The sequence below is a fragment of the Hippopotamus amphibius genome, chromosome 8, assembly GCF_030028045.1.
Source record: "Hippopotamus amphibius kiboko isolate mHipAmp2 chromosome 8, mHipAmp2.hap2, whole genome shotgun sequence".
Lineage (NCBI taxonomy): Eukaryota > Metazoa > Chordata > Mammalia > Artiodactyla > Hippopotamidae > Hippopotamus > Hippopotamus amphibius.
The window spans coordinates 114,349,718-114,926,433 of NC_080193.1; the positions used below are offsets into that span (position 1 = coordinate 114,349,718).

At 35.5% G+C, this 576,716-nt stretch overlaps 2 protein-coding genes and 2 non-coding genes across 5 annotated transcripts; 2 read left to right on the forward strand and 2 right to left on the reverse strand.

The window, feature by feature from the left end:
* Positions 1-199,744: 199,744 nt before the first annotated feature.
* On the reverse strand, positions 199,745-463,105 carry GULP1 (GULP PTB domain containing engulfment adaptor 1). 2 transcript variants are annotated; one of them, XM_057746405.1, is made up of 13 exons: positions 462,665-463,105; positions 373,121-373,247; positions 301,365-301,439; positions 294,633-294,694; positions 257,740-257,811; positions 252,241-252,339; positions 246,231-246,368; positions 225,990-226,106; positions 225,713-225,793; positions 225,217-225,309; positions 211,210-211,348; positions 207,426-207,520; positions 199,745-201,606 (listed from the first exon to the last, which is right to left on the reverse strand). In XM_057746405.1, the coding sequence occupies exons 3-13, from the start codon at positions 301,390-301,392 to the stop codon at positions 201,535-201,537; spliced, it is 996 nt and encodes a 331-aa protein (XP_057602388.1). In that variant the 5' UTR covers positions 301,393-301,439; positions 373,121-373,247; positions 462,665-463,105; the 3' UTR covers positions 199,745-201,534. The 2 variants fall into 2 exon arrangements, with proteins under 2 accessions (XP_057602388.1, XP_057602390.1); XM_057746407.1 differs by lacking the exon at positions 225,713-225,793.
* Positions 336,986-353,383, forward strand: LOC130859226 (transcription factor-like 5 protein). The gene is made up of 3 exons (XM_057746509.1): positions 336,986-337,039; positions 351,283-352,635; positions 353,027-353,383. Exons 1-3 carry the CDS (start codon positions 336,986-336,988, stop codon positions 353,147-353,149), a joined length of 1,530 nt encoding a protein of 509 aa, XP_057602492.1. The 3' UTR covers positions 353,150-353,383.
* LOC130859754 (U1 spliceosomal RNA) lies at positions 392,914-393,072 on the reverse strand. The gene has a single exon (XR_009055305.1). It is a non-coding gene; the product is annotated as a U1 spliceosomal RNA (small nuclear RNA).
* LOC130859685 (U6 spliceosomal RNA) lies at positions 415,499-415,602 on the forward strand. Its single transcript, XR_009055249.1, has one exon. It is a non-coding gene; the product is annotated as a U6 spliceosomal RNA (small nuclear RNA).
* Positions 463,106-576,716: the final 113,611 nt, after the last annotated feature.

Sequence of the window (576,716 nt, forward strand, 5' to 3'; positions counted from 1 at the left end):
TGAATCTCCTGGTTAGTAATCAAAATGTGAGAAGATAGAGATTTTTTAAAACATGCCTGCCAAGGCACCGTCCCCTCACTTCTGACTCACAAGATTTGGGTTAGGGTGTATATACAAGTATTTCTGTTGTGTGCCCTTGGTTCACATCCACCAGCAAGTTAACTTCTACTTAGAGGAACTGAGTACTAGAGAGATTAAATATTTTACAAAATTAGAGACACTGGTATAACAAATTATAATACAGTAGAGTCACTTACATTAGAACGATGTTAAATTACTTTATTAAAAATATGAAATATATATTGATGGCTTTAAATTCTGAGATCCTATTGAAAATACATAACTTTTTGAAGATACAACTTCTACAGATGAGAAAATCAGTATGCTCATAGGAATGTATATTAAATATTCTACAACTTTTCCAAATTTTGTAATTATTTCTTTTCTATGAGTAGCAATATTTTTTTTCCTTTTGAAAAGCCAATCTACTTTGCATTTTACTGACTAGAAGGGCTACTTTTTTAAAAAAGTAAAAAAAAGTAAAATAAAAATTTAATTGAGGTAAAATTCACATAATATAAAATTAACCATTTTAAAGTGAACAATCCAGTGATATTTAAGGCATTTGCAACGTTGTGCAATCACCACCTCTACCCGGTTCCAAAATATTTTCATCACCCCAAAAAGAAAGCCTACACCCATAATAAAATTGCCCCCCGATGGCCCCCATCTTCTATCCCCTGGCAACCACCAATCTGCATTTTGTCCCCATGGATTTACTTCTTTTGGATATTTTATATAAATAAAATTATATACTACCTTTTGCGTCAGGCTTCGTTCACTTATAATGTTTTTGAGATATGTCCATGGTGAAACACATTACCAGTACGTCATTCCTTTTTACGGACGAATAATATTCTATTGTGTGTATATACCACCATTTGTTTATCCATTTATCCAGTGATGGCCATTGGACTGCTTTCAACTTTTGGCTATTGTGAATAGTGCTACGATAAATGTGTGTATATGTATTTGAGTACCTGTTTTCAATTTTGGTGGGCGTATATAGGAGGACTACTTTCATGGTAAGTGACTTAAGAACTCCTGAGTGAGTTTCCACACATCTAAAATAAAAAACAAGCTATTAAAAGAAATATTAAAACAAAGATTTATCATACTGGACAGATATAAGTGAATAAACAAAATGTTGATTGACTTCCATCTCTGAGTTCTTCTAGTTATGTACGTTTTGATTCTTTTCATTCCATTTCCCTTCACCCTTCCACCATATACCTCCCTATCCCCATTCCTATGCCACATCTTACCTCATCTAAGGAAATAAATGAGGGTAAAATAGCAATGAGTTATCTCATTTGTCAGAGTAACTTTCGCATTTCTTCTAGTCACTCAAGACACAACATCTGTGATTTCATGGGACATGGTTTTGCTTATTTTAGCCAGATTATTCACAAACCCCTAGTAGAGTGCCTTGCTAAATAAATGGAAATGTGGGTGAATGCGTTTTAAATGTATTAAGATGTACTGTGTTTTATGGCCACTTGGTAACAAGGCTAGCTAAGTTTCATCTCAATGAAATAAGAAACCATGAATCTCACTTCCTTTAATGAGCTGATATGATAGAAATAATTGGAATATGGCATGGTTGACTTTTTTTTTAAGTTTGTTCTGGACTTGACTGCTGAATTTGTGAGACAATCAACCTTGTCCGACCTAATTAAGAACCATAGAATAATAATGGTCTCTGACAGAAATTTTAAATGTTCATAGAAGTAATGATGCTTCAACAGTTATGGGACCTGAACATTGAAGAAAGTCTGAGATATTATCTTCTTATAAACAAAGCTGTCTGGAAAAGAAAACAAACACTCCAAATTTGAGTGAGTTGCTCATTTTTATGAGAAAAACTAGATGGTTATCTCTGAGATCTACGTTTTCAATTCATTTTACTCTTCTGATTTTGACTCACAGACCTGTTACCAGCTAAAGGTTTTGATAATTATACAAAAATCATAATTTACTTTATATAAAGTCATGTTGTTTCAGGCTTTTTATCTCATTCACAGAATGTAATATTACTTTTTCTGTATAATATACGTTCACGTACATGAGTAAATTTTTCTACTCCATTACGTCCTTCTTAAGTCATTCTCATAAATTACAGAAAGAACAAATCATCATGATTTACAATAAACATTCTTTGGGATAAAGGTGTCTGGGATTTACCATCAAAGACATTTTACTTTCAACTTCTATCACTGTTACTGTCTCTGTATAATTTCTTTGATATAGTCTCTGTTTCACCCTTAAACTCAACAAAGTATTTTAAAGGTAGTAATGGATTGTTAAAAATAAGAATAAGTATCAAAGTTAAAGCAAAATACATTTCTCTAAACTTAACATTTATTTAAATTTTTAAAAATATGTATATACTAAGTACAAAGTTGTAGTAAGTATATCAATAGCGATTGTTATTTATATATTTTATATGTGTACATTGCATATGTGTATATATTTTACATGTATATAATATATATGCATGTAAATAAATTTTAAATAGCTTAGTTTAAATATTTCCAAGTGTTAAAGTATAAGATTTTTTTTCTTTTGGCATTTTTCTCTCACCACTTAAATTTTAGGCTGGATTTTATTATAGAAAAAAATGTCTCCCTTCCTGATTTTTCTAGCCTGCCCCATGTGATTAATGGTGCTCCCTTTAGTTATGATATCATTGCAGTCTCAAATTCAGAGACATGGCACACATCATAGACTTCTGCTTTTCTACTTACCAAAAGCCAAAATACACTTGGTAGTATTTAAACACAACTATGGGGGAGAATTAGGTCAGAAAGCAGGAAAGAGAGGCTTAATGTTGAATTTACCAGTTGGAGCTATAAAGCCTCAAGTACGTTTTGTGATTTCTGCACGTCTTAGACCCAACTAGGTCTGACCAAGCGCCATCGGAGCACACATTTCCTGTTTTAAGTCAGCCTTGGACCCAGCCCCAGAAGCTTACAGTGTCATACCGAGACTACCCAGACTTTGGCCAGGACTAAGCCTCGTCTCACAGACACATTCCTAGCCTGATTCCCTGACTTAGAAGAGCTGAAGGTGCCTGGTTTGTTCACTCGCTTCAAGATTTACTGCTAAGAGTGAGAAATACCTGTCACCTTGGCCTGAACCACACATGGACATGTGGTCTGCATGCTGGGAGCATTTGGTTTCAGGCTATCTTTGTTTTACCTTTCGTTCTGCAGAAACGTTAGTTAAACATAAGATGTTTCTCTGGGAAAAATGGTTTTCCAAAGTCTTGCTATAAAAACTCAAGCCAAATTGGAACTTAGTCATTGGGAACTAGGGAGGGCATTTCAACATTTAGGAAAATCCTCCACAGACAATTACAACTCCCCACAGAGTTTTGGAAAAACACGTTAGCCACTTACTTGCCATGGTAAGAGGATCTCAAAGTTAATTTAACATTTTTAAAGAAACTAGTTAGAAAGTTAATAAATAAGGAGATGCTTAGTCAAGATAACCATAGTTAGTCATCAAAATATTTTCCTGCCTATGACAGATCAGTGTGGTTTAAAATTATCGACTAATGGTTATATTTCTTTATACCTAGGGTTTTCAGAGGATTTTTTTCCCCATGAAGCCAACATGGGAAGATTTTTAGAGCTTACTTTATTCATAGAGATATACAATCTAATATTAGAGAAAGCCACCATAGCACTAATAAAAATTCAGTACTCTCCTAGGAAGAATGCCTCAGAAAGAAAAACACACATCACTCATTTCATTATTAATCAGCAACGTAAAGTCTTATCAATACAATTTCCTGTTGCACAGCAAACAGAGATAAATAGTATTACATTTCACTTGCTTCCTGTAACCTCATTCTGTGCTTGGTGAGAAGGAAAACATTGAAACAATTGTAGGACATTTTATTTATAAAAAAAGTAACAGATGTCCCCCTTTTCCATAGTCAAAGACCCTCAAAAGTAAAGCTATTGCATTAAATACCCTGTAAGTCAGCAGATCTTCACAATAGTCTCTGTTAGGGCATGATGAAACTGAAAAGTTCACTTTACTTTGGGTCAGCACTGCTTCTCTTTGTGGAAGATCCTCTACAAGCTCGCTGTAAAGGCTGCCAAGGGATTCCTTAAGAATCTGTGAGAGAAACCACGACCATAACAAAAGGCCTCCATTATTATCCTTTTTTATGTGGATTTCAGTAATCTGGAAAGCAAAGAATACAGCAATATTTCAATTAAATTGAGTAGAGGCAAAGTCTTTTGCTTAATTGTTTCTGTTTTGCTTTATTTCATTTAATGATATCATCAAGATTATGAAATAATAATAAACCTTGACATGCTTTGTCCAGCTCAGCAAGAACACTCTGCTAACCTGCCAAAGTACAAGGTCACACAATGGTCTCTGTGTGCTACCCATTGTCTGTGACCAGGTGAAGGTAAATAGCAAGGAGGATGGGCAGTTATAAAGGTGGTCTTCCATGTCAACACTCTGTCACTCGTTTTTTCTTACTATATTATCTTCATCCTCAATAGTAGACATTTTTCCCATCCAAGTTCTGGTTCTTTCCCTGTTTCCAAGTCTGCAACCCTAATCTAAAGAGCAATAGATCTCAATTAGTTGTTTAGAATAATTATTGATTGGCTGGTTTATTATGTTTCAATCTGAATAGGAAAAATAAAAATAAGGAGAGAGGCAGAGTGCATTCGTCTTTTTAAAATCACGTTAAACATTGATCCAACTGAATATACTATAGATAATAATTTCTACCTTCTGATATTCTAGAATCCATCTTTGTATCTGCTATAGTTTTTTTCCTCTGGTAGCAAAGTTTTTAATAATTCTTCTATAAGTAGAATATAAGTTTTTAAACTGTTGAAGTTGCATATAACAGATAAGAAGTTATATGAACCAAACTTTAAATGTCTGAGATTTTGCTTTAAATATTTAGGAAGAGATGAGGTAAAGGCATGAGTTAAAATGGAGAAAATAAGTCTACTAGATTGTTTTCGTAGTATTTTGCTTTCAGTATTAGATTCCCTTTTATAGATAAATGGGAACCCGGTGTCTGTACCTAGGCTAGATTAATGTATTTTGAAAGCCTGGCTAAATAAAAGAACAAGAAAGACTTTCACTCAAAGGACAAATTATGTAATTAAAGGTGATTCAGGCACAAAACCACGTCCAGACATTCCTTTCAACCAGATCACCAATAAGAAAAGGACAGAACCAAACAAATTGAGTATGAGCAACAAGAGGAAATGAGAGAAACAGAACAAGATTTGAGTTGCCTTAAAATTAACCACAATTGTTATTAATGTGGCATCCATATCTCAGTGGCATGAATGAGCTGTTAAGAGCACAACCAGTCAGGACATTGTGCAACACAATTACACAATTCATTTAATTTTCACATAAACCCACTCTGAATATATTAAACTCTGGGTACTCCCATCAGATCCTCTACCATTGCTAACCCAAGAGCTAAATGCCCTCCTGGGAGAATTATATGTATTTTCCAGTCTTAGCATCACTAGCTCCTGATTCAAAGTCTGAGGTGGACATATCTTATAAATGTCTCTAGGTCTTGTGTCTGAACCTTAACTCCAAGAGGGGCTCAGAAAGAAAGCAGGCATTTTCAGGTTTTATAACGAGAGAAGTATGTACTCTACTGCCAACGAGATTGTCAGGTGGGGAATTCCCCAAAAACCTGAGGGGAGTTAAGATGTTGACCAGTTAAAATTTAAAAAAGAATGGCAAGTGTCATATGGTTAAAATAAAAGCCATCCTTGCCACCATAAGCCCATGGATCTAAGGCTGAAGTGAAAGGAAAAGGGCTGATCAGCATCCACCGGGCAGTTCTTTGTTTCCATTTGGATACTAAGAACCTCCTCCACAAAGGAACTGTTTTCATACTCTGAGCCTATTTGGAAGGATTCATGAATTTTCACAAAAGGTCTTGTCATGCATCCTTTAATTCTGTTCCTGACCATCCACAAATATCGTTAACAATTGTTTGCAATGAACGCAAATCTTAACCTCAGCTCATCTCTGGCAAAGTGTAAAATTTTGCCACAGAGAATGTTTTCTACTTCCATTATCCTTTGGAACCCACCTAAGCAAGGTTTTCTACCACCAAATTGCACTTTCAGCTGCTATATGCTTATGGCATGGAGCCCTAAAGCAGACTAAAATATTTTTCTCTTTAGTCAACTGGTTGTAAGAAATTCCCTGGGAGGCCATCTGAGACATATTTAAGTTGAGAGAGTGATTGATGGAATAAGAAGAGGTTCCTTGCAAACAAGAGTCGCTAGTTCATGCAAATTATGTGTGCTTCCAGAACTTCCTTGGACCAAATTCCATCCATTAGAATTTCGCTAATGTGCATACCAGACTTCATGGGTGGATGCATCAGATAAACCATACTTCATGAGCCCAAGGACTTTGATCACTTAATAGTCTCATGGTAAGGCATTCAGCCCTTTGTTTTTAACTTTTAATTATGGAAACTTTCAAATATACACAAAAATAAAAGAATCATATAACAAATCCCCAAGTACCTCTCATCCTAAGCAATTAAGCAACATTTATCAATGTTTATCTATGCCTACCACTTTAAACCTTGACTAGATTTGTTTAACAAATATCAGACATGTCTTCATATTAACCATCAATCATTCAGCATGTATCTCCAAGGGAAAAGAACTATTTTTTTTAAAATAATGATACCATTATCACATCTAAAAATTAACTAATCCTTTATCCAGTTTCAAATTTCTCTCACTGCTACACACATGTATTTTAAAGTTGGCTTGTTAAAATTAGAGTTCAAACAAGTTCTACATACTGTATTAGGACATATTTCCTAAGTTTTTAAAATCCATAATAATTACCCTTTCTTTTCTATTGTCATTTGTTGAAGAAACCAGGTCCTTTGTTTTGTGGAATTTCTCTTTGGATTGCTCCCTGCAGTATTTTTTAATATGTTCTTCTATTTCCTGTATTTCCCATATAACGGAAGGTATCCAAATCTAGAAATAGTGTACAAAGGAAAAAAATACAAGTAAGCTGTACTTTTCAAAAATGCTAGTATCATAAATGACAAAGGAAGATTGAAGAACTGTGACAGATTAAAGGATGCTACAGAGGCATGAAAACAAAAGCAATGCATAATGAGAAATTTTATTTTGCTGTAAAGGACATTGTGACAAGTGACAAAATTTGATAAGGTCTATATAAAAAATTCATATTTTTATATTATAATTATCTCCTGATCTTCATCATTATACTGCGGCTAAGTAAGAAAATGTCCCAGTTTTTAAGAAATATACATTGAAGTGTTTATATACACACTGAAGTGTCATATCTATAACATTTCTCAAATGGTTTAGAAAAAAATATGTATATATGTGACTATATCTATATATTGATGCATACATGCAGTCAGACAGACAGAGGGAGAGAGAGTGAGGAGGAGGAGGAGGGAGAGGAGGAGAAGAAAGGAAAATAAAATAAATGTAGCACAATTCTAATATTTGAGGAGCTGGAAAAAAGGAATATAAAAATTCTTTTTACTGCTCTTGCAACTTTTCTGAATGTCTGCTATCACAAAATAAAAGTTTAAAAACATGATAGATCTGGGACTTGATGGGATCATGTTCAAAACTTTGGCAAGAGCATTTCGCAGGTAGTGCTTTGAGTGTCCTACTGCAACATGTAGGGAAGGATATTATGTCTGGTTGTCTCTCTTTCAAGTGAGGTTAAGACTAATAAGTGAGGTCAGGTGTTAGTCTTATCCTGCTGTAAAGATGCTGTCATCTTTTCACAATGTTTTTAGCAGCAATTGATGATGATTCATTTTGTAAAGATAACATAGATGCCTTTTTCTCTCTCTTTAATGATTTTCAGGAAAATGAGATGTTGGCACAATAACTTCCAAAAATAACAAGGATATTTTCAGGTATTTTTGAACCCCTAGAATATAACATATTTAATGTATTTCAATACATTGCTTTCATTACTTTTCTTGATATCAAATTTCCTCATATCTAGGCAGTAGGAGCTCCTTCAAGTTGGTCCCTGTGTACTTTTTAACAAAGCCATCATAGTCTTTGAGGATGTTCTGCTTCCTGGTATGACAACATGCTCTAACCTTATCTAGTATATTTTCTGACCCAAACATTAAACCAGTCATTCCTTTGAGGATCCCTGGCTCCTCTTGGTGAGAAAAAGTACTTAGGGTCTGTATTAATTTTCCATTTCTATATAACAAATTATCACAAACTAGTGACTTAAAACACACACATACACACATATGTAATCTTTTATATATAAATGTCTATATATATAAACATTTATATATGTTATATGAATGAAATCTTACAGTTTCTGTAGGTCAGAAACTTGGGGATGGCTTAACTGAGTCTTCTGCTTAGGGTATCACAAGGTTGAACTCAATGATTCAGCTGAGTTGTACTCTTATTTGGAGGCTTGACTAAGGAAGAATTTGCTTTCAATCTCATTTAGGTTGCTTCATAATTTATTCTCTTGTGGCTGCATGACTCAGGGCCCACCTTCTTACTGGATGTGGGCTGGAGACCACCCACAGTCCCCTGCTGCATGGTCCTCTCTGGGAATAGTTCACATCACGGCAGCTTGCTTCTTCAAAGCCACAGGGCATCTCTCTCACTAAAGTCAGACGACATAGAATTTTATATCATGAGAGTCATATCCCCTTCTCTTTGTCCATCTGATTGGTTAGAAGGAAGAAATGCTACAAGTTCTGCTTGCACTCAAGGTAAGGAGGCTATACAGGGTGTGACTCATTGAGGGTTCCCTTAAGTTTCGTCCACAATGGCGATCAATATCTGGGTACTTGTGACAATCACTGCTTCTGAGTTGGCCGTTGCTTTTACACCTTTTCAGTGGACTGAGGAAATACATTTCTTTGATAGAGAAAAATACCTCATGAGTTTATTAATGATGGCCACTCCCTAGGTCTGTTAGGGCTGCTATAACAAAATACCATGGACTAGATGGCTTAATTTTAACAACACAAATGCATTTCTCACAGTTTTGGTGGCTAAAAGTCCAAGATCAGGGTGCCAGCACGATTCTGCTGAAGGCCCTTTTTTGGGTTACAGACTGCCAACTTCTCACTGTGTCCTTACATGCAGAAGGGGCAAAGGAGTTCTCTCAGGCCTCTTTTATAAGGATGTTAATCTGATTCATGCGGTTAAAATCAAGAGGTTAAAACTCCACTAATACTCTCTCCCAGAGATTCAGGCCCATTTTTCACAAACACTGAAAATACATTGATTTAACTAGCCATTCTAACTCTTACTCCATGGCTCCAAGGTGGCAGAAATTACATAGTCTACAACTTTTTCCCCAGTCTTACCACCAACACAAATGGATTCCTTGGGAAAAGTGGTGAATGTTCACAGCTTGCTTGGAAACAAACAAAAACCAGAATATGACTAGAGGGCTCATAGTGAATCATGCCCTTAAATTCTTAAGAGTGGTTGTTAAATCTAGCATTGTTTTATGTATCGATATTGTATACTCTCTTATATAGTGGCCTCAATATTTTCTTTTAGCAGAATTCTTATGCTATTTCTAACATTAAGAGAAGCATCCTTTACACATATCTCAACTATCACATTTAGCATTCACTAAAATTTTCAAATATACTGATATTTGTTTCTGGGCATGCTATACTCAGTCAATGATGTGTTATTTATCTAATTGTTTTCTTTTTTTAACTGTTTATTACAAAAGTTTTTCAAACATTTAGAAAGTACAGACATGTTTATAATTAAATCCATAAACCATCACTCCAACAATTATCAATATTCTGAATTTCTTGTTTTATTTATCACTCAGATTTTTTCCTAAAGTGTTAAAAAGCAAATCCTAGATATCAAAGAATTTCATCTGTAAATACTCAAGTATATGTTTCTAATAGACACATATTTTTGTTTTTTGTTTTTTTGTTCTTTTACCAGTACTTAGTTTGTTCAAGTCAGGATCCAAACAGGATGTCCAGTTTCCTTTGATTGATATATGTCTTAGGGCTTTTAAAATTTATAACAGCTCTCCCTCATTTTTGGTGCCCTTTACAAGTCAAAACTGGGATATTGGTTTTCAAGAATGTCTCTAATTCTTAATTTGAATTATTGAATCTTCATGGAGTCATGTAAAATGACCCTCTCTTCCTTGTATTTTCTGTAAAGTACTATCAGAGGCTTGATTGTTAAAATTTAGCAAGAATTCTTCACATGGAATGCTATTTATTTCTTATTGTTTTCCATTGGGAAGCACTGAATATCTGGATATTCGTTTTTAGTGGTGCTAAGATTTATCAGTGGGTTCAGGTGAAGTCAGCCTAACTCTTTTTAGAATTTCCCATCAACATGTCTCCTAATGGTTTAGCAACTATTGGTTATTGATGTATATATCCGTTATTTCCTTTGGTGTTTGAAAATGATAACCTTTTAATTCTATCATTTCTTCTCCTTTCATTAATTATGATTCTTCAATTTTAAAAAAAGGGTTTCTTCCATTAACTATTTGATTAGCCTGAAATATATCCACAAAAAAGTAGAATAAACACTAGAGTCTTTTCCTATGTTTATCTATATTCAAAACTATGAATTGGCACCGAAGCAAACTCTAGAAATATCCAAGTTTTTTGAACATCAATAAGAACGTACAGATTCTTATGTATGCGATATGCTTCAATTACTTCAATCACCATTCTTTCTGATGTTCAACTGCCCCACATTTGGACAGAGGTTTCCCTTCAAGTTGGCACCTATTTCATTCTGCCAAGACCCACTAGTATTTGTCAGCTTTCTTGCATTCAGTACAAAGATATCTCAGGCTCAACTTGGCCTGAAACATTAGCCAATGTTTCCTGCCCCAGATATGTGATCAACATTTTCCCCAAAGAACCTTGGTTTTAGTAGAAAATTGTATTTAGAAACCACAATCTGGAAGTCAATGTTCCTTTGTAATTTTTTACATTAGCCTTTACTGTATATTTTCCAATAAGTAGGGTGGGTATGCACAAATAATAAAATAAGTAGAAATATATTGTGTGTGTCAGCTGTGCCGTACAATTTACTCTAAATCTTATGAAAATGAACTTTAAATATTCAACTTGGGAAAGGGAATTATATTTATTTTAGTTGGTTGATAACACAGAGACCCAAGGCTCCCATTTTTCTAGGACATAATTGTTCCAGCTGTTGCTTATGTTACACAGCTGTCCTCAGAATTTTCCATTTTCTATAGTACAACATGAAGCCAGATATTTCCAACAGTTCTATTGTTCATGGCTCCCCAGTGACAATACAAACATCCTGCAAATGGTATGACCTAGCACATTGCAAACACATGGATGCACCAACTAACCAAGGAGCTGCTATATCCTGACTCACTGTTTATTAATAATTTATTATCAGTGACAAATGTGGATCAGCACATGTGGAGGAGTAATTAAAATTAAAGAGAGATGCATCATTGAAATAAATTGTGGGGGAGAAGAGTAAATATTTCTGAATGTAATTAAAAGCGGTATGTGCCCTAGATTTAAATAGTTCAATGAAATTATCAACTTTTCAGAGATACCAATATCTTCTTCAAAACCTGAACATGTAATCAACCTGAGCCAAGAGAAAGAATGAGGAATGAATGGGCTTCCTGGACAGCACTGCATCCCTCTGTGGTCTGGTACATTCACTGTTCTAGTGTGCTATGCATTCAACTGCAAGTCCATGATGGCATACAAATTAATGTGTTAGGATAAATTTTATACAGACCTACATGAATTCATATTGCCCTTACATCACCCTCCATTTACCAACTGCACATGTTCTCATTCATCTTACGGAAGCATGTGTTGTGAAAGAACACACTGGGTTTAATTATCCATATGTATTAACCATACAGACAGGTTAATGCTTGCACTCACCTTTTCTGTTAGCAGAAATGCTGCAGATTTTATATTCATATGATGAAAATAAATAGATATACGTACAGGTTTATATCTATGAGGAAATAATTTCCAATGGTATATTTCTATAATGAGGTGTGAAAGTGATGTTATCCTTTGGGTAGTAGTTATGGGACAATATTTCATATGAAAGGGAGCCAGAAAGTCTTTCTAGCAGATCTAGTAATAAAAATCCTCCAGCATTCTCCTGCCATGTAATGAATTGCCTACTTTGTATTAAATAAACTTTTGTTGAGTGGATGAATTAAAGAATAAAACTTATAAAATAAAAGCTGTTATTATCTGCCCCCAGTGTATTACTCTATTCATTTTTTAAAAATTGAAGTATAGTTAATTTACAACTTACAGGGTTCAGCAAAGTGATTCAGTTATAGGTATATATTGTTTTTCACATTCTTATCCATTATAGTTTATTACAAGATATTGAATATAGTTCCCTATGCTATATAGTAGGCCCATGTTGTTTATCTATTTTATATATAGTAGTTTGTATTTGCTAGTCCCAAGTTCCTAATTTATCCCTCCTAAATTAAATTTGTTTTCTGTGTCTGCGAATCTGTTTCCCACTAGGGATGGAAACATTGGTGGTATTTAGGGGATCTTGTTGTGCTATGCTGACATTGGTGCTGGCAAGCACTCTTATGGAAATCTCCCTTTAGCCTATCAGCTGGGGGTTTGTCCCATCCACCAGTGAACCGGTACCAGCTGTACATGCCAGACATGCAACCAGCCATGCTGGGGTGCTGCCCCTCCTACCAGAGGGTCTGCAACAACTGCACAAGGCAGGGCCTCACAGCCAGCTGGGACAGGAGCCAGCCAGCCCACCCACAGTAGCTGGCTGCACCACAGCAAAGGGAGGCATGCAGCTGACGTAGGGAACACCGCTAGAAGGGTTAGCTCTGGTGGTCAGAGTGGGGCATGCTCCTGGGCCCAGCGGATAGCTACAGAGGCCACTTCTCCAAGACTGGGGTATGTAACAGACCTACATAATACATAGAAATAAACACAGAGAATTCGGCAAAATGAGAGGCAGAGGAATATGTTTCAAACAAAAGACAAGGCAAAAACCTCATAAAAAGAACTAAACAAAATGAGGAAAACAATCTAATCAATAAAGAGTTCAAGAAAATAATCATAAAGATGCTCACTGAACTTGGGAGAAGAATAGATGAACATAGAATTTCAACAGAGAGAAAAAATAAAAAAGGACCAATGAGAGCTGAATAATATAATAACTGAAATAAAAGATACACCAGAAGGAATTAACAGCAGATTAGGTGATACACAAGAATGCACAGGCTACCTGGAAGATAGAATGGTGTAAATCACCCATTGGAATGGCAGAAAAGAAAAAAAAAATCATAAAACGAGGATAGCGTAAGAGGCCTTTGAAACAACAGCAGGCAAACCAACATTCACATTACAGGGGTCCCAGAAGGAGAAGAGAGAGCAATAAGGGAGCAAAAATGTATTTCACAAAATTATTGCTGAAAGCTTCCCTAACCTAAAGAAGAAAACAAATATCTGGGTCCAGGAAACACAGAGAGTCTCAAACAAGATCCCCAAAGACATCCACCCTAAGACATATCATAATTAAAGTGGCAAGAGTTAAAGATAAAGAAAGAATTTTAAAGGCAGCGATTTGGCCAGCAATATTATAGTTACTTTTTATGAGGAAAAATGGTTAGTAGGCTTATAGTGGTGATCATTTCATAATGTAGTTAAATGTTGAATCACTATTTTGTACACCCGAAGTTAACATAATACTGTCTTTCAACTATATTTCAATTTTTAAAAAAAGCTAAAGAGAGTATGTTAAAGTGCAAAAAATTTTCTTTTAAAATATAGCAGGTAGATTAAAATGATGTGCTAGATTTTGTCATTTCATACATTTTGAGGATTTGTCATTTTATACAATTAAAACTTAACCGTTACCAATACCCTAAAAAGAAAGATGCATGATTGTTGTAGAGAACTCTGGGGAAGATGAAGCACTTGAATATTCCCTTCATCATTTTTATTTTTTATTGTCTTTAAGATTTCTTTTTGATGTGGACTATTTTAAAGTCTTTATTGAATTTGTTACAGTATTGCTTCTGTCTTTTTCTGTTTTGGATTTTTGGCTGCAAAGCATGTGGGATCTTAGCTCCCTGACCAGGGATGGAACCTTCAAGCCCTGTGTTGGAAGGCAACGTCTTAATCATTGGACTAACAGAAAAGTCCCCTCCCTTCCTCATTTTTAGATAATCTCTCTTATTTATTGATATCTGCTTTCATTTCTCCTTAACATGAGCTAGAAAGGAAAATTATGCAAATAGGTATTATTCCTTTTTGTAAAGTCTATGTGTTGTCATTTACACAGTAAAACTCCATAATGATGAATTTAACACAAGCTTTACAATTTTTTAGTCAAAATAAACTGTTAGAAAGGAATTCAATATAGAATTTATATAGCATTCCCATAGAACCTAGAAACTAAACAGCCAAAATGCATATATGAAGGGGAAAAAAAAGAAGCCTTGGAACCTATTATTAAATAGGAAAGGACATCGATTTCCTTCTATCCCAATCCATCTTCCCATAAGCTACTGGATGCTGCCTGTGTTTGGGGTACTCTGGGAATTTAGGTTTATTTTCCCAGTAAGACTTGAACTATACTGAGGCAAGAAAGCAAAAATGGGAGGATAGTTGTTAGTTGATGTCCTTAACAAAAGATTTTAAGAACTACACGTGGGTGTGATCTTAGTTCTATGATGCAATCAGCACACAAGATATTTTGACAATGTGAGACCAAGACCAAGAAAATAATTTACAAAGGAGCATTTGGAAGGCTGAGACATTAGCAGAGGCAGAGAAATAATTTTGATATGGCAAATGCCTTTTTATTATTGTTTTCTTATAATTACATATTTAACTATAAATATTCCCTTACTTGGCTGAGGTCTGCCTAGCCTGTCTGCCTTAAATTATATTAAACAATAAATCATATTGAAATAAATAACAGTTAAAGGAAGATGAAAAACATCAGATTCATTTTAAAAGTTTTATAAAACTAAGATAATATTTCTTGTGATCGCTGAACTAATCTCATACCTATCAATCATCTATTTATCCATCAATACTCCACTGTGCTTAATAACTAAGCAGTTTTAAAAACAGAAATATGTACATAAAATAAATATACACATAAAATTATAAATGTATTCCCATAATTACTTTGATAAAGTCTGATCTAACTATTGTTCCAAATAAGAATAAGTTTCAGGACAATTAAGTTGTACTAACTCCTGAATGAATGTGATATATATGTCCAGGTGGTCCAAAAACTTCTGCTAGGATACAGAAAGAATATCAGTGTTGAGGTTATCCATTTGAAAAGGAGGCAGGGATAGAAATTAAGTTTCTAAATATAATGTAATAATCTGTGACCAAATCCAGCAACCTCATCTTTAGATTAAATTATGTAAGAAATAAGGGTGATTGCATTTCATAGAATGGCCATGTGTGATTTATGAACCTTTCAATGGTTCTGTGGTCTCAGCTATAAGAACAGTGATCATTCGTCAAGGAGTGGACAGAGTTTCAGAGATTTGCTTCCTCATTAGATATCCAGGGGGAAAAAGTGTGCCCTGGATGCAAGAGAACTGTCTATAGCTCAAGACAATAGGGGAAAAAATTATTTCTTTATTCTCTCAGAAGTCTTTCAGTGTCTATTCTGAGTTCTGAACCAGGTAAATTAATGGTCTTGGAGATCAAAGATGAAGCCTCTACGTTAAAAATAATTTATAATTTAGCAAATACAGGTACAGATTGTCAAACAAGATATGCATGAAAGAGAAATAATCATACTAATAATTTCAGAGGTATAAGCTATCCAAAAAAGCACCAAGAAGCCAAGGAGAGGTTTGAGACATTCCCCATGTCCTTCCTTTCTATACGGACACGTGCTCTCTGGTCCAATAATGGCTGAGGGCTCCAAGTGAAGTGTGGTGGGGTTCTTCATTTGGTGAGGAACATTTAAATTATTTAAGTTATGAAACATCTTTTTTTTTCTATATTCCCAGAGAGTTATATAGCTTACATGACATTTTCTAGAGATCTATGCCTCATAGAGTCTGGGTTTATTTATTATCAATAATCCTTTAGTTAGGGGCATCTGGTTAAGGGTGTTCAAAGATAAGGTTTCTTCCTCCTAGTAAACACCATTAGTCTACTTATCCAGAGATCCAAAGATTAAGGTGATAAGACTGGGTCACTTGTCTTCTTTTTGTCCCCCAAAGCATTCCTCCACTCCCTGAAAAGGGAAAGAATGGATTGCAGGCCAACTCTGAATTCCTTCAGCCCACGAATGTATTCAGGAAGGCAGACAAGGACATTCAATGTTGTAATAATCTTGGCTTAGCCTGGAATCATGTTAATCATAGCTAATGTTTTATTGAGTGCTTATTTTGGGAAAAGCACTTCTTCAGATGCCTTCAATCATTAATTCATTCAGTCCTCACAGCAATCCCATATAGTAGGTACCGATAAAAGTGAGGAACAAACTGTTTAGGAAACTCATCAAAAGTACACAGAAAATAAGTGGTGGAGCTTGGAATTAAAGTTTGGCAAAACATCTCTACAGCCCACTGATTTAGCTAAATGTGCACATAACCCATGCTAGTCCGTGGGGGAGCGTGAGAAAAGACTTCCATAGCAGATGCCACAGGAGCCAAATTTTGAATAATGACAGTTAACTAATGGGTGGGGGAAAAGGCAAACTTTTACTGAAGGTTTATTCAACTTGAATAACTGCTTCTATTTTTAGGCCTGTTTCCAAAAGCAAGAATTTTATATTTTTCTGAGAAATCTTAAACAAAACAAGCACATTTTATGTTTTAATCTCCCAAACCAAATAAATATTCAAATTATTCAACATTTAAAATAGAAACCCAAAGATATGCTTCATTTAATCAAATATTACAAAGTAAGTGTAAACTAAATCTAAGTAAGCTAGAGGACCATGTAATTAAAAACAACCCTCTAAGGGAAGGGCAAGATAGTGGTATAGGAAGACCCTGAGCTCACCTCCTCCCAAAGAACACACTGAATATTAACCTACATATAGGACAATTCCTCCTGATAAAGACCTGAGGGCTAATTGAATAGCTATTGCACAAAGTAGGACCACACAGAAATGAGTAGAAAAGACAGAGACACTGTATCCATGGGGACCCCATCCCATATCAGGGTGACCAGCAGTAGGCAGGGATATTGCTGAGGGGCCTGATCGTAGACTTGCCAGCCTGTCCTGGGATACAGCAAAAAAACAGCATCTAGACTACACAGAAAGAAAATCTATTTACTAATCCTAGAGCCTCTGCCAAATGAGCAGGGAACTGCTGGAACCCCCACTGGGATTGGGAGCACTGGCAAGTGTCATTGTTTGAGACACTCAGGATTACCCTCAACCTGCACTGCTCTAGCTCCAGCCCCAGCTGTCCATCCAAGGTGGCCTTAGCTACAGCACTGCCAAGGGACTGCCTCTGTCCTGGGCTCACTCCAGCCCCTGCTGACCTGCTGAAGCTGCTAGGCACAAGCAGTCTACACAGAGGGGTGTTCCCACACAAGGCCATTCCTTCACGATCAGGAGAGGTAGCTCTTTTGCCTAATTCATAGAAACAAAAACCAAAAGTCTAACAAAATAAGGAGACAGAATAATATGTTCCAAATGAAAGAACAAGATAAAACTCTAGAAAAGAAAATAGCCTAATGAAATGGAGATAAGTTAATTTATCTGTTAAGGAGTTCAAAAAACAGTCATAAGGATGTTCATGAAACCCGGAAGAATGGAGGAACTCAATGAGAACTTCAACAAAGATTTAGAAAATATAAGAAGGAATCAATCAAAATGAATATAATAACTGAAATAAAAATAACCTAGGAAGAGGAAAAGATGGCGGCGAAGTAGAGAGACGTGGAGTGCATCCCTCCCCACAGATGCATTGGGAATGCACGGAAGGACGCAGTAATTCTCACAGAGAACCAGCTGAACACCAGCAGACGGCCTCGGACACCGGATGGGACTGCAGGGAGCCCGACATAGCCGGTAGGGAGGCATCTACGAGGGCTCAAAGAGGGTGAAGCGGTGGAGCTGTGGCAGACGGGAGGGAGTGAGAAACATTCGGAGGGTCCGCAGTGCAGCTCAGCGTTCCCGGACCAAGACATCGATCTGCGGCTGAACGGAGGGTCCAAGAGCGGGAGTGTGGGAACCGGAGAGCTGGTTCAGTGTGGGAAACATTGTTGCTGGTAGGGTGACGGACCGAGAGGACAGGAGGGAGGAGGCCCGCGGAGAGGAGTGCCCGTTCCTGAGAGCTGGCCAGCCATGATGGCGGCTGGAGGCTGCAGGCTCACTGGTGGCTGGGAGGAGCCACGCGCATAGCCTCTCTCTCTCTTTCCGCGCCTCTGCAACAGGCAGTGGAGAGACGCCCTGCGGGCCACCTAAGGCGCTCAGGGATAACAAGTACCCTCAGGCACTGGGGCGGGGCTAGATTAAAACCCCTTGCAATGCCAGCAGCAGGGAGGCTGCGGAGAGAAAAAAAAAAAAAAAAAAAGAAAAGAAAAAAACCCCCGAGAGAGGCCCAACTCTAAGACTTTCTGTTTACGCCTGAGCCACCACCGGCGCCCTCTGCAACAGGCACCTCCAAGCCTGACTGAGACATCAGTGCGCCACTGCTCACTCCCTCCCAGGAGAAGGAGCCACTATTGTACCCTCTCCCTCCCCACACACCGACGCTTACAGACGAACAATAAAGGAACCTCTGCTGGTCACAGAATAATGCAAAAAAACCCAAGGACAAGCAACCCCAAAAGTTTGGACAACCATGAGGAAACAAAGAAACACCATGCAGGCAAAGGAGCAAGAAAAAAACCCACAAGACCAAATAAATGAGGAGGAAATAGGAAAAATGCCTGAAAAGGAATTTAGAGTAATGATAGTAAAAATGATACAAAATCTCGATAACGAAATAGAGAAAGTACAAGAAACAGTTCATAAGAACTCAGAAAAACAAACAGCAATGGATAACAAAATAACTGAAATTAAAAATACTCTAGATGCTATAACCAGCAGAATGACTGAGGCAGAAGAACGAATAAGTGAGTTGGAAGATAGAATGGGGGAAATAACTGCCACAGAGCAGGAAAAAGAAAAAATAATAAAAAGATTAGAAGACAGTCTCAGAGACCTCACTGATAACATTAAGCGTACCAACATTCGAATTATAGGCATCCCAGAAGAAGAAGAAAACAAGAAAGGGCCTGAGAAAATATTTGAAGAGGTTATAGTGGAAAACTTCCCCAACATGGGAAAGGAAATAATTCACCAAGTCCAAGAAGCACAGAGAGTCCCATACAGAATAAACCCAAGGAGAAATACACCAAGACACATATTAATCAAACTAACGACAACTAAACACAAAGAAAAAATATTAAAAGCAGCAAGAGAAAAGCAACAAACAACATATAAGGGAAAACCCATCAGGATAACAGCTGACCTTTCCACAGAAACTCTGCAGGCCAGAAGGGAATGGCAGGATATCATGAAAGTCCTGAAAGAGAGAAACCTACAGCCAAGAATTCTCTACCCAGCAAGAATCTCATTCAGATTTGAGGGAGAAATCAAAAGCTTTCCAGACAAGCAAAAGGTAAGAGAATTCAGCACCACCAAACCAGCCTTACAACAAGTGCTAAAGGAACTTCTCTAAGTAGGAAACACAAGAAAAGGAAAACACCTACAAATACAAACTCAAAACAATTAAGAAAATGGTAATTGGAACACACATGTCAATAATCACCTTAAATGTAAATGGATTAAATGCTCCAACCAAAAGACACAGAATGGTTAAATGGATACAAAAACAAGACCCTTCTATATGCTGCCTACAAGAAACCCACTTCAGACCAAGGGATACATATAGACTGAAAGTAAAGGGATGGAAAAAGATATTCCATGCAAATGGAAGTCAAAAGAAAGCTGGAGTAGCAATACTCATATCAGACAAATTAGACTTGAAAGTAAAGACTATTACAAGAGACAAGGAAGGACACTACATAATGATCAAGGGATCCATCCAAGAAGAACATATCACAATGGTAAATATCTATGCCCCCAATATAGGACCACCTCAATACATAAGGCAAATGCTAACAGCTATAAAAGGGGACATCGACAGGAACACAATAATAGTGGGAGACTTGAACACCCCACTTACATCAATGGACAGATCATCCAAACAGAAAATAAATAAAGACACACAAGCTTTAAATGACACATTAGACCATCTCGACTTAATTGATATTTATAGGACATTCCATCCAAAAACGACAGAATACACGTTCTTCTCAAGTGCACACGGAACATTTTCCAGGATAGATCACATCTTGGGTCACAAATCAAACCTCAGCAAATTCAAGAAAATTGAAATCATATCAAGCATCTTCTCAGACCACAACGCCATGAGACTAGATATCAATTACAGGAAAAAAACTGCAACAAATACAAACACATGGAGGCTAAACAATTCACTCTTAAACAACCAAGTAATCACTAAAGAAATCAAAGAGGAAATCAAAAAATATCTAGAAACAAATGACAACGAAAACACAACAACCCAAAACCTATGGGATGCAGCAAAAGCAGTTCTAAGGGGGAAGTTTATAGCAATACAGTCCTACCTTAAGAAACAAGAAAATGATCGAATAAACAACCTAACCTTACACCTAAAACAACTAGAGAAAGAAGAACAAAGAAACCCTAAAGTGAGCAGAAGGAAAGAAATCATAAAGATCAGAGCAGAAATAAATGAAAAAGAAAGGAAAGAAACCATAAGAAAAATAAATAAAACTAAAAGCTGGTTCTTTGAGAAGATTAACAAAATTGATAAACCATTAGCCAGACTCATCAAGAAAAAAAGGGAGAAGATGCAAATCAACAGAATTAGAAATGAAAAAGGAGAAGTAACAACGGACACCTCAGAAATACAAAACATCATGAGAGACTACTACAAGCAACTATATGCCAATAAATTGGATAACCTGGAAGAAATGGATACATTCTTAGAAAAATACAATCTTCCAAGACTGAACCAGGAAGAAATAGAAACCATGAACAGACCAATCACAAGTACGGAAATTGAGGCAGTGATTAAAAATCTCCCAACACACAAAAGCCCAGGACCAGATGGGTTCACGGGCGAATTCTATCAAACATTTCGAGAAGAGTTAACACCTATCCTTCTCAAACTCTTCCAAAATATTGCAGAAGGCGGAGCACTCCCAAACTCATTCTACGAGGCTACCATCACCCTGATACCAAAACCAGGCAAAGATGTCACAAAAAAAGAAAACTATAGACCAATATCACTGATGAATATAGATGCAAAAATCCTCAACAAAATACTAGCTAACAGACTGCAACAGCGCATTAAAAAAATCATACACCATGATCAAGTGGGGTTTATCCCTGGGATGCAAGGATTCTTCAATATACGCAAATCAATCAATGTGATACATCATATCAACAACTTGAAGGATAAAAACCATATGATCATTTCAATAGATGCAGAAAAAGCTTTTGACAAAGTTCAACATCCATTTATGATAAAAACGCTCCAGAAAATGGGCATAGAAGGAAATTACCTCAACATAATAAAAGCCATATATGCAAAACCAAAAGCCAACATTGTTCTCAATGGAGAAAAACTGGAAGAATTCCCCCTAAAAACAGGAACAAGACAAGGGTGTCCACTCTCACCACTATTATTCAACATAGTTTTGGAAGTTTTAGCCACAGCAATCAGAGAAGAAAAAGAAATCAAAGGAATCCACATTGGAAAAGAAGAAGTAAAATTGTCACTCTTTGCAGATGACATGATATTATATATAGAAAACCCTAAAGACTCTACCAGAAAACTGCTAGCACTAATTGATGAGTTTAGTAAAGTAGCAGGATACAAAATTAATGCACAGAAATCTCTTGCATTCCTATACACTAACAACGGAAGAGCAGAAAGAGAAATTAAGGAAACTCTCCCATTCACCATTGCAACAAAAAGAATAAAATACCTAGGAATAAACCTGCCTAAGGAGGCAAAAGATCTGTATGCAGAAAACTTTAAGACATTGATGAAAGAAATCAAAGACGACACAAACAGATGGAGGGACATACCATGTTCCTGGATTGGAAGAATCAACATCGTGAAAATGTCTGTACTACCCAAAGCAATTTACAGATTCAATGCAATCCCGATCAAATTACCAATGGCATTTTTCACAGAACTAGAGCAAGAAATCTTACGATTTGTATGGAAACGCAAAAGACCCCGAATAGCCAAAGCAATCTTGAGAAGGAAAGATGGAGTTGGTGGAATCAGGTTTCCTGACTTCAAACTATACTACAAGGCCATAGTGATCAAGACAGTATGGTACTGGCACAAAAATAGAAAGGAAGATCAATGGAATAGAATAGAGAACTCAGAAGTAAGCCCAAACACATATGGGCACCTTATCTTTGACAAAGGAGGCAAGAATATACAATGGAAAAAAGACAGCCTCTTCCATAAGTGGTGCTGGGAGAACTGGGCAGCAACATGCAAAAGAATGAAATTAGAACACTTCCTAACACCATACACAAAAGTAAACTCCAAATGGATTAAGGACCTACATGTAAGGCCAGACACTATCAAACTCCTAGAGGAAAACATAGGCAGAACACTATATGACATCCATCAAAGCGCCATCCTTTTTGACCCACCTCCTAGAATCATGGAAATAAAATCAAGAATAAATGAATGGGACCTCATGAAACTTAAAAGCTTTTGCACAGCAAAAGAAACCATAAACAAGACTAAAAGGCAACCCTCAGAGTGGGAAAAAATAATTGCCTATGAAACAATGGACAAAGGATTAACCTCCAAAATATACAAGCAGCTCATGCAGCTTAATACCAAAAAAGCAAATAACCCAATCCACAAATGGGCAGAAGACCTAAATAGACATTTCTCCAAAGAAGACATACAGATGGCCAACAAACACATGAAAAGATGCTCCACATCACTAATCATCAGAGAAATGCAAGTCAAAGCCACAATGAGGTATCACCTCACACCAGTCAGAATGGCCATCATCACAAAGTCTGGAAACAACAAATGTTGGAGAGGGTGTGGAGAAAAAGGAACTCTCCTGCACTGTTGGTGGGACTGTAAATTGGTACAGCCACTATGGAAAACAATTTGGAGGTTCCTTAAAAAACTACAAATAGAACTACCATATGATCCAGTAATCCCACTCCTGGGCATATACCCAAAGAAAACCATAATCCCAAAAGAAACTTGTACCATAATGTTTATTGCAGCACTATTTACAATAGCCAGGACATGGAAGCAACCTAAATGCCCATCAACAAATGAATGGATACAGAAGATGTGGCATATATATACAATGGAATATTACTCAGCTATAAAAAGGGATGAGATGGAGCTATATGTAATGAGGTGGATAGAACTACAGTCTGTCATACAGAGTGAAGTAAGTCAGAAAGAGAAGGACAAATATTGTATGCTAACTCACATATACGGAATCTAAAAATGGTACTGTTGGACTCAGTGACCAGAACAAGGATGCAGATACAGAGAATGGACTGGAGAACTCGAGGTATGGGAGGGGGCGGGGGGTGAAGGGGAAACTGAGACGAAGCGAGAGAGTAACACAGACATATATATACTACCAACTGTAAAATAGTCAGTGGGAAGTTGTTGTATAACAAAGGGAGTCCAACTCGAGGATGGAAGATGCCTTTGAGGACTGGGGCGTGGAGGGTGGGGGAGGCTTGGGGGGGGGGAGTCAAGGAAGGGAGGGAAGATGGGGATATGTGTATAAAAACGGATGATTGAACCTGGTGTACTCCCCCAAAAAATAAATAAATAAGTAAAAAAAAAAAAAAAAAAAAAGAACAAAGGGAGAAATTCCCTCAGTGAGGTTTCCTGTCTACAGCTAAGCTAAGGACTGGCCTATGCAGATAATGCATAGTAATCTCCTTTTCTTAGCAGCCTGAATTCCATTTGGAATTTTAATTTCCCTTTTCCATGTAACCTAACATATTCATAAATTCAGGGATTATGACAAGGACATGGAAGCGGGCTTGGGGGGGGCAGGCGTGGGACAATACTATTCCACCTATCACAGATACTAAAACTGGTAACAAGATATTTACATATATCACAGGATCTTCCTATGTGATTCTTATTAATAAAGGAAAAACAGAAAATTAAAAAGGAAAATTAAAAAAAAAAAAATAACCTAGAGGGAATCTTTTGTTCTAGAAGAATAGAAAAGCAATCTGGAAGATAGGATAGTGGAAATCAACCAATCTGAACAGGTGGAAAAAAAAAAGGAAGAAATTTTTTAAAATGAGGAAAGTTTAAGGCACCTCTCAGACATACTAACACTTACAGAAACTTTACAGGCCAGAAGAGAGTGGCAGGGTGTATTTAAAGTGCTGAAAGTAAAAAACTTAAAACTTTGATGTGCTACACCGTATTAACAAAACAAAAGATAAAAATCATGCAATCATCTCAATAGATACAGAAAAAGCATTTGACAAAATTCAACATCCATTTATGTTAAAAACTCTCAACAAAGTGGATATAGAGGGAACACATGTCAACATAATAAAGGCCATGTATGAGAAAACCACAGCTAACATCATACTCAATGCTGAAAAGCTGAAAGCATTTTCTCTAAGATCAGGAACAAGACAAAAATGCCCACTCTCGCCACTTTTATTCAATGTAGTATTGGAAGCCCAAGTCACAGAAATCAGAAAAGAAAAAAGAAATAAAAAGAATCCAAATTTGGAAGGAAGAAGTAAAACTGTCATTGCTTGCAGATGACATAATACTATAAATAGAAAACCCTAAAGACTCCATCAGAAACTATCAGAACTAATAAATGAATTAAAGTTGTAGGATAAAAAAACTGACCTACAGAAATCTGCTCCACTTCTATACACAAACAGCAATCAGAAAGATAAATAAGAAAATAATCCCATTGAAAATTATATCAAAAAAAGAATAAAATACTTAGGAATAAATCTAACCAAGGAGGTGAAAGACTCGTACTCTGAAAATTATAAGATGTTGATGAAAGAAATGAAGACAAAACAAATACAAATATAAATGAAAAGATTTGCCATGCTCATGGATTGGGAGAATCAATATTGTTAAAATGTCCATACTACTCAAGGCAATCTACAGATTCAATGAAATCTCTATCAAAATACTGATGGTATTTTTCAAAACACTTGAACAAATAATTCTAAAATTTGTATGAAACCACAAAAGACACAAAATATCCAAAACAACTTTGAGAAAGAAGAAAATGGGAGGTCTCAGACATGCTGATTTCAAACTATACTACAAAGCTACAGTAATCAAAACAGTATGATACTGGCACCAAAATAGGCACATAAATCAATGGAACAGAATAGAGAGCACAGAGATAAACCCATACTTATATGGTCAATTAATCTTTGACAATGGAGGCAATAATATACAATGGAGAAAAGTCTCTTTAATAAATGATATTGGAAAAAGTGGACAGTACATGCAAAAGAATCAAACTGGACTACTTTCTCATGCCATATACAAAAATAAACTAAAAATGGATTAAAGATTTAAATGTAAGACCCAAAACCATAAAAAATAAAACTTAGGCAGTAAGCTCTTGGACATTGGTCTTCACAATACTTTTTTGGATCTGTCTTCAGATGGGGAAACAAAGGCAAAAATGAACAAATTAGACCAAATCAAATTAAAAAGCTTTTATATAGTAAAGAAAACCATCAACAAAATGAAAAGACAACCTACTTACAAAGATATTTGTAAGCTATATGCATGATAAGGAGTTAATATCCAAAATATACAAAGAACTCATTCAACTCAAAATCAAAAAAACAAACTAGCTGATTAAATAACGGGTAGATGTTCTGAATAGACATTTTTCCAAAGAAAACATATATATGGCCAATAGGCATGTTATAAACTATCTCATATCTTAAAAACTTTATAATTTAATTATCCAGTTAACTACTTAATTTGAATTTCTGTATAGTGTAGATAGAAGACGCATTGAGTGACAATGTCATTTACACTTACTGCACTGGGAAATATCTGTGGACAGTTCTGTTAAAACATGTCATTTTGACATTGTGTTGTATCAATAGACTCACCCTTTGAAAGCTAGAGTGCAGATATTTCTCAGTTCATTTGTCAGATGTTACATGATATTCTTTTGCTCCTTACATATAATCTTCTTCCTACTCCTATTTTTCTTTCAAAAGAGTTCCAAAATTATTGTGGAGTATTTTTATTTTATTGTTTATATTTCCAACTCGTAACCATAGTGAAACCCCAGTGACATTCATAGATTGTTGTTTCTTTTTGGTGGGGAAGAGTGAGGTTTCCAGAGGGAATAGCTACCTTCAAGGAGTATAAGACACATTAACAGTTATTAAAGTAGTTTTATTTACCTCCCCAAACTTGCATTTCCTTTAAGCTCTTTTCTTAGAAAAGTTTGCATCTTGCATTTGTAGCAGCAAGCTAACTTTTCTCCCTGTCTTTCTTTCTTTGTCCCTGTTGTTATGAGATGCGTTCTGTGCCTATTCAGCTGTGCTGGCAGTGTCTCAGGAATATGAGTCACTGCCTGATGTTCTCCACGCACGAACAGGAACTAACACACACACAAAAATAAACGACATTGCTCTTGGATTTTGTTTACAGTCAAACATCAGGGAAAGGAGGCAGTCATGTGATTTTCAATGAGGTATGATTAACTGTATCTCTTTCTATTTTTCAAGGATGTTGACATTTTCAGTTAGTTGTAGTAGATCCAAGAGATGGAATTGGAAGAAGAGAAACAGTCTTCATAGGTATCCCTTGATTATATTTTAGCTAGAAAATCCCTTGACAATGTTAGCAAACATTTTTATTAAAATGTCACAAAAGCAAAACATTACTGAGAAGTATTAAATAAATATGGGTTTCTCAAATCCACCCAACCATTTGGTAACATATGTGTATATTTCTTTCTGTTCTTCAATCTCTTTTTATGTGTTGATTAGAATTACAAGTTCTGAGACCCAAAGATAATCTTATAAATTATATTTTTGCAGATAGGAAAATCAAGTTCCAGAAATCTTAAGGGGTTTACTCAGCCCCATACAGATAAATTTTGTTAATCAAAGCCAGCACTCAATCTCATAATCAAGTTTACTGTGATTTCCAGTACACTCCTCCATAATTCCCTTCTTCCCTGCTCTAATAATCAACAAAGAAAATAACTCAGTGAATCATGGGTGGCAGTGTTTGTTAGTCCTACACTGTCTGATAATTAAATACAATTATCAGGTGACCCATGTCACCAACTTGCACTTAGGTTGAGGTAGGTTAAATACCTGGGTTAAACAATATGATGGGGCTCAAAAGGTTCTAATTAAAGAACAATTGTACATCTTATTGTCAATCAGAAGAGAAGCAGATTCATGAACATTTTCTCATGCCTTGTAAATGAGAAAGCTTTAATAAAGCCAGTTGGCTGAAATAGTGTGCGCTCTCTTTCTCTCTCACTCGCTCCCTAAGGAGAAGGGTGAGAAAGAATCTGAGGGCAAAAGTGAATCTGAGGATGAAGTAATGCCACGTAGTTTCTCAGGAAAAAGAAATCTCAGTCCATATCTTTCAGAAAAGTAATAAAGGCATAAATCCTACATTCTAAAAGTTTAGGAAATTGTGTTATCTCTGCAGTGATCTCCAAATTATAAGTTAGATTTATCCACTTTACATTTATTATTTTATTAACTACTTTCTTTCAAAAAAAAGTCTCTAATTTTGCCTTTTGTAATGTGGACAATGCTGTCTAGATGCAAAGCTAATTCCTTGTAAAGAATGGGGACACGGGTTCACTATGAGAACTATGTAGTTATGTAATTAAATTTTTATATGATGCATACTTTGTGTGTTGATACGTTTAATTCAATATAGAGGTCTCCTTTGAGAACTCAGTGTTCCTGGAAATAACAAGGACCAAAAAGCCTGCTACAAGCCCAGTTTCACTGACCGTGTTAGAAATAGTTAAACATCTGTCCTTTATCTTGTGAGCACAGATGGTTAAGCATTGTATAAATATTCTTGACCAAGTGACTACTGTTAATTTTTCTCTGACTCTTTGTAGGGCTCAAAGTCTAATTCCATTTACTGAAGACTTCTTGGTTAAGGGTTCTGGAAAGTTTCAAGAGCATCCAATAAAAAAACAGTGATGAACTAACTTAGGAATGCAATTTTACAAAGTTGTCATGAAAACAACAAAACTGTTAGAGAGAAGAAAATGTTGTGATGGTAAAAATGTCCATCTTAGTGGAGGAGATGGGCATTGCAGCCTTCCCACTTGTCCTCCTTTATCCATGTGCTTCTTTTACCCCAATTTAAGAGCATGTGTTAAGAAACTGAGACAGGGGACAGCTTTCATGGGAGAAAAGGAAAGAGACATGAGGGAAAACTGGGAGGGTAGTGGGAAGCAGAGAGATGGAGGAAAGAATTCTAGAGCCTAGAGTAGTTATTGGCAACTGCAGTTTTTTGACCTGGGGTGAGAAGTATTTAATGCCTTTTGATCTTTAGATAAGTTTAGCTTGAAAATGTTGAAAGGTGAGGTTGGCACATAGAGAAACATATAGAATCAGATATATCATTGCTGAGAACTTATCTTCAACTATTGGCTCAAAGACAGAGGATTAATGAGCCTGTAAATATATTTATATATCTGTAAGTCTAGCTCAAAAGATACAAGTGATCAAAACTGTCCTTCCAATATGAAGTTCGAATTTCCCTTGTGTCACGTTTTAGTACCTTCTCCCAGCCGGGCCAGTCTGCCTCTTCCAAATGACTCACGTTTATTTCAGATGATTTGCTTGCTGGTGTTCTTTCCCAGAGAACAGGATTACCACTTCTTAGAAATGCTGTTTGGAGTTATATTTCTCCAGGTAGAAAGTTAGACAAAGATTATGCAAACAGAGAAACACAATGTCATGTGAAAGGAGGAGGAAAAAATGTTATTTAATAAATTGCAGAGAACCGTCTGTGTAATTCCTTATATCTTCTGTAGTGACAAATTCACTTCTGGGGAAAACTGCTCTCTCGTTTAGGAAAACTCTGTAATAGGCTCTGCAGTTATAGGAAACAAAGCATCTATAGGGAGAAGTTAAGAGAATGCACAAATTCCCTATGTAATGAAGTAAAGGGGGTTAGCCTTAGAGAATGTTTTGTTTTTGTACAATTTGTTACATGTGGATTTGCACTGTGCTGTTGGTTAGTGGGATGGGGAGGAGTAATGATAAGCAGAGAACATCTTTCCATCCTGAGGCCCTAGAGCCATCAGAACAGGTCTATACCTTAGGAGAGGGGCGAGCACAAAAGAACCCTCTTATAGGAATGGCTGAAAATTTTAAGAAACATGATATCTATACCCAGTCTTAAGTTATTTCGTGTTCTATACTGTGATTCTCCTCCACCATCTTCAAACCTTTAGTATAGTCTGATACACACACTAGCTCTATGTTAATGGGGGCGGGGACTTAATAAGTTATGTCCACGTTTGGGACCAAGTGGTGCGGAGAGAGGGCAATGCCTGGCGTGAGCAATGAGGCCCTAGTGATTCAAGAGAAGCAAGTAGTTCAAAATGAGAGATAAGAGTGACCAAGAGAAAAGATATGTGTCCTGGTAAACTTCAGAATTATGGCAGAGGGCTCTGGACTTGCTACAGTCACATTAGATGAAAGAGGATTTGGAGACATTTGGATTACTAGGAAAATATGTTATCGAATTATTTCAGGATGTTGAAAAAATAAAATTAGAGCTTCCAAATTATCTATAAATGATGCTTCTAAAGTAATGAACTTCCAGTGGTTTAGAAAGCAAATCGTTTTCATCTGAGAGAACCCAGAGATGGGAGAAGAGAGGGGTAACTGAAGAGAGAAGATGCTCTGTTGCCCATCTGAGGCGGTCTTGGTACAGATGGTTATGTTGCTAAAGAGAAAAGTAAGGGCTGGTTTATGTCAGGCTCAGCCTCAGCCATGTGCTTAGTCATCCAAAGTGAAAGGTCTGTACTTTCTTCAAGGCATAACTAAAGGGCTACACATATTTGAAATTCATTTCCATATCTTTTAACTGTTTGTAGATAAACATACTTGAAGACTAGAGAAATATTAGAAATTTGAATCTTTGACCTTTAAGAAAGAGGAACAAACATACCTTACAGAGATTTATGTGTTACGAACAAAGAATCAACTAGGACTATGTTATCTCTCTAGATCTAGTTTCAATGAGTATTTTAATATGATTTTATGTAGCTGATTTGAATAGGCTGTAAGTTCCTCAAGGCTGGTTATATATTGATTCTGTTGGCAGCCTGCAGTGCCTAATGTTTAATAGACACTTGAATAAATTTATTAATAAAATAATTTATAGAAATCTTAATATGTAAGTTGCTCAAAATCTTTAAAATATTATGAAATACTCAGAAAAAATATCTTTAGGTACTATAATTTGATCAACTAATGCAAATAATATAAATACATAAGCATTATTTACATTTAACACAGTGAGTGATCACAGCTCCCAATAACATACACTTTTGAGAACTGCCTGTAAAAATTATGACTTTTACTTTTATTCTGCACTAGCACCTACCATATTAAAAATGTTTCCAGATTCTTTGTGAGAAAAAAATATGGATCCTCTGACGCATATAAAATTACTCTAAGGTGTTGAAGAATATTTTCACTTTTGATTTTTATTCCCTGGTGATTTTAATTCCAACAGAAGTGAAACTCCCCAGAATTAGAGTCTGAATCCATGAGGTTCCATTTTCGTGTCAGAATTTTTGGTCGGAACCTAACGGGAAGTGCATCACATCTCCAAATCTGAACTATATGTTTTATTTTCCACAACACTGTACACATCAATGCTGCTATTTGCACAGTAAGATATCTCAAGGGTAAACTGAGGCTTTCTGTCCTCTTTTTATTGTAGTCAGAATATCACAACATATTTGGAATAAAAAAAATGAAGAAAGTTTTAAACAATGAGGGGTATACTAAGAACAAAGTTCTAATATCACCCTGCTCTGGTCAAGCAAATTCATTATGGAGTGAAACATGGGTGTAATTTAAAGGACAGACGAGAATGGCAAAGAGTGTCACGATAGGCAAGGGAAGAGCGGAATTTCCAGAGAAGTGTTGTGTGATCACATCTGTACCGAGCCTTGCTGAATTATATGGCCTTTCTTTGCAATCCCCAAGGCATATTATTCCTTACCTCAGTTGGAGTGGCAATAATGGCATCTGGAAGATTCATTTTCATTATGTTTAATGGTCTATGAACCAGGATTTTAACGTACTCTTTTCTTACTATTTCCAAAGTTTGGCCCCAGGCTCAAATTCCTTCTGCTCGAGCCTAAAACTAAAGGTAAGAAAACAAATATATTGTAGGTGTATCCAGGAAATGATAAAGTGCAGTCTAGCAATCATTTGACTCTCTGCAACCCCCTCTCCTTGCATTTTGGATACTAACAATGTAACAAATTTAGGGGTTACTCCAGGACCAAGGCATAATTCTCCAACTTTTATGTTTTATTGTAAACTGGAAAGCTTTGTTTCTAGTTAAAAAATTATTAGACAAGAGAATGTAGGTAGAACAAGTGGAGGTGGGGGTGGTGCCAAAGGGATGAAAGAGTCCAGACAAAGGTCTTTGTTGCTGAAATCTGTAAGTGAAACTGCTGAAGTTTGGGGGTGGTTTTTGTTGTTATTAAAGAGGGTGAAGGGAGCAGACCAGACTCCACGTTTTGCCATCGCTTATTAATCTGCATCTCAGTTCCTGTCCCTCTTCCCCAAGACCTCTACATTCTAGGAATCTTCTTTATTTTCATGGTGTGCTCTCCATTTTCCTGTTCCCTTAATGCTGGTCTAGGTCTTGGCCATAGTGTTTCTTGTATCACACAGTCATCAGAGGAGATGCTGTGACCCAGGGTTCTGCCTCTCAGCTGCCGTAGGAATGCAGGAGGCAGGGACGTATATGCAGTAAAGTAGGTAGAAAAGCAAAAGTTCAGAATTCAGATCAAACTAAGTTTGAAATTCTTTTCACTCAATCATGTTGTAACAAGGTCAAATCAGTTCATATACCTGAGCCTCCTTTTATTTTTTTCTTGGTAAATGAGATAATCTATGTAAAACACTTAGCATGGTGCCGGGCACGTAACAAGCATTCATTAATTGTTGTGGGAGGTGATATATGAATTAAATTATTACTATTATTATGTTATTATTATTATTATATAGATAATATCTAATCTAATTCCTCATTTATTGAAGCAATCTCTTCCTCGATTTAATTTCTAGATGACTTATCCAAACTTTTCATTAAACATTTTTATTGTTGAAAATTTACAGCACAATTTGCTCTGCCCAATTTATACTCTTCCCACTGCTGCCACATGGGATTGATATATTTATCTTAAAACACAAACATACACATACCGCATTTATTTAACATCATGTGTGTACTTGGTCATGAGCTAGGGATACAAGAAATGAGACAGATATGGTACCTTCAAGGGGCTTGCAAACTAGCAGTAAGAAAAAAAATATGAAAGTATTATAAACACTAGGACAGACTATAACAGAAGGACAAATACTGTACAATTCTACTTAGATGAGTTACTCAAAATAGTCAAACTCATGGAAGCAGAGAATACAATAGTAGTTGCCTAGGGTTTAGGGAGTGGGAGAAACAGGCCATTTTATTGAATAAGGTAAAGTTTCAGTTATGCTAGATGAGTAGGTTCTAGAGATCTATTGTAAATCGGAGTGCCTAGAGTTAACACTATGGTGTTGTTGACGTCAACGTTTGAGAGGGTAAATCTCATGTTACCGGTTGTTACCACAAATAATAATAATAATGATAATAACAGAAACAAATAAAATCTCATTAAAAAAATCCCCAAGAACCACAAAGGAGTCAATTATCAGAAAGTTGTTCTTAAGGCAGATGATGATGAAGTTGCATCTTGAAAGATAAATAGGATTAGTCCAAGTAGGACTGGACAGAATGAGGGGAAATTCTGGCAGAAGATGCCCTTTGGGGAAAGATATAAAGAGCTGAGATAAGCTGGTGTTACAAGATAGTTTGTCATGACTGGTGTCCAAGATCACAGAGCAGAGGGAATGGGCACAGATAAGGCCAGGAGGTTTAACAGAAGTCTTACCACTGGAAGATGTATACGTCACGCCAATGAATTTGGACACTTTTGCCTAAAACAATAGAGGACGATGGCCTCATTTTAAGCTGGAGAGATTCATGTTAAAATTTCAAAATGTCATTTTGCGGTTGTGTACAATGAATTGGAAGGAGGGCACTAATAAAGACAGGGAACCACTTAACCACTTGGAAGTCTGCTTCAATAATTTCTGACAACATCTGAGTCCTCGAGATAATGACCTCTGTTTTCCACATGACCACAAACGCAACATGAGCTTTCATGATTTTTTTAAGCAATTAAATCACACTGTTCATTCATAAGGAAGCAAGTCAAATAAAACCCTAGGTATCTTTTATATGATTGGCTAATTGAAGACTCACTATTCTCTATTAAAGTAGTTGAATTTAACATACTGTATTATGTATATATCTCAATTTTGTCTGTTGTTCCCACCATAAAGATCTATTTTTCTTTAATTCCTGTCAGAATTTAGGGTTTCAAAATTTTAAGTGACATAGTATAATGTCTTTTTAAATCATTATAACTTTATTGTTACTTTAGCAATTATTAATCTTTTACAGGAAAGAGATTGGGTGAGAGATGCTGTTACTATGCAAATTAATGCCACTAAAAGTGGCAGAAAGAGACTGGAATTCAACCCTTTGACCCAGGCCCTGTATGTCATTAACTGCATGACTGTTTTCACTCAGTGTGCAGTGCATTCCTGCACAGATAAGTTATGTTACAAAAATCTCTAATTTTCACACTGTCAACTGAAAGGCATTTGGTTAAAAATATGTGAATGTAGTCTATGGAGAATTAAAATCTCACACATTTCCCCATGAAAATTACCTTCATTTTAAAATAAGATAAACTAATCTTTTCTGATTCAGTTTTAAAATATTAGCTTCATTAGTAAAATTTGAATAGGGTGTAATTTGTCAGGCAGAGGAGGAATGTTAAGACCAGAAACTAGTAAGGAAAGATCCTTAGAAATACTGACCAAATTCAGCTCAAGAAGGCTCTCATTACCATTATCTATTCACAATAAAACATGTGTTCCAGACTTCATATATGTAGAGAACAAATTAATTTGCAATTTAATATCCAATGGCTGAAGGTTTTCAAATTATATTACCCACACTCATAAGCATATTTGAAAAAATGTCTATTATCAGAATTGACATCCTTTACAGATTTCTAGCTCTGTAAGAACTGTAAAAAAGGTTGTTGTCAACTTAATGTGTGACTAAGTTGATGCGCTGGCTAGTTCTCATTTGGACTGGTAACATCTAGTGGTTTTCATTAAAAGTATAACAGCAGTAGTAAAGGGGAGGCTATAAAGCTGTAAAGTTGTTATTTTTTTCTTAGCTGCCCCACTTGTACTGCTCTCATAACCGCCACATGCTCATCCTTCCAACAAAATAAAAGGTATTATGTTGTGAATTCAGAGACCATCAGACTGATTAGAAAAATATGTCCTGGCATGACCGTGTCTTATCCACAGGGCGACCAATTGCATGCAGCAGCCATGTAGGGCACCAAAAATATTTTTGAAATAACTTGATTTTTGATATTTCGAAAATTGTTGAACTTGTTTTTATGCCAAAAATCAGAACATTTTGACTCCTTATAATTACTTTAAAATTTAGGTTTGTTTTCTTTTTTGATTTTAAACCAAAGAAGGGAAAACCATAATCTTTTCTGTGCTAAGAGCTACAAAAGCTCTTTTTGGCTGTGTCTTTTCCCTGTAATGCTATTCAAGTTATAAAAAATGACTAAATTTGATTGCCTTTTAAAATCACAAAAGGCGTATCAATTCTAAAATTATTTTCATCTTCTGGTAAGAATGATGCCCATAATCATCAGAAAATCTACAAACAGTAAATGCTGGAGAGGGTGTGGAGAAAAAGGAATGCTCTTGCACTGCTGGTGGGAATGTAAATTGGTACAGCCACTATGGAAAACAGTATGGAGGTTCCTTGCAAAACTAAAAATAGAACTACCATATGACCCAGCAATCCCACTACTGGGCATATACCCAGAGAACACCATAATTCAAAAAGACACATGCACTCCAATGTTCATTGCAGCACTATTTACAATAGCCAGGACATGGAAGCAACCTAAATGTCCATCGACAGATGAATGGATAAAGAAGATGTGGTATATACATACATACAATGGAATATTACTCAGCTGTAAAAAGCAATGAAACTGGGACATTTTTAGAGACATGGATGGACCTAGAGACTGTCATACAGAGTGAATTGAGTCAGAAAGAGAAAAATAAATATTGTACATTAACACATATATGTGGACTATAGAAAAATGATACAAATCAACCGGTTTGCAAGGCAGAAATAGAGACACAGATGTAGAGAACAAACATATGGACACCAAGTGGGGAAAGCAGGGAGGGTTGCGGGGGGGGAATGAATTGGGAGATTGGGCTACCAAATTGTACACTCTAAATATATGCAGTTAATTGTAAAAAAAATAAAATAAAAAGTTGAAAAAAAAACAGATCTTCAGGGAGAAGGAAAATGTTATAGGGACACCACGTGTTAACTCCTTTGTCTTTTCTGGTACCTAAACCCTTTGGCTGCTCAAATCCCCTATTTTCCTTCTTAGAATGTAAACTCTGCAAAGGGAGATTTTTTTCTGTTTTATTCCCTGCCTTGAGGAGCATGTAGTAAGATCTTGAAGAATAAGTAGCTAATGGCTGCAAAACTAAATGAAGGTACCTTGATGGCATCCCTGCTCTGGGGTGCACGTAACATTAGATTCCTGTATAACACAGCATTGTTTCCCTGCAGGGCTGAGGATCCATTTCTAGCTCCTTTTGGCTCCAGTAGGTAGATCCAGATATTGGTAAATCCAGGTATCTCATAAACCACCAGATATTGGCAAGAATCTCATGGAGTGGCTGAGGAACATTTTGCATTAGTAAATATTCATCTTGTGCTTATTTGGAGATATGTAAATCTAGATAGAATTTGTCTGAAGCATGATACAGGTGGACGTTGAATGCTGGAATCAAAATCATTTTATTTCATAAAAGTAGTGAGATTTCATCACATTTTCAAATTAATAAATCATTTTTGATTGTTTCAACAATTTTTATTTTAAATTTCCTTCTATTTTAATGTATAATTATTAATTATATCAATAATTTATATTCTATTATAATTTATCTTCTGTCTTTTAGTTTAATAGATAATTTTGAATATGATCGAATAAAATGTTTTAGAAAACAAAAAACAGAAAACAACAAAAAAGAATGATGCCCATAAGCTGAACTGAATAATCTATTTTGTGGTTTTTATGGCTGCCCATGAAGAAAATATTTTAGACTTTCTACTATTTTTTTTTTAATATTTATTTATTTGTTTGTTTGGCTGCGTTGGGTCTTCATTGCTGTGTGTGGGCTTTCTCTAGTTGTGGCAAACAGGGGCTACTCTTTGTTGCGGTGCATGGGCTTCTCATTGTGGTGGCTTCTCTTGTTGCAAAGCATGGGCTCTAGGTGCAAGGCTTCAGTAGTTGTGGTGCATGGACTTAGTTGCTCCACGCATGTGGGATCTTCCTGGACCAGGGATTGAACCCATGTCCCCTGCACTGGCAGGTGCATTCTTAACCATTGCAACACCAGGGAAGTCCCCTACTTTTTTCCTTTGTCTAATTCTGATTGACCTAATTATGACTTAATAGAAGAGAGTTTTTCCCTTGATTTAACCCTCTATTCATTTTTGTAGGTAGTTTGATTATAATGGGCAGATAAACTGCTCCTTGGAGATCACAGCATTTGTCATCTAAGGACCTCTGTGTTAGTAAAGCCAAATTCCCAAGACACATATTATTGATCCATGGAGGAATATACCATATAAATCTCCATTTTCTGCAAGTGGTTCTATGTTCTGGGGGTGTTGATTATTGGACTAAAATCAGAATTTGAGATAGAAATTATACTTTACTTGCAATGAGTTGGCATCTTATAGACGAAGCTGTAGTCAGCCTAGAAAATTCACAAATAAATGTCAAAAAGGCAGTTTACTTATGGAACTGTGTTCCTAGATCAATGTGATTTACTAAAGTTTCAGAAAAGTATCTGAGAGTTAATTAGAACAAACCCCAAGTCACAATGACATTTAAGGAACTGGGCTGAAAATTGTTCCACAGAATTTATCAGTATTCAGAGTAGACAAGTAGTGCGCCTATTGTTATTTTGATAACTCAGTCCTAAAGGGTAAGTTAATGAGTTATTGATGCCTGAGAAGTCACATTATGAATTATATGTCAATTTTAAAATATTATTAAATAGATATTCTAAATTTCAAAGGGATCTGCCAAGATTTTTTTAAATGTTCCTTTGAAATATTCTTCTACTTTTCTGCTCCAGGTTAAAAAAAAAAAGTCATATTGACTAGAAAATTTATTTGGAAATAATAACATATGGAGAAAGCATATAAATAAAGTTTCCTGGACATATTAACTTTTTGTAGTGCCAATGGTATCTCAGAACTTAGCTGTAAAACTATAGTTGCAGTTTATAAAGAGATATAAAAATTTCAATATTATAGATTAGTAATAAATATGTAAATTTCACAAGCTATAGCATCCTTAGTCCTACTAATATTTATAGCTTTTATATACCAAGCTAAATTCTCTGTAATTCCATGCAACCAAACTGATTTTTAAAAGGTTGGGTTAAAAAAACTCAGATGTATTCTTTGAGATCACAGAATAAGTCGCCAGCAGGCAGGAGTTAGAGATGGAAACCAGTGGAGGATATTTTGCCAACACTGATGAATTGTATTTAATTTTAAAGTCCATATGTCAAGGGTGTGTTTTCTTTTAAGAACACTTACTTTATAAATCTCACTACCATAGTTTGGAATTAAAAGTTTTTCCACATTGGTATCTAGTGTCTTTCATCCTGAAGTAAGGCACTGAACATCTGTTCCTCAATTTAAAAACTACCCATCATTTTTTTACAACCTAGAAAAAAAATTCCATACTATTTATCCTAGCTTTCAAGATTTCCCCATGGTTTGTCCACAATCTATGTTCTCAATCAATTTTCTCCTAAAACTTACAGTCAAACATATGTGTTTTCTGATATTTATGTACATTCCATGTACAGTTTGCCTCAATAGTAACATAATGCAAAACCATGGACAATTCATGAGCAAGATATTGACATTAATACAGTCAAGATACAGTCAAGATCTGTTTGCAGTATTCCCTTATCCTATTTATGTTTATAGAGTCTGTAGTGATAGCTCATGTTTCATGTCTGATATGGTAATTTGTGTCTTTTCTCCTTACTTCTTTGTCGATCTTGCTAGAGATGTCAATTTTTTTAATATCTTTGAAGTATAAGCTTTTTGTTTTACTGATTTTTCTCTATTTTTTGGTTTGTTTTCAATTTCATTGATGTCCATCTACCTTTATTATTTCTTTCTTTCTACTTGCTTTGGGTTTATTTTGCTCTTCTATTTCTAGATTCTTGAGATTAGACAATTGATTTGTGACTATACCTCTTTTCTACTATTATATTTTTAGTGTTCCAGATTTCTCGACAGCTGCCTTTTACATTACAAAGGATCGTTTCAGCATACTCTTGACAGCCAAAATGTTCACCAATAACAGAAGTATTCTTTTTTTTTTTAATTTATTTATTGGCTGTGTTGAGTCTTTGCTGCTGCACACGGGGTTTCTCCAGTTGCGATGAGGGGGGGACACTCTTTGCTGTGGCGCAGGGGCTCCCCACTGCCATGGCCTCTCTTGTTGCAGAGTATGGGCTCCAGGCACGTGAGCTTCAGCAGTTGCGGCACGTGTGCCCAACAGTTGTGGCTCATGGGCTCCAGAGTGCAGTTGTGGCTCATGGGCTCCAGAGTGCAGTTGTGGCTCATGGGCTCCAGAGTGCAGGCTCAATATTTGTGGCGCATGGGCTTAGCTGCAGCGCGGCATGTGGAATCTTCCCGGAGCAGGGCCCGAACCCGGGTCCCCAGCATTGGCAGGCAGATTCCCAACTACTGCGTCACCTAAGAAGTCCAACACAAGTATTCCTGTGTTAAATGCTCCTAGAACTGTATATCTAATTTTTCAAAGCACCTAAATGAGACATTTATTGCTATACATCAAATTAAATATTTATACATATGTGAGAAAGACATTAATGAAGAGAAAGACATTGATTAATGTCTTTATCTTTCACTAGACTGTAAGCGTATCAAATTCTATATTTAATGCATGATAGTTTGATCTATTTCCCAATAAACAGTAAGCTCCATGAGGCAATAATTTGCTCACCAAGCCTGGGATTTAATTTGTGCTAATTAGCTTTCATGGAGTAGAAGAACAAATAACCTAATTTTGAAAACACGAAAACTTATAATTGACTCAGTTTGACAGAAACCATCATCAAGGATATGTACCTCTTAAAACTACTTTTACTCTCTCTTATGTTCTGCTCCCAATATGATTGTGGCAGGCAGACCAACCAGCTCTGTTCCGTTCATGTTCTCCTATTCCTAGCCTTTCACCCATATCTCATTTGAAATAACATATTCTACCATAATTTGGATCTAATGGTGACAAGACACCTCAAAATTATCTCTTGTTAAGTTTAAAACAGGCACTCTAAATTCTAAATGTTGGGAAGTGAAAATTTTTTAAATAAACTCTTTTTTCCCCAAGAATATGTTTTAGGTAACTGAAATCAAGTGGGGTAGAGTGAGTTGAATTTTATCATAAGGATCAGAATAGTATGTACTTCTGCATCATTATTGCCTGGGGACTGGCTAAGTTATTAGCAGGATGTTCAGAAATGAGTTACAGTGGGCAAAGGTGAGAATATGGATAGTTTTGTATTTGATTTTCCAACACATCCCCTATTTTTTTCTCTGTTGTTTGTCTTTCATTTTTTTCTTTTCTTTAGGCTACAATCTTGGGCTAGATTGTGGCATTTGGGGGGATATTGAGCAACACACCAGGTGCTTCTAAACAATTAGCAAGTCTAGGAAACTGTTTTTAAGTGTGGAACTATTTATAAGTAAGGGTACAGGAAACAACAACATTTAGAAACAATATGAGACTCTTCACTGTGAAGCCTTCATTATTCAGTGTAAAGGAAATTTATTTGGGGAGTAGACTTACTTAACATTTGTCAAGTTTCTAGGCAGTTGTGTAGTATATCCTCAAGTTCCCATATGGTTTAAGGAAACTAATATAAGTATCTATATGACGTGGTAAACATGATTGAGAATAAATATTATTAATATCCAAATTTATAGATAAACAATTAAATGCCATAATTATAAACCTGATATTTTTTAAAATTGTTATATCTGCATAATGCACATCCTACACAGATTGCTCACTGTTTTCTGTTTCTTTTTATTTTTCCATGACTCTGGCATTTTCATTCTTCCTTGCTATCTTGTTCACCTTTGATAAGATTATTTTAATATGCTATTTTTATTAGTAAAAATCTCTTAGCTCATCTTTGAGGTTCTGAATTTCTTCTCTGATTCCCACTGGGTCTTATTTATTTCTAAGACTGTCAACTTTTTAAAAGTTATATCAAATGCATTTGTATTTATGTGTGCTTGGACTAAAGCCAATGTTTCTCTTTCTCCAAACAGCTTCCTCCTCTCTGACCTCGCTTTTCCCTTCTTTTTCATTCCTCTAGAAAGGATAAAGTATCTAAATTCATATTCAAGGACTGACAGGGACATGGGGCTTCCCCAGTCAAGATTATCATTTGATGCAACAGGCAAGCTAATAATTTTTCATTCCTCCAAACTGCTATTGTTTAAAGATATAATCAACTTGATACAATGGGTGCAGAGTTAATGAATGTAAAGAGCATTCTATTTAGTTTCAATTTCTTGCCAAAATGCTGTCTTCTTTGGGAGAAGCCATTGCAATTTATATTTCAACAGTTATAAGAGAACACCTTACTTAACTAGTAGCCACCATATTTTCTGACCTGCTCATGTGATATTTTAGCAACCCCTAATTCAGACGTGGCTTGGGTGCCTTATTTGCCCTCTCCTTAATCTGGCTGTAGACACGTGAAGAGCACCAGGAATGTGATACCCACCTCTTCTTTCTTCTCCTTTATCTGCTACCTCTTTCCTGCTGTGTCTCCTATACTCTACTTTCAACCTCTAAAGCTCTCCTTGCTGCCTCATCCCCGTTTCGTCTGTTGCATTTATTTCTTTTCTTTTTTCTTTTGAGATGAAGAATAAATGGAAATAAAGAAAATAAGGTGCAAGTAATGCCTCTTCTTTCTCCTGCAACGGTACATTCTCCTTATGGCTGTTAAGCTTTTTTCCAACTTTCAATATAATCATTCCGTAACACTGCACTTCTTTAAAATACCGTCCAAAACCTTAGTGTGATGTACAAGGCTCTCCAGGTACAACAATAATAATATGTTCACATGTCTATATTCCTGACTAAACTGAGAGTCTCACAGGGTGGAAACTGTGTGGGAAGTGGGAACATGTGTATGTTTATTTTCCCTCACGTTCCCAGCACTTAATTCAGTGCCAGGTACAAAGAAGACTTGTAATAAATGATGGTTGAATAAGCAATCAATAGATGATTGTGTCTCCCTTTCTTAGCAGTATGTTCTCTGGGCTGTAAAGATGAGAAGTTCTTAGTTCACTGATGTGACAAACATTAACAGAGAATAAGGCAAGCCTCTCTTTCACATCCACCCCAAAGTAACATGTACGAAATTTAATGGATGTTCTGAATAAAAAGTTCCATCTTTGTTGTGTAGTTATGAGAAGTGATTTTAATGGTAAAATGTTCTCAAAAGCAGGAGATGAAGCCAGCAGTCTTGCAGAGCTGTGAAGGGATGTACACTCAAATGGGTGGATTTTGTTTCCTAGTAAATTAAGGGTCAGCTATGTATTTGTTTCTTAAAAGGTCTTTTCATTGAGAAAAGTCTTTATAAGTAATGAAATCAATATTTTACTGTTTTAAATAATTTAAATATTATTAAACAACATTAAATATGCTGATGTTGAGAGTATTTTCACATAAGGTATGGTAAATATTTCTTACAATTCTTTTATATTTTAAACTTTACAGATTACACTATTTAATGTTCATAACTTTGGCATACAGTGTTTTCCTTTTGAAAGAAGGCAGGACTTACCTGGGGGAGAAAGTTAGAAGCAGCCACCACACCAAGTCTGATTCCCCAAAAATACATAGGTCATAGGAGGCCACCATGAAATTCTATGCACCCGATGTTCACACTCAACTGTTTAAAAAGATGTAAAATGATCAAAGATCAATACTGATCAATATGTGTGCTTGTTCCATTCACAAACAAGAGCGGGAAGCTGAAATTTAATGTAAAATTAATTACACCAATTGACATAAAACAGCAAGTGAAATACAAAGGACAATTTTAAGTTATTTTCTGTGTACTTTATTGTACACTAGTAAAAATCTAGTGGGCACACCTGTAAGCTATCTGTTCAGGGTTCTTTCCTCTCTCTTCCTCAGTTGATAGTTCAAAGTCATCCTCTGCCAAATCATGTGAGGCTGTAGAGAACAGGTTGATCTCAATTATGTGGTTTGATAATGGAACACTTGCTAGAAACCATTTTTGCCCTTGAATAATCAATTTAGGGATAATTATTGTTTCTATATTCCTCTTTGGAAACAACTTTAAGTATTTTTCTGGGTACATTTGTGTCAGAAAATCTTCTAAAAGTCTTCTTCATTCTAATACATGAAGAATAGAAATGTATTGTTAAAAATATGGTATTGATTTATTTAAACAGATGAAAAGAACTAAATCTTTTCAGCTAGGCCAACTGATGAGTGAGAGGGAAGAGGGCTGAAAGAATTTGAAGGGTGTGAACAGAAAACATGGACAACAAATGTTTAGCATTATGCAAATGTTCACTGGGTAAAACAGCAACATGCAGGATAAATTCTGGTTCTGATAAAATGATATTTGGACAAAAACAATTGTCAAAGGATGGAAAAGTCATTGCCTGAATTATTTCAACTTAACAAATAAGAAATGTAAAATGTTTTAGCAGCTAGTAGGAAATGTATAATGGTCGTGTATGGAGACTTAATAATTATGCAAATCAAAGCAAAATTTTTTCAGACGTCACCTTCCACCGTGTTATTAAATCCTGACAAAAAATGCTGAAAATTTTATTATAACTGTTGCATATTTCATTCTGGAGAGATGTTTATAAAATGGACAATATGTGTTTCTGTTGGGAAATTGACAACATCGGGTGATATAGGACAGGGCTTCTTAATCTGCTTGTGCAATAATAGGATGTCCAAAATTATGTCCAAGAGTGTCATGGAAATCTCAAACTTCACCACCCCTTGAAAGCATTTCAGAACAAAGTAGATCTTAATTCATTTTAATCACTTTTTTAAATCACTAGTATTCAGAAGTCAGGTCATTTAGGAAGATGAAATCATGAAATAAAAGCAAACTCCAAAAGTTTAAGAATCACTGTTTTAGGCAGTAAATAAAACCATTGAATGAGAAACTTTGCTCATTGGTAAAAATTCTCCCAGTGATTTGGTTCATGGTAAGCCAGGACTCCCCAAACTCAGATTTCCATATTCCTAATGAAACAGCAGTGTAGTTTGCTTTTGTTTTGTTTCTTTTTTATCCTTTCCAGGATCACTAATTATAGGGATTATCTATTTCTTCTAAGTGGAATACAATCCCACAGAATATAATGAGAATGAATGCAAAATGGGACCGTTTTGATTTGGGTTTAATAACATAAGAATACAAATCATGTCAACTTTGGAATATTTAATATTCAGTTCTGAGCATGGCACCTTGGAAAACATGAAAGAGGACAATAAGGCACATTCACATTTTAGTTCAGTGATTTCAACTGAATATTTAATGTCTGCTGTGAGAAAGGCACAACACTGAGCAGAGAGTGGATTGCAAAGAAAACAAAAATAACCCTTGGTAGGTAGACGTTTACCAAATGTTGACATAAAACATATTCACAAAACTAAGAGTGATAAAAGCAATATGAGACACAAATGCAGGCTCTTGGTAAGGAAGATGATTAGCTCATCGCTGAGGCTGAATATTTCAGCGTACAGAAATACATATGGAAGGAGAGGCATTGCAGACAGCAAGAATGGAGTCAAATATTCACAGGTCATGAGTGGTTACAGACTATTTCATGGTTCAGCTTGGCTGGAACACAGCTGGTGTTGAAGCTAGATTGTGGCCAGATTGTGGGAAACTTTAAAGGCTAGGATGAGAAGTGTGGACTTTATTCTATTGGAAAGCCAATTGAGTTTTTTAACAGGTTAGTGATACACGATATATATGCTTTAGAGCAATTAATTTTTCAGAAATACACAGGAAGAGTTGAAGTGGCTAAAAGATGTAGACATGAAGGTCATTTCAGAATCTTGCTCCACTGCATAATCTTAAAATCATAAGATCTCATTTTAATACAAATATACTTGAGTTGGGGAACCTACCAGTAAATCTCATTAATTAAATTAGTAATAATATTTAGAAGTATTTTTATGCATAATGTTCCAAAATGCCATAGATCTAGTCATTTTAACAGTTCAATAGATGTTAAGAACATGCTTTATGTTTAATGATATATTTTTATAATTTTCACTTTTTAAAAACAATATTTAATTTAATCAGAATGTGAATGAAGGAGTTAAAGTTTTATTATAAGTAGGTAGGAGTAAATATAATCTCACTGGTGTGAATCAATGGAGATAAAATCTACAAGTAATTTGTAAAGGCTTACCAAGCACAAACTATTATACTACTTTTTGAGGAATTTGAATAATACATCTATAAAGAAATCATCTGTTTTTTAAAGATAATTCTTAGAAGCAAAGAATTTCATAAATGGATAAAAATTTAATGATGATACATGTAACAATCCACGTAATGTCACTGAAAGGGAAAGTTAAAACTTCAATTATACAGCAGCCTTGAAAAATAAGTGATGTGATGTTAGACAAGTTCTGTATAGCTTTGAGTTCCCCCTATATTTTTTTGTTTTTTCATGTAAACCTTTCCTGGTAGGACTATTACCCAAATAAGTACTGTGTCTCACTATTTTCTTAAATCATCGTATTGTGCTGGGTTCATATAGCTAGAGATTCAGTTGTATGTAGCATGGGGCATTGGACTAAGTAACAATTGCTTCTGCATGGTAACACTGCTGTTTTCTCTTATATTCTCTATTTTTCTCTCTCTCATCACTTTCCCACACATTACTGCTTATGCTGTTCCCTAAATAACTAGCATCATAAAACATTGCTAGCCAAAGGGAGCTTTTCTTTTCAATTTTTTGCATTGGGTAGAATTGGGAGCTTTGGTCCTCTTTGTTTCATTCTTTGTTGCTGAACACTAAGGAATTGCTTCCTTAGCCACCAGAGACTTTCTTCTTGGCATGTTTCCTCTCATTAAACTTGGGAATCATATTATGCAAAAGAAGTAAACTCATGAAGGACCCTCTGGGAATATTCATGAGAACTAGGAGACTAGGTTCTTTGGAAATGCTAAATATGCCATTGAACTTCCTTTCAACAAAAGTTAGACTTCTGTTCCATGTACTTCATTTATTCTTTGTTAAATTCAAGGGAATAAACTTTGGCCTCTTATTATTAGTATTACCAATTCTTTTATTTTTTTAGCTAAATAGTCGTTCTTTGAAATTAGATGACAGAACTGGACCTGGAAGCCAAGTCACTTGACTTTTTCTTTGTACTTTAACTGGGAGTCACCTTTCATTTCTGAGTTTCTGCTTCTTTGGTGAAGAAAGGAATAGGTCATCTGTAAATGCCCCTCCAGTTCTTGATTTCTAGGAATTATAATCAAGTTCTGGAACTCAACTGTCAATCAATGCAAACTTTAAAAATGTGCTTAAATGAGTTAATGGTAAGCAAGAGTCCATGAGTTTTGCTTTAGATAAATTATTTGATCTCCTATGGAGATTAAAATTGTGCCTTTATTCTCATGATTACTCCGTGAGACCTGGTGCGTTGTCTGAACAACAGGTCTCAGAATGATGTAACTGTTAAAAGAATATCAAGGATTAATGTGATCCTAGTATAATTTTAAGACCTTTTCCCTCATACCAATAGTGAATAGAGAAAGGAGAGAAGTAAGTAACAGAAATAAAATGTAGGTTCTAAAACATGAATTACTCAGAAGTAATTTGAGTAATATTATATTTTTATTAGCTCATTCAATTGAATCATTACTCAAATATATTTTCTGACCAAAATTTAAATCTTGAAAAAATGAATTAGGTAATTTGTACTTTAAGTTTCTTTATAAAATATTTATTTTCTAACCTTAATTCCTTTGAATTTGGAGAAGAATCAAAATTCCCCCTTTTCCTTTAAATTTTCACTCAAAACATACACAGCAATTATCATTGTACTGTTTGTGTTAAATAAATACTAGTACTGTTTCCCCCCATCTTTCCAGCAACCAGGATGATCTTTCCATGAACTTATCATGGTACTTTGCATAAAATTAAAATTTCTTAACATGATCTTCAAAAATGTACAAGAACCTAGCCCCTATCGACCCTCTCAATCTCTTCATGTTAGTTTCTTCCCATACTCACTACACTCCTGAAGACTAAGGAAACTAATGAGATTAAGAGATTTCGGGAGTCAGGAAGCATGAGGGAATATGATCTTTCACTCTCTAGAAAGTGAGTTGCTTGAGGCAGCTCCAGTGTGACCATAGGTCTCTGAGCAATGTCAATGGAGCCCTGAGGCACCATCAGAGATAATATCATTCCCCGGAGAAGAAGGGTGTAATTACGCTGATATCCACTTGGCATCAGAAACGGTCAGTATAATCACAATAAACTGAGTAAACGGTACAGAATTTCTTGGTAATAATAATAACCACAATCATTTGCATTAATTGACTTTAAGCCGCACAGGAATTCTTTGAGGTGGGTGGTCTTATCTTTTACAGATGAGAAAATTGAGGATCTAAGAGGTTAGTCACTTGCCCAAGGTCACACAGCTCACACCTGGTGGAGCTGGGTTTTAGCCCTGGTCTGAATGATCCAGAGCACATGTTCTTACCCACCGTGGTACAGCTTCACTCCACTACCCGTTCATAGAAAGAATCCTCACCAGAGCACAGTCAGAAGGTGCTTTATTGAATATATATTATTAAAATGTATCTTTTGTATTGGAGTATAATTGCTTTACAATGTTGTGTTTGTTTCTGCTGTACAATGAAGTGAATCAACTATATTTATACATACATCCCCTCCCACTGAGACCTCCCTCCCCACCCCCACCCCCCCATCCCACCAATCTAGGTCATCACAGAGCACTGAGCTGGGCTCCTTGTGCTATACCACAGGTTCCCACTAGCTATCTATTTTACACATGGCAGTGTATATATGTCAATCCTAACCTCCCAATTCATCCCACCCTCCCCCTCCTCCTCTGTGTCCACATGTCTGTTCTCTATGTCTGCATCTCTATTCCTGCTCTGTAAATAGAATGCTTTTCATCAAAACTGTTGTTTTGGAAATTTCCCTGTATCATAATTTTATTTTGTGTGAATTTTAGAAGAAAAGCAATTTTGTGTTTGTGTCTTTATCTCCAATGTGTTTTAACACTTATAACACAGTGTGGTCCTAAATTCCATTAAGAATAAAATAGAATTTTTTTTCAAATTTAGTTATCTATTTTCATTTTATTACTATCCTGTACTTCAGATGTCCTTCTAGTTACAATTAAATTCTGTAGTTTCTACCCGTAACATCTGGATAAATACATATAGATTCTATGCCAAAGAGCTATAATGTATGGAAAAGTCCTCTTGGCATTCACTAGGCTTTTCCATTTCTTTAAAATTAGCCTTTACTTCTGTAGAGATGAAATGTATAATTAGCTAATTTTTTTTCTACTCGATGTTATATTTGCTATTTTCTTTTCTGTCAATTTTCTCCCAATACATCTGTTGCCTCTAATTTTGATAAAGAAGCTTCTCATCCTAATGAGAGAGCTTAAGTACTGATTATTTTCCTTTATTGTGTATAAAAGGCCATACGTTCAATTTTAAAACTTCCCAAATTACTCTGTGTTCATCCCCTGATGATTTCAGGCCTGTTAAAGGATATAGTGAAGTGTGTGCAGGAGACAATGCTGAGTTTGATTGCTCATACAGACTGACAAAACAAACTCCTGCTAAAATAGCATATCCATTTGTATTTCACTAAGTAAATTGGTGTCCCTGAAGTTTCACAACTTGGTGCAGCACCTAAAAATTAAAATGACATCATCTGGAAATTTCAGACTCAGTAAGTTAATACACATGACATTAAACTTGGTCAAATAAAGACATTTCACAAAATTCCCATACTTTCATTCTACTTTGCTTGCCGGTTATCATGAAGAAAGTCACTGTATTAAGAACCTATAGAAAGCTTGTTTTTTACAAGGGAATTTTAATAACACGTGGTGTTTAACCATCTGATAAATTTCAATTATGCAAAATCATCCCTCCAGAAATGTGAAAGCTATACTTGGTAGAGTTGTAAGACCAGACAATCGTTTCTGCAAATTCTGACTTAAATTGGAATCATTTTCCCTAAGAAGGCTGAGCCATTTTCTTTGCAGACCAGCACTTTTTTATCATATTCTTGGTTTTATAAGGCTGATAGCAGTAGCAATTTTTCTTACTGCTTTATAGATACTCTATTTTCTTGAGGGATCTCGTATGCAACTATGGATAGACTATGTTTGAAAGTCCCATGTTTTTGCAGAGTATACTATTTTGTGATACGCTTTACATTTTGTTTCTTAGTTGAAAACTTCTTGTCTACCCTGGTCAAGAAGAATATATGAATATTGTCTCACACAGATGTACTTGCCAGTATAACTTGCTTAAGAAATAAAACAACTAAATGTTTGACAAGTTAGAAGTTTTCATCACTGAGAGTGTTCTTTCTGAAGGTTACAATAATCTTGGTTGTGAGAACTATGTGCTGACCTCTAAAAGATGCAGTTGTGGAGCTCTTTAGTAAAACTTGAAGGGAAAGAATTACATTTGTCATTAAATCTCCATGAACATTTTGCTGACATAGATTTATTGGCTTTCAACCTTCTTTCTTCTAGCTTTTTATTAGCAGAATTCTGAGGAGAGTACTGAATAGAAGTTTTCACCTTCCTGGGCTTAATTTCCAAAATATACAAATAGCTCATACAATTCACTACAACAACCAAACAAACAAAAAACACCATACAACCCAATCAAATAATGGGTAGAAGACCTAAATAGATTTTCTCCAAAGAAGATATACAGATAGCCAATAGGCACATGAAAAGATGTTCAACTTTGATAATTATTAGACAAATGCAAATCAAAACTACAGTGAGGTATTACCTCACACCAGTTAGAATGGCTATCATTAAAATATCTACAATTAACAAATGCTGGCAAGGGTGTGGAGAAAAGGGAAACTTCCTACACTGTTGGTGGGAATGTAAATTATTGCAGCCACTATGAAAAACTGTATGGTGGTTCCTTCAAAAACTAAAAATAGAGTTGCCATATGATCCAACAACCCCACTCCTGGGCATATACTTGGACAAAACTCTAATTCAAAAAGACACATGCACCCCAATATTCATAGCAGCAGTGTTTACAATAGCTAAGACACGGAAGCAACCTAAATGTCCATCAAAAGATGAATGGATAATAAAGCCATAATAAAGAATGAAATAATGCCATTTGCAGCAATACAGATGGACCTAGAGGTTATCATACTAACTGAAGTAAGTCAGAAAGAAAACGATAAATACCATATGGTATCACTTATATATGGAATCTAAAACATGATACAAATGAACTTATTTACAAAACAGAAACACACTCACAGACATAGAAAACAAACTTAAAGTTACCAAAGGGAAAAGGGGTGTTGGGGGGGAAGGGATAAATTAACAGTTTGAGACTAACAGATACAAGCTACTACACTTAAAACAGATAACAAGATCCCACTATATAGCACAGGGAAACTATGGTCAATATCCTGTAATAAACCATAACGAAAAGGAAAAAAAAAAGTTTTCACCTTGCTTATTAAACTCTTTTTTAGTAACAAAACTATACCTGAATTTCAATGACAGATACTATTTAAAAGCACTATTTATGCATTATGAACTGTGAGTATTAAGACCTTTAGTTGGTAAATATTGGCTTCTATGTTATCTGAATTATAGATTACTTCACGTTAGGGTGTTTTGTTTGGTTTTGTTTTGCTTTGCTTTGATTATCAATGTAACTGAATTAAATATATCTGTGTTTGAATAAGGATAAATTTTTTGCACTTTGAGAAGATAGCAATTGTTTTTTATATTTCATTCAACCTCCCCTAACATCCTCCTTATGGTTCTTTTCATAAGCAGTAAGAAGGTAATACATTTATTTTAATAATTGTAAATGAACTCACCTAATATTGATGATGAATGACAGGGGATGAGAATTTTCATTCAGTTCAGTCATTGATTGATTTGTTCAGACATTAGTCTATATTAAAGCAAATCATAAATATTTGACTTTCAACATTTAGCTTTGGCAGCAATCCACTACAGAATATCTACATTTCAAGCTTGAGATAGACTTCAACATGAAATGATGCAGCTTGCATTAATCAGTCAATAGGGCAGTTGAAAATGAGAAAGACAATTAATTTTATACATGCTTTCATTTATATCATTTCCAGTGCTCCTCATTCCCTTAGGTAAATTCAAGTTTTTGTCATATACATGTTGCCTAAAGAATTTCTTTTAACGTTTTGTTGTGGGGGTTTGTTGTTATAAACTATGTTGTTTTTATTTGTCTGAAAAAGCTTTTTCTCTCATTTTTGAAAGTTATTCGTGCTAGATAGAGTACTCTACTTTGATATTTTTTCCTTGAGATCTTTTAAAGCTGTCACTTCATGATCTTCTAGCTTCAGTAATTTCTGATGTGAATTATTGAGGTCTGCCATTATATATATGTTCTTTTCCTCTAACTCCCTTTATAATTTTATTTTTATCTTTGGTTTTCAACACTTTGATACCCTTTGTTTAGGCATTTCATTTATTTTGTTTAGTGTTTATTGTGCTTGGTTTTTTATGAATTTCTTTGATCTGTGGTTTCATATCTTTCAATATATTTGGAAATTTCTCAATCATTACCTTGCTGTACTTTCTTTCCATGTTTTCTCTCTCTTCTTTTGTGATTCCTATTACACCAATATTAGACTGACTGATACTGTCCTGAAAGCCTTTCATGTGTTGGTGTTTTAAATTTTTTTTTACCCCATTTACTCTTTGTAATTTAGTCTGGTTAATTTCTATTAAACTATTTTCACATTCACTTCCTGTTCTTCTTTCTTTAGCTATGTTAAGTCTATTAATAAACTTGTCAAAGGAATTTTTCTTATATCAGTTACTGTGTTTCTTATATTTAGCACTTCCATTTGATTCTTTCTTATAGTTTTCAACAGTGCGATGAAATTTAAAATCTATTCTTATAATTTTTGTATCTCTGCTCTAATACATGCATGTTGCTCATCTTCTTAACAAGACTTTTTTTAATACATTAATCATAATTATTTTAAATATTCTATTTGATAGTTCCAACATGGACCTAGTTCTATTGATTGATTCCAGTGTCTCTTAACAGAATATTGTTTTTGACTGCTTCATTGCTCTGTAATTTTTTGCTGAATGCTGGACATTGTGTATAAGAATACAAATCGCAATAAATATTATTGATGTCTGAAAATGGAAACATTTCTTTTAATGCTAGGTCCTTAGTGTGGCAGATTGAGTTAATCTAGCCAGGGGTTGGGCTGGATTTGGGTTTTGTTGTTGCAATGATGTTCAGGGCACCACTGGCTTCAAATTCCTCTACTTTTCCTTGTGTTTATGATGGGAGCTGAAATACAGAGGTTTATTATAAATTATTCTGCTCCACATTTAGTTTTAGATTTCTCTGTACATTACTCATCAGAGAAGATCTCTCTCCATATTCTTGCCCCTCTCTCAACAGTCAACAGATTCTTCTTATCACTCATCACTTGGTAGCCTGGTGAGGGAGGATGGTGAGGGTTTTCTCTTGTCCTGCTTTAGCATTAGTCTTAGGCAAACTCTCTGATCCTGGATCTTGGGGCTTTGTTAGTGACCCTGCCATTCCACCAGGGGAGAGGACCTCTAATGTCCTGACTGCTCTGGTATCAAATGTTGTTTTTCCCTTTTTTTCCCTCCAGCTGCAACGGATTTCTGTGTGTTCTTGGAAAACTGCAGAGGTTTGCATCAGGGGTGTTAGTCTATGTTCAGTAGTGGAAATGGGAAAGAATAATTTGAGTCTTTGTGCCTTTGCCACAGTGGTTGCTACTTTCCTCACCAAGGCCTAATCAAGCAGGAGACAATCTCTGATCTCCCAAAGTCACCCACATCTTTCTCATGAGCACCTGGAGATGGGAGTGGATAAAGCCTGAGATTACGTGCAATCCCCTTATTTCTGTGGCTCAAAGAGTGCTATACTCTCATAGTAGTCAACCCTCAACGTTTAGAAGTCTGTTAAAACATTTAGCTGAATTTTCTTACCAGTGTGCTTAGCACCCCATGTTCCTTCCTAACTTGCTTTCCTACAGGTGAACTAGTGCTCACATCTTGTCTCTCTTTGGAGGCACCTATATTCCCTTAGACTTGAAATTACTTGATTGCTCTTTGATGGGTTCAAGAAAATGCATGATTCGGTAAATTATCCAACTTGCCATTGTTGGGGGTGGGGGGCAATGCTCTTTCAAGTTTTCTATATTTTAAGACAAAACTAAAACACATCTCCACTGATTCTGAAGACATGACTTCTAGAATTAAATATGAGTTACATTGACAATTGATGAAAAGTAATTCATAAATTTTAAGTTTAAATTTGTTTTGAAATAGTCAACATAAATTTTCTTCACCTTGAGTTCCCTGAGGGTTGCTAAATAAAAAAGGAGAGGAGTTAATGATGCAGAAAATACTGGATTATTGACAAAATAATTGAACCCATTTAATAGTTGGAATCCACTATTGGTATCATGAACTCAATATATGAATTTTTTTTGCTTAGTGCCAAACTTGATTTGATGTTGAAGTAACCTGTAAATGCCTTTTCAAAATCTTAAATTCTTTGAGAAAATAATATTAAATGGTGTGTTCAACATGTTAATATTTTGAAATAACTATTTAATAATGATAAAACTCCTTTAATTCAACTAATCTAATAGGATGTTTTTAATTCATGAATTACAATAAGTTGTTAGTTCTTTAGTCAGATAATAAAATAATTTTGATTATTGTTTGGCTGAATCTTAAATAATTTAAATAACTTGTGTCTACAAAATATAAAAAATATTTTTATTAAAAATAGAATTTAATTTTCAGCATTTGAAAGTGTCAGTTTTGTACAAACTGCTTCATAGTTTCATTCTAATTTCAATTTAAACAGTATTAGGAGAATGGGAAATAAGACTTTGAAGAAATTATTTCTCCCTTTAAAAACTTTACAACTTAATAGAAACTGAGAAGAAATAGATTGGATTTGGGATTTAAAAACATAAACATCTTCATACTTTAATTCAGCAATTTTTTCAACAAATATTTATACAGCGTCTTCTTATGGCCAAGCACTATGCTGGATGCGGATAGACACAAACATGAAGGAGAGTGACACAATCCTAAGAGATCAAAAAATAAAAATATGACTTCACAAAAATTATAAAGTGATTGGGAAAAAACCACCAAAAACAAAGTCAAAAGCCAAAGAGGCACATATGACCAAAAAAAAGTCAATTTTATTTACATGTAAAAGCTCCTAAAAACAAGAAAATTCCAACAGACCAACACCCAATTGAAAATGGATAAAGTGACATGAATAGTATACCAAATGGAAAAACAAATCAGTCTTAAGTTTGTGAAAAGATATATAACCTCACACGTAATAAGTGGAATGGAAAATTAAGCTAAAGTTTTTTACAAATCACATTGGTAGAATTTTTTTAAATTGTTACATGTTCTATTAACAAGGAGGAAGAGAAACAGGCAACCTCATACATTATTGGTGGGAGAGTAAATTAACATAAAATCTTTGGAAATCATTTTGTCAATATCAAATAATAAAATATATATAAACACTTCCAACAGTTAATTTTACTCTTCAAGCACCTAAAATTGTAGGACTATGAATATACATTGGAACATGTTTATTTATAATAACCAAAATATGTGGAAATATATCAAATATCTACTAATAAAGGACATTCATTGTATAATATATGTAAAATAAAATAAAAAATATACATTGTATAATATACCAAATATATTATCATACATGTATAGACGAGACTAATCTCTCTTTCTTATCAAATATATGTTATATATAAAATTAAAACAAAAGGTATTTCAGTAATATAGATAGGAGATAATGAATGTCTTGGTTTGGGTGGAATACTCAAGATGCGATTAAGAAAGAAAATCAGTTGGTTTCATTTGGATATAAGGAGATAGAAAAAATATATAAGATGACACACATTTCTGGCTTAGAAGCTGCCTGGCCTAGTGACTAGATTCTATTAAAATCATTATCTCTTATTTTATTTATCTTTTAAAATTTTTATTCAGTTTATTTAAACTAGAAAAAAAAAGGTCACCATTCTCTCTCATTTGAATATTTATTGCAGTTTCATCTGCTACCATTTTCTAAAATTTCATTGCTATAAATAAAATATCGTTTTCCACATTTAGGAAAATTTCTTATTTACAATAAGCAAATATAAATGAGAAATATATTGCCTGACAATGAAAGGCATTATCCACAGGCCCACAGGGAAGCAGCAGGATAAGGAGATCCTAAGGCCATTTACGTGAATATATCTCAGTCTTGGCTGTGATTGAGAATGGGGTGCCCCAAAACAGACTCCTGGTCATAGATGGAATTTATATTTTTTTGTTAAATTTTTTTTGTTCATGAATTAATCACTGTAAAAAATATCCCTTCTTATAAAAGTATTGGAAAATATATTTAAATTGTTAACATATAACCAGCACAATATTATTTCCTTTAAATGTAAAATTTTTATAAAGATCAAGTATTTTCTACCTTAGCAGCTGCTTTAAATTATAACCTATATCCATCCTGCCATGTATCCCTCACAAAAAGTGACAGAAGCACATGATAAATGTTTTTGTTCCTTACTGCTTGGGCATGTCTAAATCCACTTCTGACAACTTGGCAAAGATTTTTTTTTTCTTAGTTCCAACATTAACTACTTTTAATTCATTAGTTTGGTACACTATGATAATAAGTAATATGGAACATATTCCATACCTTAGACACTAGCCATAAAATTTCAGACATGGAGTACATTTCTAAAACAGTCCTTCCAGTGGATCTAAGCCAAATGTGATTCAATTGAACAAGGATTACTCACAGAATACTGTGTTTTATTTCCTTACTTCTCATCACCCTTTCAGTGTTTTTACCACTCAATAAGATGTAAATAAAAGTGTATGTAATTTTTTCTTATTTAACTAACATTTTTTCTGAAAAAGTGTTTAACAACCAAGTTTCTAATTAATTTATATTCATGCAGAAAAGTTTGTTCTTTAAGAAAACTCAGGGATAAATATTTTAGAGTTGTAAATTATAATGCCTGATTAGTTCTTTCTAAATATTTAAGTTGTTATATAATGGATTTTTTTTTGCATGTGGTATAACAAAGTAACATGATGTGACTTCATCTCATTCCTGTTGATTAATATCGCAAATCTGTAACATCTTTTTCTATAGGTTACAGTGAGCAAAGATTTGATAAGATTTCCTAAACACAAATGGAAGGGAACATAGAGCAAGTCATTATCTCAAAATATTATAAATTTATGAAACTTTCTTCTTAGAAGTTTAGCTAATTCCAGGACGTAATCTGGGAGTTCCTTGATAATTAAGCATAGGGTTGCCATCTGATTCAGCAAATCCAAGCTTAGGTATATACCCAAGAGAAATGGAAGCATATATCCACACATACAAACACACACACACACACACACACACACACACAAACTTGTACACCAATGTTTTAGCAGCATTATTCATAAAAGCCATAAGGTGGAAACAATCCAAATGCTCATTAATTGACAATAGAGAAACAAAATGTAGTATATCAATACGTATTATTTTACCATTTAAAAAGGAATGAAATGCTGATATATCATACCACATGCATCAACCTTGAAAACATGTTGCTAACTGAAATAAGACCGCCACAAAAGACCACATATCATATGATTCCATTCACATGAAACTCCAGAATAGGAAAAGCTGTAGTGATTGCTTAGGGAGGGGGATATGGGGATATGTACCCTTGTTAAAAGATACAAGGTTCCTTCTGAAGTTATGAAAATGTTCTGAAATTAACTGGTAATTGTGCTAATGATTGCACATGTCTGTGAATATACAAAAAGCCACTGCATTGTATACTTTAAATAGGTGAATTGTATGGCATGTGAACTATATCTGAACAAAGTTGCTTTTTAATGTCAATAGAGAAAAAAAGGAATCTGATACTGGGCAGTTCAAAACTGGTTTAGCTACTCCAGGTTGTCATCGGAATCAGAATCTTCTGACCATCCATCCTTACATGCAGCTTTGATCACTAGGATCTCATTATGACTCCTTCACCTGTAACTCATCCACATTTCAGTAGGCAAAAGAAGCAAAAAATGTGTAGCACCTATAGCAGGGAAGCAATTTACCCAAAGCCCTCCGTTGTTTTGCTTCTGGGGCCAGAAATACAGCAACAAGAGAGGTTGGAGATTTTGCTATATTTACCTGGACACCTTTTCACATCAAATAAATCTAAGGAAATGTATGTTAGACAGGCAATTTACAGAATCTCTCACAAATTCTTATTCATAAGAGATATTTTAATTTTACAAATCTTTCGCTTTTTACAGGGGACCAAGATTCAGGGGATTTTTTAAAATCAGTATTAAGCTTTTAGAAGAATAGGAACTTATGATAAAAGAGCATATTTGATAATAGAACAATAAGCAATGAATATTTTCTTTCTAACCATAAACATTAACCTACTGTTATCTATCTTCATAGAGATTTTTTTAATTAGCTAAAATCACATGGTGTCAAAAAAATGACATTTGTTTCTGTATAATTTTTCTTTATAAATTCACAAAATTAATAGGTTTATTAATTTAGTAAGTACTGATTAAAGATGTACTACTGTTCATGCCCTCTCAAGTTTCTGGGCATACACACACCTTTAGTTACATGATACTATAGAGGAAATTTAGAGATGTTTCACACTGGGATTTAAATTTGGACTGATTCTTAGAGGAAAATTCTTTCTAACTAGAGAAGAGGGGAGAACAATAAACACCAAAAGAACAATTAGTACAAACACCCAGAAGTATTTTATGAAGACAGTGTTGCAGAAAACAGTGGAAAAAATATGCAAAAAATATACAGCTAGGGCAGGTGAACCATGGGAAGAGTTAGAAGAGGCCACGTACATTTTATAAATTATAAATGTTATAAATACAGCAATGAGCAATGCGTGACTTTCAGTGTTAGAATACTGAAAAGGGACTCCTCCTTATAAAGTTCAGAAGAAATCTAGTCTCTCTTGGCTTGAAGATTGCAATTATTTCCCCTCCAAAAGACTTAGTATGTTATAGTGCACACCCAACATGAAGATGGGGTGGTTATAAAATATGTTCTAAAATATCTTTTTTAAAAAGGGAGGTGTATGTAAAAATTCAATTTTTCTTTGAAATGCATAAACTATGGTGATCACAGCTTCCAATAAAATGATTACTTTTTCTGAATCATATTTATATTAGTTTATTTTTCAGCATTTATTCTTAAGATTTCATTTAGTCTGTTTCATAGAATGCTGCATCAACTGGAAATTTTACCCATTATTTTTAGTCCTATTTATATTGAGAAGCATTATAACTGGAATAACACCTATTTCAATTGGAATATACAATACTTTTTTTTCATATAGTTCAAAAATATTTTAATGTATATTTTTAATATTTTATATACCCAAGAGTATAGTAGTGGGCTTGCTTGTTTGTTTGCTGTTTTGTCCATTGCTCTGTTTTATTTTGGAAAGTTTGAAGGAACCCTCACTGAGATTTACTTGAGTAAGAAATTTGTACTATTTCTAGAATATTTCAGGTATAAAATTAATAGTAAAAACTTGTATAAAAATATTTTAATAGTAAAGTTTAGATTTTTTCCTGACCCATGAGGAATTCTAGGAATAGCACAATGTAGAATAAAATCTGATTTTTACTTTAGTTATCTTATAAAGAGATAAAGATATTGTAATTTTCTACAGATAGTCATATATTAGTGCTGAAATACGATTCCTGATTTCAATTGTGTATGTGCCACTAACTTCTGCTGTGTGTCCTACGGACATAAAGCCACTCTTTCCTGGGGTAGGGAAAACATGTTTTCTGTCTCTTTTCTTGGGCAGTGTAGTATGGGTGATACCTAGATTGTGGTAGCTATTTTGCCACCATGATGGGAAATATCTTATGACCAAAGGTGACACAGGAAGACAGAGATGAAAGATTCACTGGGAAATAGAGTTAGAACTTTGATTGTATAATTTCTGAAGCCCTCCTACTTCTAAAATTTTAAGTTTACATAAACTGGCACAGGACTTTCATGGTTTAAAAAAGTTTGAATTGAGCTTTCTAATACCTAAACGTGAAAATCACATAATTGACACAGATTGGAATATTCCAAAATTGAAAATAAGATCCCATCAATACATATTGTTTATTGTATCATAAGAGAGAGTGTGATGTAAAAGAGAAACAGGGGACATGAGCTCTAATTTAGGTCAGTGTGCAGAGTGTCCTGGACATTGAATAAAACGCTGGAGACAGAGGGTCACATGAGAAGCTGTGTCTCACTTCAAAGATTGAGTGTGACTAGGGAGAAAACTGGCTCATAGATTGATAATTTTGCTAAAATATTGTCGGGGTGTATGTGTGCATGTGCAAATGCTATGATTAGGCTGCTCATAAAACATAGACATCAACACAACTTTTAAGAGTATCTAAAAAAAAACAGTCATTACTAAAAATGAAGAAAGTTAGATGACTTAGCATGAACAAAGGCATAATGTTATAAAAAGGTTAATTGTCATTGTGTAGTTATTTAGCTATTTAGCTAAAATAGAGTGTAAGGCAAGGACTAGAAAGAGATGAAGTTGCAGAAATAGGTCATGAATGAGTGACATGCATTGTTTTGAGAAGTTTGGACTTAAGTATTGTAAGTTGGGAAGTAATGGTATTTTAAACAAAAGTATTAAATTGTTAGATCTACTAATACTTCTAAATTCAGCAAACACATGGAGTACATTCAGAGACCAATAACAGAAGAAAGAAATTATGTATGTAAATGAAGATCATATTATTTAATAAAAATTCCTGAAATTTTAATGATATAATTGTTATCATTTAATGATAAACATATAAAAGGATATCATGCCCCCCCAATTTAAAACTAAATAGAACCAATTAGTAAAGTTTTATGTATTGGAATTTTGTTTAGATAAAAGAGTGTTATTTAAAAGAATAAAGAAAATGCTATTTTATGCTGTAGAGATGGACAGCAAGATAGCAAATCATAAACTGTAAGTTTATCTTGAAAGTTTCTATTTCCACATGTAAGGAGGAGCTTGGAAGTCTCCACTCCTTCCTCACAACAAGTAGAAAACTGAATAGACTGAAAAATCAACAACATTTACTGGATCCATAAGAGAGCAGAGGACACATGACAAAACACTGTCCCAAGATTGGAAAGACAGACAGGCAAAAACAGGGGGTCATGGCTTACCAGAGCAGAGACTCACATGCAGAAACCACCCAGGGAGCCACTGCTGGGGTAGAAAAACCTGAGCTATAATTGATGACTTGCTGGAGGCTCAATATGGATAACTCTGAGAGTTACTAACTCCAGGGGATGCAGTCATAGGAACCCCCTGCAACATTGTGAGATTCTTCTCCAGGAGCTCAACCAAGTTTCCATAGTAAACATGGAAGATTCCATCGTACTTCTGGCATGGGGAGGGGAAAAGGAACAATTTTGAAACACACAATCTTTTTAAGAAGGCCTGACATCAAGGAAAACTAGTTACCCAGAGCCTAAGCTGCTAGGATATTACCAAAGCCTAACTGACCTGGAGGAAGCAAAATAAGCAACTCTAGCACACTCTAGCCATTCTGTCTCATCTAAAGGAAAGAAAAATACTGAGAAACTGTTGTGAAGTCAACAGTCCAAAAATGCAGGCTCACTAAAAAACTGACACCCAACTATAAGATTCGGAACATTTTCCCTCCTCACAGCTCACTACCACGTGTGCTGTGTGCTATATCCTATTTGCAGCCATTCCCTTCACCCAGTACATTATGTCTAGCTATCAAGAAAAAATTTCAAGGCATACCAGAAGACAAAAAACAGAATTTGGAGATACAGTGCAAGCATCAAAAGCAGACTTGGCAGGGATGTTAGGGTTATCAAACCAGGAATTTAAAACAACTTTAGTATGCTAAGGGTTCTAGTGGATTAAGTAGACAGCAGGCAAGAACAGATGGGTAATGTAAGCAGAGCGATGGAAATCTTAAAAAAGAACCAAAGTAAATCCAAGAGCTACAAAACCACTTTAACAGAAATGAAAAATGCCTTTGATGGGTTTAACAGCAGTCTGGAAAGCATCTCTGAGCTGAAAGATATAACAATAGACTCCTCAAACACCACAAAGCAAAGAGAATAAAGACTGAAAACAAACAACAACAATAACAATAGCCAAGGACTGTGGGACAATGGTGTAACATAGCGTAACATATGTATAATGGGAATACCAGGAGGAGAATAGAGAAAGCCAGAGAAGAAATGTTTGAAATAATAATGACTTAGAATTTTCCCCAAATTAAGTTCAGACACAAAATCACAGATCCAGAAAGCTTAGAGAACACTAAGCAGGAAAAATACCAAAAATATCTATAACTATCCATATTATTTTCAAATTACAGAAAATCAAAGATGAAGAAAAAATATCAAAAGAAGCTTGAGGAAAAAAATCACCTCACCTATAGAGCAACAAAGAGAAGAATTATATTCAACTTTATTTGAATTATATCCAAGCAAGAAGAGAATGAGGTGTAATAAAGTTTTGAGAAAAAAAAAACAGTAAAACCTCACCACCAACCTGGAATTCTGTACCCTACAAAATTATCCTTCAAAAGTAAAGGAGAAATAAAGAATTTCTTAGACAAGCAAAGACTGAGGGAATTTAATGCCAGTAGACACGCTTAGCAAGAAATATTAAAAGAGTGCTTTAGAGAGAGGGAAAATAATATAGGTCAGAAACTCATATCTTCATAAAGTAACGGTGTCAAAGAAGGAATAAGTGAAGTGAGAATAAAAATTTTTATTTTTCTTATTCTTAATTCATCTAACAGATAACAGTTTGTTCAAGATAATAATTCTAACAATGTAGTGATTTTGTGTACATATATGTCTGTATATAAGTAACATGATTGACAACAATGACACAGCTGACAGAAGGGAGGAATTAGAATTCTTTCATTATTATAAGGTACACACATTACACATGAAGTTGTGTCATATTATTTGAAAGTAGACTTGAATTAGCTATAAATATATTGCAAACTCTATGGAAACCACTAAAAAAGTTAACAAAGGAAGTATAACTGATATGCCAAGAAAGGAGAAAAAAAATGGAATCAGATAATGCTCAATTAAAACCACAGAAGGGCAGAACGAGTGGAAGACAAAAATAGGGACAAAGAACAAGGGCCACAAATAGAAAATAGTAATGAATATAATAGATATTGCTCCAGCTATGACAAATAATCACTTTGAACATCAATGGTCTAAATGCACGAAGTAAAAGAGATTGTAGAGGGATTGTCAGAGTGGATGAAAAAACAAGACCCATCTACATATTGTTTACAAGATACCCACTTTAAATATAAAGATGCACATAGATTAAAGGTAAGTGGATGGAGGAAAATATACCATGCTAACACTAATCAAAAGAAAAATGAATCTTCAGAGCTATAGAGGAGAATGGACATACAGTGAGAAATAATATTAGAATCAGACTCATGCATGGTGAGGCAAAGAGGGCAAGTGTCTAAAAGGGTTTAATCATAGCCTCCTAATCACCTGGTGGAGAACTAAAAGAAATATGTACCTGGTACATAGTAAAGATCACTAACTGTTAACAATGATTTTTATGGTTTTGATTATTCCATCTTGAGACTGTCCCGAGTCACCTTATAAAAAACACATAAGATCTCTGCCAGGATCAAGACCACTCTATTCAATCTTGTCCTGAATCAATTTCAATATTCAGATTCCTTGCTTCATGCTGGAATTTAAAGAGACTTCTCTGGCTTAACTCCCCACATTCATATTGGACTTTATCAGTACCTGTCCTCTAACTCTAGGCATGCCTGCTTCCACGGTCTCGACCTGTGGAATCGATAATAGTCTGCAGTAGGAAGATTCCAATTATATTCATTCTGCTTCTCTAATGTGTATTGACATTTAGAAATCCCATGTTTCATTTTCATTTGTTGGAAATTTCCTCTGAAATACGTCAACATTCAAGTTATTGAATCTCTTTCATTTTGCAGGTTGGTAACTTAACCAACTTCAATAAATTTTATATTCTTTATAGACATGACCACGTAACCACAGAGAGCTTTGTAAACACCAGCACTATTAAAACCTAGCAGGTGTGTTTTAGCACACAATTAAATTTCGGTGAGGGTACTGGAAATAATTAGTTTTCCTCTTCATGATGATACAATTCTCATTTACCACATGTACTCTGAGTAACACACAGCAGTTATGGAAACAGCTGAGATTTTTAGTACACTTCTCTCAGAGGCATAATGAAAGCCAAGAATATTAACTGACTAGTTCATACCACACCTTAAAACAACTAGTGGTTAATTCTCTTGCACTTTGGGGGAATAGATTTATATTTTATAATAACAATGACTGGCATCAACTAACCACATTCCATATTCATAGCATGAGGTCTGAGTAATTGATTATTTTAAAACATGTGGCCAATTTTAAGAGTTTCCTTTTGTCTAGAAATAAATTCTTCTTTAGGAGAGAAATGTATTATGATTTTATGCAGAACTGGGGAAATTAATGCCCATGACATCTTCTTAAAAGACTTAGAAGTCTACAGTATTACAATTCCAAGAAAGAATTTCTCTGGTTTCTATGTTTATTTGTTTTAAATGATATGTAAATCCTTCTTTATCAGTAATCAGGGATGAGATGTGAGTTGAGTGATAGCTCTACTGCATCAGCAGGGCAAACAAGAGACTCTCCAATGATCATTGCAGTAGTCCAGTTCATAACGAACCCAGTGAAGTAAAGATATATAACAATAAGTGAATAGAGTAGTTGTTACACACACACACACACACACACAAGCACACATGCACCCACACATAGCCATGCCAAATCCTCATAAAACAATCCTCATCAAATCAGAAGTTTTTTTAGAGTTTTGTAGACAAACAGGTCACAAAAATATTAGCTGATTCCTCTCTGACAGTAGATGATGCACAGTAACTTAAATTTTCAGAACTTGTTCTTAGCAACCAATTGCAATTCCAGAATCAGTCTTTTTACCTGGAAGGTCAAATCTGTGACTGGGTATTTTTTTAATGTGTTAGAAATTGCATGAGAATTGAATGCACAAACCCTGTGTTAAAGTGCTGGTACTACTGTCATGAATTTGAGCATGTTACCTAGCATTCCTGTAACTTCAATTTTATTATTTGTTGAGAATTTGAATAAATTGTAAATGTTCAGTCACTTGCAAATTGTTAAATGATATGAAATAGTTTGTTATTACACAGCGTATTTCTACAACAGTTCTTATAGTATGGGCTGTGGATCATAAAATTCTCCTTATCTTTGTATAACTGAAACTGTCTTTATTTGACCTACATTTTTGGATGATAGATTAATTGAATGTTAGATTTCAGGTTAATGGTTCTTTTGTTGATCTGTCTTTTTTCTCTCATTTTATCTGATGTTTTGCTTCACAAAGCACTTAGCTGTTGGTATTTATTTCTGTATCATTTATATCTTGTTTTGTACTTTCAGTCTGAGGTTACTTCTCCAATTCTATAAAAAAAAATCTCACCCCTATTCATTTTCTTTTCAAAAATTTATTTTCTGCCTTTTCCTCTACAATTTTCTTCCTGAACTTATTTAGACCTATGTTGACACATATAAATTTACTCTCCATCTCTTCCATAGTGTCAAATATTTCATGTCTTTATCTCTTACGTTGCATCCTGGGAGAGTTCCTCAGTCCTATCTTTACATTTACCTATTGGAGTTGTTGTGACTTTCAGTGATTCTATATTTCATTTTCAGGTCTCCCAATTGCTTCTTGTGTCAATTCTAATGTTTTTGTAGTTTTCATTTCTCTGTACATGGCTGTTATTCACCTTTTTAAGAATCATAAATATATTTCTTATAAAATCAGTTTCAGATCACTTTATGATTTTTATTTGATTTGGAGTGAACTTAAAAATATTGATTTTGTTTATAACCATTTTAGCATTACTTTCCTTCACATGTTTTAGAATGTTGATTTATACACTAACACAATAATAGGAGGGTTTTTTTCACTCATTTTTGTCATTATTTCCTTACAGATCCCCAGGTCCCACAGGTCAGAACCAGCTCTTATATTTGAACTTCAGATAGCCACATTATGTTAAAAAGTACCAAAATTATTATTTTAATGATTGACACAAGAGTTGCTCTTAGGTAACAACATAACTTTACTTAGGAAAATATCTTTTAAGAGTTGGATATTTCGCTAGATTGGTTTATTGTTCTCTACTCATCTCTCCTGTCTGTTAAGAAATTATACATAAGCACACTGTGCCGTGTGACTGCAGGACTTCCTATTAGAGTAGGTAGTGAATATTCATATACTCATTGATTTTGGCTTGGCTTGGCCTTATAAATTGCTTTGGCCAATTGAAATATTAGCAAATGTGACACAAGGCAAGGCTTTATATATACTTATTTTTAAGGCTTTATACATACATTATTTACCTTGGCTCCCGAGTTTCCACAGTCCACTAAGAAAAGAACCCACCCTTGGAGAATTCTCTAGCTATTCAGTGGTTAGGACTCTGCGCATTCACTGCCCAAGGGTGAGGGTTCAATCTCTGGTCTGGGAATTAAGATCCCAGAAACCATGTGGTGTGGCCAAAAAAAAAAGAACCCACCCTTGGTACCTGCTGTTCCCACAATAATAAGAATCCCAGTCTGTAGTACAGGTAAATCCAGGTAAGCCTAGCCAGGATCACCTAAACTATAAGCAAATGAGACCTTATGAAGGAGAAAAATCTATTGTGCTGTAATTGATGAAGATCTTGATGTTATCACATAGTATTTCTGTATAAATTGCTGACTAACCCAGAATGTGAAGGGAAAAGAGGTTAGTGAAAAATTCCTGGTATCAGGTTGGTCAAAAGACTTTATAGATTTACCTTATAGTCAAATAATTGCTAATTTTTTAATAATCTCTTCCTGATGTCTAAAACCTTTGCAAACTCTATTATGCATACACAAATGTCTTATTGGTACTTTTTAAGAAATAGAAATCAAAGTAAAGTAGTTGAGTTCTACATTTCACTTGGGAAGAAGGAAAGAGAAAATTCTACCATGCAGGAGGAGACAGAAATGAAATCAAGAATACAGAGGAAGCAGTAACTGAGAGCTAGCAATGACCATGCAGATATAAGCACGAGGGAATTTGCAGAAATTTTGGGCAGAACATTCTACTTCATACAAAACTGGGTTAGAGGGCCTGTGCTAGCTCCATAGAAATTTCAAAAGATAGGGTTACATTTGTTGAAAACTGTAACTCACATTAATATAATTTCTCAATTCTAAGAAGCTATAAATTATAAGACACACAAGTGTAGTAACAGATTTTTTTTTCTGGAAATAAATATTATTAATTGCACTTTTTAAAAAATTAACTTAGAAACAATAGAAAACATTTGCCAACTGAGTTTTAAGTTACTGTGTTGGTTTGGATTCTGTAAGGTGACGCTGTGTCGAGGTTAACCTTGTAAGAGATTCATCAGGAAAAGACCTGTGAGGGAAAATGGGTTGGGTGCCAGACGAGGATGGGAGATATTTCAGACCATGGAGCAGGTCCAAACCCGGTGAAGGAGAAAAGCAAGGAAGGAAAGTTTGGAAAGAAACTGCAGTGCAGTTCTGATAAAGCAAAAACCAGTAAGGAGTTGTCAAGCCAAAATGGCCTGTAAGAGGACAGAATTTCCCAGGAATGGCCCTGGCTTAGAGCCTCTCCCTGATTCCATCACTGGTTAGCAGTGGCCCCTGGAAAGTGTGGCTTCTGTGTAAATGCAGTGATAGATCTCAAAATGCAGCAGAGGCCATTGATCAATTATGCTCCTTGCAGTGGAGATTTTTCATAGATATCACATTTATAGTCTCTTAGAATTGAGCAATTATAGTAATGGCTGTCACAGTTATATACTGCTTCCTTTTGCAGATTCCAACCAGAGTCTGTGTCTGGGCCTTCTTCATATTCCAAAGCTAAAACATTTTCTGAATTATTTTTGAGTATCACACTGACATATTTCATATTTTTTGTTTTTGTAATCATGAGATCTTCATCATATTTTAAATTGAATTTGTAATTTTGAGTTACATTGAAGAATAACAATGTTTTATCAGAATTTCATATTCCGTTAAATTAGCAGTTTTGTTTTTCTCTCTAAATCAATTGTATGTTTCTGGCAAATTAATGGCTTCTCTTAAAAGTCAGCTGTTGACTTCTGACTTACAAAGGCTTGATCTCTTATTTCCTTTAGAATGGCTGAATTATCCATCACAGACTTAGATAACTAAGAAAATGTTATGATCTATTATAAGAAATTCTGCTGTATTTTACTTACCTGTCTTGTAACAATAAACCGGTTTTGTATACAGTAATTTTTTTTTCTCACTGCTACAGCATTTGGAGGCATTTAAATTACAAATATGCTGCTCAAATTAACAGCAAATTTCATCCCATGTGGTGCTATCAAAGTAAATAATATAACTGGAATGACTGTCAGATGAATATATAATTTATCCATAACTAAGTTTGCATTATACAAATAAAAACAAATATATCATGGAGTTACCCCACTTGTGGTAGGCAAGATGCATCCAAATTTCAGGAATATTACTAAACTTAATATTTTGAAATGAGAGTTTTCCTTATTGTTACAGAGATACTAACTAAAAATTTTAGACAATACAAGATAAAAATTAGCATATAGATTCTTGCCAGAAATTTGTTTCTTCCTAGAAGGTCTATGTCTAACTATTCAGCGACTGCTATCTTTAACACAAAGCACATGATTTGAGATATTTAAGAGATTATTAATTCCAGCAAAGTTTCAACATTTTTAAAGTTAAAACTTTCCTTTTAAACATAATTCTTACAAAGTATTCCAATATACACAACAGATAGACAAGATTGCTATAATTAAATCTGGGAAGTGTTTCTTGGAGCTTATCCACTTAGCCTTTTCACATCTTTCTCCTTCTGTACCCCTGGAGCCCCTTCCCAAGTGTTGTTTCCACACAATGCAGTTTAAAAACAGATTATGAAAAAAAATATTATTTGAATGGAAGTGGTGTGAGTGAATACACTTTTGTTCCGATTGTAGGGGGTATATTCATAACACAATGAGTATTAGATTAGCTATAAATTTTTCCAAATATTTTTCTGTTACTGATTTCTAGTTTAATTCCACTATGGTCTGAGGGCAAATGTGTATGATTTCTCTTCAATTCATTTAAATTTGCGAAGTGCATTTTATTGCCCAGAATGCGGTCTCTCTTGGTGAATGTTCCCTGTGTGACTGAGAAGCCTGTGTATTCTCTTGTTGTTGAATTAAATAGTCAATAGATGTCCATGGTATCCAGTTGACTGATGGTGTTGTTGAGTTTAACTATGTCCTTACTGTTTTCTTCCTGCCATCCATTTCTGAGAGAAGAGTTTTGAAATCTTCAAAATTGATACTGGATTTATCTATTTCTCTTTGCAATTCTGCCAGTTTTTATCTTATGTAGTTTGATGCTCCATTGTTAGGCATGTCCATGTTAAAGATCGTTATATCTTCTTGGAGAATTGACCCCTTTATCATTATGTAATGCCCTCCTTTATTCTTGATAATTTTCCTTGCTTTGAAGACTTCTACGTCTGAAACTAATAGAGCTACTTCTGCTTACTTTTGATTAGTGCTAACATGGTATATTTTTCTCCATCTATTTACTTTTAATCTATATGTGTCTTTATGTTTAAAGTGGGCATCTTGTACAACATACAGTAGGGTCTTGTTTTTTTTTTTTTTTATTTTTTTGGGGGTACACCAAGTTCAATCATTTGTTTTATACACATATCCCCGTATTCCCTCCCTTCCTTGACTCCCCCCCCTCGAGTCCCCCCCACCCTCCCCGCCCCAGTCCTCCTAAGGCATCTTCCATCCTCGAGTTGGACTCCCTTTGTTATACAACAACTTCCCACTGACAGAGAATGGACTGGAGAACTCGAGGTATGGGAGGGGGCGGGGGGTGAAGGGGAAACTGAGACGAAGCGAGAGAGTAGCACAGACATATGTATACCACCAACTGTAAAATAGATAGTCAGTGGGTCTTGTTTTTTGACCCACTCTGTTATTCTCTATCTTGTAATTGGTGCATTTAGACCACTGGCATTCAAAACGATTATTTGACATAATTGGAGTAATATCTACCATATTCATTACACTTTTCTACTTGTTGCCTTGTTCTTTATTCCCTATTTTGTCTTCCACTCTTTCTGCCTTTCTATGGGTTTTAATTGGACGTTTTATTCTTTTAATTTTTAAAAGTTTTTTGGCTGTGCTGCACAGCTTGTGAAATCTTAGTTCCCAGAGCAGGGATTGAACCTGGGCCCCAGCAGTGAAAGCATAGATCCTAACCATGACCACCAGGGAATTCCAAAATGGACATTTTATGTGATTTCATTTTTCTCCTTTCTTAGAGTATCAGTTATACTTCCTTTTTTACTTCTTTTGTGGTTTCCCTAGAGATTGCAACCTTCATTTACAGCTAAACTAATTCCACTTTCAAATACAGTTGACAGATTTTAACTGCACAGGTCCATTTTCACATGGATTTTTTTCAATAAATATGTACTACAGTACTACACAGTCTGTGAGTGGTTGATTTCTCAGATGTGGAACCATGGATAAGAAGGGCCAACTGTAAAGCTATATGCAAATTTTTGACTGCACAGGGGTTGGCGCCCTCAACTCCTCAATCTTTGTTCAAGGATTAACTGTAATGTGTAACAACTTCCTGGATAATGTGCATAATTTATACTAATGAAACAATCCTAATTCCTCCCTCCTGTCAGTTGTATCATTACTGTAATTCATTTCACTTTTATATAAGCACACACACATATATATAGATACACATATATATGAGATATATACACACACACATAATTGACTACATTGTTCATATTATTATTTTGAACAAACTGTTATATTTTAGGTTAATTAAAAATAAGAAAAATAAAAGTTTTTATTTTATCTTCACTTTTCCTTCTTAGATGGTCTTCCTTACTTTATGTAAATCCAAGTTTCTGACCTAAATTATTTTCTTTCTCTCTAAAGTACTCTCTTAACATCTCTTGCAAGTCATGTCTACTGGCAACATACTCCCTCAATTTTTGTTTGTCTAAGTCTATTTTCCTTCACTTTTGAAGGATAATTTTGTAGGATACAGAATTCTAGACTGGTGAGGTTTTTCTCTCAGCACTATTCTTTTCATTCTCTTCTTGCTTGCATGGTTTCTGAGAAGTTAGATGTAACACTTATGTTTGTTCTTCTACATGTGAGGTGTTTTTGTCTTCTGACTTCTTTCAGGATTTGTATTTATCTTTGATTTTCTGTAATTTGAAAATAATATGCCCAGATGTAGTGTGTTTTTTTGGTTTGTTTGGTTTTTGTGCACATTTATCCTGCTTGGTTTTCTTTGAGCTTCCTGGATCTGTGGTTTGGTGTAGGATATTAATTTAGGGGAAATTCTCAGTCATTGTTATTTCAAATATTTCTTCTCTTGCTTTCTCTCTTTCTTCCTCTCTGGTATTCCCATTATGCATATGTAGTCAGGTCTCAGTCTTTAAGTAAGCCTGTGCCTCTGGACAGTAAACTTCACAACAGTTTCTCAGTTTTTTTCTCCTCCTTCAGTTGGGACAGGATGTGTAGAGTAGGCTAGAGTTGGGTATTTTCTTTCCTCCATGACAGTCAGGTTCTAATGAAACCCCAGGAGGCCAGGCTCTGGTTAACTTGCTTCCCTTGATGACAGCCCTTTTTTAGAACAGAGTGCTACAGTGTATATCAAAATGATTCCTTTTCCTCATCTCTTGATGGAAACACAAGGGGATTTTTCTCAGATATTTACTATGGGAACCTGGTTAAGCTCAGGGTGATAAGTGTTACAAAATTGTGGGGTTCCCCTTATGACTGGGTCCCCTGGAATTTTTAACTCTCACACCTGTCCACACCAAGCCTCCAGCAATGCATCAGTTACCCTTTAGGATTTTCTTTCTGGCACTGGCTCCTGTGGGGGTTTTTGTTTGTAAGTCCCTGGGGTGATAAGCCCTGACACCCTTCTCCAGTCTTGGAGGCAGCACTTTGCCCTGTGTCCTCTGTTCTCTATGGACCCAACAAGAGTTTTTGAGTATTCAGTCTGTTCAGCTTTTTACTTATTGTTAGGATGGAGTGGAGGCTTCCAAGCTCCTTACATGCAGAATTGGAAACTACTTTCTCAGCCACAGTTTTTTTATTGCGGTTAGCTGTTAGGCTGCAAAAATGTCCTTCTCTTCTTAGTTTTCTGAGAGCTTTAAATCATGAATAGCTTTCAGATTTGTCAAATTGCTTTTCCTTATGTAGTTTTAGATGATCATACACTTTTCCTCAATTTTCTGTTAATGTCTTTCATTTCATAGATTGATATTCAAATCAACCAACTTTGAATCCCTGGGATATATCCTCTTGCTCACAAAGCATTGTACTTTTACAATATTTCTGGTTTTAATTTGCCAATAGTTTATTGAGAATATTTGCATCTTTGTTCATGAAGAATATAATTCTGTAATTTCCTTTTCTTATAGTATCTTTGTCAGGTTTTTGAACAGGATTAAGCTTTTAAAATGAGTTGGGAAGTATTCTATTTTTTTCATTGTCTACACTAGACGTTTTCATTTCTTCTTTTTTTTTTCTCTTGATCAATCTAGGTAGGGGTTATCAATTTTATTAAAGTTCTCAACAATTTGACTTTCAGTTTTATTATTTTTCTTTATTGTTTGCCATATTTCTATTTATCTTTACCATTCCTTTTCTCATACCTTATTTTTATTTTATTTTATTTTTTTAATTGGAATATAATTGCATTACACTCTTGTACCAGTTTTTGAGGTACACCAAGTTCAATCATCTGTACTTATACACAAATCCACATATTCCCTCCCTCCCTCGACTCCCCCCCACCCTCCCCGTCCCAGTCCTCTACGGCATCATCCATCCTCGAGTTGAACTCCCTTTGTTATACAGCAACTTCCCACTGGCTTTCTATTTTACAGTTGGTAGTATATATATATGTCTATGCTACTCTCTCACTTCATCTCAACTTCCCCTTCATCCCCCACCCCCCCAAAGCTCGAGTTCTCCAGTCCATTATCTGCATCTGCGTCCTTGTTCTTGTCTTCTCACTGAGTTCAACAGTACCATTTTTAGATTCCGTATATATGAGTTAGCATACAATATTTGTCTTTTTCTTTCTTACTTCACTCTGTGTGACAGACTCTAGGTCTATCCACCTCATTACATATAGCTCCATCTCATCCCTTTTTATAGCTGAGTAATATTCCATTGTATATATGGGCCACATCTTCTTTATCCATTCATTTGTTGATGGGCATTTAGGTTGCTTCCATGTCCTGGCTATTGTAAATAGTGCTGCAATAAACATTATGGTACATGTTTCTTTTGGGATTATGGTTTTCTTTGGGAATATGCCCAGTAGTGGGATTACCGGATCATATGGTAGTTCTACTTGTAGTTTTTTAAGGAACCCCCAAACTGTTTTCCACAGTGGCTCTACCAAATTACATTCCCACCAACAGTGCAGGAGAGTTCCTTTTGCTCCACACCCTCTCCAACATTTGTTGTTTCCAGATTTTGTGATGATGACCATGCTCCTCTAGGAGTTTTATACTGTCTGCCCTTCCATTTAGGTCTTTAATCCATTTGGAGTTTATTTTTGTTTATGGTGTTAGGAAATGTTCTAATTTCATTCTTTAAAATGTTGCTGTCCAATTTTCCCAGCACCACTTATTGAAGAGGCTGTCTTTTTTCCATTGTATATTCTTGCCTCCTTTGTCACAAATAAGGTGCCCATATGTGTTTGGGCTTACCTCTGAGTTCTCTATTCTGTTCCATTGATCTTCCTTTCTGTTTTTGTGCCAGTACCATACTGTCTTGATCACTATGGCCTTGTAGTATAGTTTGAAGTCAGGAAGCCTGATTCCACCAACTCCATTTTTCCTTCTCAAGATTGCTTTGGCTATTCAGGGTCTTTTGCGTTTCCATACAAATTGTAAAATTTCTTGTTCTAGTTCTGTGACAAATGCCATTGGTAATTTGATCGGGATTGCACTGAATCTGTAAATTGCTTTGGGTAGTACAATCATTTTCACTATGTTAATTCTTCCAATCCAACAACATGGTATGTCCCTCCATCTGTTTCTGTCATCTTTGATTTCTTTCATCAGTGTCTTAAAGTTTTCTGCATACAGATCTTTTGCCTCCTTAGGCAGGTTTATTCCTAGGTATTTTATTCTTTTTGTTGCAATGGTAAATGGGAGAGTTTCCTTAATATCTCTTTCTGCTCTTCCATTGTTAGTGTATAAGAATGCAAGAGATTTCTGTGCATTAATTTTGTATCCTGCTAATTTGCTACACTCATCAATTAGTGCTAGCAGTTTTTGGGTAGAGTCTTTAGGATTTTCTATGTATAATATCATGTCATCTGCAAAGAGTGACAGTATTACTTCTTCTTTTCCAATTTGGATTCCTATTATTTCTTTTTCTTCTCTGATTGCTGTGGCTAAAACTTCCAAAACTACATTGACTAATAATGGTGAGAGTGGACACCCTTGTCTTGTTCCTGTTCTTAAAGGGAATTATTTCAGTTTTTCCCCATTTAGAATGATGTTGGCTTTTGGTTTCTCATATATGGCTTTTATTAAGTTGAGGTAATTTCCTTCTATGCCCATTTTCTGGAGAGCTTTTATCATGAATGGATGTTGAACTTTGTCAAAAGCTTTTTCTGCATCTATTGAGATTATGATATGGTTTTTATTCTTCAATTTGTTGATATGATGTATCACGTTGATTGATTTGCCTATAATGAAGAATCATTGCATCCCAGGGATAAACCCCACTTGATCATGGTGTATGATTTTTTTATTGTGCTGTTGGATTCTGTTAGCTAGTATTTTGTTGAGGATTTTTGCATCTATATTCATCAGTGATATTGGTCTGTAATTTTCTTTTTTTGTGACATCTTTGCCTGGTTTTGGTATCAGGGTGATGGTGGCCTCGTAGAATGAGTTTGGGAGTGTTCCTCCTTCTGCTATATTTTGGAAGAGTTTGAGAGAGATAGGTGTTAGCTCTTCTCGAAATGTTTGATAGAGTTCGTCCGTGAATCCATCTGTCCCTGGGCTTTTGTGTGTTGGGCGATATTTAATCACTGCCTCAATTTCCATACTTGTGATTGATCTGTTCATAGTTTCTATCTCTTCCTGGTTCAGTCTTGGAAGATTGTGTTTTTCTAAGAATTTATCCATTTCTTCCAGGTTATCCAATTTATTGACATATAGTTGCTTGTAGTAGTCTCTCATGATCTTTTGTATTTCTCTGCTGTCCATTGTTACTTCTCCTTTTTCATTTCTAATTCTGTTGATTTGTGTCTTCTTTTTTTCTTGATGAATCTAGCTAAAGGTTTATCAATTTTATTAATCTTCTCAAAGAACCAGCTTTCAGCTTTATTAATTTTTGCTATTGCTTCCTTCCTTTCTTTTTCATTTATTTCTGCTCTGATCTTTATGATTTCTTTCCTTCTGCTCACTTTGGGGTTTCTTTGTTCTTCTTTTTCTAATTGTTTTAGGTGTAAAGCTTAGGTTGTTTATTCGATAATTTTCTTGTTTCTTAAGGTAGGACTGTATTGCTATAAACTTCCCTCTTAGAACTGCTTTTGCTGCATCCCATAGGTTTTGGGTTGTTGTGTTTTCATTGTCATTTGTTTCTAGATATTTTTTGATTTCCTCTTTGATTTCTTTAATGATTTCTTGGTTGTTTAATAGTGAATTGTTTAGCCTCCATGTGTTTGTATTTTTTGCATTTTTTTCCCTGTAATTGATATCTAGTCTCATGGCGTTGTGGTCTGAGAAGATGCTTGATATGATTTCAATTTTCTTGAATTTACCGAGGTTTTATTTGTGACCCAAGATATGATCTATCCTGGAAAATGTTCCGTGTACACTTGAGAAGAAAGTATAGTCTGTAGTTTTTGGATGGAATGTCCTGTAAATATCAATTAAGTCAAGATGGTCTAATGCGTCACTTAAAGCTTGTGTGTCTTTATTTATTTTCTGTTTGGATGAGCTGTCCATTGATGTAAGTGGGGTGTTCAAGTCTCCCACTATAATTGTGTTCCTGTCGATGTCCCCTTTTATGGCTGTTAGCATTTGCCTTCTGTATTGAGGTGCTCCTATGTTGGGGGCATAGATATTTACCATTGTGATATGTTCTTCTTGGATGGATCCCTTATGTAGTGTCCTTCCTTGTCTCTTGCAATAGTCTTTACTTTCAAGTCTAATTTGTCTGATATGAGTATTGCTACTCCAGCTTTCTTTTGACTTCCATTTGCATGGAATATCTTTTTCCATCCCTTTACTTTCAGTCTATATGTATCCCTTGGTCTGAAGTGGGTTTCTTGTAGGCAGCATATAGAAGGGTCTTGTTTTTGTATCCATTCAGCCAGTCTGTGTCTTTTGGTTGGAGCATTTAATCCATTTACATTTAAGGTGATTATTGACATGCATGTTTCTATAATCACTTTCTTAATTGTTTTGGGTTTGTATTTGTAGGTGTTTTCCTTTTCTTGTGTTTCCTGCTTAGAAAATTTCCTTAAGCAATTGTTGTAAGGCTGGTTTGGTGGTGCTGAATTCTCTTAACTTTTGCTTGTCTGTAAAGTTTTCGATTTCTCCATTGAATCTGAATGAGATTCTTGCTGGGTAGAGTATTCTTGGCTGTAGGTTTCTCTCTTTCAGGACTTTCAGTATATCCTGCCATTCCCTTCTGGCCTGCCGAGTTTCTGCAGAATGATCAGCTGTTATCCTTATGGATTTTCCCTTATATGTTATTTGTTGCTTTTCTCTTGCTGCTTTTAATATTTTTCTTTGTGTTTAATTGTCATTAGTTTGATTAATATATGCCTTGGTGTATTTCTCTTTGGGTTTATTCTGTATGGGACTCTCTGTGCTTCTTGGACTTGATGAATTATTTCCTTTCCCATGTTGGGGAAGTTTTCCACTATAACCTCTTCAAATATTTTCTCTGACCCTTTCTTTCTTTCTTCTTCTTCTGGGATGCCTATAATTCGAATGTTGGTACCCTTAATGTTATCACTGAGGTCTCTGAGACTGTCTTCTATTCTTTTTATTCTTTTTTCTTTTTCCTGCTCTGTGGCAGTTATTTTCCCCATTCTATCTTCCGACTCACTTCTTCATTCTTCTGCCTCAGTCATTCTGCTGGTTATAGCATCTAGAGTATTTTTAATTTCAGTTATTTTGTTATCCATTGCTGTTTGTTTTTCTGAGTTCTTATGAACTGTTTCGTGTACTTTCTCTATTTTGTTATCAAGATTTTGCATCATTTTTACTATCATTACTCTGAATTCTTTTTCAGGCATTTTTCCTATTTCCTCTTCATTTATTTGGTCCTGTGGTTTTTTTTTTTTTTTTTTTTTTTTGCTGCTCCTTTGCCTGCATGGTGTTTCTTTGTTTCCTCATGGTAGTCCAAACTTTTGGGGTTGCTTGTTGCAGTGATGGAGGTGTTTATAGAAGACGGTCTAAGCCCCAGACTAATGTCTGAGTGTTGGGTTAAACAAATACTAAGTCTAGGAAACACATACATGTATAAGACACACAATTACTGAATCCATTAGGACATAAGGCTCTGGAAAGACCTGACAGAAGAACCCCAGTATGCTATCAGGTATTCAAAGAGAAACCCAACAGAAATTGAAAACAAAAACAGAAACAAAAGAAAAAACAAACAAACAAACAAATAACACCTTACATGTACAAACACTAATTCAGGGAGATACTGTAAGCTAGGATCAAATATAAAAAAGAGCTAGAGTACCACCAGACAGAATGGAGATTCTCAGAATGAAATTAGACAATTGTACTAAGAACTAAGATAAAGACAAAAACCTAATATTAAATATCAAGGCAGTGTGTCAACTGGAGAATAGAGCAAGGAGTCTGAGCAGATTCATAGTGTTGCTTATAAGTATGTTAAGATAAAATAAACTAAAAATGGATGGAAGATGGTAACAGAAGAGCATAGTGTGACTGGAAATATGCAAATAAAAAGAAAGGAATAGAAATGTATAAAAGAAAGAGATGAAAGGAAGGTAGGAGAGATACATAGCCAAAAACTTAGCTAGAAATAGAAGTATATAAAAATTCAAAAAAATAAAAATAGAATAAAAAATAGAATTAAAAAAATTGTATAAAACTTGTAGATCCCTTAGAACTAAGATCGTAATTAATAAAGGAAAAAGAAAAAAACAGAACTGATCCCAGAATGGACCAGTTCAATAGGATTGATACAAATATTTCTGTTCCCTTATAGTCTCAGCTGTAAGTGTCCTTCTACTCACCTTGGGTTTTTTCGCATTATTCTGTGACCAGCAGAGCTTCCTTTATTGTTGGTCTGTAAGCTTTGGTGTGTGGGGAGGGAGAGGGCACAATAGTGGCTCCTTCCCCTGGGAGTGAGTGAGCAGTGACGCACTGTTGTTTCAGTCAGGCTTGGAGGTGCCTGTTGCAGAGGGATGCTGGTGGCTCAGGTGTAAACAGAATGTCTCAGAGTTGGGCCTCTCTCCATGCTTCTTTGTTCTTGGCAGCCTCCCTGCTGCCAGCATTCCAAGGGGTTTTAAGCTAGCCCCTCCTGAAGGCCTGAGGGTCCCTGTTATCCCTGAGCGCCTTAGGTGGCCCACAGGGCATCTCTCCACTGCCCGCCACAGGCACCTAAAGAGAGAGAGAGGTTATGCCTGCAGCTCCCCCCCCCACCCCCGGCCATGAGCCTGCAGCATCCAGCTGCCATCATGGCCAGGCAGCTCTCAAGGGCCGGCACTCCTTGCCGTGGATCTCTTCCCTCCTGTCCTCTTGGTCCGTCACCTTTCTGGCAACAATTTTTCTCACCCTGAACTAGCTCTCCAGTTCCCATGCTCCCACTCCCAGACCCTCTGTTCATCTGTGAATCGATGTCTCAGTCCAGGAACGCTGAGCTGTGGTGCGGACCCTCCATGTGTTTCTCACTCCTTCCCATCTGCCACAGTTCCGCCACTTCACCCTCTTTGAGCCCTCGTAGATGCCTCCCTACTGGTTATGTCGGGATCCTTGCAGTCCTTTCTGGTGTCCGAGGTTGTCTGCTGGTATTCAGTTTGTTCTCTATGGGAATTATTGCATCTTTTGGTGCATTCCCAATGCATCTGCAGAGAGGGATGCATTCCATGTCCCTCTATTTCGCCACCATCTTTTCTCCTCCTCTCATACTTACTTTAATTTTCCATTTTGTTTCTAGGTTCTTAATGTGAAGAATCTGATCCTTACTATTAGATTTCTCTTTTCTATGCATAATTTTATGCTGATATTTTTATATTATTAATTAACTCTACCATTATACTAACATTTCCTAATAAACCTGAAAAATTATATTTTTGAGGGACTGCATTATATTTTTTAATTTAAAATTTCAAAAATTCCTTGTGGAAAATTTGATTAAATATATAACCCAATTTTCTTTGATATGCTGTAGCATAAATATTAATATCTCAATGAAGTATAAAATTAATATTTTTCTTAGTTTGGTTATACTTTAAACGTCAGAAACCATGTCCAAATTAATGTTTGTGCTTTTGTTTATCATCATTCCTGAGATCTAAGTCTGTCATATATATTCGCAAGGTCCTAAAGAAATTGTGATAGGAAAGGATGCTTTGGATATCCAGACAGTACTACTAAGTATTTCTTTGAAATGTAATAAAAATTAAATCCAGAAGTGTGATAAATATTCAAAATTTTTTTAAAGGATATGCTATCTTTTGTTTAATTCATGTTTTCTTTTTATCCCCTTCCTTGTCGCAACCCACTTTACCTACTTCAGTCCTAAAACTCCATTGTTTCTGAATCAAAGAACACGCTATGGCTCAGAAGAAAAATATTTTGTGACAATGTAAGAATTTTAGAAGTTTTCATAAGTCCTCATAAATTACAAAGAACAAGAGTAAAAATTAACTTTCAGCCTTATGCCACCCAACTCATGTCAAATTAACAAGAAATAAATAATTAAAAAAAAATAATTAGAATCATTTTTCTTTTATGGCCTCAGCTTTATATTGCTGTCAGAGTTATAGAAGAAATGATTTAGATAATGAGAAAATTACTTGCTTCAGATGGCACATTACGTAGTTAATTCTTAAGCAAGTTTACCATTGTCAGGCTTAAATTATACATGTTTTAAAATCAAATTTTGAACAGTCATTATTATACAGGATGATATTTAACATTTCCATCCAGTAGGATTTCTGATCCATTTCTGTTCTTCCTCGAATAATGGGCTGCATGTTATTAAACATAATGGCATTCTATTTTGTGTCACTGGCAAGAAGCCCTATTTGACTTCAGACTTACACAAATAGACAGAGCCCCTTTTTATTATTTCCTGTAAGAGAATTTGGAAAATATTTTATAAAATTAACAACCACATTAAAAAAAAAAACAATAACTGCATTGACTATATTCTTAGAAACAAAAGAATATTTTGTAATTAGGAATATTAAGAATGTAAGTTCAAAGGGTCACTTTTTTATAATCATGTGTTATCCAGTTGCTTATGATGATTTCCATGAATTTATGTCAATCATGAAAATGAAGTATGTGTCAAGAATGCATTATGGTTTGTGTGAAGCTACTTAAAAGATTTTTATTTTTATAAGACTCTAGTTTTATTTGCTAGGGATTTAAGAAGTACACAAAAGGATACAAATTAAGATACAAAAATAAGCATTATATCTTTCATCAGTTATAGACATCTGTGTCAACATTTCATATTCATAAAATTATCTTAAGATTTAATGAGTGCCTACTATATGTCAGACACTGTGCTAAGATTTCTGCATGCCTTATCACTTCTAATTTGATCCACATAGAAATCCAATGTGTACTTTCATTATGTGAACACTGAGTGTTGAAGAAGGTAGGTAATTTGCCCAGTTTACCCAAATAAATAGTGAATAAGGAGTTATTGCACCCAGATATGTCTGACTGCAGAACTCAGGCTGTTAACCGTATCACCTCTCTATGCTAACTTTCTATCTTGAGTTTCACATGCAGAAAAACTAAGAATTTGCAGGTAAGTCAAGTCAATTTTACTAATTTATAAACACAGAATCAAAACCAGTCACATTACTAGTTTAGAATAGCTCTTTCCCTACACTGTCTAATACTCTCAGAATGTTAGAATTCTGGGACCTGGGCCCTTGTCTCAACTCTGGACAAATTAGCTATGATTTACAGGCAACTTACCTTATCTTTATGTGCCTCAGTTTGTCAATTTGGATATCAAGAAGGCTGGAGATGATGCACTTAAAATCTTCTCACTCAATGTTTGCAAATACTCAGCTACATTATTGGTTGTTTTCTGCTGTATCTGATTCTGCCACTGTTTTCTCTTCTACTCTTAGTACACGGCGATATTTACATCAACAAGGATGAAGGTAAAAGTCACTCATGGTGCTACATTGGATTTATGATTATTGCTGCTTGATGTGAAGGTAACAATGACTGGAGACTGTCCCTGGGAAGACAAAGTCGTATTCACTTCCATTTGGGAGTTTGAATTTTAGTAAATTTAGGTGCTAAGATTAAGTGTGGTGAGGTAATCTCTTTGGGTTTGTAATTCTATAAAATGAACATTTCTAAATATGTTAAACTATAGTTTTTTATCACGCAGTATAAAAAATTTAAATTTCCTAGGTAATTTCTTACATGATACAAAACAACACCTTATCTGCTTATTCTTTGACCCCAACCTACCCTCATCCCTATGTCAGAGATCTTAGCTGAATACATATTTATAAATTTTATGGAATGAATTTATTTAATACACTCAGCTGGGTCTTTTCTTTCTGACTCGCATAGGGAGACAGCCTGGTCACCCATCCCAACATAATGCTTGAGGCTTACATGCAGCCTGCAAACATCACTGTCCACCACAGAGCATGGGGGCAGCAGGCCTGTTTCCTGTTACTTGCCACCAGCCATGCCCACCACGTGTGTGCACGGATCCAGAATACTCAAGCTTGTTCTCCTGTTGCTACAACATCAGAGCTGTCCATCATCTCAGGCACACGTTTCTGCAAACAGGAAAAAAGGATTGGCTTGCTTCTAGGCCTTAATTGCATATGTGTGATACTAAAGTGTCCCAGCTCATTTAGGAAATGGACCTGATGAAACCAACCAAACCTCACCTAACTGTAATACCCTGCAAGTGCCATCTCTTTCTAACCTCCTGTACTCTCATCCCCAAAAGAATCTGTGTTGTTTTCCCCTTCATCCATGACCATTCTCAGGTAGATCCATTCTATATGTTCCCCTTAACTGTTCCAAAAAAAAAAAAAATGTGAAGACATTAAATTGTGTGGGGATATTTGGCTGACTTTCAACTAGAGAAAAATGTAAAGGTGAATCTCTACCCTAAAATATTAACAAAATAAAAATGACTTTCAGTTAAAGATGCAAATATTTATTTAAAAACCTATATAACATTTAACTGCAGAACTGAGGGACATAATCCTAATTTTGAGGTATGTGATTGGAGGTCATATCAGATAACACTCCAAATGCAAACTCTAAGAAATAAGACAGATACATTAGCCTGTGTTAAAATAAAAATATCTATACACCAATATATATTATAAAACAATGTAAAAGATAAATAAAAAGGCTGGGTAAATATTTTCAGTATCTATAATAAAGTGTTAAATTATATTTTAAAAGATCTAAAGTTCTTCTTGTAAAGAAAAAACTAAATGGAAAGAAGCCCAAATACAAATAAATAAATCACAAAAGAAGAAATAGTAATGGCCTATAATCATTTAAAAGAAGCTAAACCTCACTAATAATTAGAAAAATGTATATTAAAATAATTTAAAACAATTTTAACTCATCCTACTGACAATTTTTTTTTTTAAAAGTCATAATATCAACTCTTAGTACGGTTGTCAGAAATGGCTTCTTATAATGTTGAAGGGAGCAAAAATTGGACAGATTTTTAGTGAAGAAATTTGACTGAGAAATATATGCTAAAACCATTAATTACCTAGAATGTAAATTTCTTAATTTGAGAGTCTAGATCTTGAATTTATTTGCCATTATCTTCACCTGGTATTGTTTTACACACACATAGTGGATTGAATTTTTTACTCAGTTATTTATTCAGTTATTTACTCACACTTCTGGATTGAATTACTTATTCAAAAAACACATTCCCTTACCCCATTTAGATGACATTAAAAATGTTTTTCTGTATAACATGGCATATTGATAGTTACCCCTGTGATTTTCTTCTTACTAAAGCAAAATGGAAACATTTGAAATATATGAGCTTGTTGGCTTAGAAATCAACTCCAAAGAACAAAGATCTAATTTAAATCATTCCTAAAATAACTGTTAAAAACAGTCTCAGTTATGACATATTCTTTTTTTTCCTATCTTGTCTCCTTCAATTTCTGTGTCTAAATTCCAATATGTATCTTGATTACTCCCGTGGTCATGTCAGCAAGTATTAACTGTGCCTTCAGTATGTTTCATACACTTTGCTCTAGGTTATGAGAAAGAGAAAACAAATATGGCATGGATTAGCCATCAAAAATCTGGCTGGGGAAGCAGACTTGTATATAACAACAACGAAGATATTAGGACAAAAGTGGTAAACATTGTAAGAGATAAAACAAAATTCGGGGGAGGCAAGGAAGAAGAAAAACTAATTCCACCTCCTGAGTTAGAAAAATTTCTTTAATCCATTTGGAGTTTATTTTTGTGTATGGTGTTAGGAATTGTTCTAATTTCATTCTTTTACATGTTGCTGTCCAATTTTCCCAGCACCACTTATTGAAGAGGCTGTCTTTTTTCCATTGTATATTCTTGCCTCCTTTGTCAAAGATAAAGTGCCCATATGTGTTTGGGCTTACTTCTGAGTTCTCTGTTCTGTTCCATTGATCTTCCTTTCTATTTTTGTGCCAGTACCATACTATCTTGATCACTGTGGCCTTGTAGTATAGTTTGAAGTCAGGAAGCCTGATTCCACCAACTGCATTTTTCCTTCTCAAGATTGCTTTGGCTATTCGGGGTCTTTTGCGTTTCCATACAAATCGTAAGATTTCTTGCTCTAGTTCTGTGAAAAATGCCATTGGTAATTTGGTCGGGATTGCATTGAATCTGTAAATTGCTTTGGGTAGTACAGTCATTTTCATAATGTTGATTCTTCCAATCTAGGAACATGGTATGTCTCTCCATCTGTTTGTGTCATCTTTGATTTCTTTCATCAATGTCTTAAAGTTTTCTGCATACAGATCTGGTGCCTCCTTAGGCAGGTTTATTCCTAGGTATTTTATTCTTTTTGTTGCAATGGTGAATGGGAGAGTTTCCTTAATTTCTCTTTCTGCTCTTCTGTTGTTAGTGTATAAGAATGCAAGAGATTTCTGTGCATTAATTTTGTATCCTGCTACTTTACTAAACTCATCAATGAGTGCTAGCAGTTTTCTGGTACAGTCTTTAGGGTTTTCTATGTATAATATCATGTCATCTGCAAAGAGTGACAATTTTACTTCTTCTTTTCCAATTGGGATTCCTTTAATTTCTTTTTCTTCTCTGATTGCTGTGGCTAAAACTTCCAAAACTATGTTGAATAATAGTGGTGAGAGTGGACACCCTTGTCTTGTTCCTGTTCTTAGAGGGAATTCTTCCAGTTTTTCCCCATTGAGAACGATGTTGGCTTTTGGTTTTTCATACATGGCTTTTATTAAGTTGAGGTAATTTCCTTCTATGCCCATTTTCTGGAGAGCTTTTATCATGAATGGATGTTGAACTTTGTCAAAAGCTTTTTCTGCATCTATTGAAATGAACATATGGTTTTTATCCTTCAAGTTGTTGATATGATGTATCACGTTGATTGATTTGCATATATTGAAGAATCCTTGCATCCCAGGGATAAACCCCACTTGATCATGGTGTATGATTTTTTTTAATGTGCTGCTGGAGTCTGTTAGCTAGTATTTTGTTGAGGATTTTTGCATCTATATTCATCAGTGATATTGGTCTGTAGTTTTCTTTTTTTGTGACATCTTTGCCTGGTTTTGGTATCAGGGTGATGGTGGCCTCGTAGAATGCGTTTGGGAGTGTTCCTCCTTCTGCAATATTTTGGAAGAGTTTGAGAAGGATAGGTGTTAGCTCTTCTCAAAATGTTTGATAGAATTCGCCCGTGAACCCATCTGGTCCTGGGCTTTTGTTTGTTGGGAGATTTTTAATCACTGCCTCAATTTCTGTACTTGTGATTGGTCTGTTCATATTTTCTATTTCTTCCTGGTTCAGTCTTGGAAGATTGTATTTTTCTAAGAATGTATCCATTTCTTCCAGGTTATCAAATTTATTGGCATATAGTTGCTTGTAGTAGTCTCTCATGATGTTTTGTATTTCTGAGGTGTCCGTTGTTATGTCTCCTTTTTCATTTCTAATTCTGTTGATTTGCATCTTCTCCCTTTGTTTCTTGATAAGTCTGGCTAATGGTTTATCAATTTTGTTAATCTTCTCAAAGAACCAGCTTTTAGTTTTATTTATTTTTGCTATGGTTTCCTTCCTTTCTTTTTCATTTATTTCTGGTGTCGTCTTTATGATTTCTTTCCTTCTGCTCACTTTGGGGTTTCTTTGTTCTTCTTTCTCTAGTTGTTTTAGGTGTAAGGTTAGGTTGTTTATTTGATAATTCATGTAAGGCCAGACACTATAAAACTCCTAGAGGAAAACATAGGCAGAACACTCTATGACATACATCAAAGCAAGATCCTTTTTGACCCACCTCCTAGAATCATAGAAATAACATCAACAATAAACAAATGGGACCTCATGAAACTTAAAAGCTTTTGCACAGTGAAAAAACCATAAACAAGACTAAAAGGCAACCCTCAGAATGGGAAAAAATAATTGCCTATGAAACAATGGACAAAGGATTAACCTCCAAAATATACAAGCAGCTCATGAAGCTTAATACCAAAAAAGCAAATAACCCAATCCACAAATGGCCGGAAGACCTAAATAGACATTTCTCCAAAGAAGACATACAGATGGCCAACAAACACATGAAAAGATGCTCAACATCACTCATCATCAGAGAAATGCAAGTCAAAGCCACAATGAGGTATCACCTCACACCAATCAGAATGGCCATCAACACAAAATCTGGAAACAACAAATGTTGGAGAGGGTGTGGAGAAAAGGAAATTCTCCTGCACTGCTGGTGGGGATGGAAGTTGGTACAGCCACTATGGAAAACAATTTGGAGGTTCCTTAAAAAACTACAAATAGAACTACCATATGATCCAGTAATCCCACTACTGAGCATATACCCAAAGAAAACCATAATCCCAAAAGAAACATGTACCATAATGTTTATTGCAGCACTATTTACAATAGCCAGGACATGGAAGCAACCTAAATGCCCATCAACAAATGAATGGATACAGAAGATGTGGCATATATACACAATGGAATATTACTCAGCTATAAAAAGGGATGAGATGGAGCTATATGTAATGAGGTGGATAGAACTACAATCTGTCCTACAGAGTGAAGTCAGAAAGAGAAGGACAAATATTGTATGCTAACTCACATATACGGAATCTAAAAATGGTACTGATGAACTCAGTGACAAGAACAAGGACACAGATACAGAGAATGGACTGGAGAACTCGAGGTATGGGAGGGGGCGAGGGGTGAAGGGGAAACTGAGATGAAGCGAGAGAGTAGCACAGACATATATATACTATCAACTGTAAAATAGATAGCCAGGGGGAAGTTGTTGTATAACAAAGGGAGCCCAACTCGAGGATGGAAGATGCCTTGGAGGACTGGGGCGGGGAGAGTGGGGGGGACTCGAGGGGGGGAGTCAAGGAAGGGAGGGAATATGGGGATATGTGTATAAAAACAGTTGATTGAACTTGGTGTACCCCCAAAAAAATAATAAAAAAAAAAAAGAAAAATTTCTTTGAGGAGCTGACATTTTAAGCACACTGCATAAGACTGATGCTTAAAATGTTGCCTGTAAAATGATATATTTTCTTTCTCTTTCTTTCTTCCTTCCTTCCTTCGTTCCTTTCTTTGTCTTTCTTTCTTTCTTTTTTCTTTCTTTCTTTCTTTCTTTCTTTCTTTCTTTCTTTCTTCTCTCTTCCTTCCTTCTTTCCTTTCCTTTCCTTTTTTTCATTTCTTTTCTCCTTTTCTTCTTTTCCTTTTCTTCTCCTCCTCCTCCTTCTTCTTTCCTCTCTCTTTTTCTTTCTTTTTACAATTATGTTCCTTAAAAATTTACAAAACACACATTTGGTAAATTCCTAGAGGAACTTATGATTTAATGGAATTCTTTAGTGATTCTTTGATGAGGTGAATAATTGTTCTCCGGTGTTTCTTTTCTACAAATCCAGATTTCCAAACGTTGGAGAGTAAAATTAAGATAAGGACACACCCCCATATATTCATCAATTTGATGTTCAGTGGTATTACTAAAGGTATTGATAAAAAATTTAAAAACTCACTTCTGAATTTTAAAAAAAATAGAAATATTGCTATGACATTTATTGCTTTGGGTGTGTATTATATCCACCATAGAAACTAGGAAAAAATTAAGGCAGTTTACATAAAGATTGAATTACTATTATTTTTAATGTATCTTTTTTTGGTTGTTATTTAGATTTCTTGGCAACTTTCCCTGCTACGTGGTTAAATCTTCTTTATTCGTGAATCACTGATACACAGGAAAGACGAGTACTATTTAACTTCACAAGTCCTCTGTGCCTTTACTTCTTTCTGATCCTTTAAAATGTCCTAGGTCCACTTATGTTGCTCTGTTTTGCCAATTTGTACCTGCTACCCCTCCAAGTGTGTATGTACCACCCAGTCCTGCCACAGACACCATAATACCTTGGTAAGTTGAAGAGGTGTTGAGTTTTGTTCCCTGTTTTTCCTTTTGAGCCAGAAAAAAAAAAACAAAAAAAATCTACAGGTTGCCTCCTTGGGAGGGGACAACACATTCCTCTAGCTAAGGACTAAGAGGAGAAACAGGACAATATAGTGGTGGAAAGTGGCACAGAGGAAGGAACAAAGGACAGGGACAGAGGGTTAGAGAGTTTTCTGGCATCTGTGAGAGGAAAGGAAATGGAGGAATTGAACTCTGTGCCTGGAGGCTACTCCCACAGCTTTTCTGCTCAGCGAACCATTGCTCATCCTTTAAATCTCAATTCAGTTGCTACCTCCTCTGTGAAGTCTTTCCTGATTGTCTCAGTAGTGACTAAAGCACTGTTTCTATTTAATTTTACACAAATTTTTATAAAGGCAAATATCTTGCTGTTTTGTGTTACTAGCATAAGGAAAGGTGATTTTCTTACAAAGTATTCAGCCTCTGCTCCTAAAAGAGAGAGTGCTTACTTATAGGTTGCTGGAGTTATGCCCTGAGATGCTTTTAAATTGAAAACATGTTTCTCAAGGAAGATAGCAATGAGATTATTTTTTAATTTTGTTGTCTGGGGTATGCAAGTTGAGCGCCAGTACCAAATTGCCTGATGCCATAAAGGAGGAGGCAGGGAGTAAGTGGGCTCGGTAGATAAAGAAAAGCAGAGAGATAAAGAGCCTAGAAAATAAAACAGAACTCTCTGATTTTAAAGAAGTGATTTCAGATATAGAAAAAGAAATTGCATTACATACAGAAGTACTTCCAAAATTGCAATAGTTACGGTGATTGTAGTGAAAGATTTGATACACGACAGTGTGTTGGGTCCAGCCTCGAAGTAGCTATGGGTGAAATGCTAGCTTCCCATGTGAGCCCTACTTGTTTATTTACAAACTATCCTCCCCTGAAGATAAGCTAAGAACCTGTGCTTTTTTCATCTTGACATTTCCAGTAATTCACACAGTACACGTGTTATCTGTTCAATGAATAGTGGTTGGAAGAATAAAAAGAAAGAGACCAAATTGTGCCTAAGCAGAGAATGAGAGATGTGAGTCTGTCTGACACTTCCACGCTGGTACTAGTGCAGCCGCTAGCTAAGTCAGTGATTTTGTATATGTGTCCTGTTTCCTGGGCCAACGGACAGCCTCTAGCAGCTAAGCCTGCACTTCCCTTGATCGGTAACACTAGGAAAAAAGAAAAGTAGGTGTATCTTTATTGCCTGAGACTATAGGACAGCTCACAATTTTCTCCAATCCTTTCACCAAATCTTTATCACGCAATACCAAATACACATACCCAAGTATTTTCCCTCTATCATCTGTCACCTTGGCATGCCTGTTTGGGGAAATCTAGGGCAAAATTCCCATCATACCTTTGCCTAAGGAAAGTCTATAGTCTCTAGAATAAAGAAATAGAAATTCTGTCCTCTGTGTGTGTTATGCAACAGATCTGTGGTGTCAGTATCCCCAAATATGGTGCTAATATTCAGAAGGTTTTGTTGTTCTTGTCATTAAGAAACTCAGAATAACAGTAATGTATTACAATAAAATTTTAAAAGTTAAGTTCAGGTTCTAAGTACAGTAAGCCTTGGAAATTTTTACTCTAAAATCACACTGGCATATTAAAAAATAAATATGTATACCTCAAAGCATCACTGTTTGGATAAAATTGAAGGAAAATTTTGTTTAAAATAGACTATTACATAGATACTGAAAAAATGAAACAATTCTAATGAAAATAAAAATCTTAGATAAGATTGATTACGTTATCATGTTAGTTACTTCAGATGTTAGACTCGGAGAGCATAGAATTTCCTTTCCATTTTTTTGAAAGTGGATCAATTATTTTTAGCCTGTCCAAAGTAAGGAAATGGGAAAACTATTGCTTAATTTTAATAGAAGAAAAAAATAGTCAATGTTTTAGGGCTATCCAATAGAAAATGAGAATGAATTCCAAATGTGTTTTTGCTAGGCCAGTTACATTTATCTGTGGTTTTTCATACTATCTAGTAGGTTATCATGCTTGCATAGTTAAAATGCCAGAGGAATGCACTTAACTGCAGAATGCCGATCAGAGAAAAATATTGTTTACATAGTGGAAGGTGAGATTGTTCCTGTAAGTGGAAAGCCTCAAGATATCTTTAAACTAGTCAGTGTTAACAGATTTCTTAAATTCTAATATTCTTGGCCTGTTCATACATGTTTTGCTCCAAATTATTCAAGTTCAGCCATAGCAGTCCTGATAGTTTTGAGATAATATTTCTTCTAGACTTATTACCTGCATCTTCTCTTAACATTCATATCCTGACATTTAAGAAATTAAGATATTTATTAGTTTCTCAGTTTTTATCAAATAATTCAAGATGGTTCTTCTAGGCAGTTAGAAAATAATCCTGCAAAAATAAAATTCTTAAATGACTGCTTTTTGTGTGTGTGTGCTAGACTTATACCAGTCTACAACTATCATTCTTACTTAGAGACAAGATGAGAAACTTTATTAAATAATATAAATTTACGTCTTCCAACAGCTAAAAGGTTTTATTCCACTTCTCTCCAATCTGTCTGATAGGTAACCTGCACATAACTTGAGAGTGCCAGAGAAATGGGAAGTCACTGAGGCAATGTCATGTCTGCATCTACGTGTATTGTGAATATTGCTGTGTTTCTGCAGTGAAAAGACAGGAGAGTATCTTCTAATAATACTCAAAGGGCCAGTGCAAGTACCAACCCTAATTGATCATTTCAATCTGATTGCCACAGACACTACCTCATATTATTAAGTCTTCAAATGAGAAGAGTCTTTCTAGTTCCCATTGTTAGGAAACAGCCAAGGCATATAATGTAGGATCCGTAAATAGTGGATTTATCCCAAGTTAACATTTGAAATGATTTTGACTGCTAGAGATACTCAATCTTTAGCCTTTAATAAATTACATTAGCTTACTCTGAACTGCTTGAAATATTCAAGAACAAAGAACTATTCACCTCAAAATTAAGATGTTAATTTTAGCAACAGCTTTTACATGATGGCATGCCGACTGCTAAATATGGAGACAAGCACACTCTCATGTATTTCTTATTTGGCTTCAGTTTGAAATTTATTTTGTATTTTGGGTTTTTTATTAAAGTTTTATATTTTATTTTGTTCACCTCTGCATGAAACACTGTGCCAGTAGTAGGAACTGAAATCATGATAAATTGCACTGAACATGCTTTGTGTTCTTCTTTCAGTGAAATCCTTAGAGAACGATATGCTTCCTTGAAGCATTAGTGCTGGTACTATGAAAGCTTACAGTTGAAATAATGTTTTTAAAGAAAACATTCAGGCATTTAGCATCGGCCAAAATACTCTTGTCAGTCAGGTGGGACGCCCACTGAAATTTTGTCCGCAACACAACTATCCCAAAACCCAGGCTCACTGTGTGGATGACAAACTAGGATTGAAACGGACCCCTAAGAAAAGAAAATAATGTTCACTTGTAGGACTATTCATTACATTTACTCCCCATGAAGAACTCTTTATCTATATAAGTAAGATGAACATTGAATATACTATCTTGATGGAAATGTTGCAGTAACACATAATTGACATCTGCTGATCATGGTGCAGTTTGTCAGCAGAAGAAGCTATTATACAAAGCATGCCAAACAGGAATAAGGAGTTAAGTGGTTCATGTTCAATTAGCCTCCCCTAAGCAAGCAAATCATCCAAAGAATTGCTCACCCTCCCACCTTACTAAAAGGAGTAGAAATATGGTTGTATTTAGTAAACTCCTGTGCATATATATGGTAGACACATTTCATCTCTCTAGCCTTCCCCAGCTTCCTTTATGATTTCATGTTACTGGAAACAACTTAGGGCAAACTGGAGGTGAAGTAAGAAAACGATGGGGCAGAGCTTTCTCTCTCTCTCTCTCTTTCAGCCCCTTCTTCCTTGTTTTAACTGACTTTTTTTTTTTTTTCTTTTTTAAACTAGCTTTAGCTTTAACTAATATTTTTTTCTGTCACAGATGTTACTAATGATGCATAAATTGCTGGAACCAATGTGGAAAATATTGCACAAAAGAAACACTATCCTTTTAGTTTTATTGCCAGGTATAATTGATTCCATACAGTCTGGCCATCATCCTAGTTGATTCTGTTTCTTCCAGCAGAGAAATATATTATCTTGCATTGATTTTTGATGTTTTAGTTCTTCTCAGTGCTTAATAATGATATCAACTCTTTTGGGGAGAGTGAGAGATGGAGTAAAAGAGTTGGGTTTACCTAGCTACTCAGAAATGTAAAAATAGGAAATGATCATTTAAATACCTTACGTGTTTTGCTTTATTTTTAGATTTATTTATATTTTAACCTATTTTTCAGTGGCCAAATATGATTTGACTTTTATAGTTTAAAATATATCTTATCAAGATTAACAGGCTATTAAATGCGCAGATGGTCTCTTAAAAATGTATAATTATAGGACATTTGCCACAAAGCTCCTTAAATAATATTTCATCTGATGAGCTTTCCTTAAATATCCAACTTTAGATTACAATGTGTTTTGCAACTGACTTGAGACTTGAACAAAACTCTTGCAATTATGTCTACTTTCTAAATATTTTTATGCAATAAGTTCTTTTCTTGTGAGTCATATATCAGAGAATCCTACTGAAAAATAAATCACTCAAGCTTTTTAAATTATTAATTTGACATTCTTGTGGTAATATGTGTTTTAAGTTGAAATAAAAAAATAGTAAAAGTAAGCTATCTGGTATATATACCTTTTTATTTACTATGAATAACGTGTGGAGGCAAGGTCGCTATGCCTCCTACAGCAAGGCAGACTTCAGTGATTTCACAGATTTTTTTTCTTTATATTATTTTATCCATAAATGACGTAGGTCATACTTGAGAAAATGAGAATTTGGAACGTGATGTTGTCCAAGGCATCCCTCCCACTCCCAAAAGCATCTTTATTTTTCTTCACATTATTCCAGAATGTTTATTAAAAAATATTTTCAAAACACATGGAAACATTTGCAGAAATGTCACATAGCCAACACTAATGCAATACTTCTTTTTATATTGCTATCTTTTCAGATCTTTAGATCTGCTCATCTTTCACTGTTCTTGAGAAGTCAACAAAGGGATAATTAAATACAAATTGCATTTCTCTTTATCTAGATAGAAAAGTTTTATCTTATGTCTACCTAATTTCTTTCCAGCAGTGGAAGACTTCAAGACTGTAGGTAGAAGAACTTGCCAGATGCCCAGAACATAAGTGCTAAATTTGGCTATAAATTAAGCACAAAGAAAGTAAGTGACATAGCAAATACATTTGAAAATAATGATGGCAATTTAGCAGAAACAAAAAACATAAAATGTATAGTTTTGTGTTTTACATAGATAGTTGTGTTCAGAGAGATCCAGTACTTCTTACTCTTAGTTAAATGGATTCTAGCAAGTATTGAAAGACATTATTGAATAACACTTTCACTTTGGATCAGTTTAAACTATGACTTTAATTGCATGCTAATGATAAATGCTAGTAACTGAAAATTAGTAGAATGTGTTAGTTATCTTTTCAATCAGCTGTAAGACATAATGCTTATAAGTCTCTGATGTTTGCCATAACAAAGCTCAAAGTAAAGGCAGTTAAGTTACCATGTACTCATCTAATATGAAGACAAGTAAGCTGTAAGACCCAAAGAAAGTCTTATAGGTACAAATAACTGTGCTTTAATTGTTTTATTTCCGAGAAGATTTACTTTATTCCAGAGAAGAGAAGAATGATATTGCATTTCTTATTTTTGTTTTCATTCCAAAGCAAAGAGCAAGGTGAAGCATCTGTCTGCTAGGGCTGATGACACAAGCACTTTTGCTTCCCTTGGGTTCCGTATTGGTTCATCAAGAGCAAGTGTTCGGGACAAAGCTGGAGATACCCAAGGTTCTAACCCTGAAGATTTAGGCCTACGGTTCCCAGCAGCCAGGCATTCCCCCCCAGCTCTAGCTCAGGCTGTCATCACCAAAGTTTACCTTTAAATGCTAAACTGGGGGAAATAGAATTACTTAAACTTATCTTTATGTCAAAATTCATGGTGGAAGAGTGAGTTCAAGGAAATGAATTACTGAATAAAGATCTTTCTTCAACTCATATAATTGAATTTTTTCATTGGGTATAAGGGCAGAAATATACTCCCAATTCAGTTTTGCTGTGGAAAAAAAAGTGAACTATTTTTCTATTTGTGTTACAAATAGATCTCTTCTTTTTAACTCTATTTTTTATGGTTACACCCAAATTCTCTTTTTATCCCCATTCTTTCCCCCTAGACAAATTGATAGACTCCTATGGCTTGAATTAGCATTTCCATATCATTGATTCAAAAGTTTCTTACAGGCTCCAACCTAGGCTGAAGGCCAGGAAAGCTTCTGAGTAAGAGAAATAAATCCCACTACACATGCACATCTCAGAATATCTTGAGGACAACTCAGATTCATTACATCCGAACAGAACTCTAATCCATACTCCTTAAAAATAAAAACATAAATAAAAACAATTTCCCTCTGCTTCATTGTCATGATCTAATCACCTAGGCTAGAAATCAGAAAGCCACTTCAGGAATTTCCTCTTCTGCCCTATACAACTCCCTTTACTTCACATCCAGTTAGTAACCAATACACGTCATTGCCATTACTTACATTTGTGTTTTGTTTGGTTTTTGTTGTTGTTGTTGTTGTTGTTGTTGCGTAGAACTGTCACCACTACCATGATTTCATTATTATAGTCTTGGCCTTTTCATCCCCCACTTATACCCCGTCTGTATGCTACTGTCAGCATAAAATTTCTTCAATGTAAAGGAACTAATTTTGTCTATTCTTTTTAAAAATACTGTCCTCTGCTTCCCACTCCTTCAAATTTAAAACTCTTAGTGTAATACACAAGAGACCTCATGACCTGATTGCTTTTATGTTCATTCCCATCTCTTCTGGGTACTCATGTCCTTCTGTCCTACACAATCACCATATATACCAACATTACAAATATGATGAATTAAGTAAAAGAACCTTGCTCTGTTGTACCCCCAGACCTTTGTAAATGCCAGTTCATCTACGTGCTTTTTCCAGTCTGCTTTTGTTGGGCTGATGAATGTCTAGTTACCTTTTCACATTAAGATTAAATATCCCCTCCTTTACATAATCACCCCTGATCCCTGAAAGATAATTATCAACCCTTCCCTGTGCTATCATGGTGACTTATGTACTTCTCTGTCTCACAGTTTGTCTGTGACTATTGACAATGCAGACTTCCTCACTAGATTTGGAGAAATATAAGTGCAGAAATCCTATGTGATACATGTTTGATTTCTCAGCACTTAGTCACTCTGCTTTGACATTTTTGCACAAATGATGACCTGAAAATATATCCACTGTGACTTAAAAGACTGAATAAATAAGATAATATTTGCTACAGAATGATGAATGTTGATGTTTTCTTTCAGTTAAAGGTTCATACAAATCTGTTCATTCATATGAGCTAGTCCATTTCTCTAATACCTTAAGGACAATAACATTGACAGGATGGGATGAGAGTGATATTTAAAAACACAAACTTTTAGTTTGATGATCATCTACTTTGTTTAATAAACCCATGCATTAGAGCATTCCTCAAAATCTCTCACCATACATGCTTTCATTTGCTCCTCAAGCTATCATCTGGGCATGGAAATATTTAAATACTTATTTTACTAATGAGGACACTAATTGTTAGAGAGCTTAAATGATTTCACCAGGCATAAAGTTAGAAAATGTAGGAAACAAGACTTAAACCCATATCCTCTGGCTATGAGTCCTGAGTTCTTTCCTCTCGCATCGTCAACAGTGCAAATAAGGTCCAGATGAGTATTTTTGATGTTGAATGTATGGAGTCTTTCATAATCTCTAGTCAGATGCTGCAATTAAGTTAGAAGTGTAAGAGATTTATTGAGAGGTAACCCCTGGGATCAGAGGAAGCAGGATTGGGCTGAGAGAGTCTCAGACTATAATGCATTTATGACAGTGTCTTTAGTCAACCCAAAGGAGAGCTCTGGAGCACAGATTACAAGTCAAGTAAGTCTCTCACTGAGCAGAAATTGTCAGGCCCTGCTGTCCTCACTCTGCTCAGTCATTGGTGGGGGCTACTCTGGAAGTACTTGACCTGAGCTTGAAAGTGAGGCAGATCTTCCAGGTGCTAACAGCTGGAGGCTGTCAGCTAATCACCCTCTTTGCAACTAAGGGGCAAGGTCTTTCTTGAAAGTACTGCGATGGTAACTTATACTCACACATGGTGGAGCTAAATAGGAGTCTAAAAGTTCTTGGAAATGGTGGAGCAAGAGACAAGCAGTGAATTACAGTTGCAGAAAAGAAGTTGGCTTTGAAGCATTAAATATGTTTTAAAGTCTTGTTTCTAGAAAAGTGTGCTCCACCAAAAGATCACATGAGCTATATTACTTTATAAATTAGTCTTCCTTCACCAAGAAAATAAGTTGGCCATATTCAATGATTATTTTCTAGCAATCTTCAGAATATGAGAAAATATTTCCTTATGAGTCATATAATTCTATTTTAGTGACTTGTAAGAAAGTTTGTACACGAAACATGAAAATGGAAAACAGCTGGACTCAAAATTTTGTATATGATAATTTTCTTTAGTAGTTTATCAGTTTATAGAATGTATAAGATGGTTTAGAATTGCCATTGTCAAAAGCGGCCAGAGATGACTCCTGGAAAGCAAATCCAATTTCAGCATCAAGAGAACTTAAAACATAAAAATATTTCATACTGTCCCAAGGATTCTTAAATAAGAAAAATTTGTAGAGTTACATAGTTAAGTATTGGATAAATCAAATAATCATCTTGAGATTAGTGGAAATAATGTTGTTAGAAAAATCATTGCTGAGGAAGTACACTTTTTCAGCTGTTTCTCAGTTTTCATCCTGAATATATTACAGCAATGCTTATGAATATTTTGTTAAAGTGAAATAGGAGTACCTATTAATAGGCGTAAATAAAGTTATTTACTTATTTACCTATATAAGTTTACTTAGATCTGTGGGTGTGTCCAAAGCATTTAGAAGTCAAATAAATAGGGTTCGGCAACTAAACTATTTTCCAAACAGCTGAAAACCACTGACTTATATTTTTCACAGAATTCTGAAGAGAATCAAAGTGTATAATTCTCAGCAATATTTATAACATTCCCCTTCAAACCTCTATCCTATTTATCATATGTAGTCGTCACCTTTCCTCCATCCCCAGCAAACATTTTTTTTCCTCCTCTTCCTTTTTTCTCCAGTCTTTTATTACGAAAGTTACCTTAGTTTTTAATAAGATAAAAACACTTAAAAATTTCAAGGGGAGAAAGAGGAGAAATTAGCCTGGTAATAGCAATATTCTCTTTGAGTAAGGACTATCATGAATACAAACTAATTAATGTAACTTTTGTTCTAGTCCCATTTTGCAGAGCTCACTCAAATTTCACAATTTTGTATAATGTTTAGGCATTATGGAAAAACATTTTCAGAATATCAAACTACTTAGGAGTGTATTTTGAGAAGTAAATCAATGGCCATTATATCATTGTAGATGTTTTCTTCTGGGCCTCAACAGCCTATGAGTTTACAAGCCTTTTAATGACAAAATCACAATGGCTTAAAGTTCACCCAGACTCGTTTTTTTTTTTTTTTTTTTCCCCAACAAGATCCCATTTCCTAATAATTCCTGGAATTGTTACTTACAACACAAATCCATCTTGAATGTCACTAACTTCACAGCTAGCATCTGGTCTCTAACACTTTGCCCTTAGGTCACCTCCTGCTGGCTCTAGGTCAAGATTCCTAGGGTTTCTGCTGCTTACACTACAAATACTTTTCTCTATATGTGGACCCAGTGCATCCTACAATGCATTACCATGTTTATGGTAAACAAGTTGTGACATTTTAAAAGACTTCAATGAATGGGGACAACACAAGAAAACAATCACACAAAAACTAAACCAAATTGAATACTCTTCCAGGATTATATAATACAAAATTTACAGGAAGTTCATATTATGCAAGTTGTTTCATAGGTACATAACAAAATTTCAAAGATGTAGAAAAATTTGTTTTTATGGAAATTCAAATCAGCCCTTTGATTAGGAAGTAAGCATACATGGCAAAGACTATACCAAGAAGACATTTTGCTTTTGAATGTTTTTGTTTTATTCTGTTCTGTTTTGGATTTTTGCTATAGGAATTCTTAATCCAGCAGTTCATATCATTTAGGCGTCAGTAGAGTTATTCTCCATTTTTTGTAGAAAGTTCTTAGGTAGCTACACGAGGCATGAAGGCCTTCTCTGTACTAAATGAGTACTTTGTACCTAAATGAGTACTAAGAACCCTAAGAGCCAGGACAAATCAGGCAGACCTCCAGACTAGCGTGGCCCATGACCCAGGTTCACTTACATCGTGGAGCACAGAAGCAGAAAGAGAAAGCTAAATTCGAGCTCTGAATGCAGCAATCCTATTCTCAGACTCAGCAATCAATGTGGATATGTGAGAGTGAGAAGGATGGAAGGATAGGAAGATTCTTGCTTGCCAATACTTCTGAAGGAACAAAAGTTCCTATGCTATGCCCTAATTTAGGGATACTGACAAAGAAAGAAATGTATGATTCTTCTTACAGTTTCAACCCATGATTCCTGTATTCATTAGGGTTAATTTATCTGTAATTAACAATAATCTGAAATTATACACAAGTACTGATTTTTCTCTCACATAACAGATGTCGTGAGATAGAATTCAGCTGTCATTTGAAAGTTTTACTGTCATCAAACACCCAAGTACTCTCTGAACCTTGTATTATACAATTTCTTTCATAGCACACTATCCTGCAAACCACATGTGCCTTCTTTCTGTTTTTTTAAGCATGCTGTGCTCATTTCTGTTTTAGGGCCCATAAAATATGACCCATAATTGATCTATTTAAGGGTCTATTAGCTTGAGTTATTCAGAAGTGTCTGGAAAATTGGTTTCTGTTCTACTTTTGCAGAAATAAATTCAGAAAAGTACTTAGAACTGGGTGTCCTAGTACAAGAGTGGTAAATAAGAGCCTTATTAATGCTGAATTAGTCTTATTGAGTATTGATGAATACATTTTATATTTCTGTAAATAGCATGTTTACTTTTTCACTTTTTGATTTACCATTGTAAGCCTTACTTACTTACCACTATGGAAGTATTGATAGATTTAGAAGATGGAGATTTTGTTGCCTTTCACTTTCTCCCACTTCATTACTTCTTACCTAAGTATCCTTTTCAACATACAGGTATACCTCTTTTTACTGCACTTTGAAAATATTGCTTATTTTTACAAATTGAAATTCTGTGGCAACCCTGTGTCAAGCAAGTCTATCAGCTCAATTTTTCCAGCAGCATTTGCTGTGTCACATTTTGGTAATTATAGTAATATTTCAAATGTTTCCATTATTATTATATTTGTTATGGTGACCAGGGATCTTTGATGTTACTATTGCAATTGATGTTACTAAATGCCATGAACCACATAAAATGTGGTCTATATAAAATGGCAAACTTGATCCATAAATATTGTCCTGCTCTCCCAACTGGTATTTCCCCCATCTCTTTCCCTCCTCTGCCCTCTCCATTCCCTGAGGCACAACAATATTGAAATTAGTCAAGTTAATAACCCTACAATCACTTCTAAGTGTTCAAGTGAATGGAAGAATAGCATGCCTCTCAGTTCAAATCAAAAGCTAGAAATGATGAAGCTTGGTGAAAAGGGCATATCTAAAGCTGAGATAAATAGAAAGCTAGGCCTCTTACACCAGTTAGCCACATTGTGAATGCAAAGGAAAAGTTCTTGAAGGAAATGAAAAGTGCTACTCCAGTGAACACACAGGTGATAAGAAACTGAAACAGCCTTATTGCTGATATGGAGAAGATTTTAGTGATCTGGATAGATCAAACCAGCCAGGGCATCCCTTAAGCCAAAGCCTAATCCAGAGCAAGAGCCTAACTCTCTTCAAAGCTGAGAGAAATAAAGAAGCTACAGAAGAAACGTTTGAAGCTAGCAGAGATTGGTTCATGGCGTTTAAGGAAAGAAGCCAACTTCATAACATAAAAGTGCAAGGTGAAGCAGCAAGTGCTGATGTAGAAGCTGCAGCAAGTTATCTAGAAGATCTAGCTAAGCTAATTAATGAAGGTGGCTCCACTACACAACAAATTTTCAGTGTATACAAAACAGCCTTCTATTGGAAAAAGATAGAATCTAAGACTTTCATAGCTAGAGAGGAGAAGTCAGTGCCTGGCTTCAAATCTTGAAAGAACAGGCTGACTCTCTTATTAGGGGCTAATGCAGTGGGTGAATTGAAGTCGAAACCAATGCTCATATACCAATTTGAAAATCTTAGGGCTTTTAAGAATTATGTTAAACATACTCTGCCTGCTATATAAATGAAACAATAAAGCCTAGATGACAGCACGTCTGTTGACACCATGGTTTATTGAATATTTAAAGCTCACTGTTGAGACCTACTGTTCAGAAAAAAAGATTCCTTTCAAAATATTACTGCTCATTGAAAATGCACCTAGTCACCCAAGAGGTCTGATGGAGATGTATAATGATAATAATATTGTTTTCATGTCGGCTAACACGACATCCATCCTGCACCCCAAGGATCAGGGAATATTTTTGACTTTTGAGTCTTATTCTTGAAATATGTCTTATAAAGTTACCATTGCCATATATAGCAATTCTGCTGATGAATCTGGGCAAAGTAAATTGAAAACCTTCTGGAGAAGATTCACCATTTTAGATGCCATGAAGAACATTAGTGATTCATGGAAAGAGGTCCAAATGTCAGCTTTAACAGGAGTTTAGAAGAAGTTGATTTCAACCCTCATGGATGACTTTGAACGGTTCAAGACTTCAGTGGATAAAGTAACTGTAGATGTGGTGAAAATAGCAGGAGAAGTAGCTTTATAAGAGGAGCCTGAAGATGGGACTGAATTGCTACAATCTCAGGATAAATGTTAACAAATGAGGAGTTGCTTTTTTTTTTTTTTTTTTTTTTATTTTTTATTTTTTGGGGGGTACACCAGGTTCAATCAACTGTTTTTATACACATATCCCCATAGGATATGGGGATATCCCAAGGAAGGGAGGGAATATGGGGATAGGAGTTGCTTTTTATGGATAAATAAAGAAAGCTGTTTCTTGAGATAGAATCTACACCTGGTGAGGATGCTGTAAAGATTGTTGAAAAAACAACAAAGGATTTAGAATATTACATAAACCTATTTGTTAAAGAAGCGGCAGGTTTTGAGAGGATTGAGTCCAATTTTGAAAGAAGTTTTGTAGGTAGATTTTATTGAAATCATCGCATGGTACTGAGAAATCATTCATGACATGGAGAGTCAATCAATCTGGCAAACTTCATTGTTGTCTTATTTTAAGAAATTGACATAGCCACCCCAGCCTTCAGCAACCATCACCCTGATCAATCAGTAGTCATCACATTGAGGCAAGACCCTCCACCACCACAAAGATTACAACTTGCTAAATGCTCAAATGATGGTTAGCATTTTGCAGCAATAAAGCATTTTTAATTAATGTATGTACATTATTTTTTTAGACAATGCTAGTGCACAGTTAGACTACAGTATAGTGTAAACATAACTTATATGCACTGGGAAACCAGAAAATTAGTGGGACTTGTTTTATATTGATATTTGTTTTATTGTGCTGGTCTGGAACCAAACCCACGATATGTCCAAGGGATGCCTGTAGTTAAGTTGTACTTTTGATTAGTTAAATATCTAGTATTTACATTATAATTATACGTGTTGTACACAATGATTGTCTCTCATGTATAATTTTTGTTTTGCTAGAATTAATAAATGATTTGAATTTCTACTTTTAAGATTTTTTCATATTTTATATTATTTAAGCCCTTTGCCTTTGACAGTATTTTAAAATATGTTACAACATATCCAAGTGAATCAAGCATTCTATTTAATCTTCTAAAATAAATCCCTTCTAGAGCAGTTTGATATTTTAGACTGTTTTCCCTTTAGCTGGCATCCTGGCATCTTCATTCCTCATCATCTGAGGGAATCTCTGCCTCTCTCCTCTGTTAGATATGCTGTTTCCTGTGTCCTATGTCATTTTCCTTCTTGTTCTTCTCATCCAAGTTTGTATAGTATATCCTCCAAAACTTCCTAAGAATGATTGTATAAAAGACAAATGTTTAGAATCCCTGTATGTCAGAAGTTATATGTATGTGACTGATCATTTGGCTAACTTTAGATTTTAGGTTGAAAAAATTTCCTTTCCTCAGGATTTAGAAGGCAAAGCCTATTGTCTTTCAGCTTCCAATGTGCTGCTAGTATTCTGTAATCATTCATACCGGAGAGTTTGTGACCATTTTCCGCTTTCCGGAAACATCTTTCTTTATAGGCTAGAAATAACCAAATATTAGACTTTTATGTTTATGAATGTTCCACCCTCATGACCTAATCACTTCTCAAAGACCTCATCTCCTAATACCATTGCCATAGACATTAGATTTTCAACAGATACACTTTGAGGGACACGAATATTCAACCACAGTAGCAAGTTTCCAGGATCTTTTCTTTTTCATTGGTCTTCTGAAAATGTACAATAATATACCTTACTTTGGGTTTATTTTTAATCCATTGTATATGGAATATCTCTAATTCAAGAAAGATACACTTTAGATTATGAAGTAGCTACTGTGCATTTGTTTCATGAGTGACTTAATTTTTAAAATCATTAATTTGTGATTATTTAAACAATATACACTCAATATAAAAATTTGGTAACGTATAAATTTGAAAAATGCAGTTAACATGAAGAAAATCAGGTATAATTCATTAGATTCCTACAAACATTTTGGAATATTTACCAAATATTAGAACTAATGAAGCCTTACTTTTCATAACTTTTATAATCTGCCTCAGTCCTTTAGTGTTATCTATAAATGAATATTTCCTCATATCAAGAAAGATCTTATATTGGTTTCAGAATTCTATATGTGGATTATGATTTATTTAATCATTCTATTATTTTTAAACATTGTTTGTCATAGCGTTTGCTGTTATAAATATAAATATGGGATATATGCATATAACAGCTAACAATAGATCTTCTTACCACATTTCTATTTGGACTCATTTAATCTTTATAACAACACTGTGACTATACTAATCCTTATTTTATAAAACAGCAACTGAGGCACAATGAAGTTAAAACCACACAGCTAATAAGAGGCAGTAATAAGATTTGAACTCAGACACTTTTTCTTGAGAGTCCATCTCTTTCACACTATTTCACACCACACCACCAACAGCTTCAGTATCATTGTGAGATATTTTCTCCTTAGAATAAATCCCTAGACATCATATTTTTGGAACACATTGAAAGAAAAAATATTTTTTAAAATTATATTTCATTTCTCTCAGATTTGTAAGCATCATTTACTGGTTAGAATACACTGCCTTCTGGTATAAACGGATGCTCCTTTCTGTCTGGACACCAATTATTAGTGATGTTAAACCCCCAAGACATGTCTGGTGTCTATTGTTCGCTATCAATTTTTCTCTGGTAAATAGCATGCTCCATAAATCTACAGATTCCAGTCTTTATTTGTTTCAAAATTTTCACCTATTATGTATTTGAATAGATTTTGTATTCTATGCATTCTGTTCTCTTTAAAACCACTAATCATGTGTGGTCCAGATGTCCTTTGTTAATATATTTTTAATATTTTGTAGTCTTATTTAATTGGTTGGCATTTTCCTTTTGTTTTGTGTTTTGGCTCAAATCTATCAACATATTTGACATTCTTTTCAGCCATTTTATTTTATCTTTTTTTGTTTCTATAGTATCTTTGATATTTTAATTCACTTCCATTTCTTCCCCATGCTCTATTCTTAAGCTTTCACTTGCACTGATCTATGGTCTTTTGCTCTCTTAAAACTTTTCTCTATCATTTCTTTACTTCTTTAAAAAATGATAATGTTTTCTTTCACTATTTTGAGATTTTGAAAGATAATTTCTAATGTCTTCCTCTGTTTTCATGGAATGATTCTTGTTGAGGTGAATGGTGTTTATCTTTTGATTATGTGTCTATTCTTTTTATGTTTGGCAGTTTTTATGCATAGAAACTTTATTAGTTTATTTTCCATTAAAACTCATGTTTGAGTGAGCAATGGCCTCCGGGAAATACAGTGTAGGGAGAGACAGTTGGAAGTAAGATGCAGAGAACACTTATTTTCTAGAACACATACCCTTCTATTTTCTTTGTATCTGACCACATTCTTTGTACAAGGGACACAATTCCCCTCAAGTTTTGCTTAAGAAACTCATGGGCCTCATAACAATTTCTATTTAAGCTCAGGCCGTCTATTTGGTGGCCTGACTCTTCTCCTTCTTTCACTCCACTTCACTCTCTGTAGTCTCCTGGAGCAAGGAAACCAAATCTCAAATAAAAGAAGTTACTTATCAGCTTGATTTTTCTCTAAGCTTCCCTACCTAGTTACTTTAACTGGGTTACTTTCTGGACATTCCACCTAAAATGTAAGACCAATAGAGAACTAGGTCTAATCTCTCTAATCAAACTATACTCACATATGCCTTCCATGAAGGTGATACTTTTGGAGAATATGTATTTTGCCGAAGTTTAAAGGCAACAAATGTTAACCTCAACACGTTCCTCATCCTAGTCCAGGCTTTACAGCTTTGGCAAATATGCCCCATGGTTTGCGGTTTGAGGTTATGTCTGTCTTTTTCTTTTTTTTTTTTGGCCACGCTGTGCAGCATGTGGGGCATGTGGGATCCTAGTTCCCAGACCAGGGATCACACCCACACCCCCTGCATTGGGAGCATGGAGTCATAACTGCTGGACCACAAGGGAAGTCCCATGGCTGTCTTTTTATATCACTGATGAAGTACTTTTAATACCTGGTATCTGTTGCAAGATGTAAAATTGGGTAAAATGTGAGTGTTTTTTCTTAATTACTGTAGATTTAGTTATTCATTTTCCTATAAGATTCCTTTGTTCTTGTGAGTGTCAATCTTTTTCCATGTGTCCGATGCAATTGGAAAGAATATGGTGGTTTCATATTAAAAGATGTTAGCATGATATTCACCACTTGATTTAGAAATCATGGCCATGTTTTTGAAGTGCACAAGTTCCTATAGGTTAGTAACAGAATATTTTTGTAATGAATTCAGTTGTTTTTATGTTTAAAAAAATATCTTTCCCAGATAAAGAACAGATGCATATTTGCAACTATTTTCTTCTAGCCCTTCTATACTTTTAGTTTTGGTTTTTGTAGGTTATTTTTATTCTTATTTTAAATTTAATACTTGATAAATTTAGTACTTATTTTGGATTATAGTGTGAGCTGACAATCTAGAAATACTTTTTTTTAGTAAAGAACGAAGTTTTTGACACCTTGTCTGAGCAATGTATTTTTTTTCTTTATTGAATTTTGATTATTTAAATCACTTGTTTTCACTGATATATTTCAAATGCATGGAAGACTGTGGAACATAATAAGCTCTCAAATATATTTGAATAATTAATGATATCTTTATTCACAAAAATATATGTGTTTTGCTAGCATTTCCACTCACTGATAAGGATTTCCCTGGCTTCTTGTGGAACACCTTCACAAAGAAGATAGAAAGTATGGTGAAGATCTCACATTTGTTAAGTGTCAACTGAATTCTTCAGGAGGCAGATGCCAAGACAGACTTAAAAGTGCAGGCTTATTGGAGACTATGCCTGTGAAAGAATCAGGATTAGGCAAGAAAAGCCTTCAGGCTATGATATAGATCTGAAGCCAGTGAAAGGAGAGGAAGAAGGAAGGCAGATTAGGTAGGAAAGGTCTCAGACTTCCGTGTACCTCTGAGAAAGCCTTGGCCAGCTAAATGGGGAACTCTAGGGCAACGACTGTGCAGAAATGGCCAGCCAGCAGTATTCCCATAATGCTCTGTCATTGTTTATCTTATATGGCCTGTGTCCTTTCTAGGAAAAGCATAACTTCAGCTTGAGATATCAAGTAGATCATGAAAGTATTTATACCACAGCTGGAGACTCTCAGCTAACTACTCCTCATGACAGGTTCTAGCCTGAAGGGAGATCTTAGTAGAACATCATTTTGGTTGCCACAGACACCGTAGATTAGCCAACAGAAAGTGAAAGACAAGGTGACTGTATGTGAATAATCCTCTTTTCTCAGACAGAACAGTTATGAAAGAAAGAGGCTCAATATTATCAACATTGGAGACTATTTTGATATTATATATAATGTTTTATTATTACATTAAAAAAGCATTTAACTTCATTTAGCCAAGTTTGCATCCAGTTTACACAGCCTCTGTTTCCATGTGTGAAACCAACAAATAGCCGTAGAACCGAAGAAGCTGTATTTTACATTCTGGGTACATCAATATATGCCAGCCAATTTTTGATTTAAAGCAATAGTAGTTTAAAATAAAAACATGGGAAATGAGTAGATAAAAGTATGTGTAGGGCCCAATTTAGTGTTATTAAGAGGTACAACCTTTCTCCTAGTTAATTAAAGACATAAACACATACACACACGCAGACATACTGTATCTATAGGAAAGAGAACATAATTTCAGCAGCATATTTAGTGTATGTTTTTCTTGGAGAAGGTGAGGTTTCACACAAGTTTTTATAGATGGCTGGATTGCATTTTTGGTCATCATATTTTTTCTTTCACCATTCTACTTTCTTCTCACAATGCTGATGTTACATGTTTTCATCATTAAATAGCATTGTCAATTAAATGAATTTTTTTAATCAAACAAAAGCTTTCTCATAGACTATTTGTTAAGGTCATTACATAGTTATTCTGTACTTTTCCATATATGAATATCTCTGACATTCTATTTCATATTTATTTAAAAAAATAAACCACACTCCTTTTACCTCATAAAAATGAAAGCAAAATTCTCACACTGGAGACATCTCCTTCAAAGAGAAATTCCAGAGTATCCTCTGTAGTGAATATCTTCCCCCATAGGCAATAGCCAAGTCTTGACAGCTCTACTCTTGAAATGATACATGTACCCTCTCCTTTCCATGAACTCGTTCACATTATATTTGTACTATGCTAATATTTATTGATTTAAACCAAATGGATTTACAGTAAATGACAAGGTCCAGGAATGAACTCTTATTCATGATGTTTTGTAGCTTATCTTCTTTCCATTGCTATGAGTATTAGAAACATGATGTTGCCTAGTGATTAAGAGCATGGTCTCTGAGGTTGGATAAGAATATAGATGTATGTCATGACACTTGAAAAACTGTGTGACCTGGTTCTTGTACCTTGTTTGTCTCTCTTGTGAGATGAAGACATAATAATACCTAAATTGCAGTTTTGCTATGAGCAATAATGACAATATAAATATAAAGTCCTTACAGTACTATCTGGAACATACTATATACTCACTAAATATTAGCCATTATTAACTTTTGAATTGAAGGTAGCTTAGTAAATACTGTGCTTTTCTCAGTATATGCATTGGGGTTTTTTCTTTGGCTTATAGTCTAAGCTAGTTATGGAGCTCCCATTCCCTTTGTCAATAACTGATTGAAGCTTAAGTAAATTAACACTCTACAGGAGGCAAAATTGTAATAAAACACAAATGGAAGTTCAATGAATGCCCCTAAGTAAAAATCTTTGCCTTCATTTCAAAGAAAGGCATTATTCTTATCCTGGATATCATGATATGTGAGTATGAAGTATGGAATCCTGGCAGCCATCTTACTACCAGCCTGAAGATAAATCCAATACACCAAAAAAAGCAGGCCCTAGAGAATCAGAGAAAAATTGGGCTGTATCCATGGAATTAAGCTAGATCTATTGCACACCATGCCTCAACTTCCAAATATGTGATCTGATTGATTTTTGAATCATAATAAGCCTCTTTTAACTTGGATTTTCTCTTATTTTCCATCAAATGAAAACTATCATAGATTTTCTTCTGAAACATAAATGCACAGAGTGCATGAATGTGTGTGTACATTGGTTATAGTACTTTCAGCTGCAACATATAGAAAATAGAAAACAGATTTGAAAAGAGAAAGTGTCACCTTACGACCCATAACTGGAAAAGTCTATAGGTCAGTCGATAATCTGTCATTCTGTAAGGGCTCTAGCTTGACTTCCCTCATTCTCTTGGCTCTCTGCTCTCCGTGTGTCACCTTCACCTTCACTACAGTAGCGGGGGGGGGGGGCGGGGGGGGGCTGTGGCAATTCCAGGCTTCTTTTTCATACATAGTAATGTGTAGAAGAACATGAATAATCTTTCTCTCATCGGCTCTGGTTTCTTTTCCCAGTTTTATTGAGAAATAACTGACATACATCACTGTATTCGTTTAAGGTATACAGCATACTTGTTTGACTTACATCATAAGATGATTACCAAAATAGGTTTAGTTAACATCCATCATCTCATATAGGTAGGATAAAAAGAAAAGAAAGAAATTGTGATGAGAACTCAAGATCTACTCTCTTAGCAATTTGCTAATATATCATACAGCAGTGTTAACTACAGTCATCATGCTCTACATTGCATCCCTAGCATTCGTTTATCTTATAACTGAAAAGTTTGTACTTTCTGACCATCTTCTTTTAATTCCTCCTCCTCACATCCCCTATCTCTTGTAACCACAAATCTGTTCTCTTTTTTAATGTTCTGTGAGCTTTTTTCAGTTTTGTTTTTTGTTTTTATTTTTCTAGATTACACATGGAAGTGAGATCATACAGTATTTGTCTTTCTCTGTTTGACTTATTTCACTTAGCATAATGCCTTCAAGTTCCATTCATGTTGTTGCAAATGGTAAGATTTCTTAATTTTATGGCTGAATTATATATATATAAAATATAATATATATTATATATGTATATGTGTGTATATAATATACATACACACATATTTAAAGATCACAATGTCTTATCCATTCATATGTTTATGGACACTTAAGTTGTTCCCCTGTCTTAGCTATTGTAAATAATGCTGCTATGAACATGGAGGTGTGGCTGTCTTTTTGTATTACTGTTTTTTTTTTCCCTTTGATATATTCCTAGAAGTAGAATTGCTGAATCATATGGTAGTTCTAATTTTAATTTTTTCAGAGATGTCCATACTGTTTTTATAGTGGCTGCACCAATTTACAGTCCCACCAACAGGACACAAGTGTTCCCTTTCCTTCACATCCATGCCAGCATTTGTTATCTGTCTTTTCGAGGATGACTTTGACTCTGTTTTAATATCAAGGAAATATCCCACAAAGAAGCCCATTTTAACTTCCCTACTGTTTTATTAGGCGTTACTAGAGAATTAAGGGAAGTACTACATGGTAATTAACTTAAACCTTAGTTTCTAAACACTTGCACAGAGGATGGAAAATGGAATCGCCTTTCGACCAAATCAAGTCCACTTCAAAAAGATGCAGCTGGCTTCCTTTCAAGCATAATAGATGCCTATTCAGTTGAGGGTTGGATACCTGAAAGAAATTATGTTTCAATTAGAAAGGGACAAATAGATAAGTAATCAATAATTTTCACTACAGTGTTTACTTATTCTTTTATCTATGCTTTCCACTAAAAATTCAAAGACTTTTGAATAACCCATGTACCAGAGTCCAATCAATGGATATCCTTGCCATGGAAAAGAGTACATAATTCCTACCCTTCAACTTTGAGACATTAAAGATAACCCTGCCTATCACCCCCTCTTTATGAATACTATAATACATTCCCTCAAGTAGTAGTGATAAAAGCATTTCTTAACACTGCTTACTATGGACTAATTACTCTTCTGAGCAACGCATATTAATTCATTTAATCCTCACAATTACCTATTAGTTAGGTGTTACTATTGCATTATCCCCATTTCACAGATGAATTAACTTGGACACAGAGAGGTTAAGTGACTTAACAATCTCACACTTAGTAGGTAATTGGGCCAAGATTTGAACCCAAGTGGTCTGGCTTAAGAGGCAATGATTTTACTATTGCATAGTCTGCATCTTTGAGCTCCTAGCTCATAAAATTCAATTCAAGTGTGTTTTTTCCTTCTTTTGATACCCACTTACCATATATTATCCTGGCTCTGCTCACCAGAGCTTATGACTGTGACCCAATATGTTCCTGAATATGCTATTGCACCCACTGGGCATTTGAACAGATAAGAAGATGAATAAAGAAAATATGTAATTATGTATTGAGTTATAATTGTTTCCTCTTTAAATATAGTCTTGAGTTTTACTGCAATGACTTAGGATCAGGTAAAAAATATACTGGGATATTTTTACTGGAAAAGCATAGCAATATACATCTGTGTCTAACACCTGGTTGTATTTATTTATGTTTTCCTCTTTGGTGGGCTAAAATACCAAATAACCAAGAGAATTTTGGATTTTTACTTTTTATGTAACCAAAAAAACCTTGGATCATTTAAATATAAATTGAAAAAGTAAATGAAAATTAAATTATGTCTTTGTCATAGCTGTTTTAACTCTAATATTGATTTAGTAAATATTAACTATGTTAAAATCACAATGTTATTTAAGATGTGGTTACTTGATAATTACCAACAATGGAAGTAAACATGTCAAGTATAAAATATGGCAAAATATAACAAATTCAATATTAAAAAAATCCACAAAGATGAAATCCAATCCCCAAGATATCAACAAGGCATGAATCTATCAAAATCTGGGCCTCAAATTTCTAGCGCAGTATGACCAGAATCATTATAATTAAATGGGCATGACAGAATGGCTTTACCATCAATGAGTTTGAAGTCTGATCTTGAGATGGTTTTAGTCATGATTCAACTCTTGTGGAAAATGCACATTTAGGGAAATACCACCATGTGTACAACTAGCTGCCTGATTTGTGCATTTTTAATTCATTCAGTGAAATAAGTTAAATACCTACTATGTTCCAGGCATAGGGGTATGCAGCACTGAAGAAAACAGAACACTGTCATACCATCATAGAAGAGGAGAATGGTTTGAAGAAGCAGAAACATAATCCAGCAGTGGAGTGGAGCCAATGACAGCTGGAACAGACCATTGGTAGAGAAAGGAATCTGGTATACAACAAGAAAAATGGAATAATCTCCTTTGAAAAGGGATTTTGAGAAGCACATGAGTCTGAGTCAGAGCCACAGAAGTAATCCATCTAAGACAAGACCATAGCCACATATCAAAAGATATTTTTATATGTCTGAACATTCATTTTTTACTAACCCAGCTGCTGTAAAAAACTGCATCCTCAACATTCTTACTTCCCTTTTCTTTCCTTTCAACCAGCCCCTCACTGATAACTGTTTACTCACAAGGCCAATGATATAAGTACAGTAACTTGACATTTAAATACCAAACATAAAGAGAAAAAAATAGACGCATAAAATATTCTTTGTCAACACAAGTAAAGAAGCCACCATTTATTTACCACCATGCATCTAAATTACCAGGCTCAGATCCTGGTAGAATTATCTATCCCAACAATAACAGAGTGACTCACATTTTTCATCTAGCCCCATAAATTATCATGTTGCTCTGGGAGAATGAGTAAGGGCCTTTGCCTAGTCATTTAATTGTATAGTGTAAGTGAAGGAACCAGGGAGTTTTAGTATTCGCATCCACATATTATTGGGTTGAGTTTTCCAAGCTAAAGTACAGAGACCTTTCATGTCTCAAACTTCTTTCTTCATTAATAAGCTTCATATTTTCCAGTTCCTTTGTTAATTAAAGGAATCCACAAAATTTTGAGTCTTATCTAAAGATGCCAAGAAGAATAAAAATATACATGAAAGTGTTCTCTTCCTTGGGTAAATTTTTCCTTATTTTAACAGTTGAAAAAGAGCAGCCTGTATGCCTCTTCTTGTATTATACTTAAAATGAATCTTGCCTATCAATATGCCTCATACATTTGCACAGATTTCAGTTACCCTCAAATTCGGGAAAGAGTTCTGACTCAGAGACAGATTGCAGAGACAGCTTACATCATCTACCTATAATGAGAACATAGTCTTTCGTTAATAGATAAAATATCACCAAATATTTAAGATAAGATCAAGTAAGAGGCAGAAATTGATAAAAAAAAAATTCAAGAAATAAAAGAAATTTTAAAAATATAAATCTATGTCCATAATAGGATCAAGGAAATATAACATCAATAAAATAAGACTGGACAGCTATAAACTGGAGCCAGTAAGAGAATAGAAATGAGTACTTTGGAATTAATTGCAATATTTAAACTAAATAGAAAAATAATAGAACAAACGCTGTTGAAGACTACATTAGTCCTATGGAAGATAAATTCAAAGAAATATTCTAGAACATATAGCAAACTGACTTAAGACCAAGAAAGAATTCCATAGAGAGAATAGAGACAGTGGAGGGGAAGGGTGAATTTCAAGGAAATATAGATCACTTTTATTATTGTCATGAGTATTTCTTCCTCTCTCTGCCAGAACATTATACATTTCTGCCTTGTTAAACCCTGGAGTTGCAAGTGATTTGCTTTAGCCAATTAACCGTTTGTGAAAGTTATGTACGCTACTTCTAAACAGAAGCTTTAAGTCCATTTTTCTTTTCCCCACCTGCCACGAGACTTGCAATGTTCTGGATAGAGGCTATTTCTCTGCCCAAGTTCTGGAGTGAAAACTATAGGTTACTATTTTACAAAATATTTTGCCACTGCATAATATTCCAGAATCTAACAACAGATTTCTTATCATTTTTGCCTGGTGTAACATTCAATGGATATATATACAGTGTGAGAAAATAAACATTTTTCCACCACTGTTTTGTGAAGGATTTGAAGTTTTATTGCTGCAGGCAAAGCTTTGTGTTTTGCGATTGATACACAAATTGGATGTTACCATAGTAGAAAACCTCAAATGTGTATCACTGGCTGATGAGTCACCAGTGGACAGTGAGAAAACTGTTATTCTAGACGGATAGTGATGGTATGCAGTGATAAGACATTTTTAAACTGTCACCATTTGTCATTTTGAAAGCAGATAAAGTATTGACTGAGCTTGTGCCTTTACCCTGTTGGGAAACTGAGTGTAGGTTGCTTGCTGTGGTGTTTTTGGTTGCATTTAACAAGTTCTATAAGACAGAGACAAACTCAGAAGTAAATTAACTGGGTTGCAAGCATAATTTCAGGGGTACAGAAAGTCAAAAATTTTGGATTCTTGTAAGGTTAAATGTTTAAAAACTCTAAAACATCAGAATATTATATATGTATATATACATATGTATATGTGTATATATATATATACACAATCCATATATGTCTATATATTTATAGACACACATGAGCTCTTTCTTAGTAGAAGCCATAAGAGAAATGATTTACAGCTTTGACTGCATTTCGATTTTATTTTGGTATTTATACTTCATAAACTAAGTTGAAAAATCTAAGACGGACACAGAAATATTTTCACCACATAGAAAGGACAAAGAATTAACATTCATTTTAATATACATTTCTCCTAGAAATAAATACCCCCCAAAAAAGATAATTAAATAGAGATATGGACTCAGAAAAGAACAGGCAATTCAACAAAGAAAAAATAATAACTTCTCAAAAACTATATAGATGGTGCTCAATTAAATAGCAAGCATTTAATACCAAGATAAATATATTGAAATCACATATAAAATAAGTTTTTAATGCCTGGTATTCTTGAACTGTAAGGAAAGAAATATTTACATTCAATTAATTTTAAATTGTATATACTCTTTGATTGATGTTATTTATGTTAATACCTTATAGAAATGTTTGTGAGTGTAAGTATGTGGAGATTAAGGCCACTAGGATTTGTAAAAAGAAAAGATGGTAACAATCAATCAGAATGGAATTGTTAAATAAATTTTGATACATTACATGGAATGACACGATGAAGCAGTTAAAAAAAATGGCATAACTCTATCAGGGTTGCCTAAGGAAGCATGCTATCTATTTCTCCATAATAACAACCTCAAGGTATATCTGGACAAATTGCACAAATCAAAATATAAAAATAATTTAAAAATTAGAATGTTTAACCATAATATTTATTTTTTTAATAAATTATTTATTTATTTAATCCGCTGCATTAGGTCTTCTTTTCTGCATGCGGGCTTACTCTAGTTGCCGGCAAGTGGGGGCTGCTCTTCATTGCAGTGCATTGTGGTGCAAGGGTTTCTCATTGCAGTGGCTTCTCTTGTTGCAGAGCATGGACTCCAGGGCGCAGGCTTTGGTAGTTGCGGCACATGGGCTTAGTTGCTCCGCTGCATGTGGGATCTTCCCGGACCAGGGCTCGAACCCGTGTGCCCTGAATTGGTAGGCGGATTCTTAACCACTGTGCCACCAGGAGAGCCCAAACTAATATTTAGCAACTCAAAATCACTAGAATAAAATAAACATTTTGCTTTAATGAAAATGCAATCATTTAGGTTTGCTTCAGGGCTTACTTGATTCAATTTTTATAGATATGGTCACTAGATTTGACAGTCTTTTCCATGATATTTTAGAATTTATATAGTTTGGGGGTAAATTTTAATTTTGTTAATAATAGCAAAATTAGATATACTGCAAGGACCACAAAAGTGTACCAAAACAAATAAGGTACATTATTGCTACACATGTAACATTGCACCAAGACTCAAGGGAGATTATTGAAAAGAACATAATAATTTTTCTTTCTCTGTTCATAATCCATTTCAGTTACAAAATTTTAAGTAGTTGCAGTAGTTTATTCACATGGTATCCAGAATGCTAAACAGACCACTAGATGATCTTTCTTTCTAAGAACGAGATCATAGACACGCTGATGGTGAGATTCATAGTAGAAATTCGTTTTCATTTTCCTTTTTCTAGTATTTTTTATGTCAAAAATTTTGGCAACAATATCCAAATACTCTAGGTTTTATGCGAAAAAAAACTTTAGTAAACAATATTGTTTTTCTAAGAAGTTCTTTCTACTTTCTATGCTTTCCAGAGTGTTATGTGCATAAAATCTTGGTTATTACATCATTTTGCTTACAAAAATTTTTTATTCAATTCATCGTGCCTAATTTGGTAACTCATAAAGTAAATCTAAAGGTGGATATTTTAAAATATATATTTTTAATATTATTAACAATTGATAACAGTGCTTTGCTTTGCATTCTCCCTTTAATTAAGGTTTTAGGAACTCGATGGCATCAGTTCACACAGTGCTATATTACTTTATAAATACAACTGTTTAAAATTATAATTATCTTTTCCACAAGTCTTTTCTTTAGAGCTTGTATCTAAACTGGTCAAGTGACATCTGGCAAATTCATCTATTCAAAATTATTTCATTCATGACATTGCATTTTTAAAAATTAGATTTTATCTCCTAAATCATGCATAATATTTCTTATTGATGTTTGCAATTTCCACAGGGTCTCTTTTATATCATGATTTGATTTTCCTATGGTTTCTACCATGTGAAGAAAACTCAAATTTTCTTTTTTTTTAAGCTCTTTATTGAAATATAATTGCTTTACACTCTTGTACCAGTTTTTGAGGTACACCAAAGTCAATCAGCTGTATTTATACATATATCCCCATATCCCCTCCCTCCCACGACTCCCTCCCACCATCGCTGTCCTGGCCTGCTAAGGCATCACCCATCATCGAGTTGATCTCCCTTTGTTGTACAGCAACTTCCCACTAGCTATCTATTTTACAGTTGGTAGTGTAAACATGTCTATGCTACTCGCTCACTTCTTCCCAGCTTTCCCTTCGCCCCCCACCTCCCCAACCTCATGTCCTCCAGTCCATTCTCTGCATCTGCATCCTTATTCTTGTTTTGTCACTGGGTTTACCAGTACCATTTTTTATTTTTATTTTTTTAGATTCCATATATATGAGTTAGCATACAGTATTTGTTTTTCTCTTTCTGGCTTACTTCATTCTGTATGACAGTCTCTAGGTCTATGCACCTCATTACATATAGCTCCATTTCATTCCTTTTTATAGCTGAGTAATATTCCATTGCATATATGGGCCACATCTTCTTTATCCATTCATCTGTTGATGGGCATTTAGGTTGCTTCCATGTCCTGGCTATTGTAAATAGTGCTGCAATAAACATTATGGTACATGTTTCTTTTGGGATTATGGTTTTATCTGGGTATATGCCCAGTAGTGGGATTACTGGGTCATATGGCAGTTCTGTTTTTAGTTTTTTAAGGAACCTCCAAACTGTTTTCCATAGTGGCTGTACCAACTTACATTCCCACCAACAGTACAGGAGAGTTTCCTTTTCTCCACACCCTCTCCAACATTTGTTGTTTCTAGATTTTTTGATGATGGCCATTCTGATCGGTGTGAGGTGATACCTCATTGTGGCTTTGACTTGCATTTCTCTGATGATGAGTGATGTTGAGCATCTTTTCATGTGTTTGTTGGCCATCTGTATGTCTTCTTTGGAGAAATGTCTATTGAGGTCTTCCGGCCATTTGTGGATTGGGTTATTTGCTTTTTTGATTTTAAGCTGCATAAGCTGCTTGTATATTTTGGAGATTAATCCTTTGTCCATTGCTTCATTGGCAAGTACTTTCTCCCATTTTGAGGGTTGCCTTCTTGCCTTGTTTATGGTTTCTTTCGCTGTGCAAAAGCTTTTCAGTTTCATGAGGTCCCATTTGTTTATTCTTGATTTTATTTCCATGATTCTAGGAGGTGGGTCCAAAAGGATCTTGCTTTGGTATATGTCATAGAGTGTTCTGCCTATGTTCTAAATTCATTCTTTTCCATGTTGCTGTCCAATTTTCCCAGCATCACTTATTGAAGAGGCTGTCTTTTTTCCATTGTATACTCTTGCCTCCTTTGTCAAAGATAAGCGCCCGGGGGGAGTCAAGGGAGGGAGGGAATATGGGGATATGTGTATAAAAACAGATGACTGAACTTGGTGCACCCCCAAAAAAAATAAATAAATAAATAAAATTTAAAAAAAAAAAAAAAAAGATAAGCACCCATATGTGCTTGGGCTTACCTTTGAGTTCTCTATTCTGTTCCAAGATCTTCCTTTCTATTTTTGTGCCACTACCATACTGTCTTGATCACTGTGGCCTTGTAGTATAGTTTGAAGTCAGGAAGCCTAATTCCACCAACTCCGTCTTTCCTTCTCAAGATTGCTTTCGCTATTTGGGGTCTTTTGTGTTTCCATACAAATCATAAGATTTCTTGTTCTAGTTCTGTGAAAAATGCCATTGGTAAGTTGATAGGGATTGCGTTGAATCTGTAGAGTGCTTTGGGCAGGACAGTCATTTTCACTATGTTGATTCTTCCAATCCAAGAACATGGTATGTCCCTCCATCTGTTTCTGTCACCTTTGATTTCTTTCATCAGTATCTTATAGTTTTCTGCCTACAGGTCTTTTGCCTCCTTGGCAGGTTTATCCCTAGGTATTTTATTTTTTTGTTGCAATGGTAAATACGAAAGTTTCCTTAATTTCTCTTTCTGCTCTTTTGTTGTTAGTGTATAGGAATGAGAGAGATTTCTGTGCATTAATTTTGTATCCTGCTAATTTACTAAATTCATCGATTAGTGCTACCAGTTTTCTCGTAGAGTCTTTAGGATTTCCTATGTATAATATCATGTCATCTGCAAAGAGTGACAATTTTACTTCTTCTTTTCCAATGTGGATTCCTTTTATTTCTTTTTAACTTTTCTGATTGCTGTGGCTAAAACTTCCAAAACTATGTTGAATAATAATGGTGCGAGTAGACACCCTTGTCTTGTTCCTGTTCTTAGAGGGAATTCTTTCAGTTTCTCACCATTTAGAATGATGTTGGCTTTTGGTTTCTCGTATATGGCTTTTATTATGTTGAGGTAATTTCCTTCTATGCCCATTTTCTGGAGAGCTTTTACCAAAAATGGTTGTTGAATTTTGCCAAAAGCTTTTTCTGCATCTATTGAGATAATCATATAGTTTTTATCCTTCAGTTTGATGATATGATGCATCACATTGATTGATTTGTATATATTGAAGAATCCTTGCATTCCAGGGATAAACCCTGCTTGATCATGGTGTATGATCTTTTTAATGTGCTGTTGGAGTCTGTTAGCTAGTATTTTGTTGAGGATTTTTTGCATCTATATTCATCAGTGATATTGGTCTGTAATTTTCTTTTTTTGTGACATCTTTGCCTGGTTTTGGGATCAGAGTGATGGTGGCCTCATAGCATGAGTTTGGGAGTGTTCCTCCTTCTGCTATAATTTGGAAGAGTTTGAGAAGGATAGGTGTTAGCTCTTCTCAAAATGTTTGATAGAATTTGCCTGTGAATCCATCTGGCCCTGGGCTTTTGTTTCTTGGGAGATTTTTAATCACAGTCTCAATTTCCATACTTGTGATTGGTCTGTTCATAGTTTCTATTTCTTCCTAGTTCAGTCTTGGAAGATTGTATTTTTCTAAGAATGTGTCCATTTCTTCCAGGTTATCCAACTTATCGGCATATAGTTGCTTGTAGTAGTCTCTCATGATCTTTTGTATTTCTATGGTGTCTGCTGTTATTTCTCTTTTTTCATTTCTAATTCTGCTGATTTGTATCTTCTCCCTTTTTTTCCTGATGAGTCTGGCTAATGGTTTATTAATTTGGTTTATCTTCTCAAAGAACCAGCTTTTAGCTTTATTAATTTTTGCTATTGCTTCCTTCCTTTCTTTTTCATTTATTTCTGGTGTGGTCTTTATGATTTCTTTCCTTCTGCTTAGTTTGTGGTTTCTTTGTTCTTCTTTCTCTAATTGTTTTAGGTGTCAAGTTAGGTTTTTTATTCGATATTTTTCTTGTTTCTTAAGGTAGGACTGTATTGCTATAAACTTCCCCCTTAGAACTGCTTTTGCTGCATCCCATAGGTTTTGGGTTGTTGTTTTCTCATTGTCATTTGTTTCTAGATATTTTTTGATTTCCTCTTTGCTTTCCTTAGTGATTTCTTGGTTGTTTAATAGTGTATTGTTTAGCCTCCAATGTGTTTGTATTTCTTACAGTTTTTTTCCTGTAATTGATATCTAGTCTCATGGCATCATGGTCAGAGAAGATGCTTGATATGATTTCAATTTTCTTGAAATTACCGAGGCTTGATTTGTGTCCCAAGATGTGATCTATCCTTGAAAATGTTCCGTGAGCACTTGATAAGAAAGTATATTCTGTATTTTTTGAATGGAATTTTCTATAAATGTCAATTAAGTCGAGATGGTCTAATGTGTCATTTAAAGCTTGTGTGTCTTTATTTTCTGCTTGGATGATCTGTCCATTGATGTAAGAGGGGTGTTCGAGTCTCCTACTATTATTGTGTTACTGTCAATTTCCCCTTTTATGGCTGTTAGCATTTGCCTTCTGTATTGTGGAGCTCCTATGTTGGGTGCATGGATATTTGCCATTGTTACATGTTCTTCTTGGATAGATCCCTTGATCATTATGTAGTGTCTTTGCGTGTCTCTTGTAATCATCTTTACTTTAAAGTTTAATTTGTCCGATATGAGTTTTGCTACTCCAGCTTTCTTTTGACTTCCATTTGCATGGAATATCTTTTTCCATCCCTTTCCTTTCAGTCTATATGTATCCCTTGGTCTGAAGTGGGTTTCTTGTAGGCAGCATATAGAAGGGTCTTGTTTTTGTATCCATTCAACCAGTCTGTGTCTTTTGGTTGGAGCATTTAATCCATTTACATTTAAGGTGATTATTGACATGTATGTTCCTATTACCATTTTCTTAATTGTTTTGGGTTTGTTTTTGTAGGTCTTTTCCTTCTCTCATGTTTCCTACTTAGAAAATTTCCTTAAGCAATTTTGTAAGGCTGGTTTGGTGGTGCTGAATTCTCTTAACTTTCGCTTGTCTGTAAAACTTTTGACTTCTCCATTGAATCTGAATGAGATTCTTGCTGGGTAGAGTATTCTTGGCTGTAGGTTTTTCTCTTTCAGGACTTTCAGTATATCCTGCCATTCCCCAGTGGACTGAGAGTTTCTGTAAAAATATCAGCTGTTATCCTTATGGGGTTTCCCTTATATGTTATTTGTTGCTTTTCTCTTGTTGCTTTTAATATTTTTTCTTTGCATTTGATTGTCATTAGTTTGATTAATATGTGCCTCAGTGTATTTCTCCTTGGGTTTATTCTGTATGGGACTCTCTGCACTTCTTGGACTTGATGAATTATTTCCTTTCCATGTTGGGGAATTTTCCCCCTATAACCACTTCAAATATTTTCTCAGACCCTTTCTTTTTCTCTTCTTCCTCTGTGATGCCTATGATTCAAATGTTGGTGTGCTTAATGTTATCACCAAGGTCTCTGAGACTGTCTTCCATTCTTTTTTATTCTTTTTTCTGCTCTGTGACTGTTATTTTCCCCATTCTATCTTCCAAATCACTTATTTGTTCTTCTGCCTCAGTTATTCTGCTGTTTATGCCATCTAGAGTATATTTAAATTCAGTTATTTTTGTTGTCCATTACTGTTTGTTTGTTATTATTTCTTCTGAGTCCTTATTAACTGTTTCTTGTATTATCTGTATTTTGTTATCAAGATTTTGGATCATCTTTACTATCATTACTCTGAATTCTTTTTCAGGCAGTTTTCCTATTTCCTCTTCATTTATTTGGTCTTGTGGGTTTTTTTCCTGCTCCTTTGCCTGCATGGTGTTTCTTTGTTTTCTCATGGTAGTCCAAACTTCAGTGGTTGCTTGTCCCGGCAATAAAGGGGTTTATAGAAGACTGTCCAAGCCCCAGACTAATTAATGTCAGAGTGTTGAGTCAAACAAATGCTAAGTTAAGGAAACACATACATGTATAAGACACACAAATACCAAATACAATAGAACATAACGCACTAGAAAATACCTGACAGAAGTACCCCAGTAAGCTATCCCACATTCAAAGAGAAAGCCAACAGAAATTCACAACCAAAACAGAACAAAACCAAAACAAAAGCAAAAGCAAATAAACAAACAAACAAAAAAACACCACACACACACAAACTCAAATCCAGGGAGATATTGAAAGCTAGGATCAAATATAATAAAGAGCTAGGGTAACACCAGACAGATTGAAGATTATCAGAATGAAATCAGACACTTATACTAAGATCTAAGATAAAGACAAAAACCTAATAATAAATACCTAAGCAGTGTGCCATCTGGAGAATAACACAAGGAGACAGAGCAGATCGATAATATTGCTTATAAGTATATTACGATAAAATAAACTAAAAAAGGATAGAAGACATGGCAACAGAAGAGCGTAGTGTGACTGGAAAAATGAAAATAAAAAGAAATAGAAATGTATAAAAGATAGAGATGAAAAGAAGGTAGGAGAGATACAGTCAGCACTACAAAGAACTTAGCTAGAAATAGAAATTTATAAAAAGGCTAAATATCAAAATTGGAAAAAATAGATTAAAAATATGTAATAAAACATGTAGCTGTCTTAGGACTAAGATCATAATTAATTAAAAAAATAATTAAAAAAAAAACAAACTAGAACTGACCCCAGAATTGGCCAGTTCAATAGAATTAATACTAATATTTTGGTTTCCTTGGGGTCTCAGCTGTAAGTGTCCTTCTACCTGCCTTGGGCTTTTTATATTATTCTGTGACCAGCAGAGCTTCCTTTATTGTTTGTCTGTAAGCGTTGGTGTGTGGGGGGAGAGAGGGTACAATAGTGGCTTCTTCCCCTGGGAGTGAGTGAGCAGTGGAGCGCTGCCTGGGACACGCCGGCAGGCCGAGAGCACGACTCTCACCACGGCTCCTGCCCCCTGCTACTACTCCGCGGGGTGCACTGCCTGGGTCACGGCAGTTCAGTCGGCTGTGGTGATGCCTGTTGCATAGGGACACCAGTGGCTCAGGTGTAAAAAGAATGTATCAGAGTTGGGCCACTCTGCGGGCTTTTGGTTCTTGGCTGCAGGCACTCTAGGGCAGCCCCGCCTGGGGGGCCTTGCTATCCCTGAGTGCATTAGCTAGGCCCACAGGGGTCCTTGCTCTGTCCATCACAGGCACTGAGAGAGAGGCTACACCCATGGCTCCTCCCCCCTGCTTGTGAGTCAGCAGTATCCAGCCACCATTATGGCCGTGCAGCTTTCTGTGGTAGGCACTCTCTGCTGCAGATTTCTTCCCTCCTGTCCTCTCGGTCCATCTCCCCACTGCCAACAATGTTTCTCACCCTGAACCAGTTCTCCAGTTCCCACACTCCCACTCCCAGACCCCCTGTTCATCTGTGAATCCACATCTCAGTCCAGGCAGGCTGAGCCATGGTGCAGACCCTCCATGTGTTTCTCACTCATTCCCATCTGCCACAGCTCAGCCACTTTACCCTCTTTGAACAGTCATAAATGCCTTCCTACTGACCCAAGGAATTTCCCTGTTGGAGAAGGGGTTTCCCCATCAGATAAGGGACATTTCCCCCAATTGGCAATCTCCCCTATTTCAGATCCCCCCATCCTAGGGTGTGGGACCCATCCCTTTCCTTTCTTCTTCTCCTCTTTCTCCTTTTTTTTTTCTTTTTTTTCCCTCTGTCCTACCTGGTTATGTCAGGATCTTTGCAGTCCATTTTGGTGTCTGATGTCATTTGTTGGTGTTCAGTTAGTTCTCTGTGGGAATTATTGCATCTTTTGGTGTATTCCTAATGCATCTGTGGAGAAGGATGCATTCCACGTCCTTCTACTTCACCACCATCTTTTCCCCCCTCCTAGCTCATAATTGCAAAGTGTTTTGTGTTGATTTGCTGTAATCTAGGTGTTATCTCACTAAAATATAAGTAAATTATATTATGCACTGAATGGCATAATATTTTTGTCAGAGTCTCTCTACTCTAAAACATCAGTATGATGACTTATGATGTTTTGATCTTCAGAATCAAGAAAGTTATAATAAACTATGAAAAAAATTCAAATTTATTTAGATGTCTACTTCCTTAGCTGCAGCTCCCTGGGACAGAACCAGTGCAGAACCAGAACGACCATATACCATGGCTTGTTCTCTAGATCTCAATGTGGAAAGTTCTCAAAGACATTACATGATAATTGAAGCTTTAAATTTTCATGTATCATCTCAATTATATTCAAACTGAGTAAGCAAATAGATCTGAGAGCAAATAAACAAACTATTAATTGTCAGAAGATAATAAGAACCTGGTTCCTGGCTATTTACCCTAAAGGCCAATGTGAGAAAAATGTATTTTTCTGATTTTATCATATTTATTTCTAAAGAAAACACAATGCTATTTTCCAGCAATTAAAAGATTAATTAATTATTGTGTTTAGCCACAGGTAAAGCACCACACACACATAAGGAAACTACACTGTTCTGAAGAGTAACAACTCCACAGAAACTTGAATTATATAAAATGGTCAACCAGGTTAAAATGGAGAGAAAAAGCTACAGTTAAATGTCTGTCTGAGCTACTAAATGAATTCCTTAAAGCAGTGTCCTTTTCATCTTTCTATGGTACCTAACACCTAATCTTTATAGGTGTTCAATAAATGTTTGGTAAATTATTGGGTGGATTCTTAGCACTAGATGATAGTGTATAAACATATCTGACAGAAAGTAACTTATTAGAAATTTCAAAGCACAAAATTTCAGGAAGACCTCCATCATTTTGCCTAAAATGACCTGGATTCCATAATTAAACTATCAGATTAAAATGCAATTTTTAAACCTCAAATTAATTTTTTATTATGTTACTGTGAAACAGGTATAAACTTCATTTTTTTAGTTTTTGGTCTAAAATTGTAATTATGTCCAGCTTTCAACTTCATTTGTCTTTTCCTCAACCTTTATACTCTTATTAGTCATTATTATATATGCTCACCAACATGTTTATTTATTCATTCAACAAATATTTATTGAACCCTTTTGTGAACAAGACAATTTATTATTTCACCAATTACATTCACTGTTTCTGATGTAGATGTTTTTTCTGCTCCTCTTGAAGTTAAAATGGGATTTCTTACCAGAGAACAAATCAAATAGTGATTTTAGATGCATTCATAGCACCTCGGATGGACACATTAGACTTAACTATCTCCTTTTTATTCATTTATTTATTTTTTAAGTTCTGGTACGGTCCTCATCAGACAGGCCATGTCTGATGATCAGTAGAAAATGCAATCAGTCATCTAGATATTACTGTCGCATAGAGAATGGATAAACAACAAGGTCCTACTGTACAGCACAGGGAACTATATTCAATAACCTGTGATAAACAATAATGGAAAAAAACAAGAAAAAGAATACATATGTATAACTGAATCACTTTGCTGTATGGCAGAAATTAACATTGTAAATCAACTATACTTCAACAAAATAAATTTTTAAAAAGTAAATAAATAGATATTGCTATCTATACAACTTGATATTTAGAAACATTATGATAACTGACTAATTTCTTTCTTCAGTATGTTCGATAAATAGCCTGGAACACTGGAGCACTTGACACTAGGAAGGAAATGGCATGTTGAAGGTCCAACTCCACTTTCAAAATTTTTTGTGTCTATTACAAGCAGAGCAAAGCCTAAAATAGGACAAATCCTATGAGAGACTAATGACGGATGTGTGCCTGGGGATTCTCGTTTTTGGTCTTTTTGTTTTGTGTTCTTTTTTTGTTTTTATGCCAAAACATTTGCATGTATTATCCACACTGTAATTGTGATTCCATCTCAGGAAGTTTTGCTTTTACTTTGAGACTTCAATCCTTACGCTTCAAGAATTAACCATAAATGTGCAGTTTTAAAAATAGTCACAGATGATATAGTTAATCCCTTGGGTTTATGACATGGCAAGATTGGGAACGAATGGTGTGATACCCGTTGAAACTCCTCCAAGATTTTCACCCACTTGTTCCAAAAAGGGCATTGCTAGTGCTGAGACATAAAACAAATCAAATACTTGAAATGCACCACAGTCATTTTTTTTCTAGAAACACGTCTACCCATGTTTTAAATTTATTTCTAAACTGACCTTAGAAATTAAACACAGGGCTAACTTAAGACTATCTGCCAAGTCTATTCTGCAATAAGATGCATAAATCATATAAAAAAATTTTCACTGTCATGGTATATTAAGAAAAATGCACCTTTTAAAATAGATTATATGTATGAATAACTTCCTAGGATAGGTTTGACAGCAAATGCTATTAACAACTTCCACTACTATGCATATTAGTAAAGTTGCTTACATCAGACACTTGTGACAAGATATGTTAACTGCATTAATATTAATAATAAAATTATATCAATTAATGATGGTAATTACACTGAGAAGTAATAAAATTATATTAATTAATGATGGGAATTACTTTGAGAAGTACTATGAATATAATGTAGTTTAAAACAGGTGCATAGAAGATTTGGTGTCTGATGGACACCTGCAGTTAGGAGTGACTGGAATGACATGCTAAAGATTTTGGACTTGATTTTGAATGCAAGAGGAAACCATTAAAACATTCTAGTTTTTAAAATTACCAATGATTTTGAAAAATTTCTTGTACTGATTAGATTTTAAATCAGAAAAGACACTGGCTTGACAATTACAATAGTAAAAGGACTAATGGATGAGATTGAATGAATGGTTAGAGAGGTAATTTTATAATCAGAAAGGAGTATTTAAAGAGCAGTAAAATACTGTGTGTGTGTGCACGCGCGCGCGCGTGTGTGTATGTGTTTTATGTGTATACTATATATATTTTATGCTATCTGCTAGGGGCCAGATAGTAAGTATTTAAGATTTGTAAAACATATGTTCTCTATCACAACTGTCCAACTCTACCATTGTAATATGAAAGTGATAGGAGACAATATATTTTTAAAAATGAGTGTTTTTGTGTCCAATAAAACTTTATTTACAAAATTCGGTGGTGGGGTAGATTTGGCCTGTGGGCTATAGATGCTGCTCCCTGAATTAGAGGATTATCCAACTTAAATATCTGCAGGAATCACCACAGTTCTCCAAAAGGCCTAAAGATTTGAAAATCAGTCCACTTGATACTAGAAGGTAGTATTGGTGAAAAACAAATTGGAAACTATTGGTTAAATTTATAATTTTCAAAAATATATTGCAGTTGATAGCAAGAAATAACCATGAATTATTGTTCTTCCAAGCATAATTTGTAGTATCTAACCATTTTTGACCAGCCAGCCCCTAGCTAACCCGGCAACTCTCTAGAGACATGAAAAGTCTTAGCCAAGATCAGGTGGACCTGGCCCAGGTTAGCACAACTGGTCAGTCATATTAAAACTGGTGACCTATAAAATCTTCAGGTAAATGTTTTAAGCCACACGTTTTGGGATAGTTTGTTGTCCAGCAAAAACTAATTGACATAATAAGTTGATTGTCATTGCATCAAACAGATAATGTATCTTTCTTAAATTATGGTAAAACATATAAAACAGAATAAATACCAATAAAATTATTTACTAAATGCCCACTATACATAGGGACCATGTTTGAGTTCTGAGATGCACCCGGAATCAAGAGAATCTTGCCACCCGCCCTCAAAATTTTTCATTTTCTATATTCATATAACAGATCGTTGGAATGATCCAGTCTATAGTTAAAGATTAACGTTCTGCCGTGATAAACATCAACAATGATATAAACTTCAAAAACTTTACTTAACATGGCTCTAACCAAGGTGGGCTAGAGTGTTTATGACATTTTAAATTTTATAGGAAATAAAAATTATTGGCCTCCCCTTTAACTGGTTGCTTCCAAAATGAGGAGTAATGTTGGGACCCACTCTTTCCTTCAGTTTTGCTTTTGTGGGGCAGCTTGTCGCTACACATGATATTCACTGAGCCTCATTTTTTTCCTGTGAGTCTGCTAAGTGGGAGACATAGGAATGTGGAACTTGAGCATTTTCAAAAGAGCCTTAGCAGACCTCCAGCCGTTTGAAATTTTGTTCTGCTCTCTACGCTGGAATAGCTTCCATTTTGAATCTTAGCTTCAATATTTTGCATCTTACAACGATTTGCTGTTGCGTCAGTTAAACCTGCTTGAAAATTCATTGACTTATAAACAATAACACATTTGTGTGCATAATAAGGGCCCAAAATGCATTTTACCTGTATACTCTTTTAAACTCAAAATTGAGTGAACTAAATGTCATCACCTTTGTCAATTTTGTAATGATTAATAACTATCTTATTAAAATGTGTGGAATAAAATATATTGAAAATTATCTGTTTCTCATTTCCCACTATGCAGAGATTCTCCACAATAATTTTCATCAGAACTGAGATTTGCTATTCACTTCCTAAGCTTCAAAATCCTGCTGTTCCTGAAATGAAGAAAATAAGAAAGAGAAAGCAGCTTGTGCATGATCATAAAATTATGTTCAACTAAAATTTTTTCCATAAAAATTATTAAATTTAATATTAAACAAAAGTAAACAAAAATTCCTAAGTACATTTAATGCTTGCTATTTCCTAACACCTATATTTAACAAAATAAAAACTTAAGAGTTTTTCAATTTGAGAGGAAAAATCAACATATAACTATATGCTTAAAATGGCATTAAAATGCTAAAGGTAAACTTTTTCTCTATGTACACTACATAAATAGTAAAAAATAAATTGTATGACATCAATTTAGCACTTTTATTTGTATTCATTTAGAATACTATTAACAGAAGTCTTCCAGTGTATTAGGTTAACATTATTTTTTAAGTTATTCCCTGTATGGAGCAGTGCGGTAATAGAACATTTGTATCATTCTAATATTTTCTAAAATCCCCCAAAACACTCTAAATGTCAGATGACCAAGACTCTTGCTCAGACTATCAGTCACAGTGCATACCAGAAAGAAACAGACTGAAATCAAATCACATTAGCTGTTCTGTCTGTGTGTCAATCATCTTGAAAAAATATTAAGGAAATACTCTCAGCATGAGAACTGATGAAGTATTCATGAGTTTAAGCATTTCAGTTACGTATCTTTTTCCGAATTTTTGTATTGAAAAATTTAATAACCACATTTTTTCTTTACTTTATAGTAGATAAAATGGTCTAGGCTCATAATAGGCAAATCCAGTCTGTTACATTTTTTTACCTATGATAAAACAATCATATGATTAATGAAATCTTATGCCTAAAATTGAAATGTTTATGTCACATATTTTGTTTCATATTCTCAACTTTTTGATTTAAAATGTTTTGGTTTTACCTTTACATCTTGTTTTTAAAATAGAAATTATGACCCTGAGATCCTTGACTCCTGATGGCATAAAACACCCTTGAGTTAGTTTCTAAACCACAGGCTAGAGAAAGAGAGTCCAAGTAGTCCAAGTAGAGAGTGATCTCTCTAGAGTAAACGGAGGTCAATGCTTGGGCTGCCAACACAGCTGGGATTTGGGGGTAGTACTAGACAGGAAGGATCCACAGGGAAGGAACCACAAAACCTGCATAAAAATTTCCTTCTGATTCTTGGCCAGCTCCTGAGCTGTAAATTCACAGGATGAAACTCTGGGAGACCATCCTCATAGCTATTAGGAGGCTGAAAGCTGAAGAGAGATTTCAGTCAGAGTTTGCACGATGCAGGGAAGACCTTGGAAGCTGGGTAAGACCAGAGCGAAGAGACTTAGCTGAATACTTAGTAAGCACTCAATTGAGGTAAAAAGGCCATATCCTAATTCCCAGAATCATGTCCTAAGAGCAAGTGGTGTGCCCAGCAGGACAGGTACTGGCAAACCTGGAATAGACCCACTAACAAAGCTAAAACCAAGCTTGAACAGGTTCAAGGTCATCATCCAGGAGGTTAACTCTTCCTAGAACAAAATCAACACTTTGCTGTGTATAATTTGTTAAAAATGTATGTTCTACTTGTTGTGTATACAATAAATTATCTCAAAACTTGCAATATGTGACTAGGATTTTATTTACTGCTCTAGTGAAACAATTTTTGGTTAAAAACTTTTTGTTCTTTTTGAAGGCTACTTAAATCAGCCTTCACCCTTCCCACTTCCCCCCAAAACTGTTGCTTGTGAACAATGTAGCCCCCTTTGTTTTTATGTACACCATGCATTTTGGATGAATTCTAATATGCCTGTGTTCACATTGTAACATTTCTATAGTTAGATGTGACTTGTAATTAATGATGGACCATTATTTACTTGGTAGCTTTTTTTCCTTCTGATTGGTACATAAAATGATAGTTGCATAAGACTATCAAAGTAGACTTAGAGTCAATGAATTATGATAAATATGTAGAAATGCAATTAGTTGTCTGATATTAAAAATATAACACAAAGATAAAGATAAAGAAATTACTTAGAAGGCCATAAGAGTTACCACCCTAATGCAGTGATACATGAAGAGCAGTATATCGGCATCTCAAAGATCTATACTGGACACAGTAACGGCTCTGTCATTGACTAGCTGGTAGACCCTATATAATTTACTTAATGTTTCTCAGTCTTGGTCTCCTCATCAGCAAAATTGTACCAGTAATAGTAGTGGACACCTCAAAGGGTTGTGAGGATTAAAAAAGATGGAAAGGAAAGTGCTTAAAACAGTGCCTTGAATAAACTGTGTGCTTGATAAACAGAAACCATGTTTATTACCATAAAGATGATGATGTTGAGTAACCAGTTTTCTGTATATATTGGCAAAAAATGTACATTTTAATCTTTCATTCCTAGAAAAAAAGATGAAGGAAGTAAGGAAGGCAAAAAAAAAAAAAAAAAGAGGCAGGGAAGGAAGGCAAAAAAGAAGAGAAAGAAGGAAAAAAGAAGAAATTAAAGAAGCTATGATTTAATGCAATCGGCAGTAGAAAGCATCCTCTGCTCATTTATGAAATAAAGTTGACACTAATTGCTAGGATATTAGAGTTTCTGATCTGTGAATAAGTGCAAAATCATTATTGTTTTTCTTCCCACTAGACTGTAAGCTCCATGAGGGCAGAGATATGTCTTTTTTCTTTTTACTCAACAGAAAGGTAATAAAAAATAAAATATATGATGAATAAATGTTATGCATTGCTGAATTCCAATTTCTTGAAGGAGAAAAAACTTCCTCATAAAAGTACTGTATTATGTAACTTAACAACAGAAATGAAGAAGTATCTCTAACATGATAATATTCAACCAACCACCCTATCAGGTAGAAATAATTACTTCCACTTTTGCTCCCCTTTATGTAGCATCTGTTACATTTGGTTGAATTTATATGTCTCTCCTTGAGGGCAGGGGCAGGCTTACTCTTCTTTGGGGTGCCAGCAACCAGCAGAGGGCACAGAACAGAGAAGGTATCAGTGAATGTCTGATGGATGAAGGAGCCAGCAAATGGTTAATCCTGAAACAGATCTTAAATCTGACACTATCCTGAAACTGACACTCAATCTAACTCAACCCTGACTGCAATCTGGAGCTATTACCAACCTGCTCCTAAAGCTGATCCCACTACCAATCTTTCCTTTAGCGATAAGAAGCCATTCACTCAAAGGATGGAATTCACTCAACCACCATTCCTTGTGGGCTGACAAAAAGCCAGGTTCCCTTCTGGGCACTGGAGCTTAGATGGCAGATGGGGGCCAGGCTGGGACCAAGTTTCCTAGAGGCAAACCTCAAAGGCCAGGGCTTGGAAAAGCTAGACACTCAGTCCTCAGCCTCCAGGCAGCTACCTGGAGCCAACTCTCCATGTCTCCCCAAGCTACTCGTCCTGTCATCTGCCTTCCTCTGCTGGCTCCCATCCACTCCCAGCTTCCAGATTAGCAACTCAGGTGATGTTTGGAGGAACCATTACACAGGATTAAAGTCACTGTGTTCCTGAGGCAGAATGAACAGGGACTGAGGGAAAAAGGCAAGGAGGCCAAGGCCAACTGGGAATGAGCAGTGGGGAGATATTTAAAGAAAGAGCAAACCACTCCATGGTGGGAGGCGGGGAGAAAGACAGAGGGGAGAGGAGGGGAGAAAAATCATGACTAGAGGGAAGAGATGGCAGAGCAAGAAAGGGAAAAAGCAGGAGAAAAGGAGGGGTAAAAAGAAAAAAGAAGGAAAGGAGAGAGAAGGAAGATACAGATGAGTTGTTAAGAGGGAAGGGGGAGAAAAGACAAAGAAGAGGGTGACCGAGAGGCTGAGAAAGACAACACAGACCACCATAAAACAAAATAAAATAAAATAAAATAGAATAGAATTTAATAAATTATTTTCCATAAACAATACTTCTATATTTGCTGTTTTATAAAAAGGGAACAATGAATTTTAGAAAGACGTCCAGAATCCAGATGTTTTAAAATAATGAAAAGCCTTTGTGCTTGAAAGAGTATGTTTTTGTGACTTAGAAAATCCATTAGTTTAGGATAATACTTCTCCCAAAGCCACTAAAAAAACAAGGATAGACTCAATTCCAGTAATGATAACGTAGAGGGACAGAATATTTTGATTCATTGCAGTTTGTATTGATCTTGAAAGTAAGTATTTCAGTTTTACCAATTTGTATAAACAATATAGAAAAATGCAAAGTCATTCTGCTTCTTAAGAGGCTCGATTTCCTTTATCATTATTTTTCATTCTTACATGATCTCTGTGAAGCGGTAAACTGGTTCAAAGAAGAGTGAAAACTGACTAAGAACGTGGACGTCTCTTTTTCCTTTCTGCAGAAGGAAGGCTCTGTCTTTAATGGTTTCCCCCTCAAGCACCCAGTTTTCCTTTGCAGCCACTTGCCTTGGCTCCTAACAACAAGAATGTGTCATAATTCCCAAAGAGACAGCTGCATTTAGTTACTGTGCTCTAGAAATGCACACATCTCAAGTTGACACCTAATGAGATACTGAAATCATAAAAAAAAAGTTCAAACAGTGTGCTTTGGAAGAGGCCAAATGTACAATGACCACCATACATTTCATTACGCAGGCATAAAGTGAAGAGTTCAGAGGAAGGGTTGACATCATGCGTAATGAGAGAGTTTCTCAGACTCCTTCACCCTGTGAGTCACAGCAATGCAACTTGTTAACTATTTTTCTCTAATATATTGTGAAATCTTTAGATGTCTTGCTTAAGATCTTTGTATCCCCCGAAGGTTTTGACTTTATGTTATCCTTTATTTTGAAAGTGACAATGCAAATACTGTTACATGAAAAAGCAGCAAAAAAGAGTAGTTCCTAAATCATTTATGTTTCATTTATTTGCTATTTACTCTAAATTGCTTATCTTCTGTGGAACAGTTACTGATCCCTTTGTCCATTTTCATGTTCTTTTTTAAAGTATTCAGTTACAAAATCAAAGTTGAAATTAATTTCTATTAGGTTTCCCATCGCTCCTTGTGTGGAAATGCACTACTCAGGGAGGAGAAATCTCTTTAGGAAGGAGTGTGATTATAACTCTTTCACTTTGAATAACTAGGTTTCAGAGCGTTTTTTAATGGTATCTTTTTCCCAAGCAGATTATAAATACAAAATTATCTTTATGGGCTCCAGATGTGTTGTCAAATAAAAAGCATCTCTAGGGCAATTTGATGTATTATACACTTGTTTCTACATTTATCAGGCAGAGCACAACTTGACCTGGCTTTATATAAGATATCTTTCTGAGACTGTTAAAACCAGCAGTGCAGCTGCTCATTTTAGGGACTTTGTTTACTAAAAAGATTCCACAGATAGTAAATACACTGACAATGAAGACTGGCAGAATCTCTAAATGCATCCATACAGACATTCTAACATAAGCTCTTTGGGACCTACTAGTGTCCCAGTGTGAAGGTTATGCTATATAGTTAAAAAGAAGCATACCCATTTTTTAATTTCACTTTTTCAATGTAAAGAAGACCTGAATTTGAAGCACAAATACGCTTGACACTGTATAATTCAATTCTATAAACCAATGTATTTGCGTCAGTACTTCTTTCTAATATGTAAGAGTATCAGAAAGGTGCATTTCCATCCAAGTAAGAAAAGTTTTAGATCCCTCAGGCAAAGAATATAAACCATTTGCTAAGTTATGCAAATATTAGAACTCATTGCCAAAATACAAAGGATAAACACAGGAATGTACTTTAAAAACATTACATCTGATCATTTCATTAGCAGCCTGAAAAAGAGAAAAAGCACTTAATATCAAAGTTGGGAAATTCAGATCTTATCTCACATGTTTTTATACTCATAGATTATATTTCTCATTAGCATTGCATGGGAGAATATAATTTTAATAATGAGTAATCACCAGAGAGTAATGCACATATTGTTTATTCATAGGATTGAATTTGGTTAAAATTACCACATATTTTTAAGTTGCCATATTTTTAAAATCTGAACAATTTCTTCCATAGCCTTATTCCTAATTTTACAGTCAATTTTTATGTATAATAAAATAAATTCAAAGTTGATAAGATGTATCATTTTTTCTCCCTCAGTACATAAATATAATGTTAAAAATATACTTTTTCAATCAAAATCACAATGCAGTACTACTTCATCATCAGAATGGCTAGAATTTTTTAATGGAAAATATATGGAAAATGGAAGAATGAGGAGAAACTTGAATATTCACACAATACTAGTGGGAATGTAAAATGGTGCAGCCACTATAGAAAACAGTCTGGGGGTTCTTCAATTAGTTAAGCATAGAATTAGCCTATGATTCAGCAATTCCACTGCTAGGTATATACTCGACATAATTAAAACAGGTGCTCAAACAAAAACTTGTACATGAATGGTCATAGCAGCACTTTTTTTTTTCAGTAATCAAACATGAAAACAACCCAAATATCCATCAGCCACTGAATGGAGAAACAAATGTGGTACATCCCATTCAATGGAATATTATTCAACCATGAAAAGCTATAGAATATTGATCATGCTACAATATAAACCTTGAAAACAGTATGCTAACTGAAAGAAGTCAGACACAAAAGTAGACATATTATATGACTTAATTTATATAAAATACCCCAAATAGGCAGGTACATAGGGTCAGAAAAACAGAATAATTGTTGCCAGCAGTTGGAGGAGGGTGGGAATGGGGAATGACTGCTAAATGGTTATGGAGTTTCCTTTTTGGGATGAAGAAAATGTTCTGGAACTAGATGCTGGTGATGGTGGATAACACAGCAGATGTGCTAAATGCCACTTAATTGTACATTTTAAAATTGTTAAAATAGTAAATTTTATATCATGTGTACTCTGCTAAAATTTTTAAAATATATCTTGTTAGCCACTGATCATAAGGCCTATTGTCTACTTAAGAATTTATGAAATTGTTTATTGAATCTTATAACAATTTTCTATTGAAAAACTCGGAGCATGACTATTTCTACTCCTTTATGAAATTAAAAAATTAAATACACTGTAGATGAATTCTAAAATAGGTATGCACTAAGAATGACAAAGATAAGGGCAAACTAATATCAGCAAGGTAGATCCACAACAGATAGGAAACTGGGGAGTAAATTGATGGATGGTATGGCAGAAAATGTTCACCATCAATTTGTCCTCCCACTTTATGTTAATAGAATTTGTAGATTAGAGTAGGAAAATTAATTAGGAGCCTGTTGCCAACGTGTTTTATTCTCAAAGCTAAAATTTTGAATTATGCCTTAATTTTCTCAAGAGAGAACAGTGGCCTTTGTCCAGAAAGGATTTCAAGAGGCTGGACTTATTATTATTCATCATAAAAGTCTACCTCTAATAGTAGAGACCATGAAAAAGTTTCAGTATACATGGAAAGATTATGATTATGTGTACTTTCTGCTAAAATATTCATAGTGAGAAAATTTAACTTCTAAGTATTGCTTCTGAGTATTGTAAAACAAATTTTATTTATACATGAAAAATCTTCAAGATCTTAGTAAAATATCGTGCTGTCACCCTGTGTGCGAGTTATGGCAATAGATCCAGAGTCTGGTTTAGAAAAGGAGGAAAGAATGTATGTCAACTTTAAATGAAAGTTGCTTTCCCTGAGAACATTAAGACACTTGCAACACCAACCGAAAGGTTTTACGAACGGGATTGTAGGGATTATGGAATATAAACAGTTTTGCTATTTAAAATATGCAAGTATTTGAATTCTTCAAAGAGCAGTCCTTATACTATCTTTAACATGCATGTATCTAGTAAATTGTAATCATATGTATACATTTGGATTTTTAGAGTTTATACGTGATATAGTTCATTTTCTACATTTTTAAAATGTTTAAGTTCTGGTTATCCATAATACACTGATATTTGGTTATAGAGGGTGTGGTGAGATTGGGTACAGAGAATGGGGAATATACATCAAGAAATTTGATAGATTAAATAAGTCAAGAGTCTACTGAAGATGCAGCTCAAGGATGTGGTAATCTTAATGAAGAGAGACTGCAACACAGGCAGAGATAGACTTTTGTATTGATTTAAACTCCTTCTAATCCAATCATTTACCTTAGAAACATGGAGCACATGGAGCAAATCCTGTGGGCAATCTGATCAGTGGACCCTATAGTGAAGCATTCAAGGACCCCACATATCAAAATTTCCTATTATCTTCCTTTCTAGTAATACTCGCATCATCCGTTAGCTAGGAACCTAATCTGTTTCTTAACTTTGCACTCCATTCAAGAACTAAAACTTTTCAGGGCTTTAGAACACGGAAATTAATGTTTTGGATCACAATGTCAAAACTAATCGTAAAATAACGTGTCCAACTTTAATTAGTCTTCTATAAATCGAAAAGTCTAGTGTCATATGCCAGAACAAACAAAATGAAAAAGCAACTCTTAAAAGGTCTTTATGATTGTGTTTTATTATTAATTGCTGTTCTTTGTTTAAACAAAAATATCTATACAGATACTTAAATTTAGATAAAATATTAACTTTTATATTACACTATTTTAGTTTTAATTTTTTTGAATTTTACTTTCATTTTGGAAAAACAAAAACAAAACAAAAAACCCCCACTCTTCTTAAGAAACATTTGTCTACAGTTTTCTTTTTTGATGATGTCCTTTGCCTTACTTCAATTTCAGGGTATTATAGTCTCCCAAAAATGATTTGGGAAATATTTCAGCTTTCTCTATTTTCTGGAAGAGATTGTGTAGAATCAGTATAATTTCTTCTTAAATCTTTGTTAGAATTAGCCCATGAAGTCATCTGGGCTTAAAGTTTTCTTTTTGTGGAAGATTTTAAAGTAAGAATTCAATTTATCATATATGTGATTGTTCAGATTATCTATTTGTTAGTTTGTGTCTTCAAAGAACTAGTCCATTTCATTCAAGTAGTTTGATTTACATGAGTTGTTGGTACTACTATCATCGTTTTCAATGTCTGTAGAGTCAGTAATAACATTCCTTCTTTCATTTCTTATTAGATAATTTGTGTTTTCTCTTTTTTTTTTTTTCTTGGTCAGTCTGTTAAGAAGTTTATCAATATTAGTGATTGTGCAATTATTTTCTGCTCTCCTCTGCTCCCCCTTGTATTTTTAGTATAAACTCACATTTAGGTGAGTAAACAAAGCCCATTTCTGTGACTTACAATAGGAAACATTCTAATGTGTCCTTATTTGAAGCAATCTGTGATATGACAAACAAAAATCTATAAACTTTGGGTTTTTCATTAATTTTTATAGGAATATAGTTGATTTACAATGTTGTGTTAGTTTCTGCTGTACAGCAAAGTGAATCATATTCATACATATTCATACATCCATTCTTTTTTAGATTCTTTTCCCATATAGGTCATTACAGAGTATTGAGTAGAGTTTCCTCTGCCATATAGTAGGTTATTATTAATATAGTAGTGTGTGTATGTCAATCCCAATCTTCCAATTTATCCCTCTTCCCCTTTCCCCCTTGATAACCATGTTTGTTTTCCACATCTGTGACTCTATTTCTGTTTTGTAAATAAGTTCATTTGTACTATTTTTTAAGATTCCACATACAAGTGATATCATATGATATTTGTCTTTCTCTGGCTTTCTTCACTCAGTATGATAATTTCTAGGTCAGTCCATTTTGCTGCAAATGGCATTATTTTGTTCTTTTTTATGGCTGAGTAATATTCCATTGTATATATGTACCACATCTTCTTTATCCATTTATCTATTGATGGACAAAAAAAAATCTATAAACTTTGGAACAAGACTCCTAGTAAATGAAATACAACAAAACTAAACAACTTGTGTAAATAAAAAGAAAAATACTTTGGGTAGAGTAACTGCTCTCTCCTCTTATCCTCTAAGCATAAAGAGATATTGAATTACTATGGAAATTTTTTTTTAATAAAACAAAGTTGACAGTTTTTTCACAGAAGCCTGAGATCTTCAGAGTATGCACACATAAATCCTTTGAAGTTCTGTAATTACATTTTCCCAGATATTTAAAAAAATTCATAATATTCAACAATATATATTTGCCAACTCTATTATTTTCAACCATCATTTCACTTATCTACTTCTTGAACTTTGGAAAAAATTTATTGATTCTGAAATTTCTTCAATTGATTCCTTAATTTTTAGGTACTGATATACAATTTTAGAGGAGAATTTCTTCAGAATAAGTTAGTTTAGTTAAAATGTATAATATTTGTTAAAACTAAAATTAATCTTGTTTGGGGAACTTTAAATTTCTCTTGAAATATTTAGAAAAGTTTATCAAGTTACAAGAATAGAAGACAGCAAAGTCTTAACTGATAAAGCAACTATTCATCTAAATCTTGATATAGATAACTGTTCAAGTTTGATAAATAAACACATCCACTTAGTTTGCTAAATAGCTAAATTTCACAGTTAAGTTGATAATTTACTTTCCATTCACACTGAATAAAAAAAGCAATCTTTTTTAGATGTCATTCCATATAACCTCTATGTGTTGAGGACATCAAAAAACATTTTAATAAAAAATGTATTTTTCATCTTTTGGTACTATTCCTCTAACATTGTCTAAGATTAACATGTACAACCTGTAGATTCAATACACTTATATTGTGAAAAGATTACCACAATAGCATTAATTAACACTGCTATCATTTAATATCTATTCTTTAGTGACTTTCAAATACATAATACAGTATTGTTAACTATATTACCATGCTACATATTAGATCCCCAGCACTTATTCATCTTCTAACTGGAAGTTTGTACTTCCACCTGAAAACAAAGACAATTTTATTCTTCCATTCTGATATGGATGCCTTTTAAATTCCTTTTCCTAACCTAATCGCTCTGGCTAGGACTTGCAGTGCTATGTTGAATAGGAGTGATGAGACTAGACACACTTGTTTTGTTCCTAATCTTAGAGGGAAAGCTTTTAACCTTTCACCATTGAGTATAGGCTTGTCGTATATGGCCTTTAATATGTTGAGATATGTTCCTTGTTTGCTCAATTTGTTGAGACTTTTTATTATGTAAGTCTGTAGCATTTCATCAAATGCTTTTCTCTGCATCTATTGAGATGATCATATGTTTTATATTTTATTCTATTAATATGATTTGTCAAATTTATTGATTTATATGTGTAGAACCATCCTTGCACTCCTGGAATAAATCCCCCTTGATCATGGTGAATGATCTTTTTAATGTGCTGTTGAATTTAGCTTTCTAATATTTTGTTGAGAATTTTTGCATTTACATTCATCAGGGATATTGGCCTATTATTCTTTTCCTGTAGTGTCCTTATTTGGCTTTGATATCAGGGTAATGCTGGCCTCCTAAAATAAGTGTGAGGATGTCACTTCCTCTATAAATTTTTTTAAAGAGCTTGAGAAGGCTTGGAGTTCATTCTTCTCTAAATGGTGGAGTTCACCAGGGAAGCTTCTGGTCCTGAGTGCTAAACTCAAGTTTGTGGTCTCTTCCTGATTTGCAGATTCTGGCTGGCATTCTGCACGTACTCATTAACCATCTGTGAAAGCTTCCACTCACTAGCACCATTGGGAATGCACACAGAGAGCTGGCCTCCAAAGGGATGTGTGGGTGAGGCACAGAGTGCCGGGGGTGCCTGTGGGCCAGTTGGGGGCATCCACGGAGAAGGCATCCCCAACAATTTGTGGGCAGGCTTCTTAATGTAGTCCACCACACATTTAGGAGGATCCGGGTCCTTTAATGCCCTCCAAGAATCCTATCTTCCAGTCTCCCAACCTCTTTCTACCTCCCAGTCATTCAGCTCATGACTCAGTACTCTGGATAGGGTGGGAGAGAAAGGAGCCTTTTGGGCAGCGTCCTTCACAGCTGCAGAAACCAGGTGCTCATTCACAAGCTCTCACTTTCTCTTGCAGGAGAAATCACTGGCCTAGGAAGATCTCTCTTAGCTTTAAGCTGTGCAGCCTTGAGGAAAGGATGATGCAGGTAAAGTCAAACTGTTCCCTGTGCCCTTTTCATTGTGCCCAAACTCAAATTTTGGGGTTCCAATGGTGTGCTGGAACTTCTATGCTGGAAACCTAGATTTCCACAAAGGCTCTCTAAACCATGGGTGATTGTCTAAGATAATGTTTTCCAGGGACTCCTGGATAATGGCAGAGGGGTTGGAGCCAGTAAATGGGCCACTGCAGGTTCTACAGCTGGGACCAAAAGCCTAATACCCAATGCACAGGTGAGCAAGACTCTCTTTGGGTCCCGTGGTGTATGTTGCTGGATCCCATAGCTCCCACAAAGACGTTTTGTCCATGGATTGATGCCAACTTTTCGTTTTTCAGAGGATGGGAATACATGAATGAGGGATGTCTTATTCAGCCATGATGCTGACTTTACTAGATTTACCTGACATTTGCTCTTGATTTCCATTTGAGGGAGTAATTCTTAATAAACTGGTCTTATGATGAGCTGCTTTGACTGGAGTATTTATACAATTCTTGTAATTTTGAAATTGATAAGATGAATACAATGTCAAGGTTTCCATACATGCATCTACCATCCTGACTGAGAATGTGTTTTTTTCTAAGCAGGTTTTAGTAATGCTCTTACTAGAGCTTACATCTCTAATGATTTGGGCTGTCAGTTAAAGTAATTTCTGGTGTTAAAATTGCCACAAATATTCCTTTGTCCTATTAAAAGATGTAAAGTCTATAAGACTAAACTCACAAAAATCCTATATCTAAAACGACTATGATTACTCTGGCATAAAAATTAGTGATCTGGATCTCCCTGGTAGTGCAGTGGTTAAGAATCTGCCTGCCAATGCAGGGGTAACAGGTTCAATCCCTGGTCTGGGAAGATCACACATGTCGCGGAGCAGCAAAGCCCGTACACAACAACTACTGAGCCTATGCTCTACAGCCTGCAAGCCACAACTACTGAACCTGCATGCTGCAACTACTGAAGCCTGTGCACCTAGAGCCCATGCTCCACAACACAAGAAGCCACAGCACTGAAAAGCCCATGCACCACAATAAAGAGTACCCCCCATTCTCCACAACTAGAAAAAGCCTGCGCACAGCAACGAAGACCCAATGCAGCCAAAAGAAAAAAAAAAAAAAAGTCATCTGTTGCCAAACCACATAAGATGGATTTGAGCTGTTGGTTAAATGTGAGTGTTATCTAAATGTGATGTTTAAAGATATTGATCACCACCACTGACTTATGCTTGTATAATTGATCTGTCATGACTTTCACATTTATATCACAGGAATGGAAGGAACAAGTGGAAATTCCTGATAGTCAGGAATTCCTGTACTGATCTCTGGGTCTCTCACACCAGATAATTGTTATATGATAAAAGGCCTTGGCTCCTCTTTTCATCAAAAAGCCCAGGAACAGAGAGTACCTCTTGCCCTTGAGTTTTCAGTGTTCACTTGATCATCTCAAGACAAACACTGGCTATTCTACCCTACCACAGGCCAAAATGCCACCTGTCCTCCTAAATGGAAGTTAGAAAGGAGCAGGAAATTACCTCAGGATCTAGTATAACCTCTTCTATTAATATAATGGAGGATATTCCTTTGAGGCAAGAGACATACATAAGCTATATTTAGGGTATTTTATGTCATTAAAAATTCAGCACTTTGAATATTCTTATTTACTAAACGATTTATATACCACCTTATTCCAAAGTGAATCAAGGTAGCTAATCCTTTTAACAAGGGTAGCCACAGCAAAGTGATGCTTTGGGTTTCTAAATCCACAGCATGCATTGGGTCTTATTTAAGTAATTCTAGAAAGTCTGTGGCTACCTACATCCCAAACTCAAGATGCTACTCCTTCCAGGGGACCCTAAATGTTCACATTTACATGGATGGAAGAGTTATCTTTTGATCAACACTGCTTAAGTGAGTATGATCTATAGCCATATGCTAGAAATAGGTTATTTTCTTGATAAGTCTCTGTGTCCTTACCCCTTACTGATTCTCCGTGATTTTTCAAACAGTCTGAATTGGTATACTATTGCACTGAAAACTCTTCACAGATGTGCCTTCAGTTTCTGATTAATCCCAAAATATATTTGTTTCTGTAACTAAATGTAATGATATCTTTTAGTTAGAACAGGGGGTAAGCAGTGTAAGATAAAGTTGAGATAGGGCAAAAGGAAGATTGTATTTTTAAGAGAAAAAGAATTTTTCCTCATGCATATACAAGAAGTAGAGAGAGATGCAAGATCAAGTACTTTCTAATGGGAAGCTAAAGAGAAAGTAAGTGACAAGCACACCAGCTGAGGATGCTTTAGTGTACACTGGGGGATGTTGCAAAAAATGGTCATGTTGTTGGAGCTGATGTCTCATTGGATCTCTAAATCTCTACGTTCTTAGGATGAGTGTAGAGTGAGTTGTAGGGATGCACTGTATCTTAAGATTTCATGTCATCAATCATATATATGCCCCTGAGTGACTGCCTTGTTAAAATTTCTGACATAATAATACTTCAACCACGAGAATGTTTTATGTTCTTAGCTGTAGTATCTGTTTTGAAACCCTGGTTTTGAAATAATGTTGGGGAAAAAATCCTCACGAGTACCCCCTTTCCATGAAACATGAAGTTTAGCAGTGCTAATCTGCCAGCCAGCCAGCCACTTTCATTCACCTGTTCCTTATAACATTTATAATCAATGGAACCTGCAAGGGAAAAAGGCACATGTACATAAGCGGACTCAGCATTTTCAAGATGGCCCTCCCCAATGAACAGATTCAGCTGCAGGCATTCATTACAATATGCTCTGTCCCTTGGCATCTAGGAAATATATCTTCCAGCTTTAGCTATCCAAATGCTCCTTCAGTCTTTCCTGCTTCTCATTGTGAACCTCACACTTCAGATCTAGTTCTTGCTCTCCATTTGCACCTTGAACTTAATGCCTAGAGCAAGATTTGCTTGCCAGACTCTTGGCATGGATTGAGCCTTACATGGCTTCTTCTTGAAGCCAGTCCCTCCTTCCAGGGTCTTCAGACCAAGTAAGAACTTCAGGACATCCACTTGTTTTGGAGGGAGGGAAAAAAGATTAAACAATATCAGTTTCCAAATATTACTAATCTAGGAGAGGAAGAGAGGAGAGAGTTCCAGAGGAGTCAAAGAAGACTCAAATGTATGATGAAATCTATAGTTACGTTTGTATATTTTTGTTGAGTTGTAGTGTCCCTAGGATAGCCTCACTTACTCCATTGTTCCTCTCCCTGTTCAGACTGGACTTTGGTCTCTCCTGATCCAGGAAAAAGATGAAAAAAGAAACAAAGTATGATATTTTAACTGAATTAGGGATACTGGTGGCTGAATGAAGTTTCTTTTCTTCTTATCTCTGAAATTTGAATTATTAGTCCTAGTTCTTCACTTCCCTGTAGTGTACATCCATCTCTTTGCAATAGCCTCATGATGGACAGAGTATATATTGCAGTCTCTGGAATTTGGGGATGGCCTTGTGGGTTATTTTAGCTAATGGGATGTTAGTGATATAACGTGAACAGAGGCCTAAGATGTGTTTGTGTGGATGTGTTTCCTGTCATTCATTTCTACTTTTTCAGTATGAGAACATGCTGTGGGTAGCCACTGGCCCAAGGTGGAACAGACCTAGACCCAATCTGCAACTTGGAGTCAAGCCCAGCTGAACCCAGACTTGATGAGCTATACCTCCACCGACCAAGAGTCAGGCAAGAGTATTGTTTATGCCCCTGAGTTAGAGGTGGTTTGATAGATGCTTTGTTTTGGCAATAGCTAAATGATCTACAGTCCTTGGAACGATAAAATCCTCTACACTGTAGAGGGGAGTAGGAAATGTTAGAGAAAACAACATGCTGGAGAAAAAAAAATGTAAGAAGAATTAGATATAAATGGAAGTGTTCCACCATCTTATTGCCCTGCCCTACACTGATTCCATGGAAAAGGGTGGTAAATGAGAGAAGCCTGTTGAAAGTTTAGAGATTCAAGATGAAAGATGCCCTGTGCAGATGTTTTTCAGATAGGGTCCAGGAAGATGTCAAGTCTCATTTGATAATCTCTTGCAACAGTGCTGTATGATTGCTATAAAGGAGAATTGGCAGAGTGCTATTTCCAAGTATAAGAGTACCAGACCAGCACCTTCTAAGAGCATTTAAAATTCCCCCTTTCCACTCTTCTCCTGCAGAAGGAAGCGGAAGTTGCCTTTAAAGGTGAGGTTTGGGAACCTGGATGAAGAAATGTCATGCAGACTAGGTATCTAACCAGGGAATTGATAGGGATCCCTGTGAATCTCAATAAGGGATAAAAATATGCCTTCTATCTCAAGGATGCCAACAGGAAACACACATCACCGTAGCCTTTGCCTATTCTCCTATAGTTTGTATTGTCTTCAGGAAGAGGATCTGAACTATAAACCTCCTGGATCACAACACATTACATTGATATGGGAATGGGAGGTGTTACCAGGTCATAAAAGAGATCTTAATAAACATCCCTCACACCAAGAGTTCTTGTCTATCAGCCTATTTCCAGCTTTTCAGTGATCAGGGGAGGCTTCCTCCATCATTTCAGGAGAAAACAAAGGGTCTTTCCCATTTCCTTTAGGCTCTATAAGAAAAAACTAGCAAAGCATACTATGTTTGGAAAAGAGCCCAAAATCTGATATTAATACTATAAGGAAACCAGAAACTGATGGCTGTGTTGTACTAAATATGATAGCTTCCCCTCCTGAAAAGGTCCTGAGAGATTCACAAACTATATTACACTTACAAAATGCTTAGGCACCAGATCACCCACATAGCAAAGCTGGAATAGATTAAACTATTTAAAACACACACCCAGAATTCTCTGTAAAGTTAGATTTAAATAATATACTGTTGGTGGACAGTATATTATTATTATAAAAATATTTTAAAGTTTTTTATCTGTTGAATTTATGATGTGACAGAGTTTGGGAGCTCACATCTAAGTGTTAAGTGCTTCTTCAAAGTAATTGAAAATACTTAATATGTGTTTATCTGTAGATTCACATGCAAAGTTATGACGGGAAAAATGCCATACTACTGAAGAACTAATCTTAGAGAGCACTGTTCTAAATGTGTTATAAATGTTGATGTTAAAATCTCATAATAATCTTATGTGGTGGATACTGATGTATCATTTCCATTTCACAATGAGGAAACTGAGACACTAAGAGGATAGGAAATGGTTGACACAGCTTTGATGTTACAGCTAATGAAGAGAAGAAGGACTCTGACTTCTGCAGTCTGCCTTCAGAGGCTGTCCTCCCAATCACTACCCTCTACTCTCTATTTCTACTGTAGTTTTCTTTTTCTATTTGTTTCACATTTTAAAATACAGTAGTTTTCAGTTTAAGTCATTTATAGCTACGTTATATGAGTAAGAAAGCATGGTACCATTTAAAAAGTAAGCAGTAACTCTAAACTACATAAGGTTTCTTATTTGTACTAAACATGTTTTGAATACACTGTTTTTTAATTTGATGATTTACTTGTTTTTTCTTCTCTGCCATACCAGGGTCATTTCAGACCATGGGCTTTCTTCACTGACATTAACCTTCATACTAGTCAGTACCTCTCCTGTATTATTTCCTCCACTCTATCCTTCCCACCTTTACTCATTTTAAAACATCTTTAACTTCTTATGGGTGAGGCTTGATGCCACTGAAGATTCTTTTCCTACCAGAGTAATTGAAATCATTGGGATGACCAGATACATGACCAAAAATGGAATATTTTTGAGAATTGAAAGGATCTTACTGATAATACTAAATAACAACAGACATAAAATACTCTCTTTGGTGCAGATCTGAATTTATGTGTACTTGAGAGATCACTGACATGTGAGATGCATCTTGAAATAAATACATTGTAAGATGAAAACGGTGGAGAAGTGTTTCAAAAGCAGGCAGTAGAGTCATTGAAAGCAAGAAAGCCTGATGTATGTTTAGAACAAGTACAAGGCACCTTAAAAGGCTGAGATAGAGGTTCCATGTTTCACTGTAATGGAAGATAAAGCTGCAGAGCAGTTATTTATAGTTAGAGTATAGAGGACTGTGAACATCAGAATAAGGAATTTGTGGGTTTTTTTTTTTCATTTAATTAGTTTCTTTTTTAATTTTTATTGGAGTATAGTTGCTTTACAATGTTGTGTTAGTTTCTACTGTATAGCAAACAGAATCAGCTATACGTATACATATACCCCTTCTTTTTTGGATTTCCTTCCCATTTAGGTTACCACAGAGCATTGTGTAGAGTTTCCTGTGCTATGCAGTAGATTCTCATTAGTAATCTATTTTATACATAGTATCAATAGTGTATATATGTCAATCCCAGTCTCCCAATTCATCCCACCCTCCCCCTCCCCCTTGGTATCTGTACATTTACTATCTACGTTTGTGTATATATTTCTGCTTTGTAAATATTATCATCTGTACCAATTTCTTCAGATTCCACATATATGCGTTAATATATATTTGACCTTAATTGTAGAGATCAAGAGTCATTGAGTGTTCCAGGGCAAAGAATGGCAAACCAAAATATGATGTTTAAATATGAAGTTTAAATAAGATTAATCTAGTCAGTGACCATCACTGATGGGTCATGGTATCAATTAGGAGATGGATAACATGGCTCAGATGCTGGGCCTGGGGGGCCTAACACGTGACCATTTAGAATAATTTAACTTAATTTTGTAGTTGAGAGCAATATACGAAATCTCTTCAATTTGTTCTCAAATATTTACAATAACTCCCTAATTCTTAGTAGGCAAATATGTCTGCTATTATCACTTCTATCAAGTAAGTTTACTCAATGCTCTTTTACGACCCTCACATTATCAGATATTCTCTTTGGGTAACCATTAAAATGTCACATCTTTTATGCATTAATTCATAATTCATAAAAGTTTGGAAGGTCCCCTTGCCCGTATTTTGTTCAAACACACATGATAAAAACTGTATTTATTATTGAGCAATATCCACTTCCTTGCTTGGGTTTTTATAATGCTAATGGAGTTATTTCATTCATTTATTTCACCACTTCAGTGCACAAGTTGTCATTATTAGAACCACTGCCTAAGAAAGTGATCTACCTGCTGTAGCACCTGAAAGGAGAAGATATTGCTTAAGGGGATTTACTTTTTAATTAATAAATGAAACCATAATTCTCTGGGATTTTTTCAACTACTTACTCAAAACTTTTGTGTCTCACTGATTACGTACATGTTTTTAGTGCCTTTGTTACATTGAATTATTTGGGTTATATAATTATCTTTTGTAAGTTCAGATCTATGCCTATTTTACAGTATCTATTTGCTACAGTTGTTCAGAATATCCTCATAAACATGCTGACGATAATTGTATTTTCTCACTGATTAGAACCTATTTTAATGTTTATTCAAAATGTTTATTTTCTGATTAATTGTGCTAAATGTTGTGTAATCATTTCCTTTTAAAATGTGAATGGATCAGAGAACAGCTGTTAATGTTAAACTGGCTATTTATGGGTGGAATAGCAAATACATATTTCTCATTTTCATAGTAAATTGCTGTTTTAAATTGGTAACATAATTTTGCATAACATACTAATATCAAAATCTAGTGTTTTTGCCCCCCCATAATGAAATATTAATTTATTTTTTATCACATTAACTCTTGGTTTGCTTCTCCATTCCTGATGATGTTGAGATATCCAGTATCAGTCATTAAGGATGGAACCTCCTATGGTAACAAGACCTCAGCAACTGGGAAGTTGAATAGAGGGTGTTTGGTTCCTCAGGTCATATTGAGCACTTCTGAGATGCTTGTAGTCCAAACTCAAAGGTTTGAAGAACCCATAATTTCTCCCTCTTAATATTATATGTATCTTTTGCAGAAGCTCCAATCAGAAATCCACCATATTGATTTTTCTATAGCAATAAACTACATAGCTAAACTTTCATGAAAGTATGAAGCCTTTCGGATTGCCTTAAAAATGCCCAAACTCTCAACTTTTCTCAGGAATTGACAATTTCTTCTCATCACCAGCATAGTACTATATTACACCTTTGATGCCAAACCCTTGTCTCCATCTTCAAGTCTGTAGTCAGTGCCTGTACCAGCTATGTTGTCTCAGAAAACAATATTTTAAAGGAAGTCAGAGCTGAGTAAAGAACAAGGAGGAAATGAATGTTAGAATCAGTTATAGTGTGCTCCTGTCTGCAAGATAATGCTTACAATCTGCTCTTCTTCAGCTTACTTGGCAGTGTTTCTCAAACATAATCTCCAAAACTCTCTTCAGCCTTCACCGAAGTTGTCCAATTTAGCCATTTGAATTAAAAGACATACAGATGTTCAAACACTGGGATTGAATTATTTTATCTTTAACATCTATCAAGATTTGTTAGTCACTTTTTTATTTTATAAAATGTGGTGAAATGAGAACTTTTGCATTATTACTGTAATCTCAACTTTTGAGAAACCCAACACTAGCAGCTTTAGTGGAACTGAAAATCTTTAGTGATGGACTTCCTGGCAGCAATATTTTTTTTCCAAGATTTAGACCAAAGTTATCTCAATAAACACAGCTGCAAAATCAAAACCTTACAGCTTGAACTAAAATTCCCTAAAACTGAATATCAGGAAATATATGTATTTTTCTAGTTTTTATACATGACTTTTAAATGAAGTGAAAACCATTTTTATAATCATGAATCTCTTCTGCTTACATTTCATCCCACACAAGCAAAATATACCATGAAATCTTGGATTTCCAGACAAACAGAGGCAGAATTAATAGTTTATATTGGTATGATATGTATTGTTTCTATAAAATTAAACCATCAGTTTTATTCTTCATAATTATCTCATTTTGCAAATGAAGCAACAAAGGGTCAAGGTAGTTAAGTAACTTCTGAGACTACTTAGCAAATAATTATGAGTAAAAGTAAGACCTCATTACTCTGAGTCTGGACCTCTTTCTAATCTTTCTACCAAAATCATGTTAAAAAAGATTTACCTTATAAATATTGTCTTCATGCATCACTAAAAGAGTAGTACTTCTATATTATTCTATAGTTCACAATGTTGAATAAAATTCACTCTGTCATTTGACCAAAGAAAATCAAACTGCAAAGTGTTTCCACACAGTAGAAGCTAAAGGAATAAATAATCCAGAAAAGATCTTAAAGTATGTTAGTGATAAATGGTAGTACTAATGTTAGTGATAACAGTCCTCTTGTCTAGAGTATAGCTCTACACAAACTTTTTTCAAAGAGTGGTGTGTGTCTTGTTTACTGATATATAATATCTTTGACTTCTAGTTTCATTAAAAATGCAGAAAATCAACAGGTAGACTTGTATAACTATGACAAAACATATATAAATCCAAGCTGTCTATTCTCTCCAAAATAACTTTTTCCCCATTACAAAGCTGTATATGATGCTTTTACAGGCATACCTTGAAGATATTGTGGGTTCCATTCCAGACCACTGCAGTAAATCAGATATGGCATTAAAATGTCACATGTATTTTTTTGGTTTCCTATGCATAAAAACTTATGTTTACACTATACTGTTCTCTATTAAGTGTGCAATACCATTATGTCTAAAAAAATGCACATATCTTAATTCAAAAAATTCTTTATTGCTGAAAAACGCTTACCATCATCTGAGTTTTCAGTGAGTTGTAATTTTTGCTGGTGGAGGGTTGCCTTCATGTTCATGTTTGCGGAAAGTTGGAGAGTGGCAATTTCATAAAATAAGACAACAATGAACTTCATTGTCATTGTCTCTTCCTTTCATGAACAATTTCTCTGTAGCATGAGATAATGTTTGATAGCCTTTTTACCCACAGTAGAACTTCTTTCAAAATTGGACTCAATCCCTTCAAATCCTACTGCTGCTTTATCAACTAAGTTTATGTAATATTCTAAATCCTTTGTTGACATTTCAACAATCTATATAGCATCCTCACCAGGAGTAGTTTCCATCTTAAGAAACCACTTTCTTTGCTCGCGCATAAGAAGCAACTCATGAAGTCTCAGGGAATCACCAAATGGTGGCGCAATGGTTAAGAATCTGCCTGTCAATGCAGAGGACATGGGTTTGATCCCTGCTCCAGGAAGATCCCACATGCTGTGAAGCAACTAGGCCGTGTGCCACAACAGTTGAGCCTGTGCTTTAGAGCCCGTGAGCCACAACTATTGAGCCCACATACTGCAACTACTGAAGCCCATGTGCCTAGAGCCCGTGCTCCACAACAAGAGAAGCCACGGCAAGGAGAAACCTGCACACCACAACAAAGAGCCCCAGCTCGCCGCAACTAGAGAAAGCCATGTGCAGCAAGGAAGACCCAACACAGACAATAAATAAATAAATTAATTAATTAATTAATTAAAAAAAAGAAGCAACTCATCATCTGTGAAAGTTTTATCCTGAGATTGCAGTAATTCAGTCACATCTTCAGACTCCATCTTTAATTTTAGTTCTCTTGCTATTTCCAATCATATCTGCAGTTACTTCATCCACTAAAGTCTTGAACCCCTCCAAAGTCATCCATGAAGAATGAGTTAGAATCAACCTCTTCCAAACTCCTGTGAATGATATTCGGAATTCTTCTTATGAATCACAAATGTTCTCAATGGCAGCTAGAATGATAGATCCTTTCCAGAAAGTTTTTCATTTACTTTACCCAGTTCCACTAGAGGAATCACTACAGCAGCTATAGCCTTATAAAATGTACTTCTTACATAATAAGACTTGAAACTCTACATTACTCCTTGATCTATGGGCTGCAGAATGGATGTTATGATAGCAGGCATGAAAACATTAACCTTGCTACACATCTCCACCAGAGCTCTTGGGTGACTAGGTGCATTGTCAGAGAGTGGTAATATTTTGAAAGGAATCTTTTTTTCTGAGCAATAGGTCTCAACAGTGGACTTAAATATCCAATAAAATATGTTATAAACAGATATGTCAGCATCCAGGCTTTGTGGTTCCATTTACACTGCCCAGAGTAGATTTAGCATAATTTTTAAGGGCCCTAGGATTTTCAGAAGGGTAAATGAACACTGGCTTCAACTTCAAGTCACCAGCTGCATTAGTCCCTAACAAGAGAGTTCACCTATCCTTTGAAGATTTGATACCAGGTATCAACTTCTCTCTAGCTATGAAAGTCCTAGATGGCAGCTTCTTCCAACAGAAGACTATTTGGTTGCATTGAAAACTTGTTTAGTGGAGCCACCTTCATTCATCAGCTAAGCTAGATTTTCTAGATAACTTGCTGTAGCCTCTACACCAGCACTTGCTGCTTCACCTTGCAAGTTATGGAGACAGCTTCCTTCCTCAAAATTCATTAACCAACTTCTGCTCGTTCAAATTTTTCCTCTGCAGCTTCCTCACTTCTTTCAGCCTTCATAGAATTAAAGAGGACTTGCTCTGGATTTGGCTTTGGGAGTGTTTATGGCTGGTTCGATCTTCTACACAGATCACTAAAACGTCTCCGTATTAGCAATGAAGCTGTTTCACTTTTTTATCATTCATGAGTTCACTGGGATCACATTTTTCATTTCCTTCAAGAACTTTTACTTTCCATTCACAACTTGGCTAATTGGCACAAAAGGTCTAGCTTTTGGCCTATTTTGGCTTTCAACATGCCTTCCTCGCTAAATCATTTCTAGGTTTTGATTTAAAGTGAGAAACATGTGACTCTTACACTTGGAGGGCATTGTAGGGTTATTAATTGGCATAATTTCAATCTTGTTATGTCTCAGAGAATAGGGAGGCCCAAGGAGAGGGAGATAGAGGGAAGAATGGTTGGTCAGTGGAGCAGTCAGAACACACACACTTTTCAATGAAGTTCACTGTTTTGTGGGGTGGTTCATGGTACCCCTAAATGGTTGCAATAATAACATCAAAGATCACTGATTACAGATCATTCTAACATACATAATAAATGCGGAAAAGTTTGAAATATCGCTCAAAGCAGGGTTACCACAGACCTTCAATTTGTAAAAAAAAAAAAAAAAAGCAATATTTGCAAAGTGCAATAAAAGTGAAGTACAATAAAACAAGGTATGCTTGTAATTGAAAGATTTTCTTTACTCCTTGATACAGGCTTACATAAAACAGTGTTTGGTTCTCCCCTAACAATAGTCTAGCCAAGGGGAAGTTTCCTAGCACCAGCTTGGCAACAAGTGCGTCTTCCCATAATTATGAGCCCCTAAGCATGTTCAAAAAATTTTATGCATATACAAATCACCTGGAGAATCTTGTTAAAATGTAGGTTATAAAGCAGTAGGTCTAGGGTGGGCCTGAGACTCCACATTTTTTCTAAGCTTATATGATGCTTGCTGCTGGTTCTCAAATAACACTTTGAGTAGTAAGACATAATTAGTAGGACCCCAACTGTGAAGAACTTGGAAAGTCATTCTCAATGGACTTCTCACAGTACTGTGTCTAAGATACTTGGAAAGCATATTGATACTGGGAATTGCAAAGTTAATGTCAAGGCAGCTGCAGTCAACTTGAGTGTATTCTCAGTACACTGCATTCCACACAGCTGAGGCTAAAGGAATGAATAATTCAGTAATGATCCTCAAACATGTTAGTGATAAGTGTTAGAATTATTGCTAGCGATAAAGCATACTTTAGCTAAATGATAGCTCTATCCCAAAAAAAATTTTTTAAGTAGAGGTGATTTCATTCTGTAGTGTTTCTCAAACTGAAACCAATTCAAAAATATTCTGCTAAGTTTAATTTCAGTGGCAATGTCTTTGCACACACTAAGATACGTTTCAACTTTTTAGATAAAACTGTATACTTTAATATAACTTTTCTTCTTATAGTTATCTGGAAACTGTAGAGACAATTTTAAATACTATCATAGGTTTTCATTCTTAAAATGGTGACAGTTATAATTTAACCTTGTTGCTTCATTTAATTTCTGTTGTTTTGCATCCCTAATGTTCTTATTTTGCATAATGTTTAATCTGAAAGTGTCTCCAAATAGTTTTCGGAGGTAATCAGGAAAGTAAGAGAGGAAGGAAAAATAAACAATAAAACAAAGAGGGAGAGCAGATATAGGAGGAAGGTAAGAAAAAAGAGAGAAAGGAGGCAAAAAGGAATGTTGCAAGAAAAGAAGGAAGGGAAGGAAAAAGCAAAGCAGAAAAGAAAGAAAGGAGGAAGACAGCAAGGGAGAAATGAAAAAAGGAAGGCGTTAGGTACAAGGTATGAGAAATTAGTTTTTTGTAAAATGTATGAGATTAAGGTCAAGTATTTTTCTCCCTAAGGGTATCTAATTGCTCCAGAGCAATGAAAAGGTCATCTTTTCACTATTGAAATGTTTTTGTATATGAGTCCATAATCAGTTGAGCATATTTGTGTAGGTCTGTTTCTTGTTTCTCTGTTCTGTTCCATTGATCTGTGTATCTATCCCTCTGCCAATACCACATGGTTTTGAACTGAGGTCAAAACTATATTCTAAGTCTTAAAAGTCATATTCCTCCTACTTTATTCTTCCTTTACAAAGTTGTTTTAGCATTTCAAGTTCCTTTGTGTTTCCATTCACATTTTAGAATAATCTTGTGTATATTGACCAAAAAAGGTTTTCTGGAATTTTGATTGACATTGCATTAAACCTGTATATCCTGTCAATGGGCATTTAGGTTGCTTTTATAACCTGGCTATTGTAAATAGTGCTGCAATGAACATTGGGGTACACGTGTCTTTTTGAATTATCATTTTCTCTGGGTATATGCCCAGTAGTGGGATTGCTGGGTCATATGGTAGCTCTATTTTTGTTTTTTAAGGAACCTCCATACTGTTCTGCATAGTGGCTGAATCAATTTACATTCCCACCAACAGTGTAAGAGGGTTCCATTTTCTCCACACCCTCTCTAGCATTGACAGATGAATGGATAAAGATGTGGTACATATTTGCAATGGTGCTTTTAGGTATTTCATGTTATATACGTAACTTTTCACAGTCCATTAATGTCATAATTTTACTAGTTTGAGTAAATTGTAAAAAACTTTCCTTCTTTACATTCATTTACCCTCCCACAATTTATAATATAATTGCCTTTAATATTTCTTCTATATACATTTAGAACCACTTTAGGTAGTATTATAACTTTTTTCTTCAATAATCAAAAATAATTTCGAAAATTCAACAAAAGAAAATCTATCATATTTACCCATTTTTTGCTGTGTTCTTTCTTCCTATGATCTAAGATTTCTTCATTTATTATTCACTTTCTGTTTAGAGTACCTCCTTTTCATCATTCTTTTAATACAGGTCTGCTGACAACAAATAATCTCAGTTTTGTGATTTCCTCTGAATTCCTCAAGGATGTTTTTGTCAGATATAGGATTCTCAACAGTTTTTTTCTTTCAGAACTTGAAAAAAGTTTTGCCATTTCCTTCTGGACTCCATGGTTTCCAATAAGAAATACACCGTCATTTCAATTTTTTCTCCTATGGGAAATTTGTTCTCTTGCTGCCTTCAAGAAGTTTTGTCTTTAGTTTTTAGAACTTTGACTATGCTGTGTCTTAGTGTGGAATTCTTTGACTGGGATTTGCTCAGCTTTTCATATCTGTAAATTTATGTCTTTTGCTAAATTGGGAAGTTCTCAGCCATTCTTCTTCAAATATTTTTTCAGCCTCAGCTTTTTTTTCCCCTTCTTTGTGAATCTCATGATAAGAATGTTCAATCTTTTATTATCCTCTCACACAGCCCTGAGGCTCTGCTTCTTTCTTTTTTTCCATTTTCTCTCTATTATTCTATTCTTTTTTCTTTTTTAATAGTTGTGGCTCACGGACTCTAAAGCACAGGCTCAATAGTTGTGGCGCCATGGGCTTAGTTGCTCTGCGGCATGTGGGATCTTCCCGGAGCAGGGATCGAACCCGTGTCCCCTGCCTTGGCAGGCGGATTCTTAACCACTGCGCCACCTAGGAAGCCCCTATTCTATTCTTGTATCCTCCAGTTCACTGATTCTTTCCTCTCTCCGCTCCATTCTGCTGTTGAGCCTGTACATTTTTCAGTGCTAACATTTCCATTTAGGTTCTTCTTAATATCTCATATTTGTGTACTGAGACATTTGGTTGTTTCAAGTATATTTGTAATTTCTCATTGAAGCGTTCTTATGATGGCTGTTTTAGAGTGTCATAATTTTTCTACCTCTGTCATCTCAGTTTTGTTTTGTGGTTCTGTTTGTTTATTTGTTTTTGGTTTTTTTTAGGTTGAGATCTTCCTGATTCTTGGTATGACAACAGATTTTTTGCTGAAAGCTGAAAAGTTTGGGTATCATATTATGATGTTATTTAAACTGTCTAGATCTTATATGACCTTCTGTTTTAGCTAACTTGCTTCTCCCTGCCCTGACACTCCAGCTCTGTTGACACCTGAGTGGGATGCTCCTCATTACTGCTGAGTGAGAGGAGGAGTTCTGGCTCTCGACTAGGCTTCCACTGATACCTCCCAGGCTGCAAGAGGTGGCGATGGGGGAGATTCATTACAGCTCCTCACACTGAGACCTCCACTGAGACCAGAGAGAGGTGTGGCCTCATTACCACTGGGTAGTGGTAAAATTCCTGACTTTCCAATAGGGCTTCTCTGATACCACCTTATTGGTGGGGGGGTGGGGGGGGCGGGGAGGTGTGTGAATAAGGAGGTCTTTTTCACTACCAACTAGGGAGGGTGGAAGTGTGGGTTCTCTAATTGGTTGATTGCCTCTACTGACACTGGTGTGAGGTCAGGGACTCTTTACATCCAGTGGTGATGATTTCCTATCTCCCTACTAGGGCTGTCACACCATCCTAACAAAGGGGTAGAGATGCTTCATTACAGCAGGTAGAGAGTAGAAGCTCTTAGCTCCCCTGGTAAATGTGGAAGTCTAGGCTCCACTTTCAACATTTGCTGACTTGGGGAAATGTCAGGACACAGGTTTGTCTGTGATGTTTGCCTGGAGTGGAATTGTGGTTTTGCTAGGCTTCACCTTTCTGGAACTTTGGCTACAGAGAGCAGGCTTTCATTGGGTCTTTTTTTTTTTTTTCTGTGTGCATTTGTTTTTCTGGGTTGCCAGCTCCTTCAGCCCCAAATCTGAGATACACTAGTCAAAAAGGAAACCAAAGGAATTCACCACTGTATTTTTTCTTGGATCTGGAGGCTCCTAGTCAGTCAGCCTTCTTTCAAGTTTTCTGAGTCTTATGTATGTTTTATATATAATGTCCAGGGTGTTCAGTTGTACTGAAAAAATGTAAAGTATGTCTATTCCATCTCTCTTGAAGCAGAAACCTTCTTTTCAATGTAGTTTTAATTTGCTTTTATCTTATTATATTTAAGGTCCTTAATTATATCTTCTTTTTGAACTCTCTGTTAATGTCTTCTGCTCATTTTTATAACTGGGTTTTTGTTTTGTTTTCTTCAGCTTGTGAGAATTCATTACATATTAGGAATCTTAGCCCTTTATATCTGATACATATTAAAATATTTTTCTTACAGTTTTTCATATGTCTATTGAAGTTGGTGGTTATGTGAGGCAAGTATATTTTTTAAATCTTTGTGAGTCCAATGTGTTAATCTTTTATGTCATCTGGATTATGAGTTATATATGTTTTCTATTGCTGTTGCAACAAATAACCACAACACAAATTTGCTGCTTTAGAGCTCCATAAGTCAGAAGTCTGACATAGATCTCACTGGGTACAATCAAACTGTCAACAAGACAGCATTACTTTCTCAAAGCTCTATGAGAGAATCCATTTTCTTTCCATTCTCAGCTTCTGGAGGCTGCTCATATTCCTTGGCTGTGGCCTTTCCACCACCTTCAAAGCCAGGATGTCAGGTATAATTCCTTTCACACTTCCTTCTTCTAGTGTCACATCTCTTTCTTATCTAGTTGGGAAAGATTTTCTGCTTTTAAGAATTTATGTGATTGGGCTTCCTAGGTGGTGCAGTGGTTAAGAATCCACCTGCCAATGCAGAGGTCACGGGTTCGATCCCAGCTCCAGGAAGATCCCGCATACCACGGAGCAACTAAGCCCGTGTGCCAAAAAAAAAAAAAAAGAATTTATGTGATTATTTGTAGATTTTTTTATGCTGGAGAGGGTGTGGATAAAAGGGAACCCTTTTGCACTGTTGGTGGGAATGTAAATTGATACAGTCACTATGGAGAACAGTATGGAGGTTCCTTAAAAAACTAAAAATAGAGCTACCATATGACCCAGCAGTCCTACTACTGGGCATATACCCTGAGAAAACCATAATTCGAAAAGACACATGTACCCCAATGTTCACTGCAGCACTATTTACAATAGCCAGAATATGGAAACAATCTAAATGTCCAATGACAGATGAACAGATAAAGAAGATGTGGTATACAATGGAATATTATTCAGCCATAAAAGGAACAAAATTAGTCATTTGTAGAGATGTGGATAGACCTAAAGTCTGTCACACAGAGTGAAGTAATCCAGAAAGAGAAAAGCAAATATTGTATATTAATGTATACATGTGGAATCTAGAAAAACAGTATAGATGAATCTATTTGCAGGACAGGAACAGAGATGTAGACGTAGAGAATGGACATGTGGACACAGCGGGGAAGGGGAGGGTGGGACAAATTGGGAGACTGGGATTGACGTTTATGCACTGCTGTGTATAGAATAGACAGCTAGTGGGAACATGCTATAAAGCACAGGAAGCTCAGCTTGGTGCTCTATGACAACCTAGATGCGTGGGATGGGGGTGGGGGTGGGAGAGAGGTCCAAGAGGGAGGGGACATAGGTATACATATAGCTGATTCACTTCATTGTACAGCAGAAACTAACACAACATTGTAAAGCAATTATACTCCAATAAAAAATAAATTAAAAAAAAGAATTTATGTGATTATATTATATTTACCCAGATAATCCAGGAAATCTTCCCATCTCAAATTTCTTACCCTTTATAACATCTGCAAAGTCCCTTCTGTCACATAAGGTAACATATTCACAAGTTTCAGGTATTAAGAGTAGCCATTCTTGGGGGCCATTATTCTGTGATTCATAACTAGAAAGCCCTTCTCTATAAAGGGTTATGGAAGAATTTACCCTTTCCCCCTACTTCTTATATTGGTTTCTTATTGTGACTGTAACAAATTAAGTGACTTTAAAAATATGCACTTATTCTCCTACAGTTTTGGAGGTTCAATGTACAGAGATGGCTAATCAAGGTGATGGCAAGTCAGTTCCTCCTGGAGACTCCAGGAAGAAATCCATTCCTTGCCTCTTCCAGCTCCTAGAGGATGTTGGCATTTCTTAGCTCTTGGCCACATCACTCCAATCTCTGTTTCCATCATCATACTGCATTTTTCATTTTTGACCACTACTGTGTCTCTCATGTAGGGACCCTTGTGATTGTACTGGGGCTACACAGATAAGCCAGGACACTCTCCTCTTCTTGAGATCCTTAACTTGATAGCATCTACAAAGTCCCTTTTGCCAAATAAGGTAACATTTACAGATTCTGGGGATTAGGACATGGACATCTTTGGAAGCCTATTCATCCAACTACATTTTTCTTTTTTTCTTTCTCTTTCTCCTTTCTTTCTTTCTTTCTTTCTTGCTTGCCTGCCTGCCTGCTTTCTTTCTTTCTTTCTTTCTTTCTCTCTTTCTTTCTTTCTTTCTTTCTTTTTCTTTCTTTCTTTCTTTTTCTTTCTTTCTTTCTTCCTTCCTTCCTTCCTTCCTTCCTCCCTCTTTCCCTCCTTTCTTTCTTTCTTTCTTTCTTTCTTTCTTTCTTTCTTTCTTTCTTTCTTTCTTTCCTTCTTTCTTTCCTTCCTTCTTTCTTTATTTTATTTTTAAGGCTAAATAGCTACCCAAGAACCATTTATTAAAAATCTATCTTTGCCATAATGACTTGCTGCTTCTTCTAAATACTAAATTTTCATTCATATGAGAGTCTACTTTTGGAATTCCTCTTCTGTTCCACTGGACTGTCTATGTATGCCTGCTCAGCTGTAGTATGGAGACTTTTTAGTAGATTTTAATATCTGATCAGGCCAATCAGTGCTCATAGCTTTTATCTTTCAGCGTTTTCTTAGCTAAGGTAGCATGATAGTTGAGCTGTGCAAACTTTAGGTTTACTTTGTCTTACGTCATAAAAAAGGGGTGTTTATATTTTCAGTGGGATAAATTTATAGTAATAAATTAAATGACATTTTTATGATGTTGAGTTGTTCCAATCAAAAACAAGGATATATTTTTGCTATTATCTCTTCCAAAGTGTTTGTATTTCTCCTCATATAGAGTGAGCATATTTTATTAGGTTTATTTCCATACTACATTTTTGTTCTTACTATATATGGTATTGTCCCTACCATTCTTTCCTCTAAGTTGGTATAGATTTCTGTATATGAAGCCTTTTTGTTTCTGCTTCCTGCTATCTTTAAAGTCATTCAGGACTACTTCCAGTGGTAAAGGTAGTCCACTGCACACTATGTCAAACAAGCACATAAACAACACCTGTAAACACTTGTAATTTTGTGTCAATATAAGTAATGGCTTTGGGTAACCAAGTATTTGCAGTGATAGAACATCTTAGCCAAAATAAGAAGTATAATAGGGATGGTGGACTATTTCTAAGTGCTCTGGAGAAATTGGGGAAAGAAAATGATTAGTTCAGATCATCAAATTCCTGCTTCAAAGTCCATATGTGTCTCTATCCCAATATTCAAGATCATGTTTCTTCCCAAGCAATCCTCTCACTTTAACAAATGATCCTTTGAGGTTGGGAAATTGCTTTGTGCTAATTCAGGCACCTGCAGGACTAAATGGTGGTCTTGCTTTTCAGAAATCTAGGCCCTTTCCTCTATACTTTTATGAATACTTTGCCCTCAACTGGCAAGACTGGCACTATAGCTTGATGGTCATACCTCAAGGCTATCACGTCTCAGTTCTGTGTCATAATCTAGTCTTCAGGGACTCTGCCTTTCTATTCTATAAGGTAGCATGCTAGTCTCTGACATTGCTGATAACATGCTGAATGGACCTAGACTGATACAGTCTGCTTAAGCTTTTTGTATTTAATGGGCTCCAATTTGGTAGACTATTTTCCTAGGAAGTTACTCATTTCATTTAGGTTTTCAAATCTATTTGCATAAACCTCTGTTTCAATGCTTATGTTCATTATTATTAATTATTTTTTCCATTTTTATACTTGTTCTTTCCCTCTTGTAAATTGATTGTCTATTTTGATTTTTTTTAAAGTATACCTTGTATTTAATAGATACACTTTTAAAAATACATTACCTACTTGATTTCTGCTTGTACACTTATTATTTCCTTCCTTTGTTTTGTTTTTATTTATATGTTGTTCCTTTTCTAGCTTTTGATTTGGGAACTTATTCATTTATTATTTCTTAATCCTTACTGGTAAGTATTTAGTGCCAGAAACTTTCCCTTTATCACTACTTTAAACATATATCATAAATTCTTATGTGTAGTGTTTACATTATCATTATCTTTTAGAAGTTCTATATCCAGCAGTTATTTTCTGTCTGCTAAATTTATTTAATGGAACATTTTCATTTCTAGATGGAAGAGACTTTATAACTTTTTTTAAAATAATATTTATTGCACTATGAAAAAAGATTGTTGATTAAAATATTTCTACCCCATAAAACTTACTGATGTATTTAGGACCTAATATATTATCAAATTTTGTAATATTCCATATGCACTTGAGACAGAAGTGCAGTCTTTATTATCAGAGGGCAAATTTCATGCATGAACATATATGTTCATAAAATACAATTTATTTATTACATTGGTTTGTCTTTTACAGCCCTTCTTATTTTTTGGCAATTTGCTCTCTCTCATACTGAATAGCAGTCTCTTATTATTGGTATGTTTCTATGTAGATGTTCTTGAATATCCTGTACTTTTTAACATGTGAAGGTGGCTACTATGTTATTTTGGTGCATGGATATATATAACTGTAATATAATCATTACAAATTGTGGTAGTTTGCATTAAAATTGTCCTTTTTCACACTGAATTCTATTTTTTTGATATTACAAGGGCACCTCCCCTTTTTTTTATATTTTCCACTTATCTAGTGTATTTTACATATGCCCTTCCCTTTGTATTTAACCTGGGTTGTGTCTTAGCATTTAGTTTTGCTTTTAGATTCAAATTGAAAATGCTTTTCTTTTAAAATACGAATTAACTCCATTCATCTCTATTGATGTAATATTATGTTTGAGCTCATTTCTACCATGTTATTTTATAATTTATGAGCACTATGGCATATTTCTCTACATTTTGTATTCTCTTTGCTCTTACACCTTTTAATGTTACTTTTGGTATATAGGGAGGTCCTTCTTTTCTGTTCTAGTTGTTACCTTTGTACAGATATCTTTTTTAAATTCCCTTAGTTCACTGTTTTTCTTATTTAAATATTTTGCTGACTTGTTTGTTAATTATTGATGATATCCTTTGATTTCCACTATTGCCTAGACAAACAATGAGTTTATTCTACTGTCTTCCTTATCTCTCCCTTACGCTATAATTTTTGTTTGAATTATTTCTATTTTGTTAGAATACATAATATTTATGCATCATGCTTTCATCTTTGTTCCCACATTTCCTGCAGTCATAGATCTATAATTAAATATATTATATGCTCACCATCAGGAAAGCCTACCTCTGCAAACTCACCTTGTAGGACTCTTCTCATCATTTGCTATCTTCCACCCTCAGTGTCTTTCTGTCTTTTCCTCTACCACCACTGTCACTCTGCGTCTAGTTGCCATGATTTAATTTCTTCATAATGCTTATCACTATCTAAAATAATCTTATTTGTTTATTTGTTGTTCATTTGCCCTCTCCCCCGACAAGGAACACAGGTTTCATCACCATAAGAGCAGAGTCCTATCTGTAGTCCCTGCGGAATCCCCAGGTCCGGGTACATCGACAGTTGCATAGCCGGCAGTCGGTAAGTACGTGCTGACTGAATGAAGAGATAGCAGAACATGTTTGGTGTCAAATTTTATTGTCAACCCCATTCTATTCCTTCAGAGATTATTCTCAATGCAAGATGGGGATGGTGACCTGGCTCCGGGAATATTTTGTCAACTTGACGAGATCAATCCCTCCTCTCCTAGAGTATGACCTCTTCCTTCAGGATCACCACCAAGTGTCCACTGTTCTTGATGGAAATGTCACAATATTACTTAAGTTAGGTTGAAAAATTGCCTTACAGCATACTTTAATCATTAAAACAGTCTTCATCGAGAAGTGATACTGCATGTAGTGAGAGAAGCCTCTAAATTACATTGCGTCGTCTTTTTCTGTCGTCACATCTTTCTTCACCTTCCCATCCCTTATTTAAGCAGAAGAAAATTGGATTAAGACTTGAAATAAGTAGAGGTAAAGCACTAAGACAAAATCAAGGTTGTTAGCTACAATGGAATATCTGCAAGGTCAAATAATGGTTAGTCAGTTCTCTGCAAGGACGTGGGAAGAATAGGACTCTCCGGTAACATCGTGAAATGGCTACAGCTCAATTTTTGTGTCTTTGGAAATAAATCACACATTTTCCCCAAAGGAAATTCAAACCAGTGAGTCCAGCTGCATTTTTATATCTTGTACTAAGAGAGGATGAGAAGATTTTGTTCCAGAGATTTCAAGTATGCTATACTTAAAAGAGAGAGTTAGATTCTTTATAAGGTGTATAAGATGGGGGCCAAATGTCTCTGCCAAAAATCTGAGCTCCTCTAATTTGGAGTCTCTGAGTACAGAACTTCCTGCCTTCAGACAACACACAAAAGTGTATCATTTCTCCAATCACTTCCATTCAAAGGAGAGCAAATAATTTATGTGAAAAATTTTGATAAAGAATGATCCAAATGTATGGCAATATATTTTTTTACAAATTTATTTATTTTATTTATTTTTAGCTGCACTGGGTCTTCGTTGCAGTACATGGGCTTTCTCTAGTTGTGGTGAGCAGGGGCTACTCTTCATTGTGGTGCATGGGTTTCTCATTGTGGTGGCTTCACTTGTGGAGCATGGGCTCTAGGCGCGCAGGCTTCAGTAGTTGTGGCATGGGCTCACTAGTTATGGCTCACAGGCTCAGTAGTTGTGACACATGGGCTTAGTTGCTCCACTGCATGTGGGATCTTCCCAGACCAGGGATCAAACCCATGTCCCCTGCACTCTGCCACCAGGGAAATCCAGCAATATTATTTTTAAACAAACTAAAGTTTCTGCTTTCGAGTGACTGAAGTATTTTTTTAAAGCCTACATTAATACTATTTATATTAATACATGCTGAAAATTTATTGGCATATTTTAGTTGAAGTATGTTTGGGGGTTAGAAAAGTGAAAAATGGGAAAACCTGAATAAAACCTAAAGAAGTGCAAATACATTCAGGGAAGTTTGACTCTCAAAGCTTGTCACAGCAAGAATGAAATGACCTTTAACACTGACCTCTGGCAACATTTATGACTATGTAAAGATGTATGTTGTTTGCAATACAATAAATAGTAAATGCATTTCATAAACGTCTGTGCTTATGCTTCTATCTTACAGTTTGTAAATAATGTGAGGTAGTCATTATGGGTAAATAGCATACATTTCTAAACAGCTATAATTCTGGCCAAACTCCCTAGAACAGAACTCTCATCTTTGTATCTCCTGGGCCAAGCATGCACCCTGACACCAAGTGATGTTTCAATAAACGAATACCAAACAAGTAAATGAAATACTATTGGTGAATATATTAGGATTCTTCATAGAAGTAGAGTCAATAGGATATAAAAAGATACATAGAAAGAGATTTATTATGTGGAAATGGCTCACACAGTTATGGAAGCTGAGGCACATCTTGCCTTTTGCAAGGTGGAAGCCCAGGAAAGTTGGTGGTGTAATTCAAGTCCAAGTCCAAAGGCTTGAGAGCCAGGGCAGCCAATGTTGTAAGTCCCAGTCCGAGTTAAAAGGCCTAAGACCTGGGAGTACTAATGTACGTGGGCAGAAGGAAATGGATGGCCCATTTCAAGTAGAGAGAGCAAACTTGCCCTTCCTCTGCCTCTTTGTTATATTTGGGACCTCATTGGATTGGTGGGGGCAATCTTTAGTCTGCAGATCCAAGTGCTAGTCTCTTCAGGAGACACCTTTACTGATACCTCCAGAAATAATTTTATCAGCTCTCTGGGGCACCCTTTAGCCCAACCAAGTTGACACATACAATTACCATCATGATGACTATGAAGTAGTACTGAAAGTGACTGTAAATAAATAGTGTCACATTATTTCCTCCAATTTTCTTTAGTTGACTTGTTTTTATAAAATGAAAAGTGATTTGGCTAAAATCAGTTGTAGATTCAACAGTTCATCTGACTTTTGTGTATTTCCTTACAAACTATATACCTTGAACTTGTTTGTACATTCTTTCAAAAGCCTGTTTGGGAAGCAAGCAATGATTCTAGCTGTACTCTGTTTTGCCTAGAGATCCATGTATCTAGAGTATATTATTAAGCCTACTGCTACTCAGTTCAAAAGCATGAGCTGAATTTTAAAACTCAGCCTCATTTATAGAATTGATTTGAAGAGAGCTGGAAATTAAATGAAGTAGAGATTTGTAAAAGCTGTACAGGAGAAAGTTAACTCGAATAAAAACTTCTGTATGAGCAGCTGAATAAAGATGTAAATCATGGCTAAAAGCATAAATGAAAAGCAAAATAGAGTTAAATTGTATTAGATAAAATGAAATTTATGAAAACTGGGCTTGACCTACTTGTGATAATGCTTACAATAGTTTGCTCTTTTTTGGGGGGGGAGGGGCTATGCTGTACAGCTTGTGGGATCTTGATTCCCTGGCCAGGAATTGAACCCATGCTCTCAGCAGTGAACGCGCAGAGTCCTAACCACTGGACTTCCAGGGAATTCCCTAGTTTGCTCTTTATAAAGGAATTAATGCTTTCAATTCTTTAGAATATTTATGAGTTTTAACCACATGAGTATTTGACAGAGTTAATAAAATCCAAAAAGTGAAATTTCATTAGATATGTAGTAGTTATTATTAATTTAAATTTTATTAATATCATAAAATATTGTCTTATTGTTTGTTACTTATATCGAATTCCAAACCCTGTATTCTCTGAGAATATAAACAAGTGGACATAAAGTTTTCCTTGTCCATGTGAATCTGCTATGGACATATAGCCACAATATACTTCCTTTAATACAAAATGCAGATTTTATCTTACCTTTTAAATATGTACAATTTTGAGGGCAAGAGTTGTGTCTTATTAAACTTAAAATTAAAAATCCCCCCAAACACCCAGCACAATGTTCTGCACCTAATTAGGTAAAAAGTAAGTAACAGCAATGTTTGCAGAGAAAAGTGAAGAAAGAGTTGACTTAAAAAACTTAGAACATAATGTTTTCTTTTCTTTCGCATTTGTGTTTGCCACTTGTATGGTCATCTCCTGAAATGAAAAGTTTACATTACAGGAAATAAATTCAAGTAACATGAAATTTCAGAGAAGGCAAAAACAAAGTAAGATGATTCTTTCAAAACAGAACCTTTGTTTTTTAACAATATTAGAGAAATTTGTGTCAATTTACAAAGCATCTCAAGTATGTTTTAAGTAAAATTAAGAAAAAAAGTAACAAATTTAAACAATTGTGAAATAAGCAAGTGACACTAATACAAAACATTTTTTTAATGTCTGGAAACTTCAATTGAATGTAAAACAAACTTTTTTGCTATGTACATATATGATGCAAATGTACATTTAATTACTGATCATTAAACATTAGAAATTTACTACTACTTATTACCTTCATTGCCTATCTATTCTCTGACTAAGTTAGCTAAATACATATAATTTCGTTGAAAATAATCCTCCAAAATAATGGTCATTACATTATCTCATTTCTTGAAGCATATTATACCAGGCAACTAAAAGCCATCTGTAGGAAATGGTAGTTAACATTAAAATGTCTATATGAACTCAGCTGTCTAAATTAAGTCAAGTACTATGGATTCAAACAATAGATCTAGGCAAGAGGCAATTTAGTTAATTTATTAAATTCTTTCTCTTAGATGGTATCAATTGATAGTATTTTAGTGTTCGTTGTCAAGGTAGAAGGATAGAATGTTAGTTGAAAGTTTGTCAACTTGATCTATAACTGTAAATATTTAAATTTGTGGTATATGGGCCTCCCTTTGTACCCCTGTCCTGAGCTTTATAAATAATAAATAAGATACAATGAAAGTGATCTAAGACCAAATTCTGCCATGCTGATTTATTTGCAGGCAGACACAGAACAATTGTATAATCCTGGTCTATATGCTCAGTGAGTTCTGAGGTTTAGGCATTCCGGCAAGTGCCTTGCATGAAAAGTTCATTTGAGGCATAGTCAACATTATTTCAGGGACAGGATTCTGCTAATCTTCTCGTCAGAGTCAGAGCAGAATCATCTGTATGTGGCTTTGCAGAAGACCAAATTTCCTAGCCTAGGATGCTATCCCACTAGATTATTCCTTCTATTTACACAAAAGCTGAGCTGCCTGGCTGTCATTTCTAGCCCATCCACATGGATTTCTACCATTTCTTAGGAAAAAACAATCAACTCTCGAAGGCAGATTAAAATAGAATTATTTAAAGCTCCTCTCCATTAACTCCTGCTAGTGTGTGGATTTGTAATTAGGGTTTTTCGAATGCTATTTATCAAGTCCTGAATTACATACTACTTATTAATGTATTTGTCCTAGTGTAGAGATTAAAATTTACACCTATATAGCATTATATATGCTGAAATGTTACAATGGAAATTAAATACAATAGAATACACTGTTACAAAGGGCTTCATCCAGGCCTCTCCTAAATTTCTACAGCAGAGCAAAGGCTTGGAAGCTTAGAGCTTTATGCGTCCCTTCTAATTCTACAGTCCCCTGCCCACTCTGTCATAACTCTCCAAATCTAGAACAGTGCCTAGGGAATTTGAGTTGGAATCTTGGCCAAGTGCCATCCATAAAACCATCAAAATTGGCTGCCTTTGTGTCAACATTAGACTGCTGAAGTATGAGACCTTAAAGGTCCATTTTGCTTGCTCCTGACAAAATTATAAAGATGCTCTAAGACTCAGGAATAGAATGAATGCTGACTTTTAACCTTTTTCACTCTCCCTCAGTAGAGACTGAGAAAAAGTTTTCACAATTTGAATGTCAGATTTTTCTTTTTTTTTTTTTTCTTTTTCTTTTTGCTTTCTTTCCTGTTTCTTTTCTTTTCTTTTCTTTTCTTTTCTTTTCTTTTCTTTTCTTTTTCGAGACAGGTTCAGGGGAAACAGCTTTAAAAGAACATTGTTCTCTCCAGGTCTCCAGGAGTTTGATTGCCAGCCCTAATGCCCACATGAAGTCAACGAGAATAAGGGTGTACTTGGTTCTCAGAAGAACCCATTCCCCTCAGATCTCTGCCCTTCCTCCAGGGATTTTCTTGGCCAGGAGTTACACAAAGGATTGTGAAAGGAGTATCAACCTACTGAGCTTTTTCTAAACAATCTACACCCATTTTTATCTACAGCAAATCCCTCCGAGCAGAGCAAGGCCTTACAGGCCAGAGTCCATGCCAGACTTCTAGAGGGCTGCACCTCATCAGACACAAAAAAACAAAGAAACAGCAAATTTTATCTACCAGTTCTCTGGCCTGGCTCAGCTTTCACAGTGCAGTGCTCTCAAGCAAAAGATCTAAAACATTCAAAAGAAAAAGAGCATCTTGCGTTTTCTCCAGCATTTCCCATCCACACCCTGCTTTCCTTACCCAGCTGTCACAGCCTTGGAAAGAGGTATAAAAGGGCCTCATTCAAGGTCCCCACCTCCAAGGTTCTCCTCCTAGTTGTTCCAGGTGCTTGTACCCAGAATGAATTCTAATTTCCCTTGGATTCCTCAGCCTGGACATCTTCAGAGGCCCTCCCTTTTATCACTCTGATCTTGGCTGAGGGCACCATAAGCTTGATGTGAAACGCTGGCCCACAATGACTTTCAACCACTCACAGTGTCCTCTCTCACAAAATCATTCACATCCCTGAAGCCAGGATGGAATAATTGCTCTGTAAACAGAAGGGGAACAACTGCCAGATCCTGAGGTCCAATTACAAAGATTACACTTGAAACTTTGGGGGATGAGAGATGTTTAAATCCTGAATTTCATAGAGTCAGGGGTTGGGTAATGCCCCAATTTGGGGCTTTTTGGTGTCTTCACCATTGGTTGTGTACTATGTCTCTTGTTCCTGGTGTTCTAAGATGCCAACCACAAAAGAAACATTGCATGCCTCTGCAGTATCTATCCTTTGTTCTCGTATTTCCCCAGGCTTCTGGACGATTCTGCAATAGCAGGCTAGAGCCGGGGATTTCCCACATCAGGAACATCGTCAGGCTGCCTAGCCTGGAACTTTAAAGACCCAAAATAGATGTCCCTGAGGCAAATAACCCCATCCCCATTTCTTTTCTGTTATGCTTCTTAAGAGGCAACATAGAATACATAGCTTAAATGAGGCAAAAAGAAATGATCATCTATTTTAAATTTAGAACATAGCACTTTACGACATGTGTGTGTGTGTGTGTAATTAGAATTAGGAGTACAATTAGTTTGCATTAACTAAGGAGTTTGTATGATTGTCCTCTAGGAACTTGAGAGTGTTTTTTGAAAATGACTCTGAGTCTATAATTGGAACTTTAAGTTCTACTATGAAAAAACATGACAAGATATATGTAATTTTTTCTTATTTGAAGTGGATAAAAAATTGGGGAAAGTTAGGTCAACAGGAACCTAGAAGGGAGGACAGGGAAGCCTGGGTACTCAACCCCAGTCACGTTACCTAAGAAAGTATAAAAATTTGCAGCCAAGGAAAAATGTCAAATATGGGACCAATATTTTCCTCCTTCAAGGGACATTGCTGAATGCTTGGTCTTACTTGTGCTTGAGTCTTCTTTGACTAACTGTCAGTCTTCTCTCTGGTAGGAACACACAGTCACATGCGTCTGGAGCTGGCACAGTTGATCATCTCATTGCAGTAATGAATCCCTAACCCCCACCACCAATGGCCTAAGAGGAGTTAACACGTCTGTGCCACAAAACTTTGCTCAGACTTGATGTAGATAATCTCACAAAGTCCCACAACATCCATATGCATCAAGATTATAAGTAATGTGGTGGTGCATTGAGATCAGGTTTAGAGGACTGAACTAAACGAGCAGGAGACCAGTCAGCTGAAGGTGATTTGTGACATCTCTACTGCATGCATATAACTTAGAGATGTGTCTTCCACTGTCCATGAACCTTAGCTCCATAATCTGGCAACAAAACCAAATCTTTGTCCTTAACACATAGATTCCAAAGGATGATAATCTTTTTGTTTTGTTTTATTTCGTTTTTTTAACCAAATATAATATGTCTTAAGGGCTATACTACTAAGGGACTTCATGAACATTGTGGACTCAGAGCTGCCTTGAAAATGAGTCATTAGAAATAATTCAATTCATTTTCCTAAGGGTCCAGCCTTCCCTTGCACAGGAATGCAGGAGGAGACACAATTGAGAAAATTGGCTTGGACTATGTCTTAGAAGGCATTGAGTGTCAGACAGAGATTGTGGGTGGGGATATTGAAAGTTCTGAGCAAGGGGATAAATTCTGTGAAGGATTCCAGACACAGAGAAAAATTCAAGTGCAGCCTGAAAGAAAAATTTAGAACTCCTATAGGGGAGTAAAACGTCAAAATGATTTGTTTTACTGAGTGAAAAGGAAGGGAATAAAACCTGAGAGACTTTATATTTGATTCCAAAAATAACATAGTTCACAGCGAGAGTTTTAGAACAAAGAGTAAAATGATTAAAAAAAGAAATCAGGATACAGATACATATTGGTGAAATTGGGCTATGCTGGAAAATTCACATATGGTTATAGACAAAGTAATGCTAATTTCTCTGAAGAGAAGAAATACCTGGAGGATAAATACATTTTTGACCTAATGACCTTTCAAAATCTGCCCTAACCTAATTCTACATATGAAACAGTAAATATTTGTTAATAGAAGAGACAAAATTTATAAAATTATAAAATTTATGCTACGTAGCTAAGTTTTTCCATGGATAGTTCAATTTTTCTCTACACTGTCTTGTGAATTCAGTATTCATTTCATAAAAAGAAAGAGCCTTAATTTATCATTTTTGCTCTTAAACCTACTTACCAGGAGTTTCACTCTGTTAGCTGAAAAGAAGATTTTATTTTTTTCTTTCCAGCCAGGAAAATTCAAATACTGAAAAACGAAGAGACAAAAATTCAAGTTATAGGACTATCACTTTAAGACCTTACTGATTGAATAGGTTTTTTAAAATATACTTTGTTGTTATTTTGTTTGGTTCCATGCATCAGAAACTTGAATTTCCTGGCTTAACTATTTTTTTTTCTTCCATAACAAGAAGTAAGTTCAGAGGTAAATAGCTCAGAATTGATATCGGGGTGGGGAACCATGCCATTGAAGAAGGTTCAACATATTTTCTGCTATCAGTAGTATCCAGCTTTTATCCATATGTTGCAAACTGGCTATTGAACATCTAGGCATCATTCCTGAATTCCAACATGGAAAAGGGGAAAGGAAATAAAGATTACCCAGCTGACTCTTTCCCTTTACATCAAGGAATAATGTAAATTTGGCTGTGAATGTCATATAATAGCTACAAAGGAATATGAGGAGGTAAGTAATTTTAGTCAGGCCAGTTGCTATCTCGAACAAAATCAGAGCTCTCTTAGTAAAGACGGGGGGATATTAATTCGGCCACAAGCAATAATATTTTAATTGCTTGGAACTTTTAGAACTTTTTCCATTTTAGCGTTCATCAAAAGCTCAAGGGATTGTTACATGTACTGTTAACAAAAATCCCTTCGTGTATGCATTCATTCATCATGGAGAAAGAAAAATAAAATGTAGTATTTTGTATTATGTACTATGTCCCAAATAGTACATAGCACTGTATGTGTTTGTGTGTACATGAGGCTGGAGGAATATAAGAAGGGAAAAATGTAAACATTTCTATATAAATGATACATGAGAGCTAGTTTTCAAGCTATACGAGGGTTATAGGCAAGGGCCTGGGGTGGAGCTAAGGAGGTAGCACACATGTAGAGAATGTGTGGATGATCTTCTTGAATGAGATGACAGGTAAAATTTATCCTGTCTCCCAGGATTTTAGCTGATCTCCATAATGTCACCAAGAACTGACTAGGGGCAGAAAGGAAGTGGTGTTGAACAGCCACTCACATTGACCCTTTGCCTCCAAAATCTAATCTCAGAAAGTTGAAAGACCACTATATGCTATGGATTAAATCTACTTTGGGGAATTAGTCTCAACTTATTTAACTTTAATATCAGATAAGGACAATTAAAATAAGTTGTTTGATGAAATTTGATCCTAGAGAGTTTTTGGTTGTTTAATTTTTTGATCAATTCGATTTTAAAAATCAGGCTACGAAACTATTTGAAAAAGAGTCAGTGATGTTGAGACATAAAAAAGACATATATATACTACCAACTGTAAAATAGACAGTCAGTGGGAAGTTGTTGTATAACAAAGGGAGTCCAACTCGAGGATGGAAGATGCCTTAGAGGACTGGGGCAGGGAGGGTGCGGGGGACTCGAGGGGGGGGGAGTCAAGGAAGGGAGGGAATAGGGGGATATGTGTATAAAAACAGATGATTGAACTTGGTGTACCCCCAAAAAAATAATAATAAAAAAAAAAGAATAAAGGAAAATCATAAATCTTTAGGCTTGCACGGTTACTTCCAAGAAAGAAAATACTAAATTAGAGGTTGCAAGGGAAAAATCTACTTCTTAATTAAAGGCTTTTTATTTATTTGTATGATAAGCAGACTGTATCCCTTTCATGTCAGGCATCTGGAAAAGCAGAGACTGATCAAGACATGAAAAGCTTCATATTCACTCCAGTAAAACTTAACAGTTTTATAAGAAATAGACAGTTTGCAAATATTTTACCATAGCACTGTCTGAGGCTTATGAACCATAGACAGAGGCTTAGATCAAAGCCACAGGACATGCTGAGGTTTAGCTTGTGCTTGAGTTTATCCAGAAACAACGGAAACATGATACCATTTCACATCAGGGAATAAACCAAAGTGAAAACAGCACAATTGCAATGACGGGTTCAGTCTGTGGTCAGGTCACGCAAGAAAAAGGAAGAGAAAAAATAAGTTGTTCTGCAACAAAACTTTACTTCTCCTTGTAAAAAATTGTCATCAAATTGTGCTCCATCCATGATCATCGAATTGTGATTCATAAGATCAGAGAGAGATTACCAGAATAAGAAAACTCTGCAGCAAGGAGTTAGAGCTTTTTTTTTTGTTTCTCTTTTCTTCTCAAATCTCAACTTTTATTATGACAGTGTCAAGTTTCATATCAGGCCAGCATGTAGTGGTTAAATGTGTGAAGTCTCCTGGAAGGAAAGCAACGTATTCTCTAGTCCTTCCAGATAATGATATAAAACCTACAGGATCATTTTGATAAGCACATTTTATCCCTCCCAACCAAAAGGGCATAATCATCCCTCTTGTACTGCCAATGAATGACAATTATGTTATTTGGTACATTTTTAAAATGTTCATACAGATTTTCATTTTACTATAAGCAAGCATATTTAATATTCATTGAGGTCATCTATGTTTGCTTATTTTTAATTTTTTTACTTTTTTATTGAAGGACAGCAAAGTGATTCAGATATATGTATATATACATACATACATATATAGATATATTCTTTTTCAGATTCTTTTCCCTTATAGGTTATTATAAAATGTTGAGTATAGTTCTCTGTGCTATACAATAGGTCCTTGTTGGTTATATATCTTATACATAGTAGTTTGTATATGTTAATCCCAAACTCCTAATTTATTCCTCCCTCAAGTCTATATTTATTAATGAAACATTGTATTTAAATCTTCTTGATTCCTTCATAAATAAAATGAATAATGACAATTTCTTGTATTTGATGTTTTTTTTTTTTACTTTTTAGTGATTTTCTACCTGTTATTCTATGTATCACTCACCTTCATCTTCTCAACTAAATAAGCAGAGATATACCATCCTTCTTTTAAGGAAAAGAAAGGCATGAAGAGGTTAAGTAACTTTCCCAAAATGACACATCACACTAATATTGGAGTTGGGACAAGAAGACTATCTCCTTTCCCCAGGCCCTGAAGACAGTTGAGTAAAATCTGTAAACTAGTCACCTATATGCTTTGCCAGGTAAATATGACTTATTTGGGGCTGCTTATTTGCCTGTCCTATTAAACTACCCAAAACTTCCTAGAATTTTTAATTGAATTCTACAAAGTGCTTCCATAATCTCTGTCCAAATCAAAAATGTAAATGTTTACAAGTTTCACTGAGAATCTCTCTGTTCTTCTATAGTTATTGGATACAACAAGCAAATCAATGATCTAGCAATGCTGAGAATTGCATTTTTATTTTTAGAACGGACTTATTTTACTTTAAAATAATGAATTCTAGAGAAAGCAATGAATTGCCAATGGTAGAACCTCAGGAATTAGTTGGGTACTGCCAAGGGCCTTCAAGCTATATTTATCTGAAATTCAAATTTAATTTGATTAAAAAAAAATACTAGGAGGTTGGAATTCTGCTTGAAAAGGTAAACTCTAGAAGTAATTCTGAAGCACTATAGGGGCAAATTGGGAAACACCTGCTAAAATAATCTGAATAAAAATTGAACTGTCAGTATAATTAGCACTCGCTCTCTTCTGTCTGTTTATCAGTTACTCTGAGTTGTTCCCATTCTTGAATAGCTGGCTCTCTGTTTTACTGTTTACTTCACCTGAGGACTTAAGTCTGTCTTATGTCACTTGGACATCAGGAACAGAGCTGCTTTAACCTTTCATAAAAATATGGCACAATACAGCCAACATATTTTCAGGACAATTTTTAGTGCAACAATGCTCATTTGGTTTTTTAAGGTAATAAAAATAAAAAGAATAATAAGGAAAGATAATTGAACTGGTTTTTATCATGGCAAATACCCTGGAAGATAGTAAGTTTTGCTATGATTATATGCCATGTAAAACTGAGGCACAGAGAGTTTAACTGAATTCTCTGTGTCATACAACTCACCAGCAGCAGAGATAGGATTCAAGCTTGGCATTTAGAGACTGAAAGCCCAATGCTCATGACAGGATTCTATTAGTAATATTCTATTATAATATACTGTTATACCATCACTCATGATAGATCAACTTAATTATTTACGAGTTAGACAAACATAGATCTAGTTTTTTTTGTTGTTGTTTCTAGAGTTTTTCTGATTGTTAACTTACTAAATTGGAAACTGGGAGATACTAGATCTCTATTCTAATTTAGCTCTGAGACATTGAGACTCTAACCTCTTTGTGTTTCACTTTCATTGTGTGTATAATGGAATTTTTAGGATAGGTGTTGTACAAAGCCCCTTTTGCCCTCCAAAGCCAACTGTTCATTCGAATCCCATGCTACAGAGTATGCCCATTTATTTTAGTAGTCACGTTGTCCTTAAAGTAGCAAAAATGAGTTGGGATCAAGAGGGTATTGGCGGGAAAGAGGACATAGAATATTCCTCTCTCTAAAGTTTTGTCACATTTTGAAATGTCTGGAAGGCAGATTGGGTTTACTTAGATACTTGAATAGGTTTGCCATATAATGGATTAGAGCCTATATACACCTTAAAAGGTAAGAGAAAATATAGATTAAATGCTCTATAGAAGATATGGATCTTGGGACTTGAATGATTAAGATTCAGATAAGTGGAGTGGATGAGAAAAGAATTCCACACAGAGGACACATCATGGGAACAAGTACAGATGCAGGAATGAGAACCATGTGTTTAGGGGCAAAATGAGGGAAGCTGAAAATACTGAAACAATGTTTTCATTTTTCATGTTTTCCAATGTTTTCATTGGCTTATCTTGAGAAATACCACTGGATAGGTAAGTTAAGGTTGAATTGTAGAATGTCTTAAATGTTGGGTCATTAGAGATCAATTGCTGCATAAAAAGTACCACAAACTTTGTGACTCAAAACAGCACACATTTATTGTATTTTCTCATCGTTTCTGTAGGTCAGGAGTCCAGGGATGGCTTAGCTGGATTCTCTGCTCAGTGTCACACAGGGCTGAAATAAAGCTAAGATCAAGTTCCAAAGCCGAAATAGCTTCTTACCTGAGACTTGGGGTCCTCTTCAAGCTCATTCAGGTTGTTGACAGAATTTATTACATCGTGGTTTTGTGACTGAGTCACCGGTTTCTTTCTGGATGGCTGTCAGGGTGCTCTCTTAGCAGCTAGAAGGCTTCCATTCCCAAGGATTCTAACAGCATGGGGGTGTCTGCTTCTTAGTGGTCATTGGAAGAACATCTTTTCACTTCTTTTATTGGGCTCACCTGAGTGTGTCAGACCCACCCAAGATAATCTCTTCCATTGATTAACTCAAATTCAATTGATTAGTGACACAATCGTGGGATGGTTATTGATATCCCATTATATTCACTGGTTCTGCCCACATCAGGGGAAGGGGAGCATATGGGGCATGTGCGCCACAGGGTGGGAAACTTGGGGGCTGTCTTTAAAACATGCCTACCACAGCTGAATATTGGGAGCATTATAGTAGAATATCATTAAAAGCTTATTGCTGTGTGAGATAATTTTGTTATGCAAACCAAACATAGAGAGGCATATTAGCATATAGGGTTTGAGACTGATGCTGGCTGGTATGCCTCTGCCTCTCAGATACCTCCATAGGGCTTGGGGCATTCATTCTCCCAAATGCTGGTAGTGTTGCCCCCGAGGAGTCAACAGCTGAGTTCCTCCGTAGAAATTGCCTTCTGCCGAAGGCCTCACCTAAGATTATACTCCATCTTCAGGGAAGGCTACACCCAGTGATGGATCTACAAGGAAGTACAAGTTTAATCAGGACATTTCTGAAAAGATATGCCAACTACAGAGTTCCTATGGGATCATCTGAAGTCTTTGTTGCAACTACATTGCACTGCAATCCTGCTTCCCTCTGCCCAATCCTACTTCCCTCATTCCTTTTCAGGGTTTGATACTGCAAAATTTCAACACAGGATCTATTTCCTCAGGTAAGTGACCCATGACAGTTAATACAGGGTGTGGTCCTAAAAGGCAAACTCTAAAATGATATTTTGAAGCAAGTAAACTTCTGGCAAACTGAGAGTCAGGACCACGCAGTGCTAATGGGCAGAATATTGAGAGCTTGGAAGGCAATGCAATTGATTAAAGTGATGAAATGGAACAGGATACCACTGGAAGGGAGCACGCTGTTGGATGCAGTGCTATAGATATTTAAGGGTTTGGAAAATGTAGTAATTACAAGGACTATAGAATTTGGTAGCTGTTGCTAAGGTAAGTGGATAGATTAGGAAAAAAAAAACCAAAAGAAAACAATAGTTGGTAAATGTGATTAATCAACAATTTAAGACAAACTATGAAAACCAGAATGCCTTGGCCCAATGTAAAGAGACTCTTATCTCTCTCATCTAGAAGGAAGACAAAATTGGTAAGACTCAGGCTATAAAGGGGAGGCTGATTGTCTCCAGAAAAGTTTAGATGCTCAAATGTGGAATCCCATTACATAAGGTCAAGGCTCTGATTGGGAAGAAATGGGAAGCTGAGATGTGGAATGGAATATATGAGTAAACGCATTAAAAATCTTGAATAATTAGATCACCTTGAACCCTCTAGGCCCACAGAAGAGGCCCAATCTTCTCTATTACAGATTTGCACTCTTCATTTGCTTTTAGAGGTCTCAGGGTCTTCAACTGGCAAGACACTATGTTTCCTTTCTTGGGATCTATACAACAATACTGAGGGCCACCAGACCAAGAACTAAAGTCACAATATAATTTATCAAAGGAATTTCTGAGCCCGCTAAGGGAGGAAAGGAACTCTACCGTGAAGATGCTTCAGAAGTTAAATATCAGCAGTAACCAGGAAAATATTTGGGGATCAAAGGAAAGAAATGATAATTTTGGATAGCGAATAATTTATTAATTTGAGAACATTCTCCTGTGATACAGGATTTCATACCAGAAAGACACTGTTAACGTGCTGAGGAGTTGGTTTTGGAAATGGAAATGACAGAACTTCTGTGGAAGACAGTGAAATAATATTTTTTAAAAAGACTCAGAGAAGTATTGGTAGATAGAAAACCCACCAACCATGTCCTGCCAAATCACCGGGGTACACTTTATTTGCCAAAGTGATAGGAAATAAGCTTGTGAGAGGAGCAAGAGCATTGTTAAGAGATCAGTGGTGGCTGAACTCTTTAGGTTGCTGGCAGATGGTGTTGATGCAGAACAAGGCTTGCATATAGCAATGGAGAAGAAAGGATCACAGATAAGTTAAGTGGAGGCCTTTAACCATCAGAAGTATTGCCATTATCATAGTAAGCAACAAGGTTGCCCTGACAAACAGAGGTGTCTGGCCTGTATGAAGCTATGGTGATGGTCAACAGAGTATGACATCCTTCCTCATGGACAATATAAATGTTCAGTCAACAGGAGTATTACTCAATCTATAGATACACGGTCTATGGTCAGCCAACAAAAGTATTACTCAGTCTATGTCTACAGATATAATATTACTCACACTATACAGTAAAAAAATCAAGGATATAAAATCAGGAGTCTGAGTCCAGCTGCTCCAGTAAAATTCCACAATCCTTTGTCTAGCAATATAATGGAGCAAGTTATCAGAACTAGAGCCCATTGACTGAAAAAGAGGCCAAATCCTCAGAAATAAGGACCCTGCAACACCATAGCAAGTGTATATGGTAATGATGACATATACTAGACTTTCCCCCAAAGGATCTATGGACAATTATTTGAGTAATTGTACACTGAGGAAAGAAATTAACCAGTATTTTGAAGACAGCTGAACACAAGCCATCATCATAGACCTTCTGTTAGAGTGAGAATGTTTGAGGCCTAGCGATAAATGAATTCCTGGCCAAAGTTCAATTTGTCATGGGTCAATGGGTTCTTGGTCATTTCTCTGGTAAACAAATTTGTAATTTTAACGAATATATTTATTGTTAGGCAAAACTCCCAAATTCATTCCTTGGTGCATAGGTTCAGAGATACTGCTTTGGTACAAATAAAGTAGAAACCATTGAAACTATATCCTCTCTTTCTCCAGGCAAGATAGTAAGTCAAAAACAATAAATTTTGAGTTCCAGGAGAATGGATGGTGATAAGGGCAGTAATTAGTTCCACTCTTAAAGATCCAAAGAGTACAGAATTGATGGTCTGTACCCCTATCTAATTAATCCCTATTTAATTCAACAGTCTGGTCCTCACACTGGTAGATGACAGTGTTCTGCAGAAAACTCAACCAAACAATAGTCTCAATTGCAGCTGCTGTGCCAGAACAGATTAACTGAGTCTCAGGTGAATGGTGTGTGTTTTGATCTGTAGAATGGATGCTTTCCTATTCACTGCCCAGCAAGACTGTTATGGTGGGAAATCCTCAAAATGGCCAGATCTTAGAAGATGCATTTAGTACATCCACTTTATGAAGGAGAGTGTCCTCTTGTAATAATATGTACAGACTCATAGGCAGTGGTGAGTGAATTGGTTGGTTGGTCTGAGATCTAGAGAAAGTTTGGAAGATTAAGAACAAGCATATCTGGCTTTATGGCATGTGGATGACATTATAGGCTTGAGCATGAAATGCAAAGATTTTTGTATTGCATGTTAACAACCACCATGGAAGTGGCAATAAACATCGAAGTCACCAGAACGATTTGGCCAGGTTCTGTAGACATAGGCAGCTTCTGTTTTCAGAAAAAGAAGTACAAGAAGAGAGCAGCATGGTGACAGAGATGGGAGCAATGCATTGTCCAGCAGCCTAGGCTCTCATTCACTAGCCATTGTCATTGCCAAATGTCAATCTTCCAGCAATAGAAACATCCCCAATTCCCCAAATAGGTACCATTCTCTGAAGAGGAGAAGTAGCATCTGAGGGCAATTTGACTCTATTGGAACACTTTTACCACAGAAGGCACAGCAATGCATCTATACTATAATATTGTAGATACATATTCTGGGTACAGCTTTACCTTCCTTGCCTATAAAACTTCAGGCTCTTAAAAAGAGTTTGTTCTATTGATAGAGAATTTCTAAATAACATCACATCAGACCAAGGGGCCTATTTTATAGAATAGAAGGGACAGTATTGGGCATGTATTCATGGGATCCACTGGTCCAATCACATATTGTATAATTGAAAAACTGCACTCCTGACAGCATAATGGCCTTTTGACAATGCACCTAAGGTTCCAATTTGGAGATGATTTTCTGTTAGCAGGGAAAGTCGTCCTCCACAGTGTAACACATACCTTTAATCAACAACCAAACTTAACAGAAATAAACAAAAGTAGAAGCTATAAACTAAAAAATATGTTACTCAGAGGCTCAGTCTCACTAATAAGTGTCTTGCTTTCCCCACGAGAGAGAGCATTTACACAGAAAAGGGTGCCAGCTAAATTCCTGTAGGTGACGGGAACTTAGAATGGATACAAGATAAGGATGAGTATCATTTGCTTCCTAAGTACCAGCTGTAATGGAGGGAGCGCTAATTTTTCTCACTAATCCTACTCAAGCATATTTCCTCATGAAATAAAGACGAACCAAAACCATGGAGGGACTGTTCCCAAGTGGGAAAAACTTAGAAACCCACATACTTCCATTAGGATGTTCCAAGGAACTCATGTTTCTGGTTGCCAGAATCATTGCCTTCTAACGGCTCCTAGCTGAGTCCTTCCCCAGTAATTACTAGCGGCCGAACGCAGATGCCTCACCCGAATTAACGGCCTCACTCCAAAGCAAACTCATATAATTACTAATCCAAGAGAAGGCACAGTCCACTTCCCTCAAATCAGAGTATCTCTGAAGGGTCATTCCAGCCCCAGAGCCCCCTGCTGAATGACTGAAGCCATTGTTGTATCACAGTTCAACATCTCCTTCTGCCCAGTCCAGCTCCCTCATTCCAGCTCCCTCACTCCAGCATAGGTGTCATTAACAAAACAATCCCCTGTGAACCACCTGTATGCAGATACTCATCTCAGATTCTTTTTCTTAGGGAACTCGTCCTATGACATTATTATATCTTAATTACTTTAACATATATTTAAAACATGTTGTTGGGACTTCCTAGGTGGTGCAGTGGTTAAGAATCTGCCTGCCAATGCAGGGGATAGGGGTTCGAGCCCTGCTTCAGGAAGATACCACATGCTGTGGAGCAACTAAGCCCATGCGCCACAACTATTGAGCCCATGTGCCGCAACTACTGAAGCCCATGCTCCTAGAGCCCAAGGCCCGCAATGAGAAAAGCCACCACAATGAGGAACCCATGCACCACAATGAAGAGTAGCCCCTGCTCGCCGCAACTAGAGAAAGCCCGTTTGCAGCAACGGAGATCCAATGCAGCCAATAAATAAATAAATAAATAAATTTATAAAAAATAACAATAAAAAAAATAAAACATGTTGTTAATCTGACTCTTACCTCCCAGTGCCACACCTTCCAAATTGGTCTTTCCTTAGGTGATTCTTTTATTCTTGGACTTGCTGTATGCCCCCTTTTACCATGTTTTCTTCCCAGGACTCTGGAGAAGGAAGGTCTTTTACCACCAAGCTCATCCACATGTAAAAGGCTGCTGCACTGCTTATCTTTTCTCCTGGTTGTGAAAGCTCATGAGATCCTTACTAAGTTACAGCTCAAGCCTCTCCTGTGTTCATCCTCTTTTATTTCTCTGATTTAAAGCCCAGTTTGGGATTGTTTACTCCAGATCTTCCATTCTGGGTAATCCATCCTTTAGTAATTCTCAAGTTTCCTTTTTTTACCCAATGTCCCACATTTTTACTGAAAGTATCTGTACTCTTTTCTGTCTTTATGCAAGGAGAGCAGCTTGGGGTTTCAAAGCCGGAAATACCTTAAACACACGTTTTTAGAGAATTATGTGGGACAAATACAAATTTAAATTGTGCTTTAATTAGCAAGGTGCATTTACTAGCATCGACTGACTTGAAAATATTTCAAACTAATTTTTGTTTCCTCAGTTAAATTTGATCAACTATTTCTCTGAGTCAACCCTCAGACTGCAATTATCTTTGAGGAAAAATATCATTTTATGTATAGGATAGCAATAAAATCAAGAAAAAAGATGAGTAGACAAATGAAAAGGTTCACAAGCAAAACATATGCCTATTAATACACTCTATTTATAACAGCACTGTGCTAGACACTGAGGGTCATAAAAATTATATTTTATAGCTGCTGTTAGTAAGCACTTAAAAGCTAGATGGAAAAACAGAGGATATCATATAAAATAACATTAACTGGAAGGACTTAACAATATCCAAGTAGAAGTGGATAAAGCTATAAGAATGTGAGAGGAGATTTATTAGTGAGAGAGAAGGAGTTTGTACTTGCAGAAAAGGGAGTATTAGAAGAATGTAGACGCATGAAAACCAAATATTTGAATTTTCAAGAGGAAGAAAGATAAGGGCAGTGAATCTAAGCAAAATATAATCACTTTCTACTCCATGTCTACCATGTTCAATGAAGCAAGATTGGACCGACACTTTGTCAGTAGCCATTACAGTTCAGCATATTTGAGTTGCCTGAGTACTCACATTTTTAAAAGAATTTTGGCCAAGTTTGGTTTTGGTTTGAATTCTCCTCGGGATAAATTTCAAACCATAGAAAAAGCACATAGTTTTTTTGGCTTCCCAGTAAGGCAACCTGGGTTATACTTTGTGGGTTATACTCTTGGTTCTGTAGCCATGGCTCAGCACAAAGGTTTCTGGCACACACAGACCCATTTCAAAAGCCATGCCAATGGCCGCTATTGCAGGGGTAAGCCCTTCAAAAGACCAACATTCCTGTTTTCAATTATGTAGATCTTGTTATGGTTTATTTAGTTCTGGACATTCAATCCTGGAAAGATTGAATCTCACTTTTACTAAAGCTATCATATGGAACAAATAGCTCAAAATTGCAGAACATTTTTTGGAGCAGACCAAATGAAATTATTCTGAAAAAATATAGTGAAACAGTATTTGTTATTAAGTCATTTGATGATATATAAAACATTAAAAGAAATACAAAGTTAAGCCCTTTTATATTAATTTCCTTAATTGCTTTATTTTTATTACCTAAGACTTATTTGAAGCATAAGAATCTCATGACTGTAAGAGTACCTCTGCATTCGTTTGACATTTTTATAATAATAGGTATCATTGATTTAGTTCTTGGCTAATTTAGTTGCCTTATGTATTCAGTTTCATTTTATCCGTAACTCTGTGACTAAACACTGTTCATATTTTATAGGTAAGGAGACTGAAGCTTGATACTAGGTATTTTTTCTAAGGTCACAAAGTTAATAAGTATTGGAGGCACTTAATAAATATCATGGACTATATTAATACCTGCAAAATTTGGTTTCCATCTTTATAGGTTCCCATTCTATACCCCTTTCCTGATGAACACAGGAGTAGGCATGTACTCACTTTGGCCAATGAAATAACGTGCGTTCACTTCTGAGCAGAAGCATTGTGTGCTGCTGCCAAGCAGAAGCATTGAGTCAGAGAATGGGACATCAAGGCTTTTTTCTTTTTACCACACAGCCAGCAATGCCCCAGCTAGAGACAGCTCCTTTAGCCTGGAGGAGATCTGCCTTGGGATAAACAGAAGCAGCATTTTGCAATGGACATGTAGTGTGAGTGAAAAATAAACTGTTGTTCTCTTCTGATACTCGGGGGTCACTTGCTGACATAGGATATTCTGGCCTAGACTGACTTAATAGAATCAACAAGTAGAAGTCACTTCAACTTGATTCAAAACCCTTTCCATGATTATTGCAAATATAAGGTGTTATGTTTATACTTTCATATTTCTCTCCACCAAAAAAATATTGCTCTACACAAAGTATTTATGTGGCATCTGCTGTGAAGGAATGATATTATGTTCATTTGCTTTCATTGATTTTATTTCTGCATTTTTAACCTATGACCACACAACAGTGTATGCAGATGCCTTGCCTTCCACATAACCTTAAGTATGTTAAGTTCCATACTATTTTTTTCATCCCCAAGTTGTCTTTATTTACCTTTGACAGCCACTAACTCTTGAAAAAAATGGCATCTTTGGAATAGTATTGAAAATGTCATTTTGTAACATTTCTGCAACTTAAAAAAATCTAATACTTCTATTGGGTTCATGTAAAAATGCTCACTCAATTCTGGTTTATCACCACTTCTGTGTTTCTAATGCACATTTCTCTTGTACTTTTGAAACTGAACGGACCTCTCCTCTAGTGCATAGATCTACAGAAAAATTGGCACTTCAATAGTCAATTTCTTCTTAAAAATCTATATTTTCCTTTTTTTTTTTTTTAGTATTTTGAGTGTTATATTAATAAAAAAAACTTTAGCCAGCAAACAAATAGGTTGCTATAGATCTCAAGAAGCTGTTAAAATTCTTTAAAATAAACTTTTAAATTCAGAATAGTTTTAGATTTACAGAAAAATCACAAAGATAGTACAGGGAATTCCCATGTATTGCACATATATAGCCCTACTATTAACTTGTTTTGTATAGCGCATTTGTCACAATTAATGATTAATAATGATATATTATCATTCACTGAAGTCCACAGATTATTCATATTCCCTTAGTTTTTACCTAATGTCCTTTTTCTGTTCCTGGCTCCCATCCAAGAGCCAGGATACCACATTTTATTGAGTGGTTGGGTCTCCTTAAGTTCCTCTTGACTGTTACAATTTCTCATGTTGCTCTAGTTTTTGAACACCTTGACAGCTTTAAGTAGTACTGGTTAGCTGTTTTGTAGAATAGCCCTCTATTCTGATTTGTTTAATGATTTTTTTCTCATGATTAGATGGGGTTGTGATTTTATGAGAGGAAATCCTCAGAGGTAAAGTGCCATTTCATCCCATCACTTCAAAGGTACATAGTGTCAACATGGTTGATTACTTTTGATGTGAACCCTGATCACCTCTCAGAGGTAGGGTCTATCAGGCTTCTCCCCTGCAAAGTTAACTTTTCCCCAACTTTTGATGCTATACTCTTTTCCACATTTCCTTACTGTGCTGTGCTTCTTTCTAAATAGCCCACACTTAAGGAGTGGGGAGTTATGCTTCACCCCCTTGAGGGCAAAGTGTCTACACAAATAATTTAGAATTCTCCTCAATGGCATATTTATCTTTTCTTCACAGTTTATTAATTTATTCAATCACTTGTTCATATCAATATAAACTCATGGATATTTATTTTTAACTTTGAATCGTAATCCAATTCTACTTTATTTTCTTGCTTAAACTTTTTCATCTTTGGCCATTGGAAGCTCTTTCAGTTGACTCCTGTGTCCCTTTGATACACTCCATCATTGTGGTTTTCTTTTCTTTCTCTTCTCTTATTCTCTTCTCTTTCTCTTCTTCTTCCCTTCTCTTTTCTTTTTAAACAACCACTTATGTTCAGACACTACAAGATGCTCCAGGCTCATCTTGTATATTTTTTCCCAAATTCTAGAATCAACCAATTTTTTGAATAGTAGCCCTGGTTCCTTTTACTAGAAACCAAGATCTAGGTAACATATGTGTTCATTGTTACTAGGGTGTCACTGCTTCTAGATCCTCTAAGCTGATAAAGCAGGGAACAATATCTGTATATACTAACTGGTGTACACTCATATACCTGTAAATATTTCTATATGTAACTATTTGAATCTATATTAAGCTAAAATTGGGTTTTTGCTGATGTATCCAAATCTAATCCATTTCCAATCAAGATGCCAGAGTAGGAGGACGTGAGCTCACTCTCTCTTGCAAGAGCACCAGAATTACAACTAACTGCTGAACAATCATTGACAGAAACACACTGGAATTCACATCCAAAGACAAAGGAGAAGCCACAATGAGACAGTAGGAGGGGCGCAATCGCCTTAAAATCAAATCCCATAAATGCTGGGTGGGTGACTCACAAGCTGGAGAATAGTTATACCACAGAAGTCCACCCACTAAAGTGAGGGTTCTGAGCCCCACATTAGGCTTCCCAACCTGGGGGTCTAGCAACAGGAAGAGGAATCCCCAAAGAATCAGACTTTGAAAGCCAGAGGGATTTGATTGCAGGACCTCCAAAGGACTGGGGGAAATGGAGACTCCACTCTTGGGGGAGCACACAAAAAAGGGTGCTCACCAGGATGCAGGGGGAAGGAGCAGTGACCCCATAGGAGACTGAACCAGACCTACCTGCTGGTGTTGGAGGGTTGCCTGCAGAGGTGGGGGGCAGCTGTGGCTCACCGAGGAGACAGGGGCACTGGCAGCAGGGGTTCTGAGAAGTGCTCATTGGTGTGAGCCCTCCCAGAATCCACCATTAGCCCCACCAAAGAGCCTGTAAGCTCCAGTGCTGGGTAGCTGCAAACCAAACAACCAACAAGTCCGGAACGCAGCCCCACCCACTGGCAGATAAGCTGATTAAAGTTTTACTCAACTCCACCCACCAAATTAGATTAAAATTTTACTGAGCTCTGCCCACCCAGCCCAACCCACCATCAGCCCCTCATCAGAAAGCACACATGAGCCTCCTGGATAGCTTCCTCCAAAGAGGGCAGAAAGCAGTATCAAGCAGTTTCAGCAGTATTTCATTCTGCGGAACTGAAAACCACAGCCACAGAAAGATAGAGAAAATGAAAAAGCAGAGGACTTTGTACCAGATGAAGGGACAGGATAAAACCCCACAAAAACAACTAAATGAACAGGAGATAGGCACCCTTCCAGAAAAAGAATTCAGAATAATGATGGTGAAGATGCTCCAGGACTTTGAAAACAGACTGGATGCAAAGATCGAAAAGTTGCAAGAAAAGTTTACCAAAGACCTAGAAGAATTAAAGAGCAAACAAACAGAGATATGCAACACAGTAACTGAAATGAAAAATACACTAGAAGGAACCAATAGCAGATTAACTGAGGCAGAAGGGTGACTAAGTGACCTGGAAGACAGAATGGTAATAATCACTGATGAGGAAAAGAATAAGGAAAAAAGAATGAAAAGAACTGAATACAGCCTGAGACCTCTGGGACAATGCTAAATGCACCAACAGTCGCATTATAGGGGTCCCAGAAGGAGAAGAGAGAGAGAAAGGACCCCAGAAAATATTGGAAGAGATGATAGTTGAAAACTCCCATAACATGGGAAAGGAAATAGCTACCTAAGTCCAGGAAGCACAGAGAGTCCCAGGCAGGATAAACCCAAGGAGAAACACACCAAGACATATAGTAGTCAAATTGACAAAAATTAAAGACAGAAAAGTTATTAAAAGCAACAAGGGAAAAACAACAAACAACATACAAGGGAACTCCCGTAAGCTTAACAGCTGATTTCTCAGCAGAAACTGTGCAAGCCAGAAGGGAGCGGCACAATATATTTAAAGTGATGAAAGGGAAGAACCTACAACCAAGAATTCTCTACCCAGCAAGGATCTCATTCAGATTCAATGGAGAAATCAAAAGCTTTACAGCAAGCAATAGGTAAGAGAATTCAGCACCACCAAACCAGCCCTACAACAAATGCTAAAGGAACCTCTCTAAGTGGGAAACATAAGAGAAGAAAAGGACCTACAGAAACAAAAACAAAAAAATTAATAGGAACATACATATCAAGAATTACCTTGAATGTAAATGGACTAAATGCACCAACCAAAAGACACAGACTGGTTGAATGGATACAAAAACAAGACCCATATATATTCTGTCTACAAGAGACCCACTTCAGACCAAGGGACACATACAGACGGAAAGTGAGGGGATGGAAAAAGATATCCCATGCAAATGGAAATCAAAAGAAAGCTGGAGTAGCAATACTCATATCAGATAAAATAGGCTTTAAAATAAAAAATATTACAAGAGATAAGAAAGGACACTACATAAAGATCAAGGGATCCATCCAAGAAGAAGAGATAACAATTATAAATATATATGCACCCAATATAGGAGCACCTCAATACATAAGGTAAAGGCTAACAACTATGAAAGAGGAAATCGACAGTAACACAATAATAGTGGGGGACTTTAGCACCCCATTTACACCAATGGACAGCTCATCCAGACAGAAAATTAATAAGGAAACGCAAGCTTTAAATGACACAATAAATCAGCTGGATCTAATAGATATCTATAGGACATTACATCCAAAAACAGGAGATTACACGTTCTTCTCAAGTACACATGGAATATTCTCCAGGATAGATCACATTTTGGGTCATAAATCAAGCCTAGGTAAATTCAAGAAAATTGAAATCATATCAAGCATCTTTTTTGACAACAACCCTATGAGATTAGAAATCAATTACAGGAAAAAAAACTGTAAAAAACACAAACACATGGAGGCTAAATAATATGCTACTAAATAACCAAGAGCTCACTGAAGAACTCAAAGAGGAAATCAAAAATACCTAGGGACAAATGACAATGAAAACACAATGATCCAAAACCTATGGGATGCAGCAAAGGCAGTTCTAAGAGGGAAGTTTATAGCAATACAATCCTACCTCAAGAAACAAGAAAAATCCCCAATAAACAATCTAACATTACACCTTAAGAAACTGGAGAAAGAAGAGCAAACAAGATCCAACCTTAGTAGATGGAGAGAAATCATAAAGATCAGAGCAGAAATAAATGAAATAGAAACAAAGAAAACAATAGCTAAAATCAATAAAACTAAAAGCTGTTTCTTTGAGAAGATAAATAAAATTGATAAACCTCTAGCAAGACTCATCAAGAAAAAGAGGGGGAGGACTCAAATCAATAAAATTAGAAAGGAAACAGAAGTTACAACAGACACTGCAGAAATAAAAAGCACCATAAGAGACTACTGCAAGCAACCATATGCCAATAAAATGGACAACTGGGAGGAAATGGACAGATTCTTAGAAAGGTATAACCTTCCAAGATTGAATCAGGAAGACATAGCAAATATGAACAGACCAATCACAAGTAATGATATTGAAACTGTGCTTAAAAATCTCCCAACAAACAAAAGTCCAGGACCAGAAGGATTCACAGGTGAATTTTATCAAACATTTAGAGACAAGCTAACACTCATTCTTCTCAAGCTCTTCCAAAAAATTGCAGAGGAAGGAACACTCCCAAACTCATTTTATGAGGCTACCATCACCCTGATACCAAAACCATAAAAAGATACTACAAAAAAAGAAAATTACAGACCAATATCACTGATGAATTTAGATGCAAAAGTCCTCAACAAAATACTAGCCAACAGAATCCAACAACACATTAAAAGGATCATCCACCATGATCAAGTGGAGTTTATCCCTGGAATGAAAGGATTCATCAATATACACAAATCAATCAATGTGATACACCAGATTAACAAATTGAAGGATAATAACCACATGATCATCTCAATAGATGCAGAAAAAGCTTTTGACACAATTCAACACCCATTTATGATAAAAACTCTCCAGAAGGTGGGCATAGAGGGAACCTACCTCAACATAATAAAGCCCATATATGACAAACCCATAGCAAACATCATTCTCAATGGTGAAAAACTGGAAGCATTCCCTCTAAGATCAGGAACAAGACAAGGATGTCCACTCTCACCACTACTATTCAACATAGTTTTGGAAATTCTTGCCATAACAATGAGAGAAGAAAAAGACATAAAAGGAATCCAAATTGGAAAAGAAGAAGTAAAACTGTCACTGTTCGCAGATGACATATTATACATAGAAAATCCTAAAGATGCCACCAGAAAACTACTTGAGCTAATCAATGAATTTGAGAAAGTTGCAGGATACAAAATTAACACACAGAAATCTTGCATTTCTATACACCAACAATGAAAGATCAGAAAGAAAAATTAAGGAAACAATCCTATTCACCATTGCAGCAAAAAGGATAAAATACCGAGGAATAAATCTAACCAAGGAGGTAAAAGACCTGTACTCAGAAAACTATAAGACACTAATGAAAGAAATTAAAGATGACACAAACATATGGAGAAATATACCATGTTCTTGGATTGGAAGAATCAACATTGTGAAAATGACTATACTACGGAAAGCAATTTACAGATTCAATGCAATCCCCATCAAATTACCAATGGCATTTTTCACAGAACTAGAACAAGAAATCTTACAATTTGTATGGAAATGCAAAAGACCCCGAATAGCCAAAGCAATCTTGAGAAGGAAAGACAGAGTTGGTGGAATCAGGCTTCCTGACTTCAGGCTATTCTACAAGGCTACAGTGATCAAGACAGTATGGTACTGGCACAAAAGCAGAGATATAGATCAGTGGCATAGGATAGAAAGCCCAGAGATAAACTATGGTCAACTAGGCTATGAAAAGGAGCCAAGAATACACAGTGGAGAAAAGGCAGCCTCTTCAATAAGTGGTGCTGGGAAAACCGGACAGCTGTGTGTAAAAGAATGAAATTAGAACACTCCCTAACACCATACACAAAAATAAACTCCAAATGGATTAAAGACCTAAATGTAAGTCCAGACACTATAAAACTCCTAGAGGAAAACATAGGAAGAACACTCTTCAACGTAAATAACAGCAAGATCTTTTTTGATCCACCCCCTAGAGTAATGGAAATAAAAACAAAAATAAATAAATGGGACCTAATGAAACTTCAAAGCTTCTGCACAGCAAAGGAAACTATAAGCAAGACGAAAAGACAACCCTCAGAATGGGAGAAAATATTTGCAAATGAATCAAAGACAAGGGATTAATCTCTGAAATATATAAACAGTTCATCCAGCTCAATATCAAAAAAACAAACAACCCAATCAAAAAATGGGCAGAAGACCTAAGTAGGCATTTCTCCAAAGAAGACAAACGGATGGCCAAGAGGCACTTGAAAAGCTCCTCAACATCACTAATTATTACAGAAATGCAAATCAAAACGACAATGAGGTATCACCTCACACCGTTGAGAATGGGCATCATCAGAAAATCTACAAACAGTAAATGCTGGAGAGGGTGTGGAGGGAAGGGAATGCTCTTGCACTGTTGGTAGAAATGTAAATTGATACAGCCACTATGGAGAACAGTATGGAGGTTCCTTGCAAAACTAAAAATAGAGTTACCATATGACCCAGCAATCCCACTGCTGGGCATATACCCAGAGAACACCATCATTCAAAAAGACACATGCACTCCAATGTTCATTGCAGCACTATTTACAACAGCCCGGACATGGAAGCAATGTAAATGTCCATCAACAGATGAATGGATAAAAAAGAGGTGGTACATATATACAATGGAATATTACTCAGCTGTAAAAAGCAATGAAACTGGGACATTTTTAGAGACGTGGATGGACCTAGAGACTGTCATACAGAGTGAAGTGAGTCAGAAAGAGAAAAACAAATATTGTATATTAACACATATATGCGGACTATAGAAAAATGATACAAATCAACCAGTTTGCAAGGCAGAAATAGAGACACAGACATAGAGAATAAACATATGGACACCAAGTGGGGAAAGTGGGGAGGGTTGGGGGGAATGAATTGGGAGATTGGGATACCAAATTGTACACTCTAAATATATGCAGTTTATTGTATGTCAACTGTACCTCAATAAAAGTTCTTAGAAAGAAGAACCCAAATCTAATCCATTTCCACATAAATCATCGTAGCCTTCTTCCCTTGCTTATTTGTAATCTTCCCTTCCAAAAGTGAGAAACCTGGTTATCATCACTGGCCATAGGTTCACTTAATTGTTTAATCCCAATATACATGTGTAGTGGTATCAGAATTATTCGTCCATACCCCCATGCCAAACAACTTTAATATCTAGAGCACTTTGCTTATGTACAGTTCCCTTTGCCTTTGGTCTTGCAGACCTCACTCATTTCCAAGTTTACTTAGGCCCGCACGTTTATTCCCTCCCCTTTCAGTGAACTTGTTTCACACACTTGTAATACAGTTAAATTGTTTTGCTACATTCTGCATTTCAGCCTGGGATCTCCCAATATCCTAAGTGATTTTTAAACTTTTTCATACATTAAGGTTCAGTCTTGTGCTGCACAGTGTCGTTTAGTCACCATTATAGTATCAGACAAAATAGTTTCACAGCCTTAAATTGTTTTCTATGCTTTGTATATTAAATCCTCTCCCATTCCCCACTTAGCAAACAAACCCTTTTATTGTGGCTATAGTTTTGCCTTTTCCACAATAACATATTCTTTCATCATATAGTACATAGCCTTTTCAAAGTGACTTCTTTCAGTTAGAAATGTGCTTTTAAGATTCATCCATGTCTTTTCATGATTTGATAGCTCATTTCTTTTTTCCATTAATAATATTATATGGATGTACATTGCACAAGTGTACTACAGTTTGTTTATACATTCACCTATTGAGGGACATCTTGTTACTTTCAGTTTTGGCCAATTATGAATAAAGTTTCTATAAGCGTTCACATGCAGGTTTTAGTGTAAACATAAGTTTTCAAATACCCACGTGAATGTTTGCTGAATCAAATGGTAGGACCATATTTAGTTTTGCAAGGAATTGCCAAATGATCTTCCAAGTCGCTGTATCATTTTCCAGTCTCACCAGCAATGAATGAGAATTTCTATTGTGCTACATCCTTGCCTGCAATCAGCACTGTCAGTATTTTGGATATCAGCCAAATATTATTATTTAATATAGAAGTTCTAGTTAGGAAGAGGCAGATGATATCACCAAGAACAGCCAACGCCCTCACATTTTATACTTTTTTTTCTGAGTCATTAATCCAAGTAAGGTGCTTCAAAGTCCACTTCAGAATAGTTTAACATTAGTAATTTCAGGAGACAACACATCCTGAATAAGTTATCTCTATGCTTGAATGCAATTTCCACTATAAAAAGAAGGCTAGAACCAAAGTTGCCACTAATAATTAGAGGAACATGCTTTAACACATGGTATCAGTAAGTAATAAAACAAAGCAAAACAAAACACACAACACATTCCAAAGTATATTACACGATTTGATATTTTTTCCAGTTTTATTGAGATATACTTGACATACAGCACTGTATAAGTTTAAGGTGTACAACATAATGATTTGACTTACATACACCATGAAATGATCAACACACTGAGTTTAGTGAACATCTGTCCTCTCATACTGATACAAAATTAAATAGAAAAAAAATATTTTTCCTTGTGATGAATATTCTTAGGATTTACTCTCTTAACAACTTTCCTATGTAAAATACAGCAGTGTTTATTATATTTATCATGTTGTATATTACATTCCTAGTACTTATTTATCTCATAACTGGAAGTTTGTACCTTTTGACTACCTTCATCTAGTTCCTCCTCTCCCACCCACCCACACTGGTAACCACAAATCTGATCTGATCTATTTTTTCATGAGTTTGTTTTGAAGTATAATTGACCTATATACTATGTTACTTCTTGTTATAAAGAATAGTGATTCCATATTTTTATACATTTCAAAATCATCACAAGTCTAGTTACCATACAAAAATATTACATAGTTATTTAATGTATTCCCCACACCATATATGTCATAGCTGTGACTCATTTATTTTGCAACTGGAAGTTTGTACCTACTTATCTCCCTCACCTATTTCTTAACATATATATACACATATATATATATATATTACATCTTCTTTATCCGTTCATCTACTGATGGGAATTTAGCGTGCTTCCATAGCTTGGCTATTGTGAATAATGCTGCAATGATCATAGGAATGCATATACCTTTTCAAATTAGTGTTTCTGTTTTCTTCAGGTAAATACCCAGGAGCGGAATTGCTGGGTGATATGGTAGTTCTATTTTTAGCTTTTTGGAGGAAACGCCATATTGTTTTCCATAGTGGCTGCACCAATTTACATTCCCACCAACAGTGCATGAAGTTCCCTTTTCTCCACATCTTTGCCAACACTTATTTGTTGTCTTTTTGGTAATAGCCATTCTGACAGGTGTGAGGTGGTTTTGAGTTGTATTTCTCAGATGATTAGTGATGCTGAATATCTTTTCATGTGCCTATAAGCCATCTGTGTCTTCTTTGGATAAATGTTTATTCAGATACTCTGCCCATTTTCTAATCAGGTTGTTTGTTTTCTTGATGTTGACTTGTATGAGTTCTTTGGATATTAACCCCTTATCAGATATATTGTTTGCAAATAACTTCTCTCATTCAGCAGGTGGTCTTTTTTTTATTTTAGTAGTTTCCTCTGCTGTGCAAAAACTTTTCGGTTTGATGTCGTCCCATTTGTTTATTTTTGCTGTTGTTTCCCTTCCATGAGGAGACAGACACCCCCCCACCCATCCCCCCAAAAAACTACTGAAACCAATGTCAAAGAGCTTACTACCTATGTTTTTTTGGTAGAAGTTTTATGATTTCAGGTCTCACACTTGTCTTTAATCCATTTGAAACACATGATTTAATATTTGAACTCAAGGTATCTACAACTTGTGGATTTTAGACTATTCCTATAGAAACCCACTAATCCATAGTGTGCTTTCACATATATAGGAATAAAGGATTATGACATAGCAATCAGAATTTTCTGTCAAATTATCCATACCACTTCATGTACTCGGATAAATCCAAGCTGGAAGAGTTGATAGGAAATGAACATTTTATCACAGCACTAATAGATAATTTCTGTTCTACTGAAACAACTCAATGGAAGATACTAAACAAAGTTTTCTGTCAATAGTACCATATGTGGAGCTAAATTAATAGGGGATCAGAAAAAAGTATCACTTATATGGGTAGGCTAACAAAAATATTGTGTAGAACAAATTAACATTATGTAGCATTGAAAATGTACATTAAAATTAAGAAATAGAAACTTATCTTGTGAATTTATTTTCACAAAATCTTGATACAAAACCAAACATGTTTAATGAATATATATATATTCATTGTATTTTATTTGTTTTTCAAAAATTTGAAGTTCTTACAAAAGCTTAAACATGATGGACCTCTCTGCCTCTCAAGCTGAATCTGTCTGAAATATTGGTATAAATAAATAGAAATCACATTTTTCTACATCCATAATTGCCTTGGCTCTAATTCAGATTAACTTATAATTATTATGAAATGTCAAATAATAGTCAAGAATAATTTTATAAGAATATCTGAATAGGTATGTACCTTAAAACTAGAAAAAAATGTTTCTATGTGATAACCGATAATCTATACAAGTCTTCCATAATTTGTGATTATAATTTATTTAGGCAGAATAGAGATATTTAGATGCAATAAGCTTGACTGAAATGTATAACTGATGTTGTTTGCAACTCTCTTTTGAGACTCTATATCTAAGAAAAAAAAAGGCAGCATGAAATTGCTGTTCAACACTGTCTACTTTAGAACCACATTATGTAGCTTACTAATAACTTTTCCATATTATGCTGATCTGCAATTTTTTAAACCATATTTTTAACCCAAGCAGTTGGCATAATTTCTGAAGTAACTGCTTTATTCTGGGAAATCTGGCTGCCATCATTAGTGGTTTGACTACAGTATTTCCATACAAGTAAGTTCCCACAGATGTATCTGTGGTTTCACATATACCAAGAAATAGTCTGTGATGAGTGCTGGGTAGAAAAGATTATTCATCTCACAATGATCTTTCTGGCCACATAGACATACCACAATCTGTATCAGTAATCTTGAAATTTTGGCAGTCATAAATATACATTATCCTTGCCAATATATATTCATTATTTAGATGCTTTTCTTTTGATGTTCTAGACTTTAGGAAATGAAAGAAACAAGAAATGTCTCTAAATTTTTTTCAATTTTTTTTGAGAGAGAGAGGGAGTGAAAGAGAGGGAGAGAGAGGGAGAGAGAGAGGGGGAGAGGGGTGGTGGAAAGAGAGACTTCTCTTGCTGGAAAGAGAGCATAGTCAGAGTGGAGATGCAGCCATCCCGGAGCAGAAATTTCAATTGTCCCTTCAAAATACGTTCAGTTAAGGCACATAAAGGAATCAGTGAAGGACAATAACTTGTTTTTTCTTTCAGTCAATACCCACCCAGGAGAACAGACTCCAGTCAGCACAAAAGGACCTCATCAGAGAAGCCTTTTAACATAAAGCAACTGTCTTAAGTTTTAAAAATGTGACTTCAGTTTTCCTCTTAAATACCACCACTGCTGACCTTTTGAAACAGAGCTGAAGTTTCTCTCTGCTTGAAATTGCTCATTCTCATGAAGAACAATCATCAACTAATGCATTTATTTTAATCTTGCTTGGCCTTTCTTGAGAGCGAGCACATTCCAGAATAGCTCTCTGTGCTCTTTAAATCCTAGTTACACTGTTTCATTATACATCTGAAGAAATGAATTTGCTATAGCAATTTTGTTAAAGGAAAAGATAAATGGTATTACATGCAAGTTAATATTATATATTATATGATATAAAAACACCATTGAACAGCCTTTAACATGTAAAATTCAAAATAATAAAACATGGTCTTCCTTTTACTTTTCCATTTATTTTGTTTTGTTAGTTGTTAGACAATTTTCATGCATTGCTTTTTGGGACATTTTTGTACAATTTTCCTTTGACCTTCTAATTTTTAGTTGGGGAACAGTACGGGAAACAATCTGGTTTTGATGGAATCCCAAATTTTTGTAAGTGTGTGTGTTCTAAATAAACTCAACTAGGTCATATGACTCATGTGCTTTCCACGGTCTTATTTATGTCTACAAACTTTCTAATTAATTTTATTTGATCATATAGACGTTTTTAATTATTTCTTTTTAAAAAAACATTGAACCGTTTGCTAAGAAAGAGGTCTTTAGGGTTTTTTTGGCAAGATAACTTTGAAAGGTCTGTACAGATTTGCTCAATTTGCATGGCAAAAATAAATACTCAAGCCCCTTGCGGTTTTCAAGGACAGCTGTTTTCTCTAGTTTCAGCTCTATGATTAAGCCTTAAGGAAGGGATACAGAGTGATGAGAAATGCAATTGGTGCCTTGGAAGATCTAATAGGCATGCTGGGGATTTTTATGTTTTCTGTTTTTCTTTTCTTTACAGGTACAGTCATAAGAAAAACCTTACCAAAAAAGTGACACAAAGGAGTATAACACAACATATGTCAAAGGCAAGTTTTATGTGAATACATTTCAAGAACGTATTCTAATATTCACATTTTCACATATGAAGCTTCATTTGAAAACCTAAGCACATACAAGCAGGGTAAATTCTCTGTGAATCTAAATATTTAACTCCATGTAAACCTATTTAAGAATACTTATGCTTTCCTATTTCAATATAAGATTATCTTATACTTATCAGCATTTTTTGCTGGCATTTTTAAAGTATAATATAATGTTTACTTGGAAAGATGAGAGTCTCTGAATTCCTTTGAGACACGCATCATTTATCTTGAAGTTATCCTGAAAACGTAGCAAACCAATAATACTTTTGAAGAGAAGCATAGGCCCCATTTCTGCCCTGTAAATATGCTCTGAGATTGTGTCCCTAGGATTAGGAAAGCTGAGAAAGGAGTAAACTCCAGAATCATGCTTTTGCCTTGCATTCAACTTTATTATGAAGGGACAGAACTCTATACACAGATATTGAGAAGATAGACACAAAGGCCAGGACAGTTTTGTGGTTTCTGCTGTCCTTTTTTAAGGGATTCTGGCCAGCCAGATGCATCATTTACCTAGGAGCCATTGATTCAATATTTATTTATAACTAGTATGCAAATAATAGATAAAATATGTGCTTTCTATGAAAATTTTTTTAAACTTTGGTTTATTTGGAGGACTTTCTTCCTTCCATGCTAAGAATGGCTAATATTCAGGAACATTATGAACCCCATTACATGACTTTCCCAAAGTCAAAGATCAGTCTAGGGTTATAATCGTAAGAGTCACACCATAGTATGAAGTTTTAAATCTTAGTTCAGTGGTTCCCTATAGATCAGACTGAGTTTAAAGCATTTAAAGCAATTGCATTTAAAGCAAATGCAGTTTACATAATCTTTTTTTAAATTACTTAAAAATTCACATAACATATGTTTGAGAAATTTTCAAAATGAAGTGATTCTAAGAAAATGATATATGTTTTTCTAATTGCCAAGGATAGCAGGAAGTCATGAAAGAAGTGCCCAGCTTATCTTCAGACATTTTCCTGTTTAATTCCTTTTACGTAGAAAAGATGAAAAATGGATGCATTACCAGAGAACTAGGGGGAATTAAAGAGGAATTACTGTGAGACAGCTTTTTGCATAATTGCTTCATACTTATTACTCCCTAGCCTGCAAATGGTCCAAATTGTCTGAAAAATGAACAGGTCAGGTATCTGGTCATAGTCACTTTGCCAAGAGTGGCTAAGTTGATATCTCTGAACATTTATGACTATCCCCTCACTATCCATCTCCTCCCATTCCTTGTACTGTCAAGTACAAGTTTTTTTTTTTTTTTTTTCAATTAAAGCCAAGAATACAATCAATGGAAAACTAAATAGCTAAATGAATTGTGTACGTGTTTGTGTATGTGTTTGTGAGATAAATTAAGCTGAGTTTTTGCTAAAATCTCTCTGCATTCATACACTTCCTACATGTACTTAGCTATTTAATACCAACTATTAAATGATACTCACATTAAATTATAAAAAGTATATAAAAAAGCAAAATGACACACAGCACTGGAAAATAATACTTTTAAATTAGTCCCAGAGCTACATTAATTTTTTCAACTATCAGTAGACTTAGCCATAAAATTCTTTTATTTTTTTCTTTCAAAATGTAGCCAAGAAACAAACATCTTTCTTTGCTTTCTTTACAGGAAAGAACCAGTATCTGGATTATTTCCAGGCCATCCAGACAGCTATTTCAACTGGAACAAGTGACCTTTGGAACAGACTAGAGCATAGCAGCCTGGCCAGACAGAGGGGAAGGAATAGTCAACTGGGAAGGGCCCCAACATGTTCCTATGAAATGTCATTTGAAGTAAGAGGACAATAAAAAGCTAAGGACAAATAAATGAACTTAAAAATACTTAAAGCCAACAAAAACTGTATGACTACAATATGGGATTCAAGGAAAGACATAGTTTGAGTCTTTACCTATCATTCTTTAATTCACATGCTCAACAAATATAGTTCTCCACCCTCTGAGTACAGGCAATGTGCCTTAATTATACAACATTCATCTTTGAATCTTCACAGCCTCACTGAAGCTATAATAATCAATTAATAAATAATATTAACATAATTGGTATAAACAATAGTCAATTGTTTTTCTTCCTTTGACTGAGCCAGATTTCCTTTATCTGTGAATCTATGGTGATTAATAGATGCTCATGGAGAATGTCAGGGTCTTTATTTAGCAAATCATTGCTGCATAAAAGTTAAAATACTGGTAAAGATTTTATCAAAGAGGACAAAGTAGTTATCTTCTCCTAAGATTTACTTGGAAGGCATGTTGTTCTTTTCTTTCACAGAGAGCCTAAGAAGTTTTGATTCACATCATTGGCAAGAAACATGCCAAAGAATCATTCAACCTTTTACTGAACATTTTATAGATAGTGTTGTGTGTGGTACCAAGGAAGATGCAAAACTGTCAAAGCGACCCTTCATTAAGATTTTTGGAGGATAAATAGAAAAGTTTTTTAAAAACTTTATTAAACAAACAGAAAAGTTTTAGAAAAATGCTTTATTAAAATTATTTAAAAGATGTTTCCAAGACAGTATTTTATTGATTTTTGCAATATATATTAATAATAAGTTAATAAACTAAAATTTATGGAGAAAATGCTATGAGATTTCAGAATGTCCTTAAACAGAGAACTTAATTAGGTCTAACACATACTGGGGAATTCTTTTTTTTTGGGGGGGGGGGGTGAGGGTGGAATTCTTTTAGAAGATAGCTCCTGCAGTTTCTAGCCAGACTTCCTTAAATGAAAACAGCAACATTTAAAAGTCTAATGCAAGTTCCAAAGTGCCTACAGAGCTGCTTGCAAGCTGGAAATGTTTGGCTCAATGAATTTTGAGTGTGCATCTGAATAAACACCAAAAATGTGGCTAAAGGTAAATATAAGGTAATTAGAAAACTTTTAGTTATATAGCTGTAGTAGTACTATCAGCTCACACAAAACCCAACAGAAATAAGATACAGAAATAAGAAATTCAGCTATTACAATTTATCATGGTAGTGTCAGAAAAATCTGAAGTGAGCTTCCAAACTCAAATCTTTCTTTAGTATGCCATCCTTGTTTATTATTAACTATGATTTTGGAAGTAGTGTGTCTTAGAATCCATAAACTAGAGTAGAAAGAAATGACTTCAGAGAAAGGAAATGTCTTCTGCTATTTAAATAATACCCAACTTCATAAAAATCCACTTGAAAGTAAGGAAATAGAAGACCATAAATTATTTTAGGAGGTGGTCTCCTCTCTAGTGTAAGGGAATCCTACTTTAGATGAATTCCAGAGAAATATGTTTTGAGAGAGAGAATTCTATAAGTGGGTTACATTTGGACCTTAATAGCATAAGGTCAAGACATGGAACAAGTGTATAAGAATTAAGGTTTGTGTCAAATTTATGAGATGGGTGTTGGAGGGGGATGTTCTTGAGACATTTGTCTGAGGTTATCTAGGAAGGAGAGGACACTTAAGTTAGGCACTTCCAGCATGAGACACAGGCGTCTGGGGGGCAATACTAGCCATGTCCATACCAACAGTGAGTTAGCGGCCTGTAAAGAGTGTAGTTTGGGTGGAGTCTGAGACTTAGTTGTCAAAATTGAGTCCAAGATTCTTCAAGTAATATAACAGAGGTTGAAACTCAAAATCATGAATAAATATTGAATTTGGAACTATAGATGGAAACACTGGAACAGAAAAATATTAACAGCCAGTTTTGTTCATGGTTATGTTAAGTAACATGAAAAAGAGTAAAAATAAAAGTCAGTATTTAGAAATGCAACAACACAAAAATCTATCAGAAGTTCTATCTGAAAATTAATTCCCATAATGTGACTAAAATTTTTTAAAAAATCATATCCAAAATATAAGGAACAAAAAGAGATGGAGAAAATTATTGTCATTGGCCAGTCTTCATAAGCCTCGCACTGGATATCTAACATTAAGACACTAGCCAGTGCTAGGCACCCAAATTTAAACATAGCTAAATATTAATATTCTAGAGGAAATTTTTGGTTCACACAGTACTTTAATACATATACGTTGTCATTTATTAATTCATATGTTTGCCTTACTTTCCCTTTACGACAATAAGCTAACTGAAGGCAGGGATCCTGTCATCTTCGATTTAATGATGTCTGTTAGCAAACATGCGATTTTTACTTACCCGCCTAATATATGCTATTCACAGAGTAACAAATGAATTTTATTGAACGAATGGATGAATTGCTCATTGGTGTGCAAAGGCTGTGCATGTCCTGTGTACCATTAAAATACTTAACATTGTGTTTTAAATAGGTTCAAAATTTCATGATATTCTAATTAGCCAAAACTCAAATTCTATTATCAAGTCCACCTTTTTAAGACCATCAGCCAAGATACTCTTTGTATTATTAGGATAAAAAAGGCTCTCCGTTCTGAAGAGAGATATTCACATACTACAGTTATTACACCAGATGCTTCTGGTGAAAGGAACCAAACTATGACCTCTCTCATCAGCAGGATGAAATCCACTGTTTTCACAACTGAATGATGTTTGATCATAAAGCTAAAATGTGTGTGGGCTGTAAGAAATGAAGTTAAAGTCTTTTTCTGCTTTCTTCTTTCTCTTTCTCTTTTTGTCTTTCTTTTGGCACCAATTTACGACCAGGAAAACCTGGCATGAAATTAGCTTCAGAATGTGTCTAAATTAATTAAAGGTTATTTAATGACTTAATATACAAATATAAGTTATACAATGTAATTTATTTAAAATCATTTATTTCTCAGCAAAATCAAACATATTATTGAGTTTATACAATTTGCAACTGGATCTTCATAAAAATGCACTGGTGAAATAAATGTTCATAATTAATAACCAATTATATACTATTTAATCATGCCAGTAGCAGAATTGATTACCGTTAAAAATTGGTAAAGTAACATATTTTAAATGTGCAAAGTACTCTATTGTCTTACCATTGATAATAAATTGCCACTAAATATATACCTATTACATAAAGCTTTTTAAAGTACAATAAAAATACAAATTCTATCTGTTAAAAAAAAGCCATTGATATGGCTTCTAAGCATCCTCATTATACAAATTCCAAAATACTATGACAAACAAAATTATAAAGACTCTTCTTTATGAAACATATACTACTCTAATTAAGATACAACTTAGCAGATAACAGAAAGCAAACAAGAAGGCTTATATATATCATAGAACATTATGGGGAGACATACAAATATAATATTGCATAAGACCTTTAGCACGTGAAGGAAATTCCCATGACTAAAAGAAAAATTTTTGAGCTCTACCCTCAATCTAAGCTCACATTTTCATTAATTTAATTTATTTTTCTTATAATGTGATGAACCAAATTATATATTTGACCATAAGTTTTTGCTGCACTTAGTACAAGTTACAGTCTGTTACATAATGGGCAAAGGTGTAGGAAACAAACATTTTTAAAAGTCAGAGTTCATCAGCACATCAAGAATCAGCTGCAAGAAAATGTTATTGTTCACGTTAAAGAATGAACTGAGCAGGAATTTCATTTTTGTGAAAAATGAGATTCTGACTTTAACAAAACAAATTAAATTTGCTAAATAATATCGATAATTCATAAAGAACAGGTGCCACAGATTTTTACAAGTATCAACACTAATGGGCCATCACAAAGTAAATTTTGGTGAGAAAATATCTTTATCAAAGGAGAAAATATAAGAAGGATAGTCTTATTCAGTGAGAAAAAATATATTTGGTAAAGTAAATATGGGTAATAGATACTGCAACTATAGACAGCATATATTCCAAATGTTTTTTTAGGAAACATTGGGTCAGATGATATTTAGATGTTTAGTAATGTAACTTATCTCATTAGAAATTAAATTTTAAGTGTTCTGTAAATAGCAAATTTTCATTTTTTCCCACAATCTTTGTGTATGAAATAAATAAAATATTTAGAGTATAGCTGATAATGACTAACATTATTACCTTGCATTGACTAATAAGCACTCTAAATACATTTAGTTTAATTATTATTGGAATTTACATTTTTGTTATTTTACCTGCTAAAAAATGATCTGGTGGTATTATATTCAAAGTTTACATTTTCACAGTAATATGAACATTTCATACATAAAATGACATCTGTCTAATGAATGGTAACATGTTTATTGGTTTCAATATAGAATATATTTAGTTTGGCATTGGTATATCTCTTTAGGACTCTGAAAGGCATCATTAAGGTATGGCTTTTGGGAAATCAGTAATAAACTGGCAGCCTAGAGAATGAACGCAAATTTGAAGACGCTAATTATTTAGAAATCACATATGGGCAAATATTTGGAAAATTTGTCTTTCAATTATAAATTCTTCTACAAACAAACAGAAAGGAACATAAAAGCATGATTTACTTTACAATGAGTTGTTTTTAAAACAAAATGCTACAGATCAACAGTGAATATATGTGGAACTTTTACTGAAATAATTTTCAAAAAGTTATGAGATTCAAAAATATATTGGCACATGTATAATATCTGTCATAAGTAATAATGGATGATATATATGTATACAAAACAAATTTAACAGATTCAGGACCTCTTGTTCTTGACATCAGCACCTGCTGTCTAATGGGTCGAGACAAAACACTGTACCTTCAAGAGTTAGTCCCATTTTGAACCCCTCCTGCAAAATAAAATAAAATCATTAAAATAGGAAATGCTCATAGCCAAAAATATTAAAAAAACCCAAAACTCCATAAATGAAAGAGACTATGAACAGAAGTTGAAATCTTCATGCTTTGATCAACTAAGAAATAATTATATGTCAAATGTTGGCTTGTCAAATTTTTATCAAGTGCTTTTATACCCATGAGCATTAGGTTAGCACGCATAAGAGACAGAAGAAAACAGAAATTTGTGGAAGTAATTTTAAGACTTAAACGTTTCTTTTCAGTAAAGTCTACTTTATGTCATTCTACTGTAGCTTAAATCCCTTGGCTTTAAAGGGCAATATTCGTTTAAGTATAAGTAAGATAGCTAGCCTCAAGTTGATGACAACCTGATAGTTTTCACCTTTTCTTCCTGGTTACCAGTGTCCAGAGCCTGGTAAAATAAATTGCATTGCAGTCCCTAAATGCAATGCTGTAGCCTATGTGGAACACAGGACTGCAGACTACTTCGCCATGGAGAAAGCTTCCTCTACTAGTCTTGCAGCTGCTTGTAGTTGCAAATTATTGCTTTGAATTCTACTCACCCCTAGAATGTTTTAGATGCTTCTGGAAGTTAAGTTGTCTTTGATTTATTGATAGCAAGTACCCAACTGCCATGAAAACATTTTTTTCAAAGATTTTGAGTTTAAAGTTAGTGGCAAAAGAGTTTGTCCTTCGCTATTCAAAGCTTTCTTCTTTTCTGCATGAGGTAATTGAACTATGTGACATCTCTTGTCTTACCACCTCCCCTATCCCCATCCTTGCTCACCAATGAAATGTAAACAGAAGTCTATTCCTGAGGGAAAGAAAATCTCTCTCAAAAAGAAGGCTTTTGTCCTCTGTTCTGCTTTGTGCATGTGTGTGTTTAAAGTCTTTATTGAATTTGCTACAATATTGTTTCTGTTTTATATTTTGGTAGTTTGGCCACAAGGCATGTAGGATCTTAGCTCCTGGACCAGGGATCAAACCCGGGCCCCCCGCATTGGAAGGAGAAGTCTTAACCACTGGAATGCCAGGGAAGTCCCTTGTGTTTTGTTTAATTAGATGATATCTACTCCTGCACTAACCAATTGCATATTCATTTGCATTTCCTCAAGTTACTCTCATTTAGAACCAGTATTTAATGTACTTACTATAAATCCAATGTAAACATTATCGTATAGAGGAAGAAAATCACTACAAAATGCAAGCCACACCTTTTTCGCTGTTAATGTTTAGAGAACGCTCTTCATTCTGTCTACAGCACAAAGACCACACGGCAATGCCATCACATTAAGGGTTTTTCAAAACTACTTCTTGGTACTTGGAATACAAATTATATTTAGTTAAGTAAAAGTCAGAGTACTTACCAATTTTTTAAAAGCCTATTCTTGCCACAAGAAGAAATATTTTGCCACATGTACGCATATTTTTTAAACAGCTGCCAAATACTTAGAAAAATCAATACTTTGAAAATATTGTAAATAAATTGCTTTTTAAAATATTTTATTTGGATATCTGAGGATCTATGTACTGTTTTTCTGGAATATTAGATAATAGATAGATATGGATATGTATTACATTTGAAAAGATTTGATACCACTGTTTTTTAAATTTTATCAGTTTATTCTGAAGTTAAACCACTATCACTTCAATTACTCTGAAAATACTATTTATCAATGTGTTATCAGTATCTGAAAGGCAGAATAGTAATCACAATAAAATAGGGGTCAATCATTATTTAAACAACAACAAAAAATGTTTGTATGTCACTTATAAGAATATCTCCATGTTTTTATAAGGATCCTTTTGGAGTCCTCTTAGTTAACTTAATTACCCCTTTTGACAGACTCTAGGTCTCATTTAGGAAGTCATGATTTAATGGATTCTAAATCCTTCTAAGGTTTCCATAGCCTCCTGAATTTTAAACCTCTGAATGAAAATAAGGGTTATTTAATTTATGTAGTGATGGAAACTATCCTGAACTCCTATCACACAACATAATGATTTTATTATTGATATATTATTAATTAATGTATTTTTACACAAAATATTTTCCCCAATTGCAATTGCATTTTCTTACTTTGAAATAGGGAGAAAAGCATATCAAGGAAGAAGAAAACCATTCATATGCAATGATTAACATGTTGAAGTATGTCCTTTGAGTCTCCTTTTTTTCCACCTATAAGTTTAAAAATAATATTGATAATATAAATAACTATATGTTATATATACTTATTTATTTAATGTATTATATATATTATATGTAAATTTCTATATTCTTTTTTTAACCTTAGCGGAACAAGTTTTATTGAGTCCCTGTAAAACTAATTTGATGATTTTATAATGTTCTATTAATTTTAATATGATTCATTTCCTGTATTTTACAATTATAAATAAGGTTAACTGGATGTTTTTATGCATAGAGATTTTCTACATTCATAGCTATTTTCTCCCCAGAATAGATTGTATTAAAGCTTTTGATATCAAATAGAAATACAACTATTAGTAACGAATTACTCCCCAAAGGGATGCTAGGAACTGACCCTCTGGCCCAGCAATAATTTAGAGTGCTTGTTTCATCACACTTTCATTTGCACTCATATTAGTAAAAAAATAAAATGTTTAATTTGCCAGCTTAAAGTATCATTTATAGTTCTTAATTTATATGCTTCCTTTGATTAGACTTAACATGTCGACAAGTATGTAGCCCTCTGTGATCTTCTTTTGTGAACTACTGCTTTTTAATTTATCTGTTGATTATTTAGTTTCCTAATCATTTGTCTACTTTAATTATGTGTACATGATATAGTTATATTTTTTAAAGAGAAAATTTAAATGAACTCTAGAAGTTCTATAGGAGATTATATGCACATATTTTCCTTTTCCTCATAAAACTTTCTTTCCAATTGAAAGATCTGATAAATATTTAATTGTATTTCAAACATTCTAAACTGCCTGAGGCTTCTAAAATTTTTCTGAGTATTTGCTGTACGTTTCAGCTATACATTGATCTTCTCCCAAATTATTAACTGGTTGACTTAACATCACTTAATGCAAAATTCTTTCATCTTTCATTGACTTGCCATGCTCCTTTTATAATTTATTAAATTATTATAACATACAAGGCACACTTCCAGGTATCAATACTATTACACTGATTTGCCTGTCGGTGACATATACTGAGAAGTTTAAATTATGTCAAATCCTATAACCACATAATCAATTTCAAATAAATATCTAAATTTCTAGCAATTTATAAAAAATATAGCTTATCATTTCTGCATAAATTCTTACTTTCATGTGATATTTCTATGATTTCCACTCTAAATAAAAGAGGAAAATCCAAAATCTATATTAACTCAATATAGTTGATACAGCTCATTACACTGTATTAAGTTTTTACATTATTTGCAAAGATAAAAACAGTAGCTAAATGTGTGCATTCAATTAATTAGGCTAACAAGATTAATAACAAAAGTCATTATAGACTTTAGATAAAATACTACTTTACTTTAGTTAAAGTGACCTTGCAAACAAATTGTGGACTAAAAGAAACAGGCAAGCAATGAAGCTGGCAATGCGATAATAAATGAGTCACTGAAAAATAACTTCAAAATACAGGTTATAAAACCTCTTTAAATCAACTAATAATCAGACATATCCACATGAAACTACTATTTGAATACTTATTAAATAAAACATGCAAATATTAAGGTTTAGCTTTAAGAAGTTGTAAGTTGTCTAAAATTATTACAAAAATAATATACCAACCATCTCTGGCGCTACCCATCATGAAAGCAGAAAAGAATATAAAAAGACATTAAGAATATATTAGAAATGACAAAAACAAAAGGAAAATACCACAGTGTAACATTATTTGACTAACACATCGTTAAAATCACTCTAACACAGTGTTTCTCAAACTGGGTTCCTACAAAAATCTGGAGATACAGGCTTATCTTCAAAAATCTATAGAAAACGTTTGCTGTGTGAAAATCTAAAAAACATTAATAGAAACTCTCTGTGGTTTGTATAACCTTTGAGAACAAATACTAGTGCCCATGTTTGTGTCTGTTCTTACAAAAGCATTAGTCCCCAGGTAGTACAAGCATAACTGGTAAAACTAATGAAAAGGGAAATAAATTGATTTCATATGAAATAAAGAAAGCATTCTCACTAAATAATCATGTACTATTTAGATGAAACACTCGTAGTATCTGACCTAAAGGAAAGACATGGGGAAATTATGTGATCAAACAAGATACGTGCTAATATCAACAGAAGTATGATGTTAGTGGTTTTAGTTTCAGCCAAATAAAATAATCCACGATGTCATATTAAAATTCTTAATTTGAATTTTATTAGGTGTTATAATTTTGCTTTTATTTAATTTATGTTTTGAATTAATCGTTATCTAAGAACTATAAGGATAAAATGTACATAACTTTTTTTGTAAATATTTAAGAAATGTTATAATAGTTTGTCAACATTAAGGATTTAAAATAATTTTTCATGCAAAAGGGAATTATAAATCACACAACTTGAGGAATTTTTGTCTTAACATATTCTTTAAAAACCTCAAGGTATGTTAAGCAATCCAACTTTTAAAATGCAGAAGCACTATTATATCTGGAATAATAAGGAAATTCACATAATACCTAGAAAAGAAGACTGCTTCATACGTTCAGTCCAAAATCAGTGAAAGGATATGTGTTATCTTTCTATGAAGTAGTGTTCTATCAGTGTTAGAAGATCATAATCCACCTCTTAATTTTTTTTCCAGGAAATGAAGCACAGAGAGTAAATGTATTAACCCAGGCCTAATAAATAAAAACCACTCCTTCTCTTCACCACATCTTCTCAATCAGCTTCATATAATTGGTCTCTGCCTGCATTCTACCATGTATATATTGTCTTTCAGATGAAAAATAGGATATAATAACTTCATCAAAAGTAAAGAGAAATATAAAGAGAAGACTTTATTAAATATTGCTTATAAGACTAATTATTAATCATGGTCCACTGTACAAAGTTTTATAAACAATATCTTCAAACTTCCAGACAATTTGGAATTGAAAAATAAAAGAGAGAAAGAAATGAAAACCCAGTTGGACTACATTCCTAAGGAAGTTGTCATTGGGTGTCTGCTGTTTCAGTAAGAGCCCAGAAGTTATGAACTACAGTTACAATGCTTCCTTTTTTTTTTTACACCCCTCCTCCTTTGGAATTCTTGGTTTTAGCTTTCAGCTTTAATTTTTTTTAATTAATTGAGGTAACATTGGTTTATAACATTATATAAATTTCATGTGCAACATTATATTTCAACTTCTGTATATACTACAGTGTGTTCACCATCGAAAGTTTAGTTTCCATCCACTGGCATACAGTTGACCCCCTTCACAATGCTTCTTTTTAAAAGAGACTGATTTCATTCTTACAAAGATTTTCCTTCACCCACCCATTCACAATTTTGAAATTCATAACCGTTAAGGCTGAGATCAATTCTTATAAATCTAGTGCAAGGACCTTTTAATTTTTGGATTTTGAATCATTAACTTATGAAGAATTCATGTAATTTTGTATAAAAAAATGAACCATCTTATTGCCACTGTAAATCACACCATTAAGAACAAAACACAACAAAACCTTATCCTTAGCATCTGAGTATTTTTAGGTCTAAATGTATATTATTATTATTTTAAGTAAGTTGATAATAGTTCAAGGGAAGGGTAGTTTTAGTATGTAACATTCTTTTAATCCCACAGAAAAAGAAAAAAAACACATTTATGGGCCAATCTCTTAAAATAGTCACCTGCATCTCATCTAATTTTGATTGAATATCTGGAGGGAAATCCCCTGCTCCACAGTTAAATGGGTCAAAAGGTTCTGCTCCAAATAGGTCCCGTTCTAAAAGGAAGAAAATAATTTAGTAAATGAAATGACAAGGAGTGAGTTGGGGTGAGTTAAGCTTCAAAGGCAGGATTACATAAAGAAACACCTGCATGACCAAATGAGCCCCTATCCACAAGTACACTTTATGCTGGGCTTTCCTGAGCTTAGACTAGTCAAACACCAATAAGGGAGCAAAGATCCATTTTTATGAGAATTTAAAAACTATTTGGTTACAAAGAATTATTATTTAGAGAGATTTCTGTGTCTTTAAGTAAGACACTATCAAGTTCATCAAATATTTGAGAGTGATTAAAATGCCTGCATTTTTACTGAAGCAATTTAAGTGTGCTGAAATTGAGCTATTGCTCACTGAAACCTCCCTGTTCCATTTATTGATGACTTTGCAACACAACAGCGAAGCAATATGCACGACCCAGTAGATTAGCAAGTAGTTTAACTCATAGCTCAAGGCACATCATCTCATGTATTATGAAATCATATCGCCTTCCTAGATAACCAGGAGGCAGGTTTTTAAAAAATGCCTCCTATCCCCCAAAAAAATTTCTTTTAAAAAATAGTAGTAATGGAGTATCAAAAAGCTCTCTGTGCACATATTTCAAAGTATGAATTGTCTTTCAATCACTAAAGAAGTATCAATGTTAAAACTGATGTTTGTAATTGATAGGACTATGACTTTATACGATTTATAATTTTTTTTTTAATTTAAGAAATTTCCTCTGAATCAATTCAAATGCGGCCTTAATTGACAAAAAATCAAATTACATATAGGCAGAGGAATTTATAACATACCAAGAGGTTAATTTTTTCAGGAAACTATATTCTCTAAATAAAATGCTTTGTAAGAAATAATATTTATTCTACTTGAGTTCTATCATATCCTCTAAATCATTCTGTGACTCCCATTATGAAAGATTCTTGTTTCCTTAGTTATAATTGTTTTTTTTTCAGATTCATGTATTAAATAAGTTAATAAATGTAAAATATTTAGAAGTTCCTGGTGCTGGGAAGTATTGTATAAGTAGGAAGGACATATAATTTATTATCCAAATGAAGACACTTTTAAGAGTGAAAGGAGTGCTACCAATAGTTTCACTAGGATGAAAGGTATAAACAAATGGGAATTTACTGTTGCCTTACATATAACTGATGAGTATTATTACTGTTGATACTATTTATTTTCCTCAGTCTGATGTTTATTTTAGGCAATAAACCAGAACTTAGAGAACAGAGGAACTTTGGAGGAGTATCCTGGTTACCATCATACACAAACACATCAAGCAATGCTTTACTTGTGGTAGATGTTTGTCAGAAGAAATGAGTTAATAAAGAGGAAGTAGAGCTGTCAGGAAAAATAGAGATTCTCATTACACAGATTTTCTAAATTTGGGACTCAAAATCAACAGAGATTTCAGATGGGCTTAAGGGATCCTTAACATGCCTGAAATGCAATGCAAAATTTTGTATGAGTGGGCATGTTGTGTTTTTCTGTGAAGAGGTTTAACTTTTATCATATTCTCAAGGGTCTATAGCTCCCCGACAAGTTAGGAAAGAACTACTTTACATATGAACTAGAGATATTGATACCATGCAAGTTAATAAATATAACAGAGCTCTTTGGCATATTTTGGTCAGCTCAGATGGATCTGAAATTCATAACAAAAAATCAGGTAAGTACAATTTTCAAAATTAAAAAGATTTGCTATGTAATTAATAACATGAAAGTTACTTAATCTAAGGCAAGGGCCAAAGAATAAAAAATAGAGAAACTAAGGAACAATCTTGCAGGTTTCTGCTTCTATGTATTTAAAATATGAAGAAAGATAAATGAATCAATAAAATTAAGATTTCATTTAATGAAAAGGTCTTATTACTAAAACCCCACTGGATTAGAGTTTTAGACAAGTTTACAATTAAAATTGAGTTGAACAATCTGTTCTTAAATTGTTAATAGAGATAGACAAAAAGATGATTGACGACAGATGATAGCTAGATATGATACAATGGTAATCAAAACTCCATTTCTTTCTATATTTATCTATCTATCATCTATCTAATCCTTCTGTCTATTGATATATTGCTATATTTACTAACTCTGGCATTCAGGATATGTAGATATTAAAAAATATAGCAAGATATTACTTCAGTTTCTCATTAATAAATCCCTTAAAACCATTTGACCATCTCTGCCCAGATTTTCCAAAGGCATTTCAAACTCTCTAATGTCTAAAAGAGAACTCATCAGTCTCCCCCCCACCTCTAGTTTTCCCATTAACAACATTGGGTCTAATGAATCATAATTGATTTTGAACTCTCAGTTACCATTCTGATGGATTATTCCTTCTAAATATCTTAAAATCTATTCACTCTTCTCAATTTATATTCTACTAAGATTAAAATCTTCCATTGTGAATACACTTCTAATTTATATTTCAAATTCTAGCATGTAACCCAAGTCTAGCATATATGCTAAACAAATGTCCATTGAATCAAATACATGAACGAGTGAAACAGTGATGAAGTCCAAGGAAGTAAAAAAACAGTGGTAAAGAGATATGGGACATTCATAAGGACAAAAATACCCCATTATGATATCAAGATATTGGCAACTTTTTCTAAAAACACACCATTACATGTATATTATGGATTACTTTCTTGAAAAAAATATTTTGCATTGACACAAAATATATTCAGAGGAATTTAAATGTACTATATGTCAATTTATGAAAGTATTGAAATATTTTTGTACACTAATTTTTAAAGTCCTAATGTTATTACTTTGTATTTACAAACTAGTCCTCTGAAATTTACTGAATACCTCAGTGTGCAATGAATGCACTTTGCTGAGTTGCACAGGGGAAACAAATTATAGGCTCTGAAATGCTTTACAGCTTTAAGCTAATACTTCAGAGTTACACTGAAAATGTTTCAAATGCGAACCAGAGAGGATGCAATAAGGCATAATATGTAAAACTCTCTTTTCTTCAGTGTCCATTTGGACCTGATGACTGATCATGGCCATTGGAAGCTATTCTTTTACTTTCTGTGACAGGGCACAGGGCAAAATATAGTCAAGACATTGAGGATGAACATCTGTTAGATGCTTTCTAATTCATCAGAGAGACTTTTATGTTCCTTCCAGATACACAGAAGGTAAATCAGAAAAGGAATGTATTTATACCTTTTTAGATACCAAAGAAAGAACACTTACCTATAGGGTTAATAAATAAATAAATCATGGAATTCACAGGTTTATATATTTCTTTAACTAAGACTATCCATATACTCTATGATAAAAATATTTAAACTGAGCTCTAAATGATGAGTCAAAATGATTAAAATAATTACCACCAGGATTGTTTTTAATTATTAAAAACCATTAAAAATATAACCCCAACGTAATAAACATAATTGTTTTGTATTATGATGTAACCAACCCTATACCAAAATATAATTTTTCATAGAATAGTTTCAAATGCAAACAGTGATGTCTTTAGTAGCATACTCTGAATTATAAGGTAAAATATAAATAACTGAATTTGGCACATATATATAAACATAATTCTTCAGTGATGAAAATTTTTAGTGAGCTTGTTAAGATATATATTGTCCCATAAAGTGCTAATTAAATATTTAAAATGTACACAAATTGTAACAAAGAATATCGATTTGTTTAGAAAGCTTACTAATCTCAGTAGATCTACTAGGGACTGGAGGTGGCTGTGTGCCGTTGCGAGTAGGTATAGAAGACTGGTGTGATATTGGAGAAAATGGAATCATATCGAAGATGTCAGTGGAGGGCGACTTAGGTGTCACACTGCCTGCCTGCAATAAAGATAACATGAATTAGGGCAGTATTCCATGCAGACACATTGTAATGTAAAAATTTCATATACATATAAAACATATACAAACACAACAAAAATGCAGTTGAGTCATGTGAACTTGTCATTCTGTAGATCAAAAATAGTTACATACTGGCAATTTCATACGATTCAACCACTTATGCCAAATGCTCACTGGCAAGACAATTTCTGCAAAAATGTTCTCAAAGATGATGGCAAAAATGATGACAATACTATTCTAGATAGATATAAAAGATATATTGGATTTTTTGTATGTCTAGCAATAATTGCCATTTATATCAGAGAACTGAAAACATGTTAGAAACTATTTATATAAAACCCTGATTTCAGTAACGTATTTTGCACAAGATTATAAAATTTAGATAGAAATAACTGAACATAAGTGATGCACCCTGAATATAACCATTGGAAAGCAATTGATAATGATTTACAAACATTTTAAGGAGTCTATTCTGATTTGTGTTTATCCCTGTAACGGAGCCAACCATTATATTCCTTGCAGTGACTTTTATTCTTAGAATAAGCTTTCATCAAGTTTTCTACAATAGATAGTTATCTCTTGAAATAAATTATAATCACTAAATATACCACAAAATGATTATGTTATCTGCGAAAGTCTGGTCTAGGACGTAATGTAAGACTGAGACAATCATCACTTCGATGGTCATACAGGGAAAAAATTCTTTACGTATGTATAATATATATTATTTATCAAAGAAAGAGAATTCCCATTTTGGAGAGAAATAGGAGAAATTTACTTTTCTTATAAGAACATGCACATTGTTTAGAATTGCTTAGGGTGGTTCACATTAAAATTTGTGTTCTCGGAATACATTTATTTACTGACTCACAAATGATGCAGGTGGTGAAGGAAAAAAGGCTGATTATGTATAAAGAGTTACAGATTTGCTATTCAGTTAATGTGACTGTTAGTACATTTTTTCATGCAGGAAAAGTGCTGTTATCTCCCTTTCTTTAGCAACTTACTTTAATAGTTTATCAGTCCCAGACACTATCCAAAGACTTGGAGGTGACTTTATCCCTCCACACTTTCCTCGTACTCAGGAATGCTGTTCTCCTAATCAGCCTCTCCCTCTATTTCCCCTGGCTTCCATCTCTCTCCTCTTTGTCAAGATATAAAGATACTCAAATCTTGACTGTTGCTAAAAACAAAACAAACCAACCAAACCAAACCAAAAAGGTCTTTACTCAGTGCCTCTTTACTTCTCCAGTCTCTCATCTCTCTTTTTCTTCCCTTCAAAGGTGAGCTCCTTGAGGGAGGTATTACATTTCTTGTCCTTTTACTTCATCCAGTCCTCAACTTAGATCATTCTAGACTCTGCTATCTTTGTTGAACTCTACTGAGATAGCTTTTGCCAGTACCACCAATGGCCTAATTTCCCAACTGCTGTATCTAATGAATCCTTGAAAATAGCTGTCCTATTTCATCTTTTTGTGGATTTGGACCACCACTCTCTACTAGAAACTCTCTGATATCAAATACTAAAGGGTGCGAAATGGCACACAAGGTCGCATCACATTGATTCAAGACATACCTGATTTTTTCATTACTACAGAAATGGCATATTTTAGCAGAATTTTAAAAATAAGTGGGATAATAAAAAGAATTTTCTATGTCGCAAATTACATGAGGTCTTGGGATGCTGTTCTCACTAATTGGCTTGGGAAGGCCACATTTAGAAGGTGGTGGTATTAACAGTCCCAACAATAGTCTGGAATCAGGAGAGTTGACAGGAGTGACAGTAATGGAAGAAATATTTAGACAGGGAGAGGATCATCAATACTACACCAGAAAGAGGGTGAGCATCTCTGAAACCCGTGTTGTTCATGATCAGACACTTTGTGCAGCAGCTATAAAGGAATGACAGAGAAACATACTAAGGAGAAGAAAGAAGACATGGAGGAACAACAACAAAAAGTATATATGAAAATTTATTCATAAAAGGATATTTTGTGAAAATAAGTAATTTCAAAATAACTTTACTAAAATTAAAGTAGTTTGAGTAGATTTTTTTCGTATTGCAAGAGACTTTGGATTCTGGATTGATTTGATGATTTTTCACTGAAATATTACATTTTTAGATATTTAAATAAAATATGACTTGAGAGGAAGAAAGTGGAGAGGTGAATGATAAATGTCTGAAGATTTATTTCTGAGAGCGCCTCTGTGTACTGAGATGGGAAAAAGAAGGATAGCAACAAGAAAAAAATAAGTCAGTAGGAGTAAAGTCTCGTAAAAGTTAAGACTGTCGAATTTTCAAAAAGGGCTACAATATGCATTTTAGATTTAATCCTCAAAACATTCTTTTTAAGTATTAGTAATAGTATGTCCTAATTATAATAAAGATAGGGGAACCAAGGCCCATAAACTCTTTGTGAGCTACTCCTATGTACGTAAGAAGCAAAGCCAAAACTCAAAACAATCTGACTCCAATCATCATGCCCTTTCTATAGGCAGTGAGTTCCAAATGCTAAAACTTTTGGGGGATGGACAGAGTGAGTTGTCAAGCATTTCAAATCAGAGAGATAACAGATAATAATAAGCAACTAGTACATTGTACTGGATCTGCACATCAGTCTTTGGATGACTTTTGGAAGCTATTTCCATTACATCATGGAAAGCTACTGTCGAGTACTGAGCTGGACAGAGCTGAGTGGCCAGATGTCAGAGTGGTCAGTTAAAACAGCAACCAAAGTGAAAGTACGTAACAATTGAGCCTTTATTCACTTACTATGATAGTGTAAGCAAGAGGCCAGAAAGAAGCTGCTGGCTCCATTAATGTCCCATTTTCCCCCAGCGAATGACATTGGACAAAGGTCAGAAGTATCATTACAGAAGCAGGACAATCTCTCTCTCTGGAGGGAGCCCTGAACAAAAGGTTCCCGCTGGTTTTGTTTTGCTTCTTGGGGAGGGGGAGATGGGGGTGCAGAGGGAAGAAAAGGGAAAAGAACTAGGAGTAGAAAATACTGAAAACTGAGTCCTAGTGGAGAAAAGTGTCTTCACGGCCCCCAAAAGATGAGGCACTTACAAGAGGCCTTCGCCAAAGGCCTCCAATAAGGAGGCCTCTGAATGGAGGCACCTGGGCTGGGAATGCAGCTAATGCGTAACAGGGGCTGGCCTGAGCGGTGAAGGGGGCTGAGTCCCCGACTGCAACTCCTGCACGCAGTGCACTGATGCTGGGGTGGGGAGTGCAGCTTCCCCTGCTGAGGCTTGCCATGGGAAGCCTTTGTAACTTTGTAGGGCCTGGAGCCAGACTTCTCAGCTACAAGTCACTTGGCAGAGATTTGTCAACACTAACAGGACTTGGAGGCAGCCAACACAAATCCGGCTTTTGATAAACCTCATGGTGAAAGGTTGCAACTAAAATTATAGTTAGGAGAAACAACAAGATTGAAAGAATCTTTAAACTGCAAGTCACCTCTTCACACATTTCAGGAAGCAGAGGGGAGAAGAAGGCAGCGTAAAGTGAGAGATCTAGGTTGAGCAAAGAATTCAGTGTGGAAGCAAGTCTCCGATCATCTGAATTACATAATTTATCACTCTATTAATCTGTATATAGTTACATAATGATTGCTTTTCCTATTTATCTCCATATCTATAGATATGTATACATGTATGCATGTATGCATGTGTATATATAATTTTAAGATCTATTTTATGGTCTATATAATTCACTGTAAAATTTTATAGTTGGTGGCCGCTATTTACTTAATGATAGGTAACAACTGTAAGCTCCTAGTAGAAAAAACTTTGTTTTTCTAAAATACTCTGTATAATATATTAGAGTACTTGATATATTATGTCAATGAATATCTAATGTCTAATGTATACTACGGCAATTTTTTTAACTTAAACTATAAATTGACAAAGATGTCTATACTGAGTAAAACATACAAAGATATTAAGTGGAAGCGGTCCTTGGTATCATTTGTCTTATAACATAAATAGGAGTACTCTGTACTGTTTTATGACTTGTATTGACCAAGACATCTTTACCAGGTGCCTCGAAATAAACTGAAGGCCAAAATAACCTAACTTAAAAGTGCTATAGCGTCTTATCATGGTGTTAATATTTGCATTCTACTTCCTCTGAGAAAGTATACTTATATAAAAGAAGAATGTATAGAATATGAAAATAATGGACTATTTCAATATCCCAATTAAGAAGTATTTTCACTTTCAAAATGGTAAAGGAAGGCTATCTATCAATAGTCTTGGTATCTAAAGTTTAAAGCTCTAACACTAATTATTGCAAGTTTCCTTTGGGTCATCAGTAATCTAGATATGGTCAACTAGGATTTTTTGTCTGGGTCACATGGGTCTTTAAAATATTGATTCAGTTGCTTACAGGTTAATATTAGGAGATTGTACATTAAAATCCAGAGAGTTTGTTTAGAAGTTAGAAAATCCAGAAAGTGGGCCCGCAAACTTGCGTAAAAATAATTGACTGGTATTGATCAAATAGCTGTGCCTTTTAAATTGGTGTCTGTGAGGTTGGGGGGGCGGGGGGTGAAGGGGAAGCTGGGACGAAGTGAGAGAGTAGCAAAGACATATATATACTACCAACTGTAAAACAGATAGCCAGTGGGAAGTTGCTGTATAACAAAGGGAGATCAACTCGATGATGGGTGATGCCTTAGAGGGCCAGGATGGAGAGGGTGGGGTGGGGGGGGTTGAGGGATGGAGGGAATATGGGGATATATGTATAAATACAGCTGATTGACTTTGGTGTACCTTAAAAACTGGTGCAAGAGTGTAAAGCAATTATATTCCAAAAAAGAGCAAATAAATAAATAAATAAATAAATAAAGTGTCTGGTCTCCAACTCCTCACTCCACCACAGGCCCATTTCACACATTTATTTATGCCACAGCCTAGGCTCTGCTGACATCTGTGTTTGTGATTCCTAACTTAGAAACAATTTGAGTCAGGGAATTAGATGTTACATCTGATTCCTTATCAGAATGAAATCGAAGTCTAGCATATTTAAGTATACAGACGTATTTCAATAGCATCTGATTCTGCACCAAACTATTAGGCTTATTAAATAAGAACATGTATCTATAGCCCCTAGATGGCATACACTGGCATTTTTGGCACTGGGTAAATATTTTGAGTAGTGGCTCTAAATTTAAGGGTTCAGGAACTAGTCGTTTTTTTAATCTTCCATTTTTAAGTGGTTGAGGATATTTATTTTTTTAAGAAATCAAATACATAGTTCAGATGAAAATGGTTTGATATTTTTATGTTGGGCCTTCTGTCAGTATTTTGACAGATGGCTTAGAGACCAGAATTTTGGGAGTTTGCTACAGAAGTTTATAGCATTACTGTTTAATCCTTTTATGTTCATAATTCTAAGTGCTTTGGTCTTTCGGAAGGTGGACAGGATCTGAATTATTATACTAACGGTAATGAGGAATTCTATGCTCAACAATTACATGTTAACTATGCAGAAGTTATTAGGTTATTAAGACATATTAATAACAAGTTCCCATACTTGAGATTCATAGTTGTTGTAGTTCTATAGCTCTTTCTTTCAGTAAGTAGAGAGTGTGTTAGGCCATGATGAATATTTCAACTCTGAGCTTTGCCTAAATATGACAATGATGAAATGTCATTAGAGGGTTTGAATCCTATCAGTTAATGTTGAATACATTTAAACCATAACAAAAACCAACTGCATTAAAGATTAAACACTTCTGTGGTAATATTTATAGAAATATTAGAATGATACTAAAATTTTATTTTATGCTGCTAATTGTTTTGGCAATATAAATCTCCAAAGACTCTTTCAAAATGTAAAACAAACAATATGAAGACTAAAATATGATTTATCACAATTATTAAAATAGTAGAATTTAAAATTCCACTCAGAACTAAATTTAAAAATTCTTTGAATTCATATTTTAAATTTTAAATTTAGATGCATAAATGGAATTTTTCTAGTTAAAAAGCCAGTAGATTATTAAAAAACGCTAAAGATGGGGAAACACAAAGGTAATGTAAAATGTTCTAGCAAATCCTTCTATATTGTCATGCTGATTCATTCTTTTGAAGTTCACTATTATGGCACATTTTTAACATCACTTTTTATTTTTAAAAATTTATTTATTGGCTGCATTGGGTCTTTGTTGCTGCATGCAGACTTTCTCCAGTTGCAGCAAGCGGGGGTTACTCTTCGTTGCAGTGCTCGGGCTTCTCTTTGTGGTGGCTTTTCTTGTGGAGCATGGGCTCTAGGTGCATGGGTTTCAGTAGTTGTGGCACATGGGCTCAATAGTTGTGGCTTGTGGGCTCTAGAGCACAGGCTCAGTAGTTGTGGCGCATGGGTGTAGTTGCTTGGTGGCATGTGGGATCTTCCCAGTCAGGGATCAAACTTGTGTCCCCTGCATTGGCAGGCAGATTCTTAACCACTGCGCCACCAGGGAAGCCCTCAACATCCCTTTTTATTTTTTTATTTTTATTTTTTAAATTTATTTATTTATTTATTGGCTGTGTAGGATCTTTGTTGCTGCACGCAGGCTTTCTCTAATTGCGGTGAGCAGGGGCTACTCTTTCTTGCAGTGTGCGGGCTTCTCATTGCTGTGGCTTCTCTTGTTGTGGAGCACCAGCTCTAGGCGAATGGGCCTCAGTAATGACACATGGGCTCAACAGTTGTGGCTCACAGGCTCTAAAGCTAAGGCTCAGTAATTGTGGTGCATGGGCTTAGTAGCTCTGTGGCATGTGGGATCTTCCCGGACCCAGGATCAAACCAGAACAGCAGTTTTTTTTTTTTTTTTAATAAACATTTATTTATTTATTTATTGGCTGAATTGGGTCTTTGTTGTGGCACATGGGCTTTCTCTAGCTGGGGCCAGCAAGGACTACTCTTCATTGTGGTGTGTGGGCTTCTCATTGCTGTGGCTTCCCTTGTTGTGGAGAACCAGCTCTAGGTGCGTGGGCTTCAGTAGTTGCAGCACATGGGCTCAATAGTTGTGGCTCACGGGCTTAGTTGCTCCATTGCTCCGTGGCACGTGGGATCTTCCTGGGGCAGGGATTGAACCCGTGTCCCCTGCATTGGCAGGCGGATTTTTAACCACTGCGCCACCTAGGAAGTCCCCGAACATCACTTTTTAAATAAGCTTTAAAAGTAACAACTTCTAGAATTTAGAATTTATTGTATCATGTATGTTATTTTTTTCAGACTTCTAGATACACAATTTGGTTATATTGGTCTTTTAGTTGTAAGACCTATTATCTTATATGTTCTTGCAAGAATCTTGCAAGTTAAATGGATATCTATATCTACATGTCCCAAAGAGGAAACTAGAACAAGGAGAGATCAAATGACTTGATTACATACTCCTGGTCAGAACTGGAATAAAATACAGGTATATTTTTCTTCCTATTAGACAGGGTTTACTTCTTGAGAACCATCATTTGTGCAAGCAACAACTGTGAAAGTGAAGTTGTGAACTGGTCATCATTTTTTGGGGGGCAACAAATGTTCTTGAATCAACGTTCATGTTTAAAACTTATGCCTTTGTTTAAATGTTTAAAGATTCACATTTGGCTTGTGTAATTGAGAGTTTTCACAATCTGCTCTTGCCCATCTTGACTTCAATAGCAACTGAGACAACCCCAGAGGAAGATAAATAGGCAGTTTTATTTACCCACAATGAAATACACATTTTAGGTTATAATGTCCTATCAAGTCTAATCAGTGGCCACACAGTTGATTATGTAAAGGTAGAATTTTATCCAGTAACACTTGGTTTAATTGAAAGGCAGACATTTATTTTACTCAGCAGTAGAAAGTCCAGTGTTTCTTAGGACTACAATTTTATTCATTTAACTTCCTGGCAATGGTCTGATTTGGTTAAAACCTTCTATAGCCAGAAAAGTCAAATGTAAGCATCCAGACACAAGAATCAAGAAGAACAATTTGATTTAGCTTGCTATGCCCACATCTTATAATGGAACAGTCTTTTGGAGGCATTCATGAGACTAGGAGGGCAGAATAAACCCTTTTTTTCTGATATAAATACAGGCAGCACTGCCATGTGAATGTAATAAATGGAATCAGATTGTTCCTAGTTAATTAGTACCAAATGGTGGAAAACCCAACCTCTAATCTATTGCCAAACCACTAGAACACAGCAAAAAGCAAATAGCACAGTCAAGTAACGGAAATTTCTCAGTATATCTAAATAACTGTATAAAATAAAGACCTAATTTCTAAAACCAATGAAAAGATTTCTACAATTTCAGTATGATACAGAGGTATGTAATATGGGCACTATCAAAGGATGTTTCATTTGCCAGAAAAGGAACCCAAGATTGAATCATTCAAGTGGTATTTAGGAGACCTGTAAGGATTCTGTTTGTTAAGAACAAGTTTAAAAACAGCATGTCAATTTATACATGAAAAAAAATTATACATGAAAAAATGAAAAAGAGGAGTAGTCCATTCATTACAAGGAATTGGTTTTAAGTGAAAAAAGGGTTTGGGATACATACTATCAGTATACATTTTTGTAGTTAGGAATGTCTTTTAATTTTAATCCTGAGCAAAAAGAAAAAGAAAAAAAGAAAATAACAATCTCTTCTTTTGTTTTTCTTAGCTAGAACTAAACTACTCTATAATCTCACACTAAATTTTATACTGGGTGTATTAACTAAAACAATAAACAATAGTTCAAATGATGATAGAAAAAGAGCAAACTGATGAACTCAAGTAGTGTATCATGAGGCCAGACCTCTTCTTTGAATTCCAGATTTGTATATTCAACCTTTTAATAAATGTCCCCAGTTGGTCATCCAGTAGGCAGTAACACGAGCAAAAATGTAATACTGATTGTTTTATCATTTACCTCCCCCAAGTCACGACCATTTTGGAAAACGGCACCACCGCCCAGATGCTCAGGGTAAAACCCTAAAGGACAATCCTGACCCTCTTTTTATTCTACAGTCCACATCAGTAAATCCTGCAAGTTCTATTCCCAAAATACAACAAGCTATTATATACATCATCCCAACTCATAGAATTTTAGGCCAATTTACTCTTCTCCTTCTCCTAGACTACTGAGATAGTTTCCTAGACAGTTTTGGGGACCTCAGTTTGGTCTCTTTACAGCCCATGGTGCATACAGCAGCCAGATAATCCCCAAATCTCCTGTTAAAAACCTTTGAGTAACTTCTCACTACAAATAAAGAAAAAACAAACAAACAAAAAACCCATGGCCCACAGGGTCCTATAAAATCGAGCCTCTGACTCTCTTCAATTATCTCTTGGTCACTATGCTCCACGCACAAAAGTTCTTGTTACTGTTTTTGGCCCTTAATGTATTAACTAACTTTTTCTTCTATTCAGGTCTTAATTTAAATGCTATAGTCTCAAAATGGGCTTCCCAGATCACTGTCTCTAAAAAAAAGCTCCCAGTCTTTCTCTTCAATTCTGCCCTATTTTATTTTATTTTATTTTATTCATACTTGTTCATTTGGATCTTATATAAGATCCAAATTTCTAAATTTATTCATTTAGCTATGGGTTTATTACCCATCTCCCTCTTTTTCCCCACACTATGTAAGTTTCTTAAGAGCTGAAATTCATATAACGCCAAAACCCAAGGGCCTAGAATATCATATGGTCATATTAGATGTTTAAAAAATGTGTTACAAGCTGCCATAACAGATCACAACTATATCAAATATATGCAATTGGCAAATGTGAGAAAATAAAAATTAAAGTGATATGCATTGTAATACATAAAATACGTCACTAAGCTACTATTTCAGAATACCAGTGATGACTTGGACTAGGAAAAGTAAAAACAAAACTAAAATCTATAGAAATCATACTTGAAAGAACTTTTTAGTATTCTTACAGATTTTCTTTACAAGCTTGAACCTAAAATTAGTTTGCTTCTTCAAAATAAATTAATGACCAATTCACAATGACATATATAACACGTAAGTGGTTGGCAGGCTAGCACCTATGGAACAGCACCCTTTCCTTAGGGCGCCTCTGAGGAGACTAGAGAGATGGATCTTTGCTCTCACCTACACAGTGACTCCTTAGAGTACAAAGGTTCTCCATCTGGAAGAGTCTACTCAACAGGGCCTCACAGTTTTAATGGACGATTGGATTTATAACTCTGGAAATAAGATTCTGTAGATTTTGTTTCTCTCAGAGGACTGAAGGCTAGAATGCTCCAAAATTGCCAAAGTTTTCTGCAGTTTGTTTTAAGGATTAGGCAGCAATTAACATTAATTGAAGTAGCATGGAAGTAAATTATGAATCCCATTATGCACACTAAAATACAATATAGGTGGGTTTGTTACATAGGATTAATTTGGCTTTAGATTCTCCATGAGTTTTCAGTATGTACTGGTGAGAGGAAGCCCCAAGGCAGATGACTCTTCACAAATGACCAGCCCAAAACAGGCCTTAATTCTACTGAGAGCCAAGTTTTCCTAAGTCGCACAGAGCTAACTCTTTTGCCAACTCCAATTCAGAAGTGTTTCCCTATAAATAATTTAATACTGTGATTCATAAAAATAAATACTTAATACAGTAATTTTCTGAAATACCAGAATTTGCTAGTCAAACACAATATAGTCCACATCAAGCAACTGCCAGTCAAAGTAAAACAGAAGATTTATCTCTAATCTTAGCTTAAAATAGTGTCTTTGAGAAGAGGGAGCAAAGAGAACAAAAGTGGGAATAGAATCTGGGGGGTTTTGTGGCATTAAAAGTAATGTAGAAAATGAAAACAATGCAAATTACTGGTGTGGATGCTATTCTTATCAGTGTGTGATGAAGTAGCAAATAAAGTCAGTTATGGGAAGAATCAGAAAAATAAGACACATTTTTTGGTAAAATCTGATTAGATAACTAAAAGATCACAAGCCATTTACTCTCCATGTTCACATTTGATAAGAAAAAACATATGTAAAACATTTCTAACTTTACAGAAATTTGCTTTACTGCAAACCCATTGCAAGCTTTTAAACAAGAGGTACATGTATTGTAAATTTATATTTTAATTATTTGGAATTTTCATTATTTTTCAAGTTCACTTTCAATAGTTTGAATCATTAACAAACCTTCAGTAGAGTGGATATTTATGAGCATGGCAATATTTCGTACTTATTACATAATTATAGTTTTAAATTTTATGTATTTATTTTTAATATCAGAAAAAAGGGAGATCATTTTAACAAGAATGAAACATAGATGGACTTAGTGTTATTTATTTCTCAGGTACATAACTAAAATTGAAAATGAAAGGCAAAAATATCTGTGCATATTCTCTTCAAAAAAATTTTAAATCAAGTTAATAAATACCTATAAAGAATCTTCAAAACCATTTGAATTAATCAGGTATCTTTAGCAATTTAAAAATGTTGAGTTCACTTTCTTTTAAGAATCAAATTCTATTTTTTAATTTTAAAGATGTATCAGCAATTTCAAAAATCACATAATGAGACTTTAGGAGCTGAAAAGTTATGAGACAAGTAATTTTTTAAAAGTTAAAATAAAGAATGTAGACAAAGATATTACTGAGACAAAAGAATATAAGTAGATTGCAAAGTTATAATTTGAGCTAGTTGCATAATAATCAATAAGGCAATAAATTTTCTACACATGTACTAAATCAAAAGACTGGCTTAGAGAACATTGTTTCTCTTTTTTTAATTCAACGTTTTTGTTACAGTCTTTTAAGTGTTCTACTGAGACATATTTAGCACTGAGACGAACACGATGCCTATGATAATTACTAAATGACAACTTTAGGACAGTTAATCCATTCAATAACTGGCTATTTGAATAATTTTATTGTTTTTTATATAACTGACTCTACCAATGAGAACTGCTGAATGAATGGATATACTTACATACAGCGAATTCATTTACATGCCAACTTTCAAGCTCACAGGTTGTAACGGCTATCTCAGCCAGAGGGTCCAGGAAACTGAAGAGAGTGTCATTTCTTCATTCTTTCTGCCCTTTGCCATTTCTGGAGCTGACTTGGTAATCATGTGAGATCACCAACGCACATGCGTAACCCCACCCCTAACCTACCTTCTCAGTTGCCCCAGTGCTAGTCCAGGGCAGTGTCTACTTTTAGGAGGTAAAAGACAGATGTGCTGTTCAATCAACACGTCCCAAACCTCTCTGCTCTTCCCAAATCTACCATGCCCCTTAACATGATACCTCTAGCTCTCTTTCTAGAGTAAGAAGATACATAATGAACAAGCTTTGGGTTTGTATACAAATGGTGATGGATCTTATTTTTTTTCCTCTGTAAACATAAAAGACTTTGTAAAGTGACCTTTCATATTCAATGAATTCCAACAAAAAACTACCTTATTAAGACTGCTTGAAAAAGTAACTTCGCCTTCATTTATCTTTATACTCCTAATTTGTTTCACAGGATGGCTTATAAGACATTCAACAAGACCTTAAAAAGTTTTGCTCCATTTGGGGACTGAGGGTTGAAGGATTTGAGCTGATGCTCTTTTCCTTGTGGTGGGGAAGGCAAGAAAAAAATCATCATCTTGATGAGAAGCAAGTAATGATGGTAGTAAAGAGAAAAAGCAGGGAGCGATATTACAATAAAGCCAGAACTTGAAGAGGATGCTATGGCACCTCACTGTGCGTTACAGAGGTACACAGCAACACTGGAACCTCACTCCCAACCTCTCTCTTAGCCGTATCAACCCTACTGTCACAAACTATATGCCGAGCAATGGAAATACCAACTGTTTCAGTGTGGAAGATGGAAAAGTGTGAGTTTAGAAGAAAAAAAATTTTTGACCCATTTCCAGAGCACACCAAATTTAAAACCCAAAATGCAACTTCTTACAGAAGCATTCTTCATGGTAATGAATTGGTGAAATATTCTAGTAGTAGATGGCAATATATATATTTCTATACATACATATATATGCTAAAGAGTTTTCTTTGAGTTAACCTAGAGATTGAACCAAAATAGACTTGCAAATAAAAATTTGCAACAAAAATTCTTTTCAGAAGTTTGTAAATGCCATAACTGTGTTTTAGTTCATAGTATCATGCCAAAAGTTATATACTAAAATTTTGAAATGCAAAATAAAATATACATTTTAAAGGAGGTATCAGTATAGACAATTCTAAAAGAAAATAAAATTCCTAAGTACATTTTGCCAAGAAAAAGACATCAACTGTTTTAAATTCTATCTCCCTCCAAAAAATTCCCTTAGTCAAAACCACAAAATAATGGCATCACACATTAAGATGAGAAAATGATTTCAACTCTATGATAAACCAAAAGTAAATAATTTAACTATAAAAATATTGAGTGTTTTCTGCAGAGACTACCACTGATTTTAGTGTGTGAAATGTAACTGTGTCACTCCCAGTAGAAGCCCTTGCTATGTAATATAAGAAACCAATCTGATCGTGTTAACAGTCCAGCTTCTATAATGAAGTTCAGTACTCCAAGGGTAGACTGGCTTAGGTCATTAAATTTAACCTTAGTAAACAGTAATCAATTGGAATGAAAGAAGATTATGCCACAATGAGGAAAAGACCAAATTGAGGGCTGAATTATTCTAGAAAAGAGAAAAGAGCAACATGGAATAACAACTCTGATCTGAGCTACCTAGGTAATTTTAACTTTTTAATTAATCTTATTTAGCACCTTTTATCTCTATCTACGTTTAGTTAAAATGACTGATCCCAGAGTATTATTTGGAATATTGAAGAGCTGATGATCCAGGCATGTTTTATCATCATGAAATCTTGTTTCTAAGGAAAAGATGCACGTATTCTATATACTTACTGGTGATGTTGATACTTGGGTTACTCTTAACTGGTTTTCCAAATCTTGTACTTTGTTTTTAAGTTCCATATTTTCTTTTTCTAAGTCTTGAATCTAAAAAGCAAATGATTATTGAATAACTTCAGACATTTATTCTTGGAAAATATTGGCTGTTAAATTGGCTGCATTAATGAATAGGATTTCATATTATTTAAAATTTTAATGTATTTTTTTGTGCACAGGGGAGAAATTTATTTGATAAAGCTTGGGATATATCAGAATTCTAGGTCACTGGAAAGACATATTATTAAATTCAAAATATATTTTTATATGTGTGCAAATTTCACGTTCCTAATACCTCATCTCTGTGTTTTCTTGTAGCGCTGTGCAATCTGTACCCATAATCTTGGAGTATAACCGCAAGACAGTGAAACTTGCTTATGATGATTTTGAAGAGAGTGGAGAAAGGGTGTAATTTAATTATAAAGGAATCTGATCTGCATGGGAAACCACTTACCCAGCATCTGCTGCTTCTGCTGCTCTGATCCCCATGAGAAGCATCAGGAAGTGAAGCAAAGTCACATGAGAACACTAAGTTCTTGTGGGAATTCAATATAAAATGGTTAAAAACTGTGCAGGGGATCAGGAATGAAAAATTATAGGAACACAGTGAAAGCAGTTCCAATCAGTGTGGGGGAAATTTAATGGCAGGCCTTCTAAATTTGTTTGATGATATGCAAGTTTCCCTGTACTTACATCACATAAATGTGAAACAACAAGCTTAGTTTACTCACTCTTTTCTGTAACCCTGCAATCTGTTTTCTTGTTTCAACATCTTTTCCTCCAGATTCTAGAAATTTCCTGTATGCCAGGTCAAATGCTTGGCCAATTGTTAACGTTATCTCTTCAGCCTTTGTAAAAACCAAACAGAGATTTTCATTTTAATAATAATATGTTAGACTATTCTTCGAATCAAGAAAAACAGTAACATGAGGTATTTCAAAAGGGCAATGTCTAGGAGTAGAGGTGTAGAAAATAAGCAAAGTAACCTATGTAACATAACAATTCAAGCCTACCCATGCACAACATAAAAAAGAAATATTCTGGCAATTAAATGGATAGCTTTTGAAGTTGGAAGCAAGAGTCCTATCCAACTTCTCATCTCTTTTATCATAGCATTTTTCTCACTAGTTTGTTTTCTTCCCTTCCTTAAATATTTAGTGCCTATTATATGAAAGCATAGTGCCAACTGCAGTTTTTTTTTCTTGTTGCTTTGCTACTTATTTCCTTTTCTTAGCGAGGAGGGTTTATTAAACCTGGCAGGTAACCTGAATGAGGCTGGCTGGGTGGTGTCAGTGGAAAACCTGAGGTATGCCCTCTCTAAAGGGAGCAACTGCTACTCAGTTCCAGTTAATTGTTGGCTTGTGGAAACGAGCAATTCCAACCCAGAGTTGTTAATTTTAAATATGTGAAATGAGGTCAGAAATCTGAATTTTCATATGGAAAGATCCCAATTTTAAGTGATAGCAAACATTATTTTTGTAAAACACACTGCCCACTGAACAAAATATATCTGTCATCTGAATTTGGCCTCATAAACAATTAGCAATCTCTGGTCTATTTACTAGAAACTGCCACAAATATCCAGAGTCCACCAACTCATTCCTTCTCCATTGATATCTCAACTGGTATCACAGCATCTTACTGGGAACAGTGTAAACACTAAATAAAGATTTATTTACTTTATTAACATTATAAAGAAGTTTGATAAAGGCATTAATTGATTTAATGCATCACAAATATTTCATATTTAATTAAGACCTCCAGATGACATAACAACTGGTAGTAATATTAAATCTTGAAAATGCCCTGCTTTCACTAATCTACTACGAAGTCTAAAATTTTATGATTCCTATGTGCAACCTAAATTGAAAATATACTTTATTAGTAAAGCTTAGATTACTTAAGACATTGTTATTTTTGTAGTTCACTATTTGTTAAAAAAGGCTTTTAGCCATAAAAATATTTATAGTGTTTAACCCAGTAAACCAAAAAATGCAAAATATATGCCTAAAATCATATATGAGGACTTTCTGTCTTACAAGAAAGATGGAAAAGAAAATAAGCTACATTAAGGAATACTAAATAATACTAAAAAATTAAAATGAGTTCAATGTGTCTTCTTAATATGACAGTGTGTTTTCCTCAAATACTCGAGGTGTACAATACAGAGAATTGTTTCAGTGATAACATGGTTGATTCATTACTAATAACATTTGACTTCATTATTGTTTATTTATAATAATAACTTAAAAAATCTATAGTCTCTTTTTATGGTAAGGCGTGTCTTTTTAATTCAGATAGCATTTAGCTCCCTGATAAATATTCTCCATATATTACCTCACTTGGTTCTCATGACTCTATGAAATGGGATTATTATCCCCACAATACTTATGCAACTGCAATTCTGTGAGGTTGTATAACTTGCCTAAAATCTGATAATTACAGGAGAACTTGGATTTGAATTCAGAATATCTGACTCTACAAGCCTCACACTTTTGGGGGGTAGGGGATAAAATTTATATACAGTGATATGCACAGACCATAATTGTACAATCAGGTGTTTTGTTACATGTATGTACCTATATAACCACCGTATCATTAAAGATACAGAATATTTCTATCCTTGAACGTTCTCCTATGCCTACCACTAGTCAAGTCACATTTCCTATGGGTAACCATTGCTCAAAGTTCTCAACATGGAAAAGCTTTGCCTGTCCTTGTATCTATAAAAATGGGCCATACTGTATACATTCTTTTGTATCTGTCTTCTTTTTTAGTTTCTCAGATGTTATATGTATCATTCATTTTATTGCTGATTATTTTCCATCCAGTGAATATACCACAAATGATTTTTCCATTTGTTTATTGAGGGACATTTGTATTGTTTTCAGTCCTGAGCTATAAATAAAGCTGTTACAAACATTCTTATAAAATCTTTTTGTGGACATATGTTTTTATACCTCTGGGTAAATACCTAGAAAGGAATTGCTAAACCATAGGATGGGTCTATGTTTAACATTATAAGAAACTGCCAAACTGCTTTCCAAAGTAGTTGTACCATCTTACATTCCCACTAGTAGCAGTAAGAGAGTTCTAGCTGCTCCACATTCTCACAAACATCAGATACTGACATCTTTTTAATTTAGTCATTTTACTGGATGAGTAATGCTATCACAATGTGCTTTTAATCTGAATTTCCCTGTTGAATAATTACATTAGCCCAGTTTCATGTAATCAATGGCCTTTGTTATACACTCATTATGAACTCCCTGTAGAAGACAGCCTCCTGCTCATTTTTATTAGTTTTTTGTCTTTTTATTATTGATATTTAGTTCTTTATATATTCTGGATACGAATTCTTTTTCACATATATGTATGCGACTTGCCATTTCACTTTATAACACTATTTATAGATTAATAGAAAATGTTTATTTTTGATTAAGTCCTATGTGTCATTTTTTTTTCCCTGTTATGTTTAGTGCTTTGGGGGTCATTTCTAAGAAATCATTGTCTACTCAAAGTTCATAGAGAGATTCTCCTACGTTTAATGAAAGTTTTGTAGCAGGCTATAAAAGCTTCTATTTTACATCTATTATCCATCTCAAGTTATTTTTATGTAGCATAAGTAGGAACTAATATTTAAGTATTATTTTTTCATATATTTAGCTAGTCATTCCAAGACCAGTTGTCAAAGACTTCCTTTCTCCATTGAATTGTCTTGTCACATTTGTGGAGAAATCAATTGACTATGTATGTGTGGATATTTCTGGTCTCTACAATATAGTTCATTTATTGTTTATCTGTCATTACATCAATATCACCTGATCTTGATAACAGTTTCTTTGAAGTACACTGAGAAATCAGGTAGAATGTGTCTTCCAACTTTGGTCTTTTCTTTCAAGATTAATTTTTCTATTCTATACTTTTTTATATTACCATATTAAAAACAACTTTTCTATTTCTACCAAAAATCCCATCGTGATTTTGACAAGAATCGTATTGAATAGACAGATCAATTTGGTGGAATTGACCACTTAACTAAATTGAGCTTTCCAACCTATTAATATGGTATTTCTCTCATTATTTTATGTATTCTTCAGTTTCTGCAATATTTTGTTGATTTCAGCATATCTTAAGAAAATCTTAATTATTTCATGCTTGTTGATGCTATGGTAAATAGACTTTTTTTTTTCTAGTGACAGAAACAATTAATTTTTGTATTTTAACCTTGTATCTTGTGACTAAATTTGTTTCATAATCATAGTAATTTGTAGATTTCACAGAACTTTCTTTGTAAAAATTCATATTGCATTTGTGAAAGATAGTTTTACTTCTCCCCCCCCCCCCAATCTTTATGCCTTTTGTTTCTTTCCCTAACTATTCACAAGCTAAGACATCTAATACCAGAGGTGGTGAGAATAAGCACCTTTGCCCTGTTCCCAATCTTAAGGGAAAGCATTCAATAATTCATCACTAGTTTTGATGTCACCTACAGGATTTTTAACATCCTTATTGGAATAAGAAACATCCCTTCAGCTCCTAGGACGTTATGAATTTTATCATCAATTGAATTAAATTTTGTGCTTTTTCTGCATCTATGGGATGATTTTTTTTTGATAGAACTTAACTTCTATTAAAACTATCTGAGTCTGATATGTTACTTGTCAAAAAGGTTTTTAAAAATATTTAATTATATGTATATTCAGATTTACTTAGTTTCAGTAAATCGAGTTTTTCAAATATTCACCAATTTCATCTTACTTACCAAATTTACTGGTGTAATAGTTATATGATATTTCTCCATATATCCTTTTAAAGACTGTAGGATCTGTACTTGTATACACTCTTTTGTTTCTGGTATTGGTAATGTGTGCTCTCTCTTATTTTTGTCCTTGATCTGTCTTTTTAGAGGATCCTTATTGAAGGACCAACTGTTGGCTTTATTAATTTTCTTTACTGTATTTTCAACATCATCAATTCTATTCTTTATTATTATTACTTTTACCTTTTACTTTGTTTTAAACTTGTTCTTACCCTAATTCCTCAAGATCAAGAGCATGATGATTACTTTCAATCTTTTTATCTTTTCTCAAAGAAGCATTTAAAGCTATAAATATCCCTCTAAGCACTACTTTAACTGTCTTTTACAAATTTTGGTATTTTGTATTTTGTTGCTATTTGGATAAAAATAATCTAATTTCCCTTGTGATCTTTCTTTGAGCTATTGTCATGTAAAGTGTGTTTTGATTTAAAACATTTTGACAATTTGTAGTCAGAGAAATGTTCTCTGTAATATTTTCAATTTTGAAATTTATTGAGTCTTAGGATATGACAGATTTTTCTAAACATTCCATTTGCACTCCAAAAGGTGGTACACTCTGTAGTTGTTTGGGACAGTGTTCTAACATGTCAAATAGGTCAAAGTAGTGGATACTATTTTTTTTCATTTTTTATAACTTTATTGATTTTTTTCCCATTTACTCTGTCAATTGCTGAGAATGGCATTAAAATCTATGACCATGGATGTCAATTTGTCTTTTTCTTCCTGTAATTGTTGGCTTTTCTCCTTCATTTCTTATAAACCAATGTTATTAAATGAAACACAATGGTCCTTTAATCACTGTGGGTTCTCTCTTAATGTCTGGTAATATTCCTTGCCTTGAAGTCACCTTTTTGATGTGAGTATAGCTATACCAACTTTCTCACACTTATTGTTTACATGGCATATATTTATTTGATCTTTTGTTTTTTACCTATATTCATCTTTATATTTAAAGTGTGTGTCTTCTAGAGACCAAAGAGTTGGATATTTTAAAAATCCTGCCTAATAATCTCAGCCTTTGATTGGTGTATTTTTAAAATTTATGTTTTTCTTTATTTTCTATTTGATCCATCTGCTTCTATGTTGCTATTCTTTTCCTGCTTTAAGTTTCACTAAAAAAGAAATAGTTTTCCATCTTATTTTCTCTATAGGCTTTTAGCTATATACATTTGAATTACTTTTTAGTGGACTGCCCTAGTGATTATAACATGCATCCTTAAGTTAGCAGAGTCCACTTAGAGTTAATATGGTATCATTTCACATAAATAACAACCTTGAAATAGTGTAAGTCCATTAAGTCCAGTGGTATACATCCTTTGTGCTATTACTGTCATTTGTTAATGTCATGATATAACTTCATGACCTAATGCTACAATTTTTGCTTTAAACAGATCTGCTTTCAGGAATGGACAGACATTTAGTCACAGTTTTTCCAATTTTTTTTTTCTCTTTATCCTTTTTGCACATTTGAATTTCCTTTTTATGTGATTTCCCTTCGGGTTAAAGAACTTCCTTTAGCATATCTTGAAGCACAGTTCTGCTAGTGAAAAATCACTCCAGTTTCATTTATCTCCAAATATTTTGACTTAAATTCTGAGTCCTTAATGGGTGTAAAATTCTGTTATGACATCTCCTTATTTTATGTATGGTAAAGGTATTGTTATATTCTCCTCTGGCCTCTACTGATACTAGTGAAAAGTCAGCTGCCATTCATATTACTTTTTTATCTATATGTAAAGATATGTCTTTTTTAAAAAATAAATGTATTTATTTATTTATTGGCTGCTTTGGGTCTTCATTGCTGCATGCAGGCTTTCTCCAGTTGTGATGAGCAGGGGCTAGTCTTCGTTGTGGTGTGTGGGGTTCTCACTGAGGTGGCTTCTCTTGTTGCAGAGCATGGGCTCTAGGCGCACGGGCTTCAATAGTTGTGGCACATGGGCTCAGTAGTAGTGGCTCACGGGCTTAATTGCTCTGCGGCATGTGGGATCTTCCCAGACCAGGGATTGAATCCATGTCCCCTGCATTGGCAGGCGGATTCTTAACCACTGCGCCACCAGAGAAGTCCAAAGATACATCTTTTAAAAACATTTTCTGGATACTTTCAAGATCCATTTATTTAGTCAATCATTCTCTTGCTCTTTCTTTCTCTTTCTCTCTTATAGATAGTCTGTGATATAACAACTGACAGTTTTCTTTATTATTTATTCAGCTTGAAGCTTGTCAAGTTTCTCAGATCTGTAAGTTGACAATTTTCACTACATTTGGGAATTCTTCAGACAGTACTTTTTTCTTTCTTACTTTCTCTCTCCTGTCTTCTTGTGATTTTTGTTTCACATATGTTAGAACTCTATCTTGTCCCACAGGTGATTATGGCTTTGTTATGCAATATTATTATTATTACTTATTTTCTCTGTTCGTTTGTCTGGATAATTTCTCTCACCTATCTTCCAGATTATGACCATTTTTTTCTGTCATCCCAAATCTGATGTTAAGGCTATCTATTTTGTTTTTCTTTTCAGTTATTATACCTAACCATTTAATTATTTTTTATATTTGCGATTTCTATGCTGAAATTTTCATCTGTTTACTTATTACTACCTTCTTTTTCCTTTAATTCCCTGAATATATGTATAACCCACATTAAAATCTTTGACCATTACAGATAAATTTAAAGCTTCCTTTACTCTTCAAACTTAATCTTGGCCCCCTCTAGTCTTCATGTAGGTAACAACTATAATTTGTTTATCATTCCAGAGGTTATGGGTTTTGCATATATTTATATATATGTATATATTTGCATATGCTCTAAAGGTATAATAATACTAAAGTTTGATTATGGGAGCAACCTATAAGTCTAAAATTCTTCAGTATATATTAAATTCAGTTATATGTTACATTCATTTTACCAATAATAATATTAAATATTAATGATATTAACTTTACAAGAAACACAATGTTCTATATTAGAAAATAATTATTTATTGCCATAAATATGATATAAACTATTAAAATTCATCTAAAATCGTACCCACAAATCTATGACAGAAATGACATATTCTAATGGTTTTTCACTGGCTTTTCAGAACAAAAGCATTTTGGTTATATATGAGTCAGATAGCAAAAACAAAAAAAAGCTTCCTTCTATTCCTATTTTTCTGAGATTTTTAACCATGAATGGGTGTTGATTATTTTCAAATATTTTTTAAAGCATTAACTGTTAGGATCGTATACTTTTCTTCTTTAGCCTATTAATATGGTTGATTATATTGTTAGATTTTTTTATGGCGAATAAGACTTAAAACCCAGCAACAAACTTGGTCTTGGTGTTATAATTCTTTTGCTGAATTATATTTAATATTTTGTTAGAAAGTTTTGCATCTGTATTCCTGAGGGATATTGGTCTGTAGTTTCCTTTTTTTGCACTATCTTTACCTAGTTTTGGGGTCTGAAAAATAATAGTTTCATAAAATGAATTTGGGTAATTCTCTTACCTCTTCTATTTTCTGGAATAGCTTGTGTAGAACAATGTCAACACCTCTTTAAGCATTTTGTGGATTCTTCCTGTGAAACTACCTAGGACTGGAGATTTCTCTTTTAATAAGTTTGAAATTATAAATTCAATTTCCTTTATAGTTATAGGGCTATTCAAATATTGGGTGATATGTGGTAGTTGATTATAGCATCCTCATTATTTTTTTTCTCTTACTATTTTTTGATAGCTGAAGAGTCTTCAGTGAAATCCTTGTTTCATGCCTGATACTGGTAACTTGTGTCTTTTTTTTTTTCTTTGCCAATATTAACTGAAATTTTGTTACTTTTATGATTTTTTTAAAGAAACAGCTCTGTTTCATTAATTTTCTCTATTTTTTTTTCAATTTCATTAATTTTCTTCTCTTATCTTTCTTGTTTTTGTCCTTCTGCTTACTTTGATAATTCGTTTTCTAAGTACTTGAGCTGGGAGTTTAGAATATTGATTTGAAACATTCTGCTTTCAAATATATAAACTTAGTTGTTAGAAATTTCTTTCTTAGAACTGTTTTAGCTATATCACATAAATGCTGATATTTTCTATTTCATTTCTATATAGTTCACACATTAAATTTTTTTTTCTTTGAAGATTCCTCTTTGACATATGGAATGTTTATAAATGTGATGTCCTTTTTGACATATGGAAAAACAAAACTTTCAAGTTTTTGAAGACTTCCCTGTTATCTTTCTGTTATTGATTTTTAGGTTGACTTCTTCGTTGTCAGAGAATATATGCTTTATAATTTCAACTGTTTTAAACTTTTGAGACTTGTTTTATAGTCCAGGATATGGTCTATTTTGGTACATGTACCTTTGGCACTGGAAAATAATGTGCATTCTGCTGTTGTTGAATGAAGTTCTCTTTAGTTGTTAATTAGATTCCATTGGTTGATGATGTTGTTGGGTTCTATATTCTTGATGATTTCCTGTCTAGTTGTTCTATTAATTTTAAGAAAAGTGGTGGTGAAATCTCCAACTATAATTGTGTATTTGTCTATTTACCCTATATTTCCTTTCAGTTCTATCAGTTTTTATTTCATGTATTTTGCAGCTCTATGATTTGGTCATGCAAATTTAGGATTGCTATTCTTCTTGGGAGTAGGACCCTTTTATCATTAAATAATGCCATTCTTTGTCTCTGATAATTTTCTTTACTTTGAAGTGCACTTTATCTGATATTAATACAGTTACTTGTTCTGTCTTAGAATAATTTTTGCATGATATATCTTTTTTCATTATTTTATTTTCAACCCTCCTATATCACCTGTATCATTATACCTGCAGCAAATTTCTTGAGGACAACATATATTTGGGTTAGGTTTATTTTTTTAATATATTCTATCAATCTCTTTTAATTAGTATACTTAGACGACTTACATTTAATGTAACTTTTGATATATTAGAGGTTAAGATTCCATTTAATTTTTTCTTTTCTGTTATTTCTCTTTTTTTCTTTATTTTCACTGAATTCTTAAGGGTTTTTAAAACATTTTATAATAAAATTTTGATTTATCCATAGTATTTTAAAACGTATCCCATTTTATAGCTTTTTTAGTGGTTGCACTAGGATTCACGTTATATTTATACAACTTATCACAGTCTACTAGTGCTGTCGTTTTTCCAGTTCAAGAGAGGTAGAGAAAACTTAACCTCTCTTTACATCCCTTCAACTTTCCCTGTTTATAATTGCCTTACATATTTTCTATCTATTCATTTAGAATCAGATCAGAAGGTATGATATGATTTGCTTCTACTGTCAATTATAATTTAGAAAACTAAAGATTTACCCATATGCTTGCTTATCCTGCTCTTTTTTCCTTCCTCATGTTCCAAGGTGCCTTCTTTTATTGTTTCCTTTATGTTTAGAGAACTTCCTTTAGCCATTCACTTAGGGTATATCCGGGAGTGACAAATAATCTTAGTTTTCCTTCATCTGATAATTTTTTACTTTCTCTAATTTCTGAAGTGTATTTTTTTTTCTGGATATAAAATTCTGGTTTGACAGTTCTCCCTTTTTTTTTTTAAAGCACTCAAAATATACTGTACTACTTCCTTCTTGCCTTCATGGTTTCTAATAAGGAATACACTGGCATTTGAACTGATTCTTCTGTTATAGGTAAGGACTAGTTTATCTCTTGCTGCTATAAAGCTTTTTCTGCTCTTTAGTTTTCAGGAGTTTAACCACACGTGATGTGACTTGGTGTGGAATTACTTGGGTTTATCCTGTTTGGAATTTATTCAGTTTCTTGAATCTACAGTTTTATGTCTTTTGCCAAATTTGGGATGTTCACAACTATTATTTCTTCAAGTGTTTTTTTCAAGGCTACCTTTTTTTCCTCTCTCTTTCCAGGACTCTGATGACACGTGAATGTTCGATATTTTGTTATAGTCCCACAGATCCCTGAAGTTCTGTTTTATTTTTTGCTATTGTATTGTTTTGTGTGTACCCCTGTGTGTACATGTGTGTGCATGCATATGTATCTGCTTATTATCTCTGTGTTGTTCAGACTGGGTATTTTCTATTTTTCAATCTTCTAAGTTGCTGATTCTTTCTTCTGCCCTCTCCCTTCTGAGCTCATTTATTGCATTTTTAATTTGGCTATTGTATTTTTCAATTCTAATATTCCCAGTTGGGTTTTCTTTATATCTTCAATTTCTTCACTTAGATTTTCTATTTGTTTGATAATACTTTCTACTTTTTGCTTCAAGGGTGATTGTAATTGTTTATTTTATTATTTTTATGTTTGTTCCTTTAAAATTTTTGCCTGCTAAGTTTAATATCTCTTTCATCTCAATGTTGAGATCTATTGGTCTTTTCTCATTTAGTTTATTTTCCAATTCTTGATATGATGAGTGATTTTCAATTGAATCCTGGATATTTTAGGTATTATGTTATGAGACTGAAAATTATTTAAACTTTGTGTTTGGGTGGCTCACTCTAACAAAGTTCCACTAGGGAAATGGGAATGGGATAGAGCACTGCATCATTGCTGCCTGGTGGCGATAGAAGTTCAGCTTCCTCACTTGGCCTCTCTTCATTACTGCTTAGTAGGGCTGGGTACTCTAGCTCCCCACGTTATCCTCACTGTCACCATGGAGGGAGACTCATTAACACAACAAGATGATGTTAATAAAGTAGTGAATTCCAATCTCATGGCATGCTAGGGTAGGCTTCATCTATCTTTCAAACTCCTAACAATTTCATGGAACTGCTGAAAGGATACAACATAATGAATACATAAGACAAGGCCCCTGGAACTGGTCACAGTTTGGGAGTTATATAGCATGACTGGACAAGTGTTACAATGGCAATTCAAGGTATTAAATTTTAATCCTGATTCTGCTATTTCCTAGCTTTGTAACTTTGGGAAAGTCACTAAAATTCTCTGGCCTTGGTTTCTTAAAATAAGAGGAAAGAGTTGTGTTAACTGGGCCATAATTTATTTTCCTGTTTTATTTTTCAATAACTAGGAAATGAGAATTAGAGAGGATGGCATTTCAAAAATTCTACATACATATCAAATAAATTTTATGAATACAGATAGTGCTATAATTAGAGCAAATAAAACCATGAGGTGAAAATGATATAATGAAGCTTTGAAGAAACACATCCTCTTTAAGCTAATGAAAGTGATGCCAACTTATAGTTGGAGAGGTATCTTGGACCCTTGCTTTTCAAAGCTCAGGCTTCCATCTACCTCAGCAGAATCACTTCGCTGACTTGCTAAATGTAGATTTCCTGAGCTCCAGCATGAATCAATATGAACTTATTTTCTGTAGTGGGAATCAATGAGCTGTATTGTAAAGGGTACTCCACTATGCACACTAATGGTTGTGAGCCACTGCTGTAGGCTTCAAGAAAATATTTTCAACCTTCAAGAAAAAAGAAAGCTAATATGCTATATCCACAGAGGAATAATGGGTCAAGGAACTGAAATTCTGGAAATCAATTACAAACAACTATGATCAGGGAGAAACAGAGTTTATACTTGGAAAACAATAAAACTACATGGGAATTCTGGCAAGCTTATATTTTAAATAAATATGTAACAAATTTGGAGATTAAAGAAAGATAAAACATGTGACATAAAGTTGTAAGAAGACTAGTATTTATAACAGACTTCGGTTATGAATATTTCAAAGGACCCCAGGGAACTTTATTCCTATGTGTAAGACAAAAAAGAAGGGCAAATGAATTTACTGCTTGTCATAAGTGGTAAGAGGTTGTAATATCTTACACACAGAAGATATTCAACAGGCATCAACTTTAATCTTCTCAATCACAAAGAAAACATCTGCAAGCAATCATGGTTAAGAGAGCACTTGGGGAAGAAAGATGGCAGTGAAGTAGAAGGACATGGAATGCATCCCTCTCCACAGATGCATCAGGAACACACCAAAAGATGCAATAATTCCCACAGAGAACCAGCTGAACACCAGCAAATGACCTCAGACACCAGAAAGGACTGCAAAGATCCTGACACAACTGGGTAGGACAGAGGGGGAAAAAAAAAGGAGAAAGGGGAGGAGAAGAAAGGAAAGGGATGGGTCCCACACCCTAGGACAGGGGGACCTGAAACAGAGGGGAGATTGCCAAATTCAGGGAAACATCCCTTATCTAATGGGGAAACCCCTTCTCCAATGGGGAATTTCCCTGGGTCAGAAGGGAGGCATTTGGGACTGTTCAAAGAGGGTGAAGCGGCTGAGCTGTGGCAGACGGGAAAGAGTGAGAAACACATGGAGGGTCTGCATCACGGCTCAGTGTGTCTGGACTGAGACGTCGGTTCACAGCTGAACAGAGGGTCTGGGAGCTGGAACGTGGGAACCGGAGAACTGGTTCAGGGTGAGAAACATTGTTGGCAGTGGGGAGACAGACTGAGAGGAAAGGAGGGGAGAAATCTGCAGTGGAGAATGTCTACTGTGGAAAGCTGGGCAGCCGTGACAGGGGCTTGATACTGCTGACTCACAAGCACAGGGGAGGAGCCATGGGTGTAGCCTCTCTCTTGGCACCTGCGATGGACAAAGGAAGGACCCATGTGGGCCTGCCTAATGCACTCCGGGATAACAAAGGCCCTCGGGCAGGACTGGCCTAGAGTGCCTGCTGCCAAGAGCCAAAGCCTGCAGAGTGACACAGCTCTGGAGACATTCTGTTTACACTTGAGCCACCAGTGTCCCTCTGCAACAGGCATCGTCACGGTCAACTGAGCCTCCACGACCCAGGCAGGGCACCCCGGTGGAGTTGTAGCAGGGGGGAGGAGCCACAGTAGTAGTCGATCACTCGGCCTGAGCCACCCAAGCCGCCATGACACAGGCAGGGCACCACTGCTCACTTGCCCCTAGGGGAAGGAGCCGCTATTGTACCCTCTCTCTCCCCACACACCAGTGTTTATAGACGAACAATAAAGGAAGCTCTCCTGGTTGCAGAGTAATACAAAAAACCCAAGGCAGGTAGAAGGACACTTACAGCTGAGACCCCAAGGAAACAGAAATATTAGTATTAATTCTATTGATCTGGTCCATTCTGGGGTCAGTTCTAGTTTTTTATTTATTTTTTTAATTTATTTTATTAATTACAATCTTAATCTTAAGGGATCTACATCCTTTATAACATATTTTTTAATTCTATTTTTTGTTATATTTTTATTTTTAGCCTTTTTATATATTTCTATTTCTAGCTAAGTTGCTTGTAGTGCTGACTGTATCTCTCCTACATTCTTTTCATCTCTATCTTTTATACATTTCTATTTCTTCCTTTTTCTTTTCATATTTCCAGTCACACAATGCTCTTCTGTTGCCCTGTCTTCTCTCCTTTTTTAGTTTCTTTTATCTTAATATACTTATAATCAATATTATTGCTCGGCTCTGTTTCCTTGCTTTATTCTCCAGATGACACACTGCTTTGGTTTTATTATTAGGTTTTGTCTTTATCTTAGTTCTAAGTATAATTGTCTGATTTTGTTTTGGGAATCTTCAGTCTGTCTGATTATAATCTTGCTCTTTATTATATTTGATCCTAGCTTTCAAAATTTCCCTGGATATGTGTTTCTGTGTGTGTGGTTTTGTTTTGTTTTGGTTTTTTTTGGTTTTGAATTTCTGTTGGTTTTCTCTTTGATTGTCTGATGGCATACTGGGGTTGTTCTGTCAAGTCTTTCTAGTGCCTTATGTTCTATTGGATTCAGTATTTGTGTGTCTTATACATTACATGTATGTGTTTCCTTGACTTAGTATCTGTTTGACTCAACACTCTGCCATTAGTCTGGGGCTTGGAAAGTCTTCACTAACCCCTTTATTACTGGGACAAGCAACCTCTGAAGTCTGGACTACTCCATCAGAAGTCAAGTAGGAGGCTCTGGGAAGGGAGCACTGAATCCAGGATGCTGGACTACTAGGGAGTTCTCAGCCACAGGGAAGATTAACTGCAGAGAACTCTCACAGAGCCCTATATCGGAGTCTAAGACTTGGCTTCGTCCGACTGTCTGCAACTGCCAGTGCTGGACACCTCACACCAAACTACAAATAAGACAGGAACACAAACCCACCCATCAGCACACAGACAACCTAAAGCCACATTAACCTCACAGATACCCTACAACACACCACCTGACACAGCCCTGCTCATCACAGAGAAAAGACACAGAGCCACACACTGGAAAGCAGACAGCAGATGCCCCCATCAGGAAGCCTAATTAAGACACTGGACAAAGCCCACCACAGGGGGCAGAGAGAAGAAACAAGAGGAATTATGACTAGGCAGCATAGGGAAAGGAGACAGCAAATCCTATAAATTAGATAAAATGAGAAAACAAAGAGACACCTTGCAGGCAAAAGAGCAGGAGAAAAACCCACAGGACCAAATAAATGAAGAGGAAATAGGAAAATTGCCTGAAAGAGAAAAACCCAGAGCCAAGAATACTCTACCCAGCAACAATCTCATTCAGATTCAACAGAGAAATCAAAAGCTTTACAGATAAGCAAAAGGTAAGAGAATTCAGCACCACCAAACTAGCCTTACAACAATTGCTTAAGGAACTTTTCTAAGTAGGAAACACAAGAGAAGGAAAAGACCTACAAAAACAAACCCAAAACAATTCAGAAAATGGTAATAGGAACATGCATGTCAATAATCACCTTAAATGTAAATGGATTAAATGCTCCAACCAAAAGACACAGACTGGCTGAATGGATACAAAAACAAGACACTTCTATATGTTGTCTACAAGAAACCCACTTCAGACCAAGGGATACATATAGACTGAAAGGAAAGGGATGGGAAAAGATATTCCATGCAAATGGAAGTCAAAAGAAAGCTGGAGTAGTAATACTCATATCAGACAAATTAGGCTTTAAAGTAAAGACTATTATAAGAGACAAGGAAGGACACTACATAATGATCAAAGGATCCATCCAAGAAGAACATATAACAATGGTAAATATCTATGTACCCAACATAGGAACTCCTCAATACATAAGGCAAATGCTAACAGCTATAAAAGGGGAAATAGACTGTAACACAATAATAGTAGGAGACTTTAACACCCCACTTACAGCAATGGACAGATCATCCAAGCAGAAAATAAATAAAGACACACAAGCTTTAAATGACACATTAGACCATCTCAACTTAACTGATATTTATAGGACATTCCATCCAAAAACTACAGAATACACTTTCTTCTCAAGTGCTCACCGAACACTTTCCAGGATAGATCACATCTTGGGTCACAAATCAAGCCTCGGTAAATTCAAGAAAATTGAAATCATATCAAACATCTTCTCTGACCACACCATGAGACTTGATATCAATTACAGGAAAAAAAATGCAAAAAATACAAACACATGGAGGCTAAACAATATTGCTATTAAACAACCAAGAAATCACTAAGGAAATCAAAGAGGAAATAAAAAATATCTAGAAACAAATGACAATGAAAACACAACAACCCAAAACCTATGGGATGCAGCAAAGGAAGTTCTAACAGGGAAGTTTATAGCAATACAGTCCTACCTTAAGAAACAAGAAAATTATTGAATAAACAACCTAACCTTACACATAAAACAATTAGAGAAAGAAGAACAAAGAAACCCCAAAGTGAGCAGAAGGAAAGAAATCATAAAGATCACACCAGAAATAAATGAAAAAGAAAGGAAAGAAACACTAGCAAAGATCAATGAGACTAAAAGCTGGTTCTTTGAGAAGATAAACAAAATTGATAAACCATTAGCCAGACTCATCAGGAAAAAAAGGGAGAAGATGCAAATCAACAGAATTAGAAATGAAAAAGGAGAAGTAACAATGGACACCACAGAAATACAAAAGATCATGAAGAACTACAAGCAACTATATGCCAATAAATTGGATAACCTGGAAGAAATGGATACATTCTTAGAAAACTGCAATCTTCGAAGACTGAACTAGGAAGAAATAGAAAATATGAACAGACCAATCATAAGTATGGAAATTGAGGCAGTGATTAAAAATCTCCCAACAAACAAAAGCACAGGGCCAGATGGATTCACAGGCGAATTCTATCAAACATTTAGAGAAGAGCCAACACCTATCCTTCTCAAACACTTCCAAATTATAGCAGAAAGAAGAACACTCCCAAACTCATTTTACGAGGCCACCATCACCCTGATACCAAAACCAGACAAAGATGTCACAAAAAAAGAAAATTATAGACCAATATCACTGATGAATATAGATGCAAAAATCCTCAACAAAATACTAGCTAACAGAATCCAACAGCACACTGAAAAGATCATACACCATGATCAAGTGGGGTTTATCTCTGGGATGCAAGGATTCTTCAATATATGCAAATCAATCAATGCGATATATCATATCAACAACTTGAAGGATAAATACCATATGATAATCTCAACAGATGCAGAAAAAGCTTTTGACAAAATTCCACATCCATTTATGATAAAAACTTCCCAGAAAATGTGCATGGAAGGAAATTACCTCAACATAATAAAAGCCATATATGAGAAACCAAAAGCCAACATCGTTCTCAATGGGGAAAAACTGAAAGCATTCCCTCTACAAACAGGAACACGACAAGGGTGCCCACTCTCACCATTATTATTCAACATAGTTTTGGAAGTTTTAGCTACAGCAATCAGAGAAGAAAATGAAATAAAAGGAATCCAAATTGGAAAAGAAGAAGTAAAATTGTCACTCTGCAGATGACATGATATTATACATAGAAAACCCAAAAGATTCTACCAGAAAACTTCTAGCACTAATCGATGAATTCAGGAAAGTAGCAGGATACAAAATTAATGCGCAGAAATCTTTTGCATTCCTATACACTAACAACGAAAATGCAGTAAGAGAAATTAAGGAAACTCTCCCATTCACCATTGCAACCAAAAGAATAAAATACCTAGGAATAAACCTGCCTAAGGAGGCAAAAGACCGGTATGCAGAAAACTATAAGACACTGATGAAAGAAATCAAAGATGATACAGATGGAGAGATATACCATGTTCTTGGAGTGGAAGAATCAACATTGTGAAAATGACTGTCCTACCCAAAGCACTCTACAGATTCAATGCAATCCCTCTCAAATTATCAATGGCATTTTTCACAGAATTAGAACAAGAAATCTTACAATTTGTATGGAAACGCAAAAGACCCTGAATAGCCAAAGCAATCCTGAGAAGGAAAGATGGAGTTGGTGGAATTAGGCTTCCTGAATTCAAACTATACTACAAGGCCACAGTGATCAAGACAGTATGGTACTGGCACAAAAATAGAAAGGAAGATCAATGGAACAGAATAGAGAACTCAGAAGTAAACCCAAGCACATATGGGCACCTTATCTTTGACAAAGGAGGCAAGAGTATACAATGGAAAAAAGACAGCCTCTTCAATAAGTGGTGCTGGGAAAATTGGACAGCTACATGTAAAAGAATGAAACTGAACACTTCCTAACACCATACACAAAAATAAACTCAAAATGGATTAAAGACCTACATGTAGGGCCAGACACTATAAAACTCTTAGAGGAAAACATAGGCAGAACACTCTATGACATACATCAAAGCAAGATCCTTTTGGACTCACCTCCAAGAATTATGGAAATAAAATCAAGAATAAACACATGGGACCTAAAGAAACTGAAAAGCTTCTGCACAGCGAAAGAAACCATAAACAAGACAAGAAGGCAACCCTTAGAATGGGAGAAAATACTTGCCAACGAAGCAATGGACAAAGGATTAATCTCCAAAATAGACAAGCAGCTCATGCAGCTTAGTACCAAAAAAGCAAATAACCCAATCCACAAATGGGTGGAAGACCTAAATAGACATTTCTCCAAAGAAGACATACAGATGGCCAACAAACACATGAAAAGACGCTCAACATACACATGAAAAGATGCCCAACATCACTAATCATCAGAGAAACGCATGTCAAAGCCACAATGAAGTATCACCTCACCCCGGTCAGAATGGCCATCATCAAAAAACCTAGAAACAATAAATGTTGGAGAGGGTGTGGAGAAAAAGGAACTCTCCTGACTGTTGGTGGGAATGTAAGTTGGTAGAGCCACTATGGAAAACAGTTTGGAAGTTCCTTAAAAAACTAAAAACAAAACAACCATATGACCCAGTAATCCCACTACTGGGCATATACCCAGAGACAACTATAATCCAAAAAGAAACACGTACCATAATGTTTACTGCAGCACTATTTACAATAGCCAGGACATGGAAGCAACCTAAATGCCCATCAACCGATGAATGCATGAAGAAGGTTTGGCATATATATACAGTGGCATATTCCTCAGCTATAAAAAGGAATGAAATGGGGTTATATGTAATGAAGTGGATAGACCTAGAGTCTGTCATACAGAGTGAAGTAAGCCAGAAAGAGAAAAAAAAATACTGTATGCTAACTCATACATACGGAACCAAAAAAAAAAAAAAAAAAAGATACCGATGAACCCAGTGACAGGGCAGGAATAAGGATGCAGATGCAGAGAATGGACTAGAGGACATGGGGTTGGAGGTCGAGGGGCAAAGGGGAAGCTGGGACAAAGTGAGAGAGTAGCATAGACATATTTACAATACCAACTGTAAAACAGATAGCTAGTGGGGAGCTGCTGTATAACAAAGGGAGATCAACTTGATGATGGGTGATGCCTTAGAGGGCCAGGACAGGGAGGGTAGCAGGGAGTCGCGGGAGGGAGGGGATATGGGGATATATGTATAAATACAGCTGATTGATTTTGGTGTCCCTCAAAAGCTGGTAGAAGAATGTAAAGAAATTATATTCCAACAAAGAGCTGGAAAAAAAAGTAATTATATATTGTTTATCGTTATATAAATAAATTGGCTGCATAAAAAAAAGAGAGCACTTGGAACATTAAATATAATGCATTCATCCAATAGGATACATTTCAAAAATAACTTTTTAATTTCATATAAAATGCCATATTGTTCATATAATATTGTCTTGTATGGATAAGCATATTTTTGTGATGAAATGTTTCACGATATTCATCAAATTCTCAAAACATAATATAATGCCAAGTAGCTTAGCACATTAATTTGCCTATTTAAAGAACCATAGTTTAAAAGATACAGACAATAACTTGCTCTAGCTTGTGTAAATTTATCCACATACTCTTTTCTTTAAGGAAAAAATTCATTGAGCATCTATTGTCCACCTGATGCAGGAGTTACATGGACAAATAAAAAAGTATTTGTTTTTAAGAAGCTCACATATGGAAACCAGAGAAATAAGTTCTATAATAATGATACTAATATTAGTCCCTGCTATTTTTGACAGAATGAAAAATAAAGTTTCTTCCTGTCTAAGGCCATCATGTTGAGGTTAGATGTTCTTCCTCAATTAAAGCTATCAATGGCTACAATGTGTGTTTGGAATTCACACCTTATGTTTTATCACAGGACCTCAGACTAGGTTATGGTAAGCGTTAGCTTATGCTTATAGTCAAGACATGGGGTTTTCCTTAAGATTACAGATGATTAAAGACCTGTGAGAGAACTTAACTTTGGAATTCCCTAATTGTTCTTAGTTGCTAAGAACTTTAGATTACATTCACAAGCTCACACACACACACTCACACAGGCACACACACACGCCCATACAATTCTATCAACTTTCATTATATTGTTTTCTGAATAATAAAAATCAGGACCCAGATTTTCAAAGTACTGGAGATTTTTTTTGAGGAGTCTTACAAATTTCATTTCCTGGAGTTTAAAATATTTATTTTCATCAGATCCATCACATTCCGGAAAAAAAAATACTTTGCTCACCATTATTCTTTTGCATTATATGTATATTACTAAAGTGTATTTGAGTTTAAAATTTCAAATAAATCAAGTGAGTATAAGACAAATAAATGTATAACATAAGCGTGACGTTCTAAGAAAAGAAATTTGCATGCAAGCTTGTGTCCATGAACATGAGAATTTAGTTAAGGATGAAACCCTGAAGCATATTCTCATGACAGGATGAATCTATTAGCATAGTTAAATATTTGCAGACCTTATTCATTTCCAAATACTTCACTAATGCCGGAAACAAGACAGTTCCTGGCTTGTAAAGCAGAACAAACCACCCTAAAACATCTGGCATACTTACACACTTTTCACTGTCAAATACATAGCACAAATGTTTATTTGACTCAGAATCTTTGCATATGAAAGTGAATATCCTCTTGTCAGTTTTATCATCTGCACAAAATGATATTCTGTGAAGCTGGCAATTGTGTTGAACTTCCTGTGAACACAGACGAAAATAAACATAGTTGGAGAGATTTTTTTTCATTTTCTGAAATACCAGCTGTGCTAATAACATACAAACTATGAAACATCATCTGTCATACTTTGGTTTTATAATTACATACACCTCAAACTTAAACAAATGCGTAATGAGATAAACCTCCTGACTCAGGATTAAACTAAGATAGTCATTTCAACAGCACTTAGAAAAACACAAGGGAAAAGAGGATCAGAGGTTCATGGGATTCCTGAGCTACAAAGGATCTTCAGAGACCATGACTTTTAACTGTGCAATTTTAGTTAGGAGGATATTGAGGTCTAGAGAGATTAAGATGCTTCCACAAAGTTAAAGAATTAGCAGAACCCTTTTAACCAGAATACTTTTCATTTACTTTTACTGCTACTAACATTACAGTTTAAAACATAACATCATCTGTACACAATTTCATATGAAACATACTATGTATTACATATTTTCATGGTAACTCATATACTCTTGAAACTCTTCTGTCTAAGGAAGATCATCCTTGCAACTTCTGTAATGTTTTCCATTGGAGCAATGAATGAAGAAGATCTACACATCCAGCTTCCAAATTACCGAATCAATCTTGTTAATCAGTAGAAAGATAAATACTGCATATATACACACATATATATGCATATACATATGAGGGTGAGTTAAAAATTACCTGCACTCTAGCTGTAGAATTTATTTTAATTAACTTTTAGAAAAGACAAATACATCATTTTTCGACACAATTTCCTTGCTTTTCAATACACTCTGTCCATCTGTCAACAAGCTTTCGTACTTCCTCATTAAAAAATGTTTTAGGCTGAGCTGTGAGTCACAAATGCACCACTGTCTTCCCTTCTTCATCAGAAGTGAATCTTCGTCCTCATAGGGCTGCTCTCAGGGGACCAAACAGGTGAAAGTCCAATGCAGCAAGATCAGGACTATAGGGAGGATGCTTTAACATCTCAAAATGAAGTTTTTGCAGAGTGCCGACAGTGTGGGCAGAAGTGTGCAGACGTGCATTGTCATGCAAGACCATAATGCCTTTGGGTAGCAGTCCTCTGCGTTTAATCTGAAGTTTAGGCTTCAGCTCTTCAATAAGCATCTCACTGTAATAAGCACTGTTGATTGTTGAACTTTTTTCCTGATAATGTTCCAATACTGGCCCTTGAGAATCCCAGAAAACTGTAAGCATCAATTTTCCAGCTGATGGTTGACTTCTGAACTTTTCCTTGGTCAGTGATTGAGAATATTTCCATTCCATACTCTGCTGTTTACTCTCAGGCTCGCAGTGGTGAATCCATGTCTTGTCACCAGTAATGATTCTCTTTAAGAAACTTACACCTTCCTTAGAGTATTGGTCCAAATTTTGTTTGCAGATATCCAAATGCTTCTGTTTATGCTCTTCCGTGAGTTGTTTCAGTACCCGTCTCGCACAAATTTTTCAAAACCTAAGTCTGTCGTGGATTACTTCATTTTGAGGTGTTAAAGCATCTGCCCTGTAGTCCTGATCTTGTTCCACTGGACTTTAACCTGTTTGGTCCCTTGAAAGCATCCCTACGAGGACAAAGACTCCCTTCTGATGAAGTGAAGACAGTGGTGCATTTGTGGCTGGCAGCTCAGCCTAAAACATTTTTAATGAGGGAATACAAAAGCTTGTTGACAGATGGACAGAGTGTATTGAAAAGCAAGGCGATTATGTTGAAAAGTGATGTATTTGTCTTTTCTAAAAGTTAATTAAAATAAATCCTATAGCCAGAGTGCAGATAATTTTTGACTTGCCCTCGTGTGTGTGTGTGTGTGTGTGTGTGTGTGTGTGTGTGTGTGTGTGTGTATGTGTGTATACACACATATATTGCAACTACAGCATCTGTCACTACACCCTTCCAGGTTCAGGGTTTGACATGTCAGCTTGCTAAGAGTTCCTCTATCACTGCTCATCAGACTGAAAATGAGCACATAAAATGAGATATACAAATAAAATGAGCACATAAAATGAGATATACAAATACTTTGTCTACAGCCTTGCGTTCTTGACCTGCATACAAAACATATGGTAAGTCATCAAAGGGTTGTTTGCAAACATGAAAATTAAAATGAGGCTGTATACTGTATGACTCTAATGTTTTTGTCATTACTAGATAGCCTGATTCATCTATTTCAACAGCAGGGAGGAACAACTTACTAAGGCTTCTAATGAAGGAATCTTTCCTCTCTTGTGGTTAGTGCTGAGATGGACACTGACCATGTTTGTCTGAGACTATCTTTCTCCTACACTTTGCCTGATTGACCAGTCTCTTTCTCACTGACATATTTTTTGTCTTATTATTAATACAATCAAATGATGGCCTTCAGCTGCACTGTAGCTCCCAAATACTGACAGCAGGTCTACATCAGTTTACTAATTGTATAATGTTAATGATACATAAAGAGGACATATCACTGTTACACAATATAGAAAAATGATTCATTTTTTTTCCATTTATAGGAGAAATTACAAGTATTTAACATGAAAACACATCATTTACGCAGCTGGTGGTGAAACCGCAGTCCGTCATTCACGCACCAACCACTGTGAGCACAGAAAGCCTTTGGTTATGACAATTGGGAAGCATATTAATTTCTGTTTAGACTGGTAGAAGTATCTTTCTACAAAAGAAGACCAGGGTGTTAAAACATAATTTTATTATTTTTGTGAATTTTTGTTGTTGTGATATATCTTTATGATGTAATACTGATTTTTGGTGAGACAGGGTAAAGATACTTAGGAATACAATTAAGCACAGTGAGAACACAATTATCCTTTAACACTGACGATATATTATTGGAGCTGGAACAAAACATGAGTAAATCCCCAATTCACCTACACCACCCTTTTCCAGCAATGCAAACTCTTCCTTTGGAGGACAAGTGAGAAAAGCAAAAGAGGAAAAGACACAGAAAGAAAGATATTGGACATATATACAATGCAATATTATTCAGCCTTAAAAAGGAACGAAATTGGGACATTTGTAGAGACATGGATGGACCTAGAGACTGTCATACAGAGTGAAGTAAGTCAGAAAGAGAAAAACAAGTATCATATATTAATGCATATATGCAGAATACAGAAAAATGGTACAGATCAACTGGTTTACAAGGCAGAAATAGAGACACAGATGTAGAGAACAAACATATGGACACCAAGAGGGGAAAGTGGGGGGGGGGGGGGGTTGGGGTGGGATGAATTGGGAGATTAGGATTGCCATATATATACTACTAATAAGAAACAAAAATCAAATTGTACACTTTAAATACATGCAGTTTATTGTATGTCAATTATATCTCAATAAAAGTTCTCAAAAAATAAAAAAATTAAAAAAAAAGAAAGCTACTGGAGTCAACTGAGATTGCTTTTCACTTCCATTTTCATCCATCCAAATGGTATAGAAAAATGGTCTATTTTCTATCAAGTCCATGTTAGGTTAAGCATAAATTTAAAAAAAAAAAAAATATATATATATACTTACCATATAAGTATATAGTAAACATATGTATATCTTACTATAAATAAATTTATCTTGGGACCATCATACTTAATTATTTTTCCCTTAAATTACAACTGATACCCAAAATAAAATGTATGACAGATTTTTCTTCTGGTTCACTCACATCTCCTCAAAGAGTGGTTACTAAATGAATATCTGCGAATAGGCTGTATCAGAGTCACCTGGGGAGGTTTCGTTTGCTTGCTTGTTTTTTATAATGCAGATACTAAGTCTTGTTCTGTAGATTCTGAATCTGAAAAGCCTGGGTGGCCTCCAGCAAAGGGCATTCTCAGGAGCTTCCTAGGGGCCCTAATGCCCAGAAGAGCTCATAATCCTTTTTTCAGATGTTTTTATGGATTTAAAAAGTGGTACATTCTATTATAGGTAAAGAGTCAGATACTCTATATTCACATGTAGTAAATGAGTAAAGGGTCAGTTGCTCTCTATCCATATATAATATAATAGAATTTATAAGACATTTCAAAGATTTTAAAATTCCAAGATCACTCTTCAACTTTGGTAGGGATGAAAATAGAGATGCTTCTTTCTGGTTAAAAGTTTGGAAAGCTTACTTTTTTGGGGAAAAAATTAAATTGGCCCTCTCTAAAATTAGCTATTAGCTATAGGAAATTGAGATGTTGGGACAGGGAAGAAAAGCATTGGTGTTATTGATTCAGGTAGGAAATACCATGATCAAAAGTCGAGTTGAATCCCACCTCACTGATGTTTTGTAAATGGAGTTTAGGTTGGGAGACTTACAGAGATTTGACAGTACAAGTTCAGGGAACATAATGATATGGTTGACAGGCTGAAAACGGGAAACTCATTATTACAGGACTCTTATTATGGGGTCTCTAGAATTACCAACTGGTAACATTTGCTACATTTGCATTTCCCATGATCTGCTTCTCAGTGTCTTTTAAAATACACACACACATATACCACATACTAAATCAGTGTTAGTCATCTTGCAGTATCCTTAAGTCTCTATGTTTTGTGATTTGTAAAGATTAAACTGTCGATTCTAAACACTAAAGACTTTCTCTTTATACATTGCATTTAATCACATTTGTATTTTCTAAGTACTTAAACTTTGTAATAATTAAGAAAAATTTGAAGCATTCTAAATGTTCAATAATAGGAGAAAGGTTTAGTAGATTATAATTTATAGATTATGGTATTGGTGAAATTTTTATAGCTTAGGATATATCACACATGTAGATGACATATAAAGTGTATTATCAGCCTTACATATTTCAAGGCATGCTTTGACAAGTCCTAAAATTCATGTAACAAACTGAATTAATAATTTATAACACACACATGCACTCCAAAAGGGATCTATATGATTTAGAAGAAATAAACAGAAACATGGCCTACGAACGACCTGTTCTACCTGGACATTTGCCACTATATATCCACTTAATTTAAAAAAGGAAATGCAGCACTAGGATTTTTTTTTTTTAATTTTCTTTAAATTGCATGTAAGGCTACACTTTGGTTGCTACATTTTTGGCTGTACTGTCATTCGGTGACTTACTACTTCCTTAGCCTGTTGTTCTTGTGTAACTACCATTTGCCTAATGAATTACCTCAGCCAACCCCCACCCCCCGCCCCACCTGTTCATTAGATAATGCCATACTTTCAAATGCCTTGTTTTCCCCTCCAGTTGTATATATATATATGACTCGTGTCCTCAAAAGAGGAAATCAGACACACAAAGAGACACCAGGAGTCTGTGTGCACAGACAACCATGTGAAGAGGAAACAAGAGGGCAGTCATTTGCAAACCAAGGAGAGAAGCCTCAGAGGAAACCAAGCCTGCTGCTGTCAGCTTAATTTTAGATTTCCTGCCTCCAGAACTGTGAGAAATAAACTTCTACTGTTTGAGCCACCAGGTCTGTGGTATTTTATTATGGCAGCCATACTAAACTACTACACACTGATTATGCCTAGAAGCAATAAAGGTCTGTCCAGGACATTTTAATAAAGAACATACAACTTTTGTCTTTTTTCATACCCAGTGAGCCACACTTACATGCATCTCCTTCAAAGCCTGTGAAGAAAAATTCCTAAATACAATATCAAATACCATTGAATACACTTAATATAAATTTGTATATCCCAAACACAGGCTGAAGAAGAAACCACTCAGAAAGTAATTCCAAACATTGTTTCTTCCCCCACATAAGTCCTATAGAGTTTTAGATTGTCATTAACTGAGAACCAGTTTCAACTGGTAAAACATTTTAAATATTCATTAAAATAGGAGTATAATTGCAGTTAATTAAAGAGTAGAGTGCTTCGGATGTTCAAAAGTAAGCCCTACCTTTGTTTTGGGTTCTAGAATTTTTACTCCATAAATTGATATTTGCAACTCAACTTTAGGAATTTTCTGGCCTTCAGATTTCTTGATATGTCTTGCGAACTACAAATAAAAATTCACAAAACTGTAATTCTGTTTCTATGGAAAATGAACACAAATACATATTTGGAGTTCATATTCAGTGTTGAACTTTCACTAAATACATTATTGCCCATTATAAAGTATTTTTTATAAAACTCACATAGCCCCCAAATATTTAGAAATCATAGTAATTTACCAATACTATCATTAAAATCAGATTGATTTTCAATAACTTAAAAAAAAAAACATTTTTAATGTACTTCTTCCATGATATTTAAAAAATTATATTGTTACCAAACAGAAAATGAAAACTCTTTGTGGGAAAATAAGCAGAGATCAATAAGCAGAGATTTCTTTTTCTGTGGATCTTTTGTTTTTAATGACTTTAGAGAACTTGCAGTCCACCAGTACTGGATATACCATCGTCACCATTTCTAAATACTTACCTTGTTTGGTATACTGTCCTACCCAATGCAATGAATGAATGAAAAGAGATTACCATATTCAAACTGAAGTTAAGAATTAAAGTAACTATCCCAGCTAAAACATTCAGAACTGGACTCAGTCTAGAAGTACTTCAACGTCCTGGTTTTGTCTGGCAAAACTACTCTCACTACTCTCTCCCTACTTTCATTCTCTCCTCCACTCCCCCCACCCCCACCAACTTTCTTTTCAAGAGATAGAAAACAATTATTGAAAAAAAACTTCTTGTTTATTACCCTTCTTGTAGAGCTTCAAAAAGTTATTTCCTAGGATTTCCTAGGTGGCGCAGTGGTTAAGAATCCGCCTGCCAATACAGGGGACACGGGTTCGAGCCCTGCTCTGGGAAGATTCCACATGCCGCGGAGCAACTAAACGCGTGCACCACAACTATTGAGCCTGTGTTTAGAGCCAGTGAGTCACAACTATTAAGCCCATGTGCCGCAAATATTGAAGCCCACGTGCCTAGAGCCTGTACACTGCAACAAGAGAAGCCACTACAATGAGGAGCCAGAGAACCACAATGAAGAGTAGCCCCCACTCACATCAACTAGAGAAAGTCCGCGTGCAGCAACGAAGACCCAATGCAGCCAATAAAATAAATAAATTTTAAAAAAAGATATTTCCTAGCATAACATTTTTTTAGCTTATGGATCACCCTAACTTGATTCAAAATAGATTATCTATAAGGCAGGATGGGGTTTCAGTCCTCTTTTGTGTGTCATATTTATTTGCACTGTGTATTTCTTTCTAATTTAGGGCAGATGTGAATACGCATGGTACAGTTCATTCCCAGAGCTGAGTGGTTAAAGGCCTCTTTCTCTTTTCGTGACTTTGCATTGCCATGGAGAATAATACAATTAATGCATATAAGAATGCCTTGAAGTGTCTCCCTTGATATCCAGGGCGGGGTGGGGGGTTGGAGGGTTCCATTTGTTTCATTTTGGGTGGTATAATCTTTTAGTTTGTTATCTGTCCTGTTCTATAAAAATAGGCAGCTTTTTTCTCGGTATTCAGCAGTCTTACAATCTGCACATAAATGTGACTAATTCATGCCAGATAATTTTTTTTTTTTGTCTTCAAGAAACTTGTTTTGCTTCAGTGCAGACCTTTAGAAATTATCCCAGCTCTCTCCCAAAGAAAGTGGGTTAATTTGTTTCTTTTCCCGTCACAATCTTCCTGTATTGGTATAATCAAAACAATTTGGGGGTTTTCACATATGGGGGCTGACAGAATAAATCAGCTGCTTTCCATCTACATGAACGCGTCTGAACAAAGCCATTCCCATCGCTGGCTGCAGAAGCAGGCTAAGCTGGCTTCCTGGGTGCTGCTCTTTTCCAGAAACAGACAATGAGCAATAATAGCTCTTGAAGCCTTTTCCACATCTGGACACAACCATTCCTGTGACCTCTTTTAGTTTCCAAAAAGTCCATCACAAAACCACCACTAATATTAAACTTATCTGTTATGTCTTTTCTGCCAGAAAAAAAAGAAAGGAAAGAATGGAACAAATGAACAAAGGGAGGAAGTAGGGGCTACAAGCAGAAAGAACAAAGAGGGGAGCAAAGAGGGAGGGGGGAACAAGACCATGAGAGAAAGAAAAAGAAAAAGAAACATAACATATTTGATCTGTGGCTTGTAAAACCTCTTCCTCTGGTTCATATCAAGAAGAAATAATTGTGCTCAAAGGAAATTCAGAAATCATCCAATCCAATCCTCCCATTTCAAAGATGAGAAAAACAAGTCTCAGAGAAGTTAGTTACCTTAGTCATAAAATGGGACTGCAGCCATCAGGCCTAGAACCTAGTTTTGCTATCTACTAATAACTCTTTTCTTTTGCCCAGAACATTTTCTGTGTTAGAAAAAAAAAAATCCAGTTCTATTTTCATGTTTATCAAGGTGGATACTGGTTACCGGCCTTGATTGTTGCACAGATGCTGCAAAACATTTAAGCTTAAGGTTGTATTTGTTCAATCTATATTTTAAACTCTCATTCCTGCCTGTATTTTTTTAATTTAAGGTGACTGTAGTCTATAGTTTGCATGATCTAAGTCTCTTTTCCTACTTGTAGACCTCTCAGCTGTATTCCAAAATACTTCTGATCTACATTTTAAAGACATATTCATGCTTATATTGTATTCTTTTCTCTCTCTACTTACTACTTGAATGTTAATGCTTGAAGAGCCTTTCTGCAATTTTTTTCCATTTTTACTTCAGTGAATTTATTTCTTGGTCATCTAGATAGAGTGATCTACCAGTAAAACTTGAGTATAATAATCCAATAAGAATATTCAAAGACGGTAAAGCCTAAGGATCCTGGAAGATATATCCATACAGCAAATGAATAAACAAAAACAGGCCTTTATCACCAAAAAATGATGGGGAAGGATGAAGTACTACTTGAAATACACAAAGTACTTAGTTAAGTATATGCCACTGGTAGGAAGAACAGCTAAAGAAATTTAAAGGGAGCACTACTGAGTTTCAATACCATTATCATGCAATTTCTATCCATTTCTCAAAGGACTTAAAAAAGTGAAATCTAACTATGTTATTAATAGACTATACATTACTAAGCAATAAAAAAATAATGAATGAATTCAAATTCTCTTTGTGGTTCTTAAAAACTGTCAATTTAGTTAAAAGTTTTCCTGATAATCTTACAGGAAAACCAGCTATGTATGTATTTTTATAATTAAAATAAGCTTTAAGCATTTCATTAATTAAATAATTGGTTATGAAGACAAAAACAGAGTGTTATACTACACAGAGAGAGTGAGGTCAAGTGGAGAAACTGTTGGGCCTAGATTTAACAGAACTGTAATTTCCAAGGCCACACACCTTGAGGTAGCTTCATGCAATTTTAAGTTAGCTCTGCTGGGGTGAGGGGTCTGTCCTAAAAACTGGGGTCCAGAAATGCTGCTCCCTGGTTATCTCCCAGAGAAATCAAGAAGTTTTGGACCTACATATCAATATTCATCCACATGTAAATCCTACAAGCAGATTGTTTATGAAATACATTGAGCCCTCTGACATTTGTACTAGTTGTATTAAAAATAAATCACTATTAAAAATAAAATACCTTACAATAACAATGACATTTAAATATATAGAAGTTGAAAGGGTTTTTTAATTATTACTTTTGGAAAAATGTGGAATTTCCTTAAACTGTAGACTAAAACATCTTAAATTGTAGATGGAAACTGTTGAACACAATCAAGAAATAGAAAATATGTTGCTTTGAAAATACAGAATTTCTGAAAGTAAACACATAAAAATTATGGTATTTAAGAAAACTTTATAAACTATAAATTCTCCACAAAATGACAGAAAAATAGTACCCAATAAAATAAATGAAAGTTTTTAAATTTTTCTTGAAAAATAATTAGGAATCATTAAACACAGAAGCATAAAAATACATTATTGAAAATCTTGTAAGTTTTCTATCATCTTGCATTAGTCCTAAATTTTGAATTCTTCTTTAAATGTCAGAAGCCAATATATTAATGTTGCAAACTTCTGAAAAATTATTATATATAAATAAAATGTTACTATATGTGGCAAATAAAATACTGAACTACAGTGAATAAAATAGTAAAAAGAATACGTATGTTTAAGAAAAATAAGCAGGAAATTAAACTGGGGGATGTGTACACAAAACAGTTAATAAGCAAATTTCTTTTCTTTTTCTTTTTTTTTTTTTTAGTAGAGTCATAGCACCATCTTCTGGTCATCTCTACATGACAACAGAATCAGAGGAACCAGGGTCTAAGTTCTTAAAATACTCTTAAAATAAATGTAAATATACTCTGATTTGTAGCATCTGACCTTTGATACAAAGAAACAAACAAAAAAATTAAATGAAAAACATTGTTTTATTTATTTTCATTAGTTCATGAATCATTACCCTTAAATATACTTTCCTAATCTATGAAATTTTTACAATCAACAGAGTAAAGATTGCTTATTAGATTAAGTATTCTGGAAGATACTTGAGAGACAAAAGCTATAATCAACTGAGTATCAGATTCCACCTGATATGACATTCGCAAAGCAAAGCAGTACTTTTTAATGTCTACGACTTTGCCTACACCTCCTACGGAAAAGTGGATGATCTCTAAACTAAATAAAGTTAGAGAAGGGTTGTTTCTCAAAAAAAATTTTGAGAACAACCATGAGAATAAAAATAAAGTGTATTAACAAAATAGTGCTATGTTAAATTTTCTTAACGAGATAAACATGAGAATTCTGTTGAAGGAGTTTTTCAAATCTTAATATCACAGAGGAAACGGTATCTTTTGGGATGGGATACAATTAGAAAAACATGCAAGGATACATGACAGCTTATGTAAGATTTTCTCAGGAATCTTCCTGATTATGAGTATGTGGGACTGTTTATTGTCCTTTTCTGCTCTTATTCTCACCAGTTCCCCAGGTCCTCTCATTGATATGGCCAGATCCTTGTGGATTTGTCCATTACGACCTCTTTAACATACAGTGTCATGGCAAAATGCTGCTTTGTAATTAACTCTAATTCTGCACTTTCAACTGGTGGATATGATATTCTAACTATCAGAGGTAGCTGTTCTGCCATTATTCGTTTTTGAGTTAGGGCACAAGTCCACATTGTCCAAGCAAAGTAAAGGCAAGCTACGGAATGTCATCACTTATGAAATATTGCCTTTACATTTTTTTTGTTGAGTGTGAAAAATTACACCTTAGAAAAATACAAAGAGTATGCCACATTCAGAAAAATAATTGTGTGTACATAGTTATTATTAAATATGTTTCCTTGATGTAGTGATATTCATTCAACAGTCCATTTTCACCAGGGTGCAGCCATATCTGCCCCAGAGCTATTCATGCTTTGAATTTCCATCAACCTACTGATGACTGAAGATAAATTCAATACCAGACACTTATTTGGAGGGCTTGCCCTACCTTTAGCTTCCTTACAGCATCTCTCACAACTTCTGTTCCTTTGGGCTGCTCCACTTCTGTGCTGCCAAGAAACTGAAAATGGTCACTTGTGAGACACGCTTTACTACATCATATATCATTAAATCATTTTGAAATACATCATGGAATAATAGAATGGTGTGATAGTAATGCAAATCCAAATCCTAAACAGAAGAGTTACTAGTTTATATTATTTTATACGAAAATATAAATACATTACCTAATCATATACAATTACTATTGCTCAAAGATATTTTTAAAACATACTTTTCCTAAATATTTTACTTGCAGATTTTTACTGGAAAGAAAATCAGTTATTTCATTGGGCCCAGAAGCATAAAGTTGATCTCAAATTTAAAATTTAAAACATATTAACAATTAAAAATTATGTGAAAATTTAAAGCATAAACATTTTTTGTTATTTTGTCAATAGTATATTTTGAGATATTAATGTGGGTTAATGCAGTTTATAATGTTAAATCAACACTTTTCTTTGTTTTCTAATTAGCACACTCATACAGCATGTAAAATTTTAAAATACTCAGTTTTTTAATACCCAGTATACAACATCCATCAAAGCCATAAGCTAAAGTACATTAAAAAATTTAAAAAAAATAAATGCTCTACAATTTTACTGTTTAAAATATCCCCGGAGGTTTTTAGTTAAAACATGACCTATCCTCCCAGAAAAGAAAGTTTCATAATAATTACCACATTGTAATAAAACCTCTATCCTGGGGAGATATAATACCCCTTAAACAGAAGTCCAATATCACAAAATGTTCAAGACCAATTAGAACCGACATGTGGATATTTTATTCTAAAGAATATTTCCATATAAATAGTAAATAATTATTAGATATATAATTTCCCAAAGACTTTTTTTCTTGTCACATACTATCAAGCATAACACCAAGGTGAGATATGAATTCATCACTTATATAAGCAGACGTATGGATGAGTATGTATTTGTGTATACTTTACATCAAATAATTAAGTAGAATCTTTTTCATGTTTTAACTCACAGAATGGAAGGGAGTAAAATAGTAATATCAGGGTATCTTTTAAAATCACATTTGCAGGGCAAGAATAAAGATGCAGATATAGAGATGTAGAGGACGGATTTGAGGACGGGGGGGCGGGGGGGCGGGTGCAAAGGGGAAGTGGGATGAAGTGAGAGAGTAGCACTGACATATATACACTACCAAATGTAAAATAGATAGCTAGTGGGAAGTTCCTGCATAACACAGGGAGATAAACTTGATGATGGATGATGACTTAGAGGGCCAAGATAGGGAGGGTGGGAGGGAGTCAAGGGAGGGAGGGGATTTGGGGTTATACGTGTAAATACAGCTGATTCACTTTCGTGTACCTCAAAAATTCACACAACTGTGTAAAGCAATTACATTCCAATAAAAAGCTTAAAAATAATCACATTTGATTCCTTTTTTCATTCTTTTTTTAAAAATTTTTATTGGAGTATGGTTGATTTACAATGTTGTATTAGTTTCAGGTGTACAGCAAATTGAATCAGTTATATATATACCCACTCTTTGTTTTTTTTTTAGATTCTTTTACCATATAGGCTATTGCAGTGTACTGAGTAGAGGTTCCTGTGCTACATATAGCAAGTTCTTATTAGTTACCTATTTTATTTATAGCAGTGTGTATATGTCAATTCCAAGTTCCCACTTTATCCCTCCCTTTCATTCTTGAAAAAATAACAATAACAACTAAAGAAATGAGTTTTGTTTTTCAAAGTGGGCTCTGTGTACTACCTGCATGAGAATTATCTCAGGAGCAGGTTAAAATATAACAATGTAGACTTCTCAGTATCATAAGGGTGGGGCAGGGGAATTACATTTCTAATACCATCACAGGCGATTTCTTGTACTAAAATCTAAGGAACAGACTTAGAAAATAGTAACAGGTCAGGAGAATAGTGGAAGGTAGACAGAAAAGGTGAGCTGAAAATATAGGAGTTAACCGTTGATCCCTGTTCTGACGAGCTCATGGAAAGAACGTGAAGCTCAGAAGCATTAAGACAAAAAAGTTTGAGTTTTCAGGTTTCAAGGTACAACAGTTTCTTTTTCTAATATGGTCAAACTATGCCAAACAATTGCTACTAGGTCTAGATGTAATATTATTAGGCACTAGGTTTGTCCCACTGTGACTTCAAATTGGTCAACCAGATCTGCAAAAAAAGACCAAAATTAATGGAGAAATTCTCAGCTAAAAAGGAACTGAAAACCAGCTACTAAGATATGTGAGAGAGCCAAATCTATTCCTGACACCAAGGGGCCCTCATATTTCTTCTATTTCAGGTCAGTGTATTCAACTTTGGCTGCACTTGGGAGCTTTAAACTTAGACCAGTGCCTGGGACTCTGATTTAATTAGCTGGGGAAGAGCCAGGGCATCTGTGTATGTTAAAGCTCCCCAAGTGATTTTAACGTGCCACCAGATTTGAAAAGCATTGTTTTAGATCATCCAGAAAGGATAAAGAATTCAAGTGACACGATGGAAACGAACACAAGGGAACCTATTTAGTTCTGAGAAAATCCATGGGGTAAACTGTTCCCAACATCTCTGAATTTATCATATCACTGGGAGATTCCCCATTAGTGGGTGGTCTACTATTAGTAGAACAGGGAGGTGAAAGCAGACTCTATACTGGTAAGTGATTATTGAACTATAAGAAGGAAGTGTCTGATGTGTTGATAACAGACTGTAAGAGTTACTGGAAATATTTATGGAAAAATATTCATACTTTGGCAGTAATGTCATGAGTCATAAGTGTTATATGTAAATAGGCCCATATGGGAAAATTATGGACAAACTCCAAGTACATTCTAAATGAATAAACCTCTTGCAGAGCTCCAGGAACCTTTCAATATGTTTCTTTCACATTGGCTTTAATTAAACCATCTGAGTAATGAAACAGGGAGAAACCTTGAATGATTGTGGGAAGTAAACTTAAAAGACATCTAATGTGAAACTTGGCACTTAATCTTTTCTTCTTTGTAATGTTGGAAGAACTGAATGGAAATAATTTTAAAACTGAAAAGCAGATTATTCCTTGTAATAGTTCCTGTATTTTTAAATTATAAAAGTCATGATACTTACTCTGATCAAATAGTTCATATTTGTATGCATCCCATGTCTATATAAAATATTAACAAGACCACCAAATATGATGCAGCATGCTGGAATAAACTCTAGGCTTAAAATCTGAAGATATCAGAAAGGTCACTAAATGTCTGCCTTATTTGACTCTTGAAAAATAAGGATAATAATGTTGCTCTTCTCTCCTTACAAAATTGCTCTGAAGAGCAATTGCAGTAAGAGATAAGAAAAAAAAAAAAAAGAAGAAACCCAATCCTCTAAACTGTAAAGTGCTTTATAATTATGAGGGATTGCCACTTCTTTACTTAATGATTGTTTGGGAAAGACACTAGAATTCAATGGATATTTGGCGCCTGCTAAGCTCTCCTGGGATCCTCTTCATCAGTGCTGGGGTCCATCCTCATGCTTTGCTGGTCATGGCTCACACACAAGACCTTCAGAGGACTTTCTTTGGGCAATGAGGTCACTTTGCCAGTCCAAAGAGCCAGAAACACCTGGAAGTTTTTTTGCTTTACCCCATATCACAGTATTCCTTAGCCAATGATTTGTGTAGAAAAATAGAAAAATAACTTCAAATTCTAAGGGAAAAAAAAACGGACTTAGAGCCAAGTTTACAGATTACGAGGAGAGAAAAAATACATACTCAGATGTGAAAGGGACTAAAAATTTAAACTCCCACGCCCCATTTCTCCATAGGAAAACAGGGGCGTATGTAAAATAAAGCAGAGAAAGAAATGGAACCCAGGACCCAAAGGGAGGGGGGTTCAGAGGGTACTGATAACCACTGCAAATATGACAAATCAAGGTATGGCAGTGTAGCGGGTTTTCCAGAAATAAAGAAGAAAATAACAAGAGTTGAAAACGGTTGCTTCAGTGAGTGACACTTAGGAAAAGGGCTGGGGAACATTTTGCTTTTTCATTATAAGCCTTGGGGAAATATTTGTTTAAAATGGACATGGATAACTTTGATAAAATAAAAGCTGAATTAAGCCCCCAAATGATAACAAGTTAATGTTGCACATACTCATTTCTTCCTTAAAAAAAAAAAGAGTATTCACTATGAGTTGAGCATTTACTAAGTGCTGGGTATACAGCAGGGGGAAAATGTCCCTGTTCTAGTGTAGTTTATATCCCAGTGAGCATATCTGTGTGTGTGTGTGTGTGTGTGTATGTACACATGTATCTAAATATTTCTATGTTTATGTCTAGATCATAAACATATTTCTAATACATGTTAGATGGCATAAGTAGAAATAACACAAATAATAACATAGACTGGGCACAGTGCAATATCTAAGATCGAGTGATCAGGAAAGTCCTCTCTAAAAAGGTGACATTTTAAGAGAGACTTGAATGAAAGAAAGAAATGAAGCAAACATATTGAGTCTAAATTCCTTTGATGTGTCAGCTAGAGGAGCAGACTCAACAGCTGGGTATACAAAGTAGAGCTTGGGGAAGGAGAATTCTGGGTGAAAGGTGTGGATTAGGGAGACCCTGGCACTGAGGTCTCAGTGGAAGGATTGAGGAGTGCCAGAACCGTGGGTCCCCAGATAGCTGTCACACTGCAGAGGGAGATGAAATAGAAAAATGCTGCCAACATAAATACGTTAAATGTTCAGTGAAATGGCAAGGAGAATCAAGAAAGTTAGATCCTTAATAATAGTAATTAGGGTCATCAGATTAGCAACTAGAATTACAGGATGCTGCTGTTGGTGGGAATGTAAAATGTTACAGCCATGCTGGAAAATAGTTCGGTAGTTTCTCTGAAGACTAAACGTGCACTTATCATAAGGTAACTTCACTTTTTGGTATTTATCCCAGAGAGATGAAAATTTGTATTCCTGTAAATATATTTGCACTGATGTTCACAATGGATCTATTTGTACTAGTCAAATGTCAGAAACACTCCCAAATATCCTTCAGTGGGTGGATGGTTAAACCAACTGTGGTACGTCCATACATAGAGCACTACTCAGCAATAATAATAAACGGACTATTGTTCCACACACAACCTGTATGGATCTTAAGGGAATTATGCTAAATAAAAGAAGTCACTCTCAAAAATTCTCTTTTCTGTTATGAAATTTACCTAAATAAAAAAATACAGAAAATTTTTTTTACAATCCCTTAGAAAATGGGACATTGGTATGTTGAACACTTTCAACTGGGTAAAAGTCATTTCCTTTATGTTTTAGCAACTTTATGTCTTAGCTCCTCCATGTGGCAGAAAAAAAATAACAATGAGAAAAGAGTATAATGTATCAGACTGTTTTTGCTTTATATGTAGTGCTATTTTTCAGTGTGGCAAAAAGAGCAAAAGAGTTATGTGTTCCGTGGCCAGTGATAATGGTGGGTGCTGTTTTTCTTACTCTAAGTATTCAAGACTTTATTCATTATATTTCTTCATAGTCTCAAATAGACAACATTCTTTTCAGCACATACTTTTTTTTTTATGAAAGATCTGGCATTAGACCTTACATAAGTCCAAGTGTGTATCTTGCACAATTGTGTGCCCGTGCTTTGAAAATCTGCAACAAAATTTTTCTGTTTACTTATGAGTAAACATTTGTATTTTAATAATAATGTATGTTCACTACAGGAAATTTAAAAACTACAAAAAATGTATCAATGAAAATAAGCATCAACTTCTCACAATCAAGAAGTAATTATCATTGAAAATGTAGTATGTTTTAAATTTGTTACAATAAAAGTAATTGGCCAGGGATGGTATTAGGCAAACTTACAAAAAAAAACAAAACCTCTTAAATTACTATATATGACTGATTCCCTTTGGGGCATTATTGTGTGTGTGAGTGTGTGTGTATTTAAATTTTGGCTACTAGTTATTAAAAGGGTTGAAGATTAAAACATTATTCAATGTTTTAATCCTAGATAATACGGACGGATAGGAAAGATATAAAACATAAAGGGACATTTAGAATACATTAGGCTATGAAAAGTAAGATGATACTGATCTAAAAGTGTTTTGTGTATTCTTAGTCCATATACTTAAAGGTATAACAATGTAGCATATATTTTTCACAGATTTTACAAACTATAAAATGTCTTTGGAAAAATCATCAATTAAAGACTGACAAATACAGAGCAAATTTTTGATACTCTAAAGCTAATTATATATTCCATGCAAATATTCCAACCTATACATCTCTTTGCTCAGTGCATTTGGATACTTAGTAGATGTACTCATGGCAGATATTTTAGAGGCTGCAGTTTGTTGAAATTAAAAACCTAAAAATGTCATCAAACTCACTATTATATACACAAATATTTACCTTACAGACTTTTAAAATTAGAATGCTATTAAGATATTTCATATTTGGCTTAATATTTTCCAAACTTCCGCAACTATTTTTCAATTAATTAAAATGACACAGGCTTCTCTTTTAAACTAATCTCAAGTGATGTCTGTAGTCATTTCTTCCAGTTATTTCATTGTATTCCATTATGCCTAAAATAAGCATTTTGCAAAAACATGTGTGGAAGTTTTGAGAATTACACCTTCATTTTCAAATATTACTTAAAATTGACTCTTTTTCCACTTGAAAGACTGAATAGTTTGTTTTATGAGGTGCTTCTTTGCCAGTAGAGAGCAGTGTTGGACATCATATGGACCCAATTATACTATCTGCTCTGCTTGCTTTCTCAAATGTTTTTAGAATCACTCTATAAATATGAATAATGTAGGTTTTTAAAAAATAAATGCCAGATAAACAACAACTAAAATAATTAACTAAAGAGTTATTAAGCCTAGCTGCTACAAAATCTGACACTAACATATGAAAGAGCTAACATAACAAATACATGGAATACACGTTTTGTTTATATCAGATTCAAAATATGCCAATTGTATCTAGATAATATGTTCTCTACATAATTATTTTAAAATAGTAAAGGAAAATAATTTCCATTTCATACAACATAAAAGCTTTATCTAACATCAAGGCTAATAAATAATTATTGGTAGCATGATGACCAATGGATAGTCTAACTATAGAAAAAAAAAAGAAATGAGTATGTCTCTATATTTGTAACCTAGCTTGCAGAGACTCAAACAGGATGGGGCTAATTTTCTTGGTGTTGATTGCTTATGTGCTAAAAGAAAAGAAAAAAACCAGTACTTAAACCTTCCAGCTACTCAACTGCACCCAGTAGATAAGTCATACAGGAGTAAGCCAATTTAATTTTATAGTCTTTATTTGGCTGACTTGCCATGTCACAGTGCCAAGCAATACAGGAAAAATCATTTTTAAGGAGCACATCATAATAGTCAATTGCTAAAAAAAGTCACAATCAATCGAATTTAAACCTATTACTTAATCGTCAAAATCATAATCCTAAAATATAAAATAAGATAGATACACCAAAAAAAAAAAAAAGGATATACTTCAAACAAAATACTCTAAAGGTTATCCTTTAAAGGAGGAGCAGGATTTAAAAGAGAATAAAAAATATTGGGGTCAGTATTTAAAAGTCTAAGTTTTATATTTGATTTGATGTTTATTCTCATTTTATTGTAGTAACTCTATTAAGTTGTATCTTATAATATCTTCTTATTTTACATGAATACAGAGTGTATTGTTTTAACAGGCTCTTGCTTTTAAAGCAAAATTTATAAGTTTAAGCCAAAACAAACCTGCTTGCTATAAACAAGAAACTGTGCTCATTGCCCACTGTGGAAGGGTCTCCAATATCGAGTTTTGAATCACACGGTCACAATAAGAAGCAGTGTGTTTCTGTCCTGTTCCAGAGGCCCCCTTCACAGTCAAACTTCCTTCATATCTGAGGAGTGAGACAGGTGGAGTGAAGGGCAGGTCATTCACCTGTGTTATTATAAATGGAATTATTACAAAAGTAAACACCAACTTAGAAAATCAAAAGCATGGACTTTGAATCCAGACAGGCTTTACAATCCATTTTCCTATTAGAGAACCACACGACTGTGGACTGTGGGGGTATTATAATTCAACTCCCATTATTTTATAGATAATATAAACTGAGGACCAAGAAGGTAAAGTGACTTCTCAAGGTCCCAAAGCTTTTTTTTTTTTTTTTAAATAGAATGTGTCTTAATAGTGTATCTTTTTTTTTAAGCTCTTGATTGGAATATAACTGCTTTACATTCTTGTACCAGCTTATGAGGTACACCAAAGAGAATCAGCTGTATTTATACATATATCCCCATATCCCCTCCCTCCCGCGACTCTCTCCCACCCACCCTGTCCTGGCCCTCTAAGGCATCACCCATCTTCGAGTTGATCTCCCTTTGTTGTACAGCAACTTCCCACTACCTATCTATTTTACAGTTGGTAGTGTAAATGTCTATGCTACTCTCTCACTTCGTCCCAGCTTCCCCTTCGCCCCCTGCCCCCCCAGCCCCGTGCCCTCCAGTCCATTCTCTGCATCTGCATCCTTATTCCTGCCCTGTCACTCACCGGGTGCATCAGTACCATTTTTTTTTTTAAGATTCCATATATATGAGTTAGCATATAGTATTTGTTTTTCTCTTTCTGGCTTACTTCACTCTGTATGACAGAGTCTAGGTCTTAAAGCTTTTTAGTAGCAAAGTGAGGGCTAGGATTCCAGCCCTCCTAATTTGCAGACGCATACTCTTTATTTTTGCTATCTTAAATAAAACAGAAACAGAAAGAAAGATAAATTAGTATAATAGATATATATTACCCATTGATGCTACATCCATTTGGCTATTTAAGTGTTATGTTATAGGTGCTTTCTACTGTGAGATATGCTTAAAATCTGAGGAAGTCACCTCACACTAGTCAGAATGGCCAACATCAAAAAATCTACAAGCAATAATTGCTGGAGAAGGTGTGGAGAAAAGGCAACCCTCCTACACTGTTCATGGGAATGTAAATTGGTACAGCCACTGTGGAGAACAGTATGGAGGTTCCTTAAAAAGCTAAAAATAGAACTACCATAAAACCTAGCAATCCCACTCCTGGGCATATACCTGGAGAAAACCATAATTCAAAAAGATACGGGCACCCAAATGTTCACTGCAGCACTATTTACAAGAGTCAGGACATGGAAGCTACCTAAATGTCCATCAACAAAGGAATGGATAAAGAGGACGTGGTATATATATACAATGGAATATTACTCGGCCAAAAAAAAAAAACCAAAATAATGCAATTTGCAGCTACGTGGATGGACCTAGAGATTGTCATACCGAGTGAAATGTCAGACAAAGATAAATATCATATGATATCACATATGTGGAATCTAAAAAAAAAAAGAGGTACAAATGAACTTATTTACAAAACAGAAGTAGAGTCATGGATGTAGAAAACAAATTTATGGTTACCAGGGGATAAAGGGGGGAGGGATAAATTGGAAGATTCCTTTTTTTTAAAGAACTTTTATTGAGATACAGTTAACATACAATAAACTGCATATATTTAGAGTGTACAATTTGGTGTCTTTTTTCTTATTAGCAACACATATATGGCAATCCCAATCAAGGAGATTTATTTTTATTTATCAATAAAGCAAGAATACATTTTGCTTGCTTTCTCAATATTGTTACAAATTCTTTCATTTTCCTTGCTTACAAAACAATGTTAAATAACAGTTGTATCCGAGATTTCCCTGGTGGTCCAGTGCTTAAGACAGTCCCCTTCCAATGCAGGGGACACAGGTTAGATCCCTGGTCAGGGAACTAAGTTCCCACATGCCACGGGCAACTAAACCCACATGCCACAACTAGAGAGAAGCCCGCGCGCTGCAACAACTGAGCCCATGCTCTCTGGAGCCCACGTGCCACAACCAGGGAAGCCCGCATGCTGCAAGTAGAGGGAAGCCCGCATGCTGCAAGTAGAGAGAAGCCCGCAACAAAGAGCCCATACACCACAACGAAGACCCAGTGCAGCCAAAACAACAACAACAAAAACAAGTATCCATTTCTTATTCTTAATTTTCATGAGATTTAATTAAGCTTTTGGCAATACAATATACAGGTTATTATTCTACTTCTGTTTTAAACTTCAAGAACATAATTGCTCCCAAACTTCTTTGCGTTCCTGAACTCTGTCCAAAAAAGAATATATTTATCTGGAGAAGGCTCTAAAATTTCAAAGAACCCAACATCTCTCCTAAGCTAAATTGATCTCTTTTTCTCCCTTTTGGAGGGAACATTCTTTAGAAGCTCTAGTATCCATCCTAATTCAGGGGATAACATTCCCAGTACTTCCCCTCTGAAACAGCATATCATCTTCACCATCATCATCATTTCTATATTCTCCTCCTCATCATTAGTTCTATATCCTAATCCATTTAAAAAATATTTATTGTGTATCATCTATGTGTCAGTTTCTGTTCTAGACACCAGGGATACAGCAGTGAATAAAACAGACCCGAATCCCTGACCTCCTAAGGCTGCTGTAGGTTACACCCTTATCTTCAATGCCCAGAGAAGGTGCCTATATTTTCTCATAGGTTTTTTCGTTCTCCTCCACCTAGAGCCTCACTATTTAAGTATAATCTAAATAGACTGCAACAAGAAAGCTTCTAAATTAACAATAATTGCCATAATGGAGGTCTCTGGCTGTATGTTATTGGTTTTGAAATCTTAAGCCATCTTGGAGAAGACCTCATCCCAAGCTATAAGCAGAACTTCTCCTTCACATTTAAATATCACAGAAATAAGTGACCACACTGAGGGACTTTCCTACTCAAATTGCTATCCTTGATTCTTTAGGAAGGGAGAAAAATCTACTTTTCAGATCTTGATAGGCTGTGTATAGCTATTCTGAGTGAAAAATGAGTGTGGGATAATGATACTCCTGAAATGCAGATTTATTTCTTTTAATAGACTTTCTGTCAATGATTAATATGGCCTGATCACTCTGTGAAGCACTGCTGCGTGCAGAGCACCCAGTAGTGTGCTGTGATGGTACAAGCAAAGAAGACTGGATTCTGATGGTACAAGCAAAGAAGACTGGATTCTGATGGTACAAGCAAAGAAGACTGGATTCTGATGGTACAAGCAAAGAAGACTGGATTCTGCCCCCTGGGGTTTTACCTCCTAGATATAGAGATTCAAACCCATACAAGGAAAGGCAAAGACAAAAAACAAGACAAACAAACAAACAAAAACCTGAGATCTGGGACAGATTGAGACAAGCTCAATGTCAGTGACTACGAATGTACTATTCTACTCCCTTCCATCAGGGGCCCCCAGAGGGACAAGTGAAAGCAGGCTCTGCACTAAGCAGGCCTTCTTTTGATCAAAAGCTGTTTACTGAGGACCTACTAAGTGTTCTCTTCATCACTTAGATACAGTGATGAACAGAAAAATCAAAGATCTCTAGGGAAGTGGCTTGGTGGAACCAAGCAAAAGGGTTTTAGAACTACATGGACACAAGGTTTGAATTCTGGTTCTGCCAGTTGATAGGTTTATGAATCTTAACATCTCTGAGCAGCAGTGTCTTCTTTTGTAAAATGTAGATAAATATCCCTATATTTATAAATGGGTTATGAGCAAAAATTGTATATGGGTAAAGAGCCTGACACATAGTAGGGATTCAAGAAATATTTGCTTCATTCAATAAATGCTCCTACAGGGAAAGATAAATACTGTATGGTATCGCTTACATGTGGAATCTAAAAAACATACAACAAACAAGTGAATACAACATAAAAGAAGCAAACTCACAGATACAGAGAACAAACTAGTGGTTACCAGTGTGTGTGGGGGGGCAGTAATATAGGGTAGGGGAGTGGAAGGTACAAACTACTGGGTGTGAGATAAGCTCAAGGATGTTGTGTGCAACATGGGGAATATAGCCAATATTTTATAATAACTGTAAATGGAAAGTAACTTTTAAAAATTGTATAAAAATTTAAAAATAAAATAGAAAAACTAATGCTCCTAAATGATACATAGGTGTTGATTATTTGGTTCTATATCCTAAAGTAATGCTGGAACAACAGGGTTTGTGACTTTGATTATTTTCATCAACGATCAGGGTTTTTGGGGTTTTTTTTTCCTCTGATTTTACAGATTCAACATAATTCTATTAATAGGGCTTAAATAAATCTGGGAAGCTGATGACTCTGGCTAATGAAGTGGCAGATGGGGAAATACAGACGCATCAGGCATGCAACAATTGCAGGGTCCTGGCAATTCCTTCAGGGGAACAAGGGAACGAGCGGGTCACTCGGACTTTGTGTAATCAGTCGAGTCCATTTATGTGAGGAGCCTGCCTTGCAATCAGGTGCTGCTCTGAGGACATGTACTGTTTTATCTCATTAGCTAATAGCTTAATTCTCTCTTCCCTATCTGTAAAAGTGAGCAGCTATTCTGCTTCTACTATCACAACACATTCTTCCTCCTTTTGTTACCATTAAGCCAAACTACTTCTAACTTAATTTGATAATTCAATTCACTTTTTTAAGTCTATGCTTTTTTCTTTTTAAAGACAATTTTATTTTTTTTGATAGCTGATAAGTCAATTATCACTAATTAGCACCAATTAGTCTTCACTGTAATGCTTAACTGGTTTTGCTTGAACCCTACCATATGCTGATTTTATTTGATTTTCCTTAGCCTTTAAAAAAATCAATTGTCGCATATTCCTGGGCAGCTTTTGAGAGTATTTTTCAGTTGCCCTTTGAAAATTCTAATCCCGGTATTAACATAGACCTTTGTATTTTTATTGGAATACTTCTAAAAATTTAATAACCTGATTAGTAACTATAATTCCAAACTATATAAAAACTTCCCTTTATATATACAGAATTGCATTGCAATATATTACTTTTCTCAAAAAGAACTATATACATTTCTATTTCCCATGATATATTTGATTAATATATCAAATACTTAAATGTGCTATATTCAGACTGCAAAACTGGCGTTTGAGAAGAACCTTTACTTTACATGAAGTTCCATTATTAATATGAGTAAAGTTTAAAGTCAGTTACTTATTTTTAACATATTTTTCATTTAAGCATTTCATGACATGCCGTTTCAATTCCCTGCCCATTAGAATTAATATACTATATATACACTTGCTCAAGCCTGAGATTAATTTGTTTTCATTTAAAAGCAATAAATGCTATTAAAATGCACAAATAAGTGAAGTATTAGCAAAGATATAATAGCATTAAAGTCATTTATTTGCATCTCATTTCTGGGCTAATCTAGTATAAATTTCAAAATTATATATGGCTACAACAGAAATTATAGATGCTGCTACATGTAAGAATTAGAAAACAAATCACACTCTCTCTTTGCACCAAAAACTTACATTCTGTTACTGAATATTCAAGTTAAAAGATCTACCCAAACTCACTCTATAAAGCCCCAAAAACCCCTGCCCCTCCCCAGTAAGGGAATTTTATTAAAGACTAAGAGTTTCTGCCATTTAAACATGATTAATTCTTTATCCAAAGGTAGACAGTATTGCACACACCGGACACCCTGGGGAAGGGCCTTTTTAAGTCCTTGATGACATCTCATTGGAGTTGGAGGGGCCTCAGTCACTAGAACCCCATCTGTCAAGCTTTGCCTGTAGAAATCCTGCCAGCAGCCTGCAGGAAGGAATGCAAAGTGGGTGGTTGGTAGGGAAAATGTCATAAGAAGGGCAAGTAACTTTCTCCTACTCTCAGCAGTCCTGTTAGCCTCGCCACAGAAAGTGCTTTTGGCTTGTTGCTCTAAAAACACTTCCTGAGAGACGGAAGAAATTCAGGTTGTGGTCGGTTCTTCTGCACTTGGATCGGATTTTCTGTTTGTTATTAGGACAGCAAATTTACGAAGTTATATATACTATGTGTAAAATACAAATCCTCATGTAAACACTGAAGTCAAGGGGCTTTATATCTTATTAATTGTTCTCAAAGATAGGCTGTTTACTGAATGACCAAGTCAAATTTTATTCTGCATAGTAATATAGTGCTAGGAAGAATCTATGGACTCAAATTAAGACTTGAATCTTGGCTCTGTTGTTACTAAGTTTTTTGGTTAACCTACTTTACATTTCCAAACGTTAGTCTTTATAAAAAGTGGTAGTAATACTTCTATATAGAGTCATTCTGAGGATTGCTGAAGATAACGAGAATATCGTAGTTAGTATTTAATAATATTTAGTATTTTTAGGTCTGCCTCAGTCAAGTAGGAGAACTAAAACTATTTTATAATAAAAACCAAGGAGTCTCTTTGAAATTAAATTGTCCCGTAGTGCATGATCCAGGTATATTATAGAAAACAACTATAACCAGTTGGCTTCTGGTTTTTATCTGCTACTTTGAAATTATATAAATGTGAGTAGGAACTTCCCTGGTGGCATGGTGGTTAAGAATCCACCTGCCAATGCAGAGGACGTGGGTTCAATCCCTGGTCCAGGAAGATCCCAAAACACGGAGCAACTAAGCCCGTGCACCAGAACTACTGGGCCCACGTGCCACAAGTATGAGCCTGCGCTCTGGAGCCAGTGCTCTGCAAAGAGAGAAGCCACCGCAATGAGAAGCCAGTGCACCACAACGAAGAGCAGCCCCCGCTCACCACAACTGGAGAAAAGCCTGCACACAGCAACAAAGACTCCACACAACCAAAAAAAAAAGTGAGTGAAAAAGCAAGAGTGTTTGTCATGCTAGTTCCCCCCACCCCCCGCCATGATTTGAATGTTCCAGTATAACTCCAGGAATTTAATCAATGGGAATCTGATATTTAAGTGGGACAATGAAGTGTCTGTGTGTGGGGGGGTGGGGGGGGTTAGGGGTGGGGGGGGTTAAGGGTGGGTGGGTGCATATAGCAGCAAAAATACTTATGGCCTTCTATTTAAAATAATGACAAAAGGAAAAGAGTGGATAAATAGGGTACGATTTAATCAAATGTTAAAGATAAAAATTATATAGGAAACATTGCATTAAAACTTTGTTAGGTGCTAAGTATACTGCTTATGATCTTTTCCAAGAAACTTCTAAATTTAATAAGGTAAAAATCTGATAAGTTACTAACCTTATATCTGCTGTTAAATTAAGTGGTGTAAGTGTACTACGTAGTTGTGAGGATCTCATCAATGAGGCCACGCAGTTGGTCAACCATATTATACAAAAGAAGTTAGTCTGAGGTAATCAGAAATACACTGGTTCACTGACTCTTAATTTTAACCGGTTGTTAATTGGTTAAAATCTGAAACGTTCCCTGTTAAATGATCCAGTTTGTGAAGGTCAAGGTACAGCATTCAGGAAATATATCACATAAATAATCTCAATGCCTCTAATTTATACGTCTCAAGTTCAATACATAGATAGGTAGATGTATTGATTTGAGGCCAAAGTATTTAACCTATTGGTTATGATTTTCTGTATGAACAGACTTGTACATGGATAATTCCACTGCTACCTAGAATAGTACAACTGCACCCAATGGGTGAATCGGTTATAGGCCATATCTAAAGATTTGGCATGCTGTGTCTGTTTGCTTGAGACTATTTGTTGATAGGGAGATCACTACCTCACAAGAGAATCTGCTACTATAGTGAACATTCTGTATAATATTCTTCCCAGTATGGTGTCATTATGGGGAGAATGACAATGAAGCGAAAATACTGAAGGAACGGAGTGACCTGGGGATTATAGATGACTTCAATTAGGGGACCGTAGGTGACTTCAATTGGGAGAGGAAGAGTGGAACAGTTTGACAACATGAGACTCAGAGCTAGGGGATTTCAGGTAGAAGGAAAGGAAAAGGAAAGTCAAATCGCTTGCACACCGAGTATTCTGGGAAGAATTGTGCAGAGAAAACATCCACCACTTGTGGAAAGTGTTTAAAGTTGGCAAAAGCAATAGGGGATTTAAAGTCCTCAGAAGAGAGAAGGTTTTCTTTGGAGCAAGAAGAAGCTAGGTTCAGAGGAGAGGTGGAAGACAAAGGGGATTTTGCTGATGATTGATCTCAAGTTCCTAGAGACCCAGGCAGAGTTCCTTCTTCAAAGAAAAAAACATTTTTTCATTTCATTGATTTAAAAAATAATTCTACTATGTCCGAAAATGTACTTAAAGTGTCTTATAAAGAGTCATAAAATAGAGGAAGATAAAATAAATTACAAAAATGAAGCAAAAGGAAAATAAAGCAAGAACATAGAGTAGAAATAGGTTCGTAGTCAAAAGCCATGTAATTCTGTAAATTTGTTAGAAGTGGGTCATAAACTAGGCTTCAATTTCTTCAGCAGCAGCATGAAGAAACACCATCAGTTAACTGTATATGATTCACTGTTGACAAGGTAAAATAAAAATAGAAGTGTTTCATATATATGATGGGACTTTGATATGTAACTGGATTAATATGTGATTTCACTGGCAGAGTTTTTGATAGTTCATTACATTTCAAATAGCCCGCTAGATATTTATTTTATTTTTATAATAACTATGAATAAGAAAAACAACTTCACAGTTATTATTGATTTTATTTCAACCTATCATCTTCTCTGCCATGTTCAAGTACACTGGAGAAATATTTATCACTTTGAGTCAAAATGGGATAAAACACTAACTACTTTTGCCTTTACATTCTGTTCCTACACAGTTGCATATCTAAATAACTTTCTTTATAATGATTATATCAACATTTAATTTACTCAACCATGAAATACTTCTTGACTGTGAAATGCACTTTGAGGCATTTTAGGGTAGCTATAACGTATAAGCAACTCAAGACCTGCTTTAAAAATGATTCTCCTGAGTATAGTTCCCACCTCCAGTAGATCCACCAAGATTTTAAAAGTCTCAATGAGTGTCTAGAGTCAAGTTTTCCAAATTGAAAATATATGAATAATGACATCTTGTCAGTTTTATTTTTCAGACGATACGTTCCTCTTAGAGCTTTCCTTATCTCCACACTGTTAATGTTGAAAGTTGTAAGTCATGACATTCCCTTCTACAGTACCAGGTATTGACAGCTGAATTATTTCTCCTACTTAGCTCTCCTAAATATTGTCATTAGCATTATTTTTGAGACATTCTGTAGTACTAAATCAAGGGTGGTAATTATCAGGGAAAAAAATGTGTTGGGACAATTGTAATAAACATTTAAAAAACAACTGTCAAGGCTTTATTTTAATAAGTATATGTAAGCATAAAGTTAAATCCAGAGAGTTAGGATGTAGGTAGGTATAGATTCCTGAAAATTAATTTAAATGTACATCAATTACTAAAACTTTATATTAAACAGTACTATCAAAATAAACATAATGACAGCCTTACTGATTCAGGGATTCACAAGGCATTAGTTGGGTAACTGTGCTCTCAGTCATTTGTAGAAATTATTCAGTAAGTGGTTTATATGCAAAGCCCACGGCAGTTGTGTTCATATCGACTTATGTTTACAGAAAAAGGAGACTTTCCAAGAAAACTCCATTAGAGTGTCCTTTAAAAGCTCTTCAAGAAGTTATGCTCTGCTGGCATTTTGAAATACTCAGAGATTAAATGAAATTCTAGCTGATGGCTAGAAAGCATAGAGAAAAGGATGATTTCTAACATCTACTGTGTGTCACATACTGTTTTCAACATAATACCTCATTTAAGGGTAATGAAAACATCAGGGTATATTCCGTAAGTTTGTAGACTGAAGGCAGACAATTTTCACCTTTAGTAAGGTAATATCTGTTTCTACATAAATTAAAATTATAGACATTACCTTATGGACATAGTGAATAATTTATTCAAGCATATTCTTACAGCACTAGTAACCAATATGCAATAGTCTCCTTATTAAAACTGAGTCTAAGCTCTAATTTTGACAAATTAGAAAATAAGTGCTCTAAAATGTACCGATGATCTTCCCTTAAGAATTTCCTTGCCAGCCATGGGGCAATGACAACAAATTAAATGCCTAATGGAGCTCCTCCACCCATGGCCATCAAATCCAGCTCTCTGCCCTCCCTCTTGCTCTTGCTACTGGTACTGGCCCAGTGGATAACCGTCCATTCCACCCTTCAGCATCCCTCTCTACTCAAAGCCTCCCACAATTGCTTCTTACCCTGCCAGGACTTTCCTAAGTACTGGAATTCTTATAAAGCATAAGTGGGCTGTGAAATCAGGACAAACGAGTAACAAATGTATGTTCTAAATAAAATGAAATTTTTAAGTTGAGGGATAGAAAAATATGGCTCTGTAAAACCTGGCACAGAGAAGGAAGGGATACGACGAGTGTTCAAGGTGGGGAAAGGCAGCCTGAGAGAGGAGAAGGCAGCCTACTGGCAGATCATTCTGGAAGAACACAGTGACAATAGGATAATTGTTCTTTTCTGTTCTGGCAATCTCTCAGGAATAAATTGCTAGAAACTATTCATCAGAAGAGCAAGAGCTTATCAAGTGATGAGACATAGGACCTCCTTCTTCTAACAGAACATAATAAGATACAGAAAGTCTTTAACAGAGACATTTTCTACTTACATAAAGACAAAGGGCTTCAAGTTCTAAGACCTGGTGGCATACTATAGTGATTAGAAGCTCATGCTCTAAAATCATGCTGCTTGAACTTGAGAACTCTGCTGATTAATAACTGCGTAACCTTGCGCAAGGTATTTAATTATTCTAAACTTCAATTTTTTTATTTGTAAAATAGGAGCCATAATAGTAGCCAAAGTAGGTAACTATATAGAGAGAATTGTTATAACTACTTTACCTACCTCATAGTACTGACATAAGGATGAAGACAGAATACGTATCTAACAAGTTATAAGCAGTCAACAGGGCTAGTAGAACTATTATTACTGCTAAACTATGAGTTGATCAGTCAACACATATCAATGGCCAGTCGCTAACCCTTACCCAATTTGATCGAAAGTAGCAGGTTAGAGGATGTGAATTCAGGGAAAATGAAGTTGGGAAAGACAAGGTCACCATACAGGGAGTGTGGAAGAGAAAAAGGAGGAAGGCAGGGGATTACTAAAACAAATAAGTATATAAATTGGACTCCATCAAGTCTTGCTAATCATAGATGGACATTCAGAAAACCTTGATAGGATGGCTATACTATGCCAACACATCTAAGAACAGCTTTAGAGAAGTGTTTCCACTGCATTGGAAATTTACTCCTTATTTTAGCACAGTTAATTTTATTACAAGATTTTTATACCCGAAAGTTTTATTTATCCAGGTATCACCAGCACAATGGATTATTTAGAGCCTGCAATTTTCTTTTTCTTCTCCCAAATCGTCACCTCTGGATGGTTTTAATGCTTATTAACACTGCCTCAGCTGGTGTGCAACAGCAGAGAGAACTGAAACTAAAGCCACTCAATTTTACTGCTCATTATTAGTTTCCCTGAAAGACTGGTAGGGAACTAGGTGGACAGCATTGATTAAAATAGGCTTCATCTGTGCATTTCATTTGTTTTTTTGCTACTTGTATCTTCCAACACAAAGAAAATACCCTTATCTTTCCCAGTGCTTCTCAAGTACACTACAGTCAAAATGCAGGTTTTTAGGCGCACTCTGGACCTGCTAAATCAAAGTAAGTGAACAGGAAATATGCATTTTTTACAAGCACATCAGTTTAAGAAACACTGATCATTTCTAAATAAATAGAAAAATAAATCCAAATAAGATTACTTCTTCATATTCAATGATAATGTTTCTTTGTGCCACAAAGCATTATGACAGCTCTTAATCTGGTCAAGAATATGCATGCCCTACTTACTAAAATGCCTATTTGTATTAGAATAGTGTAGGAAGGGTGTGTCCAGGTTAAAAAATGGGGCCATAGGTAGCAAGTAGCAGCATTCCCATGGATTAAAGCCCACAACCCTCAAAAGCAACTTTCTCTTTTTTGTATACTTCTGTGCAGAAGATTGTTTTACTGTAAAATTGAAAATAAAAGGTGTATCCATGGTAATAAAAATACTATCTTTACCTGTTTAAAAATTTAAAAGCAGTTATATAATACATTCCTCTACTATTACATTTCTGAAACTAGCAAAGGCAGCTTGGAGAGGAAAAACATTACCTTTCAAACAGGTTAGAACCTAAAAGAACTTTATCTGCACATAAGACCGGGTTTCATTTTTTGACGTGGTGTGACTTTAGATAAGTAATTTAAGCACTCTGAGGTTGTATTCCTATTTGTAAAATATAATAATATTAGTTTTGATTACCTCACTGTAATGCAAAAGCATAAACAAACGTAACGTAGTTAACACTTGGCAGAGACATGACAGTTTGCAAAGCTGTAGAGGCCACTACCTAAATGGTATAGGTAATTTTGTAGTTCACAGGAAATGACTTTTTGATGTTTGTGATTACTTTTTAGTAATCCTCCTCATGGAGGATGAGGAGCATATAGAATATAATATTGATGATTCTTACTATTTACTTAGTACTTGAAAGGAACTGGCTCTTCACTCAGAAAAAAAAATCAAGTTTCAAGAAATTACATATTTAAAAAATACTATGAAGATAGTCAGACTTAAAAGTTGGTACCACCTGTCCTTTGATCTGTAAGATGAAGTAAATTCAGAGTTCTTATATGTACCTTATTTACATGAATGTGCACATATATACGTGTGTACCTTATGTATATTTGTGTACATGAATTTAACTTCAATTAATATTTCAGATCTCAGTTAAAATCCTTGGATAGAAGAGAAAATGGAACAGAAAGAAGGGAATGTCTCTTTGACTTCGTATGCTGAAAAGAAATTCTCAAGGCAAAATCCCTTCTCTACAGGAAGCCAAGCTTTCACCTGATCCTCTGCAAGTGCCTTTGTTGACTGAGAAAAACATCCTCTCCTTTGATGGTGTTGAAATTTGAAAACAGTAGTTTGTTCTAACATAAGTTCACAGCATGAGACATTTAAAAGCAATTTTTGTTTTCCTATTTATAACAGACAGGTTTCTGACAGATATTATCACAGCTTTTAAAATGCAAGATCACAGCATCAGTCTTCTAGTTGTTTAGTGTTCACTGAGTGGTCACAAAATACTATGCTCAATATTCTGGGCTTTAAATTCTTTCTTGCATATCTCTAACCTAGATGTTCCATAGGACCTAAAATTCGATATCTAGAACCAAGAGATATCTCTGACCTGGTAGCTCATTATCCCCGATCTCAAGCTTGGATCTATCACTGCACTCCTACAATCCAGGAGTACAACTGAGGGATTATCCTCATAATTTTGTATCTACTTTACCTATATACATTCTATGCTACGACCATATTGAACTCTTAGGCTTTCTAAAATTAGCCATGTTCTGGGATGTCTCTGGGAGGTTGTGCATTCTGTCCCCTCTGACTGTAATGGCCACCATGCCTCAATCACTAAGACCATTTATGCTGGTTCTTTTTTTTTTTTAATCTCCATTATGAAATCTTTATTCATCCTTCCCATGGATGCTCCTCAGCACAGCTCAAAGTGCCACAGTGTGTAAGACAGTGAGTCAGCTGCATGCACATCTTTGGGATGTGTAGAAATCTGATACAAAATTCTTGGCCAAGGTAAGAACAAGGTCTTCTGAAGCCAAAATCCCTTCCACACATGTTGGTGGCTCATAATCTGGAGATGAGTCTTGTGTGACTAACCAAGGACCCTAGAGAGGGGTGTCTGGAAGCTTCTTGGGCTCCTGATGCTTTTGTGTGAATTCTTTCTCGTGCTGTAACATTTTCATTGCTTTTATTAAAGCCTTACATAAGTAAGGACATGCATGAAACCCAGGGGACCTTGTGTGTCCTGACAATCATCCAACCTTGTGTAATCCATGGAGACAGTCTCTTCCATGGGACTGTGGGGCAGGCACTTTAAACACCTGGAGTCTTACACCAAGTACATGCTAAAAAGAAGAGGGCTGAACCAGTCTGTAAACAACTCTAAAGTAAACACACTCACGTCTACTGTTGATCGGGTATTCTGGAATTACAAACTTGGCTCTTGGAACTGGCTTAAAGGATTAATTTATGCTCTAAAATCAAAGCCACTATGGATACAATTATACACATCATCTACTATGAGGTGCTTCATGGTGAAACTGAAAATAAAATCATTTAAATTTGTAATAGCCTCATTATTTTTTTTTAACTACAAAGATTTCCATTTTATACTGGTGGCCATTGCAAGGGTCGTTGGACCCACTTATTCAATTAATGTTCTGTTAGTTGGATCATTTACTATGATGTTGTGTGGGTTTACATTCTTTGCAATTTTTATTACACTGGAAAACATATGGAAGAACATTACTTATGAAATCTACTAAATAGATGGTAAAAAATATTTATTCGTTAATCCAATATAAAAGTTTAAGCTAAACTTGCACAGGTATCATTCATATAATTCTCATAGGTCTATGCTCTGTCTCACATCTCTGCTATAAAAATTTTCTCTTACTTTTCCATAAAGGACAGATAATTCATTAATTATAATACCTGATTTTACTCCTTTAACCTGCTATTGCCACACGTACACATAAAATCATCTGTAGAATTCTAAGTTCATTTCTTAAATTATTTAGTTGCTGTTTCCTCACTCTTTCTACACACTTTTTTTTTTAAAGTAAATTTATTGACATGTTTCTCCTGGCAATGCTTCAACATGTTTAATCTCACTCATTTTCCCCCAGCAATTCCTATAGCACATTATTTGGTCTGAATATTTGCAAATGGAAATAGCTTCTCTGCTTGTAAGACTTCCTTTGTTTTTATCCTGCTGTCTCAGCAAATGTTTGAGTGAGCCAGCCTGGAGTAATACCATTCTAATGAGAAATAAAAACAGACATGTAACCAAGTAAGTGGTGTGGTAATCCTCAGAAATAAATGCGGAACCTGACGGAGCTACAGATCAAGCTTTAATTATTTAGGATTATAACTGGGGATCAACTAAAGGTAGATCAAGCCCCTTCACTGCTTGCTTGCTGCCCAAGGTACCATTTCTTATCTGAACCTGCAGAGTCTGGGGTGAGGTGATTTATGCTTCTCTGACTCTAAATCTCCTTGGAAGTAATTAACCATTGCTGCCTTGCCTCTTACTATTTGTAATTCCACCACAGATAAAATCTGTCTGAGAGACAGAGCAGGAAGAGAGGGGGTTTGTGCAAGTCTATTCAACTTGGTTCTACTATTTCATAACATTGAATCTCAGAATAGTCATGTTATTCAAATATTCAAAGAATCAGGGACTACTAATCTAATGAATGTGCTGTATTCTAAAAACTCCAATCTGTAACTCCAAACTGTGGAAGCTATTTTCCATAGTAACGATATTATATCAAATCTTTGTTAAATGTAGATATACCTGAAAGAAAGAAAAAAGGAAAACTAACATTTAGTGAGCACCAGCCATGTACCAGGTACTGTACAGATATCATCCTGTATAATTGCCACCAAAGCTTTATAAGGAAGGTATCATTTGCATTTTATAGATGTGAAAACTGAGTTAAATACTAGGCTTGCTCTTAAGCTGCAGATTTCGCTTTCGACTCATTTCTATGAGGCTCCAAAGCCCAGTGCTCTTTTGATTACAGTATACTGCCTTCCAGATCCAAAACTGTTGGTTCTGCTGTACTAATAGCATAAGAGCCCTTAATCACCATATATATTTCTTTGAATAAGTGAATTTGTTGTTATATTTTGAAGAATAGATGCCACATTTTCTTCTCACTTCTTCTCCTGGGCAGCCTTCCCAATAACGCTGAGGACTTCCTTTTCTGATTCCAAGGCATGTTTGCTGGGACTTAAGTCAGGCCCATAAGTTATGCTATTAAATTTTAATGATAAAAAATAAAGTCTCAAGCATCCATAGAAAAAAAAGTAAGACACCTTCCCGTGGGGAAAGTGAGGTAGATTCAGACATTTTTCTCAACGGAGAATGAGGGAAGACTGCGCAGCAGGGAAATGCTCTGAGGGAAAGAAAGATCTAAGGTGACAGGCAGATAGTCTCGAATGTGAAATACCTCACGAAATACTGAAGTTATGAAGCCTCTTGAAAAAACGTGAAGAGGAAAACCAAAATCAAATACAGATCTTAGGAAGAAAGAAGAGATGGTTGGAGTGTTGCTAATATGAATCCGTTTCAATAAGTAGTTAAGATTAAACTACTCAGGGAATGATAGTTTCAGAACAAAATGTAAAAGTTGCAAATCCTGGCAAGTAAAACTGAAATAAGCACCAGAAACTGGAGAGTGGAGCTTGTGAGAGGGAGGAAATGAAGTAGGCTATCCACCTCATCGTTCACATGCACACACTGTCAAAACCCAAAATGCGCTGTTAAGGAAAAGCATAAAGATGCCAAACACTTAATGACTTTCATAATCGTCTTTCTTTAACCCTAGAGCAATCTTTTTGGAACTAATATCCCTTTTGGGAAAGATACATGTATCTGAAATTTAGCAGCTCCTTTGATTGTCTTCAAGTTTGTTTTTTCTTCTGTTAAATTCAAGTTCAATGCTTTTTATTGTAAAATAGCATGTATGTTAATATTTCTTTCTTATACAATTAATTCTATGTATCTATTCATTCCCAGCCTTAACCTCCTTAATTATTTGTTTGTAATTTAATGTTACAATTCTACTGTTTAACGGGGGATATTAATAGTCCCAATCTCATTGGGTATTTGTGAAGATTAAATGAGATAATACATGTAAAATGTTGAAAAAGTTATTGGTATAGAGTTGTTTATATACTTTCAAATATTTTTTATTTATATATCTATTCTTGCATTTGTATTTGTTCAGAGAGAGAGAGAGATGCCTAGATGTCTGCTAACTAAAAGTTAATACTGGGTTATTTTTGCCTGGTAGGATTTTGAGCAATGCCTTTTGGTGTCTACACTTCTGTGCAGCTTAAATTTTAATAACTAGCATATATTATGTTTACAAAATAACAAGGTTATTATTCTTAGAAAATAATACAGCGCAAACCTATAATATGAACAACTGCCATTTCCATGCTTTATCCTGTGTTCTCTGCACTTTGAGATACATCTTTTCTTAGACTATGGTTGCATAAATTATATCAGACCTTTAGCTCCCCAATGGCCTTTTTACTGCTTTGCTATCACAACTATGCAAGTTACAGAGAAAAGAGGTGCTCCAATACTATCTGATATAAAGACTGACACTGGACTCTACTTTTACTTTTTTGAATATGATTTTTAAAGGTTCAGAAAAAGGAACTGATTAGTTCCAGCAGGAAGAAAAAAGAGAAGATGATAAACACTTTCTTGAAAAGTGAAGAAACAGGCACACAATAGAAGACCATTCTTAAATGTAAAAATATGTGTAACTGCTCTGGAGATGAAGTTTCCCATAGTTCATAAAATTAGAAGAAAGACAATAATGACTAGTTTGATTTAAAATACACGTATTTATGTACGTATTTCTTAAGGGATGAAAGATTACTTCATCCAAATGTCTTTTAAATGTAAGAATACAATGAGCTGGCATCTCAGTTTGTAATCAGAAGAGATTCTGTCTCTGAAATTAGCGGGCTACTTTTCTTATCTCACACCACTCAAATCAAAAGACCACAGAACACTTTGGAGACAACTTTCTTCAACCTAACAGCTTTCTAATCAATATTTGAAATGCAGCCATATATTCACTGATGATGAGTCAATGTTTAAATCTAAATAATTTTCAAAACCCTGGTGTTTCCTGCTGTGTTTTACATCCTACAACAGTCCCTTCCTCTTCCTTCCCATTTCTCATTTCTCTTGGCTCCTTTGCTCAAAAGATGCTCACCTCTGCTAATTTTCTTATACTTAGCGTACACTTATTTTAGTTACTCATCAAAACCACTACCGAAATGATCTTGATGAAAACATTATTTTTTTTTACCTTTTTCAAACACTTTTCCCCCCAAACCATAGTATCTCCTACCTGTCCTTTCTGCACAGATTCCTAAGTTTCATATTCCAGGCTTCAGAATGCTACTGCTTGACCCATTTGACACCAAATCAGACTTTTCCTTTTTCACATTCTTTGGCTATGAACAAGCTTTCTTGTTATTTGATATATAGCCAAACATAACCATGTAGAAATATGAAATAAATAATAAATGTATCCAATATTCAGAAAATCCCCATTTATAACTAGGTGATCTCAAGTTGAAGAAGCATTTAAAGATAGGTAATATCAGAGGCAACTTTACACAGGTATTATATTAATAGAAATATTAAGCAAAGCAGAATAAAGGAAATAAAATACTTTACAAAAACTTAGACTTCGTGGCCTCTCTGTTAGGGAGGCATGTATAGAGACTTTGATCTGCTTAGCTCACATCTTTGCCAAACTCCTGGCTGGTTTTAAATGATGTCCAAGGGATCAATTACCAGACAGGGTCCCAAAGAAGAACCGATTTCACATGTATACAGAAGGCAGACGTATACATATTCTATTTTATCACTGGTTTCACTCACCTGCCTGCTAAGTATGTTATCTCTTTAAAATTGGGAATAGTAAATTACAATGGAAAGAAAAACAGAATAGGGGCCTTGATTTCTAGACCTAATTTTGCTATCTTGTTATGTAAGCTTTTAGCAAATTATTTAACCCCTCTGGGCTTCAATTTACCTTATCAAGAAAACGATGGAGCTGAAATAAACAATTCCTGAAGTCCCTTTCAATGCTAAAAGTCTTCAAAACTGTAACACATGTAATGTCTTTTTTTTTTTAGGACACTTAAGTCCACAGTGAAAGGTAAGGAATAATTAACATTGAGGTTTTAGTTTCTATTCAGTGACGTCTAACTGCCACATTACATTTTTTTTAGAGCTTTCTCATATAGAGTAATAGTTTACAATGATGATTACCTTCAACATTATGTTTAATAACTATGAAATGTCTACTAGACTTGTGGTCATTCCACAATATATATGACTATCGAATCTTTGTCATACACTTGAAACTAGTGTATGTTAATTATATTTCAATAAAAATATAACAATAATAAATAAATAAAAACATAAAATAAATATTTCAGTTACCTGGGAAAACTTGGGGGGGGACTGAGCATTCTATTTAAAATAGGCATATGCTTTTCAAAAATTAATTTTATATCATCTCAAAAATTGAGAAGTTAGGTAATGTTCAGTGTTTATTGTCATTTCTCTTTTTCCATTTATTCCTGTGTTTTATAAGCACATACCAACCATAAACTCATAATTCAACAAACTTCTAGTTATTAGTATATTCTTCTTGTTTTCATATTGTTTAAGGTGAAAAATGCTTATAACTTCCCATTCTAAAAAAGGCAATGGAAAAATAATATATTATAGCTTTCTAATTTTCTCTTAAGTATGTGCCAGTGTTGCTGCAGCAAATAAAGGGACATTTCCAAATGGAGACACAAAATTATTATCAATGAATATGATGATGTATACGAGGGTGAGTCAAAAACTATCCGCACTCCAATTATATTAAAACTTTTGTTGGCCGCACTATCTTATCAGCGCTTTCTGTTCAAGGCTACTGTCTCTCCAGTCACTGTTGTGCAGGTGTGAACGTGTTACATCAGCTCATTTGTAACTATGGTGCGAGCAAAAATGGATGCCCCACTTGTGATTTGCACGAAAGAAGAGCAGCGTGAAGTGATTTGGTTTTTGTGGTCTGCGGTGCATCTGGTGCCGTTATTTATCAAAGACTTTGTGTGCAGTATGGAGAAAGTGTTTTGTTGTGAAGAAATGTGTATGAATCGATAGAGAAGTTCAAAGAAGGTCGCACAAGTGTTAGCCATCAAGAAGGAGCCAGACGCCCGTCCATGTCCACGGCGGATGACAACATTGAGTGTACATGTGAAATGACTCTGTCGAATAAATTGAGTGACAGTGGATTATGTGGCAAATCATTTGCAAATCAGCCATGGCTCTGCCTACAAAATAATCCATGACAGACTTAGGTTTCGAAAAGTTTGTGCTGAAGCCTAAACTTTGGATTAAACGCAGAGGACTGCTATCCAAGGGCACTGTGATCTTGCATGACAATGCATGTCTGCTCATTTCTGCCCACACTGTCAACACTCTGCAAAAACTTCGTTTTGAGGTGTTAAAGCATCCTCCCTATAGTCCTGATCTTGCTCCATCAGACTTTCACCTGTTTGGTCCTCTGAAAGCAGCTCTACTAGGATGAAGATTCACTTCTGATGTAGAAGTGAAAATAGTGGTGCATTAGTGGTTTGCAGCTCAGCCCAAAACATTTTTTAATGAGGGAATGTGAAAGCTGTTGACAGATGGACAAAGTGTATTGAAAAGCAAGGAGATTATGTTGAAAAATGATGTATTTGTCTTTTCTAAAAGTTAATGAAAATAAATTCTACAGCCAAATTGTGGATAATTTTTGACTCACCCTTGTACAATTTTTTTAATGGAAGGAAATGACAGTTAATGTTCAATTTTTATGTTCGTTTGACAAATTTTAAGATGTTTGGAATGAATATAAGTTGTACATCTTAGTATTATTGAGAATTGACTCTAAAGTCTAAGAAAACTATTTTTAAAGGCTCTACATAAAATTAATTTTTTTGAAGTAGCTTTTACACCCTCAGATTAACTAAAAACTTACTTTTGAACAACTGAAATGAATTACATGGAAGGCAGTTGAGTTCTTCATGTTTTTTACATAGTCCCTGGTATCTATGCTTTTGCTGCCTGCTATTACAAAGCTGCTCTAAAGAATCTTGTGAATGTGGAATTCTAAACTATTTTGGATGTTTTAGCAATGCATCTCATTGATTACACGGATCTATCTTTTGCCCAACTTTTATTGATACCACAGGGTTCAATTTGAATATGTTTTCTTTCCTGATTTCCTTTTTTTCTTTTTTCTGACATGGCTATAGCTATCATTTATTTCTCAGATTCAAATTTTCTTCTAAGTCATAAACCAATATTAACATTTTAATGAAGGGTACTTTATCATATATTCACCAAAAATAATTTGAGAAGCATTAGTAAAACGATTTCGTTATATTAAAACCTTCCTTTACCATGATTCATTAGGCCACATAATGTTGTAACTCTCTCTCTTCATTAACTTCTTACTTGTAAAGCTGCATAACAGTTTTAAAATGTTTATGTGGACTTCCTTATATTTCTGTATTTGATGTTAAGATCAAGATGATCTTTACATTAACATATTGTTCCAGAATACAGTTGTTGAAAACTCAGAGTAATGGGGAAGTATAATTACAATGGAATTTTTCTCTAGCAATCAAAGCCTTCTCTTGTATGTTAACCTAGAAGGTCAGCAGCATTGTGTCCTGCCATGCTTGGAGGAAAAGCCATTCCTTTCCCAAGTGAAACTCTCAGGCTAGCCACTATAGATACCCTGGCTGATCTCAACCATTTCTGATGTAAATTTTTTAAAAAGGGGGAAGACATCTGACATGTATTCTAGGAACCTGGTTCTCTGTTTTTCAGATAATAGTGCAAAGGCTAAATTATTTTCAAGAGATAATAACAACCAGTCCAACTCCAGAGTTGACAGAACACTTTTTATAATAAAGATATTAATAATAATAAGCTTTTGATATATAAGACTGATCTAAGGGTTTTTTTAAATATATTAACTCATTTAAACCTCATAATAATTCAATAAGGTAGGTATAATTATTAATCTCATTTTACAAATAAGAATACTAACAGGCAGAAAAAATCACATAATTCAGATATTAGTTGAGGGAGCTGAAATTTGAACTCAGATGGTTTGACTGAGAAGTGGCTGTTCCAATCACTGCTATCAGAATTTAAATTCTGATAGCATCAGTGGTGTTGTTGGGCTGCATCTGAGCATACCACATATCTAGATTCTAATTTCCCTACCTCAAAGACTATTGCATAGGTTTAGTTAGAAGTTTCAAATTTAAGTGGCTTAATATGTGGAATTCAACTACCTCAGGGTTAGAATACTCAGGTTGTAACCACTGTCATATTTGAGGTTGCAACTGTTTTTTGTTTGTTTTTGTTCTTTGCTGTTTTCTCAAAGTCAAATAAGAGCTTTTTTTTTTTTTTTTAGAACATTGAGGAAGATTAGGCTAGATTAGGCTGCAAAGATTGAGAAAGCCTCATTAGGAACCACGCGACTCACTGAGAATGGAAGATCTTGAGGGTCACAGCTCAGCCAAGTCTTCTCTCTTATCAACCACACACAGTGCCAAAAAATGTGTGCTTCATATATGAAACTCTAATACCTCTAGAAATCACTGAAATATGACAATCTTTCTTTTTAAACCTCTCTTTGGTCTTCATATTTTATTTGTTGGTCATCACCTACTTAGTTTTCTTCCAAAATTCTTTGCTTCATGTGGCTGTTCTCTCTTCCCAGGGAAGTCATAAGTTTTTAAGGTCAAGGTCCATGTTCCTATTTGTTTTGGATTCAGTCACTTTTAGAACTTGGAACATAGCAAGCAGATAATCAAGGAATGCTGACTCTCTTTACTGCCACGTGGTGCAAAGTAATGTAGTAGTCTCTTTAGAATTGCATTCTTATATACAAAGCTAGATATTTCATTAAAAAAATAAATACATCAGCCTTTTGGGGGACAGTTATACATTTTAGAATAAAACATTTAATAAATAAATGACAATCTCACACCAACAGAATAATAAGTTCATTAAAAGTTTTTCAATATTTCACCTTTATAGAAAAGACAGTTCAGCAGTCTCATCAAATGTTGGGAGGAATGAAAAATACTACAGTCTTCCTTAAAGGTAATAAAAAATTATCTTTAAATTTATGCCTTAATGTTCAAACTGTGGCAGCAATAGAAAGCTAATACACAATCCACCTATAGAGCCTATCAGCATTATCTTCAAAATATACTCAGATGCCCACTGTTTTTCTCCTTCAGCTCCTACTCAGCTTCAAGCCACAGTCACTCTCCTTGCCTGGACCCCTGCACTGGACTCTTGATGTGTGTTCACCTTTGCTAACGCCTGTTCAAAACTTGTTTCATTTCTTGTCACTCTCTCAAAACTTTCTAAATTGAGGGTTTCTTAAATTTTACAGTGGCCTATATTGAAGAGGGGGAAATTTCCCCTCTACCCCTCTTGAGTTCTTGTGGGTGGACCAATAAAAAAATTAATACAAGACAGATTAACAGGAGAAAAATAAATTTTAATTCATGCACAATAAGGTTTCATAAAAATAGGACCTAAGAAGTGGTCAAGGCAGGCAGCTTTTATACTTTTTAGACAAAGAAACAATAAATTTGTGAGGAATTGACAAGACAAAGAAACTTGGGTTTGGGATGCTCAATTAGCGAAGACTCTAAATAGAATCTGGGCTTGGGGTAGTAAATTAAAGAAGTAACAAGGTTTGTTTATGTAGGCTCCTCGTCTAAATGCCCTATCTCTGGCATACGGGTGTCCTTCTACATCCAGATGCAGGGAGTGTACCTTTCACACAGGAGATTTATTTACTGCTTTCAGGGAGACAGAAAGAAGGGTCAGAGTGTCCCTCTTGTGTTGGCAATTTTATAAGTAACTTTAATTCAAATTAATCCATATACCATTGTGGCGTATTCTGGAGCGGCCCACCCTGAGCCTCAACACCTAAAGGGCCCTACGAGAGCTATATGACATCCCCTGCCCCACCTGCTCTACTGCACCTGTGCCTTTTGGATTGTATTTACTTCCACTTCCCTGCAATCCACTGCATTCCAGTCATCCCAGGCCCTGGCTAGTCCTTGGCTAGGCAAACACGGTCCCACCTTGCCCGTGACAGCCGATCTGGAGACATCGTCTCCCATGCAGCCACATGCCTCTCTCCCTCACTTCCCTTAGGCCTCTGCCATCCTCAGAGACCTTCCCTGACCACCTTATGTAACACAGCACCCTCTTTCCCACCTTTCCCAATCCCCAATATTCTGCTTTCCTTTTCTACATACAATTATTACAGCCTGGAATATCGTATTAAGAAATGAAATACTGTGCTAATACTACATTATATATACTAATAAATATATACTATATAATACATAATATACCATATAAATAACAATAATACTGTATTAATAAAAATATATACACTGTTTTCTTATTGGGTATCTCTCAAAAAAGTCTTATTATTTTGCTTATTATATGTAAGTCCCAGGAGGGCAGGAGTTTATCTATTTGGTTCACTAATCAATTCTCATTGTCTCAATCAAGACCTGGCATAAATTAGGAGCTCAGTTCAAATGAATAAGTACATGTGTGAATGAATGAGTGCACAAATGAATCTATATTTTTCTATCACTCCTACCATGGTTATATGTGTATTTCAGACATCATGTTAAGATGTTATATTCAATGAGGACATTTAACTTACATGTGGATCATCTCTTCTATTAAAAATTAATTCCTCTTTTAAGAAACTCCCCTCTACTATTAGTTTATGATTTAAATTAGTTAAAGCTGCTAAAGTCTTTACTATTACTTAAAGGCAGGTTACTGTTTAAAGGCAGTGGCTTTTAAACTCTTATGACTATAAACCATGATTTTATGGAATAAACTGATGTTTACGATATGCATTCTGAAATTTTCTTTTCTTTTTCTCTTCTGTTCTATTTCATCTTTAAATACATGCCTTCCATGACCCACTGCATTGATTTTACGGCCCAGTTTTTTTCAGGGAGCATAACCTGCAGTTTGAAAAACATCACTATAGGATACATAGGAATATATCTAGAATTCCCAATGAACTAGTATTAACGCTGTCGCTGCTCATTAAAAAAATAAAAAACAAAAAACAACTAATGACTCCTACATAGAAAAATACTTTTAAAGCCAACTACTATTTTATATCCATATATGACTTGAAATAGGTACACTATGAATATTAAATGTGAATTTTTGAAATAGCATATTATATAAAATGAAAGAATGTGAAAGTAAAATATGTTCTTAAAGAAGAAACTACAGGAATTAGAACATGAGAGCAGAAAACTATTACTTTAAAACTTAAAACATTTAAATGTAAATGTTATTACATATTTCCCCAGGAAGAACTGTAATTCTTAAACAGCTCTGTTAAATTTATCAGATTAATTTGTAACCAGTGGTTGCCAAAAGTAAATGAAGTGATAGGAATCTTTCAGTGATATGATCATTCTCCCTTTTAGACAGGATGAAGATAGATATTTACTTTTCTCCATATACAAATTATTCCTCTGTTGCATCAATTCTTCCCCTGGAATATTTAGCACATTTGTATTTTCCACTATATGTTTATATACTACCCTATATATAAACTTAGAAACACACACTTGTACCATTAAAATAACTTCCTAAGAAGTTTAACATCATCCTATCCCTCTTGATCCAAATCAACTTTCAGATCACTATAGATTTACCTTCTTAAAATCCTATTTGATTAGTTCACCACACAAACTGCTTCACCTGCCATTCAAAAGCCTTCCCAACTTATCTTTGCAGCCTTGTCCATCATTAGGCCTTCTGATGGTCAGTGTTGTGTTAACTTCTCCAGGTTATACTATCCAGTTATTCAATCAAATACTAACCTAGGTGTTGCCATGAAGTTATTTTGTAGATATAATTAACATCCATAACCACTGATTTTATGTAAAGGAGCTTATTCTGGATAATCTGGCTGGGCCTGATACAATCAATTTAAAGGCCTTAACAGAACTGAGACAAGCCTGCTATGTTCCTGAAGAAGAAATTCTACCTGTGGTTAGCTCCTGCCCAGGAGTTTTCAGCCTGCCCTTCCTGATGGTCTGCCATACAGACTTCAGACTTGCCTGGCTAGCCACACCCCCCCACCCCAATCGCATAACCCATGCCTTGAAATAAATGTGTGTAGGGATTGGGGGGTGGTGTACATCCTACTAGTTTGGTTTCTTAGATGGAACCTGGACTGATAAAGTACTTTACCATCATTAGCACTTTATGCCTAGCCCAACTCTTGCAATTTTGTTTGTGCCTTAAGCTTTCTTGACAGAGGTCATCCTCCTCCAGATGTCTCAGCTTGAAATGGTCATTCCAGTCTTGTTTTGACCCTTGGAAACCCTACCTCACTCCCACTTACATAAAACAGGAGTGACTCACCAATCTTTGAATCTCCATAGCTTTCTATTAAAGTGCCACTTGAATGGCAAAGAACAAGATCTGCCTTTCATGTTAGTTATTTTTGTAAGATATTTCCCTATGACAATAAGCTCCATAAGAATAAATAGGCCATGAGTCATACAGCTCAGAATCTTCAACATTCAATCAAGTTTTAGCCCGTGCCTTATATATGTCATTTAATGAATTAATTTATAATCAAGTGTTATTACATATATAAAGAGATGCAAATCTTTGAAGTCAGATAAACTTCAGTTTTTCAGCCCGGCTCTGTCTTATTAGCTTTGTGAAAATAGGCATATTATTTAATCTTTCATCCTTACTTTTCTCTTATGTAAAGTGGTGATAACATTCATAATCACTATATTGGTTTATAGAAATACTAAATCATGCAAAAGAACACCAACACAGTGCCTGGCATATATTGGGACTCAATGAAATTAACTATTTTGCAATTACCTTGGAAAAGTTATTATGCATTAATTCATAAAATACTTATATATTGAACAACTACTGTGAGACAGGCATTTTGGTAAGGCCTGTGAAAAATTAAAAAGACAAATTAATGATTGCTAACATTTATGAGTAGTTATTTTATTCTGGATATATTCTAACACTTCATGTAACACCCTTATGTCTACAACAGCACTAATGAGAAATTACTATTAATCCTATTTACAGATGAATAACCATAGACACAGAAAGGTTAAGTAATTTTCCCAAAGACACACAGCTAGTAAGTGTTGGAGTCAGGATATAAACCAAGGCAATCTAGTTCTAGTTCTAGATTCTGTTTTTTTTTTTTTTTTTTTTCTTCTGTTGCCCCAAGGTACTTCCTATGGACATGGATTTGGTTTTCAAGTGGCATATACTCTACTAAGAGATGAGAAAGTTTTCAAAAATAACTACTAAGCAATCAATTTAAGAAGTGCCACGAAGAAGGGAATTCAGAAAAAAATAACATTCTTCAAATATTTTTAATGCTACTTGGTACACATATCACTCAGAAGGTCATATGAGAATGAATGAAACCAACCTGCTCTTCCACATTTGACTGACCCCAGTCTGGAAGATGTTTCTGTGCCCTCTACTTTGTATGGGATGTCTTACAGTTGTTATGGACCTGTGGATTAGCAAGACAACTTTTCCATGTAGACAAGCAGATCTCCATTGTCACATTAATCCAAAGAGTTACAGGTAGTTCTGATTACAGCATAATCTTTCAATCCTTTATAAGCCAGTTTTTCAAAATAAGGCACTTCAAACATTTGTAAAAAGTGAATAATCTCTGTTGATTTCACTTGAAGGATATAATTCTACTACGATGGATAACATAAAAAAACTGAGCATGGGCTTTAAAATAATAGTTGTTCTCTAGATTAAATTTTTTTCTATGACAATCCCTTGTAGTGTATCAATAGCTAACATGAGGAGTATTTGTGGATGAGATGGGTAATATTAACTCATTTATTCTCATTCTGTTAAGTAAACTTTTCATGCTAATTCATGGCAATCAACCGTCATGTTAACTTTACAGGGAAATTCATGAGTATTGTAGTGATTTCAAGTATGTTAGTGTTTTTTTTTTTAATTTTATTTATTTATTTATTATTTTTTGGGGGGTACACCAACAAGTATGTTAGTTTTACACAGGAAACATTCTTGAGCATTTTCTTTGCTGCACAGTCAGCCAGAAGACATATAGTTGCTGCACTCTACAAAGCTCACTGCTGAGCAACCCTCTGGAAGAACTTCTTCCAAATGGCCCTTTAATGGTGCTTCCTGCTGATTCAGACTCAGACCAAAGCTGTAGAGGTTTCCTGTTAAACACCATTGGCTCTCAGTTCAATAAATTTTTAGAAAATTTTTCCTGAAATAATTCCTCATAACTAATCTCTTGATATCCCACTAATCCACTGTTCTCTTATAAAAATAATTTTATCATTTTCTATCTTCCCCCATGCCATCTCTGAAGTTCAGTTGCTTAAGTCTGGTACACTCTCTTACTCCCAAATCCAACTCATTAATTCACTTCTATCTCTTCCAAATTTAAACAGATTTCTCTGAAATCTACTTCAGGTTTAGTGCTCATTAATTATAAAGTAACACCTTTCTTTAAAGACTCTTTTGTAGATTGCATTCATTCATTTTTTGTCCAGTTTTCCAACAACAGCAATGAATCAAATCTCTGAAGACATGGAGTATGAACTGTTTCTATTTCTCTATTAAAATGCAGCACCTGAACAAACGATTCATAAAAAAATATGCACTTTTTCTGTGTTTTCTTAATAGTTTAAGTTTTGTTTGTCTCCTTTTTTAGGGGTGATAATTACATTCATTAAAATTGCAGCTCATTAGCAGCCTAGTTTTTATATTTGTCTGTGTAATGCAACATTAAGTATTTTTAAGGGTAACTAATTTGTTGGTTGTTTTATTTCTTATAGGCTATGACTGCAAATAATTTTAATAATAACCAAAATCATTTGAAGAAAATACATTCATGACTTAGAAATTATAAAGGATAGTCTTTTTTAAAAAAGAATACTTATTGGAAAGAAAAAATAACTTTCCATATTATATACTACAAAATTATTTATGCAAATTTTTTTCAGGGATCTACTAAGACATGCCAAAGCATAAGCAATCTTTCTAAGATCAACCATAAATTAGCAATAATACCATAGCAAAATAAAATGCAATAATATCATATGAACTATTTTACCTTTGCATTATAGGGAATGTAATGTTTTGATAAAGCCTCAGGCGTATGCATCCATGTTTTATCTGCAATGAAGAATACACAGTGTTAAATTAAAGCACAGGTTCTAAAGGTGTCATATTCATGCATTAGCATTTGTAAGGAGTCTGATATGGGTGGGAGCACTTCTAATTCTGAGATAGTTGTGCTAAAGTGAGAAAGAATAACTAGTCAGATGCAAGAACAATGTAACCACAAAGGAATTATAGGGTTCTTCCCTTAATATGTCTTCCTTTTAAAAGTTTTCAAATAAAACAATTCTGAATTTTTAAAGAATATTAAAATAAATCAGTTGTGCTATGAGTAATTATATCAATTATGTGAACAATTATGTGTTATTTTTCTTCTTTCACTTGATACTCTCATGAAAGGTTATTTTTCTTAATTCTCTTGTCAATAAATAGTAATCTGCTCTTTATTCATGACTTACTATTCCTTAGTATCAAGAATTAACTATTTAGTTAAGGGAAATTTTAACATTAAACTAACAACTGAATTTATATAAAGCTGAAATAAATCAACCTACTAAATTCATTTAAAAATTAATATAATATTAGGATAATTTTTTAGTCTCAATTTAGAGACATTGATTAAGGGTCCACTATCAGGAATTTTGGACATAAATAATCTTAAATGCAGTGATTTGAAATTATTATGCTATTTAGATTCATATAATAGAATAACAGAAAGAAAAGTAATTAAAAGAATAGAAGGGCTTCCTAGGTGGCACAGTGGTTAAGAATCCGCCTGCCAATGCAGGGGACAGGGGTTCAATCCCTGCTCCAGGAAGATCCCACATGCCTCGGAGCAACTAAGCCCATGTGTCACAAGTATTGAGCCTGAGCGTTAGAGCCCATGAGCCACAACTATTGAGCCCATGTGCCACAACTACTGAAGCCCATGTGCCTTGAGCTCCTGCTCTGCAACAAAAGAAGCCACAACAATGAGGAGCCCATGCACCACAATGAAGAGTAGTCCCCGCTCTCCACAACTAGAGAAAGCCTGTGTGCACCAACGAAGACCCAACACACCCAATAAATAAATAAATAATAAGTAAATTTATTTAAAAAAAAAGAATAGAAGATATTGAAAGTTATTTGTATTGTATATTATTGATAGAAATAGAAAATAAATTTTTCATTCAATTTTTGAATTTGATTTATATTTTCCACATATCTCCCAAAAATATTTGGTGGAAACTATAAGTGGGAAAAAAGCTATACATGTTAATGTTTACACAAATCAAATTTGGTTACTTTTTACAAACTGCATTTGTCTGTAATAAAACTTCTCAGTCTTCAAATATGTTATGTCTTCTTAAGTGGATTTTTGTGAGTATTTTACTCTTCATGGGAATTTAAAAATTTAGAATCAATATTATAAACAGAATAAAATCAAAGACATTTTTACCATGAAAAATATGAAATAAGTACATACTAAAAGAAAATATCAGATTACTAACAAAGCACTTTCAACATTCAATTCAGAATATTTAAAAATGATGTTAACAGAAACTAGTTCGATATCATTAATATGTTCTCAAACTGGGGGAATGTGAAGACATAGAGAAAATGGTATATCTTTCTAGAATTTAATTATTTTAAACCATTTAAAGGATAATGCACTATGCATTAAACATGCTTATGGGGTAAAATGCAATATTCACAAGAATGTCTAAGACAAAGCATGAGGGATCAATAAAATTCTGTGCTCATGGTACATTTTAGGGCTATTTCTGATTACTGAAGTGGATATGTGACAGCTCTACTTGGGTGAATATTTTGAGAAGCAATACATGCTAGACTTCAAAAAGCAGTATTGACATACTGACATTGAGATTAATGTATAAAACTTTATTTCTTGTATGGATTTCCATTTTAACTATAGTTTTCTCTTTATGCTTGCTACTGGATAGTGATATGATTAATCCAAGAATAATCTGTATTTAGATGTGGAATATAGTCTTGCTCTTGTATATTAAAATAAATTTATCAGAATACTGTACCCAAGATAATAAAAACACCAAAGACCTGCCTTCAGAAAACCTAAAAACATATCCAATTCCTTTTTTTTAACCCCTTAACTCAATTCTTCTCATCTCTTCTTTTCCAAGTCACACAACATAGCTCAGGAGGATGCAAAGACTGACTAAAGTTTGAATATGATGGTTCATTCCAATCCTGAGAGAGAGGGATAACTGCTTTCTCCCGTTAGCCACCATTATTTGAAAAGTGACGATACTGCCTTTGTTACAGTCTTGTATTACAGTAACCTAGAAAGAGGGTAGCTATGTCTAGCTGTTATTGGTGACAGACTAAAATAATCACAATATTAAATTACCAGCAGATAAACTGTAACTGCTACAATGACAAAAAATCTATGCCCACAGACCAAGTACTGACGATTTAGTGGTTGTTTATCACATACCTCTAGTATAGGTAGTACACTTATTAAACCTGAATGATTTCCAAAATGAGTCCTTAATGTTATTCTAATTTACACTTTGGCAAAAGAAAAAACTGACAGATATGTTAACTCATATCCACGTGGCGGACCTTGAAGAGAGGATACAGATGATGGTCTCTGGTCACTATATGGACCACAAAAGATATTAGATACATGGAATTGGTGAAAAAACAGGAACATAGACACTCCAGAATGTGTTCCCTTTCTTGAAATTAAACTATAATCACTAACTTAATAGTGAACATTCACATAAAAGGAAATGCCAACATTTCAAAATATTTGACAGGTGTCAAACTACTGTGACTACTGGGTCAATATATCTAGGTATTCAAAATGTATTTACGTCAAGAGCTCATCTAGAAAGATGCAGTAAACTTCATTATTCTTGTATCACCAGAGCTTAACAATTGAAAGCATCTATTTTGAATATATTAAATTTAAAACTAAATATTGATGGATAATGGATGTATTGGAATAAAATTTTCATTATAAGGAAAATAATATTTAAATAATATTGAAATTTAAGTGCTTTGCACTATGATTATATCCACCTATCAGTATATCAACTAAGTTAAAGAACATAAAGTGTAATCAGCCAAATTATTTAATCACATTTTTCACATGCTATGTTTTATGGGTTTTTAACTAAATGATTAATTTTGACATAATAAATAGAATACAAGATTTTAAAAATTCAAAAAGAAAGCTAACATAGGGAAAGAAGGAAGCTATAAAACATTCATTAAAATTTAATCTACGATTATAGGGTTAGATAATTTTTACAGAGTTCTTCAAAATAGTCTAAAATGATGCAATTCTGGTACATTCAGTTTTTTTCAGAACCTATGAACAACTCTAATAACTATTAAAGCATTTGCAAAGAAAGTCAGTGAAGCATCTGGCCAATTCAATCAAAGAATATCAGACAAATCAGTAACTGGGAGATTTAATGAAAAGAGGGAAAAAAAATTATGTTTAAGTTTAAGATAGCAATCTCTTCTCATTGGGTTTCTGATTTAGTAAGGTTGCACGTGACAACCAAGTGATTTTGATACTATGAAATAAGAGATAAATAAGATAAGTTTTTAATGATAGAAGACCATCTTGCTTTGTTTAGAGTATAGTACAGTGTATGTTGATGCTAGTTATTGGAAAGATGAATTATATATTCTCTAGGGCTATAATTGCAGTTCCTGATGGTCAAAATATATGAATTCTCTGATAAAATTCCAGTTTTGCATCTCAAATTAAAATTCAACAAATAGGGCTACTGGTTGTAACTAGGAGCACAGGCTCCAAGAAGCTTTTTAACAACGTACTAAACGAGAGAGTCTCAAGTGACTGGTGAACCTGAGGCAGAACTGCCAGCATCAAGCTCTAACTAAATTGGAGTGAAATATTGATCAGTAATTTTCTGATGAGATATCTAATCATTAGACTTGAAAAATAAGAGAAGTCAAAAGAAATTTAAAGAGAATGCAGCAAAGCAGGAAATAAGTGCTTCTGCTTTTGATTCTCTAAATCACTATAAATTTGCTCATGGTTATACTACCACTGTCTTCAAGTGAGACAAATATACAATCACTAGTTACTTATCTTACTATCCAACTCTTGGGATTTCTCAATTAAAAACCACTCCAAATCCCCTTCAAATAAAGAGTAAATTAGAAATGTAAAGTTCCAACTTTAAAACCATGGGAAAGGGAATTGTAAGCAAATAAAAAAAGAGAAGATAGCTGTGTCTTTAAAAAACAAGATAGTGTGTTTAAAGTGATGAGTTGTGATGTAAAGTTTTTATTACCTTATTAAAAATACTTCTACATGTCAGTGAATTATTTCTAGATATTTTTTACTAGTAAAAGGAATTAAAAAAACCATCAATTTATTTTTGGTATATGTTTTAAATCAAAAACAAGCTATAGACCACAATAAATGTCATTTTGCCTTCCTCTTATTCTGAAAAATACATAAAATAATAAATTCCTACTTTCCCAGGGTTGAAAAGTGCCTGAAAGTTCTTCACATTTCCTAAATCCCTACTTAATACATTAATCCTCTGTACCACATCCAAATGTCTGACCACCTCTCATTTCAGTTAAAAAAAAAAAAAAGGTAATACTTTGAATAATTCCATTACCTTTTGGCACAACTTTGTTGGAAATTTTTTCCTACATTTAATCAATGACCTTATAATTTATACCTATTTCTCCTTTATTGAAGTTAGTTCCGTGACCAAATGACAGCATTCAAACATTCACAGGTCTTCAAACATTGCAAGACCCCAGGAAGGGTTCTCAGCCATGCTTCCTGCTGCATGGTCCAAAGTCCTAAAGTCATCTCAGCCTTTCTCAACCAGGCATGTTACAATGTGTCAATGCATCCTTTAAAGCAAGAACACACTGTGCCTGAGGGCATGGTGTAGAACAGAACAATCTATTTCCTGGTTCAAGACTGTTCATTATTCATCCATCAGGAAATGAACTGGAACTTTTGATAATCACACTGATGACTTTATTCTTCAGCCATGTTTTACCAACACAGCAATTAAGGTGTATCTTCCAAATAATAAGAATATATAAATAAGTATAGAAGCGTTAGAGTTTCTGGACCCATGTCTGGTAATCTACAATATCTGATTAAGTTTATACCGTGGAATATAACCTAACTGGTCATTTTCTCCCCATGTACCTCTAATCCTACCACATCAGTTGTCTCTTCCTACTTTCAATCACCTAAGAACTTGAGCGGCATTGTTTAAGTATTCTTTCCCAGGTCACTAATAGCATGTTCAATAGGAGAGACCCCTGTGCCCACCACTAGGGCACTCCTTCTAGAATGGCAAGGATACATTACTTTAACTTTACTGAACTATATAAAACTGTCAAAGTGTTCTATCTTTCCTATGAGCGTATCATGAAATATTTTGCCAAATGCCATGTTTTCCTGCCCCTTAAAAAAATAGCCTGTAACTAGTTGTTTCTTTCATTCCTATACTGTTGCAATGCAAACAGAAGTGATTTTTCTTTTTCCTCTTGAGAGCAAGGAAAACAAAGAGAATGTGGAACAGGCTAGAGGAGAAAGATAACCTGGCCTGAAGGAGTTAATCATTCCTTGTTTTACTTTAGCTGTCACTAATCTGTAGTTACTAGATTTTTACTTCACAAAGCTAAGGCCCTGATACCTTATGCGAGTTACATCCTGCCTCACTCGCTAACCTTATTTACAACTTGGAGGCTGCATTCCATATGACCTTTGCAACAAAATCATTCCTGTAGTTTGTTTTGCATCTCAGAAAAGAGGTCCCCAGCCGACAAACCACAGACAAAGGGACAACCAACAAACTGCCAGACCCCAGCCACTGGGTGGCCTGACGCCAGCTATGACTGTTTTGAAATATTGCAAAGGGAAAAAAAGAATAATGCAAAGGAAAACGAATGCAAGACCTCCACCAACTTGGTCCTTATCACATACCCCAGACTGTGAGCCCCCACGTATAAAACCTTCCCCGACTCCCAAGGACTGGGGAGGGGGTGGGGGGGCCGGCACAGGTCTTGAGGCGCTAGCCTGCTGCGTCTTCCCTTTGCTTGGCAAAGGAAAATAAAGCCATCTCTCTCTTCCTCCAAAATCTCTGTCTCCACATTTCTATTAGGCCTTGGTGTACAGAGAAGCCCCTCTTACGGCAACAACACTGATAATTAGGATATGTTTCTACTTATTTTAATTCCTACTATAAAATTAATAACAAATTTATTTTGGCCTTTTGCTATCAATTCACGTATCATCAATCCTCATATATTATTCAATAAAAAGTGAAATGCATGTGCGCGCGTGCACGCGCACACACACACACACGAGTGAATTTAAATCACTATAACCTGTGTAAACTCAGGGAATTTAGTATTATGGCTATGAAAAGTGAAGTTAGGGCTAACTTCCTAAGTCAGATCGCTTTATTTTTTGCAATTTCACACCACAAAATAAAACTGCCGAAGAACATATTGTCACAAATGTTTCCTGAACTAAGTGTATTAAACAACTCCACTCTCATTAGGATGATAATTAAAGAAAGTTAATTAGCAGTGTCTCCAGGTTTACATTGTTCTATTCTAACTTCATTCTGGAGCCACGTGGTTTGATAATCGGAAAAAGTGGTTTCTTAACATTTCTGCCTTATTTTCACAGTAATATTGAACTGACTCCCAGGTCCTTTAAATAAATGGACACACTTACCTTTCTTCCTGCTAAAAGCACGGTTCATGATGAGGATCAACCAAATAGATATTCAGTTCAATCACACTTTATATCCTATAAAAATAAGAAAATAGTAAAGCATAAGTAAAGGACCGCTGACCAACCTCTTTTATGCAAATTATTTTAATCACAAAGTCTTTTCAAATTTTTTAGATGTTTACAAACAACATTCTGAAATATCCTACAAGCCAATGGGTAAGAATAAATGTTAAGTACTCAATATTATGAATGACACAGCAGACAAGAACAATAAATCAAACGAAAATTCCTCCAAAGTTCCCTAGTTTTCTTCTTTTTCCTATTATACATCTTTCATTGATTATATTTACCTGCAAATTTAAGAAGAAAGAAGGTTAACTTTTCCCTGAGTGCATGTCCCTCCTTCAACATCTTGCTTAGAAATCCCCTCAGCTAAATATCCAATTTTATTGATTACAAGTTTCACCCTCCACAAAACACTAGAACACAAATACAATTCAGCCAAGTTTTTTGCCACTTTATAAAAATGATCACCTTTTCTCCATTGTTCAAAAAGATGTTCTACTTTTCCAAGACCTTATCAGAATGGCCTTTACCATTTATATTTCTACCAACATTCTGTTCATGATTACCTAAGTATTCCCTAAGAAGAGGGAGACTTTCTCTCCAGACTTCTCTTCTTTCTGACCTCTCACTGGAACTGCCTTTAGCAGTCCCTTCAAAATACTCTTGGTTTCATCTAGTATGCACTTAAAAACACTTCTAGCTTTCCCCCATTACCCAATTCCAAAGCTGCTTCCACATTTTTAGGTATTTGTTACAGCAGCACCCTACTTCTCAGTCATAATTTTTTGTCTTGGTCTGCTCAGACCACCATAACAAATACCATAGACTAGGTGGCTTAAAAAACAGAAATGTATTCCTCTCAGTTCTAGAGGCTGGAAGTTTGAGAGTCATACTTCAGGGTGCCAGCATGGTTGGGTTCTAATGAGGACCTTCTTCCTGGCTTATACATAGCCATCTTCTGGCTGTCTCCTTACCTGACAGAAAGAGAGAGGGCACTCTTGTCTCTTCCTGTTCTAATAAGGACACTAATCCCATTTTGGGGGCCCCACCTTCATGACATCATCTAAACATAATTAGCTCCTAAAGGCTCCATCTCCAAATACCAGCCTTCTGGGGGTTAGGGCTTCAACAAATGAATTTGGAGGGGACAAAAACATTCAGTCCATAACACTCTTCATAAATCTACATAGCAATTAAAGCACAGTAGATAAATTAATCTCTATCATAAAGTCATTATTGCAATGAAATTACTGCTATCTCTGCATTTCTACTCCCAAAGAAAAATTAAAATTACAAAATATTATAGTAATAATATAAATAAGTCTACATTGTTTTGTAGACTTTAGATAATGACACAATAATATCACTCTGTTATTTTCTCATACTTTATTCATCTTCTCATAATATACGTTATTAATACAAGATAGGTAGAGGATACATTTTAAGAATTAGAATGCCAAGAGAATCATGCCATGTATATTAACAATATGACATGGTTTATATTTCTATGATATGAAAGATATTACTATTATATAAGTAGTGATTAAAATGACTTCATTTTCTACAATTAATTTATTCATTTACTCAGAAAGTATTTACTGATCTCCAGTGCCAGGCAGTCTGCAAGATGCAAACAAATACAATGAGGAAAAAATATACTGTGTATTCTCCCAAGGGTTACTTTTCACTTAGAACCTAACAGACATAGTTATTAATTGATCATATCCTCAAGGAAAAAGTGAAGATCAAAAACTAGCAGAAAAGAATTATAATGTATCCACTTGTAAGATTCAACTTCTCTGGAAAAATGAAGAGACCAAAACCGTGATGTCTGTTAATCAGCAGATCAATTTCAGTATGTCTCTTCACTACCCAAATCTCTTCACTTTTAGGTAGACATTTTCAACAATAGCAGACTGTAAAATGTAAAGGCATTTAATACTGTATGATTTTTAAATCCATAAAATTAAATAATATTGTGCTTTTAAATTAAGAGCTATATAACATAAGCTCTTTGGGGGCATACAGACAAAAAGGCATAAACCTTAGAGTAATTGTATAAAGTTCAGTAGGCCAAAGAAGGAGAGTATAAAAAGCAGTACAATTCTATGACGCTAAAACACCAGGAGGATTTTTGCCTGCTCACAAAACATATAGATATAAATGTCAGTATCAGATAAGCCATTCTTGTAATAGAAATAAAAAAGAGTAATTTCACTTTCCAAATACCATTCTTTAGCCTATTTATTCGATCCTATGGCACTCTACACTTCTTCTTTGTAAAACAGATCTTACTTCCCCTCTCTATGCCCATGTATATAACGTAGTGTATGATACTAAGTTGGTATTTGATATACTTACACTTGTTTAATGTTTAACAATACATGTTTTAGTGCACTTTATAGTTGACATAATAAGATATGTCATTACCAATTAAACATGTTAATAAGTTAAGAAATATAAGTTCTATATAAACCTATTTTACTTCCATTTACAATATAATATACAGCTTTCCTTTTGGATAAACTTTTTGCAAACATTGTTTCAGTGACTACATACACATGGATGCATCATTTTCCTATCATTAAACAACTATTATTTCTAAATTTCAGCTAAATATATACAAGGATAATAATTTACATAAAATTTTCTTTTATTAATTTTTCCCATAAATAGCATCCCAGAGTAAAAATCACTAGGTCGAAAGTATTACTATTTAGGTTTTCTATTTTTTTTTAATTAAACATAAAGGGGTTGTAACAATTTACATGGCCATCAGTTATGTGACAACACTCATTTGACTTCACACTCCCCAGGATTAACTATTGAATATTGTGTGTCTCTATGTGTATCTGCATGTGTTATACTTTTTATAATCCTGTTTTTAAAATAAAAAACTCCTTAGGGACTTCCTAGGTGGTACAGTGGGTAAGAATCCACCTGCCAATGCAGGGGACAGGGGTTCAATCCCTGTCCCAGGAAGATACCACATGCCGCAGAGCAACTAAGCCCGTGCACCACAACGATTGAGCCTGCGTTCTAGAGCCCATGAGCCACAACTATTGAGCCCATGTGCCACAACTACTGAAACCCACACACCTAGAGCCCATGCTCTGCAACGAGAGGCCACTGCAATGAGAAGCCCGCGCACCACAATGAAGAGTAGCGCCCACTTGCCGCAACTAGAGAAAGCCCGTGTGCAGCAACGAAGACCGAACACAGCCAATAAAATAAATGAATGAATGAATAAATAAATAAATAAATAAAATTTATTAAAAAAAAATCTTTAGGATTAACAGTGCTATATAGTATGAGAACTTACACTGATTTCCCAATGGTATTAAAAAACAAAAACAAAAACAAAACACCATCATTCAATAAATAACCCAAACCTTCCTCAGAAATATATGTTGCCACCTTTCCATATATTAAATTCAGCTATGTATAGTTGTTTAGACACTTTTGCTTCCGGCCAAGACAGAGTAACAGAAGCTATATTTATCTTACTATCTGAAACACATAAACAATGAAACAAGAGGTATGAAACAGTGACTGTTAAGACATTAGACATCAGGCAACAAAGGATAATGATCCATGAGAGATGAAAAACAAATAAGGTAAGCCCTACGACTTACTGCATGGAGAAAGTTTCTAGACCATGGTCCAGGGAAGTGGAACTCAGTCTGACCCCAGCAATGTCCTTGAGTTTTGGAGATATAGCTGAGAAGGTGGTGAAATGAAGATGCCTATTTTGCAATCAAGAACACTGAAAAGGAGAGAGCTCTACCAAAAGGACTGAAGATACCTGCAAAAAATCCTTCTTACAATTGAACTGAGTACTGATAACTACCCAAGACTCAGGAAAGAGCCACCCACAAAGTTGAGAGAGAACAGTGCCTGTAGCTCGCACAAGAACCAACAGCAAGGAAGGAAAATTTTGAATTCACAGAACTTTTATTAAATTACTAAGAGTCTCAGCTTCAGCAGGGAAAAATTAAGACTAGAATAAATGCTACTTTGGCCTCACCTGACAAATCTTTAAAAACAAGACCCAAAAGACTCAAACCAAAGTAACTTCACTATATCCCAAACTATGCTCAAGAAGATTTTAAGGTTAACTAGAACCCAACATGGTAAAATTCACAATACCTGGTATTCAATAAAATGTATGTGTGGGGACGGGGGTGGGGTGTGTGTGACTATATATATATATGTATATATTTGGCAGGCAAAGAAGCAGAAAAATACAATCCACAATGGGGAGGAAAATTAATCACAAATGGCCTGGATGCTGGTAGTGGTAGGCAAGGACATTCAGACATGTTGCATACGCTCAAGAAGCTAGGGGATAGATTAAGCAGATACAAAAAAATACCCAGATTGAACTTCTAGAAATGAAAAACACAATGCATAGAATAAAAAATGCACTATATGAGATTAATGGCAGATAAGACATTGTAGAAGAAAAGAGCAGTGAAATTGAAGATACAGACATAGAAACTATCTATGAAGCAACACAGCAAAGAGTCTAGCAGGCAGGAAGGAAGGGAGGAAGGAAGGGAGGGAGGAAGGAAGGAAGGAAGGGGGGAAGGGAGGGAGGGAGGAAGGGAAAGAGGGAGAAAGGGAGGGAGAAAGGAAGAGACAGAGGATCATCGAAAAGCTTCAAGTGGTTGAATAGTCCCTGAAGGAGAGGACAGAAAGGAGAGGATTAGAAAAATATTTGAAGAAATAAAGGCTAAGAATTTTCCACATGATGAAAAATATAAACCCAGAGATTCAACAAGCTTAAACCCCAAATATGAGAAACAAAAAGAAAACGACACCATAGCACATCATAATCAAATTGCTCAAATCCAAGAACAAAAAGAAAAATCTTAAAAGCAGTCAGAGAAAAAGACATTACATACAGGAACAAAGATTAGGATGGCAGCAGTTTTCACATGTGAAACATTGCAAACTAGAAGACAGTGGACCAACAACTTTAAAGTATGAAAAAGATCAACGCTTGATCAAGAAGAAACAGATAATCTAATTATATATGGGGAAAGGTAGGAGTGATTTTTTTTCCTAAGGCCCACTTTGAATTTCTTTATAAAACACCATTATATATATTTTTGCTTTTATCTTTCTTAAGGATCCAGTGGCAAGTAAGTAAGTCTGGCTATGTTCAAAATAAAAATGGACTATTTAAAAATGATCAAGAAAAAAAGTCATAATTCATGAATTATTCATAATGTATTGAAACATTATCACTCCAAGTTTAAAGCCAATTGGGAGTTTTAAATCTCCAAATAAAATTTTTAAAATACATTACAAACATTAAAGGCAGATGTCATTAGATGAATTATTTTAATCCCAAATTTTACATAAAAATCAGTAACCACATAGACAAAACACCATGAGGCCACTTGGTATTTATTTACTCTATAAATTTAACTTTTTTAGGCCTAATTTTAAAACAAATTTTAAGCCAATGATCATTTTTTAAAATAAATCCAGCATATTCAAGTTTGAAGACTATTTACCAAAGGAAATCCACAGATATTTATAAACTAGTTCAGAATAAGTTTAGAGTGACTTTCTAATGAATGGCAGTTTCCTGCTTTGCAACCGGCTGCCCAAGCTTTTGTTTTAAAAAATTAAATCATACTGTTATGACTAAAGAAACTCTATATGGTATGAATATTAAAAGCTATAAAGCAGCTGGCTCTGAATTTCATTTTTATCCTTATGAGTACATTTAATATCAAATTTTCCTGGAATTCTTTCAAGGTTAAAAGAAAAAAAAAAACCCTCAAAATTGATTAAAACATGGTTCACATTAATATGTAATACATCACTTTAAAATTTTGTTCACTAAGAGATCAGAGATGATACTAAAATAATAAAGACTAATCATTAGGTTTAGCTCTATGCAGGATGGTAAACCAGGTGAAGTTTTAAAAAAAGTTCTTTCTCCTATAAATGCATATAAAATGCATTTTTTTTTTTTTACTCTCAGAACTTTTGTGTGCTTTTTGAATATATAATTCAGGAAGGTAATCCTAAGACACTGGCAGACAATTTTAGACCTTGCATTAACTCCTCCACATTGCTAAATACTCTAAAGTAATTGCTAACAATTGGAACTTCATTGCTTGCCATGGTAAACGAAACTTCCAAAATCCTCCTGGGAGAACTCAGCTCATTTTTGACACTCTCCTGGATCTAATTAGTGTCTACTCTAAAGGTTCTCTGCTTAAATCTCCAAATTGTAAGACATCTTATAATATTCTTCATTGTATTTCAGGACTGTAATTTGCAAAGGGCTCTTTGCTTTTGTAGATCAGCACTATCTAAGTGTAGCCAAGGAAACTAACCACTACACAAACTGAGACATTTCACAGAAGTCACAGGATATATGTGTTTAAGAGGCTATACGTTTATAATTTACTAAGAAATAGCAACATTAGTGTTTTATGAAATTCCCTAACTTGAGATATAAATGCTTATCATTATTTTCCTTTTTTTACAATATTGACCCATATCTCTTTAACACTCATAAAAAAAGTTCTTTGCTCTTCCAATAGATACATTTCGAGACCACATTATTTGACAAGCATTATAGGAGTGGAAAAGTAAAATTAAGTAGGACATGGTCCCTGCTTTCAAGGAACTCACCATCTTTGAGGTAGGAGAGAGTGAGTATGGGGCTCTATGCATAGGGATGAGTCCCATAAAAGAGGTAGATACCATTGAAAGAGAGAGGATGAAGCCTGGAATGGCTGTTTCGTTCACAGGGGCAGCTTGAGAGTGTATGTGAACAGTCGCTTCCCAAATGTGCAAAGGCTAAAGGTGAGAGGGGGGAAAAGGTTTCAGGTAGAAGGGCAGAGAATGTGTGGTGCATGTTGATCAGGGGCAGGGGGCTCCTAGCCACACTGCTACTCGCCTTCTGGGAGCCATCCACTGGTCCTCCCTGAGGCGCCCGTCTAGACTATTCTGCAACACCCCTGACTAGGAGGGGAGGAAGGTCTAAGGAGCGCTTTGGCACTAGATAATGTGGCCAACTCTTCAGAATGGCTTCTATATGAGAAAACCGTAACATATAAAGTCCAGAAGTACCAGGTCTATGAAATAAGATAAAAAGGCCCTGAATTTCTTCTAATGCCAAGAGTGAGGTCAAAATAGAGGTTACAGGGCTTCCCTGGTGGCGCAGTGGTTAAGAATCCTCCTGCTAATGCAAGGGACACGGGTTCAAGCCCTGGTCCTTGAAGATCCCACATGCCATGGAGCAACTAAGCCTGCACGCCACTACTACTGAGTCTGCGCTCTAGAGCCCGTGAGCCACAACTACTGAGGCCTGTGCAACTAGAAGAGAAGCCATCGCAGTTAGAAGCCTGCACACCGCAACAAACAGTAGCCCCCACTCGCCACTACTAGAGAAAGCCCATGCACAGCAACAAAGACCCCATGGAGCCAAAAGTAAAAAATAAAATAAATAAATAAATTTTAAAAAATAAATAAATAAAAATAAAGGCTACAATGAATGAAAAGAAAAATGGGTATGTAGGGCCTATTCTTACTGACAATGAAAGCTATGAAATTTGAACCACTTTATTCTGAGAATAACACTGTCTATTCTAAGAGGATTTGAATGTAGTATATTCAAAAGTCATTTCCAGAGCTAAGTATTGTGCAGTAAGTACCTGGGCAATAATTATGGCAACGTGCGGATGTTGCAAAACTATATGCAGGAAATGAGTATCGGCCTGGAGGCGGCACCACCACTCAGCCCCTCCAGAATGAGGATAACCACAGGTCCTTTTTGTGCCCTTTCAACCAAAAGAGAGAGAGAAAGCTCCAGGGAAAGAGATGTAGTGGAAATCTCAGACCATCTGAACAATCCCAGGGGCATGATGAGTATCCCAATATAATTCCACAAGTGCCTATAAATTCTGAGCTAAACTTGGACAGGCTTGCAGCAGTCTGTTTCAATAACTAGACTGAGATTTTTCATGAAAATTTCATCCAATGATCAATGAACTATTTCTCTCTCTGGGTTTTCTTCATTATCTTATGTTCTTAATGGGAGTTGCTACCTTTCTCTAAAAGGAGATAATTACAACAATAAGTAAATTATGCTAAGGACTTCCTAGGTGGCGCAGTGGAAAAGAATCCGCCTGCCAATGCAGGGGACACGGGTTCGAGCCCTGCCCTGGGAAGATTCCACATGCCATGGAGCAACTAAGCCCGTGCGCCACAACTATTGAGCCTGTGCTCTAGAGCCCGTGAGCCACAACTACTGAGCCCATGTGCCGCAACTATTGAAGCCCATGTGCCTAGGGCCTGTGCTCCACAACAAGAGAAGCCACTACAGTGAGGAGTCTGCACACCACAATGAAGAGTGGCCCCTGCTCACAACAACTAGAGAAAGCCCGTGTGCAGCAATGAAGATCCAACACAGCCAATAAATAAATTAAATAAATAAATAAAAATAAATTTTAAAAAATTATGCTAAGAGAAATATTTTTAAAGACAAAATATTGAACTAAATATTATTTACAATAAAATACACATGGCTCTCCTATATGTGGATCTAAAAGTAACCTAGGTTTAGTTTCATTTTGAAGTTCTTTGTACAAGTCCTACTCAAAATTGCCCCCCCCCATTTTTTTTCAATCACAACAATACACTGTCTCTCCTTTTTATTTTGATTGTACACAAAAGAATTATATCTTTCTAGATCCACTGTTTTTGCCATTTCACCAAACACTTTGATATCTGTATCCTAACTGTGAGTGTGAACTTGTGGGATCCAATTACTGAGGTAACATTATCTTTGGCAAAACTGTCTGAATTCCTTTGAAAGACTAGAATAAAACAGCTTGACTGCTCAATTAATGCTATCATAGTCTAGGACTGAAGACTGAATGCATTTTAAGACTAGAATTTGTAAAATATATATTGTTTTAAGATTCAGTTGATCTCTACAGACAGAGCAACAATATAAAAATTATTACTTCAAATTTCCTGCCTTTTATTAGGGTATTTCACTTGAAAGAATTTTTTCATTTAAATGTCTTGCTTTAATGTGATCTGTTTTTGTTTTTTTTTTTTTTTGACATTTTGTACGGTAAGCAGCTTTTATCTTTACATTAAATTCTAACAATCATGAATTTATAAATGTGCATAGATTTGCCATTTTAATCACTTTATACAGTTTTGTTTTAAGTCAGCTTTTGTTTTAAGACAGAGAGACGGAGTGAAGGGGGGATTATTCTTTTTACCAGCTGTCCTGGAAGAAATTTTTCGTATCTTTTCACCTGATATCTAGAGCATCTCACAATGTTAATGGCTTCATTAAGGAGGGAATTCATGGGCAGGAAATCTAATCCTCCAAAACAGAGCCTCCAAATATTTCTACTAGAAAATTATGCTTTCCTTACTGTCAGAGGCATTGCTGTTACTAGTAGAGGCACTGTAGTTGCTTACACGCAATACAGCTTTGACCACAGTTAATAATGCATTCTGCCTTTGAGACTACAATCAAAACTTTCTATTTTTAACTTTAGTGGGACTATGGTAACCTTAAATCCATTGGTCTCCCTCCTGTGGGCTTTCTACCAGTCTTTCCCATCTAGCTGCCAAAACATTTCTCCTCAGAAATCTCTTTATCTTCATCACCATCTTGAAGATGTTGAACTTTACCCTAGCCCTGTGCTAATGGAAAATAACAAAGGTTAAGGAAATCCCCCACCCCTTTGTGTTCTGGAAATGGCTTGCTACAAAGAACCACCCTTTCCCACATGACTTAGATAAGATTCAGGACACTACCCTGTTTATTCAGGACAAGGCCAGACTTAGACCCTCCAAATTCCCATTCTTTGCTTCATCAATGATTAACTGAACTGTTCCAGCCATTTGACCAATCTGGACAAAAGACCTACTACCATGATTTAACCAAACTTTAGCTAAGTTACCGTCCCTCCCCTAGGCTCCTGAACTTTGACCCCCAGCCTAGCAGCCTCAACCCTTCCTTCATAGTCTCTCCTAAGAAGAGGCTGACCTCGGAGTAAAACATTCTCTGGTCTACTGTCCCCAATTGTGTCATCCTCACTCATGCTACCTTCCCACCCACATCCCATTCTTTCCAGGGTTTGGTTACTCCTCCTTGTAAGAGAAAAGCCCTTTTCTGCCTAGCCTTTGAGATTCTTGCAGATCCTATGTTTGACCTATTCTCCCTACCACAATCACCCACTCCCCTTACTGCAGAAATCTTTTCAAATAAGGTCTCTCCTTACCTAAATCTGGATTTATTTTTTATTTGACACTCCATTTAACCATATTTAGAAAGAGTTCTGGCAACTAACATCAACCTACTTCATTGAATTAACCTGCAAACTTTCATTTGAATGTATCTACTCAAATGGAGCTAGCCCTCTCGTTCTCTTGCAGTCATGGCTGCTTTCATTTCAGCATCAAATGAATTGCAAAAGGATATCCTAAAAAGTAAATGAATCTTAGTTTTTAAAATTTTGTTATTTTTTCTTCCCTAGCATCTAGTAAATATTTGTTTAATTACAAAGTTAATTAAAAAATTAAATTTTCTAAAACAATATACATTTTATTGTAATGCAAACATATATCTTAGCTCTCAAAATCTGTTGAAAATTTGTAACAATAAAAAAAATCTTGAGCTAATTTGAAGATATTTTGAGTTAGGAAAATTTCTAAGATTGTTCAGTAACCCGATTAACAAAGCTACAATCTTACCTTGTTACATATATAGTATAGGATTGTGATAAATTATGCAAATAAAAACAGTACACTTTTTCATCAAAGAAAACATTATAAACAAGCCTATAATGATAATAGCCATGATCATTCTCTGACATAAGAAATGTTTCCTCTGTTAGACAGAAATTTACTGAAATAATATATCTGCTGAAACAAAATAAATTAATGAATAATTTAATAAAGCCATGTATATTTTCAGACTGAAGTCCAGCAAACACTGTGACTGTTCTAATACCAAAAAAGAAGGAAAAATTCACTCTAATAAGGCAAATATTCTCTATTCATGTTAAACTTTTCACAGAAACGAAATTCTAAGAATACAAGGAAATGAAGATAGTATCTACCTAAGGACAAAGGAGAAAATATTTGTAAATGAGAAGAGTAAGAAGTCATTAATAAGTGAACCAAATGGAAAATATCAGTATGAAAATATAACGTCTGAAATTGTAAAAAGCCATAAAAATGGACTAAGTTGATGAATGAGTAAAATTTATAGATGAATTACTGAGCACAAAGATTAAATGGAGAAACTCTCTTAGGGGTCTGTAAAAAAGAGTGAAGAGATATATCAAAGAAATAATGAGAGATTTAGAGGATAGAAATAAAAGTCCCAAAATCTAGGTCCTGGGAATGCCAGAAAGAGAGAAAAATAAAAAGAGAGAGCAAGATATAGTTAAAAAAAAATATGAGGTGAATTTTCACAGAATTAAAATTGATTATGAAAAATGTCACATTAAAAGTTTGAGACTTAGGCATATTATAGTCAAATTTAGAATAGTAAATGCAAGACAAAATATACAATACATGCAGGCAGAAACAGACTGTCTAAACAGCAACAAGCACCAAATTAATAATAAACTTCGTAACAGTAACACAGAAGGCAGAACAGTCAAGTAAGCAATATTTTCAAGGTATTCTGAAAGAAAAGAACTTTGAATTGTGAATGTTATATGGAGTAAGTATAATATAATATAATGCGAGGGAATAATAACTACATTGAAGATAAACAATGCCTTAGAACTGTTACCACTGAAAAAGTACATTTTTAGTATTCTGCGGTGCTGGGGGGTTAGGATTTCAACATATGAATTTTGACAGGACACAATTCAACTCTTCACAGCTACTATCAGACAGTGTATTTAAAATAATCATGTGGGACTTCCCTTGCAGTCCAGTGGTTAAGACTTAGCCTTCCAATGTAGGGAGTGCAGGTTCAATCCCTGTTGGGGAGCTAAGATCCCACATGCCTCAGGGCCAAAAAACCCCAAAACATAAAACAGAAACAATATTGTAACAAATTCAATAAAGACTTTAAAAATGGTCCACATCAGATAGACCTAGAGTCTGTCATACAGAGTGAAGTAAGTCAGAAAGAGAAAACAAATATTGTATGCTAACTCACATATACGGAATCTAGAAATGGTACTGATGAACTCAGTGACAAGAACAAGGACTCAGATGCAGAGAATGGACTGGAGAACTCGAGGTTTGGGGGGGTAGGGGGCTAAGGGGAAGCTGAGACGAAGCAAGAGAGTATCACAGACATATATATAGTACCAACTGTAAAGTAGATAGCCAGTGGGAAGTTGTTGTATAACAAAGGGAGTCCAACTCGAGGATGGAAGATGCCTTAGAGGACTGGGATGGGGAGGGTGGGGGGGACTCGAGGGAGTGTGTGGGGGGAGTCGAGGGAGGGAGGGAATATGGAGATATGTGTATAAAAACAGATGATTGAACTTGGTGTACCCCCCCAAAAAAAAAAAAAAAATGGTCCACATCAGGGGCCTGCCAATGCAGGGGACATGGGTTTGAGACCTGGTCCGGGACCATGGGTCACATGCCGCAGAGCATCTAAGCCCGTGTGCCACAACTACCGAGCCCATGCTCTAGAGCCTGTGAGCTACAACTCCTGAGCTTATGTGCCACAAGCACTGAAGGCTGCATGCCTAGAGCCTGTGCTCCAACTCAAGAGAAGCCACCACAATGAGAAACCCATGCACCGCAATGAAAAGTAGCCTCCACTCACCACAATTAGACAAAGCCTGCACACAACAATGAGGACCCAACACAGCCAATAAATAACTAATTTTTAAAAATTTGAAAAAAAAATGGTCCACATCAAAAAAAAATTCTTTTATTTTTAATTGTCTGTTTTTTTTTAAAGCTCTTTATTGGAATATAATTGCTTTATACTATTGTGCCAGTTTTTGAGGTACACCAAAGAGAATCAGCTGTATTTATACATATATTCCCATATCCCCTCCCTCCCGCGACTCCCTCCCACCCTCCCTATCCTGGCCCTCTAAGGCATCACCCATCATCGAGTTGATCTCCCTTTGTTATACAGCAACTTCCCACTAGCTATCTATTTTACAGTTGATAGTGTATATATGTCTATGCTGCTCTCACTTTGTCCCAGCTTCCCCTTCGCCCCCCAACCCAACCCTGTGTCCTCAAGTCCATTCTCTACATCTGGCATCTTTATTCTTGCCCTGTCAGTGGGTTCATCAGTACCATTTTTTTAGATTCCATATATATGAGTTAGCATACAGTATTTGTTTTTCTCTTTCTGGCTTACTTCACGCTGTATGACGGTCTCTAGGTCTATCCACCTCAATACATATAGCTCCATTTCATTCCTTTTTATGGTTGAGTAATAGTCCATTGTATATATATGCCACATCTTCTTTATCCATTCATCTGTTGATAGGCATTTAGGTGGCTTCCATGTCCTGGCTATTGTAAATAGTACTGAAATGATCATTCTGGTACATGTTACTTTTTGAATTATGGTTTTCTCTGGGTATATGCCCAGTAGTGGGATTACTGGGTCATATGGTAGTTCTATTTTTAGTTTTTTAAGGAACCTCCAAACTGTTTTCCATAGTGGCTGTACCAACTTACATTCCCAACAACAGTGCCGGAGAGTTCCCTTTTCTCAACATCAAAAAAAAATTCTTAAGAAAAAAAATTACAGGCTCCCTTTCACTGGAGCACATGCTAAGTGGGGGAATTTTTTAAAATTCAATCAATCAATCATTCAATCATATTACTTTATGTTAATTTGACTGGCAAAGTTAGAAAATTGTATAATGCCAAGTATTGGTGATGTTGAGAGGTTATAACAATGGTTCTCATATTTACATGCTCATTAGAATCACCTGGGAAGATTAAAAAAACTGTTATGTCAAAGATTCACTCTATTTCGATCAGAATATAGGCTCCTGACTTTAATAGTTTTAAAGAACCCTCCAGATAATTCTAACATGCAAGGAGAGCTGAAGAAAACTAGGATATAGTAACCTTCAGGCATCACTGGTGACAATTTATAAACAGCAGGCTCATCTGAAGAACAATCCATAGTGCTTAAACAAATTTCATGTTCACATACCCTATAACTCAGAAACTCTGTTCCTGAGTATTCACCCCGAAGAAATTCTCACAGGTCCACAAAGGATTTCTGTGAGAAATCTCATTAATGTTTGCCATGGTAAGGAGCTGGAGGCAATCTGGTTGTCTATCACCATTAAAGAAACAGGCAAAATGAGCTAGGTGTACTTCACAGAGTACTTTGTAGAATGGTCAATTGAAAATGATGATTAAATGTGCATATGACAACACAAATGGATCCTAGAAATGCTGATTACAACAAATAAGGTGAACCAGATAACCCCCAAATTAAACAATGCTTATACACAAAACAATACCAATTTTAAAAGAATAAAAATAAACCAAAAATATGTACATGAAACAACTGATTGTGGTGAAGAGGGGGAAAGGGGTAAAGAATGGGCATAAAAGGGAATAAATCAGAGAGAAGACAGTGACTCTGAACAGCCCCAAAGAGTATGATTACTTCAATACTTTGCACCTGCTATTGATACATAAATTCTTGGTACAAGGCTGGCACGTTCATGCCATTCTTCTTTATTCAGTCGCCCAGGGTACGGGGCATCTTGTGGTACATTTATGGGGTGATGTCAGAGCCTCTACCCTTCAGTACAGGAAAATGCAGAAGCTCATTTAAGATTGGAAAACAATACCTTCCATACAAGGGAGGCATCTAGACTGGGCCCTCTTCGCTAATCAGTGTTCTTTTGATTCCTTGTCCTTTGATACCTCGCAGCAGCTGTTTCAGATATTTTCTATGCTCATCAAGTCATATGCTAAGAGATAATTTTGCCTCCTACTTTACTGAGATGATTGATGTCAGCCTGTTCATTTCCCCTCGGTTTTTTTCTATCTCCACTAGTCAGTCGGGCAATGGTGATTACCTACTTTAAGGTTGAGATCCAAATACTCAGTCATTAATCTCTGCCTCTTCTCTTCACCTTCTCTCTCATCTCAGAGAAACAGGAACATCTTCCCACTTCATACATTTGTGCTCTTCGTTCTAGTTTAATCCTAGTTCTTTCCTATTCTTGAGAATTAGCATCATTATTGCCCTCACTCCACCAAGAGATGGAAATCATAGATTTCTCTTTTATCTTTTGCCACAAACTTCTTGAAATTCTGGTTACTTTTTTCCACTGTGTCATGTCTTCCAACCCTTTGCAGTATTCTTTGATTTATATTTCAGTGAGAGAGCTGACCAGTCTAATTGATGGATGGATATTGAAAGAAGAGAAAGAGAACTCAAGGACAACTACTTTCTTTTTTCCTTTTAGCTGAGTAAATCACAGTACATTTATTGAGAAGGGGACACTTGGGGAAAGCAAAGGTTGGAAAATGGAATTCAAGACTTGTTTTGGATATGTTAATTCTGAGATATCTGTAAGACATTTAAGAAGGGGGTGAGTGGTTAGATATAGGTGTCTGGGACTGGCAGGTAGGGTAGGAGCAGAAATAGAATTTGTGAAGTAACCAGTTTATAGATGATGAGGTCAGCTAGGAAGTGCGTATAAATAGAGAGATGATAATTGAGCCCATGGGCGTGCCAAATTTTATACATTAGGCAGAATAAGAAGATTAAGCTGGGAGATGGTTAAGAAACAGCCACTGAAGTCAAATGAAAACCAAAAAATTGTGCAGTTCTGGCACCCAAATGAACAATATTTTCATTAAGAGAAGATTAAATAATATGGACATGCCTACAAAGGGGAAACCTGAAAAATGGCTATCAGTTTCACAACATAGAGATTATCAGTGACTTTTGTACTGTAGTTTCAGGGGTGAAGGGGCTAAGACAGCTTGATTGGTATTGGTTCATGAGGGAACAAGAAGTGAGGAAGCAGAGAAAGCAAGTGGAGAAACTCATGGAATTCTTCCATAAAGGGAAGCAAGAAATGAGGCGGACATATGGGTGACGAATTCAAGGAATAGACATTTACTGCATGTATATTTAGGCTGATGGGAAAATATCTTTAACAGGAGAAAAATGATGATACAGAAGAGAGAGAGGATAAATGCAGGAACAAATTCCTTGAACAGGCATAAAATAATATGGTCAAATCCACAACTGAAGTGACATCTTTAGATAAAAGGAGAGGTAGTTCACTCATAATAGAAAGCAAGGCTCAGTCATTGGAACATATAAAAATACTTGGTAGTTCAGTAATCGTGAGAAAAATATGGAATTTCTCTTCTAATTGCGTGTATTTTATCAATTAAATAAAAAGCAGATCCTTAGCTCTAAGTGAGGAAGATGAAGTAAGGATTAAAGAAGGGAAAAGAAGAGGAGAAGAGCGGTCAGAAAATAGTCATCTCGAAGACAAGAGCAAACTGAAGAGATTAAGCAGTTGAATTTCTGGGCAATTTTAATGACCTGATGAGGACTTCAATCTAAACATAAAGTCAGACTAATCAACATATGAGTTCCTGTGTGTACGTGTGTTTGTTTCAGCCACATGACCTACTTAAGCGTAGAAGACTATGGAATTAGACTATAAAAATCTTGATTGGTGAGAACTGCAGAAGATAAATGAGAAAATACTTTTAAGCAAGGTGGGTTTGAAAAGTTTATAAATATGTTAGGGAAAAACAGCCTCTTTCTAGTCCTTGGCATTTTTAATATCTAACAAGGAGGCTTGAACTATGTGATGTGAGTCCATCTCCTTATTTTACATCTTGTATCACAGAACTGCTGTCAGGCACAACCTGGTAAGCTGGCTCTGCTTTCAGGCCAGTGCCCTGGAGGTGAAAAGCCTCATCATTTTGTGAATTCTCTGCAGAAACACACACTTGCTTCTGATCTGGTGCCTGCTTTCCTTTCATTATTCTTAACATATAAAAAGAGGAATCACAAAAGCATAAACTTCAGATTTAGTGACAACCAGACAGAGAAGAAACCAGTCTGTCTGGGAATAACAAGAATGGTTGGTCCACAGCCTTATTTTATTTAGAAAGCTAAGTGTGCGTGTTAGTGTGTATAATTACTTTCAATGATCCAAAATTATAAAAATACTCAAATAATTACAAAACCATTCATCTTAATTCTACACATCTTTATTTTTTAAATTTTACTCTATTCATTAGAGAAATATTGTATTCTAAACATATTTAAAAACAAATTGAGATCCATCTACCTTTGCTTTTAGATTAAAACTTTAATTTATTATATGTTATGACATACATTTCTATCATGCATAGAAACCAACTGCTTCAATGGATTTGAAATGCCTTGATGCAATTTAAATTTTATTCCTAGGTCTCCTAGTATACCCTACCAGGGATATCAAAGATAAAAGATAAACTGAGAAGAGAGATAAGATGTACATTTCCCAGTGACCTTCTTTACAATGTGCAGAGCAAAGAACACTTTACAAACATTGTGTTTTCAATTATGGTATTAACGTTGAGAATAATATTAATATGGAGAATAAGAAGCCTAAATTAAAATAAGCATTTTTTTAAATTATGGGAATATTGGCAAAGTATAAACACATTTTAAGTGCTGGAACTTATCCACTTAACTTATCTAACAGAATCATAAGCAGATAATCATTACTTAATAATAAAAATGCAGTATATGTACTATTATAAAGAAGTCCTGTCTTGGTGGAGGTGAAATCAAAATGTTCTTTCAAAGAGAAACAAATCTGGAGTTTTCTCATGTTTCCCAGTGCTTTTTTTTTTCTATTAACATTCTGTTCTCATAATGCAAACCGTATGTGACAATATGCAGCCCAGCTCGTTCCTGTTTTAACATTACACAAATGTGCTCACTCAGCAGTCCAACAAAAGTGACTGAATTGTTGTGAATGTCTTTGATCATTTCTATGCCAGGTAAAGTAAAACAACAATGTGTCTTTCCTCTGCAACATATCATGCTTTTTAGATGATAAACTGTTAGGAAAAAATCAGTAGAAAACTAGTTCTTAAAAAAAAATTTTAATTCAGAAATCATCAACCAAAATATAAGATTAATAGCTAAGACACGAGTGCTGCTTTTGTTTTAAGCTAAAAAGAGTCACTATATTTAGCAGTTTAAATGAGCGCATATACTCATTTACTGAGTAATTTTCTACAAGGAAAGGTAAAACTTTTTACTTGCTTGGGAGAAATCAGGAACTGAGAGAGGGAAATGTTGCTGAAGCTTAATGATCTTCAGCTGTGAGACAGATGGCGCTTCAGACTGAATTGGAAATCTTTTTGAATAGTGAAGCTGGAGCTCCCGAAACATGGAGGGATTCTACCCTTGCTTCTGCTGAGTTTGGACTATGGAAGAACAATTCCTTCTGAAAGTTTAGTAAGTCCAAATATACCTACTAAACAGAAAACACCTTTGCCTTAGAAAAGAAATCTCATGTTCTCATTCCTTCTATTTCTTTTATATTAAGTAAAACATCCTAAATTGAAGAGTTAAAGAAAAGGATAGTAATACATCTTAGTCCACAGATGCACTGATTTTTGCACTTGAGAAAAAATATATTATTGCGTATATGTAGAGAATATATATATTTATACAGTGATTAAACAAACTGCTTTTTTAACACTAGTCACTACAAAATTTGCACAACTAGTTTCCTCCATCTAGTTATTCCAGATCACTATTATTCTTCTAATTCAAAATATTAACTAGAAATGGATCAAACATATAACTGTGTGTGTGATTTAAATGTAGTACATACATATAGTATGTATGTAATAGAATGTTTGAATATTACATATATGTGTACGTACTTAATGCTTGAATATTATTCATCATAAACCAATAAACAATTACATATTTTAAATATTAAGATTAAAAAACAGTAATTTGATAACGTATCTCTCTGAATGTGAAAGAAAGTTCCTATTTTATCTATTGAAACCAAAATTATTTTTGTCATATTCTGGAAATTCTAAATCACTTGGTATGATGCCAGAAATATAGTGCAAAAACACTAAAATATCTTTCTTAATGATCCTAATGATAATATAATACGTATTTTCAGTGTTTTCTTCATATTACATACATTAATATTATTTTAGGTAATCATCAATTTGCATGTATTAATATGTAAACCATGCATATTACAACATTGAGAAATTGAATTAGCTGAAATCTAAATGTATACTATTAGAAAAGAAGGAAAGGAAAGCAAATCAGAGACAGAACAACTTTCTAAATACCTGAACGAATGAAAAAAAGAAACTATACAGAGGCCATCTGAACCACTGCTATAGCTCCTTTAAAGTTCAAGCAAAACCAATTTCTCACTGAATTTGCCAATAATGTGGCAATAATTCATTTTGGTCATAGTCTCGTATAACCCTTTCAATGCATTATTTCCAGGCATGATTCCAAAACTCTGAATCCTAGAGTAGCAATGGGAATTGCTCTGCAATCCTTCACGTTAGCAGAAATGTATTCTCATTTGGTAGATCTATAGCAGAAATATCCATTTTAATTTTCTAGCTTTATCGTTGTGCTGCATACCCTATACTACACACACCAATCCATGGAAGCAATGATATCTCACAATGCTCACGCCATCTGTATTCTCATACTGTTATATGTTGAGTTCCATAATGCTGTTACTAGAAGTATATTTACTACCCAATTAGTATTCATTCCACACAATTTCTTTAGTGAGAAAAATACATAGACGTATGGGGAGGCAGGCCCAAGCTGAGGCTAACAGACAGAGATTCAGTGAGGGGGTGGAGAGGAATACAAGGAAAACTTATGGATGAAGGAAGAAGAAAAAATAGTAAAACAAATTTACCCCTGAGGTTAACTTTATTATATGACAAGATAAATGAAAGCAGAGTTACTATAGGGCTAACATATTTTTGCAGGATAAATATTTTGCTTCTCTGCAGAGCTGAGGAAAACAAAGGTGGGAGATGATAAACACTAAATTTAAAAATAATGTGTGATTCACCAAACATCTACTGCGTGCCTATTTTGTGTCAGGCTCTGTATATCTAGGCACTTTCACATATGTTCTTGTTTAATACAGCCATTCTCTGAAGCAGGTAATACTATTTATAGATAGGTATTCAGAGGTCCATGCAGGTTTTAAATATTCCCCAGATCAAACAGCTGGTATGAGACACATTAAATATCTAACCCTGGGTCTTACAATGGCAAGTTCAGGAGACTTTTACACTATATTACAAATTCCATACAAATATATCTTTGTATGGAAGGTAGATAGGAGATACATTTATTACATAAAATATTTCTGTTTTTTTTTAATTTATTCATGTTTTAGTGATGTGGGGAAACAGTTTTTTGATGGCATAGTGGAACTAAAATTGGGGTTGCAAAGGAAGAAAAGAATATAGGCCCTGATGGATTGTAATAATGTAGGTCAAAGAGTTATACAGATATTTCTTAAAACTAGATGTTATAATTAGCAGTGTTACTTTACACATGCTATCAAACATCTATCTAAATTTTTTATCACAGATCTTCTAGGATGCTCATAATTTTCTCTTTCACCACTATGATATCAAAATATCTGAGAAATTCCACTATCTCAGAATCCAAAACATGTACCTCTGACTTTACCTCCTATTTCTGGACCTGACACAGACTACATGCCCAGATGTTTCCAATTATGTGTTCAATCTAGGTATCTGATTTTTGCTTTGACCTGCATGAACTCTATATTCCTACAGTAACGTCAATTACTGATACTTTATGTTATGTTTTACCCTGAAAGAAATGGATTTAAATTCTTTCTCTCAAAGAACGTCTTGCGATCAATGGTAAGAGAGCAAGTCACGTGTAGAGGGTCACACAGTCTATGGGTATGGAATAAACAGAATCAGTGGATTAATAGAGTAACTAGAATTCTTACCTCAGTCTCATTTTCAGAGAGCTTTAAAGAGTTTATATACCATATATTTGGCATCTAATGTGTGCTTGGCAATGCACTAGTGCTTTAAATACAGCATCTCATTTACTTCTCAAAATAATATTCTCGGAGTGGTAGCAATTCAACACGTCCATATCTGGACTTTAATGTAGCAAAATGATTTGCCCAAATCTACGTGTCGATCAAAGTGGCAGAGTCAGAATTTTAATGTAAGTTGATGTGACTCTTATGGATATATTTGAACTTCCTACTGTATAGCACTGACTCTCACCTTGGATTCATTTTTATAAAGCAAATTCCTTCTAAATTACCTCTGTGTACAATGAAAGTGCCATAGCAATGCTTATCCAAAGCTGTTAGGCATCTAGCAAGATATACTAATGTATCATTAAGTAAAACCATGCTTCACTTATGCAAGTTCGAAAAAAACTTTCTTTGTATATAAGCTGAAATGAAATGTTTTAAAATCTTGCTTGGTTATCACGCAGTGGGATGAGAAGATCCTAGAGGAAACAACAAGCATAGACACTGAAGAGATTTAGACCAGACAAGTCACTTGTGGCAGAGAAGGACAGACCGGTCACCTACACCCAGTCAGAGCAGCAGAATCCAAACATAAAAAACCAGGAAACAAGGCTGAACTCATAATCTAGAAAGTTAGAAATACTGTTTCCTATGCACAACTGTAGGCTGCCATCTTAGAGCTGCTAAACTTGGACTCAGTTTGTCTTACTTAGGATGCTTTGGGAATGCACGTAACAGACTAACTAAAAGTGGCTTGCATAATAGGGGCTTATCATTTCATATAACAAGAAATCTGAAGGCCACGTTTCCCAGGTTGGTAAATACAAACACATAGCTGTCATCAAAGACCCCAGTGCTTTCAATTCTTCTGCTCTCTCATCCTCAGCCTGTTGGCTTTTGTCTTTAGGTTACTCCTTCACAGTCACAAAATGACTGCCCCTATTCACCTACAAACGTGGCTAGAAGAGTATTTCATTTTCTCATAGGAAAAAGCTCCACAAACTTTCCAGAAGCTTCCAAACAAAGTTGGTTCTCACGACTAGAACACGTGTAACCAAGGACAGGAAAGTAAATATCAGATATTATAGCTTCTTTAGGTGGGTTCATTGATAAGAAAGGTGGGAGACTGGCTGAAGGATATGCAGCCAATAATGTCTACTTCATGTAAATCTGTAATCATACACAAGGGTAAAGATCTTAAATGACCATTCCTTGCAACAGATGCTGAATTAAATCTTAAAATTACCTGACATGTTAAGTTTTGTTTTACTGCCTTTCCCCATCAGGAGGTTAAGAAACTTGTTTCAACTTCTAGGATTAATAATAAATTTAAAATGGTAAAAATAGAACATGAATAAAATGAAAATATCCTTGGTTATGCCAAACCATACTAACTTAAACATCTTAAAAATGAGACTTCTATTAAAAAATAGTTGTGGGCACTAATGTGTGCTAATCCAGGATCATGACAGACCTAGAGAGGAATCTATGGCAGGAAGTTAAAAGAATCATGCAGAGGCCTGAAACACACCTCTTGCATTGCTAATCCTCTGTCTCTCTAAATTATTATATTTATTTTTTAATCAAAGTTAATGACTGCTAGAGCATTTGGTATACGATCTTTCGGTACAGTGGATACACAAAGCCCTTGCTTTAGCTACTTGTAAATGGGCCTCTCGAGTCCCCTCACATTTATTGTCTTTGAGTCACTCTTCCAATTATTCACTATGAAACACATCCTATGTCTTCCTTGTCTGCTTTTAATGTCTCTTTAACAATTCTTAATTTGTTTTTTAAGTTGTTGTTTTTGGTTTTGATTTTCATTCACCGAGGGACCTGGATGGATGGCAAGACAGAGTTAGCAACCTGAGGAGGGAACCTACAATTGAGATAAGGCGGAGTGGAATCAACTTCAAGGATTATGCACCAACCAAAACGAGAAACCATACAGGGCGTGGGATCCATAAGTAGTAATATTACGACACTCGAAGTTCTGTCTGTGCAGGGAGTAGAAATCTCTTCCTCTTTGACAATTAGAAAGTTATTAATTACAAATTTGACAAAACGATGAGGATATTAACATTAAAAAAAAACAGGTGACAATCCGTTGGAGTCTGTTTTTAAAATCCCTTCGTATTCTTATAATTCTATTCTTCAAAACTGACTATTTATTAGACAAGATTCTTTAAAAACTTTTTTTTTGTAATATAAAGTCAGTTTTAGGTAGAAAGATACAGAATATTTTTGTAGAATCTGTCTATATCCTGCCAACCTAGAATACACAACCTTAGGATTTCAGTAAAAATGTATTGACTGCTTTTGAGGGAACCAGCACCAAGCTGGGCATTTTCCATCACAGCAGCTCAGTTATGTGCTGATGTGCTGACGACTGAAAAGAATATGGCCTACACACTGAACACTATGACGCAATGTGGTCATGGAAAACTGCCCTGTATCTATGAGCTAGAAGTTCAATGACGGCAGAAATCAATCTTGGCTGGTTGGATGGAGGAGCCAGCTTTTCCAATTAAATTTAGGGTAGAAAAAATAGTTTGACAGATACTGATATTGGATATTGATCAAAGAAAATGTGTTTTCCAATATTAATCTGGCAGCAGAGAACAGGATAACCTGAATAAGGAGAGTTTACAAGGCAGGGAAATCAGCTAAGGGTATACTGCAATGGCCTGGGCCACAGGTAAGGCCTAAGTAGAACCAGAAAGGGGGTAAGGATGCCAGAAACTGGTGTGGCACTAGGAGAAAATGTGGAATGCCACAGTGGATTTTTAAAAATCTTTCCAGTGCTACCTTTTGGAAAAGAAGTAAACACATTCAATTGACTTACTGAGAAAAAGTACATATGTGATTAGAATTATTACTCTGATATATTTTGAATTTCGTTCTCAGATACAATTAAAATTAGAAATTCATATATTTTTTAGTTTAAGATCTTCTAAAAAATTATTTTTTAACAAAAGAGTCTTTCAAAGAACTGTATCCCAGTTTGTAATCTAAACTTCTAAAAATATAAACTGATAAAATACTGTTCTAAGTGAGAAATACTTCATTTAACTTCATATTTGCTTTACTCCTTACGTTCTACAGTTGCAGCTACTACAAACATTTTTTTCTTACGGGAAATGGCAGTCATTATGTTTAACATGACTAAAATGCCTTAGGGAGTTACCACTTAATGTTTATAATGTGATATATGTAGCTTCAGATCAAATGTTGAACATTCAAAAGCCTTCAAGAATCAGGAAGTAAAATAAACAGGAAAATCAGGCCAGCTGCAACACAATAGGGGCAGTGGGGCTCTTGAGGACCTGGAACCACTATGCTAGAAAGTAGGTCAGGACAGGATGGGTCCCTTGCTTTAGCTAATTTTTTTTTATCACATCTCTCTGAATACTTGCTAATTCTTATTTCCCTGGTGTGTCTTCCATCCAAGACCATTATACAAATCCAGACTAAAGGTTAAAACATGAATAGCTTTAATAGTTAAAGCTATGAATAGTTGATGACTTTTTGTGTTTTGTTTTTGTTGTTTTCTTTATAGGGCACCCAGACTTCCAGTCCCCTAAAACTGTTTACCCATCTGTAGATTTTGTTTTCTTGATAACACCTCTCCTGATACAAAATTGAAAGACAGGGTGCTTTTTAGAGAGTGACATGGGAAAAAGGAATAGAATCTGATCTTTCAAGTGAAATTTGGAACTTAAAAGTAATGAATTTTATAGTTACCAAAGCACATAAAACCTACTTTGATTCAGCTGCATCATAAGAATAGTTAACAGCTGCTGGATTTTATTGTAAGCAAAGCATCCTTCCATACACTTTATATATATTATCTTCAAAAATTCTCACAACAACGCTCTGAGGTAGGTACTACTATTATTCTGTTTTACACATGAGGACACACAGAAATTGAGGAACTTCTCCACAGTCATTTAAGTAGTTAATGGGAGATTCAGACCCAAGCTGTCTGGTCTATCCTATTTTCCACAAAGCATCTTAGCATTTACCTAGTTTTCAAATTAAAACAAAAAAAGATTTCTAGGTACTTTACATACTTTCTCTGAAAACAAAAGTTTCTTGGAAAGCTTTTTTTGTATTATTTTTACAAATATAACATCTAAATATGTTTTTATTTAGAAAGCAAATTGGTCATACACAATCACAAGTTTATTAACTCCTTCACTCTTCATTTTATAAAATGCCCAGTTGGTGGCTAATAATTAATATTAATGATTTTATATATGACCTAAAGACTCAAGCGCCTTAACTCCATTTACCAGATGTGACTAAACGTCACAAAGATCAAAATAACAACGAAAAGAAGCTACATTACTTTATGAACAGAAAATTGTATTTATTTATGGGGTCTCTATATTTTATTCAAAAAATCAAAAGGAAGAAAATTAATTTTGACATTTACATATAAATTTAAAATGCCACCAACCACTGCTTTAATTCCAAATATGTCCATTATTTTATTTTTTGAACAAAGAATTCAACTTCTGTAATTATTATTGGAAGAATAATTTTACCGACATTCTAAAAATAAAAGAACATTTTTATTAGCTTACATTTGACATTTTTCACCTAGTTTTTTAAAAGGTTATTTTTCATGTTTTTGCAAACAATGATCTTAACCCATCAACCATCATTGTAAAGTCTAATTCAAAGTGTTTGCTTGTTCAGTGAACAGAAGCCATTTTACATCTGTTGCATTATTTTAAACTTACAAACCTCTACTGATCAGAGCTCTTTCAGTTCCAAATAAAGAAAAATCAATTTTAGCTTAAGCAAGAAAGGGAGGGTCTTAATTGACTCCTTTAACCAAACCACAGAAGATGGAAAGCACAGAGGTGCACAGCGCTGGGTTCCAGGTGGACCAGACAATATCAGGCCTCTCTGTTCATCATTTGGGTTAACTATAATTAACATAATACATCTGAATATATATATATATATATATATATATGCTATATGTGCATAGGTATGTATGTGTGTGTGAATCACTCTGCTGTACACCTAGAATACTGTAAATAAACCATACTTCAATTAAAAAAGAGAGATAACAGCTGAAACAAAAAAAAAAAGACAATATGAACTTTCAGGTTTCCCCTTTTCAATATCTTTCTAGAAGATTCACTGTGGGTAACTGACGGAGACTGAAAGCAAACACCCATTGCAGGGGTTCTCTGATGCCACATAATGAAGCCCAAGTCTGAGCAAAAGCACTGCCGAGAGGACTCCAGCACTGTGGAACACTGGCAGACATACTCACTGGATTTGGAGGAGGGCAAAGTTCAGTTTTATTCCCAGCTACAAAATTTAGAGGCTGATTTAGGCTAAACACCAACAGTCTTCAGCCTCAGACTCCCAAACTTTCAAGGTCAAAATAACCACTTACTTTTTAATTAGGATTAAGTGAAAGAACATGTAAAAGGGCTTGCAGAGGATCTGATATATAGCTATCATTTATTATACGTGCAAGAGACTGTAAGAGAAATCTTGTGGTTTCTTCTAAATACACAGATTCTGGGAGAATCAAATATATGGGCAAGTATTTTGTAAACATTAAAGTGCTATGCAGATTTCAGTTATACTATAATCATCTCCACACTTTGATGTGGAGGGTGCCAACCCGATGCTCCACCTGTCCCAACAGGCTTTCAAAGCTATTCGAATGCATCTGCTCTCTGTGTAAGCAACCCAGGGTAGAGGCCACTTCTTACATCTCCCTCTCCCCATCCATCCTCCTACAGTTCCTAACACCATGCTGAGCACAGAGTAAAGGCCCAACATACACCTGAGAACTGATTAACTGATCACGATTCACTCATCATTGTGTCATTAACAGAAATGGAGATCCCCAAAGAGGGTATAAGTGGAATTTCATCTTTTTTCTACCAGAAATAATCCTTATAGTACCTACCTTCAAGTTGATAACAAATAATTATGCCTGCATAGCCTCAATACCTTCTAACTCTTGCAAAAATAATACTAAATGGCTTGTGAACACTACCATTAATCAAAATTTGTAGCCATAACCTACAACATAGGTGGTAAGTTGAAGACAGGAGTCATTATCAAAGTTGAAATACTACAATATCTAAATATATTCCTGTATGTGTGAGTCTGCACAAAATACGTTAATGCCCCATTTATCCTCGAGGACTGAGGTATTCCATGTGAGTAACTTTTCAAGTAAGTTATGTCTTTAGACATAAATTGTATCCTAATTTCTGAATGGAAGCTTCCTACAGTTAAGTTTGGTAACTGAGAGACACTGGAAAGAAGCTTCAGCAGTTACCCACTCCACCCTCAGCTCAGCACAAAAAGACTTCCAGAGCTTCCCCAAAATAGATATGTTTTTATGTAATGAACACTGTGAATTATGTTTCTGTGTCTACTATGGTTTATAGGAAACTTAGAATCCATATTTGTGGCCCAATTTTAGCAAATATGCTAGAACTGCCTGAAATGCATTCATAAACCAGTTCACCTCAGTTTCACTTATTTTGCTTATCCCCTCTGTGTCATTTCCTCACTTTTGAATTCTCTTAGATATTATGGCTGCACTCTCTTTTTAAAAAAAAAAGTATACGATATGCATACATGAATAAGGATATAAATGCCTTCTTTTTACTATCATCTAATGCTACTTGATGCAAGGCAGTCTCATTTCATTAGTTTTCCTACATCATCTTACTAATAAACAGTGTTCAATATAGCCTGTCTCTAGTATTTTACATACTACTTTTTCTTTACTGATTTTTTATGACAAAATTTGCATATCTGTTACAAAATTTTGAAAAATACAGAGATAGAGAAAGGGAAAGATAAAGACCCATCTCCGCAGTTTAACTACTGTCCCCTTCTCTCCTTCTTCTTCTTGTCTCTTCCCCCTAGAGCCATGCCTTGAAGATCACGCTGACCACTGGAAACAGTCTGGTGTAGGATGTTACAGAACACACACACACACACACACATACGTACACACACGTTTGTGTATATGTATTTGTAGCCTTTATTTCACTTGTCACATCTCTAAATGTCAATTATTGCCCAAGTGATATCAGCAAGATGGTGGAACAGGAGATCTTCCGCTCATGTTCCCCTTCAACAACAATAATTTGACAGCCATCAATGACAAAAGTGCTTTTCTGGGAGCTATGGGATCTAGCCTCAGGCTGGGAGCAGTCCTGTTCTCCTAGATAACTGCCAGGAGCCACACCTGTCTGAGTTCCAGGAGATTGGCCTACCAGTCTTGGTCCTGCACAGACCCTGTAAAGGCCTGGTACCTTGGTTCTTGCTCTTTTCCACTGTAGCCCACGAGTGGTTTTGCCACCCAGAGACAGGGTAGGAGACACACTTGTCTGTACCCTGAGGGAAGCCCACTGACCTCAATTCTACTGCAGAACCTGAAATGGCCCTGTAATTGCATTCAGTCCCTCTCAGTCACAGGCCAAAGGCAGTCCTGGCTACCCAGGGACCCCCCTCCCCAGGAGAGACACCCATCTGTGTCCCCAGAGGTAGGTTTTTTGTCTGTGGATCTTGAAGCAGCCCTTTAACCTGGGTCCAGCTCCTTCCAGCTGCTTTCCAGGAGTGGTTCTGCCTGCCTAGAGAACTGGAGGGAGATTAGCCCATCCATGCTCCAGGAGGAAGGCCCAATGATCGTGGTCTAGCTTAGGATCTTGAAGCAGCCCTGTGACCCAGCTTCAGCCCCACTCTGCCTCAATCTAGAGGCACTCCCACCCCACCCCGCCACCAGGAACCTGGCAGAAGACATGCCCATCTGTGGCCCTGAAGCAGCCCTGTGACTTGGTTCTAGTCTCTATCAACAAATTACAAAGGAAGACAGAAGGAGAGGAGAAAAGGAATAAATGAACTACAAATGAACCAGAAAACAATTAACAAAATGGTGATAGTGAGTCCTTAAATATAAATAATCACTTTGATATAAGCAGATTAAATTCTCTAGTCAAACAATACAGAGTGCTTGAAAGGATAAAAAAACAAAATCTAATAACATGCTACCTATAAGAGACTTAGTTTTAAGGACACACATAAGATGAAAGTGAAAGGATAGAAAAAGATATTCCATTGAAATGGTAAGTGAAAGAGATTAGTGCTGGCCACCCTTGTATCAGATAAACAAGATATCTCTCATGTTCATTGCAACATTATTCACAATGGACAAGATATAGAAACAACCCAAGAAACTGGGTGGAAAGCAGTTGGAGGGCAGATGGAAAATGCACTGAGTCTCAGAGGTTTAGCCATTCAAACACACACTCAACTGCCACACCCCAATCCAAAGTCAGTGAGAACTACCTGAGGTCTAGACATTTCCCCTCCTATTATCACAGTTACCTGAACTTCACCTTGTGTCAAGAAACCTCACAGAGAGAAAGGGAAAGATGAGAGGAAAGGTATCCTGAAAGACTAACCACCCTCCCCCCAATAAAATGTATTTTAAAATGAAAAAAAAAGAAAAAAAGAAAAAACCTAAGTGCCCAGATGAATGGATAAGAAAAGTGTGGTGTATATATATATGACGGAATATTATTCAGCCATAAAAGAGAAGGAAATCTTTCCATTGGTAACCATATGGATGAACCCAGAGAACATTATGCTGGGAGAAATAAGCCTGACACAGAAAAATAAATACTGCATGATCTCACTTAATGTGGAATCTGAAAAAAGTAAAACTCATAGAAACAGAGAGAATGGTGGTTGCCAGGAGCTGGGGGGTCGGAGAAATGGAGAGATGTTGATCAAGGGTACAAACTTTCAGTTATAAGATGACTAGGTTCTGAGAATCTATTGGTAGCATGCTAACTACACTTAATAATACTGTACTGCAAATTTGAAATTTGCTAAAAGAATCTATGTGAGGTGATAAATGTGTTAATTAGCTTAACTGTGGTAATCATTTCACAATGTATACATATATTAAATCAAATTGTTCACATCAAACATGCAATTTTTATTTGTCAATTATACCCCAATAAAGATGGGGAGGAAAAGGTCAATTACCATTCCACTATATACACTATAATTTATTTAACCAAACTCCATTTAATAAATATTTTTTGGTTTGGGGATATAGAATGTTATGAAGACACTCTTGTATGTATGTCTTTGTCTGTTTAAGAATTTTCTAGGACAGATTTTTTTTGTCCCCTCTAACTTTAATTTAATGGCTCTAATTTGCTACCTGACAGGAACTTGGAGAATCAAGCTGATTAGAATGCCATAAAAAATGATAGATGTGCTTTAAGTGAGGGGCTAATGATTTCTTCATTAATAAAATTCATCAGTTTTAGATTCTAATCTTCATGAAATCTATCCCTTCCCAACCACAAATTTTACTTTTTCTGGATTTACTTATTCTCTGGAATGTTGAGATTATTAGCTCGTCATCATTTCCAAACATTTATTGAACATCAATAGTTGATGGGAAATCTATTCCTCTTGGGATATGAAAAGGAGTGGGATATGGTTTTTGGAGAAGAGTATAATTTAAAGCTGATAATTTTAGTCCTAATTTAAGGAAATTGGTGCTTCCTTAAGAAAATAAAGTATCTCCCTCCAAACTTTTAAGTACAGTTTGATTTTTGAACACTTGTGGAATATCTACTGTATGTATAAATAGAGGGGTTTTGTGCTAGATTCATTTTTCATATTATGCATATAATTATTATAATGACATAGAAACACATAGCAATAATTATGATTTTAAGCATTGTGCGAACTTAGTATGGCTGAAGTCATGTTCATTTCTGTCTGATAACGTCTTTCAACCAGTTTTATCTATTTCCATTTATTGAAACTATTGATATATTTAGATTCGTTCATGCAACTTTATTTTGTGCTTTTTCTATACCTTACTATACACTTTTTGTTTCCTCTTCCTGTCCCTTCCTACTTCTTAATGGATTGTCACTGTGGTTGAAGGAATTACTGTTCTCAATTCTTCACTCTCTTGTTACAGCATTATATGTACGCACCCCTGACATAACCTCACAGTGGCTGACTTTGGGCTTGGGCATGTGACTCGCATTAGCCAATGAAATGTTTGAAGATGAAATGCAAGCAGGGACCTGAAATAAAATGTACTTGCAGAATTGCTTTTGAACTCTGGTTTGTCCTGGATACGATTTTATATTAATTCTAGACTGGGTTTCTTGCATCACACTGATCGTATATACTAGAATTTTTCTCACTGCATTTCTAAGCCTGGAATTTGAATTACCTGATGATGATTTTTCTCCCATCCAAGACCCTGTGCAGACAAAGGCATCCAAACTGCTTACCTGGATCAGTGGACAGGTTTTTCATTTTTGTTTTTGTTTTTTAACCTCACTTTCATAGTGGGAGCAACATTCAAGCTTTATGTATGCAGCTGGATGTCAGTTACCTTGTTTTAAGCAAGCCCAAGGCCATATCTTCAATCCCAGCAGGACTCTTGCCATTCTTTCTTCAGAATTTGGCTGTGCAGTCAAACACTTTTCGGATATTTACCAAACACTTCTAACTATATGAAATCAAGGGGTGGAGGGGGACGGTAATTCACATTAGATTAGCTGGATATTTACCCAAAGTCACTTATATAACCTGTGCCTGGTTAGCTTATTTGAACATAGTATAAGTAAATAAAAATCACTGGAAGAAACTGAGCAGAAAGAAAGCATAATAATATCATCATAATTCATTCTCACTTTTGGAAGGCACTTGACCAAAAACCGACCTAGGTATGGCTGAGTCATGTCACCTGTTCATTAGACAAATACTTTTTAAGATCCTAGGATAGGAACCTCCCTGGTGGCACAGTGGTTAAGAACCCTCCTGCCAATGCAGGGGACACAGGTTCGAAGATCCCAAGTGCCGCAGAGCAACTAAGCCCGTGTGCCACAACTATTGAGCCTGTGCTCTAAAGCCTGTGAGCCACAACTACTGAGCCTACTTGCCACACCTACTGAAGCCCACATGCCTAGAGCCCATGCTCTGCAATAAGAGAAGCCACCATGATGAGAAGCCCACGCACCACAATATAAGAGTAGCCCCGTGCTCACTGCAACTAGAGAAAGCCTGTGTGCAGCCATGAAGACCCAACGCTGCCAATAAATAAATAAATAAATAAATTTTAAAAATTAAAGAAAAAAAAAGATCCTATGGTACTTTGTACTCAAATCAAAGAGAGGAGAACTTAGCTTTAAGAAGATGACAGACCACCAGGAAAGATTCAATATGTGCATACCCATATAATAATAAATAAGAGAGTAAAAGTAACAAGAGAGACACGTATATAAAGTAATATGAGAGAAGATCATTCCAGCTCAGAAGGTGTGATATTTTGTTGTAAGAGATGTATATTTGGTCTTCGTCCTGCTTCCAGGCACAGAGCTCCTAAAACCTTTGATATTTCCTGAGTGATATGTATGAGAGGAGTGTCTTTTGTTATTCATAATAAGTCCCTTTCTACCAAACCTTAGTTTATGCTCATGAGGTGACTCTTGGAGGATGGGGCTCCTTGCCAGAGGATTAGATTAGAGGGTTGAAATTTTCAGCCCTACCTCCCACCACTGGGGAAGTGAGAGGGACTAGAGATTGGGTTCAAAGCCAGTGACCAATGATGTGAGCAATCATACCTACATAATGAAACCTCATAAAAACCCTAAACAAAGGGGAAGCTTCTGGGTTGATGGACAAGATGCATCCATGTGCCTGGAGGGTGGCACATTCCAAACTTCAGAGACAGAAGCCCCTGTGGACGTCACCATATGTAATTTCCTCATCTGACTACTCATTTGTATCCTTTAAAATATCATTTGTAATCAATTGGTAACAGTAAGTAGACTGTGTCCCTGAGTTCTATGCACAAATTACTGAACCTGAAGAGGGGTTCGTGGGAATCCCCAATTTATAGCCAATTGGTCAGAAGTACAGGTGACAATCTGAGACTTGTGATTGGCTTCTGAAGTGGGGGCAGTCTCATGGAACTAAGCCATTAACCTGTGAGATCTGTGCTAACTATAGGCAGATATTATCAGAATTTAGTTGAATTCCAGGATATCCAGTTGGTGTTCACCAAGAAGTGGAGAACTGTTTGGTTTGAAAAAACTCACACATCAGTCGTCAGATATATGGTGAGTAGAAGGAAATCATTTTTTCCTTTTAGAAGGACAATGAAAATAAGCCTTGAAGAAATCACCCCCATCTTTCTTCCCTCTTTCCCTTCTTCCCTGCTTTCCTTCATTCCTTCCTTCTTCCTCTTCACAAATATTTATTGACCTTCTCTGTTTCCAGGGATGGATCTGAACGCTAGGAAGATATAACTGAAGAAGACAAACTCCTTTCTCTTGTGACATTCTTGGAGCTGGGGGGGTGGGGAGGAGGAGGAGCAGTAATAAATAAATATATAACAATTTTAGGCAGTGAAAAGTATTACAGAAAAATAAGGCAGGGTAAAGGGTTAGAAATTGACAACAGGAAGCACAATTTTAGCTTGGAGGTTTAGAAAGGGAAGGTACGATGACTTCTGAGTGGAGACCTGGGTGAAGTGAGGCAGTAAGCCAAGGAGGTTTCTGACAAGAGCAAGAGGGAAAAACAAGTCTGGCATTTTGAAGAAGAGCAAGGAAGCCAGTATGCAGAGGCTACAGGTACGAAGGAAAGGGCTAGGAGCAGAAGGCAGCAGGGCCAGATGCTGTAGGGCTTTGTAAACATGGTAAGGAGTATAGATTCTGTTCTAAGTAAAATGGGAAGACACTGGAAAGATTTAGCAAAAAAAAGGTGATACAACTTGACTTTTTATTCAAAAGTATCACTCTAACAGTAAATGAAAAATAGACCTTTGAGGGGAGGGAACGTGGTATAAGCATGGAAACAGGGAGGCCAAATAGGGGGCCTGGTGGAAATGACAAAGAAAGGTAGTTTGTTCTAAGGAGTTAGCCACACAGAGTAAAAATTGGTCAAATTGTGTATATATTTTGAGGATGGAGCCATAAGTTCCTACCAACAGATGGACTGTGGGGTATAGCAGATTTGAGAGAAGGTGAGATACCAGTAATCTGTGGGATCTTGAAGGAAAAAAAATGAGTGAGGAGCAAATTTGGGGGTAAATTGTGAGTCAAGGTTTCTCTTTTGGACACTTCCTAAGCAATTATATTTTACAGTTCTGTACTAATACTACTACTGATTAGGAAAAACACTTTTAAAAAAGTAATCTTAAAGCAAAAGCCCCTGTTTCTGTTCCTTTCTTCATGCCTGAGGCTGGTTTCAATTAGAACAAAGGAAGAGGCTGGGTGGCAATGCCTCTCATGTCCTACTTTTCTTTTCTCTAACCACAAAAACCAGAGAGTGTGACATCTTAAATATGCATGATGATTACTTTTCATGTTGGTTTGATCCCTTCCTGACCTGGTCTATGAACTACTGTGGAGTACAATCACCATAATATTTAAAAATATTCATGTCAGTGTTAAAGTTACAAAGATTATACAATTGATTGGATTACCTGGCAGATTCAGCTATATTTGTGTTAATAAGATCTAATTTATAGATGGCCTAAAAAACCCTTCTATATTAGTCAGTGTTTAAATTGTTGAGATTTTGTTTCCTACTTTATGTTATTTTTTTACATTTATCAATTGACAGAACAAATTATCAATATGTAAGTCTTAGCTTCCAGCATCAATTTGCAAACCTTTTGCTTTCAGTTAAAATAATTTTATATCCTTGAAATAATAAAATATTTTTATTTAAGGTGGATTAAATGTAATGGTTATGAAATTTAAAAAACCATCAAAAATACCCATATAAATTGATGTTTAATTTTAAATCCTTCACTCAGGGGGTAAAAAAACACAACAACAAAACATTTCTTGACAGCCATAAAGTATGTTTGTTTCACAGGTGATATACAGGCACCATGCTATGTGCATCTGGGGAATTAATACCTGCTTTTGGATAATAAGATACAAGATACTAGCAGATGACCTTTGATTTCGGGACTGCTAAATATTCTTTTAAAGAGTTAATTTTTTTAAATTCTCCTTCATCTTTTATGCTGATGTAACTTACAACTCCAAGCACTCTGATTGCCAAGTAAATATTGAAGCCAAAGTGGAGAAAGAAACCTGTTTCACCTCTAAACAACAGATGATACCAATGTATAATCAATTCTAACTTCAACTTGATATGTGCAACTGCCAATTAGATCATGTGGGCTCTAAATTTTAAAGAGTCCTGAGAACAGTTTCAAAAAGAGTCAGTAAATTTGGCTCTTAATGCTCTCCTTTCTTGGGGAACAAAAATGTAACCTAGAAAGCAAAATTTCTACATTTCTATAAAAGATTCAGACACTGCCTCATAACACTTGTCCTATCAGTTAACAGATATTAATACATAATATGAAAAATATAATTCAGTGGTGGTTTTCACATACTAAAAACAATGATATCTTAGAAATGTCATCCTAGCAGAATTGGTATGGTAAATCCGATAAAAGAAGGTAAGTCTGTGATGAATAATGCTGATGTCCAGGTATGTAATAAGACGTTATTTTTATTGCAGAATGGCCACATTTTTTTATGTTCTTATCTATATGTCAAGAGCTAAGTGATATACAGCTAGAAACAGAAATATATAGCCCCTCTTGAAGTACTTCATGATCAAAAAAGTAGTTCTCAAAATGTTTTTTCTATGAAGACTATATGTAGAAAATGCTTGCGCATGTGCCCCAACACATGTACAAATTCATATATACATATATATTATATTTAATTAAAATGTTAAATATACATACTGCTTTCTCAATATTAAGATATTATGAAATATACCTAAACACAGAAATCAAAAAGTATGAGATAAAAATTGCTTTTGATTAAAAATTTTAATATTTCTTTGTTTTTCCTCTTTAAATTCCCTATAGGAATTCATGTGTCCACTTTGGAAACCACTGGTCAAAGAAAAAAGACAGTGAAATGTACTGACTACTACAAAAAAGGCTTGAAAATGTTTTTTTCATGGGTGCTTAGGAGGAGAATCTAAATTCGTGAGGAAAGTAATTCCAAAATAAAATGATGAGGCCCTAAGGATCTACACGTCAATAAAATAGGAAGATCAGACCTATGATGCCATACTGTCTTTTGTTATTATATTATCCCATATTTAATTTTGTTAGCATAAATATTTACTTACAGGATTTTTGGAAAATGTGATAATGGTAGATAGTTCGTGAATTCCTTCATAAAAAAAAAAAGAAAAAAAGATAGTATAATCAATATAGCAAAATGAAAAATCCAAGAACAAAATCCACAACAAAATTAGGTGACGAAATGTGATGGGCAGAATTTTAAGATGTCCCCAAGATTCCTGCCTGCTAGTGTACACACCCATTGAACATGGGTACGACCTGTGAGTATACTTGGATATCACTCTCAGGATTACATTAGGTAGTGATTAAAGGTGGAGGGATTTTGCAGATACAATTGAGGTCCCCAAACAGTTGATTTTTTAAGTTAATCAAAAAAGAAATTATCCTGGGTGGACCTGGCTTAATCAAGTGTGAGCCCTTAAAAGAGGGACTGAGCGCTTTCTGAAGAAAAAGATTCTCTTCTTCTGGCCTTGAAGAAGGAAAGAGTCACGCTGTGAACTGCTCATGAAGAGAACACAGCCTTCCCTCCAGATCAGATACCCTAAGAAGAACAGACTTTGACTCTCCTTAACTGGCTTTGCCATGAATTGTACAGCTGCAAGAAAATCAATTCTGACAAAAACCCAAGGAGCCTTGGAAGCAGGTTCTTCTGTAGTCGAGTCTACTGATGAGAACACAGTTCAGTCAACACCTTAATCTCAGCCTCGTGATACCCTAAGCAGAGGACCTAGCTGAAGAAGTCTATTGGACTTCTGGCACACAGAAACTGTGAGGAAATAAATGACTATAGCTTTAAGCAGTGAAGTGTTTGAAACAGCACAATTGTTACAAGGCATAGAAAACGAGTACATGAGCTGTCTCTGAGAACATCATAATGCAACTGAGTGAGGATAAACAACTGACAGCCAGAGACACTCATGGCATCAGCATCTGTGGTGGAGAAAATAAAAGAAATCAAAAGGTCATTTAACACCAAAATAGCCAACATTTTCTCAGTGAGAGCTGCAGTAATTGAGAGGGCATTTTCCATTCCAATTCACTAGGGTGAATACTTGGTCGCAAACGCTCTTAGCAGTGCTATTTACAATAATCAAAAGGTGGAAACAACCTAAATGTTCATTAATGCATGAATGGTTAAACAAAAATGTGGTATATACACACAATGAAATATTACTCCGTGACTAAAAGGATATCTTATGGAAGAAACCCGAATGAACCTTTTGGCCAACCCAGTACATACATTATGGAGAAGGAAAGTTGTACTTTATAGTAGAATGCCAACATAGAAGGAATGACAGAATTAAAAAGCCATCATTTGGCAACCATCACAGCAATAACTTATTAAGATTAGGGTGATCAGTGCTAAAACTAATAGATGAAATTTGATGCAGATCAAGTTATTCACAAGGTTTTAAAATATCTCTCCCAAATATTAATGACTTATTTGCATAAAACTGATTGCCAGACTTTACAGAAGAGAAATAGGACAGATACCATATCAACCAAGTTGAGAAAATGATCACCAGTATTAGGACATACAGACACCATGTGGCTCCTGATGCACTGAGAACACAGCATCACTTCTGTGGTGTTCAAACCACAAAAGAGCATAACCTGGATCTAATGATGAGAAAACATCAGACAAACCCAAACTGAGAGATACTCTGCGAAGTAGCCAGTATTCTTAGAAAATGTCAAGGTCATGAAAGGAAAGGGAAGACTGGTAACTTTCCAAACTGAGAGATTAAAGAGACAGCTAAATGTAATATGCAACCCTTAATTGGATTTTGAAGGATACTATTGGGACTCTCAGCAAAACATGAATAGAGTTTGTGAGTCAGATGATGGAATGCAATATTAATTTTGTGATTTTGATGGCTATACTGTGGTTATATTGTGTCCTTGTTTTTAGAAGAAAGTTGCTGAAGTAATATGGGGTAATGGGACAGCATGTCTGCTACTTCATCTCAAACAGTTCTGAAAAAAATTTTATATTTATGTGTGTGTTATTATGTACTATATAGTGGATGTATAAATGTACGTATATGCATGTGTATGTATATATATAGTATGTATATAATATATATGAGAGAGAAAGGAGAAAGAAAGGGGGAGAGAGAAAAGAAATGATATATGCTTAATGCAGTAAAATATCAACAAATGGAGGACAAAGATTGAGGCCTGTCTTCTTTAAGTATACATTGTTTAATAGATTGAACTTTGAAAACAGGTAAATTTTTACTAAATTATAAAGCAAAATTAAATTTAAAAAGGGCAACTTATGAAAATAGAAAATAAAATGAAAAATATGATCCTAAATATGTATCCCATTGGTAGTATAACCACACAGACAAGAGCTATTTCATTTGACTCTAAAACAGAATAATTTGACCTAATATCTCTAAGGGGATGTATCATAAGGACAAAAGGAAGTTCAAACAAAACTTAAAAGCATTTTGGTAATCATATAGGTGAGACAGTATTGGAATTGTCATTCTGACTCTCTTTTGTCTATAAAGTGGGACAACCATGAGTAACGTTATATTCTATTGTCTTCATCGGTATTAAGAACTGGGATTCTTAATGTAGGTGAAAGAAGATACATATATGAAACAGAAATAGTTAAGTAAAGGCTCTGCAGTCCTGATTTCAAACTGGAACAATCAGTGTAAACTCAAGACATACTTTTATCTTGGGGAAAAAAAAAGGAATATTGAAAGGTTATAAACAACCAACTCCAGTAGCAATGAGCAGCACTCAGGCACTCAAGTTTTAGTCTTGAAAATAGTACTTCCCAGTAAAGAACCAAAGTTCCTTAAACAGATGGTTGATTAAATGCCTAGGACAGGAATTGTACAGAGTCTAATGTTGAAAAGGCCCCAATGGAAAATTCATCGTCAATTAGAAAAATAACTGAAATGGATTGAAACATGTCAAATATGTCTAAATTCATGAGCTAATAAGAATAAGAAAGGATAATAACTCATGCCGCAACACTGAAAAATGCTAAAAAACAAATTCATTATTTTGAGAGCCAGCAAATAAAGGGAAAGAACCAATCATTTATCTTGACTTTCCTATGTAAACTATTTCATTAGTTAACCCAATAGTAGATGAAGGGCAGCTTTTTCTTTGGAAGTATCCTGCTAGTAAGTGTAAAAGCAATGGTAGAATTGGAACATTCATTTTCAATCCCTAATAAATTTAGTGGAGCCATTGAGCATCAGTGACTACTTAACATCAGACAAGAGAAACAAGCAAAAGTTATATAACTCCTGATGAAAGAACACTACACCACTAGGAAACAGATTTGCCAAAAGAAAATCAAACCTGATTCTGATTAAACCTCTATATCCAACTAACATTTTACAGAAAATTCAGAGAACTGAGGGACATGTTAAATTACTCCATAGGGATGCCATCATTAAAATCCAGGTGGGTGAGAAATTCTACAGCACAAAGTTCCAGGCTTCTTCAACATTTATTTTTTTTATAAGGGGGGGGGAGGAGAAAGATGAAAGAGAAAGTTACTGATTAGATGAGACTGAAAAGACACATGAAAAATTGTAAATTATGAACTTGTTAAGAAATATAGGTTACATTTAAAACAAGCAAATTGAAAACAGTGATGTTTATGAGACAATTGGGAATTTAAACAGTGCTAGTTATTGATGCTCTTAAAGAATTATTATTAATTATTTTCATGTCATAATGGCATAGCAATTACATTTAAAATGGTTTTATCTTTTAGAGATTCGCACAGAAGTACTCATGGATGAAATTAGAAAATGTTAGAATTTGCATCAAAATAATATTAGTGGAAGGATAAGGAAAGAGCATATGGATGAACAGAATGGCCATGCATGGAAATTGCTGAAGGTGGGTGAGGGATACCTGAGGGTTCATTACACTACCATGAACTCTGCACATGTCTGATATTTTTTGTAATAAAAATTAAAAACAAATTACAACTATTACAGTGAATTCAATTCAACTGATATTAGTAATTTTGATAAAGTATTTTTTATATTATGAAATTTATACACGTAAAAATTTGTAAGCATTTTAAAAGATTAAAAGGGTTGCAATTTTTAATAGGTATGTTTCATGTATTGCTAGTTAGTAGTCCTCTTTGTCATCAATTCAAATAATCTCGGCTGCTCAACTTTACATTTGACAATCTAATTTAACAAAAAGATTTCTATCCCAAGGCCAGAGAATGATTCCTCCAATAGCTGCACATTTAAGAAGACACAATTATTTTTCAATACCTATAGTAAATGAAATACCAAAATATCCTGAAATGAGGCAAAGGTACACTTGACTTCAAAGAAGGTTTATTTTTAGGACTGAAACTCAAGTACACACACATATATACATACACACACACATACACATAAACATATATATTGTGTGTATATATACATATACCTATATACATATATATAAACATATACATACACACAAAAACCATATATTTTTAAAAATAGAAACATGGAAGTCTGAAAATAATAACAAAAATAAATTTTAAAAGTGTTATTTTCAGGACTTTCTAGGTGGTGCAGTGGATAAGAATCTGCCTGCCAATACAGAGGACACGGATTCGATCCCCAGTCCGGGAAGATCCCACATGCCACAGAGCAACTAAGCCTGCTCACCACAACTGTTGAGCCTGCGCTCTAGAGCCTGTGAGCCACAACTATTGAGCCCATGTGCTGCAACTACTGAAGCCCGTGTGCCTAGAACCCGTGATCCACAACAAGAGAAGCCACCGCAGTGAGGAGCCTGCATACCACAACGAAGAGTAGCCCCTGCTCCCCGCAACCAGGGAAAGCCCATGTGCAGCAATGAAGACCCAATGCAAACAATAAATAAATAAATAACTTTTTTTAAGTGCTATTTTCAACTCAACTTTGTCCATTTTAAAATGCTAACTAATCATGAACATTTATATTTCTGTTAACTCATAATGAAAATGATTTTGACATAAATTTCTCACAATAACATCTTTAACTGACCTTCTAGTTACTAAAAGTATCTGGAGTTGAAAATATTGATTAGGACTGAAATTTTGTTTTTCATCATATTTTAAAAATTTAAAATAATTCTTTCTCAGGAATTTCTAAAAGAGTATGTTTTACAAAGATGTAATACTCTTAAAATGCAATCAGGTCATAGACATGGAATCTTTGGAAGAATCTATTGTTTTATTTAAAACTAATGAAAGAGGCATAAATGTGTAAGCAGCATTGTGCAGCAGAAAGAATACTACCTGAGGAATAGATTAAAACAGGTTCTAACTCTCACTATCATTATCTATATAGCCAAGGGTAAATCACATATTGTCTGGAATTTAATTTCTTTCATTAGCCCCATAAAATGGGAATAAATTGTTTCTACAAACATATCAATAGTTTTAAAGGAATAAAGATATTTCCTCATCCTTAAAGTGGGATAAAAAATATCAATACTTTACTGAGTTCTTTGAGTGCAGTGCTACAGAAAAGCAGGGCACGATTATGAGCAAATAGAGCTTTTCAAAAACTCACCATCAGCTGGTAAAACTTGACTTTTTGCATCCTCAGGAGCAATGAATAAACTGGAAACAGCTAAGGAAAAGAGGCCATCTGTGGCTGACTTTTGAAAAGCAGACCATGTAGTACTAAAGATTAACCTGAATCTCTACCTGATTTGTGAGCAGCTCATCTTCTAGGCAGTACTTCTTAGAAAAAGAGCTCAAAGAGATGTTTGAGGAGTCCAGGGGTCTGGAAACTGAAGCAGCATAGAAATAAATGGTGCCTCTATAGGGTCAGTGCCTCTAATTAGCACAGGCAAGAGAAACTCCACTGCTCTCATGTAGTCACAGTAAGAAAGAGAGTCTTATTACATCCTGTAACCTGTGTCCTGGAAAAGGCTTAAGAAAGAAAAAGGTATTTTCAGTAACAGTTGAGAAAATTTCTTTTTAATGTGCTGCAGGGACTTTTTTCCCTAAATCAAAATTTCTGCCTGAGTTCAAAACCAATTAGTAATATTTTATTAAAATTCTTTATTTAATTTGAATGCTTATTTACTTTAAATAGATGTGCACATATTCAATTAAATTAGAAAATACATCAGAGCTTCATAATACAAAGTGAAAAGCAAATCGAAACGAAGTTTCTATTTTTAAATCTCATATTTGCTAAATAACAAATAAAACATCAAATTGACTAAGGCTATTTAAGTGCAGGAAAAGACTGAAGGAATGGCCTATCATTTAGTTCCAGGAATGAATTTATGAGTATATGTATATGCTTATATATATATATATATATATATATATATATATATAGCATATGTAAATTATATAAACGTGTGTATGTGTATGTGTTATATATATGTATATGTGTATACATTACACATACATACATATTTGTACAAGCATGACAACTGAATTTTCTTAGAAATTAACCAATTAATATGGCTAATGTATTATTTTAAAAGGCCACTAATAAGAACTAATTCCTAGTTAAATTTATCACTAATTAGCACTTTAAATGAAACCTGATGAATTCTGGACTGGAGTATTAAAAAGGATTTGGAGAATTTTGAGAGGAATAAATACAATATTTAAAGGGTATAACACATGATGGATAAAAAAGTAAACTTAAAGAGAAATGAAAAGGTCAAGAAAATAACTGTATGTCCAAAGGTAATTCAATGTTTATCTACATTGTGAATGAATTTCTTTTTTAACTTTGAATTTTTTGACATGAGAAACATTTTAAAAATAAAGAAAATATGAAGAAAGAGATTCAACACTTTACTTTTGAATAGAAACAAAGAACAGCTACTTAGCTCTACTTGCGGTGTTTTGCCATATGGAAGCAAAAAGCAGCTAGAGTTATATTTCTAAAAATGAAGATGTGATTTTCCATTCTCTTGCTCTGAGTCCTTCATACTTCCATTCTGCAGCTCTACCTGTCCCCCTGCCTATAAAGATTTTTCCCATATTAAACACACATTTGAGTGCTCCACTCCCAAAAACATGGCCACTCCCTCTGTACAAGTCTCCAAATATTCTCTGTCACACTATTTGAAATCATTAATTTACACATGCTTTCACTCTATTAAACCCAAAAGATTCTCAAATGCAAAAGCTATGCCTTCTTTATGGTTTTAACCCCAAACATGACATATATGAGACAAAAAAAAAAAATTGATTGATGAATGACTGAATGGGTGGATGGAAGTACCAACAACAAAAGGCTGGTGACAATAACCCTTCATGTTTTTAATCTGAAATTTTAGTAAATATGTTCCAAAAGAAAAAATATATTTTGGCATATTGATATTTTATCACTCCTACATCCCTCTGTAAACACAAAACACACACACACACACCCTGCGCGCACACACACACGTACGCATGCGCACATAAACACACAAATATTCCAAGTTAAAATATAAACTCTGTTCATTTGGACTTCACATTTTTAAAATTTCATAATTTTTACAGGGGTAGGGCTACCAAAATTATTAATGACTGTGACTGATTCAAAATTTTTAAATGGGGGAGATAAAAGCTCCTCCTTAAAAGAAGAAATCTGCTTTGTCAATGAGGAGGTGAGACCAGATATTCAATAAGGATCCTTTGAATTCTCATTTTAAACAATTTCCCATGATATCAAACTTCCATTAAGATTGGATACACGCATGTTTTACAAAGGAACAGCCTTTTAAAATGAAGTAAAAATAATTTTTCAAATGATAGCATAATTGAATAAATACAAACTTTCTCTGGATATTCTATAATAATGTATTTTTTGCTATTTTTAACTAATTGGAGCAAATCATACTATGTAGTTACCATTGGGAAAAACTGTTAAAATGCATCTTTCTTCCTGCTAACAAAGACCACCTGAGCTATTCCCATATTTAGGCTGTGTAGGCAATTTCTGGCATAGAAAGTTAAGAAAGTAAGTGTAAAGAAACTATTGGGTAATTTTAGCAAACAGCACTAGTTTGAGCAAATGTAACAAAACAACAATCCTTTATAATCCAATGAGCCATGCTTTAAAAGCTTCCAGTGTTCCCTGAGAAGCACTCACAGTCACTAAAAGCAGCCACGTTAAGCCATAAGAGATAATGGGAAGAGGAATTTCCTGTCATAATCAGTGAGATGAGGCAACAAAAACAACCAAATTGACGCTACTTTGGAGAACAATAAAAAGAACACAACCTTGTATTTGTATAACATCACACATATCCTAATTGCCTGCATTCTCACTGTTCCAGTTTTAAAAGGGAATTTGTTAAGTATTTTGAAAAATTTCCTGGTGTAGACAAAAAATATTTTCTGGGCACCCAAAACCTTTTCAAAAACAGAAATTATACTACTTTTTCAAAAACTCAATCTTTATCATTGTGATCTGGCATTTACTTGAGAATGAATAAAGTCTACCAGATTTTAAAAACAAGTGTTTGAATATATTTACCCAACTGTATCTGATGAAATGCAGTAATGTCCTGTATGATTTGAGTGCTTTTTATTCACCTTTCAATTGAATACTCTTATGTTTAAGGGCTTGCCATCCTGTGGCTTGTCTTCATAAAGGGCAAATCCTGCCTCTGAATTATCACTGACAGTCTCCCTTCCCAGGATGTAGGACACAAATTCCACAAATAGGTGAATTATAGCTGCAACTGATGCCAATTTTCTAATTGTCAGTCCACCTCTTCCATCAGAAGACAAAAAAGCACAAGATTGTTAACACCTGAAAGGACTTATCAACAGAGCTCTGAAACTGAATGTCTAGCCTTGTGATTTGTTTAATCAATCTGAGAAAAGACCTAGTGTCCTTATACTTTACTTACTCCATCCAGTCCAGTCACCTTAGTTAACCTTTGGTTGGTATTTCACTTTGTAAAAACAGTTTACTTGGTATATAATTTACATACCATAGAGTTTACTCATTTAAAATACACAATTCAATGGTTTTTAGAATATTTACACAGTTGTGCAACCATCACCATAATCTAATTACATTTATGCAGAACATTTTTATCACCCCCAAAAAGACCTCTCAAAGGAAGAACAGAAGAAAGAAGAGCAAAAAGAGGAAGAGGGGGGAGAGAAGGAAGGAAGGATCAGAAGAGGAAAGCTACATAGAATTTCATTTAAAAGAGTGAAAACAATGCTTACAAAAAATAAAAAATTTTAAAAAAAGTGGAGAGGAAGAAAGATGGCAGTGAAGTGGAAGGATGTGGAATGCATCCCTCCCTACAGATGCATCAGGAATACACCAAAAGACACAATAATTCCCACAGAGAACCAGCTGAACACCAGCAAATGAACTTGCACACCAGAAAGGACTGCAGAGATCCCGACATAACTGGGTAGGACAGAGGGAAAAAAAAAAAAAAGGAGAAAGAGGAGCAGAAGAAAGGAAAGGGATGGGTCCCACACCCTAGGGTGGGGGCATCTGAAGCAGAGGGGAGATTGCCAAATTTGGGGAAACGTCCCTTATCTGATGGGGAAACCCCTTCACCAACAGAGAATTTCCCTGGGTCAGAAGGGAAACATTTGGGACTGTTCAAGGAGGGTGACGCAGGTGATCTGTGGCAGACGGTAAAGAGTGAGAAACACACGGAGGGTCTGCACCACAGCTCCACGTGTCTGGACTGAGACATCGGTTCACAGCACCTCAATACATAAGGCAAATGATAACAGCCATAAAAGGGGAAATTGACAGGAACACAATAAGAGCAGGACACTTTAACACCCCACTTATAGCAATGGACAGATCATCCAAACAGAAAATAAATAAGGACACACAAGCTTTAAATGATACATTAGACCATCTCGACTTAATTGATATTTATAGGACATTCCATCCAAAAACGACAGAATACACTTCTTCTCAAGTGCACATGGAACATTTTCCAGGATACATCACATCCTGGGTCACAAATCAAGCCTTGGTAAATTCAAGAAAATTGAAATCATATCAAACATCTTCTCTGACCGCAATGCCATGAGACTAGATATCAATTACAGGAAAAAAACTATAAAAAACACAAACACATGGAGGCTAAACAATACACTATTAAACATCCAAGAAATCACTAGAGAAATCAAAGAGGAAATCAAAAAATATCTAGAAACAAACGACAATGAAAACACAACAACCCAAAACCTGTGGGATGCAGCAAAAGCAGTTCTAAGAGGGAAGTTTATAGCAATACAGTCCCACCTTAAGAAACAAGAAAAATATCGAATAAACAACCTAACTTTGCACTTAAAACAATTAGAAAAAGAAGAACAAAGAAACCCCAAAGTGAGTAGAAGGAAAGAAATCATAAACATCAGATCAGAAATAAATGAAAAACAAATGAAGGAAACAACAGCAAAGATAAATGAAACTAAATGCTGGTTCTTTGAGAAGATAAACTAAATTGATAAACCATTAGCCAGACTCATCAGGAAAAAAAGGGAGAAGATGCAAATCAACAGAATTAGAAATGAAAAAGGAGAAGTAACAACGGACACCACAGAAATACAAAAGATCATGAGAGACAACTACAAGCAACTATATGCCAATCAATTGGATAACCTGGAAGAAATGGATACATTCTTAGAAAAGTACAATCTTCCAAGTATGAACTAGGAAGAGACAGAAACTATGAACAGACCAATCACAAGTACAGAAATTGAGGCAGTGATTAAAAATCTCCCAACAAACAAAAGCCCAGGGACAAATGGATTCACAGGTGAATTCTATCAAACATTTAGAGAAGAGCTAACACCTATCCTTCTCAAACTCTTCCAAATTATAGCAGAAGGAGGAACACTCCCAAACTCATTCTACGAGGTTTTGGTATCATCACCCAGATCCCAAAACCAGGCAAAGATGTCACAAAAAAAGAAAACTACAGACCAATATCACTGATGAATATAGATGCAAAAATCCTCAACAAAATACTAGCTAACAGAATCCAACAGCACGTTAAAAAGATCATACACCACGATCAAGTGGGGTTTATTTCCGGGATGCAAGGATTCTTCAATATATGCAAATCAATCAATGTGGAACATCATATCAACACACTGAAGAATAAAAACATATGATAATCTCAATAGATGTGGAAAAAGCTGTTGACAAAATTCAACATCCATTTATGAGAAAAACTCTAAAGAAAATGGGCATAGAAGGAAACTTCCTCAACATAATAAAAGCCACATATGAGAAACCAAAAGCCAACAACATTCTAAATGGTGAAAAACTGAAAGCATTCCCTCTAAGAACAGGGACAAGACAAGGGTGTCCACTCTCACCATTATTATGCAACATAGCTTTGGAAGTTTTAGCCACAGCAATCAGAGAAGAAAAAGAAATCAAAGGAATCCAAATTGGAAAAGAAGAAGTAAAATTGTCACTCTTTGCAGATGACATATTATACATAGAAAACCCAAAAGATTCTACCAGAAAACTGCTAGCACTAATCGATGAATTTAGTAAAGTAGCAGGATACAAAATTCATGCGCAGAAATCTCTTGCATTCCTATACTCTAACAATGAAAAAGCAGAAAGAGAAATTAAGGAAACTCTCCCATTTACCACTGCAACAAGAAGAATAAAATACCTAGGAATAAAAACCTGCCTAAGGAGATAAAAGAACTGTATGCACAAAAATATAAGACACTGATGAAAGAAATCAAAGAGGACACAAACAGATGGAGAGACGTACCATGTTCTTGGATTGGAAGAATCAACAATGTGAAAATGCCTATCCTACCCAAAGCAATTTACAGATTCAACACAATCTCTATGAAATTACCAATGTCATTTTTCACAGAACTAGAACAAGAAATTTTACGATTTTCATGGAAACGCAAAAGACCCCAAATAGCCAAAGCAATCTTGAGAAGGAAAAATGGAGTTGGTGGAATTAGGCTTCCTGACTTCAAACTATACTACAAGGCCACAGTGATCAAGACAGTATGGTACTGGCACAAAAATAGAAAGGGAGATCCACGGAACAGAATAGAGAACCCAGAAGTAAACCCAAGCACATATGGGCACCTTATCTTTGACAAAGGAGGCAAGAGTATACAATGGAAAAAAGACAGCCTCTTCAATAAGTGGTGCTGGGAAAATTGGACAGCTACATGTAAAAGAATGAAATTGAACACTTCCTAACACCATACACAAAAATAAACTCAACATGGATTAAAGACCTACATGTAAGGCTAGACACTATAAAACTCCTAGAGGAAAACATAGGCAGAACGCTCTATGACATACATCAAAGCAAGATCCTTTTTGATCCACCTCCAAGAATAATGGAAATAAAATCAAGAATAAACAAATGGGACCTCATGAAACTTAAAAGCTTTTGCACAGCGAAAGAAACCATAAACAAGATAAGAAGGCAATCTTCAGAATGGGAGAAAGTAGTTGCCAGTGAAGCAATGGACAAAGGATTAATCTCCAAAATATACAAGCAGTTCATGCAGCTTAATACCAAAAAAGCAAAGAACCCAATCCACAAATGGGCGGAAGACCTAAATAGACATTTCTCCAAAGAAGACATACAGATGGCCAACATACACATTAAAACATGCTCAACATCACTAATCATTAGAGAAATGCAAGTCAAAGCCATAATGGGGTATCATCTAACATTGGTCAGAATGGCCATCATCAAAAAATCTAGAAACAATCAATGTTGGAGAGGGTGTGGAGAAAAGGGAACTCTCCTGCACTGTTGGTGGGAATGTAAGCTGGTACAGCCACTATGGAAAACAATTTGGAGGTTCCTTAAAAAACTACAAATAGAACTACCATATGATCCAGTAATCCCACTACTGGGCATATACCCAGAGAAAACCATAATCCAAAAAGAAACATGTACTGTAATGTTTATTGCAGCACTATTTACAATAGCCAGGACATGGAAGCCACCTAAATGTCAATCAAGAGATGAATGGATAAAGAAGATGTGGCATATATATACAATGGCATATTCCTCAGCCATAAAAAGGAATGAAATGAAGCTATATGTAATGAGGTGGATAGACCTAGAGTCTGTCACACAGAGTGAAGTAAACCAGAAAGAGAAAAACAAATATTGTATGCTAACTCATACATAAGGAAACCCAAAAAAAAAAAAAAAATGGTACTGATGAGCCCAGTGACAGGATAAGAATAAGGATGCAGATGCAGAGAATGGACTGGAGGACATGGGGTTGGGAGGGCAGGGGGTGAAGGGGAAGCTGGGACGAAGTGAGAGAATAGCATAGACATATATATACTACCAACTGTAAAACACAGAGCTAGTGGGAAGTTGCTGTATAACAAAGGGAGATCAACTTGTTGATGGGTGATACCTTGGAGGGCTGGGACAGGGAGGGTGGGGGGGAGTCGCAGGAGGGAGGGAATATGGGGATATATGTATAAATACAGCTGATTCACTTTGGTGTACCTCATAAGCTGGTACAAGAGTGTAAAGCAATTATATTCCAATAAAGAGCTTAAAAAAAAAAAAAAGTGGAGGGGGAGGGGCTGCCGTTGCGGGCGGGCTGCGCAGGCGCGCGGTGGCCGCGCGCCCCCCGCTGTTGGCGCTGGCATGTAGGGCCGGCATGTAGGGCCCCCGGGAGCTGCCGCAGGCGGGCGGGCCGGCAGGCCCCGAGGGCGCGGACAGGGCGCTGGGCGAGGCGGGGCTGAGCTTCACGATGGCCGACATGAGCCTGGTGGAGATAACGGAGGTGGAGTACCTGCAGCTGCAGCACATCCTCTACTCGCACATGGAGGCGGCGGCGGCCGACGGCGAGCTCGAGACGCGCCTCAGCTCGGCCTTCCTGGTGGCGGCGGCGGTGCCGGGTGGCTTCGCAGCAGCGGAGGGCGCGCCGCCCGTGTACCCGGTGCTGTGCCCCCCTGCGCTGGCTGATGGCGGCTTCGCGGGCGCCAGCCCGTGCCTGGGCGCCGTCGACGTGCTGGAGCTGCGCAGCATGCTGCTGAGCGAGGCAGGCGCGGCCCCCGCTGCCGAGCAGACGCCGGGAGCCGACGGCCCGGGCCCTGGCGCGCCCCGGCCCCGGGCGCCCGAAGGCGCTGGCAAGGAGAACGCGGAGGGCGCGCCCGAGGCGCGGGCCAAGCCGGCCGTGCGTGTCTGCCTGGAGGACCGCTTCAACAGCATCCCCGCCGAGCCCCTGCCCGGCCCACGCGGCGCGGAGACCCCGGAGCCCGGCGTGGCGCTCAGCAATTTGGTAACTCTTATTCGCCATCCATCCAAGTTAATGAATGTGCCTCTTCATCAGCAGCAAAACAAATGTACAACATTGGTGAAAAACAAAACTGCTGCTGCAACGACCGCTTTGCAGTTTACATACCCTCTGTTCACTCCCAGTGCTTGCTCTACTAGTGGAAGTTCTAATCTTTGCCAAACACAGAGTTCTAGTAACTCATGTTCTATACTCGAAGCTGCCAAGCATCAGGATGCTGGATTGCCAAGAGCATTTTCTTTCTGTTATCAGCAAGAAATTGAATCCACTAAACAGACTTTGGGTGGTAGAAACAAAGCTTTGCCGGAGCAGGTTTGGATTAAAGTCGGAGAAGAAGTGCTATGTAAACAAGCAATAAATAAGAGGAATCGGAGTAGGATACATCAGTTGGACACGCACATAGAGCGAAGAGCCCTTGGAGAGATTCAGAACGTGGGCGAAGCCTCCACAGCGGCGCAGGGTGCTTGGCAGTCAGCGGAGCCGTCCCAGGCCACCCTCTGGAAGCAGACGCAGAGCGGGCCCCAGGGAGGCAGGTCCCAGTGCAGGGAGAGGCACAACCGCATGGAGAGAGATAGAAGGCGCAGAATCTGCATCTGTTGTGACGAGTTGAATCTTTTAGTCCTGTTCTGCAACGCCGAGACTGATAAGGCAACGACCCTGCAGTGGACCACGGCCTTCCTGAAGTATATTCAGGAGAGACATGGAGATTCTCTTAAAAAGGTTTTCAGTGCCCAGGAGGCGTCAGGTGGAGGAGCTGAGAAGATAGACGAGTCTGCGCATAGGTGGCTCCCTTTGTTTTATTTCTCCAATGAACACAGAGTCCAGTGAACAGCTGCCCACCCCTCACCTGGTCTGAGCCGTCAGCACTTACCATGTTCAGCACACACGCATGCATGCATGGCACGATTTCAGAGGCCACGACAGACGCCATGACCCTCCACCTCCAGATAGTTCCGCCTGCGTCTCCCACGTGGCCCGCCGCCACTTTCCTGCTTCACAGACCCGTTGTTCTGAGACCCCGCGTGGCATCTTCCACTGCAGCTGGCCTCGTCCCGTCTCCGTGGGGCTCTCCGCGTGGTGTTGGGGGCAACTCTCCCACCTGGGCCTCGAGGAATTCGAGAGTGTATTTTGCGGTAAAACTGGCAGAAGGCTAAAGCTGACCAGACCAGACTCCTTGGTGACGTGTCCCACACAGGAGAGTCTACAGAGTAGCCCGGCTATGGACATCAAGTGACTGAACGTGAACACGGATTCCTGGGAAGTAAACGGCCGCTCCTTCGTGACCCATGAACATTTCCTAGGACCCTGGAACTCTGCTCTGATAGTCTAATTCTAAAGGGACATGACTTAGCTGATGGGACTCCGGTGGGGACTTTGAAAGCACATTTTGTAAAAATATTTATCTGAAACAAAATACTTACCCATTAATGTCCTCTTAGACCATTTGGGGATGAAGACATCTTGACAATTGTAAGTACTTTTTCAATTACCTGTCTGATTCCATCATGTTTTCTTAACATGATAACTTAAAAAGAATTAACATCCTTTGGAATCTCTTTAGTCTTAAAAGGTACATTGCTTTTTACTTATTTTATTTACATTTTAAATATGCCCCCTTAGCGACTAGAACAAGTTAAATTGTTCTTAACTATAAGTAGTTTGGAAATTTTCTTTCATTTGTTTATCGCTTCCCCTTGTGACGACTTCTAGCTGCATAGAACTGTATTGCAAGATGCAGTCCTGTTTTAAACCTTTTTGCTAGAGATTTTCCAGAGATCGCCTTAAAGGTGCTTTTGTCCACAACTGAAATACTGTCACAGTGGATTGCTTCAATGCCCTCATTTTCATACTGAGAGTCATTACTTTCTGTGTAATAAACTGTAGTGTTTGGAACTGGAAAAAAAAAAAAAAAACAGTGGAAATATAAATTCAATAAAATTTTAAAAGTATATTTCTCACTTTAATCTAGATAATTATATACTTTCTTCCTTTATCATGATTAATATTATTAATTAGTTACAGGATGACAAAAGAGTCCTGGCAAAGGCCTCTGTGTTCTAAAATAGAGCACTAGGGCATCTTGGTTTACTTGAATAACTTTGCAAACCATGAAATTCACTTTTAAATGAGAGTGGTTGCACTCATTTCACGTTACCTTGAGGAATTTTGAAATAATGAAGGTGTTTTTGTAACTAAGGCAGTGACACTGTAACTAGGAACTCTCAGCCCCTTGGCATTATTCCAACTATATTTCCTACTTATGATATGCTTGTGAGTTTATGCTTACCATACCTGACTGCTACCCTACACCACCATTAACTTAGTTTAGCTTGCTGCTAATGGAAAAAGCTGATGATGCCTATTCTATCTGCTTCATCTTTGTCTTTCTCCCTTGTTTCTTGCTCTTCAGAAGTAGCTAGCCAAGGATTTCTGATTTAGATAATGTTCCAGTGCAAGCCAACCTTGATGGCTACTTGGAATCATGTGACCAAGACAATCATCTCTGCAAATACTAGCTTGCCCTCTCTGCAGCTTGTAGCCCTTTCTTCTTTTCCCTATGTAATCTCCCAGCAAAACCTAGGGAGTTGGGAGTTGGTTCTCTGGGACATGAGTCCACCTTCACCCCAGGACTGCTGAGCTTCCTCAACAAAGTGATCTTTCCTTTTGCCCAAAATTTGTCTCTCAGTGTTGGATTCTTGAGCAACAAGCTGCTGAACCTGAGTTAGGTAACATTTTCCTCAAATTCTTACTCTAACACTCACTTTCAGGACTCAGTTGGAATGTCCTTTCAGGTCTTAACAATCTTGTGCTTTTTAGTTTTGCGATGGAAGAGACGGACAGCAATCAGAAAACTGGAATCAGCTGCAGCTTTAACTCACCCCTCTTCACCTATTCCTTCTTTTGTAAGGGCTTGTTCCAGGTTCTTCTATTCTTTCTTCTCCAGCTGCAAACACCTATTTTCTCTGATTTGTTCTACATTGACAAAGGATTTAGACAGACATTATCATTTCATCTAAACACTTTTCTTTGAAATTTGCTAGGTTAGAAGAATAAGTGCCACATTCTCCAAATTATCATGGGACTCTTCAAAAAGCCAATCCCAGGAATTATTAAACTTTTCAGTATCTGGGCTATATTTCACAGACAGATATAGATCATCCTGCAGTCTTCTGAGATAAAGTTGCTTTATTACTTAGATCAAGTAGATTTTATCCAAGATCATGCTAGCTGGCCCTGAGATATAGAAACCATAGTAGCCTTCATGCTATAGTCTTAAAAAAAAAGTCCCCCAAATGTGCCCTTTACTCTAGTCTGCAAAACACACAATTTCTTTAGATTTACTCCTAATTCCATCAAAGACTCCAATGGACTATATGAAGAAAATTCTCCAGATCATATTAATCTATAGCAAGGAATCTTGCTTATTTGCAAAGTATATAATTTTGGACTATGAAAATGAAGCAAGTGAACTTTAAGTTCTTAAATAACGATAAAAGTCATCTTCAAACACTGCATTTGAACATCTTAAGACTTATCGACATGGTAACATATATACTCGATATAATATTATTCCATAAAACCAAGAATTATAATTTGTTACAAATAAGTTATAACACCACCTATTCACTCTGTTAGAATCCTGCTTTATAATAATAAAAGTCATGCAAATTAATTCCACTTAAGAAATTATAAATTAGTCTAATTATATAAAGTTTGTTTTTTGAAGAGACCAGAACTATTTCTGTCATTGTGTGATTAAAAAATTTACATAGATTCAAACACATAAATTGAAATCATTTTCCTGTCACAAATATTGTTTTAGAATAGAACAAAATTATAAGCCCCTGACATATTACAAAAACTCCTTTTAATGATTAATAGTGTTGAGTTCTAAGAGGAATTGCCAAGCTAATGACATATTAAGCCTTTCCAGCTTCAGTATTCTTTTGAACACTCTGGGAGGGCAAGCATCTTATCTGTCAAATCCTTCACTTAGTTCTTGCTAAATTAAGCTCTAAAAAATTACTTTTTTTCCAATGAAGATTACTGAAGTGTTATGATTTAGAATAACTGCCTACTGGCTAGAATCATATTAATAAGTCATAGAAATGATTTGTCTAATGGTTACACAGCTGTAGTCAATATTCCAATTAAAAAAATACATTTGTGTAGCTTCTTTGTAAAGAAAATAAAATAATTTAGTAAAGTAGGCATATAACAAAAACTGGTCACCAACCAGAAGCATATAAAAATCAATCAGTAACTAAAACATATTTTCCTTATATTATAAAACATTAACTTAAATTTATTTTAATACATTAAAAAATTTAGTATTTAACAAGCATATTGAAATAGGAACATCTCTCAACAATGTAATAACCAATTTATACAATATGATTTATTCCTCAAATACTCATTTTAACATTTAGTCATAATTAGCATATAAGGTAAAGGTATAGATTTTTAAATTATTAATTTCTTTTATTTAGAGACAATGTCAGAGAATTTGAAAATCTAAAAGATACATAAAAGGGATAAACCAACTTCTCTCAAGAAACACTCCATTTTTAAAAGTAGTAACAAAGGTATTTTTCAATCATTCAGTCCTTTATTTAAATAATATTTACTGCAAATTTATATTGTGGATGATATTGTAATACAAGCAAATGAGACAAAATTAACCTATGCCTGATGGAACTGATACACTATCAGGAAAGACAGAAACTGTAGAAAAAAATAATTGCACATATAATGAGAAGAGAAAAACAATGATATATAGAGTACTATGGTGGCATATTATAAGAAAACCTTAACTAGTGTAAAAAAAAAATCAGTGGGTCCTTTTTGGAGGAAGTAATGTTTAAACCACAATTTGAAAGATGTAAGTGAAGTTTATGAAGCAGAAGGAATAGGGTGTGCAAGGGTTTGAAGGTGTGCAAACACAGCATTCAAAAAACTGAAAATAGGCCAATAAGGATGAAAATGGAGAAAAGTGGAAGCAGTGACAACAGAGTGAGCTGAAGAGATGAGACCAGGAAGAAACCTGTTGGGTACATTAAGCCTTGCAATAGAATGCAACTGAAGTTGGTTAAGAGATATTAAATCTGCATGTAAATTTACATATTAATATATGCAAACTGTTGAACTAAATACTAGAAGAGTTAAGCTGCTGCTGTAGCTCAAGCAAAAGATGATGGCAGAGAAACAAGGTTGTCTCTGAGAATGGAAGCAAGCGAATGCAAAAAATTTTAAAGTTTAATGGACGAGATTTAGTGTCTGAAAGTAAGGGGGTGTGGGAAGACAGACAAATTAATCACAGAATTAAGGTTTCAGCAACACTGTGAAGCCCTGATGGATCTGGAAGAGAGGATTAGTTCTAGGAAACAGATACAGGTCTTCCAGTCAAAGAAAAGCTGCCTTACCTGTCTTGATAGAGTTTTAGATTAACTGTTTAATCAAATTTGCTGTTCAAGGAGCTTAAGCCTTTCATGAAAACTGAAAGATGACTGGAAACCTATTCAAAGATCTCAAAGTGAAGGGTGAAAGCATGTTATTTTTGCATTTAAATGTACACTGGATTAATCATCAATAAAAATCAAGGAACTATTAATATTTATTAAAGATGAAAAGGAATAACAATATTTAATTGGGTTTTGCCAAATCTCCAGCATTTTCTTACAAAATTGGGGCCATAAAATCCTGATCCAACAACATGGAATTACTGCAGAGGAAAGATAAATGATAAGGTGAACTCTAAGAAGCACCAAAAAGCAGATAAAAAATGAACATAATTTGCTTATAAGGCTGACTGAAAATTTTGTTGTAGCAATTTGCAAGTATGAAATATTTAACATCATAGCATCAGGCAAATCTTAACTACAGTATGTCTCTATTAGATGGTTAAGGAGAGAGTACATATTATCCTGAGACGAAAAACAACAAAATATCTCAGGAGGAAAATGCTTCTTAGTAATGGAGCATTGGAGGAGAATCACTGAATCATGAAAACTAACATCTTGCACATAAATTGATGTTCTGTCTCAAACCCAGCAGCAATTCAAGTTCAAATCAGCAATCCTCTGACTTGAACTGCCACAGAAAATACATAGAAAATGTTCTAATACATAGTTGCAGACTTATTAGGCAAAAACATTATCAGTCCATAAGCAGTAACGCAGCCCTATCTTGGGTGTCACCAACATGTGAACATACCTAGCTAATTGTATAAAAATAACAGAAGCAATTCAAAATGTAATCAATAAAACCTGTAGATACAGAAAGATTATGCTTAAGATACTGATTTGTGAGTTACCTCTCAAAGAGACCCCAAATTGTATTCTTAATGTAACTATCCCAGCAACATGAAGAGACCAATCCACAACGAACAGGAATAGACATGTGTGAAACTTTGAGGAGCATAGGAAGATGACCAACCATTTGAAGTAAGGGATGGGGTTGGACAGACCAAGAAGAGAGAATGGTCTAGTTGCCCTTGTCTATCAATGGAAGTGAGGAGGGATGGATAGTTAAATCCACAGATACATTTAGAGGTGGAATTTAACCTTCACACAGTCCATGCTTCTGAATATTGTTCATGGACACCTCTGTGGAGTCTTTCTTATTATGGATACATTCGTTTGTACTTGAATGGGAATTTCAAACTATAAAATGGTGGCACATTTTGCACTGTCAGAAACCTAATAACTTCTACATATTGGGCAGATATATCTGTAAGGCATTAGTTTGCAGTTATTTAATGACTTCATTACATTTTCCATTATTATTTCATTTTAAAAAAATAAGCAACATGTAAAGCAATTATAATCCAATAAAGAGCTTGGAAAAAAAATAAATAAGCAACAAACGGAAAAGTAGGTTCTACTTTTAAAGAAGTTCCTTAATTCAAGGCCATGGACATTGAGAAGGAAGAGGCTGCAGTAATGCTCTTGCACTGGAATGTAAGCCCCAGAAGGGCGGGAGTTTTGTCTATTTTGTTTCCTACTGAAGCCACAGTGCCTAGAATAGTGCCAGGCACATGATGGTTGTTCAATAAATATCTGCAGATTGGAAAAGGGAATGAATGAATGAATGAATATAATCTCAGATCATGACTAAGTAGCACAGGCCTACACTGAGACTACCAACTCCAACAACTTAAAGTAGTTCCCTAGGAAGGCTGGAATAATGTCCTCAAATGCCCGTATCTACATTCTTACCCTTGCAGGCTTGAGGCAGGGAGAATCAAGACAAAGTACAAGAAGCAGCCAGATCTTACACTGCACTCTTATGCATCTGATATTATTGCTGAAAATATCAGCAATATGCACCTTTAATAACATTTATTAAGAAGTACTGTAAGGGTTTCCCTGATAGCGCAGTGGTTAAGAATCCACCTGCCAATGCAGGGGACACGGGTTTGATCCCTGGTCCAGGAAGATCCCACCAGGAAGATCCCACATGTAGCAGAGCAACTAAGCCTGTGCATCACAACTACTGAGCCTGAGCTCTAGAGCCTGCAAGCCACAACTGAGCCCGCGTGCCACAACTACTTAAGTCCACGTGCCTAGAGCCTGTGCTCCACAAGAGAAGCTACTGCAATGAGAAACTCCCGCACTGCAATAAAGAGTAGCACCTGCTCGCCACAACTAGAGAAAGCCTGTGCACAGCAACAAAGACCCAACACAGCCAAAAATAAATAAATAAATCTTTAAAAAAGAAAAAAAGAGTACTGTGAGATGCTCAACATCACTAATCATCAGGGAAATGCAAATCAAAACCACAATGAGATACCACCTCACACCTTTCAGAATGGCTAACATTAACAAGAACACAAATAACAAATGTTGCGGACTTCCTAGGTGGCGTAGTGGTTGAGAATCTCCCTGCCAATGCAAGGGACATGGGTTCGATCCCTGCTCCGGGGAAGATCGCACATGCCACGGAGAAACTAAGCCTGTGTGCCACAATTGTTGAGCCTCTCCTCTAGAGCCCGTGAGCCACAACTATTGAGTCCATGTGCCACAACTATTGAAGCCCACACTCCTAGAGCCCATGCTCTGCAATAAGGGAAGCCACTGCAATAAGGAGCCCATGCACCACAATGAAGAGTAGCCCCCGCTCGCAGCAACTAGAGAAAGCCGGTGTGCAGCAACAAAGACCCAACGCAGCCAATAAATAAATTAAATAAATAAATTTAAAAAAAAATAACAAATGTTAGCAAGGATGTGGAGAAAACGGAACCCTTGTACACTGCTGGTGAGAATGTAAACTGGTACAGCCACTGTGGAAAACGAAATGAAAATTTCTCAAAAAACTAAAAATAGAACTATCATATCACCCAGCAACTCCAGTCCTGAGTACATATTCAAACAAACAAACAAAACCCTCACTAATTCAAAAAGATACATGCACCCCAATGTTCATAGCAGCATTATTCACAACTGCCAAGATATGGAAGCAATCGAAGTGTCCATCAACAGATAAATGGATAAAGAAGATATCATATGTATAAACACACACACACACATACACACAATGGAATACTACTTAGCAATAAAAATGAAATTTTGCCATTTGCAGCCACATGGATGGAGTTGGAGGGCATTATGCTAAGCAAATTAAGTCAGAGAAAGACAAATATTGTGTGATATCACTTATATGTGGAAGATAAAAAATACAACAAACTAATGAAAATAACAAAAAAGAAGCAGACTCACAGACACAGAGAACAAACTAGTGGTTACCAATGGGGAGAGGGAAGAGGGGAGAGCCTATATAGAAGCAGACTTTTAAAAATATATGTTAAATAATACATATTATTGTCTCTATTCATGCATCATACCAAATCCTACTGACTAGTTACTGAAATAGCTTGATTCTGTACTACTAAAAACATTGAGACCCAGCAATTTTGCAAGTTGGAAAAAACAAATGACTCTAAAAGACTGCAAGTTTCCTCTGCATTATGCTTAAGGGTATCAGGGGTAGAGGAAAAAAATGTCCAATACCTTTCAACACTAACATAAAGGGTCTGTTTGCAATGAAATGTTAAGAATATGACTGGAAATCTGCTAGGCTTGGGAATAATAGGTTAATAAAGTTCAATAACATTATATCTAGGTTTGGCAATGGAAAGAAACAAGCCAGTGTTAAAAAGCTAAAAATGTACAGTATAACCTTGGAATAAAAACAATGAAAATATTTTTGTTACTATTTGGAAACTTCCAAAGCTCAGAAGACAGAAAAAACATTCTTTATGCCCTACCACACAGATAGACACATGCACACAGCTCTCTATTTCTAGAATAAATATCCAGTCATTATAAAAGCCTAACAAACTAGAGTGCCATCTGCCACATTTTAAAGTGGCTTCAATTTATTTCCTAATGAGGGTTGGGATGGAGAAAAGGTACACTCTTTACTTTTTTGCCTTCCAATACTTTATGTTTTATCAGGGTTTATTTTCTTCAACACTGTTTATATTGGCCCTGAGGAGTGAGAATAAACAGCGAGAAAAAACAGCTCAAACTCTACACAGGCAAAAAAATTTTTTTCTCCCTGTTGTTAAGCTACACTTATTAGCAACTAGCTTATTGCAACTCTAATTATGACACCATCTGAGACTGAAATATTTTCTATGGTTTTAGTGTTGAAATATTTGACAACGTTATGACGTAAAAATTATACACCATACTGTAATTTTGGAAAGAACGGAGCAACAACAACAAAAACAACAAAAAAGGCAGCATTCTCAAAAAAAAATAATTTGTTCTGTTTTGAAACGATATAATGACCTTTGTCCTCCATCCTCATTCCTGATTTTTAACACAATTTATGACATTTCAAATATACAGTGGAATTTTAGGCCGAAATATTTCTCATTTGCGCTTCAGCCTAGTTAAAATGTTAAAAGAATATGACCAAGGTTTTAATTCACTTGATTTCTGCTTTAGTCTCTTCTATTCAAGGAATATCTCTCCCATCCCTCTGCTGTTATATATTAATTGCACTCTGCTTACTTTATTCACTCTTTTATCTCAGTTCTGTAATCTGTCTTCAACGAAATTGAGGGTAGTAGCAGGGTTCCCTGATTCTCCTCAGCGTTGCTAACATCTGAATACTTCACTGCTTTCCTCTAATCCAAGTGCACATCCTCTGTGGCCAGACCACAAAAGATAAACGAGGCTTCTGCAGGTTTGAATACATGACTAAGCTTCTCTGCTGTATCACAGCTAAGCCACATCGACCTTTGGTAAGAGTGTTCCCCAGGGCATATCTTGAGTTGTGGTTTCCTTCTCAAATCTGACACTGTATCCTTTTTTCAATTTCTCATACGTTTTGGTCTATCAAAGTTTCTCTGACTTATTTTCTAACACGGTTCTGAATTGAATTATATATACTTATTTTCTGCTCTATCCAGGGATTTGAAGTTATAAGTGGGATGTTACTGTGTGTGCTTGGTTTATCATAAGGAATAGAAAATTCGTAATTTTATTCTCGAAATAAAATTTAATATCAAGTATAAGCTTAAATTATGAAAGGGGATATCAAACCTCTTTTAACATTTTCATTATCCTGAAAACTTACTATCGTTGTTTGCATCAGTGTTACCTTAGGACAAAGAACTACTGTTTTACTTTCTTAAAATGATGTTTTCATCTTTTCTAATTAAACAAAATAAGAGGTTAATCTTCGAATCTCTTTATACTAGAAAACATGTAAATAAAACTATAAAACCGAATATGAGGTAAGAGAGAAGAGTTAAGGAATCTGAAATAAATGAAATATGAGGAGGATGAGAGGTACAAAAATGTGGGAAAAGATGAAATATGTAATGTGTCTAGCATAGAGCTGTATGTCAGATCTTCCCACAAGAAGATGACAAGGGAATACTGACAAAGTGTTTGATATTTTTGGATTAAAATATCTTCTCTCATGTTAATCTACATCTTCTTCATGCAGTAGAGTGTAGTGGATAAAATAAAGACTCTACCTAGGTTCTAATCTCCTCTCTACCATTTAATTTTGGGCAAATGTTTCTGCCTAAGCTTTCTCATCTGTAAACTGAGTTTCCTACCTCAAAATATCCCTATGAGGATTAGATATATTCATTTGTAAGGACAGTTTAAAACAGTGCCTGACACCAAACAACATGTAAGTGTTGGCCATAATAATTAACATTATTAATGCTGCCAGGACTGCCATGGCAGCTTTTTAATTCTCAGGAGTTTAGAAAACTCTACTCAAGAATTGAGGGTTGAGGGGAGAGAGAAACCTATAAACTCCAAGCAAGTAGATTTTCTAGTAGAATTTCAGGTTCATAGCCCTAATTAAGTAAAATTTTATATAGGCCAAGTCACCTAAAATATTTTTGGGCTAAGCTAACTAAATGATATAAGGGATATAAACTTGCTTTGAAAAAGTCAAACTCTCCACTGAAATGTAAGTGCACTTTTTTTAGTATAATTATTATCTATTTTCTTATAAAATAATTAGCCAAGGAATGTATTTCTAGTATATCTATTACTAGAGTATATTCGAAACTATTTTTAAAGAAAGAAGGTCCGCTTACTTTATAATCACCAGCAAGTAAAATGTTTGAACTCTGAACTATCCTTAAACAGCAAAATATTTATACATCATCCCAGATTAGGATTAGCAAATAATTTTATCGATGTATCAAAGTAAATAATACTATTTAAGCAACTATCAAAACTGGGAAAAAAAAAACTCCCACAGAAGTATCAAATGATTTTCCTAACTGCAAGTACTAGCCAGCATTTGGCCTTTTATAAACATTATTATGAAATATTAATTAAGCTGTGTTATCTCTTGGTAGCTGCAAAAAAAGAAAATAGCATAAAGATGACGTGCGAGTTTTAATTGCCCCATCACATCATCCACTATGTGTTAATAGAATAGTTGTTTAATGTTCTGAAACTGGGTGGAAAAAAAACAAGAACATGCAAATATGTTCTGTTCTCACAGCAAGACCCTTGATATGTAAAGTAGATTTAATATTAAAGCTCTAATTTTGCATTCCAGAAATCTAAACACCACTTCAGTCTTAGAAAAATTAGTAAAATCGTCACAGGAATGTTATGTCTAATCACCTTACATAAGGCAACCTGGCATTACTGATGATAACTTACATAAAAGGATCAACTTCTATGTTTTATTAAATTGCTCATTCACTGATATGGTTTTCAAAATCAAGTGAAAGATGCTTTCAATCCAAATGTATTTCCTATTTTATGTCCAAAAGTAGTTTTTCCCCTGATTTATCCAATGGCTACTCAGCCCAACTGAGGATGTACAATCCATATCCCCATACATATTTCAAGATATTTTATGAAATACCTTGCTCATGTGGTATAATTCCTTATCTACTCACAACTTTTTCCTCCTAAGTCAAAAGATACTGAATCCTTGAAATCAATCACTTATTTTTAAAAAACTATGCTATGAAAATCTTATTTCAGGTATATTTTATGTACTAAAATTCACCAAAAGTGCTTTTTTTTCCCTCATTATAAAAGTAGTATATGCTCACTGGACCCATTATACTTTAAAAATGTTAGAAAGAAGAAAAAGTCACCCAGGAATAACCACTGCTAACATTTAGGTGCATTTACTTTTAAAGTTTAATATTAAAGGTTGCCAGGTATACAGAATGTTGAGATCTTACTGCAGATACAGCTGGGTGTCCCAGTTTCGCTCTTTTCACTTTCATTCTTTTTCCTTTTTATAATGGCTATTCCCTCAGTGTCACCCCACTACCTTTAGGTTAATGTCAGACTCCTTACATGTTCCCTTATCATCTGTCCTGTTTAACCTCTTCACGTCCTTTCTCTTCTCCACCAGCCTCATCCACTCTTTGCTCCAGCTGAACCGAACTATTGATATTTTCAGTTCTTCCAATGAACTACGCTTCCTCACAAATGCTGGGAGGGGCCATTATACATCCCTTTCCCTTTGGTGAACATTCATCCTCAGTTAGACATTTCCTTCAGGTAGGAAGGAACATACCTTCTCTAACATACCCACATATAGGCTCAGGGACCCTGCTAGCAACACCAACAGTATCACGTACCCTCCCTATTATGGGTTAAATACCATCTCCCCAAAATTCATGTTCACTCTGAACGTCAGCATGTAACGTTATTTGGAAATAGGGTCTTTACAGATGTAATTAGTTCAGGATCTTGAGGTAAAATCATTCCAGATTTAGGACAGACCCTAAATCCAATGACTTATTTTTTTATAAGAGGAGAGGACACATCCAGAGACACACAGGGAAGAAAGCCACATGAAGATGGAGCCAGAGATTGGAGTTAGGCTGCCACAAGCCAAGCCAAGCCAAGAAAGACCATCAGCCACCCTAAGTTGGAAGAAACAAAGCAGGATCCTCCCCTAGAGTCTTTGGAGGGCACAAGACCCTGACGACACCTAGATTTCAGACTTCTAGCCTCTAGAATTTTTGTTGTTTAAAGCCACCCAGTTTGTGGCTCTTTGTTACAGTAGCCCTAGGAAACTAACACAGCTCCCATTCTAGACTTCCTGCAATATATTAATTGTTGTACATATTTCAATTCTCACTAGACTATAAGTTATGTGCAAAACAAGGACTAATTCTATTGTTTATTGTTTTATGTTCACTGCTTAGGACAGCACTTGGTACATGACAGACAATAAACACATGTATAAAAGAAAGAACAAATACATTTTTCATAATAGCAGATATCTATTGAAACCTAAGCAACACTGTTATTTAACATACATTAACTTTACTGGTAAAATCTTTATTATTTGGGCTTTTTGCCATTAGAGTTTGATGGCTTTCAAACGACAGCTCTGAAGAAAGGTTTTAGAAACATCTATTGTTTTTACTTACCCTGCATAGACTCCCCATCCTGGTCCCCAAACTTTGAAATTCTTTTTGGGAGCCTACCTGCTCAACATGCTGGCAGTCTCAGGGGAACTGTTAATCAAGTGCTATGGTTCTTGGCTGAGGGCAAATGATTGAAACCCAGCCATGCACACTGGCTTTGTGAATGTGGGAGGAATAGCATTAAACCACATTATTGGTTCAGATTTAGCCCCATGGCAGTACCCTTCACAGTCTCTCTCCACTTCCTGTTTTCTAGATCTCTGGAAACACTCTGGCTCCTGTTTTTCCTGAGAAATGATTTTTCTGATTACCCTCTGATTCTATGAGCTACTTAAAGTACCCAGAACTAGTTTCTGTTACTTGCAAACTAAGAACTGTAATTGACAGAGACTCTTCAAATGTAGATGTGATCACTAGGTAGTACAGATCACTTGTATAAATAGGTGTTGACCATCAAAGATAGTCACTTGATCAAAAAGTTCCCAGTTTAGATTGTCAGGCCACTAAACTGATGAACTATGTAATTCAAAACTCATAATTTACCAATTTCCTTCTCTCTTCATTCATTGTACATAATTATGTAAGTCCTATTCTTCTCCCTCATTTATTTGTCTTCATGTGTAAAAGATATCCTTTTTAATTTTTCACTAAACTGAATTTTCTCAATGTAAATCATTTTCTAAGAGCAAAGTAAATCACTTTGTAAAGAATGTTACCTGTTGGGGAACCTTAAGAGATCAAAAAAAAAAAACCCAGAATGTTACCTCTAAACAATTGAAGGCTTTGATACAATATATAATATCCTCACTTAATTTACACTAAAAAGCTCATAGTTCACCACTTTGTAACATACAGACTAATATACTTGATAAAAACTACTTTCCCAGTTTTTACTATTTCATGCAAATAGCAATTAATTTGTGAATAAACGATTCACTGAAATTACATATTGGATAAATATACAGAACACTTTTCCCTTTAAATCTCTTCATTAAATGAAAACCACTGTTAATATTACACCAATAAAGAGTAATTTAAATATCATTAACTATTAGAAGTTTGGTTTACACATAAAGATGTACTGAATGTAAATTTTTAATGTACAACCAAAGGTCAGTGAAAGCAAAATGGCTTTCTTCAATCTCTTCAAATGGTTTAAAGATTACTTCCTTTGGTATTTAAATGCTGATCAAGCAGAACACATCTCCTGAATAGGATTTGAATTTGCTCTCTGCTGAGGGATTTCCCCAGAGACTCTTTTCAGACAGGAGTGCTATTAGTCTTACTTGTTACAATCAGAAATGATTTCTAGTTCCCTTCTGCTACCTTCTTAACATGCATCACTTTCTTGTCATCTATTTATTCTACCCCTCATCATCTTGAACAACTACATCATCTTCCTTACACTTCCCGCCTAATAAATTGTATTGTCCATTAAAAGATTTATCTTCTAATACTCCTAAAAGCTTAAAACCACATTATAGCCACATTCAAATCTAAACTTCACTTAGGGTCTCAAAACTAAAACTTTCTCTTTTTATCACACTTTCTTGACCTTCTACCTCTTCTTCTACTGCTTCTGAACATACCTTTATCCTACCCTTAAACCATCCAGTCTTGCTCGATCATTAGTCCATAGTTTTCCTTTCTCTTTCATTTGTTTCCATCTTAGACTAGTCTGTAAGTTTAGCCATTTCACTGACATTTCAGGCCTCTTCTCCTCTCTTCATCTTTCACCTCTTTCATCTTTAGTTTATGACAGATGAAAACCTATTCTGTGCTGGCCACTATATTAGACATTCTGCTGGGTGCTGTGGATATAAAAACAAATACCTATCTGACTCTTGGAAAAAGAGAATCCCAGGCAAAGGCAAGCAAATATATCTAGAAAGTTTTATACTATTTTATAGATCTATATTAAGAAATGATTAAAGATACAGTTTGGATTTTAGGAAGTCAAGGGCCAGTTCACAAACTAGATCTTTTTCCTGAGAATGTTAATAATAAAGGGAATTAGATAATTCCACTTGAGTTTTCAAAAGCCACTTTGCAGGGAAAGGTTTGAAGGGGAAAAGCTCAGAAATAGATAGACCACTTAGGGTCTATACTGCTACTTCTAGAAGACATAATAGACATCTGCAAACAGTAGGAGAGAGATTGAAAAGAAACAGATAGATGATAAAAATTTAAGAAACAGAATTAAAAAAACTTGTTAATCAATTAAAGGTTATGAGTATTAAGAAAAAAGTAGAAATTCAAATTAAGTTTTCCAATTTGACTATCCAAATGAATAGTAATTCTAATCAGAGAGGTAGGAAATACAGAGTCAAGATCATGATTTTTAAGAATGTGAGATAATGAGTCTAATGTCTGGCCTGTAGTTTGGTCCATCGACACAGATATGTCAAACAAACATCAAGCAAATGGAAGCATTCAGAAATCTGATAGAACAGACAGACTCTCAGATGGTTTCCAAACATCTCTGTCTCCTGATATTCATGCCCCTTTGTGGTCCCCTGCTCTTGGATGCGGGCTGGACGTAGGACTCATTCTAAAATATAGAAGACCGCAGAAGGGGTGGTATATTAGTTTCCTGAGGCTTCCATAACAAACTACCACAAACTGGGTGACTTAAAACAACAGAAATTTATTCTCTCATAGTTTTGGAGCCCAGAAGTTTGAAATCAAGGTGTCAGAAAGACTACACTTCCTCTGAAGGCTCTAAGGGAGATTTTATTCTTGCCTCTTCAGGGGCTGGCGGCGCCAGGTGATCCTTGACTTGTGGTTGCATCACACCAGTCCATGTCTCTGTCTTTCTTCACAGGACCTTCTCCTCTGTGTATGCCACGTTAAGGTCACGTTATTGGATTTAAGGCTCATCTAGTTATCCAGGAGGTTCGCACTCAAGATCCTTAATTTAATTACATCTACCTTTGTAAGTCTTTACCTTTTTCCCAAATAATGTCACATTCACAAGTAACACAGGTTAGGACTTGAATATATCTTTTTGGAGACCATTGTTCAACTCACCACAAATGTGATGACACTTCCTAGATTTGGTTATAAAGGAATGTGATTTCCATAATGGGTGCCCACTTTTGCTGTCTATTGGACTGCTTGTCCTGTGGAGGCAGCCCTATAGAGAGAGGTCCTCCCTGGCTGAGTCTGGAAGCGGACCCTTCAGCCCCAGTTGAGCTCTGAAATGACCGTAGCTGCAGTGGACAGCTTGACTGCAACCACACAAGGGAACAAGTGACCTAGATCCAGAGGCATCAGCTAAGCTGTAGCTAGATCTGTGTACCCAGCCTACAGAGATAACATATAAGCCCTGTTTTAAGCTGCTAAGTTTTGAAGTGATTTATCATACAGCGATAGAAAACTAATATGGAGCTCACAAAAACATCTAGGCTAGGACAGCAATGATTAAGACAAGCCATGGAAATGGATTCAATTTTGCATTTAAGAAATATTTATGGAGTATCTATAACACCAACATTGTGGTGAGTTTTATTTAGATGTGAATTTATATCTGCAATCATAAATGACAACCCAATCCTCAAGAATCTTAGTCTCAGGAAATGATAGACAAAACCACAATGCACGGTATGACCAAGGAATGCAAATTGTGTTACGGTACATAACATAAAGGGAGAAAGATCTGGTCCTGGTTCCAAAAATTAGGAAGGACTCTCTGGAGAAGTTGAATTCTTAACTTCCACAAACTTATCTGCTTACAACTATGTGTTAACAAAGTTCCCTTCCCTTTCAACAATGCAAAATTTAAGGCACCTCTAAGTGGGTAAGGACAATTTTCCTGAGCATTACACTAAGATTTCTATAATAAATCTATTTAAGCTCTTAGGGGGAAAACATATATCACTTTTGTGACTGCTGGAAAGGTTAAAGCTGAATTATATATACAGTGGCTATAAATAAAATCAGGTCTTTACTTCATATGTTTCGTTTGATGTAACTTATTTTTCCTCTTATCATATTTGTACTTTTAAGGATACTCATATCACTTTTCATAGTAAATAAATGGATTCTCAATTATATAAGGAATTGCAATGAAATTTTAAAATGCTATGAGTGCTCCAGCAAAGGTATGAGCAAACAACAGCGAGAGAGCAGGGAAAAACTAAACCTATTATTTTACCATGACAGAAATCCTACTTTTGCTGTTTTTTCCCCATATCTGTAATGCTGCCAACATGCTCCTCTTGTCTAAGATAAAAGACGCTCTCCTTAACCTCCCACCATTTCTACCACAGCCTTGTTTTTCATTTACACTGCCTTCGCCCTAGATAAAGTTTCATTGATTCTTGTTCAAATTCTTGCAAAGTTTTTAGAAACACTGCTTCTAGTGTAACCTGGATCAGACCTGATGTCTTTGGGAAAACCACGTTAGTTGATAACCCAGGACCTACCTCTCAATATAACTAGTTACCGATTAGGCTTACCTTGAATATGATTTAACTGTTACACTGTCACGGTGTATTATATTCCTTTGTTTGCCATGTGTGTCTCACTCACTACACTATAAGAGCCTCAAGAGTGAGGATTATGTCTTCTTCATCTTTTTTCTATAGTTCCTACCGTAGTGCCTGGCAATAGCAAGTGTTTAAACATATGTTGATAAAAATAAAACAGAAAAGCCTACAAATCATTCTCTCTCCCTTTGGGTTTGCTCTCTCTTCATCAGTCTAACACACATATCACTTCCAGATTAAGCTTCTTAGAAGAAAACACGGATCATATATCCCCCCTGCAACTGTCCCTCATCATATAATGATGAAATATAAATGGCAAAGTATAGAAATCCAAATCACAGAACATATTTCCCACTACTCTGCTATATCTACCCTATGCTTCCAATTTCCTGAATATCCCCTGGCATTCTCAGCTCTGTATCCAATTGGCTCTCCACTTAAATGTTCACTGCCAAAGTCCTACCTCCCCTAAAATGGTTTCTCATTTGTGAAGGGTTCAGTTCCCAAGCTGAAAGTGTCATCATCAGCAATTGCCCTTTCCTTTTACTTCTTTCATGGCACCTAATACATCCTATCTGTACCTAAGGAACTGAAATATGTTTCTTATGTTGCCATATTTTATTGAAAATTAGAAGAAGCGACTAGCAACTGTTTTGTGCCTTCCTATCCTTAATGTCTACCATTACCACCATCATTGCTCAAATAATCACAGTGCTTAGGCTTAGTGCAATAAGAAGGTTTCAGTAAATATTAATCGAGTAAATGCATACTTTGCTGTCATCTATAAATAATGTACTTTTAGACAGTGTGAAAGGATTATGCATATATAATATTCACTTTCCTTCTAGGCTTAGTTGTATAAGAGATATATTGGCTGAACACATGTGAGTAGCGGATGCTACTGCTTGCAATCAAAATTTAGAATCTTAACTTAGCTTTTTGTATTTTCAATTCAACACAACTAGGTTTTGTTAGGGAAATTTTTTGAATGGAAAAATATGTCAATGGGTCACTAAATGTTTTCAAAAATGGCTAATGAAAACTATAACTCATTACCACCTTCTGGAAGTAAATTCAGCAATAAGAATAAAAAGCCTTTAAAATATTATAGCCATTGAGCCAGTGATGCTAATTTTAGTAACTCTACTCATGCAAAATGAGCACTGTATCTACATATACATCAATTTATCTATCATGACATTCTCTGAGTAATAAGCCCAATCTAAAAAAATTTTAAATCATTTATGTTTATATTAACAGATAACAATGGAAAATATGAAGCATTAATTCATATTCCCAAATAGAACAAAATAGATTTGTTACAAAAATAATAAAGAAATTCAACAAAAAATGCATAATAATTAGCTGAAAATTGTTTACAGGGAAAAACCAAGGAAACAAAAATCAAATGATATAGAACAGAATGATAACAGAAGTTATTTTTAGAAAACAGACTCCTCCTAGAATCATGGAAATAAAATCAAGAATAAACGAATGGGACCTCATGAAACTTAAAAGCTTTTGCACAGCAAAAGAAACCATAAACAAGACTAAAAGGCAACCCTCAGAATGGGAAAAAATAATTGCCTATGAAACAACGGACAAAGGATTAACCTCCAAAATATACAAGCAGCTCATGCAGCTTCATACCAAAAAAGCAAATAACCCAATCCACAAATGGGCAGAAGACCTAAATAGACACTTCTCCAAAGAAGACATACAGATGGCCAACAAACACATGAAAAGATGCTCAACATCACTCATCATCAGAGAAATGCAAGTCAAAGCCACAATGAGGTATCACCTCACACCCATCAGAATGGCCATCATCACAAAGTCTGGAAACAACAAATGTTGGAGAGGGTGTGGAGAAAAGGGAACTCTCCTGCACTGTTGGTGGGACTGTAAGTTGGTACAGCCACTATGGAAAACAATTTGGAGGTTCCTTAAAAAACTACAAATAGAACTACCATATGACCCAGTAATCCCACTCCTGGGCATATACCCAAAGAAAACCATAATCCCAAAAGAAACTTGTACCATAATGTTTATTGCAGCACTCTTTACAATAGCCAGGACATGGAAGCAACCTAAATGCCCATCAACAAATGAATGGATACAGAAGATGTGGCATATATATACAATGGAATATTACTCAGCTATAAAAAGGGATGAGATGGAGCTATATGTAATGAGGTGGATAGAACTACAATCTGTCATACAGAGTGAAGTAAGTCAGAAAGAGAAAGACAAATATTGTATGCTAACTCACATATACGGAATCTAAAAATGGTACTGATGAACTCAGTGACAAGAACAGGGAAGCAGATACAGGGAATGGACTGGAGAACTCGAGGTATGGGAGGGGGCGGGGGGTGAAGGGGAAACTGAGAAGAAGCGGGAGAGTAGTACAGACATATATATACTACCAACTGTAAAATAGTCAGAGGGAAGTTGTTGTATAACAAAGGGAGTCCAACTCGAGGATGGAAGATGGCTTAGAGGACTGGGGCAGGGAGGGTGGGGGGGAATCGAGGGGGGGGCGTCAAGGAAGGGAGGGAATATGGGGATATGTGTATAAAAACAGTTGATTGAACCTGGTGTACCCCCAAAAAAAATAAAATAAAATAAAATAAAATAAAATAAAATAAGAAAACAGACTCATTCATGATTTCAATTTTACTTTGCTTTTATGTATTTTACAATTTTGCATACTAAAACTATCTTTTTAAATAATTGGTACAAAATAAAAACATCTTTTATAGTTTCAAATCTTTTTTAAAAATGATGTTAAGTACAGAAGCAAGCAATTGCTTATTCTTACCTGGGTAGGTATGTTCAAATATAGTTGAAAGAATATGCAGACACTTGACTTTCAATCATACAGCTGCCATCCAAGTTCTCCTTCAATTACTTTCTCTCTTGTGTATATCAGACGGAATCACATATAACTAGAAATAAAATTAAAATTGGAGTCAGAAGTAATTAATAATTATATTTATATGTATTATAATTTAGATGTTATAATTCATATTCTAAAATTTTAATTGTTTCTTGTGAAAGTTCAAGAAAGTTACCCAATAATAGAAAAACAATGGTAAAGCATGTAATTTTTTTGAAAATGTAGAGTAACAGATTGTTAGATAAGGGCAAACAGTAGGATTGCTAGATAATGAGTTAAATGTTTTAATTCATGGATATGTTACTATTAAAATACAGTGATGGTCGGTTGACAATATACCCCCTTTCTCCCTCAGGCTGTACAAAACCGGGCCCAGCTGTCTCCTTCACTTATTAGGTAATGAGACTAACCAAGTGCATATTCTATCCCTGATTAAGAAGGTGAAACAAAATTTTAGAAAGCACTGATCTATTTTAACTTTCATTCCACTTCAACTGCTATGGAGAAGCATTTGGGTGGCTTATCCTTTTATTTATGTTCTAGTCATGATATAACTAGAACAGACGTAGCAGCTAGTTAAGATTTTTACATTTTTATTCCAATAGACAAAAGGAGAAAGTCCTTTCAGATGCAACAGCACAGATTATGCCTTCCCTTAATTCCATCATTTCAAATGGACCTCTGACATAAATTCAAATAGCAGAGAAAAAAAATCATAGTATAGTGTTTCTTCTTTCCAAAACAGCAAAAATAGCACTTTTTTTTTTGAGAGAGAGGAAACACAAGTACAAAAACGTACCTAACTCTTTTGTTCTGTCTCCCTCCATAACTCTGATACAGACCATTGGTAAAACCAGACCTATATTTTAGACTTTCTCAAATTATAGACTAAAGATGGATCTCAAATACTTTATTTCCGCCTCTTTATTTGTATCTGAGCCATCTGAATATTCTGAAACTATTTTTTTAACTTAGCCACAATTTTCTTTAGAAGCCTGTTTATTTGTTCACCATATTCTTTTTCATTTTCTTACATAACTTTAGAGATAAAGAAAGAAGGGATCTTAATTTAGGAGGCCCCAGAGCCAAACTCTGAGGTAATAAATCTAGTAAAAAAGCTTATTTGGGAGATGCTAAGGGAGTGGGGTTATAGGCAGATCACCAACAGCATCTAGCAGAGAAGGCAACGATTGTAAAATCTGAATTAAAATGTGAACAGGGTATATTTTAAGGCCATTTATAGATATTTTATAATTTTAGTGAAAAAAAATGTTTACCCAATGATGCTGTTATTTATTAAATCACATACATGGTATTCTCTTAGCACTGACTCTTAGTGTATATGAACGATACAATTTGTCTTATCTTTCCTCAAAATGGAAAGGCTGTATTATCATGTACTTCCAGCTTGAGAAATAGATCTGTTCATCCTCCTGGACAGTAAATTTCAAACATGGCACAGCTAAAAGGTAACCATGAAACTATGTCATGATTTCCAATGTGATTAACCAGATCATTTTTTCTCTTTTGTCTGTCTTCGGAAGGGGGAGAAAAAAGGAGACAAAATTAGTTCTTTTTTAGCATAATGGCTACTTCCTTATTTATTTTGTGCAAATGTTGGTCTAATGGAATGAAATAAGAAAGAAATCATCTAAGATAGCATAAATAACATTGTTTAAAAAAACTTAAAAAAATCCCATTCCAAACAGTATAGCAAAGTAAATATTTTCCTTATGATGGTTAATTCAACTTATCCCCACAGTTTTTATTTCTCTCTCAGATTGACTGAAATCCACTCTTACTGTGGAAAATACTTTTCCATTGCATAGAATATTTTATGCAATGTGACAGAATAAAGAAGAGCACAAAAATACCCACATCAAAAAACAAGAATGAACTTGTGCCAACTTCTATCTTTCTTCTTGCAAGAAAAATGACATATACTCTGAAGTGGATCTATTATTCCACTCTCTGATGTGATTATGTTTGTTCATATAAAGAGCATTGAAATATTCTTGCAAAGAATGAGATATGCTTATGAGCTGCTCTTTCGAACATATTTTTATTTTAAAATACTTTATATAAAATAAAATCTTGATTTCTAATGTCAATGATTCTTAAAATTTTAGCATGCACATAATACACTCAATTTTATAATGTTTTGCCACCATTTATTACATTATATGAAATTTGAAGAGATACATGAAATTAAATGAAGCCAACCATTTCTTTACCAAAACATCCATTTTTACCAACAGTATTAATTTAAGAAAATCAGTATGAACATTGCTATATGACTAGACACCTCAATTTGTTAATGTAACACTTGTATCTTTAAATATTCTATACACAATAAAACCAACCTAAACAGACAAGCCAGGCTAAAAGGTATTTTTACTTGTCATCAAATGAAATAAAGACCACTGTAAAATAGAGACCACCAATATTATGCTTAAAATTTTTTAAAAATCATTTTACTACTTATTTTTCTTTTTATAGCTAGCTCCAGGAATTTAGCAATATTTCAAACTAATTTGCAAAATGTTGCAAAAAAAGTTTCCTTGGATATTCATTTCTTATTTCTATCACAGGCATCTAAATTCAGAATATACAAAATCAGATTCTTGGCTTACGATTATCTTTCTTCTTCTTTCTTTGTCCTGTGATTTTAATTAAGTAAAGAGTACAGTTCTCATTCTAATTGCTCAAGCCAGAAATCCAGCATTATTAATCCCTTTTATTTCCCTTACTATCTACATGCAGTTAAATCAGAAAAAAATTCAATTCTATTTAATACAGATCACTCCATTTTGTTACCTCTCCAAGTTTACATCCTTACCAACCCATCAGTAGTCAGATATGATTTCTCTAACAAGTAATCTAGCCATATCATCCTCTGGACAAAGTCCAAATGACTGAGCATTCTTTAGCATCTTAGTCCAACTGCCTTAGCATCTTTCCTTAAAGATGTCTTCTCAAATGTTTTCGCCCTAATGCTCTAGGCAAAGAGTATGAACATAAGATTATTGTTGTAAGTGACTTGGGGTAATTATTTCTGCATTCTAGTCTTCTCACTGAGGCAGTGGCATTCATTTAGTCCTAACGATACCCCTATGCTCTAAGGAAAGTAAAGCTGGAAAATTAATTTAGTTTAGTAAAAAATATTCATTGAATACCTACTGAATGCCCAATTGTATTAGTCATTAGAGAGAGGAAAATCAGTCTATACCCTTCTTTGACTCTGTCAAAGCAATAAGGACTATGTTAATGGCAAGGTGAGGTGCTAAAGAAACATAGAGAAGGTTTAGGAAATTCTTCCTTAAGAAGATGGAACCTGTGAACCATCAGTTTAGAAGTTGTCCTTGAAGAAACTGATTGGCAAGGGGAACATCATAAGCAAAGGTACAGTAATAAGAAAGAACATGCCACCTTTAAGGAAAGGCAAGTGGTCAGAGATATATGATTTGAAAATAGAATGCTTATAAAACTATTTTATAAGAAATTTTTACAGTAAGGTAAGGCCATATCAAGAAGCATCCTGAATGCAATGCTAAAATTTGGATTTTATCTTAAAGGTGATATGAGTATGATAAAACAGGAAAGTAGTACAAGAAGATGTATTTTAGGTCAATCATGTGGTAAATGTGGCTCTGAAGAGACTATGAAGGGGAGATGGTGAGACAAACTGTTTCTTAGAAATCTGTGTATATTTGTTAGATGGCAATGCAAAACAGAAATAGACTCAGGGCACTCATATTTGTAAGATGTAAAAGTGGAACAGTGCTTGGGATTTTATTTATGTAGGAAGAGAGCAAGACCAAGACAATCCTTATCCTGGCCTTTCCTATTCTTAGAGATGTCAGTCTGGAGCAAGAATTGACATCATTCCTTATTGTCCCATGTGCAGTTTCAGTTCTGTATCCTCCTCTCTCAGAATGGTAAAGAAAAAATGATAGACAATGAGACATGACAAACTATCTCAGAATTAATATCAATTTTAAATTTACCAATTTGAAAATAAATTAAATCTAGTTCTTTCCTCTATATTTGACATGAAACTTTTAGCAGTGCTTTGAAGCTGTCATCAGCAGGAAGTTTTCCTAATTAGAAGAAGTAGGAGAACAATTATCAAGTCATTCACTCTTTCTCCTGCAATCAGTGGCAAACACAAGCAAATTTCTGTGAAACTTTTGGTTATTATATTTTTTAGTTTAAATAGGTTAAGGTAAACTCTTTGTTCCTTTTGACATTAACTCTTCAAAAACTCTGCTCTCTCAAATATTTAGAGCTTTTTATGTAAAACACAGCATAGGCACTAAGATGGATTCAAAGTAATGACAACTGGCCACAGACTAAAAATTTACTTGAGTTAATGACTGATGTATGGCAGAGTGAAATTCATATCAGGGTAGAGTAATTTTTTAATGCAATGGGAATCTGAAGAGGAAAATAAACCTGACTAGGGAAAAAGATGGAAATCCTAGCAATGTTTGGAGGAAACAGGAGAAAGATAGAAAAAGAAAGAGCAAGAAAACCAGAGCAAAAACAAGAGTGAGAGCTAAAGGAGAAAGAGCATTTCTCCTTCAATCAGTAATCAAAAGTTCTGGGATTTACTCTGATTGAGTCAATAAGGTCACACACACACACACACACACACACACACATACACACCCATAATCAATCACTGGGGGTGTAGAATCACTGACGGGCTCAGGCCAATCGAGATACCAATACTGTCAATTCTCCTTATCCGCGTGGCTGACCACACCTGATGAAAGATGAGTTCCACCAAGGAAAAGCTGGCCTATTATAAACACAGTAGTAGGGGAACTAACAAATAAAACTAACTGTACATAATATAAATGTAGAAAGAAAGAAATGAGATAATCCACAGAGGGTGCTCAGCACATTAAAAAAAAGGACCTAGTAATTCCAGACAATTATTATTACTTACAATGAATTGTTTAAAAGCTTCACACTTTCATACTATAAATAGAACTGCAATACATATCTTCATACATAAATATTTGAGCTTATCTTAAGTTATTCCTTTATTATGGTTTTCTAGAAGTTAAATTACAAGATGAAAAAGTATTTTATCTTTGAAGTATTTTCTTACATACCACCAAGATGCTCTCTAGAAAGATATACCAAAATAGACTTCCACCAAGAGCAGATGATAATGTTAATTTCAAACCACCCTTCCAGCAATGATCTTTTTTCTCATCTTTTGACAATTTGATTGTCAAAAAAATTGTCTCTTTTTCTGAAATGTGTACTTTAACTGCAAGTGAAGTACAACTTTTATGTTTAACTTATTACATTCCTATTTTATAATTTTTATTTTCTTTTTGCATTGCTTTTTATTTTAACATTTTAATGAGGTTTTTTGAGATTTTGATGCTAACATTAAGTCTCAGGAACTTTCAACTTTTCATGCCTTCTACCTTCATTGCTCTTCTCTCAGATAACTATATTCATTTTCTCAACTCCTCCAATGAATTAGGAAACACTGGTTTCTATTTTAGAGTTTCCCTTAATGTCAGTTACATATTTTACTTGCAAAATCATGTAAGTTGCTAATCCTTAAATTCAGAGCTTAGCTATGAATTGACACAAAGATATTCAAGCAACTAGGTCATTATCGAAAGTGTCAAAATTTTTATTTAGTTAATTGTTAAAATTTTATTTGTCAAATATTTTTTATAGATTTAATTAGGTTTAATTTTTTGAATTAGTCATCATATTTAGTTTATCTCCTCACACTAGGACCATTTCTAAAACACTGCAAATACAAATTTCAGCACCAAGTTAACTAGGAACAGAAATTTTCCCAAATGTTCCCCATTTTTTAGGTACCTTCTCTCTTTCTTTCATTACTTCTTCCCTCCTTCCTTCCTTCTTTCTTTCTACTCTTCTTTCCTTCCTTCCTTTATCTCAGAAGATGAAAATAATGAGTCACTATTCCTTACTATAATTTAATACACTAAAAACATATTCAGGTAATTAAAGAAAAACTTATAAAACAACCTATGCTAAAAGCCACTCAATTTTTAAAAGACCTTATATTACTACCAAAAACTGTAAAAGTGTGCAAATGTATTTCAATGTGTATGGAAATAGAGCACCTATTCAATCAAGGCTCTTATTAAGCATTTTTGTAAATAGTCCCACAATAGAGGCTATTCAAATGAAGGGAATCAAGAAACTGTGGTTGATTCCTTAATGAAAAATTGGACCAGAAAGCGTTCATTAACATGGATTACAGAAAAAGTCATTAGTTTAATTTTTCCAGTCCTGTGGAGTTTAATTTTATTCATGTTAATATCCTTGAAATGCATAATGTATTTAAAGACAAATTTCAGTGAGCTGTATTACAATGTTCCAATTTCACACAGTTAAGGCAGGGGGTGGGGAGAAGAGTTTTACTAATCCTTGTCTCTATTCTAAATTGATTGCAATATCACCATCATTGGATATAATTAACTTAAATTATATAAACACTATTCAATAAAATCTGCATTACCTTTATAGCAATGTAATTCAGCACACACAAAAAAGCATATAAATGTATCTACAGCTAACCAAATAATTATTATTTTACAGATGAGAAAGTCTCAGAAATGCTATGACCACATGTATTTTGTATGATGACTGGTTATGTTCCAAGGCCTTTCTTCAGCAAACATTTTCAGTACCAAGATTTTGCAACCATTCTTTATGTTGCTCTACCACCAAATATTAGTATTCCATTGTAAACTGCTGCTGTTTTGCTCAATGGGACTTCATATAATGGTACACATTTCACTCTCCATGTAGTTGAGTATATACAGACATTGTGCTTTGCTGCCGCCACCCCCGCCATCCCCACCACCCCCACCCCTGCCACCACCACCACCTCTCACAAAAACAAAAGCAAAGACCAAACAAAACACCTTCTCATCATAGCACCCTGGGTTTTCCCTTGCAGACAGACCTACACTTCTTTCCTCCTTCCCAGTAGTTATGTTTGCCTGAGGGTGATTCTAGGTCCACGACTGGCCAATGAAAGGACCATACCCTAGTCATAATTATTCATTCAGGAATGGAAAGTTGGACTACGTTAAAACAAAACCAAATCAACACTTTTCTAAAACTATTCAGAAAGAAGCAATCCCTATTCACTTGAGTTGACTCACTGTGGGATTGAAAGCCTAGTGGCTATTTTACCCTCAGGTTTCCTGCCCTAAAATGAATCCAACTCAGTGGAAAACAAACCTATGAGAGTGAGTGCCTGGACTCAGCCATGTCTGAAGCATCACTATAGAACTTCCAATTATGATAACCAATATATATTTTGTTTTGCTTAACTGAGTTTTAATTGGTTTTCTGTCAAGTACAACCAAATAATCACTCTCAAATATGTTATTTACTAATGTGTAATACACATTTTATTGACTTTGTATGTGACTTTTCCTAAATTGAGCTAACAGTATAAAATAATAATGGGCCAAAATGATTGATATATTAAAAACAAAAATTTTCTACAAAATTGTTATTCAGCAACTCTTTTGGTGTTTTGAAAATACCTGTTGTTGGAAGCTGAAAAGGGACATGATGTGCCTGCAGTAGATTTTTCAGAATTCGGAGGGCAAAACTTATATACTTTAAAATGTTTGTGTTTTCTTAGGAAATCATACACTATAGCCTTTCATTAAATTTAGGTTGGAGTATGACATTAATCACATCTTCACTCCTGCTGAAGACAGTATCAATGTGATTGGTTTAAATAATTATAAATAGATTCAGGATAGATATGAACTTAAATCTGATATGCGATTAGAAATGCAGAGCTTTACTAATTAAAAAATTACACAAGGCGAATAATATCTCTTCCTTCTTGCTGAATTAATATTATGGTTTACATGAAAGCAAATAAAAAGCTGATTGGCAGCTGAAGAGAATTATTCCAACCTGATTATACTCTAATAAGATACTTTCTTATTTCTTTGAAGCTTTTCAGAAAGACACTAGCTAAGAAAATCTTTTGTGCCTTACTAACTGGTCACAGAAGTTCCTAAAGCAATTATCTGCTTTGACATCTGGAACTTTTATAGACTTTCACTGTCTGATAAGGATTTGATATCAACTATGTGGTATCTGGATGACCTATTAAAAAAAAAAAAAAGACAGACTTGAACTATCAGTATTTATAGAACTGGAAAAATAAACTTTATTTTTTATGAGACCTAGGAATATATAAGATACCTGGGTCTACAATTTTACAATTTCATTTTTAAGACTGGGTACAAAACATCATAAGGCACCAAAAAGTTCTCCCCAAATGTCAGCTATAAAGAAATTAAAGTTTTGCTTACTGAAGTTCATTTTTCTTCATTGTTCCTTTGTTAAGAAAAAAAAAATTATGGCCATTTTCCTTTTCTCTTAAATAGGTTTAAATATATCATACTATCGAAATATGCATTGCTCCCCAAAGGCACCTGATTCTTTTCTAGAATTTCCTTTCCATTTTACACCCTCTTTTTAGACCTTAGTCCCATCTCAAACAGAATTCAACAAACTATAATCACCAAAGAAAGAAGTCATGGATTATAAATATATATTTGAATTATTCCTTCCCCTCACCCCTCAGGATAGAGACTATGCTATAAGATAAATATATAAAACACTTATAGTAAACAAGCATTATATTTACCCAAGCTATAAACATCTTTCTCTTCAGCCTTCTCTGTTACACATTTTCCTCACCAGAAGAGAGACATTTTTATCTTGACTTGACAAAAGATGAAAAATATCTCCAACTCTTTCAGTTATTCTTCGGTTACTCTGTGATAAATGATGATAGTTTCTTATCTGTGAGCAAAGGAGATTGTAATCATCTTATCTGAGCCTAATCTCCTGAGACACAAGGTCCCAAAACCCAATGATATGATTTAGCATAGATATAGCAAGCATTTTCTTGATTCACAGATTTATCAGAACAGTAAAAGGTATGAAAATGTCAACATAATTAGGTCAAGTCTAATTTTATCTGACAATTAAATATTTTATAGGTAAGGTAGGTCAAAGTAACCTATAGAGCAGTTTTAACAAGATGCCTATAACACCTATCCTCCCTCTCTCCTGGGGTATTTTCAAAGGAATTATGTATGAAAGCACTTTCAAAACTGTAAAGGACTATACAAATAGGAAAGAGATCATATTACTAAGCCAAAAAAAAGATGCATTCCAGGAACACTTACAATTTGCGCTGAAAAGGTAAAATTTACAGACAAATTTCTCTTTTCAAGCAAGTGAGGTCAGAGTCCACAGATGCATGTAAACTTCTGCAGAGACATGCCATTAGAATTCAACACTGAGCCATAGAAAATAGAAAATCATGTATTGATAATACCAACTATGTCTAATTTCCAAACTGTGAGTAGTTAAAAGAAGTTAATTATTAAAGATAAGTCTTTTAATGCTCTGAATCTATCATTATGGGGAAAATAGTATTAGCCATAGCAGGTCATTCCTCTGGAGCACTCATAACTAGATAAAACTTGGCAAACCAGTCTTCCTCTCTTTGCTATGCATGAAAACATTTAAAATCAAATCAGTATAGTACATTCTTTTAGGCAATGAAGACTTCATTTAATACAAAGATGATATTATGAAGAACAAATCCTCTCAATGTTTTACTGTAACCACTCAACAGCAAAAAAGGTGAAATTAAAGAAACAAAAAGCTTCCAACTTCACAGATTGAGGCAAAAGGGAAACAATGACCAGCAACCTGTTTAAAAGATTTACCGCTCTCCAAAACATGACTGAAAGCTAGTTCTCTAGTTTATAGTAATCAGATTATGATGTTTTAAAGGTGTTCTTTCCTCATCTCCTGCACAGTTTTATTCCTCCAATGAACATTTACTGAATACCTGCTCAGTGCTCTGCACTGGGATACAGATGAAGAAATGGAACTTCAAATCTAGTAGACGAATCTGGCATGTAAGCATATTGTAATTTATTATAAAAGCTAAAATAGATGTCATCTTATTAGGAGCTTGCATCTAACTTAATTGTTAATTTCTAAACAGTAATCTATTTAAACTAGGTCAGCCACTGATGATGATGAATCTTCTAGGTTCTTCTACATTTTTAAAAGGTTTTCACTGGTATAACAACATTTTATTTTCAAATCAACCCTGTCCCATATGTAGGGCTGTGTTTCCTTATTTTGCCAAAAAGAAAATCAATACAGTCAATACTGAGAGATGAATTAGAAGCATCAGAACCAAAACACCACAACTCAGGAATTCTATTTTCTTTTCATGACTAGAGGATAACACATCTAGTTTGCAAGCTAAAATCCTGTGTACTAATTATCATTTCACACATTTTTGGTGAACTCTAAATTTTTATTGATAATACTGGAAGAGAAAATCCCTCACCCATTGTAGCTAAAGCATGCTTTTGTGAGAAAACTATTCAAAGCTATGAATTGCTTATTATCAAATGAAATAATGATGAAATTTATTTTTTGTCTATTAGAACCTGCCAAGAAAACCTTCTACAGAAGAAAACAGACACAGTGTGAAATCTGAAAGAATATGTCAGGTGCTTATACACAATGAAAATTGCTGCCTAATCAAGGAAACCATACTTTTCAACCTACTTATATCTTGCCAGCTGAATTATAAGTACAGCAATCACAGACTTACTGTATATCTGAATTAGATAAAAACTGCATCACTTTCTTTGTGCTTGGTACATAGTACACGCTCAATAGATAAATGGGAAAGATTCGGGGGAGAAATGGCAAAAAGACTGCTAGAAGAGAGAAAAATCTTATCAATAGGTTATCAAGTTCCACCCTGCCAAAAATCAAACAAATAAAAACAACCAACAACAATAATTAAACCACACACACACACGCACACACACACACGCACACAGTTAAACATAAGCAACACATACACTTAAAAGCACATATATTTAAAGACAACCTCCTCTGAAGAAAAATAAATAAAGACAACCTCCTCTCACATTTTAAAAATTCTGACTCTGCTTTTTGCCAGTGTTACCTGTGTAGTCTCTGAGTATCTGCTTAGGTACTTTCGCAGATAAGTAATTTATCCGAGATAGAGACAACACTCTGAGATGCAATGTTTATCCCTTTTTAAAACTGAAAGAGCCTTACCTACTTACAGATGTCACCATTTTCAAATAAGTTTAACTCCCATTAGAAGCTGTTTATACATTTTTAAGCCCTACCTATGGGTTGAAATAACCCACAAAGTAGTGAATGAAAATTAAGTTGGAAAGAAAAATCTGTGAATTAAATGAGGGGGTGATAAAAAAATATGCAATGAGAGTCAAGGAAGGCCTCTAAAACTAAGTGAGGAATAACTATTTCTCATTCATTTTTTGCTTCATCAAGGCCAAAATACATGGAGGGCCAAGCAGGAGCAGGTCACCGGGCTAGTGTTGCAGGTTCTCTGACCACGGCACTCCTTGTGCCGAAGTAATTTCTCACTATATGCAAACTAGCCATCTGTTTCTCCCAAAGTGCCTGCCACACCAAAAAATCCCATCTATGAGGGTCATGGCCTCATCCTCCTGCTAAAAGATTAACTTATCAGTAAGCACTCGGCATAACCCTTCGCCTCTGAGGAAACCAGAGTGAGCACCTAAGCTAAGACTACATCGTCTAAGGCTTAAGTGGGGACCTCATGCAAAAGCTCCACCTAAACAAAGCAACAGTGGGTTACCTGGACCACGAACATGCTCTAGATTCTGAACTCTGACATGGAAGAGAATCAGACTATTTGGAGCACAAAATAAGTCACAGGGGGAAGATGCTTAACAGATGTTATTAGGCAGTAGAAGTCATGAAGAATAACAACTATGGGTGATCAGAAACTGAGTCAGAAGAAAGTTGTGAAATACAAAGAGAGAGGATGCTGGTAGCAGCAGGAGAAGCAGACTGAAGGAAGCTACGTCATTCCAATAGCAGAGAATCAACTCTGTCACTAGGGGGCAGAGAGGGAATCAGCTGAGAGCTGTACTGGTTACTTTCCATTTCTGAATCTCAGTCCGTTTTCCCTGGGTTCCCTTAAAGGCTGGACACACAGCTGGGACTCCTGTCTTCTCCATTCCTAAACATAACCTTACTGAGGTAACTTGAGTGAGCCCTTTTCCTTGCATCAAAAGAACCTAACATCTCTTCTGTCTGGGCTCAACAGTCACCTAGGGAATCAGTCTTAAAACCATAAGTGAACAAAACACCATATACAATATTGTAAAAATAATATTTTTTTACTGTATCAAATTAATGCATTCTCAAAGAACGATAGTAGTCCAATGAAAAGGAAGAAAAGCCCCACAAATTTATACAGCTCAAGTCATTGAAAAAAGTGTACTTTCCAAAAAAGAAAATATGCTCTACATTTTGTAGACATCTGTTCTCCTACAGTTAATTCAAAAGCAAAAACAAACAAATCTGTGCTATGATTCTTCTCGTGCTTTAAAAGAACAATAAAGCAAGTCCAATTTATCTATGGCTTCTGAAATTTCTTTGTTATGTGGAAAACATTTAACTCAAGGCTAAATGAAATGTATTCATAGACCATATCAATATAGCAAAAAATATTATACATTCTTTTCAATTTTATGGACCTTCCAACACCAAGATAGTCCAGACATTTTTCCTAGATTATCCTTATTTATATATTAGATTTTATTTTCCTATATTATAAAATATTAGGTACAGAATTTTTACCATACTTAAAAATCGTATCCTGTAGCTGGGAAGAAGGAAGGAGGATGAGAAAAAGGGGAAGAGAGGATCAGAAGGGAGAAGAAAAGATAGGATGTAGAAAGGATGTAAAGGAGAAATAAAAGGATGCAATGGGGGGAGGAGGTTACAGCATGCCATGGGGCATCACCACATCCTGACTCCCAGGCTTCAAAGCAGGTCCCTACCCACCCTCTCTAGAGCCAAAGCACAGTAGGGAAGAGAGCAAATAGGCTTTTCCACTCTCATTCATTGATGGCGGTCATTCATCTTCCTGGCTGAAGGACATGCTGATCGCTTTGACTCACAGCCTCCCCCTTCCGGAAGCCACCCACTCTGGCAGGAGGACAGAGACACCCATGTTCCTAATTATGCATCTCTTCTGTGGGACTCGGTATATAACTGTTACTAACTTGGTACTTGTTTCTGAGTTCCTAGGATAATACCATACTTCTGTCACACCTCCAGAACTAAAACTTAACTAATAAATCCTACTTGATGACATGGACTGACCTAGACTTCAAAAAAACCCAAACAAAACAAAACAAAAAAATCACCTGTGAAAGCCCAGGGTCTGTACGTATTAAATGCCATCTGATTCTCCGTGGCTGTGCCAGACCCACAAGTCAATGCTCCCTGTTGCTTCATTCTGAACTCCTGGAGTTAATCTATTTTCTCAAGTGCCTGGAGGTAGTCTCAGATGACCTTGCACACATTGGTTCTGCCCACCCACTGGAACTCGACCGTTTGCCCTATGGCCGAGACAACTTCCCCAGCCTGTGCCCTCTCCTTTATCCTTTCCATCAGTTCACACAGAGACAGACAAATGCTGAGATAAGAGAAAAAGTGGAACCATTGCTCCAGTAACTAAAATTCATTCATTTAATCAATATATATTAAGCATTATGGATATGTCCAGAGAGCAGTGATACACTGATGAACAAGACAGATTCTCCACCCTCAAGTAATTTATGTTCTATTTATCTGCATATATAAACTAAAATCTAGCTACATACAAAGGTAAAATCATTGTCTGTTTGTTACTACAACAAATAAAAATATGTGAGCTTTCTTCCTGAAGACAGACCACTCCAAACTAGGTGGACTTCATTAGAACATGGATGCAGATGCTGAGGACCTAGCACCATGAACCTGGTACTCTAAACATGATGCTTGGGATATAAAATCTTCACTTTCCACTGTGAATTCTCTCCACAGACAACTCTGTACCAATAAGTTACCCAGGAAATCCTGGGAATCTGAAAGTGTTCTCAGTGGGCACTTCCTGTCCATGTAACAGAACTGCAAAACCCCAGGAGGAAAGCTAACAGGACTTTCTCTGGTATTTGCAAGCACTGCATTGCGAAAGGGCTTCTGATTACTTGAACACCATCAGCAGGAAGATCGGATAAGAAACAAGGATTTAATTATTTATTTAACTATAGCAAATGATTCTTCTGAGCAACACAGAGGGAGGTAGGCTAGTTCTAAACAAGACAGATGATAAAGTAGTCATAGCATACATTAAGACCACTGCTTGTAAAGTGAAGATTTTTAATATACCTTTTGAAAGACTGCAATATTAGATTTGATATCTTTAATATAACAATCTATAATAGGCAATATTACACAAACATATGAAGTATAACTAGCAAGACCACTGCCACTGGTCAGCTCCCAAAAGTGTCACAAATTAGACAGGTCTAAATAAGCCCTTGTCTTCATGATTGTCAAAGCTGCTCTGCTCCCAAATTTTTCACCTAGGAAAATGTTGCCAGCTCTTCAAGTTACATCATATTTCTTCCCTTTACTCAACTCCCTATATCCTGTCACCATGTATTGTCCATTTAACTTTCAAAAGCACTCGAGAACCTATTGCATCTTCTCTATTCCCTCTGCTAGACACTAATAACTCTCTGCCTTGAAAACTGGACTAATTCTTCTTACCTATATGTTTCCCCCAGATCTTGCTCTACCTCCTGGCAGCAACAGCTAAGAAATGCAACTCTTGATTCTGCCACCCCTCTATTAACCATCCTTCAGTGCATCATTGGAACCTGCAGGATAAATTTTACACTCCTCCATAATTTGATCCCTGCAAACACTGCTAAACCCAACTCCTGCATCAACCATTACTTGATGCACATCCATGGCTTTCAACAGTTCTCATTCAATGAATTAAATTCCCTGAGTGACCACAAAGTTATTGCAAAGCATCTTCGAATCTACAGCTGCACCAAGTATCTTCTATAGACTAAGAATGTCACACATGGAGACATACTATAATTGTTCAAAGGTGTAAAAATGAACCCTTGAAAGTACCAAAGGCAAACAGATGTTATAATTCTCAGTTCTCACAAGTACAAGTGACAAAAGTAATATCTTCCAGAAGAAAAAATAGGCAGTGATGTTAATAGCAAAGATATTAAGAATTGGGGAGGAGACAATTTTTCCAATATTTATTATTTCCATCATTTCTGGGAAATTAAGAGTGGAAAGGGCTTTCCAATCCCTTAGACAGCTATATCTTCCACCTCTCTTTAAAATCTATGTTTGTTTGTTTAATTAGACAGAACCCACCTCCTATTGAGCATCAGTTTCTTTTTCTGTATCTACTTTATTCCTTTCACTAGTTGGAAATAAGTGGTGATGATTCTCCAGATGCTTCAATGGTCACATATTTGATGGAAACATTCACTGCGCGCCAAAGAAATCAAAGACTGTTCTACTTTCTTGCCCAATATTACCTAGCAGCCTTCTAAGTCAGATAATAGAGAAGAAAACAGAGAGACAGAATCCACACTCCGCCATGTTCAGAGGCTTGTGAAAGAAACACAATCATTTAATATCTTGGCACATGGCCAGGAGGACTGTAGCTACTCTTTCTGTGAAAGGCCTGAAATCATAGATGAATCTAAACTTAAGACTTCAGAAGAAAAGGCAGCAAACTATTAACAGGTTTATTTGTAAGTCCCTCAGGCACTAATAAGGGAATAAAATTCACATCTGTTCAGTGTCAAAAAGAACCATAAACCGTTCACTGTTTTGTTTTGTTTATACACATGTGCAGGTGAGTAAGGCATCATCAATTATACCACCTGACGAAAGAAGTCAGTTACATATGTAGAACAATGTTTCTCAAAATAAATTCTGAGAAACACTATGAAATATATGTGTTTTACACATACTCAGAAGGGTTCCAAAATCAAATAGGTTTGGAAAACTTCTGGATAAATAACTTTAAACCATGTTTTTACTGTGGTATTTCTCATGTTTTTAAAATATTATGTATTTTGAAGCTCCAAAATTACATTGTAATATGATTCCTTATTTTATTTCACCAAGACAACACTTTTTCTTGGAGTATCTCCAGAGTTTTATTCCTAATGCTCTCAAAAAATTAGAAGATAGTCGGTTTCATGATTAACAATTTTATTTCCAGAAAGCGAGTTAATTTTTACAACTAAGCTCTTGACTGGAATGCAGAAGGATCTGACATGCAAGTAGTCCATGAGCATATAAAATCAGATTCATAAAGAAGCCACGAAATAATTTTTAGTTTTTAAAATTAAGCTGACAACATATATCAGTATTCATATAGAACATTTTGTCATTAAGAAGGAAAGAGAAATTTGAAAAGACAGGCAATCATGAAGGAAACTAGGTTTTGTTCAAAGTCCCTTTGAATTAAGAAAAAATTTTATTGAACATAAATGACATGTACATTTTCTTAAAAGAAAAATGCCTCCTCCCCATTAGACTGGGATAGTTATCACTACACGTAAAAGACATGGTGAACACCAAGTTGCTTTCTAAACCTGGTCATCAGAAGCTTCATGTATGTGTCAATTTGCCCCAATATAGTTTTTTTTTTTTCTAATACAATTAACCTGCAAAAAAGAACTACCTAGATTTGCTGTAGGTGTGAACACCTGACAAATCAAAACATCAAATGTGGAATGTCCAAAGATATTCTCTGTATTTTTTTCTGTAATGATATTAATGATAAAGTCACAATCATCTTTTCAAAATGTGAATAAGGTCAAGTCATTGATGGCTTCTGCTCCCACTACAGACCTACAGGCCCTACATGAGCTGTCCTATGTTTTCTCTTTCCAGCTCTCTTCTTCCCCTCTCCTCCCTCCCTCTCTCTTCCTCCTCCTCCAATCCACCCACATAAGTCTTCTTGCTCTGCCTCAAACAAGTCAGGGTCACTCCTATCTTAGGGTCTTGGCATGACCTTTGTCCTAGACCTTCACGTAGCTCAAGCACCTCCCCATCACTCAACCTTCTGCTCAAAGGTCACCACATCCAAAAGATGTTCCTAGTTTGACTGCTGTTCTATAATACTCCACATGTTGCCACACCCTCTCCTCTTACCCTGGCTGATTTTCCTTTCTAGTGCTTATGGGTAGCTTAAATTTTCATTTGTTTATTGTCTGTTTCCTTCACTAAAATGAGAAGACAGCTCTTAGCTTTCCCCTTTACTACTTAAAAACATGTTTTGCAAATCTAGTTGTATACTAGAAATCCTAAAAGGTTTTAAAATGTGCAAATGCCTGGATGCTATGCATTTCTAACTTAAACAGTATGAAATAAGGTTTAAGTATGTGTTTCTTGAAAATGACTGGAGAGAAAGGTATCTGGAACATAATAAGTGAATAAATGAAGGAGTGACTGACATGAATGAAGACATCTATTTCCTATCAAATATGTTTACAGAGCAGATCATATTTTGGATGCTGCATACAATATTTAGCATTAAATATCTAATGGCCAAGATATCTGTAATTGTCACCTGCTCAATATTACACAGTACAACAACATTTAGAAAGGCAAAGAGCTTCAAAGTGCTAATGTACTGGGGAAAGTAATTAAGTTTTCAGGTTTATGTCACCATAAAGGAGGAGCTCTTTCCATGATTGCATTGAATGATAACAGCCTTCAATTGTGTGGTAATTCATGATATATTAAAACCAAAACTGTTATTTGGACTACTTACTTTTTGTTTTTATAATTTGATAACAAAATTAACTATCAACTTCTGCAATAAAATTTCTAGAAGGCAGTTGGTGTCTTATTGCCCTGAATCAAAGTAAGCAAGTCATATCTTCCTATTCTTCCAAAAACAGCAGCTAAATAGTTGCTCTTCCTCCAGCATCCCATCAGACAAGAGCACTGTCAAGGGTACAGAGATCAAACAGCGTGCACACCCTGACCAACCTAAAACCAAATGGCTCACCACTGACTTAGTCAACATTAATAATTAAATCAATCTTCCTGTTAAGAAATCAGAATAAAGGTTTCACAGGTAGAAGCAGCTCTTACTGTCAAAGGGCTTTCCACAATTTGACACATTCAAGATTTGGTGCCAGAAAAAGTGATGAAAACCTTGGAATGTTTCTAGTAGAGGAAATTTTCATTGCTCGAAAAATCAGTGTTAAAAGAAAACAAAGAGTTGTTTACAGTGCTCAATCAGGATTCTTTAAAAGCTATGGTAAGTAGGTATAGACCTTTTGGGTTGTGATTGAAGATCTTTCTGTTTAAAAATTATTAGCGGGACTTCCTAGGTGGCGCAGCGGTAAAGAATTCGCCTCCCAATGCAGGGGACACGGTTTCGAGCCTTGCCCTGGGAAGATTCCACATGCCACGGAGCAACTAAGCCTGTGCGCCACAACTATTGAGCCTGTGCTCTAGAGCCCGTGAGCCACAACTACTGGGCCCATGTGCCGCAACTACTGAAGCCCACGCGCCTAGGGCACGTGCTCCACAACAAGAGAAGCCACTACAATGAGGAGCCTGCACACCACAATGAAGAGTAGCCCCCACTATCAGCAACTAGAGAAAGCCCGTGTGCAGCAACGAAGACCCAATGCAGCCAATAAATAAATAAAATAAATAAATTTATTAAAAAATAAATAAATAAATAAATATAAATAAATAAAATAAGAATTATTAGCAGTTCAGAGTAGAAGTGAAGACTGTTTTGGTCGGAATACATTCTTTTTAGCCATGAGTGACACTTTATAAGATCATAACTAGATAAGCTGAGAATGAACCAGGTAAAATCATCAAAGTTAACCAGCGAGGCACTAACTACAGGATGTCAATCAAAGAGAATTGGAGATCGAGAGGCAGCAGAGCTTATTTCCAATGGGGAAACAAAATTCTCCAACATTGAAGAGTTCACATCTCGTTACAAAATGTCAACAAATCTTGATAATCAAGATACTTTTAAAGCAACTGTAGTCATAAAATATGGAACAATCACAAAATAAACACTGAAAGCCTCTACATTTAGCTAGGCCCCATTCTTTTCCCTACTCTATTTACTTACCTGTTCTTTCCTTTCTGTGATAATGACTCTGATACATCACCTTGCACAAATCCTAAAGCTTACTAATGTATAAGCAACATCTCAAATTGAGTTCACTTTTTTTTTTTTCTTTTTATTGAGTATAGTTGATTTACAATGCTGTGGTAGTTTCAGGTGTATAGCAAAGTGATTCAGTTACACACAAACATATTTTTTAAGATTATTTTCCCTTATAGTTTATTACAAAATATTGAGTATAGTTCCCTGTACTATACAGTAGGTCCTTGTTGGTTATCTATTTTATATATAGTAGTATGTATATGTTAATCCCAAACTCCGAATTTATCCATCCCCTCTTTCCCCTTTGGTAACTAGAAGTGTATTTTCTATGCCTGTGAGTCTCTTTCTATTTTATAAATAAGTTCACTTGTATCTTTATTTTTTTCTTAGATTCCACATAAAAGTGATACCATAGGATATTTGTCTTTGCCTGGCATACTTCACTTAGTATGATAATCTCTAGGTCCATCCATGTTGCTGCAAATGGCATTTTTCATTCTTTTCTATGGCTGAGAAATATTCTACTCTGTGTGTGTGTGTGTGTATACATACCCCACATTTCTTTCAGAGGAGAGCACGAATGCAGTCCCCCACTACCACAAACTATGTGGTCGAGGTTCCCCCATGTGGAGAAGTTACAGGGGTCAGCACACCCGCAGTGCAATGAATGAGCCTCACCCTGGGAAAACCACCTTCGTGATCATGGTATATACCACTTCTTTATCCGTTCATCTGTCGATGGACATTTGGGTTGCTTCCATGTCTTGGCTATTGTAAACAGTGCTACAATGAACACTGGGGTGCATGTATCCTTTAGAATTATAGTTTTCTCCACACATATGCCCAGAAGTGGGATTGCAGGATCATATGGTAACTCTATTTTTAGTTTTTTAAGGAATCTTCTTCATACGTTGTCCATAGTGGCTGCACCAATTTATTTGGGTTAGCCAAAAAGTTCATTCAGGTTTTCCTGTAACATCTTATGGAAAAACCCGAACAAATGTTTTGGCCAACTCAATACATTCCCACCAACGGCATAAGAGGGTTCGCTTTTTCTCTACATCCTCTCCAGCATTTATTAACTGTAGATTCTTTGATGATGGCCATTCTGACTGGAATGAGGTGATCCCTCATTGTAGTTTCGATTTGCATTCCTCTAATAATTAAAGATGTTGAGCATCTTTTCATATGCCTTTTGGCCATTTGTCTGTCTTCTTTGGAAAAAACGTCTGTTTAGATCTTCGGCCCATTTTTTGACTGGGGTGTATATTTTTTTGATATTGAGTTGTATGAGCTCTGTATATTTTGGAAATCAATCCATCGTCGCTTGCATCATTTGCAAATACAAGTCCTATAGCACTGCTAATGTCATGTGAAAAAACAAAGTATTTTCCATCTAAAACTATAAAGAAAAAGAACAATCAACTATTTTAGGCCTGTCACCTCTCTTTAGGAAAATTAAAATTAATACTAAGTGGGCATCATTTTTAAATTCATCTGGCTCTATACCCATAACTATTAAGCCTTTTATTCACCACTTTTATTTAAAACAAGATGACACAGCTTTTTCCATGAGACAAATTTGATCACAACCCAATTAAAGGTTTTGATTTTGCAGGTGGTAGAATCATGAAGCAAACATAGCAGGAAATGTATTTATTAACCTGTTAGAGGAGAAAAGCGTTCTGAAAATTTGGTTTAGATTGATAGATAATTTGAGTTAGTACATAATAGCTTATGTCAGTGTTTTCTCTCATTTTAAGGATGGTTAAACATAATCATAGCACCATTTATTTCTCCTCCATAGCTTGTATCACTCTGGAGCCTAATTAATTATCAGTGACTACATCTGTTTTACTCACTGCTCTATCTTCAACATTTGGTGCAATGCCTGGCATGTAACTGTAACTCAACACATATCTGTTGAAAGAATAAATTGTTTAAAAATATATAAGGAAGTGAGACCAGGGTGGCAGCATATCAGTTTATAGGTACTTTGAAATAGATACTTGAAATTTTTATATATTTCTTTGGCATCCAAATCCAATTTAAAGTATTAAATTTATCCATAAAGAAAATTATCATCAATAAGCCTTCTGATACATCTTTGCAATTGTCATAACTATGTTGGCATTTTAAAAAAAAATCAAAAGAATTTGTGATTTTCTTCTCAAAATAAACACCTAAAAGCCAAAAGAATATAATTGAGTCCACTACCCACTATATAACTAAGATGCTAGACTGATTACTTATTTTTAAAATGTATCAATTAATGTTTTCTGATTAGAAATGGACGTCCAAAAGATGCTCAAGCATCACTAATCATCGGGGAATGCAAATCAAAACTACATTGAGATATCATCTCACACTTGTTAGAATGGCTATTGGCAAAAAGACAAGAGATAACAAATGCTGGCAAGGATGTGGAGAAAAGGAAACCTTTGTGCACTATCAGTGCGTAAGTAAACTGGTGCAGCCACTGTGGAAAACAGTACGACATGTCCTCAAAAAGTTAAAAGAATTACTATATGATCCAGCAATTCCACTTCTGGGTATTTATTTGTAGAAAACAAAAACACTAACTCAAAAAGATATCTGCACCCCCATATTCAATGCAGCACTATTTACAATAGTCAAAATATGAAAACAACCTATGTGTCCATGCTCATCCACAGATGAGTGGATAAGGAAAATGTGAGAGATATATATATATATTTATATATATTTATATATATATATATATATAAAATTCAGCCATAAAAAAGACTGAAATCTTGTCATTTGAGACAACATAATTGGACCTTGAGGGCATTATGCTAAGTGAAACAACTCAGGCTGAGAAAGACAAATACCATATGATTTCACTTATATACAGAACCTAAAAGAGAAAAAAAAACAAGGTCATAGATTACAGAGAACAGATTGGTGGTTGCCAAAGGCAGAAGGTAGGTAGTGGGCAAAATGAATGGAGGGGATCAACGGTATAAATTTCCAGTTATAAAATAAATGTCACAGAGATGTACAGCGCGGCAACTATAGTTAATAAAACTGTACTGTATATTTGAAAGTTTTTGCAAAAACAGTAGATCTTAAAAGTTCTTAAGAAAAAAAAATCTGTACCTATGTATGGTGATGGATATTAACTAGACTTATTGTGGTGATCATTTCACTATATGCACAAATGCTGAACCATTATGTTGTACACTTGAAACTACTATAATTTTCTATGTCAATTATACCTCATATTAAAAAAAGAAACAAAATCTTCCAGATTAAAAAAAATTTCCAATATTCATGCTTGTAATCAAACAATGAACGTTACAAAGGATGGTCTCAAACACAATTGGTGTAAGAAACAAGCTTATTTTTCTTTACTTTTCTTCACATAAAACACTGTGCAAGAAGCAAGCAAAGTTTATAACGTGCCAATCCTATTCCAATATTATTAAATGTCTCCTAAACATAGTTTTTTATTTCTATCATAATTTTAAGGAAATAATAAAATATCAGAAAACCATGGAACATATATACATACATCCTTTTTATTTGTTTGTGATTTTATAGCTTTTCTCCCACAACTTTATTTTTAGGATCTTATGATTATTGTTAAAAAGAAACATATCATTTCTATCCTTTTCCCAATCACCTCAAAAAATATTAACTAATATTCATTACCTCTAAATTTAGTATTGAGTAGAAAATAATTTACTAGTCAATCAGGCAAAGTTAGTGGCTTAGTTTCCAACTCCATGACTTTATTTATTTATTTCCAACTCCTGACTTTATTTTGCTTGTCATCTTCCTTTCGTAAGAAGCAACCCTTTGGAACTATGGTAGTAAGACGCTATTCAATATTTTCCCCAGCATTTTCTTTTTTTTAAAGATTTATTTTACTATGTATTTATTTATTTTGGGCTGCACTGGGTCTTCACTGCTGCACACAGGCTTTCTCTTGTTGCAGAGATCGGGGGCTACTCTTCCTTGGGGTGCGTGCGCTTCTCATTGCGGTGACTTCTCATGTTGCAGAGCACAGGCTCTAGGAGCATGGGCTTCAGTAGTTGCAGCATGTGGGCTCAGTAGTTGTGGCTCATAGGCTTAGTTGCCTCTTGGTATGTGGGATCTTCCCACACCAAGGCTCAAACCCGTGTCCCCTGCACTGGCAGGTGGATTCTTAAGTACTACGCCACCAGGGAAGCCCCTCCCCAATATTTTCTTAATCTAGGTTATTAACACTAAATCTTCTTTTCAGTTTCTTATCTCTTGCTTTAATAACATAACTGTTTTCCCTCAGATATTTCTATTTCCTTTTCTTTCCTTTTACTACAATTTGCATGATGTTATCAAGAGACATTTGTCCTAAGCTACATCTTACAAAAGGAAAAAAATATACAGAATGTAATATTTCTTGGTGCCAAGTTGGTTTGTCCTTTTGTTTGGTACTTCATAGCACTAGCCTACCAAATACAAAACCCAGAAGTGTGACCGACCACCAAAATGATTCCCCAAATAGACCCCAGTATACACATTGATCAAATGTATACTTCTAATCAAAGACATATAATGTTAACTAATCTTCTTGGCTGACCTTGCTGGGTAGACTTCATCACCTGCTTACAAACAGGAGGATCCTGATGAACAAAATACACCAAGATATAAGACTACAAAGAAGGTTTGGAATTTTGAAAAAATGAAAAAGGATTGTCTCCATATTCAGAACCATGCTGCCCATAATCTAAACATGGGTAAGAACTGGAAATTTTTATTCAAATTATACAGCGTATCAGGGATGCATAAGTTTATACACATGAATGTAATTTAATGGTATAAATATACAAAACTAAAGAAACCATGATTCATCAATTATATATACATTAAAGTCATTTAACTTTTCTAAATGTTACATAGCTATGTTATAAGACCACACAGTTATACTACCAACTGTAAAACAGATAGCCAGTGGGAAGTTACTACTGTATAACAAAGGGAGATCAACTTGATGATGGATGATGCCTTAGAGGGCCAGGATGGGGAGGTGGGGGGGAGCCGAGGGAGGGAGGAAATATGGGGATATGTGTGTAAATAGAGCTGATTGACTTTGGTGTACCTCAAAAACTGGTACAAGAGTGTAAAGCAATTATATTCCAATAAAAAAATAAAAAATAAAATAAAATGTATTCTAAAGGCAAATTTTTAAAAACTTCATCACTGAAAACAACTGATTGCTCTTTCTTGGTCTACAAAGTTATTCATCTGAATCCCTGACAAGGTCTTCATTCCATTTTCTCTTAGTCTGGGGGGGTTTTCGGTGTCCAAGTAGTTCACAGGCTATATGAATGTGTTCCAGAAAGTTCCCAGATGACCTAAAATTGCATGCAATATTAGGTGTGTTCATAGGTACTTTGACCATATTCTCAAAAGGGCCTATGATCCCAATATGTTAAGAACTGCCACTGAGCATTTATTGCTTCTTCAGTGCACAAGTTGATGTGAATTTGTGAGTGGTTTAAATAAACACACCCAGACACACACACACACACACACACACACACACACAGAGTAGTAACGTGGGTTAAAAGACTTTAGAAATATTTCACTTAAAGTTTCTTTTTTGTTAACTGCTTCTAATTTAAATAGATAAATAAATACATGCAATTAAATTGTCAAGTAGTGATAATACTATACTAAAGTACAAGAGTCACAGACAAGAATTCCTTAGAGAATACCCAAATTTGCTTACTTGCCCTGCTGTGAAAATGGCCATGTCTGTCAACGCTTTACAAATACATTTGCCCAAAGACTAAGAGTTGTTCTTACTTTTTTTTTGGTGACACAACAAACATCTCATTGCTTACCTGACTAGCTTGAGAGAACCAAACAAAAAACAAAGCATAGAGTATCTTTTGCAAAATCAAGTTTGACTGGGTATTTTGACAAGGAAGAAGGGGAGGGAGGGAGTAAAGGGAAAGGGAAAAAAAAGAAAAGAGGAGGGAAAGAAATAATATTTTTTCACCCATGTAAATAAAATATAAAATATAAGATCTATTAATCCAAGTTTGGCATTTCCTCAGGTTTACAGAATGGATTTTTCACCATTGAATTTTTAAACTGTGTTCTGTTTGTACTCTTCTTTTCTTTGATGAAGTACTTGCCTATCTTATTTCTGCTCATCAGCCTTTTACATCAGTTTTCTATTCAGTCTTTTGGGGTGGGAAAGACTATCTGTCAAGGCTCCTTTATTACAGGCATAATTTTGTTATTTGATAACTTCCTGATTTATGTGATGCTTATTCCTGTGTATTTTTTTAACTTCCACAAATTTGTGTTTGAATGAAATATGAAAGTAAGATTTTGTAAGACTAATAGAATATATTTTTTTAAGTTTTTAATTCCAGTAAAAAATACATAACATACAATTTAGCATCTTAACTGTTGTTAAGCACACAGTTCAGTAGTAAGTACATTCACACTGTTGTGCAACCGAACTCTTTTCATCTTGCAAAACCTAAATTCTATTAAACATCACTTTGCCATTGCCAAGCCCCACGCCCTTTGCAGGCCCTGATGAAAATAATGTATTTTTAATAGATGGAAAAGTATGAACTCATTGAGGAAATGAACTTCCTAAAATACATTTTGTATTTCTTCAAACTATTCACTGCATAGAGAGAGGTCTTTCCTCAAATACGCATTGGTCATTGACAATATCCCTTCATAACTAACACAAAAACATTATGTTGTTTTCTGGACATCAGAGGCGCCTGTGCACTGGAGTTATTTCCAGTAATGAGGATGACTTCGCACGACCTGCCCACATTTTTTAAAACTCAGTCCTTATTAATAACATGAGATAACAATAGAGTGCCAGACACTGTTTTATGTGCTCTACAAATGTGTTAGTTATTTTATTTCTGACAACAGGTATACAAGTAAGTACTAACATTACCACTATTTCACAGATGGGAAATTGAAGTGAACTATAAGCCTATTTTTGATGGGTTCATTGCATTAGCATAAAAGTTTACAGAGTCACCTTAGTATGGGAAAATATCCAAAGATAAAAGGCTAAGGAACATGCTGTTTCCATTTTTATGTTGCCAAGAAGGATTCTTCTCAAGGACCAATGTGACAAAGATTTCAGCATGTGGACTTGTGATCTCTATATTGTAGAATGACAAGTTCATAGACTATTAAGAGCTAAGCTTGAGCCAACCTCTGTTCCATTGCTTCTTAATTGAACAACTTTGGACAAACCACATAAATATATCCCATCTGTAAAATGGGATATCTTAATGTGCTCTGTTTCACAGGATCTGTGTGTATACGTGTGTGCGTGTGTGTGTATGTGTGTGTGAGTGAGACTGGTGGGAAGAGAGAGAGAGAGAGAGAGAAAGAATATGACAGAATGTGCAGACAAAGACTCGTTAACCACAAAGTGTTCTAAAAATGTATGATAGTGTCATGATTTAGTGTAAATGAGCACCTAAGAGCACATGAGAAGTGTCAGGCAATATTTAAAACTGTGGCCTGTGGATCCAGAATGTCTGGTTTAAATGCCAATTGAGTAGCCCTGCAAGTTAACTAATCTGTGTCTCATTTTCTTCATTTGTGGGGTTAAAATAATACCATCATGGCTTGTATGGTTAAATGAGTTAGTACAAGTAAAGCACCTAAAAGTGTGCCTAGGGGGCTCCCCTGGTGGCACAGTGGTTAAGAATCTACCTGCCAATGCAGGGGACACAGGTTCGATCCCCGGTCTGGAAAGATCCCACATGCCACGGAGCAACTAAGCCCGCACACCACAACTGTGGGAAGACATTCAGAAGTCTTTCTGAAACCTTGAAAATGTTACTAAAAGTAATTAAAGTATGTGGGCAGAGCGACCCGATGCAGAATGTCCTGCTTGAGCAGTGGAGGAGCTAAGGGTGCTGGGCGTGGAGACTATGGGGGCATAGGCTACCGTGGAAACAGAATATTGACCCTCTCTGGGGGCGCAGCCCCTTTCTCACTTGCACACCTCATATCACCCTGGTTGGCCCTGGAGGATGGCTGGTTAGCCAGAGACGGGTAAGATTCCTCAGGGGAGGAACAACCTAAGACAGGCACAGTCGCAGAGGGGCCAACAGGGGTGGGGCACAGACCCCTAATCCTTCTGAGAGAGGTCTCCTGCCCCCAGGGCTGCTTTGCTCTCCACGCCCAGCTCAAATTCACAACCTGCTCAGATCCACACCCTGCTCAAATCGGACCCAGGAGGCAAACAAAGATCATTGCCCCAGTCATGTGAGGCCTTTGTTTGTTTATTTCAAAGATAACCTTGTTTGTGGGACTAAACTGGGAGTGTTAGACCCTGAGGCTATGCCAAGAACTCAATAAAAGCAACGTGGGATCAATCAGCAAGGCTCTTGATCCTAGAGGTCTTGAGTCCCCCGGTCCCATCTTTCTCTTAAATCTGTGTCTGTCTTCTTTAAGCTTGCGGCACCCGTCACTCACTTCGAGTCGCCGAGCTGGTCTCGGCACACAACTACTGAGTCTTAGCTCTAGAGCCCACGAGCCACAACTACTGAGCCCACATGTCTCAACTACTGAATCCCTGCACACCTAGAGCCCGTGCTCTACAACAAGAGAAGCCACTGCAATGAGAAGCCTGCGCACCGCAACTGAGTAGCCCCTGATCGTTGCAACTGGAAAAAGCCCACCCACAGTAACAAAGACCCAATGCAGCCAATAAATAAATAAATTTATTTCTAAAAATAAGTGTGCCTGGCATATAGTGAGTGCCTGGTAAATATTAGCTTTCATTTTTTATTTAGTATTTTCTATTACTAATCGCAGTTTTCCTATCTCTACCAAGTCTTTTCCTAAAACGATTCATGTAGAAGGCCTAGTAAAGGATTTTCCATCCTGTAAACAAAGAATGTTAGTTCAAAGCTGTTTCTTTACTCTTGTATCACCTCATGGATTTTCCCAGGTTAATAGCTTATCATAAGTCTTTGCACACAAAAGCAACTCATCTCACGTTTCTGCTAAATCCTTAGCAACCAACTGAAGAGGAAAAAAAGGTTTTATTTAACTGGTCTTATTTAAAGTAGAAATATACTATACGCCATAAGTGTTAAATCAGTGTTGTCCTGTTTTGTGAATTACCAAACTTCTTCACCTCTAGTCTGGATTGTTTTCTTGGAGTTCAATCTATAATTACTGTAGAATTGTGTCATTCATATACTTAACATTTTCCATTTCAGCTCCTCAATAGCGATGCTGAAGACTGGAGATATGCACTCAGACTGAAATTTTACTGAAATATGGATTTGGATGTATTACATGTAGGGTAACCACATAATTTACCAACCAATTTGGGACACTTCTGAAAGTGAGAAGAGAGAGAACTAGACAGGGTACCAAGACAACAGGTACAAAGTCAGATTATCCCTGGCCAGTAGAGATGTAATGTTACCCCAACTGAAAGGGTGGGGATAGTTAAGAAAAATTTAACTAGCAGAAGATGCAAGCTGACTTTTTCTTTTCCCAAAGCCTTAATTTCTCTTCATGGAGCTTGGGATATAGTAGCCATGACATACAGTGTCATGTAAGAAAATAACTGCTGAGTAAATGAAGAAATGAATACATAAAGGATGTACAGGAATTCTCAAGTTAAATGACAGAAAGAGAGTACAATACATCAGTTACACTTTGCCCCTGCAGTATGATTAGCCATGGGAGTCCAAATTGGTGTGACAGGGTCACATGATGCTACCAAAAAGACCAGTTGCATATTATGGATTATAACACATTCATGTGAATTTTTAACATAAACACTTGATCTTTTCTTTTTTCCTAATTTTCGTGAGCACCTTCTGCTAGAACCTCCAGACCTTGTGAAGAGATCACTCCCCTCTGTTATAAAGTACACTTTAGTAAAAAGCATAAAACGCTCTGTCGAGAAACACGGGTTGGGTAAATGATGTGCTATTGGAGCTTTGGGGAGTGTAATAAAGTCCGCAACCCTCCAGTTATTCCTGAAATGCAGCAGGGTTTGGGTCAGAAGTTTTGTTTTAAGTCCTAGCTCTGCCATTCACAGCTTTGGGACCTTGAGCAATTCATAGGACCTCTTCTCATATTTTTAGTTGGCAATATCAGTAATTTTTGCCATTCCCTCCCCTTCATTCTGCCATGATCAATCTTTCACCATGAGTTATTTTTTTGCACCCCCCGAAGTTCTCTCATCACCCTTCTTTCAGATTTTTATTAAAATTACTCTTTATATCTGTCTTACTACAAAATATATATTAGTGGTCTTCTTTTTCTTTTTCAGTCTTCCTCAAACTGGTCTTTCCTACGCATAATTTGTTTTTTAAGAGTTGAGTAGAACTTAAAAAAAAATTTCCCCACATTCTAACCTTACTCATGGCAGTTTCTATATAGAATAGTTTCTGCTTTATTCGCCTTCATTGCCAAATCCCATCCATTCTTTAAAAGAATGAGGTTGTGTTCTGCCATTTCCATAGCTTTGTTATTTAAGTCAGTGTGCAGCAACAGTTCAGTTTTCCTAATATCCACAGAATTTGTATTTGGTATTACATTTTCTTTCGAGGTATTTCAAGCATGTTGAAACTTGGCTTCTCTATAAAATTAAGTTTGTGGACAGACCTCATTTTTTTAACTTCTACAATGCCTACTACATTCCTGGAGATAATGCTGCACTCAATAAATTTTTGCTGACAACTGTATTGGCAAAACGAGAACTACTTGCTTTCCAGGTTCATCCATTGTGTTACTGAAAATATGGACTGAAACAGATGCCCAAATGAATATAACTGTATTTTTTGAAACCTGTTACAATTAAATATTATTATGTATATTATACTATAAAAATCAGATTTTCAAAATTAGTTAAGAAAAAGAAATAAAAGGCAGCCAGGCTGGAAACTGTTATGGACTGAATGTTTTGTCCCTCCCACCCCCATAAAATTCATAGGTTGAAGCCCTAACGCCCCAGTGTGATAGTACTGGGAGGTAGGTCCTTTGGGAGGTAATTAGGTTTTAGAAAAAGTCATGAGGTTGGTGCCCCATGAAGAGACTAATGTCTTTATAAGAAGAGACCAGATCTCTCTTCACCATGTGAAGATCCATAAGAAGGCAGCCATAGGCAAGCTGGGAAGAGGACCCTCTCCAGATATCGAATCCACCAGCACTTTGATTTTGGAATTCGCAATCTCCAGAACTGTGAAAAATAAATCTGTTGTTTAAGCCATATGGTATTTTGATACAGTGGCCTGAGCAGAATAATAGAGAAAGGAAGATCCGTAACTATCTCTATTCACCGAAGACAAAATATTGTATATAGAAAATCCAACAGAAACAACCAAAAACTTTTGAGAATAAATGAGTTCAGTAAGATAAATATACAAAAATCAATTCTATTTCTATACATTAGAAATGAACAACTTGAAAACGAAATTAAGAAAACAATTCTATTTTTAATAATAGCAAAAAGAAATTTAACAAAAGAAGTACAAGATGTGTACACTGAAAATTACAAAACATTATTGAAAGAAATTAAAGAATCTCTGACTAATAGAAAAATACTCCATGCTCATGGACTGGAAGATTTAATATAGTTAAAATGGCAATCCTCCAAATTAATCTACAGATTTAATTCAATCCCTCTCAAAATTCTAGCTACTTTGTTTTTTTTTTTTTTTGCTAAATTGACAAGCTGATGCCAAAATTCATAAAGAAGTACAAAGAACCCAGAATAGCTAAAACAATCTTGAAAAAGAAAAAAAAAAGTTGTACAACTCAGGCTCCCCAATTTTAAAATTTACTACAAAGCTCTGGTAATTAAAACAATGTGGGCTGACACATAGCTCAATGGTGTAGAACTGAGAGTTCAAAAATAAACCTTTACTTATAGTAAACTGCATTTCTGCAAGGGTGCCAAGCCAAATAAAAAAGCAAATTATAGTTTTTTCAACAAATGATGGTAGTGCAACTGGCAAAAGAATGAAACTGGACCCTTACATTATACTATATACAAAATGCCACTGAAAATGATTTATAGACCATAATGTAACAGCAAAACCTATAAAACTCTTAAAAGAAAACAGGAGTAAATCTTCATGACCTTGACTGGAAAATCGTTTCTTAGATATGACACCAAAAGCAGAAGCAACAAAAGAGAAATACATACACATTGGTTTTCATCAAAATTTAAAAATTTTGTGCTTCAAAGGTCAACATCAGGAAAGTGAAGACAACCCACAAAATGGCAGAAAATATTTGCAAATCATGCATCTGATAAGAGAGCAGCTCAACAATAAAAAGAAACTCAAAAACTGAGCAAAGGATCTGAACTGAAATTTCTCTAAAAAAGATACACAGATGACCAATAAACACTTGAAAAGATGTTCAAAATCATTAGTCACCAGAGAAATTCAAATTAAAGCCTCAAAGAGATACCACTCCAAACACTCTAATGTAGCTAAAATAAACAAGATCGGCATTAAGAACTGTTGGCAACAATGAGGTGAAATTAGAAACTTCAAACATGGCTGGTGAGATTTTAGAACAGTATGGTCACTTTGGGAAACAGTTTGGCAGGTCCTCAAAATACTAAACACAGAGTTACCATATGATCCAGTAATTCTACTTTAAGGTATACACCCAAGAGAACTGAAAACATATGTCCACACAAAACAATTATACACAAATGTTTCCAGCAGAATTATTCAAAATAAACAAAAAATAGAAACAACCTAAATGGCTGTCAATGGAAAAATGCATAAACAGATTGTGGCACATTAGAATGATGCATTTGTAGGGACTTAGTTTCTTTGGAAAGTGGAAGTTTCAAAAAAACAACAAAACTTTGAATGCATTCTGCATTAATTTATTTTTTAAGATAAACTGTGAACAAGTTTTCTTTTTGAGATAGATTTTAATATTTGTTGTATCAGAAAAATTCAGTAATTTTCATCTATTATTGAGAAAAAGGTATTAAATTTCACTATTTGCAAAACAGGCTGATATTCAGGCAACTATTGCTTTCGATTATTTATTAATATAAGATAATGTACTATAGTCATACAGGATGTTACCAGAGGGGAAGCTGGGTGTTCGGTACATGAGAATTCTCACGAGTTTTGCAACTCTTGTGACACCATAATTATTTCCAAAATAAATTTTTAAAAAAATATCATATCTCCTCATTTGCACTTGTAAGCATTCTGGTGATATTCTTGCTTGTTTCAGATATGACTGGAAAACCAATTCAAGACTAAGTCTTTATCTAAAACCTCCTTCTTTTTCCCTCTTCTATAGAACAAGAATTGCTGTTTATACAAATGGATGTTTGCCCTATATTAACCATTAAGTAACATCAGCATGATACCACATTCAAATTACGAGGCAAGATTCATAGCATATTCTAGCAATCACTGAATGGACTACATGTTCCAGTGGGGGCTGTTAGTTGGTAAAAGAAGCACACGGGCTAATGTCCTAGTCAACAGTTACACATTTGACCAGATAACTTCCTGGCGTGGTGAGTATGACCTGTTAACTATTAAAAGCAGATTACTGCACAACAATGTGGTTAGCATTTTTCTTAGATATATTTTAAAATAATATCAGAGAAATAGTTATATAATATTGATATATCCCATAATATACCAATTAAGAGTTTCATTAAGATAAGTATGCTTGAGAACAAGTTAGTCAAGTGCTGTATAAATTCGTCGTGTGTTTCTCAAACATTTCATGATAAATTACTTCCATAGTGAATTTTATTTCTTTGGTATCTAGTACATCTAGAATATTTCCAAAGAAAAAACATGTACTGGCTACCAAGTTCCAAAATTACTACAGTAGATAATATCTGTTTCAATTATCTAATATAAAAGAAACAAACAAACAAAAACCCTGTGAGAAGAACCAGTCACAGACTGGACGCTGAAATTACTCATGTGCCCATTAAAAGCATGAATGTATTTAGTCCACTGACTTTTTTGAGGGTATTTAGAGAACTGTATTATGTAATGCATTGTTTCTGATAGTTTACTGTAATTAGAGGTTATAAGAGTCACAGAGAAGAAAGAAAACTTATGTGTAAAGAGCTAACGAAGCAGTCCAACATTACACAGAGGTTCTAACTGTCCTTGGGTCAGTTAGTTTGAGTCATAACTCATTTACCAGTCATATACACTTGGATAAGTTACTTAACCACTTAATATTATCAACCACAAAATCTGAGTAATAATAACCTCTATAGCATAGGATAGTGTTGAAGATAAAGTACCTGTAAATTTCTGAACTCCATGCCTGGTACTTAACATCTCAAGGTGTCAGCTTTTATTACGAACATTTACGAGCCTCAATTTCCTAATCTGGGATAATAGAATAGTAACACCTCCTCTGACTACAGGTCACCCGTGTTATGAATCAAAAGCAATACTGCTGATTATAGTGTCTTATAAACTATAAAGAACAGGCACTCCACAAATGGAAAACATTCAATACTGATTTATCAAATACTCACTATGGATTATGAAGGCAAGGCTGTTTCCAAAAAACCTGCAAGTCTTGTCTCATCTGTTTTTGTTTTTTTAAGACTCTGTTACTAGTCTTTATCAGAATTTTGTGTACACTTGAGTCTAGCAGCCACTACATGACTACTCTGTTAAGCATTTAGAGGCACTAATTGACTCCTCGGAAAGTCCCATTAACCTGGAGATTTCTGTGTTGCCTTTGAAAGTTCTTTTTGGGTTCAAGCCAACCATCCCATTACAACTGATCATTACATGGATTTTGCTTGATCTCAGATCAAGTCATCTTAAACAATGTTATCATCGTGAACAACAGAAGCCAGATAAACCACTACTACGACTAGGGCCTATAAAACCAGGGTTATTTCTATTCTCCGTGCCAAGGTTAAAAACAAGTTATGCTCCATGTGATTCAGAAGGGTGTATTAAATCATGACTCTCAAAAAAAAAAAAATAGGTCACATTAAAACCCTAATAAAGAACACCCTCAAAGCAGGAATGATCCCTAATCACATCATGTGCTATGGCTTTAGACTGTAAATTCCAAAGGGCAGGAATAAGAACCTCATAGTTCTTTTCATATAACATCTGACAGAGTGACATAGTCAATATATTCAAGTAATATTAAGGTTATTGCTATTAACAAGAGTGTGAAAGAATGAGGGGCAACACTGTTTCAGGAAGAGTGAATAGGACCACAATATATCAATTTCCTCGCCTCTTCTATAATTTCTACTCTCTTTTACTGGCTTCTTCATAAGTACTGTCACATCTATCTCAATTTAAATAAAATCCTATCTCCATTCTATCTCTTTCCATTCACAGCTAACCTTTTTGAAGGAGCGGTCTACACACAACATTTGTATTTTCTCATGTCCCATATACCACTGAAACCATAGCAATTCTGTGTTTCTTCACTATTCTACCCTGCTTCTTGCCCCCTGAGATAAGTTCCCTCTCACAGTCTCCATGGGATCAAGCAAGTTAGTTGAGATGCAGTGAAGTTTCTTAGAGGGATTTGAAAAAATGGGGAAAGTAAAAAAGGATCTTGAAGACCATTTTACAGCGTCCTGTTGTGACAGCAGGGGCAACTGGCAGTGCAAATTGCTTAGGAGAGGGGTGTGATGCTAATGATTTAGGAAAATAGACTTGCAAAACTGAACGGAGGGGAGGAGGTACATCTGCTTCACAGCTAGCACTCCAAACAGGTCATGAAAACAGAAAGAAAAGTCTTCAAAACCATACTTAGTAAGCAAAAAGTATATTTTTGGCAGAGCCTCTAAAGTACATAGTCTGAGGTTTTTAAGAATGCAGATATTTATAAGCACTGCTCAGGGTTTCGGCAAAAAATTATTATTTATGAAAATAAAATCCTAATTTTTTATAATAATGAAGTCATACCTTTTTTTTTCAAGTATTGAAGCTTATTTTGCAAAGACGTATCTGTTCAAATAAACGGATATTAAATTAAATGTGTTTATGTGTGTATATGTATACAAATGACATCATGCAATAAGCACAACTTTAAACTATCCAAGACCATCACATTCACATTTGTGTCTGACTTACCATGTTCAAGTGAGATGACAATGGCCACCCAGGAAAAGACCACCCAAGAACAGCACAGTTACACAACTAGGTGTCCCGGTCCTCAGAGAAATGCTCTCTCAGGACCTGAAATCAATGCTGGAAATTTCTCTCCCCTTATCTCTCAGGCTGTGATACCAATGCCAGGAATTGATAGTTTCTCAACCTCACAAAACAAATAAGCACTCGCTTTAACATGAATCCTTCTATCTTGTCCTTCGAAGTTGGCTCAAATCTAATTCTCTGCAAATCCTTTCCCCTTGAATCTTGTGTGAACCTTTGCAGTACTTTTAAAGCTCAATTAGATGAGTAAAGGTTCTCAAAACAGGGTTGCACTGAAGCAGTTCACCACTCACCAGACTAACTGAAACTCTCCATTAAAGTGTAAACCACACTAACTGCTGCCCGTGGCTAAGTGGACACTTACAGATACTAGACTTTGCCCCACGTGTATTTAAGCAGTTCTGTTCCCACCAATTCTGCTGCGTGCTTACTGTGATGAAAATTGTTGGCTGCCTAAGAAGCATCTACTCCTCATTCCTCCTTCTTAATAAAACCACAATTTAGTCAGGTATTCACTCCCATGTCACATTAGATGTGGGCAACAGAGGTAAAAAAGATTGAGATGAGATCATTACCATTTAGAAAGAATTTGCATATATATAGGTGTCCCTAAGTTCTCCCTCCCATTTGATGAGATAATCATTGGGATGATCTGTCATGGGTATTCTTTACCTAAGAAAGTCTTTGTAGAACTCCAATCAGCAGGCTCACACTCAAAGGAAAGACCTTGACTTACTTGAAAAGTTTGACAAATAAATACATTTGTGTAAGCTTTACATTAAAATAAGATAGTTTAAGTAGACATACATCTTTTTTATAATTATGCTATTTTAACCATCTTTCGTGGATACCTTATCAGCAATACTCCTGGTTATTGTTCACTTAGCATCTCCTCCCTAATACACCACTAAATGGATGAAAAACAAATCAAAAATTTCTAAGTTTGTGTCAAAAATACATACTAATTGCTCTAAACATGCATGGATCGCCCATCATCCTTGGTTCCCTCCTTTTTTATCTCTAGAAGTTTGCTCGAAATTTGATTTCCACATTTCTTCATGAATCGCTGTCTCCAAGGCTCTTAGCCTTGCTGGAATTTGCCTGCTGGAATTATCTCCACATTCATTTTGTTCTCTGGAAGTTTTTTCGGTTTTTGTTTGTTTTTCTGTTCCACTCTGCAGAGGTAGAGAACTTCTAAAATGATGAGAATGGAATCCAGATTTCTGGAATCCAGTTTGGCTTTTTTCTTTTAGATGCCCCAAATTTTGGTCAATTATCAAATATTATTACATCTTCTTTGTCAAAGTCAATCTTTTGAATTCAATATCTCTTTATTACATTTAGTGCTAATATTCTATGTAATGTTCAGAAGTGCTTTGGGATGAGAAGCAGGAGACCTTACCGAAATGTATAACATATTTTTACCATTTAGAGTCTCTTAAAAATCATTTCAAATATTAAAGTTTCTGGAAATAACTGAAAAAATGACAATTTGCATATATTTTTACTAGTGAAGTGGCAGAAAGAAAACAAAATTTAAGTTTAAAATCTTTGGGGAGTATCTCTGGCATTGAGATAATGTATATAAACTAACATTCTTATATTAAAATACACTCAAAACAGTAATCAGTGAACTGAGATGGTCTGAAACTAAAGTATGCATTGCACTTGTACTGTTTTACCTGTTTCCTTAATACAAATGTTCAAAATAAGTAGTGGGTCAAATAATGGCCCCCAAAAAGATATGTCCAAATTCTAACCTCTGGTACCTATCAATGTAACCTTATTTGTTAATAGGGTCTTGGCAGATGGTAATTAATTCAGTTAAAAATCTAAGATGAGATCACTCTGGATTTGGGGTGGGTCTACAGCCAATGACCAGTGTCTTTATAAAAGAGAGGGAAATTCGAGGCACAGAAAGACAGGAAGAATGCCCGTGAAGACAGAGGCCGAGTCTGCAGTTATAAAGCTACAAGCCAAGGAAGCTAAGGACTGCCAATTGTCACCAGCGGCAGTGACAACTAGGGGCACATCATTACTGATTTTCTCTCAGAGCTTCCAGAAGGAATCAACCTTGCCAAAACGTTGATTTTGGACTTCTCTGGCCTCCAGAACTGTGAGAAAATATATTTCTGTTGTTTTAAGCCACCAAGTTTGTGATATTTGTTATGGTAGTCCTAGGGAAATTAATATAATATGATTACCTACATCCATTTATACATTTTTATTTAAATCCTTTCCACTTCAAAAACACACTTTCTGGTCCACTATCATAAAAATTTGATGTATACCTTCTCATAGAGCTGAATAAAGGAGCACACAGAAAGAGGTAGGAAAAAAAAAAGTTTAGAAAAAAGCCTAGACTAAAATAATTTACTATACCAACATACTATAGTAAAGACCATAAGTTCTAGAGTTAGAATGGCAAATTCTATTCTTAATTCTATCATTTTTGTATTTATATGAACGTAGGCAAGATATTTAACCACTTTAAGCCACAATGACCTACCTCATCTGTACAACAAAATAGCACTCTTTCTTATGTGGTTGTGAGAAAAACACAATTTATGTTAAGAATTTTGAACTTTCCAAGCATATAGTAAACTTTGAATAAATACTGTCTGCTATTAATTGGAATTAAATGTTCATAATGGATCATCTCAAAATCAACTGTTGCCGAGAAAAACCTGGCCTCTGCTCACCGATGCTGAACAGAAATATGGAGACAGAGCTTTGAGAAGTAGAAAGGAATAGCTTTGTTACTTTGCCAGGCAAAGGGGGAACACAGTGGCTAGCGCCTCAAGAACTGTGCCCCCCTCTCTGGGGAACAAGGAGAGGTCTTATAGTTGGCGTAGGCGATAAGGATCAAGGCAGTAACAGTCCTGCATTCTTCTGATGGGTTGGTGGTGAGGTAAGTAGGAGACAGCATCATCAACCTTCAGGTCCAGCTGGTCTGGGGTCTACATGCTTGTGGGCAGCACACCATCGTTTCATCATTAACGTCTCGCACCTGGAGGGGGTTTCAACGTCTGCAAAATAGCTCCAAGATATTGTTGTGCATATTGTTGATGGGGAAACAGGACCTGCCCCAAGGCTGCTCTTGCCTGTTTCTCCCAGGTCTCATGTGCAACCCTTCCCTTCATTAATTAACAACTGCTTGAATCTGCCCACTGGAACTCAGGGAAGGTCATGGAGGCTGAATGAAGGCTGTTTTCCTATAATCAAAGAAACAGGGGACACAGAAAGGCTTTGTGCCCAGGAGCCCCACAGGGCCCTGCTCGGTATCACAATCCTTTAAAGCAAATATAAATTCTCATGAGACTCCCTGAGAAGCTAGCTAGACTGTTCTCCTTTCTCCAGTGACAGTTGCTCTAATTTTAAAGAACCTCAACCACAAAACTTATATTAATTTAAGTAAGATAATATTAAGAATATTTCCCAATTAAGGAACAATTATCGTCTACTTTTGACTAGGATTACCATTTACTTCACTAACACAGAAAATGAAGAGTTTCTCCCCCCAAGTTACGCTTAATTATGTTCCACCATTTCCTAAGTGGCCACCTTCTAAAGGCAACCATGCCCTCTCCTGGACTCTATGACCCTACATTATTCTAATACAAAAAATAATTATGCAAATGCCTGTCCAGTTCTTTTTAGGTTAATAAATATTAAGTGACATTTGCACAAAATCCTTCTATAATTAATACTCAACATGTGAAAAGTATTTCAGAGTGCAGTCCACAACGCAACACTAGAGCATTCATTCCATGATAAAATCCTAATCCTATAAAGGAAGCATTTATTTCTTTATTTATACATTCTCTTTGTTCAGGACACTGAAGCTCAGAGAAGCCCCGTGAATTGCCTAAGTTACAGGGTTATATTAGTCTAATATATAATGTTTTCTTTTCAACGTTTTATTATGAAAAAAATCAAACACATATAAAGTAACATAATAAAATAGTAGACCATCATATACCCATCACCTAGCTATGTTTATTTAGAAGACTTACTCTCAATTTCTCAAAATCTCCCTATTGAGACAACAAACACACATCTCTAGCTGTAATGCATAATCAAAAATGCACATCATGTATGTATTAAGACAAAAGGAGAAAAAGAGACAACCAGAAAATATATTCCAGAATGAAAATTTTCTACACTAAGCATTCTGTCTCTAAATCCATAAAGACAAAGAGAATATTCCTAAGTAATAACATTCAAGTGACCATAAACGTATTCATCAAAAACTTACCAACAAAGCATGAACTAAGCACGAAGTTTCTGTAAATTCACTGGCAAAGACAAAACCTAAATATGTACAAGCCTAGTGATTAAATTTCACATAAAGACACTGAGTCAAAAATCTGCTTTTCAATTGATATTCAAAGTAAGGTGCTCTTAAATGTGTATACTGAGATAAGGGCCTTTAAATAAGAAAAATGGGGTATGTCTTTCTCTCCTATTTGTAACAATGAGCAATTCCCATTAAGGTAAACCCATGAAATATTTCCAGAAATCAACCACCTCTTTCACCTACAGAGATGCTGGAAGTGCGATTTTCTTTGCTAGTACAGTCATCGTGAAGAGCATTTCATCCAATCGACATGTCAATGAAAAAGAACACAAATTTAGCTATAAATAAAAGAATATATTCTAAGAAATAAAACTGGCATGAGTTAGTAAAGATTCAAAACTTCAACACAGAATGGAGAGATAGCCAGAGAGGCAGAAAATGGAAAGCCATTTTAGAGAAGTAGCTACAGTTTTAACAACCCTTCCGAGAACAACCCGGCACAAGTACAGGACAGATGAGGGTGGTGATAATCATAAACATATTTTCACCTTACTTTTGTACAGCTATTAAGAACCACTTAAATTTCAGAAGCCCTTTCTCAGATGCAGCACAGTAAACCTCGTAAAAGTCTAGTTACACATATTATTGAAATAATGACTACTAAAGAGACACCAAAAATTTCTCTTAAAATGCATATACGTTTAAGATTGTGGTTAATAATTAAATACTTATTTAGCTTTACCTACAAGGGGGATGGGGAGCTCTTAGTGAGTTGTCTGGGGTAATGTATCCCTCATCAATGATGTATCTGGGAGCCTGGAGAGATCTTCAGTCTACTGGGAAGGTAGCGTCTTTGTACTACATCCTGCTCTTTAAGTTAAGAGAGGTCAATAAAGAGGTTTCCAGAAGAAATAACTGAATAATTAGTCTGCTTTCCCATGAAAGTCTGCAAAGAATAAAGCAGGCTTCTATAACAGGAACAAGTTTACAAATACTAGTTTCGCAAATAAGAACATGGGAAATAGGGGTATGAAATAAGCAGTGTTCACATCTCCAGGTCATATTTGGCCACTATTTAGTCCAAGAATTTAAAGCTGAAATGCATCTCATATCTAATGCTTCTCAGATATAGGTAGTAAATCTCTCTGACCCTTATTTTCAAGTTGGGGTCATTGACACAGGGCTCTGAATTGCAAACAGAAATGCACTCTAGTAAATCTAAGTAAAAAGAAATTTATGGAAGGATATTAGAGACTCACAGAAACTCCATGATGGCTTAAGAACTAGGCTATGCAGTCAGAAGCAGTACTGACACAAGGGCGCTGATTGGTCTTGTGTGCTCAGCACTGCTACCATCACCAGGCATTCTCATCAAAGCCCAATTTGCTAACTAGGATCTGTGCACCAGATTCTATATTAGAAACTCTGCATGGCAGCCCCTATAGAGGAAATGTATCAGCCACCATCACTGCCAGAATGGATTCCATGGTGCCTGTTTCTTGTCATTAATTTCCAATTGAGAGTCTCACCTGTGTGCATCTGATCAAGAAAGTATAAATCATATAAACGTGTCCTTGATGCACAGAAGGCTGAGGAAGCAGGATTCTGGTTTCTGTTCTTGGACATTACTCATAAGGAAGGATTTTCCCAAACATATGAAAAGTGGCAAAGATGTTGGAAGAAGTATCTAAGATGTCAAAGTTATCAAACATGTGAGAATATCATCATGGATTTCCATGGAGTATCTGCACACTGGTGTTTGAGAAACAGTCTCTACCACTGACTGTAAATCCATAATCTGGACCTGCCAACCTCTCCTCTCATCTCCTTCTACTCTCTTCCCACCAGCAACACTGGTCTTTAGTGGTCCTCCAACATGCAGAGCTCCTCTGGTTTTAGGATTTCTGCCCGAGCGTCCCTCTGCCTAAGCGCCACACATCCAGATGTTTTCATGGCTGATTCCTACTTTGCTCATGGTCTCAACTTAAACGTCCCTTCCTGAGGGAGACCTCCCGACCACCCCATCCGTGGATGTCCTCAACCTACTCCATCCACATTCTTCCTTGTCACCCCATTCTATTTGCTTTGTGGCACTGACCACTGTGACTTTGTTTTGTTTATTTTCAGCCTCAATTGCCGTAATTGCCATAATGTAAACTGCGTGGGTCTATGGGTCTTGTCTATCCTTTCTTTGCTGCTGTATCTTCAGCACCTAGAACAGTGTCTGGTACTCATTAGCCTTTCAAATATTTGTTACATAATGAATGGACCCCTGCTACAATTTAATAGGTCCATCTTATAAATGTAAAAACTGAAGAAGAGAGGCACCATATGTGATCATGTAGCAAATTAGTAATGAAAGGGCAAGTCCTTGATTCCCAACCATGCAGTTTCCAGGAAGAGAAACGTGCAAGCAGCTTCAGCTGCTTCTCAAAGAAAGGGAGGCAGCAGGGAAGACCAGAAAGAACACTGATTAGGAAAAAAGCATGAGTTCTGTAATTATACACTTCTGAGTTCAAATTTGTCCCTTCAAACCTAACATAAGCCTCACAGGTTTTTCAGAGAATTAAATGTGACCATATATGTATTATATATTTATATATATATATATATGTTATTTCTATAACACCTAACATGTACAGGTGCTTAACTGGAGGCCAGTGCTCACCATGGCAGCACAGACATTAAAATTGGAAAGATGCAGAGATTAGCAGGGCCCCTGCACAAGGATGACACGCAAACTCATGAGGTATTCCATATTTTTCTACCATATATAAAATAGATAAACAACAAGGTCCAACGTATAGCACAGGTAACTATATTCAACATCCTGTAATAAACCACAATGGAAAAGAATATCAGAATATACATATATGTATAACTGAATCACTTTACTGTACACCAGAAACTAACACAACATTGTAAATCAACTATACTTCAATTAAAATTTTTTAAAAGTGGAGGCCATAAAAATGATTATTAATTTACGAGTAATGACCCAGTTCTCAGTTCACATTCTCTTAATTATATGCTGAGAGACACATCCTTAACATAATCTACATCAGAGTCTTCATATATAAGAATGTTCATTCTTTCCGACAACTAAAATTTATTGGAAACCTGCTATGTGCCAGGCATGTGGTATGCACAGGTTGAAGTCTCTAAATTTCTCCCCAGCTACCAATGCTGAGGGCATTTCAATCCATTATTGCCATCTCCAAAGATCATCTTGACACTGTAAACTAAAGGCAAAAAAAGGCTATTATTTTCACTTTTCATTTATTTCAAAGAATTTATTGAGTCAAGCACTGTGCAAAGTTCTGGAGACACAGAAGCATTGGAAAATAACCCCTGCCTTTAAGGTACATACAGTTTCATGAGAGAAACAGACAAAAAGAAAATAAGCATAATGCAACATATACAGGATGCTATAGGCACCCAGAAGAAAGGTACCCAACCTAGACCATAAACTGGAAGAAGTGGTTCTGGACAGAATCTCAGCTGAAGGAAAAGGAGGACTTAGCCAGGAATGGAAGAAGGAGTCAGACCTGCCCAGCAGAGAAAACAGCAGCTGCAAAGGCCCCGAGAAGAATTTAAGCACAGCACCTCTAAGAAACCAAAAGTTCAAGAGAGTAGGGTCATGAGAGTCTCCAAAAGACAGAATTTCAAAAAAGGGTCTGTGCCCAACCCCCTTCAAGAGTCCTAGTGCTACAAATGAGTAATTGTCCTTAATAACTTTGCCTTTCTCAAAAAAGAGAGAGAAACTCTTCCAGTAACTATTAGAGTACCTCTCCAGTGTAGCACTAACCCTCAGTTTGGAGTTTGGAGTTATCAATTTTTAAATATATACATGTGTTTTCAAAAAATAAAAAGAATAAAAATAAAATAAAATACATACATGTGTTTTCAACATTATATTTTCATCGAGACTCAATTTTATGTTCCTTTTTTTAATTCCCTTCATATTAGCAAATTTTCTTAAAGGAACTGTCCTTTGTGTCTTTCTCTGTGCCCAGAATGCCTTCAAGTCACCTTCCTTGGGCAATTTTCTCTTAATTTCTCCAAGTAGTATTTTTCATTTCCTCCCATAAAGTGACAGCACTTTCTATATTACTTCCATTATAGCTCTTACCAAATTGCCTTTTAATAAGTTTCTCTCTTGCTAGACTGAGCTTCTGGAGGGAAGGTTTTGATCTCTGTATCCCAAATATGATCTTTTTTTCTAATAAACACCTTTTAATTTTAGAAGAGCTTCAGATTTACAGAAAAGTTGCAAAGGCAGTACAAATAGTTCCCTAGGGATCTTTTTAAAATTCAGATTCTGATACAGCTGGTTGGGGAAAGTCCAGATAGTCTGGGTTTCTAACAAGATTCTAACTCATGCAAAATGCATCTGGTGCAGGGACCACAATTTGATAAGGGATAAGCATCAGACAAATTAGGACAAAGGTTCACAACCCTGGATGCAAATTAGAATCACCTGGGAAGGTGTTTTGTTTGTTTTCAAAATGGCATTGCTGGGCGGTACCCACTTCAGAAGATTCTATTCTAATTCATCTGCCCAAAACCCAGGAATCCATATTTCAAAAAAGCTTTTCAGGTGAACCCAATGTGCGGCCAGAGTCAAAACCCACTTGTCCTCCTAAACTGTCAGACACCTATATTCTAGCAGGCTCTCCATTTCCTTCTCTGTAAACCAGAAATACACACAAGTATCTGGTAAGGTATTTTTTACATGTAAATTTATTTTTTATTTCTTTTTTTGGCTGTGTTGGGTCTTTGTTGCTGCGCACAGGCTTTCTCTAGTTGCTGAGAGCGGGGGCTACTCTTCTTTGCAGTGTGCGGGGTTCTCAGTGTGGTGGCTCCTCTTATTGTGGAGCACAGGCTCTAGGCACATGGGCTTTAGTTGCTGTGGCATGTGGGCTCAACAGTTGTGGCTCACGGGCTTAGTGGCTCCGTAGCATGTGGGATCTTCCCGGCCCAGGGCTTGAACCCGTGTCCCCTGCATTGGCAGGCAGATTCTCAACCACTGCGCCACCAGAGAAGCCCTCTGGTAAGGTATTATTGAGACTAAAGAAAACAGCGAAAGCACCAAATTCAGTGCTTATTAAATTCTAGGTGCTCGAAAATGTTAATTACAAATTCTGACAGGCAAAAGACATATAAATCCACATTTCTCACCAATAAACCTTCAAGAACATTCTTCCTAAACTGTCTTCCCAGTGTTAGACTGCTCTCCGATCTCCAGCTGTTATATACAAGGGCAGGAGTTCACGGTGTTAGGGTGGAGTCACCATAGAAATCTGCTAGTCTTTAGGGAATGTGGGCTAAGTATCCTTTGATTAATTCAGCAGGCCTCACAGCTGAGCCTGGAGTCCCTGCCCATGTGGGACAGAAACAGCTTTGTATGGGGACAGTCCACAGGGTGGCTGGATGAGTCTAAGCTACTTATTCCAGAACAATGAGTGGTCACATCTGAACTGCAGCTGGTCTTGAGGAGAGATCTCAGAGAATCTTCTGGTTTCAAACCGCTGTTCATAGGCTTGAGGGCAAAGCTCCCAATAAAATTCAAACAGTGATATACGGTCATTAAAATTCAAGCCAGAGGACACTAGCAGTTGTTAAAAAAAAAAAAAAAAACTGCAAGTCTTCTACATCTTCTTCTAATACACAGCCCCTCATCCAACTGTAAAGAATATAAAAATAACTCTACTTTCAGCAGACGCTGAAGGTTAAAGGGTTACCTTTTTTTTTTAATGTTCCTCAATCAACTGTTTTTATCAAACTAAGCTGAGGTTATTAGGTTCTTGGGGTGATTAGAAAAGTTAAAAGATTAAGAGATGCCACACATAATTACGATCCCCTTAATCCTGCCTTCACCTAAACCAATTACTAATTTTTTCAGTAACAGATAAGCATTTTTGCCCAAAATATTGTTACCTGCTTGAACAGCTGGAATGCTACTGACTATCAAGACCAAATCAGATGATATTTTCCACAGCTGTTTTATCCCTATCATCTTATATCATTTGAGTAATACACTTTAATAAATAGTGAGGGGGCACTTATAAAGACTGTGGACAAAAAAATGCCACCTGCCATATCAGTAAACAAAGGATGTTGTGGTCATCAAGCCATCATCCACTGCAGCCGCCCCTGACTGTGCACCCTGAGGGGATTCAGGATGGAGAAAAACAGGACACTGGCTCTAGATAGTTAAGGTGCATATAGAAGAAATTATTTCAGTGAGCCCAGACTCTTGCATCTTCCCATACCTATTGAGAAAAGCACTAAGTTCATTGACTTGGCATCTCTGGTTTTCTTTAATTAGCAGTAATCTTTTGGTGTTCGACTATCTGGTTTTTTAATTGTTTGACCTCCTATATATCCTACCTCCTCCCTCACTTCTTCAAAGCAGTTCCTCAAAGCTATCTGAGAGGCTGCTTCCCAAGCTTAAGTCCTCAGCAAGTCCCCCTGAATAAAACGTAATTCTCAACTTTTAGGTTATACATTTTTCTTTTTTTTTTTTTTTTTTTTGGCACACGAGCTTAGTTGCTCCGCGGCATGTGGGATCTTCCTGGAGCTGGGATCGAATCCGTGACCTCTGCACTGGCAGGCGGATTCTTAACCACTGCACCACCTAGGAAGCCCTAGGTTATACGTTTTTCTTCGGTCAACAAGACACATATAAATAAGACGGATCTCATCAAACTCTAGTGAAAGAAAGTCAATAAACTTTTACATTTTACTTCCATTTCTGTAGCTTAATTTTTTTCATAAAAGCATGTTACTTTTAGAAATGTACAATAAATTTGCTTTAGAGATACAGGGCATCTGTCAGCAGTCTGTTTCTTACTCTAGGTACAAGAAAATTACTTTTGCAAATCAACAGACTAGATACACTGCATTAGTAGCTACCACAGACACATAGAAAATTTAAGCTCCTAGTCTTACCCTTTATGTAAAATTATCTAAATCAAATTTTCATCAGCAGAGTGGCCCGAGATCATATGCATATCCTGCTCCTGTCTGGTAAATATGGATGGATTCTAGCCATTTAAGTACAACAGCTGACAAAAGACTAAAATTATCTGCCATCACTGAATATCCAACATTTCACTAAACTTATCTTTGCCTTCTGACATTCCTCCCCTTCCCAAATGGTTCATTCTTGGTGTGACTTTCTGGTTTTTCTAAATGGTATTATCTCTCTTACAGTTATTTCTAGATTCACACAGACAAAGGGAGTAGCATAAATGAAAAGTATAAAATTGTACATAATGAAAACTTTCTAGGCCACAGCAAGTTTCTGAAACATAGAAATGCTAAAATTAAATATAGAGATGGGCACATGGAAAACAATGTCCAGATGGAGAATTCTGATATTTTATTTCCTTTTATGTGTACCACATAATTTTTTCTTATTCCATACCACAGGAGAGGATTAATATTCTTAATTGAAAACAACTTTTATGTCTGATACCCTCCTATCTTCTGCCCTGCAAATATGGTGCTAGACTCCCATTTGCCTAGAAACCTACAAAAAACTAGGCGTCTTGCCAGAATCCTCCCTTTCAGTTATGCCCCACAACCAGTCAGGATGTTCTATTAATTCCAACTCTTTAATAACTCTTGCCTCTAACACTTTTTCTTAGTATCAGAATAGTCTTGCCATGTCCAGCCACCCTTCCAATCTGTCTGCCACACTGCTGCCACAATATAAAGCTGATCAAGTTACTCGCCTAAACTCCCAAATCCTTTAAAACAGCATATGAGATGCTTCAAGATCGGGCTCCTGCTTACCTTTTCAAATTGCCTCTTGCAATTCTCTCAAAGGCAACCAGCCCTCCAGCCATATCAAATTACTTACAGTTCCCCATTTATAACACAGGAGGTTACATTTCCATGCGCTTTACAGATTTCCTTGTCAAGGAAAAATCTCCACCCTTGTCTCATCAGCTTAGATAAGACTGCTCCTCACTTTCCAAGATTCACTTTACTCAACAACTCTTAAGGGAAACCACCTCAGAGCTTCCCAAGGAGAGACAACTCCTCTGTTCTTTATGCCACCTTTGCTTCCTCTGCTGTGGGAGGAATTTGGTACACAAGCGTTCCTTTACAACCTTAGTGAGTGGCATATATCCTACAAACTTAAATGTTTGTTGAAAGAACAAATGGATGACTGATAAAATGGCCTTGGACTGAATAGTGAGATAACTACCAATGCTGACCATCATTCTCCTGAAATCGAGTCCCCCTAAAACTAAGTTCTCTTACTGAATTTACGACTAATCTCTCTATCCAAAATTTGATTCCATTTCTTGTCCCACCCTGTTCACCTCAAGAATGAAGAGTAACAAAGAAAAAGGGGGTTGAAAGCAAGCAGGACCCTGTGGGGCCTTTCTGGTACAAAAGCCCCTCCATATCCCCTGTTTCTTGTTTGTAGGGAAAAAAGACATTCGTTTTCTGGGCCTTTCCTGAGTTCCAAAAAGCACACTCAAGCAGTTAATGATCAGAACAAGAGTCACAGGCTCCTAGTTCCTCCTGAAGGATATAGATAATAATCTGATGAATATCTTTGAGTTGTTCTGTAGAAACTAAGATCCCTACCAAGCTGGAGGATGGTGGCTACATGCTAACCACAAGCATGTAGACCTCATTCTCGTTGGAAACAGAAGGTTGAGATTCCTGAGACATTACCCTGTAACCTCACCACCAAACAATCAGAAGAAGATCCATGAACTGATCACACATCCTATGACCCTCTCCCCTAATACTGTCTTTAAAAAGCCTTTCAAGGAGTTTGGGTCTTTTGAGCATGAGCTGCCCATTCTCCTTGCTTAGTGCCCTGTAAATAAACCCTAACTTTACTGCACACATCCGCTGTCAGAGTTTGACTTTCTGTGCTGCAGGCACACAAAGCCCTTACTTGGTAATACTCCCTTTAGCAGATCAAAAGAGTCAGAATTTTTTATCCAAGGACCTGACTCTAATGTGCCCTGAAAGGGCTCAGCAGCAATAATACTAGACAGGTTTCTTTATCCTTGCCAGTCTCCAACGTCTATAAAATCACCTTTATGATAAGTACTGAGGGTGGTAAATCACTAATTAAAACTTACCATTTTTAATGACAAAAGTAATATATAATCATTGTAGAAATATTAGAATGTAAAGATAAGTGAATGTATAAGCTGTCCATAATCTAAACAGGCAGAAATAATCAACCACTGATAACATATGGGGGACATCCTCTTAAGTTGATCTCTTTAATATAAACAGATGCTATTATATACAAAAATGGAATCATATTATACAAACTATTTTTTAAATTAATTTTCCATTTCACAATATTCTGTGATGAGTTATAATAATCATCTACAATTTTAATCAAATGAAATGTTTATTGAAAATGTGGATTGCTGGACTCCATCTCTTGATCTATTGAAACAATCTTTGGATAGACAGTCCTGGAATAGTCCTCATAACCCTCTAAGTGATTCTATGTACAGTAAACTTTGAGAGCCACTAACCACAGACAGTGTTCTCAAATCCCTATGGCAGATGACAGAAAAGTGAAGGTTTCAAAGGTATTTGTTTTGGCTGCACATAAGAAAGCATAAGAGCTGTTACAAAATGGAATGGGTTACCATTCCAGTTGATGAGCCCCTGGTACTCTGCAAATAGATTTTGAATAACTAGTCTCAAGGATGTGGTGGTCATTCTGTATCATGAAAGAGGTTGAAAGAGATCATTTCTAAGGTCTGTCTTAACTGTAAGATTCCAAGACTCTATAATTAAAGAATGTTAAGACTAAAGTATACTTCAGAGGCAAAAAAAGAAGTTACCTGGTAAGAGAGTAATGGAACTGGCTGGGTATGTTTTTGTGCAGTGGTTTAGAGATAAGGCAGCTCTCAAAGCTGACAAAAACTTTACACATAATTAATTGAAAATATTTTTTTCCTAGAAAAGAGTAGCAATTAACTGATTTTCTAAGACTTTTAAACTGGTGAGCCTACATTTCAAAAATGTCTTCCTTGGTAGCACTAACACAGAGCAAATAAAATGTAAAGGCTCTGGCTGAAAGAGTGAGGGACTCAGGCATCTTTGGCATACTTGGCTCATTGTGATCAGTCTGGGGACTGAGCCAGGAAGGGGGTGGGGTAGTCTGCAGAACTGTGGAAATACCAGTAATCTAATTTAACCTTTTAACTTTCAGATAAAGAATCTGAAGCCTAGAGATGTTAAGTGTTATATATTCATACAGCTAGTTGGTAACAAAATAATTATCCTTGAAATCCACACTTCTCACTCCTAGTCTAGTGTTTTGAATAGTAAGGATTTCTTTAGTATTGAAAATTGCCTTTTATTCAGAATCCTAAAAAGTTAGAGACAAATCACAGAAGGGCCAAGTGTTTGAAATTGTATACAAATAAAGATGCCATATTGTAAACAAATGGCTTAAAATAATTGCATTTTAAAAGCTGACTGACATTTCAAAGATAGCTGCAATAATTCTCCTCATGTTCTTCTCGGAGTTATAATTTAATTCCCTTGTTTGGCAGGAAAATCAGTGATTACTCTCACTTTCTGACATTTAAATAAAAATGTCTTCCAAAAAGGCAAATAATATTACCAAACATAGTCCTTGTGTTCTACACACTATATATGTCTACCTGAGTCTACATGCACATGTCAGTATTTTAATAGACATGCTCGTTTTTAGGCACTTATGTTGTATACATGTTAATTATAGACTATACAAATTCTCTATTTTTTAATAAAATATTATGTCTAATTCTAATAACACTGTTCTTAGAGGTTGACTGACTGACTCAACCACCATACATTTACAGGGAAAATTATATTTATAAATATGTAAACAAGAAGTTTGAGAATCAACAGTCTAGATAATTTCAACTTAAATATCAACTATATGCTGAGGACTCAACTTTGTATTGGGTACCTTAGAGAATTCCTATGAACTGCACCCACTCCATACATCTACCTCAAGGTATCTCAAACTTAACAGATACAAAATCAAATTCCTAATCTTTCTCCTTAAACTTTTCCTCTAACAGTCATCCTCATATCAGTCATCACCTCCAATGACTTCAATCTCACACTGAAAATAAGCCCTATAAGGCACTCAGTGGTCTTCCCACCTCATTCTACTACCACTCTGACAATTTTCTACTACCCTCCCATTTTCCTACATCATTCCAGCCTCGCAGTCCACCTTGCTGTCCTTCCAATATTCCAGGAAAGTTTTTCCATGCAGAAGGTTTTTTCCCTATAGGATTTTTTCCTTCATCTACTTCACATATCACTGATAACCTCAAAGCATCATGGAGGTATTCCTAGAATAACATCTGTATCAGTCAGGGTCTAGAAGGAAATTAACACCACACTAAAATTAAGATAATTGATGGAGAGTTTAACAAAGAACTATTTACAAGAGTTTGGGAAGAATGTAGGAAAACCAAAAGGGATAATGCAGAACCTCAGGGACAGAAACAGTGGGCCACTGCCACACACAGCTCTGCAGGGACAAGAGAGAGGAAAGATACTGAAAACCAGAAAGAGTCCAATAGAGAGGGCAGCCTTGAGAGAAACACTGATAATTGGAGGGGAGCAGCAGTCAAGTTAAGGCCACCTGTAGGAAAAGAGCTAAGAGATTAATGTGAACTCACACTTCTCTCTCCCTCATATATCTTCCCAGCAGGCCTGTTAACATGGTTTATATCAATTTGGCTCCCAGAGCAGAGAGCAGAATGGAGAAGGGCAGAGAATGGACCTGGAAGAGACATCTGAAGATGTCCAGCCCACCACGTCACTCCATTTCTCCCTAGCACTCAAGCAGTACTTGTTGAATGAATATATATGATGCAGTGGTGACTGTCCTTTGAATAAGGCTTTTAAATATGCTATATGAACTATGTTTCCTTAAAAGGAATTCCTCTGACAGTGGGTCAAAAGGAGTCAAGAGCCACAGAGGTCATCCAGCAGAGAGACTTACATGAGCTTAATACAGTGAATAAGTTGTGAGGTGCCTTGCAGGCCTCACACTCTGCCTTACAGAACTTAAGGTTGGTTATCACATTCACCAAGACAGGGAAATATAAGAAAAGGAGGTGGGGTCATGGGTGGACATTGCATTGAGGGTCCCCTCCCATCACCAATCTAGATATGTTACAGCTAATTTATGATGAGTTGATCTGTGATATCTGATGTATAACAGATGTTTCTGAGAAAAGAAACAATGGGGGAAAAAGTCAGACATATGTTATATTCTGAAGGGTAAGGGAGTATTAAATGTTTAAATATCCATCCTACATACTTGTATCCACAAATAAATCAATCAAGGCTTCTCATGAGGTACTTTATCCCTCTGGCAAGGGTTCACTAAAGTTCCTTGAGGAAGAAACATTAGTAGAACTTCTGATTCCTTAATTTTCTAAATTATTTGTTAACATTTGGGGTCTTGTATGCAGCAATAAGAAGAGCATTGGTTCTTTGGTTAGGGTTTCCCAAATTCCCCAAAGTTGGTACAATTAGAAGCAAAGATAAAACAACAGGGCAGAAGAGTAAACATCTGTTTTACTTTGTGAAAACTGAGGATTCATTTTGATGGAGAATTTATTAACAAATAATGTATTTGCTGATTCTAGTAGCACCTTCCAGTCCACCCCCAAAGAAAAAACAAACCAAAAAAAGCTATCAGGGTAACATATCATTAGGACACAGAGTGGAAAATACTAGAAGACAGCCTAAGAGAAGGCCTTTACTTAATTCAGTTTCATTAAGTAAAGAATCTCATTCACTGATGATCCCTATCTTTCTTCATTTTCCTGAAAGGGAAGATGGTGATAAACAAGGCTGAGAGAAGACAGAGAGAGACAGAAACAGATTGAGTTGCTATGGTGTTTGAAATTTACTCTAATCCTAACCCTAGAAACACCACTTTATATACTCTAGAATCACTCTTATAATCTATTTTCATCCAGTTACACACCTTTTTCCTCTGAAAGTAAATCAGTTATGTTATCATGTTTGATCTTCAACTTAAAAAGCTATAAAAATAATCTCTGAAAATGATCCTTGGGTTCCTGGAAAAAATCTGTTTGCTATTGGGACCCCATTCCATAATGCTTCCCATTTAGGGGCAGATCCAAGTAGTAAGAACTTTGACGCTTATATAATGAAGGCAGGGGAGCCCTTTAAGTAAATAATTTCAAAATACCACAAACAAATAACTTGACAGTTATCACAAAAATCACAAAATCCAGAAAAATTGCCTACGTTTTCAAATAATTATGAGACATGCTTCTGTATCTTTTTTTCCGTGTTTTGTTTTGCTTTGGCTTATACACTTTGGGTGCCTCTTCACATTTCAAGGATTTTATACTGCTTTCCATGGGAAGACTAGAAAGATAATGCAAAGTTTCCTCTATCAGAGTTGATCAAAGTTTTATTGTTGTTTCTCCTTTAACCACATGTTTTCTGTACCATGTGCTCTAGGACTTGCGTATCACAAAAAGACCTCTGTCCATTTACTCATCACACTGGGTATGTAAGCTCAGTGAGCAGAGGGAAGGTTCCTGGAAGACAGTCCTTTACCAAGACAGAAGAAATAACTTAATTATACACTGAAGTAACTTCCAACCACATATGACCACATGAAATTGCCAATGTTCACCAATCATCTTCGACCTTCAAAAATTACAATTTCATATGTCTTACACTACTATATCCCACTAAGCCCAAAATAAATGTATCTATCTCCAACTCAGCATCTCATTAGCCAGATTCCAAAATTGACCATGGCCACTCTAACACACTTTGCACTAGGGGAAATACGACAGAGGAGAGCAGATGTGCAAAACGATCACAATCTTACCTGATTGTGTTTAAAAGATCTTAATTGCAAATTTTACATATGATCATGTGAATATGGCTAAGGTCTTGGAAAGATCCTGGGAAAACAAGGAGCCCCGAAGGCTAAGGTCCATTAAAATCACATTAAATCACTTCTGTAGTTCCAATCCAATCACTGAAAGCTTTCTCAACTGAACTGTTCTAGGGAAATCCACAAGGCACGTCGGAAAAGCAAACTCAGTTCTCTTTTCTCCCAAAGAAATAGTTTCCACATGTCACAAAGAAATGATTCCCAATTTATAGGCACAAGCAGAGCAGGCCTTGTTCATCCATTACCGGATTCAAATAATCCTGTCCAAAATGATGAAAATTTCTGTGAAACAAAGAGTCCTTTGTTGGCACAGGAATCTCATCTCCCTATCATTATTCCCTAAGGCAGTCATCAATTGCATGTTCTGTACACCAGGCATCTTGCCCTCATGTGAGCACTTGTAAAACACAGCGCCTGTGGATAAAAATGGTCTCGATGCAAAATGTAAACTTGTGGTTCATGTGGAATCTGACACCAAGCTATTTGCTAACTGGACCTACAGTGAAATAGGTCTCTGGCCATATGCTTTTAAAATCTGACACAAAATGCCACACAGAGAATAGAGTTCAGCTAAAGCCCTCAACCTATTTTAGTAAGAATCTTTTTGTTTCCCCCTCTGCTTTTACAGATAAATCTTTCCACCGCAGACAGATGCCTTATATAGGCAAACTGTGTATCTGTAGAATTATGCTGAGTTTGCAGCACAGTTCACGAGAGCTGTGCTGAGTCTACACAATGGCCACCATCTGTTGCAGAGCTTCTAGGAACAGTGTCATCAGCATGAAACACGGTGTCAGCCCTGACCATTAAAGGACTGCTTTGCAAGTCAAAGCCAATAATGAAAACTTACTTCAGAAGGTCATTAACACCTGGCTTCTTTGCAGCAATGAGAACACAGCTGCATAAGGATAATAAATAAAACCGTATCAAGTGTTCGCTCCATTATATTTCAAAAGATATCAAACATAATCAACATACACTGTAGACTCAGATAAGGCAGAATCTCAGCTATGCCCTTGGCTGATACGCTGGCACTGATAAGAGTAATAACAACCACCAACAACCAGAGTATTGAAACTTCTATTTATCGAGGGATTACTATGTGCCACACTCTGTGTGAGCTGCTTCAGACATACAGCGTCTTTTTTTTTAATTAATTAATTTATTTATTTATTTTTAGCTGTGTCAGCTCTTTGTTGCTGCATGGGGTCTTTCTCTAGTTGTGGTGAGCAGAGGCTACTCTTCATTGTGGTGCACGGGCTTCTCAGTGCGGTGGCTTCTCTTGTTGCAGAGCACGGGCTCTAGGCATGTGGGCTTCAGTAGTTGTGGCACATGGCTCTGTAGTTGTGGCTTGTGGGATCTGGAGTGCAGGTTCAGTAGTTGTGGCACACTAGCTTAGTTGCTCTGCAGGATGTGGGATCTTCCCAGAACAGGGATCAAACCCATGTTCCCTGCACTGGCCGGCGGATTCTTAACCACTGCGTCACCAGGGAAGTCCCAGATATATAGTGTATTGATTCTCACATTAACCCAATAAGAGAGGTATTAGTATCTAAAAGGCAAACTATTTTAACCCTTTAAGCTTCATTTTTCTCATCTTTAAAACAAAGATAATTTCATTAATTTTGTAGGAGTTCGGTAAAACGTAAAGATAATATAGGTAAAGCCTTGAGTGTTCAATATTAAATGTATGAAATAATAAAATGTTATTAAAATATTATTAAAGTCTTAAAGTTTATATAGATTGTATATATTCTGAAGTATTAGCTCTAGATCGAACATGTAAAACATACAGAAAACTTCAAGCATCTCAACAGGTGATCTAGGACACTGCCTGGCTGATAACGCAGATTTGAGGAATAAGCTAACAAAAAACGAAGCAGAGCAGCTGTCATCATTTAAATCAGTCAGCATGTATTAAAAGCCTACTCAAGTACAGCGAGAAACCACAAAGAAATAACACAGTCCTTCTAAAATTTTATTTTAAGATTACAGAACGTATACAGGTATCACATTAGTCTGTTATTTGGAGCAGTGAACAAAAGAATAACAATGAAATAAGTAGCAAAACAAAGTATCAGTCTAAACACTCAGAAAGCTGGGATCTTCACAGAGTGAGAGCTGAGAAACGTTTGTGCTCAGTGTGTAATTTTCAGACTAAAATCCATCTTTAACATGAAAGTAGTAACTATGTGTTAAGTGACAAGGTTAGCTAGTGGTTCTATCCCAGTCAACATTACTCTGTGAAGAGTTAATGCCATACTCTCTGTGTACCACCCTTCCCTTTTTCCCCTGCCCTGGAACTATTTGTCAAAATATCTCAAAGATAGAAGAAAGGGCATATACTAACTCCATTGCTCAACAAATTTTCATAGTGGTCTTATAAATTTAGCACAAAAAATTGTAACTAAAATAAAAATGACTAATAGTGGAAAATCAAATTTACCAGAATGCTCTGTTTATCACCACCTGTATCAGACCAAAATGTCTTCCTTAAATCATGAACATGAATATTCAAAAACAAAGGAGATGAGAAAGCTTACCAGAAAAATTTTTTAAAACATCACTTTCAAATGGTGTAGAAGAAAATGTATATACACATACGTATATAATATGTGAACATATTATACACACACACACACCCCTCTCCCCCAAGAGAGAGCATGAATGATAACATAAATGAAATATTAACAATAGGTTACTGTAGTAAGAGGGTACCCCTTCAACTATCCTTGCAAATTTATTCTAGTTTGAAATTATTTCCAAATAAAGAGTTATAAAAAGAAAGTTAGCAAAAAATATTGAAACATAAAATAAAATAAAATGTCAAGATATTTTTATATTCCTCTTAAAATTCAAGAAAGAATAATAATATTATGCTCATTTTCTAAAGGAGCATTCAAAAATTTAGAAAAGTTACAGTCAATCAGGAATACTGGTTCACTACAGAAAACTATAGGGTTTTTTCCCATACATAACTCCTATGTACAAATATGAATCTCTGACAGAAACAACAAAGAAAATCAAACTTAAAATAATTCTGTTTGGCCCGATACAACATGAGATTAAACAAGGCATGAAGTAACAACAGCCATACTTAAATCTTTTATCTGTTTTCCTTTCACTATCTCCATTGTATTCAAAGCTGGCAGTCTAACATATAACCAGGAATTATACTTCATTCCCTAAGGAGTCCTTCAACTATAGTCATGGCTTCATATATTTCTGGCAAAGCCCCAGATTCTCATAAATTAGAGAATATCAACATGATTCCATATAATCTACATTAAGGATATACAAAGAGATATTATTACTGCACTGAGTTTTGGAAACACATATATATATTAATCAAAGTTTCAGTATGCAATAGCTTCATTTAGCACCAATATACTTGACATTGACTTCAGTAGATTAGAAATGAGAAGATGCTTCTAAAGGAAATCAGTTTTTCAACTGGCTAAATAATTAAGCTGAGGTATAAATTTAAAGGATCCTAAGTTGCTATATTCTTAAAATTCTAGTTAAAATAAACAGGCATCTAAGAAGGGAGAAAAAATGCTCATATATTATTTAGAAGGAAGCTCCTTTGGATATCACTCTTCTTGAAGAGAGAGCATTTTCTAAATTCACTAAGCAATTATTGTTACAGGTCTAGTTTCAGAATGTCCCCTGGAAAATGATTCAGGGGCATCAGAGACTCTTCAACAAATTTAATTAATAGTGCTGACATTCAGTCATTTACTCATTTAATCCTGAGTAAATACAAAAAGTGCTGAGGTAGTCACAGACACCGCGGTGCATAAGCAGCACAAGGGTCCAGACTTTAAATTTAATATGTCTTACAATTAAATCCCCTTTCCTATTTTCATCATTAGCACTTTGGTCTAAGTTTAAGACAAATACACATGCTGTGCTGTGTATGTTGCAATAACATGGTTTCAGTGAAGATACAAAAAGGTATAAAAGCAAATTATTATATTCAGGAGCCTAAACACATAACTCAATTAATAGGTTATTATCAAATTAGTAAATCATTTGATATGCTTTCTATTTGCAAACAGGTGAGCTTTTTTCCTGCTGGTAACTTGTTGCACAGAAGGTAAATAAAATCATGGAAGGGTGCCCTACAATCTCCAAATTCCATGCCACTGCAATTTTCCTCTTGAAAATTGGAAACTAGCACTAGGAATCACAAATGACCATAGATGGCTCTAAAAGGCAGTGGGACTGAATATATTTAATGGGTACATACAGACTAAAAAAGAAAAAAATAGGAGAGCACTGATGGTAAAAGTAACCTTCTCTTTCTCCAATTTTGTAAACATACACACACAAACACACATACACACCACCTTCAGTTATCTCCTCAGTGGTATATTTTCATTCAATTCCTGCTCACAAACTCCTTAACTGTGCACTTTATTGGAAAGGAAATTATTTCCCTGTGGGTGGTAAAAACACTGAGATTCTTCAGGATATTGTTTGAATAAATATTAAAATAACAGTCCTTCAGAAATAAGTGGTTATTCATCCTTCTAACACATTCATTGCCAACTGCAACTTTGTATGCAAGAAACAGTCCCTAGAATGTAAAAGAATACAGATCTTCCTCAACCTATGATGTGCTTATGCCCTGATAAACTCATCCTAAATTGAAAATATCCTAAGTCAAAAATGCATGTTAATCCACCTAACCTACCTAACATCATCGCCTAGCCTAGCCTACATTAAACATGTTCAGAAAATTTACATGAGCCAACCGTTGGGCAAACCATCTAACACAAAGCCTATTTTATAATGAAGGGTTGAAAATCTCATGAATTTATTGAACACTGTACCGAAAGTGAAAACCAGAATGGCTGTATGGGTACAGAATGATAGTGAATGTATCCGCTGTTTACAATCGTGATCACGTGGCTGACTGGGAGCTGTAGCCCCCCACCGCTGCCAAGCATCAGAGAGTATCCCATAGCGGATTGCTAGCCCGGGAGATCAAAATTCAAAGTACGGTTCCTACTGAATGTGTATCACTTTTGCACCACTGTAAAGTCAAAAAAATCAAACGAATCACTGTCAATCGGGGACCATCTATACATGACACAACACAGTCCCTGCTCACAGCAGTTACAGGGGGGTTTCAGCAGACTCAAAAACCCATGCCTTTCCTCTACACTGAGATTAAAATCACGGCATTTTTTGAGAAAACAAGAAAAAGAAGGACGATGATAATATGGTCATTCAGAGAGACGAGAGACAATATATCATGTTTGTGGGGGGTTCAAAGAGAACCCAAGGAGCCTAAAAGGTGAGGGGTAAAATGTAAACTAAACCTGGAAAGTAGTGTAGATATTAACCGACAAACGAATTTACTTTGGTATTCAAGAAGAATAAGTGTGAGAAGAGAGGACAGCAAAAGCAAAGGTATAATCTCCTAAGGGCTCAATGACTGTGGTTTGTGCAGATTACAAGAGTAATGGGAACATATGCGGACTGATGCAGATAGTGCTGGGAACAGAAAGCAGAGATAAAGAGACCTTTGCAAAGATGAGATTCTGAAGGCTTTTGATCAGGGTGAAACAAATTCAGAGCTGCAATGAACTAGAATGAGAAAATACCAAAGGTTGAAAGAAAAGTTAAGACAGAATTTTAAGTTACATGGAAAGGGATAGTGAAGGCCAAATTCAGGTCAGAGAAGCAGTGGGAATGGAAATTGGCTGGTTCTAACGTACCTCTCAGCCATAAAGTCCACATTCTAATTAAATGTGACCTTTACTACACACAGAGCTAAGTGAGGGTGGCATAAGAAACTTTAGTCAATTTGCATTTCCAAAATAAACCTCCATGACACAGCTGAAATAACAAAGGTAGGGAAGAATCATAGTGTTGTAAAAGACTGAGAAACAGCTAAAGAAATGTCTGGTAAGAGAACAGCTACAAATTTGGAATATAATAAACCACCATGAATATTACACCCAGCTACATGTTATAAATTGTTCTTAATGTCATTCTTGTGGAAACCTAGAATTAAACAAACTGGAATCAGCTTCAACTCTCTCCTTTAAGGTATTACTAAATTTAATGTTCTGAGAACAGAACAAAATAAAGAAGTCATATTGTTAGTTCCTTTACAATCTACCTAACAGCCAACACCAACCTCCTCCATCCCTCCCCAAAAAGAGCTCTAGGACATAAATGTGTTAGACTCAATTATATTCTATAATAATTAGTATTTTACAGAAATCACTGTGTATAAAATTTCAAAATAATGAAGCAGAAGAATTTTTGGTCATGTTCTGGAAAATTCTTAATTGTATAACCTCAAGCCTCTGCAAATCAAAGGCTAAGTTTTATAACGCACAGATTACTTCCCTCAAATCAGTTTCCCAAAATGTGTCAGGCAATGTAATATTGGGTGGGTCAAAAGGTTCATTCGTTTTTTCCTTAAGGTGGCTCTAGTAACACTTGGTTGTCTTTAATTTCATTCGAAACAATTTTGTTAGACTGTAACATTTAAAAAAAGATGTATCAAAATTGGTGAATTTTTGTGTAGCCATTTTAATATTGAAGATGGAAGAAAAAAAGCAACATTTTTGGCATATTATTCTGTATTATTTCAAGAAAAGTAAAAATGCAACTGAAACACACAAAAAGATTTGTGCAGTGTATGGAGAAGGTGCTATGACTGACAGAACGTGTCAAAAGTGGTTTGTGAAGTTTTGTTCTGGAGATTTCTCATTGGATGATGTTCCATGGTCAGGTAGACCAGTTGAAGTTGATAGAGACGAAATCGAAAAAATAATTGAGAACAATCAACATTATACCACGCAGGAGACAGCCGACATACTCAAAATATCCAAATCAAGTGTTGAAAATCATTTGCACCAGCTTGGGTATGTGAATCACTTTGATGTTTGGGTTCCACATAAGTTAAGAGGAAAAAAAACCTTCTTGACCACATTTCCGCATGAAATTCTCTACTGAAATGTAATGAAAACGTTCTGTTTTTAAATCAAATTGTGATGGGCGATGCAAAGTGGATACTGACAACAGTATGGATGTGGAACGGAAGAGATTGTGGGGCAAGCAAAATGAACCACCACCAATCACACCAAAGACCAGTCTTCATCCATAGAAGGCGATGTTGTGAATATGGTGGGATTGGAAGGGAGTCTTCTATTAGGAGCTCCTTCTGAAAATCAAACAATTAATTCCAACAAGTACTGCTCCCAATTAGACCAACTGAAAGGGGCACTTGATGAAAAGCATCCAGAATTAGTCAACAGAAAACACATGATTTTCCATTAGGATAATGCAAGACCGCACGTTTCTTTGATGACCAGGCAGAAACTATTAGCAGCTTGGCTGGGAAGTTCTGATTCATCTGCTGTATTCACCAGACATTGCATCTTCGGATTTCGGATTTATTTTGGTCTTTACAAAATTCTCTTAATGGGAAAAATTTCAATTCCCTGGAATACTGTAAAAGGCACCTGGAACAGTTCTTTGCTCAAAAAGATGAAAAGTTTTGGGACAACTGAATTATGAAGTTGCCTAAAAACTGGCAGAAGGTAGTGGAACAAAAGGGTGAATACATTGTTCGATAAAGTTCTTGGTGAAAATGAAAAGTGTGTCTTTTATTTTTACTTAAAAAACCGAAGGCACTTTTTGGCCCACCCAATAGATGACTTCGAGTGATTCCTGAGTATTCTTTTCTGTAGCCCTTTTCATCTTATTTATTTTAATGCGTGCTGAAAAAAATATGGACCATTATATATTTCCCTTTTAAATATACTTAAGACAGGTATTTTAATAAAAATATTAAAGTTACACAAGTGATACTAAGATTGCCAGTAACAAAATAAATATGAAAAACTTAAATATGAAAAATAGCTTTAGCATGACAATGTGAATATAGATTTTGATGTCCATTAAACTTAGTGGCATAGATTTTTTATCAGAATATAACTTTTTAATAATTTTTACTTGGTCTCAAGTTTCTGAAGAATAAGGTCTATTACTTTAGTCAGAATGTATATTAGTGTTAAATATAATACTGACATCTAGAATGTGTTTTATACTAGTTTGAAAACAAAGAAAATATTTCATCTTTCTATTAGATCTGCCATTTTCAAATCTTTTAGGTTGGATTAGGTAATTAAAAAGAGAAATTACACAAACAGAATGAGAAAGGACAGATTTAGAGATGGGTGTATTAAAAACGATAATTTGATACATTAAAATAATACAATGCTTGGACTTTGAAAATACTCAAATTTTAACTTCAAAAAAGGTTGAGTGCTGTTTTTGTAAAGAAAGTGATTTAAACACATATCGGGAAAAGCTTGAATTAACTAATTCTTTTAAAATAGCCTACAACACAAATTTCTTTTAAAATCAACAGGAAATTAATTAAACAAGAATATATATTAAGGGCAGAAATAAGAACATTAAGTCTAAAAATACAGGAAACACTGTCTGAAGTAGTCTAAATTTCATGGTGAAGGTCAGTTTTTTTGTTCCTGGCCCTTTTCTGGGGGAGTGCCAAAATGTTTCAAAGACAAAGTTTCAAAGATAAATGTATCTGAAAATATTTCCTAGATAGTATATAAGATAGGATTTTTATTATTAAAACACTGTCACTTACTTTTGCAAATTTTAGATAAAATACTAAAATTTTCGTTTATTTCCATTTTACATTGAATATATGCAGATTCATAGATTTAAAGGTAAATGTTGAGGGGTTATACATGAAAAAACCCATTCATATTTAGACTTTATGATGCCTGATCTACTCTGGAAGGTAGTTTGTTTGGTTTGATTTAATGCCTTCTCAGAATACACATTTATACATTGCATTGCAATAGCCCAAAGGCATATACACTTTTAAAATGTTCTAAGAGTTAAAGTGCTGAATGAATTGTTGTCAAGACACAAGAAAGAAGGTTTGACTTCAGGTTTCAAATTTCACCTATATAGGTAGGTGAAGACATTTCTTCCACGTTTCAGAGGCCTCTTCCTCATCAAATACTTTCATGTATTTTTTTTAATCTAACTATACAGCAAACACGTATCTACTTCTGAGTCAAAGTCAATTACACATGTAAAGAGTGAAGTTTTAATAGTGCTCTATTTATACAATTTTAATGATACTTCAAAACATATTATGGACTAGATTAGGGATAGCTATCTACCTCTGCAAAATATATGCCAGAGCATCCCCAAGGGACATTTGTATCAACTGGGGGTGCTTTTGGCCGCCAGAGGACATTTAGCAACATCTGAAGACATTTTTGATTATCACAACTGGGAGCATAGTGCTGCAATCCAATGGGTAGAGATACTGCTAAACTGCCTACAGTGCCTAGAAGAGCCCCTTCCCTCACCCAACAACTAAGAATTATCAGGCCAGATGTGGCGATATTGCCAAGGTCGAGAAATTCTTCTCTAAACTCACCACCATCAAGAACGCTCCAAAATGTTAGGGTTAAAGACAGGCAAAGATAGGGAAAGCACAGGAGGTCAAATGAGAGGGAGAATAAGGTAAAACAGAAAGATTAGAATCAGCTAAAGAACTATCTAAAGTACTGTATCTGGACTTCCTAGGTGCCGCAGTGGGTAAGAATCTGCCTGCCAATGCAGGGGACACGGGTTCGATCCCTGCTCCAGGAAGATACCACATGCCGTGGAGCAACTAAGCCCGTGCACCACAACTATTGACCATGCGCTCTAGAGCCCGTGAGCCACAACTATTGAGCCCATGTGCTGCAACTACTGAAGCCCACATGACTAGAGCCCATGCTCTGCAACAAGAGGCCACTGCAATGAGAAGCCCTCGCACCACAATGAAGAGTAGCCCCCACTCACCGCAACTAGAGAAAGCCCGTGTGCAGCAACAAAGACCCAACACAGCCAATGAAATTAATCAATTAATTAATTAATTTAAAAAATAAAATAAAATACTGTATCTAACAAGCATTTTACCGTGTGGTTAATATGAGAAATGCAATATGGGGCCAAACCAGTAACGATCACAAACATACAAAAAATGTGGGCTAACTTAACAAACTTCTTTTCTTAAAAAACTTCTTTTCTTAAAAGAGAAAAAAGATACCTATTTATTTAAGCTACAGCTTGTTGATGAAGAACTGACTTGTATACAATTATTTTACTCTCTCATGGACATATCTCCCATTGCTTTGAGATGCTGTGCCAAGATAATGCTAGAGTCTCACACTGGGCAGCAGTGACAATTACTTGGGTAGATACTCCAAATAACAGTGACAAGTCAAATCTCCTTAATTCCAAAATATCTTGGTCTCCTCCAACCCAAATTAAAAGAATATACCTTATGATTCCATTTTTTTATTTTCTAACATCAAGGTGTGTATGTTTGTAAATGGAAAGAATTAGTGTTGGAATGATGCACACTAAACTATCAACAATTTTTACCTCTGAGGATCATGGGTATGAGAGGGCATGAAGGTAAACACATTTTGCTAGATCTTGAGAGTACCTGAATCTTTTATGAGAATGCATTCATGTGTAATAACTTTTTTTAATGTTTTCCCAAAAGCAAAATGCAAATACTCCACTATCTATAAACACTTACAAATATCTTGCTTTATATGAGATACAGAGTGTTTAAAAGTTGTTGTAACAGCTTTAATCATTCTCCCAGAAAGAAATTTGCTAGTTAATGAAATCCTACAGAATTTACTTTGTAGGCTTAAAAACTTTTCAGAAAACAAATATCACTCATAAATTAAATGATGTATTGAGCTAAATTTCCATATATGGACTTTATTGAAAGAAAAGAACAATTGAATACCAGCAGCACGCCATTGTTACTACTGGGAATTTAATGACACTTTCAGTTTGATTCCTGTCTGAAAATTAATCAGCTGACAGCATTAGAGTATTTAAGGCATTTTTAAGAACTTAGAAATTCTCCTAATAGTTATAAAAAATTTATACCATCTCTAAAATGGATTCCATAAATGTTTTATAGCTTTTATGAGGGCTACTCTGATTCACTGAAGTAGTATATACAGCAATTGTTGATGAACAGTTAAAGAAGTATTTTCAATTTTCTCCATTCTGTTTTATTTAATCTGAGCAGGAATAACTGCACTTTGCTATTTTCTGATTGATTTTTCTCATTTATTAACATATAATTTTAAGGGACCAAAAAAATGAATCAGATGAAAGTCAGTTATTTCCTCCAACTAAAATTAAGCAGGTATCATAAAATTTTCTCACTCATCAATTAGGGTAAATAGCCAAGCGAAATCCTGGCTGATGCTAAAGATTAGCTTGCCAAGGTGTAAGAAATGAACAATGCATAACTGAAAATGAAAAAGCTGTGATCATAAAATCAATCTCTTTAGAGAATTATAATTTCATTCTCAGAAAAACATTTCCTGTTCCATCTAATATCATCTTCTTTGCAATGCATAGATATTACAATACAAAAAAGGATAATACAAATCTACTAATATATTTAAAAGCATATTTTTAAATATATTATAAATATGTCTTTATAAAAACATAAGCTTATAGTCACACACTCATATGATTAGGTATATCATTGTATGTTATAAGTGAAGCCAGTGTCCTTCTCAACTTTTTAAGGAGAATTTACCCATTAATATGGCATCAGCTAATCAATCAAGACATGTTTAGTCTTTATCTCTCATACTTCATTAGTAAGTGACATTTTTCAACACATAAATATTTTGACAGGCTGCACCATGATATGGAGAAATAAACTTGAAACAATAAAAATGTAGTAAAAGATATCAAAATAAATCCATGTGTTATTACAACAAACACATGCAAGCCAAATTACTATTAAATTATGCTAAACATATTTCTCTTCAGTTGTCACTACTTCTTAGAATTTGCTCCCCCAATTACCAAGTGAAATACCAATTGACTAGATAGTGTCAACTACATTTTGCATCCAGTATATTTTGTAAAAATGTAATTTCTATTTCATTCAAGCTCAGACAATTCCAATTCAATCTGAGAAGAAACATGTTTTCAGCACCGAAGTCTTCACACAGGTAAAATCATATGTCTCACCTTAAATAATCATAGAAAAAGTGGGCCATGAAAAATCCTGTCATTCCTTCGTATGGAGTGCAATGGAGTAGTGAGATGGCCAAGGCAAGATTCTGCACGGCTGTGTAGTTCATGGTGCAGAGTTTGAATGGTTTCTTCTAATATCCCGAGATAAAAACTGACTCTGCCAAGCAGTAGCCCTCATGTAATGGATAGGCTAAGGGTCAATGTACAGGTGTGTCCTTCCCCAGTCCATCAGCCAACATTTGCATCTTTCTAACAGCTCTTACCAAGACATTATTTTATTATATGCATGCTGGAGGAGGCACAGGTTATATTAAGGAAACTAGATCTTGAATTCCTTATTTCTGCATTCGCTCATCAAATATTTGAATGCCTACTGTGCCAGGCACTCTTTTAGGTTCTGGTCCCTAGAGATAAGCAAATGCACAGCCATCCCTGCTCTTGTAGGGCTTCCACTGCAGTGAGCAAGAAATACAAGTATAAAAGTAGTTTCACACTTAAATACATTATTTCTCATCCACCCCCCTAAATTCATAGAGAGAGACAAAGTAACTTGATGAAGGCTACTCAGTTAATACCAAAAATCAGGTAGAAAATTCAAGAGTCCACAACTAAAAATGCACTAAAAATTACTTTAGAGAAAGTGCTAAAAGAACCCGTTTCTGTACTATATCCAAGACCAGGGTTTCACCAAGTTAATTTATAAAGATTATTTTATATGCATTTATTATCTTTTCATTTTCCTTTCTATGAAAAATTTTTAAAAAGAAGTAGAAAAATTAAAAGCCTTAGGTATCTTCTTAAGTCTTGGTTTTTAAAGAAAAACTTATGACATAACGAGAATAACAAATCTAGGTATGCTATTTTTGAATTATACTAAAGGTGCTATCTAAAAAGATCTGAAAAAAAGTAGGGTTTAAAGTCTGCTTCAATGCTCTCTCTCAATTCTTTATTTTTTCAGCAGAATTATTTTATAAAACTCCAGTGTGATTTAAGAGAAAAAATATGTGTAACAATACAACATTTGATATATAGATGCACATTTATAATGTTTATTATAAAATGATGAAATACTTTTCTAATTAACATTAATATAACCCTATAATAAACAGTTTTCAATAATCTAGGAAAATCCACTTTTGCAAAATTGGTTACATCCACTCATATTTACTTCCAGGTACCTCCACTTAAATGATTGGTCAAGTTCAAAATGGTGTGGGAATCAGCAAAGCCCAATGTGGAGTCACAAACAGAAACAGATAACTCTACAATACAATAACTCCACAATACAATTTTGGTTACCTTTAAGAATAGCTTTGCGGAAACTAGTTGTAGAGATAGTATGTGGAGAATTAAGGATAACTTAGGAAGTCCTATAATACTTACTCTTTGCTCAATCCTTGGTCAAACCTATGAAATCTGTATTCAGTTTCTGGAGTGGAGCCCTGTGAACACAGAAAGCTACAACCCTGAAATGAACATGAAGCTCTGGCCAGCTAAATTTGCCAGTTCCAGAAGTACCTTATGTTAGGTGCAATTTGGCCTTTGCCTTTAACAACACAGAATAGTTCTTTTAAAATATTTGGCAAGTGAGTCCTTTCTTTTCTATCCCCTGGAAGATGATTCTAGTTTAGATCTCTATTAATTTACCTCCCAGGTGGGTAAGACTCTCAGGTGGAATAAAGACTTTGGGTTCATGTTTGCGTTCTTCTCAGTCTCTTTTGCTGGCTTCTCATTTTCTGACTCCCTTTAACTATCAATGCTCTCAAGGGTCTGACCTCATGTCACTAATAATCACCCACTGTTGATAACTTTCAAATCTAAATCTCCATCCTAGGATTTCTCCTTATTTCCAAATGGCATATCCAGCTTCCTATAGGGCATCTCTCTGTAAAGGTTCCTAAACAACTCAAATTCAAAAATCCAAAGTGGAATTTTCAGTCTTTCCCTCCAGTAATGTTCTTCATCCTGAATTCCCTTGTCTTGATGAATAGTGCTACCACAATCTACTCAAACAATCCAAGCCTGCACTGAGCCTCTTTATTCCTTCTTCCTAAAATGCTCACATTCAATTAGCCAACAATTCTATAAATTAAACATCACTCCAATTCATTCTCTTCCAATATCACTGATAGCTCCTACATTCAGGCCCTTATCATCTCTTATCTAGACTATTTTAACATTTCCTAACTTAGTTCCCTACTGTTATTCTCGTATCTCTTCATTCCGCCCTGTCCAAAGCCATAAGGTTTCATATGTACAAAGTTTATCAAGTTCGTTCCCTCCTTTTCCCTTGCTCTTATTCTGTCTGAAAACCTTGAAGGACTCAACACAGCTCACAGCCATAGAACTCTAACAGAGGCACACATACTATTAAGGAAATGTAACATCAAGCCAAGCAGTAAATGAAGTCACAGGATTAATACTCCATAATCCTGAAGGACTGGTATTGCCTCATTGTAATTAAAATACATTAGTTTTAGTTTAAAACCAAGTTTGTAGAGTAGAAGTTCAGATTCAAATGAAGTTGAGACTTCAAAGAAATTACACTTGCAGCAGGCAGATTAAGCTTGTGAGTCCACACTTCTCCAACACTAGGATACTTTGGAGGAATCTAGCATGGTAGCTGGTACACAAGAATAAAATTTGAAAAGTGTTTCCAATGAATGAAGGTCTACATGATTAAATGTAGGAATCCCAGTAGCTTTAGTCCATTTAGCACACAATTATTGGCTCTCCATTATTTTCCAGGAGATTGATCACTCCATTTAAATTTCAACTATTATCACAGTTGGACCTTAGAAATCTTCTCATCTAATGTCTCAAGCTACAGATAAGCTACAGGATACTTTCCTATCAGCTCTGACCCACAGCTATTTGGCCCTTCTCCAAACAGGTTCAGTAATAGAACATCACTATCAAATAATCAATCTTGATTCACTGTCAGAAGCTGCTTTCTTATACAGGGTTGGAATCTGAAGATAACACAACTTAATTTCTTCCTAACATAGAGACCATTCATGATGTCACATCTCCCAAAATACAGACTGATAAAGTAAAACGCCATTGGACTCAAACTGTGAAAAGGAACAATTTCAAAAATAACAATGTAACAATAGCAACTTTAACCATTTATTGATCCTCAGAAGCCTTCTAGTGGTCTGATAAGAAGGAGAACAAGGAAATCTGATGCTACCTGCTCTCCAAGCCCAAAAGAGACAGTGCAAACTCTAAAAATCTTGGGGCCAAGGGAAAAGAGACATGTAGAATGTTGCTCATCATCCAGTCCTACAAGGATTAAGATGTTGTTAGCCACTGCAATCGCTGTGCACCCTGAGAGGAACTCAGTGTGAAAAACGAAAGCACTCTGTGCTTTGGAAGAACAGGCTCCTTCAATAGTTGGATGTATATCTCAGGAAGAGTGTTAATAAACTCAGATTCTTGCATCTTCCCATACATAGAAAAGCACTAACTTCATTAATTGGGGTTATGTGCTCTTTGTGACTAGCAATAATCTTTTACCAAGATGTATGCCTGACTGCATATACTCCCTAGTCAAAAATCATATATACACACTGGCTTCTTCCCTACACTTCGGAGCAGTTTTCTCAGAGCTATTTAGAGGCTATCTCCCAGGCTATCGTCCTTAGTAAGATCTCTGAATAAAACTTAAACTCACAAATCTCAGGTTGTGCGTTTTTAAGTCACACGTAGGAGAAAGCTACATGAAAATCTACTGGTGCCAGTGATGAGTCTTGTTTTATAACTCTCAGTTACACGTACAAAGTTCAAGGTTCATGTCATTATCTTCATTTTACATTCAAGAAAAAAGTTCCAGAGATGCTAAATCATCTCCCCAAGATCCCTAAGCTAGTAAATGATGGAGCTAGAAGCAAGACTATACAGCATGGGAACGTCTGGTAAGGGGCCAAGTTTATCGGTATCTCAGTAAGTTTTCAATAACTCATCTGGAGTCTTCCATAACATCCCACAGACTACACATTTCACTTTACCTTTTTTTGCAAAGGTTCAGCACATAAGATGTACAGGGGGTACATAAATAAAAGCCCCAGTGCATTTCTGCTTTGTGGGTTTGTTCTCTCTTTTTTTTTTTCCTTTTTTTTTTCCTTTGCATATGTCTTTGTTTCTCAAATTTTAACCAGGGGAGATTTCTTTTAAAAACGTTAGGGAGAAAAAAATTATCAGAAGTTGACTTTTGTGAGGTTTTAATTTTAATACTGAAGAGAATTAGTTTCTAAGAGACTTTTTTGTGAAAATTGTTTTCACGTGCAAATTTACAAAACGCAATGCAGCTTGCTCTTAGCCCTTGATAGAAATGATATACTTTAAACACCAGACCTGAAAAATAGATTCCATCCTTGAGGTCTAAGTTACTTTAATGCCTGTTGGACATCAAGAAGAGACTCACAAATACAGCCTCCTCTCGTAACCAAAATAAATTGAGTCCAGGCACGTGTGGGTGCTAATGTGTGCATCTAAAAATAATGACCTAAATGATACAGATTTTTTTTGGTCTCCAGTAATCAAGGACACAGCTATTGAGTTGTAAAATGAACCAAGTCTTGAGAGTGTAAGACAAAGCAAAGGAGCAAAGACTGGCACTTGTGCCTATCAGTTTATAATTTACAGGTCCTTCCTCAGTCACCTATCTACCCGAGAGAAAAAAATCATGATTCTGACAAAAAACACTGCCAGATGATTTATCTTTGATTACTTACTTTCTGTTTAGATGTTATCAATCCACAGCATGCTACATTTATCCTTAAAAGTCACATGAATTTGGAATCATGAAATGATACTGACAGGATTCTTCTCAAATTTTTCCTACCCCAACACCAGTACACACACCTAAGCCGGCTGCTGAGGTCCATCACAGCACATCACTTGAAAAAAAGTCAAATTACAAACTGATATGTAGCCCATGATCCCAATTCTTTTTTTTATTTTTATTTTTTTTATTGAAACGTAGTTGATTTGGAATGTTGTATTAGTCTCAGGTGTACAGCAAAGTGATTCAAGATTTGATGGAGAGGCTTCCCTGGTGGCACAGTGGTTAAGAATCCACCTACCAATGCAGGGGACACGGGTTCAAGCCCTGGTCCGGGAAGATTCCACATACCTCGGAGCTATTAAGCCCGTGCACTACAACTACTAAGCCTGTGCTCTGGAGCCCAAGACCCACAACTATTGAACCCCCATGCCACAGCTGCTGAAGCCCGCACACCTAGAGTCGGTGCTCACAACAAGAGAAGCCACGCAATGAGAAGCCCATGCACTGCAGTAAAGAGTAGCTCCCACTAGAGAAAGCCCACACACAGCAAAGAAGACCCAACACAGTCAACAAATTAATTAATTAAAATTTTTAAAAAATCAATCAAGCTTTAGGAAAAAAAAAAGATTTGATGGAGAAATCTTTTCCACATTCTTTTCCATTATAGGTTATTACACAATATTGAGTATAGTTCCCTGTGCTATATAGTCAGTCCTTGATGGTTATCTATTTTATATACAGTAGTGTATATATTTTAATCTGAAACCACTAACCAATTCTATTTTTAAAATTAAGGAAATGTCATCAAATCAGTCAATGAGACTCATTTTTTTTCTTTATACTCTTCAGTATTCTTAAACTTGTTTCAACAGCATGTGTCAACTGCAAAATTAAGGAAAAAAGTACTGATGTATATATGTTAAAAAGTTAAAAATAGTTTTCTCCTACATAATTTTAGGATTAAGGGTTTCTTATTTCTTTCATATTAATATTTTATATTACACATTTTCTTCAACTATATTTCATTTGTATACATAAAAAAAAACCAAAAAAATTCTAAAAGGAGAAGATATACCTCAGTTCAAATTACACAATGTTTTAAGCTAGGGTTTGTTGATTATCTTTAGTGTTGTGTTTGGATTCCTTTTTCTTTTTTCCATGTATATCTATTACATATTTTTGGTTTGTATTTACCATGAGGTTTGGGTATAGCAGTTTATATATATACATGATTGTTTTAAGTTGGTGATCTCTTAATTTCAAATGCATTTAAAATACCCTGACTTTGTACTTTCCTCTTCTCACGATTATGGGTTTGATATCATACTTGCGTGTTGATGACTTCCTACCTTTACTGAATGTGTGCCTTTACTGGTGAGCTTTCCCATTTCATAATTTTCATGTTTCTCGTTGTGGCCTTTGCTGCTTAAAGAAGTTCCTTTAGCATTTGTTGTAAAGCTGATTTGATGATGCTGAATTCTTTTAGCTTTTGTTTGTCTGTAAAGCTTTTGATTTTTCCATCAAATCTGAACAAGAGCCTTTCTGGGTAGAGTATTCTTGATTGCAGATTTTTCTCTTTCATCACTTTAAATACATCCTGTCACTTCCTTCTGACCTACAGGATGTCTGCTGAACAACTAGCTGATAGCCTCATGGGGATTCCATTGTATGTTATTTGTTGCTTTTCCCTTGTTGCTTTTAATATTTTCTCTTTAAGTTCTGTCAATTTGATTAACATGTGTCTTGGCATGTTCCTCCTTGGGTTTATCCTGTCTGAGACTCTCTGCACTTCCTGAACTTCGGTGACTGTGTTCTTTCCCATGTTAGGGAAGTTTTCTACTATTATCTCTTCAAATATTTTCTCAGGTCCTTTCTCTTTCTCTTCTCCCTCTGGGACCCCTACAATGTGAATGTTGGTGTGTTTGATGTTGTCCCAGAGGTCTTGTAAAATGTCCTCATTTCTTTTCATTCTTTTTTCTTTTTCTTTATTCTGTTCTGTGGCAGTGACTTCTAGCACTCTGTCTTCTAGCTCACTTATCCATTCTTATGCCTCATTTATCCTGCTATTAATTCCTTCTAGTGTAATCTGCATTTCAGTTACTGTATTCTTCAACTCTGTTTGATTGTTCTTTATATTTTCTAACTCTTTGCTAAGAACTTCTTTTAACTTTTTGCTCTGTGCGTCCATTTCCTTCTCAAGTTCTTGGATGATCTTTACAATCATCACTCTGAACTCTTCCTTGGGTAGACTGCCTATCACCATTTCACTTACCTTTATGTTGTTCCTTCTCCTGGAACATATTCCTTTACCATCTAATTTTGTTTAAATTTCTACTTGTATTTTTATGTATGTAGTAGGTTAGCTACGTTTCTCGACCTTAGAGAAATGGCCCTCTGGAGGGGATGTCCTATGTGTCCCAGGAGGGCACTCCCCTCTAGTCACCCAAGGACCAGGGACCAATCGGTGCCAAGGTTGGTTCTGACCTGTGTTTGTGAGTTCAGTTCCGCAGGCTGTGGGATTACAATTTTCTTGCTTCTGGTGCCTGCCCACTGGTGGGTGGAGCTAGGTCTTGGCCCTCCGGTGGTCAGGGCTGTGTAACGGGGAATGTCTAGAGATGGCAGTGGGCTCAGGTCTTTAGGCAGCCTGTCTGCTGATGGGTGGGGCCGCGTTCCCACCCTGTTGATTGTTTGGCATGAGGCCTCTCAGCACTGGAGGCTACAGGCTGTTGGGTGGGGCCAGATCTCAGTGTCAAGGACACAAGATATCTGCCTCTGGCCAGAGTTCATGTAGATGAACACTCCCCAATATGTTTGCCACCAGCTTCTATGACCCCAGAGAGAGCCACAGCCCTGCCTGCCCCCACTTCCCCAGGAGACCCTCCAAGACCAGCAGATAGGTCTGGCCCAGGCTCCTATGAAGTCACTGCTTTTGCCCTGGGTCCTGGTGTGTGCAAGACCTTGTGTGTGCCCTCCAAGAGTGGAGTCTCTGTTTCCCCCAGTCCCGTGGAGCTCCTGCAATCAATCCCCTCTGGCCTTCAAAGCCAAATGCTCTGGGGGCTCCTCCTCCTGATGCTGGACCTCTAGGCTGGGTTGCCTGGTGTGGGGCTCAGAGCTCTCATTCTTATAGGAAAACTTCTGGGATATAATTATTCTCCAGTTTGTGGGTTGCCCACCCAAGTGGTATGGAATTTCATGATATCACGAGTGCACCCAACCTACTGTCTCGTTGTGGTTTCTTCTTTATGTCTTTAGATGTAAAATATCTTTTTTTGGTAGGTTTTCATTGTTTTCATCAATGATTGTTCAGCAGTTAGTTGTGATTCTGGTGTGCTCGTGAGAGGAGGTAAGCTCAAGGTCCTTCTACTCCGCCATCTTGTCTCCCCAGCCAATTCCTACTGGGGATTTTGCTGAAGATATATACCTTTTTCATGGAGATATAGTCAAAACCAGATACTCATTCTGTACCCTCCTAATTTATTATCTTTTATAAGTTGCAAATGATATACTACATTGAAGCTGTTCCATTTGTATTTATAGTTTAGGATAAATTCATTTACATAAAATAGCATATTTGTTAATCAAAATGAAAATAATATAATTTTGTTGTGAGGTTAAACATAACAGTACAAAAATTATATTGATACTTTACAGAATAATGCTAGCTACCATTTACTGACCACTTACAAAACTCCAGCCAGGATGTTACAAGCAACATGTTCTTAATCCTCTCAGAAACCTGAAGTTATTGCCTGTGTCATTTTACAGATTAAGAAAGGGAAACAGTATGAGATTAATTTGCCTGTTGAAGAGCACTCTGGTTGTAAATAGCCAATCCTATTGCCTAAGAAGTCAAAGCTCAGGCTTTTTTCCAGTACAATTTACCGATTTATACCGTGAAAGATTTGTCTTCACATACTCTACTCTGTAACTTGCACACACATAATTCCACCAAAATTGTTCTCACTGCAGTCACCAATGACCTTCGTGTTAAGTACAACAGATACATAATAGACACTTTAATCTGTTTGTTTGTTTACCTTTCTATACTATTTAACATTGTTGATCATTCTCTCCTTCTCAAATTATTATTTTTTTTATTCTTAGCTCATACAAGATCACTGGTAATTCCTTCTTAGTGTGCTTGAGGCTTTGCTTTTTCTACCCTCGTTAAAATATCAGTGTCCCTCTGAGCCTTGTTATGTGATGGCCCTTTCTAAATTAAAATCTCATATTTGTAATCTAAAATCTGAAAACTGGTATATGTGTATACAGACAGATACACAGACAGATACACACACACACCATATATATATATATATATATATATATATATATATCACCAGTCCACACCAAACTTCTTAGCTCCAAACATGTATATGTATTTACATGAAATGACTGCTACTGGGCATCTAAAACAGAATGATTCAGAGACACATTAAAATGTGTCCAAAATTGAAATCATTAGTTTCCTTCAATAGTTCTACTATATTTACTTTGCTGATGAATACCAACACCCAGGTTGCCAAAACTAGGAATCTTAGAATCAACATTTACATCATCCTCCTGCCTACCTCCCATAATCACTAACAAATCATAAAAATGTCCAGTTTTTTTTCCTCCTAAATTTCTCTGGAACAAACTCATTTTTCATTGCCATCATGCTATACTAGGCTACTACCTTCTCTGGCCTAGGCTTACTGGTTGAGCAACTAGTCAAATCTTTTTAAATTGCAGATGACATTTTGTTACCAATCCTACTTTAACCTTTTAACCCTCCTTGGGTTTCCAGTTGTTATTAGAATAGAGGGCAAACTTTGAATTTGAAAGTCCTATAAGATCTGGTCTTTGCCTCTTGGGGTTTATCTCCAGCAATATTCATCCTTCTTTCCCTTCTACTCTGTTCTCCACCTCTATGTTCAGTCTTGTAATTCTGTGGCTGAAACATATATTCACTCCTCTAAGATTTCCTACATGCTTGAAACACTCTCCACTCTCACTGCTTTCTACTGCCAAGTCTTCCCTAACTTGTAGACTATGTCATATCCCTTGTCTGTGACTCCAAGGGTTCAAGAGAACCTTCTTATAATACCCAAACTATAAATACCACAAGAGAAGCGAGAGAGTAGCACAGACATATACATACTACCAACTGTTAAATAGATAGCCAGTGGGAAGTTGTAGTATAACAAAGGGAGTCCAACTCAAGGATGGAAGATGCCTTAGAGGACTGGGACCGGGGGGGGGGGGGGGGGGGGGGGGGGGGGGGGGGGGGAGTCGAGGGAGGGGGGGAGTTGAGGGAGGGAGGGAATACGGGGATATGTGTATAAAAACAGATGATTGAACTTGGGTACCCCCCAAAAAATAATAATAAAAAAAAAAAATCAAATGTCTAACAGTTTAACTTACCAAAAAAGGACAAAATGATGAAATCAAATTTAAAATCAGACAACCTTGAATACAATATTTCGATTAAGAAACTTGTTTTAGTTTTTTAAAAAAACTATTTAAAACTAAAACTTATACTGCTCTAAGGGCTGAAATGCTTTTTGAGGTTTATCTAGTCCATCTTCTCACTGAAGGAAATATCAATGAAAAGTACATGACTTGCTATTAGAAACTATTAATATTAGTTATTTTACATCTTAGGCTTTTTTTAGGCAAACCTTATCACTTTGACAAAACCAGGGGGAAAATAAGATAAAGAAAATCAGATTTTCTCACTCAACATTTTAACCCTTCGAAAAATCAAACCAAGCAAAAGCCAAAGCAATATACAAACACAATTTAGTCAATGAGTTAATTTTTATGTGTTATCTAACTAAATAGGGTAAAATGAACAAATGTCTCATATAGGAGTTCCAAGTTGTCACTTCTAAGACTGGGAGATGAGCAGCTCACAGTGCTGCAAAAAAGGGGGAGTTAAGCATCAGCCAGGAGTCTAGGCGATCAGCTAATTCAAAGGCATTGCACTCTCACTATTAAAGAGAAATACCATAGCTGTCCTAATCCTTCAAGGGGACTCTCACCACTCTACTGCACACTTCCTCAACTAGGATGGTGGTTAAGATGCACTACTTCCCACCCTACTACCTGCCCCAGTCTACTGTTTGCCAGCTCTGGAACCTTAGACAAGTTTCTTAATTATTTACAAAGCATTTAAAAAAAAAATTAGCATAATACTTAGGACACAGTGAGCACTCTGTAAATGCTATCTGTAGGGGAGGAAAAGGGTAGATTTTCCTCTACCCTCCAGACTCTCAGCTGAGACTCCCTGTACCAAAAGATAGAATACCAAGAGAACAGCATACAAATATACTTACTATAGGTTTTGCATGACACGGCAGCCTTCATAAAAAAAATGAAGACCCAAAGAAATGATTAAACCTGACGGTTTTTAACGCTAGGTTTGAAGAAGAGTTAGACATCTTGGAAAGGTATGATAGGACAAAGAGTATGAGCGAAGTATAGTAAACTAGGGAAAACTTAGCAAGATCATTCAGATTCCTCTGTGTCCCTTTGTTTTCAGAGCTAAGGATGTTCCTTTCCTCCTAGGATAGAGAGGGTACCTCTCACACAAGGATTTTATAACCTGCTTCAGGAGAAGGTCAGAAAGTCCTTCCTTCACATGCCATTTCTCAAATTCCTTCAGGCTGAAATAGTCAATATGTCAAGGTGCCATATTTTGAGGCAGCGTGCCCTGAACTCTGTCATAGTCTTGTTATTTCTCTCGTTCAAAAAACCACTTTTGGTGTGGACTCACAGATATAAGAAAACAGGTTAAGAAAAGAGTTCATGTGCCATGAAAAGACAGTGATGGGGGCGGGGTGGGGGACACGACCATTTTCACTTTATTTGATTATTTCAGTACTAGTGCGAGTTGGAATCTGAATTATCTGGATATCTATCCTCCTCCTCATTTTAAATCTGCTGTGAGCCAATTTATATTTTCTACTAAAATTTCTAAAGCAGAGAAGCAAAGACCCTTTATAATCGTCTCCATACTGAGGCATTTATTCACATTCAAAAACCCACAAGAATGTGGCTCCCTTTTAAACCAGGAAAAGGTTACCAGAGGGCACTCCGATTCTGGGCAAAGGGATACCCGGAACAATCCCTGAACAACAGCTTTTAAAAGAACAATAATCCTCTGAGAATTTCAGCACTTTGTATTCTCTAGTTCTCTTGCCTAACTTTGAAAGAAGGTCATGATCTCACAGAAGAAGCATCTCAAGTATGTTTACTGCATTTTTATGAAGAAAAACTAATAGGCACATCTCAATCACGGTAATGTAGGAGGTCTTGTTAACTTTGGATGTCTCCATCAGTAACTTCTTCTAAGATATCTCACTTTCCTTGGGTATTCAAATTACTGGTTGTCCATTTCCCTCTCCAACCCAATCTCCATACTTTCAACATCCACACTGATAGAGTTCTAACACAACAGCCTTGTTCTTTCTTGACCAATGAGCCACTTGCCACTCCGTTTTACTGCAGCTTTTCAACATCTGTAATGTTTGCCCCTCCAGTTTCAACCCTGCTCTTCTTCATCTCCACTGCCTACACAATCTTTAGCTTTCTGTTTCTCACACCCCTTCATTTCCAACAAACCTGCTCGCTGTGACATCTGCCTGTTCTGAGCCTGTTAGATGATTCCTGGTTTTGCTTGCCTCACCTCCTGCTTAAACCACTGGTTAACCATTTCCAATAAGGACAGCATTAATAGTCTAAAATATATGGGATTTTCCTATGGAAAAACACCAAATGATCTTTTTGGCCAACCCAATATTTCACTCCTGTTTTGTCAATTCTCAGCTTTGGATAATTCCTACCACCTTTAGAGCAAGAGGACAAAGACTCAGCTATATCTCCATACTTTGATACAGCAAATTACAAAAGAACAATGTGCATAATGGTAAATCATCAAAAAAGCTAACTTAAGAACATGGTGGCAGAAAATAATTACCTTGCTTACGGTTCCAGTGAACTAGAGCTTTATAACACTAGTTCTGACTTAAAAGATTATTATGCATCTGCATTGTTTTTTACCTCTGTGAATGGATCTGCACTACACAATTATCTTGATTTTACTCCCATCAGCCTTATCTTTTATATTTAAATAATTAGTTAGTTTTATCATGACTCCAAGCTTGAAACTACTCAGACAAGGCACTGAGATTCCTTCAATGTTTCCTAAGGTACATTTAATGTTCCCAATACAACAAAGACACCAAATAACCAAATAAACAGGGATGTGATTTTATGGATTTTGAATTTGTATTTCAAGTTATGGTATTTTTATTGAATAATGTATTCTGAGATATGTGTATAAGATATTCATCCCCGAATAACTTTAGTTAAGATGATCAGTACAATTACTGTATTAAAAACATAATAAAATTTGGTGACTTGAGTAATCAAATATTTGTGTAGAGTAATAGCACTAATCATATCGAAAGTTTATAAAACCCAAGTAGTCTATAAATTTTCTTTCATTATCTAAATTATTTCTAAAATGTTTATATCAAATTAAGATACCACTTAATAACTGTTATAATTAAGATACTTTCTCATTTAAGTAACTGAAAGGTCTAGTTCAAATTGGTTTGAAAAATAAATTCATTCTCTTACATAACAGTAAACCCAGAAATATGGCAGGTTGATTCAGGAACCCAACAATGCCTTCAAGCATCCAGGTTCTTTACATTTTTTCTTTCATCATTAATGCATTTGTTTTACCCTCCAGCTAGATATCCTCATGGATAAAAGATGACCCCCCACTGCAATTTCAAGCACCTATTCCAGACAGGAAAAATATCAAGAGCTGACATATGCCTTCTCATCCAAAGTCCCCTTCCCAAGTGTAAAGAAATTTTTTCTACCCCACCTCCCTCCAGTTCTGTCGTTTCATATAATTGACTCTGACTGGGACAGGAACAAGTGTCCCCTCCACAACCAATCACTAACAAGGAGAATAGAAACATCATGACTATTAGCTCAGCCTAATCCAAATTTCACTTTTATTAGAAATGAATTGCCTTCCCCTTGAGGCAGGAGATAGATGGGCCCAAGGCCAAGCATCTGGAGTTTGTTCCCTGTACTCCAAGTTGAAGATAGGAGAGGCTGAGCCCTGCTCAGATAAAAGACAAGAGACCACATATTCCTCATTCTCTAAGTCAAGGAGAACTTCCCAACTAAAAAGGTCCTCGGAGGTCAAAAGGGGAGTGATGTCAAGCTACCCATAGGCCTCTTCGCTGGAATCCATCTTAGCTAAGAGATGCACGCACACACAGGAGGATCCTGAGATGTACTAAAATTGGACTCAGAACCAGGCAAATCAAAACGACTGGCCAAAGGAAACCCAGAAGAAATGCCCCATATAAGTGATTTAAACTACCACAAGGGTGCAACTCTCTGAGTCTGCCTGTGTGTCTATCCACACTAGTGTACTCTTTTTCCTTCTGATAAACACTGTTTCACTACTTTCCACCTTTGTGGGAATTCTTTTCTGCAAGCATAAGGGCCAGGACCTTGTCACTGACCAGTGGCCTACTGGTTAGGATTCGGCACTCTCACTGCCATGGTCCAACCTCAATCTCTGGCCAGGAACCGAAACCCTGCTTCAAGCCACTGCAGGCCAAGGCCACCCAAGATCACCCTGAGTTATGTGGGGAGTAGTGAACATCTGAATAACACCAGAGTTCTATGAGCAAAGAGGAAAAAGGAAATTATTTGAAAAAACAACCAATAACAAGGACTGTGATGTGACTCTTAGAAGTGAAAATATGCTTCTTATGAATCAATGTGCATGAAATAGAAAAGGGAATTAACTTCAGGTATAGAATCACACCTGGCTTAAGCTATTCAGTGTCATTCTGAGGGAACATGGGGATCCAACAGGGAAGGGATGCAAAGAAGTGCCAAAGATGGTTGACACTTGCCATTAGAGAAGACACAAAGTGGAACTGAAAACAAGAAACAAACTGAAAGATAACTGTCACTCACTGTGACCTTGAAGCTACTGTCAATTTTCAAGTACAAAATTATTACCTTGCACCTATCCCTTGGAATGTTAAGGTGGTCCAGATCTACTAAAATTGGATTGATTTATGAATGTGAAGCTGTGTATAGTATTATCTCAAATTAATATCTTTAAAGAAACTGCTTTTGTCATATATTTCAAAAATAAAATGTCATCAGTTTCAATTAAATCAAATATCAGTAAAAAAGGAACCTAATTTTAAAATGGAGGTATACTCAGAATTGTCAAGCTAAGCAAAAAGAAGAAAGGGAATATAGGGCAATAACTTATATCATCTATGTTTTAATTATATATCCCCTTCAAAACACCATAATTTGCTACACTTTTATGTATTCTATATTCCTATTTTCCAAAATTCATGGCATACGTTAAATTTTTCAATAATGGTCATGACAAATTCACATGATATAACCAAATATATAATCTTAAGTAACTCAGTGATGCATAGAAAAAAATCAAGTTTCCATATGTACATAAATTATTTATTTTTTCCTTAGTATTCACAGGAAATTGCTAAAACTAGCATGGTTATTTGTTACTAAACAGGAGATACAAAAACCTGTTTAACGTATCTATTCTCTCTTGCAAAATATATCTACTCTCTCCTGCAACTTAAAGTGAAGCTGAGGAGACAAAACATTTATATATGAAAAGTAAACCAGTAGAACAAGACAAAATTCCCAACCAAACCCTTCCAAAAATAGTTAATGCTATAATGTGAAAAAGTTAAATCTATTTTTTTAATATACAGATTCTGAAATAAAATTAAATGTTTCTTTGTTGAGCTGGGTCATTAAGTAAGATAACCAAAAACTGCACACACGCTTCTTGAATAAAGTAAATTATCTGCAAAACAAGTATGATTTATCGGGAATTTACTTTCAAAAACAATTTAGGACATCTCTGTATGACTACATGCTATCAGATAAAACAGAGTTAAATAACTTTAATTTTTTTATCCTCATTAAATGACAGCACAACCCACTGGCACTTCTAAAGAAATCAGTATATACTTCCAGGGATTCTTAACCTTTTTTGTGCCATGAATCCATTTGGCAGTCTAATGAGAGCTATGGACCCCTTTTCAAAAACTCTTTTTAAATGCATAAAACAAAATATAAATTATGTAAAAGAAACAGATTTACAGTACAGTCAAATTATATTCAAAACAATTTGAGATATAGCTACATGTCTATAGATATATCCACATATAAAAAATAATACCTAAAAGCAGACGTGATTATTACTGTTAATTTTAAACTGGTGGTAAACATAAAAATATTTCAAAATATGTGCAGACATGACAATAAATATGTGCAACTTCTAGAAAGCTGCAGGTACTTAAGATTGTTTATGTGTGTTCCCCTGTCTTCGAAACTGAAAAAAATACTAAATTTAAGTGAGGTGTTCATTTGAGTAATAATGTTATCATTTTATATCCAAGTTCATGGACCTCCCCCTTGAGTGTGAAATGGAGTGCACGCTCAACTCATTGTGACTCCAATTACACATTAGTTAGACCTGGAGAAATAAAAAAAGAAAAAGAAAGAAGGTAGTTTTTTTTTTAAGATAATTAATCCAGTAAAAGTTCTTAAACTTCCATATGCAATTACTACTGATTATGGTCATCAACATGAAGACAGAAAAGAGAAACATTTCCAAAGTTCTGAAACTCAGTTTGCTCTGTTAAACCATTCACGTAGTTCCATCCCTCCTTGCCTTTACCACTCACTGTCTTAAACTGCCCTCCTTCATTGCTTGCTAACTCATCTCCGTCCTTTGCTAAGAATCACCTCCACACTTTCTTTCCAGATACTGCTTCCTCTCATGCTGATGAATAATTTTCACTCCTACTCCTTCAACATTCTCTCCATTGTAGCACAGAATCATATGGAAATAACAAATTCTATTTAAGTCTATTTAAGTTAATTGGAGATAGGTCTCTGTCACCTACTACTGAAAGAACATAACTATCAAACAAACAAAAAACTAGTGTTCACTAAATATTTATTAAATTCAACTGGATCATATAAAAATCCCTTATTTGTCAACTCATACTTTAAACCTAGTTACATTTTTCAGAATGAGAAGATGGGAGGAAAAGATGGCAAATTTTTATGAAGACTTACGAAAAAGTCAGTATCTCATCAACTAAGAAAGTCCCAAAGAAAGATTTTTTTATAAATTGGTTTTTTAAAACCTCATCTGCACTACTCTAGGAAATTTCATTTTTCCAAATTAATCATAGATTTCCTAGTCTACCTAATTTAAACAATTAAGCCTATGATATTTCAGATGTTAAAAAATTAGTAGCAGTTCTTCCTTTAAAAGGAATTAAAGACAATGTCAGCAGTATAATAAATCTTACCTGTTTGCCATTAAGAATTTTCAAGGCTTTTCTCCTAGACATCCAGAATCACAATGATGTATTAAAACAGAAATAATAATTCACAAACTTTAAATACAATACCTACTCTTATTGCTACTTTATAGATCTGAAATTTCAATAGGCTTTTGCCATTTCAGATGGCATTTAGGTAATTTCAAATTCATATACTCAAATATTACTAACAATTCTCTCAAACTGTATTTTGCTAAACTACGCTGCATAAGTAGCTTCTTACTAATTATACTCAATTACTATATGCAGCACAGAGATAAACTGCTTTGAAATTAACTCAGTTATACAATCGTTCTTTACAGTAAGCCAAATTTTTCTGTATTTATGAGTATTACCAGCAATGATCAACATTTAAGGACATTTTTATGATTATAATAGTGCACATCCTCAAGGAGGTAGTAGGAAAGTTCTATCCTCAGTCAAAATTCTGTATTTTTTATGGAGTTCTTCAAAGGCAGACAAAAATTAAACAGATTATGAGATTAACATGCACAGTGACCTTTAAAAACAGTTTACAAAGTACTCTGTCTTCTTAAATAAAACTCCTATCAGTACTTACCAAGCTATGTTTTAACTCACTCAAGTGGAAATTTGGGTAAATTAACCTATTTGCTGTTAAAATTTTACTGGCACTCTTGATGGTTGTAAATAGCTATAAGGAAAATCGAGAAGCTAAAACCAAGTTCATTCTCTCATATCAACCTTTAATTATCCCAAATTGGAAATTTGCTACCAAAACACAGAAGGTTCTGTTTGCTTTTTAACTAAAATGCTGTCTAAAATCACTATTATCTCATTCAAATACAAATTGAGAAGTAGAGCTTAGTTTTCATTTGATAAAATATCACATAACTATTTTAAAAGGTTATACATCCAATCCTTAATGATCCTTTTAGTAGTTTACTTGTGCTCTGCATTTCCTTCTGCCAAACCTCTCAACTAGCTGTGTTTTGTTCATTTGAATGGCAATCATCATTTCTACAAGAGAGTAGATTAAAAACTGAGCCTCAATCATTTCAATCTGTTCTTGGTTAATAGCTCTGTCAAAGTTTAAGTTCCCTGAAATTCTTGGAGGACTTGTGGTTGAAGTCTCAGTGAACAGATCAACTATAACACCTGATAATCATAAGAAAAAGTTATACAATACCAGGAAAACACTACATTTACACACAATTCTCACTTCACAGAACCTTATAAACTTAGCAGTAGTAGACACCTTGCAAGCAGTGAATTTACCTTCTGACAGTAGTTAACTGTGCATTTGCCTGTGTTCTACTTAAGAAAAGTAGAAAAGGCTTCCATGATTATGTCACCATCAGAGCCATTAACCAAGAACTATGATACCAGGTCTTTTTCACTATTTTTCTCAACCTATACAGGTATAAATAAAAGCCTGAAAACTCTTTTAAAATTTGAAGAAAAAGAAAGAAAGAAAGAAAGAGAGAGAGAGAGAGAGAGAGAGAGAGAGAGAGAGAGAAAGAAAGAAAGAAAGAAAGAAAGAAAGAAAGAAAGAAAGAAAAAGAGAAAGAGGAAGAAAGAAGGAAAGAAAGAAAGGAAGAAGGAAAACAAGTCAAGAATCTCTAGCAAGAGTTATCTGGAAAAGATTTTAAATTAATGGTTAAAATTAGCTCAAAAATATCAATTAATTGAAGTTGCTTTTTTCTATGAAAAATATACCTAGCATAAATAGAGAAACATCAAAGAATGTATGTCATAATTCTTTGTACATATAGATACTATAAACATATATGTGGGGGAAGGCTTAGTTATCCAAGGCTTGGAATTTTTTAACATATATTCTGAGTCTCCTCTTCAGAAGGCATGCAATGAAGATTTTATGTAGGTATATTTATATAATGTTAACAGCAAGAAACAAACATGAAATAAAGACTGCTATTACTATCGAGATATTGTCTAGTAGGTGCACCTTTAAAAATATATGGTGTAAAAAATAATAAATAAAATTAAAAAAAAACAATATATGGTGTTATTTAAGATTTTTAAAAAGTCGTATTAATCTTTGCAATCATAAATGTTACATAAATTAACTCACTTTTTCATATTATGTTAGCAAATTAGAGCAGTCTTTCCAAAACTTAAGTACACAATATTGAATGATGAAACTAATTCCAAGTTTACCATAACTATACCATTTCAATGGTAAACAGAAAATTTGCACTTATTCTGCTGCACAATATTTGAGTCAATTAACCGTCTTCTGATGAAAAACAATCATGCACATAAGTATCATTAGAGTGGCTAAAAACACTCTCTTGGCATAAAACAAACACAAAACTAGTGAATAAGAGTCTAAAAAGAATATAAGAACTGTTTTCTTATCTGCAACAGTGACTTTCTGCAACAATGACTTTCAACCATTATCTTTAAAAATAAAGGGCTGATTTCAATTTCATATACTCACTGGAAACAAAGCAATTTCTCTGCTTAAAGTTTATACTATTTTTCTTCTTCAATATGAATATATTTAAGCTCCCATAGGGACAAGTTTAAGTTTCCTGATCTCTAAATGCATTAAGCCAAACACTATTAGATCCACCAGCCTCTGATATGTTTAGAGACCAGGGCTCCAGGCAGTCATGCAGTTGGGTTCTGTAACTACTTTAAAATTCATTACTATCTTCGAATAAAATAACTTTTGTGTTCTTTAGAGGTTTTAGAAAACAAATTGCATTTTTCCAGAATGAACCACAAAGTACCCTGCTTAGTAGAATTTAAATTTAAATTATCTAATATTCAGCAATGGAAAGCAAGATTTTAAAAATTTTAAGTTTAAAATCAAAAGCTAAACTGGATATTTTACATTAAAATTACCCTGTTACATCCTTGAACATTCACTCATCCTTTGATTATTTTGAAAAAGTGCCTGTTGTGTTAATATTACCATAAATTCAACTACAATTTTCCTTATACTCCCACTTTTTATAGATTCACTATTAATAAGTTAATGTCTACAAATAAAAGTTATGATTGAGTATTTTACCAAAAGATCTTATCCTTTAATTTATCTACATTTATTCTGTTCTCTTTCTCTAATACACTGACCTGTTCACTTGAAAAATAGTTTTACACATCCAAGACTATGATACAGTAAATTGAACTTAAAAATAGGTAGTTTATTTTCTTAACTGATACGTCAAAATAAAAATTAAAGATTTCACAATTACCATGCAGGTATCAATAGTTAAAGAGTTCATACATTACAGATAGCAATATAGATAATAACTTATATGTTGCTAAAACGTTTAAGAAGTAAAATAACCTGCACAAATCACAGTGCTGAAAAGTTCAGGGCTGGGATTTGAATCCAAGCCTGATGTTTCCTCGGACATAAAAAGAATGCAACAAATATTGGTTGAATCAACTAATGAATGGCTCCTAACTCTATCCTCTAAACTTTTAAGGAAACCGTTGTAGCCATTGGGAAAAGAAAGTTTGTTTGTACATCGTATATGTATTTTAGTCTCTCAAGTGTTATTTCCGAGAAGGAGCCAAATTCTGCAAATAAATTTGCTAACTTCTCATAAAGGCAAAATTGAGCTGGTCTTAAAAAAATAACCAGTCCTTGAGTATAATATAAACCAAAATAAAAAATAAATGAATTTGCTGATTGCTCTTTTCTGTTTGAGAGAATGACTCTGCTTTAGCCATAAGAAAATCTCACCCAATATTCTCAACAAATAAAATTAATGATTAAACTAAAGCTATGATTAAGATGCACAGTAATTTTTACAAATTAAATATAGATATGTCACTATTACATGTGTATTTTAGATACAAATATTCCAATTTACCCCTATAAATCTCAATTGAATTAACCGAGACAGAAGCACTATGACCTTTATGTCTAAAAACCTATTAACATAATTTCATCTCTTTAATGCTCACTGTAAGCTTGTAATTATGTAAAGGAAATTTCTTTACTTTGCAAGTGGAAAAACTGAAATCACAGACAAGCAAAACACCCTGCCAAGGGTGATTCATAAACTCAATCTCAGAGAGTAGGCTGATACTCACAATCTCAAACTCATCAACCCAGAGGAAATACAAACCACATTAGCATTTTTTTACTATTCAGCCCCCAAACCCACAATAGTAGACCTACCTTCCTGAAAAAAAAAAAAAATAGAGGAAACACGAACAATTTTAGCACATAAAAGAAGGGTCCTAATTTCAGCTAAGACTCTGAGTTCCTGGCTAGTCTGGATCTTGGAAGCAGCAGGGCCTTACATATTGGGCCAATGTGTGAAATACTGAGATCACACCAACTTCTACTCCTTCAGGTGAAAGAACAAGATCTATAATCCAGATCACTTTTGACAAACACAAGGAAGACATTTGTACACATTTTCCACTTTAATTTCATGATCTAATTCTGTGCCATTTGAGAATACCTAATTGAATTATTCGATTTAGGTAGAAAACCATCTGCTCAAAACCCATGTCTTCAGCTCTTAAACTGGCTATGAAAACAAAGAAGGTCAAGTTCAAGGGCTCAAAGTTGCAGCAAGCCTAGTCCAAGCTGAGGAGACAAATTGCAACAAAGTGTGGGTATTTGTAAAGTATGATCAGCACAAAAAGCATTAGGCCCCTAGCTATTCCACTACAACACTGATATGGAAGGGTGAGACTTCCCTCCTAGACCACTTCTTTCACTCTCCTCTGTCACATCCCACGGCACTCTATGCTTAGTTTATCTTTTTGCCAAGAAGACTGATCTTAGTCACCTAAAAATTCTCACTGCAAAAGAAACCCCTTGTTTAAACCCAAGTACAACCAACAGCTCCTTTCCAATTATCCCCAGCAACTTCCCCAGTCCCTTTCATGCCCTGCTACTGAGCTCAGTCTAGTTTGGATGCCGGCCAGGTTCCTCTCTTCTTTCCTTGTCAGTCGTAAAAACTTGGAAAACACTCCTGGACAGCTCAAGGAGACCTTTTAATTATGCGATGGGGCAGTACCTTAGCCTGTCTGCTGTTTCCAGCAAGGCTTGTAGTCGCCAGCGACCGCGCTCTTCCAATTGGTGGGTTTTCTAGCAAGGCTACTTGTTTATGTGGGAGAAGGAGGGAAAGACTGGCACAAAAGGGGGCGATTTGCAAATCTGAAAAATGCCCAACTCCTCTCAGAGTTTCCTACCTCCTCACGTTCACTCTGTCTCATTACTGCCCTCCTTTAGCACCTTATCACCCATTTGGCATCAAAGACACAAAATGATCAGTATCCGGGTCTCCTTGTAGTCCTAGAGGTTAACAAGGGGAGTCACGACTGGAACACTCTCCAAAAACTTTTATTCTCAAGTGCTGATGCAAGATTTTTTTCAAAAAAAGCAGGTCCCAAAATAAATTTATTGAATCCTTCCTAATTGCATTATACTTTGTCAAACTTCCAGACTGAAATAGTGCATGAAATGTCACTGCCAATGAAAGCAAGGCGAGCTCAGTCGGGAAAAACTGTTAGGACCCAGGAAGGGATGCCTTGACCGACAGCCCGCACTTACTCGGGGTTTGCCCAAGGTACTAAGTGTAAGCGCACACGCCAAGCCCAACACCAGCTACGTCTTCCTTACTCTACCCTGGCAAGCTAGTTCCAGCTGCAGCTTCCTGTTCAAGTTCCATTCAACATCGTAAACACATTCCAAGAAAACCAGCCTGTCCAGAGTTCCCTCCCGCACACAGGGAACTCTGAGCGGCGGGCCCCAGGAGCCACAGGGAAGAAACCACCGCGCTGGGTTCTGATCCCTGCAGAGAGTCAGCCCCCGGGGTGGTGGAGCCGGGCGAGCGCGCTCAGCGGCGGGAAACGAGAGCCCAGGGTCTCAGCACCCCGCAGCGCCGCGAGCCTCTCTAAGGTAGCGCCCGCCAGAAGGAACTGCTTGACCTACCCAGCCAGAGGGTAACCGTGTGGGCGTCGCCCCTGAGTTTGGGCCCTCCCAGCCCTGGGCTTTGAAGAATCCACGGCCCGGCCTCGGAGCTTCGCGCCTCCCCGCCCCCCATGCCCACACTCTCTCCCGGAGCCAACAAAAGGGAGGTTACGCTGGAAGAAGTTTCGCTCCTGGGTCGCCTCGCTGTGACCCGGCGATGACTTGCCTGCTCAGCCCCGTCTGGTCCTCACACCCTCCGCCGTCCTGAGCCACCCGCGCCCCCACCGCCCCGTCCAGCTCCTGCCCACCGGCCCCCGCCCCCAGGACCAAAGTTACCACAAAGGGCTCCTGGGGTCCGGAGACCGCCGCGTCCCCGACCTCGGGAGGCTCCCCGTCATCCCTGCAGCACTGCCACGGCAGTCAACAGGTCTCAGCCTCCCTTCTTGCTGGACGACTTCCTGAGCCTTTCACTATCCTAATTTTTGCAACCTGCCCAGCGGCGGTAGTGGCGGGGCGCAGCCCAGCGCCCTCCTTCCCCGGCACCCGGCCGGGGCTGACCACCGCCCGCCGCCTCTCAGGATGTCAGTTTCAAAGAGGCTGCACGCTACCTGGCGGGACGCGGGGCTTGCAGCCAGGGAAGCCCCCAGATAAACCGCGGTCTCTCCGTACCTCACTGACGGATGCAGTCGGGTCAGGCTCCGGGCAGGGGCGTGGAGAGCCGCCGCGTCCTCAGAGCCCGGCGCTCTCCGCTCCGGCACCACCGGGGCGCCGTTTCCGTGGCCGAGAGGGAAAGTTTCTCTACGTCAACAGCGAGCTGGACTCGGGACCCTCCGGCTCCGGTCCCCTCCCTCCACGCGCTCTCGGCCCCCTCCCTCCGCTTCCTAATCGGCTAAGCCAAAACTGGCGCTGGCTGGCGGCTGGGGCCGGAGGCTCGGGACTCCGGGTCGCTCCCGGCTGGGAACGCGGGGCTCCCCCTCTCGGCCAGAAGGAAACTCTCCCGGGCTCGGCTGGCGCACTTGGGGCGATCTCCTCGGACACTTCCAAACGGGACGCCTGCGTTCCAGCTCGCTGACTTTCTCCGGGCTCCGATGCCTGTCTCCCGTGGGCCGGCAGGGCTGTGTGGCGTCTGCACGCAGGACGCAAGAGGCAGAGTGGAATGTGAGAGAAACTCGATTGGAGAAAGCGAGGCCTTACCTTATCCGGTTCTTAGCCGGCGCAGGAGCCAAAACACACTTCTCCCCACCCCCACCCCTCATCCCCCGCCGAGTTTCCTTTTGAACCTCCTCCCTGAAGCGCCGGATCAGGACTATTCGCCTTCCCTTATCTCTTTGTGTTTCCGAACACAATTTTAAAACACTTCTGCCGCTTTACAAGAAAAAAAGTGTCAAAGGAAGCACACACACGAATACGAGTAGAACATGCCTTCTTTACAGCCTTTATCAAGAAAGCATTGACACAGTTGTTACTGCGGCTCTGACCGCACCTCTACACTCTATTTTTCCTCAGTTTTTTAAAACAGACTGAACCTCTGTACCTTGTTATGTCTTACAAGAAAGAAAGAAAGAGAGAGAGAGAGAGAAAGAGAGAGAAGGAAGGAAGGAAGGAAGGAAGGAAGGAAGGAAGGAAGGAAGGAAGGAAGGAAGAGAAAGAAACAAAAAAAAAAATAAACTGCCTCCACCACCAGATCATGCTCATTTGTTCCATTCAGATATTAACCTCAGAATTCAGGACTTCATGGGTTTGAGAGAAAACACAACAAACCGTTCTCACTGACAGGGTAAACTTCTGTGTGGGAAGGACAAGAAGGAGAAATATCCTTGTTTAAGCGATTCTTTGAGGATGAGAGGAGGTTCACTAAAGTTTTTGGGGACGCTGTTCAGAATTTAGTTTACTAAAATTTTAATTTGAAAGTGAAAATAGATGGAGAAAGGGTAGAAAGCCTTTTTGCAAGGCTAACAAATATAATATGTTACAGTGGAATCCAGGACTTGGAATCAGACTAGTCATAGTCCTTTCCAGACTCCATACTTACTCATTCTGTGCCCTAGGACACTGGACGCAATTACAGCTGCCAAAAGGAATTATACAATAGAACTCACAGTGTCACGGTCACATTTACAGAATTAGACTGGAGTAGTGTCAGGCACAGAGAAGGTACTCAATAAATATTTGGTTTTTATATCCCACTATATTTGATGGTAACTAGGAGAAGACGGTACTAGAAATTTCCCCAAAAGACCTTATTAACTAAATCAATTTTCTTCTCCGTAATGTTTTTTTCCATTGAAAAAGATACATCACAATTTTTTAAATGAAAACTAAGTTTAGGGATTACCCAGCTCTAACCAAACTCCCTTACTTTAAATACAAGGCAACTGAAATCCAAGAATCTTTATTGACTTTCCCCAAATCTCATTGTCAGAAGGTGCTGAAGCTAGGGCCAGAATTCAGGCCTCTTCATACGTGGGCAGAGTCCTTTTTTAACTATGTTTTCCACTTTATCACAACAGTCAAGCACACAGTAAAATAATTACATTGAAAACATTAATCATAGGACAATGCTAGTTGCTTTTTCTGTAAATAACTTTTAAACAATTAATTTTCAAACAACCACTAAAAAATAAAGCATGTCATTTAGGTGATCATTGAATATTAAAATGATTATAAACATAAATCAAATGATAGCCCATAGTACTAAGGAATAAGGAGGTTGACCAGATGACCAAATCTGTGCTTACACTATATAATTATAAGTATTTGGGAATGTTCTTTTAACACAATATTTAAAAATTTGAATAGGTAACTCTAGGCTCCCAAGGATATACCAACAAATCACCAGGATCGGTGGACCCCACTTTGAGAAACACTAGTTTAGTCTTCAATACGCTGCAGCTCCAAGTGAATAAGCAGGTCATGAGAATAAATGAGGCTGCAGAAATCAAACATTATAAGCTTCATTGTTTAAATTAATGGAAAATCTCATAACGTGTACTTATTTCTTATTCATTTGCCTCCGTTACCTTTAAGGAGATGCTCTTCTAAAACTTTTCTCACCTTACTCAGTGTTGAAAGTTGCTTGTACTTTTATACAAGTCCCAAGTTCTCAGAGATAAGACCCTATATCTTCCTTCTGAGTAGGGTTTCTCTACTCTACCAGACTCCCCCTGAATTAACGACTAAAATAATTTCCTGAAGGCATTTCATAGCTTTGTCTTTGGAGTTCTATGTTTCCTTTCCATGAGACTTGGAAGCTGACAAAAAGAAAAAATTATAAAGTATATCCATCATGAATGGATGAATGGGGATGCATGAATACCCGTAACTGTCTTTTTCTAATCATCACATAGCGGGCTAAAGATTACTCATTTTTATATTTCTTCCCAATGCTTAACGTCTCTAAATTTGCTATTGCTCTATAATTTTTATAACCTGACTTTCATTATGAACTGCTTTATGAAATGGCTTAGAGGTATAAAAATCTCAAAGATGTCAGAACCAAGTTTTTAAAAACACTAAAATCAAATAGAACACGTTTTAAAATCAGACCTATAGTATGCCCCAGGAACTGAAGAAGGGAGATGCCAAGGAGAAGGGCTGTAGAGGCTCTGGCAGGGCATTACCATTAGAATATGTCTAATTCTATCCATAGCAAATACTCAGATTTCCGTTTGAAAAGTCTTCACATTCATCACAGGAACATACGGACTCTGATAGAGACTCAGCAGCCACCCAATATTTTTACATTAATTTTCTGGCTCAAGCCAGTTTCAAGTTTCTCTTACTTGAACTAAAAGAACCTTGACTAAGACAGACAACTACCTGTTATTCATGTTGAGAACAATTTTATTGCTGATTATTATAAAAATATACAAAAACATGCTATCATATTGCTTGTTTAGCTCTATATAACTGCAAACCCATCAGTTAAAGTATTTGACAATTTTTTAAAAAGGAAATAAAAACCGAAACGGATTTGAAAATCTCCGTCATGTGACTTGAAAAGGGGCATATGTCTTTTTGTTATGTGCAACAGTGGCCAAATGTCCATTGAATTCTTAAGGATATCTGGGTTTCAGAGTTAATAAGTGTTACATTACTTTCTACCTCCCATCATTTTATCTCTTAGTCTATTTTGGTCCCCCTGATTAAGAACATGAAACATACTCATTGCAAAAAATTGAACAGGGGCAATACAAAAATAATAAATATCACCTATGTTCCTGTGGGAAGACATTCTGGAATCTTTTTGAAGCATTGAAAGTGTTGAAGTATGTGGGCCGAGCGATGGGATTCAGAATGTCCTGCTTGAGCAGTGGAGGAGCTGAGGGTGTGGGGCGTGGAGACTAATATCACCCTGTTTGGTCCTGAGGGATGGCTGGTTAGCCAAAGACGGGTAAGATTCCTCAGAGGAGGAACAACCTAAGACAGGCACAGCCGCAGAGGGGCCAACAGGGGTGGTGCATAGAACCTTCCTTATATCACCGTGTTTGGCCCTGGAGGATGACTGGTTAGCCAGAGACGGGTAAGATTCCTCAAGGGAGGAACAACCTAAGACAGGCACAGTCGCAGAGGGGCCAACACGGGTGGGGCACAGACCCCTAATATCTGAGAGAGGTCTCCTGCCCCCAGGGCTGTTTTGCTCTCCACCCCCAGCTCAGATCCACACCTGCTCAACTCGGACCCAGGAAGTAAACAAAGATAATTGCCTCAGTCATGTGAGGCCTTTGATTGTTTATGAGTGTAACCTGAGAATGTTAGCCCACGAACTCAATAAAAGCAACCTGGGATGAGTCAGCAGGGCTCTTGATCCGAGAGGTCTTGAGCCCCCCGGTCCCACTTTTCTCTTCAGTCTGTGTCTGTGTCTTCTTCAAGCTTGCGGCACCCGTCACTCACCTCGAGTCGCCGAGCTGGTCTCGGCATGTTCCCACCATCAAGAGTTTCCATTGCTAACATTTGCTCTATACCTTCCAAGTATTGTTGAAGTCTCTGAGAGAATCTACAATAATTAACATTCCTTCTCTATGCCTGGGTTGGGAATAAATTTTGAGAAATAAAACAAAAGTGTAAAATGGAAGCTAAAATATTGACAGAGACCTGGTTTGAATTGGTAGATCTAAAAATGAACAACCAAAATAACGTACTCAGTCACTGTGGTTCCCAGGCTTCCTGTCTAGGAGGAGCCAGTATCTGAAAAAGGAGTTAAATTCTGTTTTCTGAGATCTGTTCCTTGGAGAGAGAGGAGGGGGGGAGAGGGAGGGACAGAAAGGATGTAGCTGAACCCTGAATTCCCAATAATTATTCCCAGGTTTATTCCTAAATGTCACACCACCTCTCCAAGGGCAAATGAGTAAAGACCCAGAAAAAATATTTTAGCATGGAAATCAAGAGTAGAGAAAAGGCATTATCTAGTACGTACAGCCACTTACATTTTTCTTTCCCTTTTCTCACGAGGGAGTATACTGTACATACTTTCTGCTGCCTAACAATATATGAGTATATTGTGGGCTTTTCCTTTACCAGTGTTTATTGACAATTTGTTTGCTATTATAAACAAAGAAATTAAGGACATCTGTGCACATATTTTTGTACACCATCTGTACATATTTCGCCTATCCCTTGCCAATTATTTCATTAGAATAAATACCTAGCAGTAGATTCTCAAGGTTAGAGTATAGACTTCTTTTATTATTATTTTGAAAAAAGTCTCAAGTTACAGAAAAGTTTCAGGTAGAGTACAAATTATTTTTTTCTGAACCATTCAAGTATAACCTACCAACACTATACCCCATCCTCCCCAGTTTTGTGTACTTCCTATAAACACAGACTTCTCCATAAAGAAGATAAACTATCAAAAATCAGGACATTAACACTGACACATTTCTACATATACCTTTCAGGTCCCGTTCAAGTTTTTTCAATTATCCCTATTATTTCCTTTATATAAACAGGGTCTGGTTTGAGATCACATGCTGCAAGTATTTAGTTTTCATGTCTTTTTGACTATCATGGCATTAATACTTTTGAGACTTGCTCTATAGTTATACTGTAAAATGTCCTTTAATTTATCATATGAGATTCAGGTTATGAATCTTTGGCTGGAAAAAATATACTATGTATATATTTTTTAGATTCTATCAAGTTGCTTTCAATTTTGAATTGTCCCATTACTGATGGTCTTCACTTGATTAAGATGATGGTATTGTCAGGCTTCTCTGAAATGTTAATCCTTTTTCCTTTGTAATTGGTAGGTATTTTCTGAGGAGGTACTTTGAAACTATGCAAATATTTCATTCCTCATCAAACTTCCGATTTTTTCATTTATTTATGTTACAATAGACTATGGTTTGCTACTTTATTCAAATGCTTATAATGTTTCTGTTGTGGTTTATTTTGACACTCAAATTATCTCAGATTTGCCTCACATTTCAAGCTGACTTCTCTGTTCTTTGCAAAGTCTCCATCATTTAGGAGCACTTTATCACTTTTGGGGACAAAAAGGTATTCAGGTCTCATCTTGTATTTTCCAAACCCCAGTCTTGAAATCAGCCATTTCTTCAAAGAAGCCAGTCCCTTGCACGGAAAGATGGTATTTAGAAACTGAGTTCCAGGTGCAATGTCATTGCTGTTAGGTTTTTGTTTCACTTAGGTCCTCTTAATGGCCAAAGCAAGAAAATACATGCACACATTTCTTTCTTTTCCTTCTTTTCTTTCTCTCCCTCCCTCCCTTCCTTCTTCTTCCCCACTCCCCCCCCAATCTGTCTCTTTCTCTTTCTCTTTCTCTTTCTTTCATTTTGAAAGCCATAAGTTCATACGCTTGCCTTCAATTCCAGTCCAATACCAATTTCCATATTTGTAACTCTGTTCTCCAGTGAAAATATGGCTTCCATTCCCATTACTCTTATATTTTCTTATTTAATCTGTGTCCTTGTCTGTAACCGATCTCTCATGTCTGTACCAGCTTCTTCCCCTGCGTGGTCAGGCCACTCCTCTTTAGGAACAGCTTCAACATTCTGCTCTGGGGCCAACAGCTCAAGATGACAGCTTTCTTGTGCCCTCCCACCTGCCTACAGCTCCAGCACATCATCCAGGCTGCCTTCTCTGTCCATTTCCTCTGCATCTTGCTTAGGCTCCAAATCATCACAGGAGGATGATAATCCACTGGGATACCATTTTCATCACACTCGGGCTTCCTGGCCACTCTCTGGGCCACTGCAATCCCCCAATGTGGGTATTAATGCAGATGTTCACCTCGCCCCTCCTAATAGTTGAAATTCATACTGCCAAACTAATTCTGGAAACTTTATCAAAATGTATACTCCCATGAACGATATATAAGTAAATGCCGTGTCTTCAACAGGTGGCACTTGTATTTGATTTATTCCCTACATTATCTATGTAGTTAGTAAGGAAAGGCAGGTGTGGATTGTCTGTGGGACGCTTGCTTCTTCTCCACGTCTGGCACATCGTTATCCTGCAAGTTCCCACAGGTCCCTCTCAATGGTATTTAATAAAGCACTTTTAGTCCTATTTTCTCCAGTTCACTTACCCCACACAAATACTCATTCTAATGTATTTAATGTGTATCTTTTTTTGTTTTTATATGCATCCTTGAATTAGAAATAGTTCTAAATATTTATTTTTATATGTATTTTTAATGTATGTAAATGCTATTGTATAAGCCATGGCATCTTGGTTGTTACTTTTTTATCTGGACACATCTAAGTTTTCAAATAATCTAAGTGAAAAATCAGCTCAATCATTGTTTTAGTTTTTATTACTTTCACTGTTAATAAAGCTGAACATATTTTGATACAGCTAGGAGGCATTTATATTTTCTTTTATGAATTGGCTATTTATGTGTATATTTTTCCTATTTTTCTTTTTTCCCTATGGATTTGTATATTTTTATTTTCCTTACTCATTTTTAAGGGTTCTTTAATATATGTACTCATTTCTAGAAAAACCTGAAATATTTGTTTCTTTAAACTTAATTTTAAATAATTGGATTATTGTGGGAGTTTTTTTCTTCTTTGAACTGCATAAAACTTCTTTATAAGTAGTCTTTTGTGATTTCCAGGTTCTTTGGTAATGCTTATAAAGACTCTAATCACCTATATTCTCGTCTAGCATTTTGTAGTTTTACTCTTTGCCTTTTCTTTCCAATTCAGTTTGATGAAATCTAATGTAAGGCTTTTATCCTTTTTTTCTTTTACAGGATAATTACCTAAGTGTCCACTGAATGATCCATTCTTTCCCAGTGATCTTGGAAGTAATCTTCATCATATATTAATTTAGATATAAAATAGGGTCTGTTTATGAACTTCCAGGTGTGACAAAACAGTATAAACAATCCAGTAAGACTCCCCCGTAAAAAAAAGGCATAATGCAGACTGAAATCCAGCCAGGCTCCCCTTCCAGCCATGCCAGTGGAGCTCATCCATGAGTCTGAGAAAGGGGAATCTTTTCTAACTGTAAAGGCATCCTCAGCTTCTAGCCAAGTACGTGCAGAGGTTCCTTGGAAGGGTGCCCAGGGTTTCTCTAATTTGCGCAAAGGTACCATATGAGCTAGCAGCAGCCCTTTCCCATTTATCTTTCAGTATATTCCTGCAATAAAACAATATTAATTACCTCAACCTATAATTGCTTAAAATACCTGTTAGGTAAGTTCCCCTTAATTATTTCACCTTCAAAAGTTTCATCACTATTCTCTCAAGTTTATTTTTACAAATGAACTTTGGAATAATTCTGTTTCCTTATCACATCTTCTTCTTTCCTACCTTTGACCCCAAAACTCTTCTGTTAGAATTATGTTATACTTATATATCCATTTACTTGGATCACTTCATTATTCAATTTTTTTCTTCTGATCCTGAAATAGAAGATGCATTTCCAACTTGAAGAGTTGACTTCTGCATCCGCTCATATCATACCTTTACCTGCCAGCCCATTACATTGTCACTTTTGGGTTCCTTGTTTACCACCAAGAATGAAAGGGCCATTATTCTATAGGAGCTATAGAACACAAACAACATGTGGAATGCCAACTTTACAGTAGAAATGAGGGAAAACACAGATCTTAATCCAGGTCAGATTTCAACTTCTAGTTCCAGTTCATGTGCACCCGAGACTGTAGTGAATATCTTATGTGGAAACCAGTCATGATCAGAAGAGAAAAACTTGGACCTGCTTCACGGAAAGGCCTGCCTGGCCTAATGACCAGGAATGGTCTCCTGAGATGTGCTCTCCTGCCCCAGCATTTGCAGGCCTGGAAAGTTTGCTCAGAGCAGTTTTATTTGCATGAAAAACTGCTGAGTTTAGAAACTATTTTGTCCATTTGAAGACTCACGTACTTAAAATACAAGAAATAGAACAAATTTTATTGCAAATAGAATTAGATTATTTTTTTTTCAATAAGGTTGGAAACAAATAATATATTCTAGATTGTCTACAAAAATAATTTTGGGCACAAGAAAACTTTTTATTTGAAACTTATGATTTGCAGTCTTTCACTAGAATGCTAATTTCTTAAATGCCCTTCAAAATTCTATATCAGAATTTACCCAGACTAGGGCCTGACAGAAAAGCAAAGCAAAGCAAAGCAAGGCACCTATACGCTTGGGCTTGACATAATGTGATTTGGGGAAATGTCATCATGCTTTAAAATGCGAAGAGGGCATTGGTTCCTTTCACAATCTAACAACAAAACACTGAGTCTCTTTTTCATTACAGGGGTAAAATAATTCTAACAGTGGCTCTTCTGCAAAAGGCAATCTGTGGCATGAATTGCTAGAACACAGACTTGTCATGTTGGTTCCGTGTCAACAATCTCTCTTGCCTGGCAACCTGAGAATACACACAGATAAAGTGCTATCAGTTCAATGGAAATTGGCTGGTTTTCAACGGGTGAAATTGTGCAAGCCCATTGTTCAATTTCAAAAAATGAAGCTCTCCAGAAGCAATTTCAAAATCACACAAATCTTTCACATATACTGATAGTGTAGGTAAGGATCACCCACTTTTCCACATAAAAATAAATTGCTAAAAACTATAAGATGAATACCACTATCTACAAATATAATGTTCGGTTTGAAAATCTACACATTGTACAAGTGAAGAATATACTTAATTAAAATACTTAATTAAGGACATAATATTGTTTTTATTGAAAATTTTGTGTACTGTACCATGGGCCTAGAGCAGAATTAATGAAGTGTAAGTGAATGACTGCATGAGTTCATCTCATAAGACAGTGTTTAAAATTTGAAAGAAGCTTTCACAGATTAAATTCTAATTACTGAATTAAGTTTCAGATATTTCTTATAAATGTAAACTTTTGCGCTGTTGATTTTTGAATGCAAAAGCATAGCATAGAGTTTTAAAGCATGAGTTTTGGAGTAATTTAAGTCATGGGTTCAAATATGTGCTGTGCCACTCTAGTCTTGGACAAGTAACTTCCCTTCCTTTAAATTAGTTCCCTCATTTCCGAAACAGAGTTGTTGTCAAAATTACTCGCGTTAGTAAATGTAAACCATTTAGCATAGTCCGGCAGGTAAATATAAAATATATGGTAGTTGCACAAGGAAACATGTAAAGCTATTCAAACTTTTGATATTTTTATGGGAGTTTGTCTTGAAACGGAATCAACGTTGGCCAAAATAAAAGGAAAATAATAGCTTTGGCTAAAAAAATCAAACTATAACTATACATTTTTCTTTGAGGAAGTAAAAGATATTTCTGACATTTTCTGTAAAGAGAAAAGAAATTTGGGGATTAAGAGGTACAAACTATTATGTATAATATAAATAAGCTACAAGGATATATTGTACAATTCAGGGAATATAGCAGATATTTTATAACAACTATAAATGGAATATAACCTTTAAAAATTGTGAGTCTCTGTGTTGTACATCTGAAACATATAATATTGTAAATCAACTATACCTGAATTTAAAAAAAGAAATTTATTTACATAGTTAAAAAATTTGAGATATAATGTTATATGTCAATTAGTTTCAGGTGTACAACATAATGATTTGATATATGTATGTATTTTTTTCCCAAGCAATCTATTTGAGTTTTTCACCTTATTTTTTTTAACTTTTTATTTTATATTGGTGTATAGTTGATTAACAACATTGTGTTAGTTGCAGGTGTACATCAAAATGATTCAGTTATACTATATGTATGTATTTTTAAATGATCACCACAGTAAGTCTTGTTAACATAGTTACAATTTTTTCCTTGTGATGAGAACTTTTAAGATCTGCTCTTGTAGCAACTTTCATACATACAGTACACTATAAACTATAGTCAATAATACTGTACATTACATTCCAAGTACTTATTTATTTTATAACTGGAAGTTTAAACTGATGGTCAAAAGGTACCAAGTTCCAGTTGGGTATTTATTTTAATCTTTTAAGCAATCAATGGCATTTCTTCAGATATTGCCAATTTTTCTACCAATGTGCCTTTTCTGTTCCAGAATGCCACATGGCATTTATGTCTCCTCAGTCTCCCCTAATCTCTGATAGTTCCTTGCTCTTTCCTTGTCTTTCATGACCTTGATTATTTTGAGGAGTAATGGTTGAGTAGAATGTCCCTCAAATCAAGTTTGTCTGCTGTTTCCTCATAGTAATACTGGGATCATGAGTAACTGGAAAGATACCCCTTAAGTAAAGTGTCATCATTGTATCATCACGGAGGTTCATGACATTGACATGAGCTCACACTGGTGATGTAAACTTGGTTAAGGTAATGTTCACCTGGTTTCTCCACTGTAAAGTTACTCTTTTTCTCTTTGTAATTAATAAATATTTGGGAGGAGAGTCTTTGTTACTATGTAAATATTGTATTTCTCCTTAAACTTCTGTCCAATAATTTTAACATGCACCGATGGATCTTGCCTGCAGCAATTATTACTGCAGTGTTCTAATAGTGATTTTTCTTTTCCTCACTTTTTTGCAGTTATTAATTGGGATTCTTCTGTAAGGGAGTGTGTTTCTTCTGCCTCATCTAAGTCACCACTTGGCTGAGTTTGGTTCGAATCTTAAAACATTGTCTGATCAAAGAACTGCAGTAAGTGTAGTGCTAGGGAGCAGGAATGATGGAGGAAGGACCTGCTCCGAGAGTTCCATCATTGTTCATGCAGCATTCAGAATTGAATACCTCTAATGCCAGTCACTGAGCTGGTGCAAGAGAAATGACAATGAACAAGCACAGTCTTTGCCCTTAAGGAACTCAGTCTAACAGAGGGAAACTCATGTAATAAATAAATGCGGGTTAGGCACTAAAATAGAAATACATTCCTTAGTATTAGGGGCAGAATGTGCTAACAATTTAGAAACCAGTCACGCTGTCACAACATGAACTGAGTTTTGAAAGGTGATTGGGTGTGCAGCGGGCAGGCAAGATGGAGAAAGGCATTCTTCGCAGAGAGAATGGCATGATCAAAGGCTGAGAAGCTTGAAATAGATAAATACAAGGAAGTTCAAAAAGATTAATGTGTTAGTAAGTATTTAGTGACAGTCTTGAAGTTATCTTGTAAATCTCTGTGATGGGAGTTACTCAAAGTCTTAAAATATAGTACTTTTGTTTTAGAAAATGAACTCTGGTGACCATTTAGAAAAGACATTAAAGCTGTGTAAAAATTTTAAGTACGGAGACCAATTAAGGGACTTGGGTTCCTTTTTTTTATAAAATTTAAAATTATTGGGTATCTGAGAACTAAATATTACAAGAGGGCATAAAAATGACAAACTTTAGAGTGATGTGATTATTGTAATCAGAGAAGGTAGCAGTCATGGGGTCCTAGAGCTCAATAAGTTTTGGGCCCTGCTCATGACTCCTTTTTTGAGTATCTTAAATTCTGCATTATTGGGGTTTCAAATTCTCCTGACTTCTGAGAACAGTAAACACATCATATAATAATAGAAAATCTAGACCTTGCAGCCACTAGTTTTGTCTAGCTACCTTTACGACCCTACAAAGTATATTTTCATAATTTTTAATAGTATGTAGAAAATTAGAGTGACGTGGGTACTGCTAGGGACCTATTAAATCTGCATTCCTAAAGTTACATTTATGCAGGAACCACCACCCTTTGAAATATTTTAAGTTAATATTTAATCACAGCTCTTGAGAAAATCTAAAGTCATGAGAGTCAAGCCAATGATTGAAGGAATCTCAGAAAAGGATAAGATTAAGAAGCTCAGGAGGGAAGGTAAATAGTAAAGGAACGCTCTAGTTATTTCTGAACAACATAGACTCTAGGTAATACAATAAGGGTTAATAAAATATTAAAGAGAAATGCATAGTTACTGGCAATTTAGATTACATGTTACTACAACGTGCTAGCAACAGGTTGACATTTGAGTTTATGTATAAAAACATTTAAGATTCCATGAGTACCAAGAGTATTAATCTATATAAATATTTCAGAAAGTTCTATGAGAAACTGTCTGTATTAGTTGGAGGCAACAAATAAGTCATTCGAGCTAGGTAATTTGAGAAGAGTTTCATTAAAAGATTATTTTTAAAGGTGTGGGCAAGGTTTAAGAAACACACTTACCCTCATAGGGTAATACTTTGGGAAGCCATTACCACACCTAGACCTAAAGGGACAAGAGGAAGGGGGAGGAGTGGTTACTAGAACACACAGAGGATAACCATATGGAGAAGAAGTTGTGACCTTCAGCTAAGGGGCACAGCCAAACGGCGACTCGTCGGGAAGAAAACAGGGGATATCAACGTGTTGACATCACTCTCCTTCCACATTCCCATCTCCTGCTGGTGTTTCCCTTTGCCCAACTGCAAGAGAAAATTGGAAAGCAATGGAGCAATCGGATGCAGTCCCAACGGGTCATTCTTCTAGGGAGCAGAGCAGGATAAAGAAGGATGGAGAACAAATCCAGAGGGTTAAATTGAAGATATTTAACACATTTTAACTAATAATTTGTAAGAAGCAAGAAAGAGTTATCTTTGTTTAAATTCGACTTTATTTGAATGTAACTCTCTTTAATGATAGAGGGGTTTTAATAAATATGAGGTTCTTTGGTTTGGGATCCATTAAATTTCGCGACGCATAGAACTCAGCATGTTGAAGATATTTTTTTATCATTTTAAAATAAATTTTACAGTTTATGGAAACTGAAGGAACATGCAAATAAAATAGAATGAAATAAAATATAAAAATGGGTATAGTTTATAAGCTTAAAACCCTCATTTGCCTACTGGGCATCATGAAATCCAATTTGACATTAAAATAAATATGAAAATCCACAAAAAGATATTTCGAAAAATCATTTTTACATAATGCCCAAACATCAGAAACCACTTAGATGCCTTTAAGCAAAGCATAATGTGTTTTCATGACACTAACATCTAAAATTTCTTCTTCAAGCAAAGTATATTATGTGGGAATCTAGGGATTTTTACGTATGTCTGTTGGTACAATGCTTGAATTTTCACATGGATAATTGAAACAATATTGTCTCATTATCTACTTCAAATAATATTTAAAAGTAAAAGTAGACTACAACATGGTAAATCAAGAGTACTACAACTTATTATTTCAAATAGTATGGAAAAATAATTTCCTTTTCATTGTAAATATTTAAAATAAAACAACATTTAAGTACTCACTTGAGAATAAAAATCTTAATGCAACTTACTTTTACAAATTTTGTGTTCTTTTTCAGAAAATTTTATTTTGTGTTAGTTACAAAATTAGTTTCTATTAGCCAGGTCCTGGTCAAAAGTACTTTATAAATATTAATTATTTCTAGTACACATTATTAGTTTTATTTTTACATAGAGGAGGTAATTTTCCCATTTATTTTCTTTTGTTTACTGAGAGTCTTCAGACTTTTCATTTGTACTGAGTAAATTATTTCTTTAGCTTTCAATTTTAATCACTGATTTTTGTTAATATGATAGTATTATTTTTATTTTATTGACAAGAATATTTAAATGTTGAACTGATGTAATAGTTCTAGTCATAAAATATAAGTAATAAATGTCATTATATAATTGGTCTTGATACATCTAAAAGAAATAATTTGAGATTATGTGAGAGAGAAGTAAAGTTGTAACATAGAAAAAGAAAAAAAAATGCATGAGTTGAAGTCAGAAGAATTGGATTTGGGTCTTGGTTATGTTCTTCTGGGGCTCTGTGCATCAGTTGTACCAGCCCAGGATAACAGTTTGTGGTATTAAATAAGATACTGTTTTACATGCTTCCTTGTACCCATTGCTCTGGTAGCAATATTCCCTTCTGTTCTCTGCCAGCGTACAAACAGGTGCATACATTCTAGCTTTTTAAAGTTCCTCTTGCAAACAATACCTTGAAAGCAAAAGTGCTTTTGATTTCCAAGTGACAGTTTCTGTTGAGAGAGAAAAGTTTCATTTGGAATTTCTAAAGCTAAGTTTTGCATATGAAAAGCAATTGGTTGGAATTCGCTGGTGGTCCAGTGGTTAGGACTCAGTGTTTTTGGTTGGGGAGCTAAGGGCCTGAAAGCCAGGTACAAAAGAGTGATAATCTATCACCTTTCCTGCTACAAACAAAGAAACAAACAAACAAGGTCTTAATGTGAGTGATTCATGGATAGCCTTGAAGCTCTCTCTATATATCTGCTAGCTTCCCAGAGAGCTAAGAGTAACTGCCTGTGGGAGAAAGTCCCACTCACAGAAGAAAGAGTGCCCTATCTTCCCAGTGGAATGGAAAGAAAATTTCTCTGTGAACACTGCACTCCCCAGGAGGCTGAGGACTACAACTCTTCTTTCCTCGGTCCCAATCCTGTCCCTATCTGAACTGTCAAGAGCGGCTTGCTCTGCTTCAGAGTTAGCTGGGACTGGACCAGTTGTGGAAGGCTCACTCTCGAATGTACAGTACATTCTTTATGTCTAGCTTAAAGCTAGAGCACAACAGGACAGCAGGAAAATACCATTCAATATTCTGTTATACAAACTTTCTAAAGATCATCTAGAAATAATTGTGATATATTTTTTGGTTATTCACAAATAATTTTTCAAAGATTGCAATGATGGGTTGAGAAGTTAAAACCATTGCATTGTTGCCTATTGACTTTTCAGCAATGGCAAAATGAGTTTTCAAAGGAGAAAAGAACACATTCAATAATTTTCTGTCACATTGATTCACAGGTGTACAAATTTTATACAATATAAAAACCTCAAGAAATCTTCTATCTGGAATATAAGACCTAGATGTCAAAATTGAGAACTAATTTTTATGTAATAATATTTCTAATATATATTTGCTTCAGGATATAGCTACATAATGAACTTTTCGTACAATAGAAAATTGGACGGTCATTATGACAGAGCATGATTCCACCTGGAAATCATACAGAATGTTTTAAGGACACACAGCATGTCTTATTACTCAGAAAAATCTGAAAACTTTCTTTTATAAATAGAGTTGTTCTATAAGGCATTATTTTCACAGAGCCTTATTGGAAGAACAGCTTATACGCATATTAAGAACACTCGTGGAAAAAACTTAAGAAAGATTAAATTAGAGACAACGTCATACTGTGTTAGGAGCTCTGCTTTAAAAGGTTCTCACTTTGACTAGGAAACCACTCAGTGAATTCTATTTAACCTCACATTCCAAAATATGAGGGAAACAAAAAAAATTATTGAAGGCAAGAAAGCTGTGTAATAAATGTAATTTCCACTAATGTATTATTGTCAAAAATTTGAATGAACCAGTTAATCACTTTAGACTCATACTTAAATTATGGATAAGCCTTTCCATTTTCCCTTTACAAGGAAGTTATGGTATTGCTATTATTTGAGAAATAACAATGTAAGAAAATCTAGCAGGATTGTTTTGGAAATATGAGACAATACATTTCCTTCGGTTTTCTTCTTCTGTCTCAAATAATGCTGTTTCCTTTATTGTTTCATATTCTTTACTCCATCTACTGCCAAAGAAGTTGACTCTAAAGCTGTAATTTACTCTATTAAAAGAATATAGTTCCTTTCTTTGTAACGCCTTTATTGAAGCAAGTAACATTTGGCCAAACCTTGGAAACAATAGGTAACTGAGAAGAAATTACAAACAAGTGTAATGATATAGAAAAATTATACTTTAAGGTAGGGAGAAGGTGCTGATTAATAAAATAATAGAGATGTTTCTAAGCTTATTTTTTTAGTGTTCAATGGTGATAAAAAAAATTAATAAAGATATGCATGGAAGTTTAATAGTGGTTAGCCGCAGTAATGGAGATAAAATTTTGTTAATTTTTTTAATTGTATGCATTTCCTAAATTTTATACAATTTTCCTTCTTTTTAATTTAGCTGTAGTTTTCTAATCTCTAAGTTATAGTGCTTAACAAGATAAAAATAATTAGAAATATTATGTCATTTGAGTTTTATAGAAATCATTTAATAGTATGAAAGCAATACACTTTTCTCATTTTTAGTTCAGAAATTGGTGGAAAAACACCACTTCCTTCTTAGTCAAATTATGGATAAATTTTTATAATTCCAATTTAAACCCTCAGTTCATTGAATGTTAACTAAATTTGGTGTGTATAGCTTGTATACTGTGATTCTGAAAAACAAAAACAAATAAACAAAACCCTGTAGTTATAAGAGCTTTTATTTTGATGTAATTCTTAAAATAAAATCCAGCCTAATCCTTGGGATAAAGTTTAGACAAGTGGAAAGAGTGTGAACTTTGAAATTAAACAGTCCTGGATTCAAATGCTAAGCTTTCTGCCTCATATTTTTATAGTACTTCTCATCTCTATCATTATGCACTTGACATGATAGTCCACACATTTCCTTCCCTTTCACGTCACATTCTGCTTCTTACAGCAAGGAATGCAGCTTATTTACTCTCTCCTTAAATCTTTGCTGACCTTGCGAGTAGCTTTACCCCATAGAATGAAGTAGACGTCTAAGTCCAGAAGAACAGGCAGCTTTCACTTTCTTCCTCTTGGAATCCAGCTTCCAGGCTATGAGAAGCCTAAACCAAAGTAAGAGCCTATGTGGCAGTGCCATGTGGAAAGAGAAAAGTCCTAAAACTACATAGAGGAGAACCAGGAAACCCAGCCAACAGTGAGAACAAGGTCCCAAACACGTGATCCCAGGTGAGCGTTCTAGCTAAGCCCCCAGTCTTTCCAACTGTCTTCATTAACACACTGGGCATATGAGTGAAGATGCCAGCTTCGATGCTCCAGCTTCAGCAGCAGGGCGTGCTGCTGGATGGCGTGCAACCTGGCCAGTCACACAGAAGGCCCCATGCCTTGAAAAGCCCTGTGCTTAGTTTAGTGCTGTCACCAACTCGAAATCCTTAATAATTCATAAACAAAGTCCCACATTTTCATCTTGCCTGGCCTGACAAATCATGCAGCCTGTGCTGCCCAGCGGCCATCATGTGGAGCTGAGACCATCCAAACCCACTGTGCCCTGTCCACCTGTCTGACCTATGTTACTGTAAGTAACAAATAAATGGTCATTGTTTTAAGCTACTGAGTTTTATGGGAGTGTGTCTGCAGCAATAAATAGTCAACACACATGACATTTGAAAACAGCATAGAGCTTAGAAGGAGACCATGAATAAACTTCCTGAGAGGGAGAGGGAGGAAGAAGTGCAGATATTTATATGAAGATTTAAGGGTGTGTTTAAAGAATATATTTAGAAAATGTATTTTTAGAATGACAGATGGTAAAAAGAATAGAAGAAATTTTGGAAACAAAAATATTAACCAATGAATTGTTAAAAAAGTGTAAAGATTTTATAACCATAATCAATGTACATACATTATCCTTAGTTGATGTTTAAAATATTGAATAGTGGATGAAATGTTACTCAATAGTTGAAATTGGACAATTTTAGAAAGTGGATTTTTAATAAAGAACTATCTCATAATAAAAGAAAGAAAAGCAAGCATGTATATAAAAATGTAGTTCCATGAAAAATGAATTAATCTAGAATAGATTAAAATAATGCTTACAGAGTAAAAAATTCTGATAATATATTTGTTATCATTTAAAAAAATATATAAGTTCAATTGGAAATGCCCTAAAACTCTATACTTTGACTTAACTGGACTGAATTTGTGTGTGTAATCTGAGATGAAGATCTAACTGTATTTTTATTCATATGAATAGCAAATTGTCCTAGCAACTATCCACCTCTTCACTGGTTTATAATTTCACATCACTCGTGTACTAGTGTCATATTTCTGGATCTCTTTCCAAACACTTTATTGTGCTCCATTGTTTTCCTATTCATGCATCAATACCACACTGTTTTAGTTACTACAGACCTATAGTGAGTCTCTATGTCTTTAAGGAAAACACCTCTCTTCTTTCTCGTATTCCTTTTCTCCTCTTTCTTCTTCTTCTCCTCCTTCTATTCCTCCTCTCCATCTCCTCCTCTTCCATCTTCTTTTTCTTCTATACCTCCTTTATCTATCTCTTCTCTCTTTCTTATTTATTCTACCTTAAAATTTTTCTCTTATTTTGTTATAATAAGCTTGCCAATTACATGGAAAACAGCTTTATTTATCGTGCTGTCCTGTATTTCTTTTTCTCTGTTTTTCTGGAACATTTTTTTATTCATATATTAGACTTTCTCCATTTAAACATTATCTCATATATGCAGCATTCTCTATCTTTTAATTAACTAATTATTTCTTGTCTCTCTGTATCTAAAGTTGATGTTTAACTATACATCTAGTTTTAAATTGTATTTCTGATAATTTTTACTTCCAGAATTGTTATTCTTGAATCTATTCTTTTCTGTTCATGGTTCTTTTTCTTTCAATATGTTTTTTAAAAAAATTATTCTTTTGTTATTTTACATTTTCATTTCATTAATTAATGTAATTAAATGTCCCTTTCATCGAGATCTCAATTCTATTTTTCCAGCTTGTTTTGAACTAAGACACTTCTTTCCCCATATTGATAATGAAACCAAAGCTTATAGTGGTTGAGGTCCCTATCAAGATGCCATTTTTCCGTAATCCTTCTGGGCAATAGCTCATACTTTCCATACTGTATTTGGTTTCTCTGTTTATTTCCAGTATGTGAACCAATAAATTAATAAGTATTTATATATTTGTTAATTCTCTAGTGATCTTTTGAATATAATTATTTTGATTACTGACTATGGCCACAACGGCCAGCAAAACACCTCATGTAACCACTCTAATCTCAGACTTGTTTAAGTCTCTGTCCTAATGGAATCACTGTGGAGATTACAGGATGCTTTGGAACCAAGGTCTCTAGTCTTATGATACACCTCAATGTCTTCAAAATAGAGAATCATACAGATTTGATTCATTACATTCTCAGCTGAAATAGGTAATTAATTTCAATTATAGAACATAATGTTTAGAGTCAATAGAAAATATATTAGCTTTAGAAAAATACCAGTTAAATGTATAAGTTTGATAAGATCTACAAACTTTTTTTTATGAATAATTTGCCAGAGATTCTACTACATTAGTCACCTTCTATACTTTAAATATTAAGTATCTTGGTATGGACACTAGTTATATATGATAAAATAGGCATGTAAATATCAGCATTAAAGACTGCATGTGAAAATTCAGATAATTACAATTCAGTTAGATACATTACTCTTTTCTGAATGAAAATAAATTTCCAAATGAAAATGTTTTTTATAGGAAAACATTCTTATGTATTTATAATTGTCAAAGCATTTAAACACATTTTCATTCCTCCTACTTCATGCATTTCTGCGATTTCAATGAACACATTCTTTAAAATGATATATTTTCATATTAGATTAATCTTAAATTAAGAAGTGTGAGGATACATATCCAAAAAAAAGGGTAACATTTCTTGAGAAATATGGTATTATTTTTGGAGAAAATCTGAAAATTTGAGAATGTTTTGGACATTTTATTTTTTATGTAGATGTATTAGTGTACAATACATAAAAGAGACTGTTAGTACAACACTTTGTTAATTCAAATCCTATTCTAACAACAATTGTTCTTCTTGGCCTTAATAGTTCTTGGGACAAATAACTGTTCTTTTTTTATAATGTTTTGTGATGTTTCCTAATTAGTGGTACAAATAAAACTCTTTTCCCATGTTATATATTTAAAATCATTTTCTTAAACAGTACATAATAGAAACTCTGAGCCTATTATAAGCCTCTGAATCAAACAATGAGATGGTATGTTGTTAAAAATGCCCTCTTAGGAAATAGGAAATTGTTTAAAAGTCATCAAGAATAATGTAAAAACAACTTCAAAAACAACATGTAAAATCCCCTAATAAAATGAAAAGATGCTAACATCAGTCAAAGTCAAGACATATTGCTTGAATTAGAAACTCCAGTTCTAAGAAATCTCCAGCAATGGAGAATTGAAAACACACACACACACACACACAGAGCAAATGTTTTGTGATAGGCTAAAATTGTCTGTGTTTCTAGAAAACAATAAAATCTCATTTTAAATATAATAAAATGGGATGTTAACAAATTAGATTGTGCCTTTGAAATCCATGGATTGTTTGAAGAGGCATTAAAATAAATAATTAATAGGAAATGGTATTTGAGAAAATTCTTGCAAAATTGATTCTTTTGAACAAAGGTGGAAATAGAAAATCTCGTCTTGCATTTTAGCTAAAATACTTGTTATTATAGCACAGAGATTAAAAACATAGCTAACAAAGTCATGTTTTCTTGGTGGTGACCAAATCTTTACCTATTACCAGCATTGTGACTTTAGAAGAGGAGAGAGAATGCAATATTTGAAGCAATCAATAATGGCTGACATGTTTCCAAACTGATTTGAGAAGCTTTCTGAACTCATTCAGGATAAATTCAAACAAAACACATTTAGACAATTATATTAACACTGATGAAAACCAAATACAAAGACAAATCTTAATAGTTAGAGGGGGGAAAATGTATTATCTCTGAAAGAGCAACGGAAAGAATTACAGATGACTTCTTAACAAAAATCATGCAAATCAGCATGTAATGGAATAACATTTTAGTAGTGCTGAAAGAAAATAATCCCAAGGTATCATCTTATACCAATAAAAAAATCTTCCAAAATTTAAAGAAAAACAAGCATATTTTTTCCTAAATAAAGAGGATCTGAAAGAAATTTTCATCAGTAGAGCCAAGAGACAGAGAGAGAGAGAGAGGTAGATAGATAGATACTGAAGTGAGTTGTTTTTCTTCCTTTCTTAAGTAAATCCCAGTTTCTATTATATGATTTAGTCTAAGCAATCATCTCATCTATGAGTCTGTCCTGAGAATTTCCTTATCCACCATAGAATAACATTTATTTCATTCTCTGTGATCTATTTTTTCTTTCACTAACCATAATATTTCTTTGATTGCAGTATAGTAATTTGTTGTAATCTGACTCTTCCTTTAGAATGAACTGTGGTAAGCAATGGTGTAAAACAGTTAATTTGAAATCTATAGTAAAGGATAGTGTCATATTATCTTTGTATCGTAGCAATTAGCACACTGCCTGATGCGTAATATGTATTCTATAAGGATTTGATAAGTGAATGAATAACTGAATAAATTAGTGACTTTGTGGTAGAGCTTAGCTGGCAGTGGGAAAGGATAAAAAAATAGTTTATCTTCTAAGCGGTTATAATCTAATTAAGATGACAAGACTTTTGCACATTCAATTGTTTAGCAAATTTATAGGCTCCAAATGTCAGCAATGAAATGTGTAATATAGAAAATAAGTCCTTTGAGATTCAGGAAAAAATACTGTATAAAAAAAGAAGCTAGATAATTGGTCTTAGTAAAGTCTTATGACTCTTATGCATTCTGATTCATCTTTCTTCTGAGTGATGTGGAAGGTTAAGAAGTGTTTGGACATTTTCCCTTTTCTTAAGGCATTTATAGCCTCCTACACACATGAAGCAGTTAGCTTCTGAGTGGACTTGTGTCTTTTGCCTGCCCAACAAGCTGTCCTTCTGGTGATGCTACCCCAAATTTTCTTGAGAAATAAATTAATCCCATAGAGCACTGGTTTGACACGCTGCGAAAATGAGCACTTAAATGGGTCCCTGGTTTCCTCACTAGAGGCTGTGTTTTCGCGGAGGCAATGGTATCCTTATTGTTTCTAGGTCCTACATGGTCACAAGACCATAGGGAGAAGCTAATCAATCCTCTCAGAGACTTTAGTGCATCACCATAAATCTCCAGCAATTTTATGATTGCTAAATATTTTTACTAAATGACACCTGAATGTAGTATCCAGAATCTTTTTTCAATGCTATCCATGGATGTTTCTGTTACATGAAAAATAAATTCCCTTTTTATATTAAGCTTATGCATTTGGGTTTTTATTGCTTGAAATAAAAAGAATCCTGAAGCAAAAAGGCAATAATGATGCTACAGGAGTTAAAGGACCCTCCTCCTTGAACTTTTTCTACCTTATCATCCTTCCCTCCATTTTGCTCCAGCAATAGAAAATTACTTTCATTGCCCAGGCATATTATGTTATTTGAGTGCTTCACATATTTATACCCTTTCTGGTAAAATTTTATGTTAAGGTCCCGCACAAAGATCACACTTATGTTTTCTGTGGAGGCTTCAATGTTAGTATATATCTCCCTCTCCTCACCTCCTGCATGCAGACTTCATCATTTCACTCTGCACCAATGCTTTGTCTTTTATATACCATCTTTGTACATATAACACTATATCGTAATTATTTCTTAATATTTGGTCATCCTCACAATGAGGGTTGTACTTTTATCTGGTTCATTTCTTTTATCCACCAGCACCTAATATGGTGAAAGCAAATTAAAAGTGAGATGTGTATTGAATGCATAAAAATACCATAAAGGAAGGAAAACAAACTGAACACAGGAATGGATTGGGCATAACTATTCCAAAAGTATTTCCTCAACTAGATAGCTATGTCGTGAGGAACTTTTTTTTTTTATAGCTTTGGGGTTTCCCTCATAAGATTGTATATAATGAAATCTGAAAACTTAGAGGCACTTTAAAGCATTCCCACATCAAAAAATTTCTTTTATATCACTAGGGCATTAACAGAATGCATGCCTTGTCAAACATCTTATCTCTTCTAAGCTTCCACAAGAAGTCTCTTTTGAAATTTACACATGGGGACCAAAAAATAAAGTGAGTATACAGTGGGGGGAAACACACAATAATAATGTCATAAACAAATATCAAATAGACCATGTTCAAAGCTACAAACTGTGTTTGAAACCCAACTGACTAGTTGCATGACTAGCAGTACTAATAAATATGCCACATTATACCAAAAAACAAAACAAAACAAAACAATCCAACTCAATTACACACAAGCAAGCAAAGACAAAGAATAAAAATCAATTTTTTTGATAAATATATGTGATTATCTCTTGTTTACTCTGGGAGCTTTAAATGAACACGAATAGCTGGCTTTGTGGTCTCATGTTACCTACTAAATGAAAGAAGCAGAAGTCATTCTATTAAAGGAATAAGAATGCTGTTGTATGTGGGTCATGATATTAAAAGTTTGGAGTCCTTTTGAGTAAACTGGAACTCTCTCCTATGCCAACAAGAGTGGGAATTAAACTTTGTACTTTCAGTGAAACAACTTTTTGGTCATTATTGAAATATACTATATTAAAAGAGAGTTTCTTAATGAAAAAGGAAAAATTCTAGCTATCTACTCCAAATAGGAAAAGCGATGCTGAATTTGAAATCTTAATAAAATATAAACATCACTAAATGGGATAGTGTATTAGTCTGTTTGGGCTGCCATAACAAAATACTATAATCCACGTGGCTTAAACAGCAGAAATTTATTTCTCACACAGTTCTGGAAGCTGGGAAGTTCAAGATCAAGATGCCATCTCATTGGTTCTTGGTGAGAGCGCTTTTTCTGGTTTGCAGACTACTGCCTTCTTGCCATCCCCTCACACGGCCTTTCCTTAATGCTTGCATACAGATAGAAGGGAGAGAGAGAGAGAGAGAGAAATCTTACTTCTTATGAGGCTACTAATGCCCTCATGACCTAATCAAACCCTAATTACCTCCCAAAGCCCCCATCTTCAAATACTATTACAATGGAGGATAAGGCTTCAGCATATCAAGATGTTGGGAGACATAAACACTTAGTCTATAAGAGATTAGCTACTGATAATTTGATTTCATTAATTTTACTGGCAAAGAATTATATCACTTTATTATTTTAAAACAGCTTAGAAAGATTGCCACTTGAAAATCAGCAGTTTAATTTTGTTGACAGCTATATCCTAAGCCCCTACAATAATTTATCAACAAGTATATAATCATTAAATATTTTATTGAATGAATGTACAGATGAGTGAAGGAATAAATTAACAAACTTTACAATGATGTGTAAGCGCAGAAAATGAAAGGGTTTGGGAAAGTTGGTCTCTGCCTTGAATTGAGTAAGAGCTCGCTAAAAAAAGAGTTCTGTATTATATTGTTCAAGCATTTCATATTTGTTTGTGAAGGGTTGAATAATAGCAAGGCAAGCTAAGTTTTTTGTTTTTGTTTTTGACAGTTCTGATATATCAGTCAGAATCAAGTCAAAAAACCTCCCTCGGATTTCAAACAGAATTTAAAGCAGAGCATTTACACCAGAGAGAGTAGAACTGCAAAGCCAAAATAAGGATGATGAGATAATTTGCAATCGCAAGAAATTGCTATGATCGGTAGGCTGGAAGGACAAAGCAGGAAGCTCACATTACTGAATTCCAGAAGCCAAAGCCACCTAGTAGAAACTGGAAGTGCGGTGGATCTGTACAGCAAGACCGCAATCCATGCTGTGAAGGATTGTCTGATGGACAATAAGGCCACAGAGAAAATTCAGCCACTGCTGGAGATGCCAGTGGAGGTAGACACTTATGGGGAGAGACTGCTGGGTAAAATACTCTGACTTATTTCATTCTGCCTTCTAAACTCAAGTGAGTGCTTCTGTTGTTTGACACTGGCTGAAGTTAGTAGGCAAGGGGTTCTGGGAAATGCAGTTTTCACTTCTACAGAACAGAGAAGAAAAAGTTGGAGAATGGAACTGAGAGCAAAACAGCCAAATGGTATGCACTGTGATTTTAAGTAGAATAATATTCATATTTAATTATTTATATTGCCATATTTCATTTTAAAAGAGAATCAGATTTTTTTCTGATTTCATTTTTAAAAATATTCTTATAAAACATGTAAAAACTCACTCTTTGGAACATAGGTATACTTTTTATTGAAGATGAAATTATAGATCCAACATTTGAGACACAAAAAGTGGTGTAAGTACTACACTTTTTTCAATAATAATCTATTTTTGCTTGCTGCTTAAAATAACTCAAAGCAACATAGGTAGTATTTCATGCCACAAAGTTTAAAAGCCATATGATTTAATATTAAATATATTGAAATATTTTAATTAACTCTAAGTACCTATCTTCTAGATTTTCAAGATATTCATATTTTGTGAAATTTGTTTCAGATTTGTTATTTAAAAAAAAAGTTACAGGTACAACTAAAGACCCGTTTCCCCTGCCTATCCCTGTACTTCCCTTTTTGGAAGCACACATTCTATCTACATATATTTATACTTTGTTCTGATCTTAAATTTACATACATTATATCAAGTGTGAATAAACTTTTAGAACTTGCATTTTTTTATTCAACGTGTTAAGATATTTATCCGTGTTATGTCTAGAAATTGTTCTTTCATTTCAATTGTGTGCTATTGTGTAGTATACTACTATTTGTTATCTTTCCCATTGATTTATAGAAGTTTATATATTCTAGATTCTAACTTTGGTTAATCATGTTGCAAATGTTTCCCTCCAGTTGTGGTTTCGACTAAAAAATTTCAATGGAAAAAACACACAGAGAACAAACATATGGACACCAAAGCAGGAAAGGAGGGGTGGAATGAACTGGGAGATTGGGACTGACATATATACACTAATATGTATAAAATAGATAACTAATGAGAACCTGCTGTGTAGCACAGGGAACTCCACTGTAAAGTAGAAACTAACACACAGCATTATAAAACAACTATACCCCAAGTTTTAAAAAGCTCACCTTTTTTCTTACATATTATTTTATCTGTAGCTAGGAAGAGAGGGAAAAAAACTAGAACATTTTTTATAAGCTAAATCAATGATTTTGCATGTAAACACACATACATCTTCCCATTCATATACATGGCACAACAAAAAAACCTTGGAAAAATGCTTTAATTTGCATATATTACACATTTTCTTTTTTACTGGTTGATTAATGACTGCAAAAAAATCTGAACTCATTTTATGTAGAGAACATTGGTAAAGAGAAAAGACAAAAGAAATTCTGCAAAAGAAGTACCTTAAAATAGAGATTCTAAGAGTACATTGCTTCTTATTAAAAAGCTGTTGCTTCTTTTCTGTGGTATTTATAGTTGGGAGTTAAGTATGTGCATTTTACTATTCATCCACTCATTTATTCAATCTTTTTATTTTCTTAATTATTTAGTAAAATTTATCAATGAGAGTTGAGATTCAAGGTGAACTCATTTTAATTTATGTGGAGAGGAATAAGTTTTGGAGCTGGAGAGAAAAAGAATTGCACCTATTTGTATCCATTTTCTTTTGAAGTTCTCTTGGATTTTTTCCCCTAGATTCTAGAGTCTGTTCTATTCTCTTTCTTATGGAATTTGGTGATTATTATTTTAAATATTGGCAAATGTCATTTATATTCTGGCAAACTGTGACACTAATCATACTTCTTATAGCAAGTATAGACTGCAAGAAATCACCTAGTCATGTGTCTTATGTGCCTGAATTATTTTTATGTGCATGTAAGTTTCTTTCCTACCACATCGCCCTATTTTGTTGGGACATTCAGAACTACTTTGCCTTTTCCATCTCTGCTCCTAATTCTACTCCTAGATTTTACCAAGGCAGTTAAATATTTTAGTTTCTCACAAGTTATATAATGCCTCTTGGAACATATTCCTTCTATTTGAAGATTTTTTTTTAAATTAGAAACTTATATTCCACATCCTTAGTCTATCATTATCTTCTGAGATATCTATATCTGTATCTGTATCTGTATCTGCATATCTCCATGGTTATGACTAACCTTTGCTTCCTCTTTATTTTCCTTATCTTGAATTCTCAACTCTGGTAAATCTGCACCTTAATTATAATGCTTTTCTTAACTATTATTCTCAAATGATGGATGTGGATGATAAACTCTGCATCCTTGGCTATCCACAAATACCTTTTTTCTGCCAAGAGAAGGATATCTAGTCTAACTAAAGAATTCTCAGGTTATCATCTTTTTTCTCAGTAATCTTAGCCTTAATCCATTCCTCTAGCAGATAAGAAGTTGGACACAAGTGTTTATTTTTATTTGTAAATAACTAATTCTTCTATCTAGAAACTTGTAGAATTTTCTCATAATTTTCAGAGTTCAAAATTTTTTTTACTGGAATATGCCTTGGTATAAAATCTTTTGTCATGAAGACTTTGATGAGGAATTTTAATGAGCAAGCTTTATTTAACTTGGAGAAAATTTCTTTTACTCTTTGTTTAATCATTGCCTCTCCTCCATGTATTCTTTTTTCCTTGTCTGGAACTATCCTTCAAATGTTACATAAGTTGCCTCTATCTAACCTTTAAGTCTCTTATCTTCGCTCACATTTTCCATGTGATGCTTTTGTGTTGTGTTTTTTATATTATTATTTTCAATATTTATTTATTTATTTATTAGTTGTGTTGGGTTTTCATTGATGTGCGCGGGCTTTCTCTAGTTGTGGCAAGCAGGGGCCACCCTGCGTTGTGGTGCATGGGCTTTTCATTGTGGCAGATTCTCTCGTTGTGGAGCATGGGCTCTAGGCGTGCAGGCTTCAGTAGTTGTGGCATATGGGCTCAATAGTTGTGGCTTGCAGGCTCTAGAGCACAGGCTCAGTAGTTGTGGCACATGGGCTTAGTTGCTTTGTGGGATGTGGGATCGTCCTAGCCCAGGGGTCGAACCCATGTCCCCCTGCATTGGCAGGCAGATTCTTAACCACTGCGCCACCAGAGAAGTCCCTTGTGTTGTGCTTTGAGTTATCTCTTGCACTAGCTCATCTATTTGTTTCTATGAAGTTTCAACAGTGCCCACACTTTAATTATTTGCAGAGATTTTAGTGCAAGGTTATGTATCATTTCCAGAAATTCTTTTGCATATTCATGTGTCCTTAATGGTTCTTCCTCCAAGGTTCTAATTTAATAAAGAACTATACTAAATGTTTTGTTGCTCTTTTGTGCAGACTGCTGGACCCCTCAGGTGAGTGGTTGCCTTTGATCATCTCACTGTATCTTGGATGCAGCTGCCAGAATACTGTCATAGGTTGGGTTCCCTGGGAAACAGAATTGGAATGGAAATTTATGTGCAGGACATTTACTAGGGAGTAACCTTTGGATCAACACCTATAGAAGGGAAGGAAAGAAGGCAGAAACGGGCAGAGGAAAAAGTTGAGCTACAATTACAGTCTCAAGGAAGGCTTCTGCTTTAGCCAACCCCATGGTGAGCTGTGGTGTTGGGATAGCCTATTCTGAGTGGGGGTGAGGGAGCTGGACCTCTGTTCTCTTGCGTTGATTACTAACCGGATGGAAGCTGTTCCCAAAAAAAAGCATCATTTTGTATTTGGCAAATTTCTCCAGCTGAGGCAATGCCTAAAAAGTACTAATAGCTGAGAGCCGACTTCTGGCACCATTCTTGATAGCAGAATTATTCTTTCTTAAAGGGAACCTATGTAGAGCATAGCAGAATTCACCCCATGTGTCAAAGACCAAATATGGGATGTATGCCAACTGCGAAGGGTATTCATTCCAGTCATATGTGAAAAACAGGGAAATGACAACTAAGAGGGTCCGTGGACAAAATGAACCCACTATGAGTCAGATCTGGGCCCAGGGCTGGCTAATTGAGTCTATCCCCTGTGCAGTCTCACAGGACCCCATGCTTAGAAGTGCTCCATGCTTGGTTTTTTGCTCCACTGTTGCCATCTTTAAACTTCTAATAAGTTTTTGACTAGAAACTCTGCATCTTCATTTGGCACTGGGCTTCAAAAATGTGTAGCTGGCCCCACCTGGGCCCTGGGACCCCACTTATTATGGCCCCATTGTATCAGGTAGGTCATGACTCTGGGTATCACTGTTAACTTGGATCTTATGTTCAACTGTGCTAAATACATTCCCCCTTCCTCAACGTGCAGTTACTCAAGTAAATGAAATGAGTTTCTTAGAAGTCTGAGGGGATAGTTACTGTAATTTTTGCCATGTTCCTCGTTTCCTGGCAAGTCAATGGACTCTAGGTCTGAAAACCGGTCAAGGAATGATGCCTTTGTATGATTGTCACTTCCTTTGGCCTCTTGATCACACATCCTTGATTTCTTATGACCAAACAGAATAAATAGTACCCCTTGAATTTTGTTCCTGGATTGCCTTGTTCTAAAGACCATCTCTATAATTCTCTTCAGATAAGGCTTCCTTGCTGTCTACCAGATTTCCATCTGTCAGTCACTTCCATCTGCCCTGTATTGTTTTGGGGTCTTATCATCCCCTTCACTATTAGAGATCTCACTTCTATAATGGCATTGCCAACTGTCAGTCCTAGCTACAAAGGAGGGCTACCACCAGACTTCTTAGAGATGCTGGTGTCCCTTCTGTGGACACAACTTTTCTAACTTTTGTGATCCTCAAGGCCCTCCCATGGAACATAGCCACCTGCAGGGGTTTTCAGCCTTACGAAGTACTACCTCCCACCTCTCATCCCCAAACTTCCTCCTCTGTGAGTCTTTTAAATTCTTCTTTCACTGTCTACCTCAGTAGTTATGGCAATTCTACCTCACAATGTGTGAGCCATTGCTTTTATCATGCTCTAGACCATTCTATAAGTGGGGCCCTTTCAGAATGTTCAATCATATCTCCCAGAAATGCCTCCATATTAGTAAGCTATTTCATTTAAATTTATATTCAGTGCCTACCATTGCTTCAGCACTCTCAAAATCCAATCCCAAACATAGTCTTCCAGCTCCTTCAGCACGTATTTTTCCAACCTACAGTTTCTTCAGGGTATACAGTCAGCCCTTGGTATCCATGAGTTCCACATCTGAAGATTCAACCAACTGTGGATAGAAAATATTAGACCAAAAATAAAAATTCCATAAAATCCCAAACATCAAAACTTGAATTTGCTGTAGTGGACAACTGTTTATGTAGTATTTACATTGTATAAGGATATTATAAGTAATTCAGAGTTGATTTAAAGTGTATGGGAGGATGTGCATAGGTTATATGCAAATACTAAACCATATTATATAAGGGACCTGAGCATCTGTAGATTTTGGTATCTGTGGGGGTTCCTGGAAGCAATCTCCTGTGGATACCAAGGGATAACTATAGTCTCTTTCCTCCTTAGCAGGCTCAGCATATGAATTTAACCTGGTTAATGGCTTAGTAAGCAAGAAGGGAGATGGAAGCAGACCCTGTGAGGACTGTATATTATCTTACAGTGCAGATGACCTTGATAGTCTTCAAGAAGTGGAGGGAGCCACTTAATAGGGAGGGGTGGGTCATTAATGCAGTCATATAGCATTCAGAAGAATATGGGGAGTTAAGATTTTTGAGTTTACCAAACCACATATTCCATTCCATATGTCAAGGTCCCATTTTTCCCATCAAGTCCCTGGCCTTGTCAAAGTAGATATACCCTAGTTGGGAGTTTAACTTTGGAGCTTGGCTATATTTGTGATTAAGTCCTGGGCCTTGGCTGCAGCTTTTTCTTTCCTTTTCCTACAGAGTTTGCCAAATGCCACCACCTCAATGAGCCTTCCTCTGAATCCCCTTTATTTAAAATTACAACCAGCCCCTACCCCTGAACCACTGATCTCTTTTAACTTGCTTTAATTTGGTCCCTCTAACAAAGGACATAATTTATTAATTTACCACATTTATTTTAATTGTGAGCCTCCTATGATGTAATTTAACAAGCTTAGGAATATTTATCTTTTTCGCGGGTATCACTCATGCATCCAGAAGAGTATCTGACATCTGATATATAGTAGAGGCTAAAATAAATAGTGGCTACATGAATAAAGGAATGAATCAATACATGAATATAGAGCAGCTTAGACAATTTCATGCTGCTATCCTCCTAGAGCCCCTGATCTTTTATACACTGTACAAATTTTCTCTAATCTTCACAATAATCTTGCAATACTGGCATTAATTTACCCATTACACAGATTGAAAAACTAAGACTAGCCAGAGTGGAACATCCAAGATTCAAATCTAAGTCTGTCCGGCTTCCAAGCTTATGTGTTATTTGTTTATTTTAATTTTTTGACCCAGCATTCCTTTTAAAATGAAAATAATTGTCTGGGAAATATTTGAACCTGGGCAAGATGGTTCCAAGAATGATTGTTTTTCCTGTGAGTAGTTGAGATCCTGTCCTACTGAAGGAGATTAATCCCTCAACTGGGGTGAGGAAAACAGGGACTTTTCTTTCATTTATAACATTTTAAGTTCTTTAATTCCTGTTTCTCCTCCTCCCCTGGCAAACATTCATTATATTGCTCTTTAAAAAATGTGTGTGCAGAAGAATTTTTGAAGGAAACATTCTGAGTCCTTTGCCCTTTGAGAGTTACTCTCCATCATTCTCTTCACATAGTCACTAGAATCTGTATCAAATAGAATCCCAGTGCTATTGCAAAATTTATTACTAATAGTACTAATTTCTGTCATGAGAGACCTTACCAGCAATCTGGAAGTACAGCAAAGTTACCAACTGAGAGATATGTTAATACTTATTATTTGTGAAAAGATTGTGTTTAATTAAAAAAAAAACTTGTCTTCAATTCTTCCAAAAGAGAACTTTTTCACCATAATTTACATTTTATTATATATTATTATTAATATAATATAGTATATTGTGTGGGCCAAAAAGTGCCTTCAATTTTTTTAAGTAAAAATAAAAGACACAAGAACTTTATTAAATAACACATTCACCCCTTTGCTCCACTACCTGCTGCCATTTTTCAGGCAATTTCATAATTCCATCTTCCCCAAACTTTTTATCTTTTTGAGCAAAGAACTGTTCCAGATGCCTTTTACAGTCTTCCAAGGAATTGAAATTTTTCCCATTAAGAGAATTTTGTAAAGACCTAAATAAATGGAAATCCAGAGGTGTGATGTTTGGTGAATACGGCAGATGAATCAGAACTTCCCAGCCAAGCTTGTTGGAATTAATCGTTTGGTTTTCCAGAAGGAGCTCATAATAGAGGACTCCCTTCCAATCCTACCATATACACAACGTCACCTTCTTTGGATGAAGATCGGCCTTTGGTGTGGTTGGTGGTGGTTCATTTTGCTTGCCTCATGATCTCTTCCATTCCATATTGTTGTACATTATCCGCTTTTCATCGCCCCTAACAATTTGTTTTAAAAACAGAACCTTTTCATTACATTTCAGTAGAGAATTTGATGTGGAAATATGCTCAAGAAGGTTTTTTTTGGCTTAACTTATGCGGAACCCAAACATCAAAGCAATTCACACAACCAAGCTGGTGCAAATGATTTTCAACACTTGATTTGGATATTTTGAGTATGTTGGTTATCTCCTAGGTAGTACAACGTTGACTGTTCTCAGTTATTGTTTTGATTTGATCACTATCAACTTCAACTGGTTTACCTGACTGTGGAGCATCATCCAGCAAGAAAGCTCCAGCATGAAACTTCGCAAACCACTTCTGACACGTTCAATCAGTCATAGCACCTTCTCCATACACTGCACAAATCTTTTTGTGTGTTTCAGTTGCATTTTTACCTTTCTTGAGATAATAAAGCATAATATGCTGAAAAGGTTGCTTTTGTTCTTCCATCTTCAATATTAAAATGGCTACACAAAAATTCACCAATTTTGATGTCTCTTTTTAAAAGCACACTGATATGACACTCTAACAAAACTGTTTCAAATGAAGTCAAACACAACTAAGTGCTGCTACAGCCATCTTACGGAAAAACCAAACGAAACTTTTGGCCCACCCAATACATATTGTTAATCATATATATATTATTATATATTTGTGTTATATTTTTATATTGTGGGAATTACATGTTATTTTGTATAGGTACCTCTTAAAAAAAGCTTTATTGGGGCATAAGTGACATAATATAAGCTGTGTACATTTAACATGTGTAAATTGATAAATTTATAACATATGTATACCATTGTAAAATCCACATCATCAAGATAATAAACATATCCATCATCCACAGAAGTCTTCTTATACCCCCTTCTAGAATTCAACGTAAATGAAATCATATGTTGTCTTTTTCTTCTGATTTCTCTTACTCATCAGACTTACCTTGAGATCCAAATTTGTTGTTAGGTATTCCAATGGGTCATTCCTTTTAATTGCCAATTAGTATCCCATTGTTTAGATATACTACACTTTGATTATTCATTCAACTGTTGGTGGAATTTTTAGTTTTCAGTTTTGGGCTACTATAAATACAGTTTCTATGAACATCTATGCACTAGTCTCTGTATGGATACATGCTTTCATTTTGGGTAAATTCCTGGGAATGGAATGGCTGGATCATATGGTGGTGAATATTTTCATATGGTAGGTGAATGTTTTAAGAACCTCTCAGATGGTTTCTAAAGTGGTTGTAGCTTTTTACATTCCTGCCAGCAGTGTATAAGGGTTCTGGTTGTTCCATTTCCTTGCTATGTTTTATATATTCTGATTTTTGTCATTTTGATATTCCTAGTTCTACTTAACGTGTTCACTCTTTCCCCTAGTTTCTTGTGCACATGAAATACAGTTATAATAACTGTTTCCAAGTTCTTGACTGGTAATTTCATCATCTGTCATTTCTGGATTGATTTCTATTGATTGGTTTTCTTCATTATAGGTTGTATTTTCATATCTCTTTGCATTTCAGATTGGATGCCAGACATTATGTGCTTTACTGTTTTGGGTGCTGGATATTTATTTGTTCTTATTGATATTCCTAACCTAGTTCTGGGAAACAATTACATTATTGTAAACATTTGATCACTTGGATTTTGCTTTTAATTTGTTAGCAACATTTAGTCTAGGGCTAATTTTGCTCTATCAATGAGATAAAACTCTTCTTGGGTTTTCTAGCCAATTTACTATGAAAAACAAGATTTTTCCACTCTGGCTGTTGGGAAAAGGAAATATTCCTGGCTTTGTGTGAGCTCCCAGTGACTATTCCTTTTAATCCTTTTGGGTGTTTGTTTCATTGGTTTTAGATACTTTTCTCACATGTATGTGCTGATCAGTATTTGGCTGTGAACTAAACTGGGTAATTCTGCAAGGCTCTGAAGCTCTCTCTATGAAGCTTGTTCCTCCCCTATCTGGGCCTAAGATCTCTAGGCAGCTTTACCTCCCTGGATTCCCCACTCAGTCTGCTCAAATCAGGGAGATCATTAAGTCCTTCCTGTGTTTCCTCTCCTGGCATCAAGGCCCAATAATTCTTTCCCATAGTAAGGTAGGGCAATCATAAGTCTCACCTTATTTGTTTCCTGTCTCTCAGGGATCACTGACTTTAGTTGTTGTATTTCCAATGTCTTCAAAATTCATTGTTTTGTATAATTTAAAATTTTCTTTTCAGTCAGGAGGGTACATCTTGTCCATGTTACTTCATTTTGGCCTAAAGCACAAATGAGGTATCTGATGTAAGTTTTATTGAATACTTTTAATTCCAAAGGTAAATTTCAAACAATTCTGTTAAAAAGAAACTGGTCCCAAATAAAGTCACTTATGCTAAGCCCCACCTAGACTTAATACCTAACCTAATTGCAGTTTCAGTCTCTCTCAGGGAAGTAATTTTAAACCAATCAGTCTGGAATTTCCTGATCAACACTCTTGAGGTAATCTGTTTGATAAGACCCCCTGCCTTCTCCTAAGGGAAAGAGACCTTGCTTGAAATAATTCACTCTTTTAACTTCCTTGTTCCACCTGCCTTCTGTTTATAGAAAGCCTTCCATTTTTTATAGCTCCTTGGAGTTGCTAGATGGGATACTACTCCATTATAAAGCCAGTTAAATCTTCAGATTTATTCTGTTGAATTTTTTAACACTACTAAATTATTCAAGAAAAAAACCCACAGATATTCCCTTAAAAAGTTTAAAATTCATGCTTCTGATAAGAACATCTCCTTTCTTTTAGGAGATCACTGTAGTTGACTTTGACTAGTGGCAAAAGAACTTGATAGTTTTGTTTATGCTTTATGGTTATTATGCTTAATTTACAAATGGCATTGAATTTTGTAATTTTTGCTTTTACTTTGAGGCTTCTGTGAAAGTTGAAACTTGCAGAATATTTTTAAGAATTATAGTTAGAAGCTGCTTTGCTTATTTTTGTTAGTGTTACAGTTCAGACCCCTCTAAAATTTCATTTGCTTTTTTATTTTTGATGATTTTTTAATTTAATAAATGGCTTGCTAACTTGTAGACATGGTTTTAAATGTCTTACATGTATTAAAATAGCTAGCCTTTAAAACAACCCAAGGAGGTAAATTTTTACTTTCTTTCTCTTTTTTTTTTTTTTTATTTATTTTTTGGGGGGGTACACCAGGTTCAATCATCCATTTTTATACACATATCCCCATCTTCCCTCCCTTCCTTGACTCCCCCCCCCAAGCCCCCCCCACCCTCCCCGCCCCAGTCCTCTAAGGCATCTTCCATCCTCGAGTTGGACTCCCTTTGTTATACAACTACTTCCCACTGACTATTTTACAGTTGGTAGTATATATATGTCTGTGTTACTCTCTCGCTTCATCTCAGTTTCCCCTTCACCCCCCGCCCCCTCCCATACCTCGAGTTCTCCAGTCCATTCTCTGTATCTGCATCCTTGTTCTTGTCACTGAGTTCATCAGTACCATTTTTAGATTCCGTATATGTGAGTTAGCATACAATATTTGTCCTTCTCTTTCTGACTTACTTCACTCTGTATGACAGACTGTAGTTCTATCCACCTCATTACATATAGCTCCATCTCATCCCTTTTTATAGCTGAGTAATATTCCATTGTATATATATGCCACATTTTCTGTATCCATTCATTTGTTGATGGGCATTTAGGTTGCTTCCATGTCCTGGCTATTGTAAATAGTGCTGCAATAAACATTATGGTACAAGTTTCTTTTGGGATTATGGTTTTCTTTGGGTATATGCCCAGTAGTGGGATTACTGGATCATATGGTAGTTTTATTTGTAGTTTTTTAAGGAACCTCCAAATTGTTTTCCATAGTGGCTGTACCAATTTACAGTCCCACCAACAGTGCAGGAGAGTTCCTTTTTCTCCACACCCTCTCCAACATTTGTGGTTTCCAGACTTTGTGATGATGGCCATTCTGACTGGTGTGAGGTGATACCTCATTGTGGCTTTGACTTGCATTTCTCTGATGATTAGTGATGTGGAGCATCTTTTCATGTGTTTGTTGGCCATCTGTATGTCTTCTTTGGAGAAATGTCTATTTAGGTCTTCTGCCCATTTGTGGATTGGGTTATTTGCTTTTTTGGTATTAAGCTTCATGAGCTGCTTGTATATTTTGGAGGTTAATCCTTTGTCCATTGTTTCATAGGCAATTATTTTTTCCCACTCTGAGGGTTGCCTTTTAGTCTTGTTTATGGTTTCTTTTGCTGTGCAAAAGCTTTTAAGTTTCATGAGGTCCCATTCATTTATTCTTGATTTTATTTCCATGATTCTAGGAGGTGGGTCAAAAAGGATGCCGCTTTGATGGATGTCATATAGTGTTCTGCCTATGTTTTCCTCTAGGAGTTTGATAGTGTCTGGCCTTACATGTAGGTCTTTAATCCATTTGGAGTTTACTTTTGTGTATGGTGTTAGGAAGTGTTCTAATTTCATTCTTTTGCATGTTGCTGCCCAGTTCTCCCAGCACCACTTATGGAAGAGGCTGTCTTTTTTCCATTGTATATTCTTGCCTCCTTTGTCAAAGATAAGGCACCCATATGTGTTTGGGCTTATTTCTGAGTTCTCTATTCTATTCCATTGATCTTCCTTTCTATTTTTGTGCCAGTACCATACTGTCTTGATCACTATGGCCTTGTAGTATAGTTTGAAGTCAGGAAGCCTGATTCCACCAACTCCATTTTTCCTTCTCAAGATTGCTTTGGCTCTTCAGGGTCTTTTGCATTTCCATACAAATCGTAAGATTTCTTGCTCTAGTTCTGTGAAAAATGCCATTGGTAATTTGATCGGGATTGCATTGAATCTGTAAATTGCTTTGGGCAGTACAGTCATTTTCACGATGTTGATTCTTCCAATCCAGGAACATGGTATGTCCCTCCATCTGTTTGTGTCGTCTTTGATTTCTTTCATCAATGTCTTAAAGTTTTCTGCATACAGATCTTTTGCCTCCTTAGGCAGGTTTATTCCTAGGTATTTTATTCTTTTGGTTGCAATGGTGAATGGGAGAGTTTCCTTAATTTCTCTTTCTGCTCTTCCGTTGTTAGTGTATAGGAATGCAAGAGATTTCTGTGCATTAATTTTGTATCCTGCTACTTTACTAAACTCATCAATTAGTGCTAGCAGTTTTCTGGTAGAGTCTTTAGGGTTTTCTATATATAATATCATGTCATCTGCAAAGAGTGACAATTTGACTTCTTCTTTTCCAATTTGGATTCCTTTTATTTCTTTTTCTTCTCTGATTGCTGTGGCTAAAACTTCCAAAACTATGTTGAATAATAGTGGTGAGAGTGGACACCCTTGTCTTGTTCCTGTTTTTAGGGGGAATTCTTCCAGTTTTTCTCCATTGAGAACAATGTTGGCTTTTGGTTTTGCATATATGGCTTTTATTATGTTGAGGTAATTTCCTTCTATGCCCATTTTCTGGAGAGCTTTTATCATAAATGGATGTTGAACTTTGTCAAAAGCTTTTTCTGCATCTATTGAAATGATCATATGGTTTTTATCCTTCAAGTTGTTGATATGATGTATCACATTGATTGATTTGCGTATATTGAAGAATCCTTGCATCCCAGGGATAAACCCCACTTGATCATGGTGTATGATTTTTTTAATGCGCTGTTGCAGTCTGTTAGCTAGTATTTTGTTGAGGATTTTTGCATCTATATTCATCAGTGATATTGGTCTATAGTTTTCTTTTTTTGTGACATCTTTGCCTGGTTTTGGTATCAGGGTGATGGTAGCCTCGTAGAATGAGTTTGGGAGTGCTCCGCCTTCTGCAATATTTTGGAAGAGTTTGAGAAGGATAGGTGTTAACTCTTCTCGAAATGTTTGATAGAATTCGCCTGTGAACCCATCTGGTCCTGGGCTTTTGTGTGTTGGGAGATTTTTAATCACTGCCTCAATTTCTGTACTTGTGATTGGTCTGTTCATGGTTTCTATTTCTTCCTGGTTCAGTCTTGGAAGATTGTATTTTTCTAAGAATGTATCCATTTCTTCCAGGTTATCCAGTTGATTGGCATATAGTTGCTTGTAGTAGTCTCTCATGATGTTTTGTATTTCTGTGGTGTCCGTTGTTACTTCTCCTTTTTCATTTCTAATTCTGTTGATTTGCATCTTCTCCCTTTTTTTCTTGATGAGTCTGGCTAATGGTTTATCAATTTTGTTAATCTTCTCAAAGAACCAGCTTTTAGTTTTATTTATTTTTCTTATGGTTTCTTTCCTTTCTTTTTCATTTATTTCTGCTCTGATCTTTATGATTTCTTTCCTTCTGCTCACTTTAGGGTTTCTTTGTTCTTCTTTCTCTAGTTGTTTTAGGTGTAAGGTTAGGTTGTTTATTCGATCATTTTCTTGTTTCTTAAGGTAGGACTGTATTGCTATAAACTTCCCTCTTAGAACTGCTTTTGCTGCATCCCATAGGTTTTGGGTTGTTGTGTTTTCGTTGTCATTTGTTTCTAGATATTTTTTGATTTCCTCTTTGATTTCTGTAGTGATTCCTTGGTTGTTTAAGAGTGAATTGTTTAGCCTCCATGTGTTTGTCTTTTTTGCAGTTTTTTTCCTGTAATTGATATCTAGTCTCATGGCGTTGTGGTCTGAGAAGATGCTTGATATGATTTCAATTTTCTTGAATTTGCTGAGGTTTGATTTGTGACCCAAGATGTGATCTATCCTGGAAAATGTTCCGTGTGCACTTGAGAAGAACGTGTATTCTGTCGTTTTTGGATGGAATGTCCTATAAATATCAATGAAGTCGAGATGGTCTAATGTGTCATTTAAAGCTTGTGTGTCTTTATTTATTTTCTGTTTGGATGATCTGTCCATTGATGTAAGTGGGGTGTTCAAGTCTCCCACTATTATTGTGTTCCTGTCGATGTCCCCTTTTATAGCTGTTAGCATTTGCCTTATGTATTGAGGTGCTCCTATATTGGGGGCATAGATATTTACCATTGTGATATGTTCTTCTTGGATGGATCCCTTGATCATTATGTAGTGTCCTTCCTTGTCTCTTTTAATAGTCTTTACTTTCAAGTCTAATTTGTCTGATATGAGTATTGCTACTCCAGCTTTCTTTTGACTTCCATTTGCATGGAATATCTTTTTCCATCCCTTTACTTTCAGTCTATATGTATCCCTTGGTCTGAAGTGGGTTTCTTGTAGGCAGCATATAGAAGGGTCTTGTTTTTGTATGCATTCAGCCAGTCTGTGTCTTTTGGTTGGAGCATTTAATCCATTTACATTTAAGGTGATTATTGACATGTGTGTTCCAATTACCATTTTCTTAATTGTTTTGAGTTTGTATTTGTAGGTGTTTTCCTTTTCTTGTGTTTCCTACTTAGAGAAGTTCCTTTAGCACTTGTTGTAAGGCTGGTTTGGTGGTGCTGAATTCTCTTAACTTTTGCTTGTCTGGAAAGCTTTTGATTTCTCCCTCAAATCTGAATGAGATTCTTGCTGGGTAGAGTATTCTTGGCTGTAGGTTTCTCTCTTTCAGGACTTTCATGATATCCTGCCATTCCCTTCTGGCCTGCAGAGTTTCTGTGGAAAGGTCAGCTGTTATCCTGATGGGTTTTCCCTTATATGTTGTTTGTTGCTTTTCTCTTGCTGCTTTTAATATTTTTTCTTTGTGTTTAGTTGTCGTTAGTTTGATTAATATGTGTCTCGGTGTATTTCTCCTTGGGTTTATTCTGTATGGGACTCTCTGTGCTTCTTGGACTTGGTGAATTATTTCCTTTCCCATGTTGGGGAAGTTTTCCACTATAACCTCTTCAAATATTTTCTCAGACCCTTTCTTGTTTTCTTCTTCTTCTGGGATGCCTATAATTCGAATGTTGGTACGCTTAATGTTATCAGTGAGGTCTCTGAGACTGTCTTCTAATCTTTTTATTATTTTTTCTTTTTCCTGCTCTGTGGCAGTTATTTCCCCCATTCTATCTTCCAACTCACTTATTCGTTCTTCTGCCTCGGTCATTCTGCTGGTTATAGCATCTAGAGTATTTTTAATTTCAGTTATTTTGTTATCCATTGCTGTTTGTTTTTCTGAGTTCTTATGAACTGTTTCTTGTACTTTCTCTAATTTGTTATCGAGATTTTGTATCATTTTTACTATCATTACTCTAAATTCCTTTTCAGGCATTTTTCCTATTTCCTCCTCATTTATTTGGTCTTGTGGGTTTTTTTCCTGCTCCTTTGCCTGCATGGTGTTTCTTTGTTTCCTCATGGTTGTCCAAACTTTTGGGGTTGCTTGTCCTTGGGTTTTTTTGCGTTATTCTGTGACCAGCAGAGGTTCCTTTATTGTTCGTCTGTAAGCGTCGGTGTGTGGGGAGGGAGAGGGTACAACAGTGGCTCCTTCTCCTGGGAGGGAGTGAGCAGTGGCGCACTGATGTCTCAGTCAGGCTTGGAGGTGCCTGTTGCAGAGGGCGCCGGTGGCTCAGGCGTAAACAGAAAGTCTTAGAGTTGGGCCTCTCTCTGGGGTTTTTTTCTTTTCTTTTTTTTTTTTTTTTCCTCTTGGCAGCCTCCCTGCTGCTGGCGTTGCAAGGGGTTTTAATCTAGCCCCACCCGAGTGCCTGAGGGTACTTGTTATCCCTGAGCGCCTTAGGTGGCCCGCAGGGGGTCTCTCCACTGCCTGTTGCAGAGGCGCGGAAAGAGAGAGAGAGGCTATGCGCGTGGCTCCTCCCAGCCGCCAGTGAGCCTGCAGCCTCCAGCCGCCATCATGGCCGGGCAGCTCTCAGGAACGGGCACTCCTCTCCGCGGGCCTCCTCCCTCCTGTCCTCTCAGTCCGTCACCCTACCGGCAACAATGTTTCCCACACTGAACCAGCTCTCCTGCTCCCACACTCCCGCTCTTGGACCCTCCGTTCAGCCACGGATCGATGTCTTGGTCCGGGAACGCTGAGCTGCGCTGCGGACCCTCCGAATGTTTCTCACTCCCTCCCGTCTGCCACAGCTCCGCCGCTTCACCCTCTTTGAGCCCTCGTAGATGCCTCCCTACCGGCTATGTCGGGCTCCCCGCAGTCCCATCCGGTGTCCGAGGCCGTCTGCTGGTGTTCAGCTGGTTCTCTGTGAGAATTACTGCGTCCTTCCGTGCATTCCCAATGCATCTGTGGGGAGGGATGCACTCCACGTCTCTCTACTTCGCCGCCATCTTTTTCTCCTCTCTTTTTATTAAATGAGAAACTAAAGCAAAACAGAGTTCCTTAGCCAGGAAGTAGAGGAGCTGGAAGTAAAAGACTTCTTATTCTATTGCCCTCTCTTATTAAGACATCAAATTTCTATACTCCTTTTCTTTTGATGATTTAGGATTTGAGGTTAAACTTGTATTAGATCCACTGACCAATATTTGTTTTGTGTTAATGATAAATAAGGGTACAGTAAATCTCCTATATACAAATAAGTTCTGTTCCCAGGGCACATTTGGAAGTCCAATTTGTTTATAAGTCCAACAAAGTTAGCCTAGGTACCCAGTTAACATAATTGGCTATATAGTACTTTACTGTAATAGGTTTATAATACCTTTCACACAAATAATACATAAAAAACAAACAAACACAAAAATAAAGCATTTTTAATCTTACAGTAGAGTACCTTGAAAAGTACAGTTGTACACAACAGCTGGCATACAGAGGCTGGCATCGAATGAACAGGCAAGAAGAGTTACTGACTGGAGGAGGGACAGGAGGTGGGAGATGGTGGAGCTGAAGGATCATTAGCAATAGGAAATGGAGGACAAGCCGCAATTTCACTCACACCTGAGTGGCACAGGTTCTGGTTCCTTGGTGGATTCAATTCTATCTATCCTCTTGAAAAAAACACCCAGTGATGTCTGGGTAGCAGCTCTTATTTTCTCGTCATAGGTGACATGGTAGCACTGGTTTGCATTCTGAATGGCTGCTACAACCTTCACGTACCTCTACATTCAGGTCCTGTGCCTCAAAAACTAACAGTGCTTCCTCAAATAAAGAAAATGCCCTTGCCATTTCCTGTGTCATGAATCTCTTTGGTCCTTCAGTTACTTCTTCTTCCTCTTGTCTCTCTTCATCCTTTTTCTGGGTCTCCAATTCCATCTTTTGGCCTCACCGCACTCTCTCAGTTATTTTTACTTTTGTTTCCATCGTTATCACTTGGTGCTTCTTTGCATGACCAGCTACATCGCCATTGCTTTCATGCTTGCTTCTGGATCTTGGGCTTGAAGTAGAGATACTGCACTACTGTACTTTATACAGTACTGTACAATAAAGTACACAAAAGCACAACCACTTGCAGAGGATGCACACAGGTGACAATGTACGCCAGATGTGTGTGACTTAATGTGACTGGACATGTGAACGCACATTCTCATCTTTAAAAGTTTGCAACTTGAAGGTTCGTGTTAGGGGGAATTACTGTACAAAAATTCTTATACAATTTCAGAATTTTGAGGCAATAAAACAAATTTTATCCAATTTATTCATAGAGATGGAGACATGAAAATTTAGTCATATCATCTCAAGCCAGCTAGCTAGATAGAGCCAAGCTGACTTATTATTACATAAATTATTCTAGGTATTTTGAATGAAAATGTTATATGGCCTAATAAAGAACAAACTACAATATCATTTAGACAAAGGGATGTTCATTTTATTGTTTTCTGCTTGCCTAATTTTCCTCAAGTGGTTATTTGAGGAAATATCTCTTTCTCACTCCATTTCATTTTTCCAACTTTCACTCCATTTAACTGAAATGGTAGATTAAGTAACATAAAGAGATTTGTATTATTTTCATTGTATTATCACTTACAAAGAAATTATTTTGTCAGTGCAAGAAAAAGGATAGTGAATAGTTAATTAACTAAGGTATTGAATAAGTCGCAGATAAAATAGTATTAGAATAGAACTATATCAGCACCAATCTTGATACACAAAACTGTGATGCTAAGATCAGCTACATAGGTATCAGGTGGGAATTTGTTAGAAATGCAGAATCTCAGGCCTAGCCCCAGACCTGCTGACTCAGAATTTTCATTTTAATAAAATCCCCTGGTGATTTGTGCACACAGAGTTTGAGAAGTACAGCTTATCCTGGTTTTGCAGCTGTTTCCTTCTTCTTCTGTTCATTTATCTCCCCAGTAAGGACCTATAATCTAATTATCCTTGATTAGCCACCTTAAAGGAGGCAGGAGAAGGGAAGTTGAAGCTTAAACTCCAAATTACTGATTTCAAACTGAGAAATATCACCTACTTTATTCCCCAACACCTTCCCACTCTCCACCCAGCTCTTTCAGAACATCTGAAACCAGTTAAACCTTTGAGTAACCAAGAGTTGTCTGCACTGAAAAAATGCAGTAGTACTGTTCATTTTTGTGATTTCCTGCTCCTCATCCTTTTTCTGCAGATTATTTGCTTCTTTAAAAATCTGTAGAATTTAAACTTAATTTAATATAATCAAAGAAGTTACAGACATTGAAGTATTTTAGTATTTGTAATTAAGTTCTCAAAAGTAGTTCTCACGTAATTCAAATTCACTTGGAACAGAGTTAGAAATGTTCCAGATATGATTAAAATCAATTCTTTTGAAATATATCAAAGATCAAATAGTGTCCTTGAGAGACAATATAAGGAATTAAGGGATAATTCTGAAACAAACTTTTCTTGGTTTTATCAGGTAAATTCCAGCATCAAATTATTCACATTATTATTCTAGTCACAGAAAGCATAAATAGGGAAGTATATTATTGAATTTCTCTGAGATTCATGTTAAGTGGTGAAATATATAAAAGCATGAAATGTAGTTTGGCATAAATATTTTGTCACTTCTGAACTAGTTTGCTCTTTAGGAAAAGAAAGAGGCCACCTCTGCATTGTGAATTTAGATGTTTTCCTCTTCTCCAAGACTGGGAACTCTAAAATGGCTCACATCTGTTTTGTGGAATGATTGAGCAAATGCTGTCTGTGGTATTTTATTACTTACTATTCTGTACAATTTGCAGACTGCACTACTGAAAATTATCTTTGATCTTCCACTTTCCATCCTAAAATTTCCACCACTAGGGTTACTAAAAGGATAAAAGAATAAATAAATATATGTCACTATCTTTAAATGTATATCTATCTATCATCTACCTATCATCTATCTATCATCCATCTCCTGAAAGTAGGTTTCTACCCCTCTATTACAATGGCTTTAAATTCTGGCTGCAGTTTACCATCATTTGGAGAAGCTAAAAATGTGCCCAGGTCTCACCCCAGAGATATTCTATCTAAATGAATATTTACAGTGTCATATATTTGATTATTTTTTTACCTTCCTTGAGCCCTAAATGGGATACAAACCAATTCATAAACTTCAAATGAGGCAGCTTGTTAACACAAATTATAATAATCAGTCAATGGGCAGGGATGTGATAATTATGAGGGCAAATAAAGATAATGGGACACTGAAGGCTTATCATGTTGCTCTGACTTTTTTCTGTTTGTCTTCCACATCAATTTTGCGCCTCATTCTATGGTAGTAATATTTCTGTCCTAGAGCAACTATATGTCATTAGCCTAGTCCTCAATGGCATAGTTATATGTTAGTCCTTAGCTAATTTCAAGGTCTGTAAAACTTAAATTTCTTGCCCGGACTTTTGATAATTTCTGGGAGGTATAGTCTCACAGCCCAGCATCTGCTCCCACACTCATCTCACAGTTAGGTAGTGTTTTGCCTTTTGTGGTTTTTACTTGTCTTTATTCTTATCTCCAATGCCCTCTTTTTTCCACCTCCAATTTCAATAGCATCGGCCCATTTCACTAACAGTAAATGAACTCCTTGAGTCTCAAGTGGAGTAGTGTAGTCCTCTTAGCGAAGCTGTGGAACCATCTATGACTTCATAGTTTCCACTTTTACTTTTCCTGGGCTTGTCGGGGCATTTCCTTGAAACATAGGCTATGTACCTCTAAGTGACTTCATCAATCCAAATAGGATAGGTTATGCTGCAGTAAGAAACAGCCTGCAAGGCTTAGTGGTTTATTAACAAAGCTTCATTCCTCACTCCACTACATATTCATTCTTGGTTAGCTTTGACTCTTACATAGTTTTTAACCTCAGGATCCAGGATGATATTGCTGCTTCTAGCAAAAACAGTAGCAGTCATATGGCAGGAAGAAAGAGAACATGATAAACCACACACTGGCTCTTAAACTTTCTGCCGCCATGTGATATATTATATATCACTTACCCTCGCATTCCACTAGTCAGTCAAGTCTTAAGGCCACACATGACATCAATTGGTTAGGGAAGTGATGATTTCCCTTCCCTAACTGGAAAAGTCAGTGAGTACCATGCATAATAATATACTCTACCATCAAGGTCTTATGGAAAAATAAAATTTTATCCACTATTATGCATGATATTTTACTTTTAATGGTTGTTTATTTATGTTTGCTCCTTCATTAAACTGATTCCTTTAGTCAAGAAACTACTTTCATCAGTCTTTTGTTTCCTCAACATCTAGTTAGTGCCTCACATATAGTTGGCATTTGAAAACTGTTTATGGAATGAATTAGTTAAAAATAAACATTATTAAACCACAGTTGTATCTAGGGCTGAAATTTCCTGTAATAAAACCATGCAATTCTTAGGTACAAGTACTTCTAGCGTGAACAGCTAGGCACTCAGATTATATCCTGATAGTGTCTGCCAAACATCTTATTGTGTTGGTCATGTGGCAGAACCTGTATCAGAATTATTAAAGAAACCCTCAAGGAGTTTGTCTGGAGGATAATAAAGTTTTGACTTCTGCCAAAAACATTCTGTGTATGATTCTTAAGATCTAAAAAATATTGGATAGAGGAAGTTTATCTGCCTCATTTCTTTCATCAGTGAAATAAAGTGTGTCGCCCTCACAGTGGAATTTGAAGTATTTGTGGAAAGACACTAAACTGTAGTGGGCACATCATTTACATTCATCCTCAAAAGAAGAGGCTCCCTTTTGCCTTCTCAAAAATATGGTTAAATATGCACACTACCTTTTTGTAGGATTAGTAACTGTAGATTTAATTATATAGACTTACGAAGTAAGCCACATCTAAAATAACATTTGCTTTTAAAATAGGTTAAATTACACTTCGTGATAACATGATTGTAATAGCAAATGTAAAAAAAATATTAACATCCTTTCTCAATACAGAAAGGCAGGGAGGAAAGGGACAGTTTTCTATGAAATTATGTAAGTGCATATTAAACCATTACTATTTTGCATTTCAAATAGTATTGTATAAAGAGATGAATAGCTTCTTAAAAATTATTACAACGGTCAGTAGTTATCTCCTATATGAAAATAAATATTGTTTAGGTAGAAATGAAATATGTTGAGGTGAAGAAATGTAAATTAATTATGTGAAATAAATTACGTTAGTAAAAGAACGTCTTTAGATCTAGACATAAGCAAAGTCAAAACCTTAAAGAAAAAAAGAGTAAGGGGGCAAATCACCCCCTGCTCACTGATGCCTGAAATTGAGCTGTGGAAGCAGAATTCATGCCACTTAAACTTTTAAATTCCTGTTAAAATGCCTTTTTAACCACAGTAAAAATCTCCTGTTTTAAATTGCAGATGACTTGAAAAGTAGAGACAGAATATCACCATATCCCACTCAGGTTCTTAAAAGGAGCATTTATATATGGGTGAAGTATACTGGTGGGAACCCAATTAGTCAGACACAGCAATCAATGCCTCTGTTTAAGTTGTCAACAGCTTCCTGGTCTTGGGGTAGACAGTGGGTCATTTTGAAGCAGACTGCATTTGTTTAGAATCATTTAAGTTGCTCGTCTTAGTGATATAAATTTAAGGTGATGAAAACATTGTTGTTGCTATTGTTCTTGTGTCCTTATAAAGATGTCCCCTTAATATTCTTGGTAGGAAGAATTCAAAGTCTCCTGAGAAGGATCTGGAAAACTCTGCATAACACCTGAGGAGCTTTTCGGGACACAGGGTATAGAAATCACTCCCCTTCATGACAGAGTTTTATTATATCCTCTCTTATGGCTGAAGCTGGTCTTTACTTAGATCTTTTGAGGGCAAAGAACCCCAGATGTTACCTAAGGAAACTCACCATGATGGCTGCAGTAGGAATCAGTGTCAAGAATAATAGAGGGTGGGGAGAGCTGGGCCAGCACTGCACGTGACCAAGACTGGATGTTACTTCTGATCTAGTGACTGTGGCAAGGAGAGTGGGGTTCACAACGTGATGAGACACAACCTTAGGAGTCCACATGTAAAGTGTCCTTAACCATGAATTAGATGACAGGATTGAGGGTAGATGGGTTTTCTTCCCTGGAAAATTTTACAAAAATAATACAAGAAACATTTGAGTACCCATTTCATAATTTTGAAAAATATTAATGTTGTGCTAGATTTGCTTCAGATCTATTTGAATCTTAAGACCTTTTTAACCTTAAGATCTACTTGAAATCTTCTGTGTATTCCTTCCTGACCCCATTTCCTTTTTTAATGAAGTTATTCAGAATTTGATATTTATTATTCTTGTGTATATTACCTCTATCATATATATAAACCCATAAAATAGTGGTTGTAATAAGCAAAATAAATGAATAAGGCATAAAACATTAGATATAGATAAGCACCAAAGGGAGCCAAAATAAAGCAGGAAAAATGATGTGATGTGTGTGTGTGTCTGTATCTAGGACTGGTCAAGGAAAGCCTCTTTAAGAAGGTTACCATTGTCAATGAAAAAAATCAATAGTCAATCCAAGAAAGAAGTGGAAATTTTTATTTGAACCAAATTGAGGATTATAACCGGGAAGGCAGTCTCCCAGGAAGTTTTGAGAACTGTTCCGAAGAGGTAAAGCGGGAGGCCAGTATGTATGTGATTTTGGCGAATACAAGTAACATAGTTAGTAACATAAATAGTAATCATTTAAGCTAAGAACTTCCATTAGGTGCGGTCCAGTATTTCCCCAGGTCATCTGACCAGTCTGTTCTGTACCAATAGTGATCTTTAACGGAAATAATTTACTGGCATTGTACCAAAGATATCTGATGTACAAGGCTAGTGGTGGCTCACTGTGACCCCTTACAGGATTGAGAAAGGAACATTATCTTTTAAGGAGTTACGTAGCTAGTGCCAGAAGAAACTTAAAAGATCAATTTTTTTTCTTCTGGTGCTGGCCATGTAACTGCTTAGAAGATCTATAAAACTAGACGATAACACAAAAAGAAACCAAGATGACCTTGGGTATGGCAATGACTTTTTAGATACAACACCAAAGGCATAGTTTATGAACGAAATAATTGATGAACTGGATTTTGTTAAAGTTAAAACCCCTAGAATGTACAACAGTAATATTGTAATTTAAACTATGGACTTTGGATAATAATGATGTGTCAATATAGGTTCATCAGTTTTAACAGATGTACCCTCCAGTGGGGGATATTGATAATGGGAGTCTACATATGTGTGGGGGCAGGGGATATGTAAGAAATCTCTGTACTTTCCCCTCAATTTTGCTGTGAACCTTAAACTGCCTTTAAAAAATTAGGCCTTAATAACAATAAATCTTTAAAAAGTCTGTAGAGAATTCATTTTTTCCCTCCATACCAAATCATAATACTTTTCCTCCTTGTCCATCTTGCAATTTCAAAAAGTTGTTGTTATAGTAGGCATTCCTTTTTTGTTCTTCACTTAAACGGAATTAAAAAAATTTTCTCCACTAAATGTGCCATTTGTTGCAGCTTTTTAAGAGTTCCTTTATTAGGTTAAAAAAGTCCCATTCTATTCCCTTTTTGCCTGGGAACTTTTTCCTTGTTTCTATAAGAAAAGAAACATGTTTTCTGAATCCTATTAAAACTTTATTCTGACTCATTCAGATTTATTATCTGAATCTCATCTCTTCTTGCAGCCTGGAGATTAAACAAAACTTGATCATTTATTTTTTACATTGCTTGATTTTGACTGATAATATTTTATTTAAAAATTTTTAATGGGAAGGAAATCCAAAAAAGAGGGGATATATGTATACATATAGCTGATTCACTTTGCTGTACAATAGAAACTAACACAAAATTGTAAAGCAATTATACTCCAACAAAAATTAATAATAAATAAATAATTTTAAGCTATGCTTGTAAGTGTGATTGGCCTTTTATGTTTTCCTAGTGAAGTTTTGGTATTAAGGTTATTGTCATCTCATAGAATGAGTTGAGGGAATATCCCTTCTTTTTTCTGTGTTCTTAAATATTTACTTGCAGATTGGGATATAATTTACCTGGGACATTCATTAGACCTGATATTTTTGTTTGTTTTGGTACTAGGTAGAGTTTTAATTACTCATTAAATTTCATTAATGGATAAAGTTCTTTTTAGGTATCATATTTATATTTAGTCTGTCCCTCCTTTCCACTGTGCTGGCAGTAACTGAAATAGAGACAACAAAAACTAGGGCTCCTCCTGCCCTGATTTAATTTTCAAATCTTTTACCAGCAGGATTTTGAAAGAAAGAGTATACCTTTCAAACTGAGTTAAACACTTAAAGTTGTTAAATAATTCTTAGGTAAAATGAAAGAGAGTTTTAGAACATCTTGTTAATTTTGGCACTTAGGAGATTGAAATTTTTAGTGAGCATATGATTTTACTTGTATCTGAGACTTGTGAATGGGGTCATGCCAGTGACATCTGTACCTATCCTTATCTCTATTTCATTATCCATCTTCCTTTTCTTTCTATCTCTATGGCTCATTTTACCTACCTACATTTCTCTAGTGTCCTACACACAACAGTTTATCTCTTATGCCTGGTGTGGTAAGCAGAATACTGGCCACATAAAATGTGCATGTACCAATCCCCAGTACCTGTGATAAATTAGATTACATGGCAAAGGGGAATTAAGGTTACAAATGGAATTATGTTTGTTAATCAAGTGTCTTTGACATGGAGTGGTTATCTTGAATGATCTGGATGGATCCTATGTAAACACAAGAGTATTTATAAATGGAAGGGGCGGGGCAGGGGGGTGGGGTGCAGAAGAGCAACAGATAGATGGCAGCAAGAGAAAGATTTGGCCTGAAGTTGCGGGCTCTGAAAACAGAGTAATGGTGCCATGAGTTAAGAAATGTGAGTGACCTCTAGAAGCTAGAAAGGCAAGGAAACAGATTCTAAGGTAGGCCTTCAGAAGAAACGCAGTCCTGCTAATATCTCACTAGCCCAGTGAGCTCCATTTCAGAGTTCTGAATTCCAGGACCATAAGATAATAAATTTCTGTTGTTTTAAACCACTACATCTGTGCTAATTGTTATAGCGGCCATAGGAAACTAATACATGTGGGAATTCAAAGCAGTAGAGAAGACAACCGACACTTATTAATTGAGAAAGCTTTGACAGTTATTTCAAGTCCCTAAGTTTCCCTTTCCTCCTGTTTAAATTAATAAAATCTAACACTCCTGTACATTTAGAGGATATGAATAGTTCATCAAAGGGAACACTGGCATTAAATAAACCAGGTAAGTGATAGACTAATTAACGATTCCTAATTGATTGCTGATGAAAAGTAAAGAAATTTCCTTCAAGGATGGGTCCCAACGTGTGAGGAAATGACAAGGAAATTAGTTCAGAAGCAGACTGTGTGTGAGCAATATAAAGAGAAATGGTCATCCTAGGAAAAGAATTTTTTATTAGCATGAAATTTTTATGTGTTTATATCTAATAAAAAGAAGAGAGTAGGTTTATTAAGATTAATACTAAAGTCTTACTCAGATTAAATAAGACTGTGCCATAATGCCTGAGCCAGATTAGTTGTGTAAGAACCTGAAAAGAAGCTCCTTGAATTCAAAAGCTATAAGGTAGACTTTGTATCTACTGGAAAATTCTCCACTTGGCAACAATACTGGGGGAAAAAATGTAGGTTATGGTAATGTAGTTGGTGACAATTTGCTGGCAAGTTGCCTACCTCTGCCTAAAAAGAGTTTGAAAAGGGAGCAGAATTAAAAAAAAAAAAAAGATTTAGTCTAGACATTTAGATTCCAGAGTAAAGAGGTTTCACCAGTACATGGATTTCTACACACGGAATTTTACTGCAGAAGTGGCTTTCAAACCTTTGACAGTTTACATTGGAACTAATGTGCGCATGTACACACACACAAACACACACATTATTTACCTTTCTCAGGTGAGATGTATTCTAACATTTTCTATTTTATTTTGTTCTATTCTGTTTCAGTCTATTTCATTAAGATGCTGTTTCTGACACAACGTATTTATCTTAAAGCACACTGAGGCTGCACCCAACAGTTTGAGAGTCACTGCACTAGAGAACCTTTTCTAAGGGGCAGAGGGGCTGGGGAAGGTGTTTCAATGCCCAGTCTGTGCTGTATCTGCCTTCCTGGAGATGCCCGAAGAACATGAGAGGGTTAGTAGGAGCTGAGAATCTGACTTTTGGAAAAGCATCATTATGCTGGGATCTACAGGGCAGTGTAAAGAGCCAAGAATATAAGAGAATCAGAACTAGAATAAGAGGGACATAAGAGGAGATGCACCATTCAGTAGAGATGGTATGAGACATCATAAAGGTGGATAAGTAAGTATAATGAATAACAGCATTATATTCTGCTGTTCAGACATGTTGTACTCTAGTATCAGCTTTGCTACTTATAATTTTATAACTTTGCATGAGCATTTAATCTTTCTATGCCTCATCTTACAATGCATAAAATAGTATTTATGATTTATTGAGCACCTGAATGCCAGGTACTATGAAAAGTGCTTTCAGATATTAACTACTACTTGTAGCAATTCAATCAGGTAGGCAGAGTTTTTATCCCTATAATACCCATATGTTAGAGTTTTTTACTTATTTTTGTTACATATATATATATATTTCTCTCTCTTTTTTTTTTTTGCTGCGCCATGTGGCATGTGGGATCTTAGTTCTGCCACGGATCGAACCCATTGCCCCTGCAATGGAAGTGTGGAGTCTTAACCACTGGACCACCAGGGAAAGGATAAAATCACATGAAATAGTTCCAAGCACATAATAAACATTTATTAAATCAAAATGGTGACGTACACAAGTTTTCTGAAATCCTAAAACAAAGCAGCAGGCAAAGGAAATCCATCCAATCACTAAGTATCATTCCACTTCCTACTATGACAAAGCAATTGCATTGGTTTGCTTATCTATAAAGAGGAATACAATCAAGTTGAAGAATAGGTGAGCTAATGGATATAAAACACATTATTGGAAGATAATTCTCCATGGCCCATCTGCATGCCTTATATTAAGTTTTGTGCTGGACTATCTTTTCAGGGATGTTTGTAGAAGAAACAACCTTGGGAGATAGAGATAATGTCTCCCTTCAGGGCAGAGGCCAGAATTATTATCTTTTCAAGTTATTATCTTCCTCTAGGACAAAAATTTGGCAGGTTTGCTAGCAACTCTCTTTGAAAGATTAAAGTTTCTTAAATTTTGGGTTCCTCAGCTGTGACATAAACCCATTGTGTGGGCAGCATTCCCCTGAGTCAACCTACATATTGCTGCTGTGGGTGCAAGGAGGTAAGAAGAACAGATGCAAACTTAAAGCTCATGTTGCCTGCTGTTCCACGAGTAAAAGAGTCCTTTGTCTGTGACCCTGAAGTCTATTCTTTTCTGCCAGCATCTATGAAACTGTGGTAGACTAACTCGTTAGTCTGCAGCAGGAAAAAGAAATCTCAGACCATTCACAGTTCTCGATACTTAGACCATGGCCAGCCACAAACTGAGTACTCAATAAATTCTACCCTGTTAGCACTATGGTATTTATTAATGTGGCAATGTGATAGATAATCAATTTAATTAAGGAACTATTTAATGCATATCTGTTACATGTTAGTCGTGATGCAAGGTGCTAAGGTTAAGAAATTGAATAAGACAACTCTTCACATTCTGGAAGGGAAGACATTTGCACACAGTTAATTATAACATGTCTAAATACTGTAATAGAAATGTGAATAGGGATCCAGAACTTCGTAGAGGAGGGAACATTTATCACTGCCTAAAATGTGAGATGAAAAGGAGGTATCAGGAAAGTTGCTCAGGGTAAGTAGTACTTCAACTGAATTTTAATAGCTGACAATGAATGTGGATTTGTCAGTCACAATAGCAACAATAATTTGTTATTGTCTTATTATTATTTACTGCTATGATTTGCTGTAAGTTGAGTTGTTTCCCTCAAAAGCATATGTTGAAGCCTTCATCTTTTTATCTATGAATGTGAACTTTAGAAATTAGGGTCCTTGCAGATGTAATTAAGATGTAACTTAAGGTAAGATTACACTGAAGTAGGGTGAACTCTTACTCCAATATGACTGGCATCCTTGTGAGAAGAAGAGAGACACAGAGATAGACACACACACAGAAGAGAACACGTTAAAACACAGACACACAGAAGGAAGACATCCATGTGATGACGGAGGCAAAGAACAGAGTTACACAGATGCAAACTTGGGAATGCCAAGTATTGCTTGCAACCACCAGGAGCTGGCAGTGAGAAAGCATGGCCCTCTGACACCTTGATTTTTGACTTGCTTCTAGAACTGAAGGGAAATAAATTTCTTTTGTTTTATGTGACCCAGTTTGTGGTACTTTGTTACAGTAGCTCTAGGAAACTATTGTACCATTTGAATCATTATTGCCTTCAACAGCATTATATTTAAACAAGAATGAGGACAGGATACTGCAGTCAGAGGGAAGTAAGAGAGACTAACAAGTTCAGGAAACCATAAATGCTGAATTTTACTCTGTGGGGAGGTAAGTGGCAGTTTGAGGCTGGAAAGTGGTACACCTTCTACGGATACTTGGATCTTGAGGTAGGGTAATGAGTGTGGTATTTGGGTGCAGGCAGACCTTTTCAAATTCCAGCTTTTCAACACAACGGATGTGCAATCTTGGGAAATTTAGCCATCCTTTCCAAACCTTGTTATCATCAGCTACAGAATGGGATAACAATTTCTACCATGAAGGGTGATTTGGAGAATTTGGGAAATGAGGATAAAGCACATGGCAAATGTTTGACACATGGTAGTCAGCAGTGTTATCAGATTTGTTGTGTTAGGGAGGTTTTCTGACAGCCATGGTGGTGATGGAAGCTGGGTAGGGAGGGGTGTGCTTGAGACATCTGAGGCTGCTGTTGAATCAGCCCAGGTGAGAGGTCTTGGCGGCATGAGCTATAGCAGTGGCACAAGTGGGGAGAAAAATGAGGAAGTGAGTAAGAAATGTTTCCTCATTAAAATTAATTGATCATTATTGACCAACTGTATGGATGCAGTGATGAGATAGTAGTTGTCTCATCTTTTGTCCTTTCCTGGTAATGTGGGAAAAGGACATGGTATTTCAGGTGCTCTGTTTGTTTTGTTCTTCCAAATAGGAGTGTTATTATCCCACTCTACTTAGACAACTAGATTTATTTATGGATACATCTCCTTAAGTGAGGCCTAAACTGGAATGTGTCCGGAGAAATCAGAATGAAGAAGAGGTACAGTCATTTCACATGAAAAATGGTAGAAAAATTGAGGGTCTTTTATCCTGGAGGAAAAAAAAAATCAAAACTATATATCACCAACTTAAGATTAACTCAACTCAAAATGAAAAATATCCCAATAAACTGGATTACTCAAATGCATTGTGACCCCCTGATTCTGGAATTTGAACATATAAAGAATTGTATTAGAATCACCTTCAAAGTCTAGTCACCCCTTAGATTCCTTGATTTCAGTTTAACAGAACTATACAAAAAAGTTATCCTCTGCTCCTAGAAAATCACACACAATACAAGGAACCCCCACCCAAGCCTCAAGCCTAAACAAACAGAAGCACAGGAAAACCATGCTTAGAATGGTAAGTTATTTCTGAGAGAAAGAAAAGTAACATTCTCTTAAAAAAGTATGTAGTAGATTTTAAGAAAAGTTTTATAGATTCAGAAAGGCATAATAAAAAATAAAATTTGGATACTGATAAATTTTGTACATTAGAATATTTTTCCATTAGAGGCTTACATTCATCACATCAAATATGTATCACTTTCTCGGTTTCTCTGTCTCACACACACACGCACACTACACACACATCCAAACATTTATATATTACATATAGAACACAAAGACTTGAGACTTAGAATACAAGTTTCATATGAGTGATCATTTGACCAGAAAATTCAACACTGGATGCTTCAACTGTAGGGAAGAAAAAAAAATTTGAAATGACAAGTAGCCAAATTAATTTGTAACAACCAAACAATGAGTGTGACGTTTACCAAGTGGAGATGACAGGTTTCTGAGAATACTGAAAACAAATTCTCTCCTAGAGGACTCCTCTCATTCCAAGACTGATTTGAAAAACTCCTAGGTGATGTAAACATCATTACAATATGATAGATGGCACTGATTTTCCTTGACGTTAGGAGTATTAATGGTCATTCTGTTTATTTTCATCTTCATGGTACATTTCTTATGAATACCATTTAGCATAATTTCTAGATCAATGTGTTTTCAGCTCCAACCATTTCAGCATAGGAAATATTCCTCAAATGTAGCTGAGCCAAAGCTGTGGACCCAAAGATTGTTTTTTGGTGTTGTCTGTAAATTTATCTTCGCAATCTAGGCTATTTTTTATGGAATAACCTTAGTGGTGGCAAACATTGACCTTTAAAGATGTATTTGATTTTTTAAACAACCTTTGTCATTAAGACCCATGTCTGTTAAATAAGGTTAATGATTACATTGCAAAATTAAATAAGATTTGATTATAAAGAAGAAAAAAAAAAAACACTTCCTTTTTGTTATTCATGTGGCTGAGCTTGAAGCCTGACCATTCAAGACAGGAGTCAGCATTAAAGTAATTACTTTCCACATCCAAATATTGACTAAGTGCTATTAGGCATATAATAAGGAAAACTAAGTTTTGAGAAACTGTGACAAACTTTCTTCAGAAAAAATGTTTTAAAATAATTTAAGAAATCTACCATAGTTTTTATAGGATAACATTCCTCTTTCTCGTCTACATTTTTTTTTCACTTCTATGCTTATTTATCACATTTGTATGTATTAGGAATGCCAAATATAAATGTCAGGGGTCAGTGATTACTGTGCATTTGCCCCCTGGGGTCAGCTGGTTCTGAACCCTTCCAAAATGGTCTCTCCAGGGAACCTGATCTTTTACCCTTAGTCATTGTTTCAGCCTTGTGAGGCCCAATTCCTACTGCATTCCTACACCCTCTCTCCAACATAATGAGTTTAAAATTCTTATAGAAATAAAGATTAATTGGAATAAATTCCTTGCATATTTGTGCTTGTTCTCTTATGAATGAAGGGCTTTCCTCATGCAGTTACTGCCGTGACTTCCTAAGGAGGCCCAGCTCTGTTCTCTGGACACTATTAACAAAATTTATTAACAGTATTAACAAGAATAATTGTGTTTATTTCAATTGGCTGATTTTACAGATATGAAAGAGTTGATGAAATGGTTATGGAGGCTAGGGGAAAAGAGGCAAAATATACAGTTCTACCTTTGACCTTGTCTTAGGTATATCACTTCTGATTACTTCCTGGGGTCAGGTTGAGCAATGCCAGAAACCACAGGTGATAATACTCTATCATTTCACTTTCCTGAGCCCGGACATCAAGATACATCAAGATAAAAGAAATTCCATATGGACAGGAGAAAAATGGATCACATTTAAATTTCCTAACTTTTGACTGACCGTGAATTTATACATTTCCATAAAACAAACATATGCATTAAGCTAAAGCAGAGAAATAATTTACTTGATTGCTTTTTTATTGCATTGTAAATCTGTTCAATGAAAATGTACAACTTATTGTTTTTTAATACTATTTATAAAGAGTCAGTAATGAGCATATCAAAATGATTGACTGGAGAACTGGAAAGGATTTTTGCAAGGGCATAATTTAAATTCAGAACCCTTGAGCAAAATTTGCATTAAATCTGTCATTTCCAATATTGAATTTATCTTTATAAGTATTGTTTATAAGTGTGAAAATGATCCTTCTACTTACAATATTGGTCTAACAAATTACTATAAGTACAACATAATGGTAGTGCAATGATGGTTAAGAACTTTTTTTTGGAACCAGATAGACCCAGGTTCATATATGTTCTTTACATTCACTGTGTCAATAAAGCAATTATTTGATCCTCACAAACCTCTGGTTTCTCATCCATATCCACAATAGTAATACCTACTTCATAGTTTGCCTTGAGGATTAAGTGAGAAGTGCACCTATGCCAATGCAGTGCTTGGCATAGTATTTGGCACATAGTTCTCCATAAATAAAAGTGATTATAGTCTCTCCATGTTATTCTCCAGCTAACTAATTACTAATTAGCAAACGAATTACTGCTGATTTGGTGTTTTTATGCCATTACACATTTTCTTTAAGTTATTTCTTTTTCTTTTCCATATGCTCTACTCCTAAATAGGTCCTTATCTTATTTTTCTGAAATTTTGAAAAAAAATATGTTTAGTTATATAAATATAGTTTAGTTGTGCATGTTTATATTATACATATTTATAGTTTTATAGTATTATATACAGTATATTATATAATACATATATAGTTTTATATGTATGTGTATATATATATGTCCATGTATCAATAGTGTATAAGCAATAGCAATCAACTTTGGCTTAGGAATTTGTTAAAACGATATTGGGTTGCTAGCAGAATAAAGAATGACTAAAAATAGAACTTCCTCAAAAAAAGGGAAGAGTGATTATGGGAACCATACAACCAGGGTCACAGTTAAAATCATGACAGAATGGGACAGGGAGGACTCTGATGAAATCACCATTGAACACGTGTCATAGCTTCTACCTCTGGCGCTGCTGGCATAGAAGAGTGTGACACAACATTTGCCATTGTTGCCACAGATGCCCACGGGGATTATACATTGGTGGTACTCCTCTTGAAAGAAATCTTTTCACGTTATGTTTGAATCTCTACCTCTTGTTTCCGATGCATCTGATTGACTGAGTTATTAGGGCACAAAAGCAAGTTTCTAGTATTTTAGTTTCAATAGTAGGCTCTACTTTCCATCAAGACCTGTAAGGTGGGACATTTTCTAAATATAGCAAAAGGAATTAACTAGTGCTCACTAAAACAGTAAATTTTAAAATGAACCTTAAGGGAGTTGCCTGGTTGCCTAGTGGTTAGGATTCCAGGCTTTCACCACAGTGGTCTGGGTACAATCCCTGGTCAGGGAACTGAGATACGGCAAGCCAGGTGCTGCCAAAAAAATAAAAAATAAATCAAATGAACCTTAAAAAAGTTTTAATGTACACTAAGGTTGAAGGAAATTGACAACTACAATGGATAGAGGAATATTTCACCTTGAATTATGCATCTCTACAACTTATTCCTTTAGGATAAACTATTCAGAATAAGAACCCACTAATCAAATTAGTCACAAAGAAATAATTATTATGAATTAGGTATGGTACTATTATGAATTCTGCAGGTTTTAATTTGAAATCTTATTGAAATGATTAGAGCCATCATTTCTGAGAAGTTTTGAGAAAGGAGGTTGCGTTGGGTGAAATATTCATATAGATAAAAATAATAGCAAATTTCCTATCCTCTAATTATTTTGCATGTTGCTTGGGGTTGGATGATGTCTACAAACAGAAGAGTAATACTATTATTTAGAACTTGTATAGTCCTTTATGCTTGTGAAGATTTTTGCATCCAATCTTTCTTCTGATCTTTTGAGTTGCACTATATAGCACAGAGAAGAGTTGTGAGCATTTCCATTTCTTAGATGCAGAGAGGAAGCCCAACAGATTCTTATCTAGCTTTCTAATAGTAAATTCATTTTCCTTTCGCTACCTTTACCCTTTGGATGTGCTCAGACAAGAGTTTAATTAATCTGAAAAATTTTCTTAACATCACTCCATCCAGAGTGCTTAGAGAAAGCTGTAGGGTATGAAGCTTATGTAGTTTACATTTGTTGACATGTCAGTTAAGAAGACATACGGATTGGAGGAAAAACGAAGCCATTTTCTTAAATGAGTTTGGGTTTCATACACTTAAGCTGGTCCTGACATTTAGCATTTTCTTGGATCACTGGCTATATGTAAGGCTTTTTTTTTTTTAATTGGTAGGGTTGGATTGGAAGGAGAGTGCTGTTTTCTCAGGTCTAGTAGGCTCCTGAGTGAACCTCAAGAGAGAGTAATGCAAATTTGATTACCTTTCTTTCACTCAGTTATCTTCACTGCAGTCACTTTGACTCTCAAGCATGGCTTGTTTTTGTTGCTGTTGTTTTGGTTTTGGGGTTTTTTTTTGTTAATAGACATTTGTAGAAAGCTTTGCTTCCCTATGAGTTTGTCTAGTACACTATTGAACATTTAGAATACCTGAACAAATCTGAATAGTTTGAAATTGAAAAGCCGGGGCACAGAGGTAGTAAGTTTCTGAAGTGAAGATAATGTTCAGGGGGTCAAATGACTGGATTTTCTTTGTTTCTTTTTCTCTGCACCTCTCAGGATGAAACCTGGATTAGTTAGAAAATAAGAAGGAGCACTTATTCTTCAAACTCAATTAACTGTTACTTTTTAAAGAATTCTTTGCTGCACTACCTCCACTTCAATGTTCAATCTATTTAACAGTGTAGTCAGACAAATGTGAATAATCCCATCTTTTTACTGATGAGCTTTTCTGTGTATGTGTGTGTGTGTGTGTGTGTGTGTGTGTGTGTGTGTGGTTTCTCAACAAGCCCTTGTGTCTATTTTCTCTCTCAGTTATCTGAATCCCAAAGTGATAAGTAATGATTTGTTCTATCTAGTTGTTTTGTACCACTGTCCCTTAAGAAATGGTCTTTCTTTTCAGTATAGAATAAACTGTCTAGGATATTTAGATGTTGATCAAATGGAACAATTATAACTTTTGTTGTGGGATCCTTAAAAGTCCTCTTGTTAGAAGACAGTTTAAATTACCTTGACTATTATTTGAGAGTCATTTTTCTTCTTTTAAACGGAAAATTTCCTATGAGAATTTAGATCTTAATGTGATTTTTATTAACTTTTGAAAATGTCTCAAGTTAAATGAATTAATCAAGTTAAGTATATTCTAATACACACACATAAACTTAACTGTTGGGGGTCCTAGTGGTGGAACATCTGTTTGAAGGATTCCTATAAAATATTAGGCAAATATTTCCTTAATATAAAAAGGTGAAAAGGATTATTCTCAAATAAGTATTAACTATTCAGCACAAAGCAATTAGATAAGGAAAAGCAGGGGCCCAACAAGAGTATAAAGGGATTTTTTTTTTTTTTTTGTATTGACTAGACAGTCAGGCTGACACAAATGTACTAAAATTTGTAGGGTAGAGTATGCTGAATATTAGAGTGACCTAATAGTCACTTACATTTCTAAGTTTGGTATCAAGCCCAGATATCCAGTTTTTTTTAAAATGGATGAGATAAACAACAATAACAACAACAAATCGACACGTATTATCTCATTTGCAAAAGCTAAACCTGAAAAACCTATGGGAGAAGATCACACTGTGCTTACTTGCCTTGCCTAAATGAGTGGTGGCAGGAAAACTATTAGGTCACCGAAAGAGCAAACACTAGTCTTAACTCAGATTTCTCTTTATTGGGCTCTTTCTCCTCTGGTATTTTTCATTCCTATTTATTCATTACTTACTTGCTGCCTATTTGATGACAAAGTCCTTATAAAAATTTTCACTAATAGTAGAGAAATTAAAAAATAATTTGACGGATTATTTTCTCAAGTGCATAAACCAGAACAGTTCAATTTACTAAATAAGCTGGTGAGTGAAGGCAATATCGAATATCAGTTTAATAAAGTCTCTTAAATTAAGCCCTAGTTAAACATACTTGAAAAAGACCTAAATTAACATTTTTTTCGACTTTGCCATCTGTTGTTCATTGTTTTCAAAATCAAAAGTCAAAAGTTTTCACTGAATACCTAAGGTTGTATGAGGAATTGTGCCTGATCCCAAGTGCTGGCTTAGAATGGAACAGACATGTTTCTGCTTCTGTAGGTAGGAAAATGAATAACTGATTACTTCAAGTAAATAAAGAATTAGATGATGATAAGTGTATTGTTTAAAGCAAGATTTTCAGTTGGCCATAGGAGTACATAACAGGGTAACCTACCTTAGCCTGAGAGTTCAGGAAATGTTTCACTTCAGAAATAATACTAAGTCATGAAGGAAAGTAGCACTTCTGTAGGCAAAGCAAAGAGAAGAGTATTCCAGGCAGGAGGAAGTGCAGGTAAAGATCTGAGAGGATGAACAGTCCAATAGCTGTGAGGAAATGAGAGAAGCCCCTACTGCTGGCATGGAGAGACATGGACTGCGTGTCCTGATAAATGACTGAGAAGCACAAAGCACTGTATTATGCAGGCCTTTGTAGATCATGCTCAGGTTATTGGAAGGGTCCAGGTGAGAGATGATGAACTACACTCATGGCAGTGAAAAAAGAGAGAAATAGCTTGCTGATGAGGAAGGTACTGGGTGTGGATGAAAGCAAGAATGTGAGGAATCTGGAGGGGACCAACATGACTCCAAAGGTCAGTGGATGGCAGTATGAGAATCAAAGACTGGGAAACAAGAGAAAAATCATGTTTGCAGGTGAAGATCAAATGTTAACTTTTGGATTTATTAGTTTGTGTTGTCTATGAGGTATGTCAAGTAAGTCATTGTGCACAGAAATTTGGAGCTTGACCTGGAGAAATAATTTTAGAGTCATCAACATCAATATAATATATTGGTCAGAGTTTAACCTAAGTTGTTCTAATGAAAATAATCCCACATAGAATGGATTAAACAAGATATAAATCCATATCTTCTTTTTCAGTAGTGCAGAGGAAGGTAATACAGGGCTGGCCAGTTAACTCTATTCATTACTGGACATAGTTTTATTTCTGGATCCATGGTGGCTGCTCCAATCTGTGCCCTCCTGAATGCATTCCAGCCCAAAGGAAAGGGACAAGAGGAGGTCACTTCTTCCTTTTAAGGATACTGAAAGTTAGACAAAGTCACTTACAATCTCCTGACTTAGGCAAGAAAAATACGCACTCTGTGTTTGGCAACATGGCATTGTCTAGCGACCTAGTTACAGCAGATTGAAGGGTATTTACTGGGAGCAGAAGTGGCAAACTTTTTTGAGAAAATTTGTCATGAGAAAAGAGAGAGTAGGAAGAAGCTGGAGAGATAAGAGGGATTGAAAGGAGGCTCTTTTAAGATAGGAACATTTTGATATGATTAAATTATTATAGAATAAATCATAAATGTATACAATTTGAACACATTGAGAAAAAGGCATAATTGGTGATGGAGCAATTGTCTCTAGATGAGAAATAAGACAGCAATTCCACCTGCAGAACAGTAGAAAAGGATGAAGACAGATGCAGAAATAACTGGAGGCTTGAAGGCAGAATTTTGCCGTAGTTCCATTTGCTGTTTTTTATCTGTAATAGAAGGTAAACTGCTGAGAGTGACTGAGGAGATGGCACCAGGAGTCAGGATGTTAAGGAGAGAGGAGGGGGTTTGAAAGCATCACAGAGGGCAGATTGTGCCCCACTCATCTTTAGGGGTTACCACACACACAATTTACCACGAGAACAGTGCTCCTTGGAGTTACAACGTGCAGAAACACAAGACTCAGCGGGGGCTTTCACATTCGTAGAGTGTGTCAATGGAGAACTGACTAGAGCCCTATGTTACTGTGCAATGTACGGGCCATGAGTGGTTGTCAGCCTGAATTTATGGTGCATCAGTTTTTCTATTATTCATTAGCAATGAAACTGTGTTCCTATTCCCCACACTCTACAATTTGTTAGACTTCTAAAACTTTATTTCATCAGTTACCTTATTTATTTTCACCCGTTTCTTTTTCTTATTCTGTCTCATTTGAAAACTTGTTCAAGAAGATTCTATGTTTTTTGATACTCATTCTTACATTTTTCCCACTTTTTTCCACATTTAATTTTTCAACTTTATATATTTACAGTTTAAACCTTAGCTTTTAAAAGGAAGTAACATTTTCATATACTTAAGAATTTTTGTAATTTTCTCATGCTCCTTCCTTATGTCAGATTTCTTCAGTTTTAAGTGTTGATTTGCTTATAGCTACCCATCTTTCCTCATTTTATTTGGTTTATAGTGTATTTTTTGTTTGTCTTAAGTATTATATCTTTCAAAATCACCTCACTTTTAAATTGATTTCTAGTGTAATAAATTGGGAATGGCAGGTAGGTTGTATCAGGAGGGGCCAGTTCTGATTAATGATGCCTGCTATGAACAAAGAGTTGACAAATGTGGTACACGTGTCCTGTATCTCATTACCCTTCTTCCTGATGTTGTTTATTATAAACAAACAATGAACACGTACAATAACAACTAACCTGAGGGTTTAGTCCTTTGGAATATAATTCCGGTTTCATTTCTGTCTAGAGACACTGAGACACTTGAGCAGAACAGAAATTCTGTACAGAGTTTGAAGTCTAAGAAGTGGAAACCAGAAATTTTCAAGTGTATAACTCTATTGCTCCCTTTATTCTTGCATCACAGTGGTTGTCCCTGATAAGAGCATGACAGGCAGTATCAAGACCTGCTAACTCTCAAAAAACCAATTCAGATATCTGAGTTTAATACATTTTATGAACTCTCCATGACTGATCTCTGACTATTCTTCTAGAAAGGCAATGTCCTTGTAGGAAGTCTGGACTGATTACTAAAAATATGTGACATTTTATTATCTCCTTTTCCCATATCTCAACAATAAAAGGGGATGGTAGAAATGCATGGGGCAGAGAAATATAGGTGGCTACAGGTTTGGTCTTTAAACGTTGAATCAAAATGTCAAGGACTCATTGTAAATAACTCAAAATGTAAATGAGTCTTTCAGGCTCTATGTTGTCAGGTATCTAGCTAAGTGAAAAAATACTGGTCCTAAACCTGGTCTAATGAGGCCTAGACAATGGTTCTAAATGTGGTTCTATGAAGAATTTCTTTTGGTCAAACCATTTCTTAGGATAAACAAATTAACTTCAGATTAGATTTTGATGTAGATAGAGTAAATCCTATGATTGATGAGAAAGTCCTGGCTTTGTCTATGGGCAGTCCTGATATCCATCTATATGCAGTGATAGAAAAGTTCCACATTTGAAGTAGAATCACGAGTTTCTTAATTTTCATAATTAAATATCAAGTATGATAACAGCATGCCTGGTATTTAGAATATATAGACTTTTTGTCAATCAATAAACAATAAAGAATAAATCAACTTCAGACATCATTCTCATATTAGTTAATAATTAGCTACTCTTAGTAATCTGGCTGAAATAACTGAACATCAACCCACAAAAAATCTAATACATTGGTTTTCAAACTGCACCCTGTGGAGCAAGGGGGTTTTTCCAGAGTTTTCAAATTAACCTTAAAAAGCTTCCTGGGTGGATGAGGAACCACTGATAACCTCTATCCTCTGCAAGAAAAGGAGGTCTGCTTTGACATCTTTTAAGTATTAGACCCTGCACAAACATTCATTTGGAGAACATATTTCTCAAACAAAAAAGAGGTTTGCAAATCACAGTTCTAAGGATTATGGGACCATTCTTTTCTATAGATTCTTTAAACTCAATTCCTAAATCACATCAGATAAATATCAACATACAGACATTCCTTTAGCATAGATAGACAGATATAACTATATCTATACATATCTCCATATCTCCATATCTATCTGTCTATCCATCTATCTATCTCTCTATCTACCTACCTATTATCATCTATCTATCATCTATCTATCATCTATCTATCTATCTATCTATCTATCTATCTATCTATCTATCATCTATCTATCTATCTATCTATCTATCTATCTATCTATCTATCATCTATCCACCTCCCCATACGCTCATTCCTGGCTCCAGGGCTGGGTCTTAATTACTGCTGACAAAAGTAATCCCATCTGTCTTACCACAGTTGACTTAGGAATGGGTATATGACTCTCTTTCTATGGAATGAGATGAAAAGAGGGCTTTATGAGCGTTTTTGGAAATGGAAGTTGATAGCTCTTCGGGAGAGTGGTGTCAAAGGGAAAGCATCTCATTCTGATTCCAACTGGAAGATGTCCTTGGAATAAGCCAGCATGATGGGTGATTAAATCAAAAGGTGGAAAGAATTCCATGAACTTGATTATAATGTTTAGCTCTGGATCAACCAGCCCTAAAGCTTCACCTCCCTCTAACTACCACTTATGTGAACCTATATATGTTCTGTTTGACTTTTTTTTTTTCCTGCTACCAACAGCTGAAATCATCCTAACCAACTTATATATTCCAGAAAAGGGGTAGTCTGTACACAGACACAGTAGTGAGAATGAGCTTGGCATGTTCAGAGAACAAGGATGCTACCTGGAAGTTATTAAAGATGAATAAAGATGAAGTCAAGTGTTTCTGGGCGAGAAACATGAACAAGATAGAGACCATGGCTGCAAATGTTGCTGGTTTAAGGAGATGAAAGCCCAGTTAAATGGAAGTAAAGTGTTCAAAGAGTCAAGACTGTGGGATAATATAGAAATTTAGAGTTTAGGAAATTTTGTTGCTCAAGTGAAAAGTTTCCAATGACTCTAGGAGCCTGATTAGGATGTAAGTTAATGATAGCGTTAGGGAGTGGAGCAGTGATTCATATTGCCAAATGGCTTATGGAACATGGAATGTTAAGAATAGCTCCTCCTGGAAAGGGGTCCAGTGTAAAGATTATACCAGGGAAAGATTTACATTTCAGTTGAGGCCAAAGAATAGCGACAAAGAGAGGATTTTGAATTCTGAGGAGAGCTTAGTAAACATGGAATGTGGTTTCCAGAGAGCAGAGTAAAAAGATTTTCAGGAAAGATAGGACTTGGGTAAGTCAGAGAAAAGGCAGGAAAAACTCTCAAATATATATATTGAAGGAAAGATTATCAGCAGAGGACACTAACAAGGATTAAGGGGATTCAAGGCACAGAGAAAATACCTGGTTTTGAAATATCATATGACACCATCATTTCAGTATAAGCTGAGCCTTTGCTGATCTCAGGCATAAGAGATTAGCACACAAGTTTCCCAAAAGAAGCTGATGGAGAGACTGTATAGGAAAATCCAAAGAAATCCTTCGTCAATTGTGAGATGGAATGAGTTTCTAGAACCCTCTCTTAGCGTAGAAACAGAAGAAGCCTCAATAGGTGGGCAAACTCATGCTGGTTATCCTCTTAAGGGAATGAAAATCTTGGGCAGGAGAATAGATTTCCTAGTTCTTAGGGAGAAGCATTAGCCACCCCAGAGGATTTGAGGCTTTGGCCTCAAATTTGTGTGTGGAACATGCTATATTGTTTCTAAGGCAAACTTTTTTTGTTTGAAATAACCAAGGAGAGAAAATAAGCTTTTCATACAGCTATCAATACTTGGAGAGAAATCTATTTTCCTTCTCTAGTTCTTTTACCTATATGTCCAGTGGAGAGAATCTCTCAATATATGAAGATGTTTTCCTTCAAAGGAGTTTGTAAATAAAAATTCTTCCTTCTATAAAAAGTGTTGTATGTCTTTAAACTGCTTAAGAAACTTGCTTTATTTCTTTATAACATTTATGAAACTAAAAGGTCATAGGGTAAAAAAGACTCATGGTTTAAAATTAGTTTACTGAGTGAAAAGAATATAGTTTATATTATAAACTCATACCTAAGAAAGACTATAAACTACTACAATCAAAAGACACACATTTTATATGGAGAACAGCATAATTAAGGATTTTGGCTATAAATATAAGACTTGAGGGTATTAATACTTGACATGTATTTTACAGAATAGTTTTCTAAATAAGAGAGTTGTGTCATAATAAAAGCTTTACATAATGAAGGTATTTCTGGAAAGCTTTCTGTTTCACTATATTCGAGCAGTTTTTAAATTATAATTATGTTGTTTTGTTGCCTCAAATATCTTTCCTTTCTCTGTGAATTTATCAAATAGATGTCAATTTCTCAAAGCTTAATGCTTAATATTTTTTAAACTTAAGTGCACCATATAAACCTAGTTTTTAACTGTACATGTGTTGTGTGCAAAGGTTTTATCTTTGTTATGCTGTGCCTGTTTTTTTTTAATTCTACAAGGAAACAACAGTAACTTGCTGTTGCTATACAGGTATCCCTCACTTTTTAAAATTAGCTTTATGCCATTTTGCATTTATGAAAAACCTACATTAGTATCTGTTTTCACTAAATGAAAGAAATTCAAAGAGGATTTTCATCTTTACAGAAAAAAGAAATCAAAAAGCAAAAATAGTTTTCAGTGTTTGTTTTGAAGGGAGGCGTTATAGTGGCCACTAAAGTGGCACCGTCAAGCTCCTTCCCCAAGAACTACACTCAATATCTCAGCATCAAGTGACCATAGCTTTGTGTCTGTGAGCATCTGTGCTTTATTTAAATTTACTTTGTGCATCCATTAGCAGGAAGTATTCAAAGGTGATTGCTTCTTCACTTTATACCATTTCAACTTACAGAAAGATTTCATAGGAACACACTACTTCTGGAAGGGGTGCAGGGGAAACTGCATATGATATATATATATATATATATAAAATTAAAAAAATTCTAACACCCAAGTTGTTTGTGCACTTACTAAATGATTTTGAATTTACCATTAATTTCTTACTGTGCAGTGCTGTTTTATAATTATGCACACAACATGCAATTATATGTACAACAGCCTATATTCCTTTAGAAGCACCGAAAGGAATGATCCAGAATTATTCACTGTTGATACTTTCCTTTCTATCCTACTGCTGTCCTTGATTCAATCTGAAAGCAGTTTAGGTACTATTTTTGCTAGTAGTGGTAAATGCCTCTGATTCCTGGTGATTCGCTGATCAAATCAGTTTGAGTAGAGTTAATTTAGCTGGGTTTATGGGATTTGGCTTCTCACGATAAGTAGCTATTTCAGTGCCTGTATACACTTATCTCCTTTTACAGTGGTTAACAAGCACCTAATAGAATGATGGATTTCCAAGGGTCACTCTATAAATATTTATGTTTCTAAACAGCCGATCTTTGGGATTTGATGCTTCTATTAATAGGACATTTGATAATAATTAGTTATTATGATATGTTCAATAAATTAAAATTGTTTAGCTTGAAAAATTTATGGAGAGCTTCCTTTAGGTAAACATTTGAAGGAAGACTATGTAAATATTGTTGCTTGCAATATTAATAATCACATAGGGAAGTTGAGGCTTTTGGAACCATTCGTGAAGTAAAGTCTCAGTGAGAGTGTTTAGGGATGTTAAATAATTGAACCAAGGTTTGGAGTATGTTTTTGGCTCATAGTATGTTTTTTCCATAAATGAAGGAAGAGTGAAGCCTTTTGGGCAGAGTTATATGGTAGGCAACTGCAAACTGGAAGACTGCAAATGATGAGCAGTTGACTGTTATAAGTGTAATGAGTCCATACAAAAATTAAAGGAAGAGATAGTGAAATATCTAGGTTTTTAGTTTCTTTCTGGGTGAGCTTCTCTGTCTCTCTGCCTTAGGCTTTAATTTTTTTCCTCCCCACTTTTTGGCACAAATCACTTTACCAATCTTCCCTTTACTCTGAATTTTTGCTTTTTTCCAACTCTATCACCTTATTAATTATTTTCTCCTTCATTCCAAATTTATTGGCCTCCTTCCACCTGCAAACATTGCTCCAAGCTCTGGGACACCAGAGATACAAGTCTTCATGGAATTTTTGTCCTACTTTCACTGTAATATTTAAGTCAAGTCAACTAAGTAAACATTTTCTAGCATCTCCTGTGTATAAGTCACTATCCCAAGGGAAACAAAGATGTAGCACCGTCTCTGATTGAGATCTCAAAATCAGGTTAGAAAGACCAACATTTACAAACATATAAGGCATGGTGTCATAAATGGTAAGACAGATGTTTATTTAACTCGCTGTAGGAGTTCTGAGAAAGGATCTAACTTTATACCATTGAGAGTAAGGTAAAGAGAGAGGAAATGCTCATCACTACATTTGACATTTGTTTCATTTCCCTCGATTTATACATGTCCAACAAAGACCTATTGCTTTGTTGTCTTTTTGCTGACGTAGTTTGTCCTTAGTGACTTAGCTAATCTCAAGTTTTTACTTTTTCAATCTCTTTGTATCTGGAAGGCCTAACAGTCCTAAATGAAAAGCAGTGGTGATCTATGCTGAGTGGTGAAGGAAATTGGAGAAATGGGTACCTGGGGAAGAGGCACTAAATATTAATTCATTCATTCCACAAATATTAATTAAGCGCATAGTATATTAAGAACTGTTCTAGGTTCTGGGCACATAGCAGTTCACAAAATAAGCAAACATCCACCCTCAAATAAATTACATTTCTAGTGGCTAGGACAAGTAACAAATAAATATGGAAAACACAGCATGTAATATGATGCTGGTTATGGAGAAAAAGCACGGAAGAGAGGTAGGGAGTCTTAAGGTTGGGGTGGGCCTGCTTTACATAGTTTGGTTAAGACAGTCCTCATTGATAAGGTGATGTTTGTGCAGAAACATAAAGGTAGTAAGGGAGTGAGGAAGAAAGTAAGGGAGTGCAAGTATCTGGAGGAATAATATCACCTGCTTAGAGGAGAGCAAGCGCAAAGTTCTGAGGTGTGAACATGCCTAGAATGCTTAACGAACAGCAAGGAGGCACTACAGGGGCAGAGAAGAGGATTTGAAAATGAAGTCACAGAGAAACAGAAAGTGCATGTCATGGGGGTGATGACTGCATGGGCTGTTCAAAAAGAGAGGAAAGAGGTCGGTATAAGGTCAGTCATTAGCTCTTGATCAACATAATAAGGATCTAAACTCAAGTTTAGGTAGCAGGTAAAGGATTAATATTTTGCAAAGATAGGAATTCAGCCTAGAGAAAAATTATCCCCAATGTTCCCCTTTTTAAGAGTATAATAGAGCAGAAAGGGCCTAGATTTGGACTTGGAAATTCTGGCTTTTTGTGTCTATTCTGCCTCCAACTAGCTGGGGAATTGGTGCTGATAAATTACACTAAGTTTCTCTTTTGTTTTTCCTTTGTAATTAAGGGATGTTTTCTAGATGATATCTAGGCTTCAAAATTCTAATTCAAGGACAAACGGCAAGTGAGTTCAGCCTGGTGCTGCAAATAGAGCTTTGTTGTTTTCAGAGAGCCCAGGATACAGGTTTGTGTTTGCATTTATTCTTTTTATTTTTAACTTTTTATTTTTTTATTTTTTACAAGAAACTGCATATATTTAGAGCGTACAATTTGGTATCCCAGTCTCCCAATTCGTTCCCTCCCCAACCCTCCCCGCTTTCCTCACTTGGTGTCCATATGTTTGTTCTCTACATCTGTGTCTCTATTTCTGCCTTGCAAACCGGTTGATTTGTACCATTTTTCTATAGTCCACATATATGTGTTAATATACAATATTTGTTTTTCTCTTTCTGACTCTTTTTATATTCCCCCACTCTTCCACTTTTTAAAATTTGTTTTTTGGTTTTTTACTTCATGACAATTTTCGTAAAATAACAGTTCTTTCTATTTATTTCCTGGTTGCTGGCTGTGGGGGCGAGGTGTTTGCCTTCCCTCTGGCTGGTTTTCTCGCCTGTGTTCTAAAGTCCACAGGGCTGAAAACAGAGCATGGTGAGTCCAGAGGTGTTCTCTGGGATCTCTGCACAGAAACGCTCATCCTCTGCTCACTAACATCTGTAGCACCAGCATGAGTTGGTGCCAGTCAAAAATGCCGACAGAAGCTGGCTGTGGAGGAATTGTGTAGTCCTTGCCTCATTTTTTTTTTTTTTCTCTCCAGAATGAGTCCCAATGGAACCTGTTAATACCTCTGCTAGGTCAAAGGCTTCAATAATTACCTGGAAATATGGAACTGCACTGTATTTTCTATGAAGTCATGATTTTATAAAGTGAATTTATTGTATGACACTCTTCAGTTCAGAAATGGAGGACTCATGCTCTGAGTTCCTAATAAAGTAAAATCTGTTAACTGATTATTTTTTAGTTTTTGCAGATAGAGATTAGCAATTTTCATTACAATATTTTTTAAAAGATTAAACAAAACCCAAGCAACAGATTGCAGGATTTATGGAAAAATAGATATTTACTGGGAAACATAATGAGAGGCTTTATGAACAGAAAAGTAATTGCTCTAGAAGCAGAAGACTCATCAAATAGAAATGGCTTTTTGTAAGAAAAATTATCAACTTCTGAAAAAAAAACAGACAAATGGAGATGGCAAGTTAGGAAAACAACTGAAATAAATTGAACTGTATTTCTATAGTTTAAAGGTATCAACTGAATATCTTAACAGAAAATGTAAATAAAATGAAATAAGTTCTTAGCTCCAATAAAAACAATCAAGCAAAATAACTTGAAGAGCTCACTATAAAGTTAACAATATAAGCACATAATTTCTGGGGCAAAACCTTACTCTCTTATTAGAAAAACTCATAGTTATTTGATTTCTACCATCTTATGTTACTTCTCTTCTGAGAATAAGAATGTTAAAAATATTCTACGATCTATAGATCAGAAATTTAAAAATCATGTTCACACATGACTAAATGTGTAATCTGGGCTGAGTTTTCAGTATTAAGTTCAAGGAGAACTTTTTTCTTTCTTATTTTTCTTATTATCAACCATAGTTTTACACATAATTAATCATTAAATAATCCGAGCCCACAGATAAAAAATATAGATGACTCATAAGAGAGAAGATACTGCTTTCACTTTAGCTGATTATCTTCCCTGACCTATGAAGTCTACATTATTCTTCAGGCCTTATTGATACCATTGTGGTCAAGAGTTTGAATGCCAGAGTCTCAACCAGTGAGTGGTGTCCCTAAGCTACATAAACATTCTTTTAGGCGGTCACAAGGCAAGACAGGAAACAGAATATCAATGACGTATTGTAACTCACCCTTTTGATGGCAAAGATTCCAGAGTACTTGTTTTGCTGACCCTGAGGGGGAAGGACAGCACAGAGGGAGCACTTGGAAGAGTGAACATACTGACTAAAACTTCTGCACCTCATTGGAAAGAGTCATGTTTGGCAGTTTGGTTTTTCCACAGGCTAAAACTGGAGTGAGTCCCTCCTTCCTCTTTTAAAATTTCCATACCACTATCCAGAAGCCCTTCTTTACATCACACAGCTTCTTGGAACTGAAAAAATAATATGTATGTTAGCCTTTGCTAATGAGAAATGAGGGAAGAGAAAATAAAGATTGTGGAAGAAAATGTGAAGTACCAATTGGCAAAATATAGTGAATAATTAAAAGCAGAGAATCTAGGAACAAGACAAAGCAACAGTGATGCCAGATCTAAGGGACTTAGAAAGTGTGGGTGACAGTGAAGTGGAAATTGAGGAGAAAGCTGGCTTTACAGGAATATGAAAATATTGAAAGAGCAATGCTCCAGTTTAAGGAAGAACAAAGCAGTGCTGAGCTAAACTGCCTGATATATATTTTTTTCAGAAGAAAGAGTTATTCAAACAACTTTGCAAGGGTAGATCCCTCTTACGTCTTTAGCTAATTATTAGATTGCTTTACGTAGTTAGACTTAGTTGTGTCAGTTCTCACAGTCAGCACTGAAGTGATAGTGGCCAAAGTGGGTGAACCATGCATAACTGTCTTGGTCTGATTTGGGTAAATATGACCTAAGAATTAAAAGTGAAGCCTAAAAAGAAAAAAAGGTAATGAGAAGGCAAGAAGCAGAGCAGAGGAAATTAGAAATATTACCCTCAGCCTGAATGCAATGTTTACTGCTTATTTTTCACTTTGCATTGTCTGTTGAAGGGTTATCAAATATTTTCCCCTTTTCTATGTGACAGAATTTATTTTCTGTTTTTTTTCCTTTTGGTAATCTGTTGAGAAATTATGCTTTTTGACATTTTTCCAATTATAATGATTTCTGAAACTGGGCACATCACTGTGAAAAGTCTGGGAGCTACACCACTGGGGATATTACAGGAGGTACTGGCTTGTTGGGTTTATAAGCCAGAGTAACTAGCACATCTACCTCAAGTAAGTCGCATTCCCTCCCACCTGGATGATCACCTAGAGACAAAAAGGAATAACTTGTGAATGAACTGCTGGAGACTGCTGGGAAAACAGCTCCTGTCCAAAGGAAATGGCTGTTGGGCTTTTCCGGGAGATGTGGTTCTTGCCCAAAGCTCTCTGACGGCTGTAAGAGTGACCAGCTGAAAAAAGAAGTCCTCCTAGTGAGCACTGAAGAGTCAAATTAGGGAAATATTTTTTCCGTTTTCTCTCCCCTGCTCCTACAATGAAGAACATTTTTCTTTTCAGTTTTACTGCTATTATTTATTGGTGGTATCATCTTAAAGGACTATCTCAACATATCTAATTAGTCAGAGGAAACTTATTTTTTCACTGCATTTGTTAGCACATTGGATATAAAGTTTTTCTTAGCATCTAAAAGTTGTCAAAATCATAAAGAGATGTGATTTAGCAATTGCATAAGGTTCAATTACTCACACTCTTCATTTGCTGTCAAATCAACATCAAAGGCCATTCAAAGTTATTTTCTTGTTTTATTATTTGTTCCTTAACACTCATCTTTACTCCAATTCCCAATGCAGTCATAATATCCTCATAATATCTTCAAAATATGTAGATGTGTGTGTGTGTATGAACACATGTGGAGAGAAAGAGAAAGGGAATGGAGGGGAGAGAAAGATGTTTATGGACATGCGTTACTAATCTATATAAATTTATGGCCTCATAACCAATTATAGCAGAAGTACAAATTTTCTAGAAATTAATCAAAGAAGAAATTATGAAAAGATAATTTTAATATAAAAATAGTACTAGAAAACAATACTGTGTCCATGGATGGGATATTTAACATAAAAAAGATATTAATTTTTTCAAATTAAGTCCACAAGATGATACAATTCCAATAAAAATTACATTAGAAGTTCCAGCTTATGAAAAGACAGAGTAAGCTGTTAATGAGAAATTTTGAGTTATAAATATATTCATTAGCATTTAATTTTTTATTGCAAATCCATGGACTTGGACTTATCACCTTTGTTACCATTATCTTGCCACATATATTTTTAATAAAACGAATGTACACATTATGAGTTGAATTGTGTCCCCCCCAAAAAAGATACGTTGGAGTCCTAATTCCTAGTAGTTCAGGATGTTACCTTATGTGGAAATAGATTTTTTCCAGCTTTACTGAGATATAATTGACATATAACATTGTGTAAGTTTAAGGTGAATCACCTTTTTACTCTGCTTCTGTGAGTTTGATGTTTTTACAGTGGTAATCAAGTTAAAATGAGGTCATTAGGGTGGGCTCCAATTCAAAATGACATGTCCTTATGAAAAGGAAAAATTTGAACACAGAGACAAACACACATGGGGAAGACAACGGGAGGACACAGGGACAACATAATGTGAAGATGGAGGATTGGAGTGATGCATCTCAAGCCAAAGGATGCCAATAATTGCTGACAAACCACTAGAAGCTAGAAAGAGGCAAGAAAGGATTCCCTACAGGTTTCAGAGGGAACATGGCCCTGCCAACACTTTGATTTCAGACTTCTAGTCTCCAGAACTGTGACAATAAATTTCTGTTGTTTTAAGCCACCCAGTGCTTGGTACTTTATTAAATCAGCTCTAGGAAACAAAAGTAGCACATGATAAAATTTATTATATGATGTGTATATGCCAAAATTAATTACAAATAAGCTGTATTTAGGTCTTCCATAAATGTACTAATTTATATTCTTTAATATATTGAATAATTTGAACAAACATAGTGACCTACGGTTCTGTGTTGTGTTGATACTCTCAGAGCTGATAGTGAAGGAAGTAAAAAGAAACTTACTCTTTAGGTCAAACTCAGCTTTCTAATTACTCTTTTCACTGGTGACCCTCATAAAAGAGTTAGTTGTCAATATCTTGATTAAAATATATGTGGTAATGAATAGATATATGTATATATAAAATATTGGGTATCTTTAACCAGGAATTAGCTAATTCAATATTATAATATAATAATATTATTATTATATAGATGTGTGACTCTTCCTTTCACTTGAACACTTAGAGGCCATTGTAGGGTTCTTAATTGGCCCAATTTCAATGTTGTTGTGTCTCAGGGAATAAGAAGGCCTAAGAAGAAGAGAGATTGGGGAATAGCCAGTTGGTGGAGCAGTCAGAACCCACACAACATTTATCAATTAAATTCACCTTTTTGTATGGACGTGGTTCATGGCACCCCTAAAACAATTACAGTCATAACATAAAAGATCACTAATCACAGATTACTATAGCAAATATAATAATAATAATAAAGTTTGAAATACTGCAAGAATTATCAAAATGTGACACAGAGACATGAAGTGAGCAGTGCTGTTGAAAAAATGGCACCAATAGACTTGCTTGAGGCAGAGTTGCCACAGACCTTCAGTTTGTAAAAAACACAGTATCTACAAAGCGCAATAAAGCAACATGCAATAAAATGAGGTATGCCTGTATTAGTTAACGTCAAATCTGGCTCCTTCTCCTGTCACACTTTAAATCAAAAGCTAAAAATGATTTAGCTTAGTTAGGAAGGTATGTCAAAGGCTGAGACTGGCTGAAAGCCAGGCCTCTATCACCAATGAGCCAACTTGTGACTGTGAAGAAAAAGTTCTTGAAGGAAATTAAAAGTGCTATTCTGCAGAATGCATGAATGATAAGAAAGCATAAGAGCCTCAGTTCTGATATGGAGAGAGTTTTATTGGTCTGGATGGAAGATCAAACCAGCCACATTTCCTTAAGCCCACACCTAATCTAGAGTAAGGCCCTAGCTCTCTTCAATTCTATATTTCATGCCGGCTAACACAACATTCAATCTCTAGCTCATGGATCAAGGTGTAATTTAGACTTTCAAATCTTATTCTTTAAGAAATACATTTTGTAAGGCTATAGCTGCCACAGATAGTGATTCCTCTGATGGATCTGGGCAGGGCAAATTGAAAACCTTATGGAAAGGATACACCATTCTAGATGCCATTAACATTTGTGATTCAAGGGAAGAGGTCAAAATATCAACCTCAACAGGAGTTTGGAAGAAGTTGATTTCAACCCTCACGGATGACTTTGAGGGGTTCAAGACTTCAGTGAAAGAAGTAACTGTAGATATGGTAGAAACAGTGAGAGAACTAGAATTAGAAGTGGAACCTGAAAATGGGACTGAATTGCTACGATCTCATGATAAAACATTAACAAATGAGAAGCTGCTTCTTATGGAGAAGCAAAGAAAGTGGTTTTTTGAGATGAAATCTTCTCCTGATGAAGATGCTGTGAAGATTGTTGAAATGACATAAAGGATTTAGAATGAAGCAGTAGCAAGTTTTGAGAGGATTGACTCCAATTTTGAAAGAAGTTGCAAAAGTAAAATGCCATCAAAATCATTGCATGCTACTGAGAAATTCGTGAAGAGTCAGTCAATGTGGCAAACTTCATTGTTGTCTTATTTTAAGAAACTGACACAGCCACCCCAACCTTCAGCAACATCACCCTGATCAGTCAGCAGCCATCAACACTGAGGCAAGACTCTCCACCAGCAAAAAGATTATGTCTCACTGAAGGCTCAGATGATGGTTAGCACTTTTTACCAATAAGATATTTATAAATTAAGGTATGTACAATGCTTTTTAAAACATAATGCTATTGCACACTTAATAGACTACAGTATAGTGTAAACATAATGTTTATATGCACTGGGAAACCAAAAAATTCATGTGACTCTTTATTGCAATATTCTCTTTAATGCACTGGTCTGGAACCAAGCCCACAATATCTCCAAGGAAAGCCTGTATTAAACTAGACAAAGATTTTTAATATGTGAGAAAAAGTTCTAATACCAACAAGTGAATGGATAGCTATAGATCCTGTTTAAGACATTGTTCAAAGATGGGGAAGGGAAAACAACAGAACTGGTTTCTAGTGGGATATTGTTAGTTTTAAAAATATTATATATACATATATGTGTGTGTATATATACTTATTTATAAATACTGTTTACATATAATATATATTTTAAAATATGTATTTTTTCCTTCCATAAATGGCTGCCTTAAAAGGTAAAATGGAGTAACTGGAGAATGCCAAAGTAGAATATGGTCACCCAAAAGTAAATCATCCACAAAATCACTGATTAAGTTAAGAAAGAAATTTTCTCTTTCAACATCAGTAGAATAATTTTGATAATTTAGGGGCACGAATAGCCTTCATCTACTATACAGTAGGGTAACAGGCTATCAATTCCATATAAGTATTTTGGTTTGACCCATGGTGTCTTTACCACGAAGCTAAGTTTTTTGCATAGTGCTAAATTAAAATAGTTTTAGTAACCCATTCAACTTATCAAATGTTATTATTTATGCTAACTTTGTACTCTGTGTTCATATCTAAAAATATGAAAATGTTGAAGATAAGGTATAAAATTTATCATAGCTATGTATAATTAAAATACGAGATAGAGGATACACGTAAGCTCTGTCTTTGCAGTTTTGAGATTGTTTATGTGCGAGTGGCACCTAGGGAAAGGTGTCCTTTCCTTCCTTGAGAGTGAAGTTCTCTAGTCCCTTCTGTTTGTAGTGCACCATAGGAGATCTGGTGTTCCCTTTAGTCTACTTCAGATCCAGAACTCCCAGTGATTGAGAAATAGGTACTTTGTTTTTTTTTCCTGCTAACTGTTGTTATGGCTGCCTGGGGAGAATACAAAACAAAACAAAACCAGCCAACCAACAATAAATAACTGTACTCTATGGAGCTTAAGAAATCCTTTTACTGAAGGGTGCTATACATATCCCCAAACAGCTCAGAATAAAACTTGGACTTGTCCCTTTTTCTAACCTATTGTGGAATGGGCTGTGCAGAGGTAATTGGCATTAGGAAAATTAATCTACCAGGATGTCTGTCTGTTTAAGAACAAAGAAATCCCTCTGGGGAAAAATCAGCCTAAAATAAAAGAGTATAGAAGTATAAGTTTGGTTTAAAGATATTGCATCAGTATCAGAAGAAAACTGATCTGAGGTAAAGCTGTAGGCTCTCATTAGATTATTCTGTGCCTCACATCCATGAATTTATGTCTTAACTCCAGGAGAAAAAGCTGCAATGAAGAAAAGGAAAAACTCTAGTGTCAGTTGCTTTATATTTTACATAAGACATTGAAAGCACTACTTATGTCCTTTGAAACAGAAGAGCAACATTTGAGCTGCAGGTGCAGTGCATAATGTCCATTCAGACCAACCTCCATTTAGGACAGAAAACAGACATCAGGTCTTGGTGCCTTCAACATGAATGGCGATGCCTTTGGTGCAAGTCTTGATAGCTTTGGCAAGTAGACACCATGTGAAAATAGAGCAGGAGTGTGAAAAACCAGAGACACAGCAGGGGATAGCCAAGATCAAAATGTAGTAAGCAAACAAGAGACACTATCCCAAAGAAACTAAAAACTATTAGGGAGGAACTTAGGGGAGTTGAAATTCTTTCAAACAGGAGAATTTAAACAAAGGGAAATTTTAAAAAAATGTTAATATGATTCTATTACTACCCCCAGGTTGGTATCATCTAAATACAATGAAGCAGCTGACTCAATATAATTACATATTGAAAATTTGGAAAACACAGGGAAGCAAAAAGCCACCTATTATCCTACAGGTAGACTCTTTGGATATCTTCATGGAGAAAACAGATTTGGATCAAGGGAGACATCAGAACTATGTGGTTGCTACTAAATATATGTTTAAAGGTGACCCTTTGGATGATATATTTCTGACCTGAAAGTTTTATGCACAGTGCTTTTTTTTCTCATGTAACTGCAAATCTAAAGAGGAACTTAGAAAAGAATCAAAATAAAAACAGAGACATAAAAATTATAAAATGACTGTTAGGGAATAAAGAGGGTTAAACAATGCAAATTCCTGACATATTATCACTAAGAGAAGAGTGAAGAGCCATTTAATAATCACACGTAGATATTTGAATACAGACAAGAAACTAACAAGTCATCCTTTGTTTCCAATATGAAACAAATAAGAAGCCATGTGCCCAGAGATGATATGTCTGAAATTCAGATCCATGTCTATCTTCCTCTAAATCTACTGCTTTTCCACACCAGCAAGCTGCCCCAGAGTTGCTGCAGGGTCACCTTCGTTCCCACACAGCCACTCACACCTCCTTTTCTAACATGGGTGATTTGCCTCACTTTAAACAATTTTTGTTTTATTATTCCTGGGAAATTGAGGATGAATAAATTGAATTTAAAAAATGATCAGATTCAACTGCAAATGCACCAGATGATCTTGCTTTTCACAACTTAACTGATTTTTTTTTTATTGGCTGTGTTGGGTCTTTTTTTTTTGCTGTGCACGTGCTCTCTTTTAGTTGTGGCGAGCAGAGGCTACTCTTCGTTGTGGTGCATGGGCTCCTCATTGCCGTGGCTTCTCTTGTTGGGGAGCATGGGCTCTAGGAGCGTGGGCTTCAGTAGTTGTGGCACATGGGCTCAATAGTTGTGGCTCACGGGCTTAGCTGCTCTGCCGCATGTCAGGTCTTCCTGGGGCAGGGATCGAACCCGAGTCCCCTTCATTGTCAGGCAGATTCTTAACCACTGCACCACCTAGGAAGCCCCAAACTGATTCTTTAATAACATAAATATTATCATCTTATTTTTACTCTTTATAATTTTTAAATTTGTCTATTGGACTTATGTAAACTAGGTTGCAGCTTATAGAATTATGTCTACTCAAGAGGCTAAATAAGACCAGCAACAAGAATCTGGAGGGGAAAAAAATGCACATTTTTTTGTTCCTTTACTCAGAAAATATACTCTGGCTCCCAAGTACCATATTATAAGAATTGTGTTTAAACCAACAGCTTAGGGACAAATATGAAGCACAGATGATGTAAATAAGCAATAGGAGAGGGAAAGAAAAAACATAATAGTATCTTTTTCAAATACTTATTATTGCTATCTGAGAATTATTATTCCTGGGTATACCTAGGAAAAAAATAACAGAACTTATTTGCAAATTTAGAAATATTAGATCTATTATAAAACCAGGTCTACACAGATACAATTATTTCTGTCCTTAGGGATAAACAAATGCTTGCCTAATTGTTTCTTCTTTCTTGTTTTGTTTTTTTACTGTTGGAATTTTGAAAAAATTAATTAATTAATTTTATTTTGTTTATTTTTTAAATTTATTGGCTGCATTGGGTCTTTGTTGCTGCGTGCAGCCTTTCTGTAAATTCAGAGAGCTGGGGCTACACTTCGTTGTGGTGCTTGGGCTTCTTTTTTTTTTTTATTTTTTATTTTTTTATTTTTTTTTATTTTTTATTTTTTTTGGGGGGTACACCAGGTTCAATCAACTGTTTTTATACACATATCCCCATATTCCCTCCCTTCCTTGACGCCCCCCCCCTCGAGCTTCTTATTGTGGTGGTTTCTCTTGTTGCAGAGCACGGGCTCTAGGCTCACGAGCTTCAATAGTTGTGGTGCGTGGGCTCAGTAGTTGTGGCTCGCAGGCTCTAGAGCACAGGCTCAGTAGTTGTGGCACACAGGCTTAGCTGCTCTGTGGCATGTGGGATCTTCCCGGACCAGGGCTCAAACCCGTGTCCCCTGTAGCGGCAGGTGGATTCTTAACCACTGCACCACCAGAGAAGCCCTAATTGTTTCTTAAGAAGACATTTTATTTAACTTCAAGCCTTGCATAAACAGATATTTTCAAGTGGAGATAATAATGAGAGCTTTCATTTATTTTTTTTTTTTTGTACTTTCCTATTCCTTAAAAATGCAATGCACATTTTTGGAGCAAGTCCTCAGTGCTCTACCAGTGGAGTATTATACAAATGAAAATCTAATTTAGATGAAAATACAGCAGAAGTATATCAGCTTTAAAGAGTAGACAAAATGTGCGTGCTGCATCTTGAGTCTGAATTTTATAAACAAAAACTGATGTTATTGCTTACTCATTTAAAAATTATTTATATTGTTAATATTAATAGGGCAAATCATGATAAAATTGTAACATTTGGGACAATTTTACATATTAATAAAATGTGATAGTCATCTATGTGTTAAGATATATGGTGCAGGGACAGTTTTGGACATACATATCTGGACTTATCATTCACGTGTACATTATTATCAGCCATGGTATTCTCTTTACAGCTGACAGAATCTGTGTGGGAATTGTCTTTGTCTTATCCTCAAAATTTTAGCAAGTAGAGGAATCATACCAAGAAAATTTGATCAACAATTCAAAATATAGTCGTGTCCTCATCCTAAAGAAGAGTTCTCAATCCTGTGGAACTAATTGCAGTATCATTGGAACAAGCTATGATTCTCAGGGTGATTAATCTGGAGGTGACCAAGATGGTCTTAATGCTTTCCCCAGCTTGACTAAACTTTAGGCAGAATTCTTCCTGACTCTAGGCCCTCATCTCCCTTTTCTTAGAGCAACTTATTTGGTAAAGCTGTAATTGTAAGTTCTTTCTCTTCCCTTGAATTTTTACAACTCAGGAATGTCTTTCTCAAGAACCTGGTTGCCATCTCTTTGTAATGTAAACAAGGGGGGTAGCATCCCTATTTCTTAGTCCCTTTGGGATGGTAGGAGCCTAACTTGGGTGGGTTCCTTGCTCTAAGTTATAAAACTACCTTCCATCATGAAAGTGTGAGAAGGTTTACCTTACCTCTGGGTAAGGCCAATTAGCAAATACAAATGACCTTTGATCCCCCACCCCAGCTTTTCAAAAACTCTTATTTAAATGGAGTTGAGTTCATACTGCACAACAGTCTCTCTCTTCTGTTGCAACAACCTTGAATAAAGTCTTCCTCTCCTGTTCAATTTTGATGCAATTTTTGCTTTGACAGAGAACCAAATATTTACTGCTCTCTCTTTATGATTATTGACATATCTATTACATCTAACATACCTCCTCAGATGAGTTTGAGAACTTAAATTAATTCTCATTTCTTTTTCTCTGTCTTAATAATCTTCAAGAACAATTTTGCTTATGGATCGACTAATGAGCACTGATGGAAAACATCACAAAACGGAGTGATTAGGCCCACTTTAAAAATACACGCTCTGTCTTCTGTTGAGTTCTCACCATACACACAATTCTATTTAACAGCTTTGTTTAAACTTTGTTATATTTTCTATAATTTACCTTAAAATAGCACAGTGTAGCACATGGCTTAATATTTTTAACTGTCTCTTTACTATTATGAAATGAAATTCATAAATAACATGACCTACTTACAATTTAAAAAACCAAATTACTATAACATAATTGAAACAAAGCTGTAACATAAAAGAAATAAAATGAAAGTTATAATACAATTATATGCATTTTATTTTATAAAAGTTTATATCCAATTTATACTAAAAGGCAAAATGAAATAGTCAGATGTTTCCACCAATGTGTAATATTACTGTGATTGCAACAGCCACAAATGCAGAGTGATACTGTGTTGTATTGATTGATTCAAATAGCACAAGTAATGCTGTCATTGGTGACATTTTCTGTAATTATAAGCAATTCTTGATAAAGATTTGAACAAAACAAGCATTGTCCCTAACTTACAAGTCACTTGCATAGCTGGAAAATTAAATGCTACTAAAAAGTTGCAGAAATATGTCATGTTTCTCTGTACAGCAGAGATGAAGTCTGGGCTTAGACATGTATAAATAAGATATTCACTTATTTATATATGTATAAATAAGATATTGCTTACTAGAATATCTGACAGGCAATTTGAAATTGACTGTGTCTAATTCTTTTTTGTAAGAGACTATTCTACGTCCCGTAGTATATCTAGCAACTCTGGCCTCTTCTCACTAAGTAACCATCAATTATCTAGTAATAACAACCAAAAAGTCTCAAATAGCCCCCACCCTCTACATAGATAGAGACAGGATATTAATGTTTTGCTGATATTAACTTCAATCAACACTTTAGGAAGTGTTGTTTAAACTTTAAATACCAGAAACAGTTGTTTACAATTCAAGGGCAGTTAATTAGCATTTGAAAGACTTTAATCAAAGGCCCACACTTCAGCCATTGGTTCAGCAAGCCATTCAATTAGTGTTATCTAAATCTGCACTAGAGATGTAGAGAATGGACTTGAGGACACGGGGCTGGGGTGGGGGGTGGGGGGCGAAGGAGAAGCTGGGATGAAGTGAGAGAGTAGCATAGACATAGATACACTACCAAATGTAAAACAGATAGCTAGTGGGAAGTTGCTGTATAACAAAGGGAGATCAACTCAATGATGGATGATGCTTTAGAGGGCCAGGACAGGGAGGGTGGGAGGGAGTCGCGGGAGGGAGGGGATATGGGGATATATGTATAAATACAGCTGATTCACTTTTGTGTACCTCAAAAACTGGTACAAGAGTGTAAAGCAATTATATTCCAATAAAGAGCTTAAAAAAAACCTGCACTAGAGAATTTGTTAATTAACATAAGAAATGGTAAAAATAAATTTTCACCTGCAAAATGAGTGTTGTAAGATATGTGACTGGTTAAAAATAATGCACAGGTGGGTGAGGGAGGGGTAAGATAAGGGAAGGGGATTAAGATCTATACAAACCACTAGGTATAGAATATTATACAAGGATGTAACATACAGCACAGGGAATATAACCAATATTTTTATAATAACTTTAAATGGAGTATAATCTATAAAAATATTAAATCATTATGTTGTACACCTGTAAATCAATTATACTTCAATTAAAAAAAAGAATAAAGAAAAAAATGCACAGGCATCCATTACCAGGGTATCAAAATCTAGGAAGTTCAGCAAGTGAACAGCTTTGGAGTAGCACTGCATGAAGACTGGTTCCCTTCACTTTGGCTAGAGGATTTTCTCTTGATTCAGCCAGAAAGGATCATATTAGGTGATCGTATTTGCAGCAAATATTTGTTGAGTTTGCCTCAGTTGAACTTTTTATCAAGATGCTAGTTAGAGTGCCTAGGAGGACAGAAGGCTGAGACTTCATCTAGCTTAATTAAGATGCTTTAACTATTTTTTTGCACATTTTTATAACCATGGAAAAAATAGACTTCATCTAGCTTACATTAACATGGCTTTAACTATTTTTTGCACATTTTTATAACTAGTCTTCAGTCTGACACTTACTGTCATGGTAACATACCAGCTGATAGTAAGGTTCTAGGAGAGGAGAACTGTAGACCTCACCCGCTTCAAATTGTTTGCTGCTGCCAAATTGACTTGGGTAATTTGTAACAACAGTAATTATCATCCTTGGAAGCTCTAAACAATACCCATGCCTGCCATACTCCCAAGAGATTCTGATTAATTGGTCTGGTGTGTTGTCTAAGCATTGGAATTTTTGAAGAGTCCCTGGCAAACTGGGCAGTCCAAATTGAGAACCACTGTCATATTGCTTCCCCTACAACAGTGTTCCTATAATATTTCCTCTTTGTGCAAGTCCTGGTCTCTCTCCATTTTTCAATTTTTGAGTAACTTTCAATATTTAAGTAACTATTTATTGGGGAATTGAGAATACCCTATGAGAGTACTTTAGCTTCCCTTTTTTCCTTCTTCAAGTTTCTTTGTCTTCACCCACCTATATACCTGTATATGTAAACTGGAATGTCTCTTCCTTGCTAGGGTAGATACACTTATTGCTGTTCTCTTGAATCCATCTTCTCCTACATTTTCTAGCACAGTGTTCCTTAAAGTTTGGTTTCTAGACTTTAGAATAGTGATACTACCAAGCATCAGTATCACTTGAGAGGTTTTAGAAATATAGAATCACATGTACCATCTCAGACCTGCTGAATCAGATGTGGGTTCTAAACATGATATCCAGGTCAGTTGTATATAGTTAAAGTTTGATAATAATTTCTCTCAGGTAGCACTCCACTACACAGCTGTTAGTTGTATCTCTATTGTCTCTTGGCTGACTTTCTTTGACTAAAAAAAATAAAAAACAAATATTCTCATCCTGAGATAGTATTCTCAGTACCTTCCTCCCCCTGAAACAAAGTAAACATTCTCCCCGTCTCCCTAAAACCTCAAACCACAGTTCTCAACAATGCATTCATGTATTCATTTACTCACTCATTCATTTTGAAAAATTGATTCATTAGTTAAGTGTTGATTGTGCCAGGCATGCACTGGAAATACACTGGAGAGCAGAATAGGCATGGGATTTGCTTTCAAGAATATTAGGGATAATTAGAGAGTTTGGGATTGACAGGTACACACTGCTATATTTAAGATGGATAACCAACAAGGACTTACTGTATCGCACAGGGACTCTGCTCAGTATTATGTAACAACCTAAATGGGAAAAGAATTTGAAACAGAATGGATACATGTATATGTATAACTGAGTCACTTTGCTGTATACCTGAAACTACCACAGCATTGTTAAATCAACTATACTCCAATGTAAAATAAAAAGTTAAAAAAAAGAATATTATAATAAACTTGGAGAAACATATAATTAAATATGTAATTAAAATATAGTATGATTATTCTTAAAATGGCGGGAGCATACTGTGTATGTGCAGTAAGGCAGTCCTATCCAGGCTAGTTTGGGAAGACTTCTGAAAGGAAGTGACATTTAGAGTGAGTCATGCAGGATGAGAAAAGAAAAACAAGTGAAGTTGAGAGGAAGGGTAGTGTAGGAAGACGTTAGCAATAAAGGGCAGAGAACGATTAATGGCACTTGATAGGCTTGAGGATCTGAAAGAAAACAGTTACTGGTTTAATTTATCCCCTCCCTAGTCTTCTAAAGATAATCTATATTGTCTCAATTCTTTATCTTCCAGCTATTCCTTAATTCCTTTCAATCTGTCTTCTGATACCATACCGACATTCTAGTTAACCTCTCACTTGGCAGTACCAATGCCCTGCTCACTGTAAAATCCAAGGTAATTTTTTCCCATCTTCATTCCCTTAACACGATCTTGGGCAAAACTTGGTTAGGAGAAACAGCTATTCAAGTCTTCTGGCTCCTTCCTAATCGAATTGGATCAGAAATTCACTTTTTATCAGATTGTTTATTTAAAGAGTAATTGAATAATTCCTCTTAGTTATATTATAGTAAGACCAAAACGTGCTTATTGCTTAGAGAAAAGCTTGCTTACATTTTTTGCCCACCACCTTAAATTCCTTGGCAAGCATTGGATCACTGGGCAATGAGTGGATAAACGCTTTTAAAATTATCGAGATAATATATATAAATGATTAACTCTGATTAAGTGGGAATAATAAAAGTGATGGCCTTGTCTTTCATCTTTCTCTACTTTTACATTATGTTACAGAGGCAAAAACTTATAAACAATTTTTATTTCAGTTACTTTCTTAGCTTCCTCTAGATCTCTGAATAAAATTCTTATGTTTCTTTTCTATAATTTATTAAAAATATGCAACCCAGTAATTTCCTAAAAAAATACATAAAGTTTTCAACTATTTGCCACATCTTCATCTCCCTTTCTCCCTTTCTAATTTTACAGCTATGTGTTTTTTTTTTGTTTCTTTGTTTCTTTTTTTTAACATTTGGTTACACTTGAACTTTAAGTAATAGGCTTCCCTGCTATTTCTTTTCCCATGAACATTTGACTGTACATCTTGTTTTTGTGTTTTTGTAGTTCTTGTTTTTGAGGTTTTAGAGAATTTTTGGTCCCTCCACTTCCCTTCCCATTTATTCTTACTCTTGCTAATATATATTAGGATAATTGTTACCAGATTAGTAACACTTATGCTCTGTCCTGTAAGAGAATTAACTTTTCAATACATTGCATGTAGGTTGATTCTAAAAGTTGAGAAGTCTATTAGCCACATTAATAATATTAATGTCCATACATATGGATCTTCACAGAACCAATTTGCATGTTGATTATACTTCCTTCTCTACACCTCCAACATCCCAATGATCCAGGTGGTATGTAAAATAGAATATACCTAGTTTCAATAGATTCAATGATCACTGCCAGCCTTTTTACCACAAATTCTAAAAATTCTCTAATTCATATGATTTACTTTGATTCATTGTTTATTTGAATTTTTAATTTTTTTACTTAAGAAATGCTCACGGGTGTTATAGTTTCTGAATTTATTCATGTTTGAGAATGTCTTCCTGACATTAGCTTATCTATCTATCTATCAGCATGATCTATCTATCTACTTTTCCCAATTTCTTAAATTGTTTCAGACTGTTTTCATCTGCCTTTTCCAAGCGAAATTTATCTTTCTGCCTCTCTCTTTATCTCTCTTTCCTTTCTTTAGTGTTTGAATACTTTTAAGGTCATCCCCTTGCTTGAGTTCTCCTTAATGATTACCTGCCTCATTTAGGACTTTGCCCTCCCTTGAGAGATACAGATGGCAAACTAGGCATTAGTGTCTATACAGTTTCTGTAGTTGAGGGCATGGGGGAAAGCACTTCTGGCCCTACTTGCAGTTCTTTTTGGAAAACCCAGGATCTGTTTGATATTCTGAGCAGAGGGAAGACAGCCATGTGAAGATGGAAGTAGAGCTTGGGGTTATGCTGTCACAAGCTAGGGAATGCCTGGGGCCATCAGAAGTTGGAAGAGGCAAGGAGGGACCCTCCTCGAGGGGCTTTGGAGGGAGCATGGCCTTACCAATATCCTGAGTTTGGATTTCTAGCCTTCAGAACTATCTGTTAAGTTTTAAGTCACCTAGTTTGTGGTGCTTTATTATGGCGTCTCTAAGAAACTAATACAATGTTGAATTTAAAAAAATTTTTGGTCACAAAGAGTAGCAGGTATTTTTGGTACCTTGATATCTTTAGTTACTAACATATTTGTTTTCCTATCTTTTTCCATTGAATTTTACATAGAATTTTACTGCCCCGGTTTTTTCTTTATATGTGACTGAAGCATGTTTTTATTATCTTTGTCTCTAAGAAGGTAATAAACAAATATGTGTCCCATTGTTGAAATTTATAAGGAGAATGATTGAAAGAATTTTGGGGAGGGTAATAAATAAGAATTTGAATCATTGGAATTAAAATTAAAAGTGATAAAATGAATATGAGTTGGTGTCAATGTAGTTTTTCATCTATCTGTACAATCTGTCATACAAAAAATATGTTTCATTTGGACTCACTTTTCTTTCATAGTGTAACACTTCGCACAGTGCCATATCATCACAGATTACTCACTTAAAATAATTGGTCCTCGCGTTAGGTATTAACTGGTTTTAGTCCAATCAGTTGTGAAGGTGTTAAAAGTCATTCTCTCAAAAAACCGAAGTGAGGAATCTGAATCATTTATACCTTAAATATATTTACGTGGACTCAAATTATTTCAATAATGTCACCTTCAGTGACACTCAGATATGTTTTGTGAGTGTATTTAGCAAAACTGAAATTTGGATGGGAAAGGCTTCCCAAATAAAAAAAAAGACTCACAAAGATAAGGCCTCTTGTACTTTCCTTCCCCATTTTTTTTTATAATGTAGATATTTTACCTAGAGAAGCAGAGGCCATCTGGTGACCTTAATTTTTTAATGACAACAGGCTTAGAAATGAAGGATAAATAGCCATTGTAAACCACCAAAGATAATTTGTCTATAAAATTGCCCACTCTTGGGTCCCCATGATGATGTGTAATATTTAATGGTTAAACTAAAATCTTGGCATCAGACAATTCCAGATATTATCATAACTCTACTGTCAAGGACACAGCTATGCTGTCATTCTATTTTAAAACAAAATTATTTTTAGCTTTCGAAAAATTTTCCTTTAAGTTAAACTTCTTCCAATTCTAAAGTTTCTAAAGTTAGTTATTGTTTGTTATTGTACTAGATGGACCTGGAATTGGGAAATGGGTGAACTATACAAATTCTGAGATCTTTTAGTGGAATAAACAAATGATCATCAACTAACTTAAGGATATTCATGCCACTGGCTGTCCATCAATCTGTGGCAATCTAGACAAGAGAAGGTAATTTTCCTTCTTAGAAGTTTAAATAAAATTATTAAAATAAAAACATTTTAACAATGAGTTTGGAAGCTAAGAAGTCATAAGGTAGAGAGTCAGGCCTATGAAGAATTGTAACAAGTCAACATTCCAAGCAAGCTGAAATCCTGTTTTAGCAGATACTATTAGGCAGAGGAAAAAAATACATAGGAGATTGAGAAAGGCTGATATAGAATGATACAAAGAAGGACTAACAAGTTTAGCTGAGTACCTTCAGTGATGGAGTGAAAATTTTAGGGTAAGCATTACCATAGAGTCCAGATTTATCCATGTATCTGGCTTTTCTCAGTCCATGATGTTCAGCTTTGACTGTTCAGGGTTTTATGGACTTGAATGTTCATATGTGTAAGTTAAGATTCTTTTGGTTACAAATAATTTATGTGAGAATTTATTGTGAAATACTTGGGCCTATCATTGATTCCAATTCAATGAATAGTTGGGACACCAGACATGGAAAAAGCAAGATTTTATGAAAATCCTCTTAACGTGCTACCATTAATGTAACTAAGCTCCCATGTATTCAAACTCTCTATCATTTAGTTTAAAATTACTAATTTGTAAGAAAAAAATTTGATTAGTCCAGCTTTTTTTTTTTTCAGATATTCTATTATAATGCCTAGGGAAGCAGAATTACACAACAGAACAAGGCCTGTGGAAATGACTCCAGTGTTAAAGGTGGGTGGTTTTCAGAGATAAGGAGCTGAAAAGATAACCTAATTTGTATGCACCACAATATTTATTCTTACAACACTTTCTGATTACTTAGGATAATTTAATAAGTTTTTGTTGATTGCAAACAAGAGAATCAACCAACCCTGGGTATTAAATTTGAGGTATTACATGTGATTGTAATGAAACATCTTCATATTTTGTCAAGGAATTATACCCAGAGCTTCTGCAGCCTATAGTTTCAACTGCCCAAATCTGTTGTTCACATCTTTTCAACCTGAAGATCCCGAGAGTTCCAGAGCATATCACAAGTGTCTCAATTATATGATTCCAAGTGAGGTGGCCGAATACCAGGCTAACATGTCTAGATAATCTTGCCATGAAGTAGGCTGAGTTAAGAGTTAATTTCATTTGTTAGGAAGAATGCACAATAACTAGACAGAGATCACAGCCTTTTGTTGAAATGACAGAATAAGAGAATTACCTACAAGTTTCCCTATAGTCCTAATCTTCTTTCATTTCATAACTCTTAACTCCCTGAGTAAATTCTTACAAAATCCCTATTCTAATTAGTTGATTTCAACACCTGTATTCTTGAAAATCCTATCAGGCTTGCTCTTGAATATTTATTAGAATGATTTGCCTTAGGTCTGTATATACTAAGAGGCCTGGATATTTTCCGAGCTGCAAGCATAGACACTGCCTTGGCTAATAGGGAAAGCATTTTATGTGATCTGAAGATAAAGTATGAAATGTGCCAGAATGATTAAAGAAGTTTTCTTTATGTATCTTAAGAACATCTAAGATTAGGTAAAGTGTATTTTGCTTCATAATGTTAGTAATTTTTCATACTTCATTTCATTAAGATGTTTCTTCAATGCTTCAAAGTATTGAATCTTTCTTGAGAGTAAGATAAGCAGAAAGTGAAATTTTGTAAACTTTAGGAAAAAATTCAAGGGTCAAACATAAAAGGAAAATAAAATTTTTTAATAAATTTATTTATTTATTTTATTGGCTATGTTGGGTCTTCGTTGCTGCACACGGGCTTTCTTTCATTGCTGTACATGGGCTTTCTCTAGTTGTGGTGGGCAAAGGCTACTCTTTATTGTGGTGTGTGGGCTCCTTTAGGTGCATGGGCTTCAATAGTTGCGGCACACAGGCTCAATAGTTGTGGCACACAGGCTTAGTTGCCCTGCGGCATGTGGGATCTTCCCGGAGCAGGGCTCAAACCTGTGTCCCTTGCACTGGCAGGTGGATTCTTAACCACTGCGCCACCTAGGAGGTCCCCATTTTGCTTTTAATATTTGTTATATTTTAAAATTTTAGATGCTGATTTAGCCAGTTTTAAAAGACTAACCAGAAGAGGCATCATCTGGATATAAGAAATTTAGGAATGACCATGTAAATACAGAGCTATTCTATAAAGGAGATATAAACCAAGGGTTGCTTTAAACTGAGTCAAATTTTTTGATGTTTTCATTGAAAGAGAATTCAACTTATTTAAAAGTTATTGCTAAGATAATAAAATAGTTTTATATGAAGATTTTGGTGTGATAGTTTTTGGATAAAAGATGTATTCTCTGACTTTTCACAGTGTCCTCACAGTTTTTCATTAATGTAAACACAGAAAAACAAAGTGCAGCAAATGTTCCTTTAACAGGAATTTGATTTTTGGAAGACTGACGAAACAACAGAGTAACTAGAATGATTAGAGGAAACTAATAAAATAGTAGAAAAGCAATTCATTTTAGTAGTTTAATTTAAAATATACATTGAGTAAACAAGTTTAGAGAAACACAATCAGTGGTTCTCAGTAATATGACTTTATGACATTAATTCACTGTATAAGCCTGTTGTAGCTTGAAAGATGCTATATTGCTAATATCCTTTGATAAGAATAACAAAATTAAAATTGAGATATTTTCAAGTTGACCTAATCTTAGTATTACTTTGAAATTGACTAAAGCAACTAGAAATTAATGTCATTTGTTTAGACATTCTTCATTCTTCATAGACCAATCAGTCATTCAAGTGGTAGGATATATGGGAAGTTAAAAGTTTGCTGGCTCCAAAATTGCTTTTTAAGGTTGTCACAATTCCTGAGATGCTTACAATTATAATTTGGTTGGGTCTAAGTATTGGAGACAGAGGAGGTGAGGGTGAGAGAAAATAAACACTTTTAAATACTGTGCTATGCATAAAAATGCATAGCACTGACTTGCTATGTTGGCTGTGAAGCATTTATACAATAAGATTTGTTCAGCAATATACCAGCACAACTGATTTTCAGATTAGTTCACTAGTCATTCAGTCAGGTACTGAGAGACCAATATACGGTACGAGACAGTGACATTATATCAGAGGAACAGTGACTGAAAGGAGAGAGGGACTACCAAACATATTTCAGTAATACCCCCCAATTCCCCTAAGAACTAAGCACTTACTGAATGAGTGAGGCCAGCATTTCCTATGTCAGCATTTCTCAGCATGAATTCTAGGAAACTCTATAAGATCTGGTGTGTTTATTATTCCAGGGTAATGTTTAATGGTTGAATAAATTAGAAAAACAATGAATTAAACAGAGGTAAATAGGTTTCAGTATTGAAGGGCTTCATAGATCTTTTAATAAGCTAATGGTAATAATTTCAAAAAGCGATTTATATATTTTATTCTTAACTAAACTAATCGATGAAAACCTTTGTCTTAGAATCTCTCTTTTAGCCAATATTTTATGTACCACACTTTGGGACATGCTCTCCTAGACCTGTTAATAATAAATACACTGTATAAAGCCCTGATTCCAATCATTCAGCAATGCAAGAGTTCCCTATATGCAAAGGCAAAGCTAGGCTTGCATGCAAATTTTATTTTTGAAGATATTGCTAAAAGAGAAAATGAAACTCTTTATAATATTACTTTAATTCTCTCACTTAGACATTTATGAAACAAGAATTTATAGAGCTTTAATTTCATAACAGATCCAAACTCTTGACTTTAATTAATCTGTAGTAGTAATGAGAATATTCATTTGTATTTGAAGTGATTAAAATAAGAACCTCTTGATTAAAAACCGTAATAGATTCAAGTATTAGATATAAATCCATTTATTCTGATTTGTTCCTAAGAAATTAGTTGTTACTGAGAAAAGAAAAAAAATTTTTAACAACATACTTGATACAGTTGAGCAAAACCTGTTCACTGAAATGTGTCACCAATGTCATTAATGTCATTTTTTGGTACTGACTTAAAATGATTGTAAAATAAAACAGTTTAGAGATAGTTTACACTGCTCTTTTCTTTCCATACTTCATTTTATTCAAGTTAGTATTTATACAAAATGAAATTATGCAGGTATATATTGTTAGAACTTTTGGTATCTTTACTTATCTAGGTATAATAGCACACTTTAACAAAATCAAGCCAAAGAGATACAGGCATACCTCATTTTTATTGTGCTTCACTTTACTGAGCTTTGCAGATACTGCATTTTTTTTACAAATTGAAGGATGGTGGCAACCTTCAAACAAGTCTACCTGATGCCATTTTTCTAACAGCATTTGCTCACTTAATGTCTTTGTGTCACATTTTGGTAATTTTCACAGTATTTCAATCTTTTTCATTATTATGTTTGTTATGTTATCTGTGATCAATGACCTTTGATGTTACTATAGTACTTGTTTTGGGGCTCCACAGACTGCACCCGTATGAGATAATGAACTTAAGTAATAAATGTTGTGGGTGTTCTGACCACCTTACTGACTGCTTTCCCCTCTCTTCCTCTCTGAGGGCCTTCCTATTCTCTGAGACAAAACAATAGTAAAATTAGGCCAATTAATAACCCTACAAGGGCTTCTAAGTGTTCCAGTGAAAGGAAGAGTCAATTGATGTGACAAACATCAATTGGGAAGCATTAGTTTATTTCAAAATCAATTGGGTCTAAAGAGAGTGTGCAAAAAGTCCTAGCAAAGTGGTTCTTGACGAAAAGTTTCCTGAGGGCACCTTTCAGACCTGGGTTGCACAGGTTGTAGGTGAAGGGGTTCAGCATGGGGGTTACCATGGTGCACATCACTGTGGCTGCCATGTCCTTCTGGGTGGTGTGTGTGTGGGGTTGAAGTAAATGCCAATGATAGTACCATAGAAGAGATAGACTACACAAAGGTGACAGCCACAGGTAGAGAACCCTTTCCATTTCCCAAGGGCTGAGGGCACATTATTGTCTTATTTTAAGAAATTGTTGCAACCACCCAACCTTTAGCAACCACCACCTTGATCAGTCAGTAGTCATCAACTGACTGATCAAGTGGTGATCAGTGGGTAAGACTGTCCACCAGAGAAAAAGATTATGGCTCATTGAAGGCTAAAATGATGGTTAGCATTTTTTAACAATAAAACATTTTTTAATCAGGATATATACATTGTTTTTTAGACATAATTCTATTGTATACTTAATAGACTATGGTATAGTGTTGATGGAAGAAATTTTCACATATTGAGTTATGGCAAAGTCATTCTGCCTTATACATGATTTGGCTTGAACTTTATGCTAAGTAGAATAGCCTGTTTTATGGCCTGTCAAACATGCATTGTACATCTGCTGTAACCATTAAAAAAAAAAAAAGAATGCATTTAAAAATCAAAATGTAGTAACTGTGGTTCAGGCATTCAACATGGAGCAGGGTGGCCACTGTGGATGTAGTTTCAGACATGTTCCTGCATCACTCAAAACTTGAATCTTCTGAACTTTATCGAACTCAAGGACACCACCAGCCATTCTCAAAACAATATCTGCTAGCAGCTGCCAGCTGCAACCTTATGGTCTCAAGGTTTGTCTTTGTAACTGGGCAACCATTTTGGACCCAAACCAATCCTTGCTTAACAAGCACTCTTATTTCTTGCAGCTCCAATTGTAACTCTTGACAAACAACTTATGTAATTTTGTAGTTTCTACTTTTATAAGCCTCCCCCATTTTGTAGTCCAGTGGAACACAACTCAGGGGCTTCTTGAATCTGTGTCTCCCATGTTAAAGTCTCCAGTTTGGCGCCAATAAAACTCTTTTCTATCCCTATTATAAATTGTTTACTGATTATTTCTGTCAACAGTGTAAATGTAAGAAACCAAAAAATTTGTGTGACTCACTTTATTGTGGCATTTGCTTTATTAAAGTGGTCTGGAACCTAACTTGCAATATCTCTGAGGTATGCTTGTAAAAGGAATACAGATTAGAAAGGAAGAAATTTATTTGTCTCTAATTGTAAATGACATGATTGCTTATGTCAATAATCTCAAGAAATCTATAAAACAAAACAAAAAATAAAGAAATAAAAAATAAACAATATCCTAGAACTAATAAGTGAGTTGTGCAAGGTTGCAGGATATAAGACCAACACACAAAAATCAGTCCATTTCTATATGCTAATAATGCACGTGTATGGAACACTTACAATTATTCCAATAAAAATAAAATACTTAGGTATAAATATGACAAAATATAATAAATCTAATAAAATATTCTTAGGCTGAAAATTAAAAATGCTGATGGAAGAAATTATAAAAAGATCTAAATAAATGAAGAGACATATCACATTTATGGTTTGGAACACACGATATAGAAAAGATGTCACTTCTCCCAGAACTGATCTATAGGTTTAAAGCAATTCTTACAAAAATTCTAGCTAATTTTTTTAATAAAGACAAAATTATTCTAAAATTTATATGGAGGGACTTCCCTGGTGACATAATGGTTACAAATCCACCTGCCAATGTAGGGGACATGGATTTGAGCCCTGGTCCAGGAAGATCCTACATGCTGTGGAGCAACTAAACCCATGCACCACAACTACTGAGTCTGCGCTCTAGAGCCCACAAGCCACAACTACTGAGCCCACATGCTGCAACTACCGAAGCCCTCATGCCTAGACCCCGTGCTCCTCAACAAGAGAAGCCATTGCAATGAGAAGCCTGTGCACTGCAATAAAGAGTAGCCCTCGCTTGCCACAACTAGAGAAAGCCCACATGCAGCAGCGCAGCAGCGCAGCAGCAAAGACCCAACGCAGCCCCAAAATAAATAAATAAATAAATAAATAAATAAATAAAATAGAAAGAATTAAAAAAATTAAAATTTATATGGAAAGTCAAACAAACTGGAATAGATAAAAAGCAATTTTGAAAAAAGGATAACAAAGTGGGAGGAATCACTCTCTGATACCATTGAATACCACTCAACAACAAAGAAGAACAAACTTTTGATCCCTGTTAACTCCTTAGATGGCTCTCAAGGGAATTATGCTGTGTAAAACGCCAGTCTCAGAAAGTAGCATGCTCTATGATTCCATTGATATAATATGTTTGAAATGTTAATTATAGAAATGAAGAACCAATTAATGGTTGATAGAGGTCAAGATCAGGGGAAGAAGAAAGTGGCTTTGGCAATAAATGCATAGCTGAAGGGATCCTTGTGTTGGAACTATTCTGTGTCTTGACTATATGGTGGTCACACAAATCTACACACGTGACAAAATTAGATAGAACTAAGCAGACACATACATACAAATGATAGCATATAAAACTGATGAAATCTGAATAAGGTCAAAGGATTGTATCACTGTTAATTTCCTGGTTGTGATATAGTACTAAAATTACGCAAATTGTTACCATTGGGGGACACTGGGTGAAGAGTTTTAGAGTATCCTCTACATTATTTCTTATAGCTTTATGTAAATCTACAATTATCTGAAAAGAAAAAGGTTTTTTTAAAGCACTAAAAGATATGGTTAATGAAATGTACTTTGTAAAAGGTAAGATCCAGTATGGGTGTTATTTTTTTGCTTTTATTATTTCAGCTAAAAGATCTTCAAGACAATATCATATTAAGAAAATATTTTGTATAAGGTAAATTCTGTTATGGCAACAGTAAACTCACTCTATTTTGATAATAGACTATGATACATCCTCATTCATTTTTAGGATTAGATTTCAACTGGAGATTTAATTTTTTTTAGTCTACTCTAGCCTCTCATAAATCTCGCCTGACCTAAGTGTTTTATTCACACATTTACTTTCTGCTTCTTAGAGTGGGTGCTCGCCACAGGTGGCTTATCACACGTGGTTGCTGTACTATTGGATTTCATTCGTCATCTGCTTAAAATTGTGGGAGTGCCTCACTTTTCCTTATGTGCTTTAATAGCAATGGGTTTCATGACAGTCATAATTTTATATTGAAGTTCTCATTTCATTTATATTTATTCTATTCATGTGATGAACATTTTTCCCACTGTGGAACAAGTGTGAATTAGAATACATTTTGTGTACTTCTTTTCATTCTTTAGTGCAATTTAAATTGGTCTAAAAGAATGTTCACATTATTTGAAAAATTTTACATTTTTAAATACCCCTTAAAATAGAAAATTATTTAATTTAAGTTGACAAAGTTAAAATATATATTTTACTTTTCAATTGCAAAATTTAGAAAAATATTAGAGTAAATAAAAATTATTCTTAAGCCCCTCATTCAGAAATAAGTGCTATTGTTTCTAAAAATAATCTTAACATATTTTATAATACATACATACGTGTATATATGTATGTGTACATATATCTATCTTCTGTCTATATAGAGAGGATTGATTATATTATATAAATTTTAGCCTGGCTTTAAAATTTTAATAATATGTTATTACACATTTTCTCATGTTGAGAAACAGGCCACTATAAAATGATTTTTAAATGTGCAATCAATATGCAAACAGCAACACATAAATAACCAAAATAATCAGAAATTTACATGGTGTCCAAGTTTTTGCTACTTTAAGGAGTGCTCTAAAGTAGAGCACTCCTTTCCCACCTTCAGACCACTTTCACATACACAGAGACTGCACAGAAAATAAAGCTTCACGTTGCAAACAAGCAATTTTAGTATATAGCAAGATAAGCTCCAGAAAATGTTAATGACAGACTTTCATTGTTAAAATGTGACAAGATAATAGTTGCACAAGTAACTGTGGAAAGATTTTCTTTCAAGATCTCAAAAAGGGCAATAATTTCACCCATATTAGTTCCGTCCTTTCTGTTTTTACTATCATCATTTCAATTCAGGGCTTGTTTCTGCACAGAATAATGACCTGCTTTGCTTCCATTCCTGTTTATTCCACCCTGCACAGGACTACAAGGTTATTCTTTCTTAAGCAGAACTCTGATAACTTCAGCCATCTGCTAAAAACAAGCAAGATAGAAACTGCCAGTACCTCCCCATTGCCTACAGTTTAAACCTGTCAGGCTGCATTTTAAGGCACTCAGTGGTCTGGCTTCCACCTGTTTCTCCAGATTCATCTCTTGTTATTCTTCACAGCTGCTGTGCTACAGTCAATCTGGACACCTGGACGTTTCCTTAACACACTATGTATGGTCCCACTTCTATAACTCTTCTTACTCTGTTTTATTTTACCTTTTCTTGATTTCTTGACTTTCAGCATTTTTTACAATGCCACCTCATTCATAAAGCTTTCCATGAGCAAAACCACCAGTTACAGTCACTTATTGCTTTCTTGACTCTCCATTATAGTTTAGCATAGTCTGCTTTTAATGAACTGTGAAATAATAAAAAATATATTTCTTATATATTTCCTGGTTCCTGACACACACAGCTCCTAAGAGTTTTGTAATTTCCTGAGTGATGAGATCCTCTGATACTAAACTCCTAAATCTGTTGGGATTTCCTGGATAATAGGAATGTTTTTTGTTTTAATGAGGTGACTTCTGATGGGCTTCTGGATGAAGGCTGGTCACCAGAAAGCCCATCTAAGCCATGATTAGGAGCTTGGAAGTTTTAGCCACCCCTCCCCCCATTTTCCAAAGAAGGGAGAGGGGCTGAAAATGAAATTAACAATTGATCATCCCTACATGATGAAGCCTTCATAAAATTCCTAATAGTATGGGTTTGGGTAGTTTCTGGGTTGGTGAACACATGGATGTGCTGGGAGAGTGGCTCTCTCCCATACTTTGTCCTAGGCATCTCTTTCATCTGGTTGTTCCTGAATTATATCCTTTCATAATAAGCTAGTAATCTAAGAAGTAAAATGTTTTGCTGTGTTCCGTGAGCTGCTCTAGCAAATTAATTAAACTCCAGGAAGGTTCACAGGAACCTCCAACTTATAGCCAATAGGTCAGAAGCAAAGGCGACAATCTGGACTTGCAACTGGCATCTGAAGTGAGGCAGAAAGCGGGTGGGGGCACAGCCTTGCAGACTAAGCCCTTAACCTGCAGGATCTAATGGTAACTCTAGGTAGATACTGTTAGGACTGAATTACATTGTAGGACCCCAGCAGGTGTTGCAGAATTGCTTGATGTTTGGAAAACCCACACATCTGTTGTTAGAAGAGTTTTGTGTAAAGGAGAAACAGAGCTTTTCCAATACACAAATGAACAAACAACAAACAGCCAAATCATAAAATTATGCAAATTATAAAAAATATTTTATTGCTTTCTCTATTCAAGAAACCACTGTACTGTAGGTGCCCTGAAGTCAGGATTTGTGCTTTACTTTTTAATACTCCTTGCTTGTGTCACCCCGACCCCATTATAATTACCATATTATTTTGCACAAAAGTTATGTACAGTAAAAGTGTGAATTGAACAGAATCACCAGAAGTATTTCGGATTAAGCTATTCCAATTTGCCTCAGAATTAAAGGTATCATTTTCTTTTCTCATTAGATTAGTTCACTAATAAGTTCAAGATGTGAATTTTAAAGCTTGATAGGTTGTATATCTCTGAACAGAGCACTGTGGCCTTGGGTTCACATTGGCATTTGGATTTGGCAAAACCTAAAGATGCCAGACTGTACTTTTCCACCTGCTGTTCCAGGTGAGGGTTTGATGCTGGATTTTTAATCTGAGCCAAACAGGTAGGGGAAATAACTACCAACCATCTGATACTGTAGAGATTGAGGCCACATGGAAACTAGCCTTAAAAAAGTCAAACCAGTTTCAGTCATGTCAACATGAGCTGTCTTGAATTTCTGCTTTGGAGATATTGTTATTGTTATTATTATTATTAATGATAGTATTCACTGAAATACTGCATTTCAGTTAAAAAAGTAAGCTGGAAGGTAGACTCAGGAGTGTGATTGTCAAAATGTTGATCCTGAACCAGAGGTGGTAGAAAATAATAATTGTAGCTTGTGTTTAGTTTCCCTCAATGATCTTAAAATCTGGAGCTGAAATTCTTGGAAAGAATATCAAGTTGGCTCTGAAGACAGATACATGCATAACTCCAAATGGCTATTTTCTCATAAAAGTAGTAAAACTTTAAAAATAAGTGCAATGATCCAGGAATTACTTTCTCCAGAATTTTTTCCTTAAATTTTACTTTTTAAAACATTTAGAGTTCCTATAGTATTTAAAGAGAGGTTGGAGATGTGGCATTCACAAGAGTTTGGTGATGATGGTAACTTTAAGACAAAAAAGACAAGAAGCCTGTAGTATGAAAATAATGAAGGGATGTCCTTAAAAGGTCAGATAATGCACGTTCAGCCATTCAACATAGCCCATTAAAAAGTGATTACAGAGTCATAGACAAGGACGCACTTTGACTAAATGGGAGCTTTATAATTATCCAAACTACTGTCTTCCTAATCGTTGCAACGGCCTACTTGACTATGAGAGAGGTGATTTTTGCTTATCACAAACATCTACTGGGAAAACACCTGCTCTCTCTCAACTGTCTGCAATTTTAATGGTACCATAATGCAGAATTATCACACTGAACAATGACCTCTTTCCTCTGAAACAGTTATACTGATGCTGAAATAAATGATGAACATCGAATCATACTGTGTCTAATGTCCAAGAGTAATGGAAGTAAGGACAGTAAATATCTCCTATTGATGAATTATAAAGTAAGCTGCTTAAAATTTTAAGATTTTTCTGACCAACACACAAGGCAAACATCTAACTTACGACTCTCATATTATGAGTCATAATTCTAGAAGAATCCAGCATAAAAAATAGTTCTGGATTTTCTCTTTCTTCACCTTCTTCATTTATGTGTCATTATCTTCCTCCTTTAATGTAATTAACAAATTACCTCGAATACTATTTCAATCTTTAATACTTTCCATTAATGGAAGCTTAAAGTTCAGAAGAGAAAGAATACCCTTGCTCATTATTTAAACACAGTTATGTTACCTAAACAGGAATTCAATCAATCCCCTTTGTTATTGATAACTACTCAGATTCTGTAAGCATCATGAGCTATGAATGGTTTCTCTCCGTCAGAAAGTAAATCCATTTTCTCTTTATTAAAAATGTATTTAGTGGCATTAAACAGCAGATGTGCCAGATTCCAGGGATACAAAAAAGATTAGTACTGAATTCCTGTCTTCCAAGAGCTTAGCCTTTCAAAGAAGCTGGCGAGTATGTTAATAAAGAGTCTGTATGAGGGAGAATGAAGCCAAAGGGGAGAGTTCTGAGAGTGCTCAGGAGAAACAAACAAATAGAGCCTGCTTTCTTTTTTTTTGCTGTTTTCCTTTCCTGTTTTAAAACTGCATGTTTATTTCACAACTTCCTGATTTAAAAAAAAAAAAAAAAGTTCCACGTCAGTTTTATGACAGCATTTATGAGGAGTTGAAAGGACATAAGGAAGCTAGTTTTTCACTTGGGTGGGATATCAAATGTGGGGATATGTGGAGTGGAATAAATCCATTTTGTGGGCTGTACTTCGGCTTTTAAGTCTCGAATATTGACAAGGCTGGGAGTGAGTTATTAACGCTAGAAAAACTCAAAATATTTAAGACACAGTGCCTAGTAACTCACCATGGGAGCATTTTTTTGCAGCCCCCAGAATATGATAGTGTCTCATCTCCAAATCACTGCTCTTCTAACAATAGAGCATCTCAGAGGCCAAAGTGGCAATGAGGTGAATGAACACAGTGAATATGGAAAGGGAGCAAAGAGAGCTGACTTGTCATAAGATACATTTTATCCAGGCAACAAAGAAATCTTATATATTGTATCTGCCTCAGAACAGAAAATTCTCTTTTAATCCTAGAATGATTATGTTCTTGAGATTTAGTGCTTCATATGTACATGGGTTAAAAACTGGCAGATTCTTCAAATCTCTGATTCCATTTTCCTAATTAATATTGGATCCTTATCCTCCAGGCGATTGTGCTCTCAAAGAAGGTGTCAGGTATATTAATAAAGTCTATATGGAAAAGCGTGAGGCCAAACGAATAGGCTTTGAGAGAGTTTACTAGAAACAAATTCTGCCATTCTGATAAATCCCCTTACATTGACATATATATTTTTTTCTTCAGTTAGGTTGCAGTACAACTGATTATGTTTATGATGAACTCAATCCATTTCTAGAATGGATTAAGCCACAGAGTCTTTTATTATTATGAGTAGGCTAAGGAATGGTATAACTGAGACTGCCATAGTCACTCTGATGGAAGCTTTTTCTTCACCTATTTTCTCTCTGCTGTATAGGGTGGATCATTTCCACAAGAAGCTCATTGCACTTGGTAGCTATCATTCTTGATTTCATTCTTCTTCAGTTTCTTCATTCAAAGCTCTAGGAATGCCTTATTTGCTGCGCATAGGTTTTATGACAGTCATATATGCTATATTGACATTGCTCTCATTTCATTTACATTTACTTTATGCATGTGGTATGCATTTCTGCCATGGTGGAACTGGCTTTAGTTTGCAGTATATATTGTATGCTTTCCTGATATTCTTTGGTGTGATTTAGACTAATACGTTAATTTAAAAATAGACATTGGAACAAGTGTTTTTTGAATGACATAGAATCTAATAAATTCTGAATTTCTCTAAAGAGGACATTAGGTCAATTCCTGCTTCTGCCTCAACACAATGTCTAAACTTGAACAAGTACCCAAAATTCTCTAGATTTCAGAATTTTTGCCTATAAAAGGGAAGAACCTAGATCATCAATCTCCAAGCTATCTTTCCATAGAGAAAATATATTCTAAATTCTATTACAAACTACATCATGATGCTGTGGGGCAAATAATAAACTATTGGGTAGAAGTATCATTAGATATCCTGGAGAGATAACAGCTAGAGAACTCTGAACTTAATTAAAGGCATTGGTAAGGGAGAAGACACAAAGATCAGGCTGAACATAGATATAAGGAAGGCAAACAAAATAAAGGACTTCTTGTTAGTGTTTTGAATCTTTGGGATAGTTCCTTGGGCAGTGATTTCTACCACCATAGCTCTAGGTTGAATCCTAATCCCTAGAATTCAAGAATTCTTTCTGCTCACCTTTCTCCTACATACTCAGTGATCACTCCAGAATTATAGCGTTCCAAGCCTTAATATAGAAAATTCAGTAAGTTCTTGACCTTGAAAAGGTCATATATGTAAGTATAAAGTATTTATTGGAAACTTAAAATGTGTGTATTATGTTTACCTGTTGATGTCAAATTAGAGAACAAATCTAAACATTTTATTCAAATTATGAAAATGAATATATTACTAAATACTGGTAGTAGGTATTAAATTTATAGCTACTTTTTTAAAAAATTGAACTACACCAAATAACTCATTAGCAATTCCTTCTACTGTCTGAAGAAAAACCTTCAAGTATAAGGGCAAAGTCCTTTTTTTCATGCAAATTAATCCAGATAAGTGTAAAGTACACAGGTAAGTGTAAAGTAAGATAAGAGGAAGAAAATTATTTACTTTTGTTCAAATTATCTCTCAGGCTTAATTACAGTAATTTGTAGACAGAACATTTATAGACAGTGTGACAGTACAGACTTGGACATAAATTCAAACAATGTACAGTTCCACTAAAACTTTTATTGGTCTACTTTATCCCTAAATAGGAGAAATATAGTGAAATGTATAATATTCTTAGTACTAATTCAACACTCTAGATAGTGTCAATCTCTGAGATTGAATGAGGTCATCAACTTTTGATGCTTATCTGGTAGAGAAAGAGATAGATGACATGGTAAATGAATAGGCACTGGTTTCTTTAGAGAAAAAAATATGTTTACTTTTCTATTAGCGTCATTATGAGATGTGAATTACAATTGACAGAAACAAAAGAAAAAAGAATATATTAGTCTTTGGTTTATTTTCTGAAGAGAATGTTTACCAAAATGTGTTTCTAGAATTAAAAAATCCTTTTATTGGTCACTCTGTATTTAGAAAAAATGTTTTTATCACTAGTGTTTTGACTCAAGCTGAATCAAAACCTATTTGTTACATTTTTAGGAGGCATAAAGAACAAAATAAATATAGCCAACCACATGAAGTAGGCCCTTTCTATTCCAGAAAGCCTTAAGTTTTAGACAGAAGTTACTTATCTAAACTGTAAAAAACAAACCCTCTTACACTGTGGTGGGAATGTAAATTGGTAGAGCCATTATGGAGAACAGTATGAGATTCCTTAAAAAAACTAAAAACAGAGCTACCATATGATTCGACAATCCTACTCCTGGGCATATATCCAGAGAAAACCATAATTTGAAAAGATGCATGTACCCCAATGTTCATTGCAGCACTATTGACAATAGCCAGGACATGGAAGCAACCTAAATGTCCACTGATGGAGGAATGGATAATGAACATATGGTACACACACACACACACACACACACACACACACACACACACATACTGGAATATTACTCAGTCATAAAAAAGAACAAAATAATGCCACTTGCAACAACACGGATGGACCTGGAGATTGTCATACTGAGCGAAGTACATCAGAAAGAGAAAGACAAATATCACATGATACCACTTACATGCGGAATCTAAAAAAAATGGTACAAATGAACCTATTTACAAAACAGAAATTGAGTCACAGATGTAGAAAGCAAACTTATGGTTACCAAGGGGGAAAGGGGGAGAGGGATAAATTGGGAGATTGGGATTGACATATACACACTACTATGTATAAAATAGATAACTAATAAGAACGCACTGTATAGCACAGGGAACTCTACTTAATATTCTGTAATGACCTATATGGGAAAAGAATCTAAAAAAGAGTGGATATATGTATTTGTGTAACTGATTCACTTTGCTGTACAACAGAAACAAACACAACATTGTAAATCAACTAGACTCCAATAAAAATTAATATAAAAAATAAACTGTATCCTCAATGGAGCAGTCAGACCTCATGGGTGTGTACACTTAGGCTGAGGAGAGAAAGGTATGGATATAACAAGTGCCTGGGATTTACACAATAACTAAAAGCCTGTTGTTTAAGTAAGAAGAAATCCAAATACAAATCTGAATAGGCTTCCACGGGGGCGTGCTGCCCATGTAAGAAAGTGTCTATTGCTTATAAACTAAGAGTTTAAAAATCTATTAATGGTAAGATAAAGTTACAGGAGTTAGGACTTATTCTCCTATGAATTAGTGATATAGGCAAAGTAAAAGCATGAAAATTTATTGCTTCCTCTTATATCTCTGATTGAATGAGAGAGAAAATAAGTGTTACAAGATTTAGAGTCAGTCAATAAGAAGGAAAAATATACCTCAAGCCCCTGTAAAGTTCTCACCTTTACAACTCTGCAACTACCTAGCCCAAGGTATCCCCATTCTTCATCAGGGAACTGTTATAGCCATCTAATTGGAGGCTTCCTCCATCCATGATGCCTTCTAGCCCATTCTCCAAACAGCAGTAGGGGTAGGCTTTCTTGTATGTTGGAGTGAGGGAGGACCTCATAAGTCTACTTCATAAATGCAATAAAATTCTGGCAAAATTGTGAAAATCAGAACTCTATTCTTGACAGAAAGCCATGGCAAAGGGACTTTTGTGAATGTGATTAAGCTAAGAGCATTAGAATGAAGAGATAATCCAACATAATTACATGAGTCCTTAAAGAGAAGAACATTTTCCTGCTCTGGTCAGAGAGAGAGAGGTGATAATGGAATAAGGACATGAAGATATGCAAACCCATTATTGGACTTGAAGATGGAAGAAGGGGACCATGAGCCAAGGAGTGTGGGCCACCTTTAGAGGATGCAAAGAAATGTACTCTCCCCTGGAATCTCCAGAAAAGAAAGCAGCCCTGTTGACACCTTGATTTTAACCCAGTGAGACCCACGTCAGACTTCTGAACTATAGAACTGTAAGATTATACATCTATGTTGTTTTAAGCCACTAAATTTGTGGTAATTTGTTATGGCAGCAATAGAAGTTGAGTATGTCCTTGCATACTCTGTCAATTTCTTTGCCCCTCTCTCACTTGTACTTGTCTGGCTAAACTACATGCTGGCTAAACCCAACTCTGTTTATTCTTGTGTAGCTGAAAATAACTAAAGGAAAACATAAAACCTTCCAGCTAGTCTGACTTTAAATTCATAATCATGTAACTCAAATGAACCCTTAAAGTTACCCAGCATCAGTTCCTTGTTCTATTCTATCTTCTATTCTCTTAATGATAATTTCCCACATTCTCCTCTTTTCTCAACCTATTGCTAGATGTCCCACATCCTAAGCTTACAATTATTTTCTTATGTTACTGAGAAAACAGAAACAAAAGGACAAGAACATTCATAATGCTCCACCACCCCATCTACACACTTAGTTCCAGGCATGTTCATGTTCCCTTCTCTTGTTTTTATGGCTGAGCGTCCATGCTTTTGTTTAAAGCTAAGTGCACTTATTTGTTCATTAGATTTCATCACCTATCACTTACTCAAGGATATTATTTTATCAATTTTTCCCCTTTAGCTTCAAAATCTATCCTGAATCTAATTACTTCTCACCATTTCCATTCTTGCTAGTTAGTTCAAGCTGCTTACATTCTTGTCCCCCTAAAGTGTATTCTCCACCCAGATGCCAGAGTGGGAATGTTAAAATATGAACTGTTCGGCAGTTATCCACATCTCCTAGATGATTTCCCTAATTATACAAAGATGCGGTTATTTTCCCCACCCACAAAACAGCATTTTCTTGACTCTACTTTTCTTGCCAGACCCTGCCTTATTTCTATCCTTTTTACAGAAATAATCATTGAAAAGGAAGTCAATTGTTATGGTCCTAATCAAGTTTCACTCCGACTAGGCTCTGAGCATGATCTTGTCAAGGTGACCAATGACCTCCATGTTGTTAAATCTAGTGGTCAATTCTCAGTCCCTATTACTTAAACTTTAGCAGCATGTAACAGAGTTAATACATATTTTTCACTTCCAGGATTACATGCTTGCTTCTTTTTCCCCTAGCTTACCGGTCAAATTCCCTAGTTTTTCTTGCTTCCCTGACCTTTAAAGTTTGAATTGCCTCAGAGTCCTTGGAACTCTTCTATTTTTCCTTTGTATCCACTTTTTTTTTTGGTGAATACCTATTACTCTGTATATACCCACGACTCCCAAATTTATAGCTCTAGACAGGACCTCTCCTCTGAACTTGAAAATCATATATCAAACTGTCTTGGATGTTTAATAGGCATCTCCAACTCAACTCCCCGAATCTGCTTGTATCCCAGGCTTCCTGATAGTAGTAAATGACAACTTTATCTTCAGCGTGCTGAGGACAGAAGCTTCGCAGTCATTTTACTCCTTCCTCTTATATGCCACACCCAATGTGTTGTTATATCTTCTCAGCTCTGCCTTTAAAATCTATGCAGAATCTACCATTTCTTTTTTTAAGATTTTTAAAAAATTAATTAATTAATTAATTAATTTATTGGCTGTGTTGGGTCTTCGTTACTGCACACGGGCTTTCTCTAGTTGCGGAGAGCGGGGGCCACTCTTTGTTGCGGTGCTCGGGCTTCTCATTGCTGTGGCTTCTCTCGTTGTGGAGCACGGGCTCTAGGCATGTGGGCTTCAGTAGTTGCGGCACATGGGCTCCATAGTTGTGGCTCACGGGCTCTAAAGCGCAGGCTCAATAGTTGTGGCGCACGGGCTTAGTTGCTCCACGGCATGTGGTATCTTCCTGGGGCAGGGCTTGAACCCATGTCCCCTGCATTGGCAGGCTGATTCTTAACCACTGAGCCACCTAGGAAGCCCCAGAATCTACTATTTCTTACCACTTCCATTGTAATTACTTTGTCTAAATAATAATCATATCTCATCTTGATGGCAATGTCCTCTTACCTAACCTGTCACCTTGATTTCATGCCTGTTCTCCTAAAGTATATTCTCAACTCAGAAATTCGAGTGAGACTCCTTAACACATGTCCATTCATGCTATTCTTTTCTTCAAAACCCTCCAAAGCAATTGAATCTCAGTCAGATAAGAGACACAGTTCTTACAATTACCTACAATGCTTGGTTACCTCTTTGACCTGATCTCCTACAAATATGCCACTTGCTTACTCCACTCCATGTAGGTAGGTCTTCTTGCTGCTTTTTGAGTAAGTCAGGTATGCTTCCATCTTTGCAGTCCCTATTTTAGTTTGTATTTCATCTGTCTGGAATACTTATCTTTCAGATAGCCAGTAATTTGCTTCAAAATACTTCCTTCAATTCATTTTTCAAATATCATCCCCTCAGTGAGACCTTCTCTGGCCATTGTGTCTAAAGCTGCAACCTCTTCCACTGCCACCATAGTTTCTAGTTTGACTTTCTGCTTTACTTTTCTTTAAAATACTAATTACTTTCCACCATGTGACTTTTTGTTGTTGTTGTTGATCTTGTTTATTGTCTGTCACCACTTCTAGAATATAGCTCCAATGAGAGTAAAGATTTTACTGGGGGTTTTTTGGTAACTTTTTCTCTAAAACCTAGAATAATTTGCTGGTAACATGTTCTCAGTAGATGCTTAATATGAATATTAAGTAGATGCTGCTGCTTTTTCCATTATAAATGAGACATACTTATATTCTCATTTACTTAGTTTTTTGGTCTGTCTCCTCTAGGATGTGAGACTCATGAGTGCAGAAAATCTGTCTTCTCAGCTAGAATAGCGCCTCTTATAAAATGGCCTTTACTTCAAAGAACCAGGGACAGAGAGACTCCTTTAAGTTTCTGATATACTCTTAAGAAAAATGCAAACATGTACAACCATTGAAATACAGTTTTCAGGGAATTTATAGACACTCTGAAGCCCATTATTAATGTCCATACTGGTAGAAATATATGATTTCTACTTCAGTGTTTATCTCTTGCTGCATCCTGTGGATCTGGTATCACAATTGAGAACTTGAAAATAAAATTTTTATTACAGCTTATAACTGAGCACAGGGTGAAAATAAATATTAATGGATTTGTGAGACACGGAAATCCTTCTTAAAAAAAAAAAGATATATGTGTGCATTGACCAAGGAGATAAGAGAATCATTCATACCTTATGTGAATGTGAATAAACATTGTGTTAGTTTTTCTTTTCATTATGGTGGTTCAATAAAAGTGTCTTCTAATAAATTAAGATTTATCCTTGTACTTCCTTTCACCTAGTAGATAAAAGTGAAATTTATAAAATTTTACAAATATATCCACTTGAAAATACTATGTTGTGAATGTGTGAGATACAAATTGAGAATTATTCTGTAACTTTTAGCAGTGGTTAAAATTTTCGTCATGTTTCAGACACCAGGTAGAAAAATAGCAGTTACAAACTTACCAAATTAAAGTAGCTCAATAAAAGATGCATGTGAAATATGTGCACTGGATTAGATTTACTTTATTATGGCCAGAAATTCATAAGGTAGAAGTAACTTAAATGTAAAAAAAAAAGGCAAAAATTAGATTTTAAATAGTTTCATATAATTTTTACTAAAAATATGAGATTTAGTCAATTAAGATAGTAAAAATTCCTTCACTGAAACAAATTTGCTATTTGCTTAGTTTAAACTTATAAATAGAGGTGCTAATGTATATACAAAAACACTGTTTACAGATCCCACTTAAGACATCTCAGCAAAAGGAGTCACTTAGTTCCATATGTCCACTGGAGTTCCTAAATCTATCACTATCCATATTGGCGCTCATTGCTGACAATGCCTTCCCTCTGACATGGTAATGTGTTAGGCACCTTACATGTATATACAGTAAATATTATTATCCCTGTTTTATAGGTTAGGAATTGAGGCTCAGTTGGTTTTAGAAATTTGTTCAAATTTATACAGCTGGGAATGGCACAGCTGAGATTTGAAAGTTGATGTCCTTACCTCTCTGTCTTATTGCCCAAACCTCCAGACCACTTCCATTGTATTTCTCTTTAGTGGATCTTATCCTAGAGGACTTTTTCTTCTAAACTGCTTTTTCCTGAATAATGCTTTTCTCATTTGATATTAATCAGGCATACATAAGAGCCAATCAGAGCCCTCAACAAGCATGAGTTAGAGTACTGATATGATGTCATATGTTACAATCCAAAAGAGTTGGTATTTTAATCATTTTGCACAGTGTTTTTCAGGATAAGAGAATAATTCTTCTTGGGCTTTTGAAACACCGGAGCTTGAGAATCCCTACTACTTTCATGGATCTCTGAAGGTCTAGAAATCCCAGGTTAACAAAAAACTATGACATATGTTAAAAAGTTAATCAGTGTTGCTTTTTGTGTTCTGAACTTGGAGCCTAGGGGACATGACCTCCCATCCAGCTGCTCCAGTTCTGTCCAAAAATCAAATCATTTCCTCATTCAGTAAATATTTCTGTGCCTCCCAGGTGCTAGGCCCTGGGCTAATACAGGGAATATAATAATAAGCCCCTCAGACCTCTGCTATTAGGATACCTAAAGAGTAAGGTGGGTGAGAGTTTCAAATCAAATAATAACACAAAGGAAACAATTACATACTGTCATGTATTGTGAAGGAAAAGTCTCAGACAACAGACAATAGGGGTACCTGCCCAAGTCTGCCAGGAGAGGGAATTCTTCCCTAAACAAGGGATATATTTAGGATAAGTTAACTGAGAGTGTGGAGTAATCCAAGGAAGTGATGAATAGGCTTAAGTTCTGAGGCTGGAGGAAACAAAAAAAGATCAGCATGGCTGAAATTTAGAAAGAAAAGGGAAAATGACATACAATGAATGGGAGAGGTAGGAAGAGTGTTATTGGCTAGTTAAAAATGATTGGAACTTAGACCAAAAGCAATGCTGAGACACAGAATGGTTTTAAGTAGGGGAATAACTGGATGTTATTTGAAATTTTATAAAACTATCATTTATTTATCTTTGAAAATGTGTTTTTACACCGAGCAGATAAAAAGAGAATTTGACCAAAATTTTAATGTGACCCAGTCATATTAAGGCAAAGGAGAGTATTGGTCAATGGAGATCATTCCTGTCATTACTGGGTTCAAAATGAATCTTAATTTTCAACATTTCAGAAGCATGTGAGTAAATATGTGCTTGTAAATTTGCATAATTATAAGTTCATTCCAAGTATCTTGAGAGAAGTTTTAATTTAAGGCCGATATCATCTATGTTTGGTACTGCACTTCTGAGTGGGATATTTTTGCATATTTCCCATAATGAATTTCAGAGCTTCGGTTGGGATCTTATTCTCATGACTTGTTTTCCAGCCACGTGAGGTCATCATTGAAAGTTTTAACTCATAAGGAAAATATGTTGTACTCTTTAAAGAGGCAGAGGGGCAAGGACAGGCATGAATACGTCATAACACAATCACTAGATTTTCCTTCTTTAAAGATGTCCTTGTTTAATATTGAAAATGTATCAATGGAATGAGACAAAAAAATAGCTCTTCTTTTCACCTTTCTTGATACTCTCCTTCCTCTGTATTTAGAAGGAAAAGGGAAAACATAGCTCCATAGAAAAAAAATAACCTTATTCTGAAACATTTATGTGGGTTGAATTTGTGAAAACTCTCACCAGTAGCAAGTAATGCTTAATAGTGAGATATTGCCAGTCTGATTAATTAATTCATTAGGAGGTTTAAGGATTTATTAACTTTCCATAGAAAAAGGAGGCTTAAAGAAGTCATTAATCAGTGTATAATCCAAAAGAATAAAGGTGCTAACACCATACATAAAAATAAACCCAAAATGGATTAAAGACCTAAATGTAAGACTGGATACCATAAAATTCCTTAGAGGAAAACATAGGCTGAACACTCTTTGACATAAATCACAGCAATATTTTTTTAGATCCATCTCCTAAAGCAAAGAAAATAAAAGCAAAAATAAACAAACGCAACCTAATTAATTTAAAAGCTTTTGAACTGCAAAAGAAACCACTGACAAAGTGAAAAGACAACCTGATGAACTGAGAAAATATTTGCAATTGATATGACCAATAAGAGATTAATATCTAACATATATAAACAGCTCATACAACTCAACATCAAAAAACCCCCAAACAACCTGATTAAATAGGGCAGAAGAATTGAATAGAGCTTTTTCCAAAGAAGAAATGCAGATGTCCAATAGGTACATGAAAAGATGCTCAACATTGCCAATCATCAGGGAAATGCAAATCAAAACCACAATGAGATATCACCTCACACCTGTCAGAACAGCTATCATCAAAAAGAATATAAATCACAAACTTTGGCAAGGATATGGAGAAAAGGGAACCCTTGTACACAGGTGGGAATGTAAATTGGTGCAGCCACAGAGGAAAATAGTATGGAGGTTTCTCATAAATCTAAAAATGGAGCTACCATATGACCCAGCAATTCCACTCCTGGGTATATATATCAGGGAAAAACAAAAACACAAATTTGAAAAGATACATGCACCCCAAAGTTCATAGCAGCATTATTTACAATTACCAAAATAGTCTCCATCAGCAAATGAATGGATAAAGAAGATGTGATACACACACACACACACACACACACATGCACACACGAATACTACTCAGCCATAAAAAGAATGAAATTTTGCCATTTGCAGAAACATGGATGAACCTGGAAGACATTATGCTACGTGAAATAAGTCACACAAAGAAGGACAACTATTATATATCACTTATATCTGGAATCTAATAAAAGACAACACACTTGTGAATAAAACAAAAAAGAAGCAGACCCACAGACATAGAGAACAAACTAGTGGTTACCAGCAGGGGGAGGGAAGGAAGAGGGGCAAGATTGAGGTAGGGGTATAAGAGGTACAAACTATTAGGTACATAGTAAGCTACAAGGGTATATAGCTACATGGGGAATACAGTCAATATTTTCTAATAACTATGGGGTCTAACCTTTACAAATTGTGACTCACTACGTTGTACGTATTATTGTAAGGCAACTATACTTCAAAAAAAAAAAAAAAAAAAAAAGGGAAATGTATATAGAAAAAAACCCAGAAAACAAAAAACAAAAGAGAAAAGGTGCATCAATGGTCTCCAGGTAGACAGTCACAGGTAAGTCCAGACCAATGGTTCTCAGCCCTGAATGCATATCAGAATCATTTAGGGAAGTTTTAAAGCATACTAATAGAGGGCCTCTTGTTGGTCAATAAATCAGCTTCTCTGGGTTTGACACTGAATAGTAGGGTTAGTGTACCCTAACCCCAGACTTCAGAAATGCAGTGAGATTTGAGAAGAACTAGTCTAGAGAGTGGATCCTTTATTTTAGTTCAATTTTTCTTTACCTTTATCACCTCTCTTTTCCAATTGTTTTATTTCTGTAGT

Excerpts from the sequence above, each read along its gene's own strand:
- GULP1 (XM_057746405.1), bottom strand. The coding sequence starts at position 301,392 with ATGAACCGTGCTTTTAGCAGGAAGAAAG. Across the intron at positions 252,340-257,739 it reads ATGCTGTAAGGAAGCTAAAG|TTCGCAAGACATATCAAGAA; the intron begins GTAGGGCAAGCC and ends TTTTATTTGTAG. Across the intron at positions 211,349-225,216 it reads CCCAAGTATCAACATCACCA|GCAGGCAGTGTGACACCTAA; the intron begins GTAAGTATATAG and ends TCTTTATTGCAG.
- LOC130859226 (XM_057746509.1), top strand. The coding sequence starts at position 336,986 with ATGGTAAATCCGATAAAAGAAGGTAAGTCTGTGATGAATAATGCTGAT. Across the intron at positions 337,040-351,282 it reads TGAATAATGCTGATGTCCAG|GGCCCCCGGGAGCTGCCGCA; the intron begins GTATGTAATAAG and ends GCCGGCATGTAG. Across the intron at positions 352,636-353,026 it reads ATGGAGATTCTCTTAAAAAG|GAATTCGAGAGTGTATTTTG; the intron begins GTTTTCAGTGCC and ends CTGGGCCTCGAG.